At 43.9% G+C, this 491,313-nt stretch overlaps 1 protein-coding gene and 1 long non-coding RNA gene across 7 annotated transcripts; one reads left to right on the top strand and one right to left on the bottom strand.

Moving 5' to 3' along the window:
• The first annotated feature begins 56,752 nt into the window (after positions 1-56,752).
• On the top strand, positions 56,753-455,695 carry Arhgap26 (Rho GTPase activating protein 26). 6 transcript variants are annotated; one of them, XM_085699929.2, is made up of 24 exons: positions 56,753-57,198; positions 164,132-164,227; positions 165,817-165,878; positions 169,360-169,431; positions 176,335-176,436; positions 177,740-177,850; positions 182,020-182,124; positions 183,512-183,641; positions 186,932-187,032; positions 191,948-192,042; positions 207,815-207,893; positions 263,940-263,976; positions 287,181-287,246; positions 290,566-290,640; positions 310,962-311,049; positions 312,858-312,916; positions 314,392-314,497; positions 356,600-356,759; positions 366,893-367,031; positions 378,399-378,549; positions 434,754-434,864; positions 435,000-435,029; positions 440,428-440,519; positions 450,007-455,695. In XM_085699929.2, exons 1-24 carry the CDS (start codon positions 57,045-57,047, stop codon positions 450,093-450,095), a joined length of 2,310 nt encoding a protein of 769 aa, XP_085556055.1. In that variant the 5' UTR covers positions 56,753-57,044; the 3' UTR covers positions 450,096-455,695. The 6 variants fall into 6 exon arrangements, with proteins under 6 accessions (XP_085556055.1, XP_085556059.1, XP_085556057.1 ...); XM_085699932.2 differs by lacking the exon at positions 56,753-57,198 and adding an exon at positions 74,285-74,303; XM_085699930.2 differs by lacking the exon at positions 435,000-435,029 and having other exon boundaries at positions 56,755-57,198.
• Positions 455,696-465,106: 9,411 nt separating this feature from the next.
• On the bottom strand, positions 465,107-468,624 carry LOC146891764 (uncharacterized). The gene is made up of 2 exons (XR_014996949.2): positions 468,111-468,624; positions 465,107-466,165 (listed from the first exon to the last, which is right to left on the bottom strand). It is a non-coding gene; the product is annotated as an uncharacterized LOC146891764 (long non-coding RNA).
• Positions 468,625-491,313: the final 22,689 nt, after the last annotated feature.

Here is a 491,313-nt window from a genome sequence, read left to right as displayed (position 1 = left end):
GCAAAGCATAGTTCTAAAGTTAATTTATGTCTTTCTGCAATTTCCTTAAAATGCCAAAGGGCCGGGGGGTGGATTCCATTCATAACACCCACAGCATTTCTGAAGAATCCTCTTCATTTGTCTCTTTCGCAAACCCTCCTAATGACAGCCTACTATCTACTCCACCTCCTGAATCTGCCTCCGGAATACCCACCCCATAATTCAGCACCCCCCTGGCTCTGTCTCCTTTATCCTTCTTCCTCTGGCCTTCTGACCTCGTCTGCCTCCTTCAGAAGAGAACCCTTGCTTAGGTGGCCCTGCCAAGCCATCCCACCCACAGAATAGCATCTTTTAAAGACACCTTCCTGAGTTTCCATATTCTGCAGGAGAAATGTACCAGAATTTAGCTAGCACCATAAGCCCTCCCTCACAGGAAATGGGGGCGAGGACACCGTGGTAAAATATTCTAGAATGCCTGCTTTTTCCAGTCCCACAGCCGTGGCATCTGGGACGATGCCACGATTGAGACCATTTCAAAAGGGGGAGAACCCATTTCTAGGAGGTTTGGGCACCCAAGTGAGTCCTCGATGGCAGCCATTTTCATGTTATTTCTATTGGTAAGCCAAGGTTCCCTCCCCAGTCATCACACCCTCCCCCACTCAGGCAAAAGTGGGAAGGGAGGGTGATCCAAGAGAAATCAAACTCAGATTTCCCCTTATTCGTCTAATAATAGAAAGTTGGCAAAGCATGTCACAGCATACAAAGTATTTGATAAAAATAACGTCTGTTTGGCTTGGGAGTAAAGCTGGAGGAGCCTGGAAATGTAATTTATTCCTGCCTGGTGTGTCCTCATCCTAGAGGACCAATTCTGTCTCTCTCCTTAATTAGAGATATCTCAAATGCTGCCCTTCGTGGTCACAATGGCTGCTTCTCCCAAGGACTGTCGAAGGAGGCTGCAGGCAAGGGAAGCATAGACTAGAAACTGGCTCTTCACTACTCCCACCCACCGCCCCACCACAGGGTGGTATCAGGACCACCTGATACCAGCAAATGAGCCAGTGGGATCTGGGAGATGCTGCTCCCAAAAGGAACCGAATGTGGCACTGTCTCATAGCGTGGGTGTTAGCCAATGACTGGATGTTCCCCCCTTTTCTCTCTGGGTGCACCTGTACATCTTAGAGTCCTTGAAATTAGAAGGCTAGATTGTACAGCCTGTAGTCCCTCGGGGGGGGGGGGATCCTGGATCCTTAAAGTCCACTCTCAGTGGGGCCCCTTCAACTGTGCACATTAGTGTGAAAGGAGCGGCGGGCTACGTTCAGCCCGGATCCTGGCTAGCTTAACCCCCGAAATAATTACACGGAAACTGTATTCATTTAAACACTGCCTAGCCCATTAGTTCTAGCCTCTTATTGGCTAACTCTCACATATTGACTAACCCATTTCTAATAATCTGTATGTCACCACAAGGTCGTGGCTTACCAGCATGAGTCTAGCCAACGTCCATCTTGGGAAGGGGAATCATGGCGTCTGCCTGCCTCTGCTTCTTTCTCCCAGCATTCTGTTTTGTCTACTCCGTCTATCTAAGCTGCTGCCCTATCAAAGAACCAAGGCAGTTTCTTTATTAACTGATGACCCTGCTACATCACACTAGAGTGAGGCTGAAGGATCTGGAGGAACCTCACACGACCCCGTTTGTTGTCCGTCAGTTGATGGATGGATTTAGTTATGGTGAAGTAGACATAACCAAGTTTACAGTTTAACTACTTTTAAATGTACATTCACATACATAGGCAACCATCACCATCCTCCATCTCCACAAATCTTCCATGCTGGACGACGGAAACTCCCTACCTGCCGACAGTGCCTGCTCTGTCCGCTCGGTCCCTCAGCTCCAGGCAGCCACCATTCCCCTTTGTTCCCTCTGAGTCGTCAGGAGAGTGGAATCAAGTAGTGTTTACCCTTCTGTGTCTGGCTTGTCCTTTTAGCAGGATGTCCTCCAGGTTCCCCCACGTGGCAGCACGTGGCACAATGTCCTTCCTCTTTACGGCTGAGCGATACTCCATTGTCCGCAGTGCTAGGTCTTATTTAGCCAGTCATCCAGCAAAGGATGCTTGGGTTGCTTCTACCTGCTGATTGTAATGAATAATTATGACTAAGTAATAATAATGTCATCAATCACAGTAATAAATAATAATGAATAATAAGTTGTAACAAATACACGTCCCCACCCCTCACCCCCACTTTTCCCTCATTCCCTCTCCTTCCTCCTCCCTCACTTCTCTGCCTGTTGTTGTTTGGGCAGTCTTCTTAAACTTGGGTCTCTTGAGCCTGGACTCTAGCAGGGCAACTTCTGCACACGTCCCTGATGGGCCTTTGAGAGGAGCTGAGCACAGCGCACAGTGCACGGTGCACAGGAAACATCTTGGAAAGGTTGGCGCTCAGTACTACTTCTTCTTAAGTTGACCTTAGAATCTGTCTTGATTTTTAATTACATTTGTTTTTTTTGGGGGGGGGGGAGGGACATGTACAGCCCACAGCATACGTGTGAAGGTCAGAGGACAACTTGTGGGAGCCAGTTCTCTGCCTCCACCATGTGGGCCCCAAGGATTGAACTCAGGTTGTCCATCTTGGTGGCAAGTGCGTTTACCCACTAGGCCACCTTACCATCCCTGTCTTGATTTTACTTTTTTTTTTTAAAAAAAATCATTTATTTATTATGCATACAATATTCTGTCCACGTGTATGCCTTCAGACCAGAAGAGGGCACCAGACCCTATTACAGATGGTTGTAAGCCACCATGTGGTTGCTGGGATTTGAACTCAGGACCTTCGGAAGAGCAGGAAATGCTGTTAACCACTGAGCCATCTCTCCAGCCCCCCCCCCCCGTCTTGATTTTAATACCTATAAACTTTGAATGAAGAAACATAAGTCTTTAAAGACTTCTTATTTGGGCAAAAATTCTGAAGCTATGGTATCATCTACAGGTCACCTGCCTCATCCAACACACATCAAATGGGGCCCTAGCCCCTCCTCTTCACCTGGACAGCAGCCTTGCCCGTGATGAGCATCTCCAGTTCCTTGGCTCTTTTGTCAGGCAGGTAGAATTTAAAGGCTGACTTACCTTGTTAAGGTAAAAGCGAACGCATTAAAGAGCGGGTTAGTTTTCATGGCAACCACTAGGGGGCACCCTCAACTCAGCCATGAGTATCAGTGCACCACCCTAGGGCTCTCAAGGGGAAGGCTGAGTGACTGGCTTGAATAATAAAGGGACCACGAGGAGATAACCACCTTTCTTTGGAAGATCCCCCAAAGTGATAGAATTTGGGGGCTCAGGTAGACCTTGCCCTTGCAAGCTAGAGTCAGGTTTCTCAAAGTGGGGTCCCAAGACCAGCAGTATCAGCATCCAGCCACGACCAACTTGGGACTCCAGTTCTCATGCCCCACAGCACGCTGGGATCTGTAGCTCCAGGTCCAGTGATCTCTGGTCCTGTTGTTTATTGTTTGGCTTTGGTTACTGTTTTGGAGATAGGGATTCCGTACGTAGCTCCAGTTGTTCTGGAAGTCTTCTGCCTCAGCCTTCTAGTAGTAGAATTTACAGGTGTGTCCCGCCACGCCCCCACCCGACCCCTGCTTGCATACCCTTCTGTTTATTTGAGACCCAGTGTCACTCTGTAGTCCAGGCTTGCCTGGAACTTGCAGTGATGCCCCTGCCTCTGCCTCCCGAGTGTTGGGATCACAAACTTGTGTCACTAATTTTAGCTAAAAAAAATAAATAAAGAAAGAAATTTTTTTAAAAATTCAGAACATGCTCCATACCCAAGACTGGTCTTGAGCTCACACATGTCCTCCTGTCTCAGCCCCTGGAGTGTTGGGATTGCAGGAATGAGCCCCACACCTGCCATCTGTCTCCATGGCTGTTCCCCATCCCCCATGAGGGTCAAGTTGGCTCAAGGACTAGAACCACTGCTCCCTAGTCCAAGACACCTTCCTGTGTATTCACTGGCGGCAAAGCCATGCTGGTGTTTGAGCTATTCACACTGCGGCCAGGAGGTAAAATGGAAGAGCCCCTTCCTCCATGCCAACATCTTCTCAGAGTCCTTCATCTGAGGACACCCAAGGGTGCTGAAGTCAGTCCTTCTACATGCATCTGTGTGCAGTCTCAGGGCTCTGCCAGACCAGGGGCTGAGGGAAATCACAAAGCGTGCAGGGGTCCTTTCCATGGGCTCCAGCCCTCTGTGGAAGGCAGCTGTTGGAACGACCATTGGGGAACAGGGCGGTGAGTAGGTGTCACCAGGAGCCGAGGCATAGGAAGGGTAGAACCTGCTTGAGACTGCCAGTGGCGAGGAGGGAATAGAGATTAGTACTAAGGATGCTGGGAAGCCAGGGACCAATCTCTTGAGCATGTAGACAGGCTACAGAGAAGGCCCCAGAGAGTGTTTGCTACCCGTGAGAGGAATAAATGTGTTGCAGAAGGCACACTTCAGCCGAGCCCAGCACTCAACGGCAAGGCTGCCTGGCAGGCTGCTCTGACTCACATCAGTTGTGGGATATGCCACAGGCAAGTGTGACCACAGATCTTGCACTTGAATGGGCCATAATTTGCCTGCGGGCTCATCTGCTTGCTGTTTAATATAGTTCCCGCTCCTGCTCGCTCCTGCGGCTTATGTCACGGTTCCGGGTGCCAGTGGCTCCTCTCTGACAGAGTGCTGTCCCCTAGACAGCTGCAGCAGTGTGTCACCTGGCAAAGAGGAGCCCATCTGGTGGCAGGATGGAGCTGCACAGGATGCATGCCCACCACAGTGGCTCCCGGATGGCCCAGAGGTACAGTGGCCACCAATGCTTTACATTTTCCAGACTCACTCAGGACCTCTCAATCCTCAGCTGGAGGAGGAGGATCTGGGGGAGGGGCAGTGGGGGGGGGTGCTCCAGCTGGTCTCTTTCACCTGGGATTCTTCCCTAAGAGCTGGAAGAGTTCTGCATAGTAGGAATACACTTTCTATTGCTGTGGCTCTCTCTCTCTTTTCCTCCCTCCCTCCCTCCCTCCCTTCCTTAAATTTATTCACTTATTTTACACCCCGACTGCAGCTCCCCTTCCTCCTCTCCTCCCATTGCTTCCCCACCTCCCCTCTGCCCCAAGCCCACTCCTCCTCTGTTTCTTCTCAGAAAGAAGCAGGTCTCCCAGGGATGACAACAAAGCCTGGCATATCTAGTTGGGGTAGGACTAAGCTCCTCCCCTCATATTAAGGCTGAACAAGGCAATCCAGTACGAGGAATAGGTTCCCAAAAGCCAACCAAAGCATTAGGGACAGCACCTGCTCCCACCGCTAGGAGTCCCACAAGTGGACCAAGCTACTCAACTGTCACACGTGTGGAGGGTCTAGGTCGGTCCCATGCAGATTCCCTAGCTGTCGGTCCAGAGTCTATGAGCTCCTGTAAACCCAGGTAAGTTGTTTCTGTGGGTTCCCTTGTGATGACCTTCACACACACACACACACACACACACACACACACACACACACACACACTCCTTTCTTCCTCCCTCTCTTCAACGGGATTCCCCAAGCCTAGTGTTTGACTGTGGATCTCTGCGTCTGCTTCCATCAGTACTGGATGAAGGCTCTCTGATGACAATTAAGGTAGTCACCAATCTGTCTGCGGGAGATGGCCAGTTCAACAAAGTTGAAATCTTAGTTGGGTTCATCCCTGTAGATTCATGGGATTTTCCCTTGCACCAGGTTTCTACTTGCTCCCCAAATGCCCCCAATATCAAGACTCTCCCCCTCCATTCGCTCCCCAAACCAATCTCTCATGTTCCCACCCCCACCCACCCAATTTACCTAAGAGATCTCTTCTATTTCCCCTTCCCAGGTAAATCCATTCATCCCCCTTTAGGCCCTCCTTGTTACCTAGGTTCTATGGGTCTGTGGATTGTAGTATGGTTATCCTTTACCTTACAGCTAATATTCACTTATGAGTAAGTACATACCATGTTAGTCTTTCTGGGTCTGGATTACCTCACTTGGGATGATTTATTTTTTCGAGTTTTATTCATTTGCCTTCAAATTTCCTGATGTCATTGTTTTTAACAGCTAAGTAATACTCCATTGTATAAATGAACCACATTCTTTGGTTGAGGGGGCATCTTCTACGTTGTTTCTAGGTTCTCTATTTCAAATAACGCTGCTATGAACATAGTTGAGCAAGAGTCCTTGTGTTATGATTGAGCATCCTTAGGGTATATGCCTAAGAGTTGTTGGTATAGCTGGGTCTTGAGGTATATTGAGTTCCAATTTTGTGAGAAACTGCCATATTGATTTCCAAAGTGTCTGCACAAGTTTGCATACCCAACAGCAGTGGAGGAGTGTCCCCCTTATTCCATATTCTCTTCAGCATGGGACCTCATGAAACTGAGAAGCTTCTGTAAGGTGAAGGACACTGTCAATAGGACAAAACAGGAGTCTACAAAATGAGAAAAGATCTTCACCAACCCCTCATCTGACAGAGGGCTTATCTCTAAATTATATAAAGAAATCAAGAAACTTGACATAAAAAACCCCAAATAATCCAAGTAAAAATGGATCTAAACAGAGAATTCTCAACAAAAGAATCTGAAATGACTGGAATTCACTTAAAGAAATGTTCAACATCCTTAGCCATCAGGGAAACACAAATCAAAAAGACTCTGAGAATCCATGTTACACCAGTCAGAATGACTTAAGATTAAAACCACTAATGACAGCCGTGGGTCTTTCTTAGCTGCTGGGCCACTGTGAAGTATTTTGTTTTGTAGGAGTGTTTGTGTGCATGTTGGGTATACATGTATAGTCACATGTGAGTGAGTACATATGTGTATTGAGGCCAGGCTGGGGACTGATGTCCAGGGTCTTCCTTAATCCCTTTCCTCTTTACTTACTGATCCTGGAACTCATCGGTTCAGCTAGGTAATGTACAATGAGTGCTCTATCCACCAAGCCGTCTTCTCTGCCCTATACAAGGAGAGTTTCCTCTAGGTTTCTGTGCTAGGTGTGTGTGTGTGGCTGTCCAGGCGATGATGAGAGCCCAACGAGACATCAAAAGCAAAAGTTGAGCTGGGTGTTTTTTCTGAATGAAGTAATTTCAGCAGCAGGAGCCGTTATCTGTGTGCCAAATTTCTTGGAAATATAGCATGCTTAAGGCTATACATTCTAGATCAGTAAGCATGGGGCAAGACCCAAACTCCTGTCCTAGGGCACCTTAGTTTACAATAGGGCATAGCCTCAGAATCCCATTGGAAATTGAAGATTATTGGTCAAAAATGTGTTTCTACACCTAAGCTGCTGAACACCCTAGCTTGGCAACACATTATACGTAGTGGTGTTTGTTTTCCTCAAGTGCCTGCCTGAGAGCCGTGGATCACTTCTGCTGACAACCTCACAAGAGTAACACATTGTTAGCTGGGTATGGTGGCGCACGCCTTCAATCCCAGCACTTAGAAGGCAGAGGCAAGAGGATCTCTGTGAGTTTGAGGCCAGCCTGGTCTACAGAGCTAGTTCTAGGACAGCCAGGTCTATGCAGACGGACCTTGTCTCGAAAAAAAAAAAACTACACACAACATAAAACAAAACAAAACAAAAACCAAGCAACAAAACAAGAGTAACACATTGCATCTTACTACCCAGAGAAAGATTATAATTTAAAGTTCAGTTTCTTGATTGCGTCTTGCTTTCGCTCCATCTCACGGAGTCTGGGACCATCAGTATTGTTAACCAGGTCTATAGACTAATCTCAGAGTGTGATCTTAGCCTGCTGGTATTCAAGCATCCATGGAAGTTATTAAAGATGCCAGGTCCTTATTCTCACCCAGGCCCACCAAACAAGCAGCTCTAGAGGGTGGTCTGCCTTACTTTCTTTTCTCTCTTCTCTTCTCTTCTCTTCTCTTCTCTTCTCTTCTCTTCTCTTCTCTTCTCTTCTCCCCCTCCCTCTCTCTCGCTCCCCCTCCCTCCCTTCCTCTTTCTCTCTCTTTCTTTCTTTTTTTGACAATGGTTTCTATCCCAGAGTAGCTTCAAATTTGCTATGTAGCTGAGGATGACCTTGAAATTCTGGTCCTATCCCACTTCTGATCTAGCCTTGCAAGTGCTGGGATTATAGGTGTAGCAATCATGCCCAGAACTTCCCGCAAACTTCTCTCACCCCCACAGCAGCCGGAGAGCAAACAAACAGCCATAGACAGATAGGCCATAAGCATGCTTTTAACATTACTTCACAACATTTCAAAGCTTGCAATAGACAACAGAAATGGAGAAAAGGAATAGAAACAAAGAGGGAACTGAAGGGCGTGAAGCCAAGACGTGTGCTGCCCACGGAACTCCACCCCGCAGCCCCAGCAGCTTCATTTTTAGCAGGTAACCGACAGCAGACATGCAGTGTGGGAACGGCTGCGTATCTGATCCTGACGCACTGTGACGCACGGAGAGGCGCGAAGCTCAGATTTCCCCCTCCTGGACCCTCGATCCGTTTTCCAGACTCAGCCAGTTTTGAGGAGCGAAGCTAAGTGCCAGCCAACATCAGACAAAGAAGCAAAGAAGGTAGGAAAGGTGATGTCATTTGAGGCCATCTCGAGTCAGAGGCCAAGAAACTGTGATGGAAAAACACAGGGTTCCTCACCTGGGTGCTCAGCCAGCCTGGAGGCCCAGCCGAGTGTGTGAAAAGACCAGCAAAGTTCTTTGTGGAGAGGCTGGCTGGAGTCAGAGACCTCCTTCTGGCCTTGAAGCAGCCCCAGCCTCTATTCCTCAGCCAGCTTGGCTTCACACTCCCCTTGGCAGTCTGGCCTTGTTGTCTGTGGGTGCAGGAAGCTGCAGTCCCTGAGGACCCTGGCTTTAGCCTACAGGTTCTGACCGCTGAGGGAGCAGAGGGATACATTTCTAATGTCTGTGAGGTGGCTCAGTGTGACTTTGCTTCCATCCCTATGGAACCTTCCACGTGGAAAAAAAGAGCAATGCTCTTCTCTAAGGACTCAGCCTATGGGACAATGCCACTCTGTTCCTGAGTTGCTGGCACCCAGGCAGTTAACCCAGAAACCTTTCTCGTGCCCTTCAGGGCAGGCAGATTTTAAAACACTCTCTTCAACTTTGTCCCAGCATATTCCAGGCTAAGGAGACACAGCTGCTTCCTTGCTGTTTTTCCATGACTTTCCTGTGACCGTGAGGTCCTCCTCTGCCGCTAATGATCCCTGGGACAATTTGTAGTGCTTCAGAATTCCCCCAGGGAACTCCTGACACAAGAGAAATCTGTGTCCACTTAACAAGATGGGCTAGGGATTTGTGCTGTGTCTTTCTCTCACCCCTTGTGGCAGCCAGAGAGCAAACAACCATAGGAAACCAGAAAACCTCTACCTACTTTTCACATTGTTCGGTAACAGTTAAGAAAATGAAGCTAGCTAACAGAAATGTAGACCATCCCAGGGAAAGGAATAGAAGCAAAGGGGGAAGTGAAGGAAGCAAAACCAACAAAACCAGCAGATATGTGCACAAATTCCCTAGTATGTCTACCAAAGATAGCACACAAATTTGGTTCTGAATTTTTTTTTTCAAGAAAAGAAGCCCCCAGTCTTAAAGACAACCTGGATGATGCTGTTTCCTAACCTTTTCCTTTATTAATGAAACGTCAGCTTTATTGAGCTTCCACCAAAGGCCAGACACTGCCCTAGGCACAAGGAGCTAGCCAAGAGGATGCCAAGTTTCTGTCTTTGTAGAGGAGACTGTCTGGGGGGCAGCGGGACCAGATGTGAGTGGGCTTTGGGGGGGATAGGTATGGGTGTGGGGTGGGGTCCAGGGTATGGGGTGTGCGTGAAGATAGGAATGGAAACGCTATACGAGCAATGAAATCCATAGCAACGCTCTACATGAGATGAGAAGCGCTGACTAAAACAGCAAGATGAAGCAGCTCTCCCTGGCATGGAACATGGCCCTGATCATTTTACATAGCGTCACTGGGGGAAGTCTCCTCAGGGAGTGACGGCATTTGAACACCAAGCTGCAGGGTGAGGAAGTGAGACACCGGATGTGTGGGAGATAAGTGGTTCAGTATGGGGGACAAAGCCCTGCAGCACGCCAGGAGTTATATCGGGAACTTCCACAGGGCCAGAGTGGCCCCAGCCGAGGGAAGTGGGCTGGGAGGAAGGGGCAAAGAAGCCTGGGTGCCCCCTGGAGTTGTGTAACTTACAGCAGGGGTGGAGGTGAGGCCAGACTCTAAGAAGGGCAATCAACGGCCTGCAGCGAGCAAAAGCATTGCTGAGGCTGGCAGGGTCATGTGCACCTGCAGAGTCCCCGCTTGGGAGGCGAGGCAGGAAGACCAGGAGTTCAAGGCCATCTTTGGGTACACAAGGAATTAAAGGAAAGACGGGCCAGAAGGGGAAGGTGGGTAGGAGCGTTAGTTTGTCCAGACTGCCAGAACAAACTAGAACAAACAGGGTGGCTGGTGCAGCAGCGATAGCCTCACAGTCTAGAGGCTGGAAGGTCCAGAGGGACATGTTTTCGGGTTTGACTTTTTCCAGAAGCATCTCTCAGGTTTGTCGTGTTTTCTCTGGTGCTGCTGAAGGAGGAACCTGGAAGTGTGGGTACGCTAGGCAATCACCCCAACCCCTTCTCAGTTTTCCTTTACGTTTATTGACATGTGTGTGTGTGTGTGTGTGTGTCCATGTCCATGTGTTTATGAAGGCTAGAGGACAACTTGGTTCTCTACTTCCACCGTGGGACCAGGAATCCATCTCAGGTCATCAGGCTTGGGCATCAAGTGCCTTTACTCCCTGAGCCAGCTCCCAACCCTGCCCTTGATTTCAATGACAGCTTTCTCGCCAGGTTCTTATACGATCTTCCTCCATGTACATATCCCTATGTTGTCTCTGCGTCCCTTGGTATTTCCTAAAGGCAGTAATCAGATAACTTTAGGAGTCACCCTGATGGTCTCTAAGGTCACACTCCATCACAGTCAGAAGTACTACAGATTAGAATTTCAGTGCCTTAGCTTCGGTTCAGATTAAGGAAATGGCTCAGTGGATAAAGAATTTGCTATACTGTGTGAAGACTGGAGTTCAGATCCCCAGGCCCCCATAAACGCCAGGTAGGTATACTGGCCAGGCTGCCATCCCAGAGCATGATGCTCTTAAGGTCTGCTAATGACCATCAAGAATCCACCCCTTTTTATGTCCAAACAGTACTCCACTGTGCTTGGTTCATCTGCTTATCACCCAATGGACCTTTAGCTGCTGTGAATGCTTACATACAAGTTACTGTGTGAGACTGTGTGTTTTGTTCTCTTGGGCATACTTAGGAGAGTCACGTTGGGTCATAGGGTACTTTGACACTTTCGGGAAGAGCCAAACTACTTTGTAAACAGCTCTGCCACTCACATTCTCATCAGCAGTGTATTAGCACTCTGATCTCCTCTCGTGATCTACAGGCTTTACTACATATTCCAGCTAGTGAATGGGAAGTGGAAATCTTATTGTGGTTTTGGTTCACTTTTCTCCAGTGAGTGACGATTTTTCTCATTTTTCTTGATGGTCACTTGTATATCTACTTTGGAGAAAATAACTGTTTAAATTAGTTGCTTTATTTCTCTCAATTGGCCTCGCATACTCTAGATGGAAATTCTTAGCTGATATTGGAAGTCCCAGACATTTCTTCCTATCCTGTGACTTGTCTTTTCTTTCTCCATGGTATCCTTTGAAGCATAGATCTTTTCATTTTGATGACCTGTCATGTACATTTGAGAGTCTTCTGCATCTCTGCAAAAAGCACAGAAGTTCACAATAGTCTTCAACTAGGGATCTTGTTAAGGAAGAATTGAAATACCCAAGGGATGAACCCAAGTGAAGCCGAATAGCCTCACTATTTGGAGGTCTAGACATGGGGAGGTGGCAGCAAATGGAACTAGGAAGGCTCCACATTCTTTCCCTCTGTTCTGTTTTGGGGTGCTCATCCTTTTCCTGTTTATACTTTCACAACCCTGTTTGTAAGCTCCAGGGCCCTCGTCCACCCCAGTGTGGAAGACTGACCTGTTGAGTCAGACAGACCCCTGGGAAGCAGATGCCAAGAAGGCAATAGAAGTGCCATTGGAAACTTCTGGGAAAGATGAAGAAGAGGTCAAGAGGCAGGAGTGAATTAAGGAGAACCTTCAGACCTTGTGGAAGAGAGAAGAAGGGAAGAGGATTGTAAGATGAGTTTCAGATTGCGATGCAGTTCTAGGAACCTATTGGCATTTCCAGCAGGGGCTTGCCCCCAAAGAGGTTCATACTGGCTAGGAATAACCTGGTTTTGTAATTTCTAACATTATCAGTCTTTGACTGGGAGATGTTTGGGGAGTGAGTGGTCTTAGCATGAACACTCAGGTTGAGTATGAAGAGGCCCAAGACCGTCGGTAGATTGTAGTCCTCACAGCACGTTGTCTCTTGAAGGGACACTGAGTGGTGGATCCCAGTGCTTCAACAATCCAACTTCATGCTCACAACTGCATTCCATGACACATCCTCAGCTCCTCTGTAGCCCCATTGGGTTCTGTTGCTTGGGTGAACATTAGAAGGAAGTCAGACCTGGGGAGAAAGCCCAACTAGTGAAATGTGTGGCTTGCAAACAGAGAGCCCCAACTGGATCCCTAGCACCACATAGGAAATGGCGGCCAGGAATTCAGTGAGAGAGCCTGCCTGAGAAACAGTACCCGAGGTGTATCGCTGGTCTTCCCATGTTTACACACACACACGAGTGAGGACCAATTATGTCCGTTAGGGCATTAATAGGCATTAATCACTTCTTACTATCTCCCTCCTCTCTAGCCACTTACAGTTCCTTACACCTTCAGTTATCACTTCTGCAGATCTTTACCGCTTGCCTGGTGATGATGGAGCCTCATCGTTCTCAACTAGGGTTGCTAGAGCTGTAGAGAACCAGCAATCCAAAGTCCCACGGTGCTTGCATAGGACTAATGGTAAATGGGGCCCCTCCTGATTCTACTCCTGGTTCTCTGTGTGTGTTCATCTACTTGGGATTCAGTGGCGTACTGGACCTTTGACACCCATCCTTCAGCTGTGCCTACAGAAGCTGTTGAGGCTCACTTATATAGATGCTTTTGTCTGATGAGTGTGATGGGTCGTACGCCAGTGACCTGTGAAGGTTATGGTGGTTTGAATAAGAAAGGTCCCCATGGGTCATGTATTTGAGTGCTTAGTCACCAGGGAGTGGTGCTATTTGAAAAGATCAGAAAGACTAGGAGGTATGGCCTTACTGACGTAGGTATGGCCTTGTTGGGGGAAGTGTGTGATTAGGGTAGGTTTTGGGATTTCAACAGCCCACGGCAGGCCTAGCCACACTCTCTCTCTGCCTATAGATTAGGATGTATCTCTCAGCTACTGCTCCAGCATCTGCCTGCATGCTGCCATGTTCTCTGATATGATGGTAGTAGACTTAGCCTCTGACATTGTAATCAAGTCGTCAGTTAAATTATTTCTTTCCTAAGAGTTGCCTTGGTCATGGTGTTTCTTCATAGCAATAGAACACTGACTAAGACAAAGTCTGTGTCCATAAGATACACATGGGAGCAACTATGGACTAGCTGCTTCCCAAGCTTCTGGTTAGCGGTGTTGGCAAGGAGCCTCTCATAAGGAAAGGCAGGTCCCATACTCTGAAAGGCTATTAGTTTTCTCCACACAAATGAAGTGATGACCTTTGTCTTAGTTCGGGTTACTATTGCTATGATGAAACCCCATGACCGAAAGGGTTGATTTCACTCACAGCTCCATACAAGATTCATCATCAAAAGCAATGAGGGCAGGAACTCAAGCAGGGCAAGAACCTAGAGGCAGGAGCTAAGGCAGAGGCTGTGGAGGAGTGCTGCTTACTGGCTTGCTCCTGGTGACTTACTCAGTCTGCTTTCTTATAGAGCCCAGGACCACCAGCCCAGGGATGGCACCACCCACCATGGGTTGGACCCTCCCCCATTGATCACTGATTTATAAAATGCCTTACATACTGCTGGATCTTATGGAGGCATTTTCTCAATTGGGGCTCTCTCTTCCCTGGTGTCTCTAGCCTGCATGAAATTGACATGAAACTAGCCGGCATAACCTTCCAAGACAGAAAGCGTCACCAAGTTGCCTTGAGTAATAACGCCATCTCAGGGGCTGGGTGAGCTTGCTGGGGGTGTGGTAATGAAGTAGCAGACTAGATGACCTCCTCAACAGAAACCAGCTAGCTCCTGTTTCTTCAGGCTAGAGGCCCAAGACCAAAAGTGTCAGCAGTGTTGGTTTCTGCTGAGGACCTTGAAGAGAAGTGTAGTGGGTTTTGTTGTTGTTGTTTTAATCTTTGCCCTTTGGGAGAATGCCACCCAGCTCCCAAATAAATACCTGGAGACTTAGTCTTTCTTTTGAATGCCCAGTCTTAGCTTGGCTTATTTCTAGCCAGCTTTTCTTAACTTAAATTATCCCAACTCTCTTTTGCCTCTGGACTTTTACATTTTTCTATTCTATATATTTTTCTTTCCTTCTTACTCTGTGGCTGGTTTTGTGACTGGACCCTGGTGTCCTCCTCTCTTTCTCCTTTTCTTGTTCCCCCTTCTCTCCAGAGCCTAAATTTCTAAATTATTGTCTCTGTCTGCCAGCCCTGCCTATCCCTCTCTTGCCTAGCTATTGGCTCTTCAGCTCTTTATTCGACCAATCGGGTGTTTTAGGCAGGCAAAATAACACAGATTTACAGAGTTAAACAAATGCAATATAAAAGAATGTAATGCATCTTTGCATCATTAAACAAATATTCCACAGCATAAACAAACGTAACACATCTTAAACTAATATTCCACAACAGGAGCACTAGGGCAGGCTTTTTTTCATGGAGTTCGAGATGATGTCTTCTTCCTGTAGTGTTGCATCATCTTCTCTCTGATTATGTTTAAACACAAATCTCTTCTGGTAAGGATGCCAGCCATATGGATTAGAGCCTATCCCAATGACTTAACTTCAACATTGGAGGGTAGGTGGGAGGACACAATTTTTATCATCACATGATTTTGGGATTGGCTGTTGTTACAACCCTGCTGAGCATGTGGCTAGATCAACCATGGTATGGTAAGTGGGGATTATGTTGCTGACATCGTCAGTGGGTCTCCTTCTCTCTTCCCCATCATGCACCTGGCTCATCTGGCTGAGGCATTTCGTCTACTTGGTTGTTCTATGCCTCTTCCATGGGTGGTGCTTCCTGGTGGACATCAAAATGTGATGCAAATATTTTCATTTTATGCCTCCTCTTGTTGGGGGAAGGCTACTTGTTCATTCCTGGCTGCCCAGACCCAAAATAACCACTCAGATACTATATTATTTGGAATACTGTTTGGCCAATAGCTTGAGTGTATTGCTAACTGGCCCTTACATCTAGAATTAACCCATTTGCATTATTTTATATTTTATTATGAGGCTCGTGGCCTACTGGCAAGGTTCCAGCTGGAAGCTCACATCTTTTCCCTCTAGTGACTACATGGCACTGACTCCACCTTCTTTCTCCCTGCATTCACTTTATTCCACCACCCCTGCCTAGCTCTGTTCTGCTCTGCCATAGGCCCAAAGCAGTTTCTTTATTCATTAACCAATAAAAGCAACAAATAGACAGAAGGCCCTCCCACACCATACTCTCATCTGTCCATCCACGTGTCTGGGCCCCAGATCTTGTCTCTGTCTTCCAGGCTCCTAATCTGATAAGCCAGCTGTGTTCCTCTACTCATATATCTTTGTGTTCTTACCTCTGGACCCAAAAGAGATGTGCACATGCATTACTGTCAATACCACCCACTGGGGAGATTTCTACCTCCATCTACTGTGTTTCAAGGCCACTTCTGAATGTAGAAGCCATGCACTGTTGTGTCCTATTGCCTGGTGCCCGGCCACCAAACCAGCCCACCATTATCTACACTAGGGTCTCTTCCTCCTTCAGCCTGTCCTAAGGACTCCGACGTGATATAGGTACCTGCTGGGGGAGGGACAGTTATGCCGCTCTGACAGGGGACCTGAGGGTCTTGGTTGTCTGTTGATGAAAGTTGATTCCATATAATATAGCACTCTAAATTTGTCCAACTTTGTGACTTGGTAGGTTCACAGATCCCAGCTTATAACAGATAGTTGCAGGCAGATGATCACAAATTGATGATCGAGTGAACTATGTCTACCAGGGTCCCGTGCCCATTAGTGTCTTTTCTTACAGCATGTGTTTGTTTACGATGGACAACATGATCCTGTTCTGAAATCCCAAGGCTGCACTGTGATTCTTCCACTGGGACCTGCAGCGGTATCTTTTACCTCGGAGGAGACATTCTGTCACATTCATGGCAAGTGGCAGCCCCTGAATCTTTACAGCATCCCTTCTCCCTCTGTGCGGTGCCCTTATCTCACCAAGCTTTCCCACGGTTAGTCCCTCCTGGTGCACTCTGTCAGCACAGCGTGATGCCATCAACAAGATGCATCCCTGTGATTGTTCTGTGGGAGTTCCAGGGAGCTCAGTGCTCTTCAGCCTGTCTCACAGCAAAAACAGGGGACTTAAAATAGCCTGGCGACAAAAAAACAAATCAGCCTTATCAGTTTTCTGATAAAGAGAGACAATACAGATCCTTTCTTCTACTTAGTAGAATAGGAAAGAATGTACGAATCAAGCCCATGACCATACACTTCCTGGGGTAGGGAGGGGGCCTTTCTAACCTGCTCTGGCTGTGGTACCACATTCAATGCTGCCACTGAGCTCAAGGCCACCTTTCAAAGGAGCTTGTGCCTGCAGTCACTCTCCAGTATCCATCTGGTCCTCTGGCCCTGTGACAAGCTTCAGTGAAGATGCGAGAGGGACCACCAGCCTTGCATCCCTTAGGGTTGTTTGGGGCAGGACATATGGCAGTAGCCTAGGCTGGCCTGGAATTCACGGTGTAGCCTGTGGCCTTGAAGTTGAGGTTCTTCCTGAATCACCTTCCTAACTGTTGAAATTGCAAACAAGCCGCCATGCTCAGATTGCTGAGAGTTTTGTTGTTGGGGTTGGTTCTGTTCCGCTGTAGTTGTTTTAGACAAGGGTCTCCCATAGGCCAGCCTGGAATACAAGTCCCCATGGAGCTGAAGAAGTCACTGGTGGTCCAATCCTCCAGCTTCTACCTTCTGGGAGATTCTAGGTGTGCACTGCCATACCTAGTTGTGCTGGGATCAAACCCAGGGCTTCATGCAGGCAGGAAAGCCCTCACCGAGCTACAGCTCTGTCCCTTCTCTTAGATTTTTGGTAGTGTTATTGTCTCCATCCCACATATAATATTTTTGTCTGTTTGTTTACTGTCTTGGTCAAGAGGAGCCGAGAGCTTTAATGGCCTCTAATTTTCAGGCCAAGGATTCACTGTTGGTACTACCCAACTACTAACTTGATCCAATCTTACACTCAAGGACTAGGGAAATGATGGCTGCATAGTTTCCCGGAGACATTAGCCATGATTCCCCTCTACAACCTGACTTTTCAAGCCTCCTCTTTAATATGGGACCGGTATAATACTTTGTGTGTCTGAGCATCAGTATCACCTCAGATCTGTCCAGGAGTATTTTGAACATTGGGGTACCCTTCTTCTTAGTGTGTGATGACCTGAGTAAATGTTCTCAGATACACTTGTCATCCTGTTACTAGACCCTTCTTCTCAAGACCCATTTACCTCTTTAGTCAGCAGCTTCTGAATCTGAATCTTGACTGTGGTCTAGACGTGAATAAAGGACCATGACTTCTTACTTGGGTAACAAACCTCAGACTCCCGGTTTTCCTATCTTTCTTCAGATCTCTCCCATGCCTCCCATTCTTACCCACCCAACACAAAGACAAACCCAAAGAAGTACACACACACACACACACACACACACACACACACACACAAAACCACCACTACCACCACCAACAAAATGCAGTCTGTTTTGTATTGGCTAACTGTTCCTGAGCATGGAGCCTGTCCTGGTATGAAGATTTAGGAGGTGTGGACTTGTTGGAAGAAGTGTGTCACTGGGGGTGGGCTTTGAGGTTTGGAAATCTCATGCCATTCCCAGTTACACTTCCCTCTTTCCTCCCTACCCACCCGCCTGACGCATGCCTGTGGATCAGTTTGCGTGATCTCAGCTGTGCTTCAGTACCAAACCTGTGAGCTGCCGTGTTCTCTGCCGTGATGATCATTGACTCTAACCCCGTAGAACTATGAGCCCCAGTAAACATTTTTTTTTAATATAAGAAATGTTGCCAGCTGGGTAGTGGTGGTTCACTACCTTTAATCATAGCGTTTGGGAGGCAGAGGCAGGTGGATCTCTGACTTCAAGGCCAGCCTGGTTTATAGAGCAAGTTCCAAGCCTGCCAGGGCTACACAGAGAAACCCTGTCTTTAACCTTACCCCACACACAAAAAAAAGAAAGAAAGAAAAAGAAAAAAGAAAAGAAATGTTGCTTTGGTCCTGGTGTTTTATCACAGCAGTGGACATCTGGCATATGGTTGGTATGCCCAGTGTCTCTCCACTGAAGAAAACTAATTTTCAAGCCAGGCATTTTTACTTTGTTCAGCACGAATTGTCAGTTTCTTCTGGTTTCCAAGAAATGTTGGGTTTTCTGCTGATTGCAAAGGAACAAGTTCACTGTAGCGTGGTAGTCTGAAGGAACAACCCTATAGGGCTGGAGAGATGGCTCAGTGAAGAAGAGCACTGGCTGCTTTCCCGGAAGCCCTGAATTCAACTCCCAGCAACCACATGGTGGCTCACAGCCGTCAGTAATGAGATCTCATGCCCTCTTCTGGCATGCAGGCATACATGCATATATAATAAATCAATCTTAAGAAAACACAATTCTGATTATGGGTTTTAACATTTGATGGAGGAGGAGGAAGAAGAAAAATGAAAAAGAGCCCTATCTCATAGTATCTTTGGGTCAAGATAGGAGCGCTTTAGCTAGATTTTGCTCGGGTGCTCACTGGAGAGTCATATTGTCAGAAGGCTCACTCATGGTTGGCAGTTATTGGCGTCACCAGGTCACCTAGGTTGTCACAGGTCTCTGGGAGGTCTCCTAAGACCATTCTTTACCACACAGCTTTTCTAGTGAGCCTCCCTGAACTTCCTGGGCCGAGACAGAATGAGTCAGATAGATCAAGATTAAACCAGTGTGGTGATGGCACAGCGTTTTATTACCTCTGCAGGATTTGGTAGCTAGGAGTCCAGCCCGTGTTCAGTGGGAAGGAGCTTCATGAAGATGCCACTGAGGGCCATCTTGGAGGCGCCATTACAACTGCTGTAAGAGTAAGTTTGCCCCATCTTCAGGGCAATAGAGCCAGCTTCTCAGGTCTTCTGAATAGTATCCAACCCTATTCTCTCTGTGTCTTCCCCATCTTGCTTCCACTTGCCAAGAATGAGCTGATTAGATTATAAATACTTCCAGGTAATCTCATTTTCTGAGTCATTTCCTCAAGCTCAGGAATAAACCTGGGGCACAGGTATTCAGGAACAGGGAGGCTAAAGAGATCTGGTAGCTGAGGGGATTGTTGAAGCAAGTGATCGACTGTGAAATGATGGTTGTTCCTCCCAGTGTGGTACCTGGCTGGTGAGTGGCAGGCCTTTAGGGATCCTGTGGCCATGTGGAACTTCAGGAGTTGTAAGATGAACGGAGGAAAGAGAGCTTCATGGGGGCTCTGGAAGACAGGTCCCTAATGTGAGAGTCCTGTGCCCTGGAACTGCGGAAGTGCAGAGTTCAGACTTCCTGTACCCATGGGCACCTGGGCAAGGCTCCTGGGTCCTTCAGCCACAGGGTCTCTCCAGTGCATGGGTACTCTGGGAAACCTGGTGGGTAAAGGAGCCTTAATAATAACTTAGGGTCTCCTAGGAACCTGATTGACCATGGCTTACAACTGGATTTTGATTTCTTTTAGAATAATGAAGCAATGGGCCAGTTCATACACAGTCGAATTTGCAGCTCTAATATGCTTGCTGCTTCAGTACCTACCATAGAAGCCACAGCAGCTTCCTCTGACCTTAGAATACCAGACCTGGCTAGGGCACGTTCCATATATTTCTCCCCTGGAGTCTCAGAACAGTACCATGTGAGATGTTCTGTGTGCCCGCTTGTCTGTCTATCTGACTTAGAAGGCAAAGTCCCCAAATGCTTGACAACTAGCTCTAAGTCTCTGCAGACTGAGTGACAGAGTGTGGGGTTCATATGGTCTGCACCTCTCAGAGGAGGCTCCACTTTGGAGACTGATCCTCTTGAGACCCACATTTCTGCCCTTACTCTTTCTTCTTCTAAGGTTTGTGAGGAACTTATAGTCAAAGGTCAACCCCTCAGACTAACTCTCAGCATTGCTGAGAGCTTCTGGTATCAATGGCCATGGGAGTATACAACAGGTGACAACCAGTATTCAACAAGTTGACCTACTAGATGAATCCCCAACTAGGCAAAGGCCCTGGGGTCACTGTGGAAATCAGTTGCTCCTGTCTGTAATTTCTCTCATGTGCCACTTCATTTCTTTCATAAAGAACAGCTATGGGTGTTTTCCCATTGCTTGTGTGTTTATCTCATGTGAATATTCCATCAGTTTGGCACATATATAGCTATGGATAGTCAGGAAGATGATTTCTGCTTAATTGTATAATTCTGATGAATAGAAATAATACTAGGACATTTTTCATTATTCAGTCTGACATAGGAAAGTAATAATTTTCTCAGTCACAAAGACAGCTAATTTTGGACTCAGAATAAATTCAAAACAGCCCCTACAGAGAATACACAAGGATAAATTCCCAGGTGTTGTTTGCTGCTGATTCAAGGTTAGGCTAGAAGCAACTTTGGTAACATAAACCTCATAGGGTAATGGACTTTCTGCATGTACTCCCTAGTGCTCTTGATCCAGGTAACTGCTACTGTTAAGTCTTGAATTTCAATGTCATTTTCTGTCTGAGAATCTAACCATGTAGGCTACGTGCATGGCCAAGCATTACTCATTGACTGGTCATCATAACATCCCTAGCCTAAGAGAAACTGGGTGGCTTATCTTGTGTTATAAGAATGGGTCAGGCCCTGAAAATGTAACATACCGTTGTCCAGAGTTTGGCTGTGAAAGGAGTGGTGGTGCAGAGAGAAGACACTGTGTAGAGCTATGTAATGGTTGTGCAGAATGTGAGTCAAGTGTGTGTGTGTGTGTGTGTGTGTGTGTGTGTGTGTGTGTGTGCTGAGTGAGAGATGAAGAAGCATGAGAGAAGTGTGAGAGAGCGAATGAGTGAGTGAGTGAATGATGTACAAGTGTGTGTGTGTGTGTGTGTGTGTGTGTGTGTGTGTGTGAGAGAGAGAGAGAGAGAGAGAGCGCTGCTGCTATGTAGAAGGAACCATGTAAAGACCTGTGTGAGAGAGTGTGAAGAAACCATGTAAAGTACTATGAGTTGAGAGAGCTGTGTAAATGAGATGGAGATATGTAGCTGTGTGGAGACAGATTCTCAGAGAGCATTCTTAAGATAAAGGAACAGAGAAAGTTACCACCAAAAAGACATGTGTTTCCTTCTTTTCCCCTCAGAGAGAAAAAGTCTAACCCTCAGATAGATAAAAAATTTTTCGTAAGCCCTTGCTATCTGGAGACATTTCTTTTTACTACCCTGGAGCAGCTGCAGGAGCCCTCCTCGGGCTGCTATACAATATTAGATTGTTCTGCAATGTGACAAGAGCTGGGGCTGCCTCTCGGTAGAAGAGAGCAAACACAGTGGCCTGCATCTGGGAGGAAGGTGTGTAGTCCTGTAGCTACAGATAAGGGAAGTGAAGGGGAAAAAAAAAAAGAAAAAGGAAAGGACATGCTGCTCTTAGGTGTGATGGAGGAGAAAATTGATTATAGACACATGGGAGAGCATAGCCAGAGGCAGGACATCTGGGAGAATCTAGAGTGGTCATGATCCTGAGCTGGGTTGTGTGAGGAGAGGGAGGGCAGGGAAAGGGAGATGGGAGAGAGGGGAACAAGAGAGTAGACAAAAGGACCAGGTAATCAAAATGGTTGTATAAGGAAGGACAGCTGTGGGGATAGAAGCCCAGCCCCTGGGCTGGAGAAGTTAAATTTAGGGTAGGGGGCAGGGTATTCCAGCCAGGAGGACTCTGTAACAGGTAGAAAACTGAGGGATGTCGGGAGAACCTGGTGACCAGGTTAGTTTTACTATGTTAAGTTGGCAACATAGCAATTTGTCCCAAGCTTGAAACCTAACAAGGTTACATCATGCCCTCTGCTCTCCCCGGCACCAGGTAGGCTGCAGAAGTTCTCAACCTGTGAGTGATGACCCCTTGGGGTCCCATATCAAATATCCTGCATATCAGATGTTTACATTATAGTTTATAACAGTAGCAAAATTACAGTTATGAAATAGTAATGCAATAATTTTATGGTTGAGGGTCACCACAACATGAACTGCATTAAAAGGTCGCAGCATTAGGAAGGTTGGGAGCCACTGTGCTAGAGGCACCCAAGGGGACTGCCTGCTCATATTCCTTCCTTGATCCCTGGTTGCCTGACTTGTGCTGACATACGTGAGTAGTCACTTAGGGCTGCACAACACTGAATTCAGCCCAGTGATGGCCCCCACCCACCACACGGTCTTCCTAAGAACACAGTGTTGAGCCAATCATAGTTGATGACTTTATTTTCATTCCTGGCCTTCATTAATGACATTCGGGCATCACACATACACAGCAAATGGAATTAGGATGTGCCGGAAAATGTGACTTCTCTATAGGAACTAAAAACCCAGAAACTCACCATCTGGGTTTTAGGTCTTCTTACACAATAAGGCCACTCAAGACGGCATATTTTGGGGACAACTTGACAGCATTCAGCAGTAGCTCACTTCCTCTCCATCCTTCCTGCTCCCAGATGGCAAGTCTAGTTCTGTAGCCTAAGAGGGACAGGACAGGGAGGGGGCAAGCCCCCAAGGTGACTGCTGACAGGTCCACATTCTTCTCGTGTCTCTTTCCTGTCTTTGCTCAAGCTCGAGGCCTTCTCTCCTTTCTTTGAAAACTTCCTGAAGCTGTCCTGACATCTTGGACTCCTGCCCCATCCACAGCCAACTGCAGCTGCATGCGTTTCTGAAGGCCAGTACAGCTTTCCAAGGCAGGCAAGCAAGGGCATGCCAAGTTCAAGTGCTTGAAACCTGCAACCACTATTACCCTGCTGTTGGGAAGAGTCCCACGTGTGGGATTTGCGCCTTCTTTGCCTCTTACTATTCTCTTGTGCTAGGAAGAGTACTTGGTATTAGTAGCCATTGATTAAATATCGGGGCTAGTGGTCTAACTCGGTAGTTGCACATTTGACCTACAGATACAAGCAAGGCTTTGAGTTCAGTCCCAAGAACTGCAGATAAATATCCATCGTATGTAATTAAGTTTCATCCATTTCTCATTAGCTTTCAATTTTGGTGTGCAGTTACACTTTTCTTGCTTTATTGATCATCTTGTAAAATTAATTTCTTTTGCATTCTATAAATTCTATTACTACCACAAAATGGTCAGTGATTTAAGCATTAAGTGGAAAGGAAATTTAAAGCCTAACATACTACTAGTTAGCTTTAAAAACAATACAAAAAAAACAGGCTGGGAGCTGTCCCAGTGAGTAAAGTGCTTGCCACACAAATATGAGAGCCTAAGTTTGATCTCCAGATCAAACTGGGCACAGGAGCATGTGTCTAACTCCAGTGTAATTCCTCCATAAGAAATGGGGAGACAGAGAAAACAGAATCCTTGGAATCTTGAGGCCAACTGGCTTGGTGGACACATCAGCAAACAACAGTAGAACGTGTCTCAAACAAGGAGGAAGATGAGACCTAACATCTAGTGTTGTCCTCAGACCTCCATATGTACACCGTGGCATGTGCACACATACATGTATGTTTCAGATAGATTTAAATAAATGATAAGCATTCATATACCATCTAGATCCTTCTGACACCTGTGAAATATGACACTGATGACTGACTTGGACTCGAAGGGTTGTAGGACAGTCTACCGGTGCCCTTCAGATGACCTTGTTTGGGGAGCTCTGACAGCTGTGATAGTCAGAACCTGCACCTCTGTGTCTGAGGGACTTTTCAGAAACTATAACTCCCTTCTTCCTGCCCTGAAGGTTGTCAAAGTATTAGCAATATAGAGAGAGTGGCTTCAGCAAGTAAATGATGGATCTTGGTAGGTGAGCCACCCCCTGCATGTGAGTTGACTCTCTGCTTCCTGGAGACCCTCTGTGAGATGTAGGCTCCAGGCACTTGCTAAAGTCACTATTTGCTAGCACATCCATGACCAGCTGCCTTCATGTCTTCTCTCATCACGCCAGCTTTTCTCTGGTGTCCTCAAATATTACTAAACCTGATTCTGGGAAAGCCCACACTAAGGGTACAGAGATTTCCTGCAAAAACTCAGACCAGGTTTGGGCATGGTGGCACATGCCTTTACTCTCAGCACCAGGGAGACAGAGGCAGGAGGATCTCTATGAGTTCAAAAACTGCCTGGTCTACATAATGAGCTCCAGGCCAGGCAGGATGACCTGTTGAGGTCCTACCTCAATACTGTAAACAAACAAACAAAAATGAAAACAAACCAAAAAAAAAAAACAACTTAGTTCAGAGAACAGCAAAATCAAGATGAGTTGGAAGAGCAGACATATTATCTGCTTGATTGAACTCTATTTTCTATTTTGTCTCTGGATAGTTGAACATGACTCTAGCTCCTTCCAAGGGTTTCCCCTAGCTATCCATGGGACCATTACCAGTAGAATCCGTTGCTTGTCATGGAGTCTACCAGCTTTCTTTTCTAGGTGCAGCGAGCAGAGAAGATCAAGTTCCAGAGTCTATGGAGCTTAGACACCAGTGAGAAGGCTAAGTCATTTATAAAATCATTGTAAAGTAATGTGCATGGAGGGGAATGTTTTGTTGTTTTTGTTTATTTGTTTGTTTGTTTGAGAGAGAGAAATCAAAAACATGTACCTATTCACTGTAGTCAGGATTATCAGTGAAAGATTTTGTTGAGATCTAAGGTTTGTTTGATCTGCTGTAGTTAGATTATAACCATTGACTGCAAACTTTCAAGAAGGCTCCGTTTCTCCATACAGGGGTGAGTGCAAACAGAACTAACTTGCATGTTGAGTTGGTATCTGTCTTCGGGGAAATGTCCAGAAATACAGTCTAACAACTTCTGTTCGTGTTGGAACAATGTTTTGTGGCTACCCACGCTATAGGAGAGGCTAGGAAAAGTAATATGTTCTGGAACCTTACACACTTCCAACTTAACTGGAATAATGTTAATTATAAAGAGAAGAGGGTTGGTACTGGATAGATAATGGCCACGTGCAGAAGCCGAGGAACGTGCCTTTGAGGAAGCGATTTCCAAATAAACCTAGAGGATAACCTACGGCAGGAGCAGCAGAAAGAGAAAAGTAGACAAATATTAAAATATATGGGTGTGGTGGTGCACACCTGCAATCCTGGTGCTGGGGAAACCAAGGGAGGGAAATTATGAGTTCAGGGCCACTGCGCAGCATAGAGAGTCTGAGGCCAGAATAGGCTACATGGTAAGGCCCTGCTCCCAAAAGCAAGATAACAAAGAACAAAACCCAAGGAGAGTGGAAGAGGCATTCAGTGAAAGAGAACAGCAGTATAGGAAGGAGAGAAAGATGGCTGAGCACGAACTTCCTCAGTATTAGCAGCCCATAATAAGCAGTGTTACCGATTCTGCTCTTCCTGGCTTTCTCTCGAGTAGCTCGTGAGGATTAGAGTCAAATAATAATTCTCAGAAAGAGAATATTATGTTGTACCTTTCTCATGACTCACCTCTTCCCACATATCTTCAGTCTGAGCACCAAGTGCTTTTTCCACTGGAAATATGAAATGGTGTTCCTTTATCCTGCCAAACTTCTCGTCAGCTTTGTTCTGGACATTGGAAAAAAAGAAATCCTGTTTCCCGTCCTTTGTTTTCTGGCCGTGGCCTTTGATAGCACCCTGCCTTGGTCTCACAGTGTTGATTTCCACCACAGGCCCAGACCGGCTTTCTCTTCCACAGATGCTAATTAACCACTCACAATTATCTAAGGGGAAAAAAAATGTCTTCTTTCTCCTGAGGGCTGTTTTCTTCTTGGATCACTTTCTTTTGCTGATTTTCTTAGGTTTGTTTCCCAGGATCTTCACTGCAGAAACAGGAAGAAGTAGCAGGTGCTGAGTGCCTGGCTCTCCTGGGGAACGTGCTGGAGCAGAATTGGTGTCGGACCAGAAATGATGTCATCGGGCCACTGGCAATAAAATGAAGAGGATGGAACTCTTCGGAATTTACGATTTGGGTGTGGGGCTGGGATATGATGCTGTGGCCAGAAGGGGGAGTAAGGGAAAAGATTCTGGGTTTACATAATTCTCCCTGCTTCAGCTTCTAGGCTGGCTGAACTTTGGCATTTGACCCTATTCAACTTTTCAACTTTCTTCTTCTTCTTTTTCTTCTTCTTCTTCTTTTTCTTCTTCTTCTTCTTCTTCTTCTTCTTCTTCTTCTTCTTCTTCTTCTTCTTCTTCTTCTTCTTCTTCTTCTTCTTCTTTTTCTTCTTCCTCCTCTTCCTCCTCCTCCTCCTCCTCCTCCTTCTTCTTCTTCTTCTTCTTCTTCTTCTTCTTCTTCTTCTTCTTCTTCTTCTTCTTCTTCTTCTTCTTCATCTGTAAGAAGGCAATAGTAGATCTTTCAGTGATGGTTAATGTATGTGTCAACACAACTCGGATAAATTAGCCCAGATTGCTGGTAAAATGTTACTCCTAACCGTGTCTTTAAGGATAGTTCCAGAAAAAAAACTAGCTGTACATGGGTAGAAAGAATAAGGAGGCTCTTCCACATAGGTGGGGGTGTTAGTCAGGACTCTCTACAGGAACAGAATGCATCTATTGGAAGGGGGGTTGCATGACAGCCTGGGCAATACAACAAGGACTGCCTTCATCCCGAAGAGGCTCAGAAGTCAGTGACTGCTCAGTCCTCAGGCTGGACGCCTCAGCAGTGATGGCCTGGGGCGTTTCTGGAGCAATCCTGGCTTTCAGTCCATGTTAGAAGGCTTATATCTCGGTCACCACCAGAAGATGTCACCTGCTTCTTATTTCAGTGAATAAAACCACAAAAATCCCTTGTGGGCATGCCCAGAGGGTAAACTAATCTAGGGCATCTCTCACAGGTATGCCCAGAGGCTCATCTCCTGGGTAGTTCTAAATCCTATCGTGTTGACAAGCACAATTAACTACCACAGTGGACAACAGTGAGGTTACAGATAAAACCAGAGGAAGGATGTAGCTGTCTGCTGGATCTAGGGCCTGCGTCCTCTCTTGCCTTTAGACACTGGACTGAGGCTGGGAGGTGCACCATCAGCCACCCTATTCCTCAGACCTCTGAACTCACTGCCTTCCTGGTTCTGCAGCTTACAGGCTGCATACCATAGGCGTTCTCGTCTTCCTAAACGCATGTGCCAATTCCTGGTACCTCTTTGTGTGTGTGTGTGTTTCCACCCATCCATCCCATTGATTATGCTTCCCTGAAGAGCTCCAGTACATTGTGCAGTTCATTTATGCTGAGGATGAAATAAAATGACTCATAGTGCCAAAGAGTCGGTTCTTGATATATGATCTTTATTTCTATTTCCAATGAGAATTTTAATTAATAATATTTTCCATCTTAGCTACAAGAGGAAAATATTTAGAAGACAACTCATTCCTCTGTGAAGAGGCTGCCTTGGCATGCATACATGATGTGAAAATGATTGGCATCACTTGGAGCCCTTTCTCTATGGATTCTCGAGGTACAGATAGTATACTCCCGTGAGCGAGGCCACTTTGGATAAATGACATTTCCAAGTGTTCTCAGTTTAAGAGTGGTCCCCACTTTGCATCTTACTTTGGAAGTGCCCAAATGAGGGACAGATCTGTTGTGGGGTCTCTCCAGCTGTCAGGGATGTAGTCTGCTGACAGATTAGAAAAGCCAGCCGAGGATGTAGATTTAGGAGGCTTGTTTCCCTCCCGTCGTTGCATAAAGAGCACACCTCACTTCAGTCTTTCTGCTAACCAGTTAAATCTGTGTTGCTATTGACTATAATTCAGTACTTCCTGCACTCACTAAATGGCGAGCTTCTGGAAGGTAGTTGTAGGCTTAGGTGAGAGGTCTTAGGCCTGGTACAATGTGAGTGTCTGTTATCCATGCGAACGGCACTAACATCTTTGCTGTATGCGTTAGGACAGAGTAGACAGTGTGCAGAAACGAGGACCCTAAAATACCAGCAGCTTGACACAGCAGAAAGTTATTTTTCTCACACTGCGTGTTCAGATCAGCGTCAGCTGTCACTGGTAGAGAGGAGGGTGACAATGACAATTACATTAAATTCTTACAGAGCACTGCTTGCTTTCTAATGCTCAAACAGGTCCTGTAGCCAATTAACCTTAGGAAAATTCTCTTGTCACTTTTTATAGCTGGAATGTTGGTAAATTTTTATTGCCAATTTGAGTTAAAAAAAAAAAAACTAAATCTTTGGGAGACACACTCCTAGGTGTGTCTGTGAGGATGTTTCCAGAGAAGACTTACAGAGAAGGGAAAACCTACCCTCAGTGGGTGGCACCACCCCATAGGCTGGAGACCCAGGCTAAATTAAGGGGGTAAAATAGAAAGCCATATGAGTGCCAGCATTTATCTCTGATTCCTGCTCTTCTGAGATATGAGCAAGAAAGAAGTCTCATGCCTCTGTTGTCACATCCTTGAGTGCTGATGCCACCACGCCTTCCCCACCATGGTATTCAGTACCCCAAACCATGAGCCAAGATAAAGCCTTCCTCTCTTAAGTCACTTTTTCTCAGGTATTTGGATACAGAAGCAAGCAAAGTAACTAAGGTGATGTTATTAGGAGAGGTAGGGCCTTGTGGGAGATACTCAGATCAGGTCATGGGTAGATGTCAACAAAGGATACAAACCTTTTCCTTCTCCTTCTCCTCCTTCTCCTCCTCATTTCCTTCTCCTTTTTCAGAAACAGGGTTCTCTGTTTAACTCTGGCTGTTCTGGAACTTACCCTGAGGTCCAGGCTGGCCTTGAACTCACAGAGATCTATTTACCTGTCTCTACATTCCTGAATGCGGGATATAAAGCTTATACAACTACCCAGCTTCTTTTTGCTTCTTGGCCATAAGATAAACCATTTTCTCTGCCATGGTTCCCCACCATTACTTTCTGGTATCCACACTAGAGACTTAAAAAGCAATGAATTCAATCACTTGTGAATCAGAACTCCCAAAAACATGTGCTAAAATAAATCTTTTCTCTAATAGGTTAGTGTCCCAGGCATTTTATTATAGTGATACAAAAATGGCCAACACATATTAGTGTTAATGTTTTTCCCATCATAGCTCAGCTAAGATGATGCATGACTGTAATCACGGCTACTTAAGAGGCTGGAGCAGTAGGAACCTGAGTTTGAGGCTAGCTTGGGTAACATTGCAAGGCCTTTTCTAAAAAAGAAAGAACAGTTTTTTTGTTTTTTTTATGTTTGCTTGTTTGTTTTGGTTCAAAGTGGCCTGCCTATTAGTCAATGTGCCTTGAGTCTCTGAAATTACCCAGTTGAAACCGCAGAACACTGACTAACGATCTAGTGAAAAGGAGACAGAAGAGGCAGTGGAAAGGCTTACAGAGAGTAGCTCTTAGGCAAGGAGGGGGGCTGGGGATGGATCTCTGTGCTGGAGCAGTTGCTTAGTATGTGTGCCACCCTGGGTTTGACCTCCAGGACTGAAAAAGGACAGAGTAGTGTTTAATCTTCTCACTTTGTTCAAGATCAAACCTGTCTCATGCCTTCTATTGAATCTTAAAATAGATACAGAAAGTTTGGGCAGTCACACAGTTGATGCTGGTTTCCTTTGATAAATGATCAGAGTAATCTTTGTAAGACTAGGAGATTAAGAGAGGTAGGGAGAGAGCGCAGTGGATAAAGTGCTGGCTGTGCAAGTGTGGGAACTGTAGTCTGGGCTCTTAGCACCCATATTTTAAAACACCAGGTAGGTGTGACAGCCTGCCTGTAATACCAGCACACAGAGGTAGAGACTGGGGTCCCTGGGGGTAATCCAGCTACTTAGACTACTCAAGCCCTGTGTTCAGTTAGAGACCCTGCCTTGGTTAAAAAACAGTGGAAGTGGAGAGTGATTGAGGAAGCAACCTATAACAATTATCATCACCCGAGAGGAGAGAGTAAATCAAGGGATTTCCTACATCAAATTTGTCTGTGGGCACAGCTCCTTGGGATTGTCTTGACTGTTAATTGTTGTTGGAAGACACAGCCCACTGTGGGTGGCACCATTCCATAGGCAGGGGGTCTCCTGAACTGTATAAGAAGGAGAAAGCTATATGAAAGGAATTAGGCTGCATGGATAAACTCCCTTTTCTTTGTGTTTTGTTTAAAGAAGCTTTATAGTTTATGAGGTCCCATTTGTCAGTTGTTGGCCTTAATTCCTGGTCTTTTTGCTCTTGATTGTGGATATAATATGACCTGCTTCAAGTTTCTGCACTGGTTTCCTTTCAGTAGTGGGTTGTAATCTAGAGTTGTAGGCCACATAAAACCTTTATTCCCCCATGTTGCTTTTGGTCAGGAATTTTATCACAGCAACAGAAATGAAACTAGAACACATCTTCAAACCAATACACACACACACACACACACACACACACACACACACACACACTTTCAGACACATGCATACTTGTACACACACATCAGTATACACATGCATCTGTACACATTCCAACATGTATATATATATACATACACACATACCAAATATACATGCAATAAATGATCACAGATTTAGAGTATATAGAACCTTTTCCCAAGGATGACCAGAATAGACTGTCACGAGTGTAACCCTTTATGACAATTTCTAAGTTGACAAAGTTAGCTAGTTATTTGGAGAATTCCTTCAGATGATGCTTGCCAGGTAAAATAAGAAGATACTGGGCTTCTCACTGTTAAGTATAAAAAGAGCAAAGCCAGCAAAGAAACCAACACTTCCTGCCTCCTAGTCACATACCTGGTGCTGCTTTAGGCATGCCATCTGCACGATCACATCCCAACAAGGCCCCTGTGGCTTTAAGAACTACTGTGTTCTGCCCAAGCTCACTGTTTGGTCCAGGGTAAGGCCAAAGCCTAGCCTGAAACCTCAAGGCCAAACACAACAGGGAGTGAAGGAGATTGAGTACTGGGGGAGCCCCCTGGAGCTGGTGGAGGACTTGAGCAGGTGGGAAATGCCTGATTGGGGATTTTCATGTCAGGAGTCGAGGCACAAATGAATAGAGTGGCTCTCTTATCAATCAAGGCTGAGTTCCAGTTCTGAAAGCGATAGAGCAACACGATGCTCCCTGTCCTGGTGGAGAGTGTGCTGTCTGGAATTGAGCTCTTTGGAAGCTATCCTGCCCTGGGAAAGGCATGGCTGCTACCCCAGACTTCTTTATACTGATCACAGGAGAATGCTGGACGCTTCTACTTTTCATTAATTCAGGCCAAAGCATGGCAGTGGCAGAAGATAGAACAGAGCTCCTGGGGTTTCCTGGGGCCCCTGTTTGATGGTTTTAATGGGCTGGCAAAGGGCTTTCGTTTCCCAAGATTCCCTTCTCTTTTCCTGTCTTTCCCCCTTTTCCCCTTTCCCTTCCTCTTTTCCTTCCCTTCTCTTTGGTATTAGGATCACACCTCATACCTGTTGGGCAAACACTACCCTGAGCTATTCCCCAGCCCCAGGAAGGGATTCCTTATACATTCTCTTTACGTTGTGATGGTTGATCAGTCTAAGGGCCCTACAGGATATTCACTGATTCCACGAGCATGTTTTGAGTACCTTTCCTGTACTGGGTCTATCTTGGCAATCCTATGGAAGACTTAGAGTCTAGTCAGGGTTACAAAGCAAGATATGGGCGGTAAGCTGAGTTTCTGTTTTATTTGCGACAGGATGTCTCACTTAACACTCTACAGTGTTGGCCGTGGACTGGGCCTGCTTGCAACTTAAGGCAAAGGGGTATTATGTAAGGACGACCTAGGGAAAACGAGAGAATGAAAAGAAGAAACAAAAAAGGGAGGACATGACTGCACCTAGGTACAGTGAAGGAGAAAGTTTATCATAGATCAAAGGGGGCATAGCCAGAAGCAGAGCCATCTAGGAGGCTGAAGAGTGAACATAACCCTGGAGCGGGCCTTGTGAAGAGAGGCGGGAGGAGAGAGAGGAGAGCCAGGACAGAAAAGAGTAGACAAAAGGGCCAGGTCACCATTATATAGGGAAGGGCAGCCCAGCCCCTGAGTTGGAGAAGTTTAGTGTAGGGGTGCGGGTTGCTGTACACACCCTGTAACAGGTAGGGACTGAGGGTTGCTGGAAGAGCCTGGCAGTCCGGTCTGCTTTGATCTGTTAAATAGGCACCTCAGTTAGCCATTTGTCCTGGGTTTGAGCCCTAACAATGAAGATACAGATTAAGTGACCCCGTGGTTTATCAGCCCTGATATTTAACCTCACCAAGGTTCCCATTTCTTTTCTGTAAAACATGGACAATAGCATTGGCATTAAAGGGCGTAGTAGAGGTTAAATAAGGTGATGTAGGCAAAAGGCAAGTATGGTGCCTGGTTCATAGGAGCTGCTTGCTGGAGTCAATAGAGACAACAAACAGTACTAACTGCCACAAAGAGATGAAGGAGGACCCAAAACAGTGACTGCTAAGAGAAGACATCAGATATCAAAGCTCTTTCCTCCCTATATCTGAATATAATTTCCAACCCTCTTAGAAATACTTGAACTTTTCTTAAATTCGTTTGTGAAGGGTAAGTGGAGTTGAGGGGTGGGGAGTGTTTTAAACTGAGCCCAAACTTTCCTTTTTTCCTTTCTTTTCTCGAGGTCCAAAATAATAATCCTTGATTAGAAAATGTTTTAGCCAAAGCCTGTTTCAATTTAAGATATTTCGGCAAGACGGCAAATAACCATTTATCCTACTGAAGAATTTTCATTCCCTAGAACTACTGGAACAAAGGCGCCCTTATTAAAATATGCTCTTGATCTTCCATGGCATGGTCCTCATTGTCACAAAAGGGCCATTCACAGTGGCTTTATAGGAATGGGAACTATGGTATCATTATCATATAGAACACTCTATCGGAGATCTTGGTTCGCAGAGACTCTGGGTTCTCGGCAAAGTTGAACAGACTGGCTCACTTCAGCAAAACAAAGGATTCACTAGAAGGCTGCGGGTTGCTTATGGATCCCAAGGGAAAGCTGGGTAAAAAGAGAGAGAGAGAGAGAGAGAAGCAAAACAAAACAATAAACCTAGGTTTTAGAAAGCTCAGGGCATATTGGAGAGCAGAAAGGAACAGACTCTCAAATTTAATTTCCTGTGAGTGAGAGAATCTGATTGGCTAAGCTGGAGGCAGCAGAGCCCTTCGATTGACAGTCCCGCCAGGCTTCTGATAGTGGAGAGGGATGGTTTACAAAGGCAACCGAGGTGTGGCCACCAGCAGGATGAGATAGTGGCAAGAGTTACTTTACAGAGAGCTTCTGGGTCAGAGAGCGAATGCAGGGGTCACTGAGGACAGAATGAGAGTGGTTTGTCCCAGGAACCACAGTTAGTGGCAAAAGTGAACTCTTTCTCTCTCTCTTTCTCTCTCTCTGTCTCTCTCTCCCTCTCTCTCTCTCTCTCTCTCTCCTCCCTCCTTGTTGTAAATTGCACCCAGAGTTGTACGTGTTAGGCAAGCACTCTACCACTGAGCTAGTTCAGAAACAAAACCTTCTGATACAGCCACATGGGAGGTTTAAAAATCATTATTCTATTTTTAGCTTGCCAAAGCGATCTGGAAGATTAGGGTTATCTGTGGCACTTGTTAAAACACGGGAGCTACTCCCCAAGAGCCATGGACTATCTAACAAAAATCCCAGTGCCAAGCATGCAAACCCTATTTCCAACTGTTGGTCAGAGGAGCCCAAGAGTCCCCCCAAAACAATAGAGGCTACGTCTGTTGCCCTTGGTTGCTCCCCAGAAGTTTTAGATAAGTCTCTATTTTTGAAGATGCCATGCACTTCAGACGCAGAGCTCAAGAAAGGCCAAGCTAGATCTGAGCTGCAAGCTTCCTCCTTGAGGACTAGCTTGCATATTTCCCGCAGGTGCTATGCAAAATGCTTAAGCTGCCAAGGGAGAGAAGCAACCGAGAGTTCTACCCAGCTCTGGCATCTATGAACCATAACACAGCCAGCATGGGCCAGAGAGCTCTCAGGACCTACTTGTTTTTATGTCTCTTTTCTCTCCCCAACAAGCTCCCTGTTCCACCTAGGACTGGGGTTACATGTGCAGGCAGACATGTTCAATTTTGATTTGGGTACGAGGGATTTGAACCCGGGTACTCACGTTTGCATAGCAAGTTCTCTTAACCACCAAGCCATCTTTCCAGCCCCAAGGTCATCTGTATTTTTAATCCCTTCTCTTCTGAGTTTGTGTACAGACAACTCAGAAACTCACTGTACCAAAGCTTCAAAGAATCCGATGGAGAAAGAACATTACAGAACCAAAAGTCAGATGCAGTAGTTTTAGAAGAATGATTTGGGCTTAGTGTAGAAATGCTTCACGGTCTGACTTATGTTGGGTGGTCTTTGCCATTTAGAACTTGAGAAAAGAAGAGCAGGAAAACCAGGCTGAGCAAGTCATAAGGAGCAAGCTAGTGAGCAGCCTTCCTCCGGGTCTTTGCTGCAGTCCCTGCCTCCAGATTCCTGCCTCAGATTCCTTACCTAACTTCCTCCAGTGATGGAGAGTAACCCGAGAGCTGTAGGGTGATAGAAACCCTTTCCTCCCTGAGTTGCTTTTGGTTGTGGTGTTTATTCCAGCAAAAGAAACCAAAATAAAACAGCTAGCAATTGGAAATTAAACTTCTTTGACTATTTTTGACTTGTAAGGAGTGGATATTCATGTGAGTTAACCTAAAATATTTTAGGTTAGAGAGCGAATCAAGAATGGTGGGAAGAAAGGCGTTTGAACACAGTGCGTGTTGACCCAAAATCAACTCACCTACTCCCTCTGGAATAAGATTTATGATCAGAGGTCTTTCCCTTCTCCAGTGACTCAAGGGAGGTAGGTGGTTCCATTTAACTTACATTTTCCCTCTCCTAGGAATAATCTTTCCTATTTCTCTGGAGATTACTAGATTTGAATGTGTTCCTTGAACTACTGTCGTCATTTTGTGACGGTCCTTTCAGTCAACCAACCAGAAAAGCAACTTCTTTCTTTCTTTCTTTCTTTCTTTCTTTCTTTCTTTCTTTCTTTCTTCCTTCCTTCCTTCCTTCCTTCCTTCCTTCCTTCCTTCCTTCCTTCCTTTCTTTCTTTCTCTCTTTTACGTTGTTTGTTCTGGTTATGTATGATTATGAAGCAATTACCACAAAATGCAATAACAAAAGCAACATCGTCTGTACTATATTTCACAATTCTCTGGGCCAGGAAACCAAACAGAGCTCAGCTGGGTGATTCTTCTGTTACGCATAGCATTGACTGAGGTCACTAATAGGTGTTCGAGGGCCAATGGACTTGTCTTTAGATTCAGAATGGCTCCTCTTTGAAGAATCTAAATAGTGACAGAAAACTGCAAGTCTAGCCAGTTAGTCAAATGGGAGACTCTAACACAGCAAAGATAATATCATAATTATGTCATAAGCACATCAGTGACATGAAGCAGCAGTTCATACTTTACTGTTATGAGTTGGAGGTGCCAGAAGGTGAGAAAAATAGGAAAAGTAGAAAGGAAGGATAAAATCTGGATCTGAGAAGTCTTGCATAAGCTATGTCTCATTCCAAGTAAGTTTCTTTTTTTCCTTTTTTTTAATTGATTTTTATTGAGCTCTACATTTTTCTCTGCTCCCCTCACTGCCTCCCCCCCTCCCTTTCAACCCTCTCCCATGGTTCCCATGCTCCCAATTTACTCAGGAGATCTTGTTTTCTACTACCCATGTAGATTAGATCTATGTATGTTTCTCTTAGTGTCCTCATTGTTGTCTAGGTTCTCTGGGATTGTGATTTGTAAGCTGGTTTTCTTTGCTTTAAAAGAGAGTTAAGAATGACACCATATGTGGAATGTAAGATTTGTTCTAGTTTCTCTCCTCTTTGAGCATTTGCCAGAGATGAATGCACTCTATCATCTACAGAGATTTTTCTTTATTAATCTCTTAAGTGTGTAGAATTATTTCTCACTGGAAAGATCTATTCTAGAACAACGGCACTTGCAGTCTTTTAGAAAAATATTTCTGAGACAAGCTCTCTAATGATGACATAGGCGACTTTGATCTCAGTTTGTTGCTTTCCAAGTCAACGACCTTGCTGTCTTCTTGACTAAACCTCTAAAATTCCTAATTAAATGACTGTGCGACCTCAGACTTTTAAACTTAACCATTTCAATCATATAGTCAACTATCCATTACAGTCCTAGGAAAAGGATTTGCATGTGGGACATGGTCTCTGTCTTCAGACCAGAAGAGAAGGAATAGTTTATTGAGTGCACTGCAGCGGAAAATGGTAGGAAATCAGCACCTGGAGTCACCAGTATGAAAAAGGACCTGATTCTGGCAGTGTGGTAGTTTAGATGTTATTGCCCCTATAATGTCATAGGGAGTGGAATTTTTAGGAGTGTGGCTTTGTTGGAATGGGTACGATCTTGTTGAAAGAAGTGTGTCACTGAGAATGGACTTGGATTTTCCCTCTGTTTTGGATACTGCCGAGCATGTCCTGCACATCATGCTCCCCACAATGATGATAATGGACTGAACTTGAGGAGTCTAATTGAGCCACCCTGATTAAATGTTTTCTTCATAAGGATAAAAAAAAATGGCTCCTCTTAGCTCATATTACTTAAGCCAGTAAGACACAGGGTTTCTACTCTTTAAATGCAAGGGAATGCACATAATTAAAATAAATTCAGTGTTTCCTCAAGAAGGATGTCTTGCTGTCCCTTCAACACAGGAAGAGTCTGTAAAGTTTCTGCTACAGGCACATACAGTTACAGATGCCGCTCAACCCAGCCAAGAGTTGAAAGCTCATCAGCCATGGAATGTACATCAGTGAGTGAACGTGGCTATGGTCCAGAAAACTTACTTATGGTCGCTGAAATTTGAACTCCACATATTTTTCATGCATCACGAAATGTCAGTTATTGTTTTTGATGTGTAGTTACGTAAAAATGTAAAAGCCATTCTTAACTCATGACATAGACGAATAAAGACAACAATAAAGACGAATAAAGACGAATAAAGACGAATAAAGGCTGGGGGAGATGGCTTCGTGGGCGGACTGCTTGCCACCTTGGTGGCCTTGAGTTCAGATCCTCAGAACGCCTGTAGGAGACCACTTCTTAAATATAACCCCAGGAGGTCAGACACTGAGAGAAACAATTAATAAATGGGACCTCCTGAAACTGAGAAGCTTCTGTAAAGCAAAGGACACAGTCAACAAGACAAAATGACGGCCTACAGAACGGGAAAAGATTTTCACCAACCCCACATCAGACAGAGGTCTGATCTTCAAAATATACAAAGAACTCAAGAAATTGGTCATTAAAGGAACAAACAAATGGCTGAAAAGATACCTAAGGAAATGCTCAACATCCTTAGTCTTCAGAAAAATGCTAATTAAAACAACTCTGAGATTCTATCTTACATCTGTAAGAATGGTCAAGATCAAAAATACTGATGACAACTTATGCTGGACAGGCTGTGGGGAAAAGGGAACACTTCTGCATTGCTGGTGGGAGTGCAAGCTGGTACAGCCCCTTTGGATGTCAATGTGGCAATTTCTCAGAAAATTAGGAAACAACCTTCCTCAAGACCCAGTAATACCACTTTGGGGTATATATCCAAAGGATGCTCAATCGTACCACAAGGACATGTGCTCCACTATGTTCATAGTAGCATTGTTTGTCATAGCCAGAACCTGGAAACAACTTAAATGTCCCTCGACCGAAGAATAGATAAGGAAAGTGTAGCACATTTACACAATGGAGTACTACACAGCAGAAAAAATAACAACATCTTGAAATTTGCAGGCAAATGGATGGAGCTAGAAAACATTTTGAGTGAGGTAACCCAGACCCAGAAAGACAATTATCATATGTACTCACTCATAAGTGGTTTTTAAACATAAAGTAAAGAAAATCAGCCTACAAATTACAATCCCAGAGAACCTAGACAACAATGAGGATCCTAAGAGAGACATACATGGATCCATGGGAAGTAGAAAAAGACAAGATCTCCTAAGTAAATTGGGAGCATGGGGACCATGGAAGAGGGTTGAAGTGGAGGGGAGCAGAGAAAATGTAGAGCTCAATAAAAATCAATAAAAAAATAAAGAAAACCCTGTGCCTATGACCATAGTACTGGGGTGGGGGCGGGAAAAGGGTAGAGGGGAAGAGATGGGCAGATCCTTGAATCTCACTGGCCAGCCAGCCTGTTCAAAATTTAAAAATAGAGAGTGATCAAAGAAAGACCCCTGACATTTACCTCTGGCCTGCACATTCACATACATGCACCTGAATGCATCCTTGCACACATGTGCGAACACCTGTACAAACAAGCACACACACACACACACACACACACACACACACACACACACACACACCATACTACATTTACCACTGCCATTACTACTCTACTCCTCACCTTCAGAGGAGGAGGGATAGGCAGGGGGGAAAGATGGGGAGGAGGGGAGTGGAGAACAGGGATTGGATTTAGCCTCAGGGTTGCAGCTTGCTAGCCTCTGCTGTGACCCAGCAAGCTTGCTCTGTGCTCAGGACCTCTGCCCATGCTGCCCATGCTGGCCCTTCTGGGGCACTGACTCGAGTCTAATTCTTTGAATTAGATCAAGTGCTGCCTTCTCCGACCACTTTGTCACCGTAGGTCCCCAGCCTCTGAAAATGCTGCCCCTTGTATTGTCACAGCAGCCCTTCTCATCCTCTGACATTTCACTCTTATTTGTTTGCACATATTTGCTGAGGTCTCTTTTCTGTCCTCGCAGGGGTCTGATCCGAATGAAAGGAGGAATTTTGCCTATCTCGTTCGCCATTACGTAACACATTGCCTGGTGTGTAATGGACAATCAAATGTTGCTGAATGTATAGTGATTATAGTTCAACTCTCCAGAGCTTGACGGGCCCATAAAAGATGACTCAGTTTATATGTATTAGACAAGGGAAAGATGGTAAAAGGGAGAAAGGAGATCAAGCCCTTACCTGTACTCAGAGAAACGTTCATCCTTTTGTTATCTCCAAGTTTTTTTTTTTTTGGGGGGGGGGGAAGCTGAAGGGAAACTCATTTATAATTCTGAAGGTTGTTGTTTTCCTCCCCTGGCAGCCATGAGAGGCTTTTCTTACCTGACTGGAGGCGGGAGAAGAGGAAACAACCTCATATGAGGAGGGAGAATTCTACCGTGTGGTTATGAAATCATATTTGGATGATAGATTGCTCTAGATCACTGAGCTATGATTTCAAAATTCCCAAGATTACTGGAAGGGAAATGGCAAACGTGAGGGATGACACAGCAGCGATAGATATGACAGAATTGTAAATAACACCGAGCTAAACCTGCCATCAGGAGGGAGAAAAGGAAAAGCAGCAGGCTAGACACTGGGCTCGCTCGTTGGGGACCAGAAGTCTGGAGCTTGAACAGAGTGTACCTCCCGGCAGTGCTGGGTGGGGGCCAGCATCCGATAGTTTGGCACTGGGCTTTCCAAGCCTGGGGACAGAAGTGGTTACCAGCCAGTTCTGTCTCTTCTTATTCAAACAAACAAACTTGCAGGGCGGAAGGAGTCTGGTGTAGGCAATTAGAATAGGCAGGGAGAGTCCGTGAGAAGCAATAGGTCCACTGCTGAGGCTGCGAGTTCAAGGAGTTCAGGCAAGGAACAGATCCCTGGGACAGAAGGAGTACAAAGCAGAGACAGAGTGGGAGGCTATCCTGCAAATGTATGCATGATGGGCCAGCTAGGAATAACTATGGCATTGGATAGTTGGTTCCATGCTGGTGAAAAGCAGAGAAAGCAGAGATGAAATTAGGTTTCTTTCTTTCTTTCTTTCTTTTTTTTTTTTTTTTTTTTTTTTTTGGGCCTGGACTTTTGGTTACAAGCAATAGCAGTCTGACAAAGTTTAGACAGAGAATGTAGTGGCACGTGCTGAAAAGAACAGCAGTATGCTAGCTTCCGGGATGTACAGAGGCCAGGTGTCAATCAACATCTGCAGCATTTGAACTCGCTTCATTTTCACCTGCATTGGCTTCATTCTCTGACAATTTCCACCCATAATGTTGGAGCACAGCAGCTCCAGGTGAGCATCCATACAACTACCCACAGTGTTGGGCCACAGCAGCCCTAGGTGAGTATCCATCCAGCTACCCACAGTGCTGGACCACAGCAGCCCTAAGTGAGCATCCATCCAGGTACCCACAGTGTTGGACCACAGCAGCCCTAGGTGAGCATCCATCCAGGTACCCACAGTGTTGGACCACAACAGATCTAGGTGAGCATCCATCCAGGTACCCACAGTGTTGGACCACAGCAGCCCTAGGTGAGCATCCATCCAGGTAACCACAGTGTTGGACCACAGCAGCCCTAGGTGAGCATTCATCCAGGTACCTACAGTGTTGGATCACAGCAGCTCCAGCTGTACACACATCCAGCCTCCTGTTCATCCGAGCATACCTGTTGCCTGGTTGCTCTATCAGGCCCAGACATTTTTATCTCATTTATATCTCATATTGCCTCTGACTGGATCATGTCAAACTTAAGCTACAATGTCTTTCTGGTCAACTGTGGGCCAAATGCTTTTTCTCTGAAGCCCAGTAAAGTCAACTCTCCCTAAAGTACTTGCGCTAGGAATGAGAAAGGACTTTCTCCAAGGCAAACTTAGATGCTGCTACCATAAGACAGGAATATTGACCCGGAGTAGGCAAAGGACAAACCAAACCCAAACCAGATCTTTACAACCAGTAATCATCATGCGCATATGGAAATGACAAGAAGCCAAATTTCTCATCAGAACTTGAATATGTAATTCTAAATAAATGTTACAATCAGACTACTTAGTTGTGTTCATGTTGATCAAATTGCATCCTCTGGTTTAAATGAGCAGAAGGGAGTTTAGCACCAAGAATGAAGAATACTATTCATAAATGAGGGAAAAGCAACCACATTTATTTAAAGATAAAGCATATACTAACATAGACTTGACATTTAAGTTTGGTAATGATGAATGTAATTATCATCCACATATCCCCTTTAGACTGTAATATAACAAAACTCTAGAAAAAAGGTGCCTCCCTGTTGTATGAGGTTGCTTGTTTGCTCTTGGCTGCTCAGCCCCAAAATAATTACTCAGAAACCATATTATTTGCAATACTGTTTGGCAAATAGCTTAGATGTATTTCTGGCTAACTCTTATATCTTAATTTAACCCATCTCTATTAATCTGTGTATTGCCACGAGGCTGTGGCTTACCTGGTAAAGTTACGGTGTCTGTCTCCGGTGGCAGCTACATGGCTTCTCCTCATTTCTTCTTCCCAGCATTCAGTTTAGTTTTCCCTGCCTAGCTCTACTCTTTTGCCCTATCACAGGCCAAGACAGTTTCTTTATTAACTAATGGTATTCACAGCATATCTAGGGGAACCCCACAGCCCCGCATGTGATGCTAATTATTTATTGTCAACTTCATGGGAATTAGAGTCACCTAGAACAGGATGTTTCCAGAGGGGTTTAACTGCGGTAGGAAGAGCCTACGTCAAACGTGAGCTGAGCTCCAGCATTTTTTGCTCTATTTCCTATAGACACATTGTGACCAGCTGTTCCATGCTCCTGCTACTGTGACTTGCCCACATGATGGATTTTACCCTCATTTTACTTTGGGTCCTTAAAGTTTCTTCTGGTCAGGTATTTTGTCAGAGCAATGAGGAAAGTAACTAATATCTCCCCAATCCAAATTTGTCTAGAGACCTTCTTAAAGTTTAGAAACAATTAGTGAAGAAGCTTTACAATGGGTGAAGGCTCCAAAGGCCTTGGTAATAGGCGATATGTTTAGTTTCTGGGTCTGTCTCAGTTTATTTCTCTGACTTTGTCTTTCTGGACGCTCTCTTTCTGTCTCCTTTACCCATACTGTGTTCTCCAGAAGTTCTTCTTTGTTCCCTGTTTTCCTTTCTTTATATTTTCTGGCAGAGTAACTCTATCCATGCTTCTCAGCAGGTTCCCCCTGAGAACTTCCTTTGTCTTCATGTCATGACGGTGCCAGCCACGCTCAGGGGTTAACGCCTGATGATTCACCTGCCAGTGACTCCCAGTTCTCCCTTCAAATTCATACTTGCAAAGTCACATAGAGGGACTTCTCAACCAGATTTTAATGAATGAATAAATGAATGAATGTTTTTCTCTTGGTGTTTCTAAGTCAACACACCTGTGACAGTTAATTTTGTCAACTTGACAGGATCTAGAATACCAAGGAGACAAGCCTTCAGGAGCATGTGTGACCATGACAGTAGGAATACCATTCCTTCATAAAAATACCATTCCTTCATAAAAAGGAGGAAGCTAGTTGAGAGCATTCATTCATCTCCTTCTGCTTTCTGCTTCCTGGTTTCTGCCACCACGGCTAACTCCCCCCCTCCATAATGTACTTCACCCTGAAACTTTGAACCAAAATAATTCCTTTCTCTCTTAAGTTGCTTTTGATGAGTTTTTGTTACTACTACTACTACTACTACTACTACTACTACTACTACTACTACTACTACTCAGAGATAAGTAATAGAGATAATGGCTAAAAATCCATCTAATCCTATTCTGATTGTGCTTGGAAATACTTCCCATGACAAAGAGGTGAGGGTTTCCCTTGCTTTCTCCTAGTCCTCCTTACTGTAAGTCTCACTGATTTCGACCCATTAATCCTTAAATCTCTCATATTTAGAGTGCCATTCCCTTTTCTGCTTTGGACTGTTATCACCTTTGGCCACTGTCACAATTTCCCTATCATTCTCCCTGCCTCTAAGTCTGTCCATATGGCATCACACCCCTCTGTCTCTTAGGCTTCCATCAGCATTGATCCCAAATCATACTCCTTGGTTTGCTATTAGGGCTTCTGTGTCCTTCCCTCTGTGCCCGTTTCAGCAACATGTCTAAGTGAGCCGACTCATGTGTGTGTGGTTTCTGCATATAGCACATGGTTCATGCCATTGTGGCTTTGCTCATGTGTTACCCAGTGTGACAGGTAACACCCCCTATGCCTCAATATCTGCATATGACATGAGTCTGAGTTGAGGTACCAGGTCTTCTAGAAAGCCTTGTAAATTCTTCAAGTCAATCTGGATTCCCCATAGCTGGCTTTCATGGCTTTCTCTCCATTTCCCCCCCCACACCCCACCCACACACAATCAGCTCTATAAAGATCAGGTTTCCTGGCTGCCATGTAGCCTTCCTTGTAGGCATGGGAACAATGAGTTCATCCATGAGTTTTGATGTCTACTCCAACATGAAAACATAGGAAGATTTTGAGAGGTGTCTGCTGAAAGAATTAACAGTTGAGAGTTTTAAGTTTCTATTTCCTCCTAGAGCTTATTCTAAAACCGTAGGTCAAGGCTAGATGTAAAGTTCCTCTTGGCTTTGATAGTTTCCACAATATGAAAAGAGGATCCCCTAATATACTATAAGAGCTAAAGGGGATTGTGTTGTGTAGCAGTTTCCTCCTTGATTGAAGCATCCCATCATGTAAGTTAAAGGCCAGCTTGAGACTGTCACAGTTTTCTTCTCTCTTTCTTCGTGCAGCACAGAGTTACTCAGTTTGTGCATGTTCCCTTGGTTCTTCCCCCAGAAATCTAAGTCCCTGTGGGTCAAGGCTTCACACCTAGGCCTGCAGGGCATAAAGTTTACTCTTTAGTTTTTAGCTGTGAGACCTGTTCACCTTCCAGTCACACTTCTAAGCAGAGCTTGAGGCACTGAATGTAGGCCAAGCTGCCAGTTCGTGAAATCATTTATTCTTGACAACTCCCAGGCGCTGTTCTAGGTGCTGATGCCAATTCACATCTGCACAGCACGTAGGGACATGATTTTAGTGAGTTAAAGGGTATAACTTTCAACTGAGTAGGCAGGAGGAGATCTCTGAGGAGTTACATCCCAATGTCTTCAGGATACTGAGCAAATCTTCTTAGCATCCTAAATGGATCCTGTTCCTGGTTCTTACAGTTCGTAGCTTGCTAGAACAATCAGAGACACCTACTTGCAATTCTACTTTTATCTGAGCACCAACCTTTATTATTCGCAGCATAATTTTGAAAATCAGTTCTTTTAAAACTTATCTAATTCTTCTTGAAGAAACAAAAGAGAACTGAAATTTATTGAAATTCACCTTCCGACAATGTGGTTAGTTGTCATTTTATTGAGCTAACATTTTTTTCCCAAACACAACACTTGAACATACTGATCCAGGCAGAAATTGTGAACATCTATTATTGAAAGTTCATACAACTGTCTGAGAAAGGCCAGATTATTGCCCTCATTTTGAATTTATAAAAACCAAGGATTTAGATTAATTGCCCCAGGTCAAGTAGCAGAGTGGTATCTTAAGACCAGCTCTGCCTGACACTTACTATTATGATGTTAGCATTACTCTGAAAGAGACAGGATAATGATATTCTAACTACAGCCCTTAAATGTCACATTTTATCAGGTGTGATGGCACATGTCTCTAATCTCAACGCTTGTGAGGTGGAGGCAGGAGGATAAGTTCAAGGTAGTCTTGAGCTACAAAAGGAGATTTCAAGTTAGTCTTGGCTGCAGAGGGAACTCAAGGCTCGCTTGGGTTATATAAAACCCTGACCCCCAACCCCAAAAATACAACACACAGAGAAATGAATAAAGAACATATTTTTCATCTTTACTAAATTATTTACAGAACAGAAGCGAAGTTTACAGACTCTAGAAGAATAATCTTTGAGGCATTTCAATGACAAATCTGCTTTGTGTCAAATTAATCCATAGGTGAAAATGTGCGTCATTTTCTAAGAATGTTATAAATAGATATCTAAGCAGATTATTTCATCTAGCAAAGATAACACTATTTTTGTAAGAATGCAATATTTTAATTTCATTAATTCTTTTAGTTGAAAAATGGTGATTTCAAGACTTTTTAAAAAGCTTTGGTAAGTAGTTAGATTCTAGAAGTTCATATAATTAATAGTGCAAATTATTCCTTGGTCATTTTGAGGAATTTTTATCTTTTGATATAGGATTTCAAACTTCAAACTTGTGGCCATCCGCCTTCTGACTACTAGGACTGCAGACATGTGTCACCAAGCCCAGCTTTCACTGAGCATCTGTCTTAGTTAGGGTTTCTATTGCTTGTAAAGGGACACCCTGGCCATGGAACCTCTTAATAAGGAAAACATTTAATTGTGATGGTTTATAGTTTCAGAGCTTAGTCCATTGTTGTGGTGAGAGGCATGCAGGCAGACATGGTGCTGGAGAAGGAGCTGATAGTTCTTCATCTAGATGAGCAGGAAGAGAGAGTGACACTGGTCTGACTTGAGCATTTGAACCTCAAAGCCTGCCCCTAGTGATGCACTTCCTCCAACAAGGCCACACTTCCGAATAGTGTCAGTACCTATGAATCTATGGGGGTCAATTGCACTGAAATTGCCACCACAGCATTTATGATATACCTGAAAGGCTTTCTGCATATTATTTGACTTCTTGATTATAACTGTATTAAAACTTAGTTGATTATTGCACTTGATGACTTAATATAAAGACTTAGAAACGTTAGTAACTTACCCATAATTAAAACTTGTAAGGACCAAAGGCAGCATTCAAATGTAATGCTCTAAAACCCTTTTCATTAAAATACTTTTCATTATACAACCTTCCTTCAAAAATAATGTGATTGACATTGGTGCTTTATTTCTTTAGAGCCATGGCTCTGAGGTTCCGTGAGTTGCTGTGGAACAATAGTCATGTACTCTGTAAAGATTTGTCACTTGTACTGATTTAATAAAATGCTGATTGGCCAGTAGCCAGGCAGGAAGTATAGGTGGGGCTACCAGAACAGGAGAATTCGGGGTAAGAGGAAAGGCTCCATCTGCAGTTGTCACCCAGATACAGAGGAAGCAAGATGAGAATGCCTTACAGATAAAAGGTACCAAGCCATATGGCTAACACAGGTAAGAATTATGGGTTAATGTAAGATGTAAGAATTAGTTAATAAGAAAGCCTGACCTAATAGGCCAACCAGTTTATAATTAATGTAAGCCTCTATGTGTTTCTTTGGGACTGAATGGCTGCGGGACCGGGCGGGACAGAAACTACTGCCAACAGTGAGTGTTTGAGCTTAGCTCAAAAATAATCTGTTGCGGGTAGGATAGGGCTGGGTAGGATAGGGCTGGAGGAGGATAGCTCAGTTGGCAAGGGCTTGCCTCACAATCCTGAGGATCTGAGTTTAAGCCTCAGGACCCATTTGAAAATGAAGGGCATGGTGGCAGACACGTGTAATTCTATTATTGGGGGTGGGAGAGAACAGTGAGATCCCTGGCGCTCAGTGGCTAGTCAATTTATCTTAATATTGTTAGCTCCAGGCTAAGGAAGGAGCTCGTCTGGAAGGCAGTAGATAATACTCATGAGGGTGTCATCTCAGGTTGTCCTCTGGCTTCTGTGCGCCTGCCCACTTGTGAACACCAAGCTTTTGATATTCGGTGGACCCACTTCTTTTCCACATCTGTGATTATTTTTGAAAAAAAAATAGGAAACTGGATCTTTTAAATCACCTCAGCAGACACACTTTCTACTTTTCTCTATTGTACTCATGTATATCATTTGTTCCTTTTCGGTGGTTAAACAGTTTCCCGTTGCCATTATCATTCCTCTCATGAAAAATAGCTGGAAGGGCTAGATATTAATTTCTTTGCTATTTTATATCTAGAATACTAAGCTAATGCTGCTATCTGAAATAGTTTCCTCAGTGTGAACTCAAAGACTGGAACCTGTGCCTAGCTTTGTATTGCGAAAATTCCTTCTCAGGGTAGGACACAAGCCACATATCTACCCCTTCTCCTAAGGTCCCAAGTACCAACTGAGGTACAATTCTGCCAAAGTTCACTCTGAGGAAACTAATGAGTTTATCCGGGCTTCTTTGCGGAGCATAGGTGAAGGGTTTCTTACATGGGTGTGGGTGTTCTTCCCTGACTTGATTTTCCAGTTCACACCTGGAAAACCTTTACTCAGCAGGGATGAGGGCTTCCCTGCAGTTGCATAGATGGAATCCCTTCCCCATGCAGACTTATATACTCTAGTCAAGTGGTTCTCAACCTGTGGGTCATGACCCCCTTGGCACAACCCCAATCTTCAAAAGTATTTACATTACAGTTCATAACAGTCTCAAACTTACAGTTATGAAGTAACAACAAAAGTAATTTTATGCTTTGGGGTCACCACAATATGAGAAACTGTGTGCACAGAGTTTCCTGCTGGCCTGGCGCCAGAGCGCTAGCAAGCAACCTCACCCCCACCCTCAACTCTGGAGTTAGCACTCGGCCCTAATCCATCCTTTGTGTTATAGATACCTTTTGTCGCCCTATGTGAATCTTGCCTGAGAGTTTTTCATGGATACAAAGTCTATGCAAAACTTGGTTAGGGGCAGCTGGAAAACCGCGGTACCTCCTGAATCAGGTATTTGCACTTGGCGTTGTATTTTTGGAAGCTTCATTCAGGTTGTTTTGAGCGTATGGAAATCTACTGACCAAAGTGTAAATATAGGGAAAAATAAAAATGCCACGGGCTAAGGGAAAGTACTTAAGTCCCCTGAGACTGGGACCCCAAAGGTTAAGTTCATTCTCAGAGGGTCTCTGAATCTTCATTTCATGGGCCCGCGTGACCCCACACACCCACGCCACGCTATCTGCGACAGAACTGTATTAAACGGTCACAGCATTAAGAAAGTTGAGAACCACTGCTCTAGTTGCTTGCTGGGCCATGTGCAGTTAAAGGCAGCATTGCAGGAGACAGCTGGTTAGGGAACAGCTGGATACTCAGCGGAGGGTCTCATGACCCCCCCCCCCCATCCAGTCCACAAGCTCAGCAAGGAGGCCAATTGAACTCCCCAAGACAGACATTTATTGGCTCAGAGGTCCTTCACTTACAACACCTCGCTATGTCCTTGGTCCATTTTCTTTTATTTGATTAAACCAGAGATCCACAAAGATGGCCATGGACTAGTTCCCGTCTGTCTCTACTTTTGTATGCTCTGGAAGCGAAGAGTGGTTATTGCATGTTAAAGTGTTTTAAAAACAAAACAAAAACAAACAAACAAACAACAAAAAACAAGAGGACTATTTTGTGACACATAAAAATTGTGTGAAATTGAAATTTCAGTGTCCCCAAGCTTATTGGAACATAGCCACTATGCTAATTCATTTACATATCATCTGTGGCTGGTTTCATGCCTCCGTGTTGGAGCTGAGTAAGTTTAATGGAAAAGTTGGACTTTCCATGTCTTTATGGGAGAACTTTGCTGGCCACTGGCCTGCTCTGTGAAGCTGTCCTGGTTTCTTGCTCTTTCTGATGCAGCTCACAGGGCTCAGGCAGCTCAAGGCCCGGAGTCTGAGCTTTCTCACACTTCTGCATCAAAAGTAAAACAAAGAACAAATAAAGTTGGGATGATATATAATATCAATTCTATTTTTTTTCAAGATTTTTAAATATTATTTTTATTTGTGTGTGTGTGCTGTGTATGTGTGTGTATGTGTGTATGTATGTGTGTATGTGCGTGTGAGTGTATATGTGTGTGTATGTGTGTGTGTGTGTGTGTGTGTGTGTGTAATATGTCTGGGTGCTGCCTGAGAGCTGAAAAGGATACTGGATCTCTCAAAGAAGCTGGAGTTATGGGTTGGTGTGAGCTGCCTGTCATGGGTACTGGACACTGAACTTGGGTCCTTTGAAAGGGCAGGAAGCACTCTTAATGAATGAATCATCTCTGCAACCCCCAAAGAATATTTTTTTTTTTTAAAACTAACTGCCTTCTTCATTCATCCTCTCATTTAAAAGGGGATGTGTTTACTAATGCCAAACACATGGACATTATATAATCCCCAAACAAAACAAAAACCCCAAACTCTCTCGCAAATGGAATATACTTAGCTTCATGAAAAAGTCACCATATTGTCATTGCTTTTCTCTTTGCACCAGGATCAAAGCGAACTCCTTTCTGGCCTGGCTTAGCTCAGCAGAGCATCCTTGGGAAAACTAAACAAAGCAGAAAACAAAGTTGGGTGGGGGAATGAAAAAAATGAACAAATAAGCCAATAAAAAAAAGATCAAAATGTTTTAAGAACTGGTGACAGAGTACTTTAGTGTGAAAAAAACTTGTTTGTTTTTTTTTTTTTTCTCTAAAGTCAATTTCTCTAAAAACAAGGATTGGATAATAGAAGTGTGATGGTGATCCCTGGGTGTGGTGGTACATGTCTGTAATCTCAGCTGATAGAGATGCCTGGGTGTGGTGGTGCATGTCTGTAATCTCAGCTGATGAACATGCCTGGGTGTGGTGGTGCATGTCTGTAATCTCAGCTGATAGTGATCCCTGGGTGTGGTGGTGCATGTCTGTAATCTCAGCTGATGGTGATCCCTGGGTGTGGTGGTGCATGTCTGTAATCTCAGCTGATGGTGATCCCTGGGTGTGGTGCTGCATGTCTGTAATCTCAGCACCTGGGAGGCAGAGGCAGATGGCTCACTCTGAGTCTGAGGCAAGCCTGGTTTACAGAGACTGTTTAATACAGTTCCTCATGTTGTGGTGGCCCTCCAGCCATAAAATTATTTTTGTTGCTACTTGATAGCTGTGATTTTGCTACTATTATTAGTTGTAATGCAGATATCTTCAGAGACAGAGGATTACCAAAGGGGTCACAACCCACAGGCTGAGAATCTAAGAACCGCTGACATGGATGGTTCAAGGTCCAGGGCTGTGCAGCAAGACCTCGTCACAAAAACAAAAGACAAAACGAAGGCAAGATTAAAAACAAAACAAAACAGGATCATGGATCATGGTGCATTCTGGAAAAGAGATTCAAAGAGAAGTAAGGTCACAAATCAAAGAAGTCCTTCACATGCCCCCCTCGCCTGTCAGTCGTATCCCATTGGCTGGGTGTGCAGACACAGGACAGTTATTTCACACTACTCTTCTTTTCAAGGTCTACCTCTCCGCAGGCAAAAAGAATCAAAGAATACCTCATCCCTTGAAGTATTGCCCTATTTTCTCCCAACCAAGATTTTTCAATAAACCTGGGTACTACCTTATTGTGTGCCTTTTTTCTGGTGAATGTGAAAGAAAAAAAAATCTATTTCACTCCAGACAGGGCCATAACATACAAAAAAAAAAAAAAAATCCACCGAGGTTCAGTGTAATGAACTAGCAAGTTTATTGGGATTGTTTATATGGTCAAGAGAGAGACAGATTACTGAAAAGCCTAAGCAAATGAATGCTTTAGCTGGACTCTTTGGAGTTCTTTGATTCGCACTGGCAGCATGGAGCTAGACTCCCAGGAAGTCCCAGTGGTCAGGTGACCCAGGGTAGTTCAGCTCAGTTCCATCGATAACATGAACAGAGATGGTTAGGAAGTTGAGAGGAGACTGGGTTAATATTTATCCAGTATCTCGAGCTGGACCTCGTTCACGGCAGCAGGATACCAGTGCTTTTCCCGTAAATGACTAATGGACACGAAATGGAAAGTAGCAGGCGTGCTATGCATAGAATGAATCGGTCATTTCTTGAGGGAGGACAGTGTTACAGAAATGCTGCCACTTCCCTTAAAGAACATTAGCAGTAGCATTGTCAAGATGGATTTAACGTTTTCTTTCTTTCCAGGAAAACGAACAAACTGTAAGGCCTCAGACTTAAAGCCTGGGCTGAGGCATGTGGAGTTTTCCATATGCCTGGGATATAATACAAAGTGAAGTCTGGAAATAACTGTTATGTGACAACATTTTTCTGGGGAGACGCCACACATGTGTCTACTCACCCCAGATAGGGTGCCCATGACAGAGCAAAGTACGGATATCACCAAGTCCAGCTTGGTGAAACCAATGAGTTTTATTGGGGCTCCCTAGAAGAATGTGGGTGAAGGGTTAGTGACAGGAACAGAAATGACTCAAAGACAGTGGCATCACCAAAGCCCACCCCAGTATAGGTGGCAGTGTATAAAATCTGGGAAGCTTGAGCCCACCGCACAGCCTGCAGGCATCTTGAGAGGCCGGAGAGTGATTTGGTTGGTCTACACCTCTTCAGGGCACCCCCGCTGGTTTCTGCTTCTTCCAGGAAGCTGGTCTGTTCTCAGAGCACACTTTGCAACTTGACTTGTCTGAGAGTGACCTCACTTATTGCTTATTCTGGGATGGAGGAAGGGGGGACTGGGGAATCGGTTTCGAGGACTTCTTGAAGCTATTTTGAATTGTTTACCTCTCTGCTTAAAGGACCTCCCTGCAGGATGCAGTGTTTCAGTCTGGGAGAAACTGTTAAGACAACACCATTTCAAGGTGTGATACCTTTGTTACAGGTGTCTGTATGGAGATAGTGTTTTTGTTTGTCTGTTTGTTTTGGAGAGATACATTCTAAGTCTGAGCCAAGCTCTACTAGTAAGCTATGAGACTTTAGATATCTTACTTCTCCAAACCTCGGTTTCCTTGTCTGTAAAATGGGGGTAGTTTTGTTCTTTTAAAAAGAATATGATGATGGGATGTCCCGGGCGGCTCGCGGAAGGATGGCCGTGAGTCCCTGCAACGCCATGTGGCCGGGGGAGTCAGGCGGGCAGTTACGGCGGATAAAAAGCTCACAAGATATAGTAAATAAACATAAGGGTAAACATTTATTACTTAAAAAGAAATAGAAAAACAGAAAGACAGAGATAGACAAATATAAAGACATAAAGACACAGAGACAGAGAAAAACGTGTGCACACGACAGGAGACAAACACACAATGGAGAGAGAAAGATGGTGAAGGGGGAGGTCAGAAGTGGCTGGGTGGGCATGGTTAGTTCTTAAAGTGGCAGCAGAAGACTAACAGGTAGTACCTCAGTTTCCCTTATCTGTAAAATGGTGATAATAACAGTATCCACTTCACAGGACTGAGGACTGTAAGCAATGTTAAATGAAAGGTAATTGTTTGACACAGCTTCTACTACATGTGAGGATGTGTAATTTGTGTGTATTAAAATGATCCATAAATTTTAACAAATACTGTGCTCATGTAACTAACATTGCAATTGAAATACAGAACATTTACAACAAGCAATAATCATTATTTCAAAAATCAGAACACTAGTGTATTGTTCTACAACCACAAAGAGAAGATACATATGGTACTGGTCATAAAACCATAAGTGCAAGCTAGAATCGTGACACCATGGGAATGCAGTCGGGAGGGGCTGATGAAGCGTTGTGTATACTACACACTGCCACATCTGCCTGTGCAGTGCCAAGTCCCCCATCTCCACCCACAGCACCTTGCTTAGCTGTGTGTGTTGGGGAACAATTCCTCAGTGCTCCATGTATTTGTAGGGGGTCTGTTCTATCCTTGGCTTCAATTTTGTCACTTCTGCAGTCTTAGGAAGAAAACTCTCTTATGACTAATTCTTTTTGTAGTATTAGGGCAGATGAATCCAGGAGCTTAAAATATACAAAACAAGGTAGGCAGTGGTGGTGCATGCCTTTAATCACAGCTCTCAAGTGGCAGAGGCAGGCAGATCACTGTGAGTTTGAGGCCAGTTTGGTCTATAGAAAGAGTTCCAAGACAGCTAGGCCTATACAGAGAAAACAAAAACCAAAAACCAAAACAAAACAAAATAAAAAACCAAAAAAACCCAAAATCAATCAATCAAACAAACAAACAAACAAACAACCAAGACAAATACTCTCTTATTGAGCTACAGCACAAAGACCCTTCATCCTCCTTTAAAAAAATTGAGACAAGGCTTCAGTAATTTACTTAAGCTGTCTTTGAACTGATTCTGTAGCCTAGAAAGGCCTTGAACTCCAGATCATCCTCAGCCTATTGGAATTACAGGCCTCTTCACTTAAAGCTATTTTTTCCAAATACAAATTGAAGCTGAGAGAGTCTCTAGAGAATGCAGCCACACGGTGACTGGGGAGAACTCAATGGAAAGTGCCTGCTTGGGGTGATAGAGAGTCTGTGTTCCATCCATAGCACCAGTTCAGCGCCATTACCACCACCACCACCAAAACATAAACAAGTGAACCAACCAAATAAATCCCACAGCAACAGAGGTTCAGCTTTAGGGCCAGAGACACTCTGTGCTGGTGTCATTTCTTTTTCATATGAAAGTCATTGCTGACCTTAACATCTTTCATCTATTTTCATTTCTTTATTACTTGTCTATCTGTATCTTTGAAGTCCCCTTCCTTGTGGGGCCTGCTTTCTAAGAAAGACACAGGCAGACCTTCTATGTGCAAAATGTCGTATTCAGTATTGCTGTATTCATAACACTGCCAAAAGAGTAGGAAGTCATTTGCCAGGACTCTAGATTGAATTTACAAGACTCTTATTCACTATCCGCATGCTTACACATTTGTGAATGGCTGTAACAAAGACGTAGGAACTGCTTTTGCTACAAGTCCCAACTCTTCACTTGGACAGGCAGATGCCCAGAGGTGCCCAGTGGGTAAGTGTAAACAGGCTAAAATGTTATCTCTGCTTCCATCTCGCACCCATTCCCTTGCTGCTGGTCACCTTGGAGTTTCACAGGGATCAAACAAGTCTGATGGATAAGCATTGTGTGGTGGGAGTTGTGGATACCTCCCAGGCAACAGCAATTTACTTAATGCTTGAGATAATGATCAAGTAGAGCACAGTTCACTCCGGGCTGTTTGTTTAACTATGTAAGCTTCCTGTCTTCTCCCTCTGGCTCTTTTCTGTGTCATCTGAGAGTTCATCAGTACCTCTGAAGACAGATCTGGGAGTAGCTATTTTTTCTTTCCCCTCATCATTTTCTCTATTGATGGGTGTTGGGGTGGGGATAGGAGTAGGGAGAGAGGCAAGTGGCAGGACCTTGTTAGGACCTGCTTTAGACCTGTAGCCTAGGACTCCAGTAACATGCCCACATTAATTTACATGCTTGTTAGTGTATTTGTGCCACACAGACTAATCAGTCTATGTAACCTGGTTCAAGTTACGTAGTACATTGTAGACATCAATTACATGTCAAAAAGTATAACAGTACCTACCCCAAACTAAACAAATGACAGTGAATGTATCTCTTATTTATACATACATGTACCGTTGAATGCATATTTGCCCAACGTTTCTCAACACACAATAATGTATTTCATTTTGTTTCACTCATTTAACATTTATTGAATACTACATGATATGCCATATTTCTTCCTATCATCGTTGCACAGTCTGTCTACAGAAGGAAGTAAACTACAGGATACGACAACAGCGCTTGAGATACTTTGGCCATGTTATGAGAATGAATGACGGCAGATACTCGAAGATAGCATGGCTTGGAGGAGTGCATGTGATAAGGTGAGGAGGAAAGCCCCCCCCCCAAAACGCTGGTAGACAGTATAAAGGAAGACTGTGGAACCTTGGGTATGACAGTAACACAAGCATCTAGGACTGCCCAGGAAAGGAACAACTGGAGACCCACCATAAACGGGCTGCCGAGGCATGCTGAAGCATTGCTGGGGCATAGATGATGATGATGATGATGATGATGATGACGACGACATGGTATGCCAAGTCTACTAAGGCAAATGTATTGTTTGGAAACGGCCAGGAAACTATTTCCTGTTCATGTCATTCTCCTGTCTAGATATACAGCTGGACCCCCCCTCCACTTTCATTGGTGTGAACTTGTGACTGACTGACTTGCTTACAGCCAATGAAGGTAGTAGAAGTGTATGACATTCATGGTTAGGTCACGAAACGTGATGGTTTCTCCTTGTTTGCTGCAGGCGCTGAGGAAATCTGAATCAGGCCACAGAGAAGACGCCTAGAGAAGCCTCCAGTCTTTCTGAGGAGTGGCAGTTGTCCAGTTGATGAACCTCTGTTTCAGTGTCTGTAACTGACAGTAGAGCCCCCAAGCTCTAGAGTCTTCCCAGGGGTGGTCAATGTCTTAAAGCATGAAAGTTTTGTGAGAGCCATCATAGAACAATAGGTAATCAGAGTACCCACTGTAGGTACTCAAGATTTATATGTAGATTTACTTCCATGGGATTTCCAGTCTAGATTTCCCTCATCTATAGCAAGGAAGGAATGACTATTTTCAGGGCCTAATTACCTGTTGTTTATCTGCTCTCTGGGCCTGCTCTTTAGCCTGACTTTGTTGATACAAACTATGATCATATTTACTCATTTAATAAATAAATCAATTAATTTTCCACACTAGGGCTCTTTTTCCGACACTTGGGAGCCTGAAACTTTTCTCTGTTGTTTCCAAGTGTCTAGGGGCTCCATCCTAACATCAGGCAACAAGGCTATTCCTTGGTTGTGGCTCCTTTTAGAACAGACACATTCAAGTTCTTTCTTGGCTCCTGGTGCTATCCTGAGTCTAGTCCTGTGTATACGGTAGCAGGCCGATTGAAAACACAAAGAAGCATCTCCACACAACTGAAGGTCTGTTGTTAGTTACTGTACACAGAAATAATTTAGCCAGAGGCAGTCCCTAGTTTCTAGAGTTTCCCATTCAGTTCATAGACACTGAGACCCAGCCTACCAAATGCACTGAGTGAGCTGTCAGTCTTGACTCCTGTGACTGATCACGACGAGGGTGGTCACCCTGACGGTGGAGAGGAATGCATTCCTGGGCTGCACACATGCTTGATCAGGTACAACCGCACACGGTGCACATTCTCTGTTCTTAAATACCAGTCGCTCTTCTAGCTGATGGGAATGCACCACCCGACCAGAGAACTGCGCCGGCACGTGCCCTGGGGAAGTTGTGCAGCAACGAAGGATGACAGACATTGGACAGAATTGTGTAAAATGGTGCTAGGAACCCAGCTGGAAAATGAGGCGGCTGAAATTCTTGCAAAGGACGTGAGAACCTTCGGTGGGGGGCAGCCGTGGGCGGATTTCGAGCAGAGTGGCCACGAGGGCGACGGACAGTAGGGGGCGAGAGGACTGCAGGCAAGGAGAGTTGGTGATTTAAAGAAGCAAATACGTTCCACTTGGCTGGAAGCGGGGCGTGCGGAGCTCCGAGCGCTCAGAGTTCTCCTGCGCAAGGGGTTGTGTTTTGAGTGCAAGCAGGAATGCTCAGGAGTATCGGGTGGGCTGAGAAGAAGAGCAGTCCTTATTCGTGATTTTTCCTGCTTGGCACACCTAGGCTCTTCGGTTCTCTACATTTGCAGACGTCTCATTTCAGGCTTCGATTAGGGCAGCACCGGGTGGGTCAGTTTCGGGTGGCAGGGGCGCACCCATCACAGAATGCTGCACCGGGCTCTGGTTCTGCAACCAGCTCTGAGCGGGAGGGGGCGGGGCTTGCTCTGCGGACCTAGTGCTAGTGTGGGCTCCTCCCCCATGCTCAGACCCCGCCTCCAGAAAGATATGATTGGACTAGAACCGCGGAAGGGCAGGGCGTCCTCGAGCGGCCCTGGGGGTCGGGCAGAGGCAAGCACACTGATTGGCTCTGCAGTGGATTAGGTCATCGCTAGCAGGTTCGGGCGGCCCGGACGCCGGCGGGTCGGCTGAGGCTTCTGTGAGAAGGCGCTCGAGCCTGCTGAGCGGCGAACCGCAGAGGAGGCGGGGAGGCGGTGGCCGCGCTCGTTCGCTTCTCGGCGCCGCCGAGGGTCCGCCAGCTGCGCCTCCAGCCCGCGTGCCGCTCGGTGGCTCAGCGCAGGAGCGCCCGCCGTCCGGCTGAGTCCCGGCTGCGGTTCAGAGTCTCCTGCTCCCTCTGACCCCGCGCGCGGGGCGAGCCGGCGCCACACCTGTGGATCGGCCGTCGTCGCGGGTGTCCGCTGAGCAGCGCGCGAGGCGCGTCCCCTCAGCTCGGCTCCACGGGCAGAATGGGGCTCCCGGCGCTGGAGTTCAGCGACTGCTGCCTCGACAGCCCGCACTTCCGAGAGACGCTCAAGTCACACGAAGCAGAGCTGGACAAGACCAACAAATTCATCAAGGAGCTCATCAAGGACGGGAAGTCGCTCATTAGCGCGCTCAAGAGTGAGTGTCCGGAGCCAGGCTGGAGGGCTCGGGGCGGCGGCATTTGGCTCTGGGTTGCCCGCGCGCTGCCGGCTTTCATCCCCCCCCCCCCCTCCCGGGCGCTGAGTGACGGGTGTCGATGTCGCCTCAGGCGAGAAGGACGTGAGAAAAGAGCGAGTCAGTTGCCTTAGAGGCGTCTGGCCACCCAGTCCTCTGCATTCCGGGACAGCCGGGAGGTGGTCAGTGGGGTGGCACTCTGGACGGGGTGGGTGTGTGCGATACAGGTGTCTCTGGCCTGAGGCCAGAGCACCCAGCCTGCGGCAGCCTGCTAGGAAACCCATCGCTTCGACGCTTCCATGGCTTGGTGTCCTTAGGGGGGGCGAGTTGCTCACTCCGGGTGCCCAGCCGGTTGCCCAGGCTTGGGAATGGAGCGTACCGAGGGGGCGCTGCCCATCCCTGGGAAGAGGAGGGTGGCGACTGCTTTGAACTGTGCATGAGCCCTGCATGCAGCTCCAGCCTGGCCCGGACTACCGGGTTCTCTGCGTTGGAGTGATTGGTTAGCTATATTCCTGGGAACATTGACAGTCATCCCTAGACATAGCAGTGCGGTGTACGTGTGCAGGTTTTGATTCTTGTGCTTAGCAGAAGGTGACAGGGGTGGGAGTATAGAACCAGAGTGTTCCTTTACTCTAAACTGTGGGCGAAGGTTTAAAAATAGAACGAACACATCCGTCTTTCTCCTTCTCCCGCTCCCTTGCTCTCCCCCCCACACCCCCGCCCCTTCGGCTATCCTTGAAAATTCAAAAGGCTGAGAGGGGACATCCTCAGCGTTCTCTCAGAAAAGAGAAGTTTAAGCTCATCTTAAAGGTTTCGAGATTCTGGGAAGCCATTTAATTTTTTTTTTTTACCTCTTTTTGTACAAGGTGTATATGTGTGTCAAAATTTTGCCACCTAACTTTTGCAGAGCAAGACTAGAGTTTCTCTTTATGGTCAAATCTAGAACCCAAGCATTCTAGGGTTGTGCACCTTGCAGGGCGAGAAGGGTACTTTTTCATTGGGTTCATTTTAAAAATAGTCCAGGCGTTCTTTTCATTTTGATACTCAGGAAGTGGAGGCGGATAGTGGAATTGTCTTGACTCTTTACTTTTCCTGTCTCTGTGATGGGTTCCTAATAGACGCTATCTTTCTGCTAAGAATGGTTGCCTCACCAGAGTTGGATCCTAGCTGTGAGAATGATCCCCAGAATGGTTCTTTAAAATTTAGTAAGCCTGTTGCTTTGAAAATGGAAGGGCGAGAGGATGGAATGTCAGGGCAAGTGCCAGTCTTCTGGGGGTGAAATAAAAGTGCAGGACTGACATCAGGAGGCTTGCCAGGGCAGAGTCTCTGCAGGAGGACTGCCGGGTTCTCTGCGTTGGAGTGATTGGTTAGCTATATTCCTGGGGGTAGGAACAGCTTCTGTCAAAGACCAGGGCCTGCCTTGTTTCAGGGAACAAGTGCCCTCTAGTTTGAAGTAAATTTGGGGTTCACTTAGAAGTTGGGTCTGAAAATTTTACTTGACCCTTATGCTTTCGCTTTCTCTCTCTCTCTCTCTCTCTCTCTCTCTCTCTCTCTCTCTCTCTCTTCTCTCTCTCTCTCTCTCTCTCTCTCTCTCTCTCTCTCTCTCTCTCTCTCGGAAAAGAGTGCTGTGATTAAAGGCATGTTCCATACCATCATGGCAGACCTTAGGCTAGCTTAAGTTGATCCTCTGCTTCATTCAGCAAACATCACAAATGCCTCCTGTTTCCTGGGCATTGCATTGGATACCAGGATGTAGCAGTGATATTTTTTGACTGCTCCTATGACTATAGAGGCACAAAATTCTGTGGCAGCCATGGCTTGTTTGTGTGCTAATCTCATGTATCTCTCTTGATTTTGCAAATGAGAACACGGGCTTAGGGAATCACTAACCCAGAGCTTTTGAAGCTGCATGGTCTGAGATAGAAATGTAATTCTATACAGTGTAGAACTCTCAGTCTGTTCGATTCTTCTTGCCCAGAATGGAGCCTGCAGGACCAAACCTGCTAGAATTTGGACTTGCATTTTATCTGAGCATTGACGCTGAGGAAGGTGTGTTGGGTGACTGGCAATTTGCCTTCTACTATTTCTGAGGAGCGTGGATTCATTAGATAGTAAGCGTCTTTGCAATGTTGGGATGGATCGGCTCTGTGACTTGGTACAAAGACTTCTTCATCTTTAAGACTGTGCCCCTCTGCTTCAGCAGAGAGTGTGACTGATGCAACCTCTTTGACTCCTAACAGGTTTTCACACTGCCTTAGGCCTTGTGTTATTGTGAGGTGCCTGCTGCTTTGTATACCATATTAGTTCCTGTATATTAATTTTCTTCAATCCAGATCATTACTATTAATGAAAAACACTGTTTGTCCAGTACAGCTTAAAAATAAATACATAGTTATGTTCGTTTATGAAGTTAGTACTAGTTTTGTTTTGTAACTAGTACTTCTACAGATCTCTGGCTTCAGATTTGCTTTATCTATACATATAATCAGAGGTAATAAAAATGGCCTCCAGATGTTGGCAGGGTTTATCTACAATATTTTAATGTTACTTCTACTTTGTAAATGATGAAAACAAGCAGCCAAGAAGTCAGAAACCTGTCCAAGGTAAGTTCAAGGTACTCAAATTCAAGTTGTCAAATTCCAAAGACCTTACACTTACCCCGCTTAATAAAGCAATGCTGTTGTCATCTAGGTTAGCCTAAACTAGAGCCTCTCTCGTGTTTCTCTTTTGAATCTGCTTGGGAATCTGCCAAAATCCGCATAAAACGACACCATAAAAACAAACCCCTTGAACTCTACCTGGTTTCTCTATCCCTGGTATGGACACAGAATATAAGCAACAAGGCATGTCAGGACACACATAGAAAAGGAAGAAAGAAAGACACAAACCTTACTATTCAGAGAGTTCTCATTTGGTGTGCAGTTTTGTCAATTCCCAGTCGTTGCTGATGGTGATTTGTTATGACATTTTGAGCAGTACTTAGTCACCCAGGACCCCTGCTTCTCACTGGCTGACCAGTTTTGTGTGTTTAGGTCTTGTTTTCCTTTTCATCCTGTAGAAGTGATAGAGGATGGGTGAGCTTTGGAGTTTTCTGGGTTCAAATCTTGACACAATGCTTATTGATTATTTGACTCTGGGCACCTTACTGCGTCTGAGCTCTTCCTTTGTAAGTGGAACTAGTCACACCAACCTCTCACAGCCCAATAGACACAGTAAATGTTAAAACAACAAAATAAAACCACCACCTCCAATGGCAACACTTGGAACATGGCCCTTGGCGCCTCTCAGTGAATTTCACCAGTACTGCAGTATGCCAGCATTCAAAGTTGTCAGGACTTGGTGCTTCTGAAAACAAAAGGGGCAGAGGTGCATGTTGCCAGCTCTTGGGAACTCCAGTAGTTGTGTGTGTTAGTCACTGATGGACACAATCCTAGAATTCTGGTAATAGTGTTCGTATCAAATGTGGTTATGCCAAGGGGAGGCAGGGCATGACATAGGTTAAAAAGGAAGAACATATGTTAGTCTCCCAATATCTATTGTCCCTGTCCTATTGAGACAGGGTTTCTCTGTTGCTTTGGAGCCTGTCCTAGAACCAGCTCTTGTAGACCAGGCTGGTCTCAAACTCACAGAGATCCGCCTGCCTCTGTCACCCGAGTGCTGGGATTAAAGGTGTGCGCCACCACCGCCTGGCCTGTCTTTCCTGTTTTTATTAAGTTATTGTTAGGAGAAGTTTCCATCTCAGAGAAAGAGGCTGCCTGCCTCCCTGTCTGTGTAACAAGCTTGCTGAAGGCAATAGTATCTTAGTTAAGGTTTCTATTGCTGAGATACCTCATGACCAAAAGGCAAGTTGGGGATGAAAGGGTTTATTTGGCTTATACTTCATAACATTGCTATTCATCACTGAAGAAAGTCAAGGACAGGAACTCAAGCAGGGCAGGATCCTGGAGGCAAGAGCTGATGCAGAGGCCATGGAGGGGTGCTGCTTACTGGCTTGCTCCCCATGGCTTGTTTAGCCTACCTTATAGAACTAAGGACCACCAGCCCAGGAATAGCACCACCCACCATGGGCTGGGCCCTCCCCCATTGATCACTAAATGAAAAAATACCTTACAGCTGGATCTCAAGAAGGCATTTCCTCAGCTACTTCCTCTGATGACTCTAGCTTGTGTCAAGTTGACACACAAAACCACCCACTACAAATGGTCTTCATGTGTGACTCTTGTGGACTTGATGGCAAACCTAATGTGGTTTCATAGCCATGGAAAGCTGTTAGTCTGAGGGCTTTGAGCTTTGGGGAACCATATTTCCACATGCTGACAGTCAACTTCTGGATTTGTTGCTGGGGAATACCCCTCTGAACTTGACTTCTGCTTTCTGAAATAGAGTCCTTATTCTGGCAAACTAAATGGGTGGGGCAGAAATGCAGTTTTTCAGACAGTGGTGTCACTGAGATGTAGTCCACATTATCTTATATAGCCTGCTCATTAAGACCATCTCATTCAGTGGTGTAGTAATGTTCACTGTTTGTGCAGCCATCACCAGCAGTCAGAGAACACTTTTGTCATCTCCAATAGAACCTGCTTTTATTACCAGTCATCTGCCTGCTCTTCCCTCCAACCTCTGCAGCCCTGGCCAGCCACTGTGCTTTCTGTCTCCGTAGATTTGCCTGGTCTGGGCGTTAGAAGGACAACCGCAGTCATTCAGGTGGCCATAATCACCTTTAGGTGGTAACCGAGTTCATAAACTGAATTTCAGATGGGGAAATGTTGGGGATTTAAGTAGAGGTGAGGGCACACTGATTTATTTCCCAGGGTCTGGAAAGTGTGGTCTGGTGTTTTCTGTCCATGGGGAGGGGTATGGATTCTACCAAGTTTGGTGGGTGCAGAGGGAATAACTAGAGCTAAACTAAAAATCCAGCCCTTCCAGTCAAGTTAGGTTGGGTATGTAATTGTGAATAAAGCCATACTTCAGATTGCTCTTTAGTGGAGTGATAATGTTTTTACTAAATGAAATGAAAGCTTTTATGTTATATTAATGCTGATTCTATGCTTCTTATGGGCTTTTTTTAAAAGGGATGATGTGTCTTTTTCTTTGCATTCCCAGATGTTACCCATGTTGAGATCTCTGTTATTTCATTTCCATCATGTTCTCGAGGTGATTTTAACACAAATAGCTCATTAAGAAAGCCAGCGTCTTTCATTTTATTGAACACTTAGTAAGCGCCAGCTCCAATGCCAAGGGCCCCCATATTGTGCCATGCTAACACCATTCTGCTACCGTTCTGTAAGACAGATGTAGTTGTTTCTCCATGTTGGGGTGGGGGGTTGGTTCTAAGATCCATCTTGGATACCCAAATCCTCAGATGCTCAAATCTCTCTTCTGCTGTTGACATGTGACCTACACATAGCCTCCTGAATACTTTAGGCAACTCTAGGCTGCTGCTAATCACATAATGTGAATGCTAGGGAGATAACTGTTACATACTGTATTGTGTATGCAGTGATGACAGAAAAATGTTTGCATGTGTTGAGCACAGGTACAGGTCCCCCCACCCCACCCCCAAATATTTTCATACTGGTTGGTGGAAACATAGGATCCAGACCTGCAGATATCATGGGCCAACTGCACTGTTCTGTTTCTGCATCTCTGGGCTAACTTTTCAAAATTGACATGGCTGGAAAGTTGTTGGCAATGGTCTGCTGGCCTTCCTCTGAACATTACCCTTGTGTACGTTCAATAAAAATACCGATAGTGAAGATGCAGCCTTCTTCTTGAAGGGGAAACATGTAGCAGGTGCTAGGCTAATTGAGAAGACTGAGTAGTGCTTTGTAGATTTCCAGCCCTGAGTAGCCAAGGCAAGCTAGTATTTTGTATTGTCCTCTGAGGTTTTCTCGCCCCCATAGGCTAGAAGGGTAGAATAGGAAGGAGGATTTTCTGCCTTGTCTTTGTAAAGCATTGCTTTCTCTCTGAGAGCTACCAAGTGATTATCAGTGATTCATTCTTAATTGGGTAATAGAGCACTGAAAAGGGAGGCCAAAAACCTGTTCTTGATCTGAATTGTTAAAGTGAATGATTCTTCTTCTTTATTCATTAAAACAACAGTAAAATAATTACCAAGTGTGTGTACTTTAAAACTGGTTACCTTTTTCACTTCTTTAGCATTTAATGCGGGTATTTTCCCCCACATGGTGAGAATGAGCCGTGTTGTGTGTGTGTGTGTGTGTGTGTGTGTGTGTGTGTGCACGAGCGCATGTGTGTGCGTGCATACCTGTGTATGTAGTGTATATCATGTGTCTCATTCTGTCAACTCTCTGACTTATTCAGGGACTTTTGTCGACCAGAGTTCACAGTTTTGTCTAGGCTGGCTGTCTAGTAAGCCCCCCCAGATCCTCCTGTCTCTGTGCTCCACTGCTCTGAGTTTATAGGTTCACACGTGACGAAACTGGCTTTTGATGTGAGTGCCGGAGTGGGGGGGTGAACCCAGGTCCTCATGATTGTGCAGCGGAGCTCTTACCTGCTGAGCCCTCTCCCTCAGTCCCAAGAACGAGGCTGTTTTTGAATGACATAAACTCTTAAAAGCTGTCCAATGCTAGATTGATTGGCTGAGCAGTAATTATGTTGCTCACCAAAAACCTTAATGGACCAAGTAAATATGGAGTCAGGTAGCAAAAAAATTGTTCCCAATTCCTTTGATTTACTTAAGCAACTTGTGAAGAAAAGGAAAAAAATGACTTTCCTAATTATTTGTAAATGGTGGTAATTTGCAATACTGACATTTGGAGTATTACTCATACAAATATAAACAACAGCTAATTAAATCCAAACAAGATTTTTTTTTTAGTTTTTATATAACACTGGCTCTAAAAACATCTCTGCATGCTTCTCTATTCACAGTGCATTAAACAAATTGCATGTGATCTTTAATCTTCAGCCCTCTGTTTGTGACTTAGAACCATCTTCCCACTGTTAAAATAAAGAATAGACTTTGCTCTTTAGATTGGCTTGGGGTTTAAGAACATTTGGGTAGAATATATACAAGACTCTCATTATATTGTAGAATGTCTGTTCCTTCTGGTTTCTCCCTATTTTTTTCTTTTAAACATCTTTCAAAATCCTGGCACATCAGTTACTGCCGATTAACCAACGTTGACTTTATTTTAGCTCATCAGTCCTGGAGGTTGAAGCTAGGGTCTTGCACATGTGAGTACACACCCATACCCCTGGTCCCTGGTAGAATATTATTAATAAAAGTTTCCTGGTGGTGCACAATTGATGGCGTACCGTTTATTATGTCATTATAGTTTCACTGTCTTAGAAACCCTCTGTGTTCTATCATATCTTCTTTTTCTTCAACTTCTACCACCTATGGGCTTTTTCATTGTCTCCTTTCGCCCTTTCTTCAGATTGTCAACTGGAAGCGGTCTGTAGCCTTTTTAGATTGCCACGTGTCACTTGGTAACGTACATTTCAGATTCTTCCATGTCTTGGTAACTATTGGGTCTCATTGCTGAGTACCAAAACGTGTTTCTTCCCTTACCTGTTGAAGGACATCTTGATTGCTTTCAAGTCTGGACAATGATGAATGAAGTCAGCACAACTGTTTTGTTTAGAGACATGAATTTTCAGTTCGTTTGCGTAAAGATCGTGTGATTATTGGATCATGTGATAAGAGTATGCATTGTTTCGTAAGAAATAACCAACCTGTCTTTCAAAGTGGCTGCAGCATTTTGCATTCCCTCCGGCCCAGAGTGAGAGGTCCTGTTGCTCTGTATGTATGTGGTGGTGTTTTTGTTTGGACTGTATAATAGGTGGAGGAATTCATGCTCACCTCCACTTTCTCCTCCACTGAGTGTTTTTCACGTTTGTTTACCATTTGTGTACCTTCTTTGGTGGGATGGCTGTTTGAATTTTCTTTTGCTCATTTTTCAAAACAGGCTTTTAAAACTATTGTGGTAAAATGTACATGGCACAGAATTTACTACTGTACCAGCTTTTAAATAATTTCGTACACTTTAGGGGGTTGAGTTCGTTCACAATGTTGTGTACTGTCTGTGCTGTCTAGTTCCAGAGATTTCCCGGCATTCCAAACTGAGATGGTCCAAATAACATAGTGGCTCCACTCCCATCAAACCCTAGACCCTGGCAATCTTTCTTTGTTTATTTGATGTCCTAAACGTTTCTAGAGTCATACAACACTTAGCATTGACATCTGGCTTATTTTATGTAGTGTGGTGTTTTCAGGGTTCATTTGTGTTAGACCAGATACTAAAGTTAGATACTAGTTTCTTTTTATGACCGAGTGTCTTATTGTTAAAATTTAATTATTAGCAACCTCCTCTAAGAAGCATGATTCCTTCTCCTGTGAAATCAGGGAAACGATTTTTCCTCTCCTTTTTTTCCTTTCCCTGCAGAATGACCAGGAACACTTGCATTTGACATACTAATTTGTCAAGTGTCTCTCCCAAGAACATTCCATCATGTTTCTATGTATCCCTTTCAGAGCAGCCATTTGTTTCAGGTCAGCGTGCTTTGGGGGAGCAGGTATTTTTTTTTAAGCTCCACTGTTAATAATTTACTTGACATAGAATTCAGCTGTTTTAAGTGGCTTGAGGAACAATTACCGGAATCCAGCTGATGAAAATTGTTACCCCAAAAGCTTCTTCATGTCTGTTTTGCAGGTGTCTTCCATTTTGAAGCCGTACACAGCCACTAAGTCCCTTTCCCTGTGTCTAGAGTGGTCATTTCTGAGAATCGGAGCTAAGCAGACTTATAGATTACAAGTCTTTATATTCAGGCCCCTTCAGTTAGTGTGTTGGTTTGAGGCTCTTCTGTGTCTGAGATGAGTTTTGGTCATTAGCTGTTTTGAATGGTGCTGCCAAGAATGTTTACATACATGCCTTTATGTTTTCACCTCTAATTTTGTGTCTTACCTAGGAGTAAAATTGCTGAATTATATGGAAAACATAAAGTATGATTTAAACTCAGGTTTAAAGGAAACAGGTTTAACTTTTAGAAGGCTGACAGACCATTTTCCACAGGAGAAGAGCCCTATTACACATCAGCAGTGTACGGGCTTACCAACACTTCCAATGATCTCTTTTTGATAGTAGCAGACTACTGGAGTAATGTATCTCACTTGGTTCTAATTTGGATTTTGCTTGTGACTAATGATGTTGAGCATCTGTGCATGCATTTCCCGGCTATTGGCGCTCCTTATTTGTTGAAATGTGTATTCTCACATATACTATGCTCTGTTTCGTCCCATAAACCTTTTGATTATGAAGTGAACAGTAATTCATTTTATCCATTTGTCTTCTTTGGGGACTCTTTACTTCTATTTGCAACAGTTTCACTTGTATTTCAGGGCCCATAGGTTTAGGAGATTGGTGTTTTAGGGGGCAGTGATTCAGCCCTCTGCTCTATGTAGGTCAATCAGCATCTCTGCTGGTGGATCTCACAGGTAGGCATTCTCATCTTTAGACAATGACCCAAACCCCTAGAGCTGACAAAATTAGAAGATTGTTATGACAACAGAGCTGTTGGAGAAAGCAACTCCTGAAGGAGATTGTATTATCCTGTCAAGGCCATGGCATTCCCGAAAATTACCCAAAGGAGGGATGCCATTATAACCTTATAGTCAAAGTGCTTCTTTTAGATTTATACTAATAATTGGATTTGTTTCTAATTTTGAAAATCACAACTTAGTACATTTCAACTGATTATCTATCTATCTATCTATCTATCTATCTATCTATCTATCTATCTATCTATCCATCCATCTAATCTATCTTTCTGTATATTTTGCCAGTAAAGAAAACCTTCATGCACAAATTGAGAGATTGTATTCTGCTCTTGCCATGGATTTTAAAGCCTTGGACTCTGCTAAGGACTTTGTCAGAGAGTTAACAGCTACAGAAGTCAAGGGAAAGGGTCCCCAATGACGTCATCTGTGACTGGAGCACGGCAGTGAGAAATGAATGGGGGAGTCTGCAGCCTAGGTCATAGATCTCCTGAGCGCTGGAAAAGACTTCGGGACTCATCCTCATTGTCATGGATGGCCATGGGCAGTTATTGTATGATCCGATTTGTGTTTTAAAAGGATTATGTAGATCAGGTATGGTGGTGCATGCCTTTAATCCAAACACTTAGGAGGTAGAGGTAGGCAGGAGGATAAGAAGTTCAAAGTCATTTTTAGGGGTACAGTGAGTTCAAGGCCAGCAGGGTTATGAGAGACAAGATAGTGGGACAAGATGGGACAAGGAACCAATTAGGGGACTGTTGGGATAGAAATTAGAGCCATGGCACCTTGGACCAGGACGGTAACATCAGGTGCTTTGTAAGTAGAGCTGGTATAATTTGCTGCTTAATTGAATGTGGACTAGCAGAGAGAAAAAGAGAAATCAGGATGGCTTAAGATGCTTTTGACCTGAGTTACGTGAATGATACTACTGTTTTCTGAAATCAGGAACATGTCAGTAACATTAGGTTTGGAGAGAAAATTAATGGTATGAGTGAATGGTCTAGTTCAGAGGCAAATATCAATGACACTGGCATACATAATTCATGAGTATATACTCACACCAGAGAAGTATACAGAGTAAAGGCTTCCTCCCTCTCTCTTCCTCCTCCTCCTTCTTTCTTCCCCTCCCCCATCCCTCTCTTTCTCCTTCCCCCACTTCTCTTTTTCATTCTCACTCTCAGTTCTGAGATCACACTCAGGGTTTCAGATGGTGGGCTAGCTGCCCTATACCTCTGACTTAGACCCACAACCTCAGGATTCTATTCATTCATTCATTCATTCATTCATTCGGAATGCTCCTTCTCTTATCTGTTTTCTGTGTATTATCTATTAAAAATGGGATTTTACTATATAAATTTTTGTTGCACTTTTCCCATTACTTCGTTATTTTATTTTTGCTAGGTCAGTACATGTATACCCTGCATTTCTTTTGATTATTTGAGAGGGTTGGATTATTGGATTATCTTAGGTTTTCAGCTAGAGAAAGTGCCGGAATAATCATTCCCATGTCAGCTTTTGTGTGTATGAGTCCCAACATCTGAAAGATTCTGGGTCTGTTGCGGACTCCAGTTTCTATAGGTTTTTTATCAGCCATTATTTAGGTCCTTTATTTCCCTGTAGCTAATTGGTTTGGTGATTGTGAATATGTGCTAGATTATGTTTCTGAAGCTTAACTCTTTAGGTTAATTGGAAAAATTCTAAATAATCTGCCTTTTGTGGCCCAGATACTGATTCTGAAAGAATGAGGCCCCTTCCTCACCATGTGTGTGTAATGGTAGGGTGGGCGATACAGGCATCCTTACTAGTCTTGAGCTTGTCTAGTATCTTTTCCGAGATGCAGGTCCTTCTAAGTACAATGGGAAATGAGCCTTACTTTGTCCATATTGAAAAGACTCTTCCAAACTCAAACTGGGGGGCCCAGCAGGAAAAGCATACTTGTTAGGATGAGGACAAATAACATTAGTAGCTAGAGAATTTTTTATAAATTTTTTATAAATTTTTAAAAATTTTTTATAAATCAGTCACATTTTGTAGAAGCCCAGAGTGGAGGAAGAGAGGAAACAGTAAGGAAAACAGCTTGGCAGTGGGGGCCAGAAGCTGTCACAGCGTGTTTATGTCTGGCTCGTTTCACCTTGGTTGGAAGGCACAGAATGCTGCAGAGCGTGAGTTTGGAGACCAGGCAGTTGCCTACTATATTTAGAAAGTGGAGATTCCTGGGGTTGGGTGGGGTGTTCATGTGCATGTGTGTGTGTTTTCTTTGCCAGATGGACAAAGGTTTGGGGCTTGAGAATTCTGGAACAAACCTTATTAGCTAGCTCCTCCGGGCCAACTCAGTAGCTGCGCTTCGACTCCTGCTGCTGCCACACAGGAAAAGCCAAAATAAACTCTGTTTTGTATGGTTTGTAAAGATACCACAGGTAGGTTTCAATGCTCATTTGATCTTGCTATCATACTGACTTCTATGTTTACGGCAGGCTTGTTGGAACACTTTGAAAATATGAACTGCCATATCCCTGGTGGCTATAGCACTGGCACATCCTGTGGCTTTAGCTAGACTTCCAGGCAGCCAAGCTGAACTTTGGCTGTGTTTTTATGTCAAGGTCACTGTTGAGCAGATAGGGCCCAAATTGTAACAGACTTCTGACTGTGTATTTCATTGTTACACTTGTGGGTCAGCTGTGGACAGAGAAAAATGAAACTAAAGTGACTTTTGTTCATGCCTGTTTCTTTGTCAGAGCTGATCTAAATAGTTAACACCTATAAATGGCACAGATCAAAAGACAGAAAGGACTTGGAGTATTCCTCCAGCCCGTGTCTCCGTCCCCAATTCCACTGAAAGCAGCATTTCACCAGTGTCTTGGATATTTTTTAATGAAATTTATGAATGTGTCAGCAAATGTATATGTATTCATTTGTACACTTATATACACTTATGCATTTAGAAGAATCCCATATGTAATTTTTGTGTCTAATTGTGATGTATGTTACATGTTCTGCACTCGTGCATGCATTCCATCATATGGATGAAGCACAGCTTTTTCTAACCATTCCCCCATTACACAGTTAGATTATTTCCAGTTGGGCTGGAGGTATAACTCAGTTGGTAGAGTGCTTGCCTAGCATGCATGAAACCCTGAGTTTGATCCTCATTTACGCATAAAACTGGACATCATGACATATGTCCATGATCACAATATTTAGAGGGTACAGGCAGGATAACCAGAAGTTCAAAATTATTTCTAGCTACTTAGAGAGTCCCGGCTAATCCCTGGACTACCTGAAACTTTGTCTATATCTATCTGTTTCTCTCCCTATACACACACAGACATATATATATATACACACACATATATACATGTACATATGTATGCAAACACATGTGCATACATGCACATGTATAGAAATAAGCATAACACATACACATGTATATAAACATGTGTATGTTTATATACAGATGTATATAAACACATATATACACACATGTATTTAAACATGTTCACATACACATATATGCATACACACATATGCTTTGAGGTACATACCTCTGGCATGGAACACAGAAGTAATCAGATCTGTAGGATGAGTTCCTCCTGTGGAATTGCTCAGCTAAAAGCACTGTGTGTATTTTCTACCGTGATAGATACTCTCAGGGAGTTAGTCCAAGAAATTCTGAGTGAACTGTGTTTCCTGAGCCTTGATTTTGAGAGTAGAAAAGGAGCTTCTTTGCTATGTAGTGTAGCATCCATGTAACAAAAAAATTACTGTAATTTTTCTTCATTTCCTTCTCCCTGGTTTGTATATTAAAAGCTATAGTGAAAATTATTCCACAGAATGTGACATAGGACGAGTCACCCAAATACAAGGCCTACTCTTACGTTCTGGTGTGGAGTTGTTGAGTTTTCACCTGGTGTAGTTCGTCTTCTATTCAGGAGGGTTGCAGGTGCTGAATCTCCTGCAAAACTTGGTGACTTTGAGCTACTGGGCGTGTCTTACGCAGTAGCTGTGAGCACGAGAATTCCTGGCGGGCAAGAGATGGGGATGTTTTGTGGACCATCTCCCCATGGTGGCTTTTCCTGCAGAGCTTAGCATGTCTTTCTGATGGAAGACAGGCCTGCCACTTGTGCTTTCTGGTCTCTATGCTCAGGTACTTGGGACAGCCCCCGTTGGCCTAGAAGGCTCCATTGGTGGGTCTGTGGACCAGACACTTGTCCCTCTCCTGGTTGCTCAGCTTCTGGAAAGGAAGCCAAGGAATCACAAGCAGACCACGACCCCCTGGGTGAGGAGTGCTGGCAGTTTGGAGGATACTAGGGGAGGGAACCTCTGTTTCCTTTGGGAAAGGCTAATGAAAGCTTATCAGGTCCATAGGGGCCCGTGTTACTTATCTGCCGTTTGTAGGTCACCTCTGCTAATTATGCCTCACCTTCACCCTTCTTTATTAACTTTGAGAATGTCTATTCAAAATTGTAATTATGTCAAAAGAGAAGTCACAGGTTTGATGATTTTGGCTACTTTGTGTTCTAAAAAGAATCATTGAATCATAATCATTAAATTAAAAAGTACTGTCCTGGTGTTGGTGATACACTCCTTCAATCCTAGTATGTGGGGCAAAGGCAGACAGTTCAAGGTCAGCTTGGTCTATAGAATGGGTTCCTGAACAGCCAGACCTACATAGAGAAATCCTGTCTCAAAAATCCAAAATAAGTACTTGTCATTGTATTACTTAAAATAATCTCTTATTTCACCAGTAATATAAGATCCATTGTATGCTTAACACTGCCCTAAGGTAGAAGCATTGGAGAGAATGGACATGTTTCATGTGGTGCCTGGCAAGAAAGGTAGAGACACGATGGGCTTCACAGACAAGAATGTGGTTGTCCCCGAGTGGGGGGCTCTGTGCCAAGGAGTCCAGAAAGAGTGACAGGAAATGTGCTGTTGCAGAAATCTGCTTGACTTGGGGGAATCACTGCTTAAGCCTTCAGAGTTACGGAGTATCATAGAGAGTTCTATGGAATTTTTCAGAGGAAATGTGCTGATATGAACCAACAGGAGGATGCATACTCAACAGCGTTTGGATTGAGAAGCGATAAGGGCACGGGAGAGGAAGGAACTAGGGTGCCTCCAAAGTACCCATCAGGTCCTAGATGCTGACTGAACTCCATCCCACTCTCGTGGGTTTGTGGTGTGTGATGCAGACACAGCTGAGTGAGGCTTGTGTCTGTAGTTCTCATGGGCTTGCAGGTGGAGTGGGGGTGAGCTCTGGAAGAGACCTGAGGCTTTGGGTTTCCCCAGGTGGTATTTGAGGTCCTGGAGCGAATGAATTCATAAGACCTATGTAGTAGTTCTCAACCTTAGGTGTCCATTGATGCCTGTCACCCTCCCCCCACCTCAAAGGTTTTGATGCAGTTTAAATTGTAGGCTGGGAATTGTAAAACTTCCCCAGGTGATTCTAATCTTAGGGTGCTAAGACCCTAAGAGAAGAGCGTAGGCTGAAGCTGTGGGCCGTATCACTGTGTAGCAGGTGGGTAGAAGAGTTGGTGACTAGGGATTTTGTCCTGGACATTTTGGATGAGAATGTTCCCAGAGGCCTTTGGGGTTTGGCTTTTGGAGGAGGAACTAAAGAGAGCAGCTTAGGTGCAAGGTCATAATTACTACCTGTGTAATGATATTACTAGGAAAAAATAGATGAGAACTTAGTGGCATAAACACAATGTAAGTGAAATATAAATGGAAACTGCGTTTTTTTTTATTATCTGATTGTCCTGGCTACAAGGTGGTGGTTGTACCAAGCTTGACATGACTACAGCCATCTTGAGTTGTACCTGCCGTAATTTCCCCAGAGGGTTTTTCTACATACGTTTCTGTTGCTGGTTTGGTTTGTTTTGTTTTGTTTGTAATTTTTATTTCAAGACAGGGTTTCTCTTTTGTGTAGCTTTGGAACTTGTCCTAGAACTTGCTCTATAGACCAGGCTGACCTTGAACTCACAGAGTTCTCCTGCCTCTGCCTGGGATCAAAGGCCTAAGCCACCACCGCCCGGCTCTGCAGCATTCTTAAAAGAGAGAATGCTGTAAGATGTTCTCAGACTTTAGGCTTTCAGCCAAAAGAGATTCTAATGCTTGAGCTCAGGGGCAGGCCTGGAAATCTGTGTGGCCTATAGCTTTCTCTCTAGTGATTTGCATGTATGTGTGTGCCTGTGTGTGTGGGTGTCAGACCACACAGGAAGTCAAAATAGGCCAGAAGAGATTCTGTGTAAACCTTGTTTGTCCTTAAGTCATCTTTTCCCCTTAATGTGCCCTGATGAGTTGCCCAGCCTTTCCTTGGGCCAGCTCAGGTATCTGCAAGGTGTCAGTCAACACTAATGCAGGCCACGGGATGATGGAGTGTTCCAAGGCTGTAAATGTTTCAGCAACCGTGGCATCTCAGCTGGTGTGGCTTCATGCCTGGGATTCGGTTGTTCCTGGGCTCCGCCTGGGAGCCTGCTGGGACCCCCTGAGCACTGGGGATGGGGGTGGGGGTGGAGAGCATCTGAAAGGAAACTTTATATCTCGGAGCAGTCCCAGGGCAACCAGCTTTCCCACAGTGAGTCCTCGCTGCCCTTGTCAGGGTTAAAGGCGGTTGGGGTCAGAGTCTGTAATTATGTCACACACTTTTTTTTTTTCTTTAAAAACATTCAAGAAGCATAGTGAGCTGGCTGAGCTGCTGCAGAGGCTTGGCATCTAGGGAGGGGCTGGCAGTTGACTGGAGGATGAGGTACCCCAAACCCAGCCAGAGCTGATCTGCCCGACCTGCCACTGCAACACCCCCAGGCCACTCATTTCTGGCAAAGGTTCCTTCCTGCCCTAGTGCCTATCTCTGTTCTGATCTCCGCAGGGCTGGGCAGAAAAGACAACAGCTGCTGCCGGGGAGAACCCAAGATGTCGCCGCGAGGACATCAGTGTTGCTCATGCTCTGCTGTTTGCTTAGGGAATCTGCGGGCTGTTCTCCCAGAGACAGGGCTTTCCTGCTTCGGTGTCTGAGTCTTACAGACATGCCTGACACAGACCTTGCCCTGGGCTGCTTATCCAATAGCTCATTGTCTACATGACTCCTGCTGTGGACAGTATGGCTTTTGGGAGATGGAGGCCAGGCAGGCAGTCGGGATGCTCCTTCAGCATCTTCAGGCCACAGCTCTCAGCTGTTTGTCCAGGATTTGCATCTGCCAGCCAGGCTGTGAGGCTGTCTGCTGGCTCTCTGACTAAAGCTGCCTGAGCAGTGTGCAAGGCCAGCGAGTTAGCATGTGGCTAGTCTCCTTAGAGCAGCAACATGGCTCTCTTTGGAAAGAATTCCTTTTTCTTTTTTCTGAAGCCAGCACACTCGTAATAAGTTCCCCGACAGGGACACTGTGCTCTCTTGCATAGTCAATTGGGGTGGAACCGATCGCTTTTGGCCTTGCTATTCTCTGGGAGATGACTCTGGCTAGTTTCTCCACTCCTCCACCACGTTTGGGCAGCATCACTTCATACCATCACAGGGCTTAGGGGTCTGTACTGGAAGCAGCCTGAATTCATGCAGGTAGGTGTTCAGCAGCTGCAGAGTACGTAATGCATGCTCATTTTTACAGGTCTCAGTTCTAAATGTTGGGTTATCTTCCGTAAGCCCAAACCCGAGTCTCTTTAAGAAAAAAAAAATGTTAGTTTTTCTTTTTGATGGTTATTTTATATGAAAAGCTCCCCAAATGTCAGCTAGAGAAGAAAGCTGAGTCATCTCTGTGTGTGCCATCTCAGTCAGACTGATGCTGAGTTCTTGGTGGTGGGAGGCAGCGATGAGCAGGGACCTTGTGAGTTCTTTAGGATTTGGAAAATGGCTTTATTAGGCTGCAATTTCACGTACCCCACGGTTCTTTTGTTTATTGCATGAGGTCCTATGGGTTGGCTGCAGATTCTGAATGTTTCTACAGTTATCTGGGAGGCCATTTTTGTCATCTCTCTCCAGTTCTTAGATATGCCTTCCTATCTTTCCCATTCCCCCAACTATTGGCAGCTTTTTCCTTGGGACTTTTAACCTCGTGCAGCTTGCTACTGGGAATGCTGTGATGTCACGGCCTAGGTGTAGGGACCTGGCACCATCTTATCTTTGCACCCCGAATGATTTGCTGGCTCTGCGAATCTCACTCACAGTCAACCCTGAGAGGGTCTGGAGGCCTCCGGTTAGCCCTCCTTCCGTCCTGTTTCTGCCTGGGTGAGGAGTTCGCTTTGCTGAGTAACTTCCTGGCTGGGAGTGGAAAGGAAGAGTTCAAGATCTAGGGTAGTATCGTGTGGGAATCAAGAAAGGAACTCTTCAAAGCTTTTATGTTTTGCTTACTTGTGGTGCTGGGAAATGAACCCAAGGGGCCTGTGAACTGTAGGCAAATGAGCTATGCCCCATCTTGAGGAACTTTTGTCTTCACACAGGGGGACCTTCACAGTCATATTCTGATTTGGATAGTCATATTTGGAGGGCACCAGCTTTAAATATTTTGGAAACTGGATAAACAAATGGTTCAATTCGTTGATACAGGATGATTGGGAGATGTGTAAGTCTTAGCCTGCAACCCTCTTTCTCACTTAAGACTTTCCATCTGAGAGTGGAGACTGCTTGCTGCCCTCTCTGCCTTGGCTCTTGCCCTCATGCCCGCCCTTCTCTTTGTGTCCTTTCTCCCCACCCCACTTTCTTTTGCTGTGACCTCCCTACAGAATGTCTGGCTAAAAGGCCAAAGATGTGAACCGTTGATATTGTGATGATGAGGAAGACAAAGGCTCTTTTAAAAGGGAACGGCCTAGGCAAACCCTGGAGTCACAATTATAGTGAAAAGACTGTAGAACCCAGAGGTCTCTGCTGCTAGTCTTCACGACTGTAAACAACGCCATCCAGGGCCCCTTTCCTGTTCAAGTTCCTGTGTTACGTTCCAGAGGTGAATGGACCTCTCAGAACCAGGGTGGGTACAGAATGTCCTGCTCCCGCTCCCTGGTTGCCTGCTATGACCAGAGCATTTTGGTTCTTATATTTACTTCTTCAGAGGGACCCAAGGCAAGCCTCAATTTCTCTTTTTTTATCACTAGGCTGGAGCAACGCTGTTAAAATCATCTTGAATCAAGGAGGCCACTACTTATATTACAAGAAATAAAAATGGGGACATAGAATAAGAGCATTATTTGGGTTAGTCGAACAGCTCCAAATATAATTATTTATAATGTCACCTAGGGAACCTAGAAACCTACTTGAGATAAGTCAGGAACTGGGTGCGAGTTCTAGCTTTATGAGTACTGATTTAGAACGTCTAGGAGTGATACACGTTGGACATACGTAGATGGATCCTGGATAAGATGTAAGGCTGCTGTTTCTCTCCCCCAGAGCTGCCAGCCTCACAGTTCACAGAAGCATCCACAACAAATAACAGGACACCCCTTCTGCCTTCCCCTGAGGCTTATGTTGCTTCTTTCTCTTCATATGGGTCAGTTGTTAAAAAAGTCAGCCCAGATCAGCATTTTCTTGATTACATAAATACTACATATTCATTAGAGAGAAATTAAAGATGTAGAAAATCTTAGTTATGTCGGTAGTGCCAATTAGAGATAGTTATTTTGGTTTTATCATCTTTCTATTCAATAGCTCATGAATGTCTCTGTGTATTATTACCATTCTCCAACTGTGCTGTGTCAAGCCTTCTTGGACTGATGATGCACAACTTTTGCACGGTTAGGTCTTGTGACTCTTTCCTTTTGTGAAAATTGCACAATCCTCAATGCATGCCCTTTTAAATGGGCCACAGGTCTCCTTTGGATAAATTCACACAGTCTGTTCTTAGTTTTCTTCTGATCCTTTTCCAATCCTTTCTTCCTTTTGCTTCTGGTTAAGCAGAATTTTAGAGGCCAAGAGATTTTTTTTTTCAGGGACCCACATGTCAAAAGCATGATGTTAGATTGACTTGTACCGTAGTAATGCTGGTAGAGTCACCACCATCATTTAAATGCTTACAGTGGGTCAGGCATGCATCTCTCAGGTGTTTTATAAACTTAAAAATGATTTTTTTTACTGCCAGGATCCAATTTAGAGCTGTGCGCATACTGTATAAATGCTGTACCATAGAGCCATGCATAGCCCAAACTTTATCTTTGTTTCACTGAATCTTCATGGTAGTCTATGAGGTATATCCAGCCATAACCTCTAGAAGATTACTGGGAGAGAGAGAGAAAGAGAGAGAGAGAGAGAGAGAGAGAGAGAGAGAGAGAGAGAGAGAGAGAGACAGGACTTGAACGTCATCCAATGCTAGCCCTTTTGTCTTTGAGCAGTCTTCTTCTGCTAACTGCCCAATTTCTTATATTGTTTCTTCCTTTAGAAAAATGGGACAGTAGCGTTACTTAGGAGCTATGTGCAAAGCACCTGGTATAAAATCATAGCAACTATCTCTATTCTAATGACTAATTCCTATTGCCCTTTTATAACATGGTCATAATATAGGGATTTAAAGTACTATGTTGGTCCTGTCCTTATATCCCAGTCTTTGGCCTCCTCACCTTCTACGAAGAATTACCTCTGATAATTAGACTGAATCCTATGCTCTGACCATATTATACTGAACTTAATCCAGATGTTTCTCTTTTAAATATGCCTCAAAAAGATTCCATAACATTCCCAAGAGTTCTGAACTGCTGACGTCTCAGAAATCTTAAGTACCTAATACACAGTTCAGGACTCACAAGGCACACGAAAGACCTCTTTTGCGTCCTTCTCTTGTCTGCTGGCCAGAGAATTTATCTTAGGTGCCTGGTACTTACTGCAAAAGGGTGTCCTGCTTTAAAGTGTAATTAGAAGCCCCCTCTGTAATTATAGCCTGCTCCATTTTCTCCACATCCCCCTTCAAATCACTTGTATCCTGCTATTCCTGTCTCTCATGCCCCACCCCCGCCCCACCCCATCATCTGTTTATAGTTTCCTGGTTTTCGTGGTTACTCCATGTTGTATACTCAGGTCTGAAGATTTGGAGTTAAGAGTCACATAAACGATAATGTTCAGTGTCCGGGTTACCCCACTCAGTATGATCTTTTCTAGTCCCATGACTTTACCTGCAGCGTTCGTTTGCCTTCACAGCTGAATCGTATTCCACGTGGATTGGCACCACGCTTTCGTTATCTGTTTGTCAGCAGAAGGACATTTAGGTTGTTTCCATTTCCTGAATATTATGAATAGAGTACAATGAACATGACCGAGCAAGTATCTGTAGAACAGGAACGAATCATTTTTCATTGCTTCTTTCATTTTGTTTCTCACCTGTCACTTGCTGACCTTTCTGAGCTGGAACTGCATCCCGTGTTCTTCTAGTGGCTACCCTTATGGAGACATAGTTTCTGCATGGATTTCTTTGATACACTCTAGTGACTTTCTTTTCAACAGGTTTAATATCAGTTCATTTGGAGAGCTCTCTTTGCTGGAATGGCCTGTAATAGGAGTTGGACAAGCAGAAGATTGTGTTTTTCACACACAGCCTCTTCATTTTTAGGAATTGAGTCTTGATAAGCAGGAGTAAGGAATAAGAGCCAGCGTCCCCACCCCCCACCTCGGCTATTCCTAGGTATTTAAAGGAGAAGGAAGGGGCAACGTCACCTCTTTCAATCCACAGACCCAGTACCCTGTTTAATGACTTCTCGGCACTGGAGGCTTACTGACCTACATAGTGTCTCGGGATCTATTACTACAGTACTTCAAAACTGTGTGACACACAGCTCTGTCCCCATTGATTTCTCAGTGCTGGAAATTGCTTCCTGACCCAGAACAGCACTGTGGCTGTGCTTTGGAGCTGGAACGCGGCTGTAGAATGAATAGCAGTAGAGGATTCCAGAAGTCCTGGGCCTGAGACAGAGGCTGCCTGCTGTCCTGATAGGCGTTTGTCTTCTCTGCTGATGTCTAGCATTCTAGTAAAGAATAAGATTAAAGATTTTTTCCCTGTTTTTCTACTAAATTGTTTTTCAAAGCCTTTATCATCTGATTGGGGACCATCTGTTGCTGATACTCATCGGAGACATAAAGGTTACAGGAACTTTTGCCAGGGTGGGAATGAAGGAAACATGGAAAATCTGTCTGCTGTGTTCTTCCAGCTCTGTAGGACTAATGGGCCCACCTCTGCCCTTGAGCAGTGGGGTTACATACAGGGTCATATTGTATGACCTCGAGATCTGACATTCAGTCTCCTGCTTACTGGACTGGTCAGGTCCACGTTGATTTCTGTGAAACCCTGGAAATAGCAGAAGAATTCACTCTGAGTCCTTTGCCTTCTGTCTGTTTTCTCTTTCCTAAGAGATTTGAGTGGTAACAGTTGTGGGTGGGCCTAGACGAGGGACACTCATTTAAAACACTTATCTACTGGTTTCAGTTCTAATCAGATAATGCGCTATTAAATTAGAAGCCCTGACAACTCTGAGAGCTCAGAGTTCCTGGAATTGGTGAAGGGAAGAACAGTGAATTTCTCTTTGGTCTCAATGGGATGTGTGATATTAACGATCCACAGTGAAGTCCCTGCTGCCACCACCATCCTGTCAGTGTCTGTAGTACACATTTGTAGATGTGGGGCTTCCATTCTGGCGGCAGCAGCCAGATTGCTTAACACCATGAAGGAAGAGGAAAACCAAACAAGAAACTTAAGCAGAACGCATTTGCTGTGCTGTGTAGCTAGAAAGCCAAGGGCTGTTCCCGTTTTTTTTATTTCCCAGGGTCTCATAGCTCTAAAGGATGTCTTCCGTCCTGGTTTCTCTTTGTCACTCAACTTCACATTCTTCTGGGCTAGTTTCATTCTCAGAAGGCCCCTCCCTCACGTTGGCAAGATGACTTATGACCATAAGTTCAGCTCGAAGTCTGAACTTGGATTTTGTTGGCTTACTCTTGAATTATGTGTTCATCCTTGAGATAACCTCTGAAGCTGGCTTGAACCCAGAGTAGAGTAACTAACTGCATGTGAAATAAATGTTCTGAAAGCCAAGAATGGATGGTTTTCCCCAAGGAATATTAGGGCACTAAAAATACAGGGGGAGTGGGGATAGTAGCCAAGGCAACCACAATTCTCCACCCTGGCCTGAGTAATTGAGCAAGGTCATCCAGGGAAGGCAAAGAGCTTTCCCTTCCAGATAGATCATGGCTCTCATCCACTTTTGGAGAACATAATTTGGGCTATCAGCCTGTGGTTTAAAAAGTAGCCTTGGATATTCAGATTTGGAAGAGAAGGAATGAGATAGTTTTGAACTATTGGACACTCCTACGTCTGGACAGACCAAGTAGTCTAAGAAGTGTCTAAGAGCCTTGTGCCTGGAGAGTAGGGGTAGGGATGCCAGGTGGATTCTTGTGAAGGCTGCTGTTGTTGGGCACATCATTGAACAAGAAAGCAAAATGCTATCAGAGGCTGTAAACAGTGTAGCAGAATTCTGTAGCCTTAGCCAGTGAATAACTGTCTTCTTGCCTAGCCAGCTTGGGAACCGGTTCTACATAGAGCTGATTTTTCCTTAGGATGACATTTACAAACAATGCAGCCGGTAAAATGGGTTTGGGATCTGCTTGTGGCTACTGCGTAGATTTGACTATAGATGTTGGGAAACTTTCTGTAAAGGGCCAAATAGTAAATTTTACGTTTTATGGGTCATCTAAGGTCTCTGTTGTTAGTTCATTTTATTTTGTAGATGGTGCCAGGGATTGAATCTAGGGTGTCATGTATGCTAAATGCAGGCTCTAGATACTTCTACATTTTTGCTTGAGAAAGTTAAATGATTTAATAATCCTTCAATAATATAAAAAACAGCTGGGTGGTGGTGGTGTACACCTTTAATTCTAGCACTTGGGAGGCTGAGGCAGGTGGATCTCTGTGAGTTCGAAGCCAGACTGGTCTACAGAGTGAGTTCTAGGACAGCCAGAGTTGTTACATAGGGAAACCCTGTCTTGAAAAACCAACACATGCACAAATGCTTGCGTGCACGCGCGCACACACACACACACACACACACACACACACACACCAAACCAAACAAACCATTAGAAAATACTTCAGGGGCTGAAATTCACTCAGGGTCAGAATGAATTTGGAGGCAGATAGACCGGGTGCTAGTACTTCTATGTTGTTTGCTAACCATTTGGAAGTTTTAAACTTTAAGACCTTTAGTTTTTAGAACTGGAGAGATGGCTCAGCAGTTAATAGCCCTGGTTGTTCCTCCAGAGGCTCTGGGTTCAATTCCCAGTGCCTACATGGCAGCTCACAACTGTCTGTAACTCTAGCTCCAGGGGGTTCAACACCCTCACACAGACATACATGCAAACAAAACACTAGTGCACATAAAATAAAAAGCAAATAAGTCATAAAATTGACTTAAGTTAAACAAACAAACAAATACAAGACTTCCAGTTTTCTCATATGCAAAAAAGTCTTCCAGAAGCACCTGCCATTATAGGGTTAGTTATTCTGAGGATGCTCAGTGGTGTTTGCCTTGTGGAATGAGGACACTGACCCTCATGCATGTACAATCTCTGGAAGAGAGCAGTGAAGCCATGCCCTAGGAATTTTTGCATTATGATTGTTCTTCCTCTTTTGATACTCCCTTTTTGTCTCTCCTGGGGAATTCATTACCAGGTTTTGGGATGTTGGTGCCAATCTTAGTTTCATTTCTGGTATTTTCAGGCAGTGACCCACATTTTATTCCATATTTGGCAGAAACTAAAATAAATTGGCTTGATCCATTATCAGAATGCAGAATATGAACTTGTTTTGCTTCTAGCCAGAATTTTCCATTTTTATTGCATTCTAATATGCTAACCTATCAGTGGTGTTAGTTAAAACCAGAACACCTCCAACCCCTGTACACACACACTTTATCAGGAAAAATGTTACAGTTGAGGAGTTTTGTTTGTTGAACTTGGTGTTTAGATGCCAGGAAAATTGGAAGTAGGTTAGCCATATTGCATATTGATTTGTACAGGTAAGTTAAAATGGAGTGGATAGGAATTATGTGAGTTTGCCTGTCCTCAGTATCTCTCAGCATCTTGCATGTACTTGCCCTAAGTCTCTCTCATGTTACTTTCTCAGTGTAGTCTATCCTGATAGACTCCCAGTGATCAACTTCTCTGCTTTATTCTTTCCTAGAGTACTTATATTGTTCTGATACACCATGTAATTTATTTATTATGCTGTGTGTGTGTATGTGTGTGTGTGTGTGTGTGTGTGTGTGAGTGTGTGTTTGTGTGTACTGGCTGTCCTCACTAGACTGAAAACTCCATAAAGGCAAAGGATTTTGTCCTTGTTTATGTCCCACTTAGAATGGCATCTGGTGTCAGGTAAATATTTGTTGAATGAATGTATAGGTTCTTTAATTCTTAGTAGAAGGTTTGCTGCACCCTATTTTCTCTAGTCTCGCAGACATGAGATTTGGGGTTGAATATCCACTCTGCCACAAATTGCCTCAGTCTTTGAGCAAATCATTTAATCTCTCAAGACTATCGTTCTCTTATCTTTAAAATAAGGGGTTAGAGTACATGATTGCAAAAGTTCCTACTAGGTCTGTAGTTCTGTGATTATAATCTCTGGTTAAAAGAGATCATGTACTGCTATTAAAATCTCCACATCTATTTCCTAAAAACTATTTTGGATTTCGTTGATGGGCAGTGTGGACTGAAAGAGAACTTAGAGGAAAAAGTCGTTGTAGGTGCCCTCTGCATTTATCAAACAGTTCTTAACAAGGTTGCTCTCAAGAACATCTTTACTACCCCTTGTAGGATAAAGTCCAGACATCCCCATCAGGCTGCTGGAACACCATGGGCTCTGAATACGTTTTGGTATCTCCAGTAGCGGATGGATTTCCTAGCTTTAGTTCAATGAATCAACCCCATTCCTGCCCGCCCCCACTTAGCACCCCTTCTCCCACTTCCTTGATTAGTTGCTAGTGTGTTGGGCTTGTGGCTGGCTTGGTGTGGGTAGCACCTCGATGCAATAAAGATGCAATAAAGATGCAAAGGTTGTTGGGATTTGATGGTGAAAGATCTGGGGATCACAGTGATGAGTTTGTCTTACATTCTAAGAAGCCACTAGAAATTAAAAACATTTATTGTTATTTTAAAAGTATGTGTATGCCTGTGGGTCTGTGCACATGTGTGGAAGTGCCGCAAGTGCCCACAGAGGCCAGAAGTAAGAGTCGTCTGGAGCTAGAGTGACAGGTGGAGGTTGTGAGCTGCCCAGTGTGGATGCTGGCACTTGATTTGGTTCTTTCCAAAGGCAGTATACTGAGCCATCTCTCTAATCCCCTTATAATTTTTTTTTCAGTAGCATGGTAATATAACTAATGCTTTATGAGAGAAATTCCTAAGATACACTTGAGAGAGTATGGAAAATGTTACTTTCCTAACCCCAAAAGCATTATGGGAGGGTGGTAAATGCTAGGGTTGCTATTCTGTAGATGTGGAAAGGCTGAGACACGTATGGGTTAAGGGCATTTGTGTCACAGAAAAACCATACTTTGAGCTGATGGTGTTGTATATTAGATGGGATTATGATCCACAGGTTTGATGAATACTGCATTTTCAAGTGGGTTGCAAACTGAACAATTGTGTTGAGCTTTGTGAGGCTGTCATTATAGTTGACTGACTTACAGATGCTTCTGAAAGCCTTGACTGTTTAGGCTCAGCCTGCATGTTTGCTTGTACAGTCTGGGCCAGATGCAGGACTGTAATTTCCCTTTTGGGCTAGAGTAAGAGAATTTTCTCATGGCAAGGCTCACCTACTGCACTTAAACTTTAAGGCAAACACTTAGTTTTGCAGCTCCATTGGAGACTCTGGATTTGAAAGTGGAACACCTGTGGTATGACTGATGATCTCAGAAGACCAGTTCCTGTTGAGCCAGAGCAGTGATTCTGAATGCTTCCTAATTACCTGGGGGATCTTGTCCTAGTGCAGGCTCTGGGGTTGGAGTGTAGCTCAGTAGTAGAATGTTCTTTTGCCTGGCATGCTTAAAGAGTTGGGTTCTAGTTCCAGAATCACCACAAACAAGCAAACAGACAAACAACCCCCCACCTGCTTTTTCTTTGATGTCAGTGCCTCTGAGTGCATGCGTGAAACCAGGCTTTCTCCCCCCAGTCCCACGCCCCAGCCCATCCTTTGAAAATGTACTTTCTGTTAGCCTCTCTCTGGATTCCCACAGTCACTTATACCTGGAGTTCCCTTCAGACAGTCATCCCCACTTAGTGGCTTCTAGTGTTCGACACCAGAACTCACCGATCTCTTTATGTCTGTGGCTAGAGTGGCTTTTACAAGTGAAAAATTTTGCCAGGTTCCTTTTTCTCTCAGAGGCCAGAGGCCGTTGGTGGCCTCGCATTGTTTTTAGAACTTCCCTCAGTCACGCTCTGGCTGCCCTTACTCCAGCCACTTCCAGCTTCATCTTGCATCATCTTTGCATAGCCCTGCCTTGTGGCCCTTTTCTGCTCCCACGGGTATTCAAGGGCCTCTGTCACAGAGTCCTGTCTCTGCACTTGCCTCTGAAGTTGCACCCTTCTGCCCTTCTACCCCACTACTCTTATTTAAATCTCTCCTGCAGTGTCTCTGGGGGCTGTGGGCTTTCAGTCTTGTGACTCTGTGATGGCCAGGCTTCTCATATCCCAGCATGGAGACCTGCTCAGGGACATGGGGCAGCATGGGGGCATGGTTGGGTATTGTGCTCTGTGCTCCCCAGTCAACACTGGAGTGTTTTAGGAAGTCATAGATTGCCCAAGAGCTGGCTTAAAAGCCACTCTTCCTGGAAGGGTGGTGATGGTGAAAGTGTGTAGGAGGAAGAAGAGGAAGAGCAGAGTCTCCACCAGGGACTGCACCGTATCACTGAGAACTGGGCTCTGAGGTTACTCCGTTTTGTATTTGTGTACTTGGTGAACAGTCTGTGTTCCTCCTCTGACTTACATGCTTCTCCTTTTCCTATTGCGATTTTGTAAATGCAGAAACTCTACCCCAGAGGAAAGAATTGCCTAGTTAGGGGCTAGAGGATAGATGGCTGAACTGAGAAAAAGATCAGGTCTGATGCAATTGGTAGCCCCTTTTGTCAGTACACCAGGCTGGTCTGGCGGTTGAGTGGCCTCCTTCAAGGTCTACTGTATGTTTAGCAACTTCCTAGACATATGTAACATACGTAACACCATTCCTAACCAGACAAGAAGGCATATCTTGGCGACACTGTGCATCACATCTAACCCCACAAATGGGGCCACCTGTTAGTGTGTCTACCTTAAAGAGAAGTGCGCAGTGCTTGAGTAGGCTCACAGCAGTGAATGCTATTACTGTACAGTTACTGTTTTAAGCATGTGTCTATTACATTTTAGTGTGCCTGTATATGTGTGCACATATAGACCTTAGCTGACAACTTTGTTGCCTCTTTCTTCCACCAGTAGGTCTTAGTGATTGAACTCGGGTTATCAGGCTTTGAGACAGGCATCTTTACCAGCGGATTACCAGTGCGGATTACCAGTATGGATTACCAATGGAGCATCTTGCCTGTCCCTGGCTATGGCTTTTTTTTTTTTTTGAGACAGGGCTTCTTTGTATATCCTTGGCTATTCTGGAACTCCCTCTATAGATCAGGCTGGTCTCGAACTCAGAGATCCGCTTGCCTTTGCCTCCTGAGTACTGGATTAAAGGTGTGTATCTTCACCTACCCAACAGTATTATTATGATTATTATTATTTTGTTTTCCAAGACAGGGTTTCTCTGTATAGCCCTAGCTGTCCTGAAACTTGCTTTGTAGACCTGGCCTTGAACTCATAGAGATCTGCCTGCCTCCGCCTCTTGAGTGCTGTGATTAAAGGCATACACCATCACACCTGGCTTAAAAGTCTGATTCATCATATATTTATTTTTGAAGACTGGGAATTGAACTCAGGGCCTCACACATGCTTGTCAAATGCTCTATCTCTGATCTACACCCTCAGCACCAGCTATGGCTTTTTAGAGGTGCTTCATAATGTCTTTTCATTTTCCTTATAACTTTTTTCTTTGTACATTGATTGCTTAAAACTTACTATAATGTAAACGATAACATTCTCTTAGATGCTGAGAGAGCAAGGTCCATTGCTGTAGCATCAGTGGTCTGCATGGCACATGATAGGCACTCCACAAATTTTTAATTTGTGTTATGCTAGCTCATTTTCCCCATTGGCTTCTTTGAGGCCAAGGGTATTTGTACCTGTGAATTCGTCAGCAGGATTTATTCTGTGTTCTACAGGGGAATGGTTGGACCTGCCTTCTCAGTTGCTTGTTTACTTGCCTGATGCGGTGGGACTCTGTGATAAGTGAACAGCCTTGATCCACTCAGAGGCGAAGATTCAAAAGTGTTTCATTTGTTTCCTTTTTATCCCCGAAGGCAAGTTCTGGGAGAGCCATAATTATCTTCCATTGTCTGTGATGAGGATCCAGAAAGTGCCAAGTGTGAACAAGTAGCTATAAACTATCCAGACTAAGTGGCCAGATGATGAATTTGCTTGTCCCAACTTAAAGATTAGAGTGTGGCATTCGGGCGGGCTAGAGACGTGCAGCCTTTTACATTTCCTTCCTTTAGTGATGCATTGGAGCTGGAGGTCCTGTTGCATTAAACCACTGACAGAAGACCACACTCTTTTTCTCATCTATTTCCATCATGCGGGTCTTGGTGTAGACCTTCTTGGGGTGTCATTGCTGTATTTTGTAGCTGTGAACCCCGCCGTGAACCTGGCAGCATGTTCTTCATGTGCAGTTAATACCCAGGGATATAAGGTATCTATCTGTCTGCAGACTGGAAGGTCTTAGCGTGAGGGCGGAGGAACGCCGTGGCTGTGGCACAGAGCGGTGGAAGCGATACTAGCTTCAGTTCTTGTTTCTGTCTAAGGAACTGTCCAAATCTCTATGTGTAATGGCTTCTGTCCTCCCTGATGGGGAACAGCGGGTCCCAGCAGGTCCTCTGGACAGCAGCACACACGTTTGTGTGTATCACCAGCTCACGCTGGAGCTGTTTCTTGTTCCTGAGCGTCTCTTTAGCTGCATGATGGCGGCTGTGTGGTTTAGTGTTTCAGGGGCACTAAGCCGATTGCCGCTGATTTCTTTTAAAACTCTTTTTTTTTTTCTGGCATATGTTCTTTGGGGGTCGAGTTGTGATGTTTTTGTAGGTTTTTGCATTTCAGCTAACGCACCATCCAGTTCACCTGCTATCATCTCCAGGTTAATATCTGTGTTCTAGCACTGAAGAGAGGTGAGAGCGCAGTCCTAGCTAATGGCTGTTGGTGAAACCCTTCAAATCCTGCACACATTCTCATTCAGTCTTCAGAGCAGCTTCCGAAAGCGGGGCATGATGGTGTACACTTGCAATCCCAGCACTTGGGAGGGAACACAGGAGGGACAAGGTCAGCCTGAACTTTATGAGAATTTGTCTCAAAGAACAGCCAAACAAACAAACAAAAAAAACCAAAGGTAAGCCTAAATCAGGGCATGGTGTCACATACTTTTAATTTCAGTACTAGAGGTGGGTAGATCTCCGTAAGTTCTAGCCCTGCCCAGTCTACATAGTTAGTTCCGGGCTAGCCAGGGCTACATAGACCCTGTCTAAAACAAAAACAAAAGCAAGTAAAAACAAAAGAAACCAATCAAAACTCAAAAAAGTCCCAAACCAAACAACTGAACAACAACAACAAAAAAAATCAAAACAACCATCCAACTCCAACCTCCCCAAAACAAACCTAAACTCAGCCAAAACAAACCAAAACATCAAAATCTAAACCAATCAGTTCCAAACCAACCTCTAATATCATTATCATTGCCATCATCTCTTATTTTTTAGATAGTATAATTACGAAGCTCCTACGAAAAACTGAATTGCCCCCTTTCAGGCAAAAATGAACCAAACAAGAACACCCATAAAGTCTCACCACAGCGACTGCCTAAGCATGAGCTGACACGTATGACAATAGATATGTAACTATGGACAGGGGACGCACTAGAGGCCTCAGCCCTACACAGGAGAGAACACACTGATCGGCTATCCAGTCCTGAAAACTTACATACAAGTAACAGACAGGCTGAGCAGGCTGTACTTAATGTACTTAACGTGTGTGTGTGTGTGTGTGTGTGTGTGTGTGTGTGTGTGTAACAATAATGAATGAAAGAGGCCATAAATTTGAAAAAAGAGTAGGAAGGTGTCTATGGGAGGACTTGGAGTAAGAAAGGGAAGGGAGGATGATGTAACTATATTATAATATTAAAAAGAAAAGGAATAATCTAAAAAATGAACAAAGGTCACCCCTCACCCCTACCACAAGCATTCTATGAGAACAAGAAATTGTTGGTTACCTTACCCGATAGATGAGTATTTTCTAGGCTGTCTGCTAAGGTATAAGATTCAGTAGAAGTGTTCCTCCCCTTTCCCTTTTTCCTTTTTAGGACTGTTACCAAGGAGATGGATTGCTTTCCAAAAGCAAATATGATAAAGAATATCTCGCCCCTGCCTTTGGCTCCTCTTGTGTGTGATGAATGTTGCCCTACCCGGCGATTTTCCTCAGGCAGTCTGAGGATGAATTGCTTGTCCTGAGTTCCCGTGACTGGAGAAAGTCACACCCTTGGGGAACACTATATCCTCAAACATATTAATTTAAGTAGAGGCTAGTCATACTCGTCTGTGTGCCAGGACATACTGTCCTTGTGTTTAGGTAAGACTGGTGAGCGTATGGGTCAGATTTAGAGGAGTGAGGGTAAAACCTTGAGGACCAGTAAGCTCACCCGAGAGAATCCGTCCCCTGTGCTAAAGGCTGAGATGAAAGGAGAAAAGCTGTCCTGTAGTATTTTCTATATGAATGAGCTATTTGTTTATAACACCCGTCCATAGAGTTTTGTTTTTTTACAGGAATGACTACAATTTTGCCAGTTTTAGCGCAGACTGGTTACCATTGGTGATGAAGGCTATAAACGGATGTGCTGAAGATGGCATTGTTCTGATTTAATCTTGAGTCTAGTATTAGCTCTTAGCCAGTCTAACAGCTGTAGGTAGTTAGCAGGATATGGCTTATTTAAAATTTTGTTGGTTTTTCTTTTGTCCTCGGTTTTATTGGAAATGTCCATGAATTAATGAATTTGATGAGATGAAGCAGAAATGGAAGAGAAAGGTGAATTATGATCATCAGCTGGCACGGCTCTGGAGTGTTTTGTGGTGGAAGTTTCTCTGTTTCATTGGTGTAGAGTCATAGAAAAGAAAAAAACTTAATGATTTAAATAATAGTGGATACAACTGGGATTAGCTATCAGAGTAGACAGTAGGCTTACATCTGGGGACTCTGGTGAGAGGCCTGTAGCTTAATTTTTAAAGTTCAGATTGGGAGTCTTTGGGTCTGTCTTCTCTATATTGCTCTGTGCAACAGAGATAATAATATTTAGGTTTGCTCTGCTGGGCAAAGTCAAGGAGCAGTAGGTTGCATCTTCCTGCAGAGCTAGCCTAATGTGATCTTCAGTCTATAGTGGTTCATAAAGCTCGCACAAACTTTGGCTACCCTATTTCTCTGGTTATCATTGTTTTTCTTTTGTGGTTTAAGGATAGTTATTTGAAATGAAAAATGATTTTTGGGAAATAAAATTGATCTGTGGAACAGATTAAATCTAGGATTTCCAGATAAGAATAGGACACGCAGTTAGTTTTTAATTTATGATAATCAATGGACATTTTAAAGTGTATCTTCAGATATTCATTGTTTACTTCAAATTTGTGTGACTGTTCTGTGTTTTTATTTGTGAAATACGGCATCCTTATTGTTTATGCAGACCACAATCTTGGCTACCTTTCTGATCTCTACAACAAACAAACAAAAAAACAAACTGAGGAATTTCACACAGAATATAGGGATATAATTTTCTTGCATCCGCTTAAAGCTCCTGCTATTTGTTGTAACAAGCAGAAACCTGGGTTTTCATAGATAGCCCAGCCGTCCATCAAAACAGTAGTTTCCTAGCAGCCAAACGTTTTTTGTTGAGAAATAAGCCAGAAGGAACTCTCCCCGATGACACTTCCTTCTGCTTTGTTGGCTTGCTGGCTGTTCTGTGTGTACCTGTGGGGAGGAGGATGTTGGAATGGAATCATGAGACGCCTCCAACAGCACCGTCAGTAGTTCACTGAGGAGAAGTTGGCAGTTTGTGGGGAGAACTCTCTGGGGCCTCCAAGGAAGCATTCCCAGGTTTCAGCAGTCAATAGAGAGCCTTGCCTATGGATACTGCATGCCAAGGAAACATGGATGAGAAAGATATGGAAGACTTGGCCCTTGGTAACTGGGAATTTCATGGAGCCATAGGGACAGTGTGTGTTAGTAACTGTTACAATTTACAGGATACTTCCTCTGTGACTTTGTATCTGCCCTGGCAGGTGCTTTCCACTAAAGCCCACAGCAGCCTTCTGAGTAAGATCCTGTAATCACCCGGCTTTCCATACAAGGGAACAGGAACTTGGACTGTGTGCTAGAGCTTAGTGTCACTTGAGACCTGTCAGACTTAAAAGTCTCTGCTCTAGGTTGAGGAATTTAAATGATCATTATTTAATAACTTCTGCCTATAAAAACATCAGTTCTTGCAGTTCTAACCTAATCCAGAGAATTAGACCCTGTGTGTATACTGTATACAAATAGCGGTTACACAACAACTATGCACAACTTTCTGGGGCTGACTGTCAAGGCTGAGGCTTGCCAGAGAGGCCTCTGGGAAATTCACTCCTCCGACTCCCTGTGGACTCACACTCACTGGACAAAGCTTCTGTATTCTGCCAATATCTTAATAAAGCATGGTTTTGAACAAATTAAAGACAATTCTTATTATGAAACTTTCTTTCCTGCTCATTTGTCTCATCCTTTTCTCAGGCAACTCTTAATTTGTATATTGTATGCTGGCCATGTTTGGGAATTCCACATAAATGGAATCATATTGTATGATATTTTGTGTCTGGATTCTTTCACATAGTTCAACATCTTTTTCAAGTTTTTATGTTGTATCTTATATTGCTAATTCATTCCCTTTTCTTACTGATTAGTATTTCATTGTGAATCATACCACATTTAGTTTTCTATTTTATCCTTCATAGATATTTAGATCATTTCTATTAATTTTTTTATATTTGTTGATTTATCAGTGGTGTGTGTGCGCATATGCACATGCTATGGAGGGCACATGTGTAGAGATCAGAGGACAACTTGTCGTATTCAGTTTTCTTCTTCTACTGTGTGGGTTCCAGGGATCGAACTCAGGTCATCAGTAACATCAGTGCCTTTCCCTGCTGAGCCATCTTGCTGATCCATTTATTTCTGTTATTCTGAGCATTTTATGCAAATTTTTTGTGTGAAAGTCCTTTTATTTCTCTCAGGTAGGTGACTGGAAGTGGAATTCCGGCCGTATGGTATATTAGCTACCTTTATGTTTTTGTGATCAAAATGCCTAACAGAAAGAAACTAAGGGAAGAAAGACTTATTTGGGCCCACAGTTTATCAAGCTCTCAGTCCAGCATGGCAGGAAAGGCATTGCGTGTGGCAGAGGCTCCTCACATTGTAGCCAACCAGAAGAAAAGGCATACTGTACATTGGAAGAGGGGGTTAGGTATAATCTCCAAAGGCTCCATCCCCAGTAATCTGCTCTGCCAGCTATGCCCTCCCTTTAAAGACTTCATAGGCCCCCCCTCCAACTCCAGCAGTACCCCAGCTGGAGAACAAGGCTGTAAACACAAGCTGTGTGTGTGTGTGTGTGTGTGTGTGTGTGTGTGTGTGTGTGTGTGTGGTGGGGGAGACAGCTCCCTTTCAAAACATAGCATCTGGGGAACTTATGTTTAATGGAGCTTGTTTTGTAAGAGGGAATGTACTACTGGGTTTGCCTGAAGACAACAAAGGTGAGGTGTGCATTAGCCACCAATGCTACTGTGACCTAGGGAGACATCCAGAGAGGCGAATTTGGGCAGATTTGAGACTAAGATCTTAGCAGACATCAAGACTTATCTCAGGTTATTCTGGGATAATTTTTCCTGGGCTAGCCTTTTATTTTCTTTCTTCTTTTTTTAAAGATGCTACTATAATTTTTTTTGTGCGTATTGCAACTTTGCACCTGTAAAGCTGGTTTCACAGGTACATGGCACCATGTCCTGTTTTTTAGATGGTTTCTAGGATCTGAACTCAGATCCTATGCTTGCTTTACCATTCTCTAACCTGTGAAGAAATTAAGCGATTGGGCAGTGAGATGGCTTAGCAGGGAAGGGCTCTTGCTGCTAAGCCTAATGACCTGATTTTGATCCCCAGGAGTGATGTGGTAGAAGGAGAAGGAGAACTGACTTTTTTGGGTTGTCTTCTGACTTCCACATGTACATCATGGGATGCATGTGCACATACACAGACACATACAAATAAATAACTATGATAACAAATAAAAATTAAGTGACAATGATATACATTTTTATGGTTGTACATTGCATAATAAATTATTGGTATCAAAATTTTATACATTGCATATGTGTGTGCAGGTTTGTACGTGTGTGTGAGGGTGTGTTAAAGGGTTATTGAAGGTCCCTAATCAAGGAGCCCTGCCCCAGAGGCTGAGGAAGGGGCTGTGGACTTTGCCTCTATTCATTAATACACACACACACACGCACGTATACATATATATATTATTGTAGAGTGTGGACACCAGGGAGAAGGGAGATGTATGGGTGAAATGTAAGTACAAGATAATGGAATTAAGAAAGTATACTCCCAAGCACATTGTTCTAGCTCCATTTCCCGGACAGCTGACCCTGCGTAAACACATGGATTTTATGGGCACATGTGTCATCTTTAGTCCCTTTGGGAAACCCAGGAAACCAGAAGCAGGCTAAGACTGTTTTGGACTAACCAGCAGTTGACTCTGCTCACAGTAAGCGCTTGTTTTCTTTGAATGGCTATCGGCTGAGACTGGAGGCACTGGGGAAATGGCAGCAACTGGAAATGGCAACGAGGGGAGAGTTTTGGGATCCTAGGTGGGAAGAGTCTTTCCATAAATAGGCACATTCTCTATGTTGGGAGAAGCAGGTGGGATTTTTCTCTAACATGATCCTGAAGTAGGCTGAGCAGTTTTCTCCATTTAGTGTCTTAACTAGCTTGAGATTCCCTGAGCTCACACAGGGCAGGCTGGTGCCATTTGACTCTAGAAGCTGCTATGTGAGGTAGTAGGTGCAGTTGCTCCATTTTTTGTGTCAGGCAGCTTTGGGTCATGAGTGTGTGGCCACTTGTTTACCAAACTCGTCATCGGATGAGCGGTGCCGAGCCCACTGCCAGTGAAGGGCCAAACTCAGTGTGTTGTGTAAACCGGAGTGGGTGTGTCCCATCAGCAGTGTCTCCCCCAGATCTTATAATCCAGACCTAGTACTTTCTTTGAGAAGGGCAGCGGAGGCTTGGTGTACGAGAAGGGAGCTGGAAACAGATTTCACAGGCCTTGTTGAATAATGTCCCCAGGGCAGCTGTCGAGGCTGAACTGGCTGTGTCTTACACACTTTATTTGTTGCCCTCTGTCCACAGCTGGCTCTATTGATTTAGCTTTGGGAAGTCTTTGCCTTGGCTGCCCTCCATACCCCTTCTGTTGATACATCCCGGGAATGTTCGGGCTTATACCACTTTACAACCTTGGCTCTTGATCCTGATGTGAGCGAGTGCCCCTGCCTCGGTGCCTATGCCTGTCAAAGGGACAGAAGACAGAGGATTGTGCGGTTTGCCTGTTCTGGCTTCCTCCGGGCCTGCCCTTGGGAAGGAAGAGGGTCTCACAGGCTGTTTGAAATGCTGTGTCATGTCATAGTGAGGAAGATGAGTAGAAAAGGGAGAACTGGGAGGCTTCCTCTATTTCTCCTTTAAGTTTCGCACTGTTTTAGGAGACCATCGAACTGGACTGAACGCGGGGAGATGCAGACCAGCCTCTCTGCTTGGATGAACTAGAACAAATGCACTGTCGATATATGGCCCCTGGCTTATTAGCTCGTGGCCCTTGTGCTTTCCTGGTACTGGCACCCCACCCATCAGATAGCTGTCTCCTTTTATGAGATAAGTGCCTGGTGGCCAATGTTCTGATTTTAACTCCAGAGGGTTGACTTTTATCATAAGATTAACTGTTTGTATTTCAAAGGACACGGCTGACTGCAATTGCATGAAATGACATTGTTAAGTTTTGTAATGTACAAATGTTAAAATGTAACTATAAATTGTGCCTTTCTGGTGTCTTTTTTAAAATGATCTTATTTGTGTATTTTTAAATGTTTGGCATTTTTATTATCCCATTAATCTATCTTCATTATAGAATGATTAGAAAATGCAGATAAGAAAAGAGGGAAAAAAAAGAAAAAGGAAAAGAAGGAAAAAAAGCTCTAAGTAAAAGTCCCTTGAGAGAGAAGCCAAGATGTAAAGGACTTTGAACTTAGCTGGAGGCATTCCGTCAATGGGTGGATACGAGCCAGCATTGCCGGCCTCGCTCTGCTCCTCTGTTTCAGACCTAGAAGTTGGTGTGTAAGAGCAAGTCCTGGAGCACAGCCCGGCGGCATTCACTGTGCTGACCTGTGGTCTCCGATGGAGGTCAAAAGTCCTCCTGTCAGTCTCCCACCTGTCAAGGGTAGATCTGAGGAGGGAGAAGTAAGCCCTAGGGTGAGGTCTCTTTCCTGTCTCTCTGTCATTCGCTGGCTCCCAGCTCCGCCTAAACCATCCAGCCGGCCATCCCCATCTATCCACCATCCATTCTCATCCTCTCATTCATGCTATTCATTCAGTTCTAGTTTGTTGTGTCTCTGCTGAGTACCAGATTGTGTTTGGCTCTGGGAATGCAGCATGAGAAAGACAAGCTCTGTCCTCACAGAGCTTGCCCTAGGCCAGTGCGGGCTGTGCTTTCCTCCCTGCCCTTTCCCTTTTCTCTGGCTGTGAGTGTTAGAATATCATTCATTCATTTTAAACCAATGTACAAAGTGTGAGACTAATGAGAAGTGTGGAGCCTCCCCCCTTAAGACAGGGCATAGGTATCTCAGACTGCCTTTCACTGGAAAGCTGAGAATAAACTTGAACTTGTGATTCCTGCCTTCACCTCCCAAGTGCTAGGAGTACAGGCGTGTACCACCGCACTGCCTTTGTGTAGCTCTGGGGGTCTGACCCGTGGCTTCCTGAGTGCATCCCACCAGTGGATGGATCCCAGCTCAACTGCTTTGCTTTCAGGCTTACCTCCCCTTGCTCCCGTGTATAAGACACCCTGAACTGGAGAGTGCAAGTGTTTCTCTCTCCCACTTTGTTCTGGTTTCGAATCTCTCCCATCTACAGCTACCTGCGACTCAATAATTTCAAACACGAAAGTCGAGGAGGAGGCCTCTTGCGGCTGAGGGAATTCTCAGAATGAGCTTTGACTTTTGTCTGGGAGAGGTTCCTGCGTTATCAGAGAGAGAAGGCCTCATTGTGTGTTATTGTTGGATCAAGTTCCAGAGTCCTCAGTGCGGTTCCTTGGACAGGGCTGAGTTGAGCTGCCCTCTCAGAAGAATGGAGTGGGACTTAGGGGTGGTGTCAAAGGGAGCTCTGTGTCCCAGGCCTCCCCGGGCAGCGGGCAGGGCATCAGCTTCTGGCCAAGCCCTGGTGTCAACAACACAGCATTTTTGTGAACATGCCTTTTGTGTTGCATGTCTGCCCTTCCTCCTCCCTCTTTGTCTCTCCCTTTGGTGTCTAGTCATTTATTAAGGAATTTTGGTGGGAAATTTAGAAAATGCAGTGTTTGGAAACTCCCTTCCTTTTGAACTGTGACACCTGGGCAGATTTGTGAGCTGCAAGGATGGAGACATTTGATCCATAAACTGAGAATGTTCCAGGAAACCAGAGTTTCCCAGCCTTAATCGCTTCCATCACTTTCTGCCACATGGATGGAGCACCTATTCTATTGTTTATCTAATATTTTTTTCAGTTGGGAGTATTTGATCTTTTTATCAAAGGATATTCTTGGTTTCCTAAAGAGCTAGTCTGATTTTCCCCAACAGAAAGTTAAGTAAAAATTTATTACGCAAACTCCATTGTCTGTGTGTCACCTCTGGTGACTCCGGACACCACCAGGCCATATAGGTGCTATGCTGGGGGAGAAGCTGAATTGCAGACTACAGCATTGCGATCCAGCAGATTGCAGGAGGGTCCTGAGATTATATGTACCCCTTCTAGCCCCTTGTCCCTCTCTCTTCCATTAATAAGGTGAATTAGTGTATTTCAGGCTGGTGTGTGAGATGCTTCATGGGGTGTGGCCAGGCAGGGAAAGGAGTCTCCTTGACTGCTCTGTGCTCTGCACTTGTCTGGGCTGACTCTTCCCTATGTTCTGTACAAGCACCAGCCCCTTTATCAGTACAGGGCAGAAGATCACCATTGAGGGTGCAGAAATCACTGTGCAGTGTGTTGTGGATACACGTCTCTCCAAATCAGGTGATTTTGCTCCCATTTCCAGCAAGCGTCACTGTGGGGTAGAAAACAGAAGCCAAGAGGATGGGATATGGAGATAACTACCTTCATACTTCAGCCCCGGGCCTGTTTCTTTTAGGAAAGGTACCTCTTTTTTCATTTATCTAACAAGTGTTGTACGTTCATGAGTCAGTCACTGCATAAAAGGCAATAGAAATAGTCTAGTGAGGAAAATAGAAAGTAGGAGGTTGGAGTACATCATGTGTAAGCAGTACTCCTATGGAACGCTTCGCTTACATGGAAGAAGTAGAAGATGACATATCACTTGTGGTTTCTGTGGGGTGCAAATGAGCTGGTGCACACGAATCTTGTTAGCACAGTGCCTGACTCACAGCCACTGCTTGCTTACTGCTGGCTGTTTACTTATGACACCTGTGTGTCTAACATTGCTCCCGGATTGCAAGGCAGTCCGAGCATTGCACTCCCGCGTTAGCTGAGGACGGAACCCTCTGAAGCCTTCTCTCCATGTTTCTTGGCTGTTAGCAACTGAAACCTCCCAGTCTCTAGGAATGGCTCATGGCTTGCAGCCTCCTCACCTCCTCACGGGATTCTCAAAACTCCTAGTTACCACTGAGGAGGTACGAGTTCACTCAGCTGTCCAGTTCAGTTGACAATATCATCTCTGAATGACGTTTCTTGGAAAGAATCTTGTGGTAGGGTCCCTTGTCTGCTGCCTCCACCCGGCAGTGTTTCCTCCTTCCTTCCCTTGGTGTGAGGGTTGTTTGGGCACACATCCTGACATGACAGTTGCTGCAAGCATTTGTTTAACACAGCTCTTTACAGGAAAAGCCTACCGCAACTGTGGTCTAAAATAGGTTTTCAAGTAAAAGTTCAAGTCCTTGTTTATGAAGAAGTTTAACTGTGTTTTAACTCCGTTTACTTTTTAAAAGAAATGTTCTAGGGGGCTGGAGAGATGGCTCAGTGGTTAAGAGCACTGACTGCTCTTCCAGAGGATCCGGGTTCAATTCCCAGCACCCACATGGCAGCTCACAACTGTCTGTAATTCCAGTTCTGGGGACCTGACACCCACGGCAAAACACCTATGCACATGAAATAAAAATGAATAATAAAAAATTTTAAAAAATGTTCTATTTCTCATAACTTCCTGTAACTCCAGCTGTGTGGGGTCTAAGGATACACGTACACATGTGTGTACACACACACACGCACACACATACTCGTATGCTCACACATACACACACGTCTATTGTTGGCAGAGGCATTTACTTGCAGGAATTTTTCTTTGCCTTGTAGGTGGTCCCCTCCTCCCAGAGGCTTCACGTCATCTTTCTTTTGTGCATGGTCCTGTTTTAATTTCTTTATGATGTGACTGGTCATGTTAGAGTAAGGTCTACGTACATGACTGCAGTTTGTCTTCATTGTTTCTTAAAGGCTCTGTTTCCAGCTACAGTTAGATTGTGAGGTCCTTGCATGATACAATTGAGTCTATAACAGTGTGCCTCAGGAATGCAGCTGTGAAACGCCGACTTTACCCCAGGGTCTCGAATTGCTCCAACCAAACCTCAAGAACAGAAGGAAGGAGTTGACTGGCTCTGAACTCGGGCGTGGGCACAGAGCTCAATGAAATCTTGCTGGTGATTCAAGGCAGTTGGCTGATCCTCTGGAGGGTGGGCTAGGCTGGAGGCAGGCTGGAAGTTTTATGCACAACCAGTGTGTAAGTTTCACTTGCCCGCACGTCCTGGCTACTTCCAGGCAGGACTTGAGGGAGGAGAGTGGTGGTTGTTAGGGGAAGGACTTGCTGAAGGAGAAAGTGTGACATTGTCCTCCACACAAGACGCAGAAATGTGCCAGGAGCTGGAGAAGCCACAGCTAAAGCTTCCTGGCAACCCGTGTCACCCCCCTTCCGGTTCAGTGTTCTGCTAGAGGGGCTTGGAGTCTGTTGACTTTGGCCGTACTGTAGTTTAAGGAGATTCATTGGTTTCCAGTTCCTGTTCTCTCAGGACATTGAGTATTGCGATGACCTGGAAGACTGATCTTTATTCAAACTGGAGGAAGAGTTGGGCTGTTTTGAGGGAGACCTGGCACAGGAAGGGAGCAGACAGCAGCATTCCTCCTGACGTGATCTTTGACTTGCATGGCAGGTACTCAGTTACCTAGAGCCTGGATACAGCAGGGCTAGGTAAGTAAGCGGGCAGAAATTCCCATTATTGATGCACCGGAGGATGATGGTCAAGGTTGCAGACTGCGGTGTCCCAGTGACATGGCCAACACCTGGCTTTGCTTCTCACTTGGGTGACATTATTCTAATTGAACTTCAGGTTTATTTTTTATTTTTAAAAATTGCATTTTCTTACCAGGCATGGTGGTGAATTCTTTTAATCCAAGCACTCTAAGGCAGAACAGATGAATCTCTGTGTGTTTAAGACCACACATAGTGAGTTCCAGGTCAGCCAGGGATACATAGTGAGACCTTGCCTCCAAAGCAATGTGTTTATGTAGTGTGTGTGTGTGTGTGTGTGTGTGTGTGTGTGTGTGTGTATACATGTGTGTATACACCAAGCAAACAGAAGTCAGACCACAGCTCACAGAAGCCAATTTTCTCCTTCTACCATGTGGTTCCTGTGGATTGAACTCAGGTTGCCAGGTTTGGTGGCAAGCAACCTTCCTCACTGAACCGTCATCTTCATCATCTTTTGTTTTTTTTTCTTAATTTGAATGAAAATCATATTGGGATGCTGTGGAAATCCAGTGAGGTAGTAATTGTCACACCCTTTATCAATGCTCAGCAGTTATTACCAGGGTAAGACAATTGACAAGCCATTTCCCTGGCCAATTGCTAGCTTCCGGTTCAAGGTCAAATCGACATTGTATAGCTTATTGAATCACATTTTTTTTTTAACCAGGTTCCATCCTCATTTGCTTTTCTAATGCTATCTAGGAGAATGTACTTTAATCTTTTTTAAAGAGAAGAACATTTACTACACCTAAAGAGAAAGTTTTTCAAATAAGAAAGGAATATATTTTGAGTTATCGTTGGTATTTTGTTATAGATGGGAGGTTGGTTAGTTTGGTGGGTAAAGCATCCTAGTTAGTAAGGGTCATATACGTTAATATCGTTCCTTGTCTTGAGATGTCCTTTTCGCTCTCTTGCATCATTCCCTAGCTTCTTTTATAGTCGTCAGCCATGCTAGCCCTCTGCTTTCATCTTCAGTGTCTTTGCACAGGTCCTGAGATGCTTTTGTCACAGTTCTTCACTGTGGAGAAGTTACGGCAGGAACTTTACACAGCCAGTCACATCCAGTGTCCTGAGAATTGAATAAGTATATTCACTTGCATGCTTGTTTGTGCTCAGCTCGTTTATTCATACAGTTCAGGATCCCCTGCCTAGGGAATAGCACCACCCACAGTAGGATTGCTCTCTCTACATCAATTAATTTAAGGCAATCCCCTACAGAAATGCTCATAGGTCAACCCAATGTAAAGAATCCCCATACTGAGGCTTTTTTCCCAGTTGAATTTAGATTATTTCAAGCTGATAATTAAAACTAATCACCATACCCAGGAAGGTGGAAATATACTTTTTTGGTGGTTCCCCATCATAGTGCTGAGCATGTGATAGCAGCACCATAGCACACAGCAGATGCTGGGTATGTGGTGTGCCGAGTGTATGGATATTGTTTAGGTAAATGGTGCATCAGGTACAGTGGAGAGTGTAGAGGTAAGGCTCACCCAGTCTGCACCACTCCCTAGTGCCACTCTCTAATAGAACACAGTTAAAATAGTACCTTACAAGTAGTAAATGAATGAAGCTGAAGCTTGCGTGCAGATAGAGTCATTCTCTACTGTGGGAGAAGCATAGGCATCTTGTAGACAATGCTTTCTCTGTATCTCCTGGGACACTGGAGTGCGCGCGCGTGTGTGTGTGTGTGTGTGTGTGTGTGTGTGTGCGGTGTGTGTGTGTGAGCTTTGAAGACATGGGAGGAAAAGGCATGCAGATTAGAAGGAACTATGTGAACAAGGTCTTGGAAAGTTCAGCGAGCTGCCAGGGAAAGGGGAATCATGTGATTTGGCTGAGGCCCAGGAGGCGTGCAGGGAAGTGGTGGGTAGGAAGTTGGAATGTACGTCAGAGGCAGGTGGTGGCAGCTCTCCAGTGTCAGACAGGGTACTTGGGTCAGCTTGTAGGAACAGGGGGCACAGGTTTGTCTTGAGCAGCTCAATGATGGGAATCTGCCCTGCGTTCCAGAGGATGATGCATGAAGACAGAGCAGGCAGTATGGGAAGAAGAGGGCTTCAGTGGGATCCTAGGAGGGGCTGTATAGTCAGAGAGGAGAAAATGAACTTGGAGGGAGTCAGAGAGGATGGTGGGATTTTGCATCTCTGGCACTCAAGAACAGGAAAGGGCCCAGCATGGTGCTTGGCAAGTGCGAGAAGTTCACTGGACATCAGTTCTCTTCTCTGTGCCAGAAATAAGGAGTTCAGGTGGGCGGGGAGGCATTGGGATGGAGGTGCCTGCTGCGCAGCATTCAGGTGCTGTGGTTCAGCAGGTGGCTGGAAGAATAGGAGTTGCCAAGGGAAAAGTAGTGAATGCCACTTTTCTAGAGTCATTGTTGGAACCTGGGACTGAGAGTGGGAAGAGCAAGGTGGGTGGTGGGTGGTGGGTGGTGGTGGGAGATGTCTTCCTTTGAGATAAGATAATGGGGAAGGGAGCCAAGTGAAGTGGACAGTACAGGGTTGTGGGGGGCTCTGAGAGGATAGTGCTGTGAGAGCCTTGGTTCTTGAATGTGCCCCTGGATGGGCATGGATCTTGGGCTGGACTGCCATGTCATCCTGGCATCTTTGTTACTCCTGACCCTGACTACTTCCTCAGCCCCAGGTAACTCCAACTAGCGCTGCCTCTCAAGAGGTGGTGTGGGCAGAGGAACCCAACATGAGTGCTTGCCTCAGCACTGACCAAGATTTTAATTTCATTTATGCCTGTCACTGTTCACCACCATGGCGGAGACAGTGACAGCTAGATGGGTGAGCATTATTCTGTCAGGGTCAGCTGGCTGAACCGATACTGAAAGACTCAGGTACCTTGTGTAAAACTTCCTGACAAGGCTAGGGATCTGTTTGAACTCAGGGGTCAGCGGTTAAAAGTTTCCTGTGAACTTTGACAGGTTAATTGTTTGCTCTAGGCTTCCGGATTTAGCGGAGGAATCCCAGGGATATCAAAACAGGTTCTGAGGCTGTGGTTAAGGTTTGCTTTCTCTTTCTTAGCACACTTCTTATAGTCCCAATCCCCCAAAGTGATTCCTCTTTTCCAGCATTTGTTAGGACTTCTGACAGCTTGGCTCTTGACAGACTCAGTTAGTTCTGTCTGGCCTAGGAGAGAGCCTTCTCTTCTACCTGATGTGGGACCACAGATGTGGGGCCATATACCAAGTACTACTTAAAATTCAGACCCTCTAATTTAGTCTCTTGTCTATGATCTGGGCTCATGCCAGCTCCACAAACCCTTGTTCTAGGCAGCCATGGCACGTCTTGTCAGAGTGGCACGGCGTCTCAGCCCTGCACACCTTTCTTCTTGGTGCTGTGCCCATGGGTGTGGTGCTGCTGGCTGGAGTCATGAACTTGTCCAGGAGGCAGGTGGCTCTTTGCTGTTGAACAGATATTCTTTTGGTGACTGCACTTTCGTGTGCTTATTCATTTGGAAATGGGGCTTCAGTGTGTAGTCTGCACTGGTTTGGAATTATGTGGTACAGGTTGACCTTCAATCTGGCATGATTCACCTGCCACAGCCTCTTGAGTGTTAGGATTGAAGATGAGAATGATAATGCTGGACTCAGTGGGCTCTTATGCTGTCACACAAACACTAGGTTTCCCAGACGGTTTTTCTTTCTTTCTTTCTTTCTTTCTTTTCTTTTCTTTTCTTTTCTTTTCTTTTCTTTTCTTTTTTTTTTGTTGTTGTCTTTGACTAGTAAGGCAAGGTCTCATGATGCCTGAGAGCTCAAACTCCAGGGTTTGTATCATCTGTTTCTTAGCAATGCCACCATCCACCATGGCGGTCACTTAAAATTTTTGAGTCTTAATCTCTTTATGTGTAAATAAGATAACCACATTTGAGCTACTTGGAATATGAAATGCAATCACTTATTGACAAGGTATCTGTTAGCTGTATTTGCCACCCTTCTTATTCTTTCTGCCCATCCGCAGGAGGGAGGAACTTCGGGTAGCCTTGAGTCAGCCCATCTTTCTGGTACCTCTCACTTGGAGTAGTGTGGAGGAACTCTCTTAAGAATCCCCTTTCCCTGTCCTGTTAAAGCCCCAGTCTCTCTCAGAGTATGTCTAGGAAGGACACCCATCTTGGTCCTAAGTGTCCTTTAACTTCACTTGCTCATCTGTGATCCCATACTGAACATCACAATAAGTAGTAGTTAGGGTTGATTCGGTTGCTAGGAGCTGTTTGATCTCAAACTACCCAAAGCCAGGTGTAAAGAATGGAATACTGGGCCATCTCCTTCATCGCAAAAGACAGGAAGCACCCTGGTCTAGAACCAGGAGTCAGACAGCCAGGACCTCAGATTGTTGGTCCTTTCTTCCTGGTGCTGCTGCTCTCTCCACCTGGTCTATAGTGGACTAGCCCCATCTGCTTCAGTCTATGCATATGGCCGAAGGAGACCCAGAAAGCGCTCAGTTTGTGTGGTCGTGTCAATCAGCAAGCTCTTCTGGGCCCTAATGACAAATTATTTGAAAAGAAGCAGACTGTCTAGGCTAGGTCGACTGTCTACTCTGGTCCGTATAGCAGGAAGCCTGGGCAGAGGGTGAACGAGCAGACAGATGGACAGGCTGCCATCTCTACCAGTGGCACAGTTCTTGTCTTTTCCATCGCCTGCTCTGTCAGGTGTATGTCGACAGAGGCTTTAGGACAGCTCTTCTGGAGTTCTTCAGAATAGCCACCCCTCCATCCTATGCCATAAGTGCCCTGGTTCCAGATAGATGGAACTCTGATATGGGTGGTGTGGTGATAGTATTTTGTATTGATAATTACAGCATTTATTTACAAGACAAACTAAGGATCAAATCTAGTTTCACATCTATTAAATATGAAATTTGTTTTCATAATACATGTAAGGAAAATGAGTTTATTAAAAAAATTTAAGCAGTATGGACTTGATGTCACAGAAAAGGTAGGATGTGGTGGATTGAATTTGGGAAGTGCTTAGAATGGTGGACTTCAGTAAGTTAATGGAATTTCTTGTCTGGGAAGCCGTTGAAACTGTGGGTAGCATCTTGCATATAATTACTTGTTTGCCTGTATTTTTCTTCCTTGAGTTGAGTAGATATGTCTTTGCTTTAGCATTTTAATGTGTGTTGGAACTTTCTGGAGAACTTTATTAAAAATTGCAGTTTCCTTCCTAAGGAATTTCAGTTTGGCATTTGAAATGGTAGCCTTGAACGTGCACATCAGAAACATGTGGGTGACAGACAGGCCATTCTTGGACCTCATGTTGCTTAATTCAAAGACCTGAGTGTTGAGAATCCAATTCTGACCCGTTCCAACATCCTTAGGATATTTTTGGATCCTGATAAGATGTTCTTGTCAAGAGCTTGGACAAAATGTTGCCAGATAAATTTGGATTACAAACTATTAAGTGATTCTTATTAAGGTGGTTCTTTTTTCTCTGAACAGCTGTATTGTGTTTGGGTTTGTTCTTTTTTGTCCAGCATGTTAAACAACAACAACGTGTGATTTGAGAGCTGAAGGCTTGGATAATCTTAAATTTGGCATTAGAGAAAAACATGCCTGGCCACAGTGGCTGTTAAAAGCAGTCAGAGTGAGGTAGAGAAATGGCTTGATGGTTAAGATCACTGTCTGCTCTTTCAGAGAGGATCTGGGTTTGATTCTCAAGATGGCTCACCACCATCGCTAATCCAGTTCCAGGGGACCTGACACCTTCTTTTGGACCCTGCAGGCATGGCATACACACGCTACAGGCAAAGCACCTATACACATGAAATGAATATCTTTTTAAAAAGAGACATTTGTGGACAATAGTGGAAGCCACGAGTACGGTTCTCAGAAAGCAGGCATTATATCTGTGTGGCAGTAGAACAGACAGGTTTAGGCTTGGAATTCAGAAATGAAAGAAACCTTTTCTTCCAAATGGCTCTTGGTGGCTTTATGTTCATAATGGTGTAATGATAAAAACATACTGATAACTAGACATTTTGAAGTCACTTTAAAATGCTAGGTACAATATGTACGCATTTCCACCACCACCTTCCCAGAAACTTTGAAACAGTCTGCTTGTAACGGAACCCTTAAGCGTTAACTAACATGAGAGCTGACAGAGCTGTCATGACTAGTCTTCTGCCCTTAGGTCTAGGCTGGACTGTATGTTTTCCTGGAAGGCTGTGCCAGGACATGGTGGGTTTGAGCAGCCTCTGTCTGCTTAGGACAGCCAGGATGTTGTTAATAAGAAAGGAAGAAGATTCCTTGTAATGGAGCTCAAGCCAAAATGAGGGAACTGTATGCTGAAGCCAGATTTCGGAGTCCTGAATTGTGTTGCTCTCCGACCGTTTAGCCCCTCTCCATCTTTAAGGAGTTCCCTATGTTACTATGGGCCAAAAGTAAGAGGGTGAATCGCCTACACACTTGTCAGAGCAGTCAAAGGCACGTGTCCTCCCAGGCTGCTTAAGGTAGAGCTCACCAGTATGGAATTTATGCTTCTTCAGTGTATCCTTCAGTGACCTGCATATAGTAGAGTTAGAAATTTCTTGTGTCTGAACCCACACCTGCAAATATGTGTATGTATATATAGTGGGGCGGTCGTGGAGGGGGAGAATCTAGTCCTTGGTTTCTACTCTAATCCTGGAGCCATCTGTAACCCTGAGTAGTTTCCTCATGAGAAGAGAATGTTCCATCACTAGACTATGGCTGGATGGTCAGGGTTTCTTTGCTTTCTAAAGCATGGTTCATGATCCAGCAGCATCAGCACCACCTGGGGATTTGTTAGAAATGTAGTCATGGGCTCCATCTGGTCCTCATAGGATTGGAGGTTTATCAAGATACCCAGGTGATTTGCCTGAACATTAAAATTTGAGACATACTAGGTCTGATTAACTCTGCCCATCTGGAGCATAAGTTTCCAAAACATCTCTGTGTTAAGACGAATTTTGAAGAAAAGTCATATTTCTTCATAGCTCTAGTTAGAAAATAGGGTGCTTCTATTGGTGCTTAGCTGATCATAAATTGAGTCATATCTAGATAAAGGGATTTTGACCTACACTAGTTAGCTATTAGGTCAACCATACACTGGCAACTGATCTAACCCTTTGAGGGAAATAAAAAGCTGGAGGCGATAAAATATTATCTGTCAAACACACCCTACTCCCCCTTGTCCAGTAAAGCATTCCATTTAGAGTTTCATTTGATGTAAATGATGGCTGTGACTCCTCAGCTTGTTGTGGTTATCTTGGAAAGGCCTTTGCTGGTCTTTTATCTCTCTCTTCTTGTCTTCTGGCCAGAGTTGGCTCATGCTTCATTGCGTTGCACTAACTTTTTGATGAATTGTCAACAATAGGGCTGTTTAGTCTTTCATTTACCGAGAGAGTTGCTTGATGACTCATCCTCACAGTTAATAAATGCAGTCAGCTGGATGCTCATGCACTTCAGTTTTTGTGATTGTATGTTTTCTGGCTACGTACACACGGACTCTGTTCATCTCTGATGGGGTAGGCTGCTTTCGTTTTTAGTTTGTATGGATCTGACAACTCCTTTAGCTAGTGCTCAACTTTAACCCATTGTTAGACATTAACGCTCGGTGGGTGAAAACTCTGCAGGATTGAATCTCAGTGTAAGACAGATAAAGGGAGCAGATATAATGTAGTACTTCACACACGAGCGTGCACACACACACTCATACACACACACACACACACGCACGAGAGAGAAGACAAAGAGAGACTTGCTTGACCCACCCTACAATACAATCTATCTATCTATCTATCTATCTATCTATCTATCTATCTATCTATCTACCTACCTATCGGTGGCTCTAGTCATCTGTAACTCCTAGGCATTCATATCATGCACATTCAAACACATAAAATAATTATAAAAAATAATATAAAAGAATATGATCAAAACTCGAGAAAATAGATGTTTTGAAAAGCTTTCACTCTGATGGTGTATACATGACTAGATTCACACTTTAAATCCATTCTAAACTACAATTTAGGCATTTGTACTATTTTGTTATATGTGCTCAGTATTGGTCCGCATCCTTAGGGGCCACATTGGTTATGGACACGTCACCCCCAGTTGAGGGCTTGTTGCACACCTAACCTCCAGAATGGTGCTCAGCACATGGGGAGAAGTGAGTACTTGCTGAATGAGTAAGTCATACAGGAACCAGCAAGGGAACTGGCTCACCGCTGAGCTCTCATTTGATTGAAGTGTTGATGGTACTGGCAGGGGCAGCTGCCGATTTTTGAGATAGGCACTGTGCTTAGCTCTTGACATTCTGTTGTTTAATTTTTTCGGTGACCTTATGGAGCAGGTGGTTGTCAGCCCTCTCAGTTTACATCTGAGCAAACTTACAAAGTAACTTCACTAGTGCCCTTTGACTGGCAAAGATGGAGCTAAGCATTTAATCCTTGCTTAGGTGATTTTAGTGCCTGTGCTAAACACACCAGCATTTCATTCTCCTCAGGCCATGGCACTGACCTTCAGGAAGCATGGGATATTTGGGGCCATGCAGAAGCACCTCCCTTCTGGGTGTTTCTCTTCTGGCTGGTTACCCTCCTAGTTCTTTCCAGTGTCTACCTCAAGGTCTGGCTGTGACCTTAGGCATTGCTCTCTTTGTGTTTGGAACAGACTGAGTCACCTTGCCATAATCAGTATTAGTTAACTGATTTCAGAGCACTGGTCATAAATGAGAGAGAGAGAGAGAGAGAGAGAGAGAGAGAGAGAGAGAGAGGAAAAATGTGTGTCTGTGTGGAGGGGGATCCTGTTTCCCTCTTTAAGACCAGAACTGAGAGTTTTATTTGAAACATTATTTTAGATTATTTTAAAAATTGATGTTCTGCTGTCTTATTGTAATCGGGCTGTCACAGTGTGCATGTTCGCACGCATTTGACAGTAGTAATTGCCCGTGACAGCTCATCGCTTGCTGGTGGTTATTTAAAGGCAGTCTTGCCTTAGGTTTCATCTCGCCACTGCTTTTGGCAAAATGACTTGTTCTTTTGTAAAGCCTGCCTTGCCGGAGTCTTATCTGAAAGTGGGCACCTTCTTTGTAACCCTGAAAAGGACTTTTCTGTTTGTAGTTTATATAGAACGTCTCTCTCTCTCTCTTTCTCTCTCTCTCTCTCTCTCTCTCTCTCTCTCTGTGTGTGTGTGTGTGTTGTAAATAGTCAGGGAGTATGTCACACAATTTCCTTTCATCTTGTGCTGGGTGTGACTCACACATGCTTTGGCACAGAATCCATGATTAGTTCCATGTCATAATTTTTGTTTGTGGAATATTGTATGCCATTTGAAGTGGTTTTTGGTGCATGCTGGCTTCAGTTTGCCTCCCCTCTGGGTCTTTCATAGCTGTGTCCTGGGATGTTTGTCAGCCGGGTTCCTGGGGTACATGTTTGCTTGTTGAATAGAGCTCTGTCTGCTTATTAGTCCTTATGTTTGCCAAAATGGGAGATTTTGTGAAATCCTCAGGTTGCTGAGCCTGGGATAGGGGTCTCTTAAGATGTCTTCCCTCAAGCAGGTCACCAGTACTCTGGCAGGACAGAGTGGGAAATGTGGAGGAACCACTGATGTAGCTGACAGCCTACAAGGCTGCAGCCCTCACAGCAGCAGCTGTGAAAAGACCCAGAGCGTGTGTCCTGGTAGGGGAGCTGGACAGGTGATTCCTTAAATTACTCCCCATGTGCAGCTTCTGGCCTCTGGTGCTAGAAAGTGTGGAGCCGGTGATATTAGAAGGAAGCTGGTTAGCCAGTCAGGGGACAGCGGGGAGGCTATGGCTCCCACTGCCTCCCTGTAGAGACACCACAGTCAGTGCTCATCATCACAGCGCCTTGGTGGGACTGCAGGTCCCATAAACACAGACGATCCAAGAACAACACACTGACTACAATGGGATTTCGGAGATCCTGTTAACTAACATAGCGCCTATAGTGTACCAGGAGGGTATAGGCGTTTAAGGAACTTCCTTTGTTTATTTAAATTTTGAGACATGGTCTCATGTATCCCAGGCTAGCTTAAAAATGTCACCAAAGATGACTTTGAACTACTGAACCTCCTGCCTCTACCTCGTGATTACAGAGATTACATATTTTTTTTTTTTTCCGCCACGCTTGGTTTATGTTCTGGATATCAAACTCAGGTCTTTCTGTGTGCTAGGCAAGCGCTGCTTTTTCTGATCTGCATCCCCAGCCCACAGGAACCATCTTTTATGAGTTGGGGTGAATCTGACATATGTTAACTATTTCCTGAGGGTGGTATGCCCTCTGCTACTGCAGACAGAGATTGGCTTTACTGGTAAATAATATAATCAGGCTCCTTTCTTTATAACTCAGTATCTCCTGTAAGTGAAGTCTGTGTTCCAAACTTCCCTTTAAGAAGAAGATACACCTGTCCTCGGCAGCAAGCTTGGGAAGTGGGCTCAGCTCAGCAAAGTAGTGCCAAAATACATTACCCCGTGCGTGCCAGTGACTTTGGGAAGTACAGCTCTGCCTCCTAAGGATTTAAGTCTGTTAACATGGCATCTCCTGATTCTTACTACTTTTCCATCTTGCTCTTGACTAAGGGAGGACTTGTTTTTTTAGGCGGAGGCTAGTCCCAGCCCCTTCTGAGGGAGGTGGGCATGGCCCGGTGATGGGCACATAGAGATTTCCAGGACAGGTTACTTCTCATTGCCCTGCCCAGGAAGGGGACTAGGTCAGTAGCTTCTCCCTGGAGACTGCCTGGCCTTTACGAGAGGAGCCTTGGCTCCTTTGATTTAATTTTTTCCCCTTTCCACAGGCTACCAAAAGTACAAAGGATAAGGTAAGGATAAGGTGATAAGGAGCTAGGGGGCTACTCCTAAGAGATGTTCTGAAAGGCCTTTCTGTCCAGACAAGATTCCAGAGCGGAGAGGAGGAAACTTCTCCGAGCCAGGAGGTGTCTGTTATCTGTGTCCTTGGTAGGACCAGTGCTCAGACAGTTAAGTCTGCTGGTGACAGTGTTGTGTCCTCCTGCCTTCTGCTGTGCTGGACCTTGAGGAATTCTGTACATGACTCATACCCCATGGCTGTGGAGAGACGGTAGAGAACAGCCAGAAGAGCTAGGTTGATTATGGTCTCCTGATGAACCTAGAACACTCTCACAGGGTCTTGAAGTCGAGTGAGACGATAATGAATTTAGGGATTAATCTGAGAGAAGGGGAGTGTAATATTTGTTGAATTTGTGTTTCATCCATTTGACAGGTCAATAATTTTTTTTTCTGTTGTTGGAGAACAGGTTGCTGCACCCTTAGCCAAATTTTTAGAAAAATTAATGTGGCAATGAGATTGTCCTAGGCAAGATCTACCTTGTCTAGGAGATGAGGTGCACATCATTCACTCAGTCAGCCCTTACCACAGTTCCACTGCATAGGAGTAACCACTGTGCCACTGGCAGAGCAGGGGATGGAAATGTAAGAGAAGAGCCATTTGTTTAGAGTCACACAGCGGCATTCATTTGTTGACTAGCAATGTCCCAAGTGTTCACCGTATCTAGGCACCAGGGCTGTCCTAGTGAGTGAGACCCTCCAGACTTCTTCAGGATGATCTGACTTCACACCATGTTTGTTCTTAGAGAGTTTTAGCGGTGGGATGGACAGGGCTTCCTGGAGACCCCTGCTGTCCGGCGTTCTTTTGAGCCTCTGGCGCATCCCTGGGCAGGATGCAGTTCCTAGATGAAACCATCCCTAGTCTTCTCAGCTTTGCTTCACCAGTACCTCTGTCCCCTGTGATTGCAATTGCCAAGACCTGAAAAAATTTAAGTATGTGATAAAAACCTGGAGTAATTGTTGGGCATGCACTGGCTTTTTAAAAACAGAGGAAACTGCAGCAGGAGCTGCTCTTCTCCCTGTCCGGCCTCTCCCTACATGCCTCGTTGCTGTACGGTATCATCGAGTCTGTGCGTTTTCATGTGTCATCTTATTCCTTTGCATATCAGCTGCCCCCTCATCTGTGGTCTCTGAATTTCTTGCTAAGTGTCTCGCTTTCCTTTCATGTGTCGAGAGCAAGGAAACAGATTTTGGGGTTTTGTACTGCTTTCTGTTTTATGAAAAGTAGGAAGTTGTTGGGTAGGATCTGAGAAAGGAGTGTCCATGGCTTTGTCTCAGCACCTGATGTAGCTAGCTACCATTGTTGGTTGTTTGGTATGTCCTATGTTCTGTGGTCATGGTTTGATGGCAACCCTGTCTTCTGCCGAGGGACTGTGAGCTCAGGTGCTACTATCCAGTATACATAGGTTCAGTGCTGTGCGTGCTACCTATTAGCTTGGATCTAAATTAGCTTCACATTCTTGACCTCAAGTTTTCTTACCTTGGTACAGGAGCCTTCTGATAAATGATCTTAGCTGTTGATAGTGATAATGCGAGGCTGTGCTTGGAACCCTGTGCATGTGTGCATTTTGTGGGATTAGTGTAGAGGTCAGGCTGCATGACCTCTGATAGTATTTAGGTGGCCATGTTGAACAGAGGTTAATAACTTGGCCTCTATAGCCAGGAATCCTGGGGTCCAGGACCTACCCACTCATTCACAAGCTGGGTAATGATAAAAAGAGAACAAATATAATATAAATATCATGGCACTAGAGTTAATGCGGAAGTTATTCTTAGTTATGCATCACTCTCTGGGAGACATAAGTTTAGAAGATACTTTAGTTTTCTCATCTCCAAAGCAGGGATGATAATGGGACCAGATGAGGTCTAGATCTGCAAACGCACACAAGAATTCTAGGAGTCCTGGCACACGTAAATGTTCCACCATGCCAGCTCTCCATAGCTAACAACTCCTTTAGCATCCAGGAAGTGGTATGGATGTTTGTTATTTAAATGTCGTTTAGTTCACACCATGGGCCTTCTTGACTAGGCATATTCCATTTCACGATTACTTTTCCCAGTCTCTGTTCCCTTCCCCTCTCTTACTCTATCAAAGCCAGAAGCAGGACCAGTAGATGGTTTACTCTGCTTTGTGAGGTGATCAGTATTCCTAGAGTGTGAGATAGCTCCTTAACTGGTGTTCAGCCTGGACCTCCCTGGAACTCGCTTGCCTGCTAAAATCAAAGGCACTTGGAAGTAGAGGGAAGGGAGCAGTAATTAGAATATGTTGTATGAAAAAAATATCTACTTTCAGTGAAAGAAAAAAAGAATCAAAAGTGTCTGTGTGAATCTCTATTCTTTTTTAAAGGAAAAATATTTCTTGAGGTGTATTCCTGTCCTTTGTCCTCGTCTACATTTACATTACTCACATAATTTTCCTTGCCATGTGTATCATGAAATGAGGCATTATGAATTGACAATTTTACTTTCCCTTTGCTTATTTTATGTCCAATAAGTAGATGATGAAATAGGAGCCTTGGTCAATTCTGAAATAATTGGAAATAATGGAATGAAAGGGAAAATATTGAAAAGGAAGCTAGCAAATATATTATTCTCCCCTGCAGGCTTTTGCCTTCATATGGAATCATTTTCCTTTTTTTATTAACTAAACTAAAATAGTCTTTGTAAGAATATCTTTGTAAGAATCTAAGAGGAAAGATTTTTGTTCTCTTGAAGGATCAAACATAATGATTGGTTGTTATTGAGAGACTGGGTGTAGTTTGGTTTTGCAAGAACCTTTTATGTGAGCGACTGTTTCTATATTTGGGGGAGTTGGAACAACCCCCCCAGAACTCTCAGGAAGAGCTGCTACCATGGCATTTGTTGAGTCGTTCCGATCTCTGGTTTCCACTTCCCCCAGTAAGATGTGGACCAATTTGCTAGTTGATTATTACAAGTCTCACAGCCCTAACCTGGTCCTTGTTCAGAACAGCTAGAATGGCCACGTGTGGGTTTTACTTACTGAATGTTCTTGTGTACCTGATCATTTTTTTAAAATTCATTTATTTTGTGTATAATGTTCTGCCCGCATGTATACCTTCAGGCCAGAAGAAGGCATCAGATGTCATTACTATAAACCACCATGTGGTTGGTGGGAATTGAACTCAGAACCTCTCTGGAAGGGCAGCCAGTGCTTTAACCTCTGAGACACCTCTCTAGCCCTGTGTACCTGATCTTTACTGCTAGTATTCCTGGAAGGTGGTTGCTGTGCTTCAGAAGAGAGGCCTGGTTTGGCTCTCTAGGCCAGCAAGTGCTAGTTGGGTGTGTGCTGTGCTGAGTCAGGGCTGCTAAGAGGAGGAGGAGGAGTCTCTGAGGCTCCTGGGACCTACTGTCCTCTAGGTTTCTGGGGTTGCAGGTTGGTATGAGAGAGAAAAGGTCATATTCCCCCCCCCCTTTTTTTTTGCCTGCAGAGACTGTACCAGAATGACTTGGGCAGGTCATGTATGGCCTTTGATATGGTTATTAATCCTACTCATTTGTCCAAGAAAGCCCAGTTTGGATATGACCACACGGTGTATAGATCATATGAGCTTCTTTGATGCCTTGGTTAATGAGTGACCACCAGCATCCTATTCAAGGCTGCCAGCTCGGCCACCTACCTGAGTCAAAGGAAAGGATGACTCTGTGGAACCATTGCAATTGCCACCTTCATTCATCCAGAATCACTACAGGCCTGCAGAGCAGAGGGCATTTGAGATTACCACCCACTGCTGAACCCTCTGATTTAATTGGCATACACTTGTTTGCCACAGAAAATTAGAAGAACAATGCAAAAGGCCTTCAAGGTTAATTGGCTAACTTCAGATGTGATGATTAGAAAGAGTGCAAAATCTAGAGGAAGTAAATGATGGATTTCCTCATGTCACCTGTCCAAGTGTCCTTGTGCATCTGGCTGTCTGCCGGTCCTTGTTGTCTGCTGGACTGGCTTAGCCTTTTCAGTTCTTGACTCTACTGTGGTTTTCTTCTCATCTCTTAGAGGATAAGCCAAGTCAGAAAATGATTCATTATTCTGACCTCCTCAGCTAGGAAGTGTAGAGGCATGGCTAAGGATTGGATTTATACATTCGTTACCCTGGGGATGGTCAAGGTGTGTTTTTGATCTGATGAGAATGGGAGGGAGGAAAGGTAATTGGCATGAGGAAATACTGGTTCAGGGTGAATCTTTCCAAGCTGGTGTGAGTTAAGTCATTTCCCTAGAACGTTGGCTAAGCCTCTGGAACACAGCGCGTGGGGATGCTATTCATGTTTAGTAAATGTCAAACAGTATTCACAGATTTATGGGTTTGTAAAACCAAAGGAACTATTGTTATTAGGGTTTGTTGCAAGCTTAGGATTGCTAACATTTTTTCTTGAACATTTCTAATGAAATAGCTTGTCACTATCAAGAATGGTTTAAATAGCTGACTGAGAAAAATGGGGTGATTTATGTGTCTTTCGGTCAGTGCAATTATGAGCGACAGTAGCAATGATCAAGAATAATTTTATGCCTATAATGAATTGTGGTAGAGGGTGGGAAGAGTGAGTGAAGGGTTCCTAATGCTCAAGTCTTTCCTTTTCATGTTAATACCCTACATTTGCTGTATTACTTGGAGTATGTCCCAAGAGCCGTTCTGATAGGCTAGAATTGTGATGACCTCTGAGTGAAGGCTTGAGTGTTTAAGTTAGTGATCATGTGAGCTCAGATTCTTCAGCCACTGCAGCTGTGCAGGTGAATAAGAAATGTCGGCTTTCAAAAGATGTTATCTCTGGCACCCTTCGGCACTGGGACTAATTGATGAGGCTACGTGGTTTTGTGTTTTTCTTCTGAGCAATTTTTGTAGACGACAAAGGGAAAGGTGTGTGTGTGGCAGTGCGGGGGGGGGGGGGGGGGCTCCAGAAATTGTGTGTGTGGGTATACAGAGAAGGAAAGAGAATGAATGTGTACCTTCTGGGAGTTGAATCTATTTGCTATGATGAATACTTTAGCCACTGTGGCTGGTCACCCAGCCAGACTTTTCCACACTCCACCCCTCCCAGGTTGTATCATTTTCCTTGCTGATTTCACTTACATGTCTGCTTTCATATCTTCATACCTACATCAAAATAGACATGAGAGAGTTGGGTTTTTTTTTAACCCCACAGACAGATATGACCTTGTAGATGTGTTCCTTTCATTGTCAGCTTTTTCAGAGAATGCTCTGGATATGTGTTTGGTATCATGATGGGTAAAGTGATGATCCACATACAGTTCTTCTCATGATGCTGGGCACACATAGGCACTCAGTCAGTCAGCGTCTGCCTCTCTGGTACTTTCCCATTTCTTGATTTGCTGTTCCCACCTAGTTGAAGTAGTTTTCTTGCATATCCCATTGACCAGATAGGTACCCAAAGCAAAATGTTGAACTGTGTGATGTCACTGGACCCCAAGATGGTACTGAACCCTGTTCTGGAAGCATTTCTTCCCTGATAATGCATTATCCTGATGTTCCTCCCGGCCTTCTTGCCTTTTACTTTTGTCGTATCTGCCTCTCCACTAAACAGTCTCAGTTTCTCCTGGTAGCTCAGACTCACCATGTCTCAAACACCAACCACCCTTCCCTTGTTCACATCCTGGGCCTTTGGATGGTGCTGCTCTTCTTTGACTCTCTCCCTGTTTTTAACTTCAGCACTGTCTTTGCCTCTCTGTCCTGTCCCCACCATCCAGTCTGTTGAAATATCCTATGGATTGAACCTTCCTAATGGCCCAGGTACGTACTCTCTCTGGCTTCTGTCTGAAACTGGCATCAGAGCTGTTCCTAATTCCGCCACCTACACAACAGTTTGCTGACTCTTTCAGTGGCTTCTAACAGTGGTTCTTACCTCCTGATTTCTCCATCTGGATCTTCACTCACTGCTTCCTCATTAATCTTCCCCAGACATGGGTCTAGGTAAATCATAACCATCTCCATATTCTTTCTTGTCTTTGTGTTGTTCATGAAAATAGGAAGATCCACTCAGACTTCCACTGAACTTGGGGTGCCCTATTGGTTGACATGGAAGATGTCAAGGGAAAGGTCATTGCTCTGATAGCCAGCAATAATAATAAATAAGTCTATTTTTGATGTCAGCTTGGTGATCCACAATTAAGGCCAACATGGCCTCTCTTCATATCCATATGTAGGAACCCTATCTCTTTGTGTGATTAGAGCCTATTTAAAGGTACGCGAGGTTGACTAAGGTCATATGCCATATTAGGATTAGTGTCCTTTTAAGGAGAGACACATGAGAGCTCCATTTCTCCCTTGAATGTACAAAGGTAGGTCCTATGAGTACATAATAGGAAGATGCCCCCTGCAAGCCAGGAAAAATGGGTTACTCTTTTATCTGACTCTCATCTTTTCACTATAGTGGGAAGGAGTGTTCTCTTGTGTAAACCTTCTAGTCTATGGCATTATGTCATGGCTTCCCAGCCCAACTAACACAAAGAACTTTTGGTCTTTTTGTGTCCTAGGCTTGGGACACCTAGGGGAACATGGCATCCCTAGCACTGTAGTTAAGTAAGCCTTCTGATCCTCACCCTGATTCAATAACTTTCTGTCGAAATGTAAGGTGAACACAGTGAGTCTACAAGAGTAAATAACTCATCACATAGTGGGAAAGAAGTAGAAATAGATTAATAACTGGTTGAATGTCTCTTATGCTAAATATTTGCAGTAAGTGTTTCAGATTTTGGAATATTTGCATACAGATAATGAACTCTCTTGTTCATGGGAACCAAGTTGAAACATGAAGTTTATTTCTTATCCCCATATGCTTTGTATTTATAGCTTAAAGATAATTTTATATAACATTTTTTTGCATGAAACGAAATTTCATGGTCCAGAATTTTCTGCTTGTAGAATCATAATTCAAAAAAGTTTCGATTTTAGATTTTCAGATTGGAAATGGCAAACCAATATGTAGCTAAAATAGTGATTTTTAGCAAGGGATTTTAGGTAATGGTTGAAGTTAGAGATACAAGAAGAAAAATGAGATATGTTTATTGCCTTCCTTTTAACAAGCCTGTTTTTAGGCTTTCTCTTTTTTCTGACTGTAAAAGTAATAAGTGGAAAAAGATATCTGTTCCTTGTAGAAAATTTGGAATGTATAGACAATTATGAAGCAGTAGGATGAAGGAGCATCCCACCACAAAGGGAGAACATATATTCTCTTTAAATTTTATTTTATTTCAGTTTTTAGACAGTTCCACTCTGTAACTGGAATTGGATTTCGATTTTCAGTATATCCCAGGATGGCCTCACGCTCTCTATCCACCTGCCTCGGTTTTCCAAGTACTGAGTTTTGAGGCATTACAGATGTGTGCCACCGCAACTGGCTCCCTCCACCCCCAAATTGCTTTAAAAATCTTGTCAAGGCTGGTGAGATGACTCAGTTCATGAAGCAAACATGAGAGCCTGGGCTGAATTCTTAGTGCCTGTGTAAATGGTCCACGTAGGGAAGCACATGCTTGTGCATAGAATGCTTGCTATGCAAGCATGAGGGTCAGAGTTCAGACCCTGCTGAACTGTGGAAAGAGTCATGGGAGCCATCTGTAATCCCAGCACTGGTGAAGTAGAGACAGAAGGACCTCAGAGGACTTGATGGTCACACAGCCTCTCCAAACTGGTTCAGCGAGAGACTGTATCTCATAAAAAAATAAAGTGGAAATTCATAGAGTACACCTAACCTTGACCCTTGGTTCCCATAACACATATGTGCACACACACAAACCCATAAACGTGCTCACACACACAGATCACACTGGTGCCGTTTCAAGTGTCTGTTTGCCACTTCTGTCTTTTGGATATAAAACTTTTATCTTTTTAAAGTGTGTGTGTGTGTGTGTGTGTGTGTGTGTGTGTGTGTGTGTGTGTTTGGGTTTCAGTTCTCATTGAACCTGGAGCTCACTAATTTGAAATAATCTAGTTATCCAGCTTGCCCAGTGGTTCTCTGTCTTTTCCTCCCTGACACCGATGGCTCCCATTACAGATGGCTCCCATGCCTGCTTGGTTTTGTTTCAGGGCAGGGTCTGAACTCTGGTTCCCATGCTTGTTCAGCAAGTATTTTATCTCCTGAGCTGTCTCCCCAGCCTTCCAGTGTGTGTGTGTGTGTGTGTGTGTGTGTGTGTGTGTGTGTGTGTTTAAATAATCTTTTTAAAGACTTTGATGTGTAGTTCTGTACATATGCCTTTCTCTCCATTTAGAATAATTTTCTTTAAACAGATAGTTGAAGAGAAATTACTTGTTCAAAGCATACAGATGTTCTTGGGATTTGGGGCATGAATGTTCTACCACCTACAGGCATTTATCGAGCCCTTTTTGGATGAACATGTTCTGTTTTGGCTTTGGTCCCGGGGGTGGGAGGGAGGGGACACAGCGGCTACTTTACAGAACGTGTGTGATCTAGCAAGGACCATGAACCTGCGAGCATGGACGTTTAGAAGACCCTTTGTCTTATGAGCAATCTGCACAGTTTTTCTGAAACAACATGAATACTTCAGGCAGCACTTGAGACTTGTGTGACTTTGGCACCTGCAGTTTCAGGGACTTTGGACCATGCTTATGTGTGTAGCCTTCATTGCTGTGATAGTCCTGCAGTTGGCAAGGACAGTACTTATACTTAATAAGCTGAGCCATGCTCAGTTCGTGAGCTAGACTTGTGTGTCCTGTGCAAGTGTGCTTTGTAGGAAATTTTAGTTAGTGATAAAAAACTGCAATTGTGACCACTTATTTCCTTTAGCCAGACACTCCCATTTATCAAAGACATTTGCTAAGAATGGCTTATTTAAAACCTTTAAAAATGTAAGTTTAGCATAGATCTATAAAGTGTATGGCTCAGAAAAATACAACCTGATAAATAGTCCAAAGGTGAACACATCCAAGTAATTGCTTCCAAGGCCAAGAAGTGAAAATTATTATTTCAGTAAACTCTCCTTTCCTCCATTCCTTCCTTCCTTCCTGTGGTAACCACTCTTTATTGTTTAATTTGAGACAGGGTCTTTCTACCTGGGACTTACTACATAGACCACACTGTCCTTGAACTCACAGAGCTCTGCCTGCCTCTGCTTCCCAAGTGCTGGGTTTAAAGACGTATTCCATGGTCGCCTGGCTGGCAATCATTCTTAACTTACATTTTTGCCTATCTTTGAGTTTCAGAGAAGTTTTCAGCTTTTAGAAATACATAGAAAAAGTTAAGCGATAGACAATCTGCCTGCACTCTTTGTCTGTTGTGGTTGCTCTGGCCTCTGAGACAGATGACCAATAGCACTTACTCTTGTGTCTCAGTGGGCATCTGTGTGCCGCCATAGGCCTCCCTTGGCTCACCTAAATAGCTACACTGTGGCTGCCCAGCAGGACCTCACACCGGGTGGTCTCTCAGCCTGTGATTCTCTAAGCTATGGTGGTTTCAGTATTCCAGAAGGTAGGTGGAAACTGTGCCAGAAAGGCTTTCTGGGTAAAAGATAAGTCAAAGAAAAAGAAGCTTGAGCACCCATAGGCATCTCCTTGGGCACCTGTCGATCATGTATTCCTGATGACTTTTTTCTAGGCTCCTTGTGTCAAACAGCCTTGATGTGAACTTGAATATTTCAATTTGACACAGAGTGCAGAAGGCAAAACTCAGACAAACCCTCCCACGCTGGAGTCCATGGTCAGAAGAAATGAGATGTGGTCTCCATACCATAACCTCTCCCTTGGCTGCTTAGAAACTACATGCTTGGAAGAGAATTCATTTCAACCCTAGAAAATTCTCGTATTGATAAACTGTTACCTTTAAGTCAGTACAAGAGATAAATAGAGATATTTTAAATGAAGAAATGCCAAGAAAAAGAAAATAATTTAGTAAAGATCAACTTGGTAAAATAAAGCAATCACACACACACACACGCACACACACACACACACACACACACACACAGAGAGAGAGAGAGAGAGAGAGAGAGAGAGAGAGAGAGAGAGAATAGATTATCGAGCCAATCCTCTCTGTGTACTCACACATACAGACTCATGCAAGTACTCGTGGGTAAAGGGTGCATGTGCGTGTATGTGTATGAGTGCATGAATATGCGATTATTGCACAAGGGAGACCAGAGATCAATGTCCTTGTCTTCCTTGATTACTCTTCACCTAACTTTGTAAGACAAGGCACTCACCAAACCTTGCCAATTCAGCCAGGATGACTACTCTGTAAACCCTAGGGATCTTCTTGTCTCCTTCTGCCTCGGATTTGAATCACAAGCACAAGCCACCATGCCTGATACTTTTTACATGGGTGTTAGTAGTTTATCACGTTTGCATAGCAAGCACTTTACCACGTAAAGCCATCATCCCAGCCCTTCTCAATTCAAAATAAATATAAAACACTCCCTGCCAACTCCAGAGTACTCTGCTCTACAGAGCCCCACTATTTCAACCTAACCAGATGGTACAGGACCTTACTGTTTTGAGCATGGACCAAGTGGAACAGAACGTCACTGCTGAACAGTTCTGTGTAGGCAGGAATGTACAGGAGTCACCACACACAGTAGGATGCTAGATAGGTTAATGGTCAGGTATCTTCAGCACATACTCTGTGAGGTGTGACTTGACTGTTCCTCCCAGCAGAAGGAGAAACTGGTTTCTCTACTTCTTTATACCTTGGCTGACCTTGTGATTTGATTGGTCCACAGAATGTGGCAGAAATGACCCTCAGCAGATTCCACACACAGAAAACCTTTCAAAACTGAGCAAAGGGGTGTTTTAGATTTGACATGCAATTTGATAGTAGCAATAGCAAGGACTGAGTTTCCTATACTGAACATTTTCTATGTGCAGAGAAAGCATTGGGCATAGTGTTTTATATACATTGTCTTATAAGGTTTGGGGAACAAATGTGGTTATTAAGTACTATGATGTGTACTTTTAGGTACACACTAAAAGCTAAAAATGTTTTGCCAGAAGCAGTAAGAGGCAGATAATAATAGCTTTTCTTTTTTACTGATTTGATAATTTCATGGGATCAAACTATATTTATAATAAATCCTACACTCTAAGCTTAATTATAGCATTGTACCCATTTTATAGATAAGGCACAGAAAACTGAACATTGTTCTGATCTTGTAAGTAGCAGAATTGGGATTTAGATACAGGTCAAGCCCCTTGAGTCCAGGCGTTGGTACCATTTCATGCTTCTGAGGATTGAAATCCTCATGAATGTTGACATGATTGTCTGGATTGTTGGAGGCCAAAGGTAGGGTATCTGACCTTGTCTCAGACTTCATCTTTCTTCTATTGTTAACCCCAGGTAGGGACTATGAACTGGCTTTGCCAAGTTGTTGCTTCGCTTGGCTAATGATCTCTCTGGGGCTTTGGCTTTTGAGTCAAGGTTATTTTTTTCTCTGTGAGGAGTGAAACTGACCTCCTTAAAGCCTAGACAGTCTTTCCCCTGTGTTAAGCCACTAAGATAAATGATTTACAGCTTACTCTTTAGGGGGATGTTCTTTTCTCCCCATGGTGTATTTCAGTGGACTCTGGAAGGCAGGAGCCCAGTGCCCGGACCTGCACTATTAATTAGGCCACCTGTCTTCCCGGTTTCAGAGGCTACTGAGTCTCCAGACACTGTCTGAAGGAGTTGCCATGGTTTTCTTTGGCAGTGGGGATAATTTCCACACTTCTTGAAGGCCTTTGTTGTTACAGGAAAAGTTGGCTGTAGGATACTTGGAAGAATTAAGGTTGGGATAGAACTGTGGGTGCCCCCCTTGGCTTCTCCACAGGATAGCTGAAAGGCGTTTGAAACTATACAGATAGAAATGAGGCTTTGTGCCTTGGTTTTTGCATGCTTCTTTTCCCAGCTGAGAAGATCTTCTGGTCAGATGCCATTTTATACCCACTTTTTGGTTTTCCCTTCAGGAGTTGCCCGGGAGTGGTGCTTCTGTCCTTGTTCCAGGAATGTCAAAGCCAAAGGAAGATTTGTCACCTTGGGGCAGAGATATGGGAAGCAGCTCAGGGTGGATACAGTCAGGGCTCAGGGTTGTCTGATTTCATATTCTGTCCTTTTTCCTTAGTGACCGACCTACTGCATGTGCTGTGTCATGGCCTTCAAATACACTTTAAGTGTCTCACAAAACAAAATTTGAGGCTAAAGCACTTTGGTCTTAAACCCCATTTTGGGAACTCGCCGTAGTGAGTGCTCTGTCCCCCTCCTTGTCCTCAGCCTCCTCTCTCTGTTCTCTGAGCTCCCAGTGAAGTAATGAACTTTGGAGGCAAGAAGGCCTGGGATTAGGTTCTCTTTAAATGTCTTGGCAAGAGAAAACAAAAAGGGCTACGTCATGAGAAAGTCTCCCATTGTATCTCCAGGCTCAGTGGAGGATATGGAAAGTTCTGTTCTTCCCATGAGAGGAATAAAGGAAGGGAAGAGAGAACTTGGCAAAATTCTGTTTCTTCTCCCTCTCATCCAGCCCCAGAACTCTGCTCATTTCCCCGCTCACTTTTTCCACCACCTCCACTATTTCTCATGCTAAGCCCGTCGTTTTGGTGGGGTGTCTTGTTGTTCTCAGTTCTCACTTTGCCTTGGCTGTGAGACGATAAGAAGCCTTGCCATTTAGGCTCCAGTGCCTGCTGAGCCCCCACCTTTGTCCTGTGCCCTGCTTGTCCTTGTGGCGCTATTTGGAGCCAAGAGCTGAGGGTTGAGCAGGTCTTTGCTGTGCAGAAGGTGATTCTGCTTGTGAAACCACTGCTTGGTATTTGGTCTGACCTCTGGCTCCTGCCATTCCTTTTAGAGCACTATAAATCCTATAAGTCATCTTACTAAGTTTGTTCCTACTCCATTTAATTTCCCTTTCTGGAGATTAACTCTGGCAATATAAAACATTCCAATTGTTTGAAATGAAATCAGGTTTAAAGAATATACATATTTTTTGAGTGCTGAAGATCAAACCCTGGGACATGAGGCTGACAGGCGAACACTTCACATTGAACTAAATCCTCAACCCAAGAATAATTTCATGTATGCAATTTTATGCTAATACGTGGAACTTTCATTTTCCATAAAGCAGTATTGGCATATAGCACTCGGAATTTAAAATGTCATAGGCAACATATTGGTAACTTCTGTCGTGCTAATATGGAAGTAAATTTCGATTTTTTTTTCTCATAGCCAGCGGGAATTACCTACAGCCAAATATTCATTGTTCTACTTTTTGACTAGATTAAGTAAAAACAAAGAAAATCAAAGGTTGTGAATTTCTACTGTGGTGGCCAGAGGCATCCAGGTGCATGGTGAGTGATCTTAAGTGCATCAGGGTTGGGGTCAGGTAAACCTGAGATAGAATCCAGTCTCTGCTATTTACTGGCTGTTTTTAAAACCTCTCCAACTTGGTTTTGTTATTTCCTGTAATAATGCTTGCACTTTGTTGTGAACATTAGAGTTAAGTGAATTAAGTACCTAAAACAGTGTCTTGCACATATTAAAGTCCTAGTAAATGATAGCTCCTATTTTGTTTGCTATAAATGCACATAAGAAAGTAGTCTGGGAAACTTGTGTCCAGTGGTCATTTTATAGGATCAGTTTAGGGAAAGAGCACCCATGGGATTATCTGATGGGAGATGAAGACAAGGAAATGGAAACACAGAGGAACCATGTCAAAGCTATAGAATGAATTAGGCAGAGCTGACACTAGATACAGTGCCTTTGTGGCTTTTAATTCATGCTTCTTCTGTTGCATTATGACTGATTTGGTCATATACCAGCATCTCTATGGAAAGGGTTCCTGGAATCACCTAGGAGGAAGAAAAGAGAAGTGGGGCTTTGGTTAGAATTCATGGGCCACACTGGCTAGCCTTACAGACCAAGCAGCATTGACACACACCTTTAATCCCAGTAGCCACATTAGTTTGCCCTAGAAACCAGGCAGTAGTGCTGTACGCCATTAATCCCAGAACCCGACAGGATTATGAAACAGGAGCAGACAGCTCTCAGACTCATTCTGAGGTCTCCTGGAGGCAGGATCACCATTTTTGGACTGAGGTCAAGGTAAGAGCCAGTGGCTGGCTGTTTTGCTTTTCTGATCTTCAGGCAAGCTTTGTTTATTAAAATACAAATGAAATGCCATTACAGTATATAGCTTATGAATTTATGTTTAAAAGAGTTTGAGATGAGCGGTGAGTTGAGGTATGAATTTGAGCCTCTCTTGCCTTTTGTTCTACCTAAGAGTTGCTCCTCACAGAAGAGCCCTGAGACATCATGACCCCATCCTAGGAACAAATTCTAATCTGCTGATGCTAGTAATGATGCTGCTGATGGTAGTTACCACCCACGGGATGCCTACCGTGTGCCAGGTGTGATCTGAGTACCTGTAGGCCTTTGAAATGTGCCTGATACATACAAAATAATTCATGTGTTGTAATAACCCATTTAATGGTCACAGCAGTCCTTTAAGGGTTATTATTGACCTGTAGGCCTTTGAAATGTGCCTGATACATACAAAATAATTCATAAGTGTTGCAATAACCCATTTAGTGGTCACAGCAGTCCTCTAAGGGTTATTATTGACTCTTTTATCGACACCGTGAAGAATGTACAGAGAGGTCAAACAACTCGCCCATCATCACCTAACCAACAAGTGGCAGAGTTTATACTTGAACTCCTGTGTGTCTGATGTTAAATGCCCTGTATATAGTAGACATTGCCTGTGAAATATTTTTTTCAATATATACTGAAAACTAAGGTATTAACGAATCAATCCCACACCAGTTATGTTTTAAGGGGTTATTTATTTGGCGGGGGGTAGAACTTACATACACCATAAACCGTCAGGAAGGGAGCCTAGTCGCTGGAGCAGGAGCCGGGAGCAGCAGCCGAGACCGAGCACCGGAACCAAGAGCCGGAACCAAGAGAGACCTTATCCGGAACTGCTTCTCTTTTTAAAAGAGAAATATACCACGCCCCAGTGGGCTGGTATTTCAGCAGCTATTGGCTGACGGAGCGGAAGTCGCTCCCCGCTGCACTGTGGGCTCCTGCTTCAGTGATTATTGGTTGAGGCAGCGGAAGTTACTCCCACAACACTAAGGGATTTTTTTATGAGATGAATAAGCAAAGGCTTGGTTGATAACTGTCTGTTGAGATAAACCTAAGAGAAACATCACATAGGTAAATAATTCCTATTCTAGTTTATTTAAAACCCAAAGGTCCTGAAGCAAGTCTTTCCTGTCAGTAAGGAAGTCAGCAGAGATAATTTGTTCAAGAGGATAATGGTCTTACTTTCCACATCAGCTGCACAAATGAAAAGATAATAGAGATAAAAGTGAGAACTGCTTCGTTCAAGTGTGAAGGGCACAGACATTTGAACCTTGACCATTCTTGTGTGCTATGTGACTTTCTAGTGTTTCTGATCTATTGTGACATTTCTTGACCTAAAAGGTGCGAGAGAGGGCTATGTACTGAGCTTGACTGCTGCTCATAGGACTGAAGGTGAGCCGGTTTTGACTCTAAGGGCTGTGCATTGCTCCCGTCATTGGGGCTAAGTCACAAGCAAACACCAGACTTGGTGCTTTTTTAAAACAGCAATATTTACTTTACTCTTATTTGTGCACAGTCATTATGGACATCCCATTTCTGCTTCATTTACCTCAGTTGGGGTTGCCGGAGGCTTTGAATCCTCTTTGACCTTGCATGCTCTTACCTTGCCTCTGGGTAGATAGCACTGAACAACTGGGAAAGGGAACAAATACACCCCGTCTTTATCCTCTATCTGATCTTTCTGTATAGTCTTTCCAGCATGTCGGCCTCACCATACAAGGTGAGGTAATGGGGAAGAAATACAGCTGCCATGTTGTCTCTCATGACCTAAGTCATTGCAGTGTTACGATTGCCATGCTTACTGAGACAATTACAGGTTCCAGGAGAGTGATCAGGGACGCTCTGCTTGGTGGAAGAGTGCCTGTGTATCTCATTTAGTGTATAAAGAATGTGTTCAGTAGTATTGACAATGACGGGGCTGTTCTTGGAAAGTGTTGACCTTTTGCATGTGTTGATTCTACTCTTGCTAAATCTGTGTATTCAGGACCTAACTATTTTATTGAGTTCCTTTATTCACAGTCTATATGGTTGATGAATTCTCAGATGTTGAAAAGCACAAGTGTAAACAGTTTTTGGGTGGAATCTGAACTGTGTTTACTAAGAATCATGTAAATGTATGGGGGGGGGAGTGACTGGCAAAACCATACCTCATCATGGAAGAACAGTACACGGATTAATCTTTGTTTCAGAAGGATAAATCCTTAGGTTTTGCCTGGAAGCTTAGGCAGTGTGCTGAAGTGCACAACCATGCAAAGGTTGTTTGTTTGTGTTTAGTCTTTTTTTTTCACGTTGTTTAATGAGGTTGAAGATGTCTTTGAGGTTTATGAATAAGATAAACAAGGTCTTATTTATATAAAATGTGGGAAAGACAGACCCTGAATAAGAAAATGTTTAAAAACATATATAGAAGTTTCAGGTAATCACGGGGTTCTTAAGGGATGGAGAGAGTCCATGGCATGTGGCAGCTTCTGTGATGTTATATGAACTTTGGTTGACACAGAATCATCAGGCAAGATGAGAGGGGGCTTCCACTTAACCCTCCTGTGAGCATTGTCAGGGGAAATTGGGATCCTCAGAAGCTCAGAGTTCTCTTCACCAATCCTTCTAAACAAAGCTTCAATAGAGGAAGAGTAGGAAAAAAGAATAGAGGATTTTGTTTACTTACACTGTGGGTGGTAAGCACAAGGAAATTGTTTTTCTTGAGACTGAAAGTGCAAAAGAATGTAAGAAGAAGTTCTATGAGCTCATTAAAACAAAAATCGTAGCAGGTTATTTGGGGAAAATTGGTAATATTAGAGTTCGTATTCCCCATTTGAAACTGCATCAAGTCATTCTAGATGGTTTTTCCCTTTTATTGTTACCCTATCCACACAGTAAAAACTGTGTCTTCTTTGTAAATCAGCCTATGTGTTGTGAAATAAAATAGTAACCAGGGTCCCTACTTTCATATAGATAGACAAAAAAATAAAGAAACATGTCAAAGTAACTGTAAATCCTTCTGTGGCCAGGAAAGCAATATAGTATAACAGGATTTATTTACTTATGTATTTATTTATATTAAATTAATTTAGTTTTGAGTTTAGATTGAACTCAAACTCACTATATACTGACCTTGAACTCCTGATATTCTTTGCTTAATTACCTCTCAAGTAATGGGAATACAGGTATGCTCCACAATGCCCTGTGGGACCAACTTAGATGTGGTTTTTAAGGATGGTCTTTGAAGAGATGACCACGTATGCCAGATAACATGATGCTAAGTTATAAAACTGTGCTGAAAGATGTTTAGAACCAAACTGAGGACATTATTGCCATGATGCTCATATCTTAATTGAGAGACTGGATGAGACCTGGAGGGTACCTTAAAGCTTAACAAAAACTCTGTATCCTGGTTGACTGTTGACATCGAGGGTAGTTCTGCAAAGTTCTGCAGCATCTGAGCCCTTGGCCTGCTGAAACTGAACACTTTCTTGGCTCTGCTTGAAACATGTCCTATGATTGCTGAAGAGCAAGAGATATCAAAAGCTGACTTCATCTTGGCTCCTGTTCTTGTTGGATGGTAGTTGCTAAGCAACAGATCTCTCCGGCTATAGCCAGGAAGGCTGACTGAGAAGGGTGGAGGCAAGTGGACTAGTGCTTTAGGCCTCCTGAGCGACGACTTCTAGGAACAGAAACTCTACAGTTTCATGTCAAAGGGAAATCCTAGTGCAAAATTTCACTTGTTTGTTGTGCTTTTCTCTTTCCACCTCGACTTTGATCTCTACTTTTGAATTTTGATTTCATAGATTTGCTGAGGGTTATGAATACTTTGAAGTCTGGCACTAATTTCTGGATCAAGGTAGCCTGGTATATAAGATTCTATTTCCTCTTGTACAGCTCTTCAAGGAGGAAGGGGCCTTTAATGAGAACATTTGGTTCACAACAATTTTGATTTGCATTAATAGTTTGGTTTCAAAGTCATGACCGGCCGTGGAAAATCTAATGGAGAGTACTTGGAGGATATATGTTTTCAAGATGGTTCTCTACATTCTTCTCTGGTCACCTTCAAGAATATCACTCTATAGGTATTCCAGTAATATCTTGAGAATTTTGATGTCCTCTTTTTAAATTGTTCTTGAAACAAATGGGGTAGGGGTTATGGAGAGTTCTAGTTATGCCAGTCTGTGGAAAAAAGTATGGATGTTATCCCCATTCTCCTTTACTGTTAATATGTCCATTGCATTTGCTTTGTCCCATGTATTCATCTGTCTTGTATGTTCTAAGTGTAGGTGGCCCTTATGTAGTCTAGTTTCAACACCCAACTAAGAAATGTTTTGGATTAAAGTCTACTGTAAAAGCTATGGCTGTAACTTAGTTTATGTAGTGTTTGTCTAGTATGCATGAACTTCTGGATTCAACCCTTAGCACCCCACAAAGTCAGTCATGTAATGTACATGTTTTGGTCCCAACACTCAGTCGGTAGAGGCAAGAGGATCAAAAATTTAAGGTCATCCTGGTTTGTAGAGTTTGAGGCCAAGCTGGGTTACACGAGATGCTGTCTTAAAAGAAAAAGTAAAGGTCAGCTGTATAAGTTATTTTTCTTGTTTCTGGAAAGGACCAGGAGAAATAGTTGACTAGAAGTTTTATGGACAGAATTCATTAATTAATCTAAAACTAATAGAACATATGATTTTTTAAAAAAAATTTTATGTTTTGATTTTTGAGACAAGATTTCTTTGTATCTTCCTGGCTGTCCTGCGATTTGCTCTGTAGACCAGGTTGGCTTCAAACTCAAAGATCCACCTGCCTCTGCCTCCTCAGTGTAGGGATTAAACACGTGTGTCACCACTGCCCGGCTGAGCATGAGATTTATTAATCTCTGTCTCCTCTCAGCTGTGTAGCTACCTAAGATTTCCCAGACCAGTTCCCGTCTATGAAATGGGCATAGAAACTTCTTCAAGTTTTTATTATGAGGACCTTATGAGAAAAAGTATAAAGAGTTGGCACCTAGTATAATTGTTAAATAAATAGATGATATTTATTATTGCTAATGATTGATTTCTGTGTGGCCTCCATAGATTGTCCTAGGAATTTGCAATTCTGGCTGTGAAGAGTAGGGCAGACAAACATTACCCTCCTCAAAGAGTCTTATTTCCTAGATGAATTTCTTATAGGGATAATGGAACTGCATATCAGAGGTCCCCCAAACCTCTGTTTTCCCTAAATCCTGGCCTACCCAACTCAACTTTCATCTGTTGATCTTTCTGGTTCAGCGGTCGACCTACCTCACTTTGACAACTTCTTGTGCAACCCCCACTGCGTGGTTTCTTTGCTATGAATGTTCTGCACTCCCTGTAATCACCTTGGAGGTTTCCAAGACCTCTCAGCACCTCGGGTGATATTGCAGAGTTGGCTCTGGGACCCAGGCATGCACCCAAGTCTTGCTGGCAGCTGCTGCTGTTGGCTTTACAATCGTGGAACTGAGAGGAAGAGCGCGGTCACTCTTGGGAGCCAAGGGAACCTCGCCTTCCTGGCACTGGAGCAGAGTTCAGGGATGCAGGGAGATGGCCTCATCGATGTTATTAGTGTGGAGTCGTGGATGAAGGATGGTGTTTTGGACATGGTGTTTTCATCGATCTCTCATTACAGTGATACCTACTGTTCATTGAGTTTATACCCCATGGCGAGCATTGTCAGACAAACCCAGTTCCTTTACATGTTTTGTTTTGTCTTATATCATTTAATTTCAGTAATGTACCAGTGAAGGGGTGACTTTAAAATCCTTATTTTTATAGCAAGGAAATTGAGGCACACTGTACCTATGTGCCTGTTTATTGGTCTTTTTCCTGATGGTTACAACTTATCTCAGCCCAGGTTGTGTGAAGATGTGTGCAAAATATGTATGGTAGAAATGGAGTTGAACTAAGTCTAAGCTGCGGCCTTATATTCCAGTTTGGATGTTGGCTCTGCCATTTGCTAGCATATGCCTCTGAGCCTCGGTTCCCTCATCTGGGCATGCTCTTTCCCTCCACTACTGTGGGGACAGCGATTTTATGGTAAAGCACATGGCAGTGCCATTAGAAATTTTATATCCTTTCTTTCTCAGTCATGGCTGCTTTCCCTGAATGACATTATAAAGCCCCCTCCCTTCCTGGTGAGGGTAGTGTCAAACATTCTGCTGAATAGCCACGAAACTTGTAGACTCTCACAAGAAAGTGCCCGCCAGTCATCTGGTCATAGCTCTTTTCCCCCAGGGTACTGCTCCATTTGGTACACGCTGACCCTGAGCAGTGGTGGTCCATGTAAGAGGCCTGCTGGGATGCATTGTTTTTTTTCCCTCTTCCTCAGTGGCAAGCGCTGAGTAACCTCTGGTTACTTAGGCAAGGCATTGCTGCCCTGAGCAAGCACTAGGAAAATCCTTTAGGAGCTGTGGCTCTTCAGAGACGTTGCCAGGAGAACAAGGAAAAAGGAGGCTTTCTCTTCCTGAGTGTGGAGTTGTTCCTGATGAGAGGGAGGGAGCAGCAGAGGCTGGGGTTTCAGAAATGACCAGGGTGCTTTGCATTTGTGCTTTCTTATGGTGTCGAGAATGCTGTCAGTGACTTCTGTTTTGCCCATTTTACAGATGAGCAAACGAAGAGTCAGGGAATTTAAGGGAGAGTGGCAGGTGTCAAGGTGCTCACCAGTTCATGCCTGTCTCAGATCTAAGTGCTCTTTGTGTCATACTATTTCCCAAGGTAGAGTCAGGTCTCTGGGGAACGAGTAACTTCATGTCCTTTTCTGTTAGGAAAGGAAATGCCTTTCCTCCTAGTAGCCAGACATCCGCAGCTACTGCCTTTGTTATGTGTTCTTGATGGCCTCAGATGGCCAAACTGCAGACTCCTGTGTTTCAGAAAAGGAAGAGACTCTGGGTGTAGTGTTTATGTACAGGGACCTATTGGCTCCTGAATACTAGAGTCAGCTAAAGCTACTATGCATCAGCCTGCTTGCTGCCTGTAAGCTGGCCGTACTTCTGCCAGGCTGATATTTGCAGTTGTCTTAATGGATAAAACCAAGCTCAAGACCTGGTAATGATCTGCTTCTACTTCCCCCAAGTCTGAATGTGCCACTGTTATGTCAGCAGCTGGGCAAGCCACCCCAACATTTCTGTGCTTGCATTGTTCTCCTTTATGTCTCCTCTCTCCCATCTCACTCACATGCCTCCCCCACTCCCATCCCTTTAAGATCAACAGCATGTTGAGTTCTTATGTTTTGTGCACTGTGGTGCAACTGGCAACCTGAAGTCTCCCTGTGCTGCTTGTTAGGAATGCCTGGGGCTAGGCTGCTGTGCACAGAAGGTAGGGGCAGCCATGTGCAGGTCTCTGCTTTCTGCTTTCTGTTTGCACAGCATCTCTGCCTTGTTGTCACCTGGCTATATTTGTAACAGACTCTTATCAAGGCCTTGCTCTATGCCAGACTCTGGCTGCTCATACCAACTGTCGAGTCCTTTCAATAACACCATGAACATGGTTCTGTCATTGTCTGATGGGTGTGGGGTGGGACCTACCCAAGGCATGGGCTTATGGCGAGCTGAGATTCCTGTGCCCTGAACAGCGGTCACCACAGCAGGGAAGAAGGTAGAGCATGTCAGCTTTTTTGCTTCCCTCCTGCTCCAAGAGGATGCCCTTCAGTGCGGTAGAAGAGAGCCGAATTTCAGGCCCCTTTGAGTATTAGTGTCTTTGACTGCCCTCCCTGTATGACAAAGAGCATTTGGATGGGATTTTTGTCTTAGCGAGAGCTGCGGAACTGGGTGTGCTGCTCCTGTATTGTGCTGTGTCATTCCTCCTCACTCCTGGGCTGAGATGGCCTCCACCTGCTCTCCCTTGAGGCCTGGAAAGAAGGTTCAGAGACATCTGGGAGAAAAAGACAATAACACTGTGCTGGGCTGTGAGGTCCTAGATATAGGCCACTGAGTAGCTGTCTGTAAGATACATCCCGATCTTACTTTGGTAGTGTGGCACACACCCTTTATTCTTTATTTTCTTCATTTGTCCACTTGATGCCTGTTGTGTAGTGTGCTTAAAACACACAAGCAGGTGAGCATCTTCTCCTTAAAGGAAGTTAGTATAGAACAAGAAGACAGAATAGCTATGGACCAGTGTGCTATGGTTTTTTCAGTGCCATCTGAGCATAACCCGAGGTGTGTGTGTGTGTAGAAAACTGAAGAACAGGATGAGGCTACATCTAATGGTGATGAAGGGAGGAAGTGGTGTTTACTGTTGGATCAAGAGCCTCAGCTTGTCTGAATCTTGGGCAAATTACAAATGGTATGATCCTGTTTGTTTATGAAACAGTGCCTACCCGATAGGAGTTTGAAGACCTAATGAATTGACGAAGTTCACAGCATTTCTGATATGTAGTGAGAGCCCACTGCAGAGTGGTTTCTTTTTCTTTCCTTTCCTTTTCTTTTCTCTTTTGTTTTCTTTTTATGAAGTGCTATCTCTATTTTTTTTAATAATGTAGAAACCAAGCCTGGATCTCCAAGCAAATACTACAGAAAATGAGGGTCTATTAATTGTCACTAGGCGGAAGAAATAGGGTGTTATGAAGAGGTTCAGGAGGCTAGCACCTACTCTGTGTGGGTGGAGGCAGATGCTTCAGGATGGAATTGGGACAACTTCCTGAGGAGATGGTGTCTGAGACCTGACCTGCCTGTGTAACTGGAGATTGGGAAACTCATTGTTGCTGGAGCAGGCAAGAGTGAGGCACAGCTGGGTGACTTCTGACTCTGCTGTGCACCCCCAACTGGGAGGGGCTCTACAAAGAGTCATTGGCTCTGTGGCTGGGGGCAAAGGTTTAGTTGGTAAGGGAGAAAGGAATTTGGAATTGCAGTTGGAAAGGGACCTAGGACTGTGTGTTCCTGTGCCAAAGTGGCAGTACTCTTCCCTATCTGACACGGGACTAGCTCTAGACATAGTTCTGGTTTTACCTGGATGGTGAGTCAGATGATTCTTGACTGCTCCTCACTGCTAACATTCAGGGCTAGATGAACTTCTCTCCCCTAGGATCACTTGAGTTTGAGACCACAGAAACTGAACCAAGCTTGTATTTGTAAATGTGTGCGACCCTGTGCTTTCCCAGCCCCATTTCACCTTTTCTTTAAAAAAGTTTTTTTTAAATTAAAATAGAAGCACACCACTTTCCACCTTCCCTTTCTTCTTTCCAGCCCCTCCTGTGTACCCTCCCTGCAACCCCCAATGCTTCCCAAACTCCTCCCATGCACCCTCAATTTGAAAGCCTTTTCCTTTGATGGTTACTATTGTCACATATATACCGACTGAATCCGTCTTTGTTGTGTATATATGATTTCAGGTTCACTCACTTTGTATTTGATAACCAATAAGGGTATTCACCCTTGGGAGAAGCTAATTATTCCTCTCTCAGCAGTCATTAGCTGCCTGTAGTTCTTTGTCTGGGGGCGGGACCCCAAGAATCCCCCCATACGTTAGAATTTCTATTGTCATTTTTCTGGTCTTGTTTAGATGGCCTTTTCTAGAAGAGACTGTTTCACAGTAGACTTTCTGGTATTCTGGCTTTTACAATCTTTCTATTTATTCATCTGACACATTCCCTGAGACAAAAATGTAGGAACTGTGATGCAGATGTATCCATTTGCGGCTGGGCTCCTCATGTTCTGCTCTGTCGATCTCTGCATTGTGTCCAGCCTGGTTTCTGTGATGGCTGCCATCTGCTATGGAGAGACGCTTCTTTGATGAGAGGTGGTAGCTGCATGTATATCTGAAGATTTGGAGCTAGGAGCTATAGATGAGAGAGAGCATGCTTGTTTGTCTTGCTGGGTCTGGGTTTCTTCACTCAGTGTAATCTTTTCTAGGGCCATCCATTTACCTGCAGTTTTCATGATGTGATTTTTCTGTACAGCTGGCTGGTATTCCATGTGTATATGTGTCACATTTCCGTTATCCATTCATCTGCTGAAGAACATTTAGGTTGTTTCTGTTTCCTGGATATTGTGAATAAGGCGGCATTGGATATTGCTGAGGAAGGATCTGTGGAATAGGATAGCGAGTCCTTCTGGGCATATGCCAAGAAGTGGTGTCAACTGGACTATATGGTAGATTTATTTATTTGTTTGTTTGTTTGTTTGTTTATTAATTTTTTGAGGAGTCATTATTCAGGTCTGGGAAGCCAGGAAACAAACGAGCAGTCTCTGCATATACACAATCAAGTTGGCTTTATTCTGAGAAGTGCAGGGTTGGTTCATCATACATGTCAATAAATATGAAAAATTATATAAATAGAATTGAAGACAAAACTCATACTATTATCTCAATAGATGCAAATAAAATTTTCAATAAAATCAAACATGCTTTCATGCTAAAATTTTTAGATAGAGTACTGGAGGGTATATAGCTCAACAAAATAAAGGATATAAATAAATAAAGGACAAGCCAGCATTATCCTAAATGGAAAAATAACTCGAAGCAGTCTATTAAATCAGTAACAAGACAGGGCTGCCCACTCTCCCCACTCCTGTTCCTTATACTGCCAGATGCATTAACTGTAGCAATAAGGCAAGAGAATGTAATTAAAGGGATACAAATAGGAAAAGAAGTCAAATTATCCCTATTTGCAGATGATATGATATTACTCATAAGAAATCCCCAAAATACCACCAGAAAGTTTCCAGAAGCAACCATCAATTTCAGTGAAGTGGCACAGTACAAAATCAACTTAGGAAACCCTGTATCTTTTCTGTACACCAACAACAAGTATACTGGTAAAGAGATCGTGGACACGTCGCCATTTATTTATTTATTTCCATAAACATTGTGATTTTATTTTAAATTATCACAGAAAATGAACAGTACCTTATTTTTAAAGCTGTTGAATTATCAAGCACATAACTTTAGGGACTAATATATATTTCGTAAGGAAACTTGAAGATAGTTTCAACTGTTTTCTGTGATTTTTGTAACCAAATTTTATCTTGATTCTTTAATATGGTTCATTTACATTTTCTACCAACTCTTTTAAGTTCATTCTGAAATCCTGTTAATGGGAGTGCTGTGTGTTTTCATTTCCGCAGTCCATCCTTTTTCTAGAGCTGTTCTCTTTTCTAGCTTTATCATTCCTAGACTTTATCCTGGGCAAGAGAAGAGTGCTATCTGTAGACCATCAGCCTGATTTCCTTGGTTTATCACAAGGGTGAGGCCGGATGGAAAGGATGCTCATATAAGTCACCTGTGATTTGGATGTTCTCATCATTTCACGCTAAATATGATTATGTCAAATTTCTTGGGACTCAGAAGGAAGTTCAAAGGGAAACCCAGTGCTTATGTTAGAACAAGTTGCAGTGACCCCCAGTGAAACTGACTCTAATCTTCAGCATGGTTCAGGCTGGAAAGCAGTTTTTATCTGACATCTTTTATATATACTTTTTCTCTGGTTTAGAAACAAGTAAATGTTCTCTTGAATTATTGCAAAATTCTAACTATTGGGCTTGGTAAATAGTATATATTTTTCTGTATAATGGCACCTGGAGTCCAGGTTCCCACAGGAGGACAGTTATATCCACTAGTGCATAGTGATTTGACTGCAATGACAAAAACATAGATAGCACACAATAAGCTGGAAAGTTACCTAAACAGTATACAGTGCTACGTCTCTCAAAGATTTGGTCTCAGTGTCCATAGTTAGTAGAAGCCTGCTTTAGCCACCTTGCCTGGAAGATATATGGTAACCTCAGCTTTCTGACAGTTATATACACTGCCATTTATAATAGCACCAAAGACAATAAACTATCTTGGAATAAAGCTAACCAAGGAAATGAAAGATTTCTACAGTCAAACTTCAAATGTCTGAAGAAAGAGATTGATTAAGACTAACAAATAGAAAGATGCCCCGTGATCATGAATTGGTAGAATTGTGAAAATAATCATCCTACCAAAAGCAATTTACAATTCAATATACTCCCAATCAAAATGCCACAGTATTCTTCACAGAAATATGAAAATACCATCCTAATGTTCATATGATACTAAAAGACTTGAGAGAGCCAAAGAAAACCTGAGCAAAAGGAAGAATGCTGTGGGGATTTCTATTGCAGATTTCAAGATATAATAGAGCTCCAGCAATAAAAACAACGTGGTACTGGCATAAACACAGACATGTAGACCAATGGAAAATAGAAGACCCAAGCTTGAATTCTTATAACCGGAGCTACCTGATACTTGAAAAAGAGGCAAAAACCATAAAACAACCCCAGAAACAAGAAAACTCTCCAAAACAAAACAAAAACAACATCCAAAACAATAATAACAAAAACACACTGAAGAAAAGGTAGCATCTTCAACAAATGGTGCTTGGAATAACTAAGTGTCCACATGCGGAAGAATAAAATTAGACCCTCCAATAATTAGATCTATGTGAATCAAACACCCCAGTTTGCAACCTGAAACACTAAAGCTACTAAAGGAAAACATAGGCAGTCCCTTACAAAATGTAAGTGTAGGGAGGATTCCATTTGCCCAGGAGTAAAAGCCAACAATTGACAACTGGGACCTCATAAAACTAAAAAATTACATCTTGCAGGCAGGACAAATTGTAGGTTGAGGTTTTGTGGCTGGGTTGGTGTCCCAGTCCTACTACTGGAATCCTTGCCTGGGTACAGAAAATGACCAGTTCAGGTTCCATATCACCCATTACTAGGAATCTTCGCCAGGGCCACTTTCATAGATTCCAGGGAGTTTTCATTGCAGTAAGTTTCTATCTCACCCTGAAATGCCCTCCAATTCCAAGTGGGAGTGGCCAACCAATGACTGGTCCAACTTGAGACCTACGCCATGGGAGGGAGCCCATGCTTGATACTGCCTTGGTGGCCAGGACCCAGAGGCTGGATAGCCCAGAGACCTAGGATAGAACCAAACATGACTGGAAAAAAAGTCAATGAAATGATTCCTAACGATACTCTGCTATACTAGAAGCGTATAGCAGAGCTTAGCCTAATCGTCACCAGAGAGACTCCATCTAGCAACTGATGGGAGCCGATGCAGAGACTCACAGTCAAACATTAGATAAAGCTCAGGGAATCCCACGGAAGAGGGAGAGAAATGATTATAAGAACCACAGGGGTCAAGGACACCACAGGGACGAAGCCCACAGTATCAACTCAGTAGGGCTCGTAGGGGCTCACAGAGACTAAAGTGACAATCAGAGTCTGACCTTAGTCTTCTGCATTTATGTTACGATTGTTTGGGTTTTTGTTCTTGTGGGACTCTTAAGTAGTGGGGGCCGTCTCTGATTCTTTTGTATGCTCTGGGGATCCTTTCTCTCCTGTTGGATTTGTAACTCGTTATGTCATGTTCAGTTGATATATCCCTGGATACTCTTCTGGAGGGAAACGGAGAGGGAGCAGATCTGGGAGAGAGGGGAGGAGGGGAAGTGGAAGGACTGAGAGGAGAGAAAGGAGGGGAAACTGTGGATGGGATATAATATATGAAATGATAATAAAAAACTAAAACAGTTTTGAACAGCTACAGAAACACTAAACTGAGGGAAGAAGAAACTGACAGAATGGGAGACAACCCTTGCCAGGTATACATCTGACTGCAGATTAATATCCAGATCACACAGAGAGCCCTTTCCCTTCCTGACTCCTTCCTCTTTATCTTTATTCTGCATTGCCACATACTCACCACAGACAGCCATCAAGCTTGGGCTCATCATGTCCCTGTCTTCATATGGCATGTGCCAGAAGATAGTGAGATGCAGATCTTCTGTAGGTGGTGTCGGTGCTGCCGAGGCGAGCATGGAGGGAAAGAACCCTGCTTGCAGAGAATCGCTGATGAGGCAAAGAATTTCTCTAGCTTTGGATGTCTGTGCACACCTGTACGATCAAAGAATTTCTCTAGTTTTGGTCGTCTGTGCACTCATGAGTGATTCTCTGTGTGGTTTTTGCAACTTGGAGTTTTCATAGAGAGGTTTCATGGTAAGGGAAGCTCCTCACAACAGGGACCTGAATTCTACCTGTGTGCTGCTCAGCTGTGGTTTGTGGGAACCAACCAGCTAGCTGGTGATTCATGGGGCAGGCAGCAACTCCTTCCCTCTTCTTTGGCAAATGTGGCTGTGTTAGCCATTCAGAAGCAATCCGTTATCTTTGAGCTATGTTGCTTTTATCTTGGAATTAATGATCTAAGACATGCCCTAGAAAGTCTCCATCATGTTGTGTATTGGTCTCATGGTAATTCCATTCCCAACACCTACTTCATGAAAAGAAAAAAAAAGCTCTTATCGCAGTCTTCCCCGAGTCTCTAGCAGTGCTTTACAAAGGGCACGAAGAAATGGCTCGCTTGGCAAAATTCTTGTCATGAAGGCATGAGAATCGGAGTTCCGTCCCCAGCATCCATCCATGGGTTATGGTTTTGAGAAATGATTTCAGTGATTGAAACCAGTAGAGTTCTGAATAGTTTTTTTCTGTTAACCAAAGCAATTAAGTTTGGTCATTATGAGGTAGATGTGGTCTTTGTTTCCTCACCCTTGGATAAGACAAGTTCTCATTTGAAAAAGCAAAAAAAAAAAAAAAAATCCAGAAAGAGTAAAAAGAAAACACAGGACTTCAGAACTGGTGCTGGAGAGGGTCTGTGTTTAGAAGCTGAAAGGTTTTAAATATTGTGCGCCATCCATAAGGTCTGGAGGGGAGGGGCCTGTTCCCTCCTGTGGCTGGTAAGTAGCTGGAATAGCCATCTATCTCCCAGAGCTGACCATGTGCCTCTTCAGCCCTCTGACTTGGAATTACTTCTACCTCTCCGGACACATGCCCCATTTAGTGCCTCTGAACAGCAGTGCCTCCTTTCCATGGCAAACTTTCTTCTGTTTGTAAACATGATGAAATAGAAATAATCTTTAAAACAGAAAAGTAAGCCAAGTCCAACAAATTTCCTTTGTATTTCTCCTGCTGATGTAGCACTTGTGCCCTTGCTTCCTCAGCAGCTAGACTGCTTTTCAGACTGTCCCATCCTCATGCGTCTTCTGTTTTACCATCAAAAGTCTCCTATCTGTTGTGTCCAGTCCCAGGTTCTCTTCTGAACTTACTGTCACAAAGGCCCTAGGAATCATTGTGCAAATGATGACACCATGAGCTTTCCACATCAGCACTTGTCTTTCTTGAGGTTGTCTTCCACAGCAACTGAACACCCACCCTTGCTGTCCTGGTGGGTTTCTTTATCAACTTGACACAAGTAAAAGTTATCTGGGAAGAAGAACCTCAATGAAGTACATGCCTCCATTAGGTTGCTTGTAGACAAGTCTGCAGGAGCATTTTCTTGATTACTAATGGATATAAAGGAGAATCAAACCCATTGTGGGCAGCCGGTCCTAGTGGTATAAGCAAGCGGATTGAGCAAACCAGTAAGGAGCGGTTCTATATGGTCTCTGCTTCAGTTCCTTCCTTGGCTTCCCCTGACGATGGACTGAACCTGTAAGCCAAATAAACCCTTTCCTTCCCAAATGCAATTGGTTATGGTGTTTTATCACAGAAGTAGATGCCTAAAACAATTCATTACATCTTGGGTCTGTGGGTCTTCCCAAGGCCTTTTCTTTTGTCTCTTCTGCCATACCATGTCCATTTCTTTTGTCACTCATCTTTCCAGTCCCTGGCTTCTGCCAGCATGTGGGCATGATACCCAGATAGCCTTCAGTTCTTTATTTTCCTGCTGTCTACAGCAGTCTCCTCTGTATGTCTGATGTTTCCATCTTGACAGATCGCTACTGTCATTCTTCTAGCCTGCTAATAGTATTTAAGGGTAAAACCTGAGAGTCAGACGTGTCCTTGAATACACGCTTTTGAAGTTATTAGGTATGCAGCTGGGGCTCTTGGTATCTTTGAAGCTCTGCTTCTCCACAAAATTGAGAAAATGGTATTAAAGTGATCTGGCTCTTGGGAGGATTAAAGGAGAAATGCAAGTTGATGTCAGACAGCTAGAGACTGTCTCTGTTGGTTTCTTAGGTACCTGCTTCTCTGATTAGGACTGCTTGAATCAGTCATACACAGCACATAAAGAGTAACTATTAGATGAATATACAATGGACTTGAAAGACCCTTCAAGAGTGTTTATTGTAACTTTCTTTAATGTAAATGTCCAGCATTATAGCAAAGGATAAGCTTAGTGCACAACAGAAACCACACCCCAGATTTCTGCACTGCATCAGAGATATGAGTAGTTTAGAGTTTAATCAGGCATATTTGATGATGAGATAACTTTACTGTTTTACACATGGACAGGTTTTATATTTTTGTTGACATAGAAAATACATTTTGGTGTTAGTTAAGATAACATCATCTATTATATTGTGATTAGAAATTACTCAACTATGAACAGGTTTGAGATTGCTGTTTGAGTAGCTTAGTTTAGTTGTTTTATGATCAGCCCTTTGGCATCTCACCCTTTATAAGCACATAAAAAAGCAATAAATTTTTCCTCCAATAACCAAAAGGTAACGCTATCTATTTAAGGTTTTTAATGGCATTGTGCTTCTTGGCAGCTATGGAAAATTGGTTGTAACTCTAGAGGCCCTGTGTGGGGCCCCTTCCTTTTATCTTATGCTTCCTGCCTTGTGATTCCTTTAGTGTGCTGACTGTAGTTAACCATGCTTCTAACCTTTGAGCCAGCTCTCCTAGAGATGCTCTTGTGCACAGGGAGCTCTCCTGCCTCCACCTTCTGTTCTCGAGAGACACGGAAAGGTCCAGAGAGATTAGAGGCTTGCCTGGGGCCATAGCAAATTGTTCATAGAGTCTATTAAACCAGAGTCTAGACACATCCCATCTTGGATTCACTTTGGTCAGAAATAGACATAAAAATGTTTCCTACTAATAGTTTGAGTTTGTTAGCTTTCTCTCTCTTTGATAAAATAGTGAAAGATGATTGCTATCTGTAGATGCTAGCTAGCTAGCTAGATGATAGATGCTAGAGAGATGCCAGCTTGCTAGCTAGGTAGGTGCTAGACATATATGCTAGAAAGATGCTAGATAGATAGAAAGATAGATAGATAGATAGAAAGATATAGATAGATAGATAGATAGATAGATAGATAGATAGATAGATAGATAGATAGATAGATAGATGGATGGGTCCTAGATCGATGCTAGAGGATGTTGTGTTTTCTGTGAGGAGACAGGTAGTGCTGTTCAGGGAAATACTGACAGGGAAGGGTCTGATGAGAGAGGTAGAAGGTGGGGCACTGCCATGAAGAGATGGTCTCAGGTGGGAGTCATTTAGCATTTGAAGCCTTCTGGTGTGGTCACACAAGTCAATGTTGTTGAGGATACTTGTCCTCCAGGGACAAGAACTGGCTCCTGTCCCATCCATTGCCAAGTGCAACTGCTGATCATCGCCTTTATCCAAAGGCATTCTGGAAAAGGAAGTCAGTGTGGCAGGATCTAGGTTTCTAAGTATGTCTTTTGTAACCCCAGGAAACTCTTGTTTGAGTTCTGCAGCAAATGCATTTTATTTTTCCTTAAATGACTAATTAGAACAACAGTGCTATTAATGTCGGAGCCCTTGTCTTGTAACAACAGGGATTTTTACAACATGTCACATGTATTCTCACACATCCATGCATTTGGACTGCTCGCTCCAGCCTGTGGACTGCCAGAAATTGGATTGATTTTACATGACTTGGCTTAGTGTCCTGGACAGGGCAGTGGGAAGTTTCCTTTATCCGGAGGTGTGCATTCCTCTGGTTCTCTGTCTCAGTGTGATTTACTCAGTGTTTTTGCTTCTTATTTGGTTTAAAAAAAAAACCAATAACACACAAAAAATTTCCCCAGCAGAGTCTTGCATACCGCTTAGCCTGTAGGTTGGGATTTCAGAGATTCAAGCTGTTGTCTCTCCTTGCCCTTTGAACCTCTCTGAAGCCTTCCTTTGTCACAGGCAGATGTCAGAGTCAGAGTCAGTGACTTACAGCACACTAGTGCTTTGAAGCCTTTCTCCATTGCTTTAAACCTCAGAGCTGGGAAAGGTACCCTGGGTGGAGGCTCAGGTAATCTGGCCAGTCAAGAACAGTGTTGCTGAGTTTCACAGAAGTATCACTTGGAGGATAGGATAGCTTCTGGGGCAACTGATGCAGAGCTTGCTCTTACGGTGTTGTTCTGGGCTTTTAGAATTGTAACTTAACAAAGTCAGGCTTTTGGATGTTGTCACTGGCAATTTTCCCATTTGTAGAGTAGCTTTAAACAACAGTGCCGACCTCACAGGGATTTGGAGAGAATTAAGTGATTAATATATTTAAAATCCTTAGAGACTGGGCACATAGCAAAGTTGAATAAAGCTTGTTTATCACAGTGTTGAAAATACTTGAGAGTATCCTAACTTCGCATTCTGAGATGCTGCAGTCCTTCTTGGGATGAAGACAGCCCTTCCTTCCTTCCTTCCTGCTGAGTTGGGGCTATGCATGCATATGGTGCAATAAGGGACACTGATCCATCCCTCCTGAGTACATGGAGTAGTAATAGAATGACAGGGTAATAGTTTGGTGACCCCTGTTACTTTGTGACTTCAGGAACATCCATCGCATGGGAGGTTATCAGCGTGGGTAGCAAGATAGTGGGCAATTATTTTTTGAAAGCTTATTTGTCTACCACAAACCCTTCATGTAAGTGTACAATTCTGATCAATTTTAGTTTTTACGTGCGACTCTGAAGCCTGACCTGCAATGTGAGTGGAGACTCAATGTTTGCCTATGAAGTGTTTGATTTCTCTGAAGCTGAGAAGCTGCTCTAGTTGGGCCTTGGATGTGGGTCTTCATGACATTCACTTATAGCCTTCAGTAATTTTTGTTTGTTTGATCCCCCCCCCCACTTTGAGATGGAATCTTACCATGTAGCCGAGGATATCTTCACCTTCTGCCCTCCACTTCTCCCTCTTAAGGGAGTTCTGGGATTACAAGCATGTGACACCACATTTGGCTTCTATCCTAATCTTCTGGTCACTGATATTTTCAGTATTTATAGTGTGATTGTGTTGAGTGTCTGTTCTAGCTTGTGGGTTTGGGGAAGTCAGGGCTGTGACAGTTTTATTCAATGTTATATTCTTGTTGCTACTCACATGTAGGAGGAGCTCAATAAAGAGTAATAGGATGAATGAAAGAACCCATTTCCAGAGTCTTCTTGCCCTCAGCAGAGGAACTCCCAGTGCTGTGGTTGATTGTGTCCCCCCCAAAACTTCAAACATTGGTCTTCAAATTTCTGCTATTTAAAGGTGGACTTTTAGGGGTACTTAGAGTCTGATGAGGACATGAAGATCAGGCTCCCCAGAATAGGAAGAAAAGAGACCCAAGCTTGCACCTGAATTCTGTCTAACAACATGTACTCTGCCATGTTGTGACTCAGGTATTGGTCTCATGCTCTTGGACTTCCAGCCTCCACACTGCAGTTCTTTTTTGGGGGAAACTGTGGTAGGGAGATAGGGTCTCACTGTGTAGCCCTGGCTAGCCTAGAATTCACAGAGATCTGCCTGCCTGTGTTCTGAGCACTGAGATGAAAGGCATGTACCACCACATCCAGCCATCATCTATTCTTGATAAATTATTCAGTATGTGTTATTCACTTGTAATGACCTGAAGAGGCTAAAACAAAAGGCCCCATGGGATCTGAATTATTTAAACTTTATTAATGTTGTGTGAGATGAAGTAGGTCCTAGAAGTAGAGGGAATCTGACATGACACAAACCAGACCTAAAGATAGGCATATGGAGACCTCCTCTGTTTCTCTGGGGTGCAGCTGTTCTGTACATGGTTGTGTGTATATTTGGTCTTTGTGTGTGTGTGTGTGTGTGTGTGTGTGTGTGTGTGTGTGCGTTTTGTTTTATTGCAAACTATTTCTCTATTCAGCTGCCATGGAAGTGGACTTTAATTGGGTATGCTATTAGAAAGAGCCCAGATCCTCTCTTCCTCCAGCTTGTAGTTTTCTCCACCCTCATTCAAACATATATTACAATGGAATACCCAGAGTCAGCTTTAGTTACCTCCAAGACGTCTCTCTCAGGCAGTAGATAAAGGAAGAATCATAAAAATAGTTAAAAAACGACACAACCCAGCCGTGCTGTATGGTGTGCCTTTTGGGCACAAGTCAAGTCAACGTTTTAGAATAGTAAGTACTCTCTGTGGTGGAGAACTGGCAGAACAGGCTTTTTAAAGCCCTATAAAGAAAGAACAGGGAGGGTGAAAACACTACAGGGCATGTGTATGTCTTTTTTTTTTCCTAAGGGTTACAGGTGAGGCAGGATGTCAGACTCATATTAGAGTTATGCTTCTTTCAGATGCTGGTGGGGTGGGGCAGGTGTTTATTCTGAGATATGAGGTGGGGGTTGTGTACTTCACTGTCTTTTGTACATTTAAGCCATATGGTATATAGGTGTGTGTGCGTGCGTGTGTGTGTGTGTGTGTGTGTGTGTGTGTGTGTGTGCACTCATATCATTCCAGGTGCTTTGTTGCCTGCATATCTTTCCATCTTTCCATCTGTCCATCTATGCATCATTAACAATTTCCTGTTATGTCTGAGGCCCTAGTCCATCCACTCACCCATCCATGCCTCCGTCTAGTCTGTACTTCTTTCTCCATTTACATTATCTAGTGCCTATCTTCATGTTAGATTGTCTAGACATTGGAACTGTGCATTAGATAAAATTTAGCAGGTAACGGGTTTTTGAACAAGATTGTGCCGTGCTTTTCAGCATTGATGTGAGGTTGTTAATGAGTGACTTATATCCCATACAACCTCACAGGTTGTTTTCTCCTTACCTGACTTTGGAATGAGTAACAAAATAAATGAGTGATCTTTGTAGTATAGTCCATTTCTTTAATAACAGTATTCTCATTGCTGTGAGAAGATTTACAGAAGACAGGCTGTATTTCTGGCCTAGTCGTGAAGAATCAAGGACATCTGTATTGCCTGTATTTGCTTCCGTGGGCTGAGCCCTGGTGACAGTTAGCTGTGCCACTGTGTGGGGCTTCTCTGTCTGAGCTCTCTTAGAGCTGCCCACACCGAGGGAGTAGGGAAGGTTCATGGAGATGTCCAGCTGCGTCAGAGGCTAGTCTGAAGTGTGTTCGGGCCATGTTTGTGAAGCCACACCTTACAGGGTTTCCTGAAGGGAGCTAGGTTTCAGTCGTATCCGGGTTGAGGAGAGGACGTTCAGGTCCAGGAAGAGCTTGTGAAGGCACTGGTGTGGGGAAGAAGTCTTGCCTGCAAGTGGAGAGCCATGGCGAGGGGCTTCAGATGAGGCTGGCATAGCCCCTTGGGAGGAAGAGAAACGATTCCTCTTGCTATTGCAGAGTGGCTAAATTTAGTAGTAATAGGACTTTAAAGCCCAAGTTCTTAAGAAGGGAGGTTTAATAGTATCTTAGGACTGCCACACCAGTTTGTTTCCTCATCTTTCTAGGGACAGAAATCTGAAGTCAGGGTGTCTTCTTGGACACATTTGCCCTGAAGACCCCAGAGAGGATTCCATTCACCTTCCTAGACTGTAGCGGCTTTGGCTGGCCTCAGTGCTCCTGGGGCTTCTAGCTCTTATCACTCTAGTTTCTGCCCCTGCACTCAAGGGCATTCTCCTTCTATTTTTCTTCTTATACAGGGACACTAGTCATTGCACTTAGGGCCCAACTTTATCTAGTGTGGCTGAACTGTAATTGATGACATTGTCAAAGAGTCTTCCAAATAAAGTCACCTGGCAGGTTTTGGGTAAACTATTGCTAAAATTCCTTCCCCAGGAAAGACATAAACAACATTTACCTCTCCTCCTAAGGTTCCCATAACAAACCAAGGTTTGATTTCACCAAAGTCTCCTGGGGGGGATTAATGAGTTCATTAGGCTAATTTACAGAGCAGTGGGTGAGGGGTCATGGGGCAGAGGTAACCTTAAAGCAGCCACACTGGGGGGTTTGCTTATAACAGGGTTTGCTTGATGGCTTTCCCATGACAGGGCTGAGGGAGTGCCTCTTCTTATCCTTCCCTGTCTATCTATCTTCTATCTATCTATCTATCTACCTATCTGTCTGTCTGTCTGTCTGTCTGTCTGTCTATCTACTCTGACCCCTCCCAGAGGCCCAGAGATGAAGTGCAGTTAGGGCAGAATTGCATACAACTAGTTGGGAGGGAAAAATGGATATTCAGTGAAGATCTCCTCCTTCAAAGAGAGAACATTAATACTCAAAAAGCGCAGCTATGGTGACGTTTGGCAAATCTGCTCAGCCCAGCTCTGAAGATGGCAACAGTTTGGCTGTGGATCGGATGGTCTTGTCGTCTCAGTGTAGGACGTAGTCATTTCATACCTCAGTTTCTGATGGGTGGATGTAGGGAGTCTGGCCAAAGGCTGGGCGGACAGAGAGGATGGACAGAACGGCAGCAGGAATTCCTGACTACGATCAGGACACATGGGCACAGGCTGCTTGTCGAATACCCTGAAGTAGCCATAAGAACGTGATAAGCTGCCCTGTCAGATTCACCCTGACCTTCCTGCAGCAAGGGGAACATGTCACGATTTCTTAACTCTCCTAAGTGCACCTTGAGATAGGAGGAAATGCCCACGAGAGTAACATGGACAAAATAATTAATGACCCAGCAAACAATGGCATAGGGTTTTTCCATGGTCCTTCTTTTCTGTGGGAACAACTTCCTGCTGCTGTCTTGGAGGCGTGTTGCCAGGGACTTTCCCGGTCCATCGGAGGCCATTGCTTTCCTTTTCTTATTTCCCTCCTTTCCCAGGTTCCCTGTTGCTATCTTCTTCTAGTTCTCTGGTATTTAGACTTGTGTGCAGTGTCTTCCTGTAACAGAAATTCAATCTGCTTAACAATCATCTGGAGAACTTATTAAAAGGCAGAGTGTAGATTGATTCACAGATTTCTTATTCATTAACTTGGGATGCCCTGATTCAGGTGAACTGAAAGGCCAAATCGAGAAACACTTACCCAAAGGGCATACTTATGGGTGCGTTTCTTCAAGTGACACATGATGTATTAGGAAGGATGACCTCCGCATTTACTTGATGTTAATTGGCACCGCTCCCCACGATATTAGCTATTTAAAATTCTGTCCTCATCTACTCCATTTACTCAAGGTAAATTTGCGCCTATCATTGGCTGGAGCCAAAGGGACTTGAAAATAGCATTAGCAGCGTCTCGAAAACATCAGGAGCATCTTGTTGGGTAAAGAACAAGTGAGAGGGGAACACATGTCTTGTGACTTTTGGACTAAACCCAGGAACTGGGTTCTGATTGTTTTATGTGTCATGAAGGAATGGATGACATTTTGCTTCATTTCTGTAACTCAGCTTTGTCCTCTTTCTGTAACAAGAGAACCACAAGGCTTGCCATTTTACTGAATCAACTTGGAAAGTCAACATTCTTTACGGGTATCTGTTTAGAATTTAAGGGTGTTGTTGGACAGCCAGAGAGATGGCTCAGGAGGCAAAGGCACTAAGCCTGATGTCATGACTTGTGTCCTCAGGAAACACATGGTGTAAGGAGAAAACTGGTTCCTGAAAGGTGTCCTTCAGCTCCTACACACGTGCCGTGGCACAGGCTCCCACATATGCATGTGTACACACATACAAATAAGTAATAAATAAATGTAATTGTAAGCAGTTTAAAACATCATTGGGAGCTCACTGCATGCTGGGATTGTGATGATTTTCCCATTGACGAGCAAAGCAGCATGACTATTGGCTTCTTGGAGTGGGTAGTGGCCCCAGGAAAGTACACATTAAATGGCCACCCAATTCAAGAAAACCTCTACTCACAGACAAGAATGGGGCAGGGGTTGTAAGGATAAAGAGAGTTCATGCCAGGGGATGGATGAGACAGCTTCTCTGAAGAAGACATGGGTGGAAGCGATGAGGGCTCCAAGAGGGAACAGGCCAGGCGGGTGCCTGGAGGGTTCCTGACACATTTAAGGAGCAATGTGAATGTTGCCTGGCAGCTGGGCCACAGACAGAGGGCCAGCCTAATGGATCCTGCAGACAGATTTGTCTTGAAGGGCGTGGGGACAGTTACATTTGGGAAGGGTGGTGGGGAGGAGCAGCAACAAGATCAGGTCTGCCCTCTGGGCAGCACATTTTGTGGACTGGAGTGAGATGTCTGGAGGGGAGGAAGATAGCTGGTTAGATAAGAATTGGCCAGAGCTGGTGATGTCACAAGGGTGGCACTCCTGAAGGTGCCGATGGGAGGGAAGGGAAGTTTTATCTGAGGTATTAAAGAAATCCCGAGGTTATGACAGATAATCTTCGTGACTCCTTGTTAAAAAAAATTCAGACATAAATGCTATAAAAGATATTAAAAATAGAAGGCTTCTTTCCTGTTGACTTGTGGTATTTTAATTTGTAATTTAATGTTCTCTAAAGGAGTATTTAAATTATTAGTATGCGTTTCCTGTTCATCTTTATATTCTACAGTGCTGATCTTGAATGTAAGTTTAAATGACTCAGATGCAGCGTCATCAAAATTATACCAGCCGTACTTTGTACTTTGCGTGTGCTTAGTGCCAAGAGCAGCGGAAGCGCTGCATGTCTCGAAGCTTGCACACCCCCAGCTTGCCCTCTCTTAGCTTACTGATGAGAAAGAAGGGACCAAAAGAAAAGGCACCATGGGTTGCCTGGCCTTTCCAGTCCCTTGTCATAGTCTGCATCAGCACCAGACTTGTATGGGGTTGGGGGGGGGGGGAAATGGGCGTAAACAATGCTCTGTTAGGTCCTAGGGTTGCCCAAGGCCCTTCAAATGCTGTTGCCTTCTTGGGGCAGGTGTGGCCTTTCATGACCACCAGGCCCCACTTCTACAGCTGTAGAGGCTTCTTCGGTACTTACTTTAATTCTAAGTTCCCACACACCACTCCATGCGTGCCCCAGAATTGTGGGCATCAAAGCACTATGTACCCAGTAGTACTGTAACAGTTTAACTGTACACATCTATGTTCACACATGTGCTCTGTGTGAAATGAAGTGCTGGACTTCATTTACAAAATACAAGTTAAAAAATAAAAATATTTGAAGCTGTAAGACAGTTATGACAGAACAGTGGATTAGGCATCCGCTTCTGAGCACAGGGTCCTGCAAAACTGTGACCACTACGTGCCTGTGCCTCAGGCTCTCTTTCCAGTTTCAGCTTTCCTGTGAGCCTATTTCTCAGATTCACTTGGGCCTGTGTGTCAGAGAACAGTGATTGGGGCAGAGCCTATTCTGACAGCCCCAGCCTTGCCTGTGGTTCAAGCATACCTAGCCTCCCAGATGTCGAAGGCAGTTGGACATTGTGAGAAGCCTGCTTTCCCAGTGGGGTTTTGTGCAGCCAGCACTGAGCCATTTTTCAGCTCCCAGTCCCATGTGCTGAGCTTTAGAAACTGGCACCAAACAGGGCCATCGTCTTCCTGACCTTCTGAATGAGACAGTGAAGAACATTGCTTATTGATTTATTGATTGATTATGTTTGTTTGGCTTGTCTGCACACGTGCCTACATGTGTCATAATACATACATGGAGGTCAGAGGACAACAGAGCAGTCAGTTCTCACTTCCCACGTGTTCCTGTGATGGTATTCAAGTAGTCAAGCTTGGTGGCAAGAGCCTTTACCTCCTGAGTTATCTGGCCCTTCTTGGGAGCTTTCCTTCCTTCCTTCCTTCCTTCCTTCCTTCCTTCCTTCCTTCCTTCCTTCCTTCCTTCCTTCCTTCCTTCCTTCCTTATAGATTTGGAATTTGTAAGTTTTCACTTGAATTGCATCCCCTCCTCCCACCCCTGCTATCACCATGGTTTATTTCGTCTTGAGCATGAACACTTGCAGACCTCTGTCAGCTGATCAAGGACGAGCTTGGCCTCAGGATCTCCACCTCTGTAATTAGCAACCATTCCACTATTGCTGCTTGGTACTAGATGCTCTAAAATTTTAGTGCATGGCAGTTCCAAGCATGAACCTGCTTGGCACCATTGTGGCAAATAACCACAAGGGTACAGTCATGGCACATTGGCAGTGCATTGGCAGTAGCCAACATCTCTTTTTCTAATTGGACTTGAGACCTGCTCAGCAAGACAGAAATCATACCTGGTTCTGGAAACCAGGGCAAATGCCCAGGAATAGTGAAGTAAATCACCACTTTACTAAGACATCTAATCCCTAACTACATTCTGAATATCTGTCCTTAAACCTAAAGATAAGTGTAGCTCTCATCCTTCATCAACAAAACGTCTCTTTGCAATAGCTAGAGACCATTACAGAAAACCACAGCCTATCAAAATGCAGAGCTGTGGAGTCCAGTCCCAGTGGAGATGTCTACAACACAACTCCTGAACCTAAGGCTCAGGGGTCCTTTCAGAAGGGGTACAAAGAGCCAGAAGAACAGGGATTTGCTGTGAGATTTTTGTTTCCTAGAAGTTGTCAGGAGTTACAAGTGTGAAGTCTCACCGACATGACCTGAACAAGAATGACACCAGCAGACTTGCTCATGTGGGTGGGACAACCCCAGTGTCTTCAGCCCTAGGCAGAGAACCACAGGAACTAAGTAATGCAGAGGGTGGGACAGTCTTCTCCACGGAACAGCCCACCAATTGCTTACCCAATACCAAATTGTTAGCCCTGGAAAATGTGCAGTATGTATACATACATACATATACATACATACATACATGCATACATACATACAAGTAGCATTCATTATATGGACACAGCAGGTTGTATTTTTTGTTTAGGAACAAATACAAACACACATACACATGTAACAACAATTAAAGACAAAGAGGCCATGGATTTTAAATAGAGCAAAGTGTGTGGGGGTCCCTGGTGGGGACTGGAGGGAAGAAAAGGAAGGGGGAAATGATGTAATTATATTATAATATAAAAAATTAAACAAAACCTTTCCTGGGAAGCTCAGACGTCTGATCACAGCCCCTAGACCCTGCGATTGAGGTGGCTACGTGGGCTCTGCAGGCAAGCCTATCGCCAGTGGTGCTGTGGTGTGAGGAACACTAGCCTTTGGCCTCTCCCACTGTGTGGTGGCTGGAGCAGGGGATGCTCTGAGAAGTGCTGAGGCAGGAGCGAGTACTGGGTAGAAGAGGTTCCCAAGGGACTCTCTGAGAAACATGGATATTTGCCCACCTGGACCTCCTTAGTTGTCACCAGAGCACAAGCTTCCCTTGAGGTGCAGCAGCAGCAGGGACGTGGGATAAATGTCAGCATCGAAAGGGATAGAAGGAAGTGGAGCTGATTTCTGAGAATGTTATTAGGTGTGGCTCTGTTCAGAATGCTGAGTGCTTTTTTTTTTCTTCAGGAAATGTTTATTGAGTTCAGGGGGAGACAATGGAGTTTTCTTTTTAACTGAACTTATTCTGGTGTTGGTAGCTGTTGCCTAGTTATGTGTTGAGAAGGATGTGAGCTATGCCTGGGCTTAGGTTGATGCATCCTGCTGCAGGGAACCTGAGTTGAAGGAGGGCCAGAAGTCAGTGTAGTGGGACCCTTCAAATGGCGAGGAGGCAGCTGGGTGGCTGGCTGGACCTCTTTATGAACAGAAATCGGCCTGGTGCTTTATTTATGACCTCATTATACAAAACTGTCTGATACTAATCCCCCTGGTTTATTGAGTGCTTACTGCAGGCCAGGCCCTGTGCTAAGCACTTCCATGTGCCATTTCTCTTCTCAGAGGAGCCTTCGGGTGCAGCTCTCCTTTTTAGCTCCACGTCACCTGTAGAAACAGGGTACATTGGCACTGAGGAGATGGGTCTTTGTGTCCTAGGAGCCTGTTCCAAAGCCCCAGCACAGGCATGGATAATTGAAGACCTTAATTTACTCCCTGTGCTATATCCCTTGGTTACTTTCAAGTTCGTCTTGGTTGTTGATGGGAGCTGCAGGAGGGGTGTCTGATATGTGGCAATTGCTGCCATTTGCTGTTCCCGAGGAACTGCTGAGTGCCAGTTAGACTCTGTTTATCTGGGCAGAGTTATATTTTGTTTTTTTTTCTGTTTGTCCTTTGTTAGGAAAGTGTGAGAGGTGACAGGGAGGTGACTGGCCGTGGCATCCCCACTTGTGGTTTGTGGTTCTTGCTTGTCTGGATTTGTTTGATGCAGGTGTGATTGCAGAGACCTAGAAGAGGTGGGTCTGGTCTGGGGGCGTGTCTGGAAAGGCAGAAGGCTGTTGGATTTGGTGATGCTGAGGTATTCGTTCTCAAGTATAACTCCAGGATGAAAACCGTGCTAGAGAAAGGTCTGCATCCCGCGAGGACCCTCCTAAAGCCTGGAAACCCATTATCAGCCCGAATCTGCTGTTCGCAGTCTTCCTCGTTGCCATTTAAAAGCTTTACAGTTATTTTGGTAAACCTTTCTGAAGACTTTTCTAAGGTACTTGTTTTCCGTTTACATCATTCATGAAAAAAGGCACAGAAAGAGACAAGATGTCACTTCCTTGCTAGGTCCCTGGTAGAGATGGTGGCCTTCAGTTGTAAAGCTGTTTGGTTGAGTTTGTACGTGGGTTCTATCTCTGCAAGCCATTGGCCAGCAGAGCAGTAGGCTGCTACAGCTCTTCATATCCTGGATCTTTTCTGGCTCCATGTCCTGTCTTCAATTTATTGGCAAGGCTTTTCTTTTACTTACAAACCCTTCCAAGAAAGTCTGGCTTTTGCTGAAAGTTTTTCACCATAAATTTTCAGATGGTACACGTAACCCTCTTAATCTAATTGAGCCAGCACATCATTGAGAAGACATCATTTTATTTGGGTGGTATTAGTTGCTATGGTTATTTGCAGAGACTAACAGAGCCTGTGCTCCCTCAATCAGTTTTTTAAAAACTGTTCTCTCAGAACAACAAAGAGGTGTGCCTTGCTGTAGGAATATGCAAAATAATACTCTCAACACAAAGAAAAGACAGAAAAGGTTCTTCAGTGAGATCTCTGAGCTCTGGATTAGCCCTTGGTTTTTCACATGAGTTTTTGTTTTTTTTTTTCCCCCAGCTATGTGTGTCAAGTAGTAACTTGCTCTGGGTTCAGTGTGTATAGTGAATGTGCAAGATGCCTCCTATTTCTGCTTCTGATATAGCTTCCATTATATTTACTGCACTTTAAGTTTTCTCATGCATCCATCTTTCCAGAATCTATCGAGATCTTGAATGTCACCATTGTGCTACAAGGACCAACAGCTTCCGTCTTTGCTTTTAGGTCTTAGGTGGGAATCCAAGCCCTAGTTTCAGAGAGTGTGGTGGCTGGGGCGGCACCACTGTCATATTCTGGGTCCTCAAGCAGGCATGTAGACTTGTAGGACTGGTAGAACATGCATTGACTAGATACCCTAGTGCTTACAGCTTACAGCAAAGGGAATCTTGAGAAACTCTGCCCTGGAGGGAAGGGCTTTCTACAATCAAAACCAAGACTGGAGACTCAAGCCAGGTCCCACTCCTTCCACTTCCCTGTTCTTGCCAGGCATCTCACAGTACTTTGTTGCTGTGAGACAGAAGAACTCTTTTCTTTCCCTGGTCTCCTCAGCCCTAGTCTGATTTGTTTACCTGCAGATCCTTGATCTAACCTGTATGCTTTCATTTTTTTCACCTTTGAGATAATTTTTCCCTTAGTAGTCCAGGCTGTCCTAGAACGTGTGCCCTCCCTGCCTTGGTCTTATGATTTCTCCTCTTAGTTTATCTTTTTCTTCCTAAAACATGCTACTCTCAGGACAATTTACAGAGAAGTTTGGCCTTCTTAGGACGCCTAGCACCCCAGCCTTGTATGTTGACTTGGTCTTTTTATCTGTCTCATCTGGGGCTAGGGCTGTCCCCACTCCCAGGCAATACACAAAAGGAATTTGATGACATCACCACCCTACCTCTCCTGCATTTTAAAGGCTCATTTTAACTAGGTCAGTTTTTTAAGAATTTAATCATTAAAATAATGAGTTAAAAATTGCTTTATTTTCTTTTTTCTGAGGTGGCATGCTAGGCAAGTGATTTGCAGCTGTGCTAAACTCACAGTCCCCAAATGGATTTCGCCTTGCTTTTCGTCTGGGGTGAAATTGTGAATTTGTACATTTTCTAAGCATCTGAAGAAAACCTTTAAACTCTTAAATGAGTTTTTAATAGTTCACTGGAATAGGGTTACTTGGTCACTCTGGTGATTCAATGAGGCAAAGATGTTTAATTATCATGCCACCTAAGGTTCATTTTTGTTATCTTCTTCTCTCTACCTTGCCAGTGATGGACCTTCTGCGCAGTTTCTGCTCCTGGGCAGGAAGGTAGGTGTGTAGTTGCCCTGTGCAAGGCTCTTCCACTTTTAATTCCCAGGATACCTCAGGCCAGTTCATGTTTTCCTTGTACTCTTGGCAAGGTTGAGTAATTTGACTGAAGGCACACGACTGGGAAAATAGGAGACCTGGGGTTTGCATCTGCATTCAAACAAGTCAGACCCTCGAATTTGTGTGTGTGTGTGTGTGTGAGAGAGAGAGAGAGAGAGAGAGAGAGAGAGAGAGAGAGAGAGAGAGAGAGAGAATTTGTGTGTATGAGAGGGGGAAGGAGGGAAAGAGGAAGAGAGAATATGAGGGAGAGAATGTATGAGAGAATTTGTGTGTATGAGAGGGAGGGAGGGAAGGAGAGAGGGATTGATTGACTGATTAATCAATGTGTACTATCCTGGAAATACCCTGTTTTTTTTTTTTTTGTGCCCTCACTGAGTTAGTTTTCAGAATATATTTCTTTGTTCTAACTAACCAAATACCAGTTTTCCTTGAGGGACTTTTTCCTGCACCAGCATTCCGCCTTATCATACCTTCGGACAGCATGCGAATGTACCCACTTCTCTGTATCTGCCTCTGCTTCATGGCTGGGTTCTTTAGGAATGGCTTTTGCATAGTTGACTTGATATTGATTAAATCACTTGATACTGTAGTTACAGCATCAGCAAATGTTTACTAAACACTTCATGTAACACACTGTCTCTGAACATGTTCTGGGCTGTGGATATAGCTCGGTCATTGAACCTGTGTCAATCATGTATGTACCACCCACCCCCTGCAAAAACAAAACATAAGAAATCAAAACAAAAAACCCCAAACCCCAAACCCCAAACCTCCAAACCTCAATCCAGCATGCTCTTATTCTCACATAAAACCCAGTCAGAGGGCTGGAGAGATGACTCAATGGTTAAGAACACTGGCTACTCTTCCAGAGGATCTGAGTTCAATTCCTAGCAACCACACTGTGGCTCACAGCCATCTTAGATTGGATCTGATATCCTCTTCTGGTATGCAGGCATACATGATACATGTATCATAAAATAAAATACATAAACAAAACATATATTACAAAAATTAAAGGCACTTAAATGTGCAAGGATTATTATGGGGACACACTAGTATTTCTATTAAAATACGTAAAGCACATAAATAATGTACAAATATAGGCATATTTGTATAAATGTGACAGTTCAACCTACTAAAGCATATAAAAAGTCTGATAATACTTGGGAAGTACAGATATATATCATCTATGCACATAACTCATGGTAATGGCTATGCTTCTGATCACTCCTAAGAGGACTTGGGGGTTTTCAGGAGGCAGCAGAGCTTCTCTGATGTTATGCACGCTCTTCATTGGCTGCCCAGCAGCCTGTGCACACAGGTCCAGATTGTGAGGTGTCCTCTGTCAAGGGCTTTCCCTTGACTTGTACGTCCTAAAACAGCCTGGGAAGCTCCTTAATAACAGACCTCACCATTGTTGAAGCTGATCTTGTCACTCTTCTGTGAAGACTTTGTTCCACTTTCTTCAGGGGACAAAGTCTATATTCTTTTGATTAACATGGAAGCCCTTCTGGTGGCTGATTCTGACCTTCTTTTGTAGACCCTTTCTGTCTGTGTCTCCGACCATCAGTTTGCTTCTGAGTGTTCTTTTGCTCCACTTTACTTCAGAATTACCTTCCGGAGCCTGCCTCCTGCCCCACACCTCTGCATATCCAAACAAGACTCTGTTCAAGTGCCACCCCCACCCCGTTTTTCTCTTTTCCCTTTGTGTTGTCATTGTCTTTAAAGGCCCAGCTGAAATGATACCCCACTTGTACTTGTTAGCTGCCCCCAATCCCTGAGTACTTTAGCACATGCTAACTTAATTTATAGCTTTGTATGTACAAATTAAACTTTTCTACCTTGAATTCTCTTTAAGGATATGGGACATGTATGAACCATCCTTTTGCTTCTGTAGATACACTGGCATTAGAGCAAAGAAGGACCAGATTGCTCATACTACAGTTTCATTAACTTTATGGTCTTCAAAAAGGATAAACCTAACTGCAAAATGGAGGGAAAAATACTTAACTTGTAGGTGGAACAATTTAATCACTCAGTTTATGCTATACAGTTAGAAATCAATCAATCAATGCATAGTCATAGCTATTTTGATGTGTATTAGTGTGGACTTCAGACTCCTTGTTTTTCTTTAAGGGCATTTCCATGTAATTCGAATTTAATTCAATTCCTTCATCTTGGGAAGAGTCATGCCCGCCCTTGTTCCACCTTATTTCATTTTTAGAACCAACACTGAACATTTTATTAGCCTTAATACCCTGATCCAAAACCACATTTTTCTGGATTAGTGCTGGCTGTGGCCTCATTTTGGCAATATAGATTTAAGGAATAGCTTTAGGAAAATCACACAGATGTATAATCAGAGTACACACCATTTAACGTGGTTGGCTGATGTGCCTCTGGGTATGTCATCTGTTTTAGTGAGAGGAGAGGTGTTCCAAGCTGACCCCAACTAAACCTGGAAGAGTAATATGCCTTTCATGGTTGGCAGTGACTTCATAATATAACCCAGAATATTTCAGATCGCATCCACCCCCTGAGTATTAGGCATCTCTTCCCATTGGAGGCCAGTGTCCTCCTATAGTTAGGACCAAGTATCTTCAGGGTGTTTCCTTTCAAGTTAGCAAGTCTTCATCACAAGGGCTCGGATCTTCCTGAGGTACACTGTCTGATGTGGTTGATTGCCACCTAGTGGACGTATGCAGCACCACGTGTCACAGAATATAGACAAATGCTTTCGTGACTGGTTTTGAGACTCAACATAGTCTTCTTGCTGATGGAATAGAGGGATTCGGGCTGCAAAATGGCATTTAGCCAAAAACTCTATCAGCCTTTCTCTCTACAGCTAAGCACACTGAACTGGTTGTAAAACATTGTCTGAGCCTGAAAACCCTGCCTCCAGTGTGGTGTCTGTGAGAAAGGCCTTGGCTTCTAATAACTCTCATTTTCACTGCTGACTGGAGGCTTGGGGACGTACAGGGGCTGGCATGTGGCTGTGATCGGCACTTAGTTTGCTTCTAGTTTATCTCTCGAGCTCCTTGGTAGAGAGAGAGTTTTGTTTCATGACCCTGCTGATGGTGGCTTTCCCTCCAGCCTTGTGAGAACTGTCCTCATTGACATGTTAGAGGAGGTGGTTCCCTGTTGGTGGTAAGCCCGTTCACTCATCATCTGGCTCCATTCAGATTCCCATTAGCCAGAGAGCTTTTATTGACTTACTCAATCTTTTTTCCTCATTCAACATGGACTTGGGAGGTTCACCTTCAGTGAAGGCTGATGCATCTGTGGAGTATCCACTGTTCTCTTCCCTTGTTCTTTCTATAGCACACATTCACAGCCAGGCCTGAGCAGAGTTTGGAGCGAGGCAACCAGGGACACTGTCCTGCTTGGGTAGGACTCTCTACTTTAAGGCACATCACAGAGTTACAGGGACAAAATTTCTGTTAAGGGGGATTTGCATAGTATTCATTCCAGAAGTGAAAAACAGGGTCGGGTTTAGGTTGGTTAGAAAAGCCAATGATGGCTTCTTGGAGAGAGTGGCTTCTGTGGAACCCAGAGCAGGAGGTGGCAGGTCACATTTTCAGGATCTTTCAGGCCTTGTGAGGGCTGTTAGCCTTCTGTCTCGCTATCACAGGTCTGACACAGCTGGGTTGGAAATAGATATGGGGAGGGCAGAGGGCAGGCTGAGGCAGCCATCCAGGCCAATAGTAATGTCCATTTGGAATAGAGGGCATTGAAGGCTATGAGCTGACACAATTAAGAGCCACTTGTGATGGAACAGATAGGCGTGGAGACAGACATTGTGCATGAGGTTGACAGGCAGGTGTCAACTTGTGCGGTAAGACAGGGAGGGCCTTCTTTGTCCTTGGCTGATCTTAGAATATGGGGGAGAGTTTGGATTTGGCTGTGGAGAGCTTCACTTGTGGGTGGAAATAAAGAGTAAATGGTTATCATTCAGGAGCCCTCTCTCTCTCTCTCTCTCTCTCTCTCTCTCTCTCTCTCTCTCTCTCTCTCTCTCTCTTCCAGTGACTCTCAGGTACTGCACGCTGGCTCATGTTGCTGTGTCCAAACAAGGCAGCATAGCAGGCTTTGGAGGTGATTGCCCAGGGGTCTGGGGCAGCTTTGTATGTTTTGAGATGAAACCACTCAGGGAATGGCTTCAGAATCATTCCACAGACAGGGTGATGGGCCAGTGGAGGGAATCCTTAGCAAGGCCTGGGGACGTTGGTGATTTTTTTATGCATTCTGTAGTTGAGAGGCCAACTCCTAGCAAGTTCTTAAGAATCCACGTTAGGAACTGCAGTCACTCTATATCTGGAGAGAAAGACATGACTAAAGGAAATTCCTAAGGGTAGTTATATGCAATCAGAATAGCTTTGAGGGCACAGAAATGCAGCATATTACCGAAATGAAATATAATTATAAGGTTACCTTGAGTTCTTTATTATGTGGGTGTAGACAAGTGCACACAGTTATGTTAAGTTTTATCCAGGAGGGAGACTGAATTGACTGTGACATCACTGATAAAGCTGTGTGAAGGTGGCTTTGTAAAGTGTGTGAAAAGTAATGACACACCTTCTGTTTTAAAGAAGCATCATGCTTGGGTTTAAGCCTCTCAAGTTCTGTGCAGAGGAATATTTGCTGAGGCCATGGCATCCCGAGGAAGAGAAGGGCACCTTCCTCTGCCCTGAGTGATAGAAGGTTTTGGGAGCAATCTCCCAAGGTCCAGGTTTGTAGCTCCTTTCATATCCTTATTTTCTTCGTTCTCAAGTGGGTCTTGTATTTCTTGGATCTAGGCAGTGATCTCTTTGCTCTGCCCTGCCAGCATCCTGCCGTTCTGCAACAGCAGTTAGCAAAGTAAACATTACTGACTCTGTTTGGCTCCTTGCTGTGGCTTGAGCTGCCTGCGCATGAACCAGCGAGGTTATATGAGCAAGGACTACGGTGCATGGCACACACCAGCTCTAGGCACCAGCTCTTCAGTCCTTACTGGAATGTGCATGGTTGCGTCATGTTTATATTAGGAATGAAAGCTCCAGCAATATGCATTTTGAGAGCTGTATGCCTAGAATGCTGATTTACAGCAAGATACCACAAATACTTTTGTGTTAAAATAGGCAAGAAGCAGTGATGTTTGAATATTCTTACTTTATGTCTTCATCATTGTCCCAAATGCCACAGAGGGACTGTCTTAATGGGGGTGAGCAGTATTGGAGCCTCCACATACTCCAGGGACCTCAGTCCAGAGGATCGATGAGTCTCCAGTGTGCAGAGTGCTTGTGTATAGTAGGTCTCCCTCACTTGTGGGGCGATTCCAATGACTAACACTCTAACTCATCTGGGGTCAGGTAACATGGCTAATAAATAGGTAAGTTGGAACTTGGACCCAGGACCTAAAGCTGGCTGGGGTGAAAGCCAGAGTTTGGGGTTGATCATTTTATAACCAGTCTCATAGGATGCAAGTGGAGAGGGGGCAGTTCGCTTAAATAAGCTGGAGATGTCACGCTTTGGGCCAGGCACAGATCCTGAGCAAGCAAAGCAACAGGTGTCTACTGTAGTTTCCCTGAAAGACTCCTCAGCCAGGTCCAAGGTAAGCGCCTTTCCGGGCTCCAGGCTCTGGAATTCTCATTCCATTCAGCTGTCCTCCCTGGCCCCGAGCCCTGTGTTGACTCCTCACTGCTCATTACCTCATCGTCCGCCAGGCCCAGATCTAGCCTCCCATCTGCTGGGGGCCACCGGGCAGTGAAATCAGGTTACTTTCTGCCTGTAACCGGGCAGGGCAGCTCTTTTAGAAGGGCCCACAGAGGCCCTGCTGTTCGTTTGCTGGTCCTTCGTCCTCCTTGGCAGCTGCTGGCTGGCCAGCCTTTCAGGTGCACCCTGGAGACTTGCCCAAATTCAGTTCGCATTTCCCTTTTTCCTCCTTTGTTGAGGTGATCGTTAGCACAACTCTTTTGTCCTGTTGGGGAGGAAGGGGACCGTCCAGCAGAAGGTGAGGTGATCCTACTCACATTGTTTGCTCGGGTCTTATTTTGCGAGATCTGATTGAGGGCATGTTTGGGCTAAACCGTGACTACATGTAGTCACATTGGCCATGCCTGTGCTTAGGGGCTCCTGGGGTCCTTCTCTTCCACTTTGGAGTTACATCCTTTCTGTTTCCTCTCTGGCCTGCCCAGAGTCTCAAGTTTCCTTCCTCCCCACGGTCTTCTGACTTTTATGCTTGCCAGGAGTGAGCTGTGTTCTGAAGGAGACCCTCTTCTGAGAGAAGCCTAGTTCCCTGCTGTCAGGTTTGGACTCTTCCTGAAAGTATCTGCTCCAGGGAGTGGTTTGAAATTGGAGCCCGTGTTCTTCTCCACCCTGTGTGCCTCCTAGTGTGTTGTAGAACGGACAGCTTTGCCTGGGACCCAGCCCTCTGAGCTGTGGGAAAGTGGTTAGTGGTTCAGGATCTAGTCAGTAGCACAAATTCCTCCTGGAGAACAGCAGCACCCGCTGAGCGCGGTGATGCTATACGCCAGCTCTGACTTGGAAGGGACACTAGGGGCTGGATTTGTAAATCATGTCTCTTCGTCATTTGTGCAACAGGCTCTGAGCAGATTGCACCGCACATCCCAGGAGAAGAGACAAAGCAAATACAATAAAAAAATGAGAATTATCACCCTTAACCTTAAGGAAGAAAATGGGAGCTAAAGAAGGAAGTGCTGAGGGTCAATGATGCTTTAAAAAAACAAAACAATTGTTTTGAAATTACAATATAATTATCTCATTTTTCCTCCACTTCTGTTAGTCCCTCTTGTGTGTCCCCCTTGTTTTCTCTCAAATTCATGGCCTCTTTTTCCTTGGTTATTCACACACACACACACACACACACACACACTCCTCAAAAAAAGCTAGAAAGTAAATTTACCATATGGCCCGACTGTAATACTCCTTGGGCTATGCCTGAAGGACGCAATATCCTTTACTTCACAGATAGTTTTTCAGCCATGTTCACTGCTACTCTATTCATAATAGCTAGGGAATGGAAACAACCTAAATGACCTTCATCTGAGGGAAGGGATGCTTCTATTTAGAGGGTCACGTTGATCTGGGAAGCCAGAACCTCCCATCTTATTAAATCCAGGCCTTGTTACCAGTTATGCCTCCTATTCCCCTCCGCTGGGAGTTTGAACTTAATGCCATTTCCCTTCAATGAGGGAAGCCTGGATAGATGGTAATTTGAATGATTAGCCTAATCTGCAGGAAGGCTGCATGTGGAATTAAGTTAAGCACGCTGTACTGAGCAGCCTTGTCTGTCAGGCCACTTAAAGGCACCTTGGTGATTTTATGCCCAAACAGAAGCTGAGGGCTCAGGAAGGATCATTGGCTTTTATTACTGTCTTAAAGGATAGTTTAGTGTTTGAATTTGACAAGGGCCCCAGAGAGTTTTCATTATAGATACCATGTGTGGAGTTGGTTTCTTAAGAAAATCCCAATACAAAACATTGCCAGGGCTGCTTCTGGTGACTATGGGAAACGGCTCCAATGGAAATTTGTCAAGCTGTGGGCTGAGGAGAACCGGTCTGAGAGGATCTGAGAACTCGGCCCTTGTTTGTCTTTGGCTGGAGGAGGAAGCTAGGCGTGCTTATACCTGGAGACGGCAACACAGGCTTTTCTTGCTTTCTTTCGGATCTATAGAATGTGCTAGAGTCACAGCGCAGCTGTACAACCACACGGAAGGTTTAGCAGCATATACTTGTAGGGTTTGGGGTCCGATATGCGTTCTGATTCAGGTTTCCTCCTTGTTCTCCTGAAGTGGTGAGATTCCCACGTGTCAAAGGGAGATGACAGGTCTCAGTGTGTTTGAGGAAGCAGACACAGGATTAAAAATTATACAAATGTATGTATGTATGTATACACCTCCATTGGCGGGCAGGGCCTTAGTATGCTAGGCTAGCACTTTAACACTGAATTGTGTCTTTACCCCACAGGATTTGAATCGTTAAAGCAATTGCAATAAAAATGTATTTACTATTTTTTCCTTAGATATCCTCTTTATTTTTCCTTTTTTAATTAATTAATTTATTTTTTATTTATATTTCCATTCAAAAATTTCCACTTCCTCCCCTCCTCCCATTCCCCCACTCCCCCTCCTCCCTTCCTCTCCAGTCTTGAGAGAGGGCAGGGTACCCTGCCCTGTGGGAAGTCCAAGGCCCTCCCCCCTCCATCCAGGCCTAGGAAGGTGAACATCCAAACAGACTAGGATCCCAAAAAGCCAGCACATGCAGTAGAAACAAGTCCCAGTGCCATTGTCAATGGCTTCTCAGTCAGCCCCCATTGTCAGCCACATTCAGAGAGTCCGTTTTGATCACATGTTCATTCAGTCCCAGTCCAGCTGGATTTGGTGAGCTCCCATTACATCAGGCACATTGTTTCAGTGGGTGGACGCACCCCTCGCTGTCCTGACTTCCTTGCTCATCTCCTCCCTACTTCTGCTCTTCAGCTGGACCTTGGGAGCTCAGTCCAGTGCTCTGATGTGAGTCTCTGTCTCTATATCCATCCATTGCTGGATGAAGGTTCTATGATGATATTCGAGATATTCATCAGTGTGACTATGGGACAGTATTTACTATTTTGAGTTAATATTTTTTAATTGCTTTTATTGAACTATATATTTTTCTCCGCTCTCCTCCCTTTCTCCTCTCCTCCCCTTCTTCCCTCTCCCATAGTCCCCACGCTCTCAGTTTACTCAGGAGACCTTGTCTTTTTCTACTACCCATGTAGATTAGATCCATGTATGTCTCTCCTAGGGTCTTCTTTGTGGTCTATTCTCTGGGATTGTGAATTGTAGGCTTGTTTTCTTTACTTTATGTCTAAAAACTACTTATGAGTGAGTGCATATTTTATTTGTCTTTCTGGGTCTGGGTTATCTCACTCAAAATGATGTTTTCTAGATCCATCCATTTGCCGCAAATTTCAAGATGTCATTATGTTTTTTTCTCTGCTGTGTAGTACTCTTTCCTTTTCCATTCTTCGGTTGAGGGACATTTAGTTTTTTTTTTTTCCAGGTTTTGGCTATGACAAATAATACTGCTGTGAAAATAGCTGAGCACATGCTCTTGTGGTATGATTGAGTATTCTTTGGGTATATACTGAAAAGTGGTATTGCTGTGTCTTGAGGTAGGATGTTTCCTAATTTGCTGAGAAATCGCCATACTTATATCCGGAGGGGCTGTACCAGTTTGCACTCCCATCAACAATACAGGAGTGTTCCCTTTACCCCACATCCTCTCAGCATAAGTTGTCATCAGTGTTTTTGATCTTGGCCATTTTTACAGGTGTAAGATGGAATCTCAGAGTTGTTTTGATTTGCATTTCTCTAATGACTAAGAATGTTGAACATTTCCTTAAGCGTCATTTTACATTCATCTGTTGAAAGTTCTCTGTTTAGGTCTGTACTCCATTTTTAAAATTGGATTATTTGTTCTTTTAATGACAAATTTCTTGAGTTCTTTGTATATTTTGGAGATCAACCCTCTGTCTGATGTGGGGTTGGTGAAGATCTTTTTCTATTCTGTAGGCTGTCATTTTGTCTTGTTGACTGTGTCCTTTGCTTTACAGAAACTTTTCTGTTTCAGGAGGTCCCATTTATTAATTGTTTGTCAGTGTATGTGCTACTGGGGTTATATTTGAAGTGATATTCTGTGCCATTGTGTTCAAGTGTACTTCCCACTTTCTCTTCTATGAGGTTCAGTGTGGTTGGTTTTATGTTGAGGTCTTTGATCCATTTGGACTTGAGTTTTGTGTATGGTGATAGATATGGGTCTATTTTCATTCTTCTACATGTTGATATCAAATTATGCCAGCACCATTTGTTAAATATGCTTTCTTTTTTTTCATTTGATATTTTTTGCTTCTTTGTCAAAAATTAGGTGTTTGTTGGTGTGTGGATTGATATCTGGGTCTTCAATTTGGTTCCATTGAAGACCAATGGTCTGTTTGGTCTGTTCTTATGCCAGTACCAGGCTGTTTTCAGCATTCTAGCTCTGTAGTAGAGTTTGAAGTCAGGGATTGTGATGCCTCCAGAGGTACCTTTATTGCACAGGATTGTTTTGGCTGTCCTGTGTCTTTTGCTTTTCCATATGAAGTTGAGTATCATTCTTTTGAGATCTGTGAAGAATTTTGCTAGGATTTTGATGGGCATTGTATTGAATCTGTAGATTGCTTTTGGTTAAGACTGCCATTTTTACTATGTTAATTCTGCCTACCCAAGAGCATGGGAGATCTTTCCATTTTCTGGTGTCTTCTTCAATTTCTTTATTCAAAGATTTAAAGTTCTTTTCATACAGGCCTTCCACTTGTTTGGTTAGAGTTTCTCTGAGATATTTTATGTTATTTGTGGCTATTGTGAAGTTAACATTTCTTTCATGAAATGGTCTCAGGAACAAACCTTGCTAAGTATACACAGAAGGGCTTAAAAGGGTAATAATTAGGAAGGCCAATTTAATTTCAATAATTTCTTTTTTCCTGTTTTTCTTTTTAGATTTGTCTTCGGCAAAGCGGAAGTTTGCAGATTCCTTAAATGAATTTAAATTTCAGTGTATAGGAGATGCAGAAACTGATGATGAGATGTGTATAGGTAAGTCACGCCCTCGTGGGAGACAGAAACATTCCAGCAAGCCTTCTCTGGGATTAGGAGACCTGTTAGTAAGGAATCCAGTGAGCAGGGAAGGCACAGATAAGAAGGTCAGGGCGGGTCTCCTCCTTGCATTGGCCCCACTGTCTGTCCAGTGGCAGGCAGGAGGAAGCTGGGAGTTTTGTGATGGCGTTCTGGTCCACCTTCCTACAGTGTCCTGCCTAGCTTCGTGACACTCTCCTTTTTCCCCCTTAACCCAGACACAAGTTCTTAGACTAAGAACCTAAGAGTGAATGCAGATGGTAAAGAGAATTGGGTCAGGGTTGTGCAGCATTAGCTGATGGACTGAGATGAGAATGTTGCTATGTTTTACTTGACTTTTTATTTTAAACTGAATTACCACGTAAGTTGAACTTATCTCAAGTTCTCATTTGTTTGTTTCTTTCTAAAATTTCACAAATTTGATCTGTTGGCCTTCCATTTTGGCCTGGTAACAGTTGGCTGGAGCCATGCAGAGCAGAAACAGGACTCAGTCACTAGCTCCCAGTGTCTCCACCTCTCTCTCCTTTAATTCCCTTACTGAGAGGTGGAGGTGAGCTCCCACGTAGCACCATGCTGTACTGCTTCCCTCATTGCTGTCCCCTGCTCTCTTCCATAGGGAGCTCTGGGCACAGAACATTGGTGCAGCCAAGACTCACCACTTGCTCGGGGCTCATAGTCTGGTTTTTTTTTCCTTCTTATATTGGGCGTCTTGGTTGATGCCATAAAAGGAGGAAGAACTAAGAAGAGATGGAGCTGGGATTGCAGCCCCAATAATAGAGCACGTACTTAGTGTATGTGAGGGGCTGGGTTCAATGTCCAATACCAAAGCAATAACAAGAATTGGGAAAGTTAAGGTTGTTCAGATGATTTTGAGTCTGTTGCCAGGCAGAACACCAGGATCTGGGTATGAGCAAAGACATCTGGGAAGTAGCTGAGAGCAACGAAAATGTGTTGTTGTTGTAAGTCATGATGCTTTTCTGGCATTGCCCAAGTATCCTGTTGCCTTAGTGAAAGATTCTGGCAAAGACCATCTGTGTTAGCCTGCCGTGCTGCAGGCTGCATTCTATTGCAGAGTGGCTTCAGAACTCAGGGAGAAGGAACCCAAGGAGATGCCAGAGATGTGGCTTCTGGTGCCCGCAGGACTATTTGTTTCGTTGTCGTGCCAAAGCAAAGGCTGGATTCTGATGCAGCCCAGCAACAAAGATTGAAGAGGTTGAATCCTGGACAGGAAATCCTTCTGCTCCTTAGTGGAACTCTGCCCCTTCCAGCCTCAGGGCTGGGAGCCTGCCAGCACCTCAGCAGTCCTGGGAACTCTCAGGAATAGGCGGGTCTTTTCCTTGGAGAGATCCTCTAGTTGGTGTTCCAGGAGCAATTAACCTGCATTTTTGGGTCATCCTGTCTTTCGTGGTTAATGATTAAAAGATGAGGGAATCTGAAGACAGCAATTGACTCTGGGCATCCGTGTGCATAAGGAATTGAAATCAGTAAGTTGCTTTAGCACACCCGTCATTTTGCTTTCAGTTCATGGCTTCTTTCTTTCTCTCTTCCAGCGAGATCTTTGCAAGAATTTGCCACTGTTCTCAGGAATCTTGAAGATGAGCGGAGTCGCATGGTGAGTATCTTATGCTGTTCTTGGTCCCAGGCAGTCTACGTGCACTGAGAGAGCAAAGACCCAGGTTTAAGTCGAGACTACCTCTGGGGTATTCTGAGGCTGTGAACCCTTGCAGAATTTGATGTTTTCTCTGAGTGTTAAAGAATTACCAGTGCAAAACTTTGGAAGAGGACCATTGTTCTCAAGATTCACTGTAGGTCTGAGGAGATCGTTTAGTCAGTAAGGCCCTTGCTGCATAAACCCGAGGACCTGAGTTCAGATCCCCAGCACCCATGCAACAAACAGGATTCAGTGGTACACGTCTGTAATCGCTAGGGTTTGCTGGCTAGTCAGTCTGTCCAAATTGGTGAGTCCTGAGTTCATTATAAGACTGTTTCAAAAAGTAAGGTGGAAAAGCAGGCAAATAACCGAGGAATAACATTGATGTCAACCTTTGGCACACATGCACATACAAAGAAGCATGTACATGTGCACGCACGCACGCACGCATGACTTTAGGGTAGTGCTTTCGGCTTTGTTAACTTTTCGGAATCTGGTTGAAAAAGAAGGCATGTGTCCCAGTCTGCTTCTCCACGCTTCATTAAACCCATCCAGTGGTCATTCAGGGAAGGCATCGCCGCTTCACTCTGGCCCCAAGGCACCTGCCACGTAGCTGGCAGTCAGAATATGCATTCTGGCAAAGAAACGTGGCTGTGGGAGCACCTCAGAAAGAGTCTGCAAATTCAAGAAGCCGATGCTGACCTGTAGGTTCCAAGTCAGTGCTTTCAAACCGGCATCTGCTGTCGTTAGTGGGTGGGGTCCCTTTGTGCTTCCCACGTCTCCCAGGTAGCAGGAGGGAAGTTTGATCAGAGGCCCCCAGCAGGCTTCACACTGGCTTGTACTCGGGGTGGGGGTCGGGGCTCATCTCCAGGTAGGCAGTCCCAGAAGGATGCCAAAATCAGAGCATGTGTGTGCAGCCAGAGCCTGACCTGTTCTCCGTAGCTCCTGTGATAGCCGTGACGTCCTCTCTGCTCCTCCCAGTTTTCCAGATGAAGATACTGAGGTTCACAGGGGCCACCTTGTGTCCAGGCTCTCATGGTTGATAGGCTGTGCAGTTTCGATTCAAACCCAAATTGACATTACACCAAAAGATGTGGGAATTTCTTTAAAATTCTCAAGAGGACAGAAGCCCCCACACCTTTGCCTGGCAGAGACCCCCCCCCCCACTACTGACTGCTGCTCACTTGAGCACTAACTGGAGCACTAGCGGCAGTGGCAGGGCCGGGGAAAGAGTGAGTGTGCACATGCTAGTGCCCTAGAAAGGGACATGGTTCTTCTGAGTCTGCCTCAGGGTCATGTCAATATTTGGGGGCGGGAGTATGGTCAGCAAATCACCATGAATACCCTGCAAATTGCTGTGGCCTGCGGTAGGGGAACAATGACTGGATTATGCTCTCTTCAGCTCGCCTCTGCAATTTTATTATTACTCTTTGCTGTCTGCTTCTGAGTTTCTGGCCATCACAAGCCGCTTCCCACCGTGCTCACCGTGGGACAGCTTTATCATCAGTTCGGCTCGGCTCAGCTCAGCGAAGCTGTGCCGTTTTGGAGGAGCCATGGTTGTGGGATATTTTGCCGTCCATTGTGTTTTCTGAACATTTGGTTCATTCCTCAGACTCTGCATGTACCACTTGTGTCTGGACAGTCACTGTGGGCTAGCAAATATGAGTTCCTTGAGGGTAGAGAGTGGCGTCTGTGCTCTACTGTTAGTCCAGTTCCTCCTTACTGTGCTTTGAGAGGTGAGAACCCAGGTCTTGTTGAGGCTGATAGTACTGGGATGAGGACCGGCTGTCCTGCTCCCCATGAGAACACCCGAGCACTAGCATTCCGAGTCTCCTTAGTGCTAGCATCTCAGCATGGGGTACCTGCTGGGATAACTTGAGGGACTTCACAAACACCGATGTCTGGGATCAGGACCAGAGATTAAGTTATTGGTCTAAAGCATGGCCTGACTACCGAGGTTTGTAAAGCTCCCCTGGGGATTCTCATGCGCAGCTGAGGTTGGGAACTGCTCGTCAACTGGCTCAGCACACCTTTGTGACCTCCGGAAACTTGTAGTTGATGTATGGGCTAGACCTACATAAGCTAAGTAAACAGTACCAGTTAGCAATAAAAATCAACTAAGTTCGCTACTGTTACCACACTGCAGTGTTAAAAAATGTACTCTGTAGAAGTGAGTGCTTTCAAAATTAAGAAACACGCACATGGGAATAAATGTGGAGAGCCACTCCTTCCTGCCCCTCACGTTGTCCAGGCAGTTCTTTACTGTGTCCACCAAGAGCCTCTGGCATTTTCTGTGTTGTTGCCATTGTGAAGGGCAAGCATATGATTTAGAGAAAATAATGCTTTGTTGAAGGGAGATTCCTGAAATAATCAGTTGAGAGAAGCATGAGCAATGAGTGAAGACCGTAAAATATTGCGCTGCTTTTGAAAGGACTGTAGAATCTTAGAGCCAGAGCAATGCAGCCCCCTCATTTTTCTGGATTAGAAAATTAGAGTCCAGAGAATTTAAATGTTTTGTTCATGGTCACACACTTGGCAGCTTGTCTGGGGGTCACTCATTCACTCATTGGGTCATTCAGAAGTGTTTGAGTGTGCCCTTGTTTCTGACTTCATTGTTGCTTTGGGAACACTGGGGGATGAGCAAGCCTTTTCAGGGCTGGCGTGTGTGTTGGTAGATAGTTCTGAGCCAGAAAACTACCTGGCCTCTGAGCTCTGAAAGGCTTCTGGACAGCTTGTCTGAATTACAGCTCTGGAGGTCTGGGAAGGCCTCCACAGAGAAGTGACCTTTAAACTGAGACCTTGATTATAAGCTGTCCAAGTGCATCAGAGAGAAGAGCCAGAGACAAGGGTCCAAGGTAGGACAGATTTGGTACATTCCAGGTATGTTGGTGTGACAGGGAATCAGAGTGTGGGAACTGATGGCTGGGCCCTGTACAATACAGCTGGGAGGCAGCCAGTGGTCAGGAGGCAGAGGTCCCAGCTCCAGTTAATTCCCTAAGAAACCCATCAGGCGTGAAAGGTCTTTTCCATAGATGTCCGAAGGTGTTTTAGATTTTAATCGAGACTCCATGTTGATGTACTTTGCTTAGGTGAATACCGAACTTATGTCACCTGAAGCTTGAAGCTTAGACGGCCTCTGACCCCAGGTCCCTGCACCCTGTAGTGGTTGTCTACTCTTTAGATTCACTTCTTCTAGAACTCAGAAGGCTGAGGTTTAGAGGACTGTAATGCCCAGGCTGTCCTGGGCTACACAGTGAGACTCACTCTCCAACAACAGCAAACTCTCCTTGGGAGGAAGGTCCCATTAGGAGTTTCTGAGCGGATTCTCTCTTAGGAGCTATTACACAGTGGCACATGGACTGGGGTTTCATTTGGAGGCCAGAGGGAGCATTTGTGGAAGAGCTGCTGTACTTCACTGCTAATCTCTACTTTTCTTCCCCAGATTGAGAACGCCAGTGACGTGCTCATCACACCCTTGGAGAAGTTTCGAAAGGAGCAGATCGGGGCTGCCAGGGTGAGGATTTTGCAAACTTTGTTTTGCCCTTTAGGATGGAGTCTGAAGACAGCAGCACTTCCTCCTGGTCCAGCTCAGCTCCCCTGCCTTTTACAAGAGGCTGAAGTGCAGGCCGCCTGTGGCCACATCAGGAGCCATCCCAGTGTTTCGTTGTCTGATCGTTGGGTGCTAATTCATAAACCACTCAAGGTAGAGGTGTTGCCTCTTTGTGCTAGGTGGCTGTGTGCTTGGACAGTGGACTGACTGGTTGGCCTACTCATTTTTGTGTCATTGTGAGTGGGGTGGGGAGAACCAAAACTGCATTTAAGCAGAGTTATGAACTAGGCTTTGGGGACACAGGGACTTCTTATAAGCCTCATTAAACTTAGTATATTTACTTATTGTGTGTGTGTGCGTGTGTGTGTGTGTGTGAGTGTCTGAGCGCGCGCGTGCGCACGTGCAGACATACAAATACACACACACACACACACACACACACACACACACACACACACACACACCAATAGTGCTCGTGTGAAAGTCTGAGAACAGCTTTCACCATTTGGGACCCAGAAACTGAATTCAGATCATCAGGTCAGTGATGAGCACTTATTAACAGTTGATCTATCTTGCCGGCTCTCAGCTCATTTTTTGTTATGTGTAGAAATGAGCCTGCCTTTGTTAGATAATTCAATTCTTCAAGAGAAACTGAAAATTCAGAGACTTATGAGAGATTTCCAGTGAGTAAATATTTTAAGAACACACATATCCTTAATCTAGGCCAGACTCAACTGCATGCATGCTTTAGCCCAGAGGTCACCATTTGTGACTGACCTTGAGGCATTGAGACCAAACAGCTAATTCATTCATTCACTTATTCGTTTTCCTTCTTTCTAATTTAAATTTTTATTGAAAATAGATTTTTTTATACATTTTAGTCTGACATGGTTTTTCCTTCCCCAACTCCTACCAGATTTTCCCTATATCTCCACCCACGCAAATTATGACTTTTTCTCTTTCTCTTTTAAAAAACAAATAGTCAACTAAAAAAAAAAAACCAGCTTCCCCTAAAACCAAAAACAAACAAACCAGAATAGGACAAAACAAACAGGAGAAGAAGCCAAAGAAACACAAGAAACACACACACACACACACACACACACAGAAATCTCATAAAAACTCAAAATCAGAAACCGTATTATATCAACAACTTATAAGGTCAAAAAACTGATGAGACAAAGCACCATGAGACAAAAGCCTCCAGAAGGACCATTGCATTTCTTCTGTGCTGCCCATCACTGCTGTGCACCCCCGACTTTATGTGTGGTTTGTGTACCCAGGGAATGTGTTACTAGAAGAGGGCCGAGGGAAGCCTGTTCCCTTGTCTGGAGTTAAGTCACTAACTAAACTAGCAGAGTGTTAAAGGCCCTGCAGGGGAGATGTTTTCATCCTAAGGTAGCAAGAGGCTTCTGTCCCATATTTTCCGGACATTCTAGAGCTGAATGAATTCAAACGCAGCCCCTTGAATCATCCACGGGGGGTGGGGGTGGGAGAGTGAGGCAATTCCATGCTTTCTGTAGGTTTAACTTTGGAAACTGTCCTGGAGAAGTCCTATACGACTAAGCTTCTTTGCCTCCCTGCCTTCCAGCTGCTTTTTAGAAATAGACATGCCTACTAAAAAGGATAATGCTTGGTTAAAGCTTTCAGAGGGCTGCTTAGCCTTACTTTGAAGGGAAGACCATGGAAGGGTTTTTCTCCTTAGTTTACAGCAGATTTGTAACCATTTCAGTTTACATTTAGGAAGAAAAGTATGTATTGCTTCTGTTCCAGAGATGCAGGAGCATGTAATTGGAAGGAAGTCTTCTACTAAGACTCTTGCCCACCACCACGCCTCCTGTAATATCCAAGACTATATGGCTAGCAATTCTCTTAGTGGTCCAGCAAGTCACCTTCTCTTGCATGGCCTGGGCCTGTGTGTTCCTCTGTTCAGACACCTACCGCAGAGGTTCTGACCTGCCTGTCATCCTTACTGTAGCTGCTTCTAATGGAAAGCACAGACACCCTCCCACTCTGGCCCTCCCCTGTATTGTTTTGGGAGTTACCATAGTTACTGGGGAGGAGCAGTACAGCTCCCTCTGGGTTTACCACAGTGATCCTGTGACAGGGTCATGCACCTTTGCCTACAGGTGGGATGTGTGTCACTGCTTTAAGCTTCCCCCAGGCAAATCGTTAATGATTCATTTTGGTACTTGAGGTGATTTCTCATCCCTCCTCCTTTGTCATTTCTTGTTTTCTTTCCCAGTGTACCCCCCTCTCAACCCACCCATACATTCATATCATAGTAGTATGTGAATTTGAGAGAACGCCTACAAAGCTTAAAGGCAACCCAGGGAGTCGCCTCAGAGACACCCAAGGAGCCAGTGGGGCTCTTCGCCTGTTTTGGGTGGCCCGGAGCTTGTTCCTGAATTCTGCGTATCTGATGCTAAAATTATTTTTTTCCCTCCTGCCTCTCTTCTCTGCTGCTGCTTTGGTTGCCATAACAACCTGTTGCACAGGGGTCCAGGAAGGGGAGTTTGTCTTAGATTCTTTTTGTTATTGCTGTTGTGATCAAATGCTTCAGACAAAGGAGCTTAAGGAAGAAAGGGTTCATTTCAGCTCGCAGTTCCAGGAGACAGTGCATCATGAGTCACAGTGCGAAGAGCTTGAGGCTACTGATCACATCACATCCCCAGCCAAGGGACAGAGCAACGTGTGTCTGCTTCTCCTTGGGTCCTCTCTCCATACAGTGCAGGATCCTAGTCTGACTGGTACCTCCTCCAGTGGGAGAGTTTCCCCCCTCGGTTCACACAGTCAAGATAATCCCCCATAGGTATGTTGAAGCCTGTCGCGGGTGATTCCAGATTTTGTCAAGTTGACAACTGCGCTAACCACAACAGGGCCTTTGGGTATTCTTGTGCTAGAGGCCACTCAGGAATAAAGTGTGACCCCCAGGAATAAAGTGTGACCCCCAGATCTTGTCGTAACTGTGGCCCTAAGTCTATACTTCTGAACTGAGCAAGTTGGCCTTTTCTACACAGGAGGCAGAGCGGCAGTGCTGTGCTCTGTAGCGAAAGCAGGACAGACATCTGAGAGTAGTGGGTAGGCGTGGGTCTAGGGCGAGGCTGCGTGTCCCAGATCTACCGTGTGCAGCTTTAGACGTGGAGGCTTTTGAAGCTCCATGTCCCGATTTCCTCATCTTCAAAAGGGGACAATGAAACTTTTCCCCATAGAGTGCTCAAGAATAAATGAGTGAATCCATATGAGGCACTTAAGGTAGTGTGTGTCCCACGACTGTTTGAACAGAAGGACAGTGCTTGTCATTTCGTCATTCTTCTGTGGTTATGACATTAGGTCGCACAGATCATTAAGAGTATATGGGAAGGGCTGAAGAGATGGCTCAGTGGATAAGTGTGCATTTTGCTTTTGTAGACGACCTGAGTTTCATTCTAGGACCCATATTGGGCTGCTCACAGCTGTTTATAATTCAGGGTATCTGTTGCCCGCCTCTGTCCTCTACGGGCACCTAGTCACATGTATAAACACACACACACACACACAGAGTTAAAAATAAAAAAAAACCCATAAAATATATATGAGAGCCCTGCACTATATTCTGTAGTCAGGGTTAGTGGATGACAAGCAGATATGGTTGCCCTGGCTGAGAGGAGAGCATTAGACACAAAACTATAACAATACCTGGTTCCAAACTGTGGTACATGCTTCGGGAGGGTTGTCTTCATCAAGTTGACACTTGCAAGTCAAAAGTTGCATTTGATGAAAAGAAGTGGTTGCAGATGGCAAGTACCTTATCACCATTAGCACTACCACAGCTGTCACCGTTTCCATCATTCCTGTCACCATCAGCAGTGACAGTAGCAGTAGCGACCCCCCACTCCCACCAGCATTATCACCACCATTGCTGCAGTTATCACCGTTTCCACATTGCCCAGAGTTTCAGTTGCCGGGATAAGGCCCCATGGCCAAAAGCAAGTTGAGGAGGAAAGGGCTTCGTTACCTTCTACTTCAGAGGATAACACCAAGGAAAGTCAGGGTAGCAACTCAAGGCAGGAACCTGGAGGCGGGAACTGAAGCAGAAGCCATGGAAGAACACTGCTTACTGGCTTGCTCCTCACGGCTTGCTCTCCTTGCTTTCTTATAGTACCTAGGACTACCAGCTCAGGAGTGACAGCGCCCCCCACAGTGACTAGGCCTTTCACATCAATCGATCAATAAAATGTTCTTCAACCCAATATGGTGGGGACATTTTATCAGTTGAGGTTCTCTTTTCACTTATATCAAGTTGACATAAAACGTGCCAGCACAGCCATTATCACCTCTACCATCATCACCACCACTGCTGCCACCATTATCACAAACACCACCACCATATGGTGACAGTGACTGCTTCCTCCAGCACCATGGGGCTGCTACCTGTACTACCAGTGGCCTCTGTCACCACAGTTGTCACCCCCTCACCAGTATTCCCATCCCTGGAATATACTGCGTGTTGTCCATGCGGCAGCTGCTTTGCTAAGTGCTCTCTGTGTTTGAACTCACTTGATCCAAGTAACTCTGTGAAGAGCAAGTGTTCTTATTTTGTCAGAGTTGTGAGCTGGAAGATGGAAGCTGAGCAATGATCTCATCTAGTCAGCCTGTGTTTGTAGAGGAGCAGGTTGGGCCTTGGAAGGTGATGGTGGTAAATGAGGCTGGAGAGAAGGCTTACCCATTACGAGGGCATATATGTTCTCTCCGAGGACCCGAGTTCAGTTTCCAGCACCCACAACAAGCAGTTCACAACAGCCTGTAACTCCGCTTCCAGGGCATTCAGCTTCTACCTTCTGGCTTCTGAGGGCACCCGTACTCACTTGCACATACCCCTACCCAGACACACAGAGATGCACCTCATAAAACACAGTATCTTTTAAAGACTAAAAGGAGAAAGCTACTAGCTGAGCACCAGCAGCCATCTCCGCTTGCTTCACTGACTCTGTGTGACCAACTGCCTCGGACGCTTAGAACCACGACTTACCGTGGGATGGCCTGTACCCCGGAACTGACTTACCGTGGGATGGACTGTACCCCGGAACTGACTTACCGTGGGATGGGCTATACACCTGAACTGAGCCAGATGAATCCTTTCTTCCTGAAGTTGCGTTTGTCAGTATTGTATGATAGCGTTAGACAAGGCATCGGTGAATTGCATTAAATACGGCTCTTCCTGCAGAGGCCGTAGTGAGGTCTTGGTGCTGTCTCAGCATGGTGCTTTTTCCTTCCCTCTTTCTCTTAGCTCCCTCTCTGATTGTAGCAATTCAGTGACCATGGACTCTGGAGGCTCCAGTCCTCTAAAAGTTACAAAATGCCAGTGACTCATGCCCCCTGGCCTTTCCTAACCTTCGGCTTATGGCCCTGCCTGGCTGTAGGGTGCTCTGTGGGGTGGCTGGCCCCTAGGCTAGTGAGAGTGGATTTGTGTGATGTGAGGGAGTTGAGTGGAGTTGGAATCCAGCTTTGGGCTTATGAATTAAGGGAGAGGAGTTGCTTGCCTGGGCCTTTCTCAGACTTGGAGGGGAATGCTTCTGTGAGCCTTTCCTTGACTCACGCTTGCTTACTTCGTGGTGTGAGTATGGAGAGGATTCTAGAGCGCACTCAGATTGTAGGAATGGGTTCATGCCCGCTAAGTGTGTATATGATCATTTCTGCTCTCGGTGAGGCTTAGGAGCTTGCTCCTGACCGGAGAGATGCTGGAGCTTGATAGACCTTCTTGGCTCATAGTGTTCTGCCCGAGGATGAGTGTTCTGCCCTAGGATGCCCTAGCATTGCTGGCTGCCTGTTCTGGGCGCCTCCCCTCTGCCTCCTCAGGTGTTCACCAGGTCTCAGTTTTCATCTCTCCCCACTGAGGCCTCTCCTACGAACCCTCTGTTCTTTTTTTATTTTTTTTTAAAACCTCTTACAGTAGTCTGTAATTATACTACTTATTTGTTTCCTGGTTAATTGTGTTTCTCTTCCCACTAGAATGTTCCCATCATGAGAGGAGGAGTCACTGCCCATAGTAGATCCTAGGACAGAGTGATCGCTAGTCCTGAGTTTGTGAGATGAATAGAGATGCCTTCCTTATCTAGCTGGAACGCCTTTCTTTTACAGGCTTTAGAGCTGCACAGAATATCTCATTTGGGCGCCAGATGAGTCAAAAGCAGGCTGACACACTGGGGTAGTGCACCCGAGCATTTGTGCTGGACTCGAGCAGCTTCCCAGCCCCACCCACAGCGGTGTGGAGGGCAAAGAGACCGACTGCCTGTGACTGTCTCAAGTGGGCAGAGTGTGGGCTTTAAAGGCAGAGCTTGCTAGCTTGGTGTCAGCCTTGTCATTCTCTGTGACATTTTGCAAATTGCCTTCCTTCTGAGTTTTCTTACCTCTAAAATGGGGAATAAAAATAGAACCTTGGTGACTCAAGAGCTCGGTGGGAGAGCACAGGTTGATATGTATATTATTAAATCATTTTTCATTTCTTAGACAATAATTTAAGCTAATAAAACCTTCTCAAAAAAAGGGAAGACTTTTCATGTCTCAGTTCCTTGCCTCGTGTTTCCATGGGCCACACCAGGTTGTACCATGCTGCCGCTGCCTTCCAGTCTTACCGTCCAGGCTTTCACGTGACAAGTGATACACTTTCTGGATGTCCCACGCCATTGTTATAAGCCCCATCCGTGGACAGCAGTGATGCTTTGACTTTGGTTTTAAGGTTTGCCTGCCTCGATGGACATTATCTAAAGAGTAGGAGCATCATCATTTTGGGTGGTGGGAATGGTGACCTGTGAGCACACAGAGGTCCTGAGGGATCAGCTACTTCACTCCCGCAACCTCTTACTCTTTCTCCTTCCCCCTCCCCAGGAAGCCAAAAAGAAGTATGACAAAGAGACAGAGAAGTACTGTGGTGTCTTGGAAAAGCACTTGAATTTGTCTTCCAAGAAAAAGGAAGCCCAGCTGCAGGAGGTGAGAAGCCACAGAGCTCCTGCATGGTGTTAGTTTTTGTGTGGTGCTGTGGATAGAAGCCGATTGCTGTGTGTGAGCCGATACCTGGATTGGAGGAGACCCGAGAAATGGGGCTCCAGGTGAAGCCTCCTCCAGGGCCATGCCCTCCTTGTCCCACTTCCTTGCTCTGTAACCTGCTAGTGGCAGGAACAGTGCTGCCCACTACCTTCTCGTGGGCTGTGCCTCTTCATCTCCAGCTCGGCTTTGCTTGCTGCTTCTCTTACCCTTGGCCTTAATGCTGCATTTCGCCCACCTGACCTCCTGCCTTGTATTAGTGCCTTACGAGACTGGCGTCTGAAATACTTGGGTTTTCTTATCGTTCCTTAATAATAGCTTTTAATTATTTCAGTGCAGCATTTGATACTTTTCCATGTTTTTATTTGTAATAATATATTACTGTAATCCATGTATTTTGAATGTTGTTAATCTTTTTTTATTAAAATAGTCTTTGATTGGGCATGGTGGCAGAAACCTGTAATGCCAGCACTGTAGGCCAAGAAGGAGGACTGTGAGTTCAAGGCTGGCCTGGGCTACGAGAGAGACCCTGTCTCAAAAAAACAAGGGTTGGGGTGTAATCTTAATGCCAGAGTGCCCCACCCACCACAAAAATAAAGTTCTCTGACCTGCTCCTAGTTTTCTGGGATATGGCTTTAAAAGAACATCATTGGAAGTTCTTTCAAACACTAGTTAATTCTGATCAAAGATCAATGTGGTATGCACAAAGCTGCCACCATCTTTCACTGTTTTCATAGCGTTTTAGTTTGGGGGAAGCCATGAAAGGGCAGCAGTGTGGAATGCTGCTGCCACCTAGTGGATGATGATATTTTAAAGAGTGGTGTGTTCTTCAATGTCTATGAAGTTTGCACCCCAAATCATATTTGTTCCTTCGGCTAATACTCCCTGGCTACGTCTGTGGATGTCTGTTGAGGGCATGGGTGTTTAGTGAGAGTGAGACAAAGGATCTGCTCTTGTGGAACTTAAAGTTCTGGAGTATGTCTCCCAAGAAACACAAAATAATTGCTTGATAGGTCAAGTGTATGCATGTGTGCACATGCATGCATATGTGTGTGTGTGTGTGTGTGTGTGTGTGTGTGTGTATCTGTAAACATAGTGTTTGGAATAGTGTTCAGTAGCTTACCATTTTTCTTCGGTATGATGAAGATTTGATTTCTTTTAAAAACTTACTTCCACATATTTTCTTCTTGCTTAGTGTATTCCTTAGTTAATAGCTTGTTCTCTCTGTTAAATTCTGTCTTGTTTGCAGGCAGACAGCCAAGTGGACCTGGTTCGGCAGCATTTTTATGAAGTGTCCCTGGAGTATGTCTTTAAGGTGCAGGAAGTCCAAGAGAGAAAGATGTTTGAGTTTGTGGAGCCTGTGAGTAGCTGTTTGCTTCCATCTGAACCACCCAATAGCACAGCACAAATTCTGTTGTTCTTAGTAAACTCCCAGAGTCAGATATTAGAGGGCGAAAGCTGAGAGGTCAGAGAAGCAGAGCGTCCAGCCATTGGAGAGACCTTTTACCTCTACCGGATCCTTAGACTGAAGGGGAGAGAGATCCTGTCTCTACTAATGCTCAGAATGCATGCTCAGGTTGCATCTGCAGACTGCACTGTCTCCATTAAACCTCAGATTGCAATGAGCTCCTCTCTCTTCCTGCCTTACATTCCTCTCTCTGCCACGAAAGAGTGCCACACAGGAAAAAGTCTGACCTGATGGTTGTACCGTCTTGTTAGAGTTCCATTCATCTGGTGCCGCTCCACCTACTGTGACACCTGAGCAAGGACTCCACATTTAGGAAGCCATGAAGGTGGGGAAAGAGATATGGGAAGGGACAGGGGAGAGGTTTGGAGGGGAGGGGTAGAGAGAGAATGGATTTTGTCAAAATGCATTCCTGTATGAAGAGTTCTTTAAAAAATATTTGGCCATAAAAAGACCTTTCTACATTTAAAAAATAGTGTTCTTAAGCAGAAAATTCTTGCTTTTGATGAGTATTATTCCAGCTGGCCCATCTGACTTTGGAGTTGGTCTTTCAGTAGGCACCCTTAACAAGTAAGATATCACACCTGTTAGTTTGGGTTGAATGACAGCCACGAAACCCTCATGCCCGACAGATGTTTACTTCTGACATGTTTGTCAGGTCTGGCTACACAGGTAGGTGTGGCTGGGCTCGTTTTCCTGGGTTTTCTTCTTCTCTCTTTAGTCCTTCCTCCTCCTCTTCATCACCACCATTATATTTCTGTTAATAAATTCCTAGAGGCAATTCCAGATGTGCTGCATACTAGCTGAGACCTTGTACAAGGTTACATCTCAGTGTTCCTGCTTCTTCATTTGAAAACAAGGATAGAACCAGTGCACCCCTCCCAGCCGTTTTAAGAACTGAATCGTGTAACGGAGGTGAGGAAGGAAAAGCATGGGCTTCCTTCATGTTGTCCTTGCGTAAATGCAGTTTGAACAGCACTGTGCAGGAGACACCCCTGGGGGCTCCCACCCTTAACTGTTAGCATTGGGCTAGAGAAGGGTGATCTGAACCTCTACCACTTTGAGAGCCACTTTGAGCATTGTGATGGCCTGGTTCTTCACCGCGGAATAGCGTCTGGTTTATTCAGGCAGAAAGGAAACCACGAGAACGCATTGAGTGAGATTTCTGGGCGCACAGATGCTGGTTACCAAAGCTGCAGATGGTGGGGTGTCTGCAGCTCAGATAAAAGTGCTTCCAGTAGGCCGGCTTTCCGTGAAAGTGCTTCCGGAGAGAGGACGGCTAGGGGAGGTGTTGGCAGAGCCACGCTTCCTCAGAAGCCTACAGACAACGTGTCTTTCCTTTCTTCTCCTAACTCTATCAATTTTCCCACCACCCTTGTCATTCCATGACTTAGAAAGGCCTCCCAGTGCTGGACTGGAAGCATCTCTTTGTGACAGGTCCTTGAGCCTCCTGTGGAAGGGGATAGAGGGAGATGGCAGTGGAGAAGTAAAGATGCTGTGAGGGGAGAAGGAAGGGCCCAAGAGAACAGCACACAAGTAAGTGTTTCCTATAGAAATGAGACCAAAGGAAGTGAGAACCAATATAAACCTTAGCAATCATCCTCTCTTCTGCCTCCATAGGACAAGTGAGGTCTTGTTTACTTTTAGTGAAGGGAAGGCTGAGCTCATAGCATCGGCTTTAGGTTCAGTTGCCTATCTTGGGCATTTCTCTTAAAAAGCAGGCGCATAAGGGCCAGAGAGATGGCTCAGCAGTTAAGAAAGCTGACTGCTCTTCCAGGGGACCCAGGTTCAAAGCTGGACCCATGTAGAGGCACACTGCCATCTGTAATTCTGGTTTCAGGGAATCTTCTGCCCTCTTGTGGCCTCTCTGGGCACTGCATGTACATGATAAATGTGCATACAGGCAAAAAAACCTATATACACAAAACAACAACAACAACAACAACATAATAATAATAATAAATGTTAGCGGAAATAAAATTCTTAGTGCTTTGAAGAAGTGCTGGAACCCAGAATTTCAGTTGTACCTGCAGGGAGAAGGAAGAGAAAAGATCAGCCTTTACTGTGGCTACCTAGACTTCAGAGTAGCCCTTCTCCTCTATTTCTGGAGTTGTTTAGAAGGAGAGGGATATGCATCTTGCTCTCAGGAAGCAGTTGCATAGAGGGAGTCCTAAGGCCTTTGCCTTCTCTGAAGAGAAGAGTTCCGTACTGGCCGTCTGTACTGTAAGGCCCTAAATACTTACTGACTTACCTAACTAGATGTTTGACGGACAGAGGACCCAGCAATGCCTACTTGCCGACCTCCCATGAGAGTGTAAAGGGACAGAGCAGAGGGAGGTCAAGCTACCATTTTAGTATAGTGTCGGTTTTGTACGACCTCTGAAGTTGCTGGGGACAGAGCCTGGATCCTGGTAGCTGTAACAGGTAGGTCTGCTGACCCATCCTCAGTGTGGCAATTACAGCAAAGGTGATTGTGAAAAGCAGAGAAAGGAGGTTTAATCAGTGTGGCCACACTGTAAAAAAGAACAAATGAAGAGTTCTACTGAACCCGCCTCCCCGCATCCATCTTGAGGTCGTGGTATAAGGTTTAAACAGAAGGTCAGAGGTATGCCTGACTCAGTATTCCTGGTCAAGGTGCCATCCTGCCTATAACTGTCTCAGCTCCAGTTTGTTCCACAAGGTGATTGGACAGCTTGTGTAAAATCTCTTCTCACAAAAAAGTCTGTCCTCGGGCCAGCCCCAGGTGTCAGAGACACCCTTTCCTTCTCCTAGCCTGAGAGTCCCAAGGAAAGTTGGTCTCAGTAGTCTGGTCGCCAAAGGCAGGCACACAAGTGGCTCTTCTAGAATATGCTCGTTCCTACCACCGTGGTTACGCCATACAAAGTTCTTATGGGCTTAGTATGTGGTTCATCCTGTCGGGGCACCCCTCCTCTGGCGCTAATCACTCTCGTCAGACGCAACTGCAAAGTGCGGAGTGAAATCCTTCACAGGCGCCAGTGGAGCTGCCAGCCTGAAAAGCGGAGCCGGTGAAAAGAAGTACAGATGTGTTTGCGGAGGGGCTGGAAAGCTAAATGCCACAACACGAAGGGAAACAGATGCGTTTCCCATAACGGATGGTGGTGGGGTCTGGAGTTCAGAGTGGACCTCTCAGCAAGCAGCTGTGGTCTCAGGTCCTTCCCAGCCTTGTGCTACCTTTCACTCTTGCCCCTTCTTCATGTTAACACTGCGCTTGCAGGCAGTCTGGGGAGGACTTGGGAAGGGCCTGGGAGGTTCCTATGTCAGCACTGTAGAGAAACACACAGGAATGTTGTGGGTGGGGCATAGGGCAGTTGTTGAGAATGTGAAGGTGTTGTGTGAGAAACTGCAGTGAACAGGTGTTTCCATCACTTTGCGTGGCAGAGACTAGACCTTGAATGCACTCACCTATTAGCCTTAAAGGATTTAAACGGGAGTCAAGGGACCTAGCATAATTGAAGGCAGGGTGGTGTGTGGTCTCATCATAAAGGGGCTTTTAGTGTTAACTGCAGGGAAGTTGAAGAAAGCCCAGAAGTGCGCCTAGGTGTAAGTCTATTCTGGATGGCTTCCTGTGATTTGACTCTGCTGGCTAGATTACAGGTGTTGAGCTCACCAGCTTCCTTAACAAGTTCTGAGTCCGTGTGACAACCTGGTGTTATGACTGTTGAGCAGCTCAGGTGCAGCTTCAGCCTGTAGTTCTGAAGAGGCGATGTTCTTAGGCAATGGTAAGCATTGGGACCAAGGAACAGGTTTTGAATCCTGACTGACACTCACCATGAAGTAGGGGACAAGTTGTTTAGCCTCCAGAGGTGCCTCCTCATTATTTAACCGGGTCCTTTTAACATTGAAGTCCTAGGTGGTGTGAGCACTCAGTGATGCAGGACGTGGGAGGACACAGCATCCCACCCACAGAGTTGCTCAGTGTGTGTTAGTTGACATTCCTGCCTGTTGTATGCTTCTCAGACAGATGGTGCTGGAAACTCAGATCTTGCTACTGTTTTTCTTCTCAGCCGGCCTGTGTGACCTCTGCCTTTCTTCCCTCTCGACAGCTCCTGGCCTTCCTGCAAGGACTCTTCACTTTCTATCACCATGGTTATGAGCTGGCCAAGGATTTTGGTGACTTTAAGACACAGTTGACCATCAGCATACAAAATGTGAGTGGGGGCAGGGACCAGAGAGGGAAAGGAGAGGGTGTGTTTGCTCCAGAGTTTCTCCTCTTGCATTGGAATGAGGTGTGTGAGTTGAGTTCCTGACTAGGCTCAGAGGATGACAGTGGGGATCGATTGTTTCTAGAATGCAAGATGGCCCAGGTCTAAGCACCATTTCTCTTCCTGGAAGTGTTGCTGCTGGTTTTGTGTGTTTTTTCACAACATTGTCAGGATTTCCTTGGCAGTAGAAATCCCAGTTTAACCCAGGCCAGACTAACTGCCTTCTATGCAACCAGCTGCCTGGCCTCCTGAGGCCTCGCTGAGTGTCCGGGGGCGGGAACTCAAATGGTGTGCTCTTGCTGGGCTCTGAGGCCTCGCGTGAGTGTCCGGGGGCGGGAACTCAAATGGTGTGCTCTTGCTGGGCTCTGAGCAAGATTAAGAGCTAAGTCCTTGTCATCTAAATACACAGCTGCCTCTCTGGCTTAAACCTGGGACTCCGGGTGTGCAGAGTTGTTTATGGTATTTGGGGCATAAGTCATAAGGCCAGCTCTCCTTTCACTTTGGGATCAGCCATGAGTCCCAAGGCACTCCTGTGTAGGACCTAGGTCCAGGTATTTCCGCATGGCTTGTCCTGCATGGCCTTTGGAAGTTTGGACCTTACAACAAGGTGGTTCCTTGTTGACTGGGAGATCAGGAAGTCGAGGACTATGTCAGAAATGGTTTTTACAAAGCATGGTTTCATATATATATATATATTCATTCATTCTTTGGATGAAACGCAAGTTTTCATACATGCTAGGCAAGCTTCACCCCAGTCTGAAGGCACACTTTGAAAGAGGGATTCATGGACAATAATAACTCAGCGCCTCTGAGAGACTGAGCAAGATGCAGCTGGAGGTTTTAGACTGTGCCTCAGGGGTTCCGAGCGGGCCTCAGTAGAGGCCAGGTGTTTCAGACTGCTCTGTGTGAAGGGATGATGTAGAAAGCACCCCTTTTAGGAGGATGCCACCTGTGAGCCATCAGCAAGCTACATTTCTTGCAACTGGAGTAGTGAGGACCGTAATCCTAAAGGTGTACAAGCAGTTCTGCTATTCCGGACTGCTTATTTAAACACCCTCTACTGGCTCCAAGAGTTGCCACACACGCTTGAGGAGTTAGGTTGGGTGTTCGCATGCTTCCTCGGAGATCTTGGTGGTTGCTAGAGTTTGAGTCCTTCAGGTATGGGACTGTAAGGCAAAGATGTACTTTTGAAGTGAATATTTTCCCATTTCCTAGACCATTGAATGCCCCTTACTTACTTTTACATCTAAGCTTTCTGTTTAGGCAGATATTCCGAACTATTATCATTTTTTTTTCTGCATTTGATCCTTTGAACAAAATTCCTTCGTTCCAGACAAGAAACCGCTTCGAAGGAACCAGGTCTGAAGTGGAATTGCTGATGAAGAAGATGAAGGAAAACCCCCTCGAGCACAAGACCATCAGCCCCTACACCATGGAAGGGTACCTCTACGTGCAGGAGAAACGTGAGTGCGCTGACTGGCAGGACGGGGTGCACTCGCAGCCTTGGGCAGGCATTGCTTCTGTTGGTGCCCATGGGTCTGTGTCCACAGTCTTTCCCACCTCCAGGTGATGTGTTCTGTTCCCTCTCTGCTAGGATTTCTCCCCGAGACTCTGTGGTAGATAGTTCCTTTCTTCCTAGCATCCCTCTCCTTTTGAACCTCCATGTCTTAGGGTGCTTATGCACCCCACCCCAACCACATGGGCATAGGAAAGTCTTACAGACCACATTCCCTTGAGTGTCTTAGAATTTGGTGATTCTACTTTCAGTTGAGAGTTATCATGGCTTGGGCCCTTTTGCTTTCCTTCTCAACTTCTGTGATTCTAATACTTGGATTTTACAGAAAGTCAAAACAAAGAGGAGAGTCAGGAAGAAGACCCATCTCCTTGTAATGCAGTCAAGGGAAGAAATGCCAGGAGCTGCTCCTTAAATGCAGTTTTTCGGGAGGACTCACACACATACCTTAGGTCCTGGGGAAGGCTTAGAGGGTACGCACCCAGGGTGGCACCTCCAGGCTCCAGGAAGAAGACCCTGAAAGCTTTTGCATTTAATGTTTGTTCTATGAGCAGGCACCCAGTCCTCCTTAACAGGATCTTGCTAAGTAGTCCAGACTGACCATGAACTCATGATCCTTGACTTTTCCTTCTGAGTTCCAGAGTCACACACCTGTATGCCAGCATGCTTTCTTCGCAGGACGCGGGACTCGTGCACCGTGCTGGTGTGTGTTCTTCTCTGTGGTCCTCTCCGTCAGTGACTTCACTCCTGAGAGCCCCCGGTGGAGTAGGATAGAAACACTTTGTTCTCGTGATTATATACTCAGTACTAATGCTCACACATAATTGCTCAGCCTTACAATTGTTCCCTTCTGACACTAGAGACTGAAGTGGGGTTGGAAGTATTAGCTACAGTAAGGGTTTTACATTCTGTATTCTTTGAGGAATGAACTTGGAGGGGGTTTATGGGAAGTGGAAGCCACTTCATTGGTGTGCTTCATTCCCTGAGTATTCCCTCACCCCATCCCACTGCCATGGCTGGAGGTGACTTAGAGAAGCAGACTCCAGGAAGGCGAGGGTTCTTCCTGTGCCTGCGGGGTCACTTTTGCTCTCTCCTACTCACACTGCATGGCACAGCTCTAGTCACACATTTCACGCACTCCTAACACTAATACGCCGCTTCTTGTTAGAACCACCTTTTGGTTTTCTGGCACACCACTTCAAGCGTTTCATTAGGATGCTGTATAGTTTTGGAACTTACTATTTTTAATAATTTCCAAGCTTACAGGAAAGTTGCAAGAATGGTATGAAGAAAGCATGAATTCAGACCCACGGTTTCTCAACGCTTTGCTCTGATCGCCCCTCCTGTTTTCAGTGTTTGGCTGTGGATATGTGCACTCCGCATACACACTCCGTTTCTCCCGAGCTCTACTGCTCCAAGCTCTAATGCTCCATCACGGTGCCCTTTGGTCCCTGATGTCTTCGTTTTCATCATCCAGTCAAGACATTGTGTTGTCTCTCCTCTGATGGCCGCTGCTTTCCCTTTGTAACTAACCAGCATTCTGTGGGAGGCACCTGACAATTACGTAAATAGCTTTCTCTTCGCCATGTTTCTCCTAGAGCTGCGACCTATTGATCCTTGACTGCCTGATCTGTACTGTGATGGAGATTTCCCCCTTTTACCAGAGTTGCCACAGTTACTGTTTCTTTTCGCCCACCCTCCATATCTGTCCATCTTCCCACCTGTCAGAACATCTGTCCCTCCCTATCTTTCCATTGTCAATAAAGCCTTAAGATTCATGCTCCCCTCACAGGCTCTAATCTATTACTTTATATACCTTGGCATCCACATTGTTTAAGACAAAGCACTGGAACTTCCCCCAAGCTCTGAGAATGTTTGGTTTTTAAATTGCCTTTAATGATTAATGTATTGCTGTGTATACATGTTTGTGTGTGTGCCTGTGTGTGTGTGAGTGGGAGAGACAGAAACAGGAGTGAGACGGAAGACAGGGAATGCAGAGATATATATATATATATGAGTGTGTATGTGTGTGTGTGTTCTTGTGGGTATACATGTGTGCCTGTGTATGTAATTGCCAGAGATTAACATCAGGTATTTTTCCTTAGGTGATATTCACCTTGTTTTTTTGGACAAATTTCTCATTGGTCTGAAATTCACTGAGTAGGCAAGGCAGACGAGCCAGGAAGTCCCAAGGATCTGTCCAACTCCCCCTCTCCAACTGTACATTAATGAACCTGGCTTTCTTTAAAAGAATTAATTCTAAATTAATTGATTAATTAGTTAGTTAATTTTTACATGGGTTTTGAAGACCTGATTTAGGTCCTCATGTTTGTAGCGCTTTATTAACCAAACTGTCTCTAGCCCCTCTGTTGCTTTTCGAGGTTATTAAATGATATCCAATACTTATATTTGGCAATCATACCAAACCATTAGTAATTGCTAAGCGGCTGCTGACTCTCTTTACATGGTGTTGTTAAGTTTGACCATTTCTATTGTATGAGCGCTGTAAACATCTAAAACTAATATTGATTGAAGGCCTTGCAGGCTGGTAATGCCTTCTTCCTAGCACTTTGTTGTTAAAAATAAAGTAACTGGCCAGGTCCCCGGTACTGTCAGACACTTTGGTGGGCCTGGGCTCTGTGGTGTCGCCCTCTTTCCTGGGGAGAATTTTGTGACAGACTCCTTAGATGCCATCTAGGCATTTAGTCACTTCCAGTCTGCGTCTCTGGTGTCTCTGAGGTTTCCATGTCTGCTTTCAGATCTTTTTGGGTTCTGCTAAAGTAAAAATTAGGGGTTTGGAAGTAGGTCAGAACCCCCGAGGTTAGTCACCGGGCAGCCGTGTGGGAGGCACGATGACATTGCCCAGATGGAAATGGTGACTGACACGTAGAAGAGGCCTCTGTGCTCCTTCCTCAGTCGCCTCAGTCAGTGGAGATGGATGATGGGAACCAGTATTTCCCCTGTATTTGAAGACCCACTGGATGTAGCGTTAGTGGGAGGTAGAGACCTTGTATATCTGGGTGGGGAAAACATTGTTTGGTTTTGCTTTCAGCCCCTGGGGTCAGATTTCTGTCAGCCTAGCTGTCTAGAGACTATATTACCCCTTAGACAACCTCAGGGTGGAGGAGATCATTTTGCCTGAGTTCCTGAGCGTTGTGACCCATGTCTGTTCTGACAGCTAATGGTGTGCCGCACACAGTGGATGCGCTAAGATGGCTAATAGGCAACATTCCCTTGCAGGTCACTTTGGAACTTCCTGGGTGAAGCACTACTGTACCTACCAACGGGATTCCAAACAGATCACCATGGTCCCATTTGACCAAAAGTCAGGAGGAAAGGGGGTGAGTTCACTGTGGCAGTTTCTTGTTTGGTTTGCTTGGCTGACAGGTAATGCTCACAATACACGCCTCCAAGTCCAGAGTTGTGCTGAAAAGCTCCTTAATTCTGCAGTAGTTCCAGGAGGCTCCTTTCCCTGAAAATGCTTAGAATAATCACTGTTAGCATTACTAACTGTAACGAGGACTCTTGTTTTACGTGTGTACACTGTGACCTATGTCAGATATCAGTGAGTTACTAGAAAGTCATGGTTGATTGGCATCATCCTGTGAAACTGATCCCTATCTCTCCTGCTTGATCCCCAGAGCTGCCAGTGGGCAGTTTAGATGAATCCGTTATTAATTTCTGTGTAATAAGTTACCTCTAAACCTTGCAGCTTTTAAATTCATGCCAGCTGTCTTAATATTTGCATTCTCAATATTCTTTGTGGACCAGGAATTTGGGGAGCATTTGATGGGTAGGAGGCTGAGGCTCAGTTTGCTCCAGTAGTAGCTGGGACAGAAGCAGTGCCGATTGGGGGGAGCTCAAGGCTGGCCAGACCCAGCTCTCTTCATCCTCCAGCTTTCTCTCTCCGTCCTCCATTTCCCCTCCGTCTCTGTGGTCTTGGACTCTGAGGGGTGGTAGATACCCTGTGGCTGTGTTTCAGAAGGGAAAGGTCGCTAGCACTGCTACTGGGTTCTCCTTGTGTTCTCCAGGGTTCTGCCTCCTGCATGCCTCCAGACAGTTGTCTCTGCTCGCCACCCTCAGCAGTCGGGTCCTCCCCACAGAGATGATGTGTGTCACTCCTGAGCCGCCTTCCTACCTTCTCTCCCCTCAGCACTCTGTGTTTCATCATGTCCTAGGATGGAACTTTTTTTTTTTAAAAAAAGTTTATTGTTTAGAAATTATTGGCCACCTTGGATTTAAGGGTTTACCTTAATTCAGAACTGAAAAAAAATTCGCCAGTTACCAACTTTGAATATTGCCTCTCTCTAATTATTGCTATTATTCCCTTGTGAGTATATTTAACTGTTTTAATAAGAACATAGTTTTCATCTTCTGTCAATCCCTTTCCGTAAGACAGAGTCTCACTGTGTAACCTAGGCTAACTTGGAACTCATGTGTAGTCAGGCTGACCTCCAGCCCTTGTGGTTCTTTCGCCTCTGCCTCCATTCTCAGCCTGAATGTTTTTAATCTTTTTGAATATCTGGAATATATTTTGAGTCATTTCTCTGGTTCTATCTTTGGTTTAAATATTTTTTTTCAGTTGTGTCTAATATTTTGGTAAGTTAGTTTTTTGCTAGCCCTCACGCTGGCCTTCTATGGACATTTTTGTGTGCCATGTTGAGTTAATGTTGGAGAGCATTCAAGCGCACAAGTAGGAGAGCACAGAGACTGGGCATGCCTGGGCCAGGCCTGTGCTGTGCTCTTTGCTCTTCACCTCCAGCTTTTCTTCCTGGATCTCTTACTTGAGTGACAATGAAGAGTTTTATCAGCATCTCTGTTCCTTCCTTGTATTCAAGCAGTAAGAAAGCCCTTTTAATTATCTTTCTTTCTTCCTTCCTTCCTTTCTTTCTTTCTTCCTTTATTCCTTTCTTCTTTTCTTTCATTGTTTGTTTGTTTCTTTCTTTCTTTTAAGCAGAGGTGGTATTGATTTACAAATAATCTCAGGAAAACACATATGTTAATAGAGTTAGAAGAGAATATTACAAATTATACTTAAGTTACTGCATGTCCCCTAGCTTTCATAGAAGCAAGCCCTCCTTACTTGGAATGGGTCACAGTCCTTTTCTTCCTATTGCACGTCCTAGAAACCAGCTGACTACATTATTCCTCTCCACAGGCTTTGCTTCAGGACTTCTTACATGTCTCCCAGTCTTTAATGAACTCAGTTGTATTTTGCAGTTCCTTTCTTATCCTCGTCAGTAAAGGGTGGAGATCCATACAGTGGTCGGTGTTTGGGTTTCAAGGACTTCTGCAAGATCCCATCGAGTACCTCAGGGGGTTGTTGTGCTCGTGCGTGTCAGGCAGAGCCTGAGAAGGGTCTCCTTAAGGAACTTGTTGCTTGAAGAAGTCATTTTCCAAACCATAACTGTTGCATTTATGCTCTCCTTTGTCGTGGTCTTTACTCTCATTATGCTGTGTTGTGCCGTTTGATCTGGCTTTCCTTTGTCACTAAGGAAGAAATTGGGGATCAGAGAGATCAATTTACTTCTAAGTTTATATACCTGAGTTTCAGAGTGAGTATACTAAACTCTCAGTCTGGAGTTAGGACCTCCTGCTTCTGAAGCCGAATCTTTTCATGATGCCACCATTCTCTAAGTTTTCTAGTGAAGGCAAAGGAGAGGATGTTCTCACAGTTGGGACAGAGAAGTCATGTGATGTGTTAGTACTGTTGTTTGTCCCCAGTGTAGTGAGTATGGTGTCCTCCTACACCCAACATGATTCATCCCCAGTCTTTGTTGCCTATGAGCTTCTACCCATACCTGCTTCCCTTTGTTCCTCCCAGTCTCCCTGGACCCTGACTACAGAGCCTTTTCATCTGCTGACAAAAGCCACTTAAAGAAGGAAGGGTTTATTTTAGCTTATGGTTCAGGAGATCCATCTCACCATAGCAGGGGATGCATGCCAGCAGAAGTGGGAGGTGCCACGTCTACTGTACCCATAGTTAAGAAGCAGGTAGCTGTAAATGGAGACTGTGTTCGTTTTCCACGTTCAGACCCAAATAAGCAACAGAAACTATCTCAATTACAACAATTTGACCAATGGCTCAGACATATTTCTGGCTAGCTCTTATATTTAAATTAATCCATTTATATTATTTTATGTATCACCATGAGGCTGTGGCCTCCCAGTGAGGTTCTGGCATCTTTCTCCTTCAGCAGCTAAATGACATCTGCCTGACTCTGACTTCTTTCCTTCTCTATCTCTGCTTGGATTTCCTGCCTTGCTATGTTCTGCTTCGCCATAGGCCAAAGCAGGTTCTTTATTAACCAATGATAATAAAACATATTCACAGCATACATAGGGAATCCTACATCAGGAAGCCCCAAATGCTGATGGTCAGTTTTCTTTTTCTCCTCCTCCTCCTCCTTCTTCTCCCTTCTTCCTCCTTTTTCTTCCTTCCTCTCTTTTTTTTTTTTATTCTGCAGAGACTTTAGCCCATGGAATGGTACTGTCTCTATTTACGGTGGGTCGCCCCACTTACTTAATCAAGTTAATCCCTCAAGGGCATGCTCAGAGGATTCTAGATCCTGTCAAGTTGACAGTCTTAACCATTATACCAGAGTTATAATGTTTTAAAGTGATTAAATTTCTTGCATTTTAACATTGTAAGTAGCTCAGCAGATAATCTTTACAGTTTTTTGCCTTGCCTCCTCAAAACAAAATCTTATGGTCCTCTTTTTAAAATAGGTTTTAATTTTAAAGACAAGGTCTCCTTCTGTAGCCCTGACTGACCTGGAACTTGATAAGAAGAAGAGGTTCCCAATTCCCAGAGGTCAGCCTGCCTCTACCTCCTGAGTGCTGACATTAAAGGTGTGCTCCACTGTGCCCGGCTCTTCTTCCTTTTGTGCTTATGTATGATGGTCCCTTATAGATGTCACTCACAGATTTTTTTCATGGCATTTCATCTATGCTTTCATTATAGAAGCTGGCCATAGCTATTAAATCTGAACTCTAGTTGAGTTTCAACAAGTCAGATTTCTTATGTTTGACTGAGTATGCTTATCAAAGGACTGACTTAGAATTATTTATTTGAAAGATATCAATTGGCTATGTTTTCAGTTCTAGAATCAGGTATCACTATCACATACAGCAGAGCAAGCATTGTGGTAAGGCAAGTGGTAGAAATTAGTTTTAAGGCAGAGGAAGGCTGAAGAATTCAGAAACAGAATAAAGTAATTGGTTATTTCAAACTGATTTTCACTGGTCTGGGAGTATAGGTCAGGGCTATAGTATAGAGCTCTTGCCTAGTGTGGAGCAGGCTGCATGTTTGATCCTCAACATGGCAAACAGTGAAAACATGAATTTATAATTTTTGTAAAGTGGGGACAGGAGAGTGAACAGTGGAATATTAAGTAGTTGGTTAACAACAGGCAAATTTAGGGCTCTCTCTCTCTCTCTCTCTCTCTCTCTCTCTCTCTCCATTTTATTTAACTTTACTTTATGTACATTGATGTGAAGATCCCCCTGGAACTGGAGTTTTAGACAGTAGTGAGCTGCCATGTGGGTGTTGGGAATTGAACCCAGGACCTCTGGAAGAGCTGCCAGTGCTTTTAACTGTTGAGCTATCTCTCTAGCCACTTCTGGTTTCTTGGGAAATCAGATTAAAAAAGAAGAAGAAGCAATACAGTTTATCATATGCTGTATATCAATAAAACTGTTATATGTTGGACACTGCTTCTATCCAAGACTTAGGTGGGCTCAGAAGATACAAGAGTAGTAAGCAAAGACCACAAATCTCTGTCCTTAGGGTGTTTACAGTCTGGTAAACTTCCCATGAGATTTGATGGGAAGTCATCATTTTATTCCTCATCTTCTTTAGCAGATAGTTTGATAGTTTCTGCTGTGATTGGTACTATGGGGATGGAGAGGTAATAGTACCTTGTGAGCACAGCTTAGGGATCTTTGTCCTGTTTCAGAAAGGTGTTCTTGAAGTAGTAATAATTAACACAAGGTCATAGATGCTCAGTTAGGAGGGAACTGTTGTCTTCAACTCTGGTCATGCTCCACCTGAAGTAACTACGTATTAGGGTGTCCAGATCTTAGCTGTAGAAGATTCTTGCTTGAGAAGCTCTGTGGTCAGTCTTCGTCTCAGCAGGTTGTGAACACACAGATTTGAGAAGCTGAAGTGAGATCCTGTTCATGTGCTGTGTTTGTCCTAGAGGGAAGCAGAGCCTGCCTTCTGGCCTGACCTGACAGTCTGTGTCTTCTCCCTAGGGAGAAGATGAGTCCATCACCCTCAAATCCTGCACTCGGCGGAAGACAGACTCCATCGAGAAGAGATTTTGCTTTGACGTGGAAGCAGTAGACAGGTGAGGCTGAGGCATTCTTCTCAGGAACAGATCCTTGCTATATTTGGATTTCTTTCCTTTCCTTTCAGTTACAGCATTTCTATCCCTGTCCCCCATCTCATTCTTCTGTGTCCAGTTTGAATCGGATGCTAGGTCATTGCGGAAGGTCAGTTCAGCCTCCCATTGTTTAGCTCAGGACTGAATCACTAGGTTTGTTTGGTTTTACTTTAATGCTAGTGCTTCCACGCTCAGGAATGTGTGCTATGTCTCTAGGAGGTACGGTCGGTATTTAAAGAAGATAGTCTCTTTAACCTGATTGTAGCTGGTGCATGGTGGATTTTTCCTTAAAAATTACCGCAATGATTTAATAAGAGTTGGGGTGGAAAGAATTTTACTCAAATAATTTTTAAGACTTGTAATTATTTGATGTACACTCAGGAATGACAAGTCACTTGCTTAATCAGTCCATAGATAGATAGGTAGGTAGGTAGATGGATGGATGGATGGATAGATAGATAGTTGGATAGAAAGAAGAAAGAAAGAAAAAGATAGATGCATAAAATGGTAGATGGTTACAAAGAAGAAAAATAAGTAGAAAGATAGATGGATAGAAAGAAAGAAGCAAGATAAATAAGTAGATAGATAGGTAGGTAAATAGATGTATAGATAAAAGGAAGATAGATATGAATACAAAGATAGATGAATGGATAGAAAAATGAAAGATAAGTAGACAGACAGACGGATGGAAGAATAGATAACGTGCTGTTTTCCTTGAGATCTAAATGTCTCTCACTCAGGTCCACCATCCTATGGTACTTGACTTATTTAACGGAATTACAGTTCTTTAAGACACTTTCCTTGGCCGTGGGTTCTTTCAGTGAAATCCACGTGGGGCTGCCTGTTTCAAGTCAGCAGTGTTAGTACCAGGGCCTTTAAACCTCACTGCCATACCCAGGCAATACCAGGTAAGCTCCTTATTTTTTTAAATGCCACAGCATTTCACAAAGGTCCATGATGCTTCCGGGAGCTAAAGTGTTTTCCATATCTTCAGAGGACTTCCTGGGAATAGTCAAAGCTCTCTGTGGTGCCTCCATCTCATGTCAACTCTTGATAACACATCCTCAAGTTTTCCTACTTTTATCATACTCATAAAACCTTTGCAAGCCAGGCATGGGGTGCCCACCTATAATACCGCCTCTTCAGAAGATGATGCTGGAGGATTACCAAGCACAGGAACTCAAGACCAGCCTGCGTTATTATTAAGACTCTGCCTCAAAAACAGAAATAGGAGGGAGGGGGCTTTGCGGGCTAAAATTGTAAGCCAAGAGTAAATATTTCATACTTAGCATACAGAGTAGACCTAGGGAGCCATTTCTCCTGGGAACCTATCTGATTCCTCAATGGCTCGATGCAGATGGTCCAAAATGAGGACATTGAGGAGCAGGTAGATTGGTAGGAATAGGTCCAAAATGAGACTGTTGCCTCTCCCCTGAGGAGCAGTGTGGATTGGTAGGAACAGGAAGTCTTCCAGTGCTCCCTGGACCTTATGGATTAGGCATAATTCACCATAGCTTCTTTTGCCCCTCCTGTTTGACATCAGTTGCTTGTAGATTGCTCATATATGTACAAAGTGAGATTTGAGTGTGTGGGAGGGAGAGTAAAGAACTGTCCACATGACTGCTCCATTATTAGGGGTGATTTTTATTGTAGATATGAGAGAGAGGATGGCCAGAGGCATCTGAAAGAGTCGAGAGCAGAGAGAAGTGGACTGAGCATGGTCAGCAGACTGGGCGTGGCCAGGGCTAGGGAAGTGGAGAAAATGGTAGAGACAGTGAAGCAGCAAGACAGAGAGTAAGGCATTGAGCGAGCAAGGAAATAGTAAGAGATAGTCAGAGATACAGAGACAGAGCAGGAAAGAGTAAGACAGAAACTCCAGAGAATAGTGCTCTAAGGAGGGTGAATAATCCCGGTAGAGACTTTAAAATGTGTAACAGGTACTTGTGATACTAAGGGAGCCTGGGGCTGGCATGGGCTTTGATCTCAACCGCAGGTGGCCATTTGTCCTTTCTCCCAGAGGTAAGAAGAAACAATGCCTCTTGGCAGAGGGAACCAGTTTTACAAGTTCCTGAGGAATGCTGGCTTTTATCTAAGCACCAGAAATCCTCCTATAGTTCAGTTTGAGCTCCTTTCTGGATGTTTGGACAGCCAGAGACCTGAAGTAAGAATATTTCTGTGTGCTAAGTGTCTGATGCCCAGTGTTCTCTGCAGTGTAGATTCTTTCTCTGGAGGACTCGCACCCTGTCCTTTTCTCCAGTGCCTATCAGCTGGGAGGGGCTGTTGCTGGAGTCTGCTTTTCTAGACAATGCCTCCATTCGTCTGTCTCACTTGCTATGCCATAGGGGTAGAGGTCAAAGGGCAAGTTAACTTCTAGGAAATGGATACAAAAGAGGAAACAACAGGACTGAAATGTTCCCAGAGTGTTATGGGTAGATTACACAACTACTACTGCTACATAAAAAGTTACATAGTAGCTGTTAATGTATCCAGAGCCAAGTGTGATTTGCATTGTCGAGACTAGGAAAGAAATGATGTGAAATATACCATGTAATATGTGGTATTAGGGTCTCAGAAGTGGGGTTCGGGTTAAAATGAGGTTGTTAGGGTGGGCCATGTGTTAATGGTTAAATTGTCAGCTCAACACATTCTAGAATCACTGGGGAGAAAGCTTCAGTGAGGGATGGTCTAGATTAGGGTGGCTTATGAGCATGTCTGTGGGGGACTGTCTAGATGCTGTTAATCGATGTGGCAAGAGTCGGCCTCAGAGTGGATTTGGGTCCTTGGCTGTGTAATAAAACCAGAAAGTGAGCTTCAGTGCTCTTTGCTGCTTCACTCCGGATGCAATGTCACGACACGAGTTTGTCTAGAGCTGCTGGAGCCGGGACTTCCCTACAAAGGAACGGAACCGGGGGCTATGAGCTGAAATGACTCTCTCAGCCTCCCCCAAGTTGCTTCTGTCCAGGGCATTTTCTCACAACAGCAGGAAAAGAAATGAAGTTGGCCCTGAGTCCCCATAGCTGGCACTCTAGTCAGCAGGGACTCCAGATCCAGAAACAGACACACGTGTAGGGAAATGTCCCATGCATGTGAAGACAGAGCAGGGTGATAGTCTCCAAGTCAAGGAACACTTGACTGTGAGCAATGCACCAGAGAGAGGAGGCATGGAGTAGATTCAATGGGCTTCAGCAGGAATCGACATGGCCAACACCTGCCTTCCCAGTTTGTGGTATTTCATTATAGCGGTGCCAGGGAACTAGCCTAGTGTTGAACAGGGAGGACCTGTCAGTAAGGCAGAAGCCCATCCCACCAAGGCCTTTTAAATGGTAGCCAATGTCCACCCCCTGAACTCCACCTCACAAAACAGACCATTTGCATCAATCACCTTACCTTTTCTACTCTCTGCTTTCCCTATTCTCTGTCTTAGGGTTTCTATCGCTGTGACCATGGCAGCTCTTATAAAGGAAAGCATTTAATTGGGGATAGCTTACAGTTCAGATGTTTAGTCCATTATTGTCATGGTGGGACATGGTGGTGTGTAGGCAGACATGGTGCTGGAGAAGGAACTGAAAGTTTTGCATCTTGACCTGCAGGCAGGAAGTGGTCTGAGTGTCACACTGAGCAAAGCTTGAGCAAAGGAGTCCTCAAAGCCCACTCCACAGTGACACACTTCCTACAGCAAGGCCACACCTCATAGGTCACACTCCTGTGACCCAATCACATTTAAATGATCACATCCTCCTTCCAGCTCCTTTTCTCATTCCAGCTCCTTTTCTCCCCTATCCCATCTTTATCCATAGCTTCAGTTTTTAGTAGCTTAAAAAGCCAAAAGCTGCTGGGCAGTGGTGGAACACACCTTTAATCCCAGGACTTGGGAGGCAGAGGTGGGTGGATCTTTATGAGTTCGAGGCCAGTGTGGTCAACAGAGCTAGTTCTAGGACAGCCAGGTTTACACAAAGAAAAACAAACAAACAAAAAACTATTTTTTTTTTGGTTTTTCTATCATTGTGCTACAGACTCAGCTTTTTGAAGGCTGTATTTTATATTGGTAATTGACAGGATTTAACAATTATTTTTATTTGAAGCAGATCAGCTTTTTTGTGAGATTTCAGTGTAAGCTTCTTGGGTTAAAAATGGACATCATGGGAAAGGAGCCTTTCATGGTAGTCATATGTGGATCATTAATACTAACCCGTGTTCGCGTTCAGTCACTTGAATAATTAACTCCGTCATGCATTGTCTTATGAAAATTAGTGGGCAGATGTAGGAAAAATATTTGTTTAAGCTGAAGACTCATAGTGGTAGTCAGTTGCCAGCATCCCTGGATTGGTTTGTTTTAAAGAAATTCCTCACAGATGTGACACATAGATTATTTTTTCCTGAATGTTTTCCATGAGGGGCCAGTAGAACATATGGAAAATAATAGAAATAGAAACTAAAGGCCTTCTGATTGAGCGAATCAGCGTTGTGTGTGGGGGGGCAATGTTTATACTCGGCGAGAGGAAACCATTAGAATGCTTTATTTTTTTCTGAAGATGATCTGACGCCAACAGAAACTCTGTCTGTTCCATGCCCCTCCCCAGTACTGACAAACCGAGAAGTGCAATAAGGACAGCTCCCCAGAGATGCTGGGGCTGTGGGACTACAGCTGGAACCGAGACTGGTTCAGCCTCTAGCTCACCGTCTCCTGTCTCAGCCTCCTGAGAACGTGAGGTCACAGGCCTGTGCCACAGGCCCCGCTTAGACTCTTCTGATAGACATGTAGGAGGCTTTAGAGATTGTTTGGTTTTTCTTCCATAGAGGCCTCTCGTGATTTTCTTTAGTGCATTTGGAAGTTCTGTAAGTGCTGCTCGAACAGTTGTGAGTTCCCTTCCCTCCAGAGCCGTTCTCAGCTCTCACACACCCCCTGGCAATTCTGCCCACTCCTTCCCCACAGCCATCCTGTATTAGCTGTTCAGTCTGGAATGTTCTGGATACTTCCGTTTAATTGGATTTATCTCAGATGATTTACTTTCAGAGACAGAAAACCATAATTTTTTTCGTAGTCCTTAACAGAGTACTATGTGTATATGATTTCTCTCTTTTTACTTTGAGACCATGCTGTTGGAAATAGAGAATATTAGTTAGCTGTAAATTAAGTTAAAACTCCCGCAAGCACACACATTATTTGCTATTGTGTCGAGGTGTGGCTCTGGAGGTGAAGCTAGAATATTAGAGGCCAGATATTTATGGAAGATCTGAAAAAACATTGGTACCTTCCAGTCAGTCAGCGAACATCTTGCAAAGTTGTGTTTTCATAGAAGGTTGCAAATTATAGGTTAGATAAAAGACAGAAGGAGCCCTATGTTTGACCTGACCCTCACTGGCCATGCGAGTGGTAGCAGGAAGATGGGGCTGAGTGTGACTGGCAGGGAGGTTCTGAGGATGGCATAAAGCAGTATGTCTTTTTGATGGAGTCCCGTGTCTGACACTGTTGTTTTTCTGCACTCCAAACTCCGGGGCTTAATTTTCCTTCTGTTAAACCTTACCTTTGGTGAAAGCTCTCCCGCCTGCCTTGCTGTAAGCCTGCTTCTTGTCTCATCACATTGCTGATTTATCTGCAATGTGAGAGGACCGTGAATAGAGGCACAGGAAGGGTCCTTGTGAGGAAGGCCCGCTAGGGGGAGATTCTGTACGCTGTGCTGTGCTTCATAGCTTGATTCCCACAAAAGAGAAGGTTTTATGTCCACATTCAGTTTATGATCTCCCCAGGAAACCATACTAATTTTAAATGAAGACAATTTATGTTCTAGCTCGGTAGGAGCATGTGAACGGGTTGTTTCATGTGTCTCTGTGAAATTGTGTGACTCTTGAGATGGTGTGTTTTCCGAAGAGGATCTTACATAACAGACTATTGGACCCTTCAGCCTCTAGATGGCAGTTTTGTATACTTGGTTGCGCTCAGGTTCGGTTGAACGGTGGCTGTCATTGAGACATTGATAATTCAAAGTCAGCTGGGTGTGTGGTTTCTGTGGAAGCTACCATGTGTATGAGTATTACGACTCCAGGCAAAGAGTGTTCTCAGTGACTCATTCTTCCTCTAGAAGTTCCTTCCTTTCACCCTTTCACGGATCGCTCATACCTCCTTTCTGGCAACAGCCAGCCTTCCTGGTTAGTCAGGCCTCTTTAAAACATTGCAGCTCAGCTGCTGATCTGAGGTGCCAGCCTCTTTGCTTTGGGATGATGTCTGCAGGGGCAGCAGACTTGTCCTTCTGTCCAGCCTGTGCTGAGAACCAGGCCTCTCCTCCCGGTTGCATTCTTTATCTCACCCTGCAGATGAACTGCTTTTCCTGGTCTCGCGCTTCCCGCCCCTCCCTGCCCCACTGCTTGTTTAAAACGCTATTTGACTTTGCCTTCCTGCCCCTTTGGTTGGAGCGCTGGTCTCAATGCCATTGACCTTTCAGGCAGGAAATGGCTTTTCCTTCCTCAGAGGGTGTTATGCTGCTCCGACTGCTTGGCTGGGGGTGGGGAGAGGTATGGGGGAGGGGTGCCGTTCTTTCTGAATTGCTTCCTGGCTCTCAGGGATGGTAAGGTGCTGGAGAAGTTCTTGAACTCTTCAGTTCACAAATTCAGAGTTTACTGAAGTTTTAGGGGTGTTTCTTTGGCTTCTAAGCGAGAGTGTTGGCTATTTGAACCTGTTTTAAGTAGGAATGGGCTTTGGTGGTTAGTGGCGTATTTAGGAGGGTGACCTACATAACCTTATTTCTATTCTCTAATCAGTGGGCGAAATTTGTTGCTTTGTGGGTGAGTGCACTCATTTATTTATCTGCCAGTTTCTGAACACAGGATTTAAAGCAACTCAACACCAAAATTTTGCTGTTACATAAATCCCCCCAAAGAGAACAGTTGAACCAGTAAATTCCACTTGTTCTGTTTATCGGGAGCCGGAAGAGTACAAACGGCATGTGTGTGGGCAGCAGGCAGATGAACCCAAGGAGAGATTTTCTTAGTTTGGAGTCAGTAGCAGTAACGGGGATTTGGATTGTCCCTGTGCTGTTACTAGTGCTTTCTCCCAGTGCCTGTTGCTGTGGCTGGCACATGGTGCTTACTTAGAAGTCACTATCAGTTACATTCATGGGCCATACAGTGTAGTATGCCAGAAATTTGTCTAGTGTTTTATGAACTTATTCTCTCTTAAAATAACTGCTTGAAATTACTTGATGGGGTTGGCAGTATTTACTGTTTAGGCAGTTACTATTGTCAGGGTCCTACTTATTCTGAGACTTTCCCTCCCAAGAGGTCGGTGCTGTAGGCTTTAGTTGATAATGATTCATCCATTCATTAGACTCAGATTCTTTCTGAATAATTGATTAGAAGCTGCTTAGGACAACATCTGAGGGTGTGTGTGGAGGGTCTTCTCAGGTTCTAGGGTACATAGACTCCTTCCAGATAAGGTCACTGCAGCATTATGGTGTAGGTGTAGGCCTTGCTTTAGTCGCTGGCCTACCTGGAAGCAGTAGCAGATTTAGTTCTTAATAGCAATGTGGCATTTTTCACTTTTAGAAAGAGTCCCAAAGGACAGGAGATGTGGCTCCATGGTAGAATGCTTGCCTAACGTGCCTGAGGCCCTGAGTTTAATACCCAGACAAATAAGCAAGTAAAAAAAAAAAAAAACCAAACAAACAAATAAATCACTGAATAAATTAAAGGGAGACCCATGGTAGCTTTCAATTCATATGTTTTTTTTGTGTGTGTGTGTGAGAAATACATGATAATTGAAACGAAGTCCTGAGCACAGTGTTTGGCATGTAATAAGCAAGACATCTTAGCTATATGTGGGAGTCACCAGTTGGTGACCTCTGGTTCCCCTCACCCGAGCTTCAACCAGGCCACCATAATACGTGATGGGCAGCTGCCCACCTGTGCTTGCACTGCTCTTTCTTTGTGCCTGGGCCTCCATTCATAAATAAAAATACAGAGGCAATAAGGAGCTCCAGTATATATTCCTTGGGCAGTAAAGTGCTTCTTGCCTAGTTTCCTTCTCTTGATAACTTACCTGCTTGCTTTCTCTTCTTTCCTTCTTTCTTCCCCTCCCTCCCTCCCTTCCTCCGTCCCTCCCTCCCTCCCTTCTTTCTTTCTTTCATATGTTTTTCGAAACAGGGTTTCTCTGTGTAACAGCCTGACTATCCTGAACTAGCTCTATAAACCAGGCTGGCCTTGAACTCCTAGAGATCTGCCCTGCCTCTGCCTCTGGAGTGCTGGGATTAAAGGCCACCCCTTCCTTCCTTCCTTCCTCCCCCTCCTTCCCTCCCTCCCTCCTTCCCTCCCTCCCTCCTTCCCTCCCTCCCTCCCTCCCTCCCTCCCTCCCTCCCTCCCTTCCTATGTATGTAGTGTTCTGCTTGCATGTGTGCCTGAATGCTAGAAGAGGGTACGAGATTTCACCACGAATGGTTGTGAGCCACCATTTGGACTCGGGTCCTCTGGAAGAGTAGCCAATGTTCTTAACCACTGAGCCATCTCTCCAGCCCCCTACTTCCCTACTTTCTATAAGCAGACATGGGTCGGATGCTATTCTCTAAGCTGGTTCTTCATGACATTGGCCATATCTATACAAACACTGAGCCCTTCTCATTGTACAGGGAGTACCAAGAAACAGTTTTCCAGCAGTGCTTCCTCTCTCTGGCATCTGACAAACCCTTTTTACCCAGGAATAGAAAGCCCATTCCCAAGCCTTCACTTTCTCATCTTCAGGAGCATAGTGGGACCCATTTCACACACAGGCTTCTGTGGGTACTGTGGTCCTTTCAATGTCAACTTGACCCTTAAATGTACAGTGGTGTGGGTGGGAGTCAGGAGTGATCTATTGCTGGGTGGAGATTTTGTCTTATGAATGAGTAAGGCCTAGCTCTTTGGAGGTTGATTTAGAGAGACCTGTACTGTGAGGTTCTGATTGTGTTTGTTTCAGTGGGGTGGAGTCAGTCCTAGCATTTCCTTGTCCAATAGGAAGTGGGTAAATTGCCAAACCACTGAGATCACTATTGTTGACTCTGATTCATGAATAAGATTAGAACTAGAAAGCTGTCGAGGAACCCCAGATTCAGCCCTGGTTGTCCTTTTGATTTTTCTCGGCAGAGTAGAGGACTGTGGTCCCAGCTTTCTGAATGTAATGTTTTCTTGATTAGTGAGGTGGGTTTTTTGTTATCTATCTATCTATCTATCTATCTATCTATCTATCTATCTATCTATTTATTTTGTTTTTGTCAGCTTGACACTGGCTTGAATTATCTGGGGAGAGGAACCTCAGTTGAGAAAATGTGTCCATCAGATTAGCCTATAGGCAAGTCTGTAGGGCGTTTTCCTGATCAGTGATAGATGTGGGAGGACCCAGTATGGTGCCACTTCTGGTCCTGGATGGTACACAAGAGTAAGCTGAGCAAGCCAGTAGGAGCAAGTCAATAGACGTCTTTCCTTCACAGTCCCTGTTTCAGTTCCTGTCACCAGGTTCCTGCCTTGAGTTCCACCCTTGACTTCCCCTAATGGTGGAGTGTGACCCTGTAAGCAAAATGAACCCTTTCTTCCCTAAGCTGCTTTTGGCTCTTTTCTTCAGCTCATCTGTAGAAACCTAACCAGACAAAACAACTGCAGAAAGGTGTGTTGCTTTCTGTGCGCTTTTTTCAGGAGCCAGCATTGGAAGAGGTATAGCGATTGGTAGCAGCTTTCCTTGAGATAAACAAGGACTATTTTTGTTTTATTATTGTTGGTCATTTTTAGGGATTTCATACATTCATGCTCTGCACAGACCGCTGTCACCTCCCACCTCCTGTCCCCTCTTTTTCCTCTCCACAAATTTTTCTCTCTTGCTGTTCATTTCTGTTCACGCATCTTCCTTGTGTTGTGAGTGTCGCGAAAAACTGCAGATCCTTGTTCGTGCTTCTCAGGCTGCTGTGGCTGCAGCACTCGCAACATAGTCACAGCGAAGAATGCTGACTTTGGAGGAGAATTTTAGCACTGGGTTCTAGAAAAGATTTTTTAATTTGTTTGCACCTTCTCTCATCTGGTGACTGGAGTTTCTAGTATTTGCTGGGAGACTTCCTCTCTCTGTCCTTATCAGTTTCCAGACATTAGTTTTAAAAGGGAGTAGCAGTCCACTTTGAAGCTTTTACTGGGGAGGAAAAAGGAAATAGCCATGATGTCAGAGCTGGTGTTTTCCTTCATCCTGATGGTTGTGGTAGAGGCGTGATTTTGGTATGAAGGTATTGGCGGTTAGGTGGGCTGGAGCACCAACACATTGCGTCTTCCCTTTAAACTAGTCTCCTGCCTTCTCCAGGCACTGCTTTGTTGTACCCCACACTACCTGTCCTCCCTCATTTCCCCTTGTGGTAATGGCTACGGTTTTGTAAATGTGTGATGCACTTCTTACATCAAGTTTGTAACGTGGCCAAAGGTGTAACCCTTGCCAACCCCAGAGAAAAGCAATCGAACTTCTCTGGCTTTGTCTTCTTGAAAGTGGAGGTCACATATCCAGCAGAGAACAGTACTGCTGCTGGTCCTCCAGAGTCACACATCTGGAATAGCAGGGAGGCTTAGGTATCATCAAGAGGTTGTACCTCTTGGACATTTGAAACAAGTTCTTAATTGTATCACCGCAAAGGGTTCATATCTCAAGTCTTTGTTTTGAAGACTTCTTACACATATGCTTATACACACACATACAAAGACCCAGATCAAGATGAACATCTCTGTCTTTCCCCAGATATTGCCATACTCCTTCTTGAAGGCAGAATCACGTTTCTGACGTGTGTGAGCTTCTTCAGTGCAGGTGTAGTCACATGGTCTGTAGGCCTTTCCTCACCGTCACTCTGCGACAGCCCTGCCTGCCACTCTGCGCAGCGCTAGTTGAGGTTTTTAGTTGTTGTCGTGTGGTGTCCCGGCATTTAGACAACAAGTGTGTATCCTCTTGTGATAGACATTTTTATTTCTGTTGTTTTGGATATTATGAATAAAATGTTCATCATTCAGGAGGTACTGGGTGTAGCTCATTCTGTTTTTAAATTACATTCCCTCAACGAGGAGTCATTTGACTCCTACTTCGTAAGTCTTTTGGCCATTTGGATCTCCCTTCTCCCTTTTTCATCTTCTCTCTCTCTCTCTCTCTGTGCATATGTGCTTTGGCATGTGTGCATGAATGCCATGTGTATGTAAGTATGGAGGCCAGAAGAGAGCATTGGATCCTGTGGAGCTGGAGTTAAAGACAGTCACGAGCTGCATGACATGGATGCTATGAATGAGCTGAAGTCGTCTGAAGGACAGCACGCTCCCTTAACTGCTGAGCCAACTCTCCAGCCTTTAGATATACTCTTTTATGAAGTGACTATTAAGATTTTTATTGGATTTTTGTTGTTAATTTTCTCCATTTGTCAGTATTCTTCACATATCTGGAATATGAGTCTTGTTGGAGATATATATTAAAAATATTTCTTTCACTTTCATTTTCACTTTTTTGATTTGCGATATTTTATTTTTTGAGACAGGGACGCACACAGCACAGGCTGGCCTTGAAGTCACTGAAGGTGGCTGAGTTGGTTCTTCGGCCTCTCTGTCCCCTGTGGCAGCACTGACTGCAGCTGTGCTCCATTGTGTTTGGTTTATGTGGTATTGGTATTGGTATTGCAGCAGGGCCTCATACCCTAGACACCCTCCCAGCTCAGCCACATTCTCAGCCTCTGCCTTTTCATTCTCGTAATAGTGGCTTTTTGTAAGTGCATCTTCTTTATTTTGGTGAGGTCTAACTTACCAGTTCTCATTTTCTTTATGATGGCACCTTTAAACATTGTTTGAAATTATATCATTACATCATTTTCCCCTTTCCTTTTCCTCCCTCCAGCCCCTTTCATGCACCCCTCCCCCATTTCATGGCCTCTTTTTCTTTAGTTGTTACACACACACACACACACACACACACACACACACTTCTTAAATATATAAATACAATCTGCTCAGTCCATAAAATGTTACTTGGGTGCATATGATTGGGGCCCTGCGAGATTTACCCCTTTAGTATTAAAATGTTTGTTGGTACTGTCCTTGTTCAGGTCTCATTTAGACAGTCATGCTGGTGAGACTTCATACGTGTAGCTTCCCCGAAAGTTTTAGGGGCTGCAATCTCACAGCTAACAGCACCTGTTTTTCTTTATTTTTTAAAAAATCATTGCCTTTCCTTCACTTGACTGTCTCGAGAAGAAGTGGCGTGAAGGACCGCTGCTGTGGAAGTCATGCCAATCATGTGTCTGACTGCTTTCTGAGGGAAAGCCTTAGCAGATGCTTGTGGGAAGAAGAATATTTATGAAGCATTTTGGGTTTGCAGAGCCATTTATCATTCTGTCACATCTGATTCCATGCAGGAGCTCTTTAAGAAGCTGCGGGGATTCTTGGTCAGTTTGGATGCCGGAGGGATTGGGTAGTACACACAGGTTCCCGGGGGGCTCTGGTGCCTTCACGTTTGGCTAGCACCACTTCTCAGGGTTAGGAGTTGGACTGTGGTCATGGACTAGCCCTGTAACTTGCTGGCTGCCATCAGGGACACAGTTCTTAGCTCTCAGTCTTGGTTTTTGTGTCTTTTCAATGGGAGTAATGAGAATGTACTTCCCTCATGCCTAGGCATGAAGTATAGACAAATTACAGAGTGCTTAGCGCAGCAGGTGACAGCACCGTGCTGGGCTAAACTGTTGTTCTTACAGCCCAGTTTTCCCGGATCACAGTGCTCTGTAAACCAGGAAGAGTTCGATCCTACACCCCATTTCTCTGTCATGGTTTTATATTTCCCTTCGTGTCCCCCTTCCCTTCTCCCTCACTCTCTCATCTTTGCTGTGAACCACTGATGCACATCCCAAGCACGAACCAAGTAGACATGCTGTCAGATGTTGAAAGAGTTGCAAAGTTTGAAAGTTTACTGATAGGCAAAGTGTCACGTCATGGAAGGCTTTTCTTGTTTTATTTTGTTTGGACATATGTTACTAATCTAAGGAACTTGAGAAAGTAACTATGAGACGGTATTGTTTGATTTCAAACTAAAGTTGACTCTTTTATCTTGGCTTCTTATGAATGTCACATGTAGAATTTGCATTAGTATTTTTAATTTAATAGAGGAAAAATATGAGTATTTCTACCTAAGAAGTATAGTGCTTTATCCAGATGTACATATGTGAGGCTAAGAAAATTGTTTGAATTTGGGGAATTGAGTTATAACTAAATGTGTTATATCCGGCTTTATTTGCCATCTCTCTCCTATGGTGTAGCCCTCTACGCAAAGGTGGCAAGACCACATGTGGAAAATAGTTTGTATTTTGATCAGTCTTTTTGAAGTGAAAACAAGTCATGTTGACTTCCCTGGTTACAAAGGCCCAATGGCCCTCCCTTTATAGCCTCGGAGTCGTTTTTGAACTTCCTCTTGGTGGCTTTGGGTGGAAATATCACGCCATAGGCCACGAAGTTGACGTGACATCTGCGGTACCTCTGCACTCTTGGTGTCTGGGCCACTCTTGAGCTGTAAATTATTTCCTTGCAGGGAAGGCATTGGAGGTGTGTTGGCTGCTTGACTCCCAGTGGGGAGAGGAGGGTGTTAGTACTGCAGTGCAGGGGGACCCAGAAGGACAAGGGTGGGGATGCACAAGGGTGTGGGCCTTAGACATAGGCACACACAGGATCATCAGGAGAGTTGGTTTAACTCTTGGTTTCCCAGGCCCTGCTTGGAAGTTCAGCATCAGTACGGTGGGCTTGGGCTGGGATCTACATTTTTTTTTAAAGATGGATTGCTGGACTGAAAAGGGTAACACCAGCAAACAAACAAAAGCAAACAAAGCAAGTAGAGCAGCCCCCAGAGGAGGAAAGCCAGGGCCTTGAGGACTTTGCAGCAGGCTGTGCTTCCTAAGGTGTGGATTTCACAGCACGGTGTGCTTGGTTGGGAAAGGTGGAAAGGGAACATCAAAGCTGCTCTGCCTCCAGGCCACAGGCTCCATTCTGTGGAGCCACAGCTGTGAGCAGTCTATTGCTACATGGGTAGTCAGGCACAAATGGGCTGCTGAGACCAGGGAGGGAGAAGCCCAGCAGTTGCTTGGGGAGAGGACTTAGTCTGTCTTTTATTCACTCCTCTCTTACGGGGATGGTACCCAGTTTCCTTCTCAGAAATTCATGTCTTTAATCCTCAACCCTCACCTATTCTAACCCTCACATTCCTACCCTTCCTGCCTGCTTCTGCCTTTCTTGCTTGTGAGGGCGTCTCCTCTCCTACTCCCCTTTCCTCTTCCCAGCCCTTTCCACCTCGGTCTCCTTGAATTCCCCACCTTTGTACTTTCACCGTTATAGCTCTGCAAAGTGTAGTGTGGCCGGCACTGAGGGATGGTGGGTGGAAAGACACAACCGTGTGTTTAAACATCTTTAGGTGCATCCTGTTAATTGAACAGAGATGATGGGGATCGGCATGAATGTGCCGGGTGCCTTGATCCTTGTCTTGTGTGGTTTAGTACCACACTGAATGCATGTGGGCACAGAGGGCAACTGGACTTTAGTTCCTGGTCAATCTCTCTGTGTCTTTCAGGATTTCTCAAATTTTGAAGATGAGGGTTTAAAAGAGCTAGTCTTAAACTATATTTTTAATTTATTGTTTGAGGAATTTATACATGTACACAATGTGTTTTGATCAAATTCACCCTTGAACCTTCCCCTACCCCGGGGCCCTTTCATATCCCTCCTCCCCCAATTACTTTTCTCGGACAACTTCATGTATGCATTTTAATCCCACTGAGTGCTGTCATTGTGTGTATGGTGTAGGGCTGACCATTAGAACACAGGCAATCTATAGGGGCCTCATCATGTGGGCTGCATGGGTGGGACTCCTTCCAGGAGCCATCAGCTGCCCAAACTCCTTAACTAGAGGTGGGATCCTTGGTGCTGTGAGTTTTGAGGGTTTCTGTGCTCTTTATCAGTTTGATAGACATTAAATTGTTTCAACAGAATGCACATATGTTTGGAGGGGGAAAAAGGTTTGTGGTTATTGTGGGACCAATGTCGGCTAAAGATGCCCTACCTTAAGGAGTGCATGACATGCTCCTCGTGTCATTTTATTGCCCAGGCTGGCTGTGAGGAGTGCCATTTGCAAAGGAGGCAGGGTTTGATGCTGTGTGGACTGTCCCGAGGGCTTATGTTCATTGTGGAAAGCAAGTACATTTCAATGAGAGCACGAAAAGTGAACACCTGTGCGGCAGTCAGCTCCTGGCATGTGGGCCGTCATGAAAAGAATTTACATACATTCAATCTAATTGTAATTGCCAAGCCAAGTCACTTCACAAAATTTGGTGACTACAGCAGTTTAGAAGCATTGGATTTGATACCAAGGAATATGAAGTATTAAAAAAAAACGGATATGTCTCTTTTTATCCAGAGTCAACTCAGTTCACTTTAGGAAATACTTACTGCATTTCCTCTTTAAGTAAAACTCCCTGTTAAGAAAATGGGTTACAGACCAAGGAGCAAAGCAGCTCTAACGGGACCAGGGAGTTAATAATTTATGTCCTCTGCCTCTGTCTCCTGTCCCTCTGAGAGAGACGGGCATGCTGAAAAGGGCGTGTGGAGCTGGCGGTGCCTCTGCTCGCGCAGTCGGCCCCAGCCTCTCACTCTGATAAGCAGGTATTTCTCAAACGTTCGTTTTTGCTAGTGTGTCTCGTGTGGCACTGGGGTCATGCCTATGTCTTTCCTTTCTCTGTAGGCCAGGGGTTATCACCATGCAGGCGTTGTCGGAAGAGGACCGTCGGCTCTGGATGGAAGCCATGGATGGCCGGGAACCTGTAAGTAACAATTCAGGGAAGTGGAACAATGAAGACTGAGTGGTGCGCTGCTTCCCCACTGAGAGGTTTTTGCTGGTGCTCTAAAGCACTGAGTCTTTGAAACCAATGTCCCAGGGGCATTTTTTTTTATTTGTAGATTGATGTTTGTAGATACTGCAGTTGCTTCTATGTGTATGTAATTCTTAAGTTTTGGCCATGACTCCTAAGGTAGAAGTTCTGTGTGATGGTCCAGCAGGTCTACCCCATTATAGACACAAGTGTATTGTTTCTGGGCCTCTTAGAGGAGGCAGAGCAGTCTGGATTACTGAGTGGACAGTGACTATATGCTGCATCCACAAGGTAGGCTGTAACGCATGAACCCAGATGCTTTTAACTGGATATACGGTTGTAAAAGCATACGTAGGCGACACAGCATTTTATCATGGCCATCTGATTAGGTTTCCCATCGCTATGGTGATTCACTTCTCATGGTGAGCAGCGGGACATTATCAGGGTAGATGGAAGCAGTTAAGCCTGGTGACGTGATCTGTGCTCCCATTTCAGAGATGCTGGCCTCAGCAGGGTTTTGTGATCTTGTGGTTGTTATGCAACATGTGACATGTAGAACCCATCTGAGAGCCCTGGGGTAAGTCCCAGAACAGTCCGTTTTATCTTGATGCTGAGAATCTCAACTACAGTTTTACAATATTAAGGTCACAAAAAATCCTAAGAGTCAAGTATAACTATTTCATCATAAAAGATAAAAAGTTTTTACATGTATAAAGGCATGATCCAAAGGGGGAAATGTGTGCCTGATACTCTTGCCTACAGAACACTGTGCATCAAGCCTTTGCCCCTGGCAGATGATCTCAGTTCATTTGTGGCTCTTTCCTCGCCTTGCTGGTGGGGTGATCTGGCAGTATGGAGGAATGTGCTGTTCTCCCAGCTTTATTATATAAACACAGGACTTAATCTAGTCAACAAAGCACAAGCAATAACTAGTGTTCTTATAACTTTTAGTAATACATATCCACATTAACTACTTAAAGATGAGGCAAAGTTGGATAAACTATAATGAAACAACTGTTTAATCTGAATTCTTTTTTGGGGCCAAAATATAAGATAGCCTCATTTTGTCCTGTATGCATTGTCATCCATAGAAATACCCCCAAAGCAGATGCACCGTTATCCCTGTAAGATGTCATAGTAAGAACTGCCATATCCTCAAAAGGAGCTTCTTGGAACCTTCATCTTTGTTGGCATCATCCACCATCAACTGAGCACTGTCTTATAGGATTTAATAATTTAAATTCTTCTTATTTCTTACAATCTTACGAAATAGGTGTTGTGATTTTTATTTTATAGATGAGAAAATAGATTTAGAGGGATTAGGTAGCTCACTGCAAGCTTACAGATGATAGGTGACTATCTTTGTAGAGCACAGGCCAGGATGCTATACACTGAAGAGACTTGACATGTAGAAGCACATGTGGATGGAAGTGTGTTCCAGTCAGAGCTCTCACCTGGGCTCACACCCAGTATGATTGCTCTGCTGCCCAGACCCATGGTTTCCTGGGTTGTCCTGTCATTGCCCTGGCCCAGCTTGAAAGTTGGAAGCATCCAGGCAAAGCATTGTGAAGTACTTGCTTCTTCCTTTAGTAAACATGAAGTGGCCATATCTGCCCTCAGAAGAGAATGGAGAAATCCAGATACACATAGGTAGCCATTGGCCCTGCCAGTCAGCACCCAGTGCACCTCAGAGAATAAGAGGAGAGAGGATGCTGCGGATGTCTGGCAGTCTCCACTATGGTGGCGTAGCTGAAGTCTATACCTAAATAAATTTAGGTTTCATCTCTAATATAGATATATTTTCAGACTAAGGGTTTATGCCTAGTTATTTTTGCAGTACTTATTTTCTCTGGCTCATTTGAATAACTCCCCAAACTCACAATAGATAGTCCCTGGGGTGATAAGTCCCATCATTGCATGATATTCTTGTTATGAGTTAAACAAAACCAAAACAAAATAAAGCAACAACAAAAACACATTCCTTGCTGCCCCGAGCTCAACTTCTAATACTGCCTCACCACCATTTTAAGCCTCCTTTTCTACCTACCCCTACTTGGTACTTGTTCTGCGCCTGTGTGCAATTGACCCCTTACTAGAAGATTCTTCAGTCTTCCCATAAGTTAACACCTGTCCTGTGCAGATGGGAAGTGTAACCTTGAAAACAAGCATCTTTTTTTTTTTTGCTCCAGAATGTACACATATTAATAGCAAGTCTAAACACAAGATAATTCTGTCTCTAAACATTCTATAAACCTGTTGCCTCAGAGGAACGTCTAACTTGTGTTGGAGACTACACCTCTGTGTGCTTTTCAGTGTCCTAAAGGGAAAGATAAATACAGACAAATGAGGACTGCATAATTGACAGTAACACGAGGTGTAATTTTGTCTCCCACTGCTGAGAGCATAGTAGACAATTAGCAGCTCCATTTTAATCACCTCCTCCCTAATTAGTTAAATATGACCCCTTGGGAGTTTTGGCTTTGTCTAGTTGACTTTTCCTCAAGCTGATCTTAGAGTAATTCTCTAATATTTGGGGAAATATTCTTACATTAGATACAAATTTGGGCACCTGCTGACCAAAATATTCTTTGTGATTAGAATGTTTTGGAGGTGGTGCTGGGGGAATTTTCTTTTCTTTTCTTTTTGTTCTTTCATTGTTCGGTAACATTTTAGGATGACTGGGGGAAGACATCTAAATAAACTCCAACTTGCTTGATTTTATAACATGATGATTGTTACATATACCACAGTTGTTAACCTATAGTCACACTCTATCCTAAAGACGTATTGAATATTTCATGCTATTAATGGCCATGCGCTAGAGGAAGTAATTGGAGCTTCATTTCAACGTTAAACGTTATGATTTTATCCACAGATCAATGAAAATTTTCAATTCAAATGAAGGGGGCACGGTTCAAACTTGCCTGAGATGAACCGTGTTTGTTAGGTGGGGTAACTGAAAATACTACAGTGTAGTATTTTTTGACCCGTTTGAACCAGTTACATAGTGTTTGGAGTTGGCTTCTTTTTGTCTAGCTTTATTTTCTAATGTAGTCTTTCCATCTACAGTAAGAGACTTTCTAACTACTCTAGGCTTATATCTTATATCAGGCATATATCATCGTCACCACCACCACCACCACCATCTTCACTTTCTGAGACAGTTATGTTGCAAAGAACAATGTAAAATTGCCATATTTTTGTATAACATGATTAGCTATGTAGGAAATGCCAAGTAGTCGGAACAAAAACCCAATGAAACACCCACAAAAGTGCTCAGAACTAAATGGTAAACTCTCCAGGATAAGTAGGATACGAGATTCTTTCCCTACCTATTGTCATGTTTCTATAACCTAGCAATAAGCACATAGTATCCAAAGTTAAAAACACAATGTACTCACGAAGCCCCAATAATGCTCAGGCACAGATCTAATAAGTGCTGGAGAGTGTCAGTGGAAGAGGAGCTGGGCAGCTGGAGAGACTGCTGCAGATCAGAGGGTTCAGCTTATAAAGTCTGCTCTCTCCAAATCGATATGTAGGTTTAGTGCAATTCCTATCAAGACTGCAGCAAATTTTCTTTCCAGTTTATGTATAAAGGTACAGAAACTAGAAGAGTTGAAGCAATTTTGGAAAAATAATGAAGTGGGAGTAATTATTCTACTCTATTTTAAGACTTCTTTTTATAGCAACAATAATCAAGGCATTGTATTGACAGAGGAGAGACACCTGGATCAATGGAACAGAATTAAAAAACCCAGAAATAGACTAATATACCCAATTGAATTTAGACAGACGTGCAAAAGCAATTTAATGAAGGAAAAGAAGTTCTTTTTTTACAAACAAAAACAAAACTAGAAATAAAAGGTGCTTTTTAAAAGGAATAGACACCATGGGCAAAATCAGAAACCTCAACTTAAGTCTCATATTTTACGTAAGAATTAATTAAAAGTGAATCATAGATTTATGTATGAAGTGTAAAACTATATGTTGGCATGCAAAAGAGTTCCAAAATAGCCTGGAATGGAGTATAACAAAGGTTTATTTATTAGGGGCTAAACTCACAGAAATAGTCGTGATCCTCACACAGTTCTCTGCATACGCTGGGAACTGGAACTGAATCTAGCAGCCAAGATGCCCGGCATGCTTTTTGTCTGCATTTATAGTACTTGAGATCATGCCCAAAGTGGGCTGGTATCTTAAAGGCGATTGGCTGAAGGAGTTCCTACAGCAACGATAAGGCTTTTAGATGACAAAAATTATTGTAATGTGGGGTTATGTGAATTTTTCAACACCAAATCAAAATATGACCATAAAATTTAGGGGGGGAGAAGAGGAATTTTTTCTCCATGAAATTTAAAACATTTGCTTTTGTATATGCAAGATTGTGTTGAGAAGAAGATAAGAGACTCTCCTCTAGAGTGGATGGAAATGCTTTTGGTCAGTTTTCTGATAAAGGACATCCTCTTAAAGCAGTTAAACACCCAATTAGGCTATAGATAAAGAAACAAGGAGCCATTTTAAAATGAAGTTTAGGGGCTGAAGAAAAGGTTCAACAGTTAAGAGCACCCCCTGCTCTTGCAGAGGATGGGAATTTGGTTCCTAGCACCCACTGTAAGCAGCTCATAACTGGTCAGAACTCTAGCTATGGGCATCTGGTGCCTTCTTCCAGCCTTTACAGGCATTGGAATTACACATGCACACACATGAATAAAAACAACAACAAAAAAGCCCTCTTAAAATTAAATTATAACATAAAAACACACAAAAAGATGTTCATATCATCAGTCATTAGCAAAATACAAATTAAAGTCACAGTGTGTGGAAGTCATTACAGAAAACCAAAACCAATCAAAATGCAGAGTTTTATGGAGCTCAATCCCAATGGAACATCTAAAATACAGTCCCTCACTCTAAGGCTCAGGCAGCATTGCAAAGAGTGGGTGGAAAGATTGTGGGAGTCAGAGGATCAGGGAGTTTGCTATGAGATCGTGTCTCCTGTGAATGTCAGAAGCTAAACCCATAGAGTCTCATGAACATGACTGCCAAACATGAGCTACAAGGATGAGCACAACAGACATCCTAAAGTGGATGGGAAAAGCTCTAGAGTCCTCAGTCCTACATAGAGAACTACAAGCAACTAAAGAATGCTGAGAACAGGAAAAGGTCTTACCTAGGGAGGAATACACCAAGTGGTTATTGTCTTAGTCAGGGTTTCTGTTGCTGTGATGAAACACCATGACCAAAAGCAAGTTGAGGAGGAAAGGGTTATTTCGCTTACACTTCCATATCATAGTCCATTACTGAAGGAAGTCAGGACAGGAGCTCAGCAGGTCTGGAACCTGAAGGTCAGGAGCTGATGGCAGAGGCCATGGAGGGGTGCTGCTTACTGGCTTGCTCCTTAATGGCTTACTCAGCCTGCTTTCTTTTAGAACCCAGAACAACTAGCCCAGTGATGGCACCACCCAAAATGGACTGGGACCTCCCCAATCAATCACTAATTTAGAAAATGCCTTATAGGCTTGCCTACAACCTTATCTTTATGGAGGCATTTTCTTTCTTTCTTTCTTTCTTTCTTTCTTTCTTTCTTTCTTTCTTTCTTTCTTTCTTTCTTTCTTCTTCTTCTTCTTCTTCTTCTTCTTCTTCTTCTTCTTCTTCTTCTTCTTCTTCTTCTTCTTATTATTATTATTATTATTATGCTCTACATTTTTCTCTGCTCCCCTCACCTCTCCCCTCCCCTTCAACCCTGTCCCAAGGTCCCCATGCTCCCAATTTACTCAGGATGTTCCCTTCTCTCAGATGACTAGCTTATGTCATGTTGACATAAAACTAACTATTACCAATTGGTTAGCCCTAAAAACATATGCAAATAACATTAAACAAACTGAGTAGGTTGTACGTATGTGTTAGGTGTGTGTGTGTATATATATATACATATACATATATGCACATATTTGTATATAACAACAATTTATGCAAAAAGAAGTTATCTATTTCAAAGAGAATGCATAACAAGAAGAGGTGTATATGGGAGTGTTTGGAGGGAGGAAAAGGAAGAGAAAATGATGATGTAAATATATTATAATCTCCCTATATAAAAGATTCAAGTTTATAGTAGTAAAAACAAGAAATGGCTGTGGAAACCTATAGGCAGTTGGTCTACTAACACATTGCTGATGTGGGTGTACAGTGAAACAACTTTGGAAAGTTACTAGGCAACTTCTAATTTGCTATTAACTAAACATACCCTTGCCATAAGACCCACCCATTGCTCTGAAACATTTTCTCTAGAGAAATGAACGTATGATACACATAAATATGTACCCACATTTTGGTAGCAGCTTTGTTCATGATAGCTCTGAACTGTAAATAACCCAAGTGCTTTTCCTGGGTAAGGAGTTACAAAAGTTGCTACATCCATAGACTGGACTATTATCTTACTATAGACCGAAATAAACTGGTGATGCCCCTTCACCAGCTGCGTGCATCCCAGGGTGTCTGGGAATGGATTTGTAATGTATGCTTCCATTTTGTAACATGCTTGAAAAGACAGAGCAATGGAGACTAAAGCAACAGTTCTCAGGGGATGGGCACAGTGAGTTTGGAGAACAGAAAGGGTACCACAGTTCTGAATCATGAGTCTGGTAGTTCTGTGAAGTTATGGCAATGTATCTGTGTCTATTTCTGGATAGATTATCATGTGCACACATACACACAAATATACAAAACCTAGTAAATTATGAGCGGTGTATAACTTAGATAATACTCTGCACCTAAGGATGACATGCTGGTTTTGATGCTGTAGTAGCTACAAAGGTACTTTGGTGGGGGAGCCAAAAAAGCAGTCACTGGGCACTTCCAATTTTCCTATCATTCTAAACCAGCAGCAACAACAAAGCAAACTTCACAAAGTTCGCCAGTCACATAACGTTTTAAAATATCCTTCCAGATTTACTAAGTCTGGGTTGACAAGTAACAGAGTCACCGTTGCAGCCATACTGTGCTATGGCCATCCTTTAAAGTGCAGTACTAGGTAACTCTCTGTTAAATTGGACACAGAAGCTAGAGCGGTGGCTCACACCTCGAATTCCCACACTCAGGCTGATTCTGGAAGATTGCTGCAGGTTCAAGGCCAGACTGAGCTCCATGGTGAGTTCATTTTCAGCCTGAACTACAGTGTGAGACCTGTCTCAAAAAGATCAAGAAACAAAGCAAGCAAAAACAGTTGTCATAGAAATCCTCCTTGAAGCCATGTAAATACTACCCCTTAGAGAAACAGAATCTTCAGAGAGTAAATATCCTTTGCCAGTTTCCTCACTCCTAGACCTGCCCCTCTTTCTTGCTATGTATTGTGGCTAAGCATGTTTGCTAAAAGCAAGCAACTTAGAGTCACTACAATCATACCATCTTGTCTGAAGTACCTTTCTGAGGAAAGATGGCTCAGGGTGTCACTGGGAGACCCAAGGTTTTCCAGAGCCGCGGAGCTTGGGTCTGCCCCTGCAGACCGTATTCTCATCTATTCCCTTCACTATCAGCAGTTATTTCAGTCTGAGCCTGCTTCAGTATGTCCTTATTTAGAGTATCAGTTCTCTTTCATATCTCAAGAATTCTTTAATTAGTAATATTTCCACTTTGGGCTGAAGGGATGGCTCTGCAGTTAAGAGCAGCTGTTCTTGCGGTGAACCTGTGTTTGATCTCCAGCATATCCACAGTGGCTCACAACCTCTGGAACTCCAGCTTCAGGAGACCCGACACTGTCTTCTGACCTCTCTAGGCAAGCACACAGTATAGATTCACACGTGCAGGCAAAACACACTATTTGTCGTAGTTACAGCCCAAATAGTTGGAGGTTGACAGATGACAAAATTAATAGGATATTAGATTTAAACGGTAAGGAGTAGGTGGTGTGGCATCTATGATTGTGCATAAATCTGTATATTAAGTTTAAACATGTGAAACGGTTACTTCTGCAGATGAAAAATAGCTGGGTATTGGTCATTTCATATGACTCATGCTTGTAGCTGTCAAGCAGAAAGAAGCCCACGTGTAGGTCAGAGTCAGTTATTTATGGAAAAGGCAGCACTGCTTAAGAAGACTGGGAATGGCCAGATGGTGATGGTTCACCCCTTTAATCCCAGCACTTGAGAGACAGAGGCAGGCAGATCTCTGTGAGTGTGAGGCCAACCTGATCTACAGAGTGAGTGTCTGAACAACCTGAACTGTGCAGGGAAACCCTGTCGCAACAACACTAACAACCACAATAACAAAACCAAAATCAACCAACCAAACAAACCCCGAAGGCTGAGAAGTTTGTGGTCTTGGGTAGATAGTTCCCTTGCTATGTGCTGTCTGTATTCTAGCATACATGACCGAATTACTAGAGAGCCACACACATAACAGCTCCCTGTTATGGCTACTGGGAGACGAAGGAAAAACCATTCCACCCATAGAGGACAGTACTGTTCCAGTTTATGTCCATTTTAAATAATTTCCCTCTTTTAGTTTTTGTGAACATGTCATCAAACTGAGTGTGCTGTCTTTCAGTGCTGTGCCAAAGCCCTCGTTTATGGTCTTTCAAAAATTGCTAGTATCCGTGGGCTGTCGCCCTGCTATCTTACGCTCATGTCTAAGGGTTGCAACAAAGTGTCTCTGTGTAGCCCTGGCTGTAGGAACTCTCTATGTAGATCAGTCTGGCCTTGAATTCAGAGATCCCTCTGCCTCCTAAGTGCTGGGATGAAAATTGTGTGGGAGGTACTTTTGTAGAGTGGACCTTAAATCCAATCAGAAGGAAGTTGGCTACGCCTGTAGCATCATGACACCATCACACACGGCCATATCTCGTCATGCCAGTCATTATTGTAGTTTTCAGGGTTCACAGGTGATTGTGTCTTCCCCCTTTCCCTCAGCCTTCTTAGCACCTTTCAGTACAGTGAAAATTAGCCAGCAGGGAGGGAGCTTCCTGTTCAGTACTAACCTGGTTTTTCTATGTCCTATGACCACTGTGCGGAGTATCTTTAGCAAGAGGGTCCTACCATAATGTTCTGGTGGGCAACCAAGAGCAATGGCCACAACCTATATTTTTTGATGTGTCTAGGTCACTCGTGAACAGCAGCCCTAAGAATTATCACACACCTGGCACTAGGCTTTTTATTTGGCAAACTGTAACTTCTGAGATTAGCATAATCCCCTGTGTGGGTAACTCCAATTAAACTCATGTGTGTGTGTGTATGTATGTACACATATATACACATACATATGTATACATATGTATCACATATATCATATATACATATATATGAAGTGTATAGGATGGTAGGTTTATTGCGTTTGATGTTAGTTATCTCTCTCCCACCCTTCCTCTTTTTCTTACACTCCTCCCCCTTCTTCCCCTACGCTCTTGCCTCTCTTCCCACTTAAACCCCCTTCCCCATTATTCCCCTTTTCTTGTTCATATCACTTGTATTCTGTTTTGTAGGTTTTTTTCATAACTCTATTAAGCTTTTAGCTTAATTACTTCAGTAAACCTTTAGCCATTTTTGACATTCATTTTTCAGATTTTTTTATTATTATAAACAATGATGTAATGAATTCCTTATGTACATTCTACTAATTACTTATTTCAACACTTTCTGGATAGGATACACATCAGATGGAATTGTTAGGCTGGATTGTATATATGTTTTGATATTTTAATAGATATTGCCAGATTATTCCCCATATTATTGCAAAATTAGTCTCAATATAACCTGATTCATGCTTCACCTATATAATGCTATATAATTATAAAATATGATTCATGCTGTTTAAAGTGTTTAATTTCTTTTTTCAATTTCTCATCTAGAGATGACATCTATCTGTTCTCTCAGCTCTGCCTTCAATGTCCAGGACAAGGGTCCTAGCTCTCCCTCTGGCCTCTTGGCTGGAAGGCTTTCCTATTTGTTTCTGCAGGAACTCTTGTTTCCTAGCATCCCCACTTGTTGTTCAGGTTCGGCGTCATTAATGAGGGAGGTGTTGCAGTCAAATGGGTACCTCTTGTGTTTTACCCAAGTCATGGTTCTCTTAGCATGATCTGAAATGGGACCTGTGTGCCATCTGCACCTGTGTGCTCTGGCAGCAGTTAGCATTCTGCTGGGCTGTCACAGGCCTGTCAAAGTCCTTTAAATCAAAGTCCTTTTGGAGAAAAGAACCAATCCCTTATCAAGGAGTCACTGTTGCTGTGGTACCCCACGTCTAGAAGAGCTCTCAGTTTCTAACATCTTGTGACATGTGATCAGTCAGTGTTTCTACTCGGCGTTCCATCCCATAGAAAACATGAGAGATGCTGCCAGCGTCTGTCTCTGCAGGAGCGCTGTTGTTCTGTCTACCCCTGTCCGTTACTTTACAGCCAGTGCTATGTCAGTCCTTCCTCCGGGTTGGAGGCTTAGGCTAACTATTGCCCAGCCTTTGGGATGGGGACAACGTGAGTGAAACTGTAACTGTAACTCTGAAGGTTTCCATCAGATTCAGGCTCCTAACAGTTCTCTGTTTTACTCCGTACATCTGGAAGATGACATCTTGGCAAATCGAGACGTTACTGGAGACTCTGGCTGTGTGTGTACATGTACGTTTTCAGTAGTTCGTTAAAAAGTTGAGACATTTTTCATTTTAAAATCTTTTGATACTTAGGTATAACAAAGAATCCCAGAACATTTTTTACCTAGATAGCCTAATGTTATTGTCTTGTATAATGACAGTATGATAATGAACCCAAGAAATTAATATTAATACAATATTATTATATATTTAAAATATTTCCAATGACCGACTAATTCATGTCTTTGCTTTCTAGTCTGCTGTCCAATCCAGGAAAACACATTGCTCTTAGTCATCATAATTTTACCATTTTACTATTGCTGTGTGACTTTTCCTGGGGACATCTGGATAAACACCTGTTCTTGACAGACAGACACAGACTACTGACCAAAGCAACACTTCCACCCAACTCCATCTTAGTACTCCTGTGACTTCATTGGGATTGCTTACAGAAGTTTGGTTGAGCGTTTGGTTGCTGTAATAAATACTACAACCAAAAGCAACTTGGGGATGAAAGGGTTTATGTTGGACTCAGGTACTCGTCCATCATTGAGTAAAGCCCAGGGAGGAACTCAAGGAAGGAACTATAGCAGAGACTATGGAGGGATGCTGTCTATGAGCTTGCTTCCTTTGACTTACTTTGGTACTTTCCTTATAGAGTCCAGACCCATCTGCCAAGGGAGAGCACCACTTACAGTGACTGGGCCCTCATGTATCAGTTGGTGTTAGGAAAATGCTCTGTCTGAGACATGCTCACAGGCTGATCTGATAGAGGCAGTTAATCAGCTGAAGTTCTCCTGTCCCAAGTGACTCTGACCAAAGCTATCCAGCACAAGGGGATCTTATAGTTGTATGGGTGCCTCCAGGAGAACTGCACCCCTCAAAACCCACCCCATTATGGATGACACTCATGAAGTTGCTCCTCTGAAGCTCCCAGCCCAATCTGTAGCTATCTCTCCTAAAGAAACATTTCCTCTCCCCATGACATTGTTTCCTGCTTGTACAGTGACAATAGTGAAGGGCTTTAAAATCTTTCTGAGCTTCCTGAGTCCCAGAAGTTTCATTAGCTTTTCAAGTCTTATGAGCCCTGCCCCCCTCTCCAGAAGGGTGTGTTTCCATTCTGAGGAACTATCAGTACAATAATGTTTGGATCAGTTAGAAGATCAGCCTTTGAAAGGAATGTCACCACTAGCTGATATGCATAGATTCGAGTGTTTGGACAATATACTGTGTCTGTTCTCATCTGTACTCACTCCTAGGTAACAATGCGCACCTTTGCGCAATCGGGGCAGTCAGGTTTCTCTGTCTTCCAAAAGCTCTCTGCCATACTTTCCATCTCAGGTTTGTAGATTTCCCTTTAACACAACTTCTTTCCTTATAGCACATTTATTTACCTCTTTTACAAACACATTTTAATTTTTGATACATAATCTTGCACATTTTGGGGGAATAGTGTGACATTTCGATACACGCAAAGTCGTTCCTGATGGCCACATCAGAGTGATTGATGTCTCTGTCACCTCAGAGGTTTATCATTTCTTGTGTTAGGAACAATCCAAATCCTGTCTGTTAGCTCTTTTGAAATACTCAGTTAATTGTTGTGAGCCATAGTTCTCCTGCTGTGCTGTAGCATCAGAAGTTATTCCTGCTCTACCGCTGTTCTGCTGAATCCAGCTGTTCCTTTAGAACATTTGTCTTCTACCCTGTCTGCCCATACCACATGCTCAGTGTTGTGCTGTTTGCTGTGCTTCCTGTGTGCATTGTAGATACTGGTTTAGAGACACCCGAATCCATAGATACTCGACATTCTGTGTGTGACCCTCAACTCTAGCTGTGATGTCCTTGCAGATGTCACAGGAGTGGGTCAAGATGGATGTGATTGTTGAGTTAGTTAGCTTCACCCCCTCGCCCCCGTGGGAAAGGCTGTTGATGATACAGTGACTGTGTTCACTTAAAAAATGGTCAATCTAGATTTTCTGTCATTTTTCTCTTTACTCTAAAATCTCAGAAGTGATCAAATTAAAAGCGTTATTTTAAGCAATATGTTGACAGAAGACCTAGAGTCATTCTGAGTAATAGAAAGTCTGTAAATTAGGTTGTTTGCTTTTTGGTGAGGTGTGGAACAAGATAAGCATTTTTTAAAAAAAAGAAAAAAAAAACATGGTTGGGATTGCAGAATTGGTTTCAAGTGTGGTTCAGTCAGAACAGCTCCAGTACCAGTTACTGCACTCTCATTAGCTTTGTTTCAGAAATCCTGCCCCACAGCTTCGGCAGAAAACCCCAGAGACTGTAAACACATCCTGGAAACAAAGTCATTTCCTAGTATGATTTTAAAAGCTCTTCCTTAAGAGATTTTTTTTTAAAAAGCCAATGAAATATCAACAGTAGACTGCTTAAACAAGACCCAAACAATGACAACACCAGCTGACATGCCAGTGTGGATGGGGGAAATCACATGGGGCTCCTTCCCAGGATGCAGAACTATAGGCAATTAAAAACTGTGGAGAGGGAGAGAATTAGCCTTCCCCAGAGATGAGCATCCTAAATAGTGATCCAATCAATCTCAAGGGGCCATTCCTAAAACATTATACACACAAGCAATACTAAATGGACCCGGCAAGTTACGTTTATGCATTTATTCATACACATGCACTTGTATACTCAAATGTATGTGTGACAATACTTAATTAATAAAAGTCCATGTTTTTGAAAGGGAGGGGGCACAGGAGGAGTGAGGGAGCAAATTGTGTTATTATAGTTTAACAAAAATAAAACTATTAAAGATATTTTTAGAGAGAAGAAAGGGAGGTCTCCTTTGTGCTTGTCCAGAAAACAATGCAGATGTGCGGTCCAGTCTTCACAGCCAACAGAAGGCAGGACTGCACCCTTAGCTCTTAGCTCACCACCATTGCTCCACACGCTGTGTGGTCCTGACACATTGCCCAGAAACTTGAGGTCCTCCCCCCATTACCTCTTTATTTTTTAAAGCAAAGAAGGACAAGGAAAGGGGTGGGCCAGAAACTGAGTAGAAACTCCTCTGGGCAGAACACAGCCTTTTACAGCAATTGCTGGTTAGTTTTATTTTCATCATAAATCTTACAAGCTCAGTTAGAATTCAGGAGTCCATATTGTTAGGGCTTATTAATACAGATTTATTGGGGCGGTAGTAAGGTAGTGGTGCCTAAAGTCTCAGTATGTACAGGACAGCCTGGCCGCGAGTTCACTGACTGGCCTCAAGTTTATGAGAATTCCCCTGTTCTACTCTCCCGAGTGCCTAGATTACAAGCATGGACAGTCCACATGACTTAGGGGACTTCTTTGACGATTTCTCCATCAGGTTTACATTTCTTTTTGTTGACATTCTGGGAAGATGTCGAGGTGCTGAGGGCAGGGACTGGTCTTGTCCTCTAAGTCCCATGTGTCCTCTGTTTGTAGGGCTTAGCAAAGTGCTGTGAGGTATCCACAGTGCACTCTGTACCCCGAGTTAACTTAGGGTACTAAGTCAGAAGGCTTCTGCTTGCCAGTCTTGAGTTGAGATCCTTTGCTGAACGTCTTCTGGCCATTGTTGAGCTGCTCTAAATTCAAACCCACGGAGGCAAGGGCTCGACTTGCTCGCTCTTCACTGGTCTCCACACTGTTCAGGACTTTCCACCTTGGGATTGGTGGTACGTGATAGCCAAGCGTGCTGCCCCAGGGAAGTCTTGGGTCAGAAGATTTGTGAGGGCTAAGGATCAGGAATTAGTTAAGATCTTTCCATTGCTAACAGTGAAATCAAGACGTGTTCCAGTTTGCTTTCTCTTGCTGTGATCAACACCATGACCCAAAGCAACTTTGGGAAGACAGGGTTTGTTGTACCTTACAGCTTACAGTCTGGCCATGAAGGAAGCTGGGACAGGAACTAAAGCGGGGTAGGAACCTGGCGGCCGCAACTGAAGCAGAGGCTGTGGCGGAGTTCTTCTGACTGGCTTGCTGTTCAGACTCATGTGCAGCTACTTTTTTTTTAATACCTTCTAGGACCACCTGCCCAGAGATGGCACTGCCCACAGTAAGCTGGGCCCTCCCACATCAGTCACTAATCAAGAAAATGTGCCACAGGCCAGTCTGAAGGAGGCATTTTCTCATTTGAGGCTTCCTCTTCTCAGATGACTTGAGTTTGTTTACTGACTACTAAGCAGTATAGGAAGTATGTGCATAAACATGTGCAGACACACATGGGTGCTTATATTGTGTGTGTATATTATATATGTATATAATTTCTTTCCATCTGCTGGCTTTAACTTTGTGAAGGTTATATATAATTATGCTCAGAGCTGGGGATACTAGTGGTCTGATTTCATGCTGTCTTAGTGGACATAATAGGCTATAGTGGACGCATAGTCTCCAAGTCCGCTAGCCCAAGTTTAAATTTTGATTCTGGCATAAAATCTGGAACAATTTACCTAGTTTTTCTGAGCCTCAGTTTACTTAGCTCTAAAATGCCAGGAAGTGGTAGTTCTGGTAAATTTGAACCAGTAACACATTGATTCACCTGAGTAAACGTTAATTGTTCAGTTGACCGTAAGTTCTATAGTCTCTAGGTTTTATGTACACTTGCTTATGGTCTCATTGTCATTTAGAGAGTGATGATGGCTATAAACTCTCTGCTGCCTACCATCAAGCTTGTGTTAGTAAAACTACAATTGTTTAATAAGGACATAAAATGATGTGTCTCTGTTTCTTGGAATTTGAAAGGAGGGGTATAAAGCAAGAAAGCAATAAAAATACAATTAAAATCAGGATAATTTTTAGGGACATATGAGTCTGAAACTGTCAGATTAACTATCAGGCTCCTGGTTAACTTTATTTCCACAGAACAGTGCTTGAAGCAAGGTTTTACCTGTATTTCTAGAGAGGTGCTTATGTGTAGTGCTTCCAGTCTTCATTACAAAGGGCTCAGAGGGCAGGCAGAGGGTGAGCATCTTTCTAAGAACATGCCCAGAGTTCAAGTATGTCAATCTTACAAGTTCCAGTAGGCTGTATTTTTTACTTTTTTAAAAAAACTCTTAAGTACTAAACCAAATCATGAAGACGATTGTCTTTCTGCTGTTCTGTTTCGGGGTCAGTATTTCCTAATGGAACTAGTTTTGTAGGTCACGATCAACTGTATCTACAATGTGGGCTATGATGGGATAGATTTATCAATTACAAGTCTTACTTGGGGGTCAAGACTTTGATTACAGCATCTTAAACTTCATCTGCTATGTAGTTGTTTAGCCTATTTTCATCAGATTCAAAATAGAATTTGCAGAGGAAGTGGTAAAGAGAAAGGAAGTTAGTTGGACCACAAGTGAATCCCACTTGGAGATTTGGAGAAATATGACTTCTCACTCAGGTATCTATGGATAGACATGGAAGGGTGGTGGTACATAGAAATTGTTAATAAATGTTATTAAAGCAAGTATTTGGAGGGGGTGCTCTGTTCTTAACACCAGTAAAGCAATGGCATATTGTTTCTCCTGGGCCACTTGTGAATCTGGGGAAACTTTGCAAGGTTTAGATAAGTGTGTTTGTCTACTGTCTGCCCTTGTTTTGAGTTTGCCCAGTGTATTAATTAGAGTTTCATTACTGTGAAGAGACACCATAACCACGGCAACTCTTATTAAGGAAAACATTTAACTGGGGCTGGCTTACAGTTCAGAGGTTTAGTCCATTATCATCATGGTGGGACATGGTAGCATGCAGACAGACCTCGTGCTGGAGAAGGATCTGAGAGTTTTGCACCAGGATTGGCAGGAGGAGACAATGAATCTCTGATACCTCAAAGCCTGTCCCCCTGGTGAATTACTTTCTCCAATAAGTCTTCCTCACTCAAACAAGGCCACACCTCCTAATAATGCCACTTCCTCTGGGCTTATGGGGGCCATTTTTATTCACAGCACCATATCCAAGAATACAGTAGAAACTCATTACCATCTCAGATGAGGAGAGACTTTGAGAACTCGGAGGGAGAGGTAGAAGGAACACGTATGAATTTTAGTGCTATTGTCTTTCATATTGGTGGATTCTATCCCAGATGCCGTTCAGCAGTACATCCGTTCCACTTCAGGTGGGGTGTACCAGTGCCAGAGTCACGTGCCCCTGATCCAGGTCTCTGATAGCGTCTGGTAGGAACCGTCTTGTCGCCTTGAGCTCTCCAAGCAATAAGTCCCTACATTCTAGTACAGATGAGATAAGAGAGTGTTTTATGAACCGAAGGGTCTTTTAGAAAAGCATTTGAAAGTATTCAGTGTTCTACCCTACAGCCCATCTCTGAGCGTGTTGACCTGACTGTGGACTGTTGTCAATGTCTGCTAGACAACCATCACAGTGTTTTCAGCTCCCTCTTTCTGAGAACAAGAGGAAAGGTCCTGGATGGGAGTTTCTTTCTGTTTTGAGATGTTTTACTCTTTTGGCTTTTGGGGGGCCCACCACCCAACTCCCAAATAAATCACACACGGAGGCTTATTCTTAGTTGTGAATGTCTGGCCTTAGCTTGGCTTGTTTCTTGCCAGCTTTTCTTAACTAATTAACCTGACTATCTTTTTATCTTTCTTTACTTCTGTATACCTTTTTTCTTTCTCTGTGGCTTACTGTATAGCTGGGTGGCTGGCCCCCGATGTCCTCTTCTCCTTGTTCTCTTGCTCCTTCTCACTGTTTTTCCTCTATTTGTACTCTCTGCCTGCCAGCCCTGCCTATCCTTGCTCCTGCCTCGCTACTGGACGTTCATCTCTTTATTAGGACCATTAGGTGTTTTAGCCAGTCACAGTAACACAGCTTCACAGAGTTAAACATAACATAACATAACAGCATAAACAGGATTCACACCCCTGAAAATAATATTCCCCAACATCTGTCCTACAGATTTATTAGTGTGCTTTACCTGTGAAGAGCCCACCCGAGGCTGTTCTTGTGTTCCCTGCTCCTGTGATTGGAATTTTAGCTGAGCCTGCCTGTGTTCATGACTTTCGGCAGAGTCCCCTTGCAGTCGGACATTCCCAAGGCTGCCCCTTAGCTGAATATAAGCATGGTTCCTAGCAAGCTGGCAGATTACTTTCTACTCTCAACATTTTCTTTCGAAGTCCTTGTTCTCTCTCTAGTTCAGTTTCCTTGTCAGCCACAACTTCCCAAATTTTATCCAGAATTGCACCACCCTCCTATTGGGAACTTGCCAGTTCCCTGTCTAGATCCGTAACTTTTCCCATGGCATGTATCTGGCAGACTCACATTTGGTAAATGTTGGCTAATGTCCAGGGGAGATGTGATATCATGTCAGATGTATTTCGGATGTTTTGATGTCTACCTAACTAGGCGTAGCCCTGTGTTCTCATGAAGATATGTAAGAGTCAGTCTCTCTCTCTTTCTCTCTCCCTTCTTCTCTCTCTTTCGGGTGTGTTGTGGCAATTATTCAGAAACATGCAATATACCTTGTACATAAGACGTTTGATACATTTGATACAGGACCATTCCACTGCTTAAATGACCCCAATTCAAAGACACATAATCAGTTTAATAATTACTTTTAGAAAGTAAGAAGGTAAAATTTTGTTAAATATAAGTGAAGATTATAAGATGTATTACAATTTCAGGGAAAAAAAATCCAGTTGTCTTAGAGTCCAGGAAATCAAGGTCCCTATACGTACTAGTGATGTGCCAGAATTAGTCTGTAGGAAAATTCCATACACAGAAAGTTATTTGGTAGGAGGGCTATCATCAGACACCCCCTGAAAGCCAAAAATTCCATGGGAAAGTGAATGCACCTACCAAATAAACTTTAGCATAGCGTTTGTAGCAATTTATGGACCCTAGCCTGCAAACCTTTGGCACCAGCATCATTGAATAGCATGTCCTTGTTTGACTCTGCCATGGAACCTCTCCAAATGACTGAGAGTGCAGTTTTGTAATATTATATATCAAGAACCTTGTTTAGATTATTTTCAACAAAGCATTCTTTAGGTCTTTAACAGGGAAAATGGAACTAGACAAAGACAAGTCGTATGCGTTAGTCCCCTTGTAGCCAGTCCATCCCTAGCCAGGACATATTTCATGCTGTCCCCATGCAACATTAAACACCCTCAGCGAATCCTTGCTAAGCTCGCTGCTTGCTTTTGCTCACTTGGAATGCCTGAGTCTTGGCTACAGCAAGGAGTGGATTTCAGCCAGCCTGACTTCTTCTTTAGAACAGTCTCTGGAAGCTTCTTTTACTTAGGATTTTGAAGACAGTAGATGGTTAATTGAGAAGGCTTAAGCCCACATTGTATAAAGAATGACCTTGACCTTAAGCATTGATATGGGGGAAGGGACCTTTGTTTACATATGCTGTTATTTGGTTAACCCCTGAAGTTATGTACCCAACCTACTAAAACAGACATTCTGCTGAACTGCAGTCTGGTTAACATAACCCCAGCTCAGACTGTCCTCCTTGCTCAATAGTTTCTTCTGCCTTCCTTGGCAGCTTCTTATGTGCTCACCTATCTTGAAGTAGCAAGTCAAGGACCCAGGATAGGGCCAATCAGTTTATAATCTTATGGAGTCCTGTGTGTGATTTTTCTTTGGGGCTTGCCGGTTGTGGGGTACTGGGCGGGACAGATACCCCAACAAGCCGGCCCTCATGTTACAAGTTACCATCTTTTTTTTTTCACCTAAAATGGTGCTATGAAAGTCAAATTTAAAGATTTTCTTTATAGTATTGCCATCACATTCAGCAGAGAAAAATTGTATCTCCTTCACTTCCTCTTTCAAGATTTTGTACACAGTTGAAATACCAAATTTTATACAGAGTTAGAGCTTGTTTTGATCATTCAGTTTTGATTACTTCATTTTGTCCCATTCAGCTCTTCAGCCTTATCCCGAGACTGGCTTTTCATTACACAGTGCAGGCCTTCCTGGTAAGGGATTCACTTAGGCGGTGCATGTCTGTTATGTTAGCCCTTCCAGGCAGAGGCAAGAGGATGTGGAGTTTGACCCTTTCCAAGACTCCTTCTGGAGAGAGCACACAAGGCAGCTTTCCTATAATTTCTAGCTCCTCTTCCCCATGGCGTCTCTCTTCTATCTCCATCTTCTGCGCACCATTCTTGCTTCCTCTTGCCCTCCTCTCACATCGCCTTATGCACGGCTTTTTATAGGTCTTACTCAGCACTCTGGGCTATGACTCAGAGTTCAACCTAAGTACAGGGAATTGAGCAGTTGACTATGAAGGAGACTTGTGCCCCTCTAAACACCACAAGCCACTTTCTCCCAGTTCCCTTTTCCTTCCCCTCCTGTCTTTTCTCCCCACTCCATGTCCCTTTCTGCTCATGCCCTTCTCTCCCATGTCTCCTTCTCCTCTGTCTTACCTTCTCCAGGTCCCCCATGTTTACTCTGCCCTTTGTACAAGCTTGAGTTCTCCATCTGCAGCAGTACCGAGAGGCCTGAGCCTTGGAAATATACTGCTGGCCCCTTTTCTAGAGACTTGGAATCCATCAGATTTCAATTAAGAGTGACTTGCAACCTGAATGTAGCTCAAACACATTTGAAATACCAAGGGGATGTGTACAGGATTCTTTCTTCTGTTTATCTTAAAATATATATCAGTAGTAAAAAATTTAAAGGAAAGGTATGTGTTTTTCAAAAGAGGACTCCAAATGTGTATAGTCAAGGAACTCTTTAGGAGGCTGAAAGTATTTTGAGACATTCCTCCTCCCTCCATGATTTGGCTCTCAGATTATATTTTAAACAAATTTTAGGATCATGTTTATTTAGCTTTTGTGTAATGGTAAGTTCTAAAATGCCTGAATGGTTAACTGAAAGATTGAAAGTCTCTGAGGTGCTGCTGTAACTAGAACTAAAAATAAATGAACCAATAACATACTGAATATATTTAAAATAAGCAAGGTCAGCAACTTATTTTTTTCAGAAGCCATCCTAAATATCATGACCTTGATACAGGTGTGCTCATGTGCAGGGTGAAGTGAGTGTCACTGGAAAGTTAAACATGATGGAAAGACTGTGTGTGCCCGCTCTTCCTTCACTTTTCTAATAGGAATGCTTAAACCCACGTAAGGGAAGGGCTGAAGGAGCCTTAACAGCCACGGTCATTTCTCTGATTCACAGAAACCCAGAATTCTTTAGTCCCAATGTTAAGATTTTTCTTTTCTTTTCTTTTTTTTTTTTGACAAGTCACTGTGTGTACACGGACAGCAGGGAGTAGTGAGTGCTCACTGTGTGTACATGGATAGCAGGGTGTAGTGAGTGCTCACTGTGTGTACACGGATAGCAGGGAGTAGTGAGTGCTCACTGTGTGTACACGGATAGCAGGGTGTAGTGAGTGCTCACTGTGTGTACACAGATAGCAGGGTGTAGTGAGTGCTCACTGTGTGTACACGGACAGCAGGGTGTAGTGAGTGCTCACTGTGTGTACACGGATAGCAGGGTGTAGTGAGTGCTCACTGTGTGTACACGGATAGCAGGGAGTAGTGAGTGCTCACTGTGTGTACACGGATAGCAGGGTGTAGTGAGTGCTCACTGTGTGTACACGGACAGCAGGGAGTAGTGAGTGTTCACTGTGTGTACACGGACAGCAGGGTGTAGTGAGTGCTCACTGTGTGTACACGGATAGCAGGGTGTAGTGAATGCTCATTTGTGCATTTATTGTCACCAGACAGCCTTAGTAGATGTCCATTTGAGCTTGTGCATGAGTTTTCTACCTGTTTAGCAAACCACCACACTAGCAGGTAGCTTTTCAGCCTGTGGCCCAATGTCTTAGTTAAGTGTCTGTCTTAGGATAAAGACTATGACATAAAACAGCTTGGGGAGGAAGAAATCCTTTGGCTTTCACTTTCTGGTCACAGTCCATCACCCCGGGGAAAACACAGCAGGAACTCAAGTGAAGCAGAGACCTTGAATGATCACCACTTACTGGTTTGCTCAGGCTGCTTGCTTACCCTTCCCAGGACCACCTGCTGAAGAGGGACCCTAAACCACAGTGGGCTGGGCCTGTTCACTCAATCACCAATCAAGAAAATGGCCACAAGGGCTTGCCTACAGGCAGTCTATGGAGGCACTTACTCAGTTGAGAGTTCCCTTCCCGGATGTGTCTAGGTCTGTGTCAAGTTGACAGATCCAACCTGTACACTCAGGTTGACCTTGAACTTGGGCTGTCTCCCCACTCATACCTCCTGAGTGCTGTAATTACAGATAATATTAGCTTAAAACAACCTCTGTTTATTGGCTATTAGTCTGGATGACTGGTCTTTTCTGGCTTCTAAGGACCTCATTATAGAAATTGTTTCTGTATGTAGTGTCTGTTACAGAATTCTTCTACTTGATTATGTAGAAAGTCAGAGTCCTGCTGGGTGGCCATGGCTGAAGGTTAGGCAGCCGGGACCACAGCATAAAGTGAGAGGGACTGTTGATTGAAGGATGAAAAGAATCAGAGTGTTTATGAGGCAGAGAGCTACTAACAGTTAACAATTGCTTCAGGAGTGAGAATTAGTCTTCCCCAGGAATGAGCCCCGATTGGTTATCCATGCAGGCAGCACTGATCCATGTTATATTTATATGTGTTTATAATGACAGAGGTTAAAGAAGAGGAGACTGTGACTTTGGGAGAGAGTGGGGTGGGTGAGGGGAGAGATATACGAGGGGCAAGAGGGAAGGGATAAATGGTGTAATTATATTTTAATTAAATAAAAGTTCTATGTACTCCATTTCAGAAGAGGGAATCTTTGATAATAATGCGAAAAAATTCTTTTTGAAAATAGCTTATCACATCAACACTTAGCAAAGCTAAGCTTAGTGAGAATAGTCATCCATTATTGTCTCATCACATAAGAAGAAGCTCAAAACCCTGGTGTGGTTAGAAAGGCCAGCCTTATCAGCCAGCTTCTGTTTCCCAGCATGCCAAGCCCTTTCCACCGCAGGTCCTTTGCATATCCCAGTCAGTCTGAAACATTCATCGTTCTGTTTTATTCTTCACATAGTTGAGTTTTTCCACGTATCTCAGCATAAACAGCTTCTTCTCAGCCCTCTGCTGATTGCTCTGTTTATCACATCATTCCTTCCAGCCTCTGGTGGCCACTTCCAGATCACCTTCTGGACGTCTTTACTATTTCTCTTGTTTTTCTTCCTCTTTTAGGCTGTCTCGTTTGAATGAGACTGTCTGTGACTCACCTGAGTTGCAGATGTGTCTCGGGCAGGGCAGGGCACATGTGGACTGTTTGAGGGATGTTTCAGATGAGGTCCAAATAGGTTGAATGTCCTGCTATTACAAAGGGTAACCATGTCACCCCAGGAAGTACTGCTCAGTTTTAAGAAACTTCAGCCTATCCTTGGAGCAATTGGTTCTCCTGCTTACCACCTTAGCTTCAAAGTCACACAGTTAATCTCATGAAGAAATGAGATTAGCTCCTGCAGCACTGGGTGTTTTTTTAGCCATTATCTCATAAGGAATTGGTCTTTGTTGAACATACTCAACTTTTAGAGTTCTTAGCTTTTAAAAATAAAGTAAATGATATTCTTCAGAGTTTAACTATTTCCAGTCTACTTTTTTACACTTCACATTGCATGTCAATTCTGCTGCAATAATCTGACTTTTTCAGTGTCAAACTGATGGCAGACTCATCTCCTGGTATAAACTGTATATTGTTTGAATTCTTGACCAGTGGTCTTGACCCTTAACCTTTTGGTTGTGTTAAAATATCATCAATGGGCCGAGAAGACTGCTCAGTGAGTAAAGTAGTCGCCAAGCAAGCGTGAGACCTGGAACTGAGAACCCAGCACCCACCTAAGATCTGGACATGGTGACATACATCTGTAACCGCAGCACTGGATGGGGCAGAGACAGAAGATTCTAGAGGCTTGCCGACTTATCAGCCTACCAAATGATGAGTTCCAGGTTCAGTGAGAGACCCTGTCTGAAAGAAATAAGGTGGAGAGTGGTAGAGGAAGAAGCTCTGTCAGTTTTTGGCCTCCACAAGCACACCTGGGTATACACCCTCAGGTATGTTCACAAAAGATACCATTGACCTTTGAAGGTTCTGGCATAGGTGATAGGAAGACTGACTTAATTAGAAGCTCCAAAGGTTCCAGGCACACTTAGGACCCGGGTGATGAAAGTGAAGGCCAGGTACAGGGAATGATCTCCAGAAGGCAACTTCTCGGGGCCTATCTTCTGTAGATGGAAACAGATGCTTAATTCTTTATTGAAATTCAAATGAAGCTTGCTTTATTGGGCAAAATTCATGTGAATCTTACTGTGACCAGTTCAAGGCTGTACTCCATGCTGTTGTAGCTTTGTCTTTCCTATATCTTAGCCTTCCTTCAATCTCAATCTAGAATTGTCTTGAGGGCACAGGAATTTCTGATGTACCCTGTACCTGGAGTTACTTCTGGCTTTTATTAATTGATATAAAACAACAAAGGGTAAAGTGTGTGTGTGGGGAGAACAGGTAAAGTCAACACCCCCACTGGCAAGTTTTTTGTTTTTTTTAATGTCATCTACATCATTGTCACATTGAAATATGCTGGCTAATACTGGGTGTCAGCATTTTCCATCTCTGGCCTTGCTAGTCTGAATCCACAGGTTTTCCTCATTTGACTCACAGCTGTAAATGGCAAAGATTTTGTTTTTGTTTTGTTGTTCTTGCTTGGTTGGTTAGTTTTGAAGTCTCTGGTGATAAAACTCCATGTAGAACTACTTTTCTTTCGCCTTTATGAATTCACATACACCTAGAACAGCTAGATGAAACCCCAGCAGAAAAGGAGGAGTCCTCTATGTCCTCACACAGGGTACTCACCTTTGAATAGAGCGGCACCTTACACATAAGTTAATTAGGGTAAAATAACCTGCATCAGAATGATGCTCTTCTCCCTGGATTATGAAAGGGATGTCTATTGTTCTAGTATTAAAAATCTGCCATATGCTTTGCAGACTATCAAGTAGTTGACAGGCAGGAACTGAAGGCTCTGTTCTGAGTCGTTAGCGATTAAAAAGCAGCCAGAAATCAGGACAGAGTTAAGTCATAATGATTTTTAAATGGATGCCAGATCAATGAGGACAATCAAGATAAAGCAAACTTGAAATTCTCTCTTGATGATTTAATGTATCGAAATGTTTTATTTTAATGGATAGAAATCTGAAGAGTTATACTGTTTGTATCATATAGGATAACTGGCCAGTGAAATAAAATATGGTAAAATATTTACCTTTCCCCGTAAAGATAAGGATGCAATTGTCAAGTTAAAGAAATCAAGACCATTAAAACATAACCAGGATGAATATGCACAGACTCCAGATTTCCCTTTACAACCTTTCTGATTTTTGATCATTTTCCCCACAACATGTGTTTTGTTTGCTCAATATTTTCATTGATTTACTTTACTGAAAAAAAAAATCACTTCAAAAATAAGTGCATAGTTTACGTACATGAGTCAGTTTCACTTGCTATGTAAGTAATCCCTAACAACAAATAAACTGAAGCGAATCTGTATTTTTGTGTGTGTGTGCACATGTGCGTATGTGTGAGCTTGCACATGGGAGGCCAGAGGTTGACGAGGTTATCTTTCTTAACTGCTCTTCACATTATTTTTGAGGTAAGGTCCCGGGGAACCTGGAGCTCATTGATATGGCGAGGCCTACTGGCAGAGCCTCTGTGATCTGCCTGTCTCTACCTCCCCAGCTCTGGAATCCCAGTCCTTCATACCCAGTCTTGAAGTGGGCAGGAGGGCAATCTGAACTCTGGTCCTCACTCTGTGTGGCTAGCACTTTACTGACTGAGCCGTCTCTCCCACCTAACAAGCCTATATTTGCAAATTGTAACTTGATGCCTCTGCTTTTTTTGTCTTTGAGTTATGTCCTGCTTTCTTCTGTCTTGGTGTACAGAAGCTTAAACGTTCGCTCCCAAGGTTATGCAAGCAAGTCTGCTGAAATAACCTGACACTTGACAGGAACCAGAGAAAAGACGCACACATTTTTTACCAGGCATGTGTGTGCAAGGACCTAAAAAAAAAAAAAAAAAAAAAAAAAAAGAAAAAAGAAAGAAAAAAGAAAAAGAAATTTAGATAAGGGCCAGACAAATCAAGTCTTTTCTTAGGGGATAGGGAAGTGGAAGTTCTAAGCCAGAGAGAGAGAGAGAGAGAGAGAAATGTAAATAAGTCTTAGAGGAGAAAGAAGGAGACTTAACAACCAGACAGTGGAATGAAGTTTCTTTAGGCTCTGGGTGAGGTGTTTGAGGTTAGTCTCTTCCTTTGTGATGAGAGTTTCATTTCCTCAGTTAGTGAAATGTCATCAAGCAGATTTAAAGGCAGTGAGTTCCTCCAGTGGGTCACAAGCCCTCGGCAAACCTCTACCTCCAAAAAGACTTACACTACAATTCATAGCAATAGCAAAATTACAGTTATGAAGTAGCAGCAAAGATAATTTTCTGGTGGGGGGGTCACCACAACATGAGGAACTGTATTAAAGGGACGTAGCATTAGGAAGGTTGAGAACCACTGGTCTAGCCACAGACTTGACTTTTCTGTAGGGAAGAAGCATTTGCTCCTCCCCAGGCACTTGGATTTTGGTGTTGTTCTCTGAGCCGAAACGCTAGCCATTGTTAAGTGTTAGACACATGCTGATATCAGATGAGACTATGTTTAGATGATATCACAAAACTTTGATTAGAATATTTTTCTCAGGTTGGGGTAATCAACCCAAGGTACATTTCAGGGTTGCCTGGGGTCATCTCTCGCATGGTAGTATTGTGGAGTGCAGCCTTAGCAGAGTGCAGCTGAAGTCATTAGTGGGTTCATTTGGTCTGTATTGCATCTAGCAATACAGGCAAATTTCTGAAAGCTGTCCAGTGTAAGTAAGGGGAGCATGGTTTCATGGTTTAAGCTAAACTATGTTTTGTGAGCATGCACATGGAGGCCAGGGTGTTTCCATTAATTGCTCTTTACCTTGTTTTTGAGGTAGGGTGTCTTTGAATTTGGAGTTTATTGATTTGGCAAGAAATATTGAGCAGAAACTTGAACAATCTTCTCATCTCCACTTCGCCAGTGGCCTATCCTTACACAGGCTGGTAAAAATGTATGGTTTAACCTTTAGTCTTTTTTTTTTTTTTAAAGATGCTATACTTGGTATTGAACCCAGGGTCTTGTGCATACTTTGAAATCACTCTGTCTCACACCTGAAACCTTGGCTATTTTTAGATATTTCTAATATAAGCCTTTTATTTTCTCTCTCCTCATTTCTCTTGTATTTAGGGATACAAGAAGTCTGATTTCTTCCTTGCTTCCTGCCTTCATTTAGAATATTAATTACTCTAGAAGAGTGGGATGTTGGAGGGGAAAGTACATAAGAAAGTCAAATACTGGTATACATGTTCTTTCTCCTTGGCTAGGACTCAGCTTTGAATGGAGTCACAAGTAGGAAAACTGTCGTAATTGTACTTATACTGTAATGACAGACATGGGATCTATAGGAGAGACATGGGTCTCTAGGTGAGGCATGGGTATCTATAGGAGAGTCATGGGACCTATAGAAGAGGCATGGTTACTATAGGAAAGTCATGGGTATCCATAGGAGCAGCATGAATATTTATAGGAGAAGCGTGGGTGTCAATAGGAACAGCATGGATATCTATAGGAGAGGTAATACAGGTATCTATAGGAGCAGCGTGAGTATCTGTAGGAGGGACATGAGTATCTTTAGGAATAACATGGGTATCTATTCAGAAAATTCTCAGGGAACTTTATGGGAATGACTTTTGGCCTCTGTGGAGTTCCAGTTTTCTCCTGCTCCTGAGTACGGTTCATGCTTGTCTTGTTTAAGAATATTTTTTTAAAGAGCTTTATTCTTTTTTTTTTAAAATTTGTGTGTGTGTGTGTGTGTGTGTGTGTGTGTGTGTGTGTGTGTCTGTGTCTGTGTCTGTGTCTGTGTCTGTCCGTCTGTCTGTCTGTTTACCTGTCTATCTGTCTCTTGTCTTTTTTTTCGGTGGATATGTGCACTTGAGCAAAAGAAATCCCTTGGAGGTGGAGTTACAGGTGATTGTGAGCCACCTGATTTGGCTTCTCTGCAAGAGCAGTGCTTACCCAGTGAGCTCCTAAAGGCCACACTCAGCTCAGCTGATCTCCTATTCCCTGGCCTTCTACTGTTGCATGAAGATCAGCAAACAGGAGAAATACTCCTTAAAGTTTGTGGAAAGGGTCAGCATTAGCCTCCTAGGTGCAGAGGGTAACTTGGCTTGGTTTTGAGTTACTTTCTTCCCACAAATGTAACAAAATGCTCATTGTGTTTGTATTTCATTCTTGAAACTTTTATAACAGCCATCTGACTGTTCAAATTCTAGATTTTTAATTAATAATTTTGTGTTAATAATCTCATTGTTCAAAATTATTGCAAATTTCTAATTAAAATGAAAAAAGTCATTTATTAGTGATTTTTATTTTAATTGGAAATAATATGTGCTTTTATCAAGAGGACACATGTGGTGAGATACCACTCTGAATGTTTTCCTGCCACTACAACAAAAATACTGAATTAAAAAAATACTTATTCCATACATAGAAAAAGTAATATGAGAATGTATGCATCCTCTGATTACAGTTCTGTGTCTTTATAAATATGTATACAGTGAATTACATGTATTATCTGCCCACCTACAATGCAAGTAAACAGCTGATGTTAGGGTTGTGAAGTTTTTAAGCCTAAGTATTTGTGTAATTAATAAGTATTTGGAAAACACTTTATCAGAAACAAAATAGGAGTAGGAGAAAAGAAAAAAATAAGAACCAATCCTATATATATGAAAACAAATGCTAGTAAGATAAAATGATCTTCGGTTGTTCAGAGAAATCAGCTAAGCGGGACTCTAAACAAGTTTGTTAAGTTCAAGGTCATAGAAGGTGAATGCAGTTTCATCTGATAACGTTCTTCTGAACACCCCCCCCCGTCCCCCCCTCCCCCGCCTCCTGCCTCCTAGCATAATGCCTGGCTTTTTATCATTCTTTAAGGATAGGTAATGTGTCCTTAGGAAGATGGGCATGGCTGGCTTCCTACAAACACTCCAGAGGAGAATTGCAGGTAGAGTTTTGGTATATTCCAATCTAGGCACTGCCATGGTTAGGGGAAGCAGCATCTCACGGGGGGGGGGGGGGGTATAGATGTGGGCGTGGATTGGATTATACTGGCTGGGAGGTGGGCAGCCTGCTGGACCAGTGAGGAGTCAGAGTTTGACCAAAGCTGGTGGTGTCCTGGAGAGGTGGACAATGGATTTGGAGTCAAGCATGAACTTCGGTGTTTTCAGATGCGGGTCTTTGTGGGTAGTGTGTCTTGCACATTTACCTGATTCTCCTCTTTTCCCTCTTTCTCCACCACCTTCTTTATTATTAGCTCATCTAATCGTCGTAACTCTGAGGTAGGCCTTATTTTCTCCAATTTTTGTTTGGAAACTGAGTCACATGGGGACAAGTCATTTACCTAATGGTACACAGCTAACAGGCAAAGGCAGAATTTGAATCCAGATCATATAGTATGAGGCTAGTGCTCTTATCCATAGTTATACTTCAGAGCTGCTAGTCATGCAAAATCATAATTCCATTATTGAGAACAAATACCAACCACTTCTTTCGGGTTCTTAGAAAATAACATTGGAGTCCTAGTGTTATAGGTTTGTTGAAAAAGCACTTAACATAGGGAGGTCTACGTCCCAGAGCCAAATGTCGTAAGAGTAGTTGGATGTAGGTTAGCTGCCCAAATTCACAAATTTTCACTGCCAGAGATGAGCACAGGGCACATTCTAATGGCCATGCTTTCTGTATTTGTGTGTGTGTGTGTGTATTTGTGTGTGTGTGTGTATTTGTGTGTGTGTATGTGTGTGTGTGTGTGTGTGTGCGAGCGCGCACGTGCATGCACACGTGCACTGATGAGACTGTTTTACATGCTGCTCTGCTTTGAGAATTTCTGCGTCACTGTCACAGAGCTCTTACCCTGGCAATGAGTCTGAGCTGTACACATCACTACAGCTCTTCGATTTGCCTTTGGGCCTCTGTGTTCTATCAGGATTTCTGACACGTAACAGCTGCTTAGCAAATGCTCCGTGAGTCATGCCGATTCCCTCATCTCCAAAGTACTGGAATTACAGGTGTGTGCACCTGCCCCTAGCCGATGGGCATTTGTGATGAACCTTTGTGTGCTGGCAGAATCCTAGCAGGGCAAAGAGGAAGCAGTTAGTTTCCTTTGGGCAGGGTGTTTGCAGATCATTGCTGTGCGTATCCAGTGGAGACAGTTATTCTTGAGAAATGAGTCCCTCCTTCATTACAGGCCTGATTTCAACAGCAGCAGCAGCAATACAAACCAAGCTTCAATTTCTGTTGGCTTCTTCCTTGGGAGCTCTGTTGTAGGCAAACAGTCTCCAGTTAAACCATTTCTTGTCCTTTTTTTGAATAATATTTATTTCTCCAAATTAGCAGGGAGACAAGTGGGGGTGGTGCCAGGAATGTGCAGTGTGCCCTGGGGAGCAGTGACCTCCAATTTTTCTGGAACCACAGGCCTGCCATCCCATACTTAGAGAGACACACTTGAGCCTCAGGAGAAGAAGGGGACTGTAGGTGAGGATTGCTGCCCAGGGAGCTGTTGCCTCTGTTTTCCTGCCAAGATAGTTCTGCCCTTTGCATATGACGCTGTTCTGACTTTGGAAACTCTGGTGGCTTTGCTGCTGCTCCTCTTGAAATGTGTGATGTTGTGGGTGTATGCAGAGAACTAAAGATCAGTGTTGTAGTCACAAAAGAAGAATGTGGCAGTGTTTGTAGCCACCACTTAGACACATTTTTAAGGAACTGAGGAAGAGACCCATGAAACACTTCATAAATAGGAGATTGATTGAAGGAAAATTCCTCCAAGCCCAGTGCTGCACATGTGTGGACTACCTTTGCATCAGGTCTCAATCAGGTCGCTAGACTGTGGGCCCAGAAAGATAATGAAACTAAGTTTCAGCCCTTTCAGGGACTATGAAGTAGGAAGAAATGACATAGAAATAAAAATGAATCAAAGCTTTATTATTTTTCTTTTAAAACATTTATTGTGTGTATGTTTGAATGTGTATATGGTGTCCATAAAGTCTAGAAACATGTATACATGTCCTTGTGACTGTGCCAAGGCCAGGGGAGGATGTGAGGTGCTCTGCTCCCCATCTTTCTATTGTATTCCTTTGAGACAGGATCTGTCATTGAATTTGGAGCATGGTTGGTGGCCAGCAAGCTCCCACAGTACTGGGTTACAAGTATATGTAGGCATTCCTGACTTGTTATATGAATGTTGGGGATTTGAACTCGGGTCCTCATTCTTATCCACTTAACCATCTCCCTAGCCCTTGATGCAAAGCTTTATTAGTATGATTTGCTTCCAAATGTCAGAACCTAATTCAAGGAAAAACCTGGGAATGAGGGCTCATATATCTGAAAATTCCAGAGGTGGAATGTATTTCCTTCTGTTTCCATGTGTGCATGCATCTCACCCCAAGGTTGCCCTTCAGGGTATATGATCCACAGCCATATAACTCTGGTGGCTGCAAACCTATTATAGCCTCCTGTACTGCTGGCACTCCTATCAAAAAAAGACCTACTATCCCCCTTGCTGTAGCAAATAAAAGGCTTCAGTTTAGATCACATGCCCTACCTTGAACCAATCCTCTAACCAACCATCCATCCATGAAGGAAGAGGATAGAGTATGCTAATTGGCCAGATCTGGGTCACAAGGAGTGACTCTCCAAAGGAGGGTTTTAAGAGGTGTTAGTCAAAGATATAGGCCAAGTCAAAACGAGGACCACCCCACAGTAACTTACAGAGAGAAATCTCTGCGAGTTCTGGGTCAAGGGTCATTCACTAGGTGGCTGGGGTGGGGTGTCACCAAGTCAGGAATGCAAGAATGAGTGAGTGGATGAATGGCAGTGAGTGAGTGAATCAAAGATAAGTTAGCTGCTTTTCAGGGCATCAGTTCTTTCATATGAAACTTAAAAACGTGAATCTGTTAGTTTAAATTCTTGTTTAACTCTTTTGGTGGAATCCGGGATTCTGTAAAATTCTTAGGCAGCCATGAATGCTTGAGTTTAAATTATTGTGATTGAGAACTGAAAAACCAACCTAAATGTCGTGATCTCCTCCTCCTCTTCCTTTTTCTTCTTTGCAATATCTTAATAAAGAAATTATGATGGCTGATGTGATTGGCATGTGTATTTGGTGTATAGTCTAAGCAGGAGGGAAACAGCCTCTGTTGTAAGAGTTTCAAGCACCTATCATTTACAAGGGCCGTGCTGGATACAGCACTATCAACTCATTATTAGTTGGGTGGTACAGGGCAACTGTGGTTAAAATAAATCAAACAGCATACTTATGTGAAATGACGTTGCATCGGAAGCGAAGTGCCGCTGTTTTAGAAGCCTGGAGTTCAGAGAACTTTGCCATTACTGCCTTTCTGGTCCGGTGAGTCCTTGCCTCCTTGTCTCACTGAATTAGCTGCTGTCTTCTGGGTCGCGAGGCCCCAGGTATGGCTAATTAGCTGGACTGCAGAAATCTGGGAAGGTTCAATGAGCGTCTGAGCAAGAATTCTGTTTCTCTCGGTAGTCAGAGGAGGAGCACTCTGCTGTGCGTGCTTTTTCAAACTCAGGCTAGTGATGGAACTTGCTTTCAGTTCAGCCTAGGTCGTTTTCAGTTCAGCACCCAGTCAATCCCGAAGACTGAAACCTGCTCTGACATGGGGACTGGGACCAAGGAGGAGGCTAATTTCACTTCCTGCTGATGTGACATCTGGGTTCTGGATATTATTTCTTTGAGTTCTGGATGATCACAGCTGCTAAGTTGGAACAATACTCGCACCTACCTCACCAAATCCTGCAACAGGAGCTATGTTCTGGACTGAAGGAATACTTCACTGGCCATTAGTTTGCTTAAATTTTAACGTCTTATTCTTTTCTTCATATGCATGTGTTTCTACGAACACCATGTACACGCAGGTGCTCAGTAATGCTCGAAGAGGGCATCTGGTCACCTAGATTAGAATTGCATGTGCTTGTGAGCCATAGTACGGGTTCTGGGGACCAAAATCAAATCCTCTGCAAGAGCAGCAAATGCTCTTAACTGCAGAACCATCTCTCCAGCTCCTCTTAGTTGTCTTCTAATCGGTGTAAAGGAAGCTCACCTGAGGAGGAGAGGCAATAGTGAGGGATTGCTTTAAAAGATGGGCCATCAAAGCATGGTCTCAAACCTCTGCATTGTTATTTAAAAAGTATTTCTTTGTATAAGACATAAAGTTTTCTTTTATTTTGTATCACATTTTATAGCTAGTTTGAGCTGATACCAGGTACGGCATGGGTTTAGCTTCGTGCGCTCCAGTTCCCCCAGGACAGAGTTTACTAACTATAGGCCCTAAGGGTTCAGAGCATCCTAGGAGGAACGGCTGCACTGGTTTGCATTCCCATCAGTAATGAATGTGGGGTCCCCCTTTCCACACCATCACTATTTGTTGTTGGTTGCTTTGTTGATTTAAGCCACTCTGACTAGGATGAGATCTTAGAGTTGTTTCATTTGCATTTCTTTAATTGCTAAGGATGATGAACACTCAACTACTTCCGAGGCATTTTTATCTCTTCTATGTTCATTGCATAGAAATGATGGAAAAGTGGATCATAAGTAGATAAAAAGACATTTTGAATAGTACCCTCTTCCTTAATGGGACTAATGCCATCTGTCATCACGGGCATACAGTATGTAGCCCTTGGTCACACTATCCGAAACTGGGTTTTGATAGGAAAATCACTGGGACACTGGGGACAACCAAAAAGTTCTGAGAGGTATGATCTAATTTGAGTAAATAAGAGGATGTTTATGAGGTCTGTGCAAGTGCCCTTTCTACTATATAAATAATTTCTAGGGATGATACTCAAAACAGCTACAGTCACTGGGGAGAGAGAACACTAGTCCTTAATTAAAGTAAGGCCATGACTGTGTTTCTAGGAAGTTGTTATGTCCTCTTGGGACACAGAGCGTGCCCTTTCTTCTCTCTTCCCTCGCCTGGGCTTTCTGGAACTACAGGTCCATGGAGGTCCAAAAGTAGGTCAGAAGCAAACCAAAAAGCAACTCTGTTAGTTGAGGGCTGTGTGTGTGTGTGGGAGGGGTGGTGGTTGTGTGTGTGTGTGTGTGGAAGCTTTGCCTCCTTTCCTCCCTCTGCCTCTTGTGTTTGTTCCTGGCTCCTGCTCACCCCTCCACCTCTTTTCACATATATTTAGAAGGATTTATTCTAGAATAGATAACGTGTGACCATTTTAGCTTTTGTCTTCTCTATTTTTACAGCATGCTTTTAGAGTCCATTCATTTCCTATTTTTTGTTTGGTCTGTTGCAATAAATCTTAAGTCTGGCATCACATTGGCCCTCATCCTGGTTGCTGCCGGTGTCGATTTGTGTGAGTGCTGATCCTGCTCTTGCCCTTCCTCTCCTGTCCCAGTCACCCTCTTATCTCTGTGCTGTCAAGGTTACTTTTCAGATATCAAGGTAATTTGGTGTCTTTGACCCATATAATGAATGGAGCGTTTTTTAACCTTTTTTGTTGATAGTAGTATTTGAGATGATATAATCAAGAACCATCAGGCAGGAGGGTTCTGGTTCTTGAGTTGTATGTTCTGACGTCTCCATCTTGTAAGGGTGATGCCTATTAGTCTCCTGTTAAGGTTTGAAATGCCCAGGCAAGAGCCCTTCTCCCATGGGCTTTTCATGGGGACAGATGAATTCCTGCATCATTATTGCTTAATGCTTTGAGTTTTTAAACCACAGTTGAGGTTTTATTAAGGACACTTTAAGGAGGGCTGCAGGAGAAATAGATGCTCAGAAAAACACACAATCACACATGTGATGGTTTATATTTGAAAGGCTGAAAAACTTTATATATTGATTAACTTTTTTTTTTTTTTACAAAGTATGTTCCCCACCCCTCAGAACTTTAGTCATAATATCTTGGCTGCAGCTGCTTCTGTCATTTGAGGACAAGGAGCTGAGCCTCCTCTAGATGCAGCCCTCTGACTGCAGGGCTGCAGCTTGGGCTGCTTGCTCCATCGCCATATGTCTCCATGTACAGGAAGTGCATGACAGGTTTGCCTTCATGAAAGTGATACTCTCATTTGGAAATCACGTTTCCTTGGCCACATAGCCTCACTAGTGTTTCCTCCTTTGTCTGTTTTTCCATCTCTGTCACCCTGTACACTTTCACGATCTTCCACTGAGTTCTGCTTGTCCCCTTTCAACCCCACACTTACCCCCAATTCTCATGCCCCTGCTCCACCCAAAAAGTGTAAAGCAGTCATTCACACTGCCCTTTTTCTCACTTGCTTGTCCCGTGAGGTCTAGAAACAGCCTCTCCTCTTCCCAGAAGTCTTCTGGACCTGGAATGTCCAGCTCTGATCATTTCAAGACTCCGTTAGCTCTTTTCACGTAGCTCTGAACGATCACATCTTACACCCTGGGTGGTGGGTAGATGGGGAGGCAGTTCTGTAATGGAAGCAGTGCAGACTGAACCAAGGAATCTGATGATGGCTATAGCATCACCATGAAACTGCACAGCTTAGAAAAATGGCTTCAGGTCCTGTGTTCATCCTTGTAGCAATCACCTTGCCTGAGCTCACACCAGAGTCACATACTGACCCCAAAGGTAGCTGCGACTCACATAGGCAGAGATGAGGTCAAGGGTCATATCCTAGGGAGGTTGAGGAATGGTTAGTAGAAAGGGAAGGGACTGGATTCTTGGCAGACAGAAACAACAGATTGTTTCACACTCAGCCATCCCCAAAACAAAACAAAACAAAACAAAAAACAACCATACAGACAAGTTTCCGAGAGAGTGCCTGGTGGTGGTGGGTAAATTAAATTATGTAAAATAATAGATCACTTCTGTTTTTCTTGAGATTTTCATTTCTCTTAGTACACTATCGTTTATTTTGTGAAGTTACTGGGTCGATAACTTTAGACACATTATTAAGCACCTTGCCTTATCAATACACAGAGCACCATGGTTTAAGAAAGAAAGAAAACAGAGAAAACGTCATGTTTTGGTGTCCTGGTGTGCTGGATCAGGTTGACTGGAGGTCCTACGGTCCTGCTGGCGAAGCAGCAGGATGTGGCTCTTCAGATGCTCGTCTCAGGTTTCTGTGCTGATAACACACAGTTATCAGCAGTTCCTGGTTGGTAACCACCCCTTGCCTTCTCAGTTCCCCCTAAAGCTGCTGTCTCCAGATGTCCATGGCCACCCTTGGATTAGGACATCAAAGGGAAGGCGGTAGGGAGAGGAAGCAAACACATTTCATAATCATCCTCTCCGAGGACAGGTGTCCTCAGCCTCTCCTGAGCACAGAAGTTGACCGAGGAAGTCGGTGAGTCAGCTGCACCAGGACGTGGTCACCACTGCCTTTCAGTCGGTCTCCTGGTGTAGGGTGCTTTGCCGTGGCCATAAACATGAAGAAGCAGGCAGCTCTTTGAAAGCTGGCCTCAGCCCACCATCTGTGGGGACAGATCACCCACAGAGCCCCTGGGTCATAGCCTGATGCCCCTGGACCACTTGGACTTACTTTCAGTGATCCACAAAATCCTGAAAATACTGTCTTATTTTTGTTTTTGGATTCTGGCAAACTTGCCTCTAAAGGAGCATATTCAGTCTTAAGAGTTGTGTTTTTTTTTTTTTTTTTGTCTACGTGAATTAGTGTGGGTCAGCTTTCATTTTTTCGAGTCCTAGTTGCATTCGGAGGAGACCTCAGGACATGCCTGAGACTATTGGGCAATCTGTGGTATGTCTGGTGAAAGGAGGCCCTTTTGCACAGTAGCATTGCCTCCCCAAACTTGTCATTATTGTGGCCCTTTCTTCCACTGATGAGGAATGATGGGGTAATGTCTCAGAAACCCTTGACTCCCTGTTGAAAAGGTGCACTGTGTATATCTGCTTGTGTCCCCATCTATAAAATGCACAGCCAGGGTTATCCAGTATCCCTTCTGTTGTTGACCTAATTCAGAGCACCTGTATGGAATGGTGGCCAAGAACAGTAACTTGCTCTCAGACTATCTGGTTTAACTCAGGCCTCATCCCCAAGAATTCGAATCAGCTCCTGACCTGGATTCTTATCTGTTGAATGGGGTGGATGGTTTTGACACTGACTTCACAGAGCTCTCAGAATAGGCCAGTGAGATAACCTGCCAAGCCATCTGGTGCAGTGCTTGTGACACAACAGGCAGCCAGCGCATGTTAACCATTGCAGTGTTCATCCCGGGACGCTGCATCACTAGGGGGGTTTGCTGTTACTGTAGCCATTGAAAGTGTTCTCTGTAAAAATCCGGTGAGGGCAATGCAAAGAAGCCGAGCAAGTGACAGAATGAACAACTAAGTCTCAACAGTCAATATCGTCAACTCTCATCACTTTACCACACTGCCATGGGGCTGCTGTTGCCGTTAAAGGAATGGAAGGATGGCAGACTCCTGTCTTTTGATCCGATGGTGCTGTGTAAATGCATGTATGCACCTGGCTTGGGACTAGAACTGAACAAACCAGTTACAAAAAAGCACCTTTATTGTAGTTTTGGAAATATCAGTATAGGTTTTTTTTTTTTAAATTTAAATCAGGATATTCAAGGATATCAGTGATCCTATTAGGTGCAATGGCATGGTAATTATTTATGAAAAACAAACGTTAATGAGTTTTAAGGTAATGGAGGAAAGCCAGATTTTGTGGCACATACCTGTTTTATGAGCATTTGGAGACTGAATCAGGAGGATTGTGAATTGCAGGCCAGCCTAGCTTATATGGCAAGTTTGAAATCAACCAGGGCTACGTAGACCTTGTTCTAAAAAAGAAAATAAATTAATGAAAAAGAATAATAAGATGGGACTGAATAAGGAAGAACCTTCTCCCATTGTTCAGACAGTATCTAACTACAGCTCAGGCTGGCTTGAAACTTGAGGTTCTCCTGCCTCAGACTCTTGGTTGAAAGAATTACAGGTGTGCATCACCCGTGTAGTATGGTCACTTGCAGGTTTTGGCAATGAAGCTTATATCTTGATAACTAAGGATGCCACTGTTGGGGCTACAGTATGAAGACATGTAAAAAAAGTAACAAGGGCGGACTGATGATTTTGTGTGTGTGTGTGTGTGTGTGTGTATGTAGGTGAGTTCTTGTTGTATTTCGGAGCCACCCTTCCTGGTTAGCCTGCTTATATTTAGCCTGTACTTACAGAGCTCTATGCTAGGATATTACTAAGAGAAACTTCCTAGAACCCTAGAGTCTTGATACCAGCTGTCAGGAACCTACGATCAGGTTCTATACCAATAAATAGCAATTCCACTGTGTATTCCCTGATGTAGAACCCTGTTCCAGGTGTGTTTGGACACTGTTCTTTAGAGGTGGCTTGTTATTAGAACTAGATTGGTGAATAGCATTCAGGGTCATCCCATGGCCCTAAAGTGTCCCTGTCATCATTTGAACTCGGGTGCAGATCCAGTCCCTTCGTATAGTGAAGCAGCTCAGCCAGCTTTACAGAGCTTGAACTGCACAGATGCAGTCTAAGGCAGTCTTCCTCCACCAGTGCATGCTCCTTCTCCTGCCCCTTGCTCTACTAAGTGGGTGAAACGGGGCTGTACTTGACACAGGACCCCCGAATCTAACAAGCCTGCTTCCTGAGGGACTTTAGGTGGAAGCAAATGCTTGCCAAGTGTTTTGAAGGCCCAAGTGTGCCTGTGATAGTCACTGTTGCCATTTTCCTCCTTCAAGGGTAGACTTATCCTCAATCAAGTTATCTTTCCATATTTTTTTATGTTTAAAAGAACTATTTGCTTCTTCCTTCCTGATTTCTCTCCTCTTGACCATAATGACCCCCCAGTCAATCTGGAGATGCTTTGACCCTGGGCGGGGAGATGGTACCAGCACATCTAGGCTGGTGCTTTCTACTCCTCTTCAGCCTCAGGAGTTCCTGACCAAGAAGGCGACTCCTGCTTCCTATCCTGGGCGTCCAGCATGTTACTGTGTAGTTTGCTGACAGTCAAGGAACTCAGCCATTCAGTAATCTTTTCTCCAATCCATCTGACCACAAGCTGCTTTGTCCCAACTGGTGTATGTAAGCAGCCTGTCCCCATTCACTTTATGTCCCTCTTGAAGGCTGAAAAAGCCCTATGATCAAATGCTTAGCAGGCTGTTCAGGATGGTGGATTGATGGCTGGATGTCTTCTGCCTTGGATGTCCCTTCTCTTCCCACAAGGCAAAGGTGGAAACCCCAGCAACTTACATAAGTTGCTGGAGCAGATGGCTGGCCACCCGCCCAGGCCTGCTCAGCTCTGGAGCTCTCAGGAGTGCATGCACTGGCAGCAAAGCGTGGGCTCCTTCTTAATGAGAACAATCATTTTGCTTAGCCCTGTGACTCAGAGTAGTGGGGTGAGATCAGGGCTATGATGCCCTACACATGGCTGCTGGCCTCGTTCAGACTAGATGGGGGATGTCGGGAGGTGGGAGGTGTCTGTCTTTTCTGTTTGAACTTTACTGAACAGGGAAATGTGGGCAGGGCAGAGCCGCTGAGCAGAAATGAGACTGTCGTTCAGCCTGGCAGTGTGTGGATCTCGTGTGGAGGTCAGGAAGGAATGAGAGCTCCAGCTAGACATGCTCTGCCTGACCTTGCTCTCCTGTCTGCTCTGCATTCCATCTTATTCTTTGTTGTACAGTTCTCCAGAGATATTGGAATGGTATCATTTCCTCAGCCTTGAGACTCTTCCTGTCTACAGTTAGGCAGTCTAGCTCCAAACCATAGGCTTGAATAGTTGAACCCACCATTTCTACAGTAGGAGGAAGGTGGACTTGTATCCTCAGTAAGGCTTTGGACCTTGTCTAGGCAACCATGCTGTGGCTCACAGGATAGCAATTTCAGGCTCTATTCTCCCTGTGTGCTGCCCAGGTAGGGCTAAGAAGTACTTACACTACATGTGTGGGGCCTTGGGGACTGACTTTACCAGTTCACCAGAGAGCTGTCTGTAATTGCTGCATCCTTCCTCCCAGAGCAGCCTCAGAGAGCTTACCCTATCTACCCCATTGGTGATTGGTGGAATAGAATAGCCTGCCAGAGTGGAAATTATGAATATGTGTTGATGTAGGAGGCTGATCTTGTGCTCCCCCAAGGTGAATTAGCCTCCAAGATGTGAATCCTTTATTCTTGTTTTAAAAATTGTGTAAAACAGAAACAAAGCCAGGTACTAGTCTCCATCCAGAAGTTCTTGAGTGGCTCTGAGGGTCTTTTGGTAACTATTGTGAAAAACTGTAAGCAATCTCTGTAGTACCTGACATCCTCTATGCAGGGGACTTATGCATCCATGCCAAATCTCAGAGAACTCAGCATCTCCTGTGCAGGGAACTTAGGCATTCATGTTATACCTCAGAGAACTCAACATCTCCTATGCAGGGAACTTATGCATCCATGCCAGAACTCAGCATCTCCTGTGCGGAGGACTTATGTGTCCATACCATATTTTGGACTCAGTGTCTCCTATGCAGGGAACTTATGTATCCATGCCAAATCTCAGAGAACTCAGCATCTCCTGTGCAGGGAACTTAGGCATCCCAGTCATGTCTCAAAGAACTCAGCATCTCCTGTGCAGGGGACTTAGGCTACTGTGTCATGTCTCAGAGAACTCAGCATCTCCTGTGCTGGGGACTTAGGCATCCATGCCATATCTTGGACTCAACATCTCTTTATGCAGAGGACTTACATGCCCATGCCCACACCTTGGACTTAACATCTCCTGTTCAGGGGGCTTTTAATATCCAAAACCATCTCACAGTGATTATGGGCCTACTCCTTAAAAATCCCCAGTCTTCTTCCTTGGACTTCCTATGTCTCAATTCTAGAAAGATCTGGACGTTACACAGGTTCTCGCAGCTTCCACCATGGGTGTCTCACTTCTAGAGGACATGCACATTGGATGCTTACACATCCAGCTCTATCCCTTAGTGGCCTCTGTGCATGATTCTTTCCATAGTGTGAGTTCATAGAATCAATTTGCTTGCTGAGCACATCTATTCCCCTCAGAAGGTTCTTTTCCATAAAGAATGCACCAATTCATAAAGTTTCAAGCCTCACGTGGTACTACTGCCATCTACTCTGAGCCGGCGTCTATACTGTATACTACTAATTTTTAAAATACTGTATTTTTCAGAAAGGAAAAATATCACCAGTGTTATAATTTGATTTTTTTTGTTGACTTTGGATATTTTACCATTTGATGAATATTTCTCTGCAAATAGTTTATCCTTTGTCTATATTTTCTCTTGGGGTTGTTTTCCTTTCTCATATTTATTATCAGGGCACTTTATGTATGGCTGGGAACTACTTCATTTACTCTGTCTTTGCTTGAATGAGTCTCCATTAATAAAAACTGACGTGCAGCTGGAATCTATTTTGGTATCAGAGTATAAAGTAAGGTGAGTATCTACCTTTCTTCCCTTCCAAATGTTTGCTGTCACCACAACCCTATTAATTAGTAAGTCATTATTTCCTGTGGCTTGAAATGTACCTTGATTGGGGTCAGAGTGAGTGGCCATACTCCTGGGGCTTGTGACAGCCTCTGCATTGCAGAAGCCTGTGAGTGGCTGCAGGAGGCTGGCACTGCTGGGATTCCTGTTCTGTGCCCGATTCTGCTGCTGACTGCTTAATTTGCTTGGTGTGAGCACAGCTGTAAGTGAGCAGTTTGGTACTTAAAATGCTGGTAGGCAGATGGCAGTTTGCTCTTCCCAGAGTTGAAGAGCTCCTTTAAGACCCAAGTTCAGTTTTAATTACATAACCGCTTAGGGTGATCAGATCGGCTCTTCTTAAAGTTAATGTAAGTAGTTCCTGGGATGTGTGCATTTAGTGCCCTCTGTGCCCTTGGTTCATTGTGTCATCCATCTGACATCTGGTGAGTACCTACTATGTGCCCGGCACTCTGGGGTCTGCATCGTCAGACATGTACACAGCGCTGCTGAAGTGAAGACATGGTCTGAGACTGAGACTGAGACTGAGGGAGCCGGAGGCAGCATTCCAGAAGAATGGTGGCATTTCAAGCCCCTGATGCCCCCCTCCGTGGGATTTCAGAGTAACATGACCATTACGTTAAAGGCAAATCCAGTTATGGTCGTCCAGTCCGAGGTGGAAATAAAGAGGCAGGACTTTGAAATTTTTCGGATCGGATTACTGGGGTGAAAGTGATGCCGTGGTCTGGGATGGTGACGATCAGGGGCAGTTTCTTTCCGGGACATTTGTTTTGTGGCAGGCACAGTGCTGGCTGCTCTGTTGCCACCGTCTCAGATACGATCTGCATCTTATGGATAGAGCGACGACGCACTGGAGAACAAGAGGCAGAGCGCTGCTCTCGGTGATGGAGAGATGGGGGCTGCGTTTGAGATGTAGGGCAACCCCAGGCGGCTGAGGTGAGGAGGGGGAATGTAGAGTTGTCAGTCTACCTAGTGAGATACCATCTGCATACAGGCACCCATGGTGGTAGCTCTGAGAACCTGTGAAACATCCAGATCTTTCTAAAATTGAGACATAAGAGGTCCAAGGAAGAAGCTTTGGGGACTTTTAAGAAATAGGCCATGTAACTCCCATAATACATCTGTTTGGAGTATAAGTTGGTACAGTCATCTAGAGCTTCATGGAGTGGAGTATACATGTTACCCTACAACAGTCTGTTGGAGCTGCTTGGCTCTGCTGTGATCCTGTGAGCACAGCCGCAGATAGTGTTTGTGTGTATGAATGTAGCTGTCTTCTCCAAAGCTTTATAAATGTATGTTGACATGCATGTATTTATGAACATATATAATGCCACATGTCTATTACATACATATATCCACATACATACAGTCGTTCCTCATTATTCATGACCATAGAGTCAGTTCTCTTGTGCTTTCTCACTGGTAGGCTTGTGTAGACTGATGTGTTGTGGTTTCTCCGTTGGGTACACCCCTGTCTTGTATGATGACACTCTACCTTCTGCTTTCAGCTCTCCACCTGGAGATAATTGTCCTTTTTCTGGTCCATTTAGTGCTACTTAAAAAAAAGTTAGTGTTTTCTCTTGGTGATGTTTTAATTTAAACTGGTCTCTTAAGCATAGTGTTCAAGTACTCTTTAGTGTCCTTAAGGGGAAGGAGGCTGTTTGGAAGCTTTTGACATCATAGGAAAGTACACGTTGGATAAACTTTGCTTGGGAGTTAGTGTGCTGTTGGCTGTGAGTTTGACATTAATGAACCAACAGCATATATTCAGTGACTGTCTTTGTACAAAACAAGGCTTTGTATTGATCAGTTAATGACACTGTTGTAACCAGAGGCTCACAGAAACCTAAGCCTAGACCTTGGGAGCGCTGATCTGCTAAACTTGCTGTTTTCTAATTTAGTCTTTGTATGTGTACTTATAGGACATAAGTGCTGCAGAGTTAAGGGCTGTGTGTGTGTGTGTGTGTGTGTGTGTGCATGTGTGTGTGTGGTCCCCCCCCACTGCGTGTGCATGCTTGTGTGTGTGGCAGGCTTTATGTTCACAGACATAATGGTTAATATTGTCAACTTGACAAGTCTAGCGTTGCCTAGAAGACAAACCTCTAAGCTGGTCTCTGAGGGACTATCTAGACTAGGATAGCCTTTGGACATACCTCTGAACGAGGAGCTAAACTGGGTGAGCTGAGGTGAGAAGACCCACTTTAATTATGGGTGATGCCATCCCATGGGCTTTGGTCCTGCACTGCATATAAAATGGACAAGCAAGCCAAGCATGAACATTCATCTGTTTCTGACTGTGGACACAGTGTGACCAGCGTCCTGCCACCATGGCTTCCCCATTCTGATTGTCTGTGCTCTTACTCAAACTGTGAGTCAGAATAAACCCCTCCTTCCTTAGGTTGCTTTTCTCAGGTATTTTATCACTACAGCAGGGTAGGCAACTCCTCCACCTACTGTAGTTACATTGTATCTGTTTACGTAGAAAAGATTGCACAGAGCAGAGGAGCCTTGGGGCAGGACCTGGTAACAAGAGCCAGAAGTGGATGTTCATAGGACGTAGGTGATCCACATATCCCGTGTGATAGGAAAGGACACAGAAGCCATCTTTGCACTTCTGTGTTTGCCTCTGTGCTCTCAAATTCAGATCAGAAGAAAGATGTATTCTAGTCTTGCCCAGCCCTCCCTCTGGGCTTAGTCTCTCCAGTGGCCACTGGGCTCTGTGTGCAGTATGTTCTCACTCTCTCTAGAGAGGAAGCCTGACAGCCTTGGATTAGAAGCTTAAAAATATTTATTAGTGTGTGTATATGCACATGCATGTGCGTATGCATGGTGTGGGTGCCTATGTGGAGGTCAGAAGACAACCTTGAGTCTCCCCTTCCATGGTGGGTTCCAGGGATTGAACTCAGGTCTCCAAGGTTGTGTGGCAAGCACCTTCACATCCTGGGTTCCTACTTGTTGTTTTCAGTGTGAACATTGTAAAGACCTCTTCCACCCAGGTCTGCTTTTTCTTTTATTAAAAATAGATGCTTTTCATACAATATGTTCTGATTACATTTTTTCCCTTTCTCTTCTCCTCCCAGTTCCTCCCCACCTCCCCTACCATTCAGACCTACCCCCTTTCTCTCTCTCTCTCTCTCTCTCTCTCTCTCTCTCTCTCTCCTTAGAAAAAGGAAAAGGGAAGCTAGATAGGCAAGGACTTGTCCCTAAAGTTTTATTATTTATTTTTAGGTTTTTTTTTTTTTGAGACTGGATTTCACTCTGCAGCCCTAGCTTGCCTGGAACTTACTATGTAGACCTTTGTATAGCATTTAATTCACAGAGATCCATCTGCCTCTGACCCCTAAGTGCTATGGATTAAAGGTGTGCATCACCATGCCCAACTTGAAGTTTTATTTTAAGCCAGTGAGTTTCAAACATGAGCTGACTAAATTATGTTTACAAGCCTGGGTAACTAAGGAGCAATTAATTCAAGATGGATCATAAGCATAAAGACCAAAGCTATAAAGCGTTCAGAAGGAAAATATAGGCAAAATTTTCGGATTCTTAGGTTGGTAAAAGTTTCTTCATAGGGCACAGAGAACAGGAGCCCTGCTAAAATTTGACTTTATTAAAATTAAAAACTTGTGTCTATCAGAAGGCAGCATTAAGAAAATCATAGGTTAATCTGCGGGATGACAGAAAATATTGGCAAAGAATTCACTAGACAAATGACAAGTCCAGAATATATGGAGAGTTTGTATGATTTGGTAGTAAAAAGAACAATCCAACTCAAAGGTAAACAGAAGATTTGAAGAGACATGCTTTGAAGGGAAGCTAAGGATACCTACCAAGCATATAAAACAGTACTTGATACTAACATTGGGGACGTGCAAGATAAAACCTCCTTCATGCACCAGAAAGGCTAAAATTGAAATTTATCCTCCCAAGTGTTGATTGATAGTTGTGCAGCTTCACTGAAGAAAGTTCCTATTTGATAATAATAAACAATATCTTAATGTTCTGCTTCCAGATACTCAAGAGAAATGAATGTGTGTGCTCTCAAAAAGACCTGCACAAACATATTTGGAGAGGCTTTATTTATTTATTTTAAAATTTTTTATTTAAAGGCGTTTTTCTTTTCATTTTACATACCAATCACAGTTTCCCATCCCTCTCATCCTCCCTCTTCCTCTCACTCCACGCCCCATCCACTCCTCAGAAAGGATAAGGCCTCCCATGGGGAGTCAACAAAGCCTGGTATATCAAGTTGAGGAAGGGCCAAGCCCCTCCCCCCTGGATTGCAGCTGAGCAAGGTATCCCTCCATAGGGAAGGGGTTCCAAAAAGCCAGTTCATGCACTGGGGATAAATTCTGGTCCCACTGCCAGTGACCCCACAGACTGCCGAAGTCACAGAGCTGTCACCATCATTCGAAGGCCCTAGTTCGGTCCTATGGAGGTTCCCAGCTGTCAATCCCAAGTCAGTGAGGTCCCACTATCTGGGATTAGCTGTCTCTGTGGGTTCCCCCATTATGATCTTGACCTTTTTGCTCATACAATCCCTCCTCCCTCTCTTCGACTGGACTTTGCTCAGTGCTTAGCTGTTTCATTTGTGATAGTCAAAGACAGAAGTTAGTAGACAGAAGCATCATAAACAAAACTGTGATTCATTCAATAATAACATATTCAAAAGTAGGAAGGGGGTAAAAATATTCATTCACACCACAGCATGAATATCTCAAAAAATTACACGGTGTGAAGTAAGATAACCTAAAAGAATATATGATGTGTGATCTTACTTTTAGGACAGAGCAAAACAGCGCGCGCGCGCGTGTGTGTGTGTGTGTGTATGTGTGTGTGATGGAAAGGTCTGTTAACTTGGGGGTGATGGGGGTTCTTGGAAGTATCATGAGAGAACTGTTTGAGGTGATGGAAATAGTTCTTTCTTGTAGTTGCTTAACTTACATGAAATCATCACAATTTGTGTTTGATATACTTGAGAAATTATTGTATTTCATAATTTGTAAATTTTACTTTAAAAGATTGACAAATATTGAACTTCAGTCAATAATGTGCCAGTTACTGACCTCAGTGCCTTGAGTGTTGGATATGTGAGTGCTCCCTCTCACTTTTCCAGCCTTTTCTGTGTTGTAGAGAATTTCCATGGTAAATTGTTGAACTATAACGGTGCCCGTTGCTGACCACATTGACCGACATACTCAGGCGGTGATAGAGGAGGTTGGTTTGTGTAGGGAGTGTGGTTGCTGAAAGAAGAATGAATGGGGCTAGATGACCAGGGAACAGATCGATTTCCGAAGGACGGGTAGGTGGGTTAGCCCCAGCTGCTGTGTGGAAGTCCTGGGGTGATTCCACTCCCTTTTATGTCGCATGGAGACTAAAAAGGACCCAGCTTGTGCTTTTTCTACTGCCTTTGAATTGGCACTGAAATCCTTTCTTTGCTTGAACACAGATTCCTTTTTTCCTCTTTTGCAACCAGTTTTTATTTATATTGGCTCTGATACTGATCTTCAGTTGAAAGCTAGGGAAGTTGCTTGTTAAGGGGTTTTTAGGATTTCTGAATATGAAATGCAAGGAAATTGCATAACACTGCAGCACAGTGTTTCCTCTCGTGGCTTGCTTGTTGCCCAAAATACAGTAGTTCCTTCTAGAAGCTTAAATGAATTTGGCAGATCCTACCCCTTGATGGTCGACCGTGGTGCTATCCTGATTTGAGAGAAACTTTTTCTTGAGGTCAAACAGCAAAGCTTCCTCAGTCAAAGCTATGACAACAATGTTTATGTAACACAGAGACCAAAGCCCGGGGAGAAGAGGAGCACCACAACAACCAGTGTAAATGACCCCAGAAACCTGTTCTTGCTTAAATCACCGGGACTAGATAGAAACCAGTGAAATGAATGGCCTACCTTACCACTAGGCTCTGGCTGTCATTTCCTACCTGTATACTCCAGGGGGCACTGTCCCACCTTTCCCTTGGAAATGACATCATCTTAACTGGTGATTTCTCACTGAGAGGCCTAAGTGCCAGCAGCACTCAGGGTGAGGAGGCACTCACCTAACTCCGTACTCTTGCTTCCCAGACAAAGTAAGGACCCCAAGAGAGGAAGTTACCTCTGGATCAAGCTCTGGTCCTGTAATTGAGTGATTTCTTCAATGCTGATTCTGTGCTTGGTACTGAGTTTGGTGCTATTTCCTTCCATCCTACTCCCCATGCACACAGAAATGTAGAATGATCTTCTCCTCAAGGGAGAATGGACATAATGAAGAATGGAAAGCTGTATTTAGAAGTGTTAAGTTCTGTAGAAGCAACTGTAAAGGCAATAAGAGGTCAAAGAAGGGAGCCATTAGGGTGGTCTGTGACCATCAAGGGAGCTAGGAAGCCTTGTGGAGCAGGGAAAGGCGAATAACATTTCAGAGCGCCTTCAAGGCCCCAGGAGAGCTATTTTTAATTCTCACAGTGCTCTCATAAAGTTGTGGTACTTAGGTCTACTTTGCAATGAGAAAACAGACTCAGAAATGTCAGATGATCATCTGAGGGCACAGAGCTCAAAAGTGATGGAGCCAGGTATTGCATGAAGTCTCTTAAGCCCACAGTTCACATCTACCACCTGACTGCCTCGTTAAAACTAATTCCCTCCTGTTCTGGCATCTGCCCAAGGCCTATGCAATGATTAACCCCCCCCCCCAAAATGCAGCAACATTGCATCAGCCCAGAGTACCAAGGGTGCTAATAGATGAAGAGAAGCCCAGTTCCATAAGAGTGACACCAGGTTAGCCTCAGTGCCACCGAGGACGCAGAGAGTTTGCCACCACCAGTGAGGTATAGCGGCTTACACTCTACATTCCTGGGACTTCCCCTTTGACCTGCATTTCATTTGGGAAAGTGAATGTTCTTTTCTTTTCCTTCCACACGACAACCCTTGGGAATTTGAACATTGATGTTGTGACATCTTGAAGTCTTTTCTTCAACCAAAACTGTGCTCTAGGGAAACATCTTACAAGAGTGATATTAGATTAGATTAGAACAGAGACAGTGGAGCCAGTAAGTTCCGAGAGAAGGCCAATGTCAAGGTCCAGGTGACAAGCAAAGAAAAATCTGACTTAGGGCAGTAGAAAAAGAAATGGGGTAAAGAATTAGCTTCAGATAAATGATAGCAATGGGACATTTTTCTCCTATGGGTCTCTTCCCCCCAAAACTCTTGGCAGTAAACTACTGGGTCGTAATTTTAAAAAGAACTAAGATATGATTGGCTCACTGTGGAAAGACCAGTGATAAACACTGTACATATTTAGATAAATAGACTTAATTATAAATACTGGAATCCAGAATCCCTTCATGTTGTGGCTCTTCTTTCATTTATTGACCTGTTTTACTCAGGCTTCTACAATAGTCGAGTTACCCATAAAGCTTTAGATCTGTACCCCATTCTCGGAGCAACATGGCGTGCCTTTGCTCCCCGCGGTTATTATTGTTATTAGATAGTACGATCAACATCAAATACCGCTGATGGATTTCACTTGGCATGAATCCCATGCACTGGATTTCAGAGTCTGGGTCACATGGCTGGACAAGAAGATGCAGTTAGGGTCTGCCCAACTCAAACCATATGAACTTGGGGGCTGTGGTTCTTTAGGGATGTAAAAGAGAAATATGAATATGGAGCAGTCGTGTGCATTGCAGGTGCTCAGAGCACTTTGTTTTACTCTATGTGCCTGAAGAATCATTCAAAGAGATGAGCCTTTTGTCTCTAAAGGTACAAATGGCTGGTGATACTTGGATTCATGGGAAACCAAGTTTATTTTCTACCCAGAATCCTTGTCCTAATCATGGTGAGCAGCAGGCAGCAATTTTCGTGTGCCACGCTGCTGTAGTGTTGGTGTACACAAAGGCTTCAGGGGCTGTCACCAGACTTCAGGAGTCCGGTCGTCTGGTCAACTTCTGATGTGCTCCTTTTATGAGTCTTCCTGAATCTGGACTTGCTTATGATCGCACCATTGTGCAGAGAACCCCTTCCTCACCCCTCACCCCAGACCTCCCCAGTGGCACCCTGGGCTCTGAAACCCTCTTTGCTGCATGTTGGCTTTACATCCTGCAGCAATGGCCCACAGGGAGTAATAACTGTGTAAGGGATTTGATAACCTTGAGTTAAGCCAAATAAAAAAACCCTGTTTTCTATTTTCTTATAGTAAGTACTGAATTCTATATTTACATTTCCCCGTCAAGTAAAGATTCCTAGAGAATTTGCCAGAAGAATGAGACACAGTCATCAGCAAATGGTAGACCCAGCTTCTTTTTTAGGTCTGGACAAAACTCTGTGCTCATCAACTCTAACACAGGGATCAAAAACAACAAACAAACAAACAAACAAACAAAAACAATTTCTTTCACTCCTTGTAACTAAAGCCTACCCTCTTAATCAATGTTTTTTGAGCAGCCTGGCTAACCTTGTTTACATGTAGTTCTTCATGGCAAAAGCTGGGATTTGGTGCCTGTTCAGGGTTAGATTCTTGCAAAGTACCATCAAATATGTTTTTATTGGCCTTACTTTTGAGAGCCTTGCTAAGATAGCAAGTGCAACACCTCAACCTTGGAATGGAAGCATCAAGGCGAGGTTGCCAGCTGAGAAATGGGAGAGTAGCAAGAGCCATTTCTTTCTGCATTTTGAGCATGTCTGTCACTCAGAAAGGTCTTTGTGTTGGGAGTAGGAGACACGAAAACTTCCCACTTCTAAACTCTGTCTTTCCTAGTAGTGAGACATTCTTCTTTATTCTAAATTGCTCAAACTTTATCTACCCCTGCTTGAATGTTCCTCCATGTGACCACCCCCATAAAGAGAGGTCTTCCTGATCTAAACAATTCCTGTTTTTATGAGAATTTTATGGGTAGCATTCCACAGATGCATGGAACCTGACTGATAACTTCTCAGGGTGTCATTACACTGATCTACACTGGTCGGTACCCAGTCTGCTGGGTATGGCAGTGTGGTCCAGTGCTGGGAATCCCTCTCCCTCCCTCCTCTTGGCATTGTTGCCGGCTTGTGTGTGTGTGCTCTTCATTTTTAGGAAGGGTTTTTTTGGTGGGGGGGGGGGGTCATAGATTGTCTCAGGTTGATTGTGTTTTTATTATTTACTGCCACCCTTGTATTAACTGGAAGTTTGGAAAAATGCTGTCATACTTAAATGGGTAGGAATCGTGTGCTTACATAATAGTGGCATTATTGTCATTTTAATTACTGCTTAGCTTTTTTTTTCCTTTGTCAATCGCCAAGCTATTTGCCAAGCTGGGTTGAGTAAGGAAGCTGTGGCCGAGTACAGACTTCAGTGTACAGGGCCCAGCCTACGTTATTCTGGTTTTGAAAATTACTGGGTTATATTAGCTTGAGATGATAATGGGCTTGTGTGATTCTGTGTAGCAGGTGCCGTGGTGGCACCCCATGTGCTCAAGGATGGAGTAAATCATCTCACTCAAATGCATACTGCAGGGCCTGTCATCTAATCAGGTGGAGAAGAAGATGTTGGTGGGTTGTAGTTATTTTATTTTGGAAAGCTGTGTGAAAGAATTATGAATATTTTGTGTAAAAGTTGGCCTTAGAGGACCCCTTTTTCTCTTTTCTTTTTAAATTAGTGTCTGTTAGATGTATAACATTGCTAATTAGATCAGCACCACTAGGTAACTCAAACTATACTTCTGTCCTTAGCCATTTACCCATTAAGCAGTAACTTCTCCCAAAGCAGAAATGGTTCATGTTTATTTGTCTGTTTTAAGCAAAACATGTAAAGAGGAGGAGAGTAATGGTGGTACTGCCAGAGTTCTTTGTGGAAGGCTTTGCAGAAGTTCTAGGGAAGCTTGGGCTACATAGAGAGACCCTGTCCCAGACAAACAGACAGACAGTGTAGGCTTTAGTAGTAGTGGACTCTTTATGTCACACACATAAAGGACCTGATAATGTCTAGTAGATACAGACCCTGCCTGAGCGCTATCCTAAGATGTTGACTCATAACTTTGTTTATTGTACCTCCACATTGATATACAGGGGAATATACAGGTGGGGTGAGCTTACATATCTTAGGTTGCTTGGAAGAGGCCTCAGGGAATCAGAGTTTGGGACTGAGTTCAGGTGAAATAGTACAATTTATGTCGGACCAATAGTTTTAAACAAGTTTGTCTGTGAGCCTATTTCTCTGATGCCTTCATTTGAAAAGATTTTGATCTGAAGTGTGTGGCCAAGTACTAATACAGCTATTTGTCCAAAGAAAAAGTCAGATTGGTTCACCTAATTATTGTTTTTACATGTGCTTTCATTTGTGTATTTTTTAAAAAGTACCTGTTTGTGCTTTCACAATATGGCTTAGCTAATGGTACTGAAAGGTAACACACAGAAACATTCTGAGAACCCAAATGACTTTGTGCATTTCCTTTTAATTCTCTGGGGACATGTAAATTGAATTGGCTTGGCAGTTTAGATAATTTACTGCAAACTCATATTTGTTGCAGAGAAAACACATGAAGGCTTTCTGTACCTTCCTATTTATTCAGTTGTCTCCCCATTGTAGTTTCTTGGTCAGGATGTGGGGACTCACAGGGCCCTGTGATTGGGTGAAGGTCCTGCGTTGCTGGTATGGTGATTATGTCAGGATGGAGTTCCCCGGTTCGGAGAGGACATGGTGTCACTCCGTGGGCCCGTGGCAGGTGTATCAGGCCCGAATCCAAAGCCGATTCTCAGTTTCAGTTTCTCTCTGACTCAGGGCCAATTGTTCTCGTGACTCACTTGCTCTGCTGCCCTTGATATCTCTTTACCTTTATCACCTTCACTAGCGTCACCATGTCTTCTGTGTCACGGGGCTTGTGGGTAAGTGCCTGGGCTTGGGAGACAGACTGGACTTTTCCTAGTAGTTTCCTCAACTCCAGGAACTAACCTTGGGCCTCTACATCCTCAGTTGCACCGTCGGCACTGGGAATAACTGGGGTGGTGTGAGGACAGAATCAGACAATGCCTATAGAATGCTTAAAATTCTTATGTCTGTTGGGATTGTACTTAATGACTCACAGAGGACTCTGATAAGATAAACACATGCAATTTCTATTCTCTAGAAACGTGTGTGAAAATAAAGTACTCATTGGCATGGCTGTTTACCAAGTCTTCATGTTCAGAACATGCCTGCCTCAGACTCATTAGTGCCACAGGGTTCAGATACTCTTCTATGCCTGGGTCGTGGAGCACTCTGGCCAATTTGGACGGACAGACTTCAGCTTCACCTGTGTTGTTGAAAAGGTGCACTGTTTCCTACCTGTGAGCCAGAACTCAGGCCTCATCTATTGACCTCTCTGTTCCCTTGAGTTGAGCTGGGCTTTCCCCTGTGAAGACAGAGTTCTTAAGAGGCATGCCTGAAGGCACATACCCAATATAACTGCTAGTCACAAGACAAAAGCCACAGACAAAAAGATCTCTTAACTCAGGATATTGTTCTGGCCTCTGAGCCTCAGTATGATGTTAGTGGGCAGCCATGAGACAGATGGAAGAAGGATAAGGCAGAACTGGCCAAGCATTTTAAATAGTGCAGTGGAGGTCCTTTTCTTCTACTAGTGTGTGAGTCACAGTGCTGACCACTGGGGAGGCATGGTACTTACACATATTTACTCCTGCCTGGATTGGTAAAGGGGACTGAAATATCCTTGCAGAGGACCTAAGTGGCTTTGTGGCCTTGGATACACTTTGAGCCTCAGGTTTCAAACATATACAATGATATATATATATTTGTATATATATCATATATACAAATGATAGTGACAATTAAGCTAATCTGTTTGCTGTTTCAAGAATTGGGTGCTATCATGTTTGACACTTGGTAAGTGTTTGGGTTACAAAGCTATCCTATAGTGCTGCTCCCATGTCTCTATCTGGTCCCAATGATGGTGAGGTTGCTGCCTGCCCTAGTCTATCTTGTTGGGTGATGTGATCACATAGTCCTGGCAGGATTGGTTTGTTAGCCTTATTTCAAAACTCATTGTCTTTGGCTCATTTACCAGACCAGGCAGAGATTAATGGCTTGGCCTTGGAGGGTTGGGTAGAGAAGGCTTCTGGCGTCTTTGGCTCATTGATCACACCTCTCCAGCTCAAAGAGTCCTTGGGTGTTCCAGGCAGGGGTCTCCCGAGACTCAGGAAACCTGGAAAGAAAGTAATTTGGCATGGATTTGCCTCTTAATTAAGGAGGGCTGAAAGCCCAGTGTTTCACTGTTCCTTCTGGATTTTGCCATTTACAATCTTAACTAGTTTCTCTTGGATAGAATGTTTGGATTGAATGGGAGAAATGCAGTGATCAAGGGGAGCTGGAAGGAAAAACAAACAATTTTGCCAAAATGCTGTCTCTGCCTGTGTTGTCCTTGCTCTGCTTTCCAAGCTTCTTGAATGTAGTCATGATGGGTTGCTGGTTCTGGATGCCACCTGATCACCCGTTCCTCTCCCTGAACAAGGTCCTGATAGGGACCCGCTGACCCTCATAGTCTTGCCCTTATTTCTCATGCTTCTCTGCCGTGTAGCAATCGCAAACCACACTGACCTTCTTCCTCCATCAGGCAGGTCTTTTTCCTATCTCAGGACCCCTGGACTTGGGTACCTAGACCTTTCTATGGAGCTCCCCTTTTATCATTTAAACTCACGGAAATTCCAGACCCACACTGCCTCGTTTTCTGATCTTCATTGTACTTGTCAATGTTTGAAGGAATCATATTTGTACATTGGTTTTCTTCATGGATAGGAAAGTTCCATGTGAGCAGAGCTCATAGCTGCTCTCCATCTGTATCCACAACACCTAAGTCACTGCCTGGCTGGTGCAGGTACTCAATAAACACTTGTTAACAAAGGAATGCAGGGGACTGGGAATAATTCAAAGCCAGTATCCCTTGTTTGATAGCCATGTAAATAAAACCCATGGAAGCCAAAGGACATGGCATTTGGCTACCTGCTGCTCTCTAAGTTCCTTTGTCACCTCCTTACAGTGTCATGGAGATTCATTAGCAAATGCTGAGCCAACCCAGGCAGTTCATTTATGCCAGTGATGAATGGCTGCTCAGAGGGCCACTTGCTGCTTTAGTCTCAGATAGGAATCAGCACAGCCTTGGTGGTGGCCTTCCCCTAGACTTTGTGGGCTTCTTTCTTTCCCCCAAATTCTGTGACTGTTGAGCCATTCTTATTGTCAGAAACAGGCCAAAACACCCTCATTTGTCTTATGTTGACACAAACTCACCGGGTACTCCCAGCAGTTTGAGGGAGGAGTATGCCAGACAGCTATTATCACCCCCATTTCTGAGATGAGGACATGAGAATCCAGTCTAACCAAGTGACTGGTGGTGAAGTCTTTTGATGCCTTGTTTCTAGGATTTTAAGTGTGTGCATGGATGGTTAGGTATCGGAGCATCCTTCCTAAGGGCTTGTCGCCTAGTTTTTGTTAAGGGGCGGTGTGCCTTCAGTCTTCTTTAAAGAATAAATATAACAATATGTGTGATAAATATAACAAAGTAGGTGATTTCTTGGATTTGGGGTTTGATAATCCTGAGACTTTTTGGGCAACTTCTTTTTATAGAGACATAGGGAACCAAAGAAGGTAAGGCCAACTCTGTCCAAGGTGAACCCATTGCCCCACTTTTGACTAGCTAGTCCCACCTACACGTTTTAGTGGAAAACTAATTATAGGGGGAATTTAATGCTGTGTTTTCAGAAATGGTTGGCTTAGTTCTTTTAGGAGTTAAATAACGTTTCTTAGCTGAGAGTGGCCAACAGAATCCCTGGGGATAGTTGATTAAATAAGTAGGTGTTTAAGTTATGATGGCCAGTTTAACCCCATGCCTTTCTATACCTGCAGAGGAGGGTTTGGCCCCATGATTGTTTCCTTTTCCTGAGCAGAGATTTCACTGCATTTCTCCTAATAGCAGCAGCATGTCAGGAATAGGCAATCTGTGGCAGTCACCAAAGCGAGCGTCTCCTTTGCTTTTGAGTGGACCATGGGTCACGTGTGGTATTTACAGGGTATTTTTTGCAATTGACAAATGGTAGAGACCTGTCACCAGTTTTGAGGGACGCCGAGTACCAGCCTTTCTTTGCAGCACAGGCAAAGAATATTGGTTCTGCTAATTAGATTCTCCACCCCCCTCAAAAGTTGTATTTTTAATTTTGTGAAAATTGTTTTCTCTTATGATATTTAAGCAACATAATAATGATGTTTGCCTCCTGGCACTCAGAGCCTGAATGTTATTGTCTTGACCTTTGCAGAATAACTTGCAGCACGTCATTGTCTGCTTTATAGTGGGAAACTTCCCTTTTTACTGTCAAACCCCGTTCTCTTTTATGATTTCTATCAACACTTTAAGGGGTTTTGTTGTAAATACATTCTCAGTATAACATTCAAATCTACAGGTAGAGTAAAGTGGCCCTGGTATTCCCAGGGTTAGCACTTAACCGTTTGTAATGTATCTTTGACCACGCTTTGCCTTTAGCTCGCTGTAAAACCCCATTCTACCTTTGTAAGCCTCATGTTTTCCAGCTCTACAACAGTGGTAGCCACTGCTCTTGCCAAGCATGGTTTTTATGTAGCTGGAGATAGTTCTTTGTGAAATACTTACAACATTGTCTGGTGTGCAGTCAGTAGTCACTGATCTGCAACCAACTTTACACTCTCTTAATTTATATATGCAGATCAATTTGTTTGCCATTTAAAAAAGATCAGCTGACCCCCACTACCACCACACTGCACAGTTCTACAGGTGGTTCTGACCCGTGCTTATTTGAGAACAGCTAAGTGCATGCTGGGGAGTAAGAACTTAGGATGTTCTCATGAGGGGTGCAGAAATTGCCTTCTGTCTTGGGGCTACAGTGAATCTGTAGGCTGGTATATAATGCACACAAAGTGAATTTCTTTTTCTATTTTCCAGGTCTACAACTCAAACAAAGACAGCCAGAATGAAGGAAGTAAGTATAATGTTTGGGTCATTTTCTATAGTCAGAGTTGGGGGCAGGAGGGAGGCGCTGAGAATTGCCACTTCAGGCCTGAGCCACCAGGAGGTGCCCTGGGCATGCTGGGTCAGCCTCACTTCAGAGGATTATTTCCTGAGCAAGATTAGCAAGACTGTTGTGACCTCTTGCATTTAAACAAAGCTTCATACTTTCCGTATAATATTCTTATACGCATTATCTCAGGTGGTCGCATCTCTTATTAAGATGGTAGCCCCAGTCACTATTTATAAGTTGCTCAATACTCAGCAAACCAAGAGTCCAGTGCTGCCAGAAAGCCCCTGGCACTGTCTGCCAGCCCTGAAATGGTCATAGCAAAGGAGGAGGATGGCTTGCTAATTCTGTTTCCTTTGTGGCTCTTTGAGAGGGAAGACTGGGAGGGGAAGGGATACCGTTCTTTGAAGGGCCCTGGGCTGCCTCTGTGGAAAGCAGCCCTTCCCCTGCTGCAGGCCAGCAGCATGGTGCTTCATCACCTCTTCCAAGGGCACCTGTAACTGCAAAGTCAATGGGATTAAAAGGAAACCCCTGCTGGGCAAGTGCTTCAACCTGATTATCTCTTTGGAGCCTAAGACTAAAGCAAACTCCTTCCCGGGTGCCCCGAGTGTCAAAGGAAACCCTGCCTCTGGCCTCAGCCTTGCTCTAGAAAATCTACTTGAAAATATTGAGCGGTGGCCCTGCCATGCCCCACAGTAGTGTCAGGAGATGAGTGGAGCAGAGCAGTGCTCTCTGGGTAGACACAAGGGTGAGCCTTTTCACTTGTACTGATTGAAAGCCATTAGCCATTATGAAACACATTCTTCTCTTTTATTCTTTCTGAAACAAAGACTTTGCCAAACCATTAAAACAACAACAAACGAGCAGCAGGGTCTTTAGCCCAGGCTGGCCTCAAGCACCCAGCCAAGGATGAACTTCTGATCCTTCTGCCTCCCTCCTGAGTTGCTGGGATAACAGGTGTGCACAGTGATGCCTACTTTATGCAGTGCTGGGCCTTGAACCCAGTACTTTGTAGATGAGAAACAAGCACCCTACCGACTGAGCTCTGTCTTTAGCCCTTGCCAGAAGATACGGATAAAATATTAAGTGACCCGTAATGGCCACAGTTGCCAAAAGCAACTTTTATAACAGGAAAACCGGGCTTTGTTTTGCTTTGTTTTCTCTTCAAAAATTAAATAAAGAAAAGCTTTCAAGTAAATATTCAAGGAAATGGAGTAGAGCTCTGCCTGCCCCTCCACCACCAACCCCACTCCCCCATTTAAGCAGATTGTTTAAAGCTTCTGAGGTGACCTGCTGAAGGGGTGGGGGAGCAAAACTCTTAGTTTAACAGTGAAGCAGCATGGAAGGCTGTAGTGTGACTTAGTGATGTAGCAGATGAAGGCACAGGCTGGCAGGCAGATCCGCTCCGGGGATGCAGGAACCAACAAGGAAGGGTCTTCTGGATACCGCTAGGATGACACAGAGCTGCCCTTGCCTGTCTTTCCTGCAGAGTCAGATTCCCAGGAAAGATACCTATACCATCCAGTGAATATAGGCTGGGCCCACAGAGGGAAAAAAAAAAAAAACATGCTTTGATAGTTCTAGAATACTGTATGAAATGGGTGCAGGAAAGTTTCTCAGGAGAAAATTAGGGAAGCCACCAGGATAGAAAGTATGGTTACCCGGAAGTCTGAATGAAGAGCTTCCCGTACCAGACCCCAGACAGGGGAATAGTGCTTCTTAGTAAAGATGGCTAGAGACCGCAAGAGCTGTGGAGATGCAGCACATACAGAGTTCTCTGTCACATGCTCACCTGTTGGCCTTATGAGCTTACTCTTCTGTTTAAGTGGTAACAGCAACTTGAAAACATTCTGTTTTAAATGATTTTATTGGCAAGTATGTTGGTTAGTCCTCTTGCATCGCAAGCATTTTAGGATTATGCTTGGAAGCCTTCAAGAAGTGACTAACCTTTGATTCAATAGTATTTTCTATTTTATTATTACTTTTTAAAATTAATTATTTTTTTTCCCCATCCCAGTGACAGTTTCCCCTTCCTCCACTCTTCCCAGTTCCTCCCACAACCTCTCTTCTTACCCCCTCCCATTCATTCCTTCTCCTTTCTCTTCAGAAAAGGGAAGGCCTCCCATTTATATCAGCAAGCCATGGGATTTCAAGTTGTAGTGTGACTAGGTACCTCCTCTCTTATTAAGACTGGATGAGGCAACCCAGTAGAAGGGAAGAGTCCTAAAAACAGGTGACAGAGTCAGAGACAGCTCCTGCTCCCACTACTAGGAGTCCCAGAAGAAGTCAAAGCTGCACAGCTCTAGTATAATGTGCAGAGTGCCTAGGTCAGTCCCATGTAAGAGCTCTGTTTGGTGGCTCAGTCTTGGTGAGCCCCTATGAGCCCAGTTTAGTTGATTCTGCAGGTTTTCTTGTGGTGTCCGTGCTCCCTCTAGCTCCTATAATTCTTCTTCCCCTTCTTCTCTGGATTTCCAGAGTTCTTCCTAATGCCTCCTCTTCTACAGTATTTCCAGAGGTCTGCCTGATGTTTGCTGTGGGTCTCTGCATCTGTTCCCATTAGTTGCTGGGTGAAGTCTCTCTGACAGTTGAGCTAGGCAAGAATCTACAAGTCGAACAGACTACCATTAGGAGTCACTTCATTGACTTTCTTTTTTTTTTGCCAGATATGTTTGGTTCTATCCTTGGTCTCTGGGCTGTCCAGCCTCGGGTCCTGGCCCTCTAAGCTGTGTCATGGATGACACAGGTCCCTCTCATAGTATGGGTTTCAAGCTGGACCAGTCATTAGTTGGCCACTCCAATAATTTCTTGGAAGCCTTCAAAAATTGGCTATCCTTTGACTCAACAGTATTTTCTAAAATATGAAAATGTTTAAAGTACAACAAGGAAGTTTACAGCTCCATCAAATGGAGCAAATTGCAGAGTAGTGTGCAACCTTTGGTAAGAACAAGGGCTGCATGGTGTCTGTTTTTGACTGTCAGATTCTGTAGAATCACCTGGGCAGGTAGTCTTTATAAAGCATGTCTAGGTTAGCTAAGCCTGTGAGAGTTTAATTGGATTAATTGAGATTGGGGAGATTCCCTCTGAATGTGGTAACACCATTTTGTTGGTGGGGACCCTGGACTAAATGAGAAGAAGAAAAGGAGCCGAGATTACCATGAAGGTATGAGTTCCTTGCCCTCTGCTCTTGACTGCGAATGTAATGTGACGAGCTACTTCAAGTCGATGGTGCCTTGACTTTCCCACAGTGCTGAACTATGACCCAAAATCATGAGCCAAATAAAACTTCATTCCTTATACTGCTTTTATCTCAGGGCAGGGTGGGAAACAGAGGTAGAAGGGCTGTGGCAATGACTCAGCAGTCAAAGCACTGTACAAACACAAGGACTGGAGTTCAGATCCCTGGAGCCCACTGACATGTTGGTGGGTGTGGCAGCCCCTGTGTTAATCAAGCCCTGGAAGGTGAAAACAAGGGATCCCGGAGTGAGCTGGCCAGTGAGACAAGGCTAGTTAGAGAGCTCTGAATTTGAGTAATAGACCTGCCTCAAAGGATAAGGTAGAAGAATAATACAGAAAGATTCCCAACAGCAACCTTGGGCTTCTACATGCATGTACAAACATATGTGGTCCCACACATACAAATACATGTACATATAAACATAACACAAACACACAACACTCACAAATATGTGAAGAGAAGGGCAAAAGGGAACAAGGGATATCTTAATGTATTTGGTGCCTGTAGTAGATCATTAGTTGAACTTTTTTTGGCTCTTTTGACAGGATTTCTCTCCGTAGCTTTGGAGCCTGTCCTAGAACTCGCTCCGTAGGCCAGGCTGACCTCAAACTCACAGAGATCCGCCTGCCTCTGCCTCCTGAGTGCTGGGATTAAAGGTGTGCACCACCGCCTGGCCATTAATTGAACTTTTAATGTAAACGGGCAGTGAAACAAAATAGGAGAAGTTATAGAACTCATCTAGGTGTTTGATAGGAAAATGTCTTGAGCTACATTGATCATCAGATACTAAATCAAGATGGAAAATGGCTTATTGGGTGGTGTCCAGTTTCTAGTGTGTTTCTGTGTAAAGTACATTGTCTACTGTTAAAGTATCTTATAGCAATAGCGGTTAAGTAAACACTTAATATGTGTTAGATACTAGAGATTTATTAGATTAAATTTGTTGGGAATTTCCTTCCTTCCTTCCTTCCTTCCTTCCTTCCTTCCTTCCTTCCTTCCTTCCTTCCTTCCTTCCTTTTTTTCAAGACCAAATTGGTCTCAAACTCAGAAATCCACCTATCTCTGCTTCCCTAGTGCTGGGACTAAAGGTGTGTACCACTATACCAGGCTTTGTTAGAAGTTTTTGATTTGACTTGTAGATGAAGAAATTGAGGCCAATAAGCTCAGAGGATAAAATTTAGTCTACATTTTCCCCAACCCCAATGGTTGTCTTCCTGAACACAAGACAAGGATATAGTACTTTTCTTGAGCAAAGGCTGACCAAAGAGTCCCACATGGAGAGTACAGACTCTGCTTCTGCCTCTTGCTTTTCCCAGACAGAGATGCACTTGTGTTGGTTACCGAATACCCTTGTATCGAGCAAGGGGGAACAGCAATGATGGAGTGAAAAACTCATGGCCAGTGTTTCAAGACTGCTTTCCTGTTCACTGAGTTCCAGGCTGGCAGCGGTAGTCGTCTGGGTTGGTGTCGCCTTCCATCCTTAGTACTAACATCTTCCATATTACGCCAGTTTTTACCTCCCTCCAATTTAAGAATTAAACCTCGGGCACTGGGCATGCAAGGCAGATCTCTACCACTTGGCTCCAGCCCACACCTTGAAGCTATTGTTCCTTTCCCTCTTCACTGGGCTCATCTGTCACGGGTAGCACTGTTGCTAAGGATCTTCATCTACCATTTTTTTTTTCAGTGCCCCATTTAAGCTCTCTTAAAGGTAATGAGTCAATCTGATAGGAATTTAATAGTTGACTATTGCTTTTCTGGGCAAATTCTAAATGTCAGTATGTAACTACAAGACATGTATTTTGTTTTCCCAAACATTTTGGCGGGAGTGTGAATACAAACCTCTTGTTCTGAAGGGGGCAGATAGCTGATGGGAATTCTTTCGTTGACTTGTCTGAATTTGTTACTTTGCCTGTGAAGTTTCTCTCAGGGCATACAGTGCCTGTGGGTATCAAACACACTGGTAAATGGCATTTGTTGGCTGCTGGGATTTGCTCACTTGGCAAATAGAGGATAGCCACAAACAAAACATGCACAGTTCTTTACAGACTCTTTTTATTTTATGTTCTGGGTATTCTGTTCAGTTTTAGGTAGAGAGCCCTTCCCTTGCTTGCCTATTCTGGCACATTGTCATTGTTTTTCATGAGTTTCTTGAACCCATCTTCCATTTATTTATTCTTGTTCTTGTTTTTCTTTTCCTCGCTGTGTTCTTTTGTTCTGCTTTAGACCACTATTCTAGTTTGCACTTTATTGGGGAGGGAATTTCAAGACAGGGTTTCTCTGTGTAGCTCTGACCATATTGGAACTCAATCTGTAGACCATCCTGGCCTTGAACTCACAGAGATCTGCTTGCCTCTGCCTCCTGAGTGCTGGGATTAAAGGCGTGCGCCACTGCTTCCTGGTCCAGTTTGCACTTTTAAAGTACATTTCTTGTTAACGCCTTGTCTATTTATCAGTTTTCTTCAATTGGTTCTATGTCTTGTTCTGAAATATTTCATCCCCCAGCCTGTGTTAGGTGTCATTCACATTGTTCCTCGTGTCTCTAAATGGTGCCTCTGACTGCCGTCTACTCTAAGGTGTATCTGGTTTTGTTGAGATGGGCTCTTGTCTCCTCAGCTGCTCATCTCTGAGTCCTCGTCAACATGTGAATATGTGTGTGATATTGCCCTGGGGTTATATTTCCTGGTCCACTTCCCAGACTATGTTATACTTAAGTATACCATGCTCTCCATAGTGGTCTGTCTGCATCCTCTCAGCCCCGAATGCACATTTCTCCATTCTTGCCAACGCCCACTCTTACTCAGCCTTGTGATTTCTTGCTGGTCTAATACATTTACACACTAGCAGGTGTCTTTTTCTGATAAGCAAGAGTTTTGACTGTCTACTCAAATTGCCTGCCAGTCCTCTGGGCATCCTCTTCTCTTAGTGGCCCGTTCACGTCCTTTGTCCATTTTCAGTGACAATCGTCGTCTTTCCCTGCATACGTGTAAAGGTATTTCTCTCTAGATAGTAATCTTTATTCATTTTAGACATTTGTCTAGACCTTGAACATGCTAGGCAAGCCTCTGAAGTAAATGTCCAGCCTAGTTTTGGATATTTAAAATTTGCTTTTGCATCTGTTACCTATTGATGTTTTTTGTGCTGTTCTTCCTTGATGCTATGGAGTAAACCTGTGGCCTAGTGCATGCTAGAGGTCTGTATTCTGTATACATTTATATCATCTTCTAAATCTTGTCTCTGATTTCCTTTCTGACTCCTGTGTAACATGAGGGCCGGCTTGTTGGGGTTTCTGTCCCTCCCAGTACCCCAACAGCCGGCAAGCAACAAAGAAAATCACACACAAGACTCCATAAGGTTACAAACTGATTGGCCCATTAGGTCAGGCTCCTTATTAGTCCTTGTAACTTATGTTACCCCATTATCCTTATCTATGTTAGCCACATGGGCTCAGTACCTTTCTCAGTGTGACAGCTTACATGTTGCCTCTTCGGTGGTCTGCACAGGAGTGGCAGAGGAACTTCCCTGCTTCCCAGAATTCTCCTGTTCTCATTGCATCACCTCTACTTCCTGTCTGGTTTTCCCACCTATACTACCTGCCTGGCCAATCAGCGTTTTATTAAAATACATGATTGACAGAATACAGACAATTCTCCCTCATCACTCCTGATTTTCAAATTGTATTTTGAAGAAGCCTAATTTGGCTCAAATCCTGATGCTGTGCATCCATATCCATTTACCTTTCTTCCTCTACCCACTTTTGTTCTTCCTTTCTCCCTCCCTCCCTCCCTCCCTCCCTCCCTCCCTCCCTCCCTCCCTTCTTCCCTCCCTTCCTTCTCCCTCATTACTGTCCTTTTAGGGGTTGGCTGTAGACATTTGTTCTTTGACAATAAGTTTTGTAAGTTCTTTAAACCTGAGAATTTCATTTGCATTTAAGAGTATATTAATTAAATAGATCGATTTTTCAGGAAGATAAACACTTTTGTTTGTAATCTTGTCATCTTCTCCAAGAACTTTGAATGTCCTTCCATTTTCTCAGACCTACACCCTTTATTTCGGTTGTAGTTTTCTGCATAGAAGTTCTGTGTGTTCTTGGTTGACTTTTTCCTGAAATCTTCAAGTCGGCAATCAGTCTGCTCTTGCTGTTGCTCACCATGTCCTGGTAGTTTTGTGGACAGGGAACACTCCTTTGGTTGTTCCTAGAATGTCAGAAGCACTGAGCTCTTTAAGTGGTCATTTCTGACCAAGCAGAAAAGGAAAAGGGAGAATGGAGTTGCAGCCAGTGGAGAGCTTGATTTCCTGCTGCCCGAACTTCCCATTGAGAAGGCAGCCATCACCAGGGTCAAGGAGCCACTCTTCATCTCCTCCTTCACTATACAAAAGGCAGGCTCTGTCTGCTCCTCCAGCCGCTCCTCCAGGCTCCTTTGCCACCTTGGTGCTTGGTTAGTCTTGTTCCACACCTATCTGGTGGCCACAGTTGTGAGATTTAGTCTCCAAAGACTCAGAGGATTGAAAGCAGCTCAGGTCAGAAGTAGGAGGAGGAATTGGAAAATGACTTGTTCTCTACCTTGGCTGCTTTTCCCAACTGAGGAGCAGTTACAGAGCCAAGAATATGGTGAAGAAGCTACATCAATCCCGTGAGAGACTCCAAGACTTCTAGGATTTAAGTTTTGGATAATATTGTTCACTTTAATAGAGGTTATAGTTTTAACAGAAATGTAGTCTCCCTCTGCTTCTCTAGCTATTTAAAGGTAAAAAACTTACAGACTGGGACAGAGACGACCCAGTTTCTTCATGTGGTGTTCTTAGTACCACCTACCCCTATCTGAGGCTTAGCCCAAATCAGTAGGCTAATCAGGTTGTATGTAAATCAGTGTGTCCTTGTTGCTACAAGCTTGCGTCCTCATAGACATCAGGACACAGCCCAATGTTGACTGCCTGGCTTTTCAAAGTACCGTGGAGATACTTCACTCGGCTTCCCACTCTCATTTTCACTCCCTTTTCACTCCTGCTTGAACTTCTTCCTAGATGGAACTGTAGGAGCTCTGTGGTCGCTTGCTATTCTTAATCACTCCTTCCATGCAATTGGCTTTTCATCTAGTATTCTTATGAGAATCGTTTGTATCTGAATTATGCTGAAGAACCCACCGCAGGTTCTGTTTGTTGTTCACACGGAGAGATGGCGAGAACAGCGGTGAATGCTCCGTGTGGATCTGGGGTTGCGGTCTACTGTTTGTAGGGTGTAGACATTCCATCTCCAAACTTTACTCTGAAGCAGATTTAAAAACATATATTCCTCCTTGCTATTCAGTAATATGAACTTGTAGACTATTAAGGAAATATAGCAAAAATTTTTCAAAACAGTAAAACTAATCTGTAAACCCAGGGATATTTCATTCTTGAATTGTTTATAATGTCTTATATGTATATTACCACTACCACTATGGATTTTGACTTAATTAGCATTATGCTGAATAAACCTATTTCCATTCTGTTTTAAAAATGCACAAGAATTTTCCATGTCATAAAAATTATGTCTTGATAATATTTATGATGATTGTTAGTATTCATTTAATTCTGGTAGCTGAACTTCTCAGTATGTGTGTTACAGGAACATTCTAAATTGCTGTTTATAATACTTAACGTGATATGAATGGGGGCATAAGCAAGATAAATTTGTTGATTTTGTAAATATCATTAGTAACACAGAGATCATGCTTTTTAGTAAAGGGGCAGAGAGTAAATACTTGGATTTTGTGGAACTGTTGAGTTCCTGTATTGCACTAATGTGACAGCAGCCATGAATGAATGGACAAGTGTTGTCCAGGAAAGCAGTGGTTACGCTGACCCATGAACTGTAGTTTGTGACTCTTCACTTACTACACGGCGAATTTTAAAAACTAGTCTGGTAGGATGGCATGAGATTTCGGCAGGGAAAATGCTAAGTGGCATGTAAAAGGCCATCACATACAGAAATGGTGTTCTGTGCATCTAGATTTTCACTGAGCAAATGGAATTCAAGAGTATATAGTTGAGAAGCAGAACCAATGGCCAGGGTCCTTGGCTCTGCTGCTCTTGACATGTGGACTCCTTGCTCTGCTTCTCTATCCAGTCATATGCAGCCCATCATGTGAGACTAGAAGGAATGCTGTTGGCCGTCTGCTTTGCTACCGTGGGGTCACAGCCTATTCATTCTCCATGAATCTCCATGTTAGAACCATCAGTGCCTCCTCCAGTACCTGTGCCCAGAGCTGGGTGTGCCAGGGCCACGTGTTTTGATGGCTCTAATTTCTCAGGGCCTGGCCTTTAATGTGGGACCCTGGCATCACACAGAGGTTCTAGAACAAGCCGAGCCACTCTCTGTTGTTTCTCTCATCCTTTAGGCTGCTATTCGAGTCAGAATCCTTCACCATGGTGTGTTAGCGAAGCGCGTCTTGATTTATGAGGCAGGACTGATGATTAGGAGGGGAGGTGGACAGGGATGCATTACCCTCTCTCTGTATTTGCCTGGTTTTGTCCCTCTGATTCTCGATTCTCTTCATCTCTGTGCCTTAGCTCCCCTTGATCTACCAGACAGGAAAGATTTATTTTTGAAGATCACTGTGGAAGCCTTAGTAGTTCGCATGGCCACCGTTTTCAAAAGGCTTCTAAACCCTTCAGACTACATTATCTAATGTCCACATTCTCACAGAAATAGTAAAGGGAAGGAAAGGGAATTCCCCCTCCCTCTTGCTTCCAGTCACCTTCGGCCTTTTGCTGTTAGAACACCCACAGTAGAGAGGCAGGAGGAGGCAGCCATTGGTAACAAGGATCCCTTTGGGATCAGAGCCATCCAAAGGCTGCCAGGTCTCCCCTGTTGGGTAACTTATAAATAGAACATTTCCCCTTTTAAACCTGAGAAGGGTGGAAGCTTTAATGGGCACCACGCCTGGCCTCCTGTGCACTGGTCCACGAGGCAATCAGCTGAGTGCACCTTCCCTTCCAGCTTTCCATCCTGCTTGCCAGGGATGGCCTGGGGTTCCTTCTTCATGCTGCCTGCTCCACCGGTACCCTCTTGGCCCTTCTTCTCCCTCCTGGTCCATACAGGTTTCTGTGACAATCACTTTCATCTTCTGAGGCTCAGGCAAGGGGCTGTGCAGGTGCCGGCTTTCTGCATTTTGCCCTTTATTAGGAATCCCGCCTGTGACATGTTTGCTGTGGCTACATTGAGCTAGAATTATATTTAGAAAAGGAGTGACGTCTTAACTCTATGACTTAGCTATGGGTAGAGCCTGGAGAGAGGGGGACTTACTCCTTAGATACCGTAAGTTCCCAGCTGTTTTGTGTGATGAGACCATCTTCCAAGGACACTGTTGGCCATAGGGCTCCTTGAACTTGCCAACAGGAATTCTTGAACTTGGCCAGACAGTCAGAAGCCCTTTTGCTTATCCTGGGAGACATTTCAGACCCATTCTTAGCTTTAGACCGACAGAGGCAGCCAGCGTGTAACTTTGCCATGGCCTAATGTTTTCCTTTCCCTCGTGATATGGGCTCTGTACTGACAACAGGCTACAAGTTGGACTGGTAGGAACTACCTCCTGACACCCCAGGTTGGACCTCAGTCAGGCAGCATGGTACAGGGCCCTAGATACCTCTTTAACTCCTAAAGCAAAGGGTAGCTGATGCAGAGGTTGAAAAACTGTCCCTACTGTCACCAAGTCCAGGATTTTGGTTATTACAATTATTGCCTAAAGAGTTCATACTATGTATGGGACAGTGTGCTAAGTGTTTGACATATACTATATTACTTGATCATTGTTATAAGAGCCATATAAAGGAGATAGTATTATCAACCTCCTTTACAGATAGCTAAGGCTTTGTCTAGGTGCATACTTATGGTCACTCAAGTCATTTCTTCCCACCCTGATCAAAAATTTCAGATTTTACGTCTTACCACATGTGTGTAAGGGTTAGCAGAGGCTGTGAGGTTTTGATTGGGTTAGTATTGAGTCATGTATAGGCACTTTAATTAGTCCTAATGCTAGTTCTGTAATGTGTGACATTGGACTGACTTTAGTACATACATCTTGACTTACCAGGTAAATTAAATAAAATTGGGTTACACAGCCTTTGCCTAGTGGTAGCAGATATAGTCATTAAGTATTGCTCTTTGCTGTTGTTATCATCAGTGACATCCTTATTCTTCTAAGCCCATGCCCATCTCTCAACTTCCTCAGAGTACCTTCACAGGCATTGCCTCATTTGGTTTGCCTACTGCCTTCATCTTAAAGGTGAGGAGGGTAGATAAATGAAGGCTGTCCATCACACAGCCATTGTGCGATGACACCAGACCTGAGGCTTTTGAATCTGAATGCCATTTCTTTCTCCAGCTTTGCTGTCTCAGAATTTATTGTGACCAAAAAAAAATCCAAAACAACAACAAAAACAACAAAAAACAATCTCAACAGTTCCTGGGGCATCTGGAGGTAGAAGGTAGGTTTTTGAAAGACAGGAGACAAGGTACCGATAAGCAAATGCATTTGGCTCTGTGTTTGAAATACTTCTGTCTTCATGGATTTTTATTGGTTCAGAAGTCAGCACAATGCCCCTAGGTTCTTAATAAAAGGAATCAAGGCCAGTGGCCTAAGACATTCTCAGGAGGTCAGATGCCCTGGTCCTGGTGTTGCTGGTCATTGAGTGAACTCTTGTTTTTTCAGCGTTGCTGTCCTGGTTTTGGTGTTTCAAGTCCCACAGAGGAACACTCTTTCTAGTGGTGGCTGTGTAGGCCTCAGCTATGCTCTGCAACAGCTGACAAGGTGCCACCTGGGCCTCCTGACTCTCGCTGAGAAGTGGCACGCTTTTAGCAGCTGTCCTAGGGCCTCCTTGATGTAGACCGAGAGTTAGGAGGTCTATCCCAGGCAGGCGGTGATTTTTCTTTTCCTTCTCTTTATGTTACTTTCTTTACCTATTTCTCTTTTAGCTCATTTTTTTTCTGTTTATCCCCAGAACCTGGAAAGGAGGGTCAGTGGCAGTGTTTCTGGCAGGCAGGGAGGGAACGTTTTGATTGTCAGGGTTGTTGCCTAGAGACCAGGTCATGAATGGCACCCTGTGAGTGCACACGTTCCATTGTATTAAGTCAGCTGCTCATCCCTTAATGTCTTTGGACATTTTATCTGTTGGTTCTTGGTCTTTTGGCTGGAAAAATATGAATTTTTTTTCATTCAGGAAACATTTATTGAAATAAAATCACAAGTAGACCAATTGAGCCTCTGCCCTCATAAAACTGGAGTTATTTTTAAACTTTTAATTGAAACATTTTAACTGATATATAAAAAATCAAGCGTGCATATTAAATGGACTGGCAGGATTTGTATACATTGTATAATTTGGAGGCTATCCACTAGAGAAATTGACAACAAACGTAACTAGGTAGAGCAGGGCATGCTTTCTGGTAGAGGCGAATTCCATGAAGAACTAGGGGCCAGAGAATCAGGGAGAGGCACTTAGGTAAGGTGTCTAGAGCCTCCTAAGCAGTGACTTTTGAGGAGGAACCTGGAGAAAAGAGGGAGGGATACATGTGAGAAGTTGACAGATGAGTATTGCCAACAAAAGGGCCAACCACATACAAACACAGTTAGAAGTAGGGATTGAATGGAGTTGTAGGGATATAAAAAGGGACTGTTTGTATGGGAAGAGGTCCGGAGGAGAGTGGCTAGGAAGGCTAGGACTAGATCAATGAGATCATGAAATAAAATTGTGTTCTTAGCATTAGAAAAGCCCCCCCTTGGGGGGGTTCTCAACCTGTGGGTCGTGACAACCTTTTGGGAGTTGTATGTCAGATATCCTACATATCAGTTATTTAAGTTACAATTCATAACTGTAATGTAACAATTATGAAGGTGCAACAAAAATAACTTTATGGTTGGGGGTCATAACATGAATAATTGTATTAAAGTGTTGCATCATTAGGAAGGTTGAGAACCTTTGTATTATAGAGTCATCATTAGGAAGGCTGAGAACGACTGCTCTTGAGCATTGTGATGAGATGAGGTGAACGACCTGTGCTGACTGTCATTTAAGAAGTTGATCCTGAGGCTGGTAAAGAATATTTCTAAATAATAGAAATAAAGACTCTAGGGGACAAAAGTAGAAACATCTAGGAGATGATTGTGGTAGTCCTGGAAAAGGACTCTATAGGCTCGGGTTCTGGTATTAGCCCTAAGTATAGCAAGAAGTGGCTGGGTTCTTGGTGCATTTTTAAGTTAATCACATACAGGACTGACTGATGGATTGGACACAGGTGTCAGGTGAATATGTGGGACATGAAAACCAGCAAGGATAATGTTGCTGGAACATTAGAATATATTAGAATATGTGTTAGAATATGCTACCTACCATCTCATCCATTTAGCCAGCTTGAGTATAGCACCAGCTTCAGACGTGTGAGACATTAGCTCAGATATGTTCATTGTGTGTCATCTTTATTGTTGCTTTTACACACACACACACACATATATATATATCGCTTTCATTATTATCATTTTTCTTTAAATTCATTTCTTTTTTAGCCTCCACTTAAGATGTAAATCTATCACGCAGTATATTTTATGTCAAACAGATTTCTAATACTCAATACTTAGATACCTAGCTCTAAGAAATACTTGTAAATTTCTTGGAATCATTCTTATACCACAGTGGCATAAACTCATGTTTTGTATTAAGACCTGGCAGTTTTGGATCCTTCATAACATCTAGGAAGGGTAGTAGTATAGATGCTGACGCTTGAGTTAGTAATCATTTTTGTCTTTGGCAATGATAGTTTGGAGTGCTGGGTGCTTTCCAAAGAGCTTACCACCTACCAAAGCACAATGTGTATATGAGGGCTCAGGATTTGTGTTACAAGTGTAACTTATTTCTCTTGATTCCTGGAATTTACACTACCACCACAAGGAAAAAGGCAGGGTTCAGAAACCAGATCCCTAGCTCTCTAACCTTTCTGGCTGATGTGTGAATTCCAGTAGAAAATAGTATAGAAGAGAATGAACTCCAGACTCAGACTTAGACTTGGTTAAAATTGTGGTCCCTGTCCTTACTGACCCAGTGACTTTACAAAGGGCCCTGAACCAACTGAGCCTGTGCGAGGAATAAGGTGATGATGATGAAGAAGAAGGAGGAGGAGGAGAAGATGATGATATACTTTTAGTTCATAGCCCCAGGCAGTGTAGTCTGTCTTGGTAAGTGTTTGCTACTATTAGCGTTGTTACCACTTAGCCCCATGAGCCTGGTTTTTCTCATCATTAAAATTTAGCAGAGAGGTTGGGAAGAACCAAATTAGCTGTAGTTTATTAATTTATTTTCTAAAGCTGTAATGTATTATCCCTCATTAGCGTAAAAGCACAGCAAGCAGTTATTAGTGAGAAAAGTCACAATATTTACCCCATGGGTTTATCATAAGAGTCACACGAATGTGGGTGCAAAAACTTTCATCTGCTGCAAAGTTTGATTGAAATATTAGCATGCAATAGCATCAAATGTTGATGGTATTGGAAATATCAGTATTTATTGAGCAGCAAGTGAATCCCAGTTGCTATCCATTTCACTGGGTCTTCATGACACTTCGTGAGTTGTCCTCATTTTACGGACTGTAACATGAGGGCCGGCTTGTTGGGGTTTCTGTCCAGCCCAGTACCCCAACAGCCGGCAAGCAACAAAGGAAAATCACGCACAAGACTCCATAAGGTTATAAACTGATTGGCCCATAGGGTCAGGCTTCTTGTTAACTCTTATAACTTATATTAACCCATTATTCTGATCTATGTTAGCCATAATGGCTCCATACCTTTTTGAGCTGGGCAGGTTACATGCTGTCTCTTCGGTGGTCTGTACAGGAGTGCCGAGGGAGTTTCTTCCTCCCTAGCCTTATCCTATTCTCATTGCCCCGCCTCTACTTCCTGTCTGGTTGACCCACCTATACTTCCTGCCTGGCCAATCAGCGTTTTATTAAAATACATGATTGACAGAATACAGATAATTCTCCCGCACCATTTCCCTCTTTTTTTTTTTTAAACAAAGGAAAATACCCATAATCCATTTGTTGGGAATGTGGGCGTAGTATTTCAGGCTACTTCCTGCTGGTTGGGGGCGCTGATAGTCTTAAGGGGACCTAAAGAAAATTTAGAGTTATAATCAAGTCATGACTGGAGTATCCTGTGAGTCTCGATCATCTCAGGCAGCAGTCTTGGATCAGTTCTGGATGTAGACCTCTGTCATCTGGGCCATCTGTTCCTATCGGAGATTTTTCAGGTGGCCTCCCTTGGTCAAAGGTGATTATTCTTAACTCTGAATAAATCCAGAGTCTCTCGTTTTCTGTGGAAACAAAAGCAAAATCTCTTCTCCAAAGTAACATACCTTTTGACTTCAGTTTTGAAGCCAAGGTATTTTCAAAATTCCTATCTTGGGTTAGTTCAGCAGCATTTATAAACAAAAGTCTTTTAGCAGTTGTTGCTCCTTCCTCAGCAATCAAACAATTTAAAGAGAGCATAAAAGCATACAGTATGAAGATTCTCTGTGCATTTTCCATCTTTATGTGGCTTTATTTTAACCTCTATTTCTTTTATTTTTACTTTTACTTTTTGAGACAGGATCTTTGTATATCTTTGTCCTGGAATAACACTGTAGACCAGGCTGTCTTTGAACTCACAGAGATCCTCCTGTCTCTGCCTCCCCAGTGCTGGGATTAAAGGTGTATGCTACCACACCTTGAACTCACAGAGATCTGTCTCTGCCTCCCAGGCATTGGGATTAAAGGCGTGTACTACCACACCTTGAGGTCACAGAGGTCAATCTACCTCTACCCCTTGAAGTCACAGAGGTCAATATGCCTCTGCCTCCCAGGATTGGGATTAAAGGTGTGTACCACCACACCCAACTACTCTCTTTCTTTCCTTTTAACTTTAAGAACTTTAACTTTTAGCCTGCATATACACACTGTAAACCATTTAGAGGTTTTCTTCCTCTTTGAATCTCTCTTTACTGTATATTTTTCTTTTTCTGACCACATGAGCCATTAATTTACTAAGCAATATGGAGAGCCGTGGCTTTGACAGCTAGATCCAGCTCATTCCTTAGCTTTTCAGCCTCAAGGCTGAGGTACCAGCCAGAGCTGTGTTCACTGCCACAACTCTATGGCGTTTCAAGGTCCTTGCCAGCAAGCTGCAGCATTCTGCTCACAGACCACACTCAGTCGGACTGCCTGCCTGAAAGAGTCAGAGTTTGCCCTGGCAGGACGGCCCAGAAAGCCAGCATTTTAAAACAGCGCAGCTTTTTTCCTGCTACGACTGAAAACCCGAAAAGCATGCGTTCAGCTTTTCACCAACACCGTTTAAGTGTTTCGTGGCAGGACCTCTTAATGAGCTACAACGCTTTGCAGCTAAAGCTGAGTTAGGAAGCCTCTCTTAGATGAGAGCATTTGCTTGCCTCTAGCAAGCAGAGCAGACCCGAGAAATTGATGCCACCAAGAAAACATGCTTTACTCTATTCTTTTCCAAACTTTCTCAGGCTTTATGTGGATGCAGTTATCCACGTGGGCGCCATCTGTAACATGTCATGTTACAACGGACAGGGAGATGAATGATACGGGGTAAAACACCTCACCCCAGTTACTCATTTGGCCATAGGGAGCAGGAATAAAATTCTATCCCGGGTCTGTTTGGCATTAATGCTCTTCGTTCTCTTTGAGTTCTACACTACTCCTGTCTATGTGATTTCATGAGTATTAAAGTTGGTTTGCATCGTTTGAATGCATGCTGGCCAGGGAGCAGAGAAAAATCTAGCTTTGGATATGGGGGGCAGTGGAGCAGAAAGATATCCTAGGGTCTTGCTCAGAACTGTGGGAAATTTCCAAAACAGAGAGTTTATATCTAGATGATTGAGAAACATTTTGCCACTGTTCCCTAGGTCCCACGGGAAGATTCTGATAGCTGCCATCACAGGATTAACAGCCCAGGGAGCTCTAGGCTCCTAGGTCTTCATAGGATTGCAGAAGAGGCGTGAACCTCCCTGGTCCTCCCTCTGAATATGCAAGTCTTCCCTCACACATAATCATCCTCTCTGTTGCATGCTTTGACCAGCACAGGTTTTATTTTTCCTTTCCCTTGGACTCATTTTTTTCCCTAAGGAAGTGGGATGTGTATGTGTGTATCATAGCATCACTTTGTATTGATACAGGAAGGAAATGGTTAAATCAGCCCATTAAAATATTAACCTTCATAACCTCAGAAAGGGTGAGAAAGGCCAAAGCCACGAAGCTTAAATAACCCCCTCCTCTCCTAGAGTTTATCATTTGGAATGTAAAAGGTCATTTGACTCTGCCACTCTGTCCCTCAGCAACTCCCATGATTCAGTTGCCGATTAACCTAGCCGCAAATTCAAAGTGAAAAGATTCTCTCCTCTCTCATTTCATGTTCAGTGCCATAGCACGCAGTAGCAGAGATACAGCAGGGAATGGAACTGAGAAGTAGAGGTTTCTACGAGCCGTTGTCTTCGTGATTGCACGCTTTAATTTGGTACCTGTCATTAGTTTTCAGAGTCACACAAATAAATATATACTTGACAGCTGCTCTGTCTGTTGTGAGAGAGGTTTATGAGACACAGTAGGGTGTTAAGTCAGGAGGGGAGGTTAAGAAGACTTCTGGAGGAGTTTAGACTTAAAGAGAGGTCTGTATTAATTATGCCACGGGACTCAGGTTAGGCTTATTATTGCTTATGCAAAGGCTGGAGAATGGGGTTGATCAGATACTGGAAGAAAGTCAGTGTTGGGAGGTGCTAGGAGCTAGGAAAGTGGCCTCTGAGAAGGCTGGAGGAGCAAGCTGGGGCCGGCCGCAAGGCTCTGCTGCTTCCCGTCCAGGATTTGTGTTCCCTCCTGAGCAAGGTTGACACTGAGTTAGACTGCTCGGGCATAGGTTGAATAAGTGAGCTAATAGTTTAAATATCGTTGAAGCATAAGAATAGGAGTGCTCTTGCAGTTCCCTGAAGCAGGAAATGGGTGTAAGATGCTTTCGTTTTGTGTTGAAAGCCTAAAATGAATCTGGCTCATAGAAGGACAGACAGCCATACCTATGCATGGAGTTGAGCTGTTGGGCTAAAGGCATATGGCATCAAGCCTGTTGGGTTGATTAAAAATGATGAATGTTTTAAGTTTAAGATACCATGTACATTCTTTTAGAGAATAAATGTGGTGCGGGAGAATTGTCTGTATCCTGTCAATCATATTTTAATAAAATGCTGATTGGCCAGGCAGGCAGTATAGGCAGGAAAGCCAGACAGGAAGTAGGGGTGGAGCAATGAGAACAGGAGAATGCTGGGAAGAGGGCAAAGAGGCAGAAGCCATGGAGCCAGCCACCAGGTCAGACATGCTGAATCTTTCCCAGTAAGCCACACCTCATGGTGTGATACAGATTATTAGAAATGGGTTAATATCAAGATATGAGAGTTAGTCAGTAACTAACTCTCTAGAGATAATGGGCCAGGCAGTGCTTAAATGAATACAATTTGTATGTTGTTATTTCTGGGACTAAGCTAGCCGTGCGGGAGCCGGGTGAGGCGCAAAGCAGGCCTGACCGCAGCTCCTCACAACATAAATGGGTATAATTTGTTTTAGAGTCAATTGGACAAGCCAAGGTTAAGAAGAGTAAACTAGGTTAGATGGAATGTGCCATTGACAGATTGGAACTAGGGGGACAACATGTTTGTTTTGTTTTGTTTTTAAAGATTTATTTATTGTGTATACAGTGTTCTGCCTGCATGTATACCTGCACACCAGAAGAGGGCATCAGATATCATTACAGATGGTTGTGAGCCACCATGTGGGTGCTGGGAATTGAACTCAGGTCCTCTGGAAGAGCAACCAGTGCTCTTAACCTCTGAATTATCTCCCTGACCCCGTAACATGGGTTTTTGTTTGTTTGTTTAATGAAGGGGCAAACAAGATAATGGAAAGCTAGTAAGGAAACAAGAAGGAATATGAAAAGGCTAGCTCAGAGGCCACTGCAGTCACCCAGGCCGCAACTAACAGAGGTAAGATTGCTATGGAGAGGAGATGGCGTACTGCCCCCGTATGCCCTCTGCTCTCATGCTCAGCAGTAGTTGAATTCTTTGGCTCCCAATGGAAAATGACCATTGGGACACAGGTAGAACAAGTTATTAGTCAAGTCTTAATTCAGCCCTTAAGAAAACAAAATTGGAGTACTTCTTCCAGAGTGGAAGCTCACCAATCTATGTAGTGGTCTCAAAGGGCTAGTCTCCTAATAGGCAGAGGCCTTTTCAGACTCTATTCTCTCCCCCAGTTCTTTCTGATAGGTAGATGTAGTGGATGTTGGAATATGTTTAAAGATGTAACTACTCAAAGTTGAAAAGTTTACAAGGGAACAGGACAACAGTGCCTTGCAAATGCTCCTCAGGGGTTCTTTCAGAGGGTGTGAGGGGGTGCTGAGGCCACCTTTGTTGTTTTCCCTACCTTGTATTTCCTCTGGTCAGGTTAGCTTGGGTATCCCCTACCCCTCGGCAAGCCCTCTTATTTGCTCAGTGTTTTAACCCTACCGTTGCTTTCATTGGATTGGAACCAATTCAGTGGTGATGCAGGGAGCTAGACAACAATGAGAAGCATTAAGGGGAACGATGGAAAGTTGGGAGATGCTCATGGTTTTGTTAGAGTTGTCACATACACATGCCACCGCCACTGCCACCGCTACCACCATTGCCACCACCACCTACACAGTTTTTGTTTGTTTGTTTGTTTGTTTGTTTGTTTTAAGAGGAAGTTATCTCAGGTGAGGTACCAGAAGCTTTCAGTGGGATATTTTTATTTTTACATTTTTTTTTTAATTCACACTACAACAGTGGTAGTTAGTTACATTAGAACTTTGTCTTTCTATCTGGACCACCAGTCTTCACCTTTTAGGCAAGAAAAGGGATTGATTGTACCTTACCTGGTGTTGTTCTTATTGTCCTGCTGTAGTAATACAATTCTGATTCACCTACCTCCCCCTCCTGGAAGTCATGCAGCAATCCGAAGCTGCACCACTGTCAGGTCTCCTCCTGGGTTTTCCCTGAGATGCACCAAGCTGACTGAGCATGTGCCCACCTGTCCTGTTTGCACATATTCTCACAGTGCTTCTACAAAATGGAGTTGTGGGATCCTGGCCCTTTCCTTTCTCCAAAAAGGAGAGACCGGAGCATGGCTTTAACGGTTGTGATGAAAGTTCGGATTGTGGCACCTTTCTGACTTGGGAAGTCAGCCTGTGTCTCCTGTGTGCACTCTGCCAACATCAATTATACCACATCAGTGTTGACTGCTGATGTAAACCTGAACCCAGGGAACTTGAGGCTAAGGGAGGATGAGAAGCCAAGTTTTAACTTCATCCCAGGATGCTGAGTCTGGGAGCTACAGATCCTACATCAACTCATTGCTAGTCAAATTAGCGGAATGATGCAAACCTAGTAGATATTTAATGAGAGATTATTTCTGGAGATTATAAGGATACAGAAATTGCAAATAAATCCCTGACCTTTTCTGAGCCTTGGCTCAGTGAATGGGCTGAATCACCTGCTTGAGGGGATTAAGGACAGCCGCTTCCATCTGGCGGGCTACTTTCTCAGTCATTGGCAAACTCTGCTCCATGGTGATAGTGTTTCAGACCTTTTAGTGGGAATTCACTTTGCAGACTAGATCTCAATTGCTTAATTAGGAACCCAGTGGGCAAAAGTAAGAACTAATATTCTGCTTATGTATACAGTGGGGTCCCTGCCGCCTTAGTGATACCTAGTCCAAAGTTAAATACTATGTGGTTGTTAATTATTGATAACAGAGTCATGATGTCAGCAGGGAGCTCAAGTTGATGAGACTAGATATCAGTCTCTCTCTGTGTGTGTGTCCCCTCACATGTGTTAAGGAAAGAGACAGAGGACCAAGAGACAGATGGATAAAAGCAGCAAAGTGGTGATGCAAAAACTTGTATCCCTTCTAGTTTAGAGAGTTAGAACAATGGTTGCTGAAGTTTATTTCCTGAACTCTTGGAAGTCTTTTTTACAAAACTAGGTAGGTAAGACAATACACAACTGTAATAAACTAGGCTTAACAGGGTTAACCTGAGCTCCTGTTTGGCTCCACAGCATGGAAATACTATGTACATTTGACAACTAAGCTATACTGATTAAATACAGCGTTACCTGTAAGGTAACTGTAAGACAATTTTCTTTAACATCAGTATAAGGGGGTTTGCTTGCTTTTAACAAATGAGGGAAATTGCACCAGTATAGGGAAAACTAATCTGAACATTGAGTTTTTGTGCATGGGGGGATCTTTGACATTTTCAAAAGCATTATATTTAATGTAAGTTGGTAGAATTTAATTTTTTCTGGATATATCTGGAAAGTTCCATTGTGTTTTCTTTCTTCCATGTGCCACTTGCCTAGCAATGACTTTCACTTCCTACTTGGCCTGGTAGGTTATCTAAGCACTGGGGCCTTCTCTCTCCGTTGCCAAGTTCTTTTCAATTTTCCAAAACGTTTGTTGTTTTTGAGGTAAGGAAGTGGTTTTTGTCCAAGATGAAGTTCTCCTATGTTAAAAAGAAAACTGTGATCACAAGCCTGTCCTTCAAACATCCACGTTCAGACCCTGTTTCCACAGCGCTCAGCAGTCAGTGCACAACGGCAGTTCTTTTCCCCGGACTCCTAACCACATGTCTTTGGAAAGATACTCCAAAGCGCTTCCAAAAAAACAAAGTAAAGGCTTCCGGTAACTACAGAATAACAGTTACAAAGACTTTGGAAAATTCCTTAAGCACAGAAAGATAATTCCCTGCCTGACATGTGCGTTCCCAGTGGCTGTGTTCTGAGTACTTCATGTAAGAATGAGAATTGTCCCCCTGCACACAAAAAGATGCCTGGTGTCCTTAGTCATCTGATGCAGAGCAAAACCACAGCAAGAAAACTCTGATACCACCGGGATGGCTAGGATGAAAAGAACAATAGTGAATGCCAACAGGGATGTCCAAGGAGATCAAAATTCATTCCTACAGGCTATGCGCACTGTATTGCTGGATCCCCAAAGCTTGGGCTGAGGTTCTGTGGATGGCCATGCTCTTTATTGTTACAGTTTCCCCCAGGCAAAATTGTTCCTGTGGGTTGTTTCATTTTCTGAGTGGTGCTGGTAGGTGTTGGAAGAGATTGAGGACCCTTTGCCCCTGCTGATGGGCTATGAAGAGGGGCTCTACTGTTTCTAGGGCTCAGGTAGCATCTTTGTCCTCAGCTGTTTCAATGTTCATCTGGGTCACCTTTCTTTCCTTCATTTACCCCCTGATTTCCCACTTTTTCTAGTCACCAGAACAGAATGACACTTTAATCCAAAGTCATATTTAAAGCAGTTTGCTGATCTGGCCCCCGGAGCAAGTCTCCACATGTTAACTTGGCAACTTTAGTCATATTTTGCTTTTTCAAGCCTCAGTTTTTTTTTTCCATCTGTAACACAGAGCTAATAATACTATCATTCCAGGCGATTTGCTGGAGTTACAAGACATAATCTAGGTAAAGCACTTAACTGGTTTGTTTTAAAGCACTTCACGTTTGCTTTATGGAGCAGACTGTGAGCAGTTATTCCTGTGCCCCAACTGGAGGTGTCCGCCACTCTGCCATTTCTCGTTAGAAACTGAGACTAGTGCCAAAGTTACTGTGAGAACTAAGATAATACACACAGAACACTTAGCATGTATGTGGCATGTGGTAGGTCCTCTATCTGTACCACCTGCTTTTAAACTGTTATTTTACTTCTACTTATTTGTCCTTACATAGGGAAGGGGAGAGAGCCTGTGGCCACACCATGTGGTTGGCTTCCAGTGTGTAAACCTTGCAGTGAGTTGATTTGCACAAGCAGGGCCTGACTGCGCTTCTCTTGTTCTTTCAGCCGCACAGTTGGACAGCATCGGCTTCAGCATAATAAGGAAATGCATCCATGCGGTGGAAACCAGAGGTAAAGTAGTCTAACAGATGGCGTTGTTCTCATGGAAAGGGAGGCAGCAGACATGATTTTAAGTAACTCATTAACTCTTCTGGTGCCACTGTGGGTGTTTCTACAGGTCACATTGGTCTGAAGCAGGGGTTGTCCACCCATTTCACGTCACCTTTGTCTCTGGTTGATCATGAAAATGTCTTACATGTATCCAAATAGAATTCTTAGGCATATGAAAACCCATTCTAAAACTCAATTGTTATTAAAATAATTGAAAATATAGCTGCAACAGACTGGTAGATATGCTTCTGCATTAATAAGTTCTTTAATAACTTATAGTTGTGGGTCTCATAACTGGCATAATCTGGTAGTTGCAATATTGTAAGCCTTCTTTACCATTGTAAGAAATTAGGAAAAATATCTGTGATTATGCACATTGTTGCAGGTACTGTGAATACCACCGTGATTTGTTGTCTCCATTCATATGGGAAGGAAGTGTGCAAAGTCAGTGACAGTGAACATAAAGGCTGCTTTCCCATTCAGTTCATAAACCCCTGGACTTTCCAGGCATTTGTTTAGAATCTGTGGCCCCCAAGTGAGAGATCTTAATCTGCAGACCTTGACCGGAGAACCATCGAGGACAGAGAAGGAAGGGCTAGCTGCCTGCTCCACATTGACATTTCCCAGGTCTATTGGGACAGGGCGTTGAGATGGGGAGGCTGGTTCACTGCAGTCTCTCACAAGTCAGGGCATTGTAGAGTTTTAAGCGCCCTGGTCCTTTGTAGCTCTGAGGAAAGCTGTTAGCCTTCTCTCCACTGAGACTGATCAGAGCCATTGTCAGAGATTGAGTCTATTTATTCTTCAGCTTTCTACCTGCTTGTTATTTTTATTGGTTTGAAAGAAATTCTGTCTTTTAAAGCAGAATTGTAACCTTACTAGTGGGGAAATAGAAAGGGATAGGGCCTGGGAGTAACAAAACTTCTTGAGTTCTTGTGCTTATGTGTTCTATAGGTTTCTCTTTCCAAAGAAGTTACCTTAGCATATAAAATCAGGGTTTTGTTTTTGTTTCTAATGTTTGATTATTTCTCCTTGACCCCCTTCAGCAAAATAGTAACTTAGGTTGGTAATAGTACATAAGATATACTAGAAAATGTCAAATAGACATAATTGGAAATTGAACTTGGAAAATAAGGATGTTGGTCATGTTGAACAAAAAGAATGTTTATACAGTGATGTGGTTAAAATACAATATCAGGAACCAATCAAATGCCTCAAAAATTGGTTAAATCAAGGGTGATTCACTTGTGCAGTAAAATATTGAGAATTACTAAAAATAGAAATATGCTTTTTAGGGATGAGGAGTGGATATGGAAGGACTAGTAGGTGAGCGGTAATGGGTGCATGATGTGAAATTCCCAAAGATTCAATAAAGAATTGTATTTGAAACAAACAAGCAAACAAACAACAACAACAAAAATAGGTTTTGTAACAGCCTATATTTAGGACATTAAGTGAAAAATGCAATTTACAAACTAGCTGGCCTGCTTGAGCCTGTCCCGTGGTGCCCACTGAGAGGGCATCCTTTGCATAGATCTCAATGTGACGCTTATGGCTCTTTGCTTTCTTTTACTTTCTTCTTTCGGTTTTCTATGTGCCTGAGCTATAATCCATAAGTTTCTAATGAGTTTATAGTTCTAAGGTAATTTCAAAGAGTTTACGTTTGCTTTTTATTTTAAAAGAGAAGGATACAACCAGTGTGTTAGTCTATAATGCTACTGCTCAGAGGGCTGAGAGATTAGAGAGTTGGGAGTTAAAGATCAGCCTGGGTTACAGAGTGAGGCACTAACTCAGAAAAGTCAAAAATAAGGAATGGGAGAAGAATAAGGAGAACAGCTGTGAATAATAAAGGCAGAATCATACATACAAGAAGTATACCTGCTCAAGGCGGGCTGTGTGCTCATCCATTTTTAGCCCCCAAGGCAAGAGGGAAGCCTAGTCACTTAAAATTCTTGTCAGAGTCTGGTATCCCTGTAACCCAGTAGCTTGAAAGCCTCGTATGCACCATAAGAAGTTAAGAATGTGCCAGACAGTGGTGACATACACTCTAATCCAGCACTCGGGAGGCAGAGGCAGGCAGATTTTGAGTTTGAGGCCAGCTTGGTGTACAAGAACTATTCCCAGAACAGACTCCAAAGCTACAGAGAAACCCTATCTCAAAAAACAAAAACAAAACAAAACAAAAAACAGAAAAAGAAGTTAGGAATGTGATATACACTTAAGAATCCATTGGAAGATACTAAGAGAAGTGATATGAACTCACTTTCACAGTAACAAGTTCACAAGGGAACTGGAGAGGAATGCCCTAGTTCGTGAACAGTTCTAGATATGATGGACTGGGGACAGCAAGAGAAACGCCATTTTTAATCTCAATTTAATTTTAATTTAGACTTAGTCTAAATGATCTCCTGTTAGAACTGAGGAGACAGAGTGTCGGTAAAGCAAGAAGTTTTAAGTTTGATCCCAACCCTCTCGCCTTCTCTCAGAAGATCCCTGGGACTCACTGGCCACCCAGCGAACCTGAGTTGGTGATCTCTAGGTCAATGAGTGACCCTGTTTCAAAGGAGGCAGATGACATTCCCTAGGATGAGATCCCAGGTTGTCCTCTGGCTGCCGTTTGCATGTGCGTGCATGTAGACGCACACACATGACCAGGCACAGACATTCGCATACATGCAAACTGTCTTCTTTTGTAAGTGGTACATTGGTTCAGTCCTTGGGTTTTAGTGAACAGAAGTTCTGTAGTTTGAAATTCTGTCTTTGTTTCAGTATTTCAAAATAAACACCTTTGCTCTGTGATGAATTTTCTGATTTCTCAGTCCGAACTAGTATTCCCTAAGATGGAAAATGTTTCCACACTTCAGTATTTTTATGTTGTGTATAAAAATAGAAAGTCATTTATCTTCTGTGAGTGATTTTTTTTAACATCATGTCATTTTGAATTTTTAAATGTAAGAATTGGTTAACTTTGATGTCTTTATAATAACGTATTTTGCATCTTTAAAAGTCTTTATCTACTGCCTTTGGCAAGGGACGGGGGCCGTATCTTTCCTGCTGATGACCGAGCTAAAGTGAGGCCTGGAGTGTGCAGCACGTCCGTGAACCCTAGACAGCTGCGCCAAATCCCACTCCTTTGCTAAGAGCAGAGCTGAGTGACAGGGAACTTTAATTACAGCAGCTTTTAGAAGGACAGAGAAAATGAAGGAAAAACAGAAGAGCATTTGGCCTTGTTGGCCTGACTCGTGTTCCAGTGTTCATCTAATTAAATCTTTTCTCTACTCAGGGATCAACGAGCAAGGACTCTACCGAATCGTGGGGGTCAACTCCAGGGTGCAGAAGTTGCTGAGTGTCTTGATGGGTGAGTACAGCAGGGACTTTGCCAGGCAGGTTTCCAGCTTCCTAGGTAGCCTCTGCGGTAGGAATCAGGATATGCTGATGCCCAGAAATCTGTCGTGCTTGCTAGTGGTGGCTGTGGGCCTTTGCAAGTTTGAAATGAAATGGCAGAACTGAACAACAGCCCCAGTCTTCAGACTCAGCACCTCAGTCCTAGTGCTGCTTGGTCATTCATGTGACCGCCACACCCTACTCTGTCTTTAATAGCTCATGACTCCTTCTGCCCTCTTTTGAGGCAGGTATTCAATAGGACACACCCAACGCCCAAGAAAGGACATCTTTCAAGCCTGGAGGATCTCGGGGCCTCATGTGCCTCATACTGAGGGTGTCATGTAACTCTCAGATAAAATGTTTGTGTATGCAGATAAAACTCAAGATCCCCTTTGCTTCTAGACTTCAAGCAGTCACTTGAGCAGTAGAGGCTCCTCTGTCCCTGGCTGATGTATAAATAGAAAGCCACTACCTCCAAATGTGCAGTGTTTGAATCAAAATCCATGAGCCAAAGTTGCCTAGGCTGCAGATATCCTGTATTTTTAGCTATGCAGCCAGCTTCAGTGAGTCACATGAATCTAAATGGCAAACAGATCAAATTTCATAGATCCGTGGCTGTTGCCCATGTCCACAAAAAACCTGAGCATGGTACTTGTGAAGATTAACTCTCATTCAGGCCTCTAACTTGGTGTTACAGGCACTGGCCTTTCTCTTGTGTTTGTCCCTTCTTTTGTCATTCCAGCATCTGAAAATAGCCTTTATATGTGCAGAAGTCTATTCTTTTATATGAGCCAGAGGGAGCCGCTCACTACTGTGCTCAAAATCTCCACAGTGTAATGACTTACACCGAGACCTGCTGTTTGAAACCATGGTATCTGGGAGGCAAATCTACACTTAGTTTTTGCTTTTCAGTTCAGATTTGGGGTACAGTTAGTTCTTCATTATTATTATTATTATTATTATTATTATTATTATTATTATATAATTGCAAGATACACATGCATTGTACAAAAACAACAGTAATGGATCTTTCGTATCCTTTCCCCAATTTTCTCCAATGATAGCATCATACCAGTCTGCATTTCAGTACCATAACCAAGATAGTGGCATTTCTACAGTCAAAATGCAGAGCATTTCCACCCCCATAATGGTCTTGTGATACCCCTTTATGTCTACTCCTTGCCTCACCTCCTCACACAGTCCCTAACCTTGGTGACCAGAAGTCTATTCTTTTTTTCCTTTTAATTTATGACCTGGAAATTACTTGTTATACAAATAGATTAATGAAATATTTAAGTTTTTAGGATTGAGTCTCTTTTTGTGAGCCTAATTATTTTCAGATTTGATCAACTTATCTGTATCATTACTTGCTCATTTCTTTTTAGCTACTGAGTAATATTTTATTTTACAGGCATACCACAGTTTAGCCCTTCACTGGCTGCAGGTCTTCTGGGTTATTTCCACTTTTGGGTTCTAATGAATAAAGCTGCTATAGGTACTGGAATAAAGAATTTTTGTGAGAGCGTATGTTTGTTCTCAGATAAGTGCCCAAGAGGGATATTTTTGGGCCAAATGTTGTTATAGTTTAATTTTGAGAAATGCCAATGTAAGGAAGAATTAAGAGTTTAATAGATGTAAACACCTAGTTGTATATTCTGCAGCAGCTATTGCGACCTGGATCTGGAGATGGAGTGGAGGAGGAAAGAGAAGAATTTGGACTGAGCAAATCTGAGCCACAGCATGGCCAGAGCCTGTTGATGTTGTGAGATTATTCCTTAATATCTGAGAGAGCTACTTGAGGCTGAAAGAGGCAGTTAGCGCCAAACAGCTAAGAGTGTCTTTTCTCAGTCCAATGCTGAGGAGTTGAGGAACTTCTCTTTTTAATTTCTCAAATGAAATAAGAATTAAAAGTTCTAAGTGGTACATGCATCGTGTCAAGAGTCAGGAACTGATTCAGAATAGTTCACAGAAGAAATGGATTTTCTTAGGTAGCTAGACCAACTTTGGTGCCATCCTCACTCTGAGCTCTTTCCCTTCTTTCTTCTAGTTTCTCATTATCCATGTCCTCTGCTGGCCTCGGCTTTGGCTTTGCTCCCTCTGGGAGTGTCCCCCATAGAATCAGGCCTTGCAGTCCTTGGAGCTTGCATCATTCAGAAGAGTGTCTTTCGGGTGACAATTTTGGCAGAAGGCCGCAGAGAGGACTTTGATTGGCTAGTGTGGGCCATTCACATGATAAAGTTTTCATTTTGGAGCCAACCCCATTATCCTCAGCAGATGGACATAAATGAGCCCATGCCTGTGTCTGGGTCCGCGGGTAGAGATGATGTTAGGTTCATGAACCTGTGGACCGAGCAGTCTCATTGGTGAGAAAATGGAGGGGTGCTTTCGTGAAGTAATGATTGCTACTAAATTAATGAAATGCTTCTGACACAACAGTAGCACGATTAGACTCTAGCATTAGGTGAACGTGACAGAATGTGGAATATGTGTGTAATCATGGAAGAGTTCTGGAAGATGTCAATGGGTGAGGCGAGAATATCTAGGTATAAATATCATCTAGGTATAAAGAGCTGGGGCTCAGCATCCAATATTGTATATAGAGACGAACAGAATTCAAAGATGACAGTGTGAGGCGACACTATTGAAAAGAATCACAGTGTTTTAGAAGGCTGCCAGTCTTCTTAAGAGATGCTCTAAGAGGCAGCTGATACCCACGGCTCTCAGCAGCCCTTTCACATGGTGCTGGTCTTGCTATCTTCCTTAGTTGACCTAGGTATAGAGGAAGGTGATCGTGACCATCTTAATGTTATGAAAGGTTAATAACTAGCAACTGACAGTCACAAGACCAGCCGCCTCTGCCATGAAAACATTCCAGATAAACCAGAATCTAAACAATCCCACCAGTGGTAAAGCTGTCCAGACATAACCTGTAACCCAATGCCGAGAATGGGACCCACGAGTCTCCCTATCAGCATTGGAATCTTGTACCCTTGCAGTCATCGGGTCAGTGCACTGGGTCCAAGTCTGTCTCCCTTTATATCCTCTTCATCAGTGCTGAGTTCTGCTCCTGGTGGGCTAGCCAGTGGTCTAGAATAAATTGTGCTTGCAGCCAGAAACCCTTCAGGGCTCGTGTAAACTGCCATGCACAGTCTCCTCTGATCTTGCCTTTTTTATACCCAGCTACCTGCAGATACAATATAAAATTGCTTCTGCTTGTTCCAAAGGTCTCCTAAGTGGACTTGTGTGTTTTTGTTACAATGAATATGGCTTAGGAGTAAAACCAAACACTGATTTTGATCACTAGTTTTTTTTCTGTATTCTTTTTATTTTAATGTGACCCGTGAAGAGGTGTACTAAACTTAAAAGAACCACTTGCTTTCTAATTCTTTTTTTTTCAAATTTATTTATTTATTTGTTTATAAAAATTTCCACTTCCTCCCCTCCTCTCCATACCCTCCCATTCACCCCACTCACTCTCCTCCTCTCCCCCACTCCCTCTTCTCCTCCCTCTCCAGTCCTAAGAGCAGTCAGAGTTTCCTGCCCTGTGGGAAGTTCAAGTTCCTCCCCTCTCCCTCCAGGTCTAGGAAGGTGAGCATCCAACCAAACTAGGATCCCAAAAAGCCAGTACATGCAGACAAAACAAGACCCAGTGCCATTGTCAATGGCTTCTCAGTCAGCCCCCATGTCAGCCACATTCAGAGACTCCTGTTTGATCACATGTTCATTCAGTCCCAGTCCAGCTGGTCTTGGTGAGCTCTCATTCGATCAGTCCCCTTGTATCAGAGGGTGAACGCACCCCTCACAGTCCTGATTTCCTTTTTCCTGGTCTCCCTCCTTCTGCTCCTCATTTGGACCTTGGGGGCTCAGTCCACTGCTCCAATGTGGGTTTCCGTCTCTGTCTCTATCTATCGTCAGATGAAGGTTCCCTCTGGTCCTGCCTTTCTTGCTCACGTTCTCCCTCCTTCTGCTTCTCATTTGGACCTAGGGAGTTAAGTCCAGTGTTCCAATATGTGTCTCTGTCTCTATCTTCATTCATTGCCAGATGAAGGTTCTATGGTGATATGCAAAATATTCATCAGTATTGTTATGGGCCAAGGCCAGTTCAGGCACACTCTTCTCTGCTGCCCAGGGAACAATCTGGGGATCTCTCCTTGGGCCTGGGAACCCCTCTAGAATCAAGTCTCTTGCAAACCCTAAAATGGTTCCCTTAGTTGAGATATATACTTCCCTGCTCCCATATCCATCCTTCCTCCCTCCCCCCATTCCCCCAAGCCATCCCCAATCCTCCCCCTCTCCCTTCTCTCTAACCATCTCCCCTTACTTCCACCCCTCCACCCCCCGTGTACACAAGTTTGTCTGGCAATCTTGTCTACTTCCAATACCCAGGAGGGTAACCATATGATTTTCTTCAGGTTCACCTTCTTATTTAGCTTTTCTAGGATCATGAATTATAGGCTCAAAGACCTTTAACTATGGCTAGAATCCACTTATGATTCTATGAGTGAGTACATACCATATTTCTCTTTTTGGGTCTGGGTTACCTCACTCAGTAAAGCGTTTTCTATTTCCATCCATTTTCATGCAAAATTCAAGATGTCATTGTTTTTAACCGCTGAGTAAAACTCTAATGTGTATATGTTCCACACCTTTTTTAACCATTCTCCTATTGAGGGGCACCTAGGTTGTTTCTATGTTCTGGCTATTACAAATAGTGCTGCTATGAACATAGTTGAACAAATGCTTTTTAGTATGATAGGGCATCTCTTGGGTATATTCCCAAGAGTGGAATTGCTCGGTCCTGAGGGAGGTTGACTCCCAGTTTCCTGAGAAACCGCCACACTGATTTCCACAGTGGCTGCACAAGCTTGCATTCCCACCAACAATGGATGAGTGTTCCCCTCACTCCACATCCTCTCCAGCATAGGCTATCATTGGTGTTTTTGAGTTTGGCTATTCTGACAGGTGTAAGATGGTATCTCAAAGTTGTTTTGATTTGCATTTCCCTGATCACTAAGGAGGTAGAGCATGACCTTAAGTGCGTTTTGGCCATTCGAAGTTCATCTGTTGTGAATTCTCTGTTCAGTTCAGTACCCCATTTTTTAATTGGGTTTATTAGAGTTTTAGTGTCCAGTCTCTTGAGTTCTTTGTATATTTTGGAAATCAGACCTTTGTCTGATGAGGGGTTGGTGAAGATCTTCTCCTAGTCGGAAGGTAGCCTTTTTGTCTTACTGACAGTGTCCTTTGCTTTACAGAAGCTTCTCAGTTTCAGGAGGTCCCATTTATTCATTGATTCTCTTATTGTCTGTGCTACTGGAGTTCTACTTAGGAAGTGGTCTCCTGTGCCTATATCTTGTAGACTACTTCCCACTTTCCCTTCTATCAGGTTCAAAGTGGTCGGATTAGTGTTGATGTCTTTAATCCATTTGGACTTGAGTTTTGTGCACGGTGATAGATATGGATCTACTTTCATTCTTCTACAGGTTGACATCCAGTTATGCCAGCACCATTTGTTAAAGATGCTTTCCTTCTTCCATTGTATACCTTTAGCTCCCTTGTCGAAAATCAGGTGTTCATAGGTTTGTGGGTTAATATCCGGGTCTTCTATTCGATTCCATAGGTCGATTTCTCTGTTCTTATGTCAATACCAAGCTGTTTTCCATACTGTTGCTCTGTAATAGAGTTTGAAGTCAGGGATGATAATGCCTCCAGAAGTTCCTTTATTGTATAAGATTGTTTTTTGTTTTGCCATATAAACTTGATTATTGTTCTCTCAAGGTCTGTGAAGAAGTTTGATGGGATTTTGATGGGCATTGCATTGAATCTATAGATTGCTTTTGGTAGAATTGCCATTTTTACTATGTTGATTCTCCCAATCCAAGAGCAGGGGAGGTCTTTCCATTTTCTGGTATCCTCCTCAGTTTCTTTCTTCAAAGACTTAAAGTTTTTGCCAAATAGGTCTTTCACTTCCTTGGTTAGAGTTACCCCAAGATATTTTATGCTATTTGTGGCTATAGTGAAAGGTGATGTTTCTCTGATTTCCCTCTCTGCTTCTTTATCCTTTGTGTATAGGAGGGCAACAGATTTTTTGGAGTTGTTCTTGTATCCTGCCACATTACTAAAGGTGTTTATCAGCTGTAGGATTTCTTTGGTAGAGTGTTTGGGGTCGCTTATGCACACTATCATATCGTCTGCAAATAACGAAAGTTTAACTTCATCCTTTCCAATTCGAATCCACTTGATCCCCTTATGTTGTCTTATTGCTATTGCTAGAACTTCAAGCACTATATTGAAGAGGTATGGAAAGAGTGGACAGCCTTGCCGTGTTCCTGATTTTAGTGGAATGGCTTTGAGTTTCTCTCCATTCAATTTGATGTTAGCTGTCGGCTTGCTATATATTGCTTTTATTATATTTAGGTATGATCCTCATATCCCCAATCTCTCCAACACCTTTATCATAAAGAGGTGTGGAATTTTGTCAAATGCTTTTTCAGCATCCAGTGAAATGATCATATGGTTTTTTTCTTTCAGTTTATTTATATGATGGATTACATTGATAGATTTGCGTATGTTGAACCAGCCCTGCATCTCTGGGATGAAGCCCACTTGATCATAATGGATAATTTTTAATGTGTTCTTGGATTCGGTTTGCAAGTATTTTATTGAGAATTTTTTGTGTCAATGTTCATGAGTGAGATTGGCCTGTAATTCTCTTTCTTGGTTGTGTCTTTGTGTGGTTTTGGTATCAGGGTAACTGAAGCTTCATAAAAAGAGTTTGGCAATGACTCTTCTGTTTCTATATTGTGAAATACATTAAGGAGTGTAGGTATTAGCTCTTCCTGGAAGTTCTGGTAGAATTCTGCATTGAAACCATCTGGTCCTGGGCTTTTTTTGGTAGGGAGATTTTTGATAACAGCTTCTAATTCTTCACAACTGACAGGTCTATTTAGATTGTTCACCTGGTCTTGGTTCAATTTTGGTATATGGTACTTATCTAAAAAAATGTCCATTTCTTTTCATTTTCCAATTTTGTGGCATACAGGCTTTTGTAGTAAGATCTAATGATTCTCTGAATTTCCTCTGTGTCTGTGGTTATGTCCCCCTTTTCATTTCTGGTCTTATTAATTTGCGTGTTCTCTCTCTGCCGTTTGATTAGTTTGGAGAGGGGTTTGTCAGTCTTGTTGATTTTCTCCAAGAACCAGCTTTTTGCTTCATTGATTCTTTGGATTGTTTTCTGTGTTTCTATTTTGTTGATTTCAGCCCTCAGTTTGATTATTTCCAGTCTTCTACTCCTCCTGGGTGAATCAGCTTCTTTTTTTTTCTAGAGATTTCAAGTGTGCTGTTAAGTCTCCAATGTGTGTTTTCTCCGTTTTCTTTAATTGGGCACTTAGTGCTATGAACTTTCCTCTTAGCACTGCTTTCATAGTGTCCCATAGGTTTGAGTATGTTGTGTCTTTATTTTCATTAAATTCAAGGAAGACTTTAATTTCTTTTTTTATTTCTTCTTTGACCCAGGAGTGATTTAGTAGTTGACTGTTCAACTTCCATGAGTTTGTTGGCTTCCTGGGGGGTAACATTGTTGTTGAATTCTAACTTTCATCCATGGTGGTCTGACAAGACACAGGTGGTTACTAATTTTTTTGTATTTGTGGAAGTTTGCTTTGTTACCGAGTATGTGGTCAATTTTCGAGAAGGTTCCATGAGCTGCAGAGAAGAAGGTATAATCTTTCCTATTTGGGTGGAATGTTCTATAGATGTCTGTTAAGTCCATTTGATTCAATACCTCCAATAATTCTCTTATTTCTCTGTTAGGTTTCTGTCTGATTGACCTGTCCATTGGTGAGAGAGGTGTGTTGAAGTCTCCTACTATTAGTGTGTGTGGTTTGATGACTGCCTTGAATTATAGAAGAGTTTCTTTTACATAAGTGGGTGGCTTTATATTAGGGGCATAGATATTCAGGATTGAGACTTCCTCCTGATGGATTGTTCCTGTTATGAGTATGAAATGTCCATCTCCGTCTCTTCTGATTGATTTTAGTTTTAAGTCAATTTAGTTAGATATTAGAATGGCCACACCTGCTTGTTTCTTAGGTCCATTTGCTTGGAAAACCTTTTCCCAACTCTTTACCCTGAGTAGGTGTCTATCTTTGTGGTTGAGGTGTATTTCTTGTAAACAGCAGAATGTTGGATCCTGTTTTTGTATCCAATCTCTAAGTCTGTACCTTTTTATAGGTGAGTTGAGTCCATTGATATTAAGTGATATTAATGACTAGTGGTTGTTGACTCTGGTTATTATTATTTTTGGGTAGTAGAGTGTATGTGTTTCCCTTCTTTGAGTTGTGCTTGTGAAGGGTCGCTAGCTTTCTGAGTTATTGTAGGCAGTGCTGGGAATGTTGAATTCCTTGGGTTGTGATTTTCCTTCTAATACTCTCTGTAAGGCTGGATTTGTAGCTACGTATTGTTTAAATTTGTTTTTATCCTGGAATATTTTGTTTTCTCCATTGATAGTGAACAATAGCTTTGCTGGGTATAGTAGTCTGGGCTTGCATCCATGGTCTCTTAGTTTCTGCAGTACCTCTATCCAGGACCTTCTGGCTTTCATGGTTTCCATAGAGAAGTCCGGTGTAAGTCTGATAGGTTTACCTTTATAAGTTACTTGACCTTTTTCCTTTGCAGCTCTTAATACTTTTTCTTTAATCTGAATGCTTTGTGTTTTGATTATTATATGACGAGGGGATTTTTTTTTGATCCAGTCTATTTAGTGTTCTGTATGCTTCTTGAACCTTCATAGGAATATTGTTCTTTAGGTTGGGAAAGTTTTCTTCTATAATTTTGTTGAATATATTTTCTGAACCTTTGATCTGTAATTCTTCTCCTTCTTCTACCCCTATTATTCTTAGATTTGTTTTTTTTATTATGTCCCAGATTTCCTGAATGTTTTGTGATGAGAATTTGTTGGATTTGCTGTTTTCTTTGGTCAGAGCCTTTATTTTCTCTATGGTGTCTTCATAATCTGAGATTCGTTCTTCTATCTCTTGTATTCTATTGGTTATGCTTGCTTCTGAAGTCTCTGTTTGTTTACCTAGACTTTCCATATCCATCCAGCCCTCGGTTTGTGTTTTCTTCATTGCCTCCATTTCAGCTTTCAATTCTTGAACTGTTTCCACTACCTGTTTGATTGTTTTTTCTTGGTTTCCCAGGGTGCCATTTACGGATTTACTCATTTCTTCAAACTTTTTGTTATATTTCTCTTCCATTTCTTTACTCATTTCTTCAATCTTTTTGTTATACTTCTCTTCCAGTTCTTTAAGTGAGTTATTCATACCCTGTTTAAGGGACTCTATTCCTTTCATAATGACACTGTTTTCCACCTCTTCCGGAACAAGGTGTTCAAGTTCTTCTGTAGTAAGATTGCTGGGATCTGGTGTTTTCATGTTGTTTTTCAGATTGTTGGAGGAATTCTTGCCTTGGCGTCTGCCCATCTCTTCCTTCAACTGTTCTCTAATGGATCTTCTGGTACTGGGTCAGGTTCCCCCCTCTGATAAATCTTCTGCTAGAGGATCAGCGCCCCCTTGCTGGCCAGGATTCTTGCTGAGCTGATGCAGGGTCTACCTTTCCACCACCAGCAGGCAGGCTATTGAAATACAGGCGCTCCCTTCTGCTGGGTTACACTTTCAGCCCAGTCCCAGCCTGCAAGCTGGCTGAGCTGGGTGTTTTTATGGCCCCGAGGAGGAGGAAGGGAGTAATAAAGGAAGGGGTTCCTGGATGAAAGGTGGGATGGGCTAGGAGGCAAGAGGGCTTAGCCCCTGCAGAGTGGTCAGGGAGTCAAGGGGGGACCGGGGATGTCTGAGCTCCTCCTTGTCGGGCTTCTGCTGCGGGTCAGAGCAAACTCAGACCCCTTTTTCTGTATTCTTAACTTGCTGGAGGACTGTAGGTAGGATGGGAAACGGAGGTGGTGAGGATGCCTTTGCTTTACCGATTAGGGCTCCTTAAGAGAGCTTGGTAGTGTTCCTCATAACCCCTGCTGTATCCAGTGCACTTTACGCTGGTGTCCTGCCAGGAGCCACCCTGGTTACTTCCTCCTAGCCACAAAGGTCAGTAGTCTTGGGCAGTGAAAAAGACACAGGGAGACTCTCAGATTTCCTGAAACAGAATATGTGTACTGTTCCCACCCCCAGACTAAGAAGTGAGGATAAATGTTTATAAATTTTCTTACACATACACACATATGTGCACGCACACACCGGTACATTCTTGCTCATTACTTTTCTGTCTGTTCTACATTTCATGTATTTTTAAAATTAAACTAAAGTATGTGGGAGTCACTGTGTCCCAGGTGGGAACTCAGGTTGCCAGACTTGGACACAAGTGTGGTACACTGAGCCATCATGCCGACCATTCACTCTGTTCTGCATATTTTAAAGAATTCTTTTCTCTGATTAAACATTATGAGTCGTCATTAGCAAGAATTCAGAACAATACAAAAAGCATAGAAACAAAAATAAGAGTTCTTCAGACCAGAGAGGGCCTTTATTGACTGTTTTATCGGTAAGAGACCTTTTAATCATAGCTTCTTTTAAACCAGATACACTAGCGTGTAGTAGGAGAGTAAGTATAGTGTGCTGTATTACTATGTTTACAACACTGGGCACACAGTGCATGTTCTAGGGCAGTGGTTCTCAACCTTCCTAATGCCGCAGCCCTTTAGTACAGTTCCTCATGTTGTGATCCCCTTTAAATTACTTTCGTTGCTTCATAACTGTAATTTCTGCCACTGTTATGAAGTACAATGTAAATATCTGTGTCCTCTGATGGTCTTAGGCGACCCCTGTGAAAGGGTCATTCCACACACCCAAAAACCAGGGCTCGTGGCCCATAGCTTGAGAACCACAGACTGTATTCACACGCTACTCTAGTGTCTGCTTTCCAGGATAAGTCCTCCTGTGGCATTGCTCCTGCAGGCACACCTCTTGTAGATGCACCTGAGCCTCTGAACCAGCCTCCTGCGCTGGTGCACTGAGTTCCTTGTCGTTCTAGGAAGACTCAGGGTGTCCTGTCAGGAGAGGTAGCACAGGTGAAGAGCATGTTGTTTGGATGCAGACAAGCTGCGTATCTTTTTCACATCAGACAAATGATTTCCATGGCCCGTTCTTCTGTCTCCTGCTCCACATGATAGCCTGGCCTACATACAAATAGAATGATGATCCGGAAAGGTGCAGGAGCATTGCTGAGTCGAGAGCCTGCACACGTTAAGAAATGCTCACATGTCTTATTTCCTTACAGTTTAATGTTCAGTGTGGAGTTGCTGGATATATGGCTTCAGCCTCTTATCTGAGTTAGCAGCTCTCTGTCAGCTATCTCCCACAACAGCCATGTTCTGTAGTACTTGTTTTTCTTGTAAATAATGCATGTAAAAGACTTATTTTTTGTCCTAAGTTTGCATTCTTTAGTTATGGATTAAGTTGGACATTTTGAGCATGTTTATTGGTACTGACAGAAGTCTCTTGCCTGCTTTAATTCTTAGCATTATTTTTCTAATTTATGTTTTAACTTTTTTTATGTAGATTTTAGATTTGGAAGCTGTATTACTAGCATGCTTATCCAAATGTTCATGTCTAAGTTTTTTTCCCCCTTTTTCATTTTGTCCTACATGTTACATTTTTACTAACCCAGTATCTCATTCCTTAACTCATCTATTTCTAGGATTATAAAAAAAGTGTCTTTCTTAAAATTCATTCAGGATACAGTTCAAGAAATACTTGCTTCCAAGTCTGATGACCTGAGATTAATTCCTAGAACATACATGATAGAGGGAATCAACGCCCACAGGTTGTCTGCTGAACTCTATACATGTTCAACAGCACTCTTGCATGCACGTGTGCGCGTGCGCGCGCGCACACACACACACACACACACACACACACACACACGTCTTCCAAAAGAAACAAATGAATTAATGAATGGAAGTAAAATGGTCTTAAATTCATCTGGGTTGTACTCATATAAAGTGCAAGGTCTCCTGTCCCTCAATTATGCATACTCTTGTTGATAACTACATCGCGAGAACTCTTCCCCTCTCACCCGACTGCTATCATCATCACATGGGATCACCTCTAGCACTTACTGACTCCACAGGGAGCTTTTAGAGGTGATTTTCTAGAGAACAGATTGCTTTTCAGTTTGTTGCTCTGGAAACCTGAGACTCAGGAATATGTGCTGTTGCGGGGTTCGCTGCTCGCCTTATTCTTGGTGTTGTCAGGAAGTCTTCAGGCTTGCCCCCCAAACCCACGCCCCTAGTTTAATCTGCTGCTAATTGCTGTTGTGTTCATGTCATTAGCAACATAATTTTGGAATTGCATTTTCACTGGCACACTTTGCTCTGTGGTTTGCTCCTTCAGCTGTCACCTTCACCATTTCACTTTGGTGACTCATTTTATGGTGTCCACTTTTTTTTTTATGAATTTCATTGACATGATACAGTAGATGCTTCCAGATGCTTTGCTGTCTGTATTCTATATCAGCAAACACTGCATCGGCCTTTCCAGGAAGTTTAAAGCTCTTTGCTGCTGACTTCACTCTGAATAGATTCTCCTTGCTCTGCAGTCACTTTCCTAAATCCAATTTCAGCGCCAACCTCTTCTATGGCATTGGAAAGCGGTTGTATGAGATACCAGCCAATTTGCAGTCAATCATAAATCTTCTGTTTTGAGTTCTATAGTCCTGAATAATTCCTCCTGGTCCCACTTTTTGCTTAAGATCTCGGAAAAACTGGCGTATGTATAACTGTTAACCCGAAGGCTGGTTCCTCAAGGACTACTTCCTGCCTCATTTTTGTGCTTGTTTTGTGATTGAGTCTCTAATGTAGCTAGGTGGATGTCAGACTCACTACCGGCACACACATACACACTATGTATGAAGATGAACTTGAAGGCCTGCTCCCTTGGCCTCCACCCCTGGAGTTGCGATTCCAGGTATCACCACCACTTCCTGCTGACTTTCTCCTCTGAATCCATCCCCGTGTTATAAAGGTCTTCCTGCAGCATTGCTGCCCATCCTTACTTCACTACCTAGGTTCTGTTCCTAGGGCTGTTGTAGGCCTGCAGAAAGCAGCCTCCCCTCCAGACGTGTGGGAAAGGAGTGTGACCTGACTTCCTCCCCCGGATGACATGCTAGGCCATCGCCTACAACGTGGTGCTCTCCAAGGTTTTCTTTGGGTCTTCACGTGAGCCCTATCTCTGACACCAGGAGACTGGTAACTAAAAGGTTACTTTGCTGTACTATTCAGGCTTCATGTCCCTTTAGCCTGTGTGTCTTTGTAATGTTTCATTAGGATGCAAAGAAATGCAAGTTCAGCACTGCTGTATTTCTCCTGCTATGCGGTAATGTCTCTCTAGGCTAGGACCACAGAGAGCACAGGGGACGTATTAAACAGCGGGACTTTAAGTTACCAGATTATAGGCAGTGTTCTTCCCTGCCCATCTCCAGCCTTGAACTTGCCTTCTCCATCCCTCTGGAACCTTGAAGGTCTGCATTCCTGTCTTCTGTGTCATCCCCCACACATTTTCACACATTGAGGTCTGCTTTCTGAAGAGTTTCCACAAGGACCAGGCAATTCTTTCTTTATGGTGACTTCTGAGACTTGAAGCTTACCTCATAATGAGTGGAAACATCTCAGACTGAAGACTGCATCCAAGGAAATGTAGGGGGATAGAGAGAAATCAACCCGAGCCTCCCCCAGTGAAGGGAGCAGACAGACGATGGCAGACTCCTTGGATAGGGATGCTTCTGGGAGACAGGCAAGAGGTCGTGGGTCATGATCCTGAGTTCTCAGGGAGGAGATCACCGGTCACCATCCTTGCCTGTTAGGATGCTGCCAAGCTCTAAGGCAGAGACCCCAGACAGTAAGTGCTTTGGGGTCTTAAAACACAAGTGGTTGGGGGTGCTTTGGGTTCTTAGACATGACTTATAGGAAGTAGCTAAAATATTTTTAAGTTTTGTAACTTTTGTAATGAGAAAGCAGAATAACCAACTTTGCTTCTCAAATTATGAAATATTAAATCTAGCCTTGGAGGAATGAAACATGGGCTAAGTGAAGTCGATATACACAGAGGGTAGAAGTCGATATACACGGGGTAGAAGCTGCATTTTCCGTGAAGATGTGATAGAGAGCATGAAAGGCCCTCGAAGAGTTTAGTAAAAGACAGTTTATAAACAACAAATCACAACTTGCTTTTAGAGTAAGAGTGGTGGTATCTTTGAAGATAGATGTGTAGACCATTGCAGCAAGCACAGGAGTTCAGAAACAGGGCCAGCACATACTTAGATCCTGGATGAAGGTGTCAGGATAATTAACTTAGAAAGGAGTTTTTTAAACAAGTACTGTAGTAAATTTGACATCCATATGAGGGAAGATGAAATAATATCTCATCTGATACCACACATGAAAAGTATCTTAAAATGCATCCTACGAGCTGGCAATGTAAACCCAAAAGAAAACAGAGAAAGAAAATAATGACTCCTTAACTAGAACACAGGAAAGAACCATTAAAGGAAGATATGTTACATTGAACTGCATTTAAATACAAAGCTTTCCCTCTAAAAGAGAGATTATTCATGGTGGACCTACTGGTGCAGCCTATGACCGCAACTGTTTGGGAGGCTGAGGTGGGAAGATGACATGTACAAGACCAGACTGGACTACAGAGTAAGTTCAAGGCTGGTTTGGGCAACTTAGTATGACAGGTTTCAAGATAAAAACAACTACAAGAAAGATGAGATTGGATCAGTGATATATACTTGCCCAACATTCATGATGACTACAATTCAGCCCATGGTTCTGCAGGAAAATTTTTTGAAAAGAAAGTTGTAGATCAGAAGAAAGTATTTATTAAAATGTGTACAGAGTCAGTAACTTGTATCTAGAAAATATTTTCCAAGATATTGGTTCTTAAAACAACCATCTAATTATTAAAATTGACAAAATCATTGAAAAGAACAGTTGAGTAAGGAAAATACACAAAGAGCAAATACCATATGTAAAGATGACCCACGCCATCACGTGTATGAAAAGACATGTGACATAATCAGCTAGTGCTGCAACTTGAAAAGCGATGTCCTGCTGTTATATCTACAGCTAAAGTGACTGACAGAGTCCTGATGAGAGGAGGGGAAGCAGCCAGAGCTGTCACAGTCTGAAAACAGCCCCAACATTTTGGAAGACAATTTGACCATTCCATCTAAAGGAAAACATTCTTCATCATTTGTTCTGTTCTTGGAGATTTTGATATAGTCCTGCTTGATGATGCAGCATTTCCCTAAGAGGTGAAAATGCACTCCATATAAAGCCTCTGTGTAAATGTTTCTAGTAGCTTTATTCATAGCAGCCACAACTGGAACGCACCCAGATGTCCATCATCTAGGGAATGCATAAACAGATTATGGTGTAGCCAGAGTACTGGATAGGGCTTACTAATAAAAGAATTAAACTACTGTACATGTAGCAGCGTGGCTGGATTTCAGAAGTATTATGCCGTGTGCAGATATTGCCAGCGGGTGGAAAAGGAGTGAATATAATAGAGCATCAGGAGTTCTGGGCCGATGGAGTCCTTGGGCTGTGGTGGTAGCTACTTAACCATCTGTGAATTTCAGCACGTGGAGCTGTGCAGTTATAGAACAGTTAAGGAATACCTCAGTAATGTCCACTTTAAACACGCACAGAAGAGTGTTCTGTATTTGTCCTTGTCCTCCTTGACAAAAATGCAAATTAAGGCAATGAGATACAAAGACCTCAACATAAAGCCAACTGCACTGAACCTTATAGAAAAGGAAGTGGGAAGTACACTTGAACACATTGGCACAGGAGACCACTTCCTAAATATAACCCCAGTAGCACAGACACTGAGAAAAATAATTAATAAATGGGACCTCCTGAAACTGAAAACCTTCTGTAAATCAAAGGACATGGTCAGCAAGACAAAACAGCGGCCTACAGAATGGGGGAAAAATCTTCATTAACCCCACATCAGATAGAAAGAAATTGGTCAACAAAAGAATAAATAATCCAATAAAAAAATGGACCTAAACAGAGAACTCTCAACAGAGGAATCTAAAATGGCTGAAAGACACGTAAGGAAATACTCGACATCCTTAACATCAGGGGAATGTGAATCAAAACAACTCTGAGATTTCATCTTATACCTGTAAGAATGGCCAAGATCAAAAACACTGATGACAACTTATGCTGGAGAGGATGTGGGGTAAAGAGAACACTCCTGCATTGCTTGTGGGAGTGCAAACTGGTACAACCCCTTTGGATATCACTATGAGCATTTCTCAGAAAATTAGGAAACAACCTTCCTCAAGACCCAGCAATACCACTTTTGGGTATATACCCAAAGGATGCCCAATCATACCACAAGGACATGTGCTCAACTATGTTCATAGCAGCATTATTTGTCATAGCCAGAACCTGTAAACAATCTAAATGCCTCTCTACTGAAGAATGGATGAGGAAAATGTGTTACATTTACACAACAAAGAACTAGACAACAGGAAAAAATAATGACATCTTGAAATTTGTGGGTAAATGAATGGGTCTAGAAAACATCATATTGACTGAGGTAACCCAGACACAGAAAAACAAATATCATATGTACTCACTTTTAACTGGCTTTTAGACATATAGCAGAGAAAACCAGCCTACAATTTACAATCCCAGAAAACTTAGACAACATAGAGGACCCTAAGAGAGACATACATTGATCTAATCTACATGGGAAGTAGAAAAAGACAAGATCTCCTGAGTAAATTGGGAGCACGGGGACCATGGAATAGGATAGAAGGGGAGGGGAGAGGCAGGGAGAGGAGCAGAGAAAATGTATAGCTCAATAAAAAAAATGTAAAAAGAGAATGAGATAACTTAAAATGAAAAGCAAAAAATCTCTTTGCTTGATGAAGACTGAAGCCCAACTTCATGTTGTTATGAGGATGAGAAGTAGTAACTCAAGCTCAAACCTCCGAAGGCGGCTCGAGTGATGTGTTCGGAAAACAAGACATGTATTTTTGATCCAGAAAGTCTACTTTCAGGAATTGTTAGTTTATGTTTGTGTTCATCTTAGTGACAAGGATACAGCCACAATTTCCTTTAAAAGAGGGCATTCAGTTCAGAGTGGTATATATGGAAAGTGAAGCACTTGGAAGTTCATGTATTCATGTATGGTTGTGGGATAGTTGTAGGAAATTGTCCAATGGAAGCCGCACTGCAAAAGTGACATGTGTCTTGTGCCTCCATTTCTGTTTTGTGGAGCTGAGGATCAAAACCTGGCCCTTCCTTGTGTGAAAAAGACCATTTATTTACTGAAAAGCAACATGTCCATATATTTATATATGCATAGACTGGGAGAGTTGATGCCGTACACAAAGTGATATGATATCCCTGTACCTTAGAAAAGATTTATTGTTTAATGTATGTGTATGTTTCCATTTTTTCTTTTTGTTGTTGTGGGTGTGTGCGCGCGCTGCATGTGAGTATCTGCATGTGTGTTTGAGTATATGCCCTTGCATGTGTGGACATAGGTGAGCAGTTCAAGTTGGATTTCTTCATCTATCACTTTACATCTTATTTTTGAGACAGGGCCTCTCTTCTGAACCTGTCGGTCACTGATTCCACTAGACTGCCTGGTCAGTGGACTCCTGTTTGTGCCTCCCCAGAAGATTACAGCCTCATACCTTCTTGCCTACATTTTTCTATAGGTACCAGAGTTATGAACTCAAGTCTTTATGCTTGTATATCAAGTACCTTAGCCATTAATTCAGGTCCCAAACCTTTATTGAGTTCCTTTCACTGTTAGTGTCCCAAGTGGTTTTCAGAATCTGGTTCGGTACGACCTAGGACAGCTTCCCGTTAGAAACACCGCTTCTGCTGTGTCTCCTGATTTTCTGGATTCAGATGGTAGTGGGTGAAAGAGAAGAGCTAGTCCCTGCTCATCAACCACGTGCCCTCTTCAGCACTGTGCTGCTCTCTCAGTGTGTCCTTATCTCCCTACGCTCTGCTTTGGTTGAGGAGCAGCATGGGGAGAAACGCTCAGAGTTCTGCAGACTTTGAAGATGATGCCTCAGAGATGTTCAAATGCCACCAGGAAATGTCCATTAAGCAAAAAGATCCTCAGGAAGGAGGTATAGCACCAGGCCACTCTTTCTGAATATGGGGTAACTTGTGTGTGGTTGTATTCAATTTAGTTTGGATATTAAATGGATTAAAATGGACACATTCACATTATGAACTTTGCCTCATCAGTGCTATAAAAAACTTTTCAGCCGGACTGTAATTTGACTCTCTTCCCTGTAATGTTATGCAATACTCCTATGGTTACAGAGCCCGGAAAAGTGGAAGCTAATGATTAGTTTGCTAAATGTGGTTCATGGAACAGTTCACGACTCTCAGACCTTCCAACTGCTGCTGCTGCTGTTTCATGGTCCATTTTCTGGGGTAGAAGTTGGATTGTTCCTCAGAAAAATGTACAGTAACATTTGTCTTGAATCCAAAAACCAAGAAGTGTCACAGTGCTAAGGCGCTTTGGGGACAGAAGGGAGGAAGATCATGCTAAGCATAGTGCCTGGATGCATAGGCTTCTGCAGTCTGGTGTCTGTCTGTCTGCAGGAGGAAAACAGGAAGCTTCAGATGGCAGAGAAAGAAAAGAAATGAAGTTTCAGAGATCGGGATAGTAGGAAAAGTGCATTTTCCAACCTTTCAGGACATTTGCTGTAGTAGAACTGTGTGGGATTTGTCAGTCTATGAAAATGGTCCTTCCTTGTTTCTGTCATGCTTAAAGAAAATCATATTGCCCATGGTCGTGTGTGAACATTGCATGAGCATCGTGCCTTCAGGAGTGGCAAAGTTTGTAAGCTAATGCCCTTCTCTGCTTCGTCTGTAAATCTATGTCAGAGGAACACCCTGTGCTGTAGGGAACAGCTAGAGTTGTGCTCTCTCTTGGGAACTACAGGTTAAATTCTTGAGCATTCTTGAGTATTTGACCTGATCCCACTAGGACCAACGTGGGTTCTTTCTCAGCAAACGGAAAAGTGTGTCTGGTGACTCATCTCCTTTTCCAGTGGACATGCACTTAGCCCCGTAGGCAGAAGCTCTTGCTTGGGGATCAGTCTTGGGAACTATTGAGAAAGAGGTAGTCCACTTTCAGTCTCTGTTTACCTGGCATGCCATTTAAATATCAGACTGGAAAACCAGATCTAAGCCATGGTGTGTCTTTTTCTTACTTTTTCTAAAGGTGGGGCACGCTAACTTGGGACAACCAATTAAAGGCACACTGCTTCTCTGGTGTCCTTGTGACTGACTCAGGAATGGCCCAAGATGAACCCTTCCAGTTACTGTGAACTTAAGGTCTTTTCCAAGAAACAAAGGTGGGGGCTGACTTGTTTAATTAAAAAGTTTTGCCTAGGTTCAAGTGCTGAACCGGTCTTCCACACTGCACAGTCTCTTTTCTGACTTGGTTTTGAGACTTTTCTCTGAGGCTCTACATGTTGGCACTTGGCACTCAAATAACCTTTCACCACCAAGCACATCACACAGTAGCTTGTCTCCTAGAGAAGTCACTTTGTGGTGAGCAGAGTGGGGTGAGGCAAGTCCCACAACATCCCTGAATCTGTCCTCAGTACTCTGGGTTGTGCCTTTGAGCTGTCTGTCCTGCTTTCACTTCCCAACTCAAGAAGGAGTGATAAAAGAGGAAGTCTCAGTGGAAACTGAGGCACTGTGCATATGGGAATGAGGATGTGAGTTGGAATTGCGGAACATGTCTCGGTCTTGAGGAAGGACAGGCTTTGCCTCCACACTCCTGAAGGCCCTACTGCCTCTCTGGTCCGTTTGTATGTGTCCTAGCCCATCCTGCCCATGACAGTGGTGCCCGATGACGCATGAAGCTGTTCATCTCTTGACCATTCAGGTCAAGTGTGTACCATTCAGGATGTGTACCATCCAATGTGTACCATTCAGGATGGCTACGTATGAATTGATGTCAGCTGTTCTCTAGCAATCTGAGTGCTAAGTAACACTTTCACCTCCACCATATTCTTCTAATGGTAGATATTTGGATTTTTAAACATTTCTCCAATGCAGTAGACAAAATAAATGTCTCTTTAACTTTAAGTTTCATTTTTCAGTTGAGGGCTTTCATGTTGTTACATGTATGAACATTTGCTGTTAGTGTATTTTCTGTTACATGTATGAACATTTGCTGTTAATGTATTTTATGCATTTTCTTGTTCATTGCCTCTTCTTCCTTTTAGATCCCAAAGCAGCGTCCGAGACAGACACTGACATCTGTGCGGAGTGGGAGATAAAGACCGTCACTAGTGCTCTCAAGACCTACCTGAGGTGGGGACGTCCGCTCATGAGCAGCCAGCCATTTAGCTAGCATGCTGTCAGGAAGAAAGCAGTTTTACTTGCAGCCTCCAGAGAGCTTCTGGGTGGGCGGCTGAGCTGTGGAAACAGCTTCTGTGTGGGAGCACTAAGTTCAGCCAGTCAGGCCAATCATAAATTGCCCAGGGTTGATGGGCTGTCACTGTGCAATGGTGCCACGAGTGATTTAGAAAGCTCTTCTCTTAATGAGACGGATTAAGATGATTAGCCTCAGACATGCCCTAAACTATGGCCTTCCCTGAATTACCACCAAGAAAGCAAGAACTCCTGTGTCGCTTCTTTAAACAGACTGGATCACACACCCAGCTTATTGCGACTGTTCTGTGCTTTACACAGAATATAGTGCTTACATTGGTTCTTAAAAATGAGAAGGTAGATATGGAGAAAATTGTCATTTGGAGACTCCTGTTTGGTCTCTGCTAGTGTGATTAACTGAATACAGGGGGGGGGGAGGGAGAAAAAGGAAATATTACCTTATACCATTATATACTATTATATACACTATCATTGTTCCCCTCTATCCCTCATTAGTACTATTGGCTCACTGCTTACATCTCACAAATGATGAAGGGCTTTTGATTATTATTTGGGGTCTCATTACAGATGGTTGTGAGCCACCATGTGGCTGGGAATTGAACTCAGGACCTTTGGAAGAACAGGCAGTGCTCTTAACTGTGGAGCCATCTCTTCTGCCCCGAGCATTATTTGAATTATTAGAAAAAGCTCATTAGTAGTTAATCATGTTCACACACAGTTGATCCAGTGCCCTGTATCCCTTAGGTACTTTGAAGTAATACTCCTCTTGGAAGCAAAAAATACACAAAATTTTTATGGTATTTCTAGAAACACTGATTTCAACAGCAAGCTTCTGGGGAAATGAGAGTCTAGAGCCAGCTGACACAGATATGTAGCTGATTGCTTGTTTCTCAGACATGTGCTAATGCACTCTTGCTCATGGATGACTCCTGACTGAAAGGAGATCTTTGGGTTTGTACTGGACTTCTGCATCTGCTCCTGCTGCTGTGTGGCTGATGCACAGCTGTAGCGATCCTTTTCAAAAAGAGAGAGGGGAGGAGGGGCACCACCACCTATAACACTAGCATCCGGGGGTAGAAGAAAGATAATGAGTTCCAATTCAGCCTAGATGATATAGCAATGTTGTAGGAGTCTGCTTGTTTGTTTCCCTGCCTCCCAGACTCCAGAAATAATCACACAGAAACTATATATTAGCAATACTGTTTGGTCAATAGCTTAAGCGTATTTCTGGCTAACTCTTACATCTTAATTTAACCCATTTCCATTATTTTAGAATTCACCATGAGGCTCGTGACCTACCAGCAAGGTTCCAACTGGCAGCTCGTGTTTTTCCCCTTTGGCAGCTACATGGCTTCTCTCTGACTCCGCCTTCTTTCTTCCAGCATTCAGTTTAGTTTTCCATGCCTTGTTCTTTTCTGCTACGCCATTGGCCAAAAGCAGCTTCTTTATTCATTTGCCAATAAAAGCAACACATATACAGAGCAATTTCCCACACCATAACATAATGCTGGTGGTGGGGAAGAGGTGAAGGAAATGTTAAACTGAGAATTTCAGGTGAAAAGCCGCATGCTTTCAGTCAATGTTGCTACATCAATTGCTGTTGTTTCTCCACGCCCTGTGTGTTAGAGCTGGGCTGTGCTGTTCGGCAGTATTCAGGGTGCGGCTTAACAAGAGTGATCAACTTACTGTGAAATTGACTTGTCCGTGTCTCTGTATTTTTATTCTAGAATGCTTCCAGGACCACTCATGATGTACCAGTTTCAAAGAAGTTTCATCAAAGCGGCAAGTAAGCATTTTTTTTTTTTGGTTGAAGTTTCAAGGAGAAAGAGAATAGATTTTTCTATTTCGAGGAACATTCAGAATCCCAAAATAAATACTGTCTAGCCTGCCACATTCTACATGCAAAATGTCTGCATACACGCTTGAGATTCTGTATCAAAATAAAAATGAAATGGAGTCAAGGTTGCGAGGGGCCTCACTTAGGCTTTGACTTTCCAGTGGAAGAGGGAAACTTCAGAGGCATTTTTCTTGTCTGGGAGGGAGGGGAATAGAAGCAGGGAGAGAGGAGACAGAAAATCAGTTTTTCCTTTCTAGTTTTGATTATTGGAGTTGTAACTTCTTGGGGTTTTCTTCCATCCTTAAAGTAACATTCTGCAGAATGAACCAGACATTGCACATTTCCTAAGTTTAGCGTTGGAAATATTTCCCTGAGTATGACACCATTTATGTAACGTCACTGTTCTTTTTCCACCATGTCTTCCATTTACAGTCTGATCATTCTTTGACTCTATCATTTGAGGCCCCTAGTTCATATTACTGGTATTAAAATACATAGGGATTAGGGTCAAGCTACCCTAAGTATACTGGAATCTGTCTACGTGGGGCGGTTAGATTCTCTATCAGATTTAAACCTGGCAGGACTGATCCTTGGTATTACGATGCCCATAGCTTGTGCCTCTCCCTGGTTCCTCTTAGCCTTTATGGTTTGTTTACCCTGGTAACACTACTGGCCTACTTTTGTAAGTACCTAATGTTCTGATAGCCTTATATACTTGAGCTTGTCCTCTTCAACAAGGAGGGGAAAGGCATGGGTGAGTGAAGATGGTGTTTATGTGAATTCTTCCTCAGGAGAGATTCCAACCTCATAGCAGCCCTTCTCTAATTAAACCTCACATCAGTTCTATAAATAGGTATGAAGAGTATTAGCAATCTATTTCCCAGAGAAACGAAGCCACTTCCCTAAAGGTGTCAGGCTGTGTTACAGGTTATGGAATGACAGGAAGATCTAAATATTTTATCTGTCACCGCTTTCTTTCCACTAGGGTGGTGTGTGGCACATAACTTAAGCACAGGGGTGGTTTCTTTGATGCATCTGGATACGTTATTTTGAAACTTGAGACCTTTGTAATGTTCACATAAGATCTGTTTACCACTTCACAAGTGCGTAACGTTCCTTCTTTCCTTGAAATGAAGTTGGCCCTCTAGGGAGCCAGCTGCTCCCGTGTTTGTTCCCTCCCTGGGTGTGCAGTTGACGAGCTCCATTTCATCACAGTCAGTGTTTGGATGAACTCTGATACAGAACGCACATCGATAGGCCTGTCCGAGGAAGCCATGCTGGTCCTAGGCACGCACACATGGCAGACTTGTAAATCCTCGAGAACATCTTCCCTGTGTTAGGGCTGAGGCTTTAGTTTCCCTTGGTCTAGTCTTGCCACTCAGCTGTGACTCCCATAAAACATTACCCCCTTTCTTCCCTCCCAGAGTTGGAAAACCAAGAGACCCGAGTCTCTGAGATCCACAGCCTCGTTCACCGGCTCCCAGAGAAGAACCGGCAGATGCTGCAGCTGCTCATGAACCACCTGGCGAAGTAGGTTCCTCACCTCCTGCTCCCTCCCCACCCCAGAGAGTTCTCACCTTCACAGTGAGGTCATTCATAGTGAGGTCATTCACAATGACATCATTGTGGCTCTCCCTCCCGCTGTTGCATCAGGTAGACTAGGCTCAGCAAAGAAGCATGTCCTGCGGTAACTGTAGAGAACACAGTTAGTGCCAGGTGGCCTTTGCCAAGGAGCCTTCAGAGGGCCTCAGTGTAGGTCATCAGAGGTCTCAGGGGATTTTGCTCTTGCGGTGATCAAGGGCGGTCCAGAGTAGATCAACCATTATGTTGGGTCCCCATGGAGTTTGGGGCTCTAAGATGTTCTTTTGGTGACTGAGGAAGAGCATGTCGTGTGGTTACAGAATCTGGGTGTGAAGCGGGTAGTGGTGTTGATGGGTGAATGCGTAGTGTTTGCTTAACCCACAAAGCCGCAAACTCACTGAACCAATGTGTCTCAAATCTGCCCTGTAGTGTTTTACTCATGCTTTTAAACATGTCCTTCAGGTAAGCTGATACTCATCTGTAGGAGACTGTTATGGTTAGTTTCCATATACTTGTCAAGCTCTTGATGTTACCTTTCGTGGTGGTGGCACGTATGTCTACCATAAAGGTTTAAAAGGCTCTTATAAAGAACCCAGGATGTTCTGAGCGCTGGTGAGAAACAAGTGGACAGAGTCAAGGAATTTTCCATTGTTGATCTTTTATTTCTTTTTGGGATGCTGTATCAGAACTGCATATTCAGAAATAATAATGAGTTTGCAGGGAGAATGCCCCCAGAATGTCAGAAGAACCCTGATGACGTTGGAGTAAAGAAGTGGAAGCCTGGCTTCAGAAAACAGCTCCTGATGCTCTGAGATGGATTTGCTGCTCGTCCGTACATCCCACAGTCAGGCACTGGCTACCTAGAAAGCTGGCTTCTATCGTTACAAACAGAGCTTCGCATCCCCCAGGCAGACACTGAGGTGGGAGGCTGCAGGTGGACACTCAGCTGAGTATATAAAGGGTGCTTGTGAGTGGGTGGCGGCACCTGTGTCTTCAGGCTGGGAGCAGCTAGAAGAGAGAAAGGTTGGACACTAGCCAAAAGCAGTGCGATTTGAATGAGCTTAATTAGGTCAAGAGTTAATGGTGACCCATCAGGACCCATACTGAAATTTTCCCCGATTGTAATTTGCCCTGAGGATTGATAAGACTATTTAAAGAAGAAAACAATTAAAATAATGAAAACAGTCCATCCTCTTTCCAACTTACGATGTCTACAACTAGGTAGAACACACCAGTGCCAGTGGTCTTGACTTCTTGCCTTTAAACAGATTTATACTGAAGGGTTTGTTTGTTTTTGTTGTTGTTTGTTTGTTTTCTGGGGTTGTTTATTCCATTGCATGTCTGGAGCCTTTTGTGTTATTTGATGACAGTTTGTATTGGCCTTATGCCGTTCCTTTGTTCAATTACGCACCAAGTCGTCTGCCAATCACAAGCACCTAGCTCCTGTTCCTTACTGTGGGCCATTGCTGCAGAGGTCAGAGGTCAGACAGACTCCAGCTCTCCGCTGTGCTCTGTGCCCTTGGTCCACAAAGCTTCAGAGTTAAGATGTCCTTGAGAGAGATGAATGGAGGCGCCTTGCTCAGGAGTTTCTTTCGGATACGACCCGAGCAGTGCTCTGGCTTACACTGCTCTCCTTATTTTAGAGCCCAGCCTTGAGGGGAGCCGGGCTCGTGGCATGAGCTTTGTTTAATCCCAGTGTTCGCAGGCTCAGACTTAGCCTAGGACTGGCCTCAACTATTGTTCCTGGCCACTTGCTTAATGGTCAGCTTCCTTCCTAAGTTTTGGTTTCGTGGCTGACTGCTAGAAAAGCCATTGTTTTCTTCTCTTCTTACCTACTGTTTGCCTGCGTAGCTCAGCCTCTGGCTGAAAGTTAGACATTATGTATTGTGGGGTTTTTGTTTGTTTTATATTTTATAATGTTTTATATTTCTATAAAATTTATATAAATTATAGATTAAATATCAAGAAAAAATGCATTTGGGGGGCTGGGATGGGGCTTAGAAGGAAAAGATAAAACCCTTGACCTCTAAAGCAAAGTTATTACTAAGATGTATCCAAGTCACAGAAAAGTTGGGGCTTGTTCCAGACCGCAGAGGGAACATCAAAATTACAGGCAACCGAGCGCATGTTTGTGTTGATCCAGTTTAAATCTACTATGGTAATTAGATGTTTTCTATTTGTGTCTTGGGATCTAGTATGCAGTGTGGAGTCACTTGCCTGCAAGTGTGGCTGGAACCACCCAGAGCGCTTGTTCACACTGGCATCTCTGGGCCATACTGTGCCTCTACTGGCAGCTGCTGCATTTCTGGGTTGTTTCCCCAAGAGTTAATGCACACACAGACCTTTGAGAGCCACTGACCTGCAGGGGGGTCATATATAAACTTTTTGTTGTTGTTGCTGGGGTTTTTTTTTGTTGTTGTTTTGTTGGTTTTTTTGTTTGTTTGTGAGACAGGGTTTCTCTGTGTAGCTTTGGAGCCTGTGCTGGAACTCATTTTGTAGATCAGGCTGGCCTTGAAATCAGAGATCTGCCTCCCGAGTGCTGGGATTAAAGGCGAATCAATCCCACATCAGTTATGTTTTAAAGGGGTATTTATTTTGGGGGGTAAATTTACATGCATATAAACCATCAGGAAAGGAGCCTAGTTGCTGGAGCAGGAGCCGGAACCAAGAGGCCGAACTGAGGCTTGTCGCTCTTGTTTTAAAGAGAAATATACCATGCCCCAGTGGGCTGGTATTTCAGCAGCTATTGGCTGATGGAGCGGAAGGCACTCCCGCAGCATTGTGGGCTCATGCTTCAGCGACTATTATCTGAAGCAGCGGAAGGTACTCCCGCAGCAGTACACCATCACTGCCCAGCTATATATAAACATTTTTGAGGAGAGGGAAATGGTATTAAAGAGGAATAGGAGTTGGAAATGTGAAACTTATTAAAGATGGAGGAAGAAAATTAACACATCAAATACAAACGATATTATTGTCATTATTAAGTTGGTCTTTTTAAAATCTTGTTTTGGTTTCTCCAGATTTTGCATTAAATTGAGCTCTAAGCACATGAATTTACTTTAAAGTGAAACACAATGTGTTTTCATTCTGAAGAAGATCAAGTCCAGTTAGCTTTGGATCTCAGCAGTTCTTCCTCTTTAAGCCTCAGTTTTCTGGTGTGTGTGTGTGTGTGTGTGTGTGTGTGTGTGTGTGTGTGTGTGTGTATGTATTTCTGTGGCTTCACCAGGTAGGCCTAGAGGACAGGGATGACTTGTTACAGAAACAAGGAAGAAAACTCCTGGTCTTATAATTGTGGAATAGAAGCGCAATGGATGAGTAATAAGGACCAACTTCATGGTGGTTTCTGTTTACACATTCAATGACTCCAAGTGTGTTGCATGCCCCACACGTATCATCCACAGTGGCTCATCCTTAACTTTATTACAGCGTCTGTGCTCAGTAGGAGGATTTCAAAGCACTCTCTATACATTAAGGGTCACTATTAAAAATAACCTTTCACAGCTCGTTTTCCCCAAAACACTAAGAAGTGAATATTACTCTCTTTTCTTGATGCAGTTACCCCTGTGTTGCTAGGTGCACAAAGACAGAACCTCATCTTGCTTCTCACAGGTAGTACTGTATTGCTTAGCATGCTTTGGGCTTCAATAAAGAGAAAACCTCATTCAAAATGGCTTAGCAAGGAACCTGTTATGTCATCACAAAACGTCAGTCCTGAGAGCTGGTTAATTTGTGACTTCTGAAGGACACTGGTTATTTCCTGCTCAGCCAGCCTCCTCTCAGGGTCATAAGATGTTACATTGTGTCCCTGCGCATCTGTGCTTGTCAGAAACGGAAGAAACATTGTCTCTTCTTGAGCCTCTTCAGGAGTCACGATGATGCTTCCCAAGATGTTCTCCAGAACTCACCATCACAGTTTTTGGGTTTTCTGTGTTGGTACAAAGCAATTATCAGGAAGGAAAAGGGAATCGTCATGATTAGGTTATCACAGAGAATTTACCTGAGCTGCTGTGGGAGGCACAGACACTAGAATGAAAGCAGAGCTTCCTGTAGATAGCTCGGAGCCTCCCATAGGCTGTGTATAGTGTCCGTTCCAAGTAGCCTTAGCAGAGCATCATTCAGTAGATGTTAAGTTTGCTAGTGATATTTCAGTGCTGTGCTGACTTAGCCAGGGCATATGGGATCAAATGGCCAATTTCTGCAGTTTGGGTTCATGTACACCAAATTGAGATTTGAGGGTAAAGAAGTAATAAAGAAGGCAGAATTGATTCTGTGCTCATGCCCTCCCATTGCTGACTATTTTCATCACTCCATTTGATGCTTATTTTCATCATCTGCAAGTTGTGACTTTAAAAAGACTAACAGTGTAACAGTTATGGGGATCATGAGAGAATAATGGGGGGATGTTTGGCTTAGAAGTAAGAAAGACTTCCTTTTTGACAGGAGTTTTAAGTCTCTGGTGGCTTACATTTTTTTTCTCAATCCTATGACTGAAGCCTAAGTACTTTGAAGAAGTACTTTTTTAAGAAGAAAGTATTCATATTTCTCTTAGGATCTAGAAACGGTGGGTTGAGTTCATGCAGACATGCTCATGGTTACAAGACAAGGGAGGCCTTGGCTCCCAAAAGGGCAGGACCTAATGGTTAAATACCATTCCATGGAATTCTTAAGGGATCAGAATAGAAGGAGGTGCGCACTAATGAAGGACACCGGCACATATTGCACACATAACTCTACTTTCTCCATCCCGAGCTTCAAAGACAAAATTTAAAATGAAGTTTTAATTAAAAGCACGAGAAATGGTAATACTCTTTTTTTTGTTTTGTTTTTTTTGCCACCAAATCAAATAGCAATGAGAATTTGTAATCGCATTCACTGCAGTTAATGTCTCTGATACAATCACTGTCTGGGATGGCCACTCCTGTGACTTCTCAGGGTGCCTCCCCATCAGCCATGTATCCCATATCCCAAACCTATGTTCTTGCTCGTAGTCATCAGACTCCTTACTGCTTGCTGCCAGCATGGAACTGCGTAGCTGCTTGGGCACTGGTGGTTGTGGCTTGATCTCCCATGGAGTCGTGTCGTGACTGCTGGTCCCTCGTTGTCCTCACACTTGTCGGCCTCCACTGCCAGGCCTGGCTAGTTTTGACTGAATTTCTATTTCTTGAATCCATGTACTTCTATTTCTATCACTAACTCCCCAAGCTGTCGGTCTTTCCCAGGCTGCTAGTAAAGCCTTCTCCCTGGTTGCAATGGCTGAGTCCCTTCCAGTCCACAGACTGTAGGCCTTAAAGCTAGAGAACTTGGAACACATAGGCTTCAATTTGCTCTGTTTTAAAAAACAAAAGCAAAAATAATGAAGACTTTAGAAGCAGCGGGCGGTGGTGGTGCACACCTTTAGTCCCAGCACTTGGGAGGCAGAGACAGGTGGATCTCTGTGAGTTAGAGATCAGCCTGGTCTACAGAGCTAGTTCCAGGACAACCAGAACTGTTATACAGTGAAACCCAGTCTCATCAAAAGAAAAACAAAACAAACAAAAACCAAAATAAAACAAACCCAAAACTTCATAAGCAGTTCTACCACTGCCTTGATGATGAAACCCTCCACAGTCTCCAGCCCCCTTGGACTTCGCAGCTCCGTCTCTTATAATCGCCCTGTGTCTCTATTATGGAATGCATTGTCGGCAGACACTGAGGGATACTGGTGGAGCTGAAACATGACTAGTCTCATGTCATTTCTCAGACACCTTTCCTGGTCCATCTTTCCCCTTTTTCAGTCATTTCCTTCTCTCTGGAGTGGCTGCTCCATAGCCTCTGCCTGCCCAAACTCCCTCCTTCTGGCTTCAGCACAGATCACGTGCTTCAGCCTACACGATTCCTTCCTGCTCCAAGCACCGCTCTCTTTCCTAAGCTCTCGCTATCATCTCTCTCCCTTTCTATGCACACCGCTTTCTGCCCGTGGCACAGTTTGCTGAACGTCTCTCTTGTTTCTCTTATCAGAGGCTTCCCAGGGGTGGCCAGTTTGTCTTCCTTGCTATTCTTTCTTACCTAGAGGTTGCAAACCGACCTCTGGCTAGAGCAACCCACGTGTGTTCTGTTCGGTGGTACTGCCACACATTGCTGGTTTAAAAATCTAAACAGGTTTCAGGCACTTTTATAGGAGGTAATTTTATTAGAAAAATTCCAGTGTCTGTGTTAACAGTTGGCTAGAGCTGAGGAGAACCCACACTCTCTGCCAGAGTGTGCCTCTCCAGTTTTCTATAGCCCCCCCCAGAGCCATTGTCTCTTGTGCCTGGTCCAGTTCTTATGCCTCCTCCTTACCTGATCATAGTGCATGTGTTTGGGTTTACTACAAATCTACTAATATCTAAAGATAGAATTTGCTGACCAGGGAAACAAACAAGCAAAAGTGGGCTAGGAGAATTGTTGACCTGACTGCCTCTTACATGTTTTCCTCATGAATGACCAGCTATTTATGATAGGTCAGAGGCCTCTGCAAGAACCAGGAGATTCTGCTTCCAGTGGTTTCCTTGCTCATAAGGCAGGGAGAAGTTGTGCTGCTCAGTTTGTTTGTCTTAAGACTAATGTTTCTCAAAAGATCCTCTCCAGGACTTTTTGGAAGAGGCCAAGGAAACCCTATTTGAAGGGACACAGCAGAGATGTCAGCCACCTATTTTAAAGCAAACAGACAGCTTATCAGTTTAAACTAGTAGAAATGCAGAAGTAATCAGAGATCAACCCTAATTTAACCTATTGTCAAATACTTCCAGCGTAAGAATTTCATGGTCTGTGGCCTTCAGGATTAGGTGAAAGAAAGACACAAATTAAATCTATAGCTCTATTTTCTTTCTTTTCTTTCTTTCTTTCTTTTTTTTTTTTTGGTCTTAAAAGGAAAATTAACAAACTTTCCATATTCCCCTTTTTCATCCCGTGGAGCACCCATCCCCCAATTGGGATTGTTGGGCTTGAAGCTATTGGTTCTCTGCAAGGACCGTTGATTTGGGCCTTTTATTGGTTTTTAGTTGTCCCACTCCCGTTTGGATTTTTCAGTGACTTTCCTGTTTTATAATTTATCCCTTTTGAACTCAAAACGTCAGCCTTGACCTTGCCTCTCTCATTTTCTCCTTAGCTTCTGCCGCTGTTTTCTGCAGGCGTTATTGTAAAAACAAGAGTAGCAACAGTCTGTTGCCTTAGTTCCTTCTTTGCCAGGTCTAGCAAAGCCCGGAGTTCTGCATTAACTCTGAGAACTGGTGATTAAATGTCTTTTGGGAAACTGAAGGCCTTTTTGACTGAAAACCACATACTCTTTGTGGTGTAGGAGTTTTTTTTTTTCTATGTGTTGCTTGTATTGGTTAATGAATAAAGAAACTGCCTTAGTCTGATAGAGCAGAATTTAGGTAGGCAGGGAAGACAGAACTGAATTCTGGGAGGAAGAAAGCAGAGTCAGGGAGGCACCATGGATCCGCCACCAGAGTAAGACATGTTGCCGAAACTTAGCTGGTAAGCCACTTCCATGTGGCGATAAACAGATTAATAGAAATGGGTTAAATTAGTGTAAAGAGTTAGCCAATAAGAAGTTAGAGCTAATGGGCCAAGCAGTTATTTAATTAATACAATTTCTGTGTGCTTATTTCAGGGCTAAGCTAGCTGGGAGGCCGGGACAAATAAGTGGCCTGGCTCTCCTTGCAACATCTTTGCGTTGCATGCTGAGTGTTTTCTGAGTTTTGTTTGCTGTTTGTTTAACTAAGTTCTCTTACCCAGGCTGGTCTCAAGTCCCCTAAGTACCTAGGAGTACCCAGGAATGACCTTAAACTCTTTTAGCAGGGTTGGTCAGGGCAAGTTGAGCCAGTGTCTTATGGAATCTAGGCTGACCTCAAGCTTTCTATGTGGCCAAGGATACCCTTGAACTCCAAGTCCTACGTTTTCTACCTCCTGAGTGCTGAGGTTATTGGTGTGTGTCACTACAGTGGGTTTACATGGTACTGGTGATCAAAACTAGGGCTCTGGGCATGCTAGGCAAGCATGCTACCAGCTGAGCTACTTCCCGCCACAGAAGATACTTTTACACTGGCTGGTTTTTCAACAATTCTCTAAGTAGTTGTGATTCATACATGGTAAGGAAGACAGACTTGCAGGAATTTGCACTTTATAAGTAGGCACTGAGAGCACAGTGATTAAGGAAGAACTTACAGGAGCCAAACTGCCTGATTTGGATCTAGTCTCTCCTTATAACCTTGTAGGAATCAGTTGCTCCCCACAATCTCTCTCTCTGTGTGAATGACTCTATGATGGTGTTAGGGATGGAAGCTAGGTCTTCATACATGCTAGGCAAGTGTTTTACCACTAAGATATACCCCTAGCTCCACATGGCATTTCATTGTATCATGAACATTTAAATTAGTAATCAACTTCTGTTGCTTCTCTGACAAATATTGCAGCCAGCCAGCAATGCATTGATGAATTCCATATGGCCTCCAAATAATGTTGTGTAACTGAAACCTGGTAGCTTACAACTTCCTGATCATAGTCCCAGACCTTCATAACCTCTAACAACCAACATAGAGAAGCACAAGCTAAGATGATGTCGGCATACACATAGCACTGGAACCAGGTTCATGCATTTCAGTGGGAAAGCCTGGTGCCAATGGGAGGTAGTACATGGTGTGTGTGTGTGTGTGTGTGTGTGTGTGTGTGTGTGTGTAGGGAGAATGATTCCCAAGATGTAGTTACTGTATAAACTCATTTAAAATAGGTCCAAGAACTTGGACAGATGTTGGTGGTAGAACCTGTGTGGTAACACTACTGTCTCTGCTTCATTCTGTCTAAGAGCTGTAATGATAAAAATAAAACGGTGCTGTTCCCCTGGGGGCGCAGTGGCAGAAACGCTGCAGGTCTCTGAGTGGCGGCAGTGGGCACAAGACCATGGCAGGCCACAGCAGGGAGCCGCATGTGGGTTAGAGACCAAGATAGATAGGCACGCCATGCAGAGTGAGGTTGGACATTTATTTAGTGAGTTATGGAAGGAATGGGGAGAGGGAGAGAGAAGGGGGAGGAAGGGGAAAGAGGAGAGGAGCCATGGCAGCAGCTACGGCTTTGGGAGAGAGATGGAAAGGGAAGGGGCTCAGACTGGAAGCAGAAGATCAGCTTGCCTTGGTGCACAGGGGAGGCGTAGGCGGGGCTTGTCTCTTAAAGGGACAGGATAGACCATTACATTCCCATCTTTTTTATAATAAAAAGGCGGGAGGTTAGGCACAATATGTTAAAGGAATTGGGGCGATGGATTCGTAAGACTGCTTCCTGCTTATTTGTGGGTTTTTTTTTTTTTTTTAAGGCGGGCTTGAGAAAACTGGGTGTTGGTCACATCCTGGGGTAGCTGGTCTCTTTGTTCCTGTCTGTTGTTTGAGGTATGGAAATGTCTGGTGTCTCTTATACCTGTTTAAGGTATTGGCAGAACAGAGGACAAAGAGAGTTTTCTTCTTAATGGGAAAACCACGGCGAGATGAAAATAATGTCTGCTGTCCTCGAATTGTTAGAATTGAATCAAATACACATGAAGCTCCTAGAGGAATGTAGAGCATGTGAAGCATCTTCTGCAGATGCCAGCTCCTGCACCCTGAGAAGTGGAGGTGAGGGGACAGTTACTGCATCAGCTAAATCCAAACCGGTTACTGTTGTTGAATGGATGGAGCTTTCTTCATAACTGTGTGGTTGGCAACAAAGCCTTTGGGGCTAGATGCTGGGCACAGCACACAAGGTTCCTCCTGCCCGGGAGATCTCTGTGTGCATTTGTACATTTTGCTTTCCATTTCTTTTTTTCTCTAGGTTCTTTGTGTGCCCAGAGGGCTGAGCATCTCACCCTCCCTAAGCAAAAGATGAGCTAGCCCGGGGCCAGCTGGGAGAAAGAGCTGTTATATCTGATTTCAGGTCTCACCCTACAGCAAACCTCACACTTCTCTGTGAAGACTCAGGACCTCCATGATTCATTGCCAGGGAGCCAAGCACCTGCTCCTTGGAGCAAGCCTAGCAGAACTGATTTCCGTGGAAGGGTGGCTCTTGCTCCCCCTTCCCCTCCCCCTCTTCTGCTTCTTGGTGTCACAAGGCTGATTTCATCTCAGAAGCAGCTGTGTTTACTTCAGCTTAATAATTCTTAATTTCCTGAAGGGGGACACATTATATCACGGCATCTCATCTTAGTCTGAATGATCTGGAAACTTCCACCCATCTCTATGATATTTGAAATGGTGTTTTTTGTGTGAGACTGACTTTCCTTCTGTCCTCTTAGATACATTCCTGTATTAAACAGGGCAGTCGGCTGTGAGGTGCATGTTCCTTGCTGCACCAAGATTATCACCAAGTGCGGTCTTACATATGCCTCTTTTTAAGTCACTGAAATTTGCATGTCCACACAAGAAAGACTGCATCCACGTGGCTTCATTCTCCCTTAGGAGACACTCTGTCCTTTTTACAGTTTAACTCACACAAGGTTAGAAGAAAGGGTAAGATATTGTGAGCCACCCTGCCAGTCCTCTGCCTTGTTGCTTTGAACAGGGACATTTTTCTTTGAGCAGCTCAGCATCCTGATCTTATTTCCTATTCTGTAATATAAATATAAGTCTTTTTTTTTTAACCTCATCCTATTCAATGGCCGGGAAAGTAACCCAGAATGTTTGGTCTTGCTGGTGTACTGCAAGGTCTTCCTGAACACTTGACAGCGAACATGATTAGGTTCAACGTTGTTAAAATCAGGCCTTCAGTGAGAAAATAAAACACCCTAGGCTTCAAAATAGGGATGGCATGTTGATGTGTTTAGTTGTAAGCAACAAAAGCTAGCTTTGAGTAATTTAAACTGTGTGTTAAAAAGGAAGTTTATCGGGAGGTTTCTGGGGCAGTAACGTTCTTGAAAGCAGAGCCAATCAGGTATTGCAAAGCTGACTTGAGGTTCCTCCTGCTATCTTGCATCCCTCTTTGCATTTTCCTCAACTACTGTCTCTTCTCTTCTAGACGATTATCCCAGATTTTACTTCTTATTTGACAGAAAACGTAGATTCACTCACAACTTCCTCAGACCTCTGCCACCAGATCAACACCTGTGCATGTGTTTGTGCCAGCCATCCCGTGTTCCCACCTAAAGGCAGCCTGTCACGCTCATCCTGTGGCTGTAGAGCCCATCACTTGGGACCTCATTCACTCATTCAGCCCTCACATTTCCTCCTCCTACCCTCTAGTCTTTCACGTTAGCACATATGCCTGTAATTTCCTCAGCTCCTTAAAAGCTAAGCCAATGACTGAGAAGAACCTATGCCCTCTTAGACAGCATCCCATTTCCCTACATTCTTAGAGCTGCTTGAATAGTTGTCTGTGCTCACTGCTCATGAGTACCGTCTTCCTGTTGGTTCTTGTTGAACCCATTTTCTAACAGGTTTTCTACTAGTACTGTAGGGAAGTGCTGTGTAAAGTGTTGCTGAGTCAGCTGCGGACTTCCTTTCCTCTTATTCTTCCTGCCTTGAAAGAAATTTTCCCGAAGCTTCTAGGACACTACACTCTCCTGCTCCCCACAACTTCTGTTTCTCCATCTTGCTTGCTGTGTCCAGGATGTAGCCCTTCGGTCCTTAGGGATGCCTCCCCATACTTGTGCCTCCCTCTCTAAGATACCTTCCTCAGTTGGTCAGAGAATTGCATCCTTCTGTCCCAGCATTCCCTACCCACTTGTATTTCCTAACCCCCTCCCACCATGTGTTACCATCAATTAAACTTTATAGGTCACTTACTTGGTTGTTTTCTGTGGTCATCTTCTCCTGAATGATGAGCCCTGTGAGTTGACAGTGCCCATCTGACCCATCACTGTTCTATCCCTAGCATCTAGACAATGCTTTGTCTGTAAAAGTAGGTGCTTGGTGATCATTTGTTGAATGAATAAATGAAAGGAAGACTAAACATATATTCAGGGAAAGTATTAGACGTCACCTGTTGGAGAACTGACTTTGCAAAGTCTCAGCTCCAACCATTTCTGTTCTCTTGTGGTTCCACTACAAGTCAGCATTTCTAGCACAGAGTTTCCATTACTGTTCTCAGGTAATACCACAGTAGGGTATTCAGCTGGCATATGTTATGAGCAAAGTCACCCAATTGGAAATTACCCCCCCACACACACACAAATGATACTGTACTTGCCATCCTCAAAGGATGCTTGGTAAGTAAAAAGTGTCCCATTATTCAGGATCTCAGTGTTGACTGAAATACCATAAAAAATCTCTACTTTTCATTAGAAACTTTGGGGCCTGGCACAAATGCTACCTCTCAGGGGCATCTGAGCAACTGGAGCATGCATCATTATGTGAAGATAACACCATCATAATAAAAAAAACACTACAACATTTTCTTATTCTAATACCTTGGCATATGTTCTAGTTCCCCAGAATGATTGATTCTGATTTGATGTTAGCTGGCACTTTACAAGGGTCTAGCCTCCCTTCTCTCCTTATCTTTGGACACACCCTGGGCCGAGAGCATTTGATATTTAATAGAATGAAAATTCTGGCTTGGTTCACCAGTCCCTCAGAACTGGACACACTTAATTGTCACTATAAAGATTGGGGCCTTCTGTGTCTTCCCATCTAGCTGCTTGGTCAGGTTCTCTCATCCTCTGAATTACCATTTTGTTACTTTAAGACATACACTTCCTTTCTAAAGAGAGTTGTCATATAAACGACTTTGCATACCACCCATTTACAAGCTTATTTCCCCAAATTATTCCTGATTTACAATGTCATTCTCTCCAGTTCTCATCAGAGAACAGTGGCAAAAACATAACTATCTCTATGTGACGTCATTTTGTTGGGTTTCTTGATATGAACGGAACATCAGAAATGTTTTTTACTCATGATTAAGTCTGATCTGTTTGGACAGAAATAGAAGGTAAGCCTTCTGCAGATGTGTGATGCCATCTTGCCCTGCGGGTGCTCCCTTCCGGTGGCAATGCAATACAAAACTAAATTCCTAACTTGACGATAAAGCTGCTTTTTGGAAAGAAAGCTAAAATTTCCAAGTAGATTTTGCTTTGAATAAGTGTGGTTTCTGTTATATACTCTGTTTTGTTAAATGGCTGCCTCCTGTTTGTGTGTTCTCTGGGACTTGCTAGCCCACTGACCACCATGTTACTGATGCCTAAAATAATCTCTGATGAAGGAGACATGGCCTGGGGCTACACTGACAGGAACACTTGGCCTTCTGATTCACTTCTGTGTGTATTAGTCTATTGTAGCATTTTCTGAGGACAAGGCAAGTTGCCACGTGTTTTTTTTTCTATTAGGTGAAAGTAGGGAATAATTTGGCCTGACTGAGTTTCTCTTCCTTTTCTTTGTAAACTTGTTTATGCCCAGTTTTGAGCTAGTTTACCAACCTTTTAAGTTTCTTCAGCATTAGATTTAGAAGAATTCTTTTTTTAATAACTTAAAAATGTACTTACATATAGCATGCACACACACACACACACACACTGCACTCAAAGAAAATAGTGTACAAAGTAGCCATGACATTCTAACTTGGGCTTTCTTCTCTTGGCTTCTTTATTTCGGAATTTTTATATAATAACCATGTGTGCTATTTAAACAGTTATAATTATTTTAATGAGAGGAGCAGGCTTTGCCTCTGAGCCCCTTTTAACTTAAGAGGCATCTATAACTTCATGTAGTGGGACTGGGTGGAACAGGGACAGGGAGAAGACAGTCAATCTCTGGTTGTTCTCAGACAGAATCCCTTTTGTCTACCTCGTCCCCTGTCCTTTGTCTGCACTTCTACTCGCTGGCACCTTTGCCAGGGAGAGGGCTGAGGTTAGAAGCCTTGTCATTTAGGAAGTTTTGCATTCTGATTGCCTGCTTGATTTATCTAAATTAAGATTGCCATGACTGTTAACAATGGCAGCTTATTTTTCTGACTTCTTTAGACATCAATTAAATAAGAGCTTTGTATAATTAGTTTTAAATTAGAGTAAAATAACAATAAAACCACACTCCTATGAGGCCAACTTGCTTTTCATCTATCCTAGGCTCCTCTTTCTTCTCGGTCTGTCCTGATTTATTAGCCCTGTGCTTTTCCCCCCATCTACTTCTGTCAGATCTGCTAGGGTAGAATTCGAACCCCCTGCTGCTTGTGTTGGTATAAGCCAAGAATAGTTTTCTTCATTTTACTATAATTTAAGAAACTAAAGGAAAACAATGTTTTATGACACATGAGAATTTACTGGAATTCAAATTTTAATGTTTATAGTTTTACCAGAACACAGCCTCACTTATTTGCTTCCATATTGTCAATAACATCCGCTAGGCTACAGTGATAGGTTAGAATGTTGCAATAGAAGGCACAACAGCCTGCAAAGACAAAACTATTTCCCAACCAACCCTGTAGAAGAAAGCCTGTGCTGTATGTTCTTATTTCATTAGATGCCTTGTTTCTAGGCCCTATTCAGAAGGGCTGACGTCTTTATCAGCTCTTTGGTTGACTGGTTGACCAACTTCTGCCAGGCACACTATGCTACACAGGTCCTCAAAGATTAGCATGGGACCTCTCTATTAGAGAGCAAGAACTCAGCTCAAAGAGGAACCAGGGTCTGTTCAAAGGTAAATTGTACCACAGTGCTGGAAGTCAGGGCCTAGGTGTAATGTATATGGTGTAGGAGCTCAGGTAGGGACCCCAACTCTACTTGAGAAGGCAAGAAGCAAAGACCACACAGTGGAGAAGGAGGAGTGGGGGCTAAAGCTGTATCTTTCCTGTTGGTTACTTTTAATTGTAATATTGGAATTATTTTAATTATTACCTAGAATAAGGGTTGTCATTATTTTAGCAAGCATTCCTTTAACATTTCAAATATGCATAGCAACTATTGTTCTGTTAGAGGGTTGACATTTTACAAAGCTATGTAAATAAGCATATTATGTACCGATTAGAATTTTTAGAATTTGTGATCGTCAGTCAAGCTGGGCGGTGATGGTGCACGCCTTTAATCCCAGCACTCAGAGGCAGGAGGATCCCTGTGAGTTCGAGGACAGCCTGGTCTGCAAGAGCTAGTTCCAGGACAGGCTTGATAACTACAGTGAAACCCTGTCTCGAAAAACCAAAAAAAAAAAAAAAAATTGTGATCGTCAAAATATGAAGTTTTTTTTTTTAAGAGTCCTTATTGATTATATACTTATGAGAAAGGAACAGTAGGCTTTTAGGTTATTAACAGCTCTAGTTTTATTTTGAGGGCTTTAAAATTATATATTGGTTTATTTAACATTGCCAATACTGCTAGAGGTATTTTATTGTGTGTGTGTGTGTGTGTGTGTGTGTAGAAAGTAGATCTCTAGACCCGCAAACAGTCTCGTCAGCCACAGTGTGATGAGGAGGGACAGAAGGTAGTTTTATTTTTACGGAGCTCCCAGTCATTTCTATTTCACTGAGGTCTGGATGCTGCTAATAAGGATCACAGTGACCAAAGATGAACTTTGATTCTTGATATTGGCTTTACCTTTTAACCATTTCCTCTTTCCTATAATTGCCTGTCTGCCCATGAAATACTCAGAGGTTTTTAAGGTTTCTCAACATAATGCAAAGGAATCTTCTTGTTTCTCAACTTGCCCCCTCTTTTATCTAGCCATCACCGCAAATAATTGACTGATTCATTGTGAGGAATAAATTGGCAGTATTAAGAAATGCATAATCTCTGCAAACATTTGCAGTTCTGTTGTTAGGCACCTCACCAAATTGTACATGTGCAAGAGGGTGTGCACAGTGTTGTTCACTGCAGTGTTGCTCAGAGCATTCAGGAAGGAAACAACGCCAAGTGCCTGTTAATGTGGAAAGGGATAAATAATGCTGGCCTACTTACAAGGCATTTGAAAGAATGAATAGCATTTATCTTAAAAAGATAAAATTTGGTGAAAAGCACAAACTAAAAGGTCAGAACACTCTGATACCATTTTTGGAAATTGCCACACACACACATGCACTTACACTCACACCAGACATCTCTAACCAGGCACACACAAATCAGTTTTAAAATATCAAAATATAATTCAAAGGGATACACACTGAACAATTAGCTGTTTTTCTATTGCTGTGATAAAACACATAGCCAAGGCAACTTACAGAAGAAGAAAGAGTTCATTTGGCCATTCGAAGTATGTGATTAAACCGGATTCTCTGAATGGGGCTGACATGGGGACTGACTGAGAAGCCATTGACAATGGCACTGGGTCTTGTTTTGTCTGCATGTACTGGCTTTTTGGGATCCTAGTCTGTTTGGATGCTCACCTTCCTAGACCTGGGGGGAGAGGGGAGGAACTTGAACTTCCCACAGGGAAGGAAACCCTGACTGCTCTTAGGACTGGAGAGGGAAGAGGAGAGGGAGTAGGAGGAATGGGAGGGTATTGGGAGAAGGGGAGGAAGTGGAAATTTTTATAAATAAATGAATAAATAATAATAATAATAATAAAAAGAAAGAGTTCATTTGATCTTACTTTCCCGAGGGAGGGGGATAAGAGTCCAGTATGGCAGTAGGTGGCATGCATAGCAGCAGGAACAACCAAGAGCCCACGTTTGATCCACAAGCAGGATGGAGACAGAGTGGACTGGTAAGGGACAAGTCTTTGGATCCTCAAAACCTGCCTCCAGTGACAAACTTCCTCCAATAAAACTGTACCACCTGAGGCTCCCCGAAAAGCACCACCAACTGTAGACCAAGCATTTAAATGCCCAAGCCTGTGGGGGACATCTCATTCAAACTACTACACTGATAACCATGTTAATATTTTCCCCTGGAAGTCAGAGGAATGGAGGTGGGGTATGGACACAAGAGGACTCAGTGTTGGCACAGGGAGTTTAACAAATATAAATTAACTGTTATATAAATATATAATCATGTATATATGAATATATACATGAAAAAATTTAGGAAATATATGTTTGTGTTTGTGTGTTCCAAATTATTTTTCTGTACATTTTTTTAAAGTACACTAAGTTTAAGAGAACGTATAATTAATATTCAACCTATAAGATGGTTAATCAGGCTATAGGAGTGGGGTAGAAGTTGATAGCATGTATTTCACATCAATCATCGAAACAGCCTAGCTTAAAGCTTAAAATATCAATGGGAATAAAGAACCACGGAACTAAGGCATTAAATGGATGAATTTCTTTGTAGGATTTATAGGGCTAATGTTAAGCCACCAGACAGATGACAATGAAGAACCATGGCCTCTTGCCACCTGATCCTAACTAGGGCTCTTGCAGGTCCTTTTTATCCCAGAGTGTCAAGTCTGGAAAGCCTTTGTATTAGCTTGCCTATGTTCCAACAAGCATAAACACAACCATTAAAGAGCTCGCTGTTCTTGGATGCACAGATCACCTTTCCTCTATGGTGCCACCATTTCTGTCCAGCATCATTGTAGAAGTCTTGTGAGAGAATAAGTCTGATCTTTCTGAGTGGTATGAGGAATTTCATAAAGTGAACTGCACTGTCAAAGAGAAATCTTATCCCAGCACCAAGGAGGCAGAAGAAGAGGGACCCTGAATTCCAGGACAATGTGAATTACAGAACAAGACCTCATCTTGGACAAACAAGCAAGAAAACAGAATAGAGAAGTCTCTTTCTGATTCTGGATGTGCACAGCTGTCAAGATCACCTAGTGGAGTGGTGGAGGCAGGCCTGGGATGGAGGGGAGACTGCTGTCATGGTCTATACTTCTGTTCTCTTGGGTAGTCTTAGCCTTTTCCCACTCGGCACTGGTTCCAGTGAGATCTTTAAGCCGGATTGCTTCTCACCTCCGTTACCTGCCCTTGAAGGGTAGGTAGTACACCTTCACATGCCTCCTGCTTTACCTTTACTGCTGTGTACCACGAATCTGTACTTCCCAACTCACTGGGAATGGACAGCAAGAAGAAAACTAACAGCGTCGCTGATGAAGAGAGAAAGGAAAGTCTCAGCAAAAGTCATGTTTGCGCCTTACCCAGCTTATAGTATTATAGTAACTCAATAAAGAGGATGCACATAGGCCTGGGTGTAGTTCAGTGGTGTAGTGTATGCGTACTATACTCTCAAGGCTTTGTGTTCTATCACTGCAGTGGGAAAAGGGGTAGTTTAGCTGTAGGTAAAGTCAGTATAGACACAAAGATGTTCCCAGAACTGAACCTTGAGTGAAGCAAAGGATATGCCTGAGTCTAGAGTGCAAGGAGGCAGTGATCCTGGCACAACCATGAGGTAGGAGGTTCCCTTGAATTCTTCACTTTGGGGCTGTTCATGCTTCAGCCTAGCCCATGCCCTGGTTGAGTTGAAATTCCCACACTTAGCGTTTGTGTCAGTGTTTGTTTCGGCCCTCTTCCCAGCTGTCACCCGTGATGAAGACATGTAGAAGCTGGGTCATTTGGTCCATCTTTACCTTGCCTTTTCAGTCGCTGGAAAAGGGGTTTCACTTAGAAGCTTGTGGTTTGAAAACTTTCAGGAATATCTGTTGCTGTTTAGTGTGCATAATTGAAAATTGTCCCCTCCATTAAGATCAGTAGCTCAAAGCTGGCTCTGTGTAGCACTGTGGCAAAGTAGGAACAGGTGGGTTCAGTTTGCTGGGGAACCAGGAAAGTGTCTGTGGATAATTTCTTCCTGTTCTTCTCTGAGGTGCGTGCTTCACTGATGTTGAATTTGCAAAGCAGGTACTTATGAAGGAGCATCTTAATGTGCATGGTATTTTTGTCTCAAAGAATCAATATTATAGTCATGTTCATGATCTCCTGGCCATTCTTTATAAATACAGAGCTTTAAGTTTTAGCTGAATCAAACCAGAATTAATACTGAATAGGATGTAGGGAATATCAATTTCTATATCTATATCTATACCTATCTGTTTATGTTTATATAGATATATGTCTGTATAGAACAGATATAGATATATAGCTTTCTATAGATTTCATATAATATACATACATATATGTATATCTAAAGATATAAAAAGACCACCATATAATAGGCATAAAAGAAAAAGAGACCTGGATTTATGTCATAGGTATTTTCAAGAAAATCATGGAAGAAAACTTCTCTTATCTAAAAGAAGAAATACTTATCAAGGTGTAAGACACATAACTTATACTAAGAGGAATTCAAAATACCAATCAGACAGGACCAGAAAAGAAACTCCTCTGTCATATAATAGTCATAGCACTGAATGTACAGAACAAAAATGAATATTGAAAGTAAGAAGAAAGAAGGATCAAGTCCTACACAAAGTCAGGCCCATCAGATTTCATGAAAGAAACACTGCTGGATTTAAAGTTAGATGGGCATAAACACAGTGATCACTCGACGGCTTCAGTACCCCATTCCACCAATAGACAGGTCATGTGGAAAAAAACCAATAATGATAAAGCCCCACCCAACAGAAGAGACACATGATTTCCACACCAAGAAGCACCACCAATGTATGATTTAACTCCAGAGGCCTAGATCCCATTGTAAATACCCAAACATGAGTAACCAAAATAATACATTTCCACCAAAAAAAATCATACCCCAGAGTAATATACCTCAAGAAAAATGACTGTGAACTTAAAATAGTAATAATAAACATTATCAAAAAACTCAGAGAGGATATGGATAAATGGGAATGAAGATATTGAAAATTCAAACAGCTGACTTAAATAATACAAACATTTCATTAATTGAAAGTAGATCTTAATAAAGAGAAAATCTCTGAAGAAAGGCCAAAACTGAAATAAAACTTTCAAACAAATTCAGAGAAAAGCATCACCAAGAGACTTGATCAAGGAGAAAGAAAAACTGTCAAGTCTTGAAGATAAGGTAGAGGAATTGGATCTCTCGGTCAAAGAAAACATCAGTTCCTAAAACACAAAACAATTAAAACAACCCAAGAACAGAGCATATAGGAGCTCTTGGTTGAAGCTGTTTCCTATTAACCCAATTTGTCAAGTGCCTGACAACTGTATGGGGCTTAGGGTTAAGTCTTTGGACAGTTTGGTGTTGAAGTTCAAATGGAATTTCAGAAGTAGTCCTGTGTCTACTCTAGTGAAGTTTCTAAGCCCAGGATCATACCTTCTGTAGAGCTAGAAGATTCTCACAGCTGATACTCAGAAGTCTTGGGGAGGCACTCAGAAATTTTTCTCAGGCAAAGGGCACTGGATGAGTTGGCAATATGCGTCTAGGATCCCTATTGAAGAGGAGTGGCGGAAGGTGGTTGGGTTGAAAGGCAGGCCTTCAGGGGTGGTTTCTAGTCTTGGTCTAGTGACCCTTCCTGGAAAAAGACAGTTCTTGATCTTCCAGGTAGATGGGGTTGGTGGTGTATGTTCTAGAGAAGGGGCCAACACTAAAGACTACACAGGGGGCATAGATAGAGGTGGTAGGGCTGCTCAGATTTGGTGACAGAGTAGTGGGTGGGATAGCAGGCAAGAGCCCTCAGGGAAGTGAATAGAATAGGGGGTGGGATAGCAGGCAAGGGCCCTTGGGGAAGTGGAAAGTTGTCAGCATAAGTTGGGCCTCTTGAGGGGGGGGATGCTTAAAAGTGGTGCTGGAAGGCAGGTGCAGGACAGGGATTCCTCAGGCAGGGAACAGAATGCTTTACAAGTTAAGCATAAAGATGTAGGTGAAAGTTGCTTACCATATTTGGACATTAGCAGCTAAGTATTTTATCATATTTCTTATAGAAAAGGCCTTCACTGTGGGGTGCACATTGGACATACCGATAAGATGCAGTTACTATGAATCTTAACAGAATAGATTCCAAAGATGACAACAGCCTTGATGTCTTTGGGGAAGCAAGAGCTAAAGTCTTATTTTTTTCTTTTTTCCCTTAGATGATGTGTTTTTTTTTAAAAAATATGATTAATTTACATTATTTGTGATCTGGGCCATTGTCAATATTCACATTCCTTGGGAAGGTATATTACCATCTAAATATAGCACTAAAATCCAGGGCTCATTTCTGTCTTTGATTATTATCAGTTTTATTCTGGCCAAATTATTGCTGTCCTTTCTGACATGGTGATTGGATCTTGCTTCTTTGCTTATCTCCAGCAGGTACTCTGCTGGCCACATAAATAGGACATGGGAAATGCACCCTCTTCTTAGTTCGAATTCAGCATAACTTTATCCTGTCTTTTATTTCTGACTTCTCTCTCTCTCTCTGATAACAAGTTCCTAAGATACTGTTTATGCAAAGGAACAGTTTTAAGTTATTGCATATAGTAAAACTAAGGCCTGGTTTTACCAAAAATAATGGTAAGAATGGAATGAGCCCTGCTACCGCTTTCTTCCTCTTCTTTATTAAACTGTTGTCCATGCCGTATCCAGTGGTCTGTCTCATTGGTGATTATATTTATCATAGTATCAGGCTAGCCCACTGGGAGACAGTCAGAGTACAAGGAAAACTCCGTTTGGGTGGAATTTCTACAGCTGGAAAAAGTGTTGTTAATGACCCAGCTGTAGGGGATGGGTTACTTCTTAGGGAGCTTTAGGATCATACCATGACCACAATATCCTTTATCATTAAAACTTAATCCTGCTCTAAAAATTTTAAAAGGCTTTTTAATATTTTCCTTCTTAATATGCCATTAAAGTAGAAGAGAAAAGAAATGAGAGGGAACGAGACTCTACTGTCTGTGCCTGGTGGTGATCTCTGGATTCTCATCATCCTATACTGATTGATTTGCGATGGCTCTTGGAAATGCACTTGGAATGCATGAAAAAACGGCCCGCTCTTTTTGGAATGCATGGAGTGTTTACAGGAAATCTGGCAAGAGCAGAGGAAGGCTCATGGCATACGTTTCCACAGATTTGGAAGGAGGCATGATTTTAGGGGAGCCTTGCGCTTTTCATTGCCTTCATCAAAGCCAGACTCTGTTCTCTCCAGCAGAGCATACAAAGACCTGTTGTGATCTGGCCACTGCCTCCTCTCCAGCCTCATTTTCTTTGTTCCACACCCTATGTGTGCAGTCCTGGAAATCACCAGCCTTGCACGGTGCCCCTACACGTGCCCTCCTGACTTTGCTTATGCCAGCGTCTCCATCACACATGCTCTGGCCCTCTGCACTGTGCATGTTGTAGTCATGGTGCTGGAGATACTGACAGATCTCTTTTCCTTCCTTCCTTCCTGTTTTTGCAAAGGCTTCTTCGTGCTAAGTCAGTGTCTGTTAGATCATTTGCCCTACACTGCTCGGTCAAGCTCTCTGCAGGTACTTCAAAGAAGATTCTCTTGAGCGGAGGACTCAGAAAGGACCAAGAAATTGATTGTGTTCTTGGTGGAAGAGTGTTTTCCCTCCAGAGTATCTGGAGAAAGAATTAGAAAGATTGATAAAGTCATTCATGGGACTAGAAAATTACCAGTTCTTTCTAGCTTCACTTATGTAACAAAAAACCATTATTCATCCTTTATCCAGAATCTGGATTTTGGGAAAACTCTTTGGCCTCCATTTTCATTTTTACTTCATTATATAAAAACCAGCTAACACGTGCAGATGCCAGAAACTATGAGAAAAAAAAAAAAACAAAACCAAAGTGCCATAAATCCTAATCCCAGTTTCCCTTCGTGTTTTCACATTAATCTCAAGAGTGACCACTTACCACTCTAGGGTCTGTTGCCTAGAGACTGAGCCAGTCTTCCTGACTGGTTTGTGCCCTTTCTGGCATGTTTCACTGCTGCTGTGGTGCTTCAAGTCTAAATTCTCTTGTTAAGCTTAAACCCACATTGTGATTTTTCCCTCTCAGTGGGGGGTCCTGTTACCACAAAGCTCCTTTTAGTCTGTATGCCAGGGGTTGCCCAGCATGACTGACTTTTCCTATGCTCAGACAACCATGAATGCCTGGAGCCACATTAGAGTTTTGGATCTGACATCCTCTCTCACCAATATTTATTGACATTGTCTGCTTAGTACAGCTACCCTATGGCTGTCTGCTCAATTTTGCAAGCTGGGTCATGTTCCAGTAACTTTCTCAAGCACTGAAGAAGGTATTCAGAAGGGTCATTGGCGTTGGGACCTGTGTTTACTCTCAAGGGACTCAGGTACCATGTGCTTCAAGATGTGTGCAGCTTTCAGAGTGCAGTTACTGCCTCTTTACTGCTGGCTTTACCTGGCTTCAGGGTCAGGTAAGTCAGTGAGGGCTTCAGGGTCTCAATATGCTTTCTCACCCATGGCCGGATTGAAGGGCTTCAGCCTGTGCTGTCCCATGTTGTGGGGAACCAGAGCTGCTGCTGCTCTTGCTTTAAAAACTTGGTGCTTGTATGCAAATTAAAGGCACCTGCCCTGCATCAGCTATAAAGCATGGCTATTTAAGTGTCCTGCTTGCTTTGAAAGTACCCAAGTAGAGTTCAGAGGACTAGAGCATATGCCTCCAACTCTGGGTTAGAGAGCCTTTGCCTTGCACTCACAGCAGCTTCTCTGACTTCCTTAGAACTGCCCACCTTTCTGACTTCAAGACTCCTGTCTTTCCTCTGGGCCATACGATGATAACTCCTCCCTCTGCTTAGTTATCAGCCTCTGTGGTTCTGTAGAAACTTAGGAGCCAGCAGACTCTTTAGGGAGTCCCAAGGGACCAAGACCTGGCATTCCTAACAAGCTTTCTGTGGGAGCTGATGGCACAGTTCTTCGAGAAACCCTTCTCTAGTCCCTAGTTCAGAGTCCCATGTTTAGTATGCTTCCTACGTCATCCGCCTTTCACAACTGCACGTTTTCTTTATTTGTGCGTTTTTGTGGTTCCTGTTGATCTGCTGTGTGTTTTATGCACTGTGAGGGAGTTATAGGACCAACTTCTGTTTGAGCGCACCCTTTAAAATTTTTGTATTAGTTCTTTGAGAATTTCCTGCAATATGTTCTGACCATATTCACCCCCCTTTCCTTCTCACCCAACTTTGTCTTCTTTCTCTCTCGCTTTTTTTTTTTTCCATCAAGGCCAATTTGCACTGCTCAGGTATTCTCTCTATCCACCAGAGTCTGGTCAATGTATTAAGGGCCACCTTTCAAGGGCTATTTTTTAGAGAAAACTGACCCATCCTCTTCCAGCAGCTAAGAATTGCCCATTACTCCTTATCTAAAGGTGGCTCTTCATGCCTAGCTCCCCTTCCCACGCTGGTATTTGGTCTAGTTTAGGCTCGCACATGTCTTCTGTATGCTGTCACAACCACTGTGAGTTTATAGGAATAGCCTGGGCTTATCCTTTTCATTACCAGGACCATAGGGCTATACTGTCTGTGTTTTAGGGACAGGCAAATTGATATCATGTTTTTGCCATTAGCAGAATGGTTAAATAGATCAGATTGAAATATCATGGAGTATTATAAATAAAACTCAAGGATTTATAAATAAAACTCAGTCTATAGTTATCTCAAAATATTGGTCATAGTGGTCATTAGGTTCAAGGAAAAGGCCTTCTGGAACAGTTAAATTTCACATGGACAACAACGACAAACACAATCTATACTAGTGGGACAACTACTATCTAGAGGGGAGTGCACGTCTCTTGGCCTTCATTCTGGAGTGAATTGTGTCAGCTCACTGATATCTTTATGTGAGAGTGTTGAGGGAAAAAACCATAGAAAATAAATGAACGACTTTTGGAATGTTCAGCCCAGTGACATGTAACATACTGGCAGCGCCGTACAAATCTCACTGTTTGAAACCATTTCAAACTGTTGCTTTTCACTCGCAGTGGAGGCGTTGCCTGAGGCACTGTGCTCTTAGCTAGTGTTCCTAAGCATTGTTGCTATAGCACCTAAGATCATCAATGTCTGGTTTATTTAAATGACATGTAATGATACTTACAGGGTTAGGATGGAAGACTGAAAAGCTTTTTAAAGATTTAATCTATGCATTCACCATGGTTATTCGTTTAAGAATAAACGGTCTTTTTGAACCCACCAGCCCCTTTGCCAGTTCCTCCATTTCCAGTGGTCAGTCAACCATGATCTCAAAATACGCAGTGGAAAGTCTTAGGGTCGAACTAATTATGATCTTTCAGTTGCATGCCGCTTTAAGTAGCATGGTAAAATCAAGGCTTAATAAAAATCAATAATTTTCTGGTTTATTAAGGGACTTTCTAAGTAAAACTAGGCTCCTTTAACCTTAGTTTTACAGCTTTGGGTGTGCGCCTGTTGTGAGATTTGATGCTCTGCTCTGCCTCAGTTAATGCTGGGGCACTGTTGTTTTAGCTGTTGTTTTTGTAACATGTAGACCCTCTGCCAAGATCTTATCTATGTCAGGAGTCCATGGACCAGAACTCTGATAACTGCTGTCCTAGATAGTAATACAGTAAAGAAGAAAAGTACTAACCGCTTTACAGTGTGGCCATTCCCACCACCTCATAAAGGATGCCTGGCAAGCCAGGAGACAGTGCCCCGTTGGCATATTACAGCATATCGAATTGATTCTAAAGAATAGTCAATGTCCATTCCTGAGAGTTTGAGAGATTCTGTCACAGTATAACTAACTTGAAAGTCGCTCATTTGTCCCCTATCCAACAATCTAACATTTGTGGTTCCAGTGCCTTTAATATGTTCAATTTGATTGAACATTCATTGAATGTATTTTGAATGAATTGTAAAAACTTAAAGATTTTTAATTTTTTTGTGTGTGGAATTACAAGTTTTAAAAAACTATTATTCAGCCAGGTATGGCATTATTCGCCTATTATTCCAGTACCTGGGTAGTGAAGGCAGGAGAATCAGGAGATCAAGGGTATCCTCAGTTACATAAGGAATATGAGACCAGTTTATGCTACATAAGACCCTGTTTCCTAAAACAAAAGATGAAACAAAAGAGTTCAAAGTTCAAATTCAGATTTTTTTTTTTTTTGAGGCCAGCACTACTTGAGCCCTCTTAGTCCTGCTCCATCTAAATTGAGTGGAGCTCAAAGCTTAGAATCTTCATTTTGGAGCCCCTTTAAAAATTCTTTTTTTTCTAGAACTTTGATTGATGCTTTTTGTCATAATTTATAGTGTCAGAAATTAGGACATGCATTTTTCTCTCTTTATACTCGGTAGAATAGCCGATATATTTTTTTTAATGTTCATTGCTTTAAAAACATAGTTTCTAATCTGTAATTTTAATCATACCAATAGATAATTTTAGAACTGTTAATATTTTGCCTTATCATAAGTATTTTATTTATTCTTTGAAAATCCCATGTGTATGTGCAATGTATTTTGGCCATATATACCCTTGCTACCCCCTCCAAGTTCCCTAGGAGAGCCCTTCCTTTACATTTTTTCATAACTTCCTGTACTTTTGTAATTATTTATTTTTTTAACTGACTTCAGTTAGCACTATCCATATGTACATGGAAGTGGGGTCACCCACCCACTGCGGTGTGCAGAACCTAACAGGGACCACATTCCTAAAGAAAAGTGGCCCTCCCACCCCAGCAGCATAAGCTTTCCCCAGGTCCTCTGTTCATACTAACTGTTTTGTTCTCGATGAGTTCGAACTTACTTCAAAACCAAGTCATACCTATAATTAATAGGAAATTTTAATTGACTTTAAGTTGTCTAATTTCAAAAGCTAGAATGGTTTTAATTTGTATTCTTTGGTTATTTTATTTACAAAGAAACAACCCCTTGCAATCTTAGCATCAGCTAGAAGAGATAATAACAAAAGAACAGCGAGGTTCCCAGACTATGCAAGAATGGGAGAGAGACCAGCAGACTACTAGAGGAAGGAAGGAGTTTAAACTGTGATACCTTCCACCTAGTCAAGAAATCTTAGTAGGCTTCCCCAACATTCAAAGTACAGACTAAGGAAAATCTTAGCCCATGTATACCATAAGGAATTTATTTTCCTACCTAAGCCAGGAATCAATAAAGTAATTGATAACCACATTCTAATTTATCCTGGCAATGTTGCCCCTTAACAGTTGCAGATTAGACTCTCAACTTACATCACCTACAACTGCAAAGTGATGTTGAAGATAAAGTCAATATTATAAACAAGCAAATAATCTATTATCAGCTAGAGTCAATGGAAGCAATGTGTGGGAATATTCAGACCCCAGAATTTCATATAATTAGACAATAAGAGAAAAAACTTTAAAAATACCAAAATATAATTGTTTAAAATATCAATTCTATAAAGAAGAGATTGAAACCAAAAGAACAGGAAGATTTGAAGGAAATTTGTAGTCACCATAGAAATAGAAATGACTATTGAAGTTTAAAAACCTGTTGATATAAAATATCAAACCAAGGAAAGATGGGAAGATAGGTGTTTAAAAACTACCGCAGTGCAGTATAGAGAACTGATACAGTGAAAACCGTTTGAAAAGAGAGGTGGGGGGCTGCGCTTAGTGGTAGAGCACTGTGTAGCATGCATGGGCCCCTGGCTCACTTCCCAACACCACAAAATCAGCAAAGCTCAGGGAAAGTTCTAAATGTGTTCTACTATATGGCTGAGACAACAGACTAGGAAGAGTTAATGTATTAAGTAGTTTTCATTCCCAGACCTGACAACTTATAAGGCAAAGGATGGGTATTTAGCTTACAGTTTTTGAGGTTCAAAGGTCAAGATCATTAGCTTGACCTCTGGTGAGGCAGCAGCAGATTTCTCACCATGGCAGGAATACAAGTGGGAGCAAAGGTCATAACTTGAAAAGAAGAGAAACTAGAGCCCCACAGTCCCATGAGGGTCCATGTCCACAGTACTTTCTGGTAGTCTGTATCATGGACCGGGCTCCTAATCACAGTGGACTCCTGCTGGGCACAAATCATAAACAACAGCAGCAAAATTTTTTAACAGAATGGTTGCAGATTTTCTGTTGTTGAGAGGCATAGAGCATTAGAGATCATAGACATAGACTTCTAAAACGAGGAAAGAGGCCATTTCCACACAGATGTGCACCCTAAAGGAGCTGCATAACATGATAGAAAAGGGAAAATAGACAAGAATAACTTAACTGGTAGCACAAATAGTAAAAAAAATAAAAAATAAAAAAATAACAAAAAACTAGTGATAGATATTGGAGTTCAACTTGAAGATCAGAAAAGCAAAACAGCCAAGCTACTAGAGAACTTTTACCTCTGTGAAATCTTCAGACTGAAAAGAAAGCGAATTCCGGTCTCCTCCCACCTTATACTTATCTCTTTAGTGCTGATATTAAAAGTGGGTACCACCACTGCCCAGCCTCTATGGCTAACCAGTGTGGCTGCTGGGATTAAGGGTGTGTGCCACCATTGCCTGGCCTGTATGACTGGCCAGTGTGGCTATTTTGTGTTCTGGTCTTCAGGCAAGCTTTATTTATTAAAGTACAGATGAAATATCACTACATTAACTCAGGATCACCAAACCCTTGTGGCCTGCAGTGTATCGGATAGTGGTGAGTGGGTATCCTATTGTTTGCCTTGTGTTCAGCACCCTCCACACGTGAACATGTTGAGTACAAAGCTTTCTTCTCCTGCTTCTTTGCTGTGAAGTAATTTTAGGTTGTTCACCTCTCGGGTGTAGCATTTACAGAAGGACATCATTCCTTCCTCTTATTATCATCTCCCATTTCAGGCTTGATCGTATCCAATGATCTGAGTTTGAGGGTTAGTTCTGGCCCTCTCTCCCATCCTCTCTTCTTTCTTTCTTTCTTTCACTTTTAGGTTTTAGTATGAAACCAGAATAGTTACTGTTTGGCTATGCCCTTGGGAATTTTCTGGCTTTGTAGACAGGAAATGAAATGCCTACAACTCTGGCCTGAACTTGATTTTCCCAAGCTCATTGCCTTTTTGTGACGGGATACGCATGTCTATGTCTTTAGGATGTAAACATAGATCTGAAGTAATCCTTCAGTTGGGAACCATCCCTTGGAGTGAGATGTCTGTGTCCGGCCCCCTCCCTTGTGGACTCTGAGCATATAGAGACGAGGCAGTGAGAATGAGGATAGAAGTGGGGAGGGAGCCCAGATTTACGGATGAGGGTGGTACAGTATATTGCTCTGGTCCGTGAGCATCCTGTCTCATATGTCATGATTTCTGTTTAGTGTTTGATGTTCAGCCCAATTAGTCTCTTGATGTAGACTTGAAGTTTCATGTGAACCCTTTCAGTCCCTCCTCAGGGAAGGGATTCTGTATCAGGTCTTCTCTGCGTCATTCATTTCCATAATAGGGGGTTGATTTCTCAGCCCCACGATATGCTATCATACATTGCTGTAAGACCTTTGAGTGACGCTGAGTGGAAGGTCTTAGGTCACAGGACTGTGGGGTCCCATCCTCCCTTCTTCTCTTCACCATTACTGATTGTTCCCTCCTTTCCTTCCCATTTGGCCACACATTGCTTTGACGTCTGTCAGAGGTCATGGTTTTCATAGAATGACTTTTATTAATTTCACCCTTTATCTTTTTCTTTACATTTCCCCAACCCATAATACACAGCACTGCTTTGTCTGAAAACTAGATTATTGAAGTTTTTCGTCATTGCTTAGTGGGAAAGCCCACCTTTCGATTTCCTCTGCATCTTCTACCCAGAATTAACTTTAAAAAAATGGAGAGAGAAGCAGGATAGGATCTGGCACACAGCATAAAAGCATTTGAGTTTCATAGTAGTTTGGAATGCTCTCTTCCTAAGGCAGGAACACATCTGCCATGGCAACAGGTTCTTGTGTGTCTGTCTGTCTATTTGTCTGTCTGTGTCTGTGTGTCTGTGTCTGTGTGTGTGTGTCTGTGTGTCTGTGTCCATGTCTCTATGTTTCACAAAGCTTCTGTGACAGAGCCGCCTTCTGCTACCCGCTGTCTTTCTGTGGGACCCAGATGGGCTTCACAGCTTAGCGCGACCTGGTTATACACTGTGCTAGTTCCGCTCCCATCAGGCTCCAGGGAGACACTCTCACTGCATAGCTTATGGGCATCAACACAGGTAGCCTGGTTCCTTCCCTAGCCTCTTGTCTCTGAGAGCTTCTCCTACTGAACTCACCAATCCTTCGTCATCTTCCTCATCTTCATCACTACCCCATCTTACAGAGCACCTCCCAGCTTCACCTCAACCTTTCAGTGAGCCCACATACCAGGGAAGTTGCCAGGCCTCTGTAGCAACCACATATGTGTATAATACTTCCTAAGTGCTATGATACTCAGTGGAGCCTGCTGGGTATTTTTGAAATCTTTGGGACTAAAATGTTGATGCCCATGTCTCTTCAAGTTCATTGTAATAGGTCCTAATGGCATATAAGACAGATGTGGTTCTTGATATTATGAAGTTTCTAAACCAGCTAATTGAGAAATCGGCAATATTTCTATTTCTGTCCTGGCCTGTTTTTTGTGTGGTTGTGAGTAGACCTCAGGGTATTTTAATGCTGCACAGAAAAGCAGGGAGAGTCATCTTTACCCAGCATCAGATGTAGGGATCGGAAACATCCAGTTTTAACATGTGTTTGAAATTATATTAAGGATATGTGGGTTGTAAGATAGAAATACTCTAGTAACTTTAAAGTTTTTTGTTTTATATGGTGTAGAATTAAAATACAGCCTTACCCAAAAAATCTTAGCTGTTACTTTTGGTTACCTTTGCTAATTGTTCTATGTGTACCCTTTAAGAATTCTTTTTTCTGTTGGAAAAAGTCCAGCACCATGGAACATGTGGAAAGATTCAGTCATTATTAATCAAATAAATGCACCTTAAAATGAAACAGGCGCAAAATTATCCACTACTTATAGCAACTTTGAAAATAATAATGCCTCATTTTAGTATAAGAAAAGAAAAGACCTAGAATATTGTATGTGGAAGTGTAACTAGATATTGGTCTTCTGGGTGACACGATGGCAGTATGTATTAGTAGTCTTTATTGATTTTCATTAATAATTTCCTTTTCTATGGATTTATTCTGGAGAAAAATATGTATAAGCACTTATGTACCTGGGGATTTGCTGCAGTGTTTTGTGGAATGATTAAGCTTGGAAACAATCTGAATAGCTAGTAGGGGGGTTGGCAGCTACTCCAGTCAGAACTTTTTTCCCTGAATGCTAGCCTTTCATTGAGCAGGGAGATGCACTGAGCCTTGTTTCTTCTTTCCCTTCAAGTTAAAGACCAACTCCAGGAGTCTTCTAAAAGATTTCTCTTTTTTGTTTGCTGTGTTTTCTATCCTTGTTTAATGATTGCTTAGCTTTTAACAAAGCCCAAGTGAATATGACTTCTTATAATAGACTTCTAGTGATACTTTCTCCCAGGATAATGGCTGAAGGTCCTTTCTGTGTGCAGGACTGAGCAGTGGGATCTGTCGGTAACATGCTTTGGGAGGAGCTGCTTTCTAAATGTGTTGAGACCACAGATATGGGAAATGGGACCTGCCCGAAGCCACAGGGTGTTCTCATCATTTTGTGGGAAACCACAGGGGTGACAAGGAATCCCGGGCTTCCAGTTCTATCCTGCAGCTGTTGACACTGCCTTCAGAATTCCTATGGAAGTTGTCTGGAGTGTAACTGGTTGAGTTCATTATAAAGAGAACACAGGAAGATATCACTGGTGGTCATGGCTGGAGATGCAGCTCATTACTGCAGCATGATTGATTCCTTGTTCCTTTCCTGTGCCCTTTATACTTGGGTGCAACTCTCTCATCTCCTCTCCATAGAAACCTGGCCTGCCCTACTCAAGTTGGTTCTTCTTTCCTGTTTTGGTTCTGTGTCATTTCTCAGTGGCGCAGCTAGATGGGTGTCAGGCCATGGGGAATAGTGAAGAACTGGGTTTTACTGAGGACCTACTGCTGTTCTCTGTATCATTTCAGCTCTGTGGATCAACACATACCCAGATTGGGCAGTTGAAGCAGGCCATTGAAGATTTTTCTCCTAGAAAAACGTGCATAGCTATATTGTTGACATGCTGTGGCCCACATTGTACTTCACCTCTCCATCTCTGCCGCTATCAATGTGTATTTCTTAGACCACCTTGCCCATAGAACACTCAAAGCAAGATAACAAACCACAAGTGGTTGAGGCTTGTACCGCTGAGAACGTTTTAGTGTTTCGAGTCCCAGATCTCAGCTTCCCTCTGTGAATCCCTTGGTGTCTATTACCAGACACTACCTGCTATTCTCTGCCTGAAGAAACATCCATCTTCTCGTCTTCCATCTTCATTTCCTGCTTGTTGATACTGCGTCTTAAAATTTGTTTCCAACTGTTTGCTGTATATCTAAATAAATGAGAGGAGCCATTGTTTCCCTTGGCCGTGAATTTGAATTCAGATTCAAGACACTTAACTGTGGAGTGGTCCAAGGGGATAGAAGATGCAGATGCAGAAACTGAGTGGTGGCTGGGGGTGGGAGTTCATACGAGGTATAATCGACTCACCTTTTCTGTTGTCTTTGGGCTATGGAGGTTGTGGAGATTATGCTGTCTTTTTTAATGAGTTCTGTTCACCCAGGATGAGTGCCTGCATAAATGTGTTTCTCCTTCGTGTTAACAGTCTGCCAGACTTTCTCTCACACATATAATCCCATATATAGCTTTGGAGCCTTGGCCATCCCTCCAAAAGTGTGGTTTTCATTCCCTGAAGTGGGGATGTGAATAGGAAATAAGAAGCTCCAAGTGTTGGGCCTTGAGCTGCCATCTTTGATTTAGGTTTTTTTCCTGTTCCTTTATCTGTAAAATAGGATGAGTGATAAGGGGCTATCTTCAGAAGACTGCTTCTTTCAAGTAATTAAAGATGGTTGCATTGATTATGTTCAATAGATTCTACGTGTGTTTCTTTGAAATGTTTCAATATTGGTCCTGTTTCTGGTGACCAGTACTTGGAGGTGCCGTTCCCCCCATATCTCTACTCTCTGTTCCACTAGACTGCCAGTTTATGTCAGTTCTTTCCTCCAGAGAACTCCTTGCAATGAAGCCCTTCCACACAATGACTGGGACAAATGACAGCAAATGCAGAGATTTGCCACTTTAGCAGGCACAGGACTTGGCTCATTTAACTGCTCAGATACAATACAAACAGTACTGTATTGTGGTTTGTTTGTATATCATTATTCTCTACTTGATTGGATGGCCATTTGTAAAGGCTCCTCCATCTATCTCTGTCTCTCTCTGGAAGACAAGAGACCCATGGAATTTGAGCATTGAAGTTGTAGTAGCTGAGGCCTCTCTGAGACTGAAGAGAGGCACTGCTGATATTGGGTTTCCCCTCTGATGAGAATTTTCTAATTGCTTTTCATCTCACTCAGTAATGAACAAAGCCCTCACAGTGGCCTGCAAAGCCCTCCAGGATTTGCTGCCTCCTGGTCCATTGTCTGTCTGACTTTTGCTACTTTCCCCTCTGCTCATTCTGCTCCCGGCGGCTTTCATTTTGTGTTGCCAGCCTGCTGTACACCTTTCGACTCTAATGTATTCATACATACTGTTTCCTTGGCATGTGACTTCCCAGGGCCACAAGGCCAGCTTCTTTACTTCCTCCATCTTGTTACTATATTCCTCCTTCTGGCCGGTCTTCCAGATCATCCTTTAAAGATGCAATATGTTCCCAGTATTTTCTGTCCCCTCTCCCAGAATGTTCTGGGACATCATAGGACTATATAATTTCAGTATTATCTGCTTTACCATCAAAATGAAAATTTTGCTAAGGTGAAGAACCAGGGGCAAGGAGGAGAGGTCTGGTTTGTTCATTGCAGTATCCCCAGTGCTTTAAGCAGTCCCTGGCACATAGAAGACATTGGAAGTTATTTGATAATGGAAGAATAGGTAAGGTCCTACAACTTCTCTGCTGGATCAGGGTGCACCTCAGTCTTCGGCCTGCCGGGTTGGACAGTGGTGGTTTAAAGGCAGTGAGCCCCATCACTGAAAAAAGTGTCACACCAACAGGAATTGCACTGCAGTCCTCGGTGCAGTCATTTTCACACATGCAGCTAGTGTTCCTCCTTCATTTCCCTTCTAGCCGTTCTCTCTAAGTCTGAGAACTAATTTTTTAATAGTGTGATAATGAATGTGAATGCTTTTTATAAGCTATAAAGTGATTTCTTTTTGCACTAGTTAATTACATTAAGCCTTAGAATCAATTATTAGTGACTTGGGATCGTTAAATAGTTTTCCAGAGAGAAGGTGTCCCTGGGTCAGCTCCTCTGTGTGCTTCTACTACCTAAATGCTGTAAGTCCCATTAGGCCTGCAGACTGGGCCCTAACAATGTAGCTACTTTGGCTGAATTACTTGAGAAAGGTGATTCTCTTAACCTCTTAGATACAGATCCTTAGACCTAAATAATGTACTTTCTTTCTACAAGAAAGGAATAAGAGAAATGAGTAATACCCGGGCTAACAAATTTGGGGACTCTAAAGGCTGTGTCTGACTTAAAATTGACAACAAAAGTTTCAGTTCTTATCCTGAATGAACTGAGCCCATTCCACAGGAGTCAGTAGTTCCCATGGCTCAGATTAGTGTATTCCCAATGGAGAAACTCAGGGATGTTCTACACTGTTATTGGCTATAGATGAACTAATTGATGACTTTTAACAAGTTCCAGACAGGACTGCACAATCCAGTTTTCCTCTGTCATGTGATCCCCTTCAACACAGGCTGTGTGCAAAGGGAGAGAAGCCAGTGAGGTCTTTATCACACATGCACACCACCATCTCCACTGGAGCTGGAGGATCAGTAGCTCTGCAATCAGACTGCAGATTTCCTGGCCTCGAATTCTATGTCTTCCATTTGCTCAGTATGTAATTTGTGCAGATTTCCGAATTTGTCATAGTTTTAACGTTCTCATGTTGAATAATATTGGATCATAATTCCTGGGATAATTTGAAAGATCAAATGAGATAAATGATTAAGTATTTAATACTTGCTTCCCAGAAAATATTTGGCCAATACTGCTATTAGTTATTGATGGCATTCATGGTAATAATTAAAGACAGGCAGAATAGAAAGGTATTTAAGAAACTGACAAAATGAAAAAATTAACATAGGATACTCTATCCTAGAAGCTATGACAAATGTTTTGGAAGGAGACCAGCATAATAATTTGGGCATTGTGATGTATTATATAATGCACATTGGGTAATTCATACAATAATGATTATTATACCCTGTAAATATTTTATGGCCTCGTACCTTGCTGAGTAGTGTGAACAGCAGTGCTGCCTGTTTTTTATGAACCATGACTGTTAGGGGAGCTGCTCTGACTGCCTCTTCACTGCCTCTGGCATGACGAAAGGTTCAAGACCCTGGTAGAATACACATGTTATTTCTTTCTTTATCCTCAGCAAGTTATGCTAGGGCCTGGGTGGTAGGAGGGAGGCTCCTGCCATCCCTGTACTCGTGGACCTTTGGTAAATGGGAGAAATATATCCAAATCCCTCCAGTGAATGCTGATAAAGAATAACCGGGGAGCTGGACATTTAGTGCAGGACCAGATGGACCTACTCTGAGGAAGGGAGATCTTTCTAGGGGAGAACCAGGGAAAGAGTCTGTAGGACTTCCATCACATCCAGGATCAGAATCAGGAAGATACAAAGCCCAGAGGTTGAAGGACAAAGGGAAATATGGTGGAAAGGGATCTGGAGAAGTTATTAATTCATAGGAGTTAACAAAGGTTTCTTTAAAATCTTTTTCTCTTCCCTTTTAATCATCAGCTTATATTATTATTCTGTGTGTGTGTGTGTGCAACATCAATTTTACCATATTAACAATTCCAAGACTATAGTCAAGTGGTATTAAAAGTGGGCTTCAAAGTTGACCTAAGTCATCCTGACCAATATGAACACCTCAGCAGTCATCTGTGCCCATCTGGAATATGGTGATTCATTCCATGCAGGGACAAGTTGCTCGTTACTCATAGAGCCTTGAAACGTCTCGGAGGAGAGCAGCATAGCTTCTGTTCCCACCCCATATCTGTCATTTTATCTTTCTGGGGCAATAGAAACCATTTTGCCAGCCCCCTTCCTTCTTTAATTTATCCATCTGACAGCTTCATTCTTACACCATTAGAAAGCAGCTCTCTGACTGTGCCAGCCAGCTATAAATACTCTTCTGTCATATTCAAGGGTCAGTTAATCATTTTGCCAAGTGGGCAGCCATATTTCATGGCAGGAAGTGGGAAGAAGCTGTGTAATCCAGTACTGCTTTCAAACTTTCAAAGAAACATATTCATCCCCTTTCTCCCTGTACCAGCCATGGATGAAGGACCAACCTTTCTCCTTTTATCCTTCCATTGTATCTGGTGTTTCTCCCTGGGTGGCTCTGTGACTCCCATGTGTTCATTTTTATGGAGTATCTGGGGAAGAAGAGTACCTCTTGCCATTGTTTATATGGGAACAACCAAGAGTTATGGGTGAGATGGCAGACTCTGCTGACTTAGTTCCATCCTGGCTGTATGAGCACAGGTGGGCTTCTTCACTTCTCAGTGCCTCGGTTTCCCCAGCTGTATAATAGTGACAAGGAGAGTGCCTGCCTGCAAGTGTTCTCAGGAAGGGTAAATGAGACTATAAAAGGTGCCCTTCAGAAATAATGCTCCATTAATTATTCAAAACTGGAAGTCTGGCCATTTGCTAGATAACCATTCCCAGGAATGAATGTGACCTCAGGGACCATACAGAGATGACCATGTGACTCTTTCTTTTGAGGACAGTACAGAAAAGCTGTATTTATGACTCTGGTGGACTTTCTTATCAGGGTCCCCCAGCACCCTTCATCCTGGTCCCACCTCAGAAAATCCAAGTGGTATCTAAGCAACCACACACTTAGGGATTGGTGAAAGCAACCGAATTAACAGCCTGGAAACTTCACACTTAGCTGGTTAACCACAAAATAACAGCTTCCTTTCTAGTGAATCCTCGGCCCAGCCTTGGGGCCTCCCCAAAAAGGTGTTAGTGACTAAGGTGATGTTTACTGTTGCATGATCTCCCACCCACTCTCGCACTTTCAGGAGTGTTAGCCCTAGGCCTGCCTGGTACCTGTCTGCATCCCCTGTAGGTGGCACTTCAAGGGCACCATCCAGCTTTTAGTCTTGTAACCCTTGTGAAAAGGAACAGTCAGTGTAGAAATGCTCCCGAGGGACAAACGGAGACATGTGGTTTAAAGGAACAGGCTTGCTGTGGCTACAGTAGAGATGTGCCATTCAGAATTGACTTTTCAGGGCGATGAGTTTTGGCTGCTTAGGGCAGAGCTTGCTCAGTAGGTTGGGGCATGAAGCTGTTGATATCATGAAACAGAATGAGCTTCCTGGGTTTGCATTGGCTGAGTCTCTCAGCCTGTGGTGCCAGAGATGCTGACGAAGAAGTGAAGGGAAACAAGCGTTGGTTCAAATTTGTTGCAGTATTTTTCGTTTGTTGTTGTGCTTAACACAGTGTAAGTACTTCTCCTTGTCCCAGACCTAAGCAGCTACTAGGTATTGCTTAGTATGGCTTTAGACTGGTACCTGCTGTGACCCACCGTAGCACCATATAGTAGCAACTGTCACTGATTAGGCTGATATACCATGCCAGGAGACTGACTATTAACCATGGTTTATCAATGTTGTAAGGTAGGTATCTTTGCTCCTGTTTCCTATATGAGGAGGCCACATGACTTGCCTTTCTCCCAGCTGGCTCTTTCTCTGACTCTAACTGCTGGGTGACTGTCTCCCTTAGCCTTATTTCCTGTATGTAGAAATTGGGTCATATTTGTACACAATGTTCTGATGGTGATGTTTTTCAAATTGTAGTTCTTGGTGCAAAAGTGGGTTGCAAAATCTATTTAATAGATTTAAAAAAAATAGAAAATATCAGATATATCCCACTTCTATTCTAAAACTTCTGCTTCTGATATGTATGTGTGCTGTTCATCTATGCATGTTTTGTATGTGTATAGGACCAGTGAAATATTGCATAGGAAAATACAGTTCTTATTTTATTTCAAATTACTATTCTAGAGTTATTAGAAATAAGCCAATATTTAAATAAAAGGTTCTAGGACTTTTTGCAAAGTTTCCATCACCCTGTAAGTCTGAGTTATCATATTAGTTGACACTAGAAACTGAAGCAGGGAGGGCGGAGCAGTGATCGTATGCTATTACTACAGCCTTACTACAGCCATGGGATCTGTGTTGATCCCGCTAGCCTGACACCACACACATCCTGTCCGGTAGAACTGGGTTCAACTTTGACTTTCTTTCCTCAATACAGCACTCCAGCCCTCAACCATAACCAGGTTGCAAACCCTGCTGTAGGCTTACAGGTACTTGGAGGCCCTCATGGAAGTCTGTGGTTAGAAAGAATTCAGAACTTAACAAAGCCCTGATTTTTATTCCAACTCAAGGAAAACAGATGTGACCCCTATGCAGTATGAGGCCCTTTCTTAATAGGCCCTAAAGGGTTTGGTTGCTGTTTAGCCCCTTGTGATGCTCTCCATATTATAATCCCAGTCTTCTTCTGGAAATGATTCTTTCCCCCAAAGGGTATCAGATATAGACTGTCTAGCTACTTTCCCTTGAAATAAAGATGACAAGAGTCCCTCTACCATGCCCGTTTTTCACTGAAATATGTTCTTCACTTGCTAATTATCATCCAGTTGCATAGAGCATGGATAGAGATTCCCAGCAACTTCCCTGTGGCATATGCCTTAGGAGGTGCACTGACTCTTGGTGTCTGCAGCCCCACTGCAGGGTCGCAGAAGGAGCCAGTCTTCTTCCCAGCACAGGCAGGTCTCTTCCTCTGCATCCCTGAGTCACGCCTCCAGAAAGGCAGCTGTACTTGCAGTGGCGGCAGGCACCACAGCAGAGTAGCTCATATGGACTCAGGGTTCTGAAAGTCATGTGCCCATGCAGAGTTCAACACTGTAGAAGCATGTGTGTGGATTTTAAGACAAGACACAACATGGCATTCCAAGCTGTTTGAGGAAGAGCCCAGACAGTACAATTAACAGAACAGAAGGCAGGCTCAGTGCTTTCTGGATCTCACTAATGAAGGAGTCCCATGGCTTCTGCCGGACCAGCTTCCCAGCACCCTGCCGGCCTGCTTCCCACACATCTGTAAATCCATCAAGCTCTAACCCATGGCCGCTGCCAGCAGAGACTTAGGTCTAGGCCTTTCTCTCTGGAATGCACAGAGATCTCAAGTCATTAATAATTCACTCTGGAGTAATGAACAAGTTATGAGCCAAAATCATCAGGTGACAGATCAATTTGTTTCCACAGTGCCCAGATATAATGCTGGCAATGAGAAGGTGCAAGCTTGTCGCTGAAAAGTTTCTCAAGACTTGGATCAATGTGTTTTAAGTTTCAGAATAAAATGGATCATTAAATGGGAAATGAATTTGTTGCGTAGCCCCAAGCCTATTTATATTCAGAGTTGCCAACCCAGAATTACTGTACTGTTTTTTTCCGAATACCTTTGGGCCTCAGGGCCTGCAAATCAGAGTAATTATTAGTCATTAATTAAATCTAAGAAGTAGAACACAGCTTGAGATTTTGAAAAGGGAGGCTGGGATAGTTCAGGTATAATTACTCCCATATTGTTGATAATAATTAGAAAAATTTCAGCTGGGCTGAAAATATGAGTTTTACATGTACCAAGAAGTTCCCATCATGTTTTGGGTTTCATTCTACTTGTCACTGGCTTTGTCAAATTCAATACCTCAGTCTCTGTGTTCATTATAATGGTGGAAACATAAACACTGAGTGAGGACCTCAGAGGCAGGCCAACTTGTCTGCTGGAGTCTGGGATGGAGGACCAGGAAGAAACCAATGCAGATGCAGAAAGCAAGGGTACCATGTGAGCTGAGCCTTACAGAGAAAGTTTGTGAAAGACAGAAATAACAGGAACAAGAGGAGAAATCTGGGAACAGAAGAGGGGTGTGGGGGGAGTAGGGAGTAAATCATCCCCATCACTATACCTCCCGTGCATGATCCATCCAACCCACACCACACACCATGAAGTGGATGTGCTATCCACCCCTATGGCTCCTTTTCAAAAAGAGGAGGGACCCATGTTCGATGAAGTAAGTTGTCATGTGGGTTGTCAAGTGACCCACAGCCGTGAGGTAGCAGAAACTTAGAAATGAGTTGGGAGGAAGGTGTGCTTCTTACGTGAGTATCCAACTTCAGGTATAGCCCAAAAGAGCACTTGCCTAGTGCATCCAAGGCCTTGTACTGCACTCTCGACTCCAGAAAGCCAAGAAAAATAACAGGGACCAACCATCAAGTTTCATTGTCAGAACAATTAAACATGAGAAAAATTACTAACACTTCAGAACTGTGACATTGTGCTCTCTCCAGGACCAGCAGAGATGTGAGAATGTCCTCTTCAGCAGATGAGGGACATCAGAGTAGGCTCCCACACCTCAACTAATGGTGGCAATCAGGGAAAGCTGGACACAGGTGGGAGCTGGGGGCTGGCAAGGAGGCTTTTTCTATAGTCAGGGAGAGAGCAGGAAGGTCTGGCAGTAGCAAAAGATGATGATCCCAACTTATGTTTTTATATTGGTTTGCAACTCAAAAGTGTTTTCAGCCATGAATAGCTTGTTGATTTCATTTTCCCAAGGAACTTTTATGCAAACAGGAATAAGTCTAGTAACATAACTCTTTTGGGAGAAGTGTCATCCCTGAATTCCTCTCTCGTTCATGACCTGATGGGGAAAGTGATGATGGAGAAGCAGTCTGAGCCCGAGAGTGTGCGAGCTTAGCTGGTGGTCCCAGCCCTGGCCAAAGGCTTTCTCCTCTACCACGTCCCCATTAACTCTTTCCCGTGGACAGTGTGTTGTAGTTCTGGGCAGAAAGAGAAAGACACAAGGAAGCCCAGGGCACTAAGGCAGAGCTAACAAAGTGTTTATAAAATATCCTTGTATGGGCCAGAAGCAGGCCAGACTTCTGTAGCAACACTCTCTGCTGTGAGAGTTGCCTCCGGACAAGAAGCAAACCCTCTTGCTCACTGCACTTAGCCACAGTCACAGCCCCATAGCCCTGAACACACCTGACGTCTTTCAGAGAAGGAAGTTAACTTGATGTCTCAGTCTCAGAACCTTGAAGAAAAGCATATATTAGATGATAAAATTGGTTGAAGTGGGGTTTCAGTAAATACTCACTTTAAAAACAGACATTTAAGGCAGGTGACGCTCTTCTCCTATATAATGGAAGTCTACAAGTGGAAGAGTCGCCATCGATGGGATTGTATGAAAGACACTAAGTGTAAATAGCACTAAATGCTGGGGAGGCCAGTTCATGGAAACTCTGTACCCAGATTTCTCTCTAGGTTCAAGTTAGTAGTGAATAGCTTCCTTCTTCTAGCAGGTGGGTGACTAAGGACACTTCTAGTATTTTCTAACAGTGCTGAATGGTGTGTGCTTGTTTATTGTCAGTAAGTCACTCCTAAGTTTTTATTCAAGGGACTGCCTATGAACCATTGAGCTTTATAGTTTGGACATGGGGTTCAGATATACGTATTTTGAATAGTTTTTTTTTTGCCTAAAAGTATGCATGTGTACTTAACAGATTATTCTGATCTAACCACTGCTGATCTCATGTCTCCTTTAAAATCTGAGTATTAGTGCAGTATAAACATTTGGATATACAGTAGTGTGCTTTTTATTTCTGACGATGCCACGTGTTTCACTTAGTGTGAGCCACATGTTTGATCAAATGGGCTTTTAATACTTGGTGTTGAGAGTACCGAATTCCCTGACATGGCTTAAATACCAGCTCTTTTTCCTTTTGATAAACCGTGTCTATTTTGTGCTCTTGTGTGCAAACGAATTAAAACCAGAAGCTTCTTGACCTGCACTGGACACAATGCAGAGGGGAAAATCCTCAGTGGTTGAAGCAGCAGACAGGTGAAGAAGTTGTAGCCAAGAGGGTGGGACGGTTACCTAGACTTAAGAGAGCAGTGACTTGGGTATGCAGAGTCATCATCTGGCTGATGGCATTGACTAGGTGGTTGGTTGATTGGCTGTCTGCAGAAAAATGGAAACCATATCCTTAAGTGAATGCTAAATGCAGGTCTGTGAACACTCCAGTTGAAGATACAAGAGAAAAGCTGCTCTTTAACTCATGGCATCCAAGGATGTCCTGGGTCCTGCTTGCTATAGATGCAGGTAGGAAGGCCGAAAATACCCGAGGAGGTCACTCATCTCTGTGCATGGCTTCTCTTACTTGTTCTTTCTTCCCATTTCCAGTGTTGCTAACAACCACAAGCAGAATTTGATGACTGTGGCAAACCTTGGCGTGGTGTTTGGACCCACCTTGCTGCGGCCTCAAGAAGAAACGGTGGCAGCCATCATGGACATCAAGTTTCAGAACATTGTCATTGAGATCTTAATAGAGAATCATGAAAAGGTAACACATAATGGGGCCCTTGCAGTAACGAATTGAGTTGTTTAGCTGTGCAGGTGGGGGTAGCGGTAACAAACTGAGTTGTTTAGCTGTGCTGGTTAGCTGTGCCGGTAGGGGTGCGTTGGAACTGACCTTCAGAACTGATTAGGTTTGAACCATGCTGATGATGAGGTTGCTGACTGTCATGGTCATGGTGGTGATAAATGTGTGAATACTGGTAGAGGTGACAACAGTGGCCATCATGGTGGCTATAGAGGTGTGGGGATGGGCAGGAACTCATTGAGCTCTTATTCTGTGCTGAACACTCTGTTACTATTTTCTCTTCAACAATCCAGAGAAGGGGTGCTATTATGAGCTGCATTTTAGAAAAACCCTTTTACTTTTTGTTTGATTATCTTAGAAATTTATGGGTTTGTTTCAGTTTGGTATGTTGAACTTTTCCATTTGTGTGGCAAGTATTTTTTTTCTGTAGTCTGAATTTTGATTATATAGATAGTACATGTTTTTATACATATCTGCATCCATGTGTTCATGCACATGCATCCATATGTGCTTATATACCTGTGGTCTTTGCTTTGAAGGCACTGAAGTGGATCCATAATTTTTTAAATATATTTTCTCTTAAAAATATACAAGGATATGCAATGTTTTTCCTCTCCAGCTCTCACTGGACTCCTCGTGTTTATCCCCTAATACCTTCATGCGTCCCCCTTTAAATTCCCATTGAATCCAGTCACTCATTGCCTGTATTCACATGAGTATGACACTATTCACTAGCTCATCCGAAGCCTCCAGTGGCCACAACCCTAAAGAAAGTGTCACTGTTCTGACCTCTTCGATGTTGGCATTCAGATTGAGTCCCATGATTAAATATTGATGACTTTGTAAGAGAGAGATCAGAAGACAGAAAGGCAGATAGTCTGTCTCTCTCTGTCTCTCTGTCTCTCTCTCTGTCTTTCTCTCTCTCTCGTCCACACCTCTGTCCCTCTCTATCTATTTCACATACCTTCACCCTCATATTTTACAGTCCTGTACCTCAACTTGCAGTAAGGCTGTAATCAGATGTGGTTTCTTGGTTCTGTACCTCCAGAACTGTGAACCAGATGAAGTTTCTTTTCTTCAAAAGTTACCTGGTCTTAGATACTTCACTCTTGTAATGTAAAATGAGCTAATATAGTCTATACATATTCCAAATATTTTAATAAACATATTCCAGAAATATAATCTTGTTAAAAACTATCTCATTTTCACTTTCAGCTTATTCACAAGATAGATATTCTACTAACGAGTTTTGTAGCCACCATCACACTTAGTTTTCCTAGGAAACCTATATGGGCAATAAATATTCAAAAGAAAATTTAACATCTTTATCCATCAGCAGAATTAAGACTGGTTTGAGGGTGTATGTCACCAAGTCAGAATGACTATCATCAAGAAAACAAGTAGCAAGAAATTCTGTCAGGGATGTGGGGGGAAAACACCCTTATACACTACTGATAGACATGTCCACTGCTGTAGCCAGTATAGAAATCAGTAGATGGTTTCCTCAAATGCCAAAAAATATTGTCATTCCACCAAGGATTAAATATCTGGGACTCCACCTGTATTATGTGGCCATTAAAGAAGAGCAGAAATGAAAGTGTTTGAGTTGAAAGCTCACAGAGTAAGGATTTTGGCTCTCTACCATGCTTACTTTAAAGTAATGGTTATTTCTTTTAAAATTTCCAACTCTGTATGAGTAGAATTCTACCCCCCCCAACTCACAGTTTAATCACCTTAAGGCTTAAACTATCAAGTAGACAAATACTTAGGATTATAGTGGAAATAAAAGTCATTTATATTTAGAAATGAAAATACAAAATATTATTTCTATTATCTAAAATACCCAAGAGTTCCCAAAATTTTACCATTTCTTCTAAAGTTTTTCTGATAATTACTTTGTGAAAGGTTAATTTGTCAGCATTTTGATGTCAAGGACAAACAACCTTCTTAAGAAAACACTGCCTTCTTATGCCTTTGGTTAAGCCTGAAGCTTCAGACTTGTTGTGTTCGTTACACTCTAACTGTCCAGCACATACTAGCAGGGCTCATGCCTTAGGCTCTGTGACAGTGTATGACATTCCTTTTGGCTGCAGCTCTGGTGAAGGTTTCTGGAGGAAAGGCAGGACTTCTCTGTGTACTCACGCCTGCGAGTGGTATGCTGTGTCATCTTCACCCTCCAAACCTATTAGTGTCTGTAAGTTGTGAGAGTTACCTTGCAGCCCATCAGTGGGCTTTAGGGGAGATAAGAGAATAGATCTTTAAACTTCTATCTCTCAGAAATGTATCCTTGTCAACAACTGTTAACTCTTAATCTCATGTGCCAAAGAGATAAACTAGCAACCATTTTGGTGACCTTACTGAATTCCAGAGTTATAAGAACTCTAGCTCTGTGCAGCCTGTATTTCCAATGAAATGAGTCATCCTCCATGCAGTTAGTGAGATTCGAGTCCATTTGGTACTCAAATCTTGCTTTCATTTGCCTTTGCAAAAAAATATTGAAGGCACCCAATTAGTTGTACTACTGTTTGACTTTGCACACAAAATTTATATTAATTAATATGCAGTTGATTAATCTGCAACTGGCAGGTGTTTGCCATTTGCTTTTATTTTCTTAGTATTTCACATTTGTTGATACTCAAAATTTACACGAATAATGATAACGTGTGCCTGGATTCACTGAAGCCATCTTTCTGTTCCCTGAGGAAGCAAGACAGCTGGACTTGGGCAGTGGGATGCAGCGCCTCTGCTCTCTCTTAGAACATTTCCCTTCTCCCAAGGGCTCTGTAGCATGCTGTTTCTTAATGTAGTAAGTTTATCAATCTGAGTGCATAATTACCCTATTTAACTTTAGGTAAGCTAGTAATCCTTTGTATTGGGAAGCTCCTTTAATACCCCTCCAATGGGACTGTAATTTGCTGTGGCTTTGTATATAGTTCCTCTCTATCAGCAGAGGCAGCGGGAAATAAGCTCTTTCTGGAGATAGGGAAAATCACAGCCATGCCCCTGCCGCATGTTCCCTTATGTGTGTTTTTAGTTACTAAAGATAATTGGTTCCTTTTGAGAGGTTTTAAGTAAAAGTCCCCAAATTACTTTCTAAATTGTTGATCTCTGCTAAAACTCTGATAGCAACAGAGTCTGGGATTTCCAACTGTCCTTTAAAAACAAAACCTCTCTGTAGCTGCCGCCTCAGGATTTGGCTTCTTTGCTGTTAATGACAAGCCCTGAGGTGGCCTGCCTGACTCACAAGGTTGCCCTATGCAGGGTGCCTCACAGATCCAGTGAGCAGAATGACTGAGGCCTTCCCTCCCTCAGCTGGATCCCTGTGACCTAAGACCCGGAGGGATTTGTGTCTCAAGAACCATCCTCAGTCTCAGTCCTTAACTAACCTGCTGTTTGCATTGGGTGTGATTTATTGTCCTCCCAGTTCCTTTGCAGCTGTAGACTCAGAAGCTCTTCCTCATGACCTCATTTTCCTCCTATAAACATCACGGCGCATAATAAAGAGTACTGGGCACACTTTATAGAGAGACTCCTAATCCTTTTAAATTGCGGGTCATGGGACAGCTGGGATTAGAAAAGGTGTAAAGATGTATGTGCTAAGAACATACATTTTAACATGTTGTGTTAAGAACAAATTCCGGAACAAGTGTCAGGGCTCCACACCATCAAGATGGGTCAGAAAGGAGCCCGACTCCCTAAACTCTGTAGGTACCACAGGGCAATAGAGAACATCAGATACTAACATTGCTTCAGGTAGTTAATGCTAATATTTTGCAAAGAATGTAATTAAATTTATACTTACAAATTGAATTATCGTGTCTTGACTGCAAATAATTCCTTTTCATTATCCACTTATTTCCTTCTTAAATTCGATGTGTCTCCTTTTTCTACTGAATACAGCAGTGTCTTTTTCTCAGCAAAGGCCAAACCACTAAGTGCCTTAGCCCTCATCAAGGTCCTGGGCCTTGTTGTGAAGGGGATGTTTGGCGATCGGAAGCTTACATGATTTGCTCAAGACCTAAAAAATGCCTGAAATCTGATCTGTTGGTCCACAAAACTTGTGATCTTTATGTTTTGACATTTGTTTCTCAATAACACACAAGACCCAGTTAGCTAAGCCTCCTCAGTCAGGCAGGCTATCTAGGTCCTTGTCTAGCCAGCTGTGTGACCTTGAACACATCAGTTAATTTTAGTGTCAATTCTTCATCTACAAGATGACAATCACTGCGTTTCCCTTATAGAGTTGTGAAGGAAATAATTTGTGCCTTTAATTCATATAGCTATAACTGCATGAGAAGCAGTGAATTTTAGTTGTCATTTATACTACCGCGATTCCTGCCTGTGCTTTTACCAGTGTAATGTTACACATTTTGTGTCCTTTATCTGAGGTGTAGTGTGATCACATTTATAAAGGAAACAGGCTCAGAGGAGCTAAAGACCTTGCCGGAGATAATCCAGCTAGTAGGTGGAAAAGCCAGGATTTGAACTCAGGGCTGTCTAGCTTCAGAGCTTGTTCGCTTTCCCCCCATCTCATCCTTCAAATTACTTTTATATTTGATATGATGATATGGCAGTAAGGTAACTATCATGGATTGGCGGTGGTGTATGAGTGTCCGTCAAGACTTAGTGCTTACCCGAGACAAGCCAACCTCAGAGACCAGCGCTGACACTCTGCTGCCTGGCTTGAGGAGAAGCAGCCTGGTGTTTATGGCTGTGTTAATTCCACTAACAGGGAACTCGGAATTGGGGATACTTGGAAAGGTTCCCTGCAGTTGTATTTTTATTTTATAATCTTATTCTCCACTGACTCCCAGCAGGGTCACAGTCTTCCGGGCTTTTATGTGTAAGGCATTCCTGATTAAGTTGGAATTAGTTCGTTAAGTGAGGCCGCCTGAACAGGACACTTGGGGCACAAAAGAAAACTCGCCTCTTTGTGTTAATTTGGAAAGTCTCTGTGAAATGAGTACATTGTTCCCACCGCATGGTAGAGCTTGTAGATTATATGAGTTAATGCTTGTAGATTACAGGGTCCTTTGTGCGACAGTCTTCACAACCCAAAGAAAACTTTGTTTGTGCAATAGAACTGGAGTAACCAACAGAGCTGTGTAATTCAGATGCATCAGAATTCCAGCTTAAATTCTGAGCACAGACAAGGCTTGGCACGGTCAGAGGTGGCTGGAAAATCCGCTTGCCTGTGTAGGAATTTCCAAGTTACATGAGCAACAGTCATGTCGGTAGTTATTCCCACATTCCTGCTCTGTGTCCTAGGCCTTGAACTCACTGTGTAGCCCAGCCTTGACTGGAACTTGCAATCATCCTCCTGCCTGAACCTCCTGAGTATGTAGATTGGTCATGTAGCACCATGGCAACCCCGACTTCCTATTGAATGTCTGCATCAAGGTGGCTTCCCTTACAAAGGTGCCCTCACGTTTAGAAAAGCTCTTGCAGCCAGGATGTGTGGGCCTGTAATCTGGCACTTGATGTTTTGCAGTGTGCTCTTGTGCACAAAGTATTGCATTTGATCCCAAGAACAGCCTGACAGAGTTCTCCAGAAGCCTGTGCCTGCCTCCTAATCAGACCCAGAGAACTGGCCTTTGGGCTGTTGTGCCTACCCATGGTGACAGTTCCCTTATAAAGCTGTCCCAGTCTGTTCTCTTAACTTTTAGAGAAAACAATGGATGAGGAGGGAGAGATCCTCCTTCATGTGCTCCCATGTTACTTCCTGCTGTGTTTGCGGGGCGGTTTTTCATACATCTCTGTGTCTAACTTGATATCTACTACAGTTCTAGAAAGAATAGACGTCTCGGTGTTGTGTCAGCTGAAGTTCAAATGCACATTTGCTGTCTTTCCCCTTGCACTGTAGTGGACAGCAGATGATCCCTCTTCCTTAGGAAGAAAGACAATATCTGGAGGCCAGAGGCAAAGTTGGGAAGGTACTAGGACCTGGCCTGTCCTTAACTATGGATTCATTTCTCAATGCTCTCATCAAGGGATTGCTAAAGGTACTGCATTCTGGGCCAGAGGCAGAAGGATGCTAAGAGACACCAGTACTTGTTAAAGAATTCTCTATTCTCATGAGACTGAGACTGGTTTCTAAAAGAAGTTTGGCTGGAGAGGATGAACTGACTGAATGGCTGGCTGCTGCAACCCCAGGGCTTCACTTCTGGTCCATGTGGCCTCACGGGGGTCAGGGGCAGGGTAGGAGATGCTCTTGTGAATGGTCATGTTGTGCCCTATGCTGAGTGAACCTGCAGTTTAGGGAGGAGTCATGTGAGATGCCCGGCTCAGAGCTCAGCAGGCATAAGCACACATGTCTAGGAGCCATTTTTAACTGTCAATGATACTGCTTAATGAGATGTCACCTCAGAGTGGCCAAGGCTCGGTGTGGTTGGGGGAACAAAGTCAAGGGGAAGGAAGCTTCTTAGAGGGTGCATACTTGGGCTCAGTGCTTGTAATGATAGGAGCGGTGGGCTGCATCCCCGCCGGGATCCTGGCTCCCCGGCTAGTTTACACCAGAAATAATTACACAGAAGCTGTATTCTTTTAAACATTGCCTGGCCTGTTAGTTCTAGCCTCTTATTGGTTAATTCTCACATCTTGATTAGCCCATTTCTAATAATCTGTGTAGAACCACAATTACCGGGAAAGATTCAGCATGTCTGACCTGGTGGCTGATTCCATGGCATCTGCCTCATTGCCTTCTTCCCAGCATTTTGTTCTGTCTACTCCACCCACCTATGTTCTGACCTATCAGGCAAAGCGGTTTCTTTATTAATTAACCAATGAAAGCAACACATAGAAAGAAGACCCACCTATACCAAGTGCTAGCCACAGTCTTTCCATTTTCTTCCACTACAAAGGCTCCAAGAGATTGCAGAAGCGAATAGCATCAGTCAGCCTATCGTCAGGGCTTCTGGCTGCCCTGGAGATGAAGATTTCTTTTTCTTTTCCTTCAGGTCTCCATCTCCCACCCCCTGTCTCGGTTGATCTCAGCTCTATCCAGCCACTCGGTTTATCTTGTTTCAAGTTTGAATCTACTAGGGAACGTGGAATAATGCTACCTTCCTCCCGACAGCTGTGTTTGGGAGTGAGACTGGCTCAACCGGCTGGCTGGCATCATCAGGACCACGGACTTGCCAACCCAAGGAGAGCAGCTGTTCCAGCTGAAGCTTTCATAATTCTTGTGACTTGGCTTTCTACATATCAGCTTTAGGGAGTCGCTTTAAAACACACACACAAAGATGAGAGCCATACGAAGAATAATTATGGGATACCCTGAGCCATAAGTTAAGGGATGTCGTTCTCTTGTGTCTTGTGACTGCTGGAAAGAAGGCATCCAGGAGATTGATGTCTCAGTGTGAGGGAGGACACCAAAATAGTCCATCTTAGTCTCTCAGTAAAGTTGAGAAGGTTATGAAATCCTTATGAATCATCTTTGAAGATTTTTCTGTGACAGAGAGACTAGCACCATATTATATTATATGAGATAAGCAGGATGTAAAACTATGTGAGGAATATACCCTCAGCTGTGGAAAATGTGGTTAGCATTAGAATCGCACAAAGCTCTCAGCTCCAGGGCTGGGGTGGCAAACACTTAGTAAATCACAGCTACTGGAATGGAAGTCCTCTGTCCATCGGGGACACGTTTGTTTCGTTCACTGTCACACTCAGGGTGCCTCTGTAAAGTGGGTGTTCAAATAAGCTGCAGATTGTTCAAATGGGTGTTATTATCATACACATTCACAGAGGAGTCTAGCAACAAAGGGCCCTGTGTTACCTTGCTATCTTCCATAATTATATCTATCCATGTGACAGCTACATTTCCGTATGCTTTGGTTTTTTTATAAAATGCCAGGACATTAGCAGCTATGCAGAGTTGCTGAGCACTGAGTGAACTGCTTGTAAAACATAGGGTGCTGCGGCCAGCACCCCAGGAGCTATAGTAAGTGGCAGCAACGTCCGCAGTAAACACCATGTAAGTGCTGGCTATAGAGATAAGGACATTCTGTAGTAAGGCATGTAGGAATTGGTAAGGTTTTTGTCTCACTTTTTTACCTTGCTGTGATTTGAGTGTGCAGTATTCTCTGTGGGTTTGCATTTGAAACTCTTATTTGAGGAGTCCATGGAACTTTTGGGAGGTGGGGCAGAGCTGGGAGAACTAGTCACTGGGGGTAGACTTTGGGATTAATAGCCAAGCCCGTTTCCTCCAGTCTCTCGGATTTCTGAGCCATTGAGATCTGAGCAAGCTGCCTTGTGCTCCTGCTGCCAAGGCTGTGAGCCACTCCTTTGTAGGAGGCCACGCCCAAGTGGGCGGGTAGCTTAAAGGCTACTGGCTGAAGGATTCCCTGCAGCACTCCCTGCCTTTTTGAGTATAATAAAGTGTTATTTAGATCCAGAGGGCCTTCCGAGTGATCCTGCATCTGACGAAGGACGGCGATACAGTCGGAGACCCACATTGCAGCACCGGACTGAGCCCCCCGAGGTCCAAATGAGGAGCAGAAGGAGGAAGAACATGAAAAACGAAATCAGTACTGCGAGGGATGCTATCACCCACTGATACAAGGGAACGGATCTGATGAGAGTTTACCAAGGCCAGTTGGACTGGGACTGAAAGAGGACGTGATCTAACCAGACTCTCCGAATTTGGCCGGATTCTCTGACTGTGGCTGACCCGAAGTCTTTCTGAAAAGCCATTGACTATGACACTGGGACCTGTTTCCTCTACATATAATGGATTTTGGGGATCCAGTCTGTTTGGACACTCACCTTCCTGGACCTGGAGGGAGGGGGAAGGAACTGGAACTTCCCACAGGGCAGGAAACCCTGACTGCCCTGGGGGACGAAGAGGGAGGAGGAGGGGGAGTAGGGGGAGTGGGAGGGTGTTGGGAGGGGGGGTGGAAATGGAAACTTTTATAATTTAATAAAATTTACTAAAAAAAAAATAAAAAAAAAATAAAGTGTTATTTATTTAGGGGTAGACTCACAGATTAGAGCAAGATTCATACCAATGCAAATCTCCAAAGCACACTCCCATCAATATGACTTCCAGACTATAATAGGCTGCGTCCTTCCCTCACACCCACACTATGATAGACTTTCCCTCAAGCCCACACTAGGATAGACTCTTCCCTCACACCCACACTATAACAGACTTTCCCTCACACCCACACTGTGATAGACTCTTCCCTCACACCTACAATACGATAGACTTTCCCTCACACCCACACTATGATAGACTACACCTCTATATCACAAGCCAAACTCCTTTAAGTTGCTTCTTGCCTGGAATTTGTCACAGCAGTTAGAAAAGTAACGACTACACACATTCTTCAATAATAATTACATCATTTTTAAAATTCTTTTAAAGTCACAAAACCTAACTCCTAACAGTTATAATCTGTAAATAATAGAACTGTGAGGTTTTCTTTTAGACTTTTCTACATTTTCTAAATTTGTATATACATACATGCATGCATGTGTACGTGCGTGCATGTGTGCGTGTGTGCCTGTGTTATCAGGGTCAGCCACCTCTGTTCTTTGATATAAGGTAAAGCACACCTTCACAGATAACACAAAGCCACTGAAGGAGGAAGGCGGTTTCCACTGAGGATGGTGGGGGAGGAGGACAATGCTTCCTGTTCTGTGTCAGTTTGCGAACATTATTTAAATTTCTTTTATGGTCTGAGATAAAATCGTGAAGCAGTTGTAAATAACTGGGGAGGAGAGCAGATGAAGGAAGGAAGGGCATTTGGATTAATTGGCTCTGGATAAAGACAATAAAACCCTTCCCTGTTAGCGGACAGGGGTTTAGATGGTCTCTGTTGTTTTCCATTCCCCTTGCTTAGCTCAGAGGAGATCCGTAAAGACCATGGTGGAAGGGACTGAAAGGGGAAACGAACTCTTGCTCAGTTCTTGGAGAAAGTTCTCAGTACCGGTTCCTAGAAGTTTCTCAGTGGAGGCCTCCGATGCTGGCGGCCTTTCTCATCTTTACTTTCTGATTCTAACTCACCACCAAGCTCCTGGTCATGATTCAGGCCTGTGCTTTCTTCCTAGCTAATAGAAATGTATAACCTTTTTGTCATCCTGCTATGCAGATATTCAACACTGTGCCTGATGTGCCCCTCACCAACGCCCAGCTACACCTCTCCAGGAAGAAAAGCAGTGACTCCAAGCCCCCATCCTGTAGCGAGAGACCCCTGACGCTCTTCCATGCTATTCCTTCTACAGAAAAACGTGAGTCTCTGCGGCCCAGGGCAGGGTGGTATGTGGAGACATCCCTACTGCCTCCATGGCTTGCTGTGGACATCCTTGTTGTATGCTTCTGGCCTTTGGTATCCAGAAGACTCTGTGTCTTGTTGTGTCTTGCCTGATTCCACCGCTGAGAAAGAAAGGCACAGGTCTCTGGCCAAGAAGCTGAGCCTCCTCTCTCTGCTGCACAGCAAGATCTGGGCTCTGGCATCACCCAAGGTCCCTCCTTTGTTGGCAGGTCTCATAAAAGCAGTTCCTTTCCCTGACTCAGTTTGGAACTATTATTGGAGGGAGTCATGTGTTCGACTAGGCTGTGCCTGTAGGGAAACAGAGCCTTCTGCTTACTTTTAAACTCTTTTCTGTGTTGACACTTTAAAATATTTGGAATTAGTTCCTGAATTAGAGAGTAATTTCTCTGTATTCCAAGTAGAAGAGAACGCTCACCATAAATGTTCCAAACCTTTTCATCTCAGGACTTCTGAGTTCTTTCAGTGATCAAGGCCCTAAAGTATGCAGTCATATTTCAACTTTTGTGTCCTGGCAGTCAGGAGGCAGAGGGCAGATGCAACGGGGGGGGGGGGGGGGAGGAATTCCTGCAAGTCTGAGGCTAGCCCAGTCTGCATAGCAAGTTCAAGCTAGCCAAAGCTACATAGCACGAGCCTGTCTCAACACAAAAAATAAACAATTCATCTGTCAATCTGCTTATATGTTATAGGAATAAAGGCCTCACGACCTACTGGAGGTCACCCAGTATTGGTTCTTATACCATCTTCACCGCATGACCAAATTCTTACCTCTTTCATCCTCAGTTTGCTTATCTGTAAAGCAGGCACAATAGTGCTCACCCCAGAGGAAAGACTTGAGGATTGACAAAATTATGCATTACAGCATCTGGTATAAAGCTGCTATACACAGACGCCAAGACTGGTTCCAACATGCAGCGGACATTTACATGGTGCCTTCATGGTCTAGGGATATGAAAATGAGACCTTATCTGTAACGAATCAAACTTGAGTGAGAAAATCAGTTCAGTGTTTGCAACTAGTTTCGTGGAGAAATGCATATAAAGAGAAGTCGAACAGTGTCCTATCAAAAAGCTCTGACTTGCCCCAGTGGAAATTCTGCCTTCACGGAAGACCGTGGATGACTTTTGATATCTTAACATTTCAGGACCGCCACCTGCTATTCTTGATGTTAGGGACAGTAGTTTTCCAGGATCTTTTTATGGTCAGGGACTGGCTCTAAAATGTAGAGCTACACTTGAGTATCTGTAACAACAGTCTTGTAGGAGTTGAGCTCTTTTGCACGGCTTAGGGCTGCCGTGAAAATTAAAGTGTGTCGAATGTTCTGGGACATCTTGGCGTGTTCTCAGTACATGCTTGGGGTGATGATGATGACGACGACAAAGACAGATCTGTGTGAACTCCAGCAAAGGCACAGAAAGGAGAGGGACCTACTTTACCTTAGGGAGGAAAGGATTCATATCTTCATTGTGTGTTGCTTTCCCTTTGATGCCCTTTTATATTGTAAAGTAAAGACCTTCTTTACCATAACACCCATAAACTCAAACCTTTTCTGCCCTCAGAACCTTGCTACATTGAAAGACGCTTTGAATTCTCACAGTAAGATCACACCTTGAGAGTTAGCACCATTTGGGTTGCAGCAAACACTTTGCTTTCATATGTAAAACTTTCCTTATATTTACCATCCTTATATTTAAATTGGTTCTTCCCTACTCAGGTCGTTTCCTTCATATTCATTCCTAGAAGAGTTTCTAGGACACAGATATGTTGGACTCTGCCCTGGCATTGGCTTCCCTTCTAGCAGTAGCTCGTGTTCTTCCTAAACATCTGGTGGGGGTCGTTCTCCCCATAGTCCGCTCAGAACTTGGGCTCCTCTGAGTGTACCAGGGAACACTTGGAACAGAGCTGACCTCATCCCCATCTGCTGAGGGAATGAGGCATCAGGCTACAGGGTAACGTGCTTCTCAGATTTCCAGGAGCACACGGTCACCTAAGGTTTCCTGCTAAACAGTGTACAGTGCAGACGGGGACAGGGCTGACTGTTTCGGTCATTTGCCCAGGCTTTGGATAGTGCTGGGCTTGTGGTCAGCCTAGAGCAGCAGCCGCCTTGGACCTCATCCTGAAGCACACTTTACAGCATTCAGGGGAGAAGAGGGAGATGAGAAGAAAATCAATTAGATCTTGGCCCAAGATTAGCATTTTTCACAGTTAAGGACCTGTGAAAGCAGACCTGTCTAAGCAGCAGAACAGGCTGCTGTGTCCTGGATGCAGACGATGAAGCAATACAGCTTCCTCCCCGTGACAGGAAACAGGACTGCAGTCTCTACCTGCTTGAATTTTAGCAGATGGTCTAGCTTCTACAAGAGACATTTCAATAAAAAAAAAAATTTGTCTGTGTGTGTGTGTGCCTACGTTTTTGTGTGCATTTGTTTGAACAGTGTATGTAAATATAAGACTATATGCATTTTATGATCAGAGTAAGTGCATTTTGAGCATCTACTTTCTTCTGCAAAATTGGAATAGTGCCCAGGCTGGTGTGGGAAGCACCCTAACAGGGCTAGGGGCTGGGTGGTGCAAGGGGGATTGGGCCAGGAAATGGGATGTTGCTGTCACCAGAAGGTGACAGTGCACTGTAATCTTTTCACACACTTCAGCCCTCTTCTTGTTCAGTCTATGGACAAATACAGGAAGCTTTCTCAAGGCACCCTTGGAGTAAAAACACAGGTATTGTGTATATGAGCAATCTGTGGAAGCAAATTGCATATTTCCACAGACTGGCATCCTTCAAATAAAACCTTTTCACATACCTAACTTGGTTCCTCTCAAATTGTAGTCATTTATACAACCTCCTTTTACTGTTTCAGCCACAACCACATTATTTGTGAGTATGGCTCATTTAACGTATTTTATGTTGATCTTAAGGCAACTCACTTCTTTGCATAGCCCCAGTTCTTGCATATCAAAAGTCTGAAAACACAAATTTTTGTGCTCATTACATTTTTCTGTACTATGCATAAAATAAATTCCTAACTACGAAGTTAAAAACATTCTTCCACATTCCATCTCAGAATTGCCTGTGGGCCACCTGTGGAATGTCCACACACCTGGCTCTCTGTTTTGACCAACTCCAACCTTTTCTTTTAATTTATTCACTTGGCTAGAATTGAGCTGAGCTCTTAGCAGTGGACCCTTACTGCTTTTCTGACAATAATGGTATTTGTTGTTGACCCTGAACTGTCCCGTCTCCCACGGAACACATGCTGTTTGAAAGCTTGGCTGTGGTAAACATGGATGCACAGGCATGCACACTTCTCCTCTGTCTTCACACTCACCAAATCCTGCTTTTTGGAGGCTCATTTTCTCTTCTGTCTGTCTGTCTTTCTGATCTCTGTTGAGCCTCGTTTGCTCCTGTCTCTTCTCTGCAGTGCCTGCAGTGTGACAGCACTGTGTTGGGTGGTCCCTATGCTGTCTGCCATGAGATACCTAGCAGGAAGGCTCAGGAAACTCCTTCTGGGGTTCCAGTTATTTTCCGTAGACCTCCACTCCTCTTCAAGGGTACTGCTCCACAGAAGTCGAGGCCCATTTCTTTCTCTTAGGGGTAAATCTGTGCCAGTGTTTACGGCCCTGTGTTGTCATTGGCCTTCTTTTGAGAGGACAGTTGAAAGTCACATTGAAAGTTCATAGTTCTTAGCACCCTCACTTCTGACTCATGGAAGTGTCTGGTGGAAGTGTCTCATGAGCTAGATGCAGCTCATAGACATACATTTCATTTTCCAGGAGGAGGAAATTTTTCCTCCTACATGGGTGGACCAATGCACCCAGGCCCCTACATATGACTTTTGGCTTCCATTTTCCACATCTAAACAGAGGCTGCATTTATGGTGACAGCAGCCTCTTTGCAGAATGAAGGTCCAGGGAGTTTCTCCTGCTCTGACCTTGGTAGAGCAGTCAGTCCGAAGGCTTAGACACGATGTGGTGGAAGTAGGACTAGGGACCACATGGACATAGCTGTCACTCAAGAACTGTGGAAAAGAACAAAGGGAGTGATGAGATTTAGAAGCCACTATAGCAAGATACACAGATCTTCAGACACCCACTGGATGGTACAGTGGCAAGGGGAGGGACTAGCAAGCAGAGTTGTCTGTAACTGGTCAAGGAGTGTCTTGTGAAAGGGGAGATTTTGAGAAAGATACTGAAGAAAACGAGGGTTCCAATCTGGGAAAAGACTTGAAAGAGGTCTGTGATACAAAACTGCCTGAGCAGAGCTGTAAGTTGTAGTGGAGCTGTGGAAAGACAGTTTCCCTATGTTGAACGTAGACGACAGTTCCCCCATAAAATTTCGTCTTCTCTTTATCTATGCTTGCTGTATAGAAATATGTAACTTATTAAAATAGTTTTTTTCCCATGCATTCCTGTGTATAATGCCATCATTTTAACCTTAAAATTATATGACAGAGGTAATGTTGCTATTTTTCAGATGGGGAAATAAGATTTATAATCAAGGAGGCCCTCAGGGTTACCCACAATAAAGTAGGAAATTTTTACCCAGTCACCCTCCCTCAAAGGTCTACCACTCATGACCCAGATTTCCAGTTCCAATCTGTGGGATAGATCCTAGGAGATATGACTTGATTAGGGAGGACTATTGTAGCTTAATCTGGAAGACCAAGTATCTGCTGTTCTTCTCATGGATCTGAAAGTTAAATTGCATTAGGCTGTAACTAGTATGGAAGAATGAATGGATATATTTAATAAAGAACCCCCGAGACCAAACTCTATTTGAGCTTCATTCAGTAACAATGATAGCTCAAGTAATGTGTCAGCCGTCATGCTAAGCCCATCCTTATTCCTTCTCATACCTCTAACTGATAAGCCTATGAGGTAACACTCAGCAGCCAATCATAGGCAGTGAACCTGAGGTGAGACTTTAAGCAGAGAGCACGTTTGTCACCCAGAAGTCCTCTCCTCCCTATGCCATTTTATTTTTACAGAAGGACCTTCATCAGTTTTTGAGCCATAGGAGTAAAAACCTTGCTAAGCTGAGATATAGAAGCAGCAAAAGCCGTCTGTCCCAGCTTCCAGGGATACTATGGGGCCAGCTGAGCCATACTGAATGAGTTCTTTAATATGCAAACTGACAATTTATAGCCAGGTGGCAGCCTCCCCTCCAGACCCAGCCGCCGTGCTGCTAAAAGCACTGTGCATTCGCTGATGGTTTGGGCTTACTGGGCCAAGGCGCTCCCATTATGACCACCTCTCAACAGATGGAAGGAAGGAAGGGTTTCAACTGTGCCACCAGACGGATGGTAGCAAGGGAGATTGCTGTTTAACCCCCGGGCTTCCATGTAGATCACCTCCCAGCAGAAACCGGACTGGTATATCAGAGTGAATGGCACCAACACCAAACTGTACTTCGGTAGGCCAGCTATGGAAAGTAGAGCCAGGGCGCTGGAGAGAACCTGCAGCCTGCAGCAAGAGCTGACACCTTTGTGATTTCCTCCAAGAGGCTGCAGATTGACAGCAAAGAGTGATCTTGTCCACAACTTTTTCATTACTTACACAAAGATGTAGAAATGAGCCTCTTGGAACAACGGTTCTTAGACATTGGCATACGTTAAACGGTAGGGAGGTTAATAACAACATATGCATGGTCCGTTTCTCCAGGGCTGTCAGAAGCAGGAGACCCTAGGTCCTGGTCACTCCACGAACTCAAGGGAGACCAACAGTAGCTAAGTGGGATGGGACCCTTGACAACTGGTGGTGCTTTATCATCACGCGGGCCACCCCAGGGCTCTCTGTCAGGTTGTAGGGTGGGCTGGCACCGTGACCGTGAAGTGAGGCCCTGCAGTCAGCCCGAGAAGTCCTGATACCTGGAAGGTACTACTCTTCCTTGCTATCCTTTCATTTTCCCATCTATAAAGCTGATCACTAATACTAGCTGTCCTGGGGTAATTACCATTTAAATGAGCCAGTGCATGTAAAGTTCTTGACATGAGGCCTAGAACAGAGTAAACACCTAATGATTGTTGTCTGTGATTATGATAATTACCACCAGGCTGTAGTGTCCCCTTACCCTTGAATAGGAATGTAATCCCCCTATGGCCCTGCAGATTCCAAAGGAGAGGCCTCCAGGGAGGGACGTGGACATGTAGCTGCCCAGCTTCCAGAAACAGCTCCCTTAACGCTCAAGTACAAACACATCAAAAACCTTGGCGCACACTGCTCAGGGCTGGTAGGGGTGGATTAGGGACAGGAATGGATTCTTGGGCATTGTTTCATATGGATCATGTTAACTAGCTGCTGGGATTATCTCTCTGATTAATTCTCTTAGCTCGGCTAATGCATCCTGGACCTTATCCCAGACAGGCTCAGTGAGAGTCTAACATTTTAGCTATATACTTCTCATATGGGTCTTCCTTGTGAAAATGACTGGGAATTCACACAGTTGCGAGGCTTATGTAATGTCTTTCTCTGAGCAGTCGGAGCCGTAGCATATGCCAGCTCTCAGGTTGCCTTTGGAGATCTTGAGTGCTCTGGACACACATGTTTGCTTTGGCAGATGACGTGTTTGTCCACATGGATTCTTGTCACAGAGGCTCCAGAAGGTGTAATGTAGCTCTTTGTTTAATTATGTGTGGTTACTGTGTGTGGCTAAAAACCAAACAGTTGATGTCACCTTTAAAACTGATGCGTAGAAGACAAATAAGACACAAAGGGAAGTTTAAGATAGGTCATCAAGTGGATGGAGCAATAGATGTTAGACTTAGATCTGTGCATTACCACTGTGAGGACAGAGCAGATACTATAGCACTAGATGTGGTGTGATCTCTCTGTTAAAAGACAGCAGCTAATTCTCTGTGTATGTGTGTGTGTCTGTCTGTCTGTCTTTGCCCATATACAACACAATAATTGAATATTTGCATGCAAAAATGGATATACCTAGAACATAGTACATGCTGGATATCAGTATATGTATATGCTTTTCTATATTTTCTAAATTGGAGAGGAATGCATAGTTACTATGTATTGAATTTTTTATTGCAAACAGCGTTCCCTAATTGTATCATCTATTTACTATCCCAAGCCAGTCTCTAATGATTCATGGTATAAAAATAAGTTATACATAGCTTTCCACTTGCCGTGCACAGCAGGGTAAGCAGCAAAGCTGGCCGTGGTGGGGAGTTTCCTTCTAATCATTCTGTTCCCAGCACAGCCATTAAGTGGAAGCTCTGCAGCCTTCAGAATGGGGGTAGCCTGAGGAGCAGGCTTCTCTTGCGCTTCCGTGCTTCTTCCCTGTGAGTCAGTCCACTCTCGGCCAGCCACGGTGCCTTCTCCGCTCCTTCATAAAATCTACTTTCATCGACATTTCCTTCCTTTGCAAAGAGAAATGTTATTGTGAGCACCACAGAAAGAGAGTGCATCAGCCAGCCGGTCCACAGTGGGCCAGGCTGGAAGCTGTTCCCTGCAGCTAGCTGGTGAAAGTCACAGTATCAGGTGCCGTGCAAATGATCAAGCCATACACTGGCCCTGCTTCTTTCTCACTCACCAAACTCCTTGCTCAAGCTGCTGTTTTTATAAGCCTATACGTATTATCCAAACCTTTTTTGTACGATTCCTTTTATCACAGGGACTGAGACAGAGTCAGCATGAGATCAGACCACCTTGGCTTTTCCTCTGGTTTAGTGTGCTCTGCTATCAGGCACGAAAGCTATGGTGTGAAAAAGAGTCACCACACAGTCCCAAAGTCTGAGTCCAAGCTTCCCATGTTCTTGGGTGTTTCCCAGAGATGGCAAATTCAGAAACTGCTGTGCGCTTGTCATTTTTATTGCAGAATTCATTAAGCTGCCATGCTATTATCTTCCCATCTTGTCAGGATGATGCATCACAGACTTCATTGCAAAACTCTGACAAGCAGAGGAGAGTGCACCTCTCTCCCAGCTATCGCACAAGAATGCCTCTGGGGCTGTGCCTGTGCCTCTGTTCCCTGTGTGGAACTCAGGGCTTCTGCATAGCTTCCATCTGGCAACTCCCTTTCCTCCTCATTTCATGTCTGAGCTTGGAAAGGGGAAGTAGGGCGGAGAGATTTGTCCTGTGAGGAATGGTGAGTCCTTCTTTTCAACCTCTAGTTTTGTGTTTTGGAAAAATGACATATTAGCCCAAATTTTGACAGACTTCTGCAGAGTGGGAAATATCTCTTAAAGTGGCGTAGGACTTTGTTTCGTGTTTACCTTTCAGTTCTGTGTGTTCAGAGGGCCAGGCAAGTTCAAGCCTGCCAAGGCCTGTGCGTTTGGCTTGGCTCTGGGTATCTGAGTCTTTGCCTGTGGGCTCTGTGATAAACAGATCCCGCCTCCTGTGCTGGATGGGGCTGCCATTAGAGTGAGTTGGAGCCACTTAGTAAATATGAAAAGTGCTGGAGCTTAGCCTCCATGTTTCCATGGCAACCTCCAGAACAAGTACAACATCACCAAAATTACTCTGCGGCTTTCCCTTTTTAGTTGCCGTGATTTGGTTGCACACTTGTGTTTTCCGCTCTTGATTTGTACAGAAAACATAAAGGCTGCCCACAGTCACCAGTGCTTTGGTTTCAAGGTCCCTGCCTGAAGCACCTGCAAAATTCAGTCCCACATAACTACCTCTCTCTGTTCCAGCAGAAGAACTTTTGATTGCATATTATTCTCTTCTACTTGTGATTTAATATGTGACCATTCATGGGACTTTGGTGTGCCGAAGGCATGGGCTATTTCTCAGGAAAGTATAGCGACCTCTGACCTCACAGGTCATTTCAATAGATACTGCGTGGCCAGGTAGCCTGTGCTTGCCCTTGGGTAGTTTATATCATTAAGGACTAAGTTTGTATATGCTGCCAAGTGCTTTAAAATATATTTTCATAAAAGCATCCAGCACATTCCTGACGCCTGTTTGTAACTGGCAATTTATTCCTCCATTTCCTCATTCCTGTGCTCTTGCTTTCGGTGACTGATATACAAAGAGGCATTCACTGACAGCAAGTTTGAGGAAGGCCAGCCTTCTCGGGGGGCCCAGCCAGCTCTGAACACCCCTGAGAGCTGCATTCTTTCTCCCTCTGTCACTCACATGGTCCTCTGTGATCCCATTGGCTTGACTCATAGCTGTTGCTGCTCTCCTCTGAAGTCCCCTAGCATGTAATCGTTTTCCCTCCAGCAATGAGATGCTTCCATCCTCGCTTCTGATGGAGCTGCCAGAGCTGGCCTGTCATCCTGGGACTCAGATACTTAGCTCCCTTCTGTGAAGGTGTGGCTACTTTTCATTGGAGGAAGTCATCCCGCCTTCTGCTTTGCTCTCAGCAGCAAGTATTCATTTGCCCATAGGGGGAGGGATCTCCCGTCTTAAGTGACATTACTGAGTCATTTTCCCTTTATTTCTTAATTTATTCCAAATGCTTTAGAGTTTGTCTTGGTGTCGTTTGTTGTAAGCATTGAAACATGCAGTTTGCTTTTGATTTTGTTCCCCGACCCTTTCTTTGGATTAATCTTTATATTCCTCTCCACCTTCCTGCTTTTCCTCAGTCAAGACTGTCAACATATCAGAAAAGCTTGCACCTCGAAGTTTTCAACCTTCTCTTCTGTGGTATTTGGGGTAACAGGACTTATCCCTTCTGCTAGCATTGACTTCATTTTTTTTTTCAAGTGCTCACTGGTGTACAAGGCTGAAGTTTTTTTTTTTTTTTTTCTTGGTAATAATCCCCACTCACTGGCTCTGGGTAGTCTGCCGGTTACACTCCTCCCTCCTCTGTTCTTCCCATCATCCCTTCCCTCCTCTCTTTCCTTTCCCTTTCTTCACTGTTGAGCCTCCTCTCCAGCCCCTGAAGAAAAGTGTTTTTAATGCTGTCATTTTTTTGTTGTCCAAAAGAGACTTGAGTTCATCTAAATAGTTCATCTCTAAATGAGTGCATCAGTGATGCCAATCTATCTCTCTGAGATCTAGCATGTCTTCATATACAAAGGCTCCAGAAGAGTTAACCGTTTATTTCATAACAAATGGAATAATGGCCAGCAGCACCAGTTGCTCTGTCCAGTGAGTCTGGAATGAGGGAAGGGGCGGACGTGCCAGGTCTGTAGCACGCTGCACCACCAGTGGTACCCTTGCCATTCAGCTGCATCATCCCCCAGGTCTTTCAGTTACTGCTTCCAAGGCTTTTAGATGAGAAGAAACAGAAAGCTCCTCTCTTTGAGCGGTATTCCAGTGTTTATAAAACACATTCCAGCATATGATCCCACTTGATCCTCACGACAGCTCACGAGCTGTACAGGGCGGTTCTCATTCTCCCCATTTCATAGATTCATTTGGACTCTGAGGTCAGAGGCTGCAGCAGTAGCTCAGAGGTTGCGAGCACTGGCTACTCTCATAGATAACCCAGTTCCCCGTGTACACATAAGTACTTACACCTGTCTCAGTGGGTGACTCCAGAGGCAGACAGATGTTTCTAGAGTGTGGCTACCGAGCTAGTCCATCTGAGTTCTAAGGAAGTCAGTGAGCACATTGATAGTCTGTGGTGATGTGCTGTGCATTTGGAGGTATGACTTGTCCTAAGAAGTTAGGGCAGTGTTAGAGCTGGGGTTTTAGAAGAAAAGTGGCTGTCCTTACCATCTGTGAATCAAAAGAAGGCAGAGGTTAGGTGAAGTCATATGGTAGGGCTGTTTGAAGGAAAGAACCTGGCTCACACTAAAGGTGTGTGTGTGTGTGTGTGTGTGTGTGTGTGTGTGTGTGTGTGTGTGTGTGTGGAGGGTACATCCCTTCAACCTGAGGAAGGACTTTGCTTTAAAATCCATGCGACCTGTTCCCCTTTGATCTTTCCTTTCCCACTCTTTCTTTATTTCGTTTTGTATTTATTTGGAGGGGGGTAGGGAGAAGGAGAAGGCAGTAGGGAGATTATATCTGTGGATATCTATGGATGCTTGCACAGTGTATTCTGTCCATTCACCACATGGGTTTCCAGGATTGGAACTTGATGGCAAGTGCGTTTGCTCATGGAGCTACCTCACTACCCCCACCCTCTGCCACTCTTAAACCCTGTCCTTTCCCATGTCCCGTTTTTATTGTTTGGTTGACTTGTTTGTTTTTGAGGCAGTCTTACACGAATAGCCCAATGGACTAATTAATTCTCCTGCCTCTGCCTTCTGAATATTAAGGATTCAAGTATGTGCTACTGTGTCTGGCCCCTGTGTACTTTTTCAAAGCTTCAGATATTCCAATTTAGTCTCCTTATTTGTAAATTCTTGTATGTGTGGGTGCAGCCTCTCCCTAGTCTGTTAGCATTCATATGGGCCTTTTTGTCGTTTCTTCTCTTCAGAGGAGCAAAGGAACAGCATCATCAACTCCAGTTTGGAATCGGTCTCCTCAAGTGCAAACAGCATCCCTAATTCTAACAGCAGCCTGCAGCCTAATATGAACTCCAGTGACCCAAACTTGGATGTGGTCAAACCTACTCGACCCAATTCACTGTAAGTATGGTAGACCCTGTCTGCTTCCCACTGGCCCTGAATTATCCATTCTGCCAGAATGTCTCTGGAGCAACCTGACTTTGGGTCATTGTTCCATGACCATGATTCCAACCGTCTCCCTGAACTTGGAACTTGACAGATTGGTTGCAGATTTTTCTTTAGCATCCTCACCAGAAAGAAGAGTCTTAACGCACTGCTTCTTAGCCTTGCGCTGTGATGCACTGTCCTGCTGAGATGGCTTTGGGGATGGCTGTTGCCTGTGCTGGTTACTGGGAAATGTTCAATGCTACTTCTATGTCTGCTTCCATACAGAACAGTCGGGGTGGAGTAACCCTTCATGCCTTCCATTATCAAACTGTAGTGTAATCATGACCTCTCGGTGAAGACTGTAAAAGGAAGAGAGCCATTTCATTTTTCATTCCATTTGGGGCTTTGAGCACTTGTAGCCAAGATAAAGAATAGAGGATAGTTGTCTAATCCTCCCCCGAAACTATTAAACTAGGGCCAGAAAGTTCTCTCTTGTGACTCCAACCCACATGGCTCAGCATGCTTCTTAGACCATCCCATAAATCGTGTCAGCTAGGGTCTTTGCAGAAAGAATGCGTGCTCTGACCAGAGCAGCTGGACACTCAGCCACCAGCTGTACAAGTGTTGGGAATCACTGACTTCGCTTTTCTCCAGTGAAAACAGATTGAGGCTCAGCCCTAGGCTATCTGCAGGCAGTTGTTTCTGTTGGGGAGACACCAACTTCAGGAAAATACAGGGCAGAAGCACCTTTTCCCTGTCTCTCTGCATGCTCTTGTGTGATAGCGTTCTCAGGTCCCCCTCCAGTTTAGATATTTGTCATCTGCAAAATGGGCCAAATATTTGTATTAGGGCAAACTAAGGGATATCAAATTCATAACAACTCTGAAACTGGTTTATGAAGTGTTTGTAAAGGAAATGGAATGACAGGCTGAGGTGACATCTAGAACTAAGCAAGGTCGGGCTCCCCTTGGTTGTTGGCAGAGGTAAATCATAGCCTTCGGGAACTTTAATTCCTGGCCTGCTATCTGGCGTATAGGCATTTGTTTGCCAAGAAGTGGACCAGTGCCTCTAGAGCGTAGAATAGTTGTGTTTCTCCAGCTTGTGGACATGGAGTCTCCTCTGGCTCTCCATAGCTGAACTTGCCTTTGGAGTCCTCTGGCCTTGCTGTGTGCTTCCTTCAGCTCTTAGGCACCTGCTTCCCTAGCCATTCAGACCCTCTCTCCACGCCATACTCCCATCCCCTTTTACACCTCCGACCCTACCCCTTCTTTGCTTCTCTCGTCTTTTTGTTTAAATCAGTGAACCTAGCATATGTTACAGCTATTCCTTGCACAGCGTGAGCAAAGTTGAATTTCTATCCCAGGTTGCTTAATACTCTTGAATTTAGCAACCTAAACCAACCAGTGGTCTTTAATCTGTGCTTTTAGCAGCTGGTAACTTGGCCCCCTGAGTCATCACTGGGTACAGTCTGTACCAAGAGATTGTTTAGCAGCTAAATGCAAAAGGGATGTATCTTTTAAGCTGAACCTGAAAGAGGGGCCTTGGGATGTTTTTAAGGGTATTTGTATATGATTTCGGCTTGCGTTGTTTGTTGGGATTATTTAGCCTGCTTCATGAAATCTAGGGCTTTCCTGCCTGGTTTGAATTCAGCACTTTTCCAAGGAATGGAGGGTGACATCAGGAATAATCGTACCTGTTTGTCTTTGGAAGAGACTGGACTAGGATTCTGGCTCTATTCCCCACAAGACTCCTTGACTCCTACCTTCACGGTTTTCCTGCCTGGAATCTGCCCGAATGAACCAGAGATGGAAATTTAGCAGTCCTGACCTGGCAGGTGAAAGTCACTGCTTTCCTGGAGCCATTTGGCTCTGAGGTGTCTGTCAGCACACCGTGCTGTGGTGTTCAAGCTGGGTCCCAACCAAACCTTTCACCTCTCCCATCTTCGTTCCTTTTGAGATGTTTAGAAATATTTGATGTAGATGAATACAAAAATGTGGCCAGAGTGGGGCTGGAAGATTATCATTCTCTTTGCCTATTAATTAGGTATAATGTGAGGATGAAGTCACTAGGGGGAAGTACCTGTTCTTTTTAGTTCTCTCATCCTTTCCCCTGTTTTATCATTGAACACTGGTTGATCAACATGATCATGTAGGAATCATAAGAAAAGAAACATGTTTATTGCTCATGATCCATTGATTCTTTGATGATGCATCGAGTTCTCTTAGGACATTGAGGCTCTGTGGTTTGTGTGAACATAAAGCTAAATTGAACATCAAAGTCAGAGTTGCTACCCATGCTAAGACAAGGCTGCTGTGTATCAGTCTTGGATAATTCTTCACCTAGCTTCCTACAATAGCCAGGCTTTTCCTGAGGACCACAGGACAGCACCAAAGTTTAGTGGTCTGCAAATGTCAGCAAATCTTGGTAAAGCCTATTTCGTGTCTACATTTCTGTCAAACTGCTTAGGGTAAACCAGAAGAGCAGAGTTCTTGCTCTTCCTGAATTAACACTCTGCTAGGAAGGGTAGACAGTGGCACAGGGCAGACCCTGAATGGGACTCGCAGCTCATCAATGTGTTCAGTGTCAATGTTAATGGAATATATGGTCTCATGCATCAGATGGAAGTAGTGAGAAAAGTGTGGTAGAGCCAGTATGAACTAAGCAGGTGCTAGGGAAGCTCTCAGTAGATGGGGCAAGCAAGACCACATAATCCAGCCTAGATTAACACAGCCTACTGACAGGTGTGCCGGCACGGGAGTTACAGGGTTGGTGGAAGCACTTAGCCAACCTTTGAAACCAAGATACTTTAAACAAAAGCCCAGACTTCATTCTGGATATGGACAGTACAGATAAAACATTCATCTAGACACAAATCTTCTCCTTTCACCTGCATTAACTACAAGTGGACTGCAGTTCTAAATATAAGATGTTAAGCTACACACCTGAGAACCTGGATGGCCTCGACTGTGATGGTGACTTTTCCATTAGGACGTCAAAGAAAACATTATTACAACTCCCTTTAAACTAAAACCTACAAAAAATAAAGCTAAGAACACAAAGAAATAAATTACAGACTAGGAAAAAGAAATATTTACAAAACACATATCTGATAAAGGACCAGTATCCAAGACTCACAAAGATCCCATAAAACTTAAGGATAAGTAAACATCAAACACAGTTAAAATGTGGGCAAGAAATCTGAACAGATACCTCACCAATGGCGAATGTTCAGATAGCAAACAAGCAAATGAAAAAAATGTTTCCATCATATGTTATAAGGAGATAAAAACCAAAGAAAAGATACTGTGCAGTCATCAACAGAGCCAACATCTCAGAACAAATGATGTCAGTGAAGGTGGCAATGGTAGCAGCTTCTCCTCATTGCTGGTGTGAATTCAGAGTAGCACAGTCACTTGGGTGAACACTTGTGTGCCTTGCAAAGTTAATATACCTTACCATTTGACCAAAGTCAGGCTTCTTCTTGTTTCACCAAGTTAGTGGAAAACTTATAGACATAAAAACATCCACAGGGATTCTTAAGCAGTTTTAGTCATAATTGCCAAAGCTTGGAAGCAATGAGGATATCTGTCAGTAGATGTTAGTGGATAAACTGTGTAGTGTCTCTGCCCCATGGACTGTCACCATTCACCACTAAAATGATGTAAGCTGGAGCCTGAAATGGCTCCGTGGGTGAAGGTACTTACTCTCAGATCTGATGGTGTAAGTTCTAACCTAGGAACCCACAGAGTAGAAGCAGGGAACTGGCTCCAGAAGGTTGTTCTTACCTGCATATGCGCACACAAAGGCACACTAAATAAATAGATAAACGTTTTAAAAAATACAATCTCATGACCTGTGAAGCCACTGAGGAGCCTTAAATGCATATTGTTCAGCTGAAGAAACTAGTCTGGAAAGACTTCAACAGTGTGATTCCAGCTACATGGCTTACTGAAAAATGCAAAACTCTGGAGTATCTAATAAAGATTAGTGGTTGCCAAGGATGAGAGAGTAAAGATTCAGGGTCAAGACATTTTTCAGGACATTGAAACTATTTGATATAGCACCTTAGTGGTGAATACAAGATACCCCGTGTTTGTCAAAGTCAGTAAACCCTATAGGACACAAAGAGTGGATCCAAACAAACTAGAGGGTATAGTAATACTGAATCAGCATTGCTTCATCCATCAGAACAACATCCTACACCAAGATATTAATACCTGGAGAAACTTAGGGAGTAAGGGAGAGGGGAAGGCACATGGGCACTCTTGGGGTCTTTTTATAAGTCCCAGATTCTATAAAATACAAATCTATTAATATGTATCATTTGAAAGTGCAGATTCTCAGTTTCCTTTTGAAAGGAAGAAGACTGAGTGCATGGAACCCATGTTGAACCTAACAGGAGGAAGCTTCCAGCCTCTATAGTCCCAGAACTGCCCTGCTCCCCTCCCCTCCGCCTGTAGGCCTTTGAGAGAGTAAATGAGGGTTAGGATCTTTGCCGCCATCCTTAAAAGCTAAGTGCCCAGAATCTGGCTATCCTGCACCCTTGGTCAGGGGCCCCACAGAGAATGAATTGACAGAGAATTCAATTGGTAGAATTGACAGAGAATGACTTCCAAGCTCTGACCCAAATGCCTCACAGCTTCCTACATCACCCTCCTGGAACCCAGTGATTATGTACAGTTGTGGCTCTAACCCTGAGCATGATATCCTATCACAGAAAGAAGCCCAGTGTCTTAGCTAACGCTAACACCTGACCACCAGTCATCTGAATACAGCCACATGAATTAGTCTAGGCAAGATTGACAGCAAATCTGCTCATAGGTCTGTGATGAGTCATGTGACATGGTTTTTTTTTTTTTTTAAAAAAAACACGTTATGTTTAAGAGAGGTTTAGTAAACAGCAAAGTTAACTAACACAAGCCCTGTCGTTTTATGGCCTCAGAGTGTTGTGTGGAACTGAGCTACCTAGGTAAGACAAATGTGTGGAAATATTCTACCTTGTAGCAGAGTGCTGTGTGGAGACCAACATCCCAGATTTTAGAATCGTTTAAAGAAAGGAAGTATCTCATAATGAGATTCTAAAAAATTAAAAAGCAAAATAAAAGCTGGGGCTAATGGTTGAGGTCAACAACAATAATGACTCAGTCATTGAAATGTAAAGTAGAAAACCTTGGGTTTTCATTCTGGCACCAATGTAGATTCGCCAAAAATACCAGTCCATATCTATTAACATACCCAACCCAAATCCTGGGGGCTTATGGAGAAGTGAGACCAGTACATCTCCAAGAATGGAGGCTATCCAGTAGGTGCTTAAAGATGGCTCCTAAAACCTCCTTCCACAGTGATCAAGAGAGTTAGTATCTACCCAGTGCCTGTAAGAAACTAGTGATATTTTAAGCCAGGTGCACGCCTTTAATCTCAGCACTCAGGAGGCAGAGGTAGGCAAATCTCTGTGAGTTCGAGGCCAGCCTGGTCTACAAGAGATAGTTCCAGGACAGGCTTCGATGCTACAGAGAAACCCTGTCTTGAACCCCACCCCACCCCAAAAAAAGATAGTGATATTTTAAGGGATGTAAACAAATGCTCAATAAAAAGTAAGAGGATGTCCCACCATGGACATTACACGCCACATTAATGCCACCAACTTAGAAACTCGTAGGCATATGCTTTCTTCAGACTAGTTGGATGGAAGGAGAATGTTAGGATTGATAGAAGCTTGAAGGGTGGGGGCAGTGGCACCAATGCCAGAGGTCAGCTTAGGTACTCTGGCTGTGAAAATGGTCCTTATGCCCCAAAAGTATCTCACTGGCCAGTAACCTCATAAATAAAATAATTTTTCTCAGCTTTTAATCTTAACACATGTGCACACATGCCTTTCCTAATTATTGGCATTGACCTAAAAGATGTGTGCATGCTAAATGTTTGCAGTTTCTGCCGAAGGCCCAGCAGCCAGGACTAGCAAGTTATGGGTCATCAGGCTCTGGAGAGGATACAAGCACCCTGCTTCTAGAATGGTTTCTCTGAAGCACTCCAGGCTTTTCTGCATTTGGTTCAGTTGCTCTCTAATGAGATCTGAAACTTACTCAGCGATATCTCTGGATACTTTTACTTAGATTTTATGCATTTGGCCAAATAATGCAGCCAGCAACAGTTGAGTACCTACTGTGTGCAGATGTTCTGAGTCATTTACAAACACAGGGGCAGGGAATGTAAAGAAGGGGCAGAAAGAGCAGCAGGGTGTGCTTAGCATGCAGCAGGCCCTGGGTTCAATACCAGCTCACCCCTTCCCCGAAATAAAAAAGAAAGCAGCGTGGTTTCTGCTTATGCGGATTGCATATTCTTATAGAGATGGGAAAAGAATAAATGAGTTCTGTGAAGAAAACCCAGAGACAGTAAAGGAGACACATTTGAAGGACGAGAAGAAAATGACTTTGTCCCTCCTGTAGTTTCTGCATCCATGAAGTGAGGTGATTTTGTCACCTATAGAAAGTTGGTGAGGACCTCAGCTCACTCTCAACACACTCCCACTGTGAACACCACTGTTGCTGACATTGCTCTAGAGCCTGCTCTCCCTCTGCACACACAGCCTGTTCTCTCTGTTCCCTTAGTCCTGACAGACATTTTAGTTTTGTGGGAAAATACAGCCCCCCAACTGTTTTGCTCACTCTCCCCCAACTCCCTGCTTAGAATCTCATCCTGCAGGGAGGGACTGAACCACCTTAACACAAGACCTTATTGGATAGGCACTCCTATTCTGGAAAACCTGGAAACCTACAAATCCCATGAGCTACCTGATGAGAATATGCATAGCTGTTATTAGTTGAGACCAAATGATTCACAAAACAAATATATGCGTTAGACAGGTTTTCATCAATGGCATTTTTAAAGAGAATTTTATCCTCGGTGTTGTATCTCAAGATAGTTACACCAACAGGCATTTTCTAAAAGTGTCTCTGTTAGCCACATTTTGGATTGTGGACATTGGAGAGAGTACTTTTTCCTCTGGCTGGACCGGCCTTCTGTAGAGAAAAGTCTCGCTGTCAGATTGAAGATTCTGCAACTGACCTACCTGTAGGCAGCGAAGGTCTCCCCAGACTTCTTTCTGCCTGCAAACTTTGGGGAATAATTTACACACAGCGTAACCTTTTCCTGTGACTCCAACTTACTCCGTGCTGAATGGGACATATCTGAAACTTTGTTCTGCTTCCTTGGGCTCCTGGGGCTGTAGAGGCGGCAGCTCCTCAAGTGACTGGTCACCTTGTCTTGATGTGAGTAGAGAATATTACTGGTGTGACCTTCTGTCTTTTTCCCATGTTGTCTTTTCTCCTACCTGCCTTTTCCATTTTTCTACACAAGATCTCACTCACTTATTGGAAGCCCCACTGGATTTCCCTTGCTTAGGGTAGGACTTCTTGCCCAGTTGAACCTATCTGAATTTTATTGGATTAATTTGTTTGGTTATTAGCTGGCCAACATTTATATAATATAAAAACAACTTGAGACAGCTCTTACACTTTGGTGACCCAGGAGAATTTCTTTCCCTTGTACCAGGGCAGTCAGCAACATTTGGATCCCTATAGCTTGTCAACAGAGGAGTGTCGGAGGAGCAGGTGGGCTCCCTCCCAGTGTCCCACCAGATCCCTGTCTTTCGGGAACAAAGGAATCACAATGGAAAAATGCTTCATCTCACACACACTCTTTTCCTTTCCCCTTTACAAACTAAAATATATAGTGTCTGAGTCTTTTCTGTAGACTTCCCAGTCTTATTCAGTCATCTAAAAGAGTTTCCCAAATCTGCCTTGACAGTTCAGTGCATGCTTCAAGCCTCAGGGTTTATAATTATAGGTCTGAATGAATGGATTTCATTCTAAGTTAGCTGTCCTCAGATGCCTTCTGGCACCCTATTTTATAGGAATGTGGGTGTTAGGCATCTTCAGTCTGAGCTTTGGGTAAGTTCTTTGGGGAAGGGGATTTGTCCTGATTTTCAGGACTATTGTGTGCCTGCGGGGACTTTGAAGGAAGCCTACAGTGTAATTTTTTGTCATTTAGGGTTAATTTGGAAACATTTCTTCCATCATATATATCTGTATCTCTATATATAATGTGAGGATGTTATCAGTAGATTCAGAGTCTACCTTGGGTGGACTAAATTAACATTAAAGAATGTTTTTGAAAGAAGCTTAGTGAATCTGGGGGCAGATGCCTCCTTGGATAGAGAAACAGTCTCATGACCTTGTTTTCAACCCCTCGCTATGTTAAGGATCTAGAAAGCTCTGCTGATCTTCCAGAGGATTCTCTTGGTCTGGGTAACACAGGTCTTCTGGGACTGTCTTAGTTTGATGCAAAGGCTCAATGTATGGTTCTGGATCAGCATCCAGAGCACCACCAGAAGCCTGCTAGATAGATTAGGCAAATCCTCACTCTCACACAGACACCCTGATCCGCCCAGATCAAACGCTCCGCTACAAGTGCCCAGCAGTCTCTGCCTTATCAAACCTCACAGGTAACTGTGACCTTGCTAAGTCTGAGGACCACCATATGCAGTGGCAGAGGGCATGAGGCTGGTGGACTTCCCTGAGAAGAACATTACGGGTTAGCTCATTGCAAAGTTCTTGGGGCTAAGTCTGAATCAGCCCTCTACTGGCTCATTGACTGTGCAGGGGTGACAGTACTGGGACTGTCCAGAGCCCAACCCTGGCTGAAGGCGCTATACCTGATGCTGTTGATGAAAGGCAGGACTGCTTTCAGAAGAACACTGTTGAGTCAGCAGGGCAGCATTTGCAGCCCAGCCCAGCCAACCAGTTTCAAATGCAGACCTCAGGGTCATCAAAGAGGCTGGATGACTCTTAGTCTAGCTGATTCTTTCCATTGATTGTTCATTGTGTGTGATATGATATAATCAAGATGCTGATATTGACAGAACAGTTCTCATGGTATATGGCACTAAAAAGAGTAAATCCCAGTGGACGTGGACAGAGATCTGAGAGTCAGTGTTTCCCAAACTGCAGGAAAGGGTGGAGAATGGAGGAATTGAATACCTTCTGTCTAGAGAGATCAAGCCTTGACTCTGCCATTTTCTGACTGCAAATTTGGGCATGTTATTTATTGTTTCTGACCTAACTATTGTCTGTGAACCATTAGCCAGGCTTGGTAGCACATGCCTTTAATCCCAGAGGAGGCAGATAGATCTTGGGGAATTTGAGACCAACATAGCCTACATAGTGAGTTCTAGGACAGCCAGAGTTATATAGAGAGACCCAGTCTTACAAAACAAACAAACAAACAAATATTCACCTTCAAATTAGATGAGATAATGGGATAAGGCTATCATAATAGTTAATTCCATGATTCAAAATAAGCAATCAATAAATATCAGTTGTGGTTATAATTTATATGCCAGACAGTGAGATACAAGGGGTAGCATCTGTTGTAATCTGGTGGCCCCAGATCACATCACCTAGTGACATCGTACATTGTAGTTGTTAATTTGTGTAATTATACTCAACATGATCCCACAGCAGTGATATCACCTAGCGGTTTATTTCTCAGAACATGTCCATGTTCAGAAGCAATATATGAGTTTTTGGTTTTGTTATTTTGATTTTTTTGAGACAACTCACATTCCCCATGCTGACATTAAGTAATCCATCTCTGAAACTGTGCACATCTTCATCCTCCTGCTTCCACCTTCACAGTGCTAGGATTGCAGGCGTTCACCACCACTGTGGCCCGATGCATGCCACTTTAACCTCATCCTTTGCCTTCACCAACAAATTTCAAGTGCTAGCTTGCTCAGTAGTGGCGCATGCACACTCTGTACTCTGTTTTTGTTTTCAATCTGATGTGACACAGAGCAGCCCAGATTAAAAACATTGAGACAACTTTAAGAGTGAAATGAAATATCTAAGATAGGATTAAATACAAATAATAAAATGCAATGGAATTTGTAGAAGCACTCTCTATTACAAGATAGGCTTCAAGGTGTTTGTACAAAGTCAATCAACAGATGTACGTGTTTTCCCGGAGGAGCCTTGTCAAGCCACCCACCATGTTGTTTCTCTGGGTAGTGCCAACTGGAACTACACTAATTAGGTTATAAACTAATTGAGGTCTTAAGTCTTCACCAGGGAATAATTTAGCCTCAGGAATTCCTCTGTAGCTTCTGACTCTGTGTTAATTTAACTGCCATTATGGCAAAACGCAAAACAATTTGTGAAAAAAATAATCATTCTGAAATGTGGGATCTCAGTCATGTACTTGTTAGCTTTTCTTCTGGTGCCTACCAACTTCCTTCACAAAGAAGCAGTGTGCTGGCTCACAGAGATGGCCTCCATGGTTCCCCAAATACTCTATACAAACTGAAGACAGCTGCTGGCTCCATGGATGGGGTCAGAAATGCTCAGAAGAAGAATAAAATGCTGCTCTGTGGCTTCTACTTGAAATGTCTTCAGGGAAAAGGGATGATGGTGTTCACAGAGCGATAAAGTTAGAGATGTCATTCCAAGGGAATGTTTGCAATCCTAAGAAGAGACAATGATATAAATAAAACAGCACAATACGAAGAGGGTTTCTTTATAATCGTGTTAGTGCAGGGGAGTCACATAAGACTGTACAGAGCACGAGGGCTCATGACCACCAACCCATCACCGTCCCGAGGCTGAAGGGCTGTGGACGGAAAGTGGCACCTGTGATGACTGAGACAGTTGTCACCTTGACGAGATCCGGAATCACCTAGAATACAGCTGTGTGGAAGATTCATTGTTTAGGTTAATTGAGATGGGAAGATTCACCCTGGGTGTGTGAGGGGTCATTCTGTGGACTGGGATCTGGACTGACTGGAAATAAGAAAGTGAGCTCGGCTTTATTAGTCCTTATTCTCTGCTTTCTGACTTGACTGCAATGGCGCCAGCTGCCTCAGGCTCCCACCTCCATGTCATCCCTGCCCCAGTGGACTGTATAGTCAAACTGTAAGCGAGATACTCCCTCCGTCCGTCCGTCCGTCCCTCCCTCCCTCCCTCCCTCCCTCCCTCCCATTGCCTTTGTCACTCCAGTGAGACAAATATCTCACACAGGATCAGAACCGAGAAGTGGGGAAAGTTAGAGCCAGAGCTGTGAAAGGAGCAGAGATCTGTATCAAGGAACAAAGCTACAAGGGAGCGGGCAGCTTCAAGGAACTGGAATACGTGCCTGGGCTCCGTGCTTCTCTCCTGTTAGTTTTCCAGGGAACCTTACTGGTCAACTCAGGAAGCTCGACTGCTGAGCTCCATGCCCGGCCACTCCTCGAGAAGGAAGCAAGATGGAGAAGGTATCAAGTGGTGACCCAGGACATCCAGCAGTTGTACAGACTGCTCACCAGTGGCAAATGGCAGAGGGAGAAGAGTGGCCAGTGTGGGGCAGAGAGTCAGGGCTGTGTGCGCTGGAACCTCTGAGCCTGCAGAGGCTCACTCAGTGAGAAGGAGGTGCACAACAAGGTAGCTGTAGCTCACCAGCCATGCCTCTTAGCAGCCTCAGTTGTTTGATCTATTAGCTGATTCGGGTGGAGTTAAGTGGTTTGGATATACAGCTAGATTTGAAAACAATTCATGTGCATTATATAACACTACTCAGGCAAGAACCCATGGGTATAGACATCAGAAGGTGTGTGTACGTGTCAGGAATTTTCCTGGGAAGATAGAGAGGAATGGATCTATCTGGTTGTCTTAGAAGGAAACAGATGGGTGGAGAGTTCATGGTAGAAAGAATAGCTTTTCATTTCAACAGCATCCTTACATAGTGAATAATTTTTTTCTAATAAGCGTTGCATTTTTGGACAAAAACTTGGTTAAAAGTAAATAGGTGAACTTAGTTTTGGAATCATCTTTTATTCATTCTCTTAAACCTTCAGAGTGTGTCATTGTGAGAAGTAATTCTGTCTGTACCTTTAAACTGTGATCTGAGAGGAGTTGAACAACATGTCCTATCTCAGTAAGTCACTGCTCTAAGGGTTCTAGATGACGTTCAGTCCGTTGATTCATCCATTCTTCCAGCGGCCCTGTGACTCCTCTCTTGGCTTGTTCAGTGTTCCAGGATGGTAAGCGGTGGCTAGGAACAACACAGGAAATCTGTTTTGGAGAAAGCTGAGTGTTCTCTCAGGTAGTTAGGTGGAGTGGATTCAGTTAGACCCCTGCTTCAATACTATTTCAAAGTTCATGCTTAAACTGGGAATCTGTATCTTAGAAAAGCAAAAGGTATATTTCACCATGGCAGCTATTCGTGAAGTCCTCCCAAGACCTAGCCAACACTTCTTGATGGAAGCAGTTCAATTATCTTGAGCTATATATAGCACTTTCACCTGATCTGCAGTTCCTCATCTACATCTACCTAATTTCCTTTAAAAAAAAAAAAAGCTCCATTTTAAAGTTGAATATATAATGGAAAAAGCCTTCACTCCTGACCTTTATGGAGACACCTTAGAGTTACTCAATAATAGTCAGCAGTTGCCCTGGTAACCTCAGACACACTGCTCAAATAACCTGCATTCATCACCATCCCCTGCCTTCAGCGCAATGAGATCACCTGCTTAGTGTTAATGGAAAGAGGACATTTTAGTGCGTTTTAACCCCTTCAGCTACTCCTGCAAGAAGAGAGGTGATGGTGTTTGTGATTACTCACTAAATGATTTTCGTTTGTTTCTTTCATGACTAAGGCACTGAAATCGAATGAAAAGCATCCTAGCTTTTGAACAGAAAGGAAAGTCTTGTTCATTCTGCTTTGTTCAGTGATAAACACACTTGCAGGCTCTAATTCAGGATGGACTTGACAAGTCTGCCCTCATGCGAGATCACTGAAATGGTAAGCAAGGCCCACTAACTCGTGTACTTTGACTTGAAGGACCTAGCTAGAAGTCAACAAAGCCAACGTTGAAGCAGGAGCGAGGTCTCTTCAGATGATTCCACATCTCAGAGGAAGCCGGCATCCTGGAGCATCCAGATGCTGTGCTTCACACTGCAGACTTCAGAGCGGGGGCCCTGTGTGTTTCTGGGGGAGAAACAGTCCCTTCACCCTCAGTCACACACGTCCTCGTTCCTATTCTTCTTTGACCCAATATGTAAAAATGGAAATGTGTCCTTCGTCACCCCCTGGCAGCATTCACAACATTCAGTTGTCATAGTGAAAGCTGATGGGCAGGAGGTCAGCAATCCAGTAAGAACCACGGGCATCCTGGAGACAACACCCACAGAATATTAGTGGTTGATGTGTTTAATGCCATCCTAACAGACAATAGTTAGATCCCATACTGTCCCCATGGAAGTCTTCAGACTGTCTCTCTCTCTCTCTCTCTCTCTCTCTCTCTCTCTCTCACACACACACACACACACACACACACACACACACACACACCAGTTGCAGTCACTTTCCTTTCATTGTTTATCTCTCCACATTACTTATTTTCATCTTGGTTTTTCCTGAGGAGGAGGAACCACCAGCGGGGTATTTGCTGCTGTGATCTCTCTGCCCCCTGAAGCACTCCCTAATCCAGAATCCACAAGGTCTGACACATAGTCCCTTTGCAGTAGATTAGACCCTTACTCAGACCCTGTTGCTGAAGTCGCTCTTCCAGGCTCTGTGGAAGAAGTGAACTTGCACAGTTTGCTCAGATCCCTATTGCCCAGATGTGGAGAGCAGACCCACAAGTGTGACAGCTCACTGCTGCAGTTTAGTAGGACAAGCAGCCTCGTCGTTTACACTGAAAGCCTTCACGTTGAATGAAGCACCTTTACAACTGTACATCGTGTGTGCAGGGTTCCCATCCCTCTCCCATCTGCTTTTATGTTGATGCTTTTCTTGTGTGTGTGTTGGTTCAGCTTGCTTTAAGTTGGTGAGAAGAGTTCTAATTTATGACCCACCCAGCTTTCTTAGCCCATTCACCAAGAGGCTACCTCTTAAAATGTACCAATTATCCAGCACCAGCTTAGAAGAAATCAGACAGTGGGTTTCTAATGGTTTTCACATTTCTGATACCCTTAAATTTATTTTCTTTGCATTAAAGAATGATGTAGAAAGGGAGAAAATATCAAAAAGAATGGAAAACTGGAATCTGCCACTTGAATACAGGGCATATTTAATGCCTATTCCTCTTAACATTTCCACAGGGCATGCTTACACAATTATATTGTTTTTTTCCTTCCAGGTAGCAGTTTATTGATATTTGTAGTGGCAAAAATCTGTAAGAGTTTCCTATATTAAGCCCTACACCAGCAACCTGTTAAATCAACATCTATTGACCATGACATCTATTGACCTTCCGTAGAAGGGAAAGTTTGACAAGTCACACGCTACACCAATAAATAAGAGCTTCACCAATGCTCTGCATTCCATACCCACATCTGTGTGTGAGGCTAGGAGTGTTCTTCTCATCTTTGTTCATACGGAAATTAAATTCCCTCTTCTACACAAGCCAGTTTTGAAGTTCTACCCTGAGTTTCAGCATGAATCCATTAGATCCTGTGCCCACAGCAACTACCTGAGTACACTGTTGGGGTGAAACTAGCTCTCCTCACTGTTTTTCTTTGCATACCTGGCTGACTTTTCCAGGTTCTTCTTCCGCTTCTAGGAATGTCAGCTCCTGGAGCTTCTTTGTTTCAACTGTGTACCAATTCCAGGGGCCACACAAAGGGAGGCTTAATAAAACCAGCATTGATTCGATCCTTCAAACACAGCCAGCACTGAACCAGAGCAGAGACTTGCTTAGCTGTGACCTGAATGCTCCTGTTGCAATGGTGTGAGTCAGCTTTCCACCGTATGCCCTATTTTTTTTGTAGGGGGTGGGGAAGTTTGCCTTATCCAAGCAAGCTCATAGTATAAGCCATCAAACTTGGTGTGTCTCATGAAGGATTAAACCTCTATGTGCAAAAACATTTAGAGAAACCTAAGACCCTCATCTAGGATCTAAATACGTCATCAGTGTGTTGGCCCCCAAACATGAGAGCAGTATGATTTCACACAGACTCCTAATTGTGTGCTGGAAGCCTTATGCTTTGTTCTCCTCTGGGGTCATGTAGAACACAGCAGTTTGAAGTAAATAAGAAAAAGAAGGTGCAAACTCTGTTCAATTGAGCTACCCCATGTCTTGCCACCTAGGAAGATGATAGCCCCATTTCTCTGTGAAGATTACTTTCCCGTGTGCCACTGTGGAGCTCACCTGGTTCTACCTAGCAACCAAGAGGCTAAAAGTGCCTGGACAAAGCTGGGGACTAATCAGGACCCTGGGGAGCCCTGCTCGGGTATTGCAGAGCAGAACATATGTGTTGAGGTTCTGGGTTGGACAGTGGGACAGGAGGTTCACCTGTTGTCACGGAGAAACATCAGGGAAACAGAAATACATAACATAAGGCTTTATGGGATTTTGTATATGTGGTATGGGAGGTGAACCTTCTTCCATGTCACCTCATGAAGTCCTCAGTAAAAAATGGTTCCTTGAGACTAAGGGGGACAGCTTAGTTGGTCAACTGCTTGCCACTCAAGTCTGGGGGGAATTGAGTTCAATACCTAGCACCCACATGAGAGCTCAGGTGCAGTGGCTTATAACCTCAGTGCTGATAGGTGGAGGCAGGTGGATCACTGGGACTTGCTGGTCATCCAGCCTAGCCTACTCGAGAGGGCTCTAGGTTTCAGTGAGAGCCTTTCTCTCAAGAAACAGAATGAACACAGTTCCTGAGGAGTGACACTGAGGTTGACCTCCACATGCCAGTACGCCTGTGCACTTGTTCACACACACACACACACACACACACACACACACACACGAGAAAAGGAAAAAGTGACTCCTTGGTACTCAGTCTTTCACAGTATTGAGAGCTTGGTCTCTGAGATGTGTTGCTCACCAATAGCTTTCTTTGAAAGGGGTGGGTCACATGGTCTCTGAATGCTTTATCGCTTCAGGAGAAATGAAGATACCATCTGCTTCATAAGGCTGCTGTAAGGTTTAAATGGAAAGTTTAAATTAAAAGTTCTAGCACAAATGTGCTCAATAAAAGTTACTCGACATAAATATGGTCACAGCCACTCTCCTAACAATGACCAAGTCATTGACTGGTCTTTGGAGGTTTTACTGAAATGCCAGGTCCTGTTTGTGATGGACACAGAGTCAAAAGGGAGGCCCTTTCCCAAGAACTGGTAACAACCTCCACCAACATGACCAGACCCATCCCAGTTAGACTTCTGGCCATTCACACTTAAGCTGTGTGTAGCCAGGGCATCCACAGCTAGCTCATATCTTGAGTCCTGTTGGATATCTGTAGACCATAGGCAAAGGGGGTGTGGTTAGGCAGCTCAGACCAGGAGCACAGGAAGAGCTGAGTAATTGAGTCCAGGCAGAGCAGAAACTCCACGGAGGCAGGGCCACTGGTAAGAAGGCAGGGACCAGAAGTTATTGATATGTCAGTCCTCTTGGCATCCAGATGCTATGCCTGCTAGTTGTCTCTGGCTCCCTTTCCCATCCTGTGTGTCTACATTTTGCCCACAGTGCTGCTTTCTCAGAACTTGGTATTGCCCGGACCCTGTGGGTTGCAGTGCTATCCTCCAGCTATACTCGCATTAGAATTCTCCCCAAAGTTTCTGGTAAATGCTCTGTTTCCTGTCTGTGCTTCCTGAGGAAGAGTCTAGTTGCTTGAGCTCAGTTCTCTTCTGAGCCAAGTCACTGGTTGGTGGCCAATCTATGGCCCAGTGGCTTTGAGGCAGGAGAATTGACAGTTTAGTGGCCCCATCACGTAGCTATAACTTGGCTCTCCAGTGTTTTGGAAGTCCCACTCACAAGACAGGAGCTAGCTGTACTCAAGAACAGAAGGGTAACTGCTGAAGAAGCAAGTTTCAGAAGAACTTTATAAAATGCCATTAAAAATGAGAAGTAGTACAGAGTCCAGATAAAGTGCAAGGGTCTTCTTCACCCAGCAGCTCCTTTGATCACAGCTATATGGATCAACACGGCAAAAGTTGATTTTATAATCTCCATTCCTCCTCATTTAAGACATTACATTTTGATATATTGTACTTGGAAAAGTTGAAAATACGTGTTACATCTTAGGAAGTTTTCCTTTGATCTCAAGTACAATGTTAATAATTTTATTTGTAGAGTTATATGATGGAGAACCTTATTCTTTATTGCTGTAAGTTTTATACAACAATTCTTTATGATATAGAATGGTAACTGGAAAATTTGAATGGGCACATGACTAAGCAAAATCAATCATATATTTTCATGGTTTTTTTTTCTTAAGCTGGGGCTGCAGCAATATTCTGTCTTGCCTTCCACCGTGGTGAGCAACCATAGTCTCTACTGCCTAGGACCATTGCAGTCATCCCAGTGTACCAAGAGCAAACGTTAGGAGACAGTGGGAGCGTAATTAGGGGAGAAGGCTTTCTTGAGTCCTCCTTGGCTTTTCGGGGTTGAGGGCACACACATGTGCATTCATGTGTGTATGTGTATATATGTGGGTGCAAGCATACATGAAAGTCAAAGGACATCCGGGTAGGTCAATCCTTAAGCACTTTCCACATTTTGCCTGTAATTGGTTTGGGCCTTTGCCATGTAGGCCAGGCTGTGAGTTTCCATGCATCTGCTGTTTCTATGTGGCAGCCTCACTGGGATGTCAGGCTTGTATAGCTGTGATGCTGAGATACAAAGGCGAGTCCTCACACTTCAACACGTCATTTATCGACAAGCCGTGTCCTCAGCCCAGTCTTTGGTTCTTTGAGACACGAGCTTGCTATAATCTTAACTGGCCTAGAACTTTCTGTGTAGATCAGGCTGGCCTTGAACTTGTATTGTTCTTCCTACGTGTGCTTTGGACCCCGTGAGATTGTGCTGTGCCACCATCCCCAGGTAACAGTGTATTCTATTCAGGGAGTTTGTTCTTCTCTTTCCATAGTGTCACTGGAGCTTTACTTTTTCTTTTCTGCTTGTATATTTGAGTTTTTAAAATTGTGTGATGTCAGAGTTCGAATCCAAACCCTCACATAAGCTAGGCAAGTGCCTACCACTAAGGTGTACCCTGCCCAGGCTTGATTCTTTTTTATTTCAGTCGTTCAATATGTAAGTGCATTGCAGGCACCCTTCATTTTACTATGCTAGACTTCATTCAGATTTGTAGATAGTGTGCTTGCTGCTTTTTTTTTTTTTTTGGCTTGTTTGTTTTTAAGAAATTCAAGGTTTGTGGCAACCAGCTCAAATGACCATTAGCTTTCTACTTTCACAACAAAGTAGTTCTGAACTAAGATATGTGTTGTTTGTGCATAATGATACCATCACACATTTACTAGGCTATAATGTAGTGTAAACAGACATTTGATAAGCCCCGGATAACCAAGCTTTTCATCAGCTTGTCTTCTCACTGCCGTTGTCTGAAAACAGACACGCAGCTCATCGGTTATGTCCTCACTATGCGACAAAATCCCCGACCAGAAGCAGCTTACAGGAGAAAGGGCTTATTTCAGCTCACAGGTCAAGGGGATCCAGTCTGCTATGGAGGCAGGAACAGGAAGTGGCTGGTCATAGTGAATCAGCTGTGAGAAAGGAGGAAGATAAATGCTGGTCCTCAGCTAGCTTTCTCCGTTTTAGGCAGTCCAGGGCCCCAGCACATGGAATGTGCCACCCATAGTTAGAGTTCCCACCTCAGCAACATATTCAGACTTGTGTCTGGATGATCCTAGATCTTGTCGTGTTGACGAGTACTGCTAATCATCAGGCGCTGTCATCTGTGCTTGTCTGCTAAAGATGACTGATAGGGAGAGAACCCTTGATGATGGCAGATAACAGAAATAGAAAATAACTAAAAATGGGACAGATGGGAAGGTCGAGATTCAGACAGGACTGTGAGCTGGGATGGGCAAGGAAAGCTTTGTGATCAAATTTGCACTTGAACTTGTATCTCGAATGATGGGTTAGATTCAGAAATGAGAGAGCATTGCGAGGTTAGGATGCAGGGACACACAGGGCATGCACAGGGACTGCTCACAGCTAACGTGGGGCAGGTACCTTTCATCTGTAATATTGCAGTTATTTTGTTTCTTGTATCAATATGATTTTTACTTCTTTAGGCATTCAATCTGGGAAAGCCTAGTAATGCTATCTTCCCATCCCATAATTTCATGCTAGCTGGATCCCCATGGAGCATCTTCTCTCAATTTGTCTTGTGTAATTGACTTGCCTGAGATGTTTCCTATTTTCATCATAGTTTGCTTCACAGTCAAATAGGTCTCGCCATCTGGAACTGTTTTCTGTTTTTTTTTTTTTAACCCATGTTTTCTCCCACAAAAAGCCTGTTTCCGTTTCTAAGTGTCCTAAGGTCCTATGATATGCTCCTTATAAGAGTTAACCTTTCTGTTTCTGCAATAACACAATGACCAAAAGTGACTTATGGAAGAAGTTTATTATGGCTTGCATTTCAGAGGGACAAGAGTTTCTAATGGCAGCAAGCAGCAGGCATGTCAGCAGGGGCAGGAAGCTGAGAACTCCTATCTGCTGCTGCAAGCAGAAAGAGAGGAGTGGGACTAGCCCATATAGTCTCAGAGCTCTGCCCAGTGATGTATTTCCTCCATTGGCATTGTACCACCTTCCCAAACAGTGCCACCCACTGGAAACCAAGTGTTCAAATATCTACGCCTATGGAGGACGTTTCTCATCCAAAGCACATGTTGCAAGGAGGTCACTTGTTGGTTCCCAGCTTCTCAGCATCTCAGACCCAAAGTAATCACACAGAAACCGTGTTATTTAAACCACTGCTTGGCCCATTAGCTCTAGCTTCTTATTTGCCAACTCTTACACCTTAATTTAACCAATCTCCATTAATCTGTACATTGCCACAAGGTCGTGGCCTATTAGCAAAGTTTCATCACGTCTGTCTCTGGCAGTGGCTCCATGGCTTATCTTTGACTCCACCTTCCTTCTCCTAGCATTCAGTTTAGTTTTCCCTATCTTTTTCTGCTCTACCCTATCACAGGCTCAAAGCAGTTCTATATTAACCAATGGTAATCACAGCATACAAAGGGAAATCCCACATCAACCACACTCCTTCATCTGCTCTGCTTTGAGTTCTGTGTTATCAAAGGTAACCAAGTATGTTTGAAAAGAAGCTGTATTGCTCCCTTTGTTCCATGTAGCTACCCCAAACCAAACACATCAGACTGGTTCCAGTAGCTGAAGCTTTCCTCAAGGACGGCTTTCCTTGGAATCAAGCTGTCTCTCTAGGAGACCAGCAGAGCTCTGAGGCAACTGGGGCAGACCAGATTCATCGTGGCATTACTAAGGGGAGAGTAAAAATAGCCTTACAGAAAGGGCCTGCTTATTTTTACTCCATAGATAGAATGACTATGTTTAGCCTTCAGTTACTGGGCTCAACCTGCAGAAGAGCACTTGGATTTTATTTTCATTTCAATAGGCAACACCAGTTCTCTTTCTCACACTGTAAATGAATGATAAAAAGTGTATTCCAGACATTCAGCTATAGCTGACACAGTCACAGAGTGCCAGGGGTTCTGAAGTCACTGCCCAGTCCCCTGCTTCTGGCTATCCACTACCTTCATGGGTCCTAACGGTATGCTATTCCTCACAGGTTTCTGAAGACTGTTCAGTAGTGTAAACCTCCCCATGCAGCATATCTTTAATGAGAGGTGATAGAGTCAAGACCTTTAGTGCTAGCCTGGGCAAACTTATCAAGCAGGATTTCTGGTTGCATTAACAGCACGCCTAATTAAAACACTAAACAACTAAACTGGAATTCACTGCTTTAGGGCTGTGCTGAGCACGTGTCTACATCCCAGCGTGCCAAGGCTGGGGCGCAGGTATTACATTTGAGAGTCAGCTCTTGCCATCCTGCCCCACTTTCCTCTGGTTTACTCTCCTATGAAATAAGTTTCCCCCTTTGATTCCTAGATGATAACTAGCACCTAAACTGCCACAGAAGTGTAAGTTCAAGAGAAAAGACAGAGGCTCCCATTCCAATAGCATGAGCAACCACGTGGGCCTCATCTTGTGCATCTTACAGCCATCTTTGCCAGTGTCTAGGCAGAAGTGTGATGCTCTTTTGAGCTAGGTTTGAGTTGCCTATTCACCGTTGAGTGGGCAGGGCCTGTGAGAATGGAAATGGGGTAATCCTCAGAAGAGAGAGCACCGGGCCATAGGCCCTTCTTAGACCTGCTTAGTGAAGGACTTGTCTTTTAATCCTGGTAAAAGACTGTTCCCCTCTTCCCCCGTCCCTCAGTAGTCTCTTCACATTCTCTAAAATGTCTTTTTTTTAAAGTGCAGATGGTTGTTGCATAATATATTTCTAGTTTGATGCCTGAATTCTTCAATAATATATTTAATAAATTAAAGCAATGCCATCTTCATTTGGAACCAGTTGATCATTTAAAAACCACGTTTATGGTAACAGGCTTTTATTGTCAGTACCCATCATAGATCATTAGATGGAACTCATGGGAAACATGGTGTCCTGAGGCAGGTCACTTACTTTTAGTCTTAATGATAGTATTGTCATCTTAGAATTTGATTAATAGAGGAAAAATCTGAGAAGGACTGGCCCTTCTCTTCACTAAGAGCCACGGATTTGTAAGAACAGTGTCTCTTTGGGCTCTGCAACTCTGGGAACTGGGAGGCAGGCAGATCAGTGGTAGAATCTTCTGGCGGTCTGCCAGAAACACCAGGACAGTCAAATGACAGCTTACGAACTGTATGAACATCTACAACATGTGGTGACGTTGTCTAAACCTTGAGTACGACTAAAGAACTAATTCTCCTGCCTGGAGCACATTGAGCTGCTGGAAAATTCCACCTTAGTGGTTGATGCCTGGTTCATAGTTCTGAGAACAGACTTTTCTCTGAGGTGGAAACCAAGGCTCCATGGAAAGGATGCTGAGGACTATAAATACTCATGAACTAAGCGCTAGCATGTCAGGCACTTTGCATATACTTACTTAGTCATCAAAAGTCATGACGTATTATTTGAATACTCTGTTACATATAAGGAAGTGAGTGCCAAGAAGTTATTGAGCGTACATGAGAGTAAAAGCTGGGATCTAATCCCTGGCTGTTTAGCCTGTCTCAGTCCGGTGTCCCTAGCCTTCACTTAGTGAAGGTCTTAGTGACTTTGTAGGTACAGATTTGCACAACTGAACCCCAGGGAGGTTCAGATTCAGACAGTGAAGACTTCTGGGGAGCTAGCAAAAACACGGAGAATAGTGGGTAGTGGATATGTACCTACAGGCAAGTCAGCTGGCTGTATTTCAAGAGAAAAGGATGGGGGAGGCAGAGACCAGCCTCAATAAACTACAACAAAGGACAAAGACTGTAAGGAGGAAATGAGGCCCTCAAGGAGGAAAGAGTAGGATGTGTGTTTACCAGCCAGCTCCTGTTGCCAGGCAGTGGCCTAGAAGTTTTATGTACATCATTTCAGCTTCCGCAGCCCGGGGAAGTGCACACCTGTTTTAAGTAGGCACATTTTACTTATGGGAAGCCTTGCACTTAATGGGGGAAAATGAATTGTTCAAGACCACAGAGCTGGAAGAAGAGATAGAATTTGAAATGAGGGCTCTGTACCTCTAGCTGAGAAGTCTCCTAGAGTCTTAGATAACTGTCCCTCATCACCATGGTTTTTTGACCCCAGATTCTGAGGTTTGACAAGTGCAGACAGCAGACCAGTACAGCTCTGCCTATGCCGAGGCAGCACTGTCTCCCCTGTCACAGAGAGGGCAGAGAAAGGAACACAGTGAACAGTACCCAGCCCCCAACACTTGACACTTAATAGAGACAAGCATCCGCACTAGTTTGCTCATCTCTCCTGCAGAATTCATAAGGTTCTGCTCTCAGGCAAGCTGTGCTCTCATGCCACTGCCTCTCAGGAACACCCACGTGTGAATAAGCTTGCATGTGCATGCATATGCCTATGGGAGACAGAGCTCACCCTAAGGTGTCATTTCTTAAGACACTGTCCACTTTGTCTCACATACAGCATCTTCCACTGGCCAGGAGCTCACCAGTCATATTAGGTTTGCTGGCTAGTGAGCCCCAGGGATCTGCAGTCTCCACCTACCCCCAGAACTGGAATTAGGGTACATGTCATGATGTGAGTGCCGGGCATCAAGTTTAAATGTTCACACTTGTGCAGAAAGCAGCCCACAAACTATGCTTCCTCATATGCAGAAGATTTCTCTCGAATTTACCCATTTCTTCCATAAAATTAGCAAAACCTTTTCCCTGAAAAGTTAACTTCCTCACTAACAGGACAGTGGGGTGTGTGCTAGTGGGTGCCTGTCAGCACAGCCCTCATCTCTGGGGTAGGAGCCTTCCCAGAGCTCACTCACCACATTCCCGTCTTATGGTAGGCTTGAGAACTGGGAACTAAACTTCGTTTTGCACCCTTTCTTCCTGGTAGTTCTTGGCATTCAGGTATCCCTGTGCCCTCAGGCCTGAACTTAGTTCAGCACTCTTGATAAGGGATGATTTTACTGCATGGCCATCACATCTATTTCAAACCCTGCCCACCATATTCATACTCATCTCTTGCCAACAAAAACTGGGGCAGCATTTTGAAGATTTGCAAACCTTTTCAAAATGTTGGCATTCGTGTGTTATTTCAAGTCTTTGTGTGCTAACAAGTTCCGTATGTGTGCATGTCACTGGAGCACAGTTGGGTGACATGCGCCAGGTATCTGGCAGCAACTGCTGCCTGAGCATTGTTGAGACCAGCAAAAATCCAGGAGCTTGAGATTTGTTGTTCTTTTTAAAAATTCACACAACTCAGTAAAATTAGAATAAAAAAAGTGAAGATTAACAGGCTGAGAGATAAGAGTAATTCAGTGTAAATCTGCTCGAGTCACTTAGCTGCCATGAAGAGAAGGTGGGGAGAGTAGTGTCATGGGATTTACCATTCAATTGCCTGTTCAAAGAGGACTGAACAACCCACCCCTTTATCAGTTTATCTTAGGAGGGTTTATACTAATGGTTATGAATAGCAAAGCAGGCAATGTCTTGATAGCAGTTTGTGCAAGCGATAAAATGAGGTTCTCCATATCCAGGTGTTTCTCCCATTGGTACCGATTATAAGTGGGGTATAATGTTAAATAGTGTCCAGAGAAAGCGTGTGTTTCCTGGTGTGTGTCTGTTGTGTAATAGTATATGCAATGCAGGATCCCTCTTAGAAGAGTCATCTGTCCAGTTGTCCATCCTTGCTTTTGAAAGGAACTTTGCAGCCGCTGGCTCAAAGCTGAGTATTGTAGACACGATAGATACCTAAAGTTCAGACACCTGTTATTGGCTGGCAGAATTGTGGGAGGATAGAAAAGAGGAAGTACTGATCAGGAGACAGAATTATTGAGCACCAGGAATCTCTTTCTCCTATAGAGCATTCCCGAAGCATGGAGTACAGGAAGCAGAGTCAAGAAACTAGACAACCACCCCAGATCAGAATCCACAACAGTTCTGTCTGTGGGTTGACCAAGTTGTTCCCATCCACAGGGTAGCTGTGGGCTGTTTTATTAATAGTGGTTAACTTTTTATCCCTTCCATACTAGACACTGATCCTTAGAATTGCTAGGCAAGTGCTATACTGAGTTACATCTCCAAACCCATTTTGCTATTTTAATTTTGAGACAGATTTTCACTTTGTTAAACGTGCTGTGTAAGTAAGATGGACTTCAAACTTTCAATCCCTTCCCCTTAGCTTCTTTTGGTGATCTTAATGAGAATGGGCCCATGGGCTTGTGTTTGAATGCTTGGTCACCTTGGTGGAGCTGTTTGGCAAGGATTAAGGACTGTAGCATTGTTGGAGGAGCTGTGTCACTGGGGACAGACATGGAAGTTTCAAAAGCCCACACCATGTCCACTTAGCTCTCTCTTTCCTCCTCATGCTTGTGAATGGGAATGTAAACTCTCCGTTACTGCTTCACAATCATGCCTGTCTGACTGCCACCATGCTCCTTACCGTGGTAGTCATGGACTCACCTTATGAAACTGTAAACCCCTAACAAACTCTCTTTTTCCATAATTCCCTTCAGCCATGGCATCTTATCACAGTTAGGAAAGTTAACTAAGACAGAAATTGGTACCAGGGAGTGGGATGTTTAGTGATGGGCCTGACCGTGCTGCATCTGGAGGAATGTGGAAGGTTTGGGAACTTTGGACCAGAAAAGTGGTTCAGTGCTATCAGCAGGCTTAGTGGATCCTCCAGCAGGAGCTTGGAAGGCAGCGGTGCCGAGAGCAGTATGAACTGTGGAGGCGCATGTGGGAATTTCAGAGGAGAGCAATGTTAGCAACTAGGCTGGAGGTCATTCTTGTGATGTTTGTCTAATGTGACTGCTTTCCGCCTTTGTCTTAAAATTCCCCTGAGACAAAGTTGAAAAATAACGAATTGATTTTCCTAGTGGAGGACATATCAAGACAACCTAATATTGAGTCTGTCTTGTGGTTATTAGTAATTATTATTATGCAAATATACCGAGGAAAAGAACAAACAGAGAAAAGCGAAATACAAAATGTGTAGGTCAAAAGGAAAAAGAGCACCAGGAAATTTAAGGTTGGAGCCAAGGCTTGTACTGAAATAAAGAGAGGCCTGGTGGATGGTGGAATAAGGGGAGTGTTACTCCCAGGGAAAGACACTACCCCCTAATTTTGCAACTTGTAAAAGGAAAAGGGCTAAAGGATTTTCTGTTACTAAGAAGCAACAACAAATTAAAACTTATGCAAATGGGACTCAAGGTGGCTCCATCGTAATGGGGAGGCCAAGCCATCATCTGCAAAGTGGTTCCAGGTCCGAGTCCTGGAGGGTGCAACAGTAAAGGGGTTGTAGATTCCTCCTCAGTGAAGGATAACCTCTGAGGCCAGTGGTGTAGCAGGGAAATCACTGTGGAGACCCCGACAGTCCATTACGTGAAGCTGTGAAAGTGAAGCCTGGATTGATGTTGGAGATGTCAGAGCCATAGGATAATTGCTGAGCAGAGCTTTACACAGAGAGAAATGTGTGTGACAGTCAGCAAAGATGGACGCCATCTAAAGCCAGCTAAGTCTTTGACATCTGACATAGAGCTAAGCTGCCTTACTTTGGTCCACCATACCCTCACTATTTCCTCTTTTCTCCCTTCTGGAGGGGTAATGTATAGTCTGTGCTATTGTATGTTGGATGTGTGTGGTTCACTTTTTGATTTTACCATGAGTTATAGTTAAGAGATTATTTGAGTCTCAGAAGAGTCTTCTGACTTTGAAGCTGTGGTGAGACTGTGAAAGATCACAGAGACTTTTGAAGTTGGGCTAAGTACATTTTGCATTATGGTGTTGTTACAAGCTTATAGGGATCAAGGAGTAGAATACGATTGTTTGATGATTGAGAAGGCCCCCTGTAAGCCTGTATGTTTGAGTCCTTGAACCCCAGTGGTGGGATTCTTTGGGAAGGATTAGGATAGGTAGCCTTGCTGAAGGAGGTGTGTGTGTCACTGGGGACAGGCTGTGAGGTCTCAACAGCCCACCCCATTCCCCGTTAGCTGTGTGCCTCTTGCTTGTGGTTCAGAATGTAAATTCTAAGATACTGCTCCAGCTGCATGTTTGCAGCTGTGTTCCCTCACCATGATGGCCATGGGTACCGCCCTCCCCGCAACTTTAAGGCCCAAATAGGTTCTTCTGTAAGTTCTGTAACTTCTGTAAGTTGACCTTGATCATGATATCTTATCCCAGCAATAGAAAAGTAATTAAGACGTCTCTCAACTATCTGGGATTATATATGTATACTGTAAGACTGGACTAATAATGTTTACTACTGTCTTGAGCCATTACCAAAGTCATTGCTTTGTTTAGCAGTTAGTGTCTGGACTACTGAAATACTGCTTGACCTCCTCTGAGGTATGCACTCTTTGCCTCACTGCCCAGGCAGGCAAGAACAAAAGTCTTGTGAAGGTGAGTGTGATGCCCAGAACCTGGACAGAAGGGATGTTTTGATCCAAAGCCTAAGTCAGAGCCCCAATGGATTTAGAGTTCTGAGTCATGCCATGTAGTCTTGCGCTCCATATGAGACTCTGGAACCTCAGATTTAGAGCCAGGGTGGCTGCCAGTGTACTCAACATGAAGAATCTGGCTGTGGCAAAGCTGAGGGAAGCAGTGACATTAGGGCAGTTCTGGAGTTTTAACTTTAGAGAGACAGAAGTTTTACTATCCTGAGCAGAATGACAGGAAGACCTCATCTTCCAATAACCTCTGAATATCTGGACATCAGTATTTAAGAGATAGAGAGACTGAGCAGGTAATATACAATGTCAGTATTTGTTCTATTTCTCCTTTAACCTTCTCTGAGACTCTGTCACAGGCAAAAGCAAAAGATGAAAAACAACTTAGCATATTCATTGATAAGAAGCTCTTTGAGTTGATGCATTTCTACCTTAGCATTCTAAGCGCACAGTTACAGAGCACAAAGGAACGAATTCTGAAGACCTAGGTAGTACAGTCAGGAAAGAAAACCTGTTTATAGGTGCTACTCCTAAGGTATAGAACCATGTGCCCAGCCCACGGCCATTTGTTGTCCTAAAGAGGGGAGTATGTGAAGTCTCCTGACAACACATAAGCTTGCGTGTTCACACAGTGTCCCTAGAAGGAATAGAAGAAAGCTACCACAATCATTACTTCTGGGGAATCAGCAGTCGGAAGGGAGACTTGTTTTTCCTATACTTTCATACTGTTTGGAAATTTCAGTGACTAATATAGGACATCCAAAGCAATAGATTAATAGGAAAGTAAATAGAAGACCCTTAAAAAGTTGAAAGGTATTCAAATGTTTTTATATTTACAGATGTATGTCGCTGTCTCATGGTTGTCAATTATCCTTCATGTGAGTATTTTGAGTCTGTGGCTTATCACTAGGCAACCCTGTAGCAATATAGGATTACCTAGGATCAGAAGTAATTGGAGCCCTCATCCAAATATTTGCTGATAGACAACCTCTGAGTTCCTAAACAAGTGAGCAGTAAAGTCCTACGTTGCATTCCTCAGCCTCATACCTGTCAGGCGCTGATAAGTACACATGGGCAGGTTCTTTGATATGTGTCCAAATCCATTATCAGAGATAAGCAAGTGTAAGTACAGACCCGTGATTTAACTGCATTTCAAATTTGATAGGGAGTGGCAGGAAGGATCCCAGACAGAACCGTATGTGCTCGGAATACATCTGTTGCTCCAGCTCCCTGTAGGCCCCCCTCTTCTGGAAAGGAAAAGAGCTCAGAAGTTCTATTCTGTCTTCTCTTCTGTTCAAGGTGACACCAGGGCCCAGTTTGATTTCTCCAGAATAAGCATAGCTCTGTTTTTTAACAGTAAAAATGTAGATATTCATTCAAGATCATGCTTGTAGCTGGCAGAATTCCTAAGCAGATAGGATTAGGAAGCCTAAGTCATGCAGAGTGTGCCTACAGCTTGAGAATGCGCCTCTCCGAGGGCAGTGTTAGAACACATGCTGATGTCTTGTCTTGGTGCGAGGATTCTGTTGTATCTCAGTGGAGCACCTTTTTCTTTTACAGATAATAATGTTTCCAGAACTGCTTTATGAAAATATTTTGCTTCTTGTTGGATTCTTAGTGTTTATAGGAAAGGGCTGGAAAACATGGTACGTTCCTTCTCTGGAAGAATAATAAACACAATGTAAAAGATTTTGTGAGAAATAGCCGCCTCTGCCTAATAACATGCTCCAATGAAAGGTGTTAGACTGTTGTATATTGTCGAATGTATGGGAGAATTAGCTGTTGGTTTCGTTTTGCAAAATCAACACTCGAGGTCTGTAGCACGAATAATAAAAACCCAGAGACAGATATTGGGGTTCAATCTGAAGATCAGAAAAGCAAAGTGCCCAAGCTACTAGAGAGCTCTTACCTTTATGAAATCTTCAGACTGAAAAGAGAGCGAGTTCCTATCTCCTGTTTTATATTCCTCTCTAGTGGTGGTGCATACCTTTATGCACCACCACGGCCCGGCCTCTATGACTAACTAGTGTGGCTATTGGGATTAAAGGTGTGTGCCACCACTGTCTGACCTGTATGGCTGACTAGTGTGGTTGTTTTACTTTCTGATCTTCAGACAAGCTTTATTTATGAAAATACAAATGAAATATCACTACAGATGTCACTGTGATTCGTGTTCTTGGCTTATGAGAGCTTAAGGACATTGTTTAACCAGCTTTGACTCTTTTCCTCAATTTTTAAATTTTCCTCATTTATAATACAATATGTGACAAGGAGACAAAATGACCTTTCTGGGATATCTGTCTCTTCCTCTAAGGTAGAGCTTAGTCAAAGCACGTGCTCCTGAAAATGGTGGGAGTCTCATCATGTAATCCGGACAGACTGCTGCTCTGTAGACAGAGTAGACGCTTGCCAGCCAAGCTGGCTTCAACCTTGTGACCAGAGACTCACTTTGGAGGTGAAGGAATTTTACCAGAATTGCTTCACTTTGAAAGTATATTTCACTGGGAAATTCCTCCACACCCAGCAGGCAAGCCTCTGAGGTGGGAAAGTGATTCCCAAACACTGTAGTATGAACGTTTCTGAGAGGATTTTGTGTCCTTCTCCAGTTCCTCTTCTGGGAATAACACAACCGTATCCATAAGCTTTGCAGTAGAAGTCCTTTCACCACTAGGTATAAAGAGCTGGGCTAAAAATAAGAAGTTATTTAGCGTAGCCCTAGGGTAGCTCACAGAAAGTCTTTAAATATTAATGTTAAAAAGCACTTGGAGAGACAATTAATTTTGGACCCCGCAGAAGGGATCCTTTAGGTTAGAGTTTAACATAAACCTAGGTAGCAGAGTATTAGGCAGAAGTCTGGATTTGGCAGGGAGCTCAAGTGCCAATACTGTAATGAAAACTGCCATGCTCAAAGGACTCAGGTGTCTGATCATCATCCTTCGCAGCTTTCAGCTCATGATCTTTGTAAAGTCCACAGATGCTTTTAGGATCCAATGTGCAGAGACTATTGACTAATTTCAATGAAAGCAAAGGATGAATGACATCTAATAGGGGCACGATGTTGGTTCTAGCATTACTTACTTGTCATTACTTGAAAATTTTCCATTTACATTCCATCTTAGGGGCCGTATATTTTAGTTTGCCTGTTAGTTTTGTTGACCCATTGTAAATTTTCTGGTTCATCTTTTGACTGCTCACTTTTGGTAATAAAGCTTATGATCACTCTTTATACACCACAGTCTTAACGTCAATCCTAGCACCTCATTTGAATTAATCTCCCTAATATCTTTTTTACTAAATTGATCTTATTTAGATCAGGGATCTAAGATCTTGTCTGTCTCTGTACCATAAACCTCCCATTTTCTATTCTCTTTGCTGAGTGGGGAATGCTTTCATCAGACTGCATGGTAATACCTGTAGGGTTTAGATCCATGAAATGTGTGTGAGATCACCAACCAAAGCGTTCTTTCCCCAGTGTTAACAGGACTTGCTGTGGTTGGTTACAGACCACAGAGAAACTGGTGAAGATGGCCTCTCTGTAGCAGACCTGTGCCTGTATTTGCTGTATGGATTGACCCATCGTTACCTTGAAGGTTAGATTCCATCAAGTAGGCCAGAAGTGGGGAAAATTTCTGGAAGATTTGGGATCTGACTGACTTTCTTGTCAAGAACAATAATGATGCTACAACCTCTATTGGAAGTGCTTTCTGGTCTGAAACTACTTTGTAGACAGTGTTCTACTTAATTTTACCCTTACCCTCAGTCCTACTACTAGCCACGATGCTGTTTTATGACTGCCTGCTCCCTTCTCGTGGCTCCTGGACTGGCACATGCTCATCTATGTTCACTGTTGTTCCCCCAGTACTGGACAGTGCTCTCAGCAGGCATGTCATAGAAAGGGGTTGAATGAGTGAGGCACATAGAGCAACCACCTTGCATCTGGCAAATGCCAGTGTAAGCACCTTGACTGAGAGGCTTTCAGGGGTCTAGAAGCTTCTGTTTGAATATTTTTTATTCCTTCTTTGAGACCAAATACAGGGATCTCTCCTATCTGCCTTCCCACTTAATCTGTGATTTATCCCTGTCAACTCAATGGCAGCCCCCTTCTCTGAGCTATCCATGGTCTTTCTGTTAAGCCTCAAAGACTACCTAAATCTTTTCTTGTTTTCTGCCAACAGTGGACATTGTTCAACCCCCTCCCCCAGCTGATATCCTCTCATTGCTTGTTGGTTCCACCTCTCTAGAGAGTTTCTTTTTCATTAAATGTTATTTCTTAGGGTCTAGTTGTTTATGTGTTTATGTGTTTGATAAGGATCTCTCTGTGTATCCCAGGCTGGCAATTCTCTTTGCCTCTCCACCTCACTAGCATTGGTATTGCTAATGTGTGCTACTATACTTTGTTCAGGAGTCTGATTTTAGATTTTCTTTGGACTGATTTCATCATGTTCTCTGGTTGCCCTTGCTAGCAATAGGTCAGACTGTCTGTGCCCAGACCTTCTCCTTGCTCTGTAGACCCATATCCAACTCTGTATGAGTCCCCCCATCCACTCCCCATGAAGACTTCCCCTTCCTCCTCTGCACCCACATCTATTCCTCACCCCATATTTCCTGCTTTCATTAATTCCACCTCTCTCCATCTGATACCTAGAAATCTGCCCAACTTCCTATATTCATCACTAACTTGTTCAAGAACTGCCAATTCTGCCTCTGTCGTATAAGACCACGTGACACCATCTCAACTGATGCCACCCCTTCCCAGGCTTTTTGGAATGGTATTCCTGAACTTGAACGTTGCTCATTTTGTGTCCACTGTGGGATTGTTCTAATGTATAAACTTGAACACATTATTCTCCAGCATTGACATCTCCAGTGGCCTCCAGTAATCTTTTCTTATTGTTTATATTGAGCAATACATTTTCTCTACTCCCCTCCCTTCCTCCTCCTATTTCTACGACTCTCCTGTGACCCCCCATGCTCCCAATTTACCCAGGAGATCTTATTTTTTTTCCTTTTTATGCAGATCCGTTTATGTCTCTCTTAGGGTTCTCTTTGTTGTCTAGGTTCCCTGGGGTAGACTGTAGACTAGTTTTTCTTTGCTTTATAACTAAAAGCCACTTATGAATGAGTACATATTATATTTGCCTTTCTGGGTCTGGGTTACTTCACTCAATATATTTTTTTCTAGATCCATCCATTTGCCTGCAGATTTCAAGATATCATTATTTTTTACCACTGAGTAGTACTCCACTGTGTAAATGTACCACATTTTCTTTATCCATTCTTTAGTTGAGGGGCATCTAGGTTTTTTTCCAGACTCTAGCTATGACAAATAATGCTGCTATGAACATAGTTGAGTACATCTCCTTGTGGTACGATTGAACATCTTTTGGGTATATACCCAAAAGTGGTATTGCTGGGTCTTGAGGTAAATTGTTTCCTAATTTTCTGAGAAATCACCATACTGATATCCAAATTGGCTGTATCAGTTTTTACTCCCACCAGCAATGCAGGAGTGTTCCCTTTACCTCACGTCCTCTCCAGCATAAGCTGTCATCAATTTTTTTTTTAAAAAAATCTTGGCCATTCTTACAGGTGTGAAATGAAATCTCAGAGTTGTTTTGATTTACATTTCTCTGATGGCCAAGGATGTTGTGCATTTTCTTGAGTGCCTTTCAGCCCTTTGGGATTTATCTGTTAAGAGTTCTCTGTTTAAGTCTGTACCCATTTTTTTTAAATTGGATTATGTGATCTTTTGGTGTCCAATTTCTTGAATACTTTATATATTTTGTAGATCAGTTCTCTGTCCTGTGTGTGGGGTTGGTGAAGATCTTTTCCCAATTCATAGGCCACTATTTTGTCTTGTTGACTGTAAAGCAGAGGCCTCCAATGATCTTAATAACTTGATGAATCTTTTACTTTTTAAGATGCCTTAAATGTTTTATTCTTTAAGACCTGGGGATCTATTCCTGATTGACAGTGCAGCTTTTGTTCAAACTTTTCTTTGGCCATACTAACTTGTCTTACTTCCTCGACTTTGTCCTGTTTCCTCTCACCTCCTGGGAACACTGTGTTTTGAAATATCACTTCTTTCAGAAAGCCTTTTATGCTTTCTTCCTTATCTTCATCATTTTCTATGGCTCTGTTGCCTCCTTGGGGGAGCATTCATCATCCCAGTAGAACATGTTTGACTGCATGTTACCTAGATATTTGTCTCGTGGCCTCTGTGAGCATCATGTGTTCTCAGTTTTGTGTCTCCTCAGTGCTAATCAGAGTGCATGGATATAATGATAAAGATATTTGTTTGCTGTTTTAATCAACTAAACACATAAGGTACACTGAAGAGATTTCTAAACCATTCTCCCTACTTAGGAGATGGCTCTGTTTGTAGCTATAGGGTGTTTTGTTCTTTGTTTGTAAATTCTGAAACACTTCACATTTCTAGCAATGTCCCAGGTCCAGGAAATTGTTTAGCATTCCCCAGTGCCTTCTATCTGCACATAGATTGAAATCTAACTCTTCCTTAAGGCTTGTCCCATCAGCCCAGCTTACCTTACTTAACCTCTTGAGGTACCTCCTTTGTTTGTCAGGCCCCTGTGTTACGTGACTCTGTCTACAAACCAAGTCCATTCTTGCCTTAGTGCCTTAGCTGCTGTGAAAGGCTCTTCGAACTCTGTGTTCCGAGGCCTGCCCTATACCTTCTGACTCCCACCCCATCTGTCACCATCTGCCACATGGTTTCTTCAGAGCCCTTTCCTGCCTGGTAATTTATTGTCTCACCTTACCATACCGATAGCCTATTAGAGAAAGAGCTGCCCTGCCTTGGGCTTTGCAGGATTCCCAGCATCTAGGGTAAGGTCTGGCTCTGCTACTTTAGGAAGATTTGATAAATTAATCCATTAAAAATAATATAATTGGATCCATGGATAAGCTAAGAATTCCAAAGCCTGATATACAAAGAAGATGAACGAGATCATGTCTTACTCATCTGAGATAACTGGCCTAGGAAATGATTTACATAGCAGTTGAGTTTAGTTGAGTTTTATGTACTTGTAGCCAGAATGTCCACCTGTTCCTACATAAAAAGAAAAATATTTCGTTCTGTTTGTGGAGTAGTTGAGCTGTGCTGCTCTTGTGTGGTCACTGTGTTGTTAGCAATTCTGTTCTCAAAATAAAATCTTGGGTAGATTATTATTACCAAAATAAATTGTCTTTGATTGTCCAGGTGTCCCGGCGATGCATAGCACAGGTTCTTTGGAAAGTTGTTGGCACCTGTTGGTCAGTATTCTTCCAGCCCCACGATTGGCTGACTGTTTCAATCCAGCATTCTGACTGCAGTCTGGCTGCTTTAGAGTTACTCTTTTTATGACTCGTGTAATTTACTAGTAACCAAAAACAAAACAAACAAACAAATAAACATTTCTTCCCTGGGTAAGGCCTGTGGAAGAATTCGAGGGTGTTCTTGGTGGCAACATAACCTTTCAAAAAAAATATAAACCTGTGGTCCTGCCAAGTATTCACAGAGGCGAGTGAAGGAGGAGGGGAGTTGGCATGACCCCACAGGAGAGTGTGCTGAAAGGTGTTCTGTGATGGCACAGAGCACCAGGTTCGTCAGCGATGGGCTCTTTGCTTCTATGATATGACCTACTTGCTGGGCCTGGTGTGGGGAGGGAAATGACAGAATGGGAGAGTGGAGCGCCTTCTATGGAGCGCTCAGAAAGTGCTAACTACTATTACTGCTAACTACAATGTTAGCCGTCTCAGCACCTATTCTAGAAGCACACAAAGTCCTGGGTTTTCATGCTATACCACAGGAGTCCGCTCTGTCTTGAGCCAGAGCAAAACTCCCCCACAATCCACAACCTGCCAGGGAGCATGTTGGTGACTGAATTAACTCTAGGAAACTCATTTCTTAAGCTCTTCCCTGCCCACATGTACCACGAGTTACCCAGAAAGCAGCTGCTCTACTTACAAGTGGAAATTCCCTCAGGCTCCCCTTGGAGGCCACTCCCTAACTCTAGTTTGAGTGAAGGTGTGCAGGGAAGTAGCTTCCCTGTACCAAGTCCTCATTGTCCACGGTAGTTCTGTAAACACTAGTGTGAGCTTTGATGCTAGCTCTCCTGCTCCTCACAATGCTCAGTAACCCTCAAGTTTTGCAGGAAGAATATAGGGGAGGAAGAGAGTAGATAAAAGGACTATTAAGTTTTAATGAAGTTTTTAAAATAAACATTTTTACTTTGATTGTGTGTGTGTGTGTGTGTGTACACATCGGCACACATATGCCATGGCATACAAGTGAAGATTAGAGGACAGCTTTCATGAGTTCATTATTATCCTTCAACATGTGTGTCCAGGGCTCTGCCTCATGTGTTCAGACCCAATAGACAGTGCCTTTACCCTCTGAGCCGTCTCACAGACCTCTCAGGGAAGTTTTAAGACAGATGCTTCCATTCCCCCTTCTTTGTTCATGGTAGTCACATGGTTTGAAATCCTCTTTGTCTATGACTAGAAGCAGCTAGTAAGATGATACAGTATTGAGAGTCTGGAGGTTTCCCAGAGGAAAAGGGGTTAAAGGAAAGCAGAGCTTGCAGGCCCATATTGACAGTCTGAATATTACATTATCTATTTCAGCAAATACCTTGGACCAGATCCATCTGTCACATACAGAGACAACATTGATCATTCAGGACAGATTTGCCAAGTCTAAGTTGCCAGCTGTCCTCTCCTGCCCACTGTGGCCAGAGAATGCCTCTTTATAACCGGCTAGAGTAGTCATTGCAAAGACACAGATCTCCAACCCAGTTTTATTTTAATTTCTTTTCTGTCTCCTTTAAGAGAAAATGAGCAAGTAAGGAGCATTTGCCATTGGTTTCATGACAGCTATAGAGGATGATTTACTTCCCACGTGTGTCCAGCCTTGCTGCTGGAGGAGTGGGGATGTGTGTGTTTTCAGCACGTGAGCCTGCACTATATAAGCTTATTCATTCTCTTGCTGCAGTTAAGTGTTCAGGTGCAGCTTGGTGACTCATGGACTGGAGGAAACCAGTCATTCTCAATTGAGAATCTGTACTCTCTACTCTGAACACTCACCTTATGCCCAACGCTGCAGAAATTCAGAGAAGTTCCACCTGAGAACTTGGATTCATTTTGGAGGGCTGCTGCAGACCCAGACTAGGTCTGCTAGATTCAATCTTAGTTGTCTCGATGGGTTTATTCAACAAAAGCAGCAGAATCCATATACCCAAGAAATAGGAAGGAGGGAGGGGGAAGGGACAACCAGGGATGGGGTCAAGTTGCCCCACTGTGGGCAAGATTCTAGATCAGCAAGTCTTTTCTCGGGAGCGATGTGTGTGGCAGCATTAATGACTGACATAGGCTTTCTTTTGACTTAGCCATTGCTCCTCTGCTTCCTGTCATGTGAAAATAATCAGAGATCTCCACAAAGGTCAATAGGTTGTCATTATTTATAATAGCGTGGGAGAAGTAATGTAAATAACCCATAGCGGTGATAGGTTGGTTGTTGAATTATAACACAGCTATTAAACATTATGGTGCTGAGAACTGCTAATTGATATGAGATATTTTATAATAAACTTATTTTGTGGGGAAAGCATAATAAAATATGCAAAACATGTACAGACACATATGTATATAAAGAAATCTTCTAAGACAGTCTTCAGCATGTTGGCAGATGGGCATTTTGATGACTGGTTTGATTTGGGTTGTGTCTGTTATTGTTTCTTGATTTTGTACATTAAGCTTGAATTTCATTCATAGCTAGAAATAGAAACAATGAATTTTTCTGTCTTTCACATATATGTGCACATACATGTGCACTCAGTCTCTGCATTTAAATGAACATCACATTCTTAAAAACCAAAAACGACAGAAGAGTGAATAAAGTTACCTGACTTCAGCCGTTTAACTGGAAGAACCCCTGAGCCCTTCCTACTCAGCTGTGCTTTGGAAAAGTACGTAGGACTTTATAGATATCAAGATTATTTATTCCTGTTCTTAAATACCTTACGTTATCAAATTCAGTAAATAACAATTCTTACTTTTCTGTCAGAGGTGCCTTCTGTGTGCCAAGCATGGTCCCCAGCTCTTTGGTTCATAACTTCTTTCCTGGTGTCAAAGGGAGGGAGTAAAGCAGATTTCAAGGCCACAGTGGAAGAGGTGAAGCTTTGCAGCCATACAGCATGTCTCAATGAAGCGTTCCCTGCCCCTTCCTCTTTGAACCCACTGTGGCAAGTTTCCCAGTGAGTATCCTCTGGGCTTGTCTTCCTCGAAGGAGTTGCCCTCCTAAAGAACCAGCATTTACCTTACTGGCGGACGTGAGAACAAGTCTGGTGTGCGAGCCTGATGGCCCCTATAGCGGTAGCAGGAGGGAACTGACTCTGCAGAGTTGTCCTCGTACCTCCATGTGTACACCATGGCACCCAGACTTCCACGCGCACACACATACAAAGATGGATGATGAAAGAAAAGAAATTCAGGTGAAGTACGTGGTGGAAAGGTCACATCTGGTGACAACTTGTTTGCTGGAGGATTCTGAAGTGGTCCAGGGGATCACTTGCTAAGAGGCAGGGAATATGTATTGCAGTCTTTCTTCCTTTTCCTTTAAGGTCCTAGGGAGTCATAGGAGTGCCACCCAGATAACCTTACCTAATACGTGTGTCTTCTCAAAGAGCTCACCTCTGTGCACCCTAGTCAGATTAAGTTTCTACCCTCTTAATACCTCACAGCAAGGATTAAGTGTCAACACACGGACACTTGTAGGATATACCCGTGGCAAATTGAAATCCAGAATTGGTTTCCTAAAATAAAATTGCATCTGTACTGAACACATGCAGGCCTTTATTGCTATAACATAGTGTTCAGCAAAGAAAAACAGCTTTTTCATAGCATTTATATAGCTGTAGGGATCACAAGTAAACAGCGTGCTTCACTGTTTAATGCAAGGGGCTTGAGCATCTGTGGATTTTGGCATCTGGGGGAGGTGGTCTTGGTCCCTGTCCTCCTCAATGAGAATAGGGGCAGGTGCTTCTTAGGAAGCTCATCATGTCTTCCGGTGGCACTATTGCCCTTCAGAAAAGGACCCAGTAGGAGCAGGTACCTTCTTCTAGCCTGTAAGAAATGCGGCTGGGTACCCAGAGGAGCCTCCTTCTCACTAAGAAATCCAGAGATTTCAGTATCCTTTCTTGGGGAGTTTTGCCATATAAATATGCAGTGTTTGATCTCGCATGGTTAGAGGGATGGTCCACATCTGTGTTCTATTTAGATCAATGCCTTTGGCAGTATAGATGGTTCAGCTACTGAGTACTGTGTCCTTTGGCCTAATTTCCATTCCAAAATAGAGAATCATTTTCTTACGGCATTAGCCAAGCATGTCCCAATCACAACAGCTGCCGTCTAGTAAACACTACACGCCAAGCCTTAACGGACTAAGCACATTTGTGTGTACAATCAACTTACTTCTCACCAGTCCCGGGGCTGTGGGCATTATTAATGATCCCCATTTTGCAAGAGAAGAAAATGAGGCGCACAGAAGTTAAGTAAATCACCCCGGGTGATGTAGGACGAAAGTGGTAGAACCAGTATTGGGAGTACTACTGGAGGGCCACCTGCTCCCAAACTCCTACATTAAACCGTCACTCCACGGCTCTTAAGATACTCTTTTCATTGAGCAGTCTGTTTACCGACTATGACAGGTATTCTCTGAAATCCGACAACCCATCAAACTATTGAAAAGTTTCCAAACGCTTTCCTATGTAATGTGTGTTTATGAGATCACAGAACTGGGATCTTACTCACTCAACAGATTCTGGGGCAACTCGAGCAAGTTCCCTCTAGGTCTACTCCTCTATTTGTGTTAGGCAGGTTCCTTGTGTCCACCAGGCTTGTTAAGTGAGTGTACGGGGGAATCGGCAGTGCCGATGCCTTCCAGAGCAGCAGGGGGCGGAGGGCAGTATGTACAGTACTAGCATTGCCACGCTACAGTCTAGAAAATGGTTCTACTACCCTAGCCCTCCAGCTTACCCCATTGTAGAACCAAGGCAGCCTTCACGGGGTGACTGGATCAAGTCAGAGACAACGAGGTTTGCCCAGCCCAGATCTGGCATGTGAGCTGTGTACCCTCTTGCCAGGGCTAGCTGGTATTTTAGAAGTGGGACTAGTCTGTGTTGTGTCTTGTCTCAAGAGAGACCTATTTTGCTCTTGACCCTGCTCCTTTTCTAGCTGCCATGAGACTGCAGTCTCAGTAATTTTAGACCCTGGAAAGTGGAAGCACCTCAGTCCACAGCACAGGGTCTCAAGCCACCTAACCCAGACTCCTTTATTCTTTTACCAAATGGCAGATTAGCATTGAAAGTTTATTAGTTCAGTGGATAAGAAGCTTAACATGTTTTATTAGAGCCAAACATAGTAAAAAGATTTATTTAAATAAGTGTTTTTCTTAAAAACTATAGTTCTGTTTTTCAAATGTACAATGATGGAACCTCTCTGTGCATCTTCGCCAGCAGCTGGGGCACCTCCACCCTTTGTGTTTCTCATATGAATTTCTAGAACATTGTGGTTTGAAACAAGCTTGATAAGTTATTTACTGAAAGTCCTAAAAGGCTGCCCTGGTCAAGGCAGCTCAAATCATTAGTCTTTCAGGGGCCATAGCTAGAGTAATGAGCTTACAGTTGGGAACTGCGGTACAGTTTGTCATTCGTAGCTTTGTCCAGCTGAACTAGGTTGTAGAGCCTGTCCTGAAAGCTACCTTGGTATCCCCTTCTTTTTGGCCTCACCCCCAGACTTGTTTACTGGGTCTATGTCTTCATTGGCCAACTTTCCGGCCTCATTCTTCTGGTTGACCTTGGGTGACACAGCAAAGCTTGGAGAACAGTGAGAACCACGGCGGCCTTGCTGAGATGTCAGACCGAAAAGAAAAAGGTCCGTTTTTAAAGAAAGAAAGCTGTACTACACTTCCTCAGGTTCAAGCTTACCTGGGCACAGTAGTCACTGGCCCCTAACTCTAGCTGCTCACCCAAGCCATGATACAGGGAAAGGGTAGCACGTTCAGTATAGGTTCTTAGGCTTCATCCAGCTGCTTGCTGTCCTAAGAGTTTTTCATCTTGGAAAGGGCATTTTGTTGTCTTTCATTTGTATAATTTGCTGGATTTATAGTTTCTAATATTCTTCCCTTGGAAGGATTCTGCCAAGGGGTTCCCCTTCTGTTTCCATTAGCTGCCTAGGTGAGTGATAGGGAACCCCAGTATATTCAGAGCACTGTTTTGTCAGGATAAATCTGCGGGCTTATAAGAAGAAAGGGCTGGAGTATGGACAGTGGGGTTGGCACTCTAGAATACTTATTGTCACCTACATTTCAAGTTATATGAAAATACAGATTGGTGACTTCTAAAGGGAACAGAATAGGTACCTTTGCAAGTGAATTGGCATAAACCTCCCAATAAAAAGCAAATGAACTTCAGCCATGTTAGATGTGGAGTTAGTAGAAGAGTAGCCTTAGATGAGGGAATGGGTTACTCATCATGTCTCTAGGGTCCCCTAGAGAACTATAAATACATCGCTTTATGCAAAGGAAGGAATCTGAGATTGGTTGGTCATTTGGGTTTCAGCTAAAAACTTCCCCCCTCCACAAAAAGTTGAAGCACCACCCCACCCTCCTTTAAGAGCATGTAGTAACATCACTGAAGAGGCAAACATTTGTTCTCCACACAGAATGGCGTTCTAGCTATGCCAAGAAGCAGGTGCTTGCAGAATAAGTCTGTTCAGCTATTAACCAGCCACGACCCAGATCTCTGCCACAGCTAGGTCCTCTCCTACTGACCTTCATTTGATAGTGCTTCCTTCAAAATAAGACCTTGCCCCTTAAGTCCACACAATGTTCTGGGCAAGACCCGATTCCTAAAATGATTGTGAGAGGAGGAAGTGGGATTTGGGTTAATTTTAGCCCAATGGCAGACACTAAAAGATGCTCCGGCATTGAGGAGAAAGAGCCTCCATGGTTGACTTTACTAAGATCTTCACTCAGGTGTTGCCCCAAAAGAGATTTCCCTGTCCACAGAATTCACACCACTCCGTCCACCTGCCCACCCAGGCACCCACTTTCATACTGCCCTGATGGTGATTTCTCTTCTTGTCTTTTAATACCATCTAAAATTAAGTCTTTTTCATTTTTGTTTACTTTTTTACATTGTTGTTTTTTCTGTTCGTATCACCAAACTTTTAACGTTCCTAAACTTTTAAAATCACATTAATAATCAAAATCTTCTCAGACAAAATTATTTGGAGCAAGTACCTCTAATATGAATTGGTTGTTTCTATTAACTTATTTATAAAATTTGTTTCTCCCTTAGTCATTTTATATACAACACATCAAAAGAAAAACAACAACATGATACCGAAATTCTACAAGGATAGGTACAAAAAGTGCACACACTGGTGTGTTTTCTTCCTTTATCCTGCTTTCAAGTACACTGTCCTTGAACACGAGAGGCCTGAGGGCAGAGGCATCCCAGGGCATCTTTTCTGCTGGGTTCCCGAGGCCTGCCTGAGTGCCTGCCTCATGAAGCCACCTAGGAAATGCTGGGCAAATATTTCTCGTTTGGAAGTAAAACAGGGCTACAGCGCAGTTCACTGTGGAGGCTTTGACTGGCTGGGGGTTTGCTGTACTTTCGGGGTGGAGGAGGAAAAGCCTGGTTTTAGGATCAGAAAGTCTTCCTAATACATGCTGTGCTGAGTAAGGGATTTGCTGTAATGATTCAAATCCTTCACCGAGGAGGTAATTGCGCCCTCACCAACATGAGCACAGCGCAGCCAGGCACACAGCTGCTTTCTCGATTTTCTTATAACAGATGGCCGCGGTGGACCTGCTTCTGAGGCTTTTTGAGGAAATAGCCTCAAAAATCACCGAAATATATTTATCATGTCTCCCAACACATGTTTCCTAAGTAAAACAAGGAGATTGAGGGCGAGATTGAGGGTGAGAACACACAGTCGGAAGATGCCGCTGGGGAAGGTGCTTCTGTTTGCCCAGGCATCCAGTACCTGGTGTCAGGAGGACTGGGGGAGGCCCTGTGCCTCTGTTCTTCAAACAAAGAGGTGAAGTAAGTCAGTTCCAGGAAACTTCCAGAAGAAAATCCTTGCTTAGGCAAAGATTTCTTAGATATGGCAGCAAAAGCACCATCTACAAAAGACAAACTTAGTGAATTACAACATCAAAAGTTTGGCCTTTTGAAAGATGCTTTCAAAAGAGAAAATTAAAAGGCAAGATGTAGATGGCAACTCATGTTTGCAAAGATCATCACTGATTAAAAAAAAAACTTGTGTTCACAGACTGTGCAGAAATCTTACAAATTCATAAGGAAACAGTCAGGGGCCGAACAATGCAATATGATTCAGTAATGAAGATGAATTGCCTAGCATACATGCTGCAGCATGAACAAAACTCATAAAGATGCTACCAAATTAACAGTTCACAAAAGAACACACAGGTTTGTTTGTTTTTGTGAAATGTCAATACAGGAAAAATCTGTAGAGATGAAGTGTTGATCCGTGTTTGCCTATGGCTGGGAATGAAAGAAAGGACCGTAAGCGTTGAAAGTTACATATGTTCTCAGTGCCCCAATGGTTGAAAACTGGAAAAATCAAGTCACAGAACAAAAGCTCTTCTTTGAGCCCTCCCAGAAGCACTAAATATTCTGTAACTGTTGGCAGTTTTTTCTGTCTATTATAGACAAATGATAACAAAAATAAGAGTTTAGAAAGTACAGCAGTGAGTGCTCTGCCTCAATGGATGAGTGTGTTTTAATACTTTTGGATTTTTCAAAATAGTTCAGTAGGTTTTATAAAAATGTATGCCACGATTTTACAAAAATTAAAAAAAAACATAATAATGTGTGTTTGGTGGCTAAGAAAGCAAGATGGCATTGAGAGAGCCAAACTAGTTTTAAATGGTTACATGGATAAACTTGCTTTTTCTTAATAATAGTGAGATTTTATTATTTAAAAAGGATGAGAATAGATGTATATATTTTATTAGAGAGATCAATTTAAACAACTTAAAAATATTATGGAATTAAAGCATGCATGTTACACCAATCAACCCGAGTCCTAGTACTGGGCATACATGCATAACTTGGAACTTCCTATGTATTATGCAGTTGGAAGAATGAAGCCGTGAGTGACTGAAACTGATACCAAAGCCTGGGAGTTCATCTAGTGTTTCTGTCTTCTTTCTTTCCTACCGGAAACAAAAAATGTGGGAAGCTCCCCTGCCATCATTTCTTGAACATACTCATCCTAGGTTGGTAAAAAGTGTCTGATTGCAGAGCCGGGATGACCAGCCAGAATGAGCAGTTCTCTTTGACCTTGCCTAAGTCTGATTCTGGAATGTCTAGCTTCTCTGGCCTCAGTCGTCTGGCCCTTGTTGTCTGCTAGACCCTTATTTCCTTTTCCAAAACGTTTTGCTTTATGGCCGTGGAGTCTTATTTTAATATAGTTTTTTAATATTGCCAGTTCAACGAAACTTATTATAGTACATAAGATGATATAATAATGACGATACGAGATAGAGTCGAGCCCTGGGGGAAAATACAGTCTGCAAGGCTTAAGAGGAGAAAGATGCAAGTCCTTGGCTCCTTGTGATACTGAAGAAGCCGCAGGAAAAAAGTGGTGTGTGAGGCATGCTTTGCATAACCGGATAGGCAGCGACCAGCACAAGGGCAGGAACACTAGAGGCAGAAGTGCCAGCACCGGCAGGAGCAAGGAGAATGCCCAAGGGACACATCAAAAACTGCTGATATGACAACAGGGATGGCAATCTGAGGTTCCTGAACCAGACCCAAACAGGGTAGGACTACAGTTTCTGTCTGTTTGCTTTCTTTGTGGCTTGTAAGACTGGGGGAAAAATTAGTTGTGTACAGTTAACATTTTAAATGGTGATACAGAGTGTCTACATAATATCCTCAAATTTGCTTATTGGTCTGTTATCTAAACTATTTACTTCCTGAGTCTTCCATGAAAGATTTGGGGGAGGCACTCATGGTGGCTCATGCCTGGTAGTCTCAAGGCTTGTGAGGTGCAGTCAAGAGAATCAAGAATTCATGCACATTCTCAGTTCCATCGCAAGTTCTAGGCCAACCCAGGCTGCACAAGATATGTCTCAAAAGAAGGGGGGAGAGAAGGTAAGATGGAGGTAGAATGGGGGTGGCTGTCATCCTGGAATTTAGAAGGGCAAGAGGATCTCAAGTTGAAAGCCACAAAGCCAGCTTGGACTGTATACAGCAAGACTCTACCTACACACACACACACACACACACACACACACACACAGAGAGAGAGAGAGAGAGAGAGAGAGAGAGAGAGAGAGAGAGAGAGAGAGATCCAGGGAAAAAAAGGTTGGGGTACTAGCTCAGGAGAAGTGTGCTTGCCTAGCATGCATGAGATCCTGAATTAAGTCCCTAGTAGTGTGGAAGCAGAGTTGGAAACACAGAAGAGAGATGAGTAATGGGAAGAATTTGGGGTCCTTATTATTAAGAAGTCTCAGGATATAACTAACCTGGAAATTGTATCCAGTTATCCAAGTTACTATTTTTATTATGCTTGATTCTCATCCCTTTCTCTTTCAAATTTCATTTACTGATAAATACTTGCCATATGATTAAGGGGGAAAAAAACCTCTGTTCAGCCTATCCCATTGCATTTGAGGCATCAGATCCAGGAAGGAGAGTGTGTAGACTTTCCCCCCTAAGTAGCTGCTGATAGGATGTAGCCCATCTGTGGGCCAGTGGCTGTGCTGTTGGGAGGATTCTGATTGTCTGACTTAGGTCCCATGCCTACCTACAGTGATGTGAGACACTGGGATGGGTCAGAGCTTCTCTAGGTGAACCAGAAGAACGGAGCTGGGGACACTGCTATGTGGCTATAAACTGAAGTTCCACATGCCACTCTCCCAGGGGAAGGGATGTATGCTACACTTGTAACCAGTGGGGAGTTACAGCATTTATTATGCAGTGTGTTTAGGAGGCCTGTGCACCTATAGTACACCATTGGACAGGTTAGAAACAAGGCTGGCTTTTCCTCTGAGGATGCCTTGGTCTTAGATTGTCAGTGAGCAGCTAGGAAGAGAAATTTCATGCTAAGATTTATATTCCTTCTAAGTTAAACATTTACACTTTATGGCAGGGGACACAAAGTTGGGGGAGTGAGTCTGGAGATGGGGGTGAAAATTATCAAAACACACTGAACAAAATTCTTAAAGAACCAGCAAAAAATAAAATAAATTTTTTGTTTTCATGTTGGTTTTTGCATAGTAACACAAACGTGGTCCAGTCAATATGAGTTCTCCTCAAGTTTAGCAGAAACAAAAAAAGCTAGTTTTGTGAGATAATAATTAATATAGTCTTGCTGTATTTACTTTTATTGACTTCTCCATGTTAGAAATATAAGAACTAGAAGAGAATATAAAAATCATAGTTCTTCCATTTTTTTTTTATTCACAGATGTTGAAATGATCTTTTTTTCCCCTAGTGGAGAGGTGACTTTGCTGGAAAACCATTCAAATTTTTTTTACAGTCAAGTCAATACATTCCTCAGAATTAAAGGAGCAAGGGCACAAAGATGACATAAAGGCCACTGTACCCCAGTGTCAGCACCTGCACATGCACCAGCACCCACCAAATTTGAGGGAGTGCACTGCTGTGTCTACCCTGGAGGAGCAGGGCCAGGCTCTGAGGATGGAAACAGAGGAGAGGAAAAAGTCTTTGAAATCAACAAAGCAATTTCCCACATGTTTAGAGTCCTGAGTAAGCAGCAGAATTCAAGGGTTCAGCTGTGCATTTGGAAGGAAGGAAGGAGAGTTGGAGAGCGTTGGCCTTTTCCTCAGAGTTGGTCTCTCCTTATCTCTCTGCCTCATAAGCCTTTTGTGGTATCCGGACCAGAGTATGGTTGTAGTGTTTAACCAGCCTAGACGTTGTCATTAGCAGAAACCTTTTTCCGTTGCTGGAAGCTCTGAGCCCAGAGAATTAATCTAGGTTCCTTATTTTATCTTCACAGGGTTACTATAAAGCTGAGAAAATCTGGGACCACCAGTGCTAATTTTAGATAGTCTTTTGTTTTTGCTGACATTTAGACTCTTATTAAAAAAATTTCCTCTCCTCATTTCTGAGTAGTCCAAACAGGAAATCTTCTCTGAGAGTAGACTGTATAGAAAAGTGTGCCAGATGGTCCGGCCTCTCCCTGTGTCCTTAACATATTGTCCAGCCTACTCAGAATATGACATCAGAGGCAGCCTCCCCGACTTCCCCATGCTCCAGTAAAGAAAAGAAACTGTGGATCTGTTGCAATAACTCTGCTAAAGAAAAGAAAGAAAAGTCTCTAGAGTAGTCAGCATACATACTTAGCAGTAGGCTGGATAGGAAGGTTAGTTCGTGGGCATAGAAGCGGCCCAGGAACGTCTCTTAATTGCACTTTACAGAAAAGGTAGAGAACAGTGTCCGTTGGGAGCTGCCAACTGGAAATGCAATCCATACTGCAGATTAGTGCCACACAGTCTAAATTGTGTTTTGACCTTCTTGAATATCCTAAAGAGTACAATGACTACTTTGGATGGAAGACAATATAGAAAACAAAAGATTTATACGTAAAAAGACCATACCTGTCTGTGGACGAGGGAACTTAGAACTTTCTGCTCAGTTTTGCTAGAAACCTAAAACTACTTAAAGCAATAGAGCTTATGTTACACACACACACACACACACACACACACACACTAAAGTTGCCTTTAATTTCAGCAACTATGGAGGATAAATGTGACTAATATGTGCTTTAAGCTAGCTTTAAAACATATTTATAGTGAAGAATATGCATGAGATATGGGAATATGACTTACTAATTACTGTTTAGCAAGTACCCACTTAGTCAGCACCCAGGCTAGAAGTTCAGTATTGTCCTTATCTGTGCCTCTGGCCTTCTCTCTGTCTCTGACCTCTCTCTCCACAACAGTGACTGCAGATCTGATGTTTGCATCAATCACTTCCTTATCTGACTGATATTTTTACTTCCTAAATGCAGTTACCACACTCTGTAAAGTCACCAGACTGGTCAGTGCCCCAGTCTTCGAACCTCAAAACAATACAAGTTAAGGTTCCTGTGAGAACTTCTTGTCATATTTTCATCAGTTAATTGATACAAACCATGTTTTACATGTATTTCTCTGTATGGCCCCTCTTTTAACATACTATTGATTAACGTGCTCAGTTACCCACAGCTTTGTATCTCTGCATTAATGAAGCTACTCTGAGCACATGTTCTCCTGTGAGGTCCATCAAGACCATCTTGTGCTTAGGAATACCAAAACACGTCAGCGGGCACATTTGAAAAAGGGACATTTTCAATAAGGTGTGTATACTCATACACGCACACACACACACACACACACAGAGTGGGGTGTGGTCTAGCAATAGCTCAGTGGTTAAGAGCATTTGTTTCTCTTGCAGAGGACCCAGGTTAAGTTTCCAGCACCACATAGTGGTTCAGAACCATCCATAACTCCAGTTTCAGGGTATCTAACCCCTCTTCTCACCTTTCCAGATACTAGACACGTGCAGGAAAAATACTCATATGCCTAAAATAAAAATATTAAAAAAAAATAAAAATAAGATGTGACACCACGCAGACCTTGAAAGGATACTTACAGTGTGGAAGTTGCAGCAAGGAGGCTGAACCTTTGTTGGAGTACAGTCACGAGTAGTGACTCAGCTTTCTCTTCTAGGCAGACACTTCACTGCCCCTGGAAGCATCCTAATGATTTGTTCTGTTTGTTTTGTTTTTTTTTCAGGGTAGAGGTAATGGGGAATCTGGAAATAATGATGATAGCATGTTTCCATAAAAGCAAAATTCACTAAAATGTTTCATGGCTGAGTCCCTTTTGATGTACAGTTTTGAGGGCCGTTCACCTTCACACGACTTACTCATCCTGGTTGTATAAAATGAGCCTTTGTATCAAGCCACTAAAATCATTTTCCATTCCTCTTTTCCTGAAGTTTGAGGGTCCTGCTCTTTACTCTTCCAAATTAATTGTGCTGCACATTTTGAGCAGGTGGTGCACAGGGAAGTTTCAGCTGCGGCTCCTCGGGAGCCTTGTTTTGTATGTAGTTTTAGACAGGATGCTCAGTCCTCCTTGGCCTGGAACTCTCCAGATAGGTTAGGGTGGCTGGCATTGAGCCCCAGATACCCACCTTTCTCTGCCTTGCCCGCGCTGTAACTTTCATGTGAAAGCCCCATCCCCAGCAAGTCTTCGCATGAGTTCTAGGCAAGGAACTCAGGTCCTCATGCTTTACAGAGTAAGCACGTTACACCTGAGCCACTCGGTCCTGCTTGCCATAGTCTTCTCGTTTGAATGTGTGTCTTGGGACACACATGCATAGTCCTCCAGGGTACATCCTGGTACATAGCTGTTGGACCATAGATGGCATCCTCACCTTGATCTGAATGGGTATAGCAATCGTTTCTATCTCTCCTTCAGTAGAATACAATGGGTTTGGGTGTTCTACTCGCAAACACCATCATTCTCTCTATTTGATTCCTACCTTCTAGTCATTGTGTGGGTGTGTAGGATCGATGCGACTCTCAAGTACTTTTCTGTTTTACAGGAAAGCACACTTCTTTAGTTTTCCCTTTTCAAGTCTCAGGTTGCTTGCCTATTTTCTGCCTCTTTTTTTTGTTTTTAATTAGTAGTTCTTCATGTAGCCTAGCTATGAATTCCACATTTATTTATGTGTCCTAGATCTTTCTCCTCTCTTTTAATATTATCTTTGAATGAAAACACACTTGTTTGGGTTTTACTGGGGGGGGTAGGATTATGCTTATTTTTGTTCTCGTTTTGAAACAAGATCATATGGCCTTGAGCTCATTATGTAGCCCAAGCTGGCCTCTATTCATAATCCCCCTGCCTCAGCCTGATGAGCAGAAAGAGACTGGGCAAGAGAGTCAGGCTAGGAGGCTGCTGGGAATAAGGCAGAGTCTCAGGATATGTACGCAATGAGGTAATAAACCATGAGCCATGTGGTAAACTTAGATAAGAAATATGGATTAACTTAAGTTGTAAGAACTAGTTAGTAATAAGCTTGAACTATCAGCTGAGCATTTGCAATTAATATTGGGTCTCCATATTGGTTATTTGAGAACTGGTGGATGGGAAAGAAAAGTCCACCTATAGTACTCCATTGGATAAATCTAACCCTGAATTTATCTTCTATAGCCTGCTTTGTTTGCCTTTGGTATTAGGATCTGTAATCTACCTGGATGGCGTGAGATAGTAGGTCCAATGTCATTTAGGTATCCAGTTACTCTAGTATTTGTGGAAGGATATTTTGCAATTATTTTATTTTAGAGAATTTAATGTGTGAGTCCCGTATTTGCATAGTTCTTTTCCCATGCTTGCAAATGTCATTTTAAGAGCCATGTTTATTCCTCCCTGACATCCTGACCATTGCTGTACCTTAGACTGTAGGGCAGGAGATTGAAATAGCCAATGTTAAACTCTCATAGTGCTTCCTCCAAAGATGGAGGTGTCCTACAAGTAGCATTATAAATCATGAATTTTCTTTGGTTGAAAAATAACAAATATATTTAATTTTAGGAACCAATGTTGATATACCTGCGGCCCGGATGAACAAGCAGACCCTCCTCCTACACCTGAGTGTGTGATTAAAAACAAGGAAAGGCTGAGCTCACCGTGTGTGGTATACCACGTGCACAGCTGAAGCGCTGGGCCTGGTGCCTCTGGTTCCTTCCATTGATGATTTTCCTTGCAGTGATCGATTGAACTAGGAATCTTGTCCAGGCATCCATTTAAAAATCAGAGTTCCTCTCTGTTTGGGTGGGAGCTTCACCTCAGCCCCTGGTGTCCATATATGCAAAGAGTCTGGAATGTTTGGGTGGAAGTTCTATTCCAGGCCCCCTCCCTTGGGAGTTGCCTCAGTCCAGAATCCACATCTGAGAAAGCCTGCCAAATGATGACCCCTCCCCAGAGATGCTCAAGATCACTCCCACAGGCTAATTAAACTGCCCCCCAGAGAACAAACATGGTTTTTCGGTCTTCCTTCCCGTCTCCTCTCCCACCCGGGAATGCTGGTATCCATTAAACCTGGGCTTTTTCTGATTTGGTTTGATTTGGTCTGATTTGGTTTATTGAGTCAGTGGAGAGATTTATTGGGGTGCAAAAACTTTTCATCTGGAGGTCCCACTGAGACCTGGACTGAGGTGACTCCCAGGGGAGGGGGCTTGGGATGGAACTTCCACCCAAACATTCTGGCTCATTTCTGTACTATTCACCTGAGAAGATTCACACTGTTCACTGAGAGAACCTTACGGACAATAGACAGCCTCTGCTAAGATTGTTAGTTTTCTTTAAACCCTGGAATTACTCACCGTCTCCACCTACACCTCAGAGTTGACTTGAAACTTATCCACCAGAATTGTTTTGAGCTGGAAAACAGAATAGCTATATTGTGGATTCGTCAAGTATCTTAATGCAAATTATTAGAAAGGCATTTTTTAAAGCAACTGCCCATAATTGTTAAGACCCTAAGGAAATTTTGTCAGCCAGCATCATTAAAACAAGGAACAGCTCTGTAATTATCAGAATTAAAATGTATACAAGATATAATGGATGAGGTATAATGACTATAAATACATAGACAAACATCAGTTCGGAAAGAACACAGGATGGAGGTCAGAAGCATATGAGTTCCCCCCCCCCCTTCCTGCTTATAAAGTTGAAAACACGTTTTGCAAGATCCCAAAGGTTGGCTGAAGGCAGACTTTTATAGCCTACCTGCCAATTCCCAAATGACTACACAAAGACTTATTATCAATTTATGGATGCTTGTCCAATAGTTTAGGCTTATTACTAACTAGCTCTTACAGACTAAATTAACCCATTTTTATCAGTCTGCATATGTTGCCACATGACCTGTAGCATTTACCTATCCTCTTGAATGTTTGTCTATCTGGCTACTTCCCCTTCTTTTCAGCATTCTCTCAGTCTGGCTCTCCCACCTAACCTCTTCCTGCCTAGCTACTGGCCAGCTGACTCTGTATTAAGCCAATGAGAGCAACACATCTTCACAGTGTACAAAGGGTTATTCCACAGCAGTTGGCATGTTTGTAGTTTCTGTTACAAAAGGTTGAGTACACAAACATATGAAAGAACTTATGCTCTTCAGTTTTCATCAAGAGATTACAATTTTATTTGGTATCATTTTCTCTGATATTATCATCCCACTGACCAGTGCTCCTCTCAACTCTTCCTTTCTCTTTTTATGATTTTCTAATTCAAGTTATAAAGGGATGTTTTCCAGGGAAGAGGCACTCACTGATCTGGAATTGCATTACCTAGATGCTATTGGTTTTTCTATCTCCTTTTGGGGAGAGAGAATAAAGACATCCCCACTTTGACCTTAATGACTTCAGTCCCAATTCTAGGTCTGAAGGAGAGAGAAACTGTTAAGGTCATCCCACGCCCAGGCCTGAACTACACACATGTGGGCTACAGATTATGGCCCCCCACTGGCAGAGATATAAAAGCAAGTTTTATGTTTTCCCCACAGTGCGATGTTGGCTTAGGAACCTTTGGCCCCTCTTCATAACTTCTGTTTAGTCCTTAGTAATTCTGAGCTAGCTGAATACTCAATATTCCCATTCCTCTTAGTGCAGCTCCACAGTCAGACTAGATGCTCAGTGTCCCTGCTTGTCTGTCTGTCTGTGTGCTGGTATCCCTTCTTCCTTTCTTTGCAGAATGCCCTTTGGAAAATTAAACATTGCTTCTATGTAGAAACTGAACACTGGGAGGAAATCATGCCTTTTGTACATTATTGGAAACACTGGGAAAGGGGAGGTGTCTAAGCTAATCTTAAACTACAGCAACATATCGAGTCTTTGGACATAATGCTCAGTGTTGGTGGAGTGCATTTCCTAGAGTTTTTTGAAAAAGAGCTATTTGGCAGGATATATCATGACCCTTAAAAGAAGATTCTAACCTTTTACCCACTAACTTTATTTCCAGGAATTTATGCTAAGGAAACAATTGGTGACACAGGCAGTAAACCTCTACAAGGATATGATGGCAGCACTATTTATATTAGCTAAAAGGGGATAGCAATCTGGATGTACACACAGAGAAAATGACCACATTAATCAGGTATACCATACAATAACATGCCCGGTAGCCAATGGAAAATGTACCAAAGTCTATTAAACGATGTTAGAAATCCTTATATTGGGTAACTTAAAAAATAGCCTGTTAACCATGCATATAATGTGCCAAGATGTTAACAGTGATTATCAGTAATACAAATTACACATAACTTCATTGCTTTTTTGTTTTAAGTATTTTTAATTTTTTCTGCAAAGCCGTAAATTGATTATAAGAATTTAGAAAGATTAATTTTCTTTGTCCCTACTTTCTGTATGGGATTGAACCCATAGCCTTGTACATCCTAGATAAATATGCTGTGGCATACATCCCTAGTCGAAGATAAACTTTCTGTGTATTGGTGAGCTTATGTCTCCAGTAAGAGCACCCTTCATCTCATACAAGCTCTATAACCGTGGTGTGAAGACCTAAAGGATCTGCTACATCTCTGTTGGGATTGGGAGCCCTGCCCGGGTCTAGCACTGTTCACAACATGGCCAACGTGCCCTGGCCGGTGCATCACACGCTCTGTTATTCCAGTGAGTCACCCCAGAAGGGTGTCAAGCTGATGACATTACTACCCACTGTACTTGAACTGTCAGCCACAGCCTCACACGCTGCCAAGGCTTCGGCTTATCTTCCTGAGCTGTTATTCTCTCACTGTGCTGAATGTCAAAGACGACACCATGATCTAACACACTACAGCCGATGTGAGCCTCCCAACTAGAGACAAACCAGCCCACAAGACTTCCTTCGTGCTAAAGTTGAAGCTGTTATTGCTGTAGTTGGGCCCTGATGAAGGCTTTGGCAGGGCTCCAGGAATATTTAGGGTGAAAAATATGCTGGGGTGTTCCGCTGGGAAATACCCAGCTGGGTTGAGGATTGTAAGAGATCTTTAAGGGTCATCTGCTAAAATTGGAGTTAGAAAGTTATTTCCTCCTGTTTTTAACCTTGATTGTTTGTTATGTTTGGCTCTGACAGTGGGAAAAGAATCGAGAATTTCTTAATGGAGGTTTTAGGGCTGAAGGTGAAAGCGACCGATTTTTGTTGGTCTGTTTTGGTTGTTTGGGATTATTGTGGTCTGAGAGTTTTTGTTTGTTTGTTGTTGGTTCTTGTCATTTTAACAAGTCACTGGTTGCCAGTCACTGCTGTAGTGAAGAGGAGATTGATGTTTATGCACATGTGAGTTATCATTATCCCTGTACATTTTAAGTCCCTCTCGTAGGTTGTATGAATTCCATCAAAACTAAAAGAGTGTCTCAGTGTCTCTTAGATGAGTGTGCCTGTGTATACAACCCTTCTGTTGCCATCAGCATTCTTCAGTGTATAAAGCAATGTGCACTGGTATTGTTGATATGGACATTTATGATGTGCAAATAAAAGGCATAATAGCTTCAGTAGTTGCAAACACCGTAAAAGTACTGTGGAGTATGCAATTTATTATTTCATGAACGCTGACACAGTGGTAATAGATTTTAAATTTTGGTCATTTCATAGCAAATAAATGCTGATAGACATTAAAATGTGCAGTTAATATTTATGGCAGCTAATATGGGATGTGAAGAGTCACTTCTTACAAGAGTTATGAGTGCCCTGCATTCCAGCCTCACCCCCACATAATTTCTGCCCTGTTTTCCTGACCAGGAACTGCTGGGATGTCTGAGGATGTAAAATGACATTCAGAACCCCATATTGTGTTCCCAGACTATGCTTCCTGTGCACATGACATAGGAAGCTAGAGGCGTTTCCTCAGTAGACAACGACTTTGTAGATCCTTTGGGATTATCCTGTAGTATTACCACAGGAACAGATTACCCCAGGCCTCTGAGCCCAAGTTGTTCTCTTGACCCTCCCCTTGTCTCACATAGCTTTTTGGTTTGGGCCATGATTTAGGAGTCCTTTGCGGGCCTTACTGACTGGCACATTATGTGGTGGGACAGAGAGAGGCCAGAGAAAGCAATGGCCAGCCCAAGTACTCGGGAAGACTGTTTCTGGAATCCCAAGCGAGAGTCACCAGGAGTGGATGCTAAACTCATCCTACAGTCTCTGACCTCCCACGAATGAGTCTTGCTTTCTCTGATGTTAGTTTTCTTTTTAACCTCTTACATCTTGTCAAATATACTTTAAGCTCTTCAAAGCCAGAAACTTTGGCAAATTACTTTTATCGTCTTGCTCATTCTGGGTTCTTACCAATGAATCTTTGATGGATTGAAATCTACTCTTTGAGTTTCATTTCTTCTCTTTGTATGAATCCCATCTGCTCTGTGAGTCTGCCAGACAGGACAATGGAGGCAGGACTGTGGGGTCGATTGGGATTTACTGTGTGCTGAGTCTTACCGAGTCTGCTGTTGTATTTCCATTCTCCCTTTCAAATGTTAGGCATCTGAAGAAAACTCATAACTCAGTGAGTAGGAGAATCACCAGTGCTGTGCCTGGGTCTGTTAAGCTTCTCAGGGCCTAGAGGAGCAGTGGAGGGCCTTCTTTCTCAGAGACAGAGCACTGGCAGTGAGAGCCCAGGCTTTGGGTCAGGGCATTGAGTGAATCTTGGCCCTGTCACTTAAAGACTGGCAAGCCTCACCATAGCCCAGGGTTTCACATCTGTGAAGTGGAAATTCTAGCAGTGCCTGTCTGTGGGCTTCTTGGACAGCTTAATGAGAGCCACTAATTTACTCACTAGTTAGCTCTTTAATACCCACAGGAATTACATAAATAATCTAGCTACGGCAAAAGGAACAAAACTTCCTCCCTCACGGGATACATATGCTAGAAATATAATACACATGATGACATTTAGTAAGTGTTTAATCAGATTCGTTGGAGGATATGAACTTTGCATAGGGTTTTCTCTGAATGCTGCCACAGGTCTTATTGTATCTATTTTGTATATATTTACACACACAAGCACTCACACACACTCAATACCAGCGTCATGTCTGAACTGGTGTAGCCCTAGTGCAGACCCTCATATATGACATGCATGTATTCTTGCTGACTTCCCACCTGCAGCTGCCCTCCTGTACATTCCACTCCCCCCCTAGAGAGCTTTGTTTGTAGAGTCCAGCAGCCAGCTAAGATTTGGGAACTGAGGTGCTTGTGCGGCTAGCTTGCCTCCACATCTTCTCAGCCACCTGTGTTTGCACTTTCTGTGACATGTCATTTCACCTAGGTGCTAAGGTGTTTGCACAATCTGCGGAAACAAGTCAGATGGCCAACATGGCCAGTTAAAATCTACCAGCCAGATTGTGGTAATTTCAACCTTTCCTCTCCAAACCTTTGGTCGGCTGCCCATCAAAGAACAAAATAGACAAATGTGAGGTTTTGGCTCCTTTCTAAAAACTGTGTTTTCACTGAGACTGTTCTTTGAGCATCAGAATCCACAGCAAGAGAAAGAACAGGCCTGACAGCACACCCCCCAGGGAGCTACACACAGCCGTAAGTTCTGCTTCTGAAAGGTGTGTGTCCGTCCTGCCCCTGTCCCCTAGCGTGTTCCTAATGCACACTTGGGTCTCCAATGGCACACAGCCCGTGTAGTTAAAAATGTAAACAGGAAATTGTTTTCTGGCTGAATGGCCTTTGTGGCCCAGAAAAATATTCATTTCTGCTGAGACGTAAGTTTTAAAGTACGCAGCAGTGAAGGCTAAAGGCTGGCTGAGAGTGCGGTCAGTGTGTAACAAAGCAGGCAACAAAACACAGAGCTGCAGATTCACATATGTGGGTCCAGCGCACGTTCCCCAAGGCCAGTGGTACAGTAGATAATGGAGAAGCTCGGGTCACCTAGAAAACAGTTGTGAGATGGGGCAAAGGGCATGCTTGTGCAACAAGACATCAGGGGAGAGGCGTTCCTTGGAAGATGCAAACGACTGACCTGGAGCACGGAGACTTGGCGGCATGCCTCTGGACTTTGGTGCTCCTGTGTTCTGCTGCAGCACCCTGTCATTTGGCCTCTCCATGAACCCCCTGTGCTCCCACTGTGGTTTCCCTATGTGCTGATGAGTTTTCTGGTTGTTATGTCTTGCAGCCCCCCGAATCCAAGCCCAACTTCACCCCTCTCGCCATCATGGCCCATGTTCTCGGCGCCATCCAGCCCTATGCCCACCTCATCCACGTCCAGCGACTCATCCCCCGCCAGGTCTGTTGCAGGGTTGGTTTGATTTTCTGTTGCTGCTGTTGTTCTCTCATTGGCTTGGTCCTCTCTTCACGCAGTGTTCAGCCTCCTCGTCAACTCTGTTCCCTGCCATCCAAACCTGCACTTGCTTTTTGACAGGCCAGAAGAAGCGGTTCGTGAAGACTCCAGGTAAAACCACGGATGGTGACTGACCTGTTCCCGTATGCAGACCTGGTCAGAGACATTGGGGGCCTCCTCTGCTCTCAGTGATTCCCTCCTAAGAAGCCAAGCCAAGAGGCACAATATGCATGGCCTTGCATGGCATTTTTAATACCCTTTCTAACCCTTACCCACATCTCTGAATTAATCTCTGGTGCTTGGATTTGAGGAATGGGGATCTCCAAAAATAGCACTCGTGTGTTGAATATTTTCTGAATCATTGGGTTCTCCATGTTTTGGTTGAAGATAATATCCTAAGGAGCAATGTTGACACACATACACACTTTCTTTGTCACTTGGTTATCAGGTAATATTTGACAGTGTGTGCTTGTGGGTTGGGCCTGTATTCCTGACGTCTCGTCCTAGACCAAATCTGCTGAGAGAGAAGAATATAGCACAGAGTGAAGGACCAAGACATGACGCACTTGCTCTTTACATTGCTCAGGGCTTCTGCCTCCCTACCCCATGTACTCCAGGAATCTTCTGGCCTCCCAGCCCACTTCTGTCTCTGAAGGTCATGAACTCAGAGTGCTCATGGGAAAAGGCACCACCTCTTTTCTGAGGGTGAATGGCTTGACCTCGCTCTTCTCCCAGAGGGCCATGCTTCAGGCCTGTCTTGGAGAGCTCAGCAGCTAAGAGCCACGGGGTTTGCTCTTGAGCTTCACCTCCAGGAAAGGGTGGAATAGAGATCCTGCAGATGCCTTCTGCTGCTTGGGGCCCTCGTGGCCAGCTCTCAGACTTGGCCTGTCCTCCAACAAAGCCATAGCAATGGGTAGAAGCATAGAACATTCTTGATTTGGGTGGGAATTTTGCATACTGCCTTTTCTGGCTCCATCAGGGAGGACTCTCACCATTTAGAAAGCTATGCTCCCTGTATACACAGGCGCATGACTTTACTCCCTTTGGGCGTTTTCCTATCTGTTGTGTCATTCTAGACTCATATAAGGGCAGGAAGAGAAATGGCCCGAACAACATTGTGGAAAAAGAAAATGGTCACTTCATTAAATGAGAGCCATTGCAGAGTTAGGAGTTCTTGTCATCTTCCCAGCATTTTTATTCTAAAGACCAGGACAACTCCAGTAAATTTTTGTGCCTCCCAGCCCTTAGCTCTGCTGGATGAGACACGGCTTTCCATCTACCTTGGTTCTGGATGATGGGAAATATGGCTGTGCACTGTATTTTTTTTTGTCTTCATGTCATAAATAAAGTAAAAATTAGATCCTGTTTTCCTAACACTTTAAGCTCTTTGTGGATGATTTCTTAGGCAACTGCTAGGCACTTTAGGAGACATTTACTTTCTAGCACACCAGAAACCATATGGATTATTCCAGGTAGGCTCCTCATTGACCCATGAGGCCCTGGAATGGACCAACCACAGTGACTCATTTACTTACTAAATAGCCTTGGGAATGAATGGAGGAAGAGACCTGGTCAGTCATCCTCATCACCTTAGACCATGGACAAGTTCAACAGAACCGCCATATACAGGTTGCCCATGCATGCTTCAGCATTGCCAGGGCATAAATTTCATTTTTCATTAGGGGAATGGGGCTAGCCTACATACAGGTAGTTACTCAATACTGTTCCCTCTGGTGTCCTTTTTAAAGGCACCATTAGGAAGATGCCCCACAATCCTTTAGGAATCTGTCATTTTGAAATAGGCAAGCCACAGTAAGGCTTAATATTGGAAGTCACTGAGTTACATGCTTATGTTACAGTAAGCACAGATGGAACCCTGCTGGAAAAGTAGCCCACTAGGAGGCCAGAGGTGGGTTCTAGTCCCTGATTGCTGTTACAGTGTATAGCCAAGAGTTGGGGGAGTGTACCCATTGTTCAGGTCAAGTGTCACTTTTCCTCAAACTGACTAACAGAACACAAAACTTCAATTTTTCTTTCCTTTGGCAAATATTTTAAGAGCAGATTCTGAATGAGGCCTAACTGGGGTCCTGGGAACCCAGGGCAATGGCTTCCCCTCTCCATTCAGTCTGCTGTTTGAGCTTCTTGTTTCAAGCTCAGAAGTAGAGGTACCTTTTACTGCACAGACGAGATGGGCACTGGAGAAAGCCCCTTTAACCTTTGCCCTTGTTTTTTTTTTTCCCCATTTTCCCATCTGTTTCCCAAGAAGCCCCCACATTAGACCCTAATTTGTATTTGCACTTGGACCCTGGGGAACTGCCTTAATGATCAAATCACTGCAGGCTGGCCCCTCCCCCAGGAGCGTGGCCCCTCCCCCAGAAGCGTGGCCCCTCCCCCAGGAGCGTGGCCCCTCCCCCAGGAGCGTGGCCCCTCCCCCAGGAGCGTGCACCACAGAGAGTGGGCTGTCATTCTGCGGAGCTTGCAAGGGCATTTGAGGGAAATTCCTCTGAGTGTTTTCCTGGCCTCATTCCACGCTCAAAGGCAAACACTGAAAGTGAACCAGCAGAAGGTTCCAGAGTTGCTCATGCCCTTGAAGGCCCATCCCAGAGCTAAAGAATGCTGTGATGGGGCCTGCTAGCACCTCCCCAGCCCATGTCCAGCTGCAGAATAGGAAGCCAAGCGACCAACAGTGCGGGCTTCAACCAGAGCCAGCGCTTCCCAACCCCAGATCCTTTAGCCAACAGGATCTGTTTGCTGAGACTCTTCACCTAAAGCAAACGCCTTAGGAACTTTCAGAGTGAGCTATGGGGTACGAGGCTTAAAGCAATGGCAGACTTTAACAAGACATGACTTCCCCAGTTAGAGTTGCTGAACCAAATAAAAACAAAGCCTACCCAGTTAAATTTGAATTTAAGATAAATAAGAAATATATTTCTTAGTAGACATATATGCAAAAAAGTATGCATTATTTATATGAAATTCAGATTTCATATAATCTGAGTAAGTGTCTGTTAGTTTCTATGGTGACCATACTTCTTGGGAATGGGAACAACACCCTTTAAAAGCATGTCCTCTAGGGCTAGAGACACAGATTGGTGCTTGCTTACGCTATCCATGGCACCCTACGTTTGATCCCAGACCTATAGGTGTGTGGGTGTGGGTGTGTGCGCGTGCGTGCACATGTGCACGCACGCACAAACATACATGAGCACACCCCTTCTGCATCCCCTCTATTTTCTGCACACCATTAGGCTGTTGTGGGAGGATCTTCCCATCAGTTGTCAATTACCTGTTAGAGAAAAACAGTCTCTTATGACCTTCATCTCACTGTTTTCTCGACATTTCATTACTAAATTGCAAATTTTTAATATTGTTGAAAAGTTAATCCCTTCTAATAATAGTTGTGGGTGCTAGAGACCATGGTCTCTGCTGTCTGCTTGTCAGACAGTCTCACTGGTTTCCTGGGCAGCCCCTATTCTGTCCCATGACCTTTATTTAATGAGGTTATTAAGTAACCTCTAGGGAAATCCCATCCAGAGAAACCTTGCCTTCCCTGGTCTCCTCACCCTGTGCCCACCCGTGCTGCTTTGTCCTCAGAGGCAGCCCTGGTCTCAACCTCGGCTCCTATGGCCTGGATTCTCCTTATAACCTGCATCTCATTCAAGACTCCACAGGCTTGACAGTATAATGCTGGGCTGTTTTAGCCCCTGTCACAGCCTCCTGGATGTTCTCCACCCATGATCAGGGCAGGAGGTGGGGAAAGGAGGCCACATTTTGTTCACCATGAAGAGCTACACATTGACTGCTGGGCCCTTGCTAACCCACATGCAGGTTTATTATTTAATGTGATGAGATCAGAAGAGCTATTTTCTAGCTGGAACTGATGGGAACTGAAGGCCTTTCTCCTTCATCCCCAGGGCCCCTGTATCATTTCCTTCTGCTTTCCCAGTTCTCCCCTTCCCAGCATCACCCATTGGCTATAAGAAAACCAGGGAGAGCTACCGTAAACGATTGTTTCCCTGGCAACACAGTCTGGATAACCGCCAACTCTGCTCACCCTGCTGTACAACAGACCCTGTCAGTTGTCTGTCTTTCCATTTTCATGGACCCAAGACTAGAAGGAATACCCCCCATCATCCTTCCCAAAGAGAACCTGCACTTGGTTGGTGCCCCTAAGCAATAGCAGTTTCAGCAGACCCAGCTCCCCTGTCAACTGGGGCTTTTCTAGTTCCAGGAGGCTCTCAGATTGTCAAGTGAAGACAAATTCAATGACATACATCTCCTGACTGGCTTCTTATGCCAGAGGCCCTCTGGCTTTTGAAAACTTGTACTTCTGGATTCCAGAGTGTACTCCCTCAGATGACTTGGAGAAAGAAAGTCACTTGTGGCAAATAAAGAGCAGCCTTTTGACAGCCAGATGTCATTGTGACCTGTGAGAAGTCTACAGACGGCTAAGAATAGTCGGGTATCAAAGTCAAGCTTAACAGTCGAAGAAAGTAAAATTACCCTGTTCCCACAAATGACCCTGAAGACACACGGGCTTGTACCGCATGGCCTGTGATGGTCAAGCTCTGCCCCTGTTCTTCTGGAGATGACTTTTTACTGGAATGTGGCCTCACTGGTTTGTTTCCATGGTGTCCCTGGCTGCTGTGTGCGGCTGTGCAGCGTGAAGTAGTTACAACAGAGACCACATGCCTGCAAGAACTCAAAGATTGGCCCCGTTACCACAAAAATGTGCCAGCCTCGACTCTGGCTGCGTGTAATAATCCCTTGGAAAGTGACATGCATTTCGGTTTCAGTTCTGTTGCTTATAGTTTTATATGCACGTCAATAGGGCATGTAAGTGCTCTCAAGGGCATGCTGATAGCATGGGGAGAGCGTTGTCGATATTCATTGAACAAGAGAATCCGAAACAAAACACAGACTCAACCTCTGCCCCTCCCCGACTCCCCGCAGACTCCCACCCTGGTACACATGTGTGCTCACACACCGCTTCACACGCCTCCTCCAGCCTTGCCTGCCCTGGGGCCGGAAGAGTCCCAGCTTTGGAAGGCTGCCCCACCAGCGATGGAGAACATCTGGGGGAAGGGCTGAAAGCTGGCTCTGCTGGACTTTGGGTCCACTGGGCTTTGCCAACTTCCCAGAGCAACTTTTGGAAACATTCTGCAGAGCCCTGTGGTCCCTTCCTACCCCAAACATTCCCTCTCTGAAAGCTCTCCTCTCCCCTCCCAGGCCCAGCTGTTGTAACTCCCAGGTGAAGTTTCTCTGGGGCACAAGGTGACTTTGGAGAATTGTGGCTTCTTAGAGCATGGCCTTTTCCTGACTCTTCCTCAGCTCTCTCTTGTGGCCTTTAAGACTTTCCCACCTCCTGTTTTGCCATCTGTCTACCTTGTCCAGGCTCTTCCCAAGAGAGAGGGCTAGGTGGCTTGCAAGGAAAGGGAAGAAGAACGATGAGCTATCTGCGGCTTTCGTGGTTGCAAACAGTGTTAAATAAACTCCCCTCTCCACACAGCACGCCGTTCCGGAAGGCCAAGGCCTTGTATGCCTGCAAAGCTGAGCACGACTCTGAGCTCTCGTTCACAGCGGGCACCATCTTCGATAACGGTGAGTTTCCCATCATCCCACCAGAACAGAGGGGATGCAGATGAATGAAGCTCCTACTGGGCCAAGAGCATCTTTCCCCCAAATCAGACTTCTGGAGGCCTTACCTTGGGTAGCCCCACATTAACATCTAGTCACTGAGTTGTTTGGAACAATCTCTGAGTGAGATTGAACCTGGCCTTGGTGTTTCACATTTGTGAGCTAGACAGTCAATGACAAGGGAGTGGACCCAGGATGGTGGCCATTGGTCACAGGTATCAGACGAGCTCAAGGTCACCTGTTAGGTCATGCTTTCTCCTTGGGATGTCCACCTGCATTGTACAGGCAAGGCCCACTCACCAGACAGCCAGGCAGGCCGTGACCCTCTTCCTGTTCCTCCTCCCTGGAGCACAGAACAGATTCTCTCATGTGACATCACACCCCAGCCACGGCCTGCCATGGCATCCTGGTGCAAGAACGTATTGTGGTGCTCCATGAAACCGGGGACCTGCTTGGTGTACCATTATCCCATTTCTTTTCTGTCTTCCAGCCTAGAAACGTATTTTAGAGTGAAAAGTGAAGCTTGGTTTGGCATAATTATTTGCCTAATAGGAAAATCTGGACCCCTGTGCAAACACCAAGTTTCTATGATGGTTGCTTGCCATGGTGAAGTTCTCCTTGAGGGTTAAAAGCAGTTAGTTGTGTTTGCTTCAGAGGAAGCCAAAGAGGCAGCAGCCTTTTTCCACAACCCAGGCATTTATTTTGGTAACCGTTTGACTCAGGTACAGTGAAGACAAAGGTCACCAATCTGGCTGGGCACCCCTGCCGGGCCATAACCACCCCTCTCCCCCCATGTGACTGAGAAGCAGCATAAGCAAGTGAACCCTAGAGCCAGGCCACAGTATGTAGCCCAGTCTGACTACTTGCTCTGATGTGACCTCAAGTGGTGACATGACTTCTCTGTGCCCTGGTTCTCTTCTCTGTCACAGCAGAATGCACACCTACATGCATGGTATGGTCAAAAGGACATCAAGCTGATATATAGTGTAGGCATAAAATAGTACTGACGGAACAGGAAATATTCAGTGTGCTATCCTTACTATTGTCACGACTCTGTGTCCATCTTAGAAAAAGGACCGTGGTGCTGTGAAATGGTTTTTCTTTTGGGGCTATCATGGCCCAGCCTGACTGACTGTCAGCTAGCTGTAGGCACCGTTTCTGTCTTTGGAACCTGTAGTCCCATCCAGAGTGCCTGGCACCAGGTATCCCCCACACCCTGCATTCTGCCCACCTATTCAGTCAGGCATGAGTAGACCCGGTGGGAAACACAGCACCCAATGCAGGGAGAGTCCCAGCCTGGTTCTCCTGGGCCAGCAACAGCTGGGGCAGATTCGAAACTGCAAGTGTCCCGACGAGCCTGTGGTCCCCCTCCCTGCTTCCCCGAGTCCAGAGCACCATGCTGAGGCTTCCGCACTGCTGACTCTCTTCTGGGTGCTTTACAAACCTGAGTCCATAGGAAAGAGCTAGTGGAGCCACCTCTGCTGTCTTCAGCCGGTGCTTGTGAGCCTAGCAGACCAGCACACACAGTGGGTCTGCGGAAGACTGTCCCAAACCCTGCCGTGGTGAGTGTGCCCCGCACAGAACGGCGGTGATAACATGGCACAGTTTCCCCCGATGGACAGATCAGCATGGGCGTCACCACTGGGGCGGTTGTGCTCCTGCCGTGGGTGAGTGATCTATACGGTTCTGAATTCCAGGATATCACCCCACAGCCACACACATGCATACGATGAGCCCATGCCCTTTAGCAATCGTGCTGCTTTGTGCCTGAACCTTGGACATTTCATCCAAATAGAAATTACATAATATGTGGTCTTTGTATTTTCTTGTATTTTTAAATGATGTTTTTCAAAGTTATCCCACGTTGTAACACATATCTGCAATTTATTCCCTTTTATGGCCAAGTCGTATTTCATCGTGTGGCTGTACCAAAATTTACTTCAACATCTACCAGTTAATTGACGGGATAGCTTATTGCCACTTTTTCCCTGTTAAGAATGGTATCCTGTTGATATTCATGTTTGAGTGCTTTTTAAAAAATAAGTTCCTTTGGGATTGCTGGGTCACGTGGTGACTCTAGATTTACTGTCTGAGGAAAGGCCAGATTATTTTCATAAGGAGCTCGCACTGCTCTGCATCCCCCCCTCGTTCATTTTAAGTCGCATTTTTGACATAGCCTAAGTAGTGAACAACAAGAAGTCAGGCAGACACAGCCCAGGAGTTTGACTTGCCAGGGCCTCCCCTTCCCAGTGGGGTGCTCTGCCCGGCAGGTGCTGTGACTGCTCCCACCCACCACCAGGTAACCTTCATAACTCCTCTAAAGACAGACACACGTAGCAAGAAAGACGTTTGGTTCCCTTCCCACGCACTCCCGTGATCTCCAGGGTTCACCAGAGTTCTCCGATGGTGACATCACGTGCTTGCATGTGACCGTGGGCACGCTCATGCTGTGATACACATGTGGAGTCAGAGGACACTTTTTTTCTTTTTTTCTAACTTTCCTCTTATTATTCTTTGTGTTTTTCGCATCATGCATCTGGATCCCATTCATTTCCCCGTCCCTTCATATCTGCCCTCTGCTCTTGCAACACCTCCCCACCAATCAGAATAAAATAAAATTTAAGAGAAATAAAGAAAATAGGAAAAATCAATCTCATCCTGGAAGCTGCAGTGTGACACAGTGAGTCACGCAGTAAACCCCTTTGTCCATACGTCTTTACTTGCAGGTGTCTGTCAAAGAGTCATTGGTCTGGTTCAAGGCCTCTGGCTTCTGCTACACTATCATATCAGTACTAAAGCCTCGCTGGGACTCCTCTTGGCTATCCTGCTGCTGCCCTGTGTGTAGAGATCCTGCAGCTTTGGGTCTGCAGGACCAGCCCCCTCACATGCTCCAGCAGATCACGTAAGGGGTGAATGTTGGGGTGTGCCAACTCCTAACCCTGGTTCTGGGCCTGGGTAGTTACAGGGTTGGCCAGCCGCCAGTTCTCACTTGTCCTCATACCAGGGCGAACTCTCCAGCACTGCCCTGGCAGGTTCACCCCTTTCAGCCATGAGCAAGGGGCTAGGCCAGTTCTTCTGCTTTCAGGCCCTCAGGGTCGACTCTCCCACACCTCTACCTTTAGAGCCAGCTCTACTGTGCTGCCCAGGTGAGGTGCAGAGCCTGCTCTCCCAGGCGCTGCAGCTGGTGAGGGGCAGGGGCAGCTCTCCCACTCTTAGGCCCTCAGGACCAGCTCCCCCACCTACCTCAGGCATAGAAAGGAGAGGGCATCTCTCCCTGCCCATGCCATATGGCAGATAAGGGCTGGGGCCAAATCATTCATGCTCAGTCCCTTCTGCCCACTCCCCACCCCATCAACAGGGTCAGCTCTGCTGCGCTTCCCAGAAGAGGTTGCAAGACTGCTTACCCAAGTGTTGCAACTGGTAAAGGGGAGGGCTGGATAACTGGAGGTGGTAGGGGAGAGGGGGGAAGGCTTCTTTTCCCTCACCTCCACTACTTCACCACAGACAAGGGAGGTGGTACAAGTTCTGTGCCTCTCACACCTTCAGGGTTGGCTCACCTGTGCTCTTGGAGAGCATTAGTTCTGGAGGCAGTTCCTTCCACCTTCTCGTGAGGCAGGGTCTCTCTTGTTTCTTCTGTGTGCTGCAGACTCCAGTCTAGCTTCCAGCCAGTTCTCCTTCCGCCTGCCATCTTACCATAGGAATCCTGGGATTTCAGAAGCACACCACCACCCTGGCTTTTAGCTTAGGTTCTGGAGTCATCAGCTTCCGCAGCAAGTGCTTTTAGGCTTGGCGCTGTATTCCTGGCCCCCGACAGAAATGCTAACCCACTTCCTAGACTGTTTTGCCTGGTCATATTTCACCAGATCCTATTCTAGAGGAAAAATCTACTTTTCCTCGGTCGGAGAAATAAAGCGTTACCAAAGGCGATAATTAGGATGTTAGGTGGAGAAGTGGCCTTCCCGACTGCTGCCTCCTGTGTTGACCCTGGAGAGGTAAGGTTACGCCTGTGTAGCCTGGACACTCTCTGCGGCCGTCAGGTTGAAGCTTTCAGCAGACAGTTTTTGAACATGTAAGCTGTTGTTATAAGTGTGCTGTATTTTGTGTGCGGAATAAGGAAGAGAAGGGAAGGGTGTGTGGGGTGAAAGTCTGCTGTTCTGTAACCCTTGATCTCTAAGCCTTGGGATTCCAGGGGCCCAAGTTGGAACTCTGGGGTGGCCGCTTAGTCAGCTCCTGGCCTCCATGTAGCAGAGGGTTGATGTGCAATACTGGGAAATATCTCCAGTGTCAGCTCTTGCCAGTCTACCAGGAAACTGTCCACACTGCTAGGAGCACCTCAGACAGTAACTGGAAAGAGAAGTAATTTGTGTTCTCAGGAACATTAGTCACCCGGAAGCAGTGTGATTTGTGATACCTAGAAAATTCGCACGGCAGTTGTAAAAATTGAGTTCTTGGGATACTCTTTTCACATTTTGAGATGAGGGTCTGGGTGACAGATCTGTAGGTGACATGTTTGCTATGTGGAGATGAGAACCTGAGTCCCATGCCTAGTACCCTTGTCAAAAGCCAGGCGTGGTAGTGAACCTCTGCTTGCAATGCTGGGCAGATGAAGACGGGAAGGTCCCTAGAGCTTGCTAACCGTCCACTCTAGTCAAATCCATGGCTTGCTGGTTCAACGAGAGACTCTGTCTCAAGAAATAAGGCGGAGAACTGAGGAGGACACCAGTACTGGTCTCTGGCTTCTACACACACACATACATACATGTTCACATACATCCATGCGCATGTGTGCCTGCGTGAGCGAGCACACACACATATTTGAGATGAACTAGATCCTTCATTGTGGTGTACAATGAAGCACCATTGCCAAACTAAGCTGTCCCAGGTACCTTTCAGGTAGACAGCATCCTTGCCCGAGAGACCACGAGCTGCCCAGGTCTCAGCCTCCCTCCGTGCTCCTCTGCCAACCAGCATCCCGCTGATCCTACCATCTCACCTGCATGTTCCCACCAGCTGCCTAGCAAGCCCCGCCATTGCCACTCTCGCCTCTCAGCCTAGCTCTGCATACAAGCTAGAGTGAGCTCCCAAATCCTATCATACTGTTCCTGTTTGGAGCACTGTGTGGCCTCCTGTTGCTCTGTGCGGCACCTCTGAGCCCCTCTGCAGCCCAGCCCTGCCTCCTGACCTTTCACCCTTACCTCATGCACCACAGCTTAGGAGGACATATCTATAAACTGCTGGCTGACCAACTGCCTCTTTTTGTAATTAAAGTTTTACTGGAGCACAGTCACCCATGATTTTTTGTTTGTATGTTTTCTATAACACTCCAAGGAATTGCCATACCCTGTGGCCTGTTACAGGGAGTTTACAGACCACTGTTCTGGGATCACATGTAACTTTTCTGTGTCTTAGGGCCTTGTGTCTGCCCTAAGCACTGCTGGCCGACACTGTAAGAGCCTTTAGCTTGTAACTTTCAGAGTGTCTCCCCTCCTCCAAATGCCCATCTCTTTTCCCCTTATATTCATATTCTCTCTCTCTCTCTCTCTCTCTCTCTCTCTCTCTCTCTCTCTCTCTCTCTTTCTCCTCCCTTTCACTAGTTTATTGATACATAATTATCACTTCTCAAAAGTGACGTATACAAGAGCCTAGCACAGTGTGTGGCCCCTGATAGGAGCTCAGAAGCCATTTGAGTAATGAGGAAATATAGCAGGAATAATAAAAACCCAGAGACAGATATTGGGGTTCAGCCTGAAAATCAGAGAAGCAAAGCAGCCAAGCCACTAGAGAGCTTTTACCTCTATGAAATCTTCAGACTGAAAGAGAGCGAGTTCCTGTCTCCTCCCACCTTATAGTCCTCTCTAGTGCTGGGATTAAAGGTGGGCACCACCACCGCCCAGCCTCTATGGCTAACTAGTGTGACTGCTGGAATTAAAGGTGTGTGCCACCACTGCCTGGCCTGTATGGCTGACCTGTGTGGTTGTTTTGCTTTCTGGTCATCAGGCAAGCTTTATTTATTAAAATACAAATGAAATATCACTACAAGTAAATGCCTGTTAGTCACACAGGTCTGTAATTTCCTCCCATGGAGGCTTCTTCCCTCTGGGGGTAGCCAGCCATTAGAGACCGTATCCCATGTTTGCCCATTGTCCATAGTGAATTAGCAGGGAAGAAAGCATGAGCTGAGTGTACCAGGGACCTGTGGTGTATCTCAGGCTATAGCAAAGAGCGGTTGGGCCCATGCCACTAGCAGCTTCTGTGTTCACTGTTCTAGATTGCCGCCCAGGCAGCTCCTTGCAGTGTGTGGCCGTGCACATTAGTGCAGTTCAGCCCGCCAACCACTAACTGAGCACGTCACCAGCCAGCATACGGAGGCAGGCTTAAGCAGAATTGAGACTGTGGTCAGATGTCCTGGGCCTCTAGTATGGCTCCATTAGCCACCAGCTGTGTAATTTTCGCAGGCTGCTTCACCTTTTGGGCCCTGAGTTTTTCACCTGTAGATGAGGATCGCAGCAGAGCCAGCTCTGTGTTCACATGGAAGCTGATATAGGTGGAATGCCTGTTAGTAATGTTTCTGCTGTTGAGCGTGTGCTCAGCCTGTCCACACCATCCAGAAGCACCTTCTCCTGTTGAACCAAAGCAGGATATGCGGGCCAAGGCTTTGGTCTCTGGGTTCAAATTCTGGTTTTACTCTCACGACTAAGTGCAAATGAACTTGTCTGAAATTCTGAGCATGTGACCCCCATGGTATTCAGCCTTTCCAGCAGTCGGGCTGTGTTGTCATGGGTGATGTAGAGGGGACTGACTGGAGGTTGTTGAGCCAGATAGCCGATAACAAAACTGAGATAGGAAAGCATTTTAGCCGTTTAATAGGACTCATGAACGCTATGTGGGATATGCCGTGAATTTTCCAGAAATCAGGAGGTGGGAGAAGCAGGTAGAAGCAAGTCCATCATGCTATTTATAAAGGATTTGGGGTTTTATCTGAGCCCTGTATGAGACCAGGGAACAGATTCCAGCAGGAAGGAGTGGGGCATCCAGGCTCCCACCTCCAACAGCCAATCAGAACTCAGATTTTCATTCTTTAACTATCACCTTTCCTACAAAGGTGTTTTGACACGGGAAGGTCGTAGCTCCTCACTTCTACAAATATGTTAAGATGCAGGTGCCTAGGGCCCAGGGATCTGCACATTCTGTGAGCGTACAGGTGGGGCTGGTGCATTGTCTAGCACTAGGCTTTAAGCAGCCCTGGCTCAGAGACTCCAGTGAGTCAACAGGCTCTTCAGGGGTCTGCTTCGTTCCCTGAAATCTATGCAACACATCTCTAGGTCTTCCTGGCTCCTCCAATTCTTCCCGCCGTCTGCAAATTCCACTCAGGTTTGTAGATAACCTCCTCAACACCCATGCTCTCTGAACGGCTGTGGGAGGAAGCAGACACACACACTCACTGAGCAGCCATGCTGGAAAGAGGCAGCGCTCTTCGGGTTGTCTGTATTTTGTTCAGATGGCATTTTTCCTATTAACTCATTTATTTGGGGGAACAGGTTTAATTTGTTCATTTTTGGTCCGGAATATCTAAGGTTTCCTGAAACTTTGGTGGGTGCAGATACCAAGCCCAATATCAGACTGGCTGGTGGAAGGGCCCTGGATTCCTCCTGTCTCCACCTCCCACTGCTGGGAGAGCAGGTGTACACTGCCACAGCTGGCTTTTTATTATGGTTTCCGAGCAGCTGAACCCAGTTCTCAGACTTAGGGACCTTTTCCTGTGTTTGTTATCACCTCCCTGGCTGCTTGGCCCTGTTTTACTGGCAGGGAGTTAGTTCCTTACTTACCAACCTGCCCTGGGAGCTAATGATGCTCTCACAGTGGTATCTTTAACCCATACCAGAAACCACAGGGAAGATTCTGCCACCACTGTAGAGGTGCAGACCTAGAAATGGTCTTGATAGCCTCAGCCGTTGGCCAGGCAGAGGGCAAGCCTATTTGCTCCCTAGGAAGACCTTTGGAACCTTTGGTACCTAGAGAGGTCGGGCCACCCTGAGTGCTGCAGACTCTCCCCTGTGGGGATGGTGTGGGTCTGACATCTGTTTAGGTTTCATGCTTCGGGCCTCGTGGTCGGAAGTTATGCAAGGTTTCGGAGGCCGCTGATAGGTGTCTGCCCATGTTCTCATCTGAGGAATGTCTCCGCACACATCAGTCCTTTTAGAAGTCTCAGAGTCCGGGATTTTGTTTCCTCCTCATTGGCTTCCATTGGTTTCTGTTTTCCTTTCCCTACAAACCGAAACTAGAATTATACAGTAGTGTTGGGGCGGAAGTGCGTTTCTAAAACAAGCTCAGGAAGTCACTTAATTAGCCCAGGAAAGGAACAGGGGGAAATCCATTCTTTCTGAACAATCTTGGATAATTGGGGTTTTCCTAATCCGCGTAGAGTACCCTGTCCCACCCCAGAGTGAACTATGCTTGTATGGTTGGCTCACAAGTAGGAACACCCCACCTCCCCCTACACACACATCTCGGAGACTCACAAATCCATCTCTCTTCCCTCCCCTATGGTGTGCTTTACAGACTCAGCCAGATTTCTCCGTATCTTCATTGGTGGTTTCCATAGAGAGGGATTGTGACATAACGGAAGTGGGTCTATAGTTTGTGGATGTTGAAAAAAAAAAAAGTCAGAAGACTAGAAACTTCGAAAGTTGCCCTGGAAGAAGCAGACAGCCTTCTGACTTGTTTATAGGAAAAGGAAAAGTTCTAGGGTATAGGAAAGCAAGGGAGGGTGTGGGTGGAGCAGAAGGGAAGCTGCAGCCTGCAGCGTGAAGTCAGGATCTGCAAGGAAATGGGCTGCACTGTAAGGATTTAAAGGTACAGAGCAGATGGGTCAAGCTGGGCATGGTGGCTTGTGCCGCTAAGCCCAGACCTGGGAGTTCAAATCTAGACTACAGATTGAGACCCTCTTGATAAAAATAATAAACAAATATGCAAAACAGATAACCCACAAAGACTCGTTCCTAGCAATCCTCCAGGGGCATGCCATTGGTACATGCCTGATAGTGAGTAGGATGGGTTGATGAGTGTACGTGTGCATATGGAAGGGTGGATGGACGGGTGGGCATATGGGTGGGGCATCCCACCGTTGACCTCTAACCTAAAAGAATGTAAATCTGTTTCATGTAGTTTAAAACAGGAACTTCAGAAAATTCATAAAGCCCCCGAAACTGCACATAGAAATTTGAATGCCAGAATGTTTCCCATTTTGTTGTGGAAAGAGTTCAGAACAACTTTATCAGAAGGGTTTCATCCCACAAAAGGTTAACGACCTCTGTTTCGAACCAGTCCTGGAATTACATAACAAGCAATTGTACTCTTTCCCCCAACTTACCTCCCACATCCTCCAATGCATACTCAGCTCCTGCTCTGCCCATGACCTCATCTCCTCTCACTCTCTCCCCTTCCTGCACAGTTCATCCATCTCAGGAGCCTGGCTGGTTGGAGGGGACTCTGAATGGAAAGACTGGCCTCATCCCAGAGAACTACGTGGAGTTCCTCTAACCTCCGGCCCCGGCAGAGCTGCTGAGCTTTACGTGGTCTCCATGACAACTACTGATTCTGGTGTTGTGGACCACTCTTCATTGCCACTGAGAAGGCAGGGAGCCTGACTGTTGCTTCTTGCCAACATGAATGCATCCGGGAACTTGTATCACGTCTCTCCATGATCATCTCAGCTGACAGCACCGCAGTGATGCTGCAGGAATTGAAACGCAATGAGCAGAGGAGGCCATTTGATTTTGGTAACCTCGAGGAAGGCTTGCAAAGCTGTTTTCTCCTGAGTGCCCCAAATAGCGAGCCCTGATTTCATTTCAGCCATCATCCAAGCCCCCGGCCTCCTGGAAAGAGGGAACAATGAGAATAGCTCTACAGAAAGTGCAGCATTGCTGCACTGGACAAGGCAGGGCAGTATGCTACAGGCTGCCTCTACTGCTGTTTACAGCGGACACTTTCTTTCTCCTTCCTTCTCCCAGAGACACAGTGCTGCAGGCAGCTGGGCCTGTCGGCAAGCACACAGGATGAAGAGGTTGCCGCACTGTTTATGTAAGGTCCAATCTCTCACCATCTCTTGAGCAGCTGTTGGCCCATGATCAGCAGTTTTCGGTCCAGTCCTCTTATGCAAAGAAGCACATGCCCCTCACGTTCTCTGCCACTGAAGGCTTCCATCACTGCCATCACCTAGTAACCATAGCAACCCAACCTACTCTAAAACTAAGCCAAAAATAATACTCCTCTTTGTATGACACCGCCTTCTTCCAGCTCTGGTGGTTTTTTTGAATGGTCTCCCAACAATCTGAAACAGAGGATTAGACCATTAGGGTGGTCTGTCTGGGGCAGACAGGATAGCAACTGGGGACTGTTTCTTTTCTGGTAAATGTCTGCATCACCTGGATAGGTTTGGAGCAAACTCTAGGAACCTGTTGAGATTAAATCCCATACATGGTCAATACTTCTGTTCTTCATGCAATGAGTTTTTGCTTCAGAGGGTAAGATGCTGCCTCCCTCCAGGCTAGCGTTTGATGGGTCCCTTCTAGCCCCCCTCTCCCTGCTGCCTGTCTCTGCCCTTGACAAAGACCCCCAACTACTCTCTAGAATGCTTTTGCTATGGAGGTCCTGTGGAGTTTAGAGATGATTCTTGGGCCAAACTTGTAGCTTGCATTTTTAAAGGACCTCTGTATACACTGCCACCCAGTAAAAGAAGGAATTATTAACTAGGTTGCCCAGGCATGAGCCTAGTATAGACCAATAAGAACCTGGAAGACACCAGATGTTGAGGCCTCAAGTCTTGGCTGGGTGCCTTCTAGAGGTGATTCCTGAGTAAAAGGCACTGGGTCTTAACTGTTGTGCCTGGGAGACAACCTGGACATTGCAATGTCACATGACCTCCAAAGAACAGACTCATGGTATCTTCACACATGAATGACCTTATTAGACAGACTCTGGGCAGACAATCTGTCATGCTCGCCAGAAGCCACTTAGATGGCAGGGTTGCTCCAGAGTGTCTCTGGCTCTGGAATTCCCTAGGGTTCTTTAATGAAGAAAAGAAAAACTTGAATTGTGTTGAATTACTGTATCTTTTGCTTTTTTTTTAAAGATAAACTTGTAAATAGAATGATTTGAAATATTATATGGTAAAGTTTTATATTTGATATTCTTTAAGCTAGTCGCTCCATGTAGTTAGTAATTTTGATTGCTGAGCAGGTGTGTTTGAAAGGGTGGGAGAGAGGCAGGGCTGATGAGTCAAGGTCATGGCCCCTCTCTGACCCAGTGAGAGAATGCTTCCTTATGGTTCCTGTCGGTTGACCTGAAAAGCTAATTGTATTCGGTTTTCTTTATCTCCATGTGATTTGGGGCTTTAGAGTTCAAAAAGCATTTTCAGGTAATAAACTCCCATCTAACAGTAAAGTGATACTCAGGATTTAGATAGGCGGGGCAAGGGGAGAGTGTTTGTTTTTGTTTGTTCTTCTCAGGTATATTTCTTGGTATCCCAGGATGTCCAGACAAAAGGAAAGGAGACAATTGCTCGTTTTCTTCCTCACCTCCTAAGGGTTTATAAATACAGCCTAGCTAGTGTGTAAACATATCTATCAGTTCTAAGAACAAAATAAGAAAGCCAGCTGCTATGATTCCGAGTCCTCTCTTTCTGTAGATGTGTTTCTGGGCTCCCCTTTCACATCCAGGTTCCCCACAAGAACCCGCCAAGAAGGAGATAGACAGTTTCCAGTGTGTGTGGCTGCAATGTTAGTAGGAGTTCACTGTAACTCAGCACCGAGTTTACCAGCTAAAGGACTGTCATGTTGTCACCCGGGAACTCAGCTAGGAGTAAGGGGACTCCACCCTTCAGTCAGGTTCCCAGGCTGAAGCAGAGCAAGGCAAACACAAGACTCAGAACTGCCACCGAAGCTGGGTACGATGGCCCCTGTCTGTAGTCTTGGCACTTGGGAGGCAGAGGCCAGAGGATTGCTAAAGTCCTAAGCCACCCGGTTGTGGGGGTGGGGAGCAGGGTTGAAGTCTAAAGGAAGGAAGGAAATGGACTCTTCCCTGTGAGCTTGAGAACAAGCTGGGAAATGGGGCCTGAAGGGCGTGCACGCTCAAGTAGCACTGCGCTTTCCAAATTGGAAGAGCCCAGCGTGACCCTTTTAATATGTCTGATGATTTAAATAGTCACCAGCCTCATCATAAGCGAGGTGTTCTGTAGTCAGGGCCCAGCATGACTGCTTGGATGCACACTCCTCTCCTGAGCTGGCCCTGGTGTGAAGCTGCTCTCTGAGGCTGACCTCCTTCCAGTTTCCCCCAGGCCATGTGTGGCCTATGACAGATGGCCACTCTGTTTCCCTCTGTCCAGCTAGGCCTCCCTTCTCCCCATCAGCTGAAGAACTGGGGGGATGAATATGAGCCAAGTGAACTGGAAGATTAAAAATGAAATGTACCCTTTCTGCTCTCTGAACGCCCGGTAGCTCCCACGAATAAGGAAAACTGGGGTAGGATGTAGGGAGTGAGTTACCAGAATGGAAGTCCATTGACCGAACTCCCAAACATTCCCCGGAGCTTTGAGTTCCTCAGTTGGTTCTGACCTGAATCTGGGGGCCTTATGATGATTGGCCTCACTCCTCCTTGAGAGACAGAGTTCCATTAACTGAACAGTGCCATGCTATGAGAAGACAAGTGTTTCAAATCCCTATCCCCATGCAAGGGAAATCTGGACTTGCTCAAGATTATTGAAATTCTCTCCCAGTTTTCAAGATCAGTGTATAAGAGTCAACTCCATTTAGTGGGCCCTCCGTAGTCTATCAGTATTGGGGGCAGTTTTTAGTATTTCTAAAGCCAATGGGGGAAGTCTCATGGGTGCTTTTCTACAGTGAAGCAAAGACAAAAGCTATCATGAGTGCTTGCACTTTGACCCGGGTGGGCCTGAAACCATGCTGGTTTCTTGGAAAGTGCAGGCACTTGCCCACGACTCCAGACATGAGTGTGCCACACCTGCATCTCAGAGAGAAATCCTTGCCAAGTCCCTTTTCTTCTTGAAAACCGTAGCACCCATCCTACCAAAAGCTATTTCTCCATCTTAGAGGTTCCAGAAGCATCCATTATTGAGACACAGGGAAATAATAGACTAAAGATGGTGTGACCATCTCTCTGTTCATGGCTGGCTGTTGGCACCTTTCATCCTCTGGCCTCTGCTTCTCCTACCTTCAGAGCCATGCAGCTCCCAGGTGTACCAGTGACACCCCAGCACCCCACATTTGCTCTATCATCCATCATTCCTGGTAGACATGACCACTCCGGCACCCCACACTTTCTCTATCACCCATCATTTCTAGGAGACATGACCACGCCAACACCCCACATTTGCTCTGTCACCCATCACTCCTAGGAGACAAGGGAACCACGCATCTGTTTGGACGTTCAAAGGAATGTCCTGGGTGTCTGTGCAGGGAGCTAGCTGCCACCTCTGGCAAACTTAGTAATCACTGCCGTCAACAGCCCTGCCCCATATAACCCTTTCATCGGCCAGGTGTCCCTCACACCCCACAGTGGGGTTTGAAAAAACATCTTTTGTGCTCACAGATTCTGCAGCCATGCTGATCTAGTGGTTGCCTGTGAGCCCAGCATCCCAATGACAGCAGCCGGGAGCAGTGAGCCCTGCACATTCCTCCAGCAACACCTGAGACGAGACTCCAACAAGGAATAATTAGCATTCTTCCTTTCGCCGCCCACGGTACTTGTCTAACTTAAAGAGTTCCCTAAAGCAGACGAGAGATTCCCGATGTCACTCAGAGGCAGCCCTGTGTTCATGGGAAGAAAAGCATAGGCATAAGAAGGCCAGGATCGGAAAGGAAAGCATGAACCACACTGAGGAGCCCGAAACCTTTAAAGAATGCTGTGATACTGCTCTTACTGGGGGTGGGAGGTTGGAGGGTGAAGGGTGGACATGAATTGTCAACAGGAAAAAATTCACAACTAATAATTTTTCACAAGTCTGTAGGAGAAAATAAAATGAAAATACCCTTCATGGTGGAATGTCTTAGAGAGCAACTGAGCATAGTCCTGACCCATGGAAGGTGAGTCAAGAACTATTGTGTCAAAATTAGTGGTCGGTGGGGACCAGATTATGGGTCATTCAATGTCCGAGTGACCTGGAGTAGCTTCAGCCAGGCCGGGACATTCTGTGTCATACCCCACTCACAGTTCCCATAGGCTTCTAAGTAGCATCAGCAAACAGCGTTCCTGGGGGTCAAGATGCCAGGACCAGCGCTGTGTCTGTGAAAACATACATCTGGTGATTTTAAAAGTTGTGTGTGCATGTGTCCGTGTGTATGTGTTGTGTGCAGCACATGCCTACATGTGTAAAGCTGCAGCCTCACGTGTAGACAGACTTTCTCCGGCACTTTCAAAGCTTGTAACCAGCCTTGGAGGTTTGGAGTGGGGGAGGGGTGTCTTAGAGGATGGAGAGGCTGTTGATTTCCATACAAAAGATCAAAGATAGAGATGAAGTGCCATCTAAAGCCTGCGTTCATATTTCCTACATGGTTGTCTGCAGCTGCGTTCCTTGGTGACTTATTAAGTCATGTTAAAAACTCAAACCCATCAATTCCCAGTAGCTAATGCTAGGTTAGTGTTCAAAAGCACTCTCAAAAACAGCTAGTCTATATCTTGGGAACTAAACTGTTTGCATGTTTAATCCATCTTTTAGGCTACCTTTGAGTAGACTGTACAGTGCTGTGTGATATAATATCAATAAAGTACTTATAAATGGCACTTTAATATTTTCTTTGGGAAAATCCTAATACACTGTTGTAAATTTCAGTGTTGAGTATTGACTGGTGCATAGAATCAAATTCTGTAATTAAACAGTAACCTGCAACTAGGATAGAACATTTTTCCTGTTATTAAAAAAAAACCAACAGTTTTGCCATGTTCAGGCTTTTTTTTTTTTTTTTAAAAAAAAAGTGTTTCTGTGCCATTGTGCGTATCTATAAAGAAAATACAATTTCTGTCAAGCACCTGTAAAACTTGGCTTTCTATGTTTGGTTTGTGTACCTGGCAATCCTTATAAAGTGAGTGGAAGTATGACTTTTGAATTAAATGATTTTTCCATTTGATGGTGTGTTCGTGTCTTGAATTTCTAATTAGTTTGACTAAACACATCTTAATTTCTTCTAATACGCATTTATACACTGATCAAAGGTCACAAGTCTGGGCCCTTTACAGTTGTGAATGTCAACTATAGAGCTGTTTTTTATGAGCTGGGAGTGACTCTGCCTTCCACTTACCAAGAGGTCACACGCTGGGATACTTGAGTCGGCTACTCAAGCCTCTCACACAGTTAAGCCTCACATTGTCACATCCCATAAAACAAACAAACAAAAACAAAAAAACTTAATGATTTTATCTCCTGGAACACATAGTAGACTCAAGCCCTCCAAATGTCAATTCTTTAAGCAGTTAACCTTCCCTAGAACTTGATAGAGTCCACAAACAGACTGCCTGTACCACTGAGTGTTCGCGCTTCTTGAGCCTTCCAAGGAAGTCCTGAGTTGTGACTTAGGACCCAGGTTTACAGTGAACTCTAGTCCTAGCTCAGGCTCCAAGGACTCGTGGAGGTCTCTGAAGAAAGGGGAGCCCAGGGCGAGGCTTCTCACCAGATGCTTTGCCCCACATCAAGGAGAGAGAGATGGGGGGGTGCACCTTTGGAGCCTGGATCCAAGGAGGAAAGCGACTGGAGTGTGTGGGTCACGTGTGAGCTGTCTGTCATGTTCTTCTGACAAGCTTGGCCTTGGTTGAGCTGGGAACAGCACACATAGCCCACATCTGTTTCCTAGCCAGGTTTACAGGGCCTCCAGCACCACCCAGTCCTTGAAGTCTACACGCATGGCATGCTTGGTTCTGAGCTGAGACTTTCTGAGGCTTTGGTGTACATGACCCCATCATAGCAGGCTATTGAGGGAAGCCAGATCAGGAGCTCAAACAGGCGAATAGGCAATAGCCGTGGAGGAAGGATGCTCACTAGCTGGCTTTCTTCAGCTGTCATAGCTACGTATACAGCTCAGGCCCAGCTGCCTAGGGATGGCACCGTCCACAGTGGGCTATGGTCTCCTGCATGTCTAAGCAGTTAAGAAGATGCCCCCGAAGACATGCCCACAGGCCAGTCTGTTGAAGGCAATGCCTCCATTGAACTTCCCTCTTCCCAAACAACTCTCTCATGTCAAGTTGACAACCAGCCCAAGCACACACGTATCTGATACTATTGCCAAGAGAACGAAATGTGTCTCTCCGTTCCTGTCCAGTCTGGTCTTGTCCTTTCCAGCAGACTTCCCAGTCACCCTGACTTTTGTGCCTTCACAATGTGAAAGGTTTTAGCTGTGACCTGGAGCAGAACTTGAAGGATGTCATGGCCAATGGCTTGCTGATGTTGCGATCATGTTAGTTCTGGCAGCATGGCTGTTTGGTTGTAAGAGTTCCACGGTTAGATATAGACTTGACTGACAGTTGAAATGAGGTGACCGTTTGTGGGTGTGAAAAAATATTTTCTCAGGCCCCAAATAAGTGCTAACTCTGGAGAATTATGCCATGCCTTTCCTCTTTCCTCAGGCCTTTCTCGAACTCCACTCAGATGCCACACCTCTCTCGCTGCCTTTAATAGCAGTAAGTTAAGCTGCAGCTAATTAACTGTGCTGAACTAGCCATGGTCGGCTGACTTTGGCCTGCTCAGCAGCCAAGAGATGCTCTACCAAGGCAGTAACCGCTGAGGTGGGTGAGGCTCCTGGCCTGGGAGAGTTGTCCTAGGGGAAGGGATGCACATACCAAGGTACCAGAGTATAGCCCTGGGATGCTTAGCCAACATCAGACATTTGGGGACCAGAACCAGGATGATTTTCCATCAAGATGATCAAAACCATATCCAGAGCAGTTGGCTGTCACACTACATAGCTATCCAGTCTTTCATGTAATTGACCCCAGGATCCTGGCCACAGCCTCTGCCAGTGAGGCCCAGCTGGCTATAATATGCCTTCCTGGGCCCATCCAGCCATCCAGTGAAGATTTCATTCATGGGGTTCTTTCTAGAAACATCAGCTCTCATTTTAGGATGTCCTATGTCCACCATCGCCACCAAATGTGTGCTCTGGTACTATGGCCTGATGTCCCTTATGCATTTATTAATTCAAATATGGGTAAGTGACCCTTGGCAAATGCCTCATTTGCTTATAGGCTCAGAGTAAAGCCTATAGGAGCAAGACTTTTCTGTCCTCCCCTCAGGCGTGTGGCCTCTTCTGTCAACACAGCAGGCCATTTGGATAACCCAGTGACCAAGAGCCAAAAGCCCCTTGACTGTCATCTGGGTTGCTGGTGACTCATGCTAAGAGAGATGCCCCTTCAACGAAACTCAGAATCACCCAAACCGTTAAAAGCACTCCTTCCTAAGGACCCATCAAGGAAATTTCACACTGTCCCAAGGGACCTGGTCTGGTATCTATCACTCTCACTAAGGGAATTCTTTGAATCTGACTGAAGTTTCCCATGGTGCAGCTGGAGCCCATTTCCGCCCTGGCTTTCCGATGGTGAAGAGTGAACTGGTTACCACCCTTTTTCAGAGCTCACGATTTGTATGTTCCCAGTAGTTTCCTCTCAACCAACACAGGCCAGGAGCTGGCAGCGCTGGGAAAGGAGCAGGCCTCTGACCTTCGGGGAGTCACACAGGCTGCGCAGAGTGGATGAGTCCCGGCTATGAGAGATAGGAGGAAGAACCGGAGAAGGCCTGGAAGAGGTGACCTTCAAGTTGGACCTTGATAGCTGGGGAGCCTGAGCCACTTCGGTACGTGGAAAAGTGTCCCGGTCCTCTCAACTAGAAAGGCAGCGAGGACCAAAGCATGGCAGTGCTGGGCCAGGAATGGGGTAACCCCAGTGTAACTGGACCATGGGGAAATAGGGCTTTCTGGAGGATGCAAATGGCTCGCCTCACCTGTTCCCACCTCCACATTTGGGTTTCTGTTTTATTCTCAGCTGACGATATTCTCTCTGGATTGATGGGCATACTTGGCACATTGCTAGATCCCCTCACTAAATCCTCAGGACACATGAAGCACAATAATCATCCCGTCTAATAGGTGACGGAAATGTTAGTGGAGGTCACACAAGCTAGGATGAGGTGAGCTGACAATTCCAGCACAAGGTCTCTCTGGTTCTGTGGTCCCTGTGGCCTTTGAAACCCTTTTCAGAAATCCCTTCACACATGACTATGTCTCTGTGTATGCACAGTCATTATGACCCACAACAGGACCGTTTCCACGTTTGGTAGAGGGCTATCCTTCCCTGTTTTTGCTTTGACCCACCCCCATTTCTGTCTTCTTTGTCCCTGTCAGTGATGTCAACAGCCTGATCTTGGCCTTCAGAGCCGAGAGCCTCTCAGGGAGCATGGCCGCTGGGGATGCCTGGCTTTGGCTCTGTAGACAGGATGAGGAGCTGGGCGTGTCTGGGTGACAGCCTTCTTTGCTCTTGGAGCCGTTCATTCCCTCGTCTTGGGCTAACAGCTCCCCAGTTGTTTAGCTTTCTGCTCATACTCTTGGTTTTCAGGTCAGCCACCCCCCCCCCCCGCCGCCGCCGCCCCCCAGATTCCAGCTGTGAGCTTTGGCAGACCTGCCGCCTTTGAGCCTGCACTCTGGAGCATCTGCGGAGGTCCAGCTATATTTGACTGGAAATATGACATGTGAAAAAAGATTTTTTAAAAAAATTTACTCTGAAAACTAGTTTTTCCCCACCTGGACCCAGCTGCGGAGGACAGACCTTCAGGCCAGGGAAACCCCATAGGCTGTGTCTTCGTATTTCCAGTCTGGTCCCCTTATGCTCCAAAAGAGATCATTTTATGACATTTCAACTCCTTCCTGAGCCAAAAAGTTAGAACTTGTAGCTAGAGAAGGGAACCTACTGTAGATGACAGCTGAGCGCCTGGGGCATAGAGGATTCCCGACCTGTACTGGGTTCCTCTCTAGAGTGAAAAGCTAGCTACCTCAGCAGTGGGGCTGACCTAGCAGTGGGCCTGACCTCAGGAGTGGGGCTGACCTCAGGAGTGGGTCTGACCTCAGGAGTGGGGCTGACCTCAGGAGTGGGGCTGACCTCAGCAGTGGGGCTGACCTCAGGAGTGGGGATGACCTCAGCAGTGGGGCTGACCTCAGGAGTGGGGCTGACCTCCGCAGTGGGGCTGACCTCAGCAGTGGGGCTGACCTCAGGAGTGGGGCTGACCTCAGCGGTGGGGCTGACCTAGCAGTGGGACTGACCTCAGTGGTGGGGCTGACCTAGCAGTGGGGCTGACCTCCGCAGTGGGGCTGACCTCAGCAGTGGGACTGACCTCAGCAGTGGGGCTGACCTCAGCAGTGGGGCTGACCTCAGCAGTGGGGCCCGTCTCAGGTGTTCAAGAGGCCTCAAGAGGACAGAGCTCTTCCTGGTTACAAAGCAGATTTGCCCTTGCTAGGCTTCACACCGACTCTTCCCGAATCCACTTACTTAATTCTCAAATCAACCTGGTGAAGTAGGCGCCTACTGTTATTCCATTATGCCCACGAGGGAGTCAAATGCCAGATTAGGCAACTTGTTCAAAGTCACAGAGTTAATAAGTAACGAAGCCGTGGTAACCCCAGCTCACCCCAGCACTCAGGATCATAACATCCGCAACTGTCACACTGGGGAAGGCCCAGAGGCTCAACTTCCCACACCACACCCCCACCAGGCCCTTCATCCCCCCCACCCTGAGAAAAGAGCTGTTGTTCTTATCTGCTGACTGCCAGCAGCCTTTCTACGGCAAGAGTCCCTCACTTTTTGCTTCAAAGAGCCGCATGCCCCTTACCCTCTGGTTCCAAGGGTTTGTATGACCTGGTGTCAACCCAGCATCCAGTGGTACCATGTGTTCTGGTGTGAGACCAAGTGTTTGATTGCTTCAGGAATGAACTCAGGTCTACGGTGCCACAGCTTTGACCTGGAACAAGGTACACAAAACCGAGCCCGAAACAGCATAAACCCTCTGAAGAAGCAAGTGCTGGAACACACCCTTGTGTGACCCTCTGCATCCATTCTTCCTGTCCCATTGGTTATCTGAAGGCCCAACGTGAGGCCCCTTCCTTTAAGTGGACTCCTTGTTGAGCCTGAGGCGTGCATCTGTTGGGAAAGCTGCCCCCCCATAGCAAACAGAAACCTGTATCTGTTGTGATAGGAAGTGGACAAACACTGTCCTGGTTTGAGCAATCCTGGAGTTGGCTCCCACAGAGAAAAGCCTTAATGCCTGTCTGCATGCAGCAAGCAGAGCTTATTTTTACAATTCTGACTGACATTTGGTCTCTTTTCTGAGCCAGGAGAAGCCATGACTGGATCTCTGAAGGACAGGGAAGAATTATGTCTGTCAGAGCCCTCTACAATATCTTCCCAGCCCCGGCTGATTCACCCTGTCGCTGGCTGATTGGCCCTGCGGAGGTGCATCCGTGTTGAGCCGGCTTCACCCCAGAGTTCTCACACAGGATGTCCAGGGCAGTTCGAAGCAGGAACGGCAGTAAATCATGTCTAACCGTGAGATGGAATTGGGTGCCGTGGAGCTCGCTTCTCAGGGAGCAGAGCACACCCTGAGGCCGCACCCAGACCTGCTCAGCAGTCCCATGAACGCAGGTCTGAGAAACTCCAGACACCCAGTTCAGACCTTCACCTTTCCTGGGGTGGGGCAGCATTGCTGGGCCTCTAGAGGTACACGGGTGGGGGTATCTACTTAGCCTCCCTGGGAGGCCCTGCTGTGGTGCTGTGTCTGTAATGTACTCGCAGTGTCGAGACTGCCAGATAAAAGCGAAAATTCCAGCCCTGACAGGAAGGCCCACAGGCTGGGAGGGTGCTCTTGGTCCACCCAGGAACCTGCTTTACTTAAGAGTGTCCTGTAATACTCTCAAGGCTCTCTCTCTCTCTCTCTCTCTCTCTCTCTCTCTCTGTGTGTGTGTGTGTGTGTGTGTGTGTGTGTGTGTGAGTGTGATCAGAAAAACTTCAAAACTCAGTCCCATACCTGAAGCAGGGAAGAAAAGAAAAGGAAGCTGGAGAAGGGGAGAAGATGAAAGGAGAGAGAAGAAGGAAGAGGTGAAAACTTCAGAAGCTCCCTGTGGGAGGGAAAGGGATGAGAAAGGAGAATCCTGCCTCCCTAACTTCGCATTTGGGATTCTTCCCAAACTGGCCCCAACCTTTCCTTTTCTTTGAAAGATTGGCCCAGAGTCACCGACTCCCCATCACTCCACACGATATGGGCCAGGGCTCATGTTTCTATTTGCTTAGCTTGTATCAGGCATCTGGGGCATGGGTGTCTCAGTGCCAGGTGCTGTCTTTCCCACTTGCGTTCCTGAGGTTAAACTAGGCTCTGTGCCCTTCAAGTCCATCACTCCAAGGGAATGCCTGCTGCCATTGCCCGTTTGGTTCCATCAACCAGTTTTTGATGGGAGCAAATGTTTTTCTTTGGGGAAGCCCCCTCCTGTCCTTGGGGCCCATGGGTTTCATGGGTTGACATCTGTGTTAGTCAGGGTTCTCTGGAGTAACAGACCTATAGAACAAATCTCTCTCTCTCTCTCTCTCTCTCTCTCTCTCTCTCTCTGTCTGTCTCTCTGCATATGTATGTATATATGAGATAGATAGATAGATAGATAGACAGACAGACAGTATACTGTGGGAATTCCTTCAGCCAATAACCTTTAAGATACCAGCCCATTTTGGGTGTGGTCTCATATACTATAAATGCAGTGTGTGGGCCTCTTGGCTGCTGGATTCGGTTCCAGTGCACAGAGAGGACTGTGGATTGCTACTATTTCTGTGAGTTTATCCTCAGTAAATAAACCTTTGTTATACTCCATTTTAGGCTATTGTGGAACTCTTTTGTATGCCAACAGAGGTATAGACCAGCTAATCCAACAATGGCTGGCTATAAATGGGAAGTCTAAGAACCCAGTGGTTGCTCAATTTCTGAGGCTGGATATCACAGCTGGTCTTCAGTAGATGCTGGAATGCTAAAGAAGTAGGCTCTAATGCCAGCAAGGTGAGAACAAACCGACAAAGAGCAAAAGCTTCCTTCTTCCTTATCCCTATATAGGCTTCCAGCAGAAGGTGTGGCCCAGATTAGAGGTGTGTCTTCCTACCTCAAGACCCAGATTAAAGACCCCTGTCTTCCCACTTCCAGATTAGAATGATTCTTCCTACTTCAAATTAAGTAAAAAAAAATTCCCACTAGTATGTCCCCAGTTTTGGATTTTTATTCATTCCAGATGTAATCAGGTTGACATCCAGAATAGCCACCACTGCATCAACCCTGGATCTAAGGTTAGTTACCATGTCGGGCCTCTGAGATCATAAGACCTACCTGGTAAAAGCGACTGGTTGACTCAGGAACGGGCATGGGGTTAACTAAGCCTGAGAAGACTCAATTGGGGGGTTTCAGATCAGTCGTAATAGACTTTCTCTGCCTAATCTGAATCATAAGGATGATTGGCAGTCGTCTTGGCCCTTTGATGGGGGAGCCTGCCGGAACACCGGGCAACCTGCGGTGGTGCTGTGAGAAGAAAGGGCATCACTCCTTGTCACCGGGACAAAGGCTCCCATGCTTTTCTAGCACATCAGCCAGTAAATTCCCACTTTCTTCAATATGCTTTGCTGTAGGATCTGTGAGATGGGACCAGATTTGTAGATAAAATACTGAGGTCTACGGCTCGCCTGTGGTGAGGACTGGACACCGGCCTTGCTGGAGTGGAGTGTGGCAGTTCCCTAACTATGAAACCTTCAGGCACTCCTGTGTCTCTGAGTGTCAGCTTCCTCTGCTTTACACCGGATATAAAAATGCCTACCTTCCAAGGCTGGGTTGATTCTATGAGTGGCACAAATGTGCTGCATAAAGTTCCTTGTCCTCAGACTTCAGTATTGCAGTGTGGAGTCCTCAGTGCCTTGAAAGACTTGGGAATATCTAGATCCCGATTATATTGTCTATGTCCATGACTGTGCTTGGCCAGTCAGGGTTAGGAGGCTTCTGAGCTGTATGAGTCCTGGCCATTGCTCCTTGGAGGACCGTGCTACCATCTTGTTTCTCCCCTTGATTACCTGACCGAGCTCAAAGGGAGTGGATGTAAATACACATTTGTGCTGAAAGTAGTCAAAATACCAATGTCCTGAAAACAGACATGGTCTAGCCTACACAGAGGACACGGGCCAATCAGACTTTGGCTCCTGAGTGTGGGGAAATGTCCTTGGAAATGAGGACAGACAAAAGGGAGCTCCTGGTATGGGGCTGGGACTGGTGATTAAGTCATGTAAGGTATACATCTAAAGACACAGAAGCCCTGGGCTCCGAGCAGGCGGCTTTGCAATCAGAACCGTGGGAAGAGAGAAGAGCCCTGTCCTACTTTGCAATTCCCTAGAGGGACCGGTTGTGCTTCGAGCCTAGGATCTAGCATCCCAAATGATTACTAGGATTTTAAAATTAACATGTGCATGCATTAGGTGAATTTGAATGACTTTTGCTTCTTAAGACCAGAAGAGACCTTCCTAAAAGCTGAATGGGTCTCAGCTGGCAGCAGAGCGTTTTCTGGTAGCTGGACAATTGGTCCGAGGTTATGTGGCAACACAGGGTTGTGAAGCCTCTTGAGTTATCTAGGTTGAACACAGGACATTCAGGGTGGGGCATCCACATGAAGGAACAGATAGTTTTCCAGAAACGCACATGACCTGCATCCCTAATTCCTGTAATTCTTTTCGTTTTATCGTTAGCATTACAGATTGTTTTTCAACACGCATGCACACACACATGCACACACAATGGTGTTAAACAAGCACGGACCATTGCTTCCTTCTCTCTCTGCAGCCTTAAGCTCTTCCTTTGGGTGATAACTGCAATGGCTCCCTAATAGACAAACGAGCATTTGAGCACACTGGAAAATCTCAAGTCCACTGCCACATGCATGGTTCCAGGAGCCTGTGGAGAAAAGTCTATCTGGAGAGGAGGGACAAGAAATGCCATTCCACAGAAGTCTAGCTGGTTGGCCACCCTAACCACAGAGTCAGCTCTGCCCACCCTGCTCAGACCCCAGACAAAGCCAATGAAACAAATTCCTGGAACCCAGAGAGGCCTGTTCTTCTGGGCTCTCCCTACAACTAGTCAGTAAAAGTGCAGGAATCTTGGCGGTGCTTGTTGAACTTCTCGGAGCTTGGAATCAGGATTAGTGGGATACTTCGTTTTGACATAGCCTAGATCACCAAATGCTACTGTCCGGAGCTCCCAGGAGCTGGTTGCTCAACGCTACCAGCACATTGTTGCTTAGTTGGCTTGGGTGCTGACCAGCTAAGTAGCTCTTGAACTTGCCTTGGTCTACAGTCTAGATGGTTGTAATGTAAGAGGGGGAGGGCAGTGCATAGAAACAGAAAGAAGCTGTGAAGACCTCATTTGGAGCAGTGCAGAACTCCACAGCTGACTTGCTGTGAGATAAAGAACACCCCTTTCCCAGCAAGACAGCATGCAGCCCTAGGAACCAACCACTGCCTTGTATTTATTCGAATCAGTCTTAACAGGACCGAGAATAATGAATTTATCCCCTGCCCCAAGGGAGCTTCTTAGAACTTTGTGAGAGCGACAAGGAACTTCCTGCAGATCCTGTACACCAGAACACTCAGCAGAGAGGGTTCCCTCTTTGCAGCAGGGAGTCAGTTGGGAACCCAGCCAGATGGAAACTTCCACAAGCTCCTTTCATAAGGCCAGTGCAACTCTCAGTGACCATTCAGGGCTTCTTTGGGAGTGAAAGAACCATCCCTTCCTTTGGTGACTGTTGTGGGCAGGAGGCCAGAGAGGGTAAGAGGCAGAAGGATGACGTGAAAAAGCCAGTACAGTCCAGTGTCCGTGGGAGCCAGGCTTTGTCAGAGGCTCCAGCACACGCTGCCACCGTAGGAAGCATCAGAGTTCCGGGGCCTCCTTAACACCAAACGACTTAGCTATGATGTGTGTAGAATGGTGCCCTAGATTCTGTGTTTTCAGCAGGCATGAGAAGTGGGTGTAAGATGAGTGGTCCTCAAAAGTAATTCCAAAGTCACTGGGGGAGTGCTCATCAAAGCCAGACATGATTGATGTGTTAGCACATATGTTTGATTAAATAGTGAGATCTTCTGATTTGTTTTACAATATTACTAGGACGTTTCCTTGGCTCACTGATGTACGAGTGAGAAGTTTTTTTATAGTGATTAATACACACGAGTGAGAATGGAAAAATCCATATTTACCGGGATGATAAATCAGAGGGTAACCATGTGACGAAAGACCTCCCCAGAGTTTCCTCTGTGCGGTGAAATGGATTTATTCACTGCAAGAAATTGACGTTCCAGTAACCCAGTTGTCATAAAGTGGCTGCAGCGCACGGGGCTCTGGCAGGATCTACATGGACACGCTCTTTGACTTGCAGCTTAAATTAGAGTCCAGGCAGCTTTTGGTCAAAGCTGGTACCATCACAAACACAGGCTGCCACTAAGAAAGTCCCTGTCTCTGCTTTTACCTGTCCCAAATGGACTCACGCCCAGATGTTCACATCCTCCATCTGCAAAAAAAAGGGGCAGTGTGGTCAGCTGGCAAATAATTCGCGGTTTTAGGGAGCCCCTCAGGTTCTCAACACAGCTTTTGTAACTTTTTAGCCTCTCTGAACCATTATTTTAATGTCAAGAAGGTGGGAAGGGAAGTGGATTCCTACGTGTAGAGACATCAGGAATAGTAGGAGAAACGCCAGCGATAGGCACATGCGCGCGCATGCGCACGCATGCGCACGCAAACACAAACCTTGAAGCATGTGTCATAAAAAGTTCAGAGACCACCAGTTAACCTTTGAAAACATTAATCTTGATGAGCTTCTCTCCTTTTGTCTCCAAAGCAGGAATAATTATGACCCCGGAAGCAGAACTGTCTCAAGAATTAGATGAAAGGATTTACCTAAAGAACCTGACAAGTTTCCGAAACTGTTGATCACCAAACATAATAAAAAAAAAAATCGTAACTAGCTGAATAAAAATTTCCAAGTCTTCATAATAAAGGCATGCAAGGAGGTTCTTTCCCGCGCAGGAGCTGAAAGCCAGCTTATGTGGAGAAGGAATGACAGGATCTTGCTCTTCCCACCCATAGTCATGCTTGAATGAATCGAGTCGTCAGTGGATGATTCACACCAGATATCTGCATTACCTCCAAGCATCTCCTTACAAGACACTTCTCCATTCCAAGAGGATAAAGCAGTGACTTTGTAGTGGAATCTAGCAGACACTGACTTCTTATTGCTAAATTGTAATCTCTAGGCTGGCCTTTGACTCCTGGGCCCAAGAGACCCTCTTGCCTCAATCCTCAATACACCTAGGACTATGTCTGTGAAGTGTACGCTAAGACTAAGTTTTAAATTGATTTCTTTCTCTCTCTCTCTCTCTCTCTCTCTCTCTCTCTCTCTCTCTCTCTCTCTGTGTGTGTGTGTGTGTGTGGCTCGGAGTACAACTTTTGGGTGTTGGTTCTCTCCTTCACGTGGGTTGGAGAGATCTAACTCAGGTTGTCAGGCTTGGTGGCCAAAAGCCTTTGCCTTCTGAGCCATCTCATTGATCCTAAGACTAACTTTTAATGGAACAGTCCAATAGTATGTCTCCTAGGAGACGTTGAGGGGGACCGAAAATCCCTTTCAAAATGGTATAATCTGAAAGGTATCTGATAGATGCTTGCTAAGTATCTCTATAAAGAACTGAGTTGTTCACTTCTAAAAATTCAGATTTCAGAATGATTCCAATGCCCCGGGACATGAAAAACAGTTGCAACATATAAGTTTGATCTCCATGGATAGAAAGTATATTATAGGGGAAACTGGCAAAAATCTGAGTCAGGATAACAGACTCGATAACTGCAGTGTATAGGAATTCATCTTGTGATGGAGATAACTGCATTATAATTTGAAAGGGTAGAATTTTAGACAAAATTATATGCAAATAGAATTACAAAATATATGCAACTAAGGGTAAAAAGCATTCATCTACAACTTCCTCTTAAATGACAAAGCAAAAAATCTAAAGGGAAAAGGGGGCTAAAGAGGTGGCTCAGCCCTTCAAAGCCTGTACTGCTCTAATAGAGGACTGGAGCAGCTCACAACTGCCTGACTCCAACTCCAGAGGATCTGATGCATCTAGCCTCTGGGTGTGCCCACACATAACCCCACACAGACACGTATAAATAAAAATAGAAAAAAATCTTTTAAAAATTCAAGAAAGATAGACGGTACCTGAAGCAAAAGTAATCAGATATTAACACTGGACGTAATTAGGTAACACATTTCTAGGAATTATTGAGGTGTATTACTTTGTTCGGCAGCCTAATATCATGCTTAGAGGAGTATGCAGCCACACCAAACAAGTAATAGCATCTGTCGTTCTATCAGCAAATGCTGAGCAGAGACATGGACTCCACTCTCAAGAGTTTAGAAGAAGCCAGAAAGAAAATGGGCACAAGTCAACATGGGGACTCACTAGGAGACGCTTGTAACTGTGAAGGTTTTTAGCGTGAAGTGTAAGTCTGCATCAGCCGCTGTCATTCATCTTGATTAGTTTCTCTCTGTGGCTCCAGGAGTGTGGTCCAGGTATTCTGTGCGGCATTAGGGAGTCCGTTCAACTCCTTGATGCCGTGTCTTAGCTTCTTGTGTCTGGAAGGGGCTTCAGTACTTCAGACGCTGGGTCTAGCTTCCAGCCCCAGAGAAGACTGTAGAAAGCCATTCCAGGCTAAGGGTTTAATCTTGGCTCTGGCTCTGTCAATTTGAGGACATAAATATACAAGAGTGCTTTTAGCAGGACAAAGTGCCCTGTGAATACATCAGACATTCGCTGTGTGCCTTGTGGTGAAGTCTGTCACTTTGTGGTTAAGAAGGCAGGCTCCAGAATCAGCCAGACTACATCCAAATCCAGAGTCACTACTGACTGGAGAGGTGATTTAGGGAGAGCCATTTGACACCTCTGCCCTCTACTTTCCTTATCTGTAAAATGGGAATAAAAGCTATTATATGGACTTCAACTCAGACAGAGGGTACAGCTGACCAATTCTGCAAGGGACAGGCTTTATGGCCAGCATCCTTGATTTATCCACTGTGATAGCATCCTAAGATGCTAATCCTAAGACACCAAATCAGAAGAATTCCACTAGGCTATTTGGTGAACGTCCTGGCACTCTCTTTTTCCGGTCTTGGCCATCCTACTGCCTCATGACACACATTGCTGATTGCTTTGAATGTTGAATCTTCTCCTGGCACTAAGTCCTTCTGGGATCCAAAAGGGAGAGCCAGGGAAGAGCCAGAACCTCTCCCTCCTCCGCCTTAGGTTCCCACTTGCCAGCTGGTCCCTGGGAACTCTGGGCTTCGGCAATCCTGGAGGAACATATCTCACCTGGGAAGCTCGCCTGGAGGAGACTGACCTTCACTGCCAGCTCAGAACTGCATCCTTCGTGCCCTGTCCTCAGCCCGGGACCCGTGAGTCTTCACAAGCTCTGCTCCTATGCAGGAGTGGGGAAGGCAATGTCCTTGCCGCTGTGGCTGTGTAAATACACCCAGGATCTCAGAGCGGCGCTTCCCCCACCAGTCCACAGTGGCCTGAGCCAAACCTCAGGAATGGATAAAAATGTGTCAGAGGAAAAATATGCCCTCCAAGTCCTCTCTCTCAGGTTCCGCACCCATATTTCTGCCAGCCTGTTGGACATTTCTAGTTAGACGACCCGCGGCCATGGCTTCACCAAAGCAACATGTCCACCGTGATAGCTGACCCCTCTCCCCTGCTTCTGTGCCAGCCAAGCGAGAAGAAACCCTGAAACCTGCCACCTCTACCCATCTGCCCCTTCGGTTAGCAGGTCCTCTCTTCTGAGACCCCACAGTGATACAGGTCTTATTTCTCCTCTTTGGGCCTCCCATGCTGACTGTTGGGGCCTCAGGATCCCTTGCTGAAGTCCCATGCTCTCCGAGCTAGTCTTCCCTCGTCAGTTCAGCCCAGTTAGCTCTTTCTCTACACTGAGAACTATTACCCAACAGGGCAAAACATACATTGGCTCCCTTGCAACTTAGGAATAGAGGGAGGAGCCTTACATAGCCTTGCTCATCCGCTACCTCCTTGGCTTCCTCTTGCCCTGAACATCCATCCCTCCAGCATCCCAGACCTATTATTCATTTCTTACTAGCTTTTGAGTAAGATCTTCCCTTCCTCTGGACCCTTTTCTACCATCATGTAACCTGGAAGAGTCCTACTTACCTTCAAATCCAAACTGAAAGTCACCCTCTCCTTGACCCTCCCAGCCCGTTTCCAGCATGCTGTTTATTATAACTCGCTGTTAGTTTTCAGATTATTGTTTATGTATTTACAATAGATGCTTATGCGGCCTTCCAAGGCCATATGTTATTTCCCACGGACTCCTGTACAGAGCAGAGTATGTGTCCTGGATAGGATGGTCACATGGCCTGGGGATTAGGCACCCATGGTACTGGATGGCAGCGTAAGCAGTTGGCATGGCCCCTTATTGTTCTTTCTGAACGAAAGGACTAGAAGGTTGATTCTGCAGTAGGCTGTGTCGGGGCACCTCCCTCTTTAGCTGAACATGGCATCCTTTCAATGGTGACTTTCATGAACCTCTTACATTCTCAGCAGATCTCTGAAGGATATCGTTTTGGCCATAAAGAAAATAAAAGCAATGTATTCTGAATTTGCAGGCCGAGGGAAGCAGGGTGGGGGTTAACTGCCTGCGGCTTCAGAAACTCCTGTATCTCAGAGGAGCCACTGGCAAGAATGCCATTGTCAGTAGCTGAAAACGTTGGTTCCTGAGGTGGCCATGCCTGGTCATCTTCGCATGATATTTAGTGCCCGGGTTACACTGACCCTGGCACTCAACAGCCTTCATTCTAATTTCTTCCACACTGAGTTTCCTTCCAAGTTTCTGATCATTGTTACTTTGAAAGGTGGCCAAGGTCCTGGTGGCAGCCATCACCATGCCGAGTCTCCAGGCCTCCTTTGCCTCAGGGGCTTTTGTGACTCTGGGAATTCTAGTGTCTGCCAGGTGCTGCGCACGCAGGGGGCAGGCCCCCATTCTGATGAGGCACGCACCTCCTGCACCGGTCTCATTTTTTTCTCCATCTGCACAGCTATTTGGGCCCCGGGCCCTGTGACTCACCCAGTGGCTATCCATCTGCCCATTTACTCCAGAAAGGGAAAAGAGCTTCTTTGCGTGCGGTGAATCATCCGATGATATATGAGTCAAGCCACCTGCCTGCCCCGGAGAGCCCCCGAGCTCAGAAATTCCCTTCTGCACGCCGATGAATGGAACTTGTCTGCTATCCCCCACCCCTAGACCAGCCCAGACTCCCACCTCAGGCCAATAGCGAGCGGGAGGGGCTAAGACCGCAGAGCCTCTAGCATCTTTTTCTGCACTTGTAGACCCTGATTGGCCTGTGTGAGCAGTGTGAGCCTGAGCTCGCCAGCAATGGGCCCTCGCGGCTTAGCCTCAGACTTGGCTCACGAAACGAACAGCTAGTCACACGCTGAAGTCAGAATGGGAGGAGAAGTGTTTCCGGGTTGAGGACTGTGGTCTTAAGATGGCTGCATTTGTACTCTCAGACCGTTGGTTACCTGACTCAGGAGCCTGAGTAAACTTCAGATATAAACAAGAGAAAGCAGTGTGACGCCCCTTTCCTACCTCAGTTCTTGAGACAGAGAACAAGAGAGAGAGAGGGAGAGAGAGAGAGAGAGAGAGAGAGAGAGAGCGAGCTTTAGTTTTGTAGGTGCCACCAACAGGGTAGCTTCAACAATGGAAATTTACGTCTCTGGAGACTGGAGTCTGAACTTGGGTTTTCAGGCTGCGAGGGCGGCTGTCTTTGGCCTTTCCACAAGCTTCTCGTTTTACCACCAGACTTCGGTGGTCCTTGACTTGTAGAAACATCACTTTGGCCTCCATTTTTGTTGTCATTTGACTTTGTCCCCGTGTGCTGTCTGCATCTGCACTGCCCTGTTTGTAAGGACTGATCAGACTTGGTTAGGGCCCTTCTTAGCCTTTCGTTTGATCTCAGTGACCTCTGTAAGGACTCTGTCTCCAGGTGACATTTGAACACTTCAGTCTGGGGTGACACGGTCCAAGCTGTAAGAGTCAAGGCTTTGTGTCTATGCTCAAGTTTGCCAATCTCTTCTCAACCCTATCCTGCCTCCCGCTTTTCCCTATCCGGCTCCTTTTTAGTCACACATATTAGTTATATTAGTTATACATTCCAGCGGGTTTGTTGTGACATTTCCATCCATTCTTACAGTGTGCTGATCATACCCAATCCTCCTCCTCCCAGACCCTGTACTCTTCCCAGTCTCTAATCATCACTGCCCTTAGGTCACACCGACTTGTTGAGTCTCACATGGAAGAGAGAAAGTAAGGTCTTGTGATTTTGTGTCTGACCTATTTCCCTTAACCAAGTGTTCTCTGGTTCTAATCATTTAACTCCAAGTGACAGGATTTTATGCTCCCTTGTGAGTAAAGTTCCATTGTTGGTGCATGCATGCGTGAGTGTGTGTGTGTGTGTGTATGATTGTATGTATATGTGTGGGTGTGTTCCTGCGTATGTGTGTGTGCCTGCATGTGCATATGTGTATGCCTGCATGTGTTTGTGTGTGTCTGCATGTCTCTGTGTGTCTATCTGCATGTGTGTATTTGTGTGTATGTCTTGGCACTCACGGTCCGTTTTTCTTTATCCACGCATCTATTGGTGGGTAACCAGGCTGACTCCGTACTTTGGCCATCTCGTGTGTTCATATGGAGCCTGCGTGGTCCTTTCTAAACCGGCCCTGAACTGCGACCGATCACCCGGGATACCACTATTAACTGGTCTCTAGCACTGATGATTAAGGCCTCTCCTTCTTTCCCTATAGAAGTTTCTGTGACTATCCTTGGACATACGGAGTCCTGCTTTCAAGGGCAGTATTTCTGCAGCATAATTTCTTAAGTAGCCTTGCTTCTTCCTGGGGTAAGAATTTGCTTTAGATAGTCATGAAGCTCTTTAAGTGAGCATCTTTGTCCGTGCCACACCAAGGTGCCTCCCCTGAGTCGGCTGACCAGAGACCATGTCCTCGTCTCTGAATCCATATGCTGGGTCTGGGTCCAGATACTCTAGAACTTTCTTCACAGCTGAGGCCAAGGGCTAGGATGACACTGGTGTGTAGCAATGGATAAGGGGCAGGGAGGGCGGGACTGGAGCCACAAACAAAGGCCTAGTGTAGACGTCAAGGCCATTATGGTTTTCACAGGTACATTTTCTACGGAAGCACCTGTTCGGCTTGGCAAATGCTAAGTTTCAGTTTGACTTGCAAGGCCTCTGAGACTCTGAGTGACCCAAACACACCTGAAATCAGCTAGTCAGAGCGTGACGAGGCATGGTCAACATACAACCACTGCTTGCTCCCCGCCAGTGAGGAGCCCTGCTGCCCTCTGCTCCCGTCAGGAGCAAAACGGCCATGAAGAGAATGAAGAGAACGTTCACATGTTCAGTCTGACATTCCCTGCAGCCTGCTGGGTTTTTGTTGTGGTCGTTTATGAAGGCCAGAGGACAGCCTCGGGCTCGTTCCTTTTACTAGGGATGGTGTGTCTCCCTGGCCTGGAACGTGCCTCAGAGTCTGCTTTCTACAGACCCAGGTACCAGGTGATGTGTACCCTGATACACCAGAGGGGAGCTTGGAACCATTTAGGATATTAATCCACGTCTGGATCCAGAATGCCAGGCACGTCCTTCTGGGTGACCTGCCCGCAAGTGTACACGGACCTGTGTTACTAGAGCTAGCGAATGGGGAATGTGGAAGAGGAACCTGGTCATGAATCATCTAAAGTGGAAGCTGAAGGAGGAAGATCTTGGGTTCAAAGCCACCAGGGCTACATGGAGATCTTGCCTTGGAAAAAGAAGAATAAGAAGAGGAGGAGGAGGAGGAGAAAGAGGAAGAGGAGGAGGGGGAGGAAGAGGAAGAGGAGGAGGGGGAGGAAGAGGAGGAGGAGGAGGAAGAGGAGGAGGAGTTGGTGGCCGGTGCAGGGAGGCATGAGCTCTCTGGCCTTCAATTCACACCAGTGCCATGTCTCTGTGGGACCTACATCATGCTTCCTACCTGACTTGACAACAAAATAAAAAACTTTGTCAAGAGTTGGAAATTCCCACATCCTTCCCTGCTGTTTCTTCCAATTCTTCCAATCAAATCATCTCCCTGATAGAAGCTGCCATCCTGACTTTGTGTGCATGTGTGTTTTGAGACCAGGCTGGTCTCAAACTCACAGAGACCCCCTTGCCGCTCAGGCACTGAGACTAAAGGCAAGTGCCCCCACACCTGCACGCTCCTGACTCCTAACAACGCAGATAGACTAACTTCGTATTTTCATAGATGAAGACTTTAGAAATCACAGTCACAAACCAAGGCTGCTTTCTATTTAAAAAATTAGAACATGAAAACACTTCTGTTTTGCTAAGGTCTTTGTAAATAAGTTTTTAGCTGTTGCTTGATCCTATTCAAAAGTTACCATAATGGAGTTCATGATTTCTTTTATTTTTTTCTCTGCAAATTGATCTTTTGTGGGTAAGGCATTTGACACTGGCTAGCAAAGTCTGGAATACAGAGGGTAGGCTAGAAATCTCAGACGTGAGCGGATGCTGCAGCCCACAGGTGGGGTTTCTTTACCAAATAAACCAACTCTCTCTCTCTCTCTCTCTCTCTCTCTGGGCCTTTCAAATAATTGGCACTCCTCATATACGCTCTGAAATTTTCTGAGATAATTTGCTTTATTAAAGACATGGGTTATAGACATTCACCATTATTTTTTAAAAATCAGCTTTATTAAAATGTAGTTTACCAGTGGTCTGATGAACTCATTTTCATTAAAGTAGTTTAATGAGTTTTCACAAAGCTCCCTTCTTGTAGCTTCTCCCTATTGCCCTCAGGATATTTCTAGTATGCCTCAAAATGCTTTCCTGCTCTGTACCCGTTAATTCCTGCCCCAAGCCCCGGCCCCAAGAAACCACACATCTGCCTTCTGTACCTGCAGATAGTTTGTCTTATCTAGCATCCTGAATAAACGGAGTCCAGCGGAAAGTGCCCTGCGGGCCTCACTTCTCTCCCAGTGTGTCTTTGGGACGCACATCTTAGAAGTCATCCAGTGTTATCGCTCAGTATTTCATTTTATGAATTAGCTGGAGGTGGCTGCTTATGAACATTTGGTTGTTTGCAATATTTTCCTTACCACGAGCAAAGCTGCTATGAACACTTCATGTAAAACCCATTCTGAGAGCATATTTTTCCATTTCTCTTGACTAAATTTACATTTTTTGTTTGTTTTCTTTGGTTGTTTTGCTTTTGTTTTTTGAGACAGGGTTTTTCTGTAGCTTTGGACCCTGTCCTGAAACTAGCTCTTATAGATCAGGCTGACCTCAAACTCAAAGAGATACACCTGCCTCTGCCTCCCAAGTGCTGGGATTAAAGGCATACGCCTCCAGCACCTGGCTAGATATACAAATTTTAAATAGAAATCCATCAGCAACTTGCCTTATAGGAGTTGGAGAGTGTTGGCCCATTCAAGGAGTCGGGGGTGGAATTGTAGAGCCAGACAAACTCCTCAAGTGGGCAACCTTTATCTGAGCACGGCCAGCCCATCCAGATCCTCTCAGCTAATACAAGAACTATTTTAATGGCTGTCATTTCGTCTATTGTGTTGTATGAGTCAGAGAAAAGTCGTCTTTTCTGGTGTCACCTACCGTTTACAGGAAGCTAAGCTGATTCAGGATGGATTTATTATGAATGAGAATAATGGTTAAGATTTATGAAACCCTCAGGATGCTGAGCACTATAAAGTAGGAACTGTTTCTCCCCGTTTGGCAGAAGCCTGGAGTGGTTAGGCAAGCTGCCTAAGACTGCATACCTAGCAAACAGTAGAGTTACCATCTGAAAGCTCCTGGGCCCGGACGTGTTTCACTCAGAATCCCTCAGCCTTAACTGCAAGTATGCAGGCCACGTATTCTGACAAGCACCTTTCACCTGGAGAATTAATGGCGGCCTATGTTTAATTGTTGAGAGCTATTCAAAAGTTATTTGGGAGGGTACTCAGACTATTCAGTGTTTAATTATATTGAACTCATCAAAAGCAAGTCGTCATCCGTCCCCTTGCCTGCCTTAGAAAGAAAAAGAAAAATCTTCCTCCCAGGGCACAGTTTCCAGTGTACCATAGACCTGGCCACGCATGGCTCCTTCCCGCCTTCAGCAAATATTTACTGAGAGCTTTGTGGTGGACACCACGTAAAGCCTCCCATTCCGCCTCTGTGAGGCTGTGATTTGAGCCTAGGAGGAAGAGCAGCTGGTGTTAATCTGCTGGCGAGGGCGAGCGGCTGGAGCCAGTTTGGGCAATGAGAGGTGCGCAGGGCCTTCTGGGAAGGAGCTCGCCCCTCACGCGATGCCATCTTGATGTAGCCTTTTCGCCGCCTATGGAGAGGCCTGCTGGAAGGCTCTGGCCTGCCCGGGAAGGAGAGGACATGGCGTGGAGTCCTGCCTTCTGCCGCAGCAGTTGCGTGAGGTACCACTTCTCGTTTTATAGCTTTGAAGAGTGGTCAGAGCGGGATTTCCAGACCTTGGGGCCGCACAGGACCCACGACCATGCTGCTGCCATCAGACCAGTCTAGGTGAAGGCCATTGAGTGTCCTGTGGCCTTCGCAGGCTCACGAACGGTTGCTGGTGAAGCAGCGGTGATGGGGCCCTAGTTTTTCTTGGTAGCCAGGGAGAGGGTTTGCATACTTGTATGCAGGTGCTTATCATATGCACAAATCTGCTCTTCCTTGTGACAGTCCGCAAAGACTGTCTACGGCTACGGCGAACACTTCCCGTTTCACAGATGAAAGGCCTTGGAGCCTAGACAGCTTAAGTTCCCATAGCTGGAGCCTTTAAGACAGAAACTGGAGAAAAGTCCTTTAAAAGTCTCCTGTCGCTTGTATAAGGAGATGGGTGATGTCTTCCTGGATTCTAACTTCGCAGTGGCAGAGCGTAGGTCCGATTGTGGCTTCCATCATACACTAACCAATTAAAGTATTCTTGGACTAAAATATAAAAATCTTCCCCCAAATTTGTGGGGATGTAATGGACAGCATTTTATATATTTAAGTTTATAATGTGATATTTTCTTATATTAGCATATCATAAAATGATAGCCACACTGAGTTGCTTCTTTTGCCCTTGCCTGTGGCAACCACTACTATGGATTTGCCTGTACGAAATTCGTGTCTAAAGTCTGACACTTAGCTTTTGAGATTCACCATGTTAGAGCATATATTCTGTTTATTTATTCTTATTACTAAGCATTATTTCATTGTATGAATATAGCACATTTTTTCTTTCATTTGTGGGTGGGATTTTTGATGTTGTACACAGTTTTATTTTAAGCAATGATGCTAAACTGAGTATTCACATACTAGCTAACACGTATATATGGACGTGGAGTATTTTGTTTTGTGTTGGTACAAAGATCTAGTTTATATATCTGATTTTTAAGAAACTACCGTATAGACTCTCTTCCCCTTCTCTCATATATATGTGTGTGTATATATGCACACATATAGATATGAAAGCATGTATGTACACACACATACACACACTATATGGAAATAAAAGGGGGCCTGTATGGGAGGAAAGGAGTCCAAAGGGAAGTGAGAAAATGAGAGAATAGTAGGGGAAGACAAATTAGCTCATGTTTTCTCTTGTATATGGAATCTATATTGAAATATATATTTGTATACACACATTTATATTCATGATAGAGCAAACTATTTGAGTGAAAAAAGGAGCCAGCAGGAGGTGGAAGGAGGGGCAGGTGCACTCTGGTGGGAGGGTGCATTGGTTAAGCTTTTCTAGGGAAACAGAACTGATCAAACAAATATGTGTGTGTGTTTGTGTATGTGCGTGTGTGTGTGCGCGCGCGTGTACAAAATTGGCGTGGCTTACAGGTTATGATCCAACCGTTTAACTATGACTGTCTCCCAGCGGAAAGTCAAAGAATCCAGTAGTTGTTCAGGGCACCAGGCTGGCTGTCTCAGCTGGTCTTCAGAACACGCGGAAGTCTTGAAGGAGTGGGCTCTACTGTCTGTGAAGGAATGGACCTTCCGGGAGAGTGAGGGCGAGCAGGAGAGAGCGCGTGTTGTGTTTCCTTCTTCATTGTCCTTTATACAGGCTGTTACTGGAAAGTGTGGTCCAGATTTAAGGTGGATCTTCCCACCTCAAGAGATCCTAGTTGAGGGTTGGTCTGCCCACTTCAAATGATTTTATCAAGAAAAATTCCTCAGGTGTACCCAGCTGTGTGGCTTATCGTTATTTCCACATATGGCCACATTGACAACCAAGAATTTCTGTCCCAAAAGGCAAATAGAAGAAGAGTAAAGTGATGTACATGAACGTGTCATTAAGAAACCTATTATTTTCTACTCAGAAAACAATTAAAAATAACCCCCTGCCATATGTTTCCCCATAGAGATCGTAGCATTGTGCATTCCTATCAGTAGTGAATTAGTTTCTATTCCTGCACATGCTTGCTAACACTTGGTATGACCAGTCTTTATACATTTAGAATTGTAATAGTTAGGTCGTGGTTTATTATTTAATGTAGCCTGCATTTTCCTAGTGGCTAATTACCGTCTTTTTATAGTTTTCTGTGTCTGCATCTGCATATTCCGTGACTTCAGTGTTCTTTACAGCTGGACAGTACTCACTCTGTGTGTGTGTGTGTGTGTGTGTGTGTGTGTGTGTGTGTGTATGTATCTATCTAGTGTTCTTTACAGCTGGACAGTACTCACTGTGTGTGTATAGATCTATAGAGCCCTTCTTGCCATCCAGTTGTCAGTACCAGGGCTTTCAGGTTGTTTCCATTTCTTGGCTGTTGTGAAGAGAACAACAGTGGACATGGTTGAGCAAGTTTCCTGTTGAGTTCTTTGGGTGTGTTCTGAGGAGTGGTGTATTTGGGTCATATAGAACATTTATTTTTAGTTTCTTGAGGGCTTTCCATACAGATTTCCAGTGTAGCTGGATGAAGCTTGATTAATAAAAGCTCAGAGACAGATATTGGGGTTCAATCTGAAGACCAGAAAAGCAAAGCAGCCAACCACTGGCTCTTATCTCGACCTCAGTCTGAAAGGAGTGATCCTGCCTTCAGGAATCTCAGGACGAAACTGAGACTGAGAGCTGTCTCTTCCATTTTATAATCCTCTCTAGAAAATTCTTTATAGAGTTTACTGTAGAAACATCTACAGGGGTCTCTATATTCCTTGAACCCACTCATGGATAGTACCTGTAGAATCAATACCCCTCCTTAAAAATACCCGTGTTGTACCCTTGTTGACACCACCATTGCCAATAGTTTATAGGTAATCCTAGGATCTCCCTTGGTGCTGCTTACTTGAACACACATAGAATGTACCCACCGTATGGTGTAGACACTTACTATCCTACAAATCCTCAGTACTTTGTGTTCTTTTCTACTTCTAAGCGCTGCTTCTAAAAGCATAAACATCCTTCTTTATAGTTTTGCCGTTTGCAGAATGTCCTGCATTGGGAATAATACAGAATACAGTCCTTTCAGCTCGGCTTTTCCCTTCTGTAGTATATATTTAAGACTCCTCTGTGTCTTTTCATGGCTGAGATCCCATTTCTTTTTAGTGTTGAAGGGATGCCTTAGTGTTTCTATTGCTGTGAAGAGACACCATGACCACAGTAACTCTTATAAAGAATACATTTAATTGGGACAGCTTACAGTTTCAGAGGTTCGTCCATTATCATCATAGTGGGAAATGGTCCAGACATGGTGCTGGAGAAGAAGCTGAGAGTTACATATTGACTGTGGGCAGCAGATGGAGTCTGTGTCCCACTGGCCAGACTTAAGCTTGTAAGACCTCAAAACCTGCCTCCATAGTGACATACTTCCTCCAACAAGGCCATACCTACTCTACCTCCTAATAGTCATGCCTCCTAATAGTGCCAATCTCTATGGTCTCAGCATTTAAACACATGAGGGCCTTACCTATTCAAACCACCACAATGCTATTCCACCATTTGGACGTGCAGGTTATCTCTCACCATGGAAACCATCTCAATGCTCCCGTGTATTGGGTGATTATAAGTAATAGATAATGTAATAGATGTTTCTATGTGTATATGTTTTGTACTCCTGTCTAAATATACACCAGCACATCGATTAAATGGTAAGAATATGCTGTATTTTGTAATAAACTATTAAACTGTCTTCCATCCTGCCATGGCAGTTGGTTGGCAGCAGACAGGAGTTCACGTTGTTCTACCCTCTCCAGCATTTAGTGCTGTAATTGTTCTGGGCTGGGGCCGTTCTAACAGTATGGAACCCTACCTCATGTTTCTTTGCTTTAGCATTTCTGGAATAATCTATGATGGGGGGTTTTCATTTACTTGCCGCCTTTAGATTCTCTCAGATGCTATCTAGGGTCCTTGGTCAACTTTTACACTGATTGTCTGTCTTCTTATCTCTGAGTTTTAGGAGCCTTTGTGTTTAATATTCAATAAGAAAATGTCTCTTGCACACATTTCCCCTACTATATGGCTTGTCTTTTCATACTGTCTCTTGCACAGGAGAAATGTGAATTTGAATGAAGTCCAGTTTACTCTTTTTCGTGAATAATGCCTTTAGCATCATATCAAGTAGACTATCCCATGTATTTAGGAGTTTTGTAATTTGTATTTCTCATTTATGTCTGTGATCCATTTTGAGTTTGTATTTGTTAAAAAATGTAAGGTTTGTGTCTGGACTCATTTTTTTTTTACATGTGATGCCCATTATTTCCAGCATCATCTCTTGAAGTCTTTCCTTCGCTGTGTAACCTTTGCTCCATTGTCAAACATCAGTTGACTGTATTTATGTGGGTTCAATTCTCAGCTCTCTGTTCAGTCCAGATGACTATTAAAATAACAATTTAAAAATAATTTTACATATTTATTGCCAGTACTAGTCTACCTTGATTACCATAACATAGATTTATAATTGGGTTTTATATTGATCTGATATGCCAAGAAGCAGTAAAAATGGTAATATTTTTGACTTTGCAGACCATATGGTCTCTGTTAGAATGACTTCGTTTTGTAGTTGTGGGAAAGTTAGTTTGTTGACTTCTGTTGTATGCCATAGCCCTGCTCAGCTCAATTATTAGTTCTTGAAAATTTTTAAAAAGTAATGTTTATTAAAGTGAAAGTCATATAACAAAATCAAATACTGAAAAACTAGACACAGTACCCTAATACACTGTTATGTACCAACTATTTCTGCCTGATTTCAGGACAATCCTATAAATGTAAAATCCTTACATATTAAGCAGTATCTCCTCATTCCCTTCTTTCCAAAGACCCTGACAATCACCAATCTATAATCTATCTGTAGATTTAATCATTTTACATCTATCTGCCGAATGGGGTCAATCTATGTGTTACCATGTCTGGCTTTTTAATCTTTAAGTACAGATGTGTACCTCATTCTTTCCCAGGCTGAATAACAGTGTATTGCTTGTATGTCTGTGGCTTCTTTGTCCATTCATCCCCTTGAGGGACATCTGGGTTGTTTCTACCTTTTGATTGTTGTTAGGAATGCTGCCATGAGTAAATATGTACATGCTTGTTTGGGTAGATGTTTTCAGTTCCTTTGCATATCTACCTAGGAATGGAATAGGGGGTCATATGGTCACTCTCTTCAACCTGTTGTAATTCAAAAGCACCTTTTAAGATGTCAATAAGAATTTTTACATAAAGAATTATACTTACAAGTAAAGAGCCTTGTTTTTTCCTTTGTGATTTAGATGTCGTTTATTCCCATTTCTTACCTTATTACATAGTCTATATCCCTCACATAGAATTGTTAACAGAAGTTGTAAGAGTAGATAGTTACTGATCTCAAGAGGAAAGCTTATTTTTCATTGAGCATGATGCTAAGAGGTGCCTTTCAGAAGATGAGTAAGTGCTTTCTATTTCTACCCAGTGCCTTTAAAAAATTAAATGTTGCATTTCACAAAATATTTGATATCCATTTTATCACAGTTTGACTTTTCTCTTTTATTTATTTGTTTATTCATTTTGGTTTTTCGAGACAGGGTTTCTCTGTAGCTTTGAAACCTGTCCTGGAACTAGCTCTTACAGACCAGGCTGGCCTCAAACTCACAGACATCTGCTTGCCTCTGTCTCCTGAGTGCTGGGATTAAAGGCATGCACCACCATCACCTGGCCTCTTTTAATTTTTTTACCATTATGAATTATATTTTGTATGTGTGCATATGTGCATGTCACTGCCAGCATGTGTGGAGAGCAGAGGAGAACTCTCTGGAATTGACTCTCTCCTGCTATAGGTCCTGGGCATGGAACTCAGATGGGCAGGGTTAGTGCCAAGTGCCTTTACCTGCTGGGCTATCTTGCCAGCCCTGTCTGACTTTTAATGTTACTATAGCCCTGCACTTATGGGATAACTGATTGGTCATGGTGTTCTCTCCTTTCAATATATTTTGTTGCTAACACTTTGTTTAGAATTTTTGCCATCTGTGTTCATAAGGGAAAATAGCCTGGAGTTTTGTATAACTTCTTTAAATTTTCTGTCTACTTAATTGAATTGAAGTTATCAGGAGATTGATAAAGTAGACTGCAGAGGTTCAGGATCATACTGCATTCACCAAGCTACACAGTTAGCACTGTAATCAGGTTGAGAACACTCCAGCACCACTAAAAGCCTCTTGGTGGACTCGCATTCATGGCCATGATGCCCTCCCTAGCAATAGGCAGCCATTGGTTAGCTTTCCAGTTGTATACACCTGCCTTTCCTGGGCACCAGAGAAAAATCATATATGTCCTCTTCTGTGTCTTTAAGCATGTTCTTGAGGTTTATGTGCATTTACAGAATGCATCATCTGTGTTTTACTTTTAATGGTCATATATAATAACGCCAGTGTATGACTACTTCTTCATCACCTGACAGACATTAGATTGTTTTTATTTTTTTGGCTGTTTTGCTAGTATGCACATTTAAATGTAGGTCATTGAATGGTTATTTATTTATTTATTTGAGTAGACAAACAAGTGGAAATTCTGAATCATTTGGCCTTCATCTTTAATTCCCTGAGGACAGAAATGTGTTCATGGATTTTTACTAATGCCTTAGTGGTCTTTGAATCAGACCAGCTGTAAGCTTGCCAACATAATGGGTCACAAACTGATCTGAAGTTCTTTGTGACATATTCTCATGTGAGCCTCTACTTTTTATGAATACTGTCCTTCCCCCTTTGAAGAACTTTTTCTTGATTCCTTGCAATTGTATCAAATAACCCTGGAGATTTTACATGTCTGACATTTGTATTTTCATCAGAACCCCAGAGATATATTCAGAAGTACTTTACAGGGAAAGCCACATTAGCAGACTAGAAGAACTGGTCCTGACTACCTTGACTCTTGTTAGCATTGCTGCTGGGAATATGTGTGCGCTTTGCTGGAGCACCCATTTTTAGTTCATCTGTGTTTACATATAGGAGCAAGTGACAGGGATAGATTAAAACAGCTTGAGCCAGAGAGACAAATTAAAAACAAAAATCAGGGCCGGTATAATGGTTCAACAGGTAAAGGTATTTGCTGTCAAGCTGGTCAGCCTGAGTTTGATCCCTAGAACCTATATGGTGGAAGGAAAGAATCAACTCCTGAACGTTGTTGTCTGACTTCCCCATGTGCGTTAGCATGTACATACCCACCTCTCCCCAAAAATGATACATTACAAACTCAGATCCAGGGTGATAAATGGCAGGCAGAGAACATGGTGGTACATTTGTGGCTGTGTATGTCCTTTTGCCACTGTTTCTGTTACTTATGGAGAGTGTGTAGTTTGTTATGAACACAAAGCAAAGCTAAGGAAGAATCAAAAAACAAACTCAAAAAAGCGGGGAAAAACAAAATAAAAACAAACAGACAAACAAAACACACACACACACACACACACACACACACACACACACACACACACACACACTCCAAAACAATGAAACATGTTCAGGTAAACAAAGGGGAGTAAACAGACAATTGAGTTAAAACTTGAATTTCTACCAGCCTGCAATCAGGTGCGAGACCTGCCTCCAGGCTGTGCCACCATTCCCACCACTCTAAAAGCCAGAAAGTCCTGGAAAGACATTTTACAGAAACTAAGGGACCATGTATTTCAGTCCAGAATACTATACCCAGAAAAACTTTCAACCTATGTAGACAGAGAAAACAAGATATTTCACAACAAAATCAGATTTATACCTATCCACAAATCTGGCACTACAGAAAGTACTAGAAGTAAAATTCCACCCCACAGAACTCAGTTACAACCACAAATCTCAGGCAATAGATAATTTTCACAACAACAAAGCCTAAGGAAGGGAAACACACACACACCACCATCACCACCAAAACAAAACAAAACAAAAAAAAACCCGAATTAACAATCACTGGTCAATAACATCTCTTACTATCAATGGACTCAATTTGCCAATAAAAAGGCACAGGCTAGCAGAATGGATATAAAAAGATGATCCATCCTTCTGCTGCATATAAGAAGCATACTTCAACTTCAAAGACATATTAACTCAGAGTAAAGTGTTGGGAAAAGATTTTCCGAACAAATGGACCTAAGAAGCAAGTTGGTGTAGCTATCCTAATATCTAACAAAATAGACTTCAAACTAAAATTAATCAAAAGAGATGGAGAAGGATATTTCATATTATAAAAGGAAAAATCCATTCAGATTTAGTCTCAATTCTGAACATCTGTGCCCCCCACACAAGGGCATCCACATTTGTAAAAGAAACATTAATAAAGCTTAAGTCACACATGAAACTCCACACATTAATAGTGGGAGTCTCATTAATGGATAAGCCTGCCAGACAGAAACTTAACAGAGAAACAAGGAAACTAACAGATATTATGACTCAAATGGACAGACATCTACAGAACATTTCACCCAAACACAAAAGAATATACCTTCTTCCTAGCATCTCATGGAACCTTCTCTAAAATTGACCACATACTCAGTCATAAAGCAAATTTCAACAGATAAAAAAAAATTGGAATAACTTTTTGTATCTTACCAGATCACCATGGGTTAAAGTTAGAGTTCAACAACACAGACTACAGAAAGCCTGCAAACTCATGGAAACTGAATAACTCTCAACTGAACCACTTCTGGGTCAAGGAAAATATAAAGAAAGAAATTAAAGACTTCCTAGAAATCAATGAAAATGAATGCACAACATACCCAAACTTATGGGACCCAGAGAAAGCAGTGCTAAGAGGAAAGTTTATAATACTAAGTGCCTACATAAAGGAAGTGGAGGAATCTCACACTAGTGACTTCATAGGACACCTGAAAGCTCTAGAACAAAAAGAAGTAAATTCACTGAGGAGAAGTAGATGGCAGGAAATAATCAACCTCAGGGCTGAAATCAATAAAAGTGAAACAAAGAACATTACAAAGAATCAATGAAAGCAAGAATTGGTTCTTTGAGAGAAGGCAGAGAGATAATATCCAAATTAACAAAATCAGAAACAAAAAGGGGAAAATAACAACAGACACTGAGTAAATCCAGAGAATCATCAGGTCATACTTCAAAAACCTGTACTCCACAAAATTGGAACATGTAAAAGAAATTAACAATTTTTATGATAGGTGTCACATACCAAAATTAACCAAGACCAGATAAACAATTTAAATAGACCTATAATCTCTAAGGAAATGGAAATAGTCATTAAAAGTTTCCCAAACAAACAAAAGCCCAGGGCCAGATAGTTTCAGTGCAGAATTATATCAACATTTCAAAGAAGAGCTAATACCAATACCCCTCAAATTGTTTCACACAATAGAAACAGAAGGAATATTGCCAAATTCTTTTTTATAAGGTCACAGAACCCTGACACTCAAATCAAACAAAGATGCAACAAAGAAAGAGAATTACAGACCAATCTCCTTCATGAGCATCAATGTAAAAATACTCAATAAAATACTGGCAAACTGAATTAAAGAACATATCAAAAAAATCATCCACCTTGGTCAAATAAGCTTAATTACAGAGATGCAGCTGTGATTCCACATAGGAAAATCTGTCAACATAATCCACCATATAAACATAATCCACCATATAAACAAACTGAAAGAAAAAAAAACATGACCATCTATCTTATTAAATGCTGAAAAAGCTTTTGACAAAATCCACCACCCATTCATGATAAAGATCTTGGCGAAAGCAGGGATACAAGGAATGTACCTAAACACAATAAATACAATATACAGCAAGCCAACAGTCAACATCAAAATAAATGGAGAGAAACTCAAAATGATTCCACTAAAATTAGGGAATAGGCTGTCCATTCTCTCCTTATCTATTCAATATAGTGCTCAAAGTTTTAGCTAGAGCAAAAAGACAACAAAGGAGGTCAAGGGGATACTAACTAGAAAGAAAGAAGTCAAACTTTTGCTATTTGCAGATCATATGATAGTATATACTAAGTGACCAAAAAAATTCTATTAGGGAACTCCTACAGCTGATAAACGCCTTCAGTAATGTGTGGGGATACAAGATTAACTAAAAAAAACAAAACAAAAAAAAACCCAGTAGCCTTTTTATATATAAATGATAAATGGACCAAGAAAAAAAATCAGAGAAACAACACTCTTTACAATAGCCCCCTAAAATACATTTAAAAAATGGGGATAGCTCTAACCAAACAAGTGAAAGACCTATATGACAAGAATTTTAAGTCTCTGAAGAAAGATACTGGGGAAGAGATAAAAAAATGGAAAGATCTTCCATGCTCATGGATCGGTAGGATTAACATAGAAAAATGACGATCTTACCAAAGGCAATTTATAGCATCAATACATTCACCATTAAAATCTCAACACAATTCTTCATAGACCTCAAAAGAACAATACTCAACTTCATATGAAAAAGCAAAAAATCCAGGATAGCCAAAACAGTCCTGTACTATAAAGGAACTTCTGGAGGTATCACCATCCCTGACTTCAAGCTCTACTATAGAGCTAAAGTAATAAAAATAGTTTGATATCGGCATAAAAACAGACACATGGGTCAATGGAATCCAATTAAAGACCCTAACATATCTACATATCTATGGACACTTGATTTTTGACAAAGAAGTGAAAAAAATACAATGGAAAAAAGAAAGCATCTTCAACAAATGATGTTGGCATAACTGGATGTTGGCATGTAGAAGTATGCAGATAGATCCATATTTATCACTCTGCAAAAAAACCAAGTCCAAGTGGATCAAAGACCTCAACATAAATCCAGTTACACTGAGCCTCATAGAAGGGAAAGTGGGAAGTAGCCTTGAATGCATTGGCACAGGGAACCACTGCCTGAATATAACACCAGTAGCATAGACATTGAGATTGACAATTAATAAGTGGAACCCCCTGAAACTGAAAAGCTTTTTCAGTTTCAAACAAAAAAAGATACTTTGTTTGTGTTCTGACAAATAAAGCCTGCCTGGAAATAGAGGGTGGAGCTAGCCACTGGTTAACCATAGAAGCTGGGCAGTGGTGGTACAAGCCTTTAATCCTAGCACTTGGAAAGTGAAGACAGGAAGTGATAAGGTGGGGTAGAGAGAGAATCTGAGGTTTCTGGCTAAGGAATAAGAGGAAGGAAGCAACTGGCAGCTTCTCCCTGTTCTTTGATGTTCCAGTACTCGTCCCCCCCCATATCTGACTCCTGGTTTTTATTGATAAAACTAATTAGGATCACACTTTAAGCGTCTGTAAGGCAAAGTATATTGTCAATAAGACAAAATGGCAGCCTACAGGATTGGAAAAGATCTTCACCAACCCTACATCTGACAGAGGACTAATATCCAAAATATATAAAGAACTCAAAAAACTAGACATCCAAATACCAAATAATCCCATTAAAAATGGGATATAGATTTGAACAGAATTCTCAACAGAAGAATCTTGAATGGCAAAGATACACTTAAAGAATCATTCAGTATCCTTAGCTCTCAGGGAAATGCAAATCACAATGACTCTGAAATATCATCTTACACCTGTTAGAATGGTTAAGATCAAAACCGCTAATGACAGCCTGTATTGGAGAGGATGTGGAATAAGGGGAACACTCCTACACTGCTGGTGGGAGTGCAAACTTGTAAAGCCACTTTGGAAATCAGTATGGCGGTTTCTCAGAAAATTGGTAATTAATCTACCTCAAGACCCAATGATACCACTCTTGGGCATATACCCAAAAGATGCTCAGTCATACCACAAGGGACACTTGCTCGGTTATATTCATATATTCATATATTTGTAATAGCCAGAACCTGGAAACAACCTAGATGTCCCTAAATCAAAGAATGAATAAGGAAAATGTAGTACATCTACACAATGGAGTATTACTCATCAGGGGGAAAAATGACATCATGAAATTTGCATGCAAATAGATGGAGCTAGAAAGAATCACCCTGAGTGAGATCACCTAAACCCAGAAAGACAAATATGGTATGGACTCACTCATAAGTGGATATTAGCTGTAAAGCAAAGGATAACCAGGCTGTAATCCTCAGCGCCAGAGAAGCTAGGTAATAAGGAAGATCCTAAGAGGGACACATAGATCTCTCAGGGAAGAGCAAATAGATGAGCTGTCCTGGCTAAACAGGGGGTGGGGGAATGGGTCAAAGGGAACATGAGGGATCAGGATGGTTGATTTGAGGGTGGGATGGAGGGGGAGAGTAAAGAAAGAGGTATCTTGATAGAGGGGAACATTATGGGATTAGGGCGAAACCTCTTGCGAAGAAAACCCCCAGGAACCTACAAGAATGACCCTAGCTAAGACTCCTAGCAATAGTGGAGAAGGTGCCTGAACTGGCCTTTTCCTATAATCAGATTGTTGGCTATCCTAATTGTCATCAGATAGACTCCATCCTGTACCTGACCGAAACAGATGCAGAGATCCACAGCCAAACACTGGGTCAAGTTCCAGGAGTCCAGTTGAAGAAGCAATAAAACTGTAACATGTGTGCAGAATGCCTAGGTCAGTCACATGAAGGTTTCTTGATTCTTGGTTCAGTCTCTGTGAGCCCTTATGAGACCAGGGTCATTGATTCTGTGAGTTTTCTTGGGGTATCCTTGACCCCTCTAGCTCCTACAAACCTTTTTCCCTCTCTGTGTGGGATTTCCTGAGCTCCACCTACAACCTGGCTGTAGGTATGTATCTGTTTCCATCAGTTTCTGGATAAAGTCTCTCTGATGACAATTGGACTAGGAACCAATCTATGAATATAGCAGAATATCATGAGGCACCATTATCTTGACATTTCAAATGCCTGCAACTCAAAATAATCCCCATGTTATGGTAACAGTTTCTGACCCAGATGGGTCACGTCCAAATTTCATGGACTTTTATTTTAAAATTAGAAAGAAATAAAAGGAAAAAAAAAAGAAATCAGGACAGGAAAAAAAAAGTACTGGCTATACTGAAATATTTTTCTTGTAACTCGTGAGTTTCAGAAAAAATAAATTACATTTACAACACCCAAAATCAATCATGATTTACACATTTATGTGCATATGTGTGTGCACATGTGTGTAGAACTTCCTCGTGTTGCTTATTTTTGTGAAGTTGTTCACAGTTACATATGTTTGATATTATAATGCATGCTTTTGTTTTAAAGACTAAGGAATCTTACACGTCTTTCATTCATTAGGGAATCTCATAAAAATGATGGTTTTCATGCTTTCCAATATATTATTCAAAAACATCCACTGTAGTAATTTTAAAATATTGTGGAGGAAAGATTATATGAACAAGGGGGTGGCCCATCAAGATCATGATGGGAAAACCCACAGAGACAGCTGACTGGGCTTGGGGGAGCTCACTGACTCTGGACCAAAAGCTATGGAGCCAGCATGGGATTGACCTAGGCCCTCTGTATCTGGGTGACAGTTGTGTAGCTTGGTCTTTTGTAGGACCTCTAGCAGTAGGACCAGGACCTGTCTCTGACGCGTGAGCTGACTCTTTGGAACCTATTCCCTTTGGTGGGATTTTCCCAGTCTTGATGGGTGGGGGGAGTCGGGGCTTGGTCCTGCCTCAACTTGATATGCCATGTTTTATTGACTCCCATGGGAGGCCTTACCTCCTCTGAATAGAGATGGAGGAGGAGAGGATGAGGGAGGGGGTAAAAGGGAGGTAATGGGGGAAGGAACAGGAGGAGAGAAGAGATGGGAAACTGTGATTCATATGTAAAATAAATAAGTAATGAAATTTAAAAGAAATCTTGAATTTCTGCTGCTGTTTGTAGTTCATGCTTCTGTTCCTGACACTGCCATTTAAACCTCCAGAGACTGCTGTTGCCTAGTGCGTCTACCGCTGTATCACTCTGATGCTGGCACATGGGCGAGCAGAGTGTGAATGCCCTACACCAATGGGCCAGATACAGTGCACAGCTATTTGGGCATCTGATCAGATCTAGATGAACTCCTTTGTTTAGAGATTCAGTTCCGGAAAGAAGCAGAGTAAATGTTTCCCTTACCCAAGTACTATCTCATTTGAACTATGAAACTGGAGGCTTGATGAAGCCTGTAGGCAGAGCCTTTCAGGGTAAAGAAGGTACTACTGGGAGTTCTTAAGCTGTTGGGAGCCGCTCACAAGGTGAGTCAAAGCCTGCAAACTGATGGCTGGTATGAAATGACTCTATATTTTTAACTTAATTTTTTTACATCCAAGGTTTAGTTTTGTTGTTGTTAAAGTGGGGCCAGATTCAACTTGCTTCAGTTGTAAACTTCATTTGTAAACAACCTTCCTCCCCAGCTTAATGGTGATCTCTGCTGTGACCTCTGCATCCTTTCGACTGGAGCTTTGTTGATTTGCGTTGAGTGCTGCTAAATGACATACAGATCCTGTGCATTTGTGAAAAATCGAAGGGTTTTTTGAAATCTCTCTGGAGTTAGTTTTTCACCCTCAATATCCCCAGGAATCCAAAAATAATGATTAGCCCTGAAAACATACACAAGTCCCACTGTATAGACTGAGCAGGTCATATTTACATTTATTTAGGAATGAATAAATACATGTTGTTACATGCGTGTGTGTAACAAGTTAATGAAGAAAAGAGGTCATAAATTTGAAGAAGGACAAGGAAGGTTAATATGGGAGAGTTTGATGGAGGAAGAAGGGGGAAATGATGCAATTATAATATCAAAAAATAAATTTAAAAATTGATATAGTAGCAAACAGGATTGCTTCCCTCGTATATGTGAGAATAAGAATACCACTTTATAGGGCTGCAAGGATTAAGTAAGATAATATATTGAGTACATGATCAATGAAGCAGTAGACAAATGAAGAGCAGAAAACATCAGCTGTATGAGAGGATGCCAGAGACTTGCTCTCTGACACCGGGTAAAGAGGTTCCCATTGTAACTTTGTCAATTGGGTTACTAGCATCTCTTGTCTTCATTTATTTGCCGACTGAAGATTAACTTAGTACATTAAATTTAGAAGATTAAATTAGTACATATAAGGTACTTTACGGAGACAGCTTTGTAGTTGAGGAAATGGTCCAGCAAGAATGGGTATGGGTGGTTGGTTTGGCTTAGTAAGAACACTCATTCTTACACATGGCATCTGAG

The sequence above is a fragment of the Myodes glareolus genome, chromosome 13, assembly GCF_982192425.1.
Source record: "Myodes glareolus chromosome 13, mMyoGla1.1, whole genome shotgun sequence".
Lineage (NCBI taxonomy): Eukaryota > Metazoa > Chordata > Mammalia > Rodentia > Cricetidae > Myodes > Myodes glareolus.
The sequence above is the reverse complement of the archived record's forward strand: the minus strand, read 5'-3'. Positions and strand labels throughout refer to the sequence as shown.

Coding starts and splice junctions, on each gene's coding strand:
- Arhgap26 (XM_085699929.2), top strand. CDS start 57,045: ATGGGGCTCCCGGCGCTGGAGTTCAGCGACTGCTGCCTCGACAGCCCG. Junction 314,498..356,599: donor CTCATGAACCACCTGGCGAA/GTAGGTTCCTCA, acceptor TCCCATTTCCAG/TGTTGCTAACAACCACAAGC. Junction 356,760..366,892: donor TAATAGAGAATCATGAAAAG/GTAACACATAAT, acceptor CCTGCTATGCAG/ATATTCAACACTGTGCCTGA.